General features: G+C 40.5%; 2 protein-coding genes, 1 long non-coding RNA gene and 2 pseudogenes across 8 annotated transcripts in view; 3 read left to right on the top strand and 2 right to left on the bottom strand.

The window, feature by feature from the left end:
• Nucleotides 1-28338: 28338 nt before the first annotated feature.
• ablim2 (actin binding LIM protein family, member 2) lies at nt 28339-409751 on the bottom strand. The gene is made up of 22 exons (XM_069923131.1): nt 409472-409751; nt 293015-293158; nt 278644-278827; nt 248160-248275; nt 226180-226306; nt 222784-222877; nt 210266-210353; nt 179160-179218; nt 177013-177090; nt 170766-170912; nt 168570-168602; nt 149337-149454; nt 123910-124020; nt 117983-118072; nt 110967-111023; nt 104202-104287; nt 91044-91182; nt 90798-90856; nt 87780-87825; nt 87681-87688; nt 86304-86384; nt 28339-35586 (listed from the first exon to the last, which is right to left on the bottom strand). The coding sequence occupies exons 1-22, from the start codon at nt 409482-409484 to the stop codon at nt 35473-35475; spliced, it is 1992 nt and encodes a 663-aa protein (XP_069779232.1). The 5' UTR covers nt 409485-409751; the 3' UTR covers nt 28339-35472.
• Nucleotides 195251-201190, top strand: LOC138759622 (phosphoserine aminotransferase-like; annotated as a pseudogene).
• On the bottom strand, nt 255088-257141 carry LOC138758098 (importin subunit alpha-3 pseudogene; annotated as a pseudogene).
• Nucleotides 312016-390432, top strand: LOC138758099 (uncharacterized). 6 transcript variants are annotated; one of them, XR_011354144.1, is made up of 6 exons: nt 312016-312412; nt 313091-313158; nt 328302-328414; nt 333589-333861; nt 385944-386053; nt 387938-390432. It is a non-coding gene; the product is annotated as an uncharacterized lncRNA (long non-coding RNA). The 6 variants fall into 6 exon arrangements; XR_011354146.1 differs by lacking the exon at nt 328302-328414 and having other exon boundaries at nt 312017-312412; XR_011354143.1 differs by lacking the exon at nt 333589-333861 and having other exon boundaries at nt 312024-312412.
• Nucleotides 409752-450988: 41237 nt separating the features above from the next.
• Nucleotides 450989-466483, top strand: part of ptpn13 (protein tyrosine phosphatase non-receptor type 13) — a 384832-nt gene continuing 369337 nt past the window's right edge. The window contains exon 1 of the mRNA XM_069926529.1: nt 450989-451189. The gene's annotated coding sequence lies outside the window, so the exon portion shown is untranslated. The remainder of the gene's footprint in view (nt 451190-466483) is intronic.

The following is a 466483-nucleotide window of genomic DNA, read 5'->3' on the forward strand; positions in this document are numbered from 1 at the left end:
GTGTCTTGATCCATTTTCTTTACCCTCTCTCCAAGACTTCAAATTGGGGAGATACAACATGGACGCAGGGCCCTGTCCCATTCCATTGCTGACATGTTTATCCATGGTCCCATGAATTGCCAGACTGAGACCACCAGTAAATTGGAGGAGCCACACCTCATAATCCACCTTGGCACCCTCCAACTGGATGGCATTAACTTCAACTTCTCTGGTTTCCATTCAAGCATCCCCCCAGTCATTTTCTTCCCCCATTTCCTTTCTCCCCCCCCCTCTCTTTCCTTTTCCTTCTGTCTCCGTTCACAGAGCCAAAATCAATTCTCACCTTTTCTCTTATCATATCCAATTAATACCTTTTGTCTGTTGATTTAGACTCCTCCCCCATTCTCTGCTCAGTTTTTAATTCAGAAGCCTACTTGCGCTTTGCTTATTCCTTAAAGGGTTCAGGCCTGAAATCTTTACCCACTATGATCACTGTGAGATCTGCTGAGTTCCTCCAGCATTTCTGTGTGTTTTAACTACAATCACAGCAACTGCAAACCTTTGTGTTTCACTTTGGCCCATCGATCCATACCTACCAATTTACATCTCAAATCATTTCATTCACCTCATTTTCCCATGAACTTCTCCCAGATTTTTTTCACTCACCTACACACAAGGAGCAATTTACAGTTAACCTATGAGCCCATGTAATTTTGGAATGTGGGAGGAAGCTGGAACACGGAGGGTGGCAGCAGCTTTTTGTCTGCAATTTATCTGAAGCCTTATCACTGGCAGACAACCTAAAGAACAACACTATCTGTGTGATCACATCTCTTGTCTCTTAACTCTGGGCAGGTTGGTCTGCACATGATTTTGCCAGGAAATCCTGTATTTCCAGATCTACAAAGTTCTCATAAATCAATGCAGACAACCTTTCCCCTTTTCTCCCTTTCCCTATTTTTCCTGAACATTTTATGTAAAAATGTTTGTAACATTCAGAATAAATCTTTTCCCTAATTTGAGCTTGGTCACAGCATCAGATTCTAAATGATCCAAATGGGTGGCATGGTTAGCGCAACGTTATTACAGGGCTAGCGATCTGGGTTTGAATCTGGCGCTGTCTATAAGGAGTTTGTACATTCTCACCGTGCCTGCATGGGTTTCCTCCAGGTGCTCTGGTTTTTTTTTTCCCACCATTCAAATGTGCCTGGGTTATAGGTTAATTGGGTGTAATTGGGTGGCATGGGCTCATGAGCTAGAAGAGCTTGTTACTGTGCTGGATGTCTACACTTTAAATTTAAATTTAATTCCACCTTTAGCACAACAACATTCTTCTGTATTTGTAGATGCCCTGTGAGCCCATCATCCACTGTACTCATTTTTGGATACAATCAGGCTATTTCTTGTTCAGATACTCTACAACTCTCCCAATTCATTTTGCACCTTGTTTCTCCTTGTCAGTGCTCCCTTTCTGTGTCCATATCCAAGCCAAATTAATTTGAATCTTCCCTCACAGCACCAATGAACTGTCTCATTGGACAATGGTTCCACCTCTGTTAAGGTACAGTCTGACCAGCCAATATAGGTTCCACTTCTTCTAGAAATGATCCCAATGTGCCAGTCATTAAAGCCCACTCCACCACACCATCCCTCCAGCCATGCATTCACCTGTGCTATCCCATTTCTATATCCATTGACATAAAGAGTACCTTTGAGATCCTGCATTTTATTCTCTTTCCTAATTCCGCCACACCTCATTCCCTTTGCAACCAATGTGCAACATTACCTTTGGCTGTTCGCCATCCCCTCCAGAAATCTCTTTGGCTGTTCAGTAATAGCCTTAATTAACTCTGGTATCAGGAAGGCTGCAAGAAGATCATCTTGAAATCACTTCTGTAACCTCAAAAACACCCGCTCACTTCCCGAATAAACAAGACTCTTTGACTATTGTGTTCTTCTTTCTCCTCACTCCCTGTGCAGTTTGAGCCCTGTGGCACCTCAGCCTTCATTCTGATTTTGCTCCCCAAGGGAAATCTCTTCTTCAGCACTCACACAGAATGCCCTTATGGGTCTCCCAAGCCATCTGCCTGCTGTGGACATTTCTTCCACTAATGGTTGTTCAGGACAGCGGAAGTACTGTGGAGTTCCCATGTGTACACCATGTGCATTCCATGTGTCTAAGATACCCCTGTCATGACTCTATTTATAATTATTATTAATTATATAATTAAAATATAACATAATATAATAATATAATTATTAACTCTCATCCAACAGAAAAAAATGTTCTTAGTGCAATACAATTGAATGCCTTTTTTGTTTTACTTTTCCTGAAAGATTTTTAAAATCTGCTTTAATTTCTTGGATCTCTTTTCAGACTCTTGCAGTCTCTGTTCCTATGATTCTTCGAGATCTTCAGATTCTGGCTTCTTATGCATCTCTGTTTCTTCTTGCTGGCCACACCTTAAGAAGTATGTTAGCTGACCCCAAGACCTTTCAGGCTGCAGACTCAAACCAGAGGGAGTGCCATTTGGCTTCTTCTCCACCCTAAAGTTTGGTGTTGCCACTTTCAAGGAATTGTGGGCTAGGACCATCAACATTCTTAATGCCCTAGCTAATGCCTTACTGCATATGCCTAACCTTACTTAGCTTCCCAAAGTACATTGCCTCATGTTTGACAGGATTGAATTCCATCAATCAAAATCAGAATCAGAATTCACAGTCATGAAATTCGGAGTTTTGCAGTAGCGTCAGATTATAAACGTTCATTCCATCTTTCTTCCATTGAAATCTACTGCCTTTTTTATACCTTTCATAATCAAAATTCTGCAATGGCATTATCTCGCATTTGTCCATATTTATTCTACATCCTGATATTCTTCCATATTTTTCTAATATTTTGCTATTTTATCAGGGATTCAGCGGAGTCAGATATGTATAATATAATAACATCAGCAGCAAATAAACTAATTGTATGTTCTTCCTATCCAACTTTGAAGCCCTTCATGTCTGGGTCTCTTCTTACAATCTCTGCCAGATGTTCAATAGCTAGAATAAATAATGCTGGAGATAAAGGACACCCCTCTCTACTCAATCTACTCAAGGGAAAAATAGATGACATTTGGTTAGTCGTTATGATTTTAGCTTGTGACTTATGATCGAGTTTTTATCCAATTTATGAATTTTCTGCCTACACCAAATTTTTACAATGTTTCATATAAGAAAGACCATTCTAGTCAGTCAAATGCCTTTTCTGCATCTCAATAAATAGTTATGTTTGGATTCAACCTTGATTTCACCATATGTATTATATTGAATAGTCTACTTAGTCTATTTGAAGAATGACTTCCTTTAACAAATCCCACCTGATCTGGAATTAACAATTTTGGTAAATACTCACCCAGTCTGTTGGCTGGTGCCTTTGCTATCATTTTATGATCTGCATTCAGGAGTGATATTAGTCTGTGTGATGATATTTTTAATGGGTCTCCTCCTTTCTTCAGTAGTACTGTAATCATAGTAGTTGGAAAAGTTTCTGGTCTCCACCGCCTGGTCTAACACATCTATCAAAAGAGGCATCAACAAATCTTTAAATTGTCCCTAGAATTCAGGAGGGAACCCATCCTCCCCTGGAGACTTATTAGCTTGTAAAGTATCCAGAGTTTTCTCTATTTCATCCTTTGTAAAAGATGCATCTAAGTCATCTCTTTCTCTCTCTTCTAGTTTAGGAAGTTCAACATTTCTTAAAAATTCTTCTATCTCATTTTCATCTCCTACTAATTCTGATTTATATAATTTCATATAGTATTGTCTAAATGTATTATTTATTTGTGATTATATGTTATAGTATCAGCTTCTGTTCCTATGGCATTTATCATTCTGGATAACTCTGCTTTAACCTCCCAAATATAACACTTTGTGTGCCCATTCTCCTATTTCAAAATATTTTTGTTTAGTTTTTAATATCATTTTTCCAGTTTTATATGTTTGTAGTGTATCATATTGTAACTTTTTGTTCTCTAATATTCTATATTTTTTATTGGATATCTGATATTCTTTTTCTAGTCTGATATATCCTTCTCTAGACCTAATTCACTTGCATATTCTCTCAAGATTTTTAGTATAACAAGTAATTTGTCCCCTCAAATAAGCTTTAAGTGTATCCCATATTGGAAAACTGTCATCAGTGGAAGGAAGATTGTTTTCACAAAATATTTCAATCTGTCTCTAATAAATTCACAAAAATCTTTCCTCTTTAGTAATGTAGCATTAAGACGCCATCTATACATACATTTGTGCTTTTCCATTATCTTAATAGTTAACATTAACAGTGAGTGATAAGACTCTTGCCAACTGTTTTTACCACTCTACTTTGTAACTGAGCAGATATTAAAAATAGGTCAATCCTTGTATGTGAGTCATGTATCCTCAAGTAGAATGAATAGTCTCTTTCTAAGGGGTTGAGCCGCCTCTATATATCAATTAAATTTCAATCCTTCATAAATGATAATATAATTTTCACAGCTTTCGCCTTTGTTACTGTTCTCGCTGATTTGTCCAATATTGGATCTAAACAAAAATTGAAATCTCCTCCAATTAATATATTTTGCCTTCCCCCGGCAGTTTTAAAAAAGATATTCTTCATAAAGACTTCATTGTCATAGTTTTGGATGTAAATTTCATAATCATCCATGTATCTGCATAATTTTTATAGTGTGCCATTACAAATCTTCCAGCTTGATCCGTTAATGTCTCTTCTATAATTATTGGTATATTTTTATTCATTAAAATCACTACACCTCTTTTGCTTTTGATCTAAATGAATATAATATTACTTGTGTGTTCCAATTTGGTAAGATGTGTTACTTGTAAAAAGACGATATTTGCCTTTAATTTTTTTTAGGTATGCCAAAACCCATTTTCTATTCACTCCACCATTAATTCCATTAACATTAAAGCTAATAAATTTCAATGTTCTAACCATATCCTTCTTTAAAACAATATTTTTAACAATAAAATCTCTTTGACTCTTTAAATACTAAAGCGATCCCTCCCTTAAAGAAAAACACACAATGTCCCATCCCTGACGGTAACAGTAACATGATTCTTGGCCTTCTGAATGCTTCAGCAATTGATTTCCTGCAGGAGACTGATGTATCAAAGTATTGAGATGCCAATCTAACTCTGCAAAATCCTCCAAAATAACTAAGATCAGCGACAGGCCAACATCTACAGCACTGAGGCCCCAATTAGATTCATCTGCTTCAAAAGTCAAGCTACATTGTTCGCACATCCAACAACAGGTATAATATGGGCAAGAATGTTCTCAAAGCTTCTACATAAAAACAGTATAATATCACAAATAATCCCTGGCTCACGATTGCTCCCATCGGACAAGAGATACAGGAGTATCAGAGCCAGCACCACTAGGCTAAGAAACAGCTTCTTCTCACAGGAAGTGAGAATGCTGAACGACCATCTGATACTCTCATATTTAAAAACAATATTTCTTCACCTAATTATACATATGAATACTTGTTCTGTACATGTATGTGTGTTATATCTCATTTTATGTCTGCATGTTTTGCACCTGGGACCGGAGAATGCTGTTTTGTCAGGTTGTAGCTGTGACCTTACTTAACTAAGCAAACAAGGAGAATGTGAGATGGTACAGAAAAGCCATATTCCATTGTCAGGATCACACAAAAGCCTTGCAAGAATGACAGGAGGTCTGTGCCACCTCCCAAATGATTCACATCATCAAGTTCCCATTGCCTCATATGTGTCAAAGTCTATGGTATTTACATTTGTATCATCAGCCGACTGAGAACACAGAGAACAAAGTGCAAGCATCTCATTCTTGTGCTCAAGAGGTTGTCATAGAGGAGGAAGGTTAACTAATGCTCTGGAGGGTAGAACACCTGCCATCCCATTCAGTCTGGCTCTAAACCACCGTTAAGTCTTCATTCATTCATTTATTCATCCATGTAGCTGCGCATATGAGGGAATGCTCACATTATCACAAAATACAGGAGCAGAAGTAGGCCTATTGGCCCATCAAGTCTGTTCTGCCATTCCATCATGAGTTGATCCATCCCCAACTTAGCCCCACTCCCTGGCTTTCTCCCTGTCACCCTTGATTCCAGGATGAATCAAATACCTGTCAATTTCTGCCTTAAGTACACCCAATGACCTCACTTCCACAGCTGCCTGTGGCAACAAGTTCCACAGACTCTCAACCCTCTGACTAAAGAAATTTTTCTGCATCTCTGTTTTAAATTGATACCTTTTTATCATGAAGCTGTGTTCTCTTTTCCTAGACTCCCCTGCCATGGGGAAAAAAAAAACCTTGCTACATCTTCTCTGTCAGGTCTTTCAGCTTTCAAACTGTCTCTATGAGGTCCCCCTTATCCTTCTGAACTCCAACGAGAACAGTCCAAGAGCCGACAAACATTCCTCACGTGCTAAACATTTGGGCTATAACTGTGCTATTAAAGTGGAATAATAATAAAACCAGTGTTGACTTTGTTCCCAAATTTGTGTGTCGCAGTTATTACTGGTCCCATCAACTTTGACAATTCCTGCTCACAAACATCTTACCTGAATTGGGAGAGCTGTCTCAGAATGCCTAGCACCAGCTTGACACAGTTCCAGTTGTAAGCCATGTATCTTGTCAGGCCCTGCCTTTACAATGTCTGGATATATCCTACGGCACTGCTGGAGATGGGAGAGCGCTGTGCAAAAAAAAGTCAACGTCAACTCTAGACCCTATCAGGACAACTGTGCTCCTGTAAAATGTTGTCAAGATGGGAGTGGGTAGTCTTGCCCTCCTCATCTTCCTTAGGGTGCATAGGCACTGCTGCATCTTCCTGACTTATGAGGAGGTGTGGAACGAGAATAGGGCATCCGTTCTCTGCACGCCAAGGAACTTTGTCTACTCTATATCCTGCATGACGGAGCCATTGATGTGAAAGAGAGAATGGTCAACCTTCATCCTCCAGTTTCTCTCAGGTATAAGCAAAAACAACAGGCAGGCTTGTACCTTGATAAAGGGCTCAGGCCTGAAACATCAGTGATATATATTTGCCACCTATGGATACTGAGAGATCAGCTGAGTTCCTACAGCATTTCTGTGTGGTTTTACTCCAATCACAGCATCTGCGGATTTTTGTGTTTCACTCTGATATAAAGGACGGGAATCACTGCTGCGATGAGCTTTGTCCTAGTTTTAAAACCTTGATTTTGCTCAGTTAGTCCTCTGAGGCACCCATTCTCAATTTTTCTTTGGCTATTGCCCCCTTAAGGACTCTTGCTCAAAGCTGATTGGCCCCTTCCCTGTGCAGTGGTCAAGGTGGTTTCTTCCATACTTCTCTCCTCCAGACAACAAAAAATACAGAACAAGTACAGAAAAAACACTAGTATCTGGAATTCAAGCAACCAGCAATAGAAATTGAGGAACATATATATAAAAAAAAATAGATAAAAAATACATACATTTAAAATTGTGAAAGTAAATGTTCTCTGAATTAACACATAAATCTTTTGGTGAAGGTGGGAGTAAATATCTAGCCAGTGGAGTGCCTTGGTCGCACTTTGCACATAGCAGCAGTTTGAATAGAGTTGTATGAAACAGCAATGGTCAAGGTCGATGCCAGAATGTATATTAGAAGGGGGCATTAGCTAGTTAGAGGGGGGAAGGGACTGACCTGTCGACAGGGGGAGGGGGTGGTGATGGTGACAGAATCCGACCTATTGACCAGGGTGGGGGGATACTAGCAGGAGCCTACCTGTCGATGACGAGGGGAGGATGGAGGGTGTTTGTGGGGGCGGGGGGGGAGGGGGGGTGGGCAGATGCAGCGACAGATAAATGTTTTCAAAAGATGTGACTGAAAATAAAGGCAGGTGAAATTTGTTTTTTGTAAGAACAGTGTAATATTTTTGTCTTTTAGACTGTTTATTCTTAATGCAGGTGTATTAGTTAGGCATTGTAAGAGTAAGTCTCAAGCAACCAGAAAAATCACTCTTCCAGCATCTACCAATTCCCATAGGTGCCAGATACCAGGGGTTTTACTGTATTTATGTTACATGAGGTTAAGAGAAAACAAGGCTTTCACTCTGAACATAACAATTGTGGCTTGTGATTCCAGTACTAACAGACAAATAGGAAATCAATCTTATTGAACATGTAGGAAAGAAGAAAACATGAACATGCATAATACAAAAAAAAAGGTTCTTAGAGTGCAATGGTCAGGGAACTTTAAGCATAAAGTCAAGGATATGAGAACTTTAAAACATAATTCTTACAAAATGAATATTTTAGTGAGATCCTCGACCTTCATGTTCCTGTGGAAGTTTTTTGATGGCAGGCTCCATGTTGGATAGTGATAGGCGAAGGTAACCTCTTCTTGTGATAGCAAGTGTGTCAAGGAAATGAATCCCCATTCAAAGAAATATGTTGAGAAAAGGCAATGAAAAATATAGTGGCCTTTTTCATAGTTTTACAAATTGATTTGGCAGATCATTCTTAATCCAAAAATCACTTTTACATTGAATGAACCTAAGGTATGCAATTATATCACTCTGAAGATCATTCAAACTCCCTTGACATTCTGCATTAAATATCATTGGATCTAACATCCAAAACAGGTTATGGAGGTATAACAGTAAAGGATTTAAACATCCTGATAGGTTTTTAGACACTAAGTGCACCCTGTGGATGATGCAGTAAAGATTGAAGGTATAACATTTTTCAAGCTTGTGTTGAACCCTCTGCCTCGTCCAAACATTGAACCAATATTATCTGTTGTACAGACAACCACAGCAAGCTCCATGATGTTTGGGACAAAGACACTTTTTTTTTCCTTTATTGGCCCCTGTGCTCCACATTTTTAAATTTGTAATCAAACAATTCACATGTAATTGAAGTGCACATTCCAGATTTTATACAATATTATTTGTATACATTTTGGTTTGACAGCACTTTTTACACATAGTCCCTTATTTCAGGACACCATAATGTTTAGGACATTCGGCTTCACAGGTGTTTTTGTGAATACTCAGGTATGTTTAATTGCTTCATTGGTGCAGGTATCAGAGAGCCAGGTTTGCTTCTAAGCTTTTGATCATCTTTGGAGTCTGTAATTGCCATTTTCAACATGAGAACCAGAATGGTGCTGTTGAAAGTCAAAGAAGCCATTATAAGGATGAAAATCAAGAATAAAGCAGTAAAAGACATCGCTCAAACCTTAGAATTATCAAAATCAACGGTTTGGAACATCATTAAGAAGAAAGAGCGAACTGGTGAGCTCAGTCATCACAAAATGAATGATATTCCAAGGAAGATCTCCACTGCTGATGACAGGAGAATTCTCTTCATAATGAAGAAGAATCCCCAAATTCCAGATCAGAAACACCCCTCAGGAGGTTGGTGTGGATGATTATTGTCTACAGAAAATTTCATGAACAGAAATACAGAGGCTACACTGCAAGATGGAAACCACTCATTAGCCACAGAAACAGGAAGGGTAGATTACAGTTTGCCAAGAAATATTTAAAAGATCCTGCAGAATTCTGGGAAAAGGCCTTGTGGACAGTCGAGACCAAAATTAACCTGTATCAGAGTGATGGCAAGAGCAAAGTGTGGAGGCCTAAAGGAGCTGCCCAGATGAGCTACCACCTCATCTGTGAAACATGGTGGTGGGGGTATTATGGTCTGGTCATGTATGGCTGCCACAGGTACTGGTGCACTTATCTTCATTGATGATGTAACTACTGATGGCAAAATGTATTCTGAGGCATATAGAAATATCTTAACTGCTCAAGTTTGAGCAAATGCCTCCAAACTCATTGGACGTTGCTTCATCATACAGCAAGACAATGATCCCAAACTTATGCTAAAGCAAGAAAGATGGTTTTCAAAGCTAAAAACTGGAAAACTTTTGAATAGCCAAGTTAGTCACCTGATCTGAATCTAATTAAGCAGGCCTTCCATATGCTGAAAAGAAAACGTAAGGGGACAAGCACCCATCGCAAGAGGAGCTGAAGATGGCTGCAGTAGAGGCCTGGAAGAGCATCACTACAGAGAAGGTTCTCAGCACCTGAATCATTGCATGCAAAGGATGTGCAACAAAGTACGAAACATGACGACTTTAATATACACCCCATTGCAATGCCCCAAACAATAAGGTGCCTTGAAATGGGGGAACTATGTGCTGAAATTTCTACATGGTCATATCGAAATGAATACAAATAACTTTGAATAAAATCTGAAATGTGCACTTTAATCAAATGTGAATTGTTTTATTAGAAATTTGAAACTGTAGAGCACAGGGGAAAATAAAACAGTGTCTTTGTCCCAAACATAATCAGACACTGTATGTTCCTGAATGAATTTGATCTTAGACAATAGACAATAGGTGCTGGAGTAGGCCAATTGGCCCATCGAGCCAGCACCACCATTTATCGGATCATGGCTGATCTTTCTCTTTCAATAACCAATCCCAGCCTTATCCACATAACCCTCAACTCCCCTGCCCACAAGAGCCTTATCCAATTCTCTCTTAAATCTATCCAGTGAATCCGCCCCCACTATCCTCTGAGGCAATGCATTCCACAGACCCACAACTCTCTGGGTAAAAAGAATTCTCCTCATTTCTGTGTTAAATGGCATTCCCTGTATTCTTAAACTATGCCCTCTCGTCCTAGTCTCTCCCCATCATTGGGAACATGTACTCTGATTTCACCCTGTCAAGCACTATGATAATCCTAAATACCTCAATCATGTCTCCCCTCATCCTTCTAAACTCCATTGCATATAATCCAAGTCTTTCTAACCTATCCACGTATGACCATCCTGCCATCCTGGGAACTAACCTTGTAAACCTGTGCTGCACTCCCTCTATAGCAAGTATGTGCTTTCTTAAATATGGGGACCAGAACTGGACACAATACTCCAGGTGAGGTCTCACCAGGGCCCTGTACAACTGCAGGAGAGCTTCTCTACTCCTATACTCCAATCCCCTCTTTATGAAAGCCAACATACTGTTCGCCTTCTTCACTGGTTGCTGAACCTGCATGCTAGTTTTCAATGACTGATGAACAAGTATGCCCAGATCCCTTTGCATTACTCCACTCCCTAGCTTAACACCATTTAAATAATATTCTGCTCTCTTGTTTCTGCCTCCAAAATGGACAACCTTGCATTTACTCACATTAAACTTCATCTGCCACTTCTCCGCGCACTACCCTAACTTGTCCAAGTCCCCTGCGATTTACTGACATCCTCCTCGCACTTCACACTACCACCCAGTTTAGTGTCATCTGTGAATTTACATATGTAGTTATTAAACCCCTCATCCAAATAATTTACCTAAATGATAAACACAGATCTCTGCGGGACCCCACTCGTCACATCCTGGCATCCAAAAAATGACCCGTTTATCTCAACCCTTTGTTTCCTATTTTTCAACCAATTATCTATCCATGACAGCACCGATACCATGCTCCTTGATTTTGCTAACTAGCCTCCTGTGTGGGACCTTATCAAAGGTTTTCTGGAAGTCCAAGTACACCACATCCACTGGCTCTCCTGAGTCCACCCTCCTTGTTACGACCTTGAAAAATTCCAGGAGATGAGTCAAGCAAGATTTTCCTTTAAGGAACCCATGCTGACCAGCACCGATACTATTATTCCTTCCTAAGTGTTCTGCTATTTCTCCTTTAATGATGTTAGAGGCTGGCTGGTCTATAATTTCCCGTATTCTCTCTCTCTCCCTTCTTAAAAAGTGATACTCCATCAGCCACTCTCCAGTCTGCAGGAACTTCCCCTGAACCTAAAGAACTTTGGAAAATGTCAACTAGTGCTTCCACAATTTCCAGAGCAACCTCTCTAAGCACCCTGGGATGCAGCCCATCAGGCCCAGGGGACTGATCAGGCCTCGAGGACTTATCAGGCCTCGGTTCTAACAATTTGCTCACAACCACCTGCTTCTGGATCTGAATATCCATCAGATTCTCTGTTTCCTTCAATAATTTCACCAAGTCCCTAGATAGTGCTTGACCCCTACCCCTATTCTGATCATAACTCCACGTCATTGCACAGTATCAAATCCAGAATCGACTTCCCCCTTGGTGAAAACAGATGCAAAGTATTTGTTAAATTCCTCAGCCATCTCCATGTTCCCATTGATAATTTCACCTTTCTGTTTTTAAGGGCCCAATTTTGGCCCTAACCATTTTCTTCCTTTTAACACAACTGAAGAAGCTTTTGCTATCCCATTTTATATTACTTGCCAATTTATTCTCGTACTTCATTTTCCCCTCCCGAATGACTTTCTTAGTTTCTCTCTGTTGGTTTTTAAAGGCTTCCCAATCCTCTAACCTCCACTCTGCTTTTCCATCTTATACTTATTTCTTTTGGACCTGATACTGCTCTTGATTTCCTTTTGTCAACCACGGCTGCCACTTGCTTTCTTAGAGCTTTTCCTCCTCCTTGGAATGAATCTATTCTAAATCCTGTGAAAAATGTCTAGAAATACCTCCTATTTTTGTCCAGTTGTCCTCCCAGCTAGAATGTCCTTCCATTTTATTTTGGCTAGCTCCTCCCTCATAGCTGTATAATCACCCTTATTCAGCTGTAACACTAATATTTCTGAATTTCTTTTCTTCTCTCTTTCCATTTGCAGAGTAAAAGAAATCATACTATGGTCACTATTACCTAATGGCTCCCCTACCTCAAGGTCCCTTATTAACTCCACGTCATTGCACAGTATCAAATCCAGAATTGACTTCCCCCTGGTAGGTTCCATCACAAGCTGTTCCAAGAATATATCTCGGAGAAATTCTATAAACTCACTCTCTAGTTTTCCTAAACCTACTTGATTCTCCCAGTCCACTTGCAAGTTGAAGTCACCCATAACTACTGTATCACTACCACTCTGACATGCCACTCTTAATTCTTTATTTATACTGATTCCCACATCTGAGGCACTGTTAGGAGATGTGTATATGATCCATTATGGTTCTTTTGCCTTGAATGAGTTAAATTTTCAAGTCAATGATCCTTCATCAGCATTCACATACAGGTAATGATATTTAAACCTCAGAATTTTTTTTCCAAAAGTACCATAGATTCAAATGATGTGGCTTCAACAGGGAACAAACGTCACATCATTCTGGCATGGCATTCCATCTGGATGGAACCTAGAACAGCTGTGTCTTCAGCTCTTAATCTATGGTGTGTGGTCTTCCCATCCTTAAGACTGTTGGGAAGTGAACTGCCTTTGCAAACTGGTGAATATCTTTGATGAAGGTACTCCTGCCAAGCTATGGAGTTCCAGGTTTCAGAGACAGCACTGATGGAGGACTTGCGATATGTTTTCAGGTCAAGGTGGTGTGCATTTTGGAAGGAAACTTGCAGATGGGGTTCCCATGTTGTCCTTGAGATAACCAATTTTCAAAAGCATAATCATCTTCCTTTTGGCAAAGTATAACTTCAACCATGAAAGCCTTATCCTCTAAATGCTCACTAAACACAGTTTCATCGGGGATCCTTGATGCCACAATCAATGTTGCTTTAACCTCACCTCAGCTCTTTGGTGAAGATTTTGTCAGGACTAACGATCATATTCAAGTTTAATGTCATATATACAGAGGTACAGCAAGACAGGTTTGCTTTGCAAGTTAACCCATACACAGTTCACCAAGTAAAACACAGTAAAGAGTGCAGAGTGACAGAAAGAGATCTATTAGTACAGAATAAAGGCAATATATTTTCATGAGTGTTAGGTTCATTCAGACACCTGAAAAGGCAGGGAAAGAAACAGATTTTCAGGAAGCATCAGCTAATGATTGCTATTCTGCCCACTTTTGATTTCTAGCCCATGATAGCATGCATGTCCCACCACTAGCTGGTGTCAATGAGGTTCATCTGGGACTCTAATTTTGGTTCATTGCTGCCTCTTGGCAGTTTTTATTGGCTTGTGGAGATCATACCTGCATTTCTTGTGTGAGGCTGGATTACCTGGCTTGAATGATTCATCCCTGGCCTTCAGTAATGAGTGGACCTCAGAGTTCAGTCATGGTTTCTGGTCATTCTCTTTAGCACGCAGATTTTTATGCATTTGCTGATGAAGACAGTGAGAGCGGTGATGCATTTGTCAAAGTTGTTTGCTGAGTCCTGGAATGTGGACCCATTCACTGCTCCAAAGCACTCAGGTGAGCTCTGGAGCAGAATGATTGGAGTGGAACCCAAACTGAATGAACATGAGAGGGCTGCGGTGAGTCTCCGCAACTTGATAGCGCTGTTGATAACACCTTTCATCAACACTTGACGAATAATGAAGAGTTAGCTGTTTGGGCAGGAATCGGTTGGATTGGATTTGTTCTACTTTCTGTTAACAGGATGCGTCATGTTTTCATGTTGCTGTTCATGCTCATGTTTTTACTCAGCTGGATGTGCAAGAAGTTTCATGCAGAGAGGTTGGCACTAACTCTAACATCGTTGGCAAACAGCCTGTTTTAATACAGCACCTTGAGCTGATTACTTGTCTTCAGCGAGACATATTATTTAGAAGCTGAGTTGTAGCCTTAACTGTAGTCAAGGATGCTAACAGGGGTTAATGTTGTATTTTTCATAGAATAAGACAAATCTAAGGTTTTAATTAAAATTGTAATCAAGATCCAGATGTACTTTACAACGGTTTTGTTCCATGATATCATCATAATTTCTCAAATAGTTTGTTTGTCTCTCTGTACATGCTTGTAGAGATAGATGTTAGAGTCAGATAGTAGTGGAAAGGTCTGCTTGTTCTCCATGATATATCATGTGAAATTAAGTCTAGGAAACAATACTCGATGAGAGGCTCATTTCATTGGTGTAGTCAGCAGGATCACAATTGGAACGGGATCTGAACTAACTAAAAGCCATCTCTCAGATGAAGAGGAGTTTCCAGATGAAGACGGAAACCACGAAGGATACCCAACAACTGTGGCAGGGCCTAAATGACATAAGCAAATCTGGTGCTGTAAGAGATGGTAAAGCTTCATTCCCAGAGGAATTCAATGCCTTCTCTGCCCAATTTGACCACAAGGACAAGGAATAACCACCACTGTAGATCCCCATGTCCCCTGATGATCCTCTCCTCTCTGTATCCCATGATGACCTGTGGGCTGCCTTCAGGTGAGTGAATCCAAGGAAAGCATCTGGTCTGGACAGAGTATCCAGCCAAGAATTAAAATCCTGTTTTCATCAACTTGCCAATCACGGACATCCTCAACATCTCAATTCGACAGGGCAAGGTACCCACTTGTTTCAAACAGGTGTCAATCGTACTGAAACCGAGAGGAGTATAGTAACCTGACTAAATGACTAGTGGCATTAAAAGTGATGAAGTGTTTTGAAAAGCTGGTTCAAGCATATCAGCTCCTGTCTGACCGGCGTCATGAATCTATTCCAATTTGCCTATCGTGGCAATAGGTCTAGGGTGGATCCCATCTTACTGGCTCTGCACAAAACCCTGAAACACCTGGTTGCAGTCAGAATAGGTAGATAAGTTCAAAGAGAATCAATGCTGAACATGTGTTATTAACAAACAGTGGTCTTTATTTATGCATAAGGGTATTCACAAAAACACACACACACACACACACACACACACACACACACACACACACACACACACACACACGAGGGTTAATCTTCCAAAGTATCCATCCACCTACAGGCACGGTACTCCGTGTCCACCCGCAGGCACGGTACACCGTGTAACAAATCAATGAGGGTTTACCCATCCACCCGCGGGCACGGTATACCGCGTAACAAATGAATAAGGGTTCACTGATCCTCCCTCAGGCATGATATACTTTGTAACTGAAAGAGGACATACACATGAACCTGATCTCCAGCATCACCGCTGCTCGGGATCCAGGACGGCCCCATTGCAGTCAGCTCGTGGATTGCAACCTGAAATTCAGCAATGGTCACAACTAATGAATACATACACAGAAATAATACACCAATAACTGCATATCAGGTGCAAATAAACCGCTGCTAAACATTCTCAACTTTGGAATTGTGATTGGGAACACACGGGTTAAACACGCAGTACTCCCAACTCTATCCCTAGCAGTCACAGCACACTAATAAACAGTAAATTAATTACAACTTACAAGCATATCAACTCTCAAGAATCACCAGTATCACCTATGGCTCATGATCCTGGTCAGGCCCATCGCAGTCAGCCCTCCGATGCTGCTTATGACGTGTAGCCTGCAGTTCAGCAATGGTCTCCATGCAGCAGCAAGAAGAGAGACAAAACACTTCACATGCTGCTTTATCAATGCAGTGCTCATCCATGTCACCTGCGAGGACCAATCACTCATCAGCTTCTCCTGTGGGCAAATCTAAACCTTGATTGGCAGGTGAGATCACTTCCGATCTGAGGCTCACTGGAGAGGTTACAAGACCCTCCACAATCCACATTGCACTCCTGGACAGGAAAGATGCATATATAGGATGCCCTTTATTGACTACAGTTTGGCATTTAACACCATTATCCCTTCAAAACTGATCAGCACGCCACTGTGTAATTGGATCCTGGATTTCCTCACCTACAGACCACAATCAGTGAGGATTGGCAAGAACATCTCCTCCATCATCTCCCCCTGTGTTCCAAGCCCCCTGCTCTACTTGCTATGTACATACGACTGTGTGGCTTGGTGCAACAACAACAACACCATCTACAAATTAATTGATGATACCATGGTAATGTGTTTTATAAAAAGAGGTGATAAGTCAGCATAAAGGAGGGAGAATGAAAACTTGGCTGAATGGTGCACCACCACCAACAACCTTGCCCTCAATGCCACCAAAACCAAGGAGCTGATTGTTGACCAGGAAGGGAAAACTAGAAGAATACAATCCAGTGATCATTGGGGGATCAGTGGTGGAGAAAGTGAGCAAATTTAATTTCCTGGGGGCACTATCTCAGAGGATCTTTCCTGGACCCAACACATCAATGGCATTACGAATAAAGCACATCAGCACCTCTACTTCTTCAGGAGTTTGTGGATGCTTGGTATGTCACCAGAAACCCTGATAAATATCTACAGATTGTGGTGGAAACTGTGCTGACTGGCTGCATCACAGTCTGGCATGGGGGCACCAATACCCCTGAGAGGAAACCCCTGTAAAAGGAAGTGGATGCAGCCCAGAACATCACAGACAAAACCCTCCCTACCATCAAAAATATCTACAGGGAACATTGCTGTTGGAGAGCAGCACAAGTTATCAAGGATCCACACCACCCAGCACACGCACTGTTCTTGCTGCTGCTGTCAGGAAAGAGGTGCAGGTGCCACAAGTCTTTCACCACCAGGTTCAGGAATAGCTTCTACCCCTCCACCATCAGACTCTTCAACCACAAACTCAACTCTTACTTGAGCACATTATTGATCTTCTTTTATTTCAGTTGCAGTTTGTTTATATTTCTTTATTTGTTTAAATATACATTGAATACAGGTTTTTTTTGCGCTACCAATAAGTGGTAGTGGTAGTGGGAAGAAATGAGGCTTACAGTTTCTGAAGAGGTGGGATGACAACCTGCGATCGGTCACAAGATGAATGCCGCCCATGGCCATAAAAGGATCAGGCACAAGGGCATTGGGCAGCCATGCCTCATTCCCTGATGCAACCAGTCCCCTTTTCCTTTAGCAATCTCAATCTGATGGCAGAATTAAATTATTCAGCAACAAAAGAACCCCCTAGTTCATATTCAAATTAGGGATTAAAATATCAACTTTCATGGATCTGGGTGTTACTATGTCTTCTGTACCCCCCCTCTAGAGAGCTCATACCTAGTCACATTAATGTTAGTACTATTGGTATTGCTGGTATCCCTATGGTAGTCCCATTATCTGCTCCTGTTTCTATTAATTAAATGGGAACCATGTCTCAGGACTCCTTCGTTATATCCCAAACTGCATCCATCCCCTTGTTCGGTTGGCAGACTTTGTGTAAATTAGGAGCTAGTTTACTGTACAACCCAAGGGATGTTCCTGGAGCTACCCTAGAGTTGTGCACATCAAATTGCAAGTTTAAAACTATTGAAAACCTGGTTTGCACATATGTAATGTTTTGTTGGCAGCTCCCAGTTAACCCCTACCAGTCTGCTATAGATGAACTTTAGCAACTGGTCTCTACCCCACCCTAACTATTCCACTTGACAGGAGTCTGATGAAGTCAGTGTTAAACATTGCACAACATGGAATACCCATTCACCCATTTCAGTTGTATGAGGGAGCAGCGAAGTCCCACGTTAACTGCTCGTAAGTTGTGACAGCTATAAAAATACTTACAGGATGGAGAGACTAGGGATATGTGCCACTGAATGATTATCAGAAAGATCTATACAAACACCCACAGAACGGCCCCATATTATCTCTTCCGATGATCCGGCCACCTTTTATAGCTGTGAATGTAGGACTTATAATTGAATGACTTTGTCACCTATAAAGCGCAGAACTCATTCTGGCTTCTGCCCTTTTTCTTTCCTGTCCTATTGATGGTTTTTTTTGGCACAAAAGGTTGACTGTCCACTACCTACCGTGGATTCTGACTGATTCACTCAGTTCCTCCAGAATTTTGCATGTTGTTCCTATTTTCCAGCAACTGCAGTCTCTCATTTTTGTTTGTTGGGCACAGAATCTCTTCACTTTGATTCCCATCCTGTTTCCAATATTTGGTGCACTCAAAAGTCCTGCGTTACAGTTTTGCTTAGTTAACGCCTCTCTTCAGAGCACGCTACCAGCTCCTCCTTTGGTACCCTTACGAATTCTTCATTAGAGCTTTTGCACAGCGAGTGGCCCATTACAAACATGGATAGCTAAGGGAAGACCCAGACTTTTTTTTATAGTGTGGAGATTAGTCTGATCAGTGTGTAGAAGAACACTTGACCAGGGTCCAATTCAACTTTAACACAACTTCACATATTTGAATTCTGTACTTCTGTATCTCTAAATTAAATGCCCAAGTTTCTGCTCTCCCCCAATGTTCTTAAGTCTCTCCGCATAACTAATTGTTGATGATCTGGAAATGACTTCTTGTATTTCAACCTTTATGTTTTGAATACTGTGCAGATTGCTGGACAGTTTACATTGTTTTTAATACTGTTTTTTTTTGTGGGAGACATTTGTCTTTGCTCGCTTGTGCAAAACACCAGATTATCGACTGTTGGTTGAAATAGACGAAACTAGGTGTGACATTAAATACCAGTAGATTTCCTTGCACACTTCAGTACTTGTGATTAAAGACAAGGGTCCTTCCCCTTTGTTTATAGTGGTTATTTTACTGTCATACTTCAACTCATTTCTGGTTATTTGAATGTAAATTTTTTTTCAAATTTTATTTTATTAACACGTATCAAGATTACACACATATGTCAAAGTTAATCTAGTCAAGAAAAAAACATACATGCTTTTTTCATTTTTCTCCCCCTCCACCCACTCTCTCCCACAGAAAAAAAACCCAAAGGAAAGAAAGAAAACAGAAAGAAGGAAAAGAAAGAGAAAGAAAGAGTAAGAACTAAACTAATTTATAATAATACTGGATATTAATGTAAAATTATATATTATGCTAAACACCACATAACTATAAGAACATAATGTGTATAAAAATTTCAAAAACTTGTACAGGTAATAAATGTGAATTATACCTTCAATATGAAATAACATAAACATATTACAGCATAAGATGAGGCCAGGGTGTGACAGATTACTCCAAAAATTAACTGACAATCCTAATATGGTTAATTATAAAGTAACCACACCAATCTTTTGCATATTTGGGAACCAAATTTTCAAAAAAATCTCCATACTTGTTACTTAAATTATATGTAATTTTTTACCAAAGGTATAAAGCTTTGAATTTCGCTGTGCCAACACTCCAATGCTAGATCTGTTTCCAATTTCCATGAAACTGCAATACATTTTCTAGCAACTACCAATGCAATCTTTAAAAACTCCTTCTGAGACCAATCAAAATTAGTCCCCGGGTAAACCTTTGATATATCTTCTAATAAAAATAATATAGGATTTCGTGGAAGTGGAGTCCCTATTACCTGTTGTAGAAAATCAATCAATTTGTTCCAAAAGGAATTCAATTTAGGACATATCCAAGTGGTATGTAAGGAAGTACCTGTACTTCCTTAAGCTCCTGTTTAACATTTATCCCATAGGTCTAATTTCAGCTTATTAAGCTTTTGAGGTGTAATATACAACTGATGTAAAAAAATATATTGAACCATTCTATATCTAATATTTATTGTATTTTTCATACTATCATGACATATCTGGGCCCAATTTTTATCATTTAATTTGAATGTAAATTTCTTCCTTTAGTTTGTTCTTGACCCAATTTAACTGATTTGGGTTCATCTAGAAACATGCTCTAACTTTTCTGTCTGGATCTTTTTCCAGCACTTATTGCCCCCATACCTAACTCTCCTAATGTCATCCACTGTTCCATAATCAACTGGTTGGGATCCATAGATTGAGTTTACTGATGGATTTGATAATAGGGCAATGTCAGATGCAATCAAATCACATGGGTAGGCAGGGGGAAGCTTTGGTCACAAACCTGCCATCAATAAAATAAAGCCTTTTATTGATGGCAAAACCATGTCCCATATTAAAGCTGACAAGTTCCTTCAATGCTTCAAATTTATTTTGACATTAAAAACATTAAAAACAATTAAGAGTAACTCTTTTAAAATCTAAAATGATTAGAAAAAGATATAAGTAACAGAAAAAGATATAAAATAAGTAACACTTATTTTACAGCAAACATAAATACTTAAGATTGTCAACCTTCCTTCACCCCTCTACAAAATAGTCATTGAGGATTTTCTTTAACCAGGTCTAACCTTTTGCACAATCTATGTGCAGATTCCCCAGCATAAGTTTTAGAGAAATATCAGCAAATTTGTGCTGCCTTTATTGGACTCCATATGGAGAACAAGCAGTGTTTCCTCCTGATTGGCCGGTAGGAATTTGTGAGCAATTTCAGGATTCTGTTTTCAGGTGCACAGGTGGTGATGCCCCAAAATAGTTGGCATTTCCTGTCGAGGGTTCGCGTCAAAAATTAACCACAAAAAGAAGCAATTCAACATTCTCAAGGAGTTAATGGTTTATTAAATAATAAACAAGGCTCTTAATGTTAAGTGTAAAAGGAAACAAAACTACAAAAAAAACTGAAAAACAGTATGGCTGCACAAACATATCTTCATTATAGATGAAGTGATTCAACAATCTTATCAATGTGACGTCAACAGGCTAAAACGTCTCATGGAAACACAGGGTGGGACCATAATTTCTTGAGTAATACTCTTTACTTGGAGTGTTACATCACAAAATCACACTGATTTTGTTTTAGAAAGAACAGAGTTAGCGAACCAAAAACACAATACACAACTGGATTTAAGTAATGAACAGTTAAATAGCATGAAGTTGTTTGGATACATGGTTGAGATTTTATATTTTATTACATCTGAAGCAAGGATTGATAATGTCAACACTATAACACTTATTTTAAGGCAGAGCCTTTCTCTCATAATACATCCTGGTTAGTGCGATAGCTGTTTCTATATCAAGTACATTACAGTGAAATAATCTGGACAGAAATATAATCTATCAGACATTGCTGTTATGAGAAGAACAACAGGGGAACAGATAATGTGTAAACATTAACATTTTACTATTGAGCTTTTATAAGTAGCTGCTCAATTCATGTAGCCTGTCTGGCTGGTCAGAATGACAGCAGAGAACTATTTCATGTCCGCTTTTCCCATTTGATAAATGCCACGACGACTGTGATATGTCTGCATCCCAATTCAAAGTCACAATACATAATAGGATTAGTCAACACACACTGTGATAAATGATTTCAGACAAATCCCCAGATCATTTGCCTATGACAGAATATTGATGACTTCTAAGTCAAAAATAATAGCTAATGATTAAGTGTTACCAGTACAACATCGTGAAATGTTCCTTTTGTCTCAATAGTATTCAATACCTTCAGCACCCATTTTCTACTAGGTGGCTGGCTAGATTTTATACACAAGTAATTTTTGATTCAGAGTCATTGCATTCTTTTATAGGCTAAAGTCTTGCTCTAAGTTCTACATGCATAAATGGTTAAGGCTAACTGAACAGTTCTGCACGGCTTCCACTCCTTCACTGATTTCTTAGAATGTGTCTGAACTTTTTCATGAAATGTCATGGAAAGTAAGATTTGGCATGAAAAGGAATAGAGTATTGCGTTTCCTGTTTGTGATTACATCCAGACATTCAGCATTAAAGTATACAAAATGGCCCAGTGTAGATCACATTGTCCTGCAAAGCTACAGTATTTACCTATAGTGTAATTCAACTTGTATTTTTTCAGTTTATTTTTAAAATTTTCTCCCCATTTTTCACATGCAAGGTACACATTACTTTTAAACTGTATTAAACCAAAACATTTTCTTTTAAGTGAGATTTGCCAGTAATTAAAACAAATGTTAAATGTACTGGTTATTAAATAGGTGGCGCGGTTAGCATGGCGGTTAGCACAATGCTGTTACAGCGCCAGCGGCCTGGGTTCGGCCTGGCAGGAGTTTGTACGTTCTCCTCTGTGCCTGCCTGAGTTTTCTTTGGGGGCTCCGGTTTCCTCCCGCTATTCAAAAAGGTACGGGGAAGTTGCAGACCAATTGGGCTCGTGGGCCGGATACCGTGCTATCGAAATTTAAACATCACAAGTATCTAGGCAAAGTATGAAGTGGTTTATTTTTGATTAAACACCATCGAGGCAAAAATAAAAATTTTTTGGTAAACTGATACAAGTCCATTGCATAAGGAAGCGGAAAAAATTCTTGACAAATCAAAATAACATAAGTCTTGGAAAATTTAATAAATTAAAGTAAATGGGAACGATCTCAACATTAATAAAGTGCATGAAATTAAAAGGTTCTGCAGAATTCAAAGTGGAGACAGTAATTTGCAGTGATATAAATACATTTATTATTTCTACTTTGGTCTGCAAGTTTGGAATAAATAAATTATTGGAAGAATTTTGAATGATGGAGAAATAAAATAAGAATAGCTGCTGTTTGGACAACTTTTAAAATTAACTTGTGTTAAACTTAATTCGAGCCAGGTTCAAAGTTATAAATGCAAGAGTAAATCTGGATGTGGTGCAAGTGTCAGCACAAGTATCAGCCCTAAATCACTAACTCCTCCAACCCTACCCTATTTGACATCTGACTCACCCCATCCCCCACCCGCAAAGGTTACCAGGTAATAGGAAAAGACCAAGACTCGTGCAGTCCTTGGCAGCACATCCTGAGCGAAGAGCAGCTTCAAGCAGAGAAGTGCAGAGTTGTTTTAACTAACGTAGCCCTTCACCATCCCATAACACAACTCCAGTCCTGGCAAAGTATAAGTAGGCATTACCTGTAAAAGGTATCACTAGGATAATAATGAGATGATTCAGCACAACAGAATAATTGATCAGTTACAAGATTATTCAGCTCATGAAGCAATTGTTCACATGGTCACACTCAACAATTCTATGCCCCATAGACATGTAATTTAATTTTAAGTTCATGTCCAACCCCTTCAGAAATTTAGTATAGAATCTATGTCTACTGTAGAAATGAATTCCAGATCAGAGCAATGACTGAGAATAATGCATCCCTATTTCCTCTTGAAATTTTCTTTCAGATGACATCGGAATTCTCAGATCCCTGTTGCATTGACTATTGGCAGCACAGTCGGCACAGCAGTTAGTGCAACGCCAACGATCGGGACCAGGGTTCAAATCCTGCACTGTCTGTAAGGAGTTTGTACATTTTCCCCGTGTCTGTGTGGGTTTTCTCCAGGGGCTCCAGTCTCCTTCCACTGTTCAAAATGTACCGGGGCTGTAGGTTGTAAATTGGATGGCAAGGACTCGTGGGCTGAAATGGCCCATTACCGTGCTGTATGTCTAAATTTTAAAAAATATATATACTAGTATATTGAAAGTATCTCTCCAAAAAAATTACCCAAATCCTTCAGATTTTGCATAGTCTCACATCTTCTTTAGCCTCCTGTAATTTAATTTCCAACTTCTCAAGTCTCTCCACAGAATAATTTTCTCTGTCATCTGAGGTATTGTTCTGGCAAATTTGACACCTTCTCCAAGGCCAGAACATTTCTCCTGAACTGTATTGTGAAAAATTGTACAAAATATTCCAACTGAGACCCCAACAATAATAGAAAAAAAATTACAGTAATTTTTAAATTCTGTTGATCAATCCAAAGCTCCCATAAGCTTTTCAGAAGTTTTATTTTCCAAGTTGACTTGCAGTCTTCAAAGATTTATGTACCTTTTAAACATATATATCATGCTTCAGGCTTCAATTCCAGTTTGTACTTTCATTCCTTAGTGAACTTCACCCATGTAACCCAGGTTGGGCTTTGAAAGCAACTGGAGGTTTAAAGGTTTAACCATGAGTCTCCGACCCTAATTCCTAACCCATCTAGATCCCATTTTGTTATGTTGATGCTTAAAGAGATAGGAGTCTTCAAATCTAAATTTATAACCTTAATAAATTTAGCCTCCCTGCTTTGATCAATCTTGCCATTGAGTAAACTGCAACAATGATCGCTTCCTGTCCAACTTCACTCCATAATCATTATGATTACTAATCCCGTTCAAAATGGAGTAAGTTATTGGTGGAACCTGATTGTGTATCAAAACAATTGTAATTCTCAGTTCTGCCACAAGAATGTAGGGCTGTATTTTTTTCCAAATGCAGACAGACTCTGATAATCCACTATACTCAGCTCACTGATGGTGATTTTTCAAACTACAGGATATTACTTCTACAAAGTCCTAAACACTGCTGCATGTTACACATGATCATACATTTTCTGGCTTAAGGGAAGAGCAGGCCCAGTGAGTTGAAAGGGAATATAGGAACCAGAGTCTGGATAAGTGGAAAGGAAGCACAAGAACCAGATCCTTGGTGTATATACTTGTTTATAAACATACAGGCATGGCAAGCAATTAGGAAAACAAATTATGTTTTGACCTTTATTACAATAAATTAAAAGTAAAAAAATATGCTTACTGGGTTATAGAGATTTGGTGATTGTATCCACTATTGGTGGCAATTATTTTTATCTCCTTAACAGCTTCACCAGCTAGATTAATGGTTACAGGGTGTTGTCTTATGGGAACAGATTGAATAAAATTGGCCTGTCCTTTTTCAAGTTTGGATGAGCAAGTGCTGATCTCATGGATTTTGGGATGTTCAACATTCAGACAAGGTTGATGCTAAGGGGCTGCTTCTTCTAGCTGAAGACTCCGCAACTTGGGAGCATAGTCTCAGGTGAAACAGTTGATCGCTTAGGATATAGCTGAGGAGAACTTTTAAACAAATTGTTGCAAAGCTTTGGATTTTTTTATCTCAAAAAACTGCAGATCCTCAGTTGTTGAGCATGTTCAATTCTGAGCTTGGAATTTTAGATTTTAAGTCAATCAGAGGGAATGGGGATCAGGTGAAGAAAATGGACTAGAGGCATATGATCTTACAAAATGGCAGAACAAACCCAAGGGTCATTTGGCCTATTCCAGCATTATTTTTTATGTTCTGATTGTTCCACACTGGAAAGTCACTTAAAGAATGCCTTGAGTCCTGAACCAAAATTAATATATAGAGATAATTAGGTTTAACATGGGAAAATATTAGAAACAGCTAACTATTATATTTGATATTTGAAACTGGATATCTGCATTTGCACATGCTGAATATCTGATAAAAGTATAATATTCAGATCTGTTGCAGAAATATACTACCAAATATATTGGTGTCCTAGTAATTCAGAAAACATAAAATTTTCATCATGGCAGTTTAAAAATTAAAGCAAAACTATCATGAAACTGTTGGATTGTAAGAGAAATCCAAATTGAATCAAAAATATTCCTCAGAACAAATCTTTTATCCTTAAATTTTTATGTTGACATGTGACTAATGTCTTCAGAAAACAATTGGCTACCAAGTTTCTTCTAGGGACATTAAATAAATTATATGCGTCAAACTACTCAGAAGACCGAACATTATCATTTCACAGCAATAAAAATCGGTCACTGAATGTCATCTTACAAGTAGTGTCCGTTTCCTAGGGGGGGGGGGGGGGGGGATAAAATCTAAAATGTCTAATGATGTTTCCAGGAGTGAAGATGGCACCGCTGCCGCTGGTGCAGACCCGTGGAAAGTGAGGGTGTGGAGATGCAGTGCTCCCACGGGGTCTAGCCACCCAATATACTGCTGTTGGTTTCACATGGGCTTTGAACGGCTCGTTGATAGAGCCGACGGTGATTTTAGTTGAAATCTTGCGACCGTAGGTCTGCACCCAAGATAACAGCGCCTATTAATTGGCAGCAGCCATGAGGGGCTGCAGATTCTGGGGAAGTGGAGGACTGGAGCATGGCATCAGAGGACAGGAAGATCATGCACTGTCTGAGAGGGAGAAGCAGAGTAGATGACCCATGGGGACAGTGACCACAGCGGCGAACCAGTGAGGGGGCTCTGCAGCTGAGGGACCAGCTCATGAGGCAGACTGCTGGTGACTTGAGGAACCTGTGGAAGATATAGGCTGCTGGAGACTGGTGTCAGTAGACTTGCGCCAGGCTGTGGACTGATGGAGATGAGCTTGAACTGGCAGTGGGGGGGGAGGTGGGAGAGTACCAGGTATTGGAACCGGATGCAAGGAGGTGCTGAGGACACTGGAGAGTCTTGGGGGCTGTGGAAGTGCTGGAGGTGAATCTACAGACACTCGGTGACTCAGGGTGGAACTCTCTTTTGCTTCTCTCTCTCTGACTGTAAGAGGTGCTTAGGCAATTCCTGCCAGTGGTGAATCTGTCTGGCTTGCAGCACGCAAAAAGAAACTTTATGTTATATGACACTGTTTTAATTACCATAACAATAAATTGAATCTTGAATGACAAGGATAAAAATTTGATGGAGTGGTTTTCAATGTCATTTACTTGCACCGGAAAAACAGGCAGCCAAACCCTTAACACTGGATTCTCCCCACCTTTTGAAGGATGCCACACGTGAAGTAAACCTGCACCTTCATGCTTTAGGCTGTCTATGCACAAATTAAGTCTGTCAATTTTCAGGTATAAATGTCGTGCTTTTTCCTGCATCTACCAAACTGACAAGTCCAGACACCAACCTATGCTTGTGACCTGGCTGATTTTCAATCAGTTTCTTCCTTTGACTGGCTTTCCCATTGGCTTCAATGCTAATTTTGCACTGGTGGCTCCATAATTACACTGAAAATGTGGCCTGTTTGGACAGTGAAATAAACCATCTCATTTCAATATGTTCTTTGCAAAACTTCAAGTAAACCACTGTGCAATTCTAAAAGAAAAATATTCAGTCACGTCTGGATACCATGGCATAGTTGTTAAATTACTAGAGTACTAATCCAGAAACTTCAATGAAGAATCTAGATTATGAGTTCCAATCTCATCACGATATCTGGTTATATTAATGTAGAATAAATCAGATAATAAAAGCATGACCATGGAAGAACACTCGTCATAAAACATTACTAATTTTTAATGATGTAGGCTATTTAGCCCATCGAGTCTATGTCAGCTCTCTGAACATCCCCATAAGTCACATTGCTTTATTTATATCTCTGAAACACATATTTCCTCACACCCCCATCAACTCCGGCCTAATTCTCCTGTCACCCATCTCCACTCAGGGCAATTTACAAAAGAAAATTAAAATAACTAACATGTTTTGGAATATGGGTGGAAATCAGAGCACCTGGGAAACCCAGAGTTACAGGGGCAATCTACAAACACTGCACAAACTGCGCTGGAAATCAGATTCAAATCTGGGTTGCTTTCAATGTGTGGCAGCTGCACTAGCTACTGGGTCATGGTGCCATTCCTTTGGCTACACTTGTGTCCTTCAGAGAAGGAAAAAAACTGGTTTTGTGCAACTCCAGATCCACCACAGTCGTTTAACTAATCTGTAAAATGGCCAATTAAGTTTGATAAATATTTGTGTTGACAATCTCTCTTGATTAAATATAATTCTATCCTATCCTTTAAACATCTGTTGGTGGAATATCCATACCAAACCTTCACCTAAAATAAAATAAAGGATTTTTGTGGTAAACACATCTAAGGCACTGCCTATAAAGGAGTATTTCTCAGATCTTCACTTCCTAACTTTTATAGATCTGTCTTGACATGCCCTACTCCAACAGTATTAAGTCATTACAACATCTAACAGACAGAATTATTCTGCCGATTGCTCAAGGTCTGTTCATTTAATGTTCATCAAATATAGCCAGGTTCCATTCGACCTCGTTGGCTTTTTTTTTAAAAAAATGAGTAGGACAACCATGTGTTCAATGCTTTCATAAACAAACATATTTCTGACATTCATTCTCAACAAGGGAAACAAGTATGCATCTGATGCAAAGATTCTTAAATACCTAATTAATAAACAGTGTTAAATATTAGATAAGAACAAGGCAGCATGCAAGTGGCTTAAGACATAGCTGTGGATTGCTAGACTGAGTTTTTTTGTCGTACAAGGATACACTGCACAAATGTCATAAACTATACAGGAAAGGAATAGCCACTCAGAATGCTCTGTCACACTTTACATTTTGTGTCTTTTATGAAAATGCATGCAGATTTTTATCAATTTTGTTAAAATTTGCAAATATCGAGTTAATAGTAATTTTACAGCATTTGTTGTTATCTTATAATTAGTATTTGTACAGCTTTTAAAATATTGCTGCATACTGCAGCTCCCATAAAACAGTGTTTAGGATTGCAAAGGTACCTTGCTTTGATAAATCAAATTATATCTAGACCAATGATTGTCATTCAGAAACACTGCCCACAATATGCATGAGGCATTGAAGGAGGCAGTTGTCAATCACCTAAGCACATTTATCCATTCATTAATTTTACAAAGGGCAACTATTGCAAACAAAGTAAGTTTCATAATATTCATTGATCCATAGAATACCGGAAGAAAATCTTTACTGCATATTCATTTCTAGTTTTTAAATCAAACAACTTATAAGCTAAATATAGCAGAAAGAAATGGCTGAAAACCAAAAACACACATTTCACTGCTTCACATCTACTCCAATATATCTCATAGTCTAACATACATCAAGACAAATGCACCTTACATGTAATTCACTAAAAATATACTAGTTATATTAAAATATAAGTTAGCATGTATGATAAATCTTGGATTATTTTGAAGATGTCATTTAATCACTTTTGCAAGTTAGAGAAGAATGCAGAACTTTAATGTACAGATACAAGTAAATTAAACACTCTCAGCTCCATTACTGAAATACCAAACCCAGAAATAAATTAAAATAAAAACCCAACACTGGATAAACTCAGCAGGTCAAACAATGCACTTTATATTAGCAAATATAAAGATACATAATCAACATTTCGGGCTTGAGTCCTTCATCAAGGTATGAGCAAAATGTAGGCAGGCGGGCAGGATTAAAGTCTGCAGACACTGTGATTGAAATATAATATGTATCTTTATCTTGCTCTGTACACTGCTTGACCTGCTGAATTTCTCCAGCATAGTTCTTACTTCAATCACAGTGTCTGCATACTTTCTTGTTTTACTCCCAGAAATAATTCACATTTATGATTGCATGAACATTATAATTAGAACGTCACACACCAATTGCTGTTGAGGTGCAAGTGACTTATTTACATCCTCTGGACCTCCACATGGACAGTGGTGGAACCCTCGTTCATCTGCCCTTTGATGTTAAGCACAAATTCTGTATCAGCTGCCTCTGTAAAAAAACAAGAGGCCAGAGCAACTGATCCCTGCCCTATAGCTGGACTGACAAGTTCTGTATTTCTGCTAAGCTGAAGTACATTGCAATGTTCATGCATTGATTAGAATCATTCAAAAAGGGTAAATTTGGGTTTTTTTTTTCTTCCAATTTAAGTTCTTAAACACTTACATACTCAGTTTTAACTATGTTTCAATGTTTTAAGGTATTATACAATGTATTGCACTTGGTTTAAAAATATTTTTAACACCTCTTCTTCCATCCGGACACCTTCCAACCAGAATTACATTAACATTAACTTTTCCGATTTCCATTAAATCAACCCCCCCCCCCCCCACCCATCATCCCTCTGTCTCCTTTACTAGCTCTGTCTCTCTCCCTTTTCCCTCGGCCTCCTTTCACAGAGCCAAAATCAATTCTCACCTTTCCTCTTATCATATCCAATTCTGGATTCCTCCCCCTCCCATTCTTCCCCCTTTCTCTCTTCTTTAATTAAGATGTCTGTCTGGTTTTTGCTTATACTTTGAAGAAGGGTTCGGACCCGAAACATTGGTAACATACCTTTACCTATAGACGCTGCGAGACCGGCAGTATTTCTGTGTGTTTTTATTTTAAATATTTTTAATTATTTAAGACCATTTAAGCCTTTTGTAAAATATTCCTGATAATCAGGGATATTTTTTTACAAAAGATTATTTAAACTGCAAGTGTCAAGACCACACGTGGAAAGGCAGTAGAGTAGTGACCTCCATCAATACCCACTCTGCAGATAACACCGGTGGTCAAAGTTACAGCAAATAAGAATGGTATCTCTGATCGGAGCATTGTCTGATGTGTACTTTTGAAGATGATCAAATGTAAATGCACTCCTGCCTGACTTGTAACTTTTATGGATTGCGCTTAAATTAATGGAAGATGTTAAAAATTGCTCACATGCATTTGTTATAAAGCACCTCTTCATCATGGTTAAGTAAAAACTTCATCTCGATCTCAGATTTCCCCAACAAAATCTTTCCAGATTACATCAGTAAGAGTTATCTACCATTTGTAGATTTTTATATGAAAGCTGATTCGTATCCACACAAAGAATCTAAAAATGTTGAATATTTGGATAAGTATTGTATATTTCAGCATATAAGTCAAGTGGGATATAAGTTGACCCCCCCCCCTTTCATCTTCATTTTAAGAGTTTTATGGTATATCTGACGTATGTTGACCCCAATTTTTTTGGCTGCCTGAGGAGCCCCATTGAGTGGTGTATAAGTCAACCCACAAAGCTCACGATGCCTGAAATGGGCTGTTGACCAGCAGATATATCGACCACCATAGATCGCATGGATTGATCTGCTGGGCATTGGCTGGAGTTGATTACTATCATGGAGGGACCATTGAGACAACACAGCACGCATCAAAAATATGAAATGAGCTTTAAAGTGAAAGTGATAGAAATGCCCAAGAAAACCAACAACCGCACTGCTGCAAGAAAATTTCATGTGGATGAGAAATCAGTAAGAGATTGGAGGAAGAAGAGACTTTAAGAAACAGACCAAAGAGGCAATGTTCTTTGAGAAAAGGAATCACTCATTGGCCAGAGTTGGAAAATTACGTTGCAGAATGGGTCCATGAACAGAACCAAGATTGCTACATAGTGAACCAAAATAAAATAAGAACATTTGCACTGTAGTGGGCCAAGTCGCACCCAAACCGCAGTGATGATTTTGAGGCTACAGTCGGCTGGTGCAAACATTTCATGAACAGGAAAAATCTGGTATTACATCAAAAAAACAAAAATCGAACAGAAACTACCAAAAGATCTTGATCATAAAGTTGTTACTTTTCACCAGTTTATTATACGGAACCGACAGAAACACCAGTTTGCATTGGCAAATATCGGAAACATGGACGAAACCCTCATGAATTTCGACATGATAGGCAATAGAACCGTGGAATGGTAAGGTGTTACAACTGTGCAGGCTTACCGTGGTGTTATCGTGCATGGTTGACAGGACAAAATTAAGATCCATGGTAATTTTCAAATGCAAAATTAAACAGAAAATGAAATTCCCTGTAGGTATTTTTGTACATTTTCATGAAAAAGTATGGATGGATGAAAATGGTGTAAAACTATGGATAGACAATGTGTGGAACAGGCGGCCAGGTAGTTTACGCAAAGAACTGAGTTTACTGGTCTGGGATATGTTTTGTAGCCACTTAATTGAGAACACTAAAAGTAGATTAGCACAACAGAATACTTAAATGGCAGTTATCCTGGATGGTTTGATGTCTCACTTGCAACCTCTGGATGTCTGCTTGAAGAAGCCATTCAAAGACCATGTCCATGTGCGCAAGAAATGGAATACATGGATGTCGAGTGCAGAAAAGATACTCATGGAACAGAGTTAAAGTTGAGTCTGTGATAAAATCCGTTTAAAAAGTGCGGTATCTTTGTGCAACTGATGGCACGGAAGATGATTTACTGTGGGACACTGATGACGAAGCAGAAACCGCCTCATCAGATACAGGGACCCATTATGATGACTGTTTAAACAGTGAGAGTATGGAGGTGCTTGCTGCCATCTTTACTTCAGACGATGATAACGAGAGTGATTTTGAAGGGTTCTGAATGTGTTGTTTCCAGACAATGTTAGTGATTTTGAAGGGTGCTAATTGTGTTGTTTTCTATAAAAATCTCAAAGAAAATCTGTCACAGTCAGGTTTTTATTTCAGTTTTTCAAGGGTCGACTTATACGCCAGATCAGCACGGTTTGGATTTTGAGCTGAATTTAAGGTCTAAAAAGTATATCCAGTGTAAGTCGACTCCCATATTTTTGAGTTTTTTTGGGTTTCATGACTTAACTGATACACTGAAATATATAGTATATTCTAAAATTATTTTCAAGTAATGTACGCTTATGAGCATACCTTTTTAAAACATGGATTAAGTTCAAACTAAAATTGAAAGTAGATTGTCCAGAACTAATGTGATTAGAGCTGGTGGTAAAATGTTTGCTTTTTGTTTACAATGTTTGTTTCTTGCATCTGCCTTTTCATTTGTTGCAGATGGAAACAACAAACTGCAACTTGAACATTTGTATTACATTAGTTTCTTTTTATATGTCCTGTAAATATAAATATTACAAAGCAGCTATAAAATAGTAATTTTACAACGCTATGTTGCATGCTAAGAGCCTCTTCAAGATATGGACATAATGACAATACACACATGTCCAGGATATGTTGCCAATGGACCACATTCATTATCAATGCAAAATCATATGAATCCCCTGCCTGTCACTGGATCATCATTTTTTTCATCCAAAATAATGGATTTATTACAAATCCAATCTTTTTCCGTATTTATAGATTGTAAAATCTGATATCTAACTGTTCTTAACTTTATACAATAATAGAGGTTATCCTGTTTTCCAAATGAATTAATTATATAGACAGATTTGAAACTTGAGTAATGTTTAGACTAAACTTTATTGCAGTTGGGATAACTTTTTTTGAGCATTCCACAAGAATTATAAAGTTTGGGGTCACTCATTCCCCATCACTGATTTAAAAAAAGCTTAGGTTATATTTTTTGAAAGGGGAATTTTAATTGGTATGTATAGCTATATCCTAGTTCAAGCACACATTGCCAAAAGCAATGATTATGATCTTCCAGATTAGATATGTCATAGTTAGATACAAAATTATACCATTAGTTACAGAAGTTTCTCAATGAACATTAACCCAACATAAAAAGGCAGCTAAATATGGACTGATCCCTACAGTTTCTGGAGACCACTTTCCATTAGCCTGACAATCTGTCCATGTTTTGCAATCAGAGCCCATATCCACTGACAAGTTCCACACAAAATGAAGAAAGCAGATACAGCATTGGCATTTATGCATCGACTATAACAAAGTAAACTATCCAAGATATTTTGCCTAAGAATTACTAAATGAAATTTCAACCATATGACATTTGAACAGGTGACTATAATTAGTGTTCACAGAATTTGCCTGAAATGAGGGAGGATAAGAATTTCATAAGGCAGTGAAGGCAAATCTGCCAACGTAGGATTATGAAGAGTGGGGTGCATAAACTCAGTGTTATTAGTGAGGAAAAGATTATAGAGGTTGGGCTGAGGGGGAACAAAGATTGGAGCAGAGAGTTCTTTCAGCAGGTAGCAGCGCAAAGAATTGAATATGAAGACTGGGATCATTAAGAAAAAAATAGCAGCCATCAAGCTTAGGAAAGTGAATGTTGGGTTTCCTGAATAGGGTGATAGAATAAAGCCATGCGCACAATTATATTTCAAGTTTTCTGAGTACAATAGTTATTATTGGCTACCTCAGAACAAAGCAGATTAATGGTGAGGAGGTGGAGCTGGTATTGGACAGTTAGACAGTTAGACAGCTGCCTCAGCCACAAGTAAAGGAAATCTTTTGATTGGCCTTATCCAATATTATAACTCAGATATTTCAACTGAATAGGCATATGTGCTTCTTGGCTGTCATTTGGGGCCTTTAAAAGCTATGTAGCTGGTGAAAGAGAGATGTTTTTCAACTCATTTGTACCTTGGAGGTGTTTATTTTAATTGGTTGAAATAATTCTGAATATTTTCTTTCTCAATGTTTCACTCAATGCTATGTTATTCAAAGTCAACTTAAAATTAAAGGCAGGATGTCCCATCAATGTGTAAAAATAAATCAAATCAGAATAATATCATTTATCATTGATGTTAATAGCATCTGGGCCAAGATTGCGCTGATTATAGAAGCACCTTCTAATGAATGACTGGCTAACATGTAACTATTACAGATAAAATGTGTCGCTCCATTTCACTGCAGCCAATTGAAACTTCGTGTTTCTGAGTGTTAAAGATATTGCATATTTGCAGAAATGTTAGTGACATACCAATGGACACAATCTAGATAATTGCACATGGTGTTAGATTCTTGAGTATATGCTTGTATATATAAATAAAGTGCAGTATTAGCTTTGCTTTTTCTCCTGCTTCCTATCAAGCACATTTTCCACAGGTATTAGCAATAAGCAGTAATTATACCTATATTAATTTCTTTAATCAATCTCAAGCATCCTCGCTACCAACTAGCCTATTAGCAATAACTTAATATTTTACCAGAATCATTGTTTAGGAACCTGCATCAATTAGTGAGGTGTTAACAAATTATTGCCAGGCAGAAGTTTTTGAAAAATTTCTTTTGGACCAGGATAAAATGCACCTTGTCATTAAATCCTGAGCTTCCCATTTTCTTCCCCCCCTTCCTCAAGTAGTTCTATTACACATTAGTTCAATTAGATGGCAAATTTTTGCAGGTCTTCAGCAAACAATAATCTAAGCTTAGATCTTATAGTACTGAGATTTTCATGCAAGATTAGCAGAACTACAACTTCTACGCCTGCACATATTCTCAGAACTGCTCTCAAAATCCATCTGCAGATGATATGGCACACAGGATGTTCTATTTGTGAGCAGAGGCATTTATTTTTCTTCGTTCGATTGCCCAGGAGGAATTTTCCTGTTAAGATATATATACACACACACACACACACACACAAACATACATACACATTTCTAGTTAAAACAGCCGTGCTTTTTTCTTCATGTCATTTCTCTTCCATAATGCAAGTCGATTAAATTCTTCTATTGTCATTCCAAATACCCGATAGAATTCCTCTGGAGACAAATGTCGCTGGAAAAGAAGAACAAATACTGTATTGTACGAAAAGAACTTAAGCAACACACAATAAAAGCAGAATGCTTTTCAATAAATTTGAATTTTATTCAAAATATTCTGATCATATATTTAAAAACATAACTAACAGCCAGAGGTTCACTGCATATGTTGCAAATTTGAAACAAAAACCGAAGATGCCATTTGTGCATTTTTGTTTCAGATTTTTAATTTTCAATTTAGGCCTACATTTACAGGTTAATGGTGCTGAAGATCTTGTCATCATTATTTGCATATTCAATCTAATGTATATAATGAACAATCAAACTCAAAGGCACTGTAACTTCTCTGACCCTCCCAATACCAGTCAGCAGTCAACAGTTCTGTTCCCCACTTGATTTTTATCCTGCTGCTGCCCTGATGTCACTGTTATGGAGGTGGTGGTCAAGAAATAGTTCTTCATCCCTGAAGTATTAAAGATGAATATACTGTGCAAAGCATGGTCTGTGCTAATGAAAAATATCAATTATTGTCTTGATATGAACTTTGGATGGTTCAGTTAAAACAAGGGTAGGAAGAGGAACATTGTGCTCTTTTTTGCAATATACAAGGTCTTGATGCACAATATGTAAGGTGCAGAAATAGACCACCAAACACACCAGATCAAAGGTGGTTCCATATAGTCTTTCCAAAATCTCATCCTCAAAACCTATCAGATGAAACATTATAAAGCATTGAAGAAAACAATGTGTGCATTTGTCGATGTGTGTTGGAGGCGAGGGTGTAAATACGCCAGAATGTGGCACCATATTCTGGTCCCAATATTCATGCAGAGGTGGGATGGAATTGAGGGAGTCATCAATAACCAAGAAATTTTACAAAGGCAGGAACATGGGAAAGAAGAGTTCCAGTGAAATTAGCAACTAAGACTCAATGAAATTTCCTCTCTACCTTTCCTATCAAGCAGCTGGCTAGAGAGAAGACTGGGCAACAGTTAGATGGAACTACCTGTCCATAAGCAGCAGCAGGAATTGATCCCCAGCAATTGAGAGGATTAGAGGAGTTAATCCAGATATTTTCAGTTCATGACAACCGGGAAAATAAAGGAATCACAAAAGAAAGAATTACTGGGAAAGAGGGTTCACTCAGAAGTGGGATGACTGGGTATAATATCCATGTGTTGGGGAACAATAATTGTTACCTTGAAGCTGTATTCATTTGCGGATTGACTACTGTGTGTACTTTGCACTATAATGCTGTTTATAAAATGCTCCAGATCGAATCGGTGGGAAGAAGCCATAATCAACTAAACCTTATAGTACAAACACAATGCTGGAGAAACTCAGAAAGTCAAATAGCTTTCTTTATATAGCAAAGGTAACCATACATAACCAACAATTGAGTCCTGAGCCCTTCTGACCTGCTGAGTTTCTCCAGCATCACATCATATTCTTCATCTCTCATGCACCACTCTGTCAACTCTGCTGCAATGGACCATATTATTTTTAAATACATTTTATTTTTCATTTGTGTCAAAACATATAACAGTATTTATCCATAACATAAGAATAAAAACTATGACACAAAAATAATGTTTTTATATATTTTCTCCCCCCCCCCACCCACACCCCCAAAAAAGTAGCAAAAAGGAAAAAGAAAAAAAGAAAAGCCTGCCAAATAAACTTATAACTTTTAATGAATTAATTGCAGTTTACATAATAATCTTAAACCATAACTAATTAGGGCGGGTTGGTGGACACTGCAGGTAAAGTCGTAGCAATAAAATCCATGTGGGGTTTCCAAATCTTATCAATTCTTTTCTGGTTGATTTCATAAGTTATGCATTCTCTCTAATGTTATACAATTTAATAATTCTGTTCACCATCTATTCAATCCCACAATATCACCAGATTTCCATGTTACAGCTATAGATTTCTTTGCTATTGCTATTGCTACACTTAAAAAACTTCTTTTGATAAATATTTAATTTCAATTGGGAAATAACTTCCAATAAAAATACTCTGGGATCCTTCAAAATTTGTCCCAATATTTGTATCCTTCCAAAGCTTATCTACCTTTTCACATTGCCAAAATGCATGCAGAAAAGATCTTACTTCTTTATTACTTCTAAAACATTGATCAGAACAATTCGAATGAAGTGCATATAATTTATATGGAGTATAATATAACTGATGTAAAAAATTAAATTGTACCAATTGATATCTAACATTAATTGTATTAGTTACACTTTCATAGCATAATTTTGACTATACTTCTTGAATCTGTACATTTAAATATTTTTCCCATCTGGATTTAGATTTGAATAAATCCTTTTACTGAACAGTCTCTTGTAATTTGATATATATATATATCAAATTATATAAGTAATAAATCTATCAATAAATGTATCCATTATTAGATATTCAAATGGACTTTGTTCTAGTAATTTAAAATTTCTCTCTAATTTTCTTTTATTTAGATATGATTTAAGTTGATAATAAAAATGTAGTGTTATGTGACATATATTTATCTTTCAATTGGTTAAAAGTAAAAAAAAACAGATCCCAAAAAACAACCCTTTAATTTATTATTCCACAATTATACCAAACATCAAAATAATAATTATTAATTGTAAAAGGAATTAAAAGATTTTTAATATCATTTTAGCCAACTGATATTGGCTAATATTAATTCCTCCTTCTACATATTCTCCATTCCATACTTTAAGAATATGCTTCAAAATTGGTGCATCTGATTTTCCTTTTAATGATCCCCCATGCCGTTTATATAAAATATGTTCAGAATTACTTTCTCCTATTTTACTCATTTCAATTTACACCCATGCAATCTTTTCATCGGTCTGATAACAAGAAGACAAAAATCTAAGTTGAGCTGATTTATAATAATTTTTAAACTCAGGCAATTGAAGTCCCCCTTGATCAAATTTCCATGTTAATTTTTCCAATGCCATCCAAGGCATTTATCCCTTCAAATAAATCTTCTTACACTTTTATTTAAATCCTGAAAAAAACATTATTGGTACAAAAATTGGAAAGATTGAAAAAGGTATTGTATTCTAGAAAAGATATTCATCTTCACACAATTAATCTTTCCTATGAAAGAAATTGGCAAATTTTCCATCTTAATAAATCTTCTTTAATTTTCCTCATTAGAGGTATGTAATTTAATTTAAATAAATTATTTAAATTCTTATCAACATTAATTCCTAAATATTGAATTGCACCAATCTGCTATTTAAATTTTGTCCTTTTCTTAACTTGAACATAGTCTGTCTCAATCATTCACATCATTTCACTTTTATCAATATTTACTTTGTAACCTATACTAACCCATACTCCGCCAATCAATCATTTACTTTTTTTAATGAGCTTTCAGGGTTTGTAAGATATATTACATCACCAGAAAAAAACCTAATTTTGTGTTCTTTATCATTTATCTTAAAGCCCACAATTTCATTATCACTTCTAATCACATCTGCTGAAGGTTCTATAGCTAATGCAAATAAAAAAAGGAGATAATGGTCATCCTTGCTTAGATGATCTTTTCAACGAAAAGGACTGATATTTCTCTATTTGTAATCAATTTAGCCTTTGGAGAACTATATAATGCTCTTATCCAATTTAAAAAACTTGTTGAAATTCCAAAAACCTTCAGTACTTTAAATAAATAGTCCTATTCTATTAAATGTCTTTTCTGCATCTAAAGCTAAAGCCACTGATGGTATTTTACTTTTATGAGCCACATCTATTAAACAAATATCTAACATATCTTCTATTTCTAATAAAACCTGTTTGGTCCATATTAATCAATTTAGGCAAACATTTTGCTAATCTATTAGCTATTAGTTTGGACAAAATTTTATAATCAGTAGTGAAATTGGTCCTTGCCTTTTATTGGAATAACTATTATTAACACAGTTTTAAATGACTCAGTTAAGTCCCAAAGATCTTCCATTTGATCTAACACTCCCATAAATATCAGAATTAATAACTCTTTAAATTCTTTATAAAACTCCAAAGAGAAACCATCCTCCCCTGGAGCCTTATTATTTGGTAAAGGCATCAATATATCATATAATTCTGTACTGTAAATTGATTTGCTAATTCTGTCTTCTCTTCTATGTTTAACTATGGTAAAATAATTATGGACAAATATTAATCTATTTTATCCCCATCTTTCAAAGATTCTGATTTGAACAGTTTATAATAAGATTTCATAAACACATCATTAATAACTTGTGCTTTATAAATAAGATGATCCAAATCTTCTTTTACAGCTACTATTGTTCTTGATCAGTCTTCAATTGCCATGCTGAAACTTTATGTGCTCTATCTCTCAATTCATAATATTTTTGTTGGGTTTGTCTTATATTCCTCTCTACTCTATATGTTTGTATTGTATTAAGCTTTAATTTCTTTAAATCAATTTTTCCTTTGTTCATTATTCCCTCGATTTTGCAATTCTTTTTCCGTCTTTATTTTTTTCCTTTTCCAAGGAATTAACTTCAGATGTATATTCTTTTTTAACCTTATCCGTATAACTTATTATTTGTCCTCTTAAATAAGGCTTCAAAGAATCCCAAACTACAAACTTATTAGTTACAGAATGTTCATTCAGGTCCATAGAAAATTTTATCTGTTCCCTTATAAATTCACAAAAACCTTTCCTTTTCAGTAATGCAGCATTAAACCTCCATCTATAACCTATATTTTGCTCCTCCTCCATTAAAATTGACAATATCCTTGCTTGATATTCAATACTATGAACTCTTGTCTGAGAGGCAATTAAAAACATATCTATATGGGAATATGTCTTATGCATATAAGAATAAAATGAATAATCTCTAACATCAGGATGCATCTTCCTCCAACTATCAAGTTTCATTCCATTCATAACATTTTTCACATCCTTTGTCATCTTATTTCCTCCTGATCTATCCAACTTGGAATCAAAGGTAAAATTAAAGATTCTCCCCCCCCCCCCCATGATTATTTTCCCTTTTGCATTAGCTAAATTCATAAAAAAACATCTTGTATAAATTTTCCATCATCTACATCTGGTGCATCATCACATACCTCTGCATTTTATCAGTCATTACATCCAATATTTTGATTGGTGAACTTTTATTTATTAATATCATTACTCCTCTAGCTTTAGAATTAAATGAGGAAGAGAATACCCCTCCTACCCAATCTCTCTTTAGTTTCATATGTTCTATTTCTGTTAAATGAATTTCTTGTATAAAAGCCACATCCACTTTAATTTTTATCATATAATAACCTTTTTCTTTTATCAGATTCTGAATTCCATTAAAATTAATACTAATAAATGACAATTTCCCTGCCATTAGACTTCAAAATTAAAAACTATATCCATCCAGCATTCCCCTCCATCTCCCCATACAACCTAACCCTTTCTATATATCTTACATCTAGACGAAGAACCAAAAAAAGAAAAGATAAGAAAGGAAGAAAAAAAAAAGAAAGATAAAGAAAACCCCCAAGAGGCGTGTTATGTTAAAGCGTCTCTATTACCCTGATCTGTATGGGATGAAAAACTAGTCACATGAGTGCCCATGATAGCGCAGTGGTCAGCATCACATTCCCCACTAATTCACTCAAAACATCATGCCATCCCTTACTATAAGCTTATCAATAGACCTTTTAATCCATTAATTCGAGCTCAAAGTAGGGGGGTCGCATTATACACGAGGTAATTATTTTAACAATCTTTTTCTGCCAGGTTTAACAATAAGTAAGATTATTAGCAGCCACCTACATTTACGACAACGTGACTAGGTTGGGCGGGAGGAGAGAGAGCAGCACAAATTGGGCGGGCAAGGGGGGAGAGAGTTGCCACCGTGACTCAGGCAGACAAGGGGGAGAGACAGCAGCACGACTCAGACATGTGAAGGGGAGAGATGGCAGCACGACTCGGGCAGGTGAGGGGGGAGAGACAGCAGCACGACTCTGGTGGGCGAGGGGAGGGGGCTCGTATTGTACATGGGGGTAAAATTTTGCTCCCTTTTTCCCCTCAAAAATGGGGGAGGCGGTCACATTATACACGAAACGCATTATACATGAATTTTTATAGTAGGTTAAACCTTCCCTTTTAAACTCTCTTGACGATGTATTTTCAGTTACAGCCAAACCTCTCAGTTATATAATGCATTCAAGTATCCACAACCATCTGCAGATCTTTAACAGGTGTTATGAGTCCAGAGGACCCCAAAACCCAGCAGCAATAGATATGCACCACGACAAAGGGTTACTTAAACAAAAGTTGCTTTTAATTATCTTTGAACATGAAAATAGAATCAAACTTTAACTTATCTCTATTGACTCAATTAACCTCCTTCTAATTCTAAGCACACGTGTGTGTAATGTGTGTGAGTTCAGCAAAGTTCTTTGGTTCACAGTCCAATCTCACTGGTTGGAGGCAATTCTTGTACTGTGCTTAGAAGTTAACATTAATAAAGTTCACCAGGCTTTGGTGCTTAACAAGTAAATGGTTACCACTCAGAAGGGTTCTTATTGGTTCTCAGAGAGAGAGAGTTCTTGTTCCAGGACATCCACAATTGATTCCTTTTAAATCAGCCACTTCAGTGTCTTGCTGATTAAACTTGCCCTCTTCAGGGTTCTCCAGATAATAACATCTTTCTTTCAGGTCACCACAGAGTTCCTTTCTGTTTCTCCTATTCCAAGGGAAATACCAGACAGCCAGTCCTCTCCTCTGACCAGGCCAGCTTCTCCCTCTGGATCCAATGTCTGTGATTCTCTCCTCTCTCTCCACTCCCTCCCATTCTGAGAGCAAAGCCTGTCTTTTTCTCCTCTCTGCCCTGCAAAAATCACATGACCTTCCAGACAGTAAATTCTTTTTCCAGAGCTGCTACTGCATGTTGTTATATTTGTTGCCTTGTGCAAACAATCATGATATTATTCCATCTACTGAAATTTTCCAAAACATCTCTTTTTTTGCATTAATTGATTGTGCTTAGCTGCTGCTTCTACTTGTTCTTTCTTCATTTGATCTTTAAGATTTTTAATCTCGAATTCATTCCCTTTAATTTTTCCATCCACTATTTCAAATCTGGTGTCCACCTGTTGCATTAATTTTTCCATCTTAACATCATTCTTCCTTACTTCATCAGTTAACTCTTCCATGGATTGTCGAAAAAAAAAATTACCAGAAGATAAAGAAACTTCTGCACCTTGTCTACTTTTCTCTTGATTGTAGGACGTTCTTGTTCTTTCCTTTGCTTTTCCAGGTCTTCTTCTTGATCACTGGAGCTGTGAGTGTCTGGAATCTTTTTTAAAATTTCCTACGGTTTTTTTTGTGCTTTGCGCATGCACAATTCTCCATGCATGTGCGGAGTCACTTCTTCACCCGATGTCAGCGGCCATTGTCGGGGAAGACCTTGTGCAGCAGTGTACAAGGTCTCTCTGGCTTCTGACCTCTCTCCTTTGGATCCTATCTTACAGACAGCTTCAGGATCCTTTCCTAAGGTAGGCCTCTCTTCCTTTTCTTATTCCTTTCTTGCTTGGTTTCTTGTACAACAGTAAGGCCTTTATCCTTCTTTGGTGGCACTGTTGATGTCCTCTATGTATCTTCAGATAGTTCTTTCTTCTAATTTCTGTAAAGTTTAAAACCTTTTTTGTCACTTTTTCCTCAACATTTTCAAGAAGAGCAGGAATTATCAGTCCAACCCCATGTCATCACGTGGCATGCCCCTGCAATAGACCTTATTAGAGGTTAAGAATGTTCTGAGCACACATTTCAAACTGGGATTAAAGAGATCTGGAGTAGAGATTCTCCACATGCCTGACAGCCCTGTTTAGCTTAAACCATCAGTAGAACAGGCCAGCAGTATTTTTCCTTGCATTAGTGAGCCCAGAAAGATCTGTGCCCAAGATGGCAGAACTCATACTTACCAGCCCAGACTTTGAGGGTTGTGGGGTCTGGGGGCAGCAGAGAACCAGTGCAGACCCTTCTTTCCACAGAGAAACCTGGAAGAAGACTCCAATGGGCAGGTGACCATAGCAGCGGACCAGCACGGAGCTCAGCAGCCAAAAGCCTCACATCAGGATGCGGGATGCTGGAGACTGGTTCATGGGAATCAGGCATCGGGACTGAAATTTGTGACAATGTTAATGGCGAGCAGAGCCCCTAAAGACCCTCAGATGTTGACAGCTTCCTAACCGTTTTCGGAAGCACGGGCTGAGGTGGGTGACTTGGATGCCTAGAGTTCGGGAAAATAGGCTACGGAGGTTAAGGCTACATCAGAAAAGATGGGAAAATTCATGGCCACTCAATGTCTCTGAAAGGACTTTATATTGCTTCTCTTTCCCTTCTTGGTTGGGAAGGTAGATGAATGGTGCCACTTTATGTGCCTTTAAGGGCAAATAAAAATAAACATATTTTGTATTTGTGCACATGACAATATAGAAACCTTGAAACTTAATATTCAGGGAGCACCAATGACCTTACATAAATACATTTATTAAATAAAATGTGTGACAGCCTCAAATGACCTTTCTGAAGCTTAGTTTCAATCAGTGAGAACTCAGCTACAGTGAGAACTCATCCTTCTCCTCAACACCTTGATTTGAAATGTATACATTCTATTCTAAGTACAGTAAACATCCCCCCACAACCCCACCTCCCCGCCCCCTCCCATAACCAGCACTTATGGGGATTTGCAGATACCGGATATATGAATTTAACGGTTGCTTGAGATTGCATGATGCATGGATTGGTGAACTAAGTGCCGGTGGGGGTGGGCGGGGGTTAATTTTAAGATTTTTACCTATTTATTTTCTTCTTCAATTTATTTTGCAAGTTGGTTGAGGCTGCTGGTTCCTTGAATTCCGGATAACAGAGATTTTACTGTCTGCACTCCTGGTGAACAAGATTCCTTGCCAGGACCATAACTTCAGATTATTCCCTATAAACAATCTCTGAATGCCTCTCAACAGAAACATCAGCGGTTCCAGTAACATGGTATCTGATGATCAGCACAGACTGAGAAAAGTACTCTGTGACTCACACTTTGAATTTCTAATCTTTGGGTATCAGAGGAAAAATGTACAGCTGAGCCTTCAGTCTTTCTTCCTGGTACAGTCAGTCCCATAGTCCAAAGTACATAACTGAGCTTCAGAGTTTCTTATTCATCTCTGAGCTGCTACTTTCACCATTAATAGTTACTTGCACCCTGCTCACGTATCATATGCCAGTAGGTTTAGATGCAGGATCATATTCACTTTTGTCTCAATGTAAATTAAAATGATACTGACTGGTCTGGCACTTAAATTTCACATACCACCAATAGTTTGTCTTTCAGAAAACAAGGAGTTGAACTGAAACTAACTAAACAAATTCCACTGGCAATTTTTTTATGGTCACCTTAACAATGTGTCCTGAATATTAACTCAGATCCGAGATGCAAGCAACAATGTTTGTTGCATCACTGAATACTATTAGTTTTTCATTCTACTTTTTTTTCATTTTGCAGGAGTAAGGGCAGGGGTGATGTAAGAGGTAAGTTCTTCACACAGAGAGTGGTGGGTGGATGGTATGAACTTCAGGCAATGGTGGCGAAGGCAGGTACAATAGGATCTTTTAAGAAACTACTAGATAGGTACATTAAACAGAAAAATGGAAGGTTATGCAGTAGGGAAATTTTAGGCAGTGTTATTATGTCAGCACAATACGGTGGGCAGAAGGGCCTGTATTATGTTGTAGATTTCTATGTTAGATAGCGGGTAGATAGGGTGAACAGCCACCACCTTTTTCCCAGGGTGACAATAGCAAATACCAGAGGACATCTATTTAAGATGAATAGAAGAAAGTTTAGGTGAGATGTCAGATGGAAGCTTTTTTTTACTTGCTGGGATGCTGTTGGAGGCTTTTACAATAGGGGCATTGTACCAGACAGACAGGCACATGGATAAAAGTGAAATAGAGAGTTTTGGGTGTGAGGTAGGGAAAAACTACATTGTTGCAGAGCAGGTTGACAGAGATTGATATAACGTCATTGGCTGAAGGGCCTGTACAGTTCTATGTAGTTAATTTTTCTCAAAGGGTAACACAAAAGATAAACCTTGTAGTCAGATGGAAATAAAAACCAGTGAATGGAATGAATTGAAGAGCCTGCTTAAGTGCTTTCAGTGCTGCGTGATTCATTGTGTTGATTAGAGAGTCTCCTTTGGAACAAGTTGGCATAGATTCTTTAATTTCACTGGGGTTTCGTTCTCTGTTGATTGAGAAGCAGGGTAGATAAGATTTTTTTTATATTATTTTGCTTATAAGCTTTTAATTATCTTAGTTATTTTATTTTTATATACATTAAAAAAATAAATGATTTCAGTTTTGTACGTTTTAAATGTCATTTAAATACTATTAGGTTGAACAGCTGTTTTGACAGAAGACAGAACACTACCCTAGCTTTGCTGTCAGTTAAAGCCTTTCAGAGCATTCCTGTGGCAGGGCCTCCATACAACTGGCACCTGAATCCCAATCACCATTGGAGTCAGAGGGTGAAGGGCCAGAGACTTCGACTGTCAATACCCACTCAGTTTAGGAATGTGTGTACTGGCGATTCAGGGAAATGGGCATCATCTTATGTTTGTTTTCTCCTGATTGAAAGTGGTTGGGATTAGTTTACCTGTTGAATGCGCAGTCATTAATGGACCATTTTATTAACTTTTCAACTTAATTGTAATTCAAGTTTAGATGCTTTTTAAAACCAAAGTAATGAAAGGCTTTAAAATAAAATGTTCATAAATTCAATTCCAATGATCCAAATTGCTTCAGCATTACAGCAATTCAAACTATTCCATTGCCTAAATAAACCATTAATCTGAAATATCATATATTTAGATGGTGCAGGCTCCGAATTGCAAATTAGAGACTTGTGACTGAATAAAAATAAAGCTATTAATTAGGAAAAATTAATGTATATTATCAAATATAACAGCATGGGAATTGTTAACATTACACTGATAAATTTAGATTCAATGAAATGCCAAATATCAAAATCACTTACAGTGGCGTCCATAATCTTTTTCCTTTATTTTCTCCTGAGCACCACAGTTTTAAATTTGTAATCAAATAATTCACAGGTAATTAAGAGTGCACATTCTAGATTTTATTCAAGGTTATTTATATACCTTTTGATTTGATCATGTTGATATTACAGCACTTTTTATACATAATCCCCTCATTTCAGGACACCATAATGTTTGGGACTTCAGGCTTCACAGGTGTTTTTGTGATTACTCAGGTACGTTAATTGCTTCATTGGTGCAGGTATAAGAGAGCTAGGCTTGATTCTGAGCTTTGGATCACCTTTGGAGTCTGTAATTGCCATTTTTCAACATGAGGACCAGAGTTTGTACCAATGAAAGTCAAAGAAGCCATTATGAGGGTGAAAAACATGAACAAAACAGTAAGAGAGATTGCTCAAACTTTAGAATTACCAAAATCAGCAGTTTGGAACATCATTAAGAAGAAAGAGCGAACTGGTGAGCTGAGTAATCGTAAAATGAATGATATTCCAAGGAAGATCTCCACTGCTGAGGACAGGAGAATTCTCTTCATAATGAAGAAGAATCCCCAAACGTATGTCCGACAGATCAGAAACACTCTTCAGGAGGAAGGTGTGGATATATCAATAACAACTGTCCGCAGAAGACTTCATGAAAAGAAATACAGAGACTGCAAGATGCAAACCACTAGTTAGCCACAGAAACAGGATGGACAGATTAGAGTTTGCCAAAAGGTATTTAAAAGAGCCTGCAGAATTCTGGAAAAAGATCTCGTGGACAGATGAGACCAAGATTAAATGCCCAAGATCCAAAGCATTCCATCTCTACCATGGTTTGCATCTTGCAGCGTAGCCTCTGTATTTCTGTTCATGAAGTCTTTTGTGGACAGTAGTCACTGACACATCCACACCTGACTCCTGAAGAGTGTTTCTGATCTGTCGGACAGGAATTTGGAGATTCTTCTTCATTATGATGAGAATTCGGTCATCAGCAGTGGAGATCTTCCTTTACCTACCAGTCCCTTTGTGATTACTGAGCTCACCAGTACGCTTTTTCTTCTTAATAATGATGCAAAATGTTGATTTTGGTAATCCTAAAGTTTGGGTGATGTCTCTTGCTGTTTTATTCTTGTTTTCCAGCTCATAATGGCTTATTTGACTTTCACTGACACAACTCTGGTCCTCGTTGATAAATAGAAACTACAGATGAGCTCTGTTATACCTGCACCATTGAAGCATTTAAACATACCTGAGTACTCACAAACACCTGTGAAGCCAAAACATTATTGTTCCCTGAAATGAGGGGACCATGTATAAAAAGTGCTGTAAGTTCTACATGGTCAAACCAAAATGTATACAAATAACCTTGAATACAATCTGGAATGTGCATTTTAATCACATGTGAATTGTTTCATTACAAATTTAAAACTGTGGAGCACAGGGGCAAATAAAAGTCACAAGTATCTTTGTCCCAAACATTATGGAGGGCAATGTGCATCAAACTGCAATTTACTTCCTCTTATCAAGTTCTGCTTGAACAAATTATGGTTAGCCACTGTTGATGAGAGGACCACTAAATTTCCTGAATAATATCATCCATAAATATTACCATTTTAGGATCATTACATAGACCCAAGATTAGTTGGTTAAATTCAAAGCTGACGCAACATCTTCAGCCTTGCCTGACACAGTTGTGTCCTCTTTAATATTGAGTCTATTCCTTTGAGGCTGAGCAGACCAAGCTACAACCTGCTTAAATACAACACAGATTGACTGTGATAATAAAGAAACAGCATGTGTGCCAAGATTACATTTGGTTCATTGTTGATAGCTGCCTATTTATTCAAACTGGCACTTGACAAATGAAAAGGAAAGCTTACAATGGTTTCACAAATTTGAAAATACTAAATCTGAAAATATCAGCACCATCTATTTTCAAATTATTGCAGACATTTTATGATTCATCGTTGGAGTACAGTACTCTAATTTACTCAATAAAATAACTTTGAAATTCAAATTTGCTTGTATTATCAGTCATTGGCAATGAAGATAGTGCTATGAATAACAGACAGCGAAGTCAATGTGATTTGTCAAGTAGCAAGTCAAAATTTTAAGGTAGCAATAGTGGGACAGTTTCCACAATCAAGTTCCCTACCTAACAAAACTAGATATTGCATATTCATTATTGAGTTACCATTTACCATGGTATTAAGAATTTGAAAGAAATGTTTAACATTAAGAACCATTTCATAAAGAGTAACATTTGGGAGGGCAAGAAAGATAGTAATAACCCTCATAATTTCTGTTTCAATGAGTTAAGTTGCAGCAGATGTAAAATTCAACTAAGTTATATACACAAAATATATGGAATCAATTGTTCCTGGATAAAGAAGCATTAAGCTAAATTTTCCACCTGGCTTTGATGTATGCCATTCATTTGCACCAATAAAATGTCTCAGAACTGGTAGAGACTCTTAAACTTCATCATCTTGTTTCAAACATTTTACTTTAAACTGGTTTTGATATCATTAATGGACTCTTCATGCTTGTGCACAACTATATTCACTTAGAAGTCATACAGCAATAATATGATTAATTGTATTCTGATCACAGGCGCAATTAACATATTGAGCCTTTATAATGTCCAGCACACTTTAAAACATTATGAACGTACAGCAGTAGAAAATTCTAAGCCTCAAGACAGTATAATGTACAGTAATTACATAGGACAAGCAAGTAGGTTTCATCATGATGTAGTGCACCATAATATTGTAACTCAGGGACTGCAATCAATAAATCAAAGATGGCAGGAAATGCAGATGTACAGAATATGTTGCATTTATAATTATGGATAAAACATATGGGTGCTTAAATTATACACTTGATACAAAATGATCAGATTGTTTCCTTTGCATTATTTTGATGGGGTAAAGGTGCAGGAAAATAAATGGACAATGTTATGTTAAAGTACAGAATGGGAATTTCAAATCAAATGCTTATACATAATTATTCTAGAGATAATGAACACCATGTGCCAGAAACAAAAATATTGGTACACCTCCATTTTTGTTGTCAGCTTTGTGATATCCAATAGTTTACAAATTCTTCGGGGCAGAGTTGGATGGCTTTAACCACAGATTTAAATCTGTTTTATATTGCTTATTCTGAAACACAGATATCTACCATATTTCATGGCACGTAAGAACCCCTCCGCCATTTCAGTAAGGAATATTGTTATGAACACAAAGGACTCAAAAACTAGCAGCAACAGAAATTCACCAAGACAATGGCTACTTAAACAAAAATAGTTTTATTTTCTTAATACATAGTAATAAGATCAATATTTAACTATTACCATTATCTTAACTTAACCCCCTTCTAATTCTAAGTGCATATGTATGTAATGTTTATGTGTTCAGGAAAGTTTTTTCACTGTCCAATCATTCACTGTTCACTTCTCCAAATTCATTGGTATCAGGCCATCTTCCATACTGTGCACAGAATTAAATATTTATTGTATTCACAAGGCTCTAATGCTTTAACTTAAGTTGTTATCACTTAGAAAGGTCTTTGTTGATTTCAGAGAGATATTTGTCATTCATTGGACACACAATCAACCAGTGATGTGTTTTACTGAAGAAACTTGCCCCCTCTTGGGCTTTTTCAAAAGATAACCTCTTCTTCCAGGTTACCATATGGAGTTCTTTTTCCCCTATTTCAGGAGAAACACAATAACCAGCCACAACCTCTGCATTTTACTACAGAGATTTACAATAGGCTGAACTCAGAACTCAAAACTCATCTTTAAATGGGGTCTTGCAGCAGGTCTGCCAAATTGCAGCTATCACCACAAACTGTTGCAGAATACTTTCCCAAACAATGGACATTTTCTGTCTGTTTGCAAAACTGAGTGGCCCCTCTTTGGACAACAAACTTCAACTGAAATTTAAAACTCTGCGAGTAGTCAAATAGCCAAAAGATTTCTCATTTCTTGAGCCTGGATTCTGTTCAAACTTGCTGGTCCATTAACAACTACTTGTGAAACTCTCACAAGCACTTCCCATTGACTTTGCAAAATCAACTGCAGACACGAAGTCTACCCTTGCATAGCTCTTGCATGGCAAATGAGATGTTTGTGAAATGTGACCTGGTAACTGAACCTCACAATCTTACCCTTTTAACATATATTTTATCATAATTTTATTAACTTATTCTGTAACATTATTAATACATTTTTAGTGTATTTGTGGGTAAGCATTTAATGTTATTGAAGTATGTAGCTACAGTATAACAGAAAAAAAAACTTGGAAAAGATATGCAACTAAGACCACAGGAAAAATCTTTTTTAATAATAATACTGCTGTAATTTACAAGAGAAAACAAAAGCAGCTAAGCTAGAGCAGAAAACATTTTATAAAAACAAACTGCTGCTGTCTATCTGTCCGTGTACAGGTCCCACTTCCCTGTTCCCTCCCATTGGCCCATTGTCGGTTCCCATCTGGTCCCATTGCCCCACTCTCTCCCATTGGCCCATTGTCTTTTCCCACCTGGTCCCACTGCCCCGCTCTCTCCAGTGGAGTGCTTTGGTCATGCTTTGCTTGTAGTAGCTGTTTAAATAAGGTTGTGTGAAACAGCAATGGCATTGCTAGGATGAAGAGCTGGTTGATGCTGCTCACCATTGGGGTGACTCCCTTTAAGTGTCTCCTTATCTCTTCTTAGTAAGAGTCGTTCTGGTCAGATGCTTTATCTGTAAACTTGGTGGGGTTAATCATCTATAATATTATTGTTCGTCATTTGGGTGGCTCCCTGGAGGGGGAGGAACCTGCAGGTGCAGGTTAAATGTTTTCAAAGAATGCAACTGAAATAATGTAAAATGCTTTAAGGTTTATATATTGATGCAAGTGTAAGTTCAGTGAAAGTGCAGTATAGCATTTTTACCTTTTAAACTGATTATTCTTAATTCAGGTGTATTAGATTTCAGATTTATTGTCAGAGTACATATATGACATCACATACAATCCTGAGATTATTTTTCCTGCAGGCGAGGCAAAAAAAACTGTACACAGCATATACTTGTAAATAAATAAAGAACTATAAACAGATAATGAATGTAAAAAAAACTGAATGTGCAATACAACAAGAATCAATAAAGTGCACAAGTAAGAGTCCTTAAATGAGTCTCTGAGTTTGTTGTTGAGGAGTCTGATGGTGGAGGGGTAGAAGCTGTTCCTGAACCTGGTGGTGCGAATCTTGTGGTGCCTACACTTCTTTCCTGATGGCAGCAGCGAGAACAGAGTATGTGGTGGGTGGTGTGGATCGTTGATTGCTGCTACTCTCCTACAGCAGTGTTCCCTGTAGATGTTCTCTATGCTGGGAAGGGTTTTGCATGTGACGTCCTGGGCTGTCCACTACCTTATGGAGGGTGTACCCATACCAGACCATGATGCAGCTGGTCAGCATACTTCCACCACATATCTGAAGAAATGTGCCAGGGTTATTGGGGTCATACAAAACCTCCGCAAACTCCTATGGAAGTAAAGGCACTGACATGCTTTCTTTATGATGCCATTGATGTGTTGGGTCCAGATCCTCTGAGATAGTGACCCCAAATAACTTAAATTTTCTACCCTCTTTATCTTGGATCCCCACCTCCTGATTGTACAATTCCCTGAAATCAATAATTAGCTCATTGGTTTTGGTGACATTGAGGGCAAGTTTATTGTAGGTGCACCATTCAGCCAAGTTTTCAATCCACCTCTTGTATGCTAAGTCATCACCTTTCTTTCTATAACCCACTAATGTGGTATCGTCGGCAAATTTGTAGATAGTGTAATTTCTGTTAGGTATTGTAAGAGTACGTCTCAAGCAACTGGAAAATACACATCCGGCATCTACCAATCCTCATAGGTGCTGGCTTTGAAGGATGTGGACTAAAATGCAAGCAAACAGGACTAGACCAGAATGCCAACTTGGTTAGCATTGAAAAGTTGGGCCAAAGGTCCTTTTCCATGATTTAAAACTTTACACAGAAGGTGGGTTGATACCTGGAACTCATTTGCATAGAAGGTGGTGGATTTAGATACAATTACTATGAGAAAGTAGTGTTTGGGGAGGTGATTAAATAGGTAACACATAGAAAGGATATGATCATAATGCAGGCAAATGCGATGGGCAAAAAAGGCTAGCATAGGCCTGTTTCTGGGCACTATGATGCATGGGTCTTTAGGGACTGGTGTGATGGAGATGGGGAGACGCAGTATATGCATTTCTGCTCCACAGAAGAGGGTACAATACTCCTGTACCTTTCCCAGTTTTCTGGAGAGCAATGTGTTCATAGAGAACAAAGAGGTCATGCACAACATCCCCTTTGCTCTTATGAAGTCATGAAATGCTCCTGGCTAGTATCTCTGCCTCAATGGCAGCACAGACCTGCAGCAATCAATAAAAGCAGCACTTTACTCATGAGTGGTACAATTGTTCAAAGAGGAAATCAAGCTGTCCCCTTGGGACATTTTACTGCTCCCTGAAGTGGCTCAGGTGCCTTCTGTATGGTGGAGACCAGATAGCTAATTGGATCAGGTGGATGCTGCAAAAAAGCAGGAAAAGACATTGCATGATGTCACAAGATCACAAAATAAAGGAACAGAAGTAGGCCATTTGGCCCATCAAGTCTGCTTTGCCACTCCACCCTGAACTAAACTATTCTCACATCTAGTTCCAAGTTCTGGCCTTTTGCCCGCATCCCTTGATACCCTGTCTAATTATACACCTATCAATCTCCTCCTTAAACTCCTCCATGATCGGGCCTCCACAGCTGTATGTGGCAACGAATTCCACAGTGCCCTCTTCTCCTGGATTCACCCACCAAGAGAAACACCTTATACACATCTACTCTGTCCAATCCTTTCAGCATTCAAAATGTTTCCATGAGATCTGTCTCATTCTTTATACTCCAATAAATACAGTCCAAGAGCCACAAAATGTTTCTCATATGTTAGCCTTTACAATCCAGGAATCATCCTGGTAAATCTTCTCTGTACTCTTTCCAACATCATTACATCCTTTCTAAGATAAAGGGCCTAAAGCGGCACATAGTATTCCAAATGAGGTCTCAACAGTGCGCCATAAAGCCTCATCAACACCTCTTTACTCTATTCCTCTTGAAATGAATGCCAACATAACTTTCGCTTTCTTTACTGCCAATCCAATCTGGTGGTTAACCTTTAGTTTATCTTCCATGAGGACCCTTAAGTCCCTTTGCACTTCCAAATTTTGAATTTTCTCACCATCCAATAATAACCTGCCTTTTTATTTCCTCTTCCAAAATGTACAAATGTACATTTCTCAACATTTATTTCATTGGCAATTTCTTTGCCTTCTCTCGAAAGCTGTTTAAGTTTCTCTGCATCTTTCCTACTCCACCACCTATTTCGGTATCATCTGCAAATTTGGCCCCAAAACTATTCAATCCGTAATCTAAAACATCAATAAACATTATAAAAAGAAGTAACACCAACACCGACCCCTGCGAAACATCACTAGTAACCACCAACCAACCAGAAAAGGGTCCCTTTATTCCCACCCTTTGGTTTCTGCCTATCAGCTAATGCTCCAACCAATCTAATATCTTTCCAGTAATTCCATGGCCTCTCATGTAATTAAGAAGCCTCTTATGCGGCACTTTATTGAAGGCCTTTTGAAAATCCAAATGCACAACATCCACAGATTCTCCCTTGTCCATCCTACTAGAGATTACCTCAAAAAATTCCATTAGGTAGGTCAGGCAGGATCTTTTTTTCATGAAACCATGCTGGTTTGGACCTATCATGCCATGCATCTCTAGGTATTTTATAACCTCATCCTTGAGGATTGACTCCAATAACTTTCCAACTGCCAATGTCAGACTAATAGGCCTATAATTTCCTTTTTTCTGCCTCCCTCCTTTCTTAAACAGCGGAACTATATTTGCGACTTTCCAATCCTCTGGAACCTGCCAGAGTCAATTGATTTCTGGTAAGATGTGCACTGCACTGAGGCTGACCCTTAGTACTGTGATAGTAGCAATACTTGCAGTAGAGCTGCACTCCCAATGATCAGGGGTCCGGGGTCGTGTAGAACCCCTGCTTAGTAGAGTCCCACTCACACTGATCAGGGGTCCAGGAGCATGTGTAGAATCCCCTGCTTTTCGTGTGTGTATGTCTGTATCATAGTTTACGTGAATTATTAATTGCGTACCATTTAACATTCTACCCTGTTTGTACCCCACACTCTTCTATAAATTGTGCATATATTAAAAAAAGTTATGTGTGATTGTGTCCAGACTTGTCTGTAAACTCACCGATACTCTTCTCAACACAACACTGCCCAAGATTGAAAGCATACCACCTCATCTGTGAATCATGGTGGTGGGGGTATTATGACCTGGGCATGTATGGCTGCCACAGGTACTGGTGCATTTATCCTCATTAATGATACAACTGCTAATAGGAGCAACAAAATGAATTCTGAGGTGTATAGAAACATCTGCTCAATGTCGAGCAAATGCCTCCAAACTCTTTTGATGGAACTTCATCTGACAGCAAGACAATGATCCCAAACATACAGCAAAAGCAACAAAGGAATTTATCAAAGCTAAAAACTGGAAAATTCTTGAATGGCCAAGCCAGTCATCTGATTTAAATCCAATTGAGCATCCCTCCCATATGCTAAAGAGAAAACTTAAGGGGACATGACCCAAAACAAGCAGGAACTGAAGATGGCTGCAGTAGGGGACTGGCAGAGCATCACCAGAGAAGATACTCAGCACCTGGTGATGTCTATGAATCAGACTTCAAGCAGTCATTGCATGTAAGGCATATGAAACAAAGTACTAAACATGACTAATATACATACTATTGCTATGTCCCAAATATTATGGTGCCCTGAAATGAGGGGAACTACGTATAAAACGTGCTGTAATTCCTACATGGTCAAATAAAAATATATACAGATAACCTTTACCAAATTCTGGAATGTGCACTTTAATCACATGAATTGTTTGATTACAAATTTAAAACTGTGGTGCACAGGGGCAAAAAAAGGAAAGAAAATCTCTTTGTCCCAAACATTCAGGAGTGCACTGTATGTTTGCTTGTTTTCACACCAAGGACCGAAGAATGTCATTTAGTCAAGTTGTACTTATACAATTGAATGATAATAACAAATTTGAACTTGATACCAGTGCAGGGAATTGTGACTGGCTTCTAGAGTGGAGATCACAGTCATGGTCCTATAGAAGCTCAAGAGAGAGTATTGGAGACCTAGCCCTCCTGGGTCCTCTGTTCAGCTTGGAAGACCTGACAATGCATTGCTTTGTGATAAAAGCATCCTAATTGTGATTCTTACCTGAGTCTTCACGTACAGTAGATATGCATGCACTTTCTTCTGGTGAGCCCCTCCACCAGATTCTTTACATCCCAGGCTTGAGTGCAGACCACCAATATTTCCTGTATTTCTGTATGGTGTGCATCCATCTATTCTGAGTAATGTTTATTGTAATATCCATCAGTAGAATCTACTAAAATTCTTACTTGCTGCAGTGAATAAGGTGCATAAGATACACCAACCACAATAGTTACCACAATGTGGCAGGATATGTGAAAAGATAAATATAAAAGGCTAGATTGATAAATATTCATGATTGCAGTTTGTGCAACAAAAAAAAAGTGACGATTCAGAAGTGCAACACAGATCTGATAGCTGTTGGGTAAAAACTGTTCATAAACCTAGAGGTGCTCAACTTCAGGTTTCTGCACCTTCTGCCTAAAGGTAGCAGCGAAAAGAGGTGGTGAGAAGGGTGATGGGGTCCTTTTTGATGTTGGATGCCTTCTTGAGGCAACACCTCACATAGATGTCTTCAGTGGATGGAAGTCTCATGCCTGTGATGATGGACTTTGCTAGGTTTTCCACTTTCAATAGCCTTCCACATTCCTGAGCGCTCATGTTACCAAACAAGGCCATGATGTAACTGGTCAGTGTACATTCCACAGTGCAACTGGTCACAACATGTTGGAAGTGCAGCTATGGGGCATCAGGTGCAATGATAAACTGTGGTCATTTATTAACATTATCATTTTTCCTCCCTTTATACTTCCCTTCTGCTAATACTGATTCATATTGTTCTAGGAAAGGAAAAATGGGGCTGGGGGGGGGGGGGGGGGGAATCTTCCCTATATCCTGAAAGGACAAAACGCAAGATGACTGTACTCACCTTCCCCCCCCAAAAAAAACCTTTGTGTTGACTAAGCAACGGGCATGATCATAACAATGCCTCAATGTCTTGAGAGATTTGGACATATGGCATAAATGCTGGTCATTCAAGCTGTCAATCTAAGCCTACCATCAACCACTTTCTACACTAATCCTACATTACTCCATTCAAAAAAATCTCCCTGCATTTGCATCAACTCTCCCCAGATCCGACCAAACAGCTACACACAACAGACAATTTAAATGCCCATTAACTCCTCAACCTGCACATCTCTGAAATGTGGGAGGATTTCAAATAATTTCTGCTTATTAAGTAGTTAAAACATTCATGGAAGAGGAGAAGGATGCTCTCCTCCAGCCTGCAGATGACACTTCTGGGATATTCCCTCCTTTTCTCCTGCCTGGTTAGCCTCACTCCTATTTTGATCTGAATGATATTAAGTCACCTTTTCACCTTTAGAGGCTTCATCTTTGTGTGGGGATAAATATCATTGGGGGAGTAATATTTTACCTTCATATTGGTGGTGTGTGTGTGGATGGAGAGAGAGAAAAAAAACTGATTTTCGTGGCGTGCAAATCATATTGCTATGCCTCATGAGATGATGGAACTTTTATCAGCATACAGTGAGAGGAGACCATTCAAATCACCTCATGACCAGTTCCTCTTGACTGAACCACAGGACATCATTTTTGCCTTTGTGTAAATCAACAAAGTCTCTTTCTGCCCATGTATAAACTTCGTCAAACACATCTGTTCCTGCTGGGTCTTGGGGGCTGTGCCTTTGCACGCTGTGCCTTTCTCTAATTGTTTCACAGTAACATGTTTGTAGCTATGCAGAGTTGGGTGTGGTCCAGTTGGAAACAACTTGGATTATAATTAACACTTTTCTCTGGGTACACGAGATCATGCCTCATAATAATGTTTAGATTTTTTAAGAGGGCAACTTGATTTACAATATTTTAGCACTCCAAAGTTTGCTGCAATCCAATGTCCAGACGTGTTCATACAGCACTTTAATGAACAATGATGTGAAAAGTGCTTTCAAATGGCAATGCTTTTACATTTTTTTTTGATATATAATATCATTTTGGAGATAAGTCAATAAAAGAACTACAAATAGCACATCTAATTAATTGCTAGGTTGTATAAAGGAAGGGGATATTTCAGCATACAGGAGGGAGATTGAAAACTTGGCTGAATGGTGCACCAACCTCGCACCCAATGTCACCAAAACTAAGGAGCTGATTACTGACTTCAGGAAAGGAAAGCCAGAGGTCTACAATCCAGTGATCATTGGGGGATCAGAGGTGGAGAGAGTTAGCAAATTTAGGTTCTTGGGTGTCACTTTCTCAAAAGATCTTTCCTGGTCCCAACACACCAATAGCATCATGAAGAAAACACGTCAGTACCTCGACTTCCTCAGGAGTTTGCAGAGGTTTTGTATGACACCAGAAACCCTGGCAAATTTCTAGTGTGGTGGAAAGTGTGCTGACCGGCTCCATCATGGTCTGGCATGGGAATACCAATACCCCTGAGTGTAAAGTCCTCTAAAAGGTAGTGGACATAGCCCAGGACATCACAGACAAAATCCTCCCCACTATTAAGTACATCGACAGGGAACGCTGTCGTCAGAAAGCAGCAGCAATCATCAAGGGTCCACACAACCCAGAACACGCTCGGTTCTTGCTGCTGCCATCAGGAAAAAGGTCTAGGTGCCACAAGACTCGCCCCACCAGTTTCAGAGGAGCTGCTACCCCGCTATCATCAGACTCCACAATGACAAACTCAATCAGAGACTCATTTAAGGACACTTACTTGTGCACTTTATTGATTTTCTTTTATTCTCTCTGTATTGCAGTTTGTTTACATTCATTATCTGCTTACAGTTCTTTTATTTGTTTACATGTTTATGCTGTGTAGAGTTTATTTTTTTGTCTTACCAATTAGTGGTAAATTCTGCTGCACCCACAGGAAAAAGGAATCACAGGGTTGTATGTGATGTCATGTATGTACTCTGACAATAAATCTGAAATCTGAAACAGAGGGTATAGGATTGTAGAGATTCATTTTTGACAACTAGCATTATCGACACAGTTAGCGCAACGGTTATCGCAACACTGTTACAGCGCGAGCAACCTGGGTTCGAATTCCGAATTTGCTGATCCAATTTACCATATTATCACCCAGACCGTTGAGATAGATGACAAACAACAATAGATCCAGCACTGATCCTGAGGCACAACACAGACTTCAAATCTGAGAGGCAATCATCTACTACCACTGCCTAGCAGCTCCTGCAAAGCTAACGCTGAATCCAATTTACGACATGATCCTGAATACTGTGACTAAAGTTTTTTAACCACCCTCCCTTGCGATATCATGTCAAAAGACTTTCTAAAGTCCATTCACTCTGAATGTGTTTGGTGGGTATGGGGGTAGTGGGTGAAGTGGAGAGCAAGAGAACCAGGAGAGCCTTATGCCACATGCACAAAGAAATGAAAATGGATAAAATGTCTAGTCTCCAGAACAACAATGAAGAATCGGTGATAAATTTCCAATCCAAGTGATAAACCATTTCACTGAATCCAATTTTTCACTTGCTTTTCAATTGCCTCTCGTTTGGTAACATATTCAGACCCCACAAACGCCCATCCATATACAGCCCTGATAGATAGCTGCACACAAATGTTGGTCAACTAAGGCCAAAATTTCAACTAAGGCCAAAATCTTCACTTATTGTATAAAAATTTTATCTTTGTCTTTCAGGTTTCTGTTGCCCAAAATAAGAGGTTGGCATGACAAATCAACAAAGCCACCTGTGCTGAAGTTTGATCAAACCAATAGAACGCAGTACCCCACAACATAGACCACAATGTTCTACTGACATACATAAACCAACTCCATAGCAATCGAACTCTACCCTTCTTCACAGCTAATAACACTACATTGAGCCATGTTTATCTCAGAGGTTTTGAAATGTCCCAAATGTATCAGCCTCTTCCATCAACTCCGGTAATGCATTCCAGGCACTCACCACTCTTTGTGTAATAAGATCTTTTTCTGATGTCTCCCTAAACTTTCTTGCATTCACCTTGAAAGGATGTGCTCTGGTATTGGCTGTTGCTGCTCTGGGAAAAAGGTGCCAGCTGTCCTCTTATAATTTTATGCACCTCTATTAAGTTGCTTCTCATCCTCCAAAGAGAGACGATGAACAAATTATATGAGCCAGGGACCAGTCCCTTGGACACAACTCCCCATGGGGAAGCTGGTGTATCTGTGGGGAAGTTGTCAGGCATCAGAGGGTGTGGGCTGTGGGTAGTATAATGACGTCTGAGGGATTGGCATGGTGTGGTGACTTCTGAGGGGTGGATTGCCTTGTGACCTTTCCACTTGGAAACTGGCCGGAATGTGGATTGCGGAGGGTTATGTGGTCTCTCCTGCTGGAACCTCATCAGAAAATCACCTCGCCTGCCAGTCAAGGGTCAGATTTGCCCATCTGTGAGGCTAATGTGTGATTGGTCCAGCAGGTGGCAATCAATGTTAGATCTGCCCACGGGTGTGTTTAACCCTTGCATTCCCAATCAGGAGTTGAGAATGGTTAGCAACGATTTATTTGCAATCCATGCGTAGTTATTTGTGCATTATTCCGCATTAGTCTGTGTGAGTATGTGCCTTTTTGTGAATTCCCCTGTGCAAATAAAGACCACTGTTTGTTAATAACACATGTCCAGCCTTGATTATTTTTGAACCTGCTGACCTATTCTTGAACACAACACTATATTCACACTTTAGGACTTAATTCTTTTTCTATTCATGCCATTGGTACCAGTGTATACTGTGACATTTGGATTCTCATTTTCCATCTCAAGAATGCCATAGACTACAGCACAGAAACAGGCCTTTTGGCCCTTCTAGTCTGTGCTGAACTATTATTCTTCCTAGTCCCACTGAGCTGCACCTGGACCATATCCTTCCATACCCCTTCTAGCCTAAATTTGTCTTAAAAATTAAAACTGAGTCTGTGTTTACCTCTCCCTCTACCACTTGGTAAGAAAAATAGCATCCAGGAGTTTCAATCTTGTCCACAGAATCTCCTGTCTATTGCCTCAACTAATGAACACCCCCCTCCCCCCAATAATCACAATCAATCTCCTTCTTTCAAGGTCAGGTGACCCAAGCAGGTGGTGACAAGACTTACAGATAGAGGAAGAGCATGGGGCTCTAGAGAGCCAACTGGAGGTAAGTGCCTTTAAAAAAAGAGTGGCGAAGGACTCAAAACACAGTCATATTGGGACTGTTATGAGGAGTGTGGAACATCAGAGAGCTGGGACTGAATAGAACAGTGATTGGTGGGAGGAGTAATTAAGATAAAGGGTCGTGACAAATAAAAAGATGGGTAGCTCAAGCAGAGTGGCCAGTGTGAGAGCAGCTCAAGGTAGGAGTGGGGCTTGGAGGCCAAGGATGAGCTTGATTCCAATAAGGAATCTTTGAATTTAAATTAGTAAGGGTTAATAGAGACTGCAACAAGGGCAGTTGAAAGTTTGCGTTGCAAGGATGTGGGAACAACACAATTATTCCTGATGACAACATCTCCAAGAAGTGGGGTTGAAGCTGGATGAATTCAAGATCATTTGGGAGGAAGTGATAGAGAAAAGCTTCAGGGAGACAGTCACCCCTCATAGTCAGGAGCTAGATGGCTGTTAGGAGAGGGAAGAGGCAGACAATGCAGAGCATCCCTGTGGCTGTTTCCATCAAGCACGAGTATAAGGTTTTAGATTCTGTTGGGAGAATGATCTACCAGGGACGTCTTGCTGTTCGTGTCTCTGGTGCAGAGGCTGGCCCCTCAGATCAGAAAGGAAGGGGGAGAAGAGGAGAGCTATGGTAATTGGGGACTCATTAGTAGGGAGAGCAGATAGGTGGTTTGGTGAATGAGATCAAAGTTCCCAGATGGTATGTTTCCAGGGTCAGGGATGTCTCTGATTGAGTTCGTAACATCCTGGAGGGGGACCAATGACCTAAATAGGAGAAGGGAGGAGGTCCTGAAGAGGGAATATAGGGAGTTAGATAAGAAGTTAAAAAGCAGGACCCAAAGGGTGGTAATCTCAGAACTATGAGCATTTGGAGAAGTACAGGCTACTCAAGGATAGTCAGCATGGCCTTGCGAAGGGATGATCATACCTCATGAGCCTATTTGAGTTTTTTGAGGAGGTAACAAAATAAATTGATGAGGGTAGGGAGGTAGATGTGATCTACATGCATGTTAGCAAGGAATTTGACAAGATTTCCCCATAAGAGACTCATCCAGAAAGTTGAGTCATGCAATCAGTGGAACCTTGCCTATGTGGATTAAAAAAAATTTGCACTTAAGATAGCAGAGAGTTGTAGTGGAAGTGATTTTAAAGAAAATTAGAGAGAGAGGGGGGAGGAGAGAGAGAAAGAGAGAGGGGGGAGGAGAGAGAGAAAGAGAGAGGGGGGGAGGAGAGAGAAAGAGAGAGGGGAGGAGAGAGAGAGAGGGGGGGAGGAGAGAGAGAGAGGGGGAGGAGAGAGAGAGGGGGGAGGAGAGAGAGAGGGGGGAGGAGAGCGAGAGAGGGGGAGGAGAGAGAGAGGGGGGAGGAGAGAGAGAGAGGGGGGAGGAGAGAGAAGGGGAGGAGAGAGAAGGGGAGGAGAGAAAGGGGGGAGGAGAGAGGGGGGAGGAGAGAGAGAGGTGGGAGGAGAGGGAGAGGGGGAGGAGAGGGAGAGGGGGAGGAGAGAGAGGGGGAGGAGAGAGAGAGGGGGGAGGAGAGAGAGAGGGGGGAGGAGAGAGAGGGGGAGGAGAGGGGGAGGAGAGGGGTGGAGAGGGGGGAAGGGGGGAGGGGAGAGAGGGGGGGAGAGGGGGGAGGGGAGGGGGAGAGGGAGAGGGAGGGGGAGAGGGAGAGGGAGGGGGAGAGAGAGAAAGAAAAAAATGACCTGGATGATGAGGCAGACAGAGAAGAAAAAAATGACCTGGATGATGAGGCAGAAGGATTGGTAATTAAGCTTGTGAATGACACGAAGGTTGAAGCAGTTGTTGATGGAGCTGTATGTTGACTAAGATTACAAGAAACTATGGACAGGATGCAGAGTTGAGCAGAAAAGTGGCAGATGGAGTTCAATCCAGATAAATGTGAGGTGATGCATTCTGGAAGGACAAACTAGAACATTGAGTACATGGTTAATGGTTGGTTACTTGAGAGTGTGGATGAACAGAGGGACCTTGGGATGCATACATCCTTCAAGGTCACTGAACAGGTTGATAAGATGGTTAAGAGGGTCTATGGGATGCTGAGCTTCATTAATAGTGGGGGGGGGGGGGGATTGAGTTCAAGAGTAGAGAGGTTGCAACTCTACAAATCTGTGGCAAGACCACACTTACGGTATTGTGTTCACTTCTGGTCATTTCATTACAAGAAGGATGCGGGAGGTACTGAGAGGGTGCAGAGGAGATTTACCAGGATGTTGCCTGGATTGGAAAACAAGCCTTATGATGCAAGGTTAGTAGAGCTGGGATTTTTCTCTTTGGATAGTAGAAGGATGAGAGGAGACTTAATTATGAAATTACAAGATTATGAAAGGCATAGATAGGGTAGACAGCCAGCACCTGTTTTCCAGGGCAGGATCAGTAAACACCAAAGTGAAGTGAGAGAAGTTCAGGGGAGACATCAGGGGTATTTTTTATATTTAAAAAAAAACAGTTGTGGGTGCCTAGAATGCCTTGCCAGGGATGTTTTTGGAGGCTGAAACAATTAGGAGCATTGAAGAGACTCTTGGACAAGCACATGGATGAAAAAAAATAAGGGTTATGGGGTAGGGTGGATTTCATACGTTTTTAAGAAATGTATGGATCAGCACAACATTGAGGGCTGAAGAGCCCGCTATGTTCTATTCTAAGCAACAGAATGTCATCTCCACCAAAGTGGTGGATGTTACTGAGAGGAAAGGTCATAGAGGTACCCTGCACTGACTGTTTATTTATTTTCCCTCTCTTATTAGTCACCCATCTACCTGAATCCTCAGTGTAATTGCCTCAGTGTAATTGCCTCTCTGCAACTCTCTTTCAATTCCTCAGCCTCCTGGCTAATCTAGAGTTAATCAAGCTGCAGTTCACTTGGCTGATCTGTAAGGAGTTGCAAACAGCTGCAGCTGGGTACACCTTTTGCAGGTGAAGTTGTCAGGATCACTGGAGGTCTCCCACATCATGCAAGTGAAATCCCCAATATAATATTACAGTGGCACAGGCAATAAACTGAGGAATATTAGAGGTATTCAAAGATGGAAATTTAAGATGCACCTAACCGGTTAAATCAGGTTGGTAGAAGCAACCTTGAGGAGGAATTCATTAAATGCATTTGTGATGGATTTCTTGAAGAGCGTGTTTCTGAACCTACAAGGGAACATTATCTTGGACCTGGTCCTAGCAAAGATATAGGTACAATTAGCGATCTTGTTGTTGGGGGATCTTCTTGGAAAGAGTGATCACAGTATCATTGAGTTTCTCATACAAATGGAGGGTACAATAGTTGGTCTAAAACCAGTGTATTATTGCCTAAATGAGAAGAGGAAGGAGTTGGCTAGGGTTGACTGGAAATGCAGACTATGTAGAGGGACGGTTGAGGAACAGAGAAAGATTAAAAGAATTTTCACAGTGCTCAACAAAAGTATATTCCAGTTAAAAGCAAGGTTAGTAAGGGTAGGGGCAGTCAGACTTGGATAACTAAGGAAATAAAGGAAGGCATCAAACTAAAAGTTGGTGCGTACAAAATTATTGTTCAGCGGGAAATGAGAAGACTGAAAACTTTAAAGGGCAACAAAGAACCATGAAGTGAGCAATAAAGAGAAGGAAGGCAGCCTATGAAAAAAGATTAGCACAAAATATAATGGACAGTGAATTTTTTTCTCATTGTTTAAGTGCTTGGGTCATTAGAAAATACGATGGGGAATTGATATTGGGTAAAGTGAAAATGGCTGAGGCTTTGAATGACTATTTTGTTTCAGTCATCACAGTGGGGGACTTGTCTATCATGCCAAAGACGGATGTTATGGGAGGTGAGGTCCTGGATGTAATAGCTATCACTGAAGAGACAGAACTCAGAAAACTTGAGGGGCCTAATGAAAGATAAATCCTAGGTTAGCTGCTTTGGAAGGAAAAATGGAAGATCAGATTATTATTTAAATGTCAAGCGATTGCAGCATGTTGCCATGCAGAAGGACTTGGGAGAGCTTGTGCATCAATCGCAAAAGGTTGGTGTGCAGGCGCAGCAGGCTATCAAGAATTCAATGAATGGATTGAATTTAGGAGCAGGGAGGTTATGCTGCAATTGTATAAGGTACTGGCATGGCTACATCTAGAGTATGTGCTCCGTTCTGGTCCTCTTCCTTGAGGAAGGACATACTGGCTTTAGAGGCAGTGCAGAAGAGGTTCACCAAGTTGATTCCAGAGATGAAGGGGTTAGCCTATGAGGAGAGAATAAGTTGTGGGAATTTGCTGGAATTTAGAAGGATGAGAGGGGATCTGATGGAAATGTATAAAATTATGAAAGGCATAAATAAGATGGAGGTAGGCAAGTTGTTCCCATTGGTGGGTGAGACTGGAACTAGCAGACACAGCCTTAAGATTCGGGTCAGTAGATTTGGAACGGAGATGAGGAGGAACTGTTCTTCCCAGAGATTGGTGAATCTATAGAATTCATTGCACTTTGAAGCAGAAGAGATGATCAAATATACTTAAAGTAAGATTGGATACATTTTTACATAGTTGGGGAATTGAGGGATATGGGAGAATAAGCAAACAGGTAGGTATCATCAGACCAGCCATTATCTCATTGAATGGCGTAGCAGGCTTGATGGGCTATTTCTTGGGTTCTTGTATAGGTTCTTGTATACCACTATCCTGACCGCCATTCCCACTTCTCTCCACTCAGCACTCATCTTGGCATGGCTGCACCCAAAATCCTTGCAACTTCTCAGCTGTGCAGACTTATCCTAAATAGCTGCCGTCACTATCAATGCCTGGGCCTGTCATTCAATCTCTTTACACAAAGCCTCTTGAACCAAAGCTTCATCTCCCCATTCTAGCACTAGGCTCCTCCATCAAACTTCTGTGACTAATTAACCACCGATCTGCTGACTTTCCTCTTTTAAATCCTGCAAGTGAAACTCGTGTAAATAATGAGACTTGTCTTTTCAAAGCTCCTACCATTGCTCCAAAATGAAGATGTGATGTCAGTGGGGAGGGGGGGGGGGGGGGGGAAATAAATTTGTATACTTTATTTAGTTGAAGCGTATTCAGTATTTTTTAAAAAATAGTATGAAGCTAAAGGACTCAAACCAGTTGGTTACTGGGTAGAAAACAGAATGCAACATTTTAAATAAGAGTGTAATGCAAAGTCTAGGTAGACTTCTGTCATTCCTGTAATTCTGTAAATTGTGACTGTTAGAATTTGCTCCCCCACCCCCTTCCCCTTCCATCACTGATGCTCTGTTCCATTGAAAGTCCTGCAAATATTTCAAATTCATATAATTTTCTTTAGAAATTAGGTGTACTGAGAGGAATTAATCAGGAGATGACAGCAGTGGACTCAGTCAAATGGGAATAAACACTCAGAAGTCAGGGGAATCTAAAGGAAAACTGAAACCTCAGTCACTGTAAATCTTGGTGGAACTTGAAGATATTTTGGAAACTATCAATATTGGAAATTATTTGTGGTTTCTAATACCTCTAAAATAGTTTGTAATCAATGTCCTGCTAGTTAACAGTGTTGATCCTTTTAGTTTCCTGTTGCTAAATTATCTATGGAATACTTAGTTAAAACAGGCAGAGCAGAAATGATGGCCCTTTGATTGCCTTGGTCTGCTCCTGTTCTTGCTATTGATTGGCAAATGCGTCACCAGATCCAGCTCCATCAAGTTTGCAGATGACACAACTGTAATCATCCTCATCAGCAAGGATGAGTTGCACTTAGTCAAGTTTATTGTCATCAGATTGCACAAGTATAACCCAACAAAATAGTGTTCTCTGGTCCTTGGTGTAAACCAAGCAGATTCACAACCAAACATAACAGACAAGCAATACATATGCAGGGTAAGTATTTCATCTATACATATATTTTAAAAAATTAATAAATATTGCTGGGTTAGTATGAGAGTCTCAGATAGTTAGTGTGAGCAGTTCCTTTGATCATTCTCACTGCCCATGGAGGAAGCTTTTCCTCAGCCTGGCAGTATTTGCTCTGATACTCTGTACCTCTTTCCCGTCGGGAGCAGCTGAAAGGTGCTCTGTGCGGGGTGGAATGGGTCCTCAATAATTTTAACCATATAACCATTTACGGAGCAGAAACAGGCCATGTCGACCTTTCGAGTCCGCACCGGTTTACTAGAACAACTCCACTAGCTCAACCCATCTGCTTCCCTGCAGTTCTTTGGGAAGGTTGATCGGGGTCCGCATTCTGCCTGGTCTGTTTATGATACTCGCCTCACTTCAACATAGCAAATGCCCTCTGGCCTAGATAACCAGAGAGGTGTGTAAAAATATCGAGAAATTAGAAATGGTCAGTGAGCACCAACTTTGCCACCATTGTCCAGTGTGAAAATTAATAATCATGTGGAACAAATAAATGGGTTTTGAAACTTTCATTCAAAAGTCATCAATGCTGATATTCAACCAATCAGAATGTCACATAATAAAGCTTGCAAACAAAGATGCATCTTCCTATTCTGAGCTGACGTTTAACTGCACACACAGACCTCCTGCACAATGCCTGATTGGAGAAGTGGGGGATAAGAATCAAAACAAAGGAAACACCAATTCATAAAGAACCGTGCAGATGCCATAAACCTGAAATTAAAACAGAAAATGCTGGAAATACCCCGTGAGTCAGGCAGCATTTTGTGGAAAGTTGTGTGCTTTTTTTCAGCCAACAATCCCGGTATATATGGTAGATGGAGGGGTGGGGGGGGAGGGAGAACCCAATAATCTTCTTTGCCACTCTTGTGGTCCTGTGGATTGCCATCCGATCTATTTCTCTGCAGTAACAGTACCACATTTTGATGCATCCAGCCAGGATGGTCTCCAAAGAGTTCCTTTTGAACGTTGACATGATGATGGCTGATAGCCTTGAAATTTCAATCTTCTCAGGAAGTGCAGTCGCTGTTGCGCCTTCCTGACAAGTGAGATGTGTATCCACGATAGGTCACTACTTGATGCTCTCCACTTTCTCTGCTGCAGAGTTGATGCGTAGTAGAGGGTGGTCATTCCTGGTCCTCCTGTAGTCCACGATCATTTCCTTAATCTCCTCCATGTTGAGATGCAGGTTGTTATCTTGAAAACCATGAGATTTTCCACCTTTTCTCTGTAGTGTGACTCATTGTTGTTGCTGATGAAGCCAACTACTGTTGTATCATCTGCAAACTCTGTTGGAGCTGGATCTGGCAATGTAGTTGTCGGTCAGTAGCATTAACAGATATGGCCTGAGCACACAGCCTTGAGGTGCACCAGTGTTGAGTGTGACTGTGCTTGATGTTCTGCTACTGACCTGGAAAATAAACTATCTTTTCGTTAGGAAGTCCAGGATCTAGTTACAGTGTTGATTCCCAGAGAGGACAGCTTCTCTACCAGCCTCTGGGAAATGATCGTATTAATGCCAGGCTGGTCAATGAATGTATCAGGGATATGAGGTACTGTTCTCCAGAAGGTCAGATAGAGTGAAGAGACAAGGCTGGAGCATCATCTGAGGAACAGTTTCTTCTATAGGCAAATTGAAATGGATCCAATATCTCTGGGGGGTGAGCTCTGATGCATTCCATCACCAGATGCTCAAAGCATTTCATAATAGAGGTCAGTGCCACAGGGCAGTAGTTATTGAAGCTTGCTATTTTCATCCTTTTGGGTACCAGGATGATAGTGGCTGTCTTGAACCCTCTAGGATCAATAGAATGCAGCAGTGAGATGTTGAAGATGTACGTGAAAACTTCCATCAATTGGTCTGTGCAATCCTTCAGTACCCGACCAGGTACATTGTCTGGCTCTGCTGCCTTGTGGGGGTTCACCTTGGATAGGGTTTTCCTCACCTCAGCTACGGCTATGCAGAGAGCCTGTTCATCAGGGGGGTGGGGGTCATGGAGTTTTCTTCAGCATCATTTTGTTCTTCTCTTCAAACCGTGCATAGATGTTTAGTATGTCCAGAAGGGAGGTGACATATATAATTTGCAAGGTTCACTTGTAATCTGTTATAGTATTGATCCCTTGCAAAATGTGCCTTGTGTCATCAGTGCTTACCTTCACTTTGCCTTGTTCAGTCCTGGCTGATCTTAGTGCCATCCTATCCCTGTCCTGAAGGCAGCATTATGAGTTCTGAGAAGGACTTGGACTCTTCATCCAACCATGTTTTCTGGCCAACCCTGGTGTGAAGTGTTTGATCACAATGACATCTTCAATGCACTTGGTAATGAAGGCAGTCACTGAGCTCGTGTACTCCTTGATGTTTACATGACCATTGTAGGTGGCTGCCTCCCAGAAACAGCTACAGTATGTGGTCTCAAAGCAGTCTTGCAGTGGTGCTGTGTTTCCACCCCCAAACCATGTTCTGATCTCCCTGCAAACAGACTATAAAGAGGTGGAAAATCTCATGATAGGGTTAAGATTAACAACTTGAGCCTCAATGTGGATAAGATGAAGGAGATGTAGTGGATTTCAGGAAGATCAGGAACAACCACCCACCACTGCACAACAACTCTGAGGCGGAGAGCACCAAGTTTATTGGAGTTTAATTAACTAGTGACCTATTGTGGACACTCAGCACCTCACTTGTCAGGAAGGTGTAACAGCGACTATACTTTCTGAGAAGCCTGATGCGGTAAAAGCTACTGGCCCCTATTATGTCAACTTTCTACAGGAGTTCTACTGAAAGTGTCCTGGCTGGCTGCATCACAGTGTGGTACGATTGCTGCAGAGAAATGTATTGGCGTTCAATCCACAGGATCATAATAGGCAAAAAAGATCACTGGAGTCTCCCTCCTCCCCCTCCCCCACACATTAATGTGATCTACTAGGATCGTTATCTGAAGAGGACATGCAAAATCTTTGAGGACCCCTTCCACCCCGCACCTTTCAGCTGCTCCCATCAGAAAAGAAATACAGGAGATTCAGAGCCAGCACCACCAGACTGAGGAATAGCTTCTTCCCATGGGCAGTGAGAATGCTGAACGACCAAAGGAACTGCTCACACTAACCATTTGAGACTCTCATATTTTAGTAATATTTATTTGAAAATATGAATACTTGTCCTCCATATGTATTGTTTGTTCGTGTGTTTTGCACTGAGGACCGGAGAATGCCGTTTTGTTGCGTTGTACTTATGCAATAAAATGACAATAAACTTCACTTTACATGAGGAACAGATTAGAGAGACTCATAGAAGTGACTCTGATGGAGAGCGAATGTATAGCCCTCTTCCACTGGCACTCTGTCCCAGGAATTGGTCTAGTGGAAAAGGAACACTGTTCAAAATGGTGTCATTTCATGCTGGAGATTAACCACCTCTATCCCATTCATATCCCCAGCGTTTGCTGACGCTGGTGTGCTGATAAAACCAGTGGAAAAGGAACAGCAGAACCTTCCAATTTCCAGTTGAAGGTAGAACACTTTAATCCTCGGATGAGTTGTGTTCAGTGGAAAAGCAATTAGTGTCCCAGTTAAGGGTGGCCCAGTGGAAACAGCACCAAGGCCTTCCTTTCTGGGACAGTGCACAGTCAATTAACTGGAATGCCGGTGGAAAAGGGGCTAAAGTTGACTTGTAATCAGCCACATGAATGGATTCCAGGATACACTTAATATGAACATACAAAGCAACAGTAGAAGTACTTGGCTTAGCCCCTCAAACCTACTCCACTGTTCAGTAAGATCAGGGCTGTTCTCCAAATTCAACTCTGCATTCCTGCACACCTGAGTGTCCTCTCCTCCTTATCAACATTATCTATCTCAACTTTAAAATATTCAGACACTCCATGATAAACCATGAGATAAAGGTAGTAAGTAGAAGGGAACATAGTTGAGAAAATACAAGATTTTTTTATGGTCGAGTAGTAAAACTTAAAATGTAAAATTACACAAAATCCAAATATGGCTTCAGTTTGAATGGAACTAAGGAATGGCAAGATGTCATAAAATATTAGATGCAATTGTTGATAGCCCCAAAACAACACTACAGAAGTGGGTTGGAACATAACTCAGTAAGGTAGGCCAGGATGAACAAGGGTTGAACAGTAATCATCTGGTCTAATCTAATATACAGTATCAGCTATCTTCTGCCCCATCTGTGGAAGAGTCTATGATTCCCACACTATCCTCATTTGCCACCCCAGAACCCATAAAACTAGAATGGAAGTGTGCCATACTCAATTTCAAGGGACTTCCTCAGATGAGACAGCAGCAGCAGATGAATCTGCCAACCAAGGTAGCAGTAGTTATGTGCTGGATGAACTCCTAAAATGTACAAATGATGGTCAATGATAGAAATCTGGCATTCTCTTCCAAACACCAACGGATGTTGGGTCAATTAAGATGTTAAAACTTGGGATCAACGTATTTTTTCAGGTAGTATCAAGGAATATGGAATAAAGGTAGCTAAATGAAGCTCCAAATTGGTCTTGAGAAGGTGTGATGCAATTGAAAGGATGACAGATGTAACGTAATGACTAGCTGCACCCTGCAGATGTGAAGAAGATGCATCACTAAATTTTACATTTACATTTAGAGATTCAGCATGGTAACAGGGTCTTTTGTCCCATAAACCCATACAGCCCAATTACTCCCAAGTGACCTACACTCCTGGTACATTTTTATGAATGGTGGGAGGAAACTGGAGCACCTGGAGGAAACCCATGCAGACATGGGGAGTTCATACAAACTCCTTATAGACAGCGTGGGATTCAAACTCCAATCCTGATCACTGGTGCTGTAAATAACATTGTGCTAATCACTACACTAACCATTGCTCTGCATATCTACACTAGCTTTGCAACTTTATCCCCCAGTTACTTGGTACTAACTCCCATGAAGTAGATAGCTAGGTTCCCTATTTGCTGTATATACAGCTCGGTATAGCAGAATAATAATATTTGTGGCAATTGGCACTATTGATTGGGGATTTAAAAACAGACACTTTCAGTTTTGACTTCTGTCTAAAAACAAATTACTTTATTCAACTACAGGAAGATGACAGCTTTCAGAGCAAGTTTCCATGATGAGCAGAATAAGGTAAAATCAAACTCCATTGTGGAATGAAATGTGTATAATAACTTTCCGTTCAATGATGCCATAACCAACACACCTGAAAACCATAGAAACATAGAAGATAGGAGCAGGAGTAGGTCATTCGACCCTTCGAGCCTGCTCCGCCATTCAACGAGATCATGGCTGATCTTAAAGTTCAGTACCCTGTCCCCACCTTCTCTCCGTAACCTTTAATACCCTTATACTGAAGAAATACATCTAATTCCCTCTTAAATATATTTAATGAACCTGCCTCTACTGCCCTCTGTGGCAATGAATTCCACAGATTCACCTCCCTCTGGGTAAAGAAGTTCCTCCTCATCTCGGTCCTAAATGGTTTGCCTATTATCCTCAAACCATGGCCCTGGGTTCTGGATTTTCCCATCATTGGGAACATCCCATCTGCATCCATTCTGTCTAGTCCTGCCAGAATTTTATAGGTCTCTATGAGATCCCCTCTCAATCTTCTAAACTCCAGGGAGTACAATCCCAATTTGCGCAATCTTTCCTCATAAGTCATTCCTGCCATTCCAGGTATTAGCCTGGTGAATCCCCTCTGCACTCCCTCCATTGCAAGAACATCCTTCCTTAGATAAGGTGACCAAAACTGCACACAATACTCCAGGTGTGGTCTCACCAAGGCCCTGTACAGCTGCAGTAAGGTATCCTTGTTCCTATACTCAAACCCTCTTGATATGAAGGCCAACATACCATTTGCCTTTTTAACTGCCTGCTGTACCTGCATGCTCGCCTTCAGAGACTGGTGTACAAGTACCCCTAGGTCTCTCTGCACTTCCCCATCTCTTAATCTATTGCCATTCAAATAGTAATCTGCCCTCCGGTTTGTATTACCAAAGTGGATAACCTCACATTTATCCACATTGTAGTGCATTTGCCATGTATGTGCCCAGTCCCTCAATTTATCCAAATCACACTGGAGCTTCCTGACCCCCTCTTCCATGCACACAACCCCTCCTAGCTTAGTGTCATCTGCAAATTTGGAGATATTACATCCAATCCCCTCATCCAGATCATTAATGTAAATTGTGAACAGCTGGGGTCCCAGTACAGATCGCTGTGGCACCCCACTGGTCACCGCCTGCCACTCAGAAAACGAGCCATTTATCCCAACTCTCTGTCTTCTACCTGCCAGCCAGTTCTCAATCCACATCAATACTTTGCCCCCAATCCCATGAGCCTTGATTTTGGAAGACAGTCGTTTATGCGGGACCTTATCGAAGGCCTTTTGGAAGTCCAGGTACACCACATCCACTGGCTCTCCCCCATCTATTTTACCTGTCACCATCTCAAAGAATTCCAATAGATTTGTCAAGCACGATTTACCTTTTGTAAATCCATGTTGACTCCGTCCGATCCCTTCTCTGCTAGTCATAGGCTCCGCTATTACATCCTTAATAATGGATTCCATCATTTTGCCCACTACTGATGATAGACTCACCGGCCAATAATTCCCCGCTTTTTCTGTACCCCCTTTTTTAAATAGTGGGGTAACATTAGCTACCCTCCAATCCATGGGTCCTGATCCTGAGTCTGTCGAGTTCTGGAGCAAATGGTTATGAATATAAACCTCTCCTGTAATTCCTAATATTTTGGAACATTTTTTAATAAGCTGATCAAGGGGGGGGCATGGCAAGATGGCGTAGAAGAAAGATGCGTGTTCCACCTTTCCCCAGCTGGATTATTAAATACCCAATTTAAAAAAGTATAAAAGTGGTTAAAAATAATATTTACAGTTTTTTGAATAACAGTGATTCATCATGGCTACTAATGTGAAGATATCTGAAACTCAACTTCAGAAGAAATTACCATATAAAAGTATAGACGATCTGAGGCCTACCTGTACAGCTGAATCCAAGGAGTTATTGTTGGGTGTCTCCAAACCTCAGAGGACTCCTGCCCATTAAAGCTTGACCTTGGCGCCGATCCTGCAGTCGCAAGATGGTGCCGGCACTTTGGTGAGTTCGGTCATAGCCGCCCCGCGTGCACGTGAAGCCGTGCATGTGGGTGGCCCGACCGACAAAGGGGCCCGTGAGCCCACGACATTGCTGGGTGGCCCGGGGGCGCGCCGTGTAGTTTCGGAAGACGCTCCTGCGCATCTGGCAGTTCTACCGGGTATGCGTGGAACATCCCGGGTCCGGGATCTTCTGGAAAAAGTGTGGGCTGTGGAGGAGCCTGAGCGCCGGCGCCCCAATGAAGTCGCATAAATGTGTTGCGAGTACTTGGAAAGACAATACTGAGATTAATATACTTCGTTGGCACAATGAATTGAAAACTTGTTTTGCTATGGAAAAAATTACCTATAATTTACATGATAATTATTCTTTTTTTGTTAGCAAATAGTCTTCGTATTTGGAATATATGCGTTTAGATATACTTTGAATTGTTCTTAACATTTATAATTTTTTTTTGTATATAATTTATATTTTTGGCTCCCCTTAAGGGAGCTGGCTGAAGGGATGGGAGGGCAGGTTTGGGGTTTTTAAAATTTTTTTTAAATTTTATTTTTCTGTCTTTTTTGAGTTTTTTTTGTTTTTCATATGAGTGGTAATACAGATTTTTTCACCAATGTGTATATGTACATATGGTAGTGTAGGATGACTGTGATTGGCTGAGAGTGTAGCCACACCTACTGGCAGGCCTTAAAGGATTGCTCCTAGCCAGACCAGGTCATTCTGGACTGGTCGACCTACTTGTGATACGCTCCAGTCTTTTAGTTGATAAAAGCCTTGGTTTGGATCATCAAGTCTTTGGTTCTTTCCACACACTACAATTTTATTAACTAAAAAATTTTGAAGGGATGGAGCGTATGCTATGGCTGGAACGCCTCGACATCAACCCACTGTCAGCTACAGCCTCGAATGACTTTAAGCACTGGGTGAGATGCTTCGAAACATACTTACAGCTCTCTGATCCTGCCATGATAGAGGACAACCATCGACTACTAATATTGATGACTATGGTGTCCCCGAAAGTCTACCAGAGAGTCCAGGACGCGACCACTTACGCCGCAGCCATGAAGGTGCTGAAAGGGCTCTACGAGCGACCGGTGAACAGGGTCTATGCTTGGTACAAACTTGCTACAAGGAGGCAACAGCCCAGTGAGTCCTGTAGAGCTACAAGGAGGCAACAGTCCAGTGAGTCCTGTAGAGCTTATATTCTAAGGGACTGTGCCTGCACAGACAGAACTGCTGCAGAGACCACAGACGATCTCATTCAGGATGCCTATGTGGCCGGGGTTCAATCAAATGAGGTGAGGCAGTGCTTGCTAGAGCACGGGGGAGAAAACCTAGAGGACATGATCCAGATAGCAGAGATGATGGAGGCTGCAGTCAAAAGCGTGGACATGTTCTCTCAGGGCTGGACCCCACACTCTGATGTGAGTAGGATGCCCTCCCTCTACCCTTCTACTGCCACTATGCTGCCTGATGCAACCCCAAAGTGTTATTTCTGCGGGAGGAACAAGCATAGCAGGTCCGAGTGCCCGGCGAGAAAAGCCAGGTGCCAGAAGTGCTTTAAAAACGGCCACTTTGCTGTAGTCAATCCAAAATGGCCACCATCACAGTGCCTTGTGTGAAGCCCAATCACCACCCTCCCATTCAAACACTTCTTCCTCAGAGCTCTCGTCCAATGAGAGCGAGGACTCCACCGCGTGGCAGCACCTGACATCATAGGGCAGACGCCGAGCGCGGAAGGTATAACCCACCCTCGCTGCAATGACGTTTACCCTACCTCACGAAGCAACATCTGACCAGGCCCCTGCCCCGACCTCAACGCCCGCTGCCGCTGGCCACCAGGATCCCGCTGCCGCCAACCAGGGATCCGCCGCCCAGGGAACCGCCGCTGCTGCCGCCCAGGGTCCCGCCGCCGCCACAGACCAGGGACACGCCACTGCGACTGACGCTGCCAACCCGGTACCCACTGATGCTGCTGACCAGGGACCCGCCACTGCTGACCGCTCCACTGCCAATGGCAAGCAACGACCCCCAACACTTACCGTTGGCTGCAGGCAGCAAAACCAACACCTTGACTCTGTCTTTTCAGGCCCAACTGTTTGCATGACATCATCACACAGGACTGCACTGTCCCCATTACAAGTCTCTGCATCAGTAACCCTCGACCAGGACTGCCCCCAGCCCCTCACAAAAGCAATGGAACTGATTAAAGTGCATGGATACTATACTAATTGCTTATTTGACTCGGGGTCAACTGACAGTTTTATTCGCCCAGACCTGGCCCACCGTTGTGGACTGGCTATTCTCCCCACTGCGCAGAGAATTTCATTGGCGACCAGATCGCACTCGACTGGGGTAAAGGGGTACTGCGTGGCGACCCTGAAAGTCCAGGGCATCACGTTCACAGACTTCAAACTATTAGTCCTTCCCCAACTGAGCATCCCTGCACTGCTGGGACTGGCTTTTCAGTGCCTTTAACCCAAACTCCCCCTATTCCTTCTCCCCCAAGTCATGTGCTTGAACAGAAGGACCAGCACCACCCCACCAGCTCAGGCCAGACTGTCGACAATGCTGTTGGGGAATTGAGTGAAGCAGTGGCCGCACCCTACGGGCTGCTGGCGACACGACTCCGGCGACCCCAATCCCGGCGCCACGGCGGTCACGCTGGATGGTCAGGCCCCCTGACCGGTACAGCCCCTAACCCCCATCCACCCTGGGGTCAGTTCTCAAAGAAGGGGTGAATGCGATAGTACAGATTCTATCACCAATGTGTATATGTAAATATTACAGATGGTAGTGTAGGATGACTGTGATTGGCTGAGAGTGTAGCCACACCTACTGGCAGGTCTTAAACGATTGCTCCTAGCAAAACCAGGTCATTCTGGACTGGTCGACCTACTTGTGATACGCTCCAGTCTTTTAGTTAATAAAAGCCTTGGTTTGGATCAACAAGTCTTTGGTTCTTTCGACGCGCACTACAATATATATTTGTAAAATTAATTTTTGACGATTATTGGACTGTATGTTATGTTTTTTCTATCTTTAAATAAAGCTTGGAAATAAAAGCTGATCAAGATGCCATGAATATTTTGAATTATGAATCGAAAGAAGCTGAGAAGGTAAAATGGTGGATTTGATGTGCATATAAGAAATTTAAAATAACTAGGAATAAAATAATAGGCAAAAGAATTTAACTTTAAAATAGTAAAAGTGAATATTCTCTGAAGTAACACAAACTTCTGCCTTCATACAGAGAGCCTAAAAAGAGAGGTTTTTGATGTCAAGACAGCAAAAAAATGGTCACAGGAGGCTGAAGAATGGTTAAAGGACTTCCTCGAGTCAGTGGATTGGGCGATGTTCAAGGACTCAGCTGAGAAATTGAATGAGTACACTGGGCTATCGCACACTTTATCAAAACAGCTGTGAATGAGTGCATCCCCACCTAATCATTCAGGGTTTTTCCAAACCAAAAGCCCTGGATGAACAATGAAATCTGGAACCTGTTGAGAGCCAGATCACAGGCATTTAAGTCCGGAAATCCAGATAGTACAGCAGGAGCAGGTATGACCTGTGGAAAGCTATCTCTCGGATGAAGTGGAGATTACGGATGAAAATGGAAACAAAAAGGGACACCTGAAAGCTGTGGCAGAGCCTAAATGCTATAACTTGTTACAAAACTGAATCTGGTAAAGTAGCAGACTGCAAAGCTTCTCTCCCAGAGGAACTCAATGCCTTTTATGCCCGATTTGACGACATTGACATTAACAGTGGAAAAAACCACCCCTCCACATCCCCCAATGATCCTATCTTGTCCATATTAGAGGATGACATGCATGCTGCCCAGATGGAGTACCTGGCTGAGTGTTAAAGATCTGTGCTGACCAACTTACCAAGATGTTCATGGATATCTTCCAGATCTCACTCCAGCAGGGAGTGGTACCCACCTGTTTCTAACAGGCATCAAGTAACCTTCCTTAATGACTATCAACCAGTAGCACTTGCATCAACAGTGAAGTATTTTGAAAAGCTGGTGATGAAGCAGATCAGTTCCTGTCTGACCAGTGAGATGGATCCATTCCTGTTCACCTATTGTAGAAACAGATCTATGGCGGTTGCCATCTCACTGGCTCTACACAAAGCTCTGGAACACCCGGACAGAAAAGATGTATACATCAGGATGCTCTTTATTGACTACAGTTTGGCATTTAACACCTCAAAACTGATCAGCAAACTCCAAGACCTGGGAGTGAACACCCCACTGTACAATTGGCTCGTGGATTTCCTCACCTCCAGACCACAATCAATGAAGATTGGTAAAACATCATCTCCACAATCCCCTACTCTACTCACTTTACACCTATGACTGTGTGGCTCGATATGACAATAACGCCACCTAAAGTGGGTTGTATAAAGAAACGGGATAAATCAGCTTGCAGGATGGAGATTGAAAACTTGGCTGAATGGTGCACCACTAACAACTATGTCACCAAAACTAAGGAACAGATTGTTGATTTCAGGAAGGGAAAACCAGAGGTGTACTATCCAATGTTCATTGGGGGAATCAGAAGTGGGGAGGGTGAGCAATTTTAAGTTCCTGGGGGGGACACTATCTTGGAGGATCTTTCCTGGATCCAACACATCAATGGCATTGTGAAGAAAGCAGATCAGCGCCTCTACTTCCCAAGAGTTTGCAGAGGTTTGGAATAACACTAGAAACCCTGGCAAATTTCCTCAGAAGTGTGGTGAAAAGTGGGTTGACTGTCTGCATTATGGTCTAATATGGGAATGTGGTGGTATGAGCAGTGGAAGAAACACAGCCACCACGTTAAGGGTCATTAATGACAGTTTTCATTCAAATTCAGCCCGGCCCTTTAAGCGCAGCATGAGCTCAGTCACCTGGTGCATTGTGACGTCATAATCGCTGCCCAGGGTGGGCGCCGGAAGGGATGCTGGAGTCAGAGAGAAACCTCTGATGTCGCCATTTCCCCATGGCTGCCCCGCCACGTGGCAATACAAGCGGGGCCAGTTCACCACAAGGATGTGCACCGCCACAGGAACTCCAATATCCCTGAGCATAAAGCCTTCCAAAAGGTAGTGGACATAGCCCAGGACATCACAAGCAAGGATGTCTACAGGGAACACTGCCAGCAGAGGGCAGCAGCAATCATCAAAGACCCACATCACCCAGCGCATGTTCTGTTCTTGTACTGCCATCAGGAAAGAGGTCTAGGCGCCACAAGACACCACCAGGTTCAGGAACAGCTGCTACCCTTCCACCATCAGACTCCTCAACAATAAACTCAATCAAACTCATTTAGGACTCTTGTGTACTTTATTGATTTTCTTTTGTTCTCTCTGTATTGCACAATTTGTTTACTTGTTAACACTGGGGATGCCATTTATTTTTTTGTACCACCAATTCATGGTAATTCTGCCGTGCCTGCAGGAAAAAATTCTCAGGGTTGTATGTGATGTCTTGTATGTACTCTGACAATAAATAAAATCTGATCTGAAACCTTTGAAGATGGGAGCAAATATTGAGCCAGTGGAGTGTTTTGCTCATGGTAGCTGTTTGAATAAAGTTGTGAAACAGCAATGGCGGTTGCCAGGATGAAGAACTGGTTGATGCCACTTGCCATTGGGATGACTCCCTCTAAGTGTCTCCTTATCCCTGCTTATTGAGGGTTGCCCTGGTCAGAGGCTTTGGGTGTAAACATGGTGGATGGGGAGGGTAAATTATCCATAATATTGTTCGTCTTTTGAGCGGCTCCGTGGAGGGGGGTGAACCTGCAGATGCAGCGACAGTTAAATGTTTTCAAAGAATGTTACTGAAAATAAAGTGAAATGCTTTAAGGTTTATATATTCATGAAAGTGAAGTTTGTTCAGTGTAGGTACAGTATAGTATTTTTGTATTTTAAACTGATCAGATTTATTGTCGAGAATATATACATGAAGCAACATACAACCCTGAGATTCTTTTTCCTGTGGGGCAGACAGCTTTACCACTTATTTGTAGTGCAAAATAAAACTGTACATAATGTATACATGTAAACAAATGTAAATAGCTGCCTGCTCTGGATCATTTTATTACCAATTGCTGCTGAGATATCAACTGTCTCAACTATGGAACCTAATTCCGTTACAAAACTTTCTCTCATTTTTCTTGGATCGTCACTTCCTATATCTCTAAACAAATTAACTAATAATCTGGTGATTAAACATACTTGAGGATATAGATAGAATTTGGAACACATTTTGGCTTAATGATATTTTCTCTTATCCTATTTATTGTAATTTTGTTTTTAAAACCTTCCATGAATGATGTCACATTTAAAGAATGGTATAGATTAGGCATTAAATGTTTTAAAGATTTATTTGTTGAGAGGAGTCTCATTTCCTTTGAACAACTTTCAGTTAAATATGGTCTACCAAATACTCATTTTTTTGTTATTTGTAGATTAGAGATTTTGTAAGATCTCAATTACATACATTTCCTCACAGGACTGATAAGAATTGATGTAATTTTTAATTTACAACCTTTCTATAATGGTTCCATGTCTAACATTTATGATGTATTGTTGAGAATAAGAGAGGCTCCCTCATATAAAATTTAAAAAGCTTGAGAACAGTACCTACAGCTTTTAATTCCTGAAGAAACTTGAAATGTAATTTTCAAATTGTTTACTATCTCTTCTTTATGTGCCCATTGCTCTCTCCTACAATTTAAAGTAGTCCATGCATGGGGCTCACATGTCCAAAGTTAAACTATCTCATTTTTATGTGGATGTATCTCCTCGTTATGATAAATGCAACAATGGAGATGCTTCATTAATTAATATGTTTTGGACATGCCAGAGTCCTGAGAAATATTGGATTGAAGTAATTCAAACTTTCTCTGTATTTTTTAAAGTTAATTTTAAACTAAATCCATTAACTGCTTTATTTGGTATTGTTGGAGAGAGTGACATAACGTTAACGAATTCTGACCTACATTTATTGGCCTTTATTTCTCTTGTGGCTAGGTGGGTGGTGTTGCTCAGATGTAAGGATGTTACCCTGCCTAATCATGCTCAGTGGATATGTCATGTCATGTTTAGACTTAGAGAAAATTAGATGCTCAATTTCCAATTTGAATTTACATTTTCAAATACTGTGGGATCATTTTGAATTACTTTTATCATATTTTTGTTATGAAAGTAGAAGTGTTGACCAATGAAATAATTTATCATTCTGATAAGAATTCTGTCTTTTATTTTTGGCCAAACATCTTCCTTCTTGGTTGTGGGTTTAGATTTTCCTTTTTTTAAATAATAAAATAATATAATATCAATACAATATAATCTGCTTGACTAAAATGTGGGGTACCTTGGATGAAATGATATCATTTAAGTGTAATTTTTGAATTTTAACATATATCCAAATGTACTCTGAATTTTTGGATGTGAAATTTCAATGTTAATAAAAATATTGAAAAAGAAAGTACAGTATTTTTGTCTTTTAAACTCTTTATAATGATCAGATTTCAGATTAATTGTCAGAGTACATACATGACACAACATACAAACCTGAGATTCTTTTTCCTGTGGACCAGGCAGAATTACCAGTAGTGCAAAAACAAATACCCACAATGTACACATGTAAGCAAATGTAAACAGCTTCCCGCTCTGGATCATTTTATTACCAATTGCCACCAAGACATCCACTATCTCAACTTTACCACTCCCCTTTCTTATTCTAATCTTACCTCCTTTGAATGCTCTCCTCTCCACAACACTCCCAACCTCACCATCAAACCTGCAGACAAGGGTGGGGCTGTTGTGGTCTGGTGCACTGACCTCTTGATGAGGACAGACAACAACTCTCAAACACCTCCTCCTGCTTCCCCCTTCCACAGGACCCAACCACAGCTCATCAAGTCACCATCCCCAACACCACCTCCACACTCATCACCCTCTAGTCTCTTCCCTTCCATGGCCTCCAACATTGTCTTCCATCCCTGCAATGCTCGGTTCTGTCTTATACTTGAGATACATAAACCCAACCATCCGGGTAGACTCACTGTTTCCACCTACTCTTGCGCCACCGAACTAGTTTCATCTTACCGTGACTCCATCTTTTCTCCACGGTCAAATCCCTCCCCACCTATACCTCACATGTCCTCTACCTCTTCAATGACTTCACATTCCTTGAACTGGACCTCCTCATTTTTACTATGGATGTCCAATCCCTTCGTACCTCCATTCCCCCATATAGGAAGTCTCAAAGGATGAGAAACCTGACCAGTCACTTTCTCTGCCTGGCAGAATTTGTCTTCCCTCTAAACAACTTCTCCTTTGACAAATCTCACTTCCTTCAAATCAAAGGAGTAGCCATGGGTACCTGCATGGATCCCATCTATGCCTGCCTGTTGATGGGCTTTGTGGAGCAATCCATGCTACAAACCTACACAGGTAAGGCCCCCAACTCTTCCTCCGCTATATTTATTTATACCTTGATGAAGGGCTCAAGCCTGAAATGTTGGTTATTTACCTTTTAACTTTTGAACATAAGGGACACTCTTTGGCCTGATGAGTTTCCCAGCATTGTGTTTTTACTTCAACCATAGTGACTACAGACTTTTTTCTTTTACTAAATGTAAACAACTGTGCAATACAGAAAGAAAGAAAATCAATAATCTGCACAAGTAAATCCTTAAATGAGCCTCTGATTGAGTTTGTTGCTTAGGAGTCTGATTGGGGTGGGGGGGGGGGGGGAAGAGAGAGGAGAAGTTGATCCTGAACCTAGTGGTGCGAGTCTTGTGGCACCTATACCTCTTTCTTGATGGCAACAGTGAGAAAAGAGTGTGTGCTGCATAGTGTGGATCACTGATGATTGCTGCTGCTCTCCAATGGCAGTGTCCCTGTAGATGTTCTCAATAGTGGGAAGGAGTTTGCCTGTGATGTCCTGGCTGTATCCACTAACTTTTGCAGGGCTTTATTCTCGAAGTATTGGTGTCCCCATAACAGACCATAATGCAGCTGGTTAGCACACTTTCCACCACACATCTGTATAAATTTTCTGATGTCATAACAAACTTCTGAAAACTTCAGAGGAAGTAGAGGCGCTGACGTGTTCACTTCACGACACTATTAATGTGTTGGCTCCAGGAAAGATCCTCTGAGATGGTGACTTCCAAGAACTTTAATTTGCTCACTCTCTCTACCTTTGATTTCCCCCAATGATCACTGGATTGTATAGCTCTGGTTAACAATCAGCTCCTTAGTTTTGGTGATATTGAGTGCAAGGTTATTGTTGTTGCACCATTCAGCCAAGTTTTCAATCTCCCTCCTGTATCATCATCTCTTTTTAAACGACCCACTACTATGGTATTGTTTGCAAATTTGTAGATGTTGTCGTTGTTAAACCACGTATATTTGTTAGGCATTGTAAGAATAAGTTTTAAGCAACCAGAAAATACATTTATTCGGCATCCTCCAATCCCTATAGATGTTGGATACAAAGTATTTTTCTATATATGGTGTTTAGGATCGGTCTAGAATCCTTGCTCTTTGTGATTTTTATAAATGACTTGGATGAGGAAGCAGAGGGGTGGATCAGTAAGATTAAGATTACCTGAAGGAAGGTGGAGTTCTGGAGAGTGCATAAGGTTGTTGAAAGTTACAACATGAAACAGACAGGATGCAGAGTGGATTTGATTTGGAAAAGTGTGAAGTGATACACTAAGGTAGATCGAAGTTGAAAATACAAATAAAATAATAATAAATAGAACTTGAAGGCAAAATCAAGTTCGTTGTCACCTGACTGTACAACTGAACGAAACAGCATTCTCCAGTCCTCAACCAGACATAACTCACATACAGACAAAACATATGCAGGTCAAGTATTTTGCCCATACAAATATTGTTTAATGAATACGAGAGTCTCAGATGGCTTGTGTGAGCAGTTCCTTTGGTTGTTCAGCATTCTCACTGCCCGTGGGAAGAAGCTGCTGATCCGCCAGACTGATACTCCTGTATCTCTTCCCCGATGGGAGCAGCTGAGAGATTCTGTTTGCAGGGTGGAGGGGGTCCTCAATGATTTTACATGCCCTCTCTAGTCAATCACATCAATGTGGGGGAGGGAGATTCCAGTGATCCTCTCTGTCATTCTTGTGGTCCTGTGGTTTGATCTCTAATCCATTTCTCTGCAGCAACTGTACTACACTGTGCTGCAGCCGGCCTGGATGCTCTCAATAGAGCTCCTATAGAAGGGTGACACAATGGTGGCTGTAAGCCTTGCCTACTTCAATATCTCCTGACAGGTGAGGAGATGCTGAGTCTCCATGATAGGTCCTAATTAAGTGAATTCTAAGGAACGTGGTACTCTCCATTCTCTCTACTACAGAATTAGTGGGGTGTGGTAATTCCTGGTCCTCCTGAAGTCCACTATCATTTCCTTCATTTTGTCCACAGTGAGACTCAGGTTGTTACTGTCACATCATTTCATGTTATTTTCCACCTCTTTTCTGCAGTGCGACTCTTTGCTGATGAGGTAACTGCAAACTTGATTACCCTGTTGGGGCTGGATTTGGTGATGCAGACGTGAGTTAGTAGCACGAACAGGAGTGTGCTGAGCACATAACCTTGAAGTACACCAGTGCTCAACATGATGGTGCTCGATATTCTGCTACTGACCTTGACACACTGTGGTCTTTCTGTTGTCGTTTTCTAGGTGTGCTAGGATGGAGTGAAGCAACAAGGCTTATAGCATTGTCTGTGGAACAGTTTCTTCTATAGGCGAACTGAAATGGATCCTGTGACACTCACAGCATTTTATAATGGTGAGGTTAGTGCCACAGGGTGGTAGTCATTGAGCCCTGCTATTGTCACCCTCTTTGGTATCGGGATGGTGGTGTTTGTCTTGAACCCTGCAAGATCGATGGACTGTTGCAGTGAGGTGTTAATAGCAGGATTCTTAGCAATGTGGAGGAAGAGAGCTAAGTGTCCAAATCGATAGATCACTCAAGGTTGCCACACAAGTTGAGCGGGTAGTTAAGAAGGTGGATGGTATGCTGGCCTTAATTTGTTGAGGGATTGCATTCCAAGAGATCGAATGTAATGTTGCAGCTCTATAGAACTCTGGTTATATTTAAGAGTGTTTTGTTCAGTTCTGATCACCTCATTAGGGAAAGGGCCTGAAAGCTTGGGAGAGGGTGAAGGAAAGACATCAGGATATTGTCTGGATTGGAGAACATGACGAGGAAAGGAAATAGCTCAATGTTTGAAAGTATGATAGAAGTTGAAAGCCTTATTTTTTTCATATTTGCTTTGAACTTAGAAGGAGACCTGTTGGCCCTTTGAGTTGGTGGTGGCTTTTATAGCAATGCCATCAATTTCATTCCCCTATTTATTTACCTGTAAACTATTCTCTATCAATGATCAACATCTCCCATTTGATTCTCTTATCAACTACCGACATTAAGGGTAATTTACAATCTTCAAATAAGCATTTGGGAGGAAGCAGGACTATCCAGGGAATATGAAAATTCAATGCATTAAGAGATCAAGATTGAACCCAGATGTGAGGCACCACTTGTGCACATGAAGATGAACTGAGTGATGGAAAATGAGATGAGTCACCTATTTCAACCCAATGAGTTAAATGAGCTCCTTTGTATAATTTTTCCATGATTATATTTTTAATCAGAACTCACCTGCTAATCTACCCCTGTACGAACCATGTTAACTCAGAAGAAATGTTATTCTGCTTCTGCTAATTATTGAGATTATGACAACCACCGATTATCAGAAAGAATGTTAAAAGAATTTAAGCAGTCTCTGGATATCCTACTGTTAAAATATATACTAGCCAGTCTCAAATAGTCACAGAAACTTCAGAGTTCAATTTCCTCAGAAACAAAATTACCCAAAAACAAGCATCTAAAACCAATAACACGAGTAATTATTTTAGCATATGCCAAAGAAAAACACAATACCTGAATTTAATGGAAATGCTGACAGTTGTTTGTAGTTGAAGCATATTCTCTCTTTTACATCTCAACCTTTAACATTTTGCTTATTAAAATGTGCTCAAAGTTGGTATGAAATGAACTTACTTAGTTGACGTAAGTTCTAATTATGCAGGAATGACATAAAAACACCCCTATTCACTGCAAACATTCGTACCTCCAACCTGGTCCTGTCCACGTCCTTTGGTAATTTGACACGAGCTTTCATTGTAACAGCTAACATTTCATAAGGATAAATCTGCAACAGGTAAAAGTAATTTAGCAATGGGATAACCCAATTGCATATTACATTTTTTTTCCAATTCTATTGCCAAGTTTAAAACCTGGAACATTTTAAGACTGTAAAAGAACGCTTTAGTCCACTTGTTGTCCAATCAACTTCATATGCTGCTTTCATTCTTGCCAAAATAAAACACCAGCTCAAAGCTTTGTCTGATTCATCTTTCACTTCCTATTTGTTTTTCTTTCCCATTTCTCCAATGACTTTATAATTTCTCTACTTATTCTGTAATTGGTGCAAAACATTATAAGTATCAATATTGAACAATCTGTCACATGATTATTCAACTCTATATAAATTCCTCATGAATGTTGGTGTGTGTCCATGTATAAGACCTGGCAAAGACTGGAAAGTCTTAGAGAAGGATATGAGGGGAATGCAAGTGGAAGGTGAATTTAATGAGCGTAAGGAAACCATCAGAAAAGAGATTCAGTGGTGGAAGTAGTTAACCTCTCTACTTCAAATCAAATAAGTATTAAATGCTATAGGAATAAGGTAACAGAATAAGTGGTAGTGATACGATGTCAGTGCAACATGGGGGGGAAGGAAATGAAATAAAAACACAATACAGGAGAAACTCAGCAGGTCAAAGTATTCTTTATATAGCAAAGATAAAGATTATCAATATTTCAGGCTTAAGACCTTCATCAAAGTATGAGCAAAAGGTAGGAAGGCGCCTGAATAAAAATGTGTTGCCAAGAAGACGAGCTTGATAAAGATGGAGTCATGAACATGTTTCTTATTTCAATCAAACCCTAGATGGAACTTTTTTAGCAAGGGCTGGGAATTTGGCAAAGTAGTACAATGAGGTACGGCAGCAGGCCAATTATGAGGTTAAAGAGGGTGGAGAATGAACAAAAGGATGGAAATGTGAAAGTTGGACAATAGAGAAATTTTTAAAAAATCATTTTCATGTTTGTTCTATGTAAGGTTTGGTAAGAGATAAATTCATTTAACGTTGTCTCTTCTTTTCAGCAAACTGCTTGTTAAGAATTGCCAGACAGCAGCAAAAAGACAACCACTAATTTTCACTTCAATCTCTTTCATGCCACTGTCAACATAAAGAATTCATTCTGAGGCAACCAATATCCTGGTTCTTTGCATTTATGAAGCCCAGCATTTCTTGATAAATACCTCTGAAATTTAATACACTAAATAATTAAACATGATTGAAGAAAAGGCAAGATCATAACCTGGTCAGATGCATCTGGTGGATGAAAATTGAGGACTTAAGAGGAGAGGTTAACTTCTTACCTTGTATTCTGTAAAAACAAGAATACAATAGAACATATTACTGAAAATAGTTATATTCATTGAACATAAGGTGCTACAGTACTGGAAATGGTTGCTCACCTCTCATTCCCCAGCTGGTATCATGAGTTGATTCAAAGTCTGAAGTCTAAAAGAGACAGTGGAGAAATAAATATAAGCAGATTTTAATAATGTAAACAATTTGATAATTTGATTTTAACAATTATTGTGTGATAAACATTCTTTCTATATCCAAAACTTTTTATCGAAAATTTTACTGAGAATGATTAAAGTTAAGGACATCCAGTGCCTTGCATTGACTTATTTTTTAATCACATTAAGCCTCTGAGGTTAGGTTGAGCAAAACTCACTTTAGTTTGGTTCGGTAATATACAACCTGAAATAATATTCCAATGCCAATTAGTTTTAGAGCTTGATAAATTGTGACATAAATCAGTAATCACCTACGGCGCCTAGAACGCTTCCACCAGCGTTGTCTCCGCTCCATCCTCAAAATTCATTTGAGCGACTTCATCCCTAACATCAAAGTACTCGAGATGGCAGAGGCCAACAACATCGAGTCCACGCTGCTGAAGATCCAGCTGCGCTGGGTGGGTCACATCTCCAGAATGGAGGACCATCGCCTTCCCAAGATCGTGTTATATGGCGAGCTCTCCACTGGCCACCGTGACAGAGGTGCACCAAAGAAGAGGTACAAGGACTGCCTAAAGAAATCTCTTGGTGCCTGCCACATTGACCACCGCCAGTGGGCTGATATCGCCTCAAACCATGCATCTTGGCGCCTCACAGTTCGGCGGGCAGCAACCTCCTTTGAAAAAGACCGCAGAGCCCACCTCACTGACAAAAGACAAAGGAGGAAAAACCCAACACCCAACCCCAACCCACCAATTTTCCCCTGCAACCGCTGCAACCGTGTCTGCCTGTCCCGCATCGGACTTGTCAGCCACAATCGAGCCTGCAGCTGACGTGGACTTTTACCCCCTCCATAAATCTTCGTCCGCAAAGCCAAGCCAAAGAAAGAAGCTGTTGAGAGTTGCTAGCAGTTTCTGTTTCCATTTCAGATTTCCTGCACTGTTGGCCTTTTGTGGTACAGTTACTTGTTTGAATGTATTCTGCAATGTTCCATTATTATATATGTATGTGCTGCCATGACTAACTTTAATAATTGCATGGAGCTATTTTCATAGGCTTTGATTAAGCAGTCAGCTGACAACTCTGCAGCATCTGCTGTGAAACTACTATAATTAATAAGTAGCACGGAGAGGGCATGGCCAACGTTAGTACAGGTGAGCTGGAGATGAACAGTAAGAGTCCGACAACCAGTGCTCATTCCAATCATGATTTATTTAGCTTGTGCACAAGGAGAGTAGCATAGTCTCTGAAAGCAATCTGCTCTAAAGAATTCATGCAGATAGCGCTATACATCCAAGAAGAACTGTATTTGTTAATAGATACCTTTACCTTAGGAAATCACCAATCATGATATTAATTTGCAGATGTTAATAACCAATAATAATTGCAAGATAACTAATCCCCTGCATGCAATCTAATCAAAGTGGCCAATCACACCTTAATTGTAGTAGGTGTTATTGTCCAATAGTAATTGTGTGCTTTTCTTTCCTTTGTTAGTATTCTTATTCCTGTCCTTTGCTTGTAATTGCAAGCTATTACAAAAATTGTTTTTATGTTCTCTTTTGCAAGCAGTTTCCGTTGCTGTGGGAAGTAACTTCAAGGCTGTTTTGCCTCTTGTCATTTTCATAAGCTATAGTCAGCAAGTCTAGGATTTCTGTTTGTACATTTTCTCAGAGTTTCTTCAGGTGCTTTAACCCTTGGTATGCAGCAACTTCCATACTTAACCTCAATGCCCAGTACATGTTCCTGCTATTTTTCATGGGCTTCAGCAGAATTTAGGAGCAATGAATCTTCTTAACTTCTCTTTTCTTATTTTCAAACAATTTTAATCATCTGTTTAATCACAACCTGCATATCTGCATTCCATATCAGCAAACTGCATTTAGCTCTTATTCAAGACTTTTCAATGGTTGATTCACGTATGTCACTATCTTGTTACGAGCCCAAAGGACTCAAATCAGCAGCGACAGAAATTCCCCAAGACAATGGCTACTTAAACAAAATTAGTTTTATTTTCTTAATACAGAATAATAAGATCAATACTTAACTTATTACTATTTACTTAACTTATTACTATTAACTTAACCGAACTTAACCCCCTTCTAATTTTAGGCACACAGGTCTGTAATGTTTATGTGTTCAGGAAAGTTCTTTTTCACTTTTCCAAGTTCACTGGTATCAGGCCATCTTCCATATTGTGTACAGAGTTAAGTATATATTATGTTCACCAGGCTCTGGGGCTTTAACTTAAGTTGTTACCACTCAGAAAGGACTTTGTTGGTTTCAGAGAGATATTTGTTGTTCATTGGACACACAAACTGATCTCCTTCAATCAGCAATTGAAGTGTCTTACTGAAGAAACTTGTCCCCTCTTCCAAAAGATAACCTCTTCTTCCAGGTTACCACAAGTTTTTCTTTTTCCCCTATTTCAGGAGAAACACAATAACCAGCCACAACCTCTGCAATTGACTACAGAGATTTAGAATAGGCTAAACTCAGAACTCAAAACCCATCTTGAAATGGGGTCATGCAGCAGGTCTGCCAACTTGTAGCCTTCACCATGAAATGTTGCAGAATACTCTCCCAAACAATGGATGTTTTTTCTCTGCAAATCCATATGGCCCTTTTTAGAACAACAAACTTCAACCAGAAATTTAAAACTCTGGGACCAATTTAGCAGCAAAAGACTTCCCAGTTTTTGAGCTTGGACACTGTTCAAACATGCTGGTCTATTACTCTCACAAGCCCTTCCCATTGTCTCTGCAAAGCCAACTGCAGACATGAAGTCTATCCTTGCATAGCTTTTGCATGGCAAATGAAATGTTTGTTTGTGAAATGTGACCTTATAACCAAACCTCACAATCTTACCCTTTTAATATATATTTTATTATAATTTTATTAACTTATTCCATAACAATATCATGAACTAAACAGTTGCTGAAATGTTTAAATATTATATTTCTTTACCTTGTGTAATTTATTTTTTCCATATCCAGGAAGGGAAGCTGATTTGGAGTGAGGAATTCCTGTAACAAAGTAATTATGATTTGGTCAACCAATAAGTATCTAATTTCTTTGATTTGTATCTCCAGTGGTTTAACGCTGGCCTCTAATAGACATAGCCTTCCATGTTTTATTATTTAATGGATTAAATAATCTAATTGTCAAACACACAAATAGGAATTAAATTTTCAAAGTGTGGAATGCACTTACTAGTTTGAAAGTGTGACTCGCTGTTCGATCTTTGTAGCATTTCTCTATCAGCAGCTGGACTTCGAGATGATGATTTAGGGTCCAAATCATGAGAGTCAACTGCAGCCTCCACTTTCCCCTTCAATGGGCTTGTCTTCACCTAGGGCAAGCACAAAATGCAAATAAAATGCAGATAGAATACAGACAAAATACAAGGCACAAATTACAATTTCTCTTCCTTTTTTGTGCATATGACGTGAAAATCAGTGGTTATGTTGATAATGAGGAGAATAGTTATAGGCTGCAGAGCAACATTGATCAGCTGATAAGCTAGGCAGATGGAATGTAATAAATGTGAGGTGATGGATTTTGGGAGATCTAATAAGTTAAGAGGAGGAGGGAAGAAGGAAAAGGCCACTACTTGAATACTGTGTGCAATTCTGGTCACCACAGTATACAATGGGCATAATTGCACTGGGGAGGATATAAGGGACACTCATCAGGATGCACGTTGCTCAAAAGTGCTGGAGAAACTCAGCAGGTCACACAGCATCTATTGGAAGTAAAGGGTATTATATTTTATATTTTGACATGAATACATATATGGAAAATTGAAATAAAATATTCCAAAAAAAAAGGAAGAAAAGAGTAACCAACATTTTGGACCTGGGCCCTTCATCAAGATACAAGCAAAAAGTACCTCCTCCCTCATCACTATTCAGGGACACAAACAAGTGAAGCAACACTTCACTTATGAATCAGCAGGGATCATCTCCTGCATCTGGTGCTCTCGTTGTGGTTTCTTCTTCATTGGAGAGACTGGATGCAGACTGGGAAATCATTTTGTTGAGCACTGTGGATCTGCCTAATGCAAGAACAGGGACATCCCAGTGGCCAACCAATTTAATTCCACACACCATTCCCACACTGACATGTTTATCCATGGCCTCATGCACTGCCAATTGGAAAAACAACACCTATTATTCAGTCTAAGCACTATCCAATCAGATGGCATTAACATTGACTTCTCCAGTGTCCATTAAACAACTCTCCCCAGGTGTCGTTCTCTCTTCCCCATTCCCCACAACCTTCGATTCCCTCTCATTTCAGAGCTACCCTTCACCATCAGCTTTTTTTCTCTTCTAACTTCCCATCTATATCCACCTATGATGTATTAGCCTGTGGTCCTCTCCTGCCCCTTCCTCCATCCTCTGCTCGCCTCTCTCCTTCCACTCACATTATTTCATTCGAACGCCTGCTTTTTTTTTGCTGATACCTTAATGAAGGGTTCAGGCCTGAAATTGGGTTACCCTTTACTTCCTATAGATGTGACCTGTTGACTTTCTCCAGCATGTTTGTGAATCACACTACAACCCCAGGATCTGCAGACTTTCCCATTTAGACTCATTAGGATGTTGTTGGAATGGAATGTTTCAATTATGTGGTGAGATTGGATAGGCTGAGGCCATTTTCCATGGAACAGATGAGGCTGAGGAGGCACCTGATGGAGGCATGCAAAATTATGAGGGCCATGGACAAGCAGATAATAAGAAACTTTTCCCTAATCAGAGGTATCCAGGACCAGGCGATGTAAGTTTAAGGTGAGGAGTAATAGAATTATAGGGGATGAAAAATAACTTTTTCCCCCAGAGGATGGCTGCAATTAGGAGAGCACAGCACAAAAAGGTGGTCTCCTTACCACATTTGAGAAGCACTTTAATGAGCCCTTGAATCACCAAGGCACATTTGGGCTTGGGCTCAATGCTGGGAAATGGGAATTAAATCAGATAGGCATGGCAATGGTTAGTGTAGTGGTTCGGGCAATCAGCAATTGGGACCTGGATTCGAATCCTGCGCTATCTGCAAGGAGTTTGTATATTCTGCCTGTGTCTGCATGGGTTTTCCCTGGGAGCTCCAATTTCCTCCCACCATTAGAAATGTACTGGGCGTGTAGGTTAATTTGGTGTTCATTGGGTAGCACGGACTCATTGACCAAAATGGCCTGTTATTGTGCTGTAGGTCTAAATTTAAATTTAGGAACTCGATGGTCAGCATAGACATGGTAGGCTGAAGAGCCTGTTCCTTCTGTGTGATTCTGTGAGTTACAGAGCCACAATAGATTTACTGGACTGGAGAGAGTTCAGGATCTGGATATTGGGAGAAAGGCATTATTTTTGTGTTGTTTTATGACCAGACCCCTGGCTAAGCACATCAACACTGAAACTCTGATTGAAGCTTTGTTAGCTCGAGCCATAATTATTCCAATATGCTCTTGTCAAGCCTCCTTTCACCTATGTTCAACATTCCGCTATCTGCCCACATTCAAAAAGAGACATTCAGGTTCACTGACCTACATTGGTTCCTGGTCAATTGATAATTTAATTTTTTTTAAATTAAATTTAAATGTAGACATACAGCACAGTAACAAGGCCTTTCGGTCCACGACCCTGTGGTGCCCAATTATACTCAATTCACCTACAATCCCCATACGTTTTGAAGGGTGGGAGGAAACTGAAGCCCCTGGGAATAACCCACATAGACAGAGAGAGAACGTAGAAACTCCTTACAGACAGTGCGGGTTTCGAACCCTGGTCACCGTCGCTGGCACTGTAACAGCATTGCACTAACTGATATGCTAACCATGCCACCCATTAATTTTAATATTATCTTCAAATAACCTTGAAGGACTAAGCAGTCCTCATCTCGATAATTTTCTTCAGCCCTTCTCTGACCTACAGCTTAATCTAAGCTGAATTTGGTGGCTGTCCCTTCAGCTGCTTTAACTCAAAAATAAAGAAATCTCTTCCAAAGTTTCTTTGCCTTTGTCTCATAAAAAGTAAGAGGAGGAGGAGGCCATCTGGCCTGTCTAGCTTGTGCTACCATTCAAGTGACGAATCAGGCTGTGGACTCAGCTCCACTTAACTGCCTATTCCTTCTATAACACTTAATTATCCTATTCTTCAAACATTTATGTATGCTTTAAATACAGTCAATGGGGTAGAATCCACTGCTTTCTCAAGATTCACTACTCTTTAGGAAAAACAGTTCCTCCTTATCTATGCCCTAAATCTACTCCCCCAAGTCTTGAGGTGATGTCTCCTAGTTCTAGTCAGACCCACCAGTAGAAACCTTACTTACTCATTTCATAATTTTATGTTTTTATAAGATTTGCCTTCATCCTTCTAAACAATAATATCTCAGGCTACTCAACCTCTCCTCAGAAGAGAACCCCTTCATCTCCCATCAACAATGAGGTGAACCTCCTCTGCACTGCCTCTAAAGCCAGAATATCTTTTCTCAAATCATGAGATTAGAACCATTCACAGTCCTCCACATGTAGTCTGGCAAGTAGCCCTACACAGGCAGCAGCACAAAATATAACAACAGATGGTAAAAGTTTTTAGACTTGTAGAAAGCAGTGCCCTCAATAACATTTGGGCTAAATACACCTTTTTCCTTTATTTGGCCCTGTGTTATCCAGTTTTTTAAATTTGTAATTCAACAATTCACAAGTAATTAGAGTGCACATTCCCGATTTTATTCAAGGTTATTTGTATACATTTTGGTTTGACCATGTACAAATTACAGCACTTTTTGGACATAGTCCCCTCATTTCAGGGCACCACAATGTTTGGCTTCACATTCAGGTATGTTTAATTGCTTCGTTGGTGAAGGTTTAAGAGAGCTTGGTTTGCTTCTAAGCTTTTGATCACCTTTAGAGTCTGTAGTTGCCATTTTTCAATGTGAGAACCAAAGTTGTGCCAATGAAAGTCAAAGAAGCCAATCTGAGGGTGAACAACGATATTAAACTGTAAGAAACATCACCCAAACCTTAGAATTACACAAATCAACTGTTTGGAATATCATTAAGAAGAAAGATTTTTACTGGTGAGAGCTCAGTAATCGCAAAGGGACTGGTAAGCCAAGGAAGACCTCCACTGCTGTTGACAGAAGAATTCTCATCATAATGAAGAAAAATCCCCAAACACATGTCAAACAGATCAGAAACACTCTGCAGGAAGCAGATATGGATGTCTCAATGACTACTCTTCACAGAAGACCATGAACAGAAATACAGAGGCTACACTGCAAAATGGAAACCACTAGTTAGCCACAGAAATAGGATGGCCAGATTACATTTTGCCAAGAAGTATTTAAAAGAGCCCGTAGAATTATGGAAAAAAGTCTTGTGGACAGGTGAGACCAAGATTAACTTGCATCGGAGTGATAGCAAGAGCAAAGTGGAGAGGCATAAAGGAACTGTCCAAGGTCAAAAGCATACCACCTCATCTGTGGAACATGGTGTTTTTGCCTAGACTTGTATGGTAGTACCACAGGGACTGGCACACTTGTCTTCATTGATGTAACTGCTAATGGCAGTAGTAAAATGATTTCTGAGGTGTATAGAAACATTATATCTGCTCATGTTCACGCAAATACCTCCAAACTCATTGGACGCTGCTTCATCACACTGCAAGACAATGATCCCAAACATACTGCTAAAGCAACAAAAGAGTTTTTCAAAGCTAATAACATTAAAATGTTTGAACAGCCAAATTAGTTATCCGATATAAATCCAATTGAGCATGCCTTCATATGCTGAAGAGAAACCTGATGGGTACAACCTGCAAAACAAGCAGGAGCTGAAGACGGCTGAAATAGAGGTCTGGCAGAGCATCACCAGAGAAGATACTCATGAATCACAGACTTTAAGTAGTCGTTGCATGCAAGAGATATGCAACAAAGTACTAAACATAACTACTTTAATATACACGCCATTGCTATATTCCCAATATTGTGGTGCCCTGAAATGCAGAACTATGCATAAAGAGTGTTTTAATTTCTACATGGTCAAACTAAAATGTATACAAATAACCTTGAATAAAATCTGGAATGTGTACTTTAATCTCCTGTGAATTGTTTGATTACAAATTTAAAAGTGTGGAGCACAGGGGCAAATAAATTTTAAAAAATGTCTTTGTCCAAAACATTATGGAGGGCACTGTGGATCCCTTGGAAGATGAGAAGAGGGAATTCATATTAAGGGATGGGGAAATTACTGAGGCCTCAAATCACTTTTATGTGCTGGTCTTCATTGTGGCAGACATATCCAACATGGCAAAGAGCGATGTTAAGAATGTGATGGGAACTGAGGACTTCAATACAATGAATATCACTAAAGTTGAGTTTCTCATGGATACCAGAAATGGTAAAGATTATAGTAGATGTGTTTCTGGTAATTTACCAAAATTTTCTGGGTTCTGGGCAGATCATGGCAGATTGTAAAAACAGCGAAAGTCACACCACTGTTTTAAAAAGTATGAAGGAAAAAGGCAGATAACTATAGGCCAGTTGGCTAAACATTTGTAGTCACGAAAATGTTCGAGGCCCATCATTAACGAAGAAATAGTGTGACATCTGAATAGAAATTGTTCAATTAGGCAGACACAGCAAGAATCCAGGAAGAGTAGATCATGTTTGACAAATTAATGGAGTTCTTTGAGGATATAATGAGTGCAATGGATAGAGGGTAACGGATGGATGTGGTATACTTGGATTTCCAGAAGGTGTTCGATTTAACCATATAAAGAATTCATGGAGTTGGGATAATGTATTAGAATGGATACAGGATTGGTTAACCAATAGAAGCCACAGAGTTGCTATAAATAGGATTTTCTCTGGTTGGCGATCAGTGGTAAGTGGAATCCCAAAGGGGTGGGTGCTGGGCCCGTAACTGTTCATGATGCACATTAATGATTTGGAAGAGTGGACCGAGTGCAGCTTATCTAAATTTGCTGATGACATGTAATTGAGTGGAAAAGTAAATTATGCAGAGAATGCAGAGAGATATAGATAGGTTAAATAAGTGAACATGGGACTTGCAGATGGGCTACATGTCAGTTAGTGCAAGGTCATCCACTATGAAAGAAAAAATGAGTAGATTGCTTTATTATTTAAATGGTGAAAGAATTCCATATGCTGCTGTGAGGAGGATTTGGAAGCGCTTGTGCATGAATCTCAAAAAATTGGTTTGCAGTTCGATAGGACAGGAAAAAGCTACAGAGAGTTGTGAACTTGATCAACACCAATGTCTGCACTCCATTAAGGTCATCTGCAAGAGGTGGTGTCTCAAGAAAATTAGCCTATATCATCAAGGACCTTCATCACCCAGGCCCTGCCCTTTTCTCATTGTTACCTTAGGAAAGAGGTACAGGAGCCTGAAGACGAACACCCAAAAGTACAAAGAAGCTTCTTCCCCTCCACCATCAGATTTCTGAATGAACCATTTTTTCTCTTCTTTTGCACTAATTTATAATTTTTTAAAATAGCATGTTTATGAAAATGAAATTTATAGAATTTTTTGCACCTGCAATGTACATTAATGCTGCTGCAAAGCAATGAATTTTGTGACATGTTCCTGACAATAAATCCTGATTTTTGATTCAAGAAGGCCAACTAAATGTTTGCCTTCATTGCTAGAGAGATTGAATTTCTAGGTCCTGCTGAAACTGTAAAGGGTACTGGTGAGGCTTCACCTGGAGTACTGTGTACAGTTCTGATCTCCTTTCTTTGGAAAAGATGCATTGGCTTTGGAGGCGGTGTGGAGACAGTTCATCAGGTTGATTATGGAGATGAGGGGATTAGCCAATGAGGAGAGATTTAGTCACTTGGTTCTACACTCAGTGGAATTCAGAAGAATGAGAGGGGATTTCACAGAAATATACATTTGTTGTCTCCCAATCTGCCGAGACCTGTCCAGAGAATTTTTGTAAATCACTGCAAAGGGAACTGCTATAACATCTACCATTTTTCAGTACCCTGGGATGCATTCCATTAGGACTAGGGGACATACCCACCTTTTAGTCCATTAGGTTGCCCAGCACTACCTTTTTAGTGATAGCAAATGTAGTGAGGTCCTCATCTCCCATTCTGTCTCTTTGGCACTTTGCCTGTGTCTTTCACTGTGAAGATTGACACAAAATACTTGTTCAGGACCTTGGTATTTCTGCATTACCTATTATTAATTTTGCATTCTCATCTTCTACAAGGCCTATGCTTACTTTTGCCACTCTTTTACTACATTTATAAATATCTTTCCTTGCCATTTTTATATTCTGTTAATTCACTTTCATTATCTATCTTTCCATTCTTTCTTGCTTTGTTTTTTTTTGGTAGCTTTTTAAAGTTTCCTACTACTCTTTTTCCTACTCTCCTGTACAGGAACCACCCATGGTGCCATGAGCTTGGCTATATTGCCTTCCCCAGCAGTAACCAAGGTGATATATCTGTTCTGGTGAGAGGTCTCCAGGGGACTCCTGTACTACCATCCTGCTGGTATTCAGACTCATGGTCAACCATTCTCTATCCTTCCTTACACTCTTGAACTGCAAGGTTGTGAAAGACTAAGTTTAATGAATGTGCTTCACAAAGGGTTAATGAAGTAGCTGGCTGTAAAATGGTGGGAATATAATTGCCTTCTAAACATGACCTTCTCTGTGCTGTAGTGAGATAGTAACTAACTCCACAAGAATGTCAATATACCTTGAGTAAAGGACACCCTGACATTTCCCAGCCATGTGCAGACAGCACAGGGGAACATGTTATTGAAATCACAAAATTGGCAGATGTGTGAAACTTGTAAGCATCTCATGCAAACCCCTGCCTAAAGGTGTATAAAAGTACGATGAAAACTCCTATGCTTTATCACCCCTCACTGCTGCTAATGTTATCAAGGTCAAAGAAACTGTTGTCTGCTTAATTGGTTCTGCTGTTTGTTTTATTACAGCATGGGCTGACTAACATTGGCATAGTTGACAGGATCTCACTGGGACATGTAATTTCAGCATCTTGGACTCCAGAGGAAGGATAAAGAGGCATCTTCAGATCCATTGTATCTGCCTCCCACTCCGGTTTCCGGGAACACTGTGGTCCCTCGTCCGGGGTTGATCTGGTTCCCTGCCGAGATCCAGAAAAGAACCAGGATAGACTAAGCTTACAGGTCAGTGGAATATATAGTATAACATTTAAGGTTACCTGACTGCAGTGGTTATATGGATAAACAGATACTGGATTGCCTGAGATTAAATTTTAATTTGATTGGTTGGCCAGTGAGGCCTGGATAAAGGGTTAATTTGTAAGGCAGGCAGGAAATAAAATATGGGAGAACTAATGGATAAGTCTGATGGGGGTGCCCTGGTACAACAAATGTATCTGAAACATGGGTAAATAATTTCAACAGCTGTTGGCAGCATTAACAAATCAACTGGGTAATGAGGCATAAGTAAATCACAAAAATTCTGGCCAATTGGGGGAACGTCATCCGTATGGGATAATGAAAAAGCAGAGCAACTAATATGGGAGAAAAATGTAGGAAAGAAATGGAGAAAGCGTATACAAGAATGGAAGGAACAGGGACAGAGAGTATGGCAAAAATCTAAAGAAAAAATGCTGGAGGGAAAATGCAAGTTGAAGGGGGATAGTGTTATGTACAAAGGAGGGTGCAACCAAAGACTAGGAAGTCCTGCAGGTTGAGCGTGAGTGGCATGACAATCAGGAGAACAAGCAGAGAGGGGATGAGAGCAGAGCTAGGCGCCAGATGGTAAACAAACAGAAGATGATAAAAGAAGACCCTGGTGAACTCTTATCAGGCATGGTGACCTTGTTTCAGCCATATGTTCCCCAGAACATTGTTTCTTTGCCCCTTGCCTTGCAACCAGTCTCAGCTTTGCTAACAGAATTTAATGTGGAACAAGACTCTAACTCAGAGGTTGTGTTTAGCAGAGGAATTGCAGAAAGAGTAAAAATGAGACAGAGAAGCAAAAAATAAACCCGGGGAATTAGGGAAAAGTTAGTTTCAAATCCTCGAGGACATCAGGTTGGTCAAGACACTGTAATGGATATGTATACCCCATGGAAACCACGAGATATGTTGTTAATAGCCCACCATGCTGTCAACAGAATTAAAAATCCTATGGGCTTTGTTAACTATATCAGATCAACTCAAAATATGTACGAGGATCAACCCCACGATTTATTTTTCTGACAAATAATACACTCAGATGCCTTTTTCTGTGCTTAAGCATTTAAAGTGCAACCGTGTCTTTAGCGCTATGTTCACCATTCCTTCCTTGATAATGTGGATCATAGTTTGTATAAAGTTAAGTAACACAGGTAAAAATACATCAGGTACACAAACTTGTCCAGCAGGGGTGGTCCATAATTGAGTTTCTGGATCTTTGACGCATGCCCCCTGTTTACAGAGCTTAATCAAATTAGCAGGGGTGTCCCCTGAAGTTTTACCATATCCCCCATATCAGGCAAGACTGCTCTATTTACAAGCAGTTTATCACTTTCTCAATAAATGGTGAGGGGACCGTTTATAGCAACTGCTTTTGCATTCTCATTTGCATAAGCATTCCAAAGGGATACAGGGTCCTAGGCCTTAGCATGGGCATTACATTTTTTAATCGTGAGGTGGGTAGGTTGGAAGAGGGAAGTCAGAAGATTAGCAACAAAAGTGGTGTTTCTAATAGGTGTCCCCCAAGGATGTCAAAAACCCCTGATACTGCCATAAGGCTCCAGAATCATGTGCTACACTGAAGGAATAATGAGAGTCAGTATAAATATGAATTGACATTCCAGTTCCATTTATGCAGGGTCTAGAAAGGGAAAACTATTCAGAGTGCTGCGCAGATAATGGATGATGGAAGGTAGCAGCCTCTATTGCCTCATTTGTTCAATGAACAATGGCATAACTTGAACGGCGTTGACCTGTATCATCAACAAAGATTGACCCATCAACAAACCAAGTCATAGCTCCGTTAATGGGACTGTCTTTTAAATCCTGTTGTGGGGTCAAAGAAATGATAATACAGCAAACAATCATGATCTGTTCTTCAAGATCATCTGGAGACAGTGTAAAAAAGGCTGCCGGTTAATAGGAGGGCAGTTGTATAAGGTCAGATATGGGTTCTCTAAGAGAGAGAGAGTTCGTAGCAGCTCAATGTGCTTAAGTCATGCGGCATGTTTGATTGGACATCAGGAGAACTGCCACCGAATGTTGAATATAAACTTGTATTGGCTGATGTAGTGATATTGGCTGCTGCAGAGATGCTTTTGTGTAATGCTGACAATATATGGGTACAAGGCGGCAGACCCTGCATTACTGGGCCTAGCTTGATGGAGAAATAAGCTACCGGCTTGCGAACAGGACAGTGGTATTACGTAAGAACTATAGTAGTGCAACCTTGGGGAATTGTAACATAGAGTTGAAAGAGGCGATCATAGAGAGGTCACCCCAAGGCATGCAATGTCTTCTTAACTTCTTCAAAAGTCTTTAATTGCTGGTATGATAGTTCAGGTTTCTATGATGCATTAACAAAAGCAAGTGGTTACAACTTTTTTCTGCAGATTGCCACATTAGGGACCCACTGCAGAAATTCACCAGTCCAAGGAAGGCACGGATTTGTTTAGGCGACTGAAGAGCACGGAAGTTAACAATAGGGGTCATTCATGCCGTTGTTAATTTTTGCTCTTTTGCCCTAAGAATAATCCATAAAAACTTCATTTCTCTTTGTCCTTTAGTGACTTTCCTTTTCAGAATCACATATCCCCAGCCATGTAAGGCTCTCGTTAAAGTCTGAGTGTCCATAGTATTGGCTTCCAAACTCAGGCTGGCCAATAACTGGTCATCAAAGTACTGAATGACCGTGAATCCCTCTGCATATTCTAAGGATGCAAAGTCTGAGAAAACAGTGTGACCAACTCACTAAATATCCTGCCCATGATTTACTCAACATCTCAGATGTTCCAATGTGAATTTATGCACAGTTCTAGTGCTGTTATACAATCTGTCAGAGTTGCATTATAGGTACACTTCTTGTACCTATAATTATCAGGGACAGTGGCAGGATCCCTAAGTTCACTGCACATGAGAACTGTGACATGGAGTTGAGATCACCTGCCATGTCCAAAAACCTCTTTAACATGCTCCATAAGTCCACCCATTTGACTAAGTTTTGATGAAATGAAAATTGGTCAAATCCAGTTCTTCTGATACTGATATACTTGTTCCTTTGCCCTAGTTTGATGAAGCAATACATTTCATCTATTTTGCCCCAGAAATCAGAAGCATAACACTGGTGCAGTAAAAAAAAACCCAGTTACCAGCAAATAGGTGAAAACAACATTACTCCTTAGAGGATATTCACTTCAGACAGAAGTGAATAGAATTGTTTCATTCCTATCAAAATCATGCATCTTAAAGTTGCAGTCATTACCAATATTCAGATTCAAATTTATTGTCAGAGTACATACACATCACATACAACCCCTGAGATTCCTATTTCCTGCGGGTACAGCAGAATTACCACTAATTGGTAGTCCAAAAAATAAACTGTACAAAATGTAAACAAATAAAATAACTTTAAATAGATAAGAAATGTAAACAAACTGTGTAATACAGAGAAAATGAAAAGAAAATCAATAAACTGCACAAATAAGAGTCCTTAAATGAATCTCTGATTGAGTTTGTTGTTGAGGAGTCTGATGGTGGAGGGGGAGCAGCTGTTCCTGAACCTGGTGGTGTGAGCATTGTGGCACCTATAACTTTCCTGATGGCAGCAGCAAAAACAGGGTATGTCCTGGGTGGCTTGGATGCTGGAGAGGGTTTTGCTTGTGATGTCCTGGGCTGTATCCACTACATTTTGGAGGGCTTTATGCTCAGGGGTATTGGTGCCACCATACCAGACCGTGATACAGCCGGTCAGCTCATTTTCCACTACACCTCTGCAGAAATTTGCCAGGGTTTCTGGTTTTATACCAAACCTCAGCAAACTCCTGAGGAAGTAGAATTGCTGATGTGCTTTCTTTACGATGCCATTAGTGTTAGATCCTCTGAGATATTGACTCCCAAGACCCTAAATTTGCTCACCTTCTCCACCTCTCATTCCCCCAATGATCACTGGATGGTATACCTTGAGCTTTCCTTTCCTGAAGTCAACAATGTCACTTAGTTTTGGTGACATTGAGGGCAAGGTTGTTGCTGGTGTACCATTCACCCAAGTTTTCAACCCCCATCCTGCACACTGACTCATTCCCTACTTTTATACAACCCACTACTGTGGTGTCATCAGCAAATTTGTAGATGGTGTTATTGTCGTACTGAGCTACACAGTCGTAGGTGTAAAGTGAGTAGACTAGAGGTCTAAGAACACAGCCCTGTGGTGCTCCTATACCGATGGAGATTATGGAGGAAACATTCTTGCCCATCTTCACTGATTGTGGTCTGGAGGTGAGGAAATCCATGATCCAATTACACAGTAGGGTGTTAACTCCTAGGTCTTGGAGTTTGCTGATCAGTTGTGAGGCGATGATGTTAAATGCCAAATTGTAGTCAATAAAGAGCATTCTGATATAAGCATATTCACAACATGGCAAAAAATCTGGATTCAGTAACCATCCATAAATGTAGGCTCTGAAATTAGGTCAAGGCTTACTTGCAAATGAATGCTTATGTTATTGGTTGAAATTACTCTCCCTACAATGTTATCTTTTTAAATGCTAATAATGCATTCATTCAAATTATAAAATATTCTTATACAAACATATTAAAATTCTTGCACATACATACCTGTAATGGAAAGAAAGAAATATATAGTGAAGCAATACATTTAAAATATGCATTTCACAACCCCTGGCTATTAAAAATAGTTTTATAATGAGTTATTTTTGAAATACTGGAAATATGACAATTGACGTCCTGCAAATTGTAACGAGAAAATGCCAATTTTATCTCTTTGAGTAATCTTCATAAAGGGCTATGGCGGCTTTTAATATTCACCCAAGAGGGAGAATAGGCCTCGATACCATCATGTCTGAAGAGTAATACCAGTCAAGACCATGGACTGAATTATCTTAATGATCACAACTTCCTGTCTCAAAGTCAACAAATTTGACAGCATCAGGTTTGTAATCATGATTGATAGTACTTAAATCACTCCACAAGCCCAACAAATTCAAATTGGCCTGTGTCAACCAATGGGTTCTCTTCATGAAACACTTATGAAAGAATGTGCAGCTTAGGGTCAAATATGTGCAAATTTATTAAAATACTTCTATAGCTGGTAATACAAAAGGGATGTGGATGCATAATTTTGCAACCTCACTTTCATGCCTTACTTGTTTGCCATCATGATCCCAATAAAATTGTCCTCCTTCTCCATTGCTATCTTCACTCCAAAATCCTCTGCTTTGCCATTCACCTACTAAATACAACAATGATATTGTTATAGCACCAAAAGTTTTATAAGGTTTCAATTCTAATTTCAAAATGATGATATTAATGTACTCCAGGATCCTATTTCAGTAATTGTAGAGAAATGTGGGATCTAGCCTCATTTAGAAATTCTATTGGTAGTTGTTAGAGTTTCTTCTCTCTGTCCCTGTTTTATGACACTGTTTGAAGCAGACAATTATTTTAGAAGGACTGTGACAACTAAAATTACTGTCTCACACCTTGAATTCATCCATGGAAAATGCATGCCACACCAATGATGAATTGAACTAATTATTTTTTTTGCTGCATCTAATGGAAATTCATGTATCAATATAAAATTCTTTCTTGCTTCCATAACTGAGTGGCATAGTTACACTATTTTTCATGGAAGTCAATTCAGTGGTTACTGTATTACCAAAGCCATGATGTGAATTATTGAGTCACTAAAAGAGGTCCTAAAATCTATCTGTAGGATTCTTGTTTAGTATTGTGATGAGTCTGCTTAAGTAGTGACCTAACCTGGACACACGACGTCTTCTCACTTGCCAGGAAGGCACTACAGTGAGTGCACTTCCTGAGAAGACTGAGGTGGGCAAAGATACTAGCCACCATTTTGTCATCTTTCCACAGGAGCTCTATTGAGAGCATCCTGACTACAGTGTGGTATGGTTGCTATAGAGCAATGGATCAGACAATCCACAGGACCATAGGAGTGGCTGAAAGGATGACTGGGGGGTCTCCCTCGTTCCCCCCACCCCACCCCCCTTCGACAAGACTGACCAGTTTCATTGTCTGAAAAGGGCTCACAAAATCATTCACACACTGCTACTTCTGCTGAGAAAGAGATACAGGAGTATCAGAGCCAGAACCATCAGGCTGAGAAACAACTTTGCATAGTCAGTGAGGCTGATGAATGACCTACAAACTTTAAAGTTATTGTTTATCATTGAAATTTCAGCAATTCTTCAAAATTACTTTAGAGGCATACTGCACAGGCCCAATTCATTCATGCTGACCAAGACAGCATTCTGGGCTTGTCCCATTTGCCTGCATTTGGTCCATTTAAACATAAACATAAAACATGACAATTACAGCACGGAAACAGGCCATTAGGCCCTTCTAGTCCGCACCGAACCAAACACCCCTTTCTAATCCCACCTCCCTGCACAATGCCCATAACCCTCCATCTTCTTCTCATCCATATACCTGTCCAACCTTTTCTTAAATAATACAATTGACTCTGCCGCCACTATTTCTCCCGGAAGATCATTCCACACAGCTACCACTCTCTGAGTAAAGAAGTTCCCCCTCATGTTACCTCTAAACCTCTGCCCCTTAATTCTTAACTCATGTCCTCTTGTTTTAAACTTTCCTCCTCTTAACGGAAATAGTCTATCCACATCCATTCTGTCTATCCCTTTCATAATCTTAAATACTTCTATCAAATCCCCTCTCAACCTTCTACGCTCCAAAGAATAAAGACCCAATCTGTCCAATCTCTCCCCATACTCCAGATGCTTAAACCCAAAATCCTTCTCAAGATTCTCTAGTTCATAAATCTATCCAAGCGTCAAAATTGTGTATAGTTGTACAGCCTCCTATGGCAACTTGTTCCAGATTGGAACTCAGCAGTGAAAGAGTTGCTCCTCGGGTTCCTTTTAAATCTCTCCCCTTTCACCTTAATCCTATGTCCCCTAGTTCTAGAATGATCTACTCTGGGAAAAGGACTATGGGCATTCATTTTATCCATGCTCCTCATCATTTTCTAAACAGTCTACTTTGCTCCAAGGAATAAACACCCACACTATCCAAATTCTCCTCTCATTCTGGCAACGTCCTGATTAATCAGCGGCACTCCTTTCGATTTACTGACGTCCTTCCTATAGTTGGGCAACCACAACTATACACAGTTAAATATAAACTTATTTAAGATTTTTTATTTAATTTGACAGAATCAGGATGAGTTAGTGTTAATTAAAAAATACAGATCTTTGACCGATTTCTATCTTATTGCATTGAATATTCAAAACACTGCAGCATTAGATCAGTAAATGTATGACCTTTTACAGAGGAAAGAAATCAATTACCTTTTCTTTTGTGAATATAGTTACATTGTGTCCATCTTAGTTGCATTATGTTGAGCTCTGTTATTTTGGACCTATCACGTATTATAGTTTTTGTTCTTTCAAACTTTGCAGCTCTGTCTGTTTGCATAATGGTCGCTTTTAACATGCTGGTCTCTTTTCTTGTTTATTTTCTCCTTTCCATAGCCATCTGTCCTAAAGCTCAGACAATTGCACAAATAGTCTGCAATCCCACCACTTTACTTCCTATAGATGTAATGTGACCTGCTGAGTTTGTCCAGAACCTTACTGTATTGCATGGCTAATGAGGCTATATTGGCAGAATTAAGTAATTAAAAAGGAGTGATACTTTGAAGGGGTTATATTATTGGCCTCCCAATAATCAGTGGGAATTAGAACAGATATGTAGGCAGATCACTAAAGGATTTAAAAGTAATAGGAATTTAACTTTCCCAATATTAACTTGGACTTCAGAGGAAAAGGAATTTCTGAAGCAGTCTGTTGAGACTCCTACTAGGGATGGGCTCTACCTGATCTTATCTTGGGGAATAAGGAAATGCAAGTTTTTGGTAAGTAAAAGGAGGAATCCTTTGGGAAGAATGATCATAGATCAGAAGGGTTCAAGGTAGTCATGAAAAATTATCAAGTTGATACTCGAGTTAGGGTCCTAAACTGAGCGAAGGTCATTTCAAATGTGTAAGACAGGACTTGGGAGAGGAATTAACAACATTTGATAAATGTGATGTGTTTAAAAGTGAAATGTTAAGTGTTCAGTGTCAGCATGCTCCTGCAAGAGTAAGATGCAAAGTTGGTAAGTTTAGGAACACTGATTAACAAAGAATATTGAAGGATTGATGAGTGAAGTAAGACTAAGGAGAATCTTAAAACATTTAAAAGTCTATTAAAAAGAAGAGGGTAGCTAAAGCAGGAATAGGTCCCCTCAGGAACCAGAGGAATACTCAATGTATGGCTCCAGTATAGATAAATGAGATCCTAAATTAATATTTCTCATTGGTATTCACCAGTGGGATATGTTGCTGTCCTGGAGCACATCTGTGTTAAGAAGAAGCAAGTTCTGGAACTACGAGCCCACATTATGGTAGATAAATCCCCAGGGCCAAACTGGATCTATCCCAGGATGCTAGAAGGAGGAAAGAAATTGCTGTGATTCTTGTGGAGATTTTTGTACCTTCATTGACCAGATGACTGAAGTTGTAGGGATAAGCTAGAAAACCTCAGTTCGGTGATAGGGAAGTTGTTGAAGATTCGACGAGACATGAATTGTGCTCAAATTGGAAAGACAGGAGTTGATTAGAAGGGGCCGGCATAGTTTTTTCAGGGGAAATAATGTTCCACAAATCTGGTGATTATTTTTATGCTGTTGCCAGCAAGGCAGCAGACAGTGACTAAATGAACATTAGGCTTTCAATAAGGCCCTGAATGGTATGGTGGTCTAGAAGGTTAAGAGATCAGAAACATGTGGACAAACTGGATCTAAAACTGATTTGATGATAGAAGGCAGAAGATAGTTAGTGGATGGGTGTTTTGCTGACTGGAATTCTGTAATAAATGGTGCTGGGACTTTTGTTTGTAATATACACAGACATACAGATGATCCAACGATCAGTGGAGTCACATATACTAAAATGTTACAAGATGTAGATCAGCAGCAAAATTGGGCAAAGCTATGGCAGATGGAATTTAAACCTGACAAGTCCATGGTAGTGCAAATTATTTTAGAACATATGAAGTAACTAGCAGGAACTTTCATGGTGTTGATGGACAGAGGGGCCTCATGGTGCAAATCCATTACTTTCTGAAAATCGCGATACAGGTGGATAGGATATTGAAGAAGGTTTGTTTGCCTTCACAGACTGAGGCACTGGGTAGACAAGTTAATTTAATGTTGTGGCTTTACAAATTAGTTAGACTGCATTCAGAGTATTGTGTACAGTTCTGATTGCAACACAAAAGGAAGAATATGGTAGCGATAGAGAAAGTGCAGAAGAAATTCACCAAGATATTGCCTGGAACTGAGGAGTGTAGTGAAAAGGATAGATTGGATTTGCTGGGTTTAATTTTACTGGAACATAGGAGGCTGTGGGGTGACCTTACAGATGTTTAGAAAATTATGGATGGTCAGAATCTTGTTTCCAGAACAGTTTGAGAGGGAAGAAATTTAAAGGGGTATGTTTTTTTTCACACAGAGAGTGGAAAATGTAGATGACACAGTCAGAAATGGTAGTGGAGGCAGATACAATTACAACTTCTGAAAGGCATTTGGGCATCCTTGAATTGGGCAAATGAGATATAGCACAGATAAGCATCACAGTCAAGATATTATTTTAATTTTGAATTTTTTTATTCTAAACATTCCTTAATTATTTGTCACTTTGCTCTCCATAATCTCAGTTAAGAAAAATTGCAAGGAACCAGCTTGTATTTACAAGTGATTTATGGGAGCAGAGTAAAATGTTAATTCTGCTTTTATAGGTATAATTAAAGATGATAAAATTTTGCAATGAACGAAAGGGCTGTAGAAACTCAGCTGGCCACACAGCATCCATAGGAAATAAAGGCAATCAACATTTTGGCTTTTGTTGGGAATGTGAAAAAAAAGATAAACTCCTGAATAAAAAGGTGGGTGAGGGGAGGAGGAAAGGGACGTTGCAGTCTAACAGGTAAGAGGTAATAATAAGTGGATACAGGTAGGAGAGTAAAAGAGAAAGAAGTTGATAAATGATGGGGAACAGTCAGAGGGACAAGAAGGGTAGCTCTCTGATAAAAAGAAGGGGAGAGGCTGGGAGGCTGGAGGAAAGGACACATCTGTAAGGAAAGAGAGATCAGAGCAAAGGCTTAGTAGAAATTGGAGAAGTCAATATTAATACCATCTGGTTGGAGACTGCCAATGGAAAATAAGATGCTCCTCTAATTTGCGGGTGGCCTCAATTTGGCAGTATATGAAGCCATGGACAGGCATATCAGAAAATCAATGGTTGGCCTAGATACTTGCTGTGGCTTGGTTTTCTCCCAAATCTTAAAGATGTGTGGTTTAGGAGTTAATTGGCACTGTAAGTTGCCCCTAGTATGTCAGTGATTTGGGATGGGGGAGGGGAGGGGGTGGGAAATTAATGGGGATGTGGGGACAATAAAATGGGATCAGTGAAAATGGGTGCATGATAGCTGGCATGTATACAAGGACCTGTCATCAAGCTGAATGACAATGGCTAACAACCATTCTGCAAAATCAACCCTGCTGTAGGAATACAAAATAAATCACTAACTTAAAATAAGCTAGATAAAAACCTGCCAGACTATTGTCTAAATCAGAGGAATCTAGGTGTTTATGTGTATGAAACACAAAATTAACGTGTAGATGCCACAAGTCATTAAAACTAACATGGCCTTTATTGCCCAGAGGTTGGTTTGGTTATATTTATACCAGATGTTGGTGAGGCCATAACTGGAAAACAGGGTACAGCTTTGATCCTCTTATTTAAAGAGATATGTTTGCATTGGAAGCAGTTCAGGATAGATTCCCAAGGCTAAGTCCTGGATGACAGGGTTGCCCCATCACAAAGGACTAAAATGTGAGATCTAAATCCTTTGGCGTTCAGAAGAATGAGCAGTGTTATTGAAACACAAAAGGGATATGAGAGGGTAAACATAAAGATATTTCCTCTCGTGAAAGAATCTTGAACAAGGAGATAGAGCTATAAGGGCAGTCATTTAAAACTAAGTTGTATCTAAATTTCTTCTCTTAAAAGTGTGATGACTCTAGAATTCGCAATCCCAGGGAGCAGTGGAGACTAGATCACTGAAGCCACTCAAAGAAGAGGCAGGTACATTTTTGAAAGATTAGGGATTTGAGAACTGGCACAGATGAGGCGATGAGGCCTGAGATAAATCACTCATAATCATATAGGTCCTCCCAGGAGTTGAGGCCTGAGATAAATCACTTGTGGATCATATAGGTCCTCAACTTATGGATATCCCATACATATGCAAAGGGATGGATTTCACACAGAGCTGTAGGTGTCTTCTGCTGGATAGAGATGGGCTGTTTCTCTCCCCACCTTGAACTGCAACATTTGGAGTCTATAGTGGAGCTGGGAATGCTCAGCAGATCACTGCATGGGTCAGTGAGGCCAGCTGGCAGCCATGCTTCTTCTGCCTGCTCGCTGTCTATATTTATTGTTCACACGTGATCAGTTTGGGTAACGAGCAGCTCTCAGAAGTGAAATCCTGTTGTAACCTGGGGACTCCCAGTTTTGAATGACAGGAGAGGCTTGAAGGCCAGGATGGTCAATTTCTGTTCCTATTTTCTTGATTTCTTGTGTCCCTTTTTGATTTCTCAATTTAAAATATAACAAAATTGAAATAAATCAGATGAAGTAGAACAAATTAAGTTGCCTCTTTTTCTTCTTAAAGGAAGTGACCAAAATTAAAAGACACAATTCTTAAGATGAACTGGGATAAACAACCAAAGCTTAGATATTAGTTTTGTTGACCATCCTATAGAATGATAACTTGGCATTAGAATAGCATGCAGAATCATAGTGAAATTAAATAAGCATTCTGTACCATGTTGTCTGTAGACAGGTGGCTTTCTATAAATATTATCTGCTTTTCCATCGGTTTCTGAAAATAAAAATGTGGAAGATAATTTAGTAAGAAGAGTATCCAAGTATTGAAAATAATGTAAAACAATGTTGTTGTCCAGAATCTATTCTTTATGTATCAATAGAAGCATGGTAACGCTTCATTTCACTTATATTTATTATTTGATATGCCAAGAAAATGCCAAATTGCAGATCTTGGCTTGTCAGAGCTTTCCATAAATGTGCAGAATGTTATAACTAACATATCAAAAAACTGCAGAGATTGGACTGTGGTCTTTCACAAACTCATATATTGAACTCAAGGCCTCATCAAGAAGTAATATACTTGGGTATTGCAATTACATTTCTCTTTCATTAAATATACATTGTGAAATTTACATGAACAAGGAATCTTAAAGCCTTTTAAAGTTTTCCTAATCTTCTAGTTTACCAGTGCTCTTGCTGACTTTGTATGCACGAGCTTTTAGTTTGATGCTTTTTTTTATTTTCTTAGTTATCCAAGGCTGGCTGTCCCCACTCTTATTGACCATGCTTTTAACTGGAATATGCTTTTGTTAGGTGCTGTGAAAAATCTCTTTGAAAGTCTTCCACTGTTCCTCAACTGTCCCTCCATATAGTCTGCTTACCCAGTCTACATTGACCAACTCCTCCCTCATCCCCTTGTAATTTTCCGTGTTTAGGCATAATACACTGGTTTTAGACTGAACTATTGAACCCTTTATTTGTATATGGAACTTGAACATACTTTGATCATTCTTTCCAAGAGAATCCCTGACTACAAGATTGCTAATTTTACCTGATTCTTTGCACAGGACCAGATCCAAGATGGCATGTTCCTTTGTAGGTTTAGCAACATGCTGTTCAAGAAAGTTGTCATGGATGCATTCCATGAATTATATCTCAAAGTTGCCCTGACCAACCTAATTCACCCAGTCTATCTGCATGTTAAAGCAATCTTCTCAGTTATATTGAAGACTAGAGAATATATATAAAATTGTAGATACCAAATACTAAACATGACACAAAATCCAACAAATGCCAGTAGACCATGAGAAATGCTCTCAGTAACATTCAGGATTTGAACCAAAGTTGAAAAAGCAGTCCCATACCCTTCAAGCAGCAGTCTTGATTTTTAGTTGACGTCATACTGCCACACTATCTGAGTATTGCTCAGCTCCTAGGTAGGATGTATCAATCAGATGTTAAAGCAATGGTAAACAGATCGGAGGGAAAGGTCCTGAGACTTTATATCTCTGGACCTCATGAAGTCTTGTGGCATCAGTCAAATATAGGAAGACTTCATTCTAATTATCACCTGCTGTGGATTCTGTTACTGAACCAGAATTCCTGCAAGTTGAATACCATTGGGAAGTAGTAGTGGAGCTAGCAAATACAGGGAACTTTGGAAGGGGAATTTCAATGTTCACTAACAGATGACTCATTTGCACCAAGAATGAGTTGGATGACTGAGCCCTGATGACAAGGAAACAGGATTTGAGGGGATGCTGAGGGCAATAAAGGCTCCTGAAAGGTCCTGGACCCTGAGTTGGGGGTTTGGGCTCAGGCTGCCAACGGTTTGAACTGAACTGGAGTCTTATGCAGCTTCAGAGGCTGCGGGATTACTGAAGCTGAACCCACGGACACTTGGTGACTCTGAGGGCACTCTCTTGTTTCTGATTCTCTGACTGTAAGAGGGGCCGGACAATGCTAATGATGAATCTTTGCCTTCCTTATGGCATCCCAAAGGAAATTTCGTGTCATATGGAATTCCTGTTTTATTACATGACAATAAATTGAATCTGATCTGATAATCAACCCGACGTGCCGGGTGGTGATGGAGACTGGTAGAGTAGGGACATTCAAAATACGAACGTGAAGACTGGCCGTGAATATGTTCTTGCAAAAAGCAGAACAAATCCATCTCGTCAAATTTTGGCCATTAGCCTACTCTCAATAGCAAAGTGATAGAAAGTAATGCTGACAAAATTCTAAAATGGATCCTACAGACCATTTCATCCACATTCACACTGGCACCTACCACCGCCATTTCAGTTGTCAGTCCATGGTTCAAACAAGCGTAAATAATGGAGGCATTGGGCAATGTGTGGCATCAAGCATTCAACCTTTGTAAAATTGAAAATGATTGGAATCAAAGTAAAAATATACCAAAAAAAAAAGATCTGGCACCAGATCTAATAGCCAAGAGGGAAAACAAGGACTTGCATGTAGCATTCTTAGATCTAACCAATGCCTTTGGTATAGTCCCTCTTAAGATGCTCTGGACAGGCTTCAACTTCTTCAAGGTTCCAGAGACCATCACACAACTCATTCAAGCATATTTTCAGGATCCCCAGTTCTCCATTATAACACTGCTTGGCAGCACCTGGAAATAGGCATAATGGCAGGTTGCACCATTTCTCCCCTTGCTTTCACCATGGCAATGGAGCTTGTCATCCATGCCTCATGCTGGGTGGTAGGAGGGGAACACCTTAAGAGTAGGGTACATCTACTTCCAATTAGAGTGTGACAGAGTATATAGATATGTTTCTGGGAGATAAATTGGGAAAGGTTTGTTAGAGTAGGTCACATACAAACACTTTAAAACAGATCTTATTTGAAATACTGGAGCTCTGCCCAATGCTAGACATATTGGGGCCTCACACCTTTTGCAAGAGCTTTGAAGAGTGCTCAAGAGACTTCACTAATGGATTGTTGTTTACCAAAGGCAACAGATGAAAGAGAATGCTGGAGCCGCTGCTGTCTGGAAGGAGAGCTTGCTGTTGTAATAGGGTCATGTGGTTTTGTAAGCAGAGAGAGTCAAACAGGCTTTTTCTCTGTGAGAGAGAGAGAGAGAGATCGATCACTGGACAGTGTTACAGCCAGCAGAAGTAGCTGCGACTGGAACAGGACAAGCTCTACTTGGAAGATAGCCTGGTCAAAGCCCTTGTGGTTCATTCAAGAGGAGAGGACTTGCTGTGTAATGTTTCACTTGGAGTAAGAGAAACAAAAAGGAACTCTGTGATGACCTGAAAGAAAGAGGTGATCATCTGGAGAACCCTGAAGGGGCAAGTTTCGTCAGCAAGACACTGAGGTGGTTGGTTAAAAAGGAGCAACAAATCTCTCTCTGAAAACTGACAAGAACTTTCCTGAACGGTGACCATTTACCTTTCAAGCACCAAAGCCTGGTGAACTTTATAAATGTTAAATTCTGTTCACAGTATAAGAATTGCCTGCAACCAGTGAACTTGGAGGAATGAGAAGTGAGATTGGACTGTGAATCAAAAAACTTTTCTAAACTTATACACACAATACATACACATATGCTTAGAATTAGAAGGGGGTTAAGTTAGGTTAATTAAGTTTGATAAAGTTTGATCCTGTTTTCATGTTTAAAGATAATTAAAAGCAACCTTTGTTTAAGTAACCATTTGTGTTGGTGAATATCTATTGCTGCTGGGTTTATGGGTCCTCTGGGCTCGTAACAAGAGCATACATGGACAACATGACCACATTAACAAGAATAAAGGCCTGCACAAAATGCCACCTTGATAAGCTTCAGAGCAACATCAAATGGGCATGAATAGAAATCAAACCAAGCAAATCTCGCAGTATTTCCATTGTCAAGGGCAGGCTTACAAACGAAAGGTTTTGCATTAATGAAGATCTGATATCAACTATCCTGGAAAAACCAATCAAAAGCCTCGTACGTTGGTATAATGCAAAACTAAAGGACACTGAGCAGGTTGAACAATTCAGGAACGACATACTCAGTAGTCTTACGCAAATTAACAACACTGCTCTCCAAGGGAAGCTAAAGCTGTGGTGTCTTCACTTTGGCCTGCTACCACGATTCATGTGGCCATTAATAATATATGAAGCAGCTCTATCAAATGTTGAGAAAATGGAGAGACTACTAAGCTCGCAAATGAGAAAGTGATTTGGACTACCCAAATGTCTCAGTAGAGTGAGGCTTTATGGGGATGGAATCCTGTTGTTGCCATTGTGGAAGAATACAAATTTGCCAAAGTGAGGCTATAGATGATGCTCAGAGAATCATGGGACCTGTGTGTGAGGTGCTGCCTTTTAATAAGCATAAAATGGATGCCAGCTACAGCAGTACAGAATGTAAAATCAGTCCTCTGACACTAGGACATAGAGGGTTATGTACAACAAGGCAGAGGGGGCTTTGGCTTAGAAACAAAGAAACCCACCTGGCAGAAAGCAATTCCACCTGAATGTCAGCAAACTGGTGGTGGAGGAAGAGTGGCAACATTAAGAAGCAGCCAGGTTTGTCAAAACTATACCTCAACCAAAATAAGGGCAATGGATAAGATGGGAGGGCATTGAGAGACTAACCTGGAAGGACCTGTGGAATAAGGAGTCAAATACAACAAGCTTCATCTTCTGAGCCATATATGATGTCATTCCATCTTCCACAAACCTAAATCTATGTTGGGACAGGATTCAGCATGTCCCCTCTGTCCAGTTTCTGTTATCCTCAAGCACATTTTCGTTGGGTGCAATGTCAGTCTAATCCAAGGTCGATATACTTGGCGACACAATCAAGAGCTGAAATGTTTAGCAGCCGAACTCAAAGAAACGAGAAGAACATTGAATGGTCTGCCGCCAAACACCTAGATATTCCTCCCCGGGAAGGAATAAGCCACAGGACCTACTCCCAGACGTAGGCCAACTGAACACGGCCAGAGACTGAAAACTACTTGTAGACCTTGGCCAGCAGCTAATTTTTCCATTGGAAATTGCCAGCTCAAACCTGATGCCAGATCTGGTCCAATGGTCGAGCTCTCGGCAGAGTGCCTTTATCATCCAGCCTTGGGAAGGTGCCGTGGGTGAGATGCAAGAATGGAAGACACTATGCTAAACTAATCACTGCAGAAGTTGAAGAGCAAGGCTGGAAAGTGAGGGTGAACCCAGCTGAAGTCGGTTGTAGAGGATTTGTTGCCAGCTTCATGACCAAGCTTCTAAGGGAAGTAGGAATCACAGGACAAGCCCTCAGAAAGAGCAATTAAATCCCTCTCTGGCTCAGCCAAAATGAACAGTCACTGGCTCTGGCTGAAAAGGGATCCTATCTGGGCTTCTAAATGGCTTCTAAGAGAAACAGATATTGGACACATACCCAGGTCCAATCAGCCTTTAGTGTTTTTAAAAGATCAAAACATCCAATAATGTCAGGGATACAAATGAAGATGTGTCTCACACCAGAAAACATCCCCTAGTGGTCATTGTAATTAAGTAAACCAACTCTGCTACCTCTAGAAGAAAGGATCAATCTAAACAATACTGAAATTTCAGGGATTGTAATATCTAGTCCTACAAATCAACACTGGCTGGAAGATGGTTATGGTTGTTGCATGCCTAACATCTCAGCTCCTGATAACTGCAGCCAAGTTTCTTCATACAAATGTCTATAAAGTTCATACACAAATACTATTTAGCACAATTCAAATTTGTGTAAAATTAATCAGTTTACTTGCATTCAATAATTTATTTACAGGCAGCATTGCAGGACAATCCCATCAGACATACTTCCTCCTTTCCGAGAGCCTGAAACTTAATGTTTCTCACATCCCATCACTAAGGAGTAATGACAGCAGCCAATTAACCTACCTATGCGTCTTTGAGAGTTAGGAGGAAGTCAGTGCACTTGGCATAAACTCTGAGTCATGAAAAAACACGCAAACTTCAAAATTACAGCAACTGACGTCAGGATCAAACCCCAGACCCTAGAATTGTGAGGCAGTGTTTGTCGTAAAAATGGGAAATCTTTAAAGAGGCAAATAAATCTTTTCCATTTTTAACTTAAGGCTTCTTCTTATGATGGCAACAGATCTGATAAGAGTATGCATTTTCTTATTACCTTTTCATAACAAATCATTTTATTTCTAATTTTCCAGTTGATGTTATATCCATGCACAAAACACATACTCTATCTCAGGTTGCATGCATAAACAAGAGATATTTATGTGCATTTTAGACTTTGTATTACGGAAAACCCTGCAGACCGACAGTTTTTCTTATTAATGTATTGCTTCCAATGCCAGCAGCATAATTTTCAGTGTACCTCCTGCCTCATTATTACATATTCAGAGAAACAATGAATAAATGTTGCCAAGGAATAATCTGTACATAATTATAAAGAAATCAGACCATTTATTGAATCAAATGTTCCTTTAGAGGGTTCTTAATAGGTTAGTTTTGCCTATTTGCATGTATTTATTTATATTGAATCATTTTAAAAAGTAGAGTTTGAAGCGATTCGGCATTAATGTTGCAGCAACTGGTTTATCAAGAAATATGCTAGTTTTGGTTGAAAGAACTTCCATTCTGTTTATTCTTTCCTTGAAATGCAACAATTTAGCAATCTACATCTACTGAAGATTGCATTTCATTCATGTAATATTGAGCCGAAAGCAGACAAATCAAATCCAAGAAAGGAAAAAGATACACAAATATTAACCATGAAATAAATATACATTTCCACTTTCAGTTAAGGGTGTATTGTATATTTTAAGTAATATTTTTGTTAAAAAAATATTTAGACAATTAATTATTTCAATGAACATCTTCAAACTGACATTGGAATTTCAGGTTTAGTTTACAACCTGTGGATAGAAAAGAAGGCGCAGAATAACTTATTTTTTTTAAACGAAGTTAACGATGCTTAATGCACTCTTTTTTGCAAATATAATAAACTGAGATTAAAATGTTTTTTTTTAAATGGGTTAATATTTTTATTGGAGGAATTTTATTACAAATTATGCAAAAATATTGCCATCAATAATTTTTATGTTATATTATTTTTTCACATGAATGCTTTCTTCACATCCTCAAAATGAATATAATTAACATAAAAATATCATTTCAATGTCAGTGAATTTGAGAAAGTCTTTTATGAATGCAAAAAATAAAATGGAGCAGAAATATTTGTCAAAAAAGCAAAGCACATGCAGTTCCTACCTGGAACATGGAAATGTCTAGGAGCCTGGACATAAGATTTGCTGTCTAGGTTCATGGATAAGCTGGGAGTGCTCCGACGACTTTCACTGCCTCCAAAGAGAAAAGCAAAGAAGATAGAGAACAGAAAATGGGAAGCAGAGCAATATAGTTATATGGGTAGTCACGAAAGGATATAATGCCATAGTGAGAATCAAGAAACCTGATAAGTGACATTTATTTCTAAAAACAAGACGCAATATCCATATTTCCAGACAGGTGGAAACATAATTCCAAGAATTAATTAGATGCAATTTTTCATTTATTACCAAATAAAATGCTGATTTAAGTTTTATAATTGTTATGGGGAGAAATATCTTTTCTTTTAATTTTTACCTTCACCTTCCCTGAAAAAAAGGAATGGTGCACACTATCAATCTTTTAAAATAGAAGTCAGACTGATCTATGGCATTATATAAAATTATATCATCCAAAGGTATTAATTATTGGTAAAATTGCATTGTGCTTTGTCTTAAGCCTGATTTCATGTTTGAGAAAATTATGGATTTCATTTCTTTACCAATAATTTGAAACTTTATGATGCATTTGTGCATCAATTAAAGCCAAGCAAAATTACTACTGTAGAGTATCATATTTTTAAAAACATATCTTAAGATGTTGAAGCAGGATGTATGTCTTGACTCTCCATAAACCTTTAGCAAATATAACATTGCTAAGTTTTGTAATACTTAAACTGCACAAATATTTATACTTTTTACCATAGACCAAGTAATTATGAGATCTGAGCATTCTAAAGCAATGTTTTGTGGAGACTTAACTCTTCATATGACTTCTGATAGATGTCCTCTACAAGAATGAAAATATTAAGGAATGTACGCTGAGAGCCAAGCACTGGGATTTTGATATACACTTAAAGAAGTCAGATTTCGATATCAATTTTTATTACCAGAATATATCTCACATACCAAACAAAAGAAAAAACAATGGTTAGTTCATGATTTTGCATTAAAATGAAAAAAAATTATTAGATGCTCATGGCATTCCATGAATATGTGTTATCTGTAATTTTTTAACCTTTGTTTCCTCACTTTTGAGTCAGAAAAGAGTGCCCTCAATACAAAGTCCTGGATTAAGTGACTGCATTTACAGTGTAAATATCAGCAATCACTGTTATTATATTATGAAACTTTCAGCAGTTTTTGGCAGCTGCATTTTTTAAACCACGGAAAGTTTGAGTTTGTTATTGATTTGAATTTTTCATTGATTTGGCTGTCCTTTTATAGCCTGATCATGGAGATCATTACAAACATCAGTGAAGATATTATAAATGAGATTAATTTTAAAAAATGTTCTTTTGTTGCATAAGCCATACTAAACCATAATTAACAATTCACAAACTTTCTGGCTGTAAGAATGACAATTTTTTTCCAAGAGAGCTGGAATTTCTTCAGATTAATATATCAAAATGCCACTCACAATAATAAAAATAAAAGGAATGCCAGGTTGATAAATGACTGCTGTAGGATACAAGAGATCATCTTAAATTGTCAATTGTTTGCCATACCACAAACATCACCAGATCTTTGTGGGCAGATTTCCCTGATGTCAGTGATGAGCACGTCTGCTTCCTAACTAACCATTAAGTAAGAAACCAATACCTCCTTTCGAAAATCCTAAAACAGTGGTTATACAAAATATAGTGTTTGCTGAGTGAGATACTTATTGTCCCACAGCATCCATAGAAGGTAAAGATATATTACTGATGTTTCAGGACTGAGCCCTTCTGGACATTGTGAGAACTGTTGAGTTCTTTCAGCATTTCTGTGTTTTTATTACAATCACAGTATCTGTAGACTTTCGTGTTTCATGAGATCCTCATTGAATAAGCTTTGATTAAATGTCCTTCATTGAATTTATGAAACTTTCAGCAAAACTTACAATTTTTAATCAATTTAATCATAAGATCAATAAGAAAACAATGAAGGAAAACACGAAACTCTGCAGATGCCATGACTAATTAAAAACACAGTGCTAGGGAAACTTAGCAGGGCAAACAGTATACTTTATATAGCAAAGGTAAAGATACATAACCAACGTTTCAGGCCTGAGCCCTTCATCATCTTTGAGATGGTGACAGGTAAAATAGATGGGGGAGAGCCAGTGGTGACAGGTAAAATAGATGGGGGAGAGCCAGTGGATGTGGTGTACCTGGACTTCCAAAAGGCCTTCAATAAGATCCCGCATAAATGATTGGCTTCCAAAATCCAAAATCAAGGCTCATGAGATTGGGGGCAAAGTATTGATGTGGATTGAGAACTGGCTGGCAGGTAGAAGACAGAGAGTTGGGATAAATGGCTCGTTTTCTGAGTGGCAGGCGGTGACCAGTGGGGTACCACAGGAATCTGTACTGGGACCCCAGCTGTTCACAATTTACATTAATGATCTGGATGAGGGGATTGGATGTAATATCTCCAAATTTGCAGATGACACTAAGCTAGGAGGGGTTGTGTGCACGGAAGAGGGGGTCAGGAAGCTCCAGTGTGATTTGGATAAATTGGGGGACTGGGCAGGTACATGGCAAATGCACTACAATGTAGATAAATATGAGGTTATCCACTTTGGTAATACAAACCGGAGGGCAGATTACTATTTGAATGGCAATAGATTAAGAGATGGGGAAGTGCAGAGAGACCTAGAGGTACTTGTACATCAGTCTCTGAAGGCGAGCATGCATGTACAGCAGGCGGTTAAAAAGGCAAATGGTATGTTGCCTTTCATATCAAGAGGGTTTGAGTATAGGAACAAGGATACCTTACTGCAGCTGTACAGGGCCTTGGTGAGACCACACCTGGATTATTGTGTGCAGTTTTGGTCACCTTATCTAAGGAAGGATGTTCTTGCAATGGAGGGAGTGCAGAGGCGATTCACCAGGCTGATACTTGGAATGGCAGGAATGACTTATGAGGAAAGATTGCGCAAATTGGGATTGTACTCGCTGGAGTTTAGAAGATTGAGAGGGGATCTCATAGAGACATATAAAATTTTGGCAGGACTGGACAGAATGGATGCAGATGGGATGTTTCCAATGATGGGAAAATCCAGAACCCAGGGGCCATGGTTTGAGGATAATAGGCAAACCATTTAGGACCGAGATGAGGAGGAATTTCTTTACCCAGAGGGTGGTGAATCTGTGGAATTCATTGCCACAGAGGGCAGTAGAGGCAGGTTCATTAAATATATTTAAGAGGGAATTATATGTATTTCTTCAGTATAAGGGTATTAAAGGTTACGGAGAGAAGGCGGGGACGGGATACTGAACTTTAAGATCAGCCATGATCTCGCTGAATGGCGGAGCAAGCTCGAAGGGTCGAATGACCTACTCCTGTTCCTATCTTCTATGTTTCTATGTTAAGGGAAAATGTAGGCATACGCCTGAAAAAAGTGGTGGGTAAGGAGGGGTAGGAGAAGGAGCACAGGGCAATAGGCAAGAGGTGGATGAGGGAGGGAGGGCACGGGTGGGGGGGGGGGAAACGATGATAACTGCATTTGTGTCATTTATTAGATATCTGTTTCAGTAGTACATTCATTTCTGGTCACTGCACATTTTTAAAATCTTGGAGAATGTGCAGCAAAGATATTCCAAAAATGTGACCTGGAGTTAGAAATTTTAGAACAGAGTGGAGAAAAATGGAAAAGTTCCACCACTGGGAGAAAATAAGTTGGATATAAATTTAACGAGGGCTATGAAGAATTATGAGGGATTCTAGTGAACAAACAGATGCTTTCACAACCCAGATAGAAGAAATAGATTTAATAATGGCCATAAAATGAGGAGATTTTTTTTTCTCTTTAGACATCATGTTGCTATGATCATCAAAACATTTCTGAATTCATGGTGGAAGTACAAAATAACTTTTAATAATGCAAATGTATATATAGTATATAGAAATCAAAAGTATACTCCAGAAAAAAATAATGTGAGATCTACTGACAAACTCTTTTAAATGGCCCTCACAAGCATGATGGAGTTCCGCACAATTCTGTAATGCCAAAACATACGAATGGTTTAAAATGTTTCTCCACCACAAAACATCCTATATATTTTTTAACATTTTGTCAAATATCAATATTATTGAAATATTTCTCAATAATCTTTATGGTACATTTGAATTAAATACTTTCCTTATAAGTTTTACATTCAGTGATTTGACATACAATTAAATCCAGCTTCTGAAGCATCCAACTACAAACACCAAATGAACATAAAGCCATCTGACACAACTAAAACAAGACAGATGATGTAGCAATTAAGCTGGCAGGCAGTCCAATTAATCATCTAAGCTTTGGGATGGCAAGGGCAACACTATTAGCACAAAGATAACCAAGATTACCTTGATGTCAGCTATTAATAAATAAGACAAGTTATATTTTCATCAATAGTATTTTGTAAGCAATAAGAACACCTGCATCTTTGCAGTGTTGCTGCATAGTAATGGGTTTGTATTTTAACAAGCAAGATTTCAATCTGCTTTATCTTTATTTGCTAATATGCAAGCATTTGTGTGAATCCAAACATCTGCTTGCATATTATCAAATAAAAGACAACTGAAATACTGTTTATTAAATACAAACTTTTTATTTAGTTCAAGCACTTTAATTAAACTTTTCATTTATTTCAAGCATTTTTCAAATATTCTCATTAAATAGGAAATGTGTATATTGTGCAGTTTTTCTTCCATGTCTTGCATTTACCATTTTTTGTGGAGCTGAACACTCATTGGGCATGTGTTTATATAATTTTTGCAGCCTTCTTTCCTAAATTTACAAAGTGATGCAACATAAGTAACTTCCTGTTGTATGTTCTTATTATAGATTATGTATGCTTTCTCAGTTTTGTACATTGTACGTGCTACTGCAGAATTGTATTAATCTATCCATTAGCACAATTGGATCCAGTTCCCAGAAATACTGTTCTGCTGGTACTAAAGTATCCTAATACCTGAGAAAATTGGCATGTAGGTTTTGATGTCCATGAAATGGCCTGATTACTCACTTGACCTTATATGCAAGAGCAGACCAAAAGGATTCAACAACCTAGGTACAGTATTTCTTTTGGAGTCTACTGCGCTTCTGGAATCGTGGAATCATAGATCAGGATTTGGGACTTTTCAAAAGTTGTAACAAATCCTTGAGTTTTTGTACAATGCTCTCTTCAGTCTTTTTCTTGCTACATCTGTTCTCCTGATAATCATGCAATAGTTTGCAGTGTTCTCTTAATGTCTTCAGTCCTTTACCGCAGTTTCATTTCATTTATAGACCACAGCTGGAATTGATATTACCTGTATTTAAGGAAGTACTTACTGTGCTGCATTGCAGTAAAAAAAAAGCAAATCTTGCTGCATTAACATCTCCGCATCACTATTATAAATACATGCCCAGTATTGTAATAAATATTTGAAGCAACAACTAAAACAAGGAATATCTCCTTTTCTGGAGCTGTCTTAGAAAGAATGAATAAAAGGGTATGTTTTAGTCACTGGAAAAATCAGATGCGCTGCAAAAATGGTGAATTGATTTCTGCATTCCTCAATGCATTTGATGGACCTTGTGTCAAAGAGTGAAGCCTCAAATTGAAATGAACACAGAAAGAATAATATTTTATTATTTTAAAACTATAGCATTGGTTTGGAGAAATGTCTCAAATTTAAGAAGACATCGCTTGATTTTGTGGAAAATTGTCTTACTATGTCCAGATTATAAACAGTAAGAGATCACTACTCAAGTGATACAAAAATCTTCATACCAGATATCTGTGCATTAATTCCTGAGACAATATACTGACATCAAGTTTGTTACACAAACATGCATAGACTATCTCTGTGGATAGGTAAAAGTAGGACATCTTGTGTAATTCAGCACGTGCAACTTACCTTTAAAATAAGGAACATAGTTAGGTGTGAGAGAGGATGGAAGGCTGGAGTGTGTTGACAAGGAGCTGTAACTACCAGTATGTAGGGAATGAATACCAGCAGAGGTGAGCTCTGAGCAGAACAAAAAGGTTGCAAGTGAAAAAGTAAGGATTGTTTAACTTAATTTGCCAATAAAGGTGATAGGTAATGAGATTGGCTCTAATCTCCACACATTACTTACATAATATTCATCACGTTCAGATTTTCCTCTGAATACGGTATTGCCTGGAATATAAATGAACTTATCTGCTTCCTGGCCCCAATCAATAATAATCCCAAGAAAATACGTCAGTATGTCAGACTATGTATTTCTTCTTGCCTTCAGAATCATCCAACAAAATTATCCATAGCACCTCCATTTGATGTTTATACCAGTGATTCTAGTCAACAGTGAGAATTGTCAAGAAATTCTACTACAGGTACTACATTGACCCTTCATATGAAGTTCAGCAACCTTCCACACTACTTTCCACATAATTAAATACTTTGAGATGTAATCACTGGTGTCAAAGAAGTGATAAATCACCATTTTGCCCACACTCTGCACATGGAAAGATTGTTAATTTTTGGTAACTATAGAGGCTGGACGGTACATTGAATGAGTTCCCTGCTCTCTTTGATAAGTGTCAAAGGATCATTAACATCACCTGAACCCACAGAATAAGATTACAGGATCTAGGTTAATGTTTCATTCAAACTATGTATCTTCCATGATGCAAGTTTCAATACATACAAACACCCAGAAATAAGAACACACAAACGATGAGTAAATCGTAATTACTCCCAGAATTCATGTGTCTAGCAGCATTTGTGGAATCTACAGCATAATTAGTGTTGAGGTTAGTGAAACACTGTTACAGCACCAATGATCAGGGTTTGAATCCAGCGCTGTCTGCATGGGCTTCCTCTGGGTGCTCCAGTTTCCTCTTACTGTTCAAAACATACTGAGTTTGTAGGTCAAGTGGACGGCACAGGCTCATGGGCTGAAAGGGCCTATTACCATGCTGTAGGTCTAAATTTAAAAATGTAATTTAAAAGGGATGATATATTTCAGGTAAAGATATTGCATCAGGACAGTCAGCATAGAGGGAAATGGAGAGGAATGATGGGCAGATATAGCCAGGTGGGGGAGAAGGTGGGAGTGTTGAGACAGAGGATGGTCGGTGAAGCTAGAACAAGATAAAGAAGGGTGATGGATAAATGGAAGAGGGATAGGAAAGTTGAAGCAAGGGAGAAGACACCCAGGTAGGATGATGAGCATATGGAATCAGAGTGAGGGGGAGGGTGAATCTAAGGAAACAAGGGAAGTACCTGATGGAAAAGCATGGCCGGGTTAGGGACAGTCAGAATGGAAGGCAAGGCGCATCTTATACATTTGAGTTTTTTGAGGAGGTGATGAGGTAGTTAATGGTGGTAGGACAATGGATGCTGACTACGTAGACCTTAGTAAGGCATTTGACAAGATCTTTCATGGTAGGCTGATCCAGAAGGTAGTGAAGGCAAAAGGCATGCTTGCCTTCACTGGTCAGGAATTGAGTGTAAGAGTAAAGGAGACATAATGCAGCTATATAAAATTTTGGTTGGATGGCACTTATAGAGTATTGTGTACAATTCTGAGCATCATGACGGCAGTTAAGTCGAGATTAGACAGGTTTAAATAGTAAAAATTAAAATAAAGTTGCCAGTGTCTTGTTCTAACTGATCGCTCCCTATAATTCTGTACTCTTGTGCTTTTACTGTTGTCAACTAGTTGGACTGTTAACAAAACATATTTTATCACTGTACCTTAATACATCTGACAAGAAACTTGAACTTGAGGATGTTTTGGGAATGGAAGTGATTAAAATGACATGGAACATGGTTATAGAAAGAGTGCAGGTGCTCTGCAAATTGCATACTCAGTCCACGGTTGGGTTCATAAATGTAGAGGAGGTCAAATAATAAGGCACTAAATGTTGTAGACCAGTTTGGAGGAGGTGTTTGCAAGTCTTTGCCTTACCTGGAAGGGTATTTTAGGCTCCTGTATGGTTGCAAGGAAGGTGTTTAGGGTATTACACCTCCTAAGATTGTTTGGAACTGCAAGAAGATGAGTACGGGTAAATGGGAAGAGATGAATTCACCAAGGAGTCTTGAAAAGAGTTGTCTCTGCAGAAAGCTGAAAGGGGCGTGGGAAAACTGGAAAATGTGGCTTGTGGCTAGATCCCATTGGACCTGACTGAAGTGGTAAGAATGTGGAAGCTATTGGGTGAAAGGCAAGGACCAGAGGTATTCTGAATCAGTATTGTCTGGGGGTGTGAGACCCCCATCAACTATGGGGAAGAGGAGAAGCCACATTTCCTGAATAAGGATGACATTTCCGGTCCAAGAGTGGAAAGGTTCATCTTGAAGACAACCTATCTACCATCTATCTACACTTCCACCTTCCTTCCCATGCCTGGCACCATCGGCCCATTTTTTCTTTTCTCAAGCTTCATCTATCACCTACCAGACTGTTTCAACAGTCCGTCTATGCCTCTTGCCACCCAATAACCTGGCTGAATTGTCCTCCTCCCACTTCATCATCTTCCACATATGCCTTTGTCTCACCCCTATCTCTCTCTGCTATACAGTACCCTCCATAATATTTGGGGCAAAGACAGTTTTTTCCCTTTATTTGCCATTGTGCTCCACAGTTTTATATTTGCAATCAAACAATTCACATGTGATTAAAGTGCACATTCCATAATTTATTCAAGGTTATTTTATACATTTTTGTTTGACCATGTAGAAATTATAGCACTTTTTGTACATAGTCCCCTCATTTCAGGACACCATAATGTTTGGGACATTTGGCTTCATAGGTGTTTTTGTGAGTACTCAAGTATGTTAATTGCTTCATTGGTGCATGTACAAGAGAGCTAGGCTTGATTCTGAGCTTTGGATCACCTTTGGAGTCTGTAATTGCCATTTTCAATATGAGGACCAGAGTTGTGTCAATGAAAGTCAAATAAGTCATTATGAGGCTAAAATCAAGATTAAAACGGTAAGAGATATCGCCCAAACCTTAAGATTACCAAAATTAACAGTTCGGAACATCATTAAGAAGAAAGACTGTACAAATTAGTAGGGAGATAGCAGATATTTATAATAAGTATAGGGTAAAGTGATTGTGGGGGATTTTAATTTTCCGAATATTGATTGGAATATCACCCATTTGTGAAAGGGCTGGATGGGTTGGAGTTTGTAAAATGTGTGCAGGATAGCTTTTTACATCAATATGTGGAGGTACCAACCAGAGAGAGAGCTGTGTTGGATTTACTGTTGGGGAATGAGATGGGTCAGGTGACAGAGGTATGTGTAGGGAGCACTTTGGGTCCAGTGATCATAGTGCCATTAGCTTCAAGGTAATTATGGAAAAGGATAGGTCTGGGCCCAGAGTTGAGGCTTTTGAGTGGGGAAAAGCTAGGTTTGAGGAGATGCAAAAGGATTTACAAGGGGTTAATTGGGACAATTTGTTTTCTGGGAAGGATGTCATAGAGAAATGGAGGGTCTTTTAAAGGAGAGGTTTTAAGAGTTCAAAATCTTTAAATACCTGTTAGGTTGAAAGGTCAGGTCAAAAGTTTGAGAGAGCCATGGTTCTCAAGGGATATTGGAAACTTGGTTCGGAAAAAGAGGGAGTACTACAATAAATATAAGAACAGGGGAAAAAGGAGATGTTTGGGTACTATATTGAATGTAAAAAGAATCTTAAGAAAGAAATTAGAAAAGCTAAAAGAAGGTACGAGGTGGCTATAGCAAGCAGAGTGAAAATAAATCCAAAGGGTTTCTACAAATATGTAAATAGCAAAAGGAAAGTGAGAGATAAAATTGGTCCAATAGAGAATCAGAAAGGACAAATGTGTGTGGAGCCAAAAGAGACGGGGGAGGTCTTGAACAATTTCTTTTCCTCAGTATTCACTGATATTGAACTGTACAGGGTAAAGGAAGCAAAGGGGGTATATATGGAGACTATAGTGATTAAGAAAGAGGTAGTACTGGAGTTTTTGAAACATATAAAGGTTGATAAGTCTCTGGGTCCTGACAGGATTTTCCCCAGGACCTTGAGAGAAGTTAGTGGGGAAATAGCGGAGGGTCTGGCAGTGATTTTTCAAATGTCATTAGAGACGGGTATAGGGCCGGAGGATTGGCGTGTTGCACATGTGGTTCCTTTGTTTAAAAAGGGTTTGACAAGCAAGCCTAGCAATTATCGGCCTGTAAGTTTGACGTCTGTGGTAGGTAAATTGATGGAAAGCATTCTTAGAAATAGTATATATACGCATATGGAGGGACAGGGTGTGATCAGGGATACTCAACATGGATTTGTACGTGGAAGGTCGTGTTTGACCAATCTTGTTGAATTTTTTGAAGAGGTGACTAGGAATGTTGATGAGGGTAGAGCAGTGGATATTGTTGTAGAGCTCGTCGAAAGAACCAAAGACTTGTTGATCCAAACCAAGGCTTTTATTAGCAAAAGACCGGAGCTCTTCACAGGTGGCCGACCAGTCCGGAATGATCCGACCTGGCTAGGGACACAACCCTTTAAGGCCCAAACAATAGGTGTGGCTTAGCTCTCAGCCAATCGCTGTAAGCACAGTCTAGATACAGTAACTATATACACTATGTACATTGGTGATAGATCTGTACTATCACATTCACCCCTTCTTGGAGAATTGACCCTGGGAAAAAAAAAACAAAAACGAGGGAGAGAATGAAAAGGAAGGGGTAGGTCAAGGACTGTAGCGGTCAGGGGGTCTGACCATCCGGCGTGACCGCCGTGGTGCCGGGATTGGGGTCGCTGGAGTGGTGTCGCCAGCGGGCTCATCGGGTGCGACTGCTCCGTCGCTCAATTCCCCAGTCGTTTTGTCGGCAGGGTGGCCCGAGTCATTGGGGTGCTGTTGGTCCTTCTGTTGCGGCACGGGGCCTGGAGCATAAGGAGTTGGGGGGTTTGCTGGGTCTACCGCGTCCTGAGCTAGGTCCCGCACCGAAACAGTGTCCTCCCGCCCGTCTGGGAACTCCACGTATGCGTAATGTGGGTTCGCGTGGAGTAGAGTCACTCGGTCGACCAAGGGGTCGTTCTTTGAGTGCCGGACGTGGCGTCGCAAAAGGACGGGGCCAGGGACGGTGAGCCATGCCGGTACAGTGGTTCCCGATTCGGATTTCCTCGGGAAAAGGAACATCCTTTCGTGGGGGGTGGCATTTGTTGCAGTACATGGGAGGGAGCGGATGGAGTGTAAGGCACTAGTGAGAACCTCCTGCCAGTGAGAGGTGGGGAGACCTTTAGACCGGAGAGCCAGTGTAACCGCTCTCCATATGGTGGCATTCTCCCTCTCGACCTGGCCATTACCGCGTGGGTTATAGCTCGTGGTCCTGCTTGAAGCAATACCACACTCCAGAAGGTACTGTTGCAGCTCTGCACTCATGAATGAGGACCCCCCTATCACTGTGGATGGAATTGGGGTACCCGAAGATGGTGAAAATACTGTGAAGGGCCTGTATCACTGAGGTGGCAGTGGTGTCTGGGCAGGCCACAGCGAATGGGAAGCGGGAGTATTCGTCGATGGCCATAAGGATGTAGGTATTACGGTTGGTCGACGGTAGGGGTCCCTTAAAGTCTACGCTAAGACGCTCGAAGGGGCGGGTGGCTTTGATGACGTGGGAGTTATCCGGACGGAAGAAGTGGGGCTTGCATTCGGCGCACACCGAACAGGCTCGGGTCATGGAGCGGATCTCCTCAACTGTGTAGGGTAAGTTGCGCGCCTTGACAAAGTGAGCAAACCTAGTGACCCCTGGATGACAGAGCGCCTCATGGAGTTTCCGTAGTCTGTCCATCTGTATGCTGGCGCACGTCCCCCTGGAGAGCGCGTCAGGCGGGTCGTTGAGCTTACCAGGCCGGTACAGGATGTCATAGTTAAAGGTGGAGAGTTCGATTCTCCATCTGGCGATTTTGTCGTTTTTTATCTTACCACGCTGGGTGTTGCTGAACATGAAGGAGACCGCGCGTTGATCAGTCAACAGTGTAAAGCGCCTCCCAGCGAGGTAATGTCTCCAACGACGTACCGCTTCAACTATGGCCTGGGCCTCCTTCTCGATCGAGGAGTGTCTACTCTCCGGACCCTGGAGGGTTCTGGAGAAGAAGGCTACAGGCCGACCGGCCTGGTTCAAGGTGGCTGCCAGGGCGAAGTCGGATGCATCGCTCTCGACTTGAAACGGGACAGACTCATCGATCGCGTGCAGCGTCGCAGCAGCGATGTCAGATTTGATTCGATCGAAAGCCGCTGTGGCTTCGGTCGAGAGGGGAAAAGAGGTGGTCTTGATAAGAGGACGTGCCTTGTCGGCGTAGTTTGGAACCCATTGGGCGTAATACGAGAAAAGGCCCAGGCAGCGTTTGAGAGCTATCTGGGTATGTGGGGGGGGTAAGTCCATTAAGGGACGCATGCGGTCAGGATCTGGCATGACTATCCCGTTTTCCACCACACAACCTAGAATAGCGAGTCGTGTGGTCCGGAAAACACACTTGTCCAAATTGTAAGTCAGGTTTAGCTGACGGGCAGTTTGAAGAAATTTGTCTAGGTTGGCGTCATGGTCCTGCATGTCGTGGCCGCAGATGGTGATATTGTCCAGATACGGGAAGGTAGCGGTTAGCCCGTTCTGGTCCACCATCCTGTCCATTTCCCACTGGAAGACCGCGACACCATTTGTGACCCCGAATGGTACCCTGAGAAATTGATATAGCCGCCCATTCGCTTCAAAGGCCGTGAATGGTCGGTCCTCGCAGCGGATCGGGAGCTGGTGGTAGGCCGAACGTAGGTCAATAGTGGAGAAAATGCGGTACTGGGCGATCTGGTTCACCACATCCGTGATGCGTGGCAGGGGGTACGCATCCAGGAGTGTGAAGCGGTTAATGGTCTGGCTATAGTCGACCACCATCCGTAGTTTTTCCCCATTCTTGACAACCACCACCTGGGCTCTCCAGGGGCTTGAACTGGGTTCGATGATGCCCTCATCCAGCAATCTACGCACCTCACTCCTAATGAATTGCCTGTTTTCGTAACTATATTGCCGATTTTTGGTGGCCACAGGCTTCCAGCCAGGGGTGAGGTTTGCGAAGAGTGCTGGCGGGGCAATCCGGAGTGTGGAAAGGCCGCAGGATTGGCCCCGGGGCACGGGGCGGGTTGCTCGGGTGCTTCGGGAGTGGGGCGATGGCAGACCGAGAGGGGGGCGTGGGGTCCCCCAAAGTGTAGGGACACCGTTTGGAACTGACACTGGAAGTCTAATCCCAGCAACACTGGGGCGCACAATTGGGGAAGGACGAATAATTTAAAGTGGGTGACCGTCACGCCCTGTACTTCCAGCGTGGCGATGCAATACCCCTTTATCCCAGTCGAGTGCGACCTCGTCGCTAATGAGATCCTCTGGGTAGTGGGGATAATGTCAAGTCCCCAACGGAGGGTCAGATCTGGCTGGATAAAACTGTCAGTTGACCCAGAGTCAAATAAGCAATTGGTGTAGTGTCCATGCACTTTAATCAGTTCCATTGCTCTGGTGTTTGTAGTTGCTCGCGATCGGCGGTCGGGCCCTGGCGGTCGTCAGCGATGGACGCTAGGGTGAGCACCTGGTTGGCCGCGGGGGTGGCTGCGGCGGCGGTAGCGTCGGCCCCGGGGGTGTCTGTGGCGGCGGCAGCAGCGGCGGTAGCGTCGGCCCCGGGGGTGGCTGTGGCGGCGGCAGCAGCGGCGGCGGCAGCAGCGGCGGTAGCGTCGGCCCCGGGGGTGGCTGTGGCGGCGGCAGCAGCGGCGGTAGTGTCAAGTGTTCCGCACGGGGGCGAGAGGCAGGCCATCACCATGGTTGCGACGGTGGGTTGCCCCTTCCGGGTTCGGCGTCTCCGTGACGTCAGGCGTTGCCGTGCAGGGGAGCCCTCGCTCTCATTGGATGAGAGCTCTGGGGAAGAAGAGTTTGAATGGGATAGTGGCGGTTGAGCTTCACACGAGGCACTGTGTTTGCTGGCGGCCATTTTAGACCTACAGACTGCAGCAAAGTGGCCCTTTTTAAGGCACTTCTGGCACCTGGCTTTTCTTGCTGGGCACTGGGATCTGCTGTGCTTGTCCCTCCCGCAGAAATAACATTTCGGGTTCGCACGGGGCAGGGTAGCAGCAGCCGACAGGCCGTCAGGGGTAGGGTAGAAGGGCACTCTACTCACATCAGAACGAGGGGTCCAGTCCCTAGAGAGCTCGGTGGACTTTAAGGCTGCATCCTCCATTGTGATTGCAATCCGGGCCACGTCCTCTAGTTTTTCTACCCCTTGTTCGAGCAAACGCAGCCTCACTTCGTTCGATCGGAGCCCGGCCACATAGGCATCCCGGACGAGGTCGCTAGTGATCTCGGCAGCAGTTTTGTCCACACAGTTACAGTCCTTGCCCAATGCCTTTAATACTTGTAAATATGCCCTGCTGGACTCACCGGGCTGTTGCTTCCTCGACGCAAGCACGAGCCGGGCATGAACTCTGTTCACCGGTTGATCATACAGTTCCTTCAGTACCTTTATGGCTGCGGTGTAAGTGGTCTCATCCTGGATGTTCTCGTAGACTCTCAAGGACACCATAGACAGCAATGCTGTTAGACGCTGGTTATCCTCCTCTACCTGAATGAATCTCAGGAAGTTTTCAAAGTTCAGCAGCCAGAACTTAAAGGCTTTGAAGGCTGTAGCTGACTGCGGGTCGATATCAAGTTTTTCTGGCCGAGTTAAACGCTCCATCCCTTTCAAAAAAATTATTTTTGCTAATAAAATTGTAGAGCTCGTCGAAAGAACCAAAGACTTGTTGATCCAAACCAAGGCTTTTATTAGCAAAAGACCGGAGCTCTTCACAGGTGGCCGACCAGTCCGGAATGATCCGACCTGGCTAGGGACACAACCCTTTAAGGCCCAAACAATAGGTGTGGCTTAGCTCTCAGCCAATCGCTGTAAGCACAGTCTAGATACAGTAACTATATACACTATGTACATTGGTGATAGATCTGTACTATCACAATTGTCTATATGGACTTCAGTAAGGCCTTCGATAAGGTTCCGCATGAGAGGTTAGTTGGGAAGGCTAAGTCCTTGGGTATTAATTTGGGGATAGTCAAATGGATTCAACAGTGGGTGGAAGGAAGAGTAGTAGTAGATAATTGTTTGTCAGGATGGAGGCTGGTGACAAGTGGTATACCTCAGGGTTCAGTATTGGGACCGTTGCTGCTTGTCACATATATATTAATGATCTGGAGGATGGGGCGGTAAATTGGATTAGTAAATATGCAGATGATACTAAAATAGGGGGAATTGTGGATGATGAAGAGGATTTTCAAAGACCTCGTATACTAAAGGCCTTTAGTATGCTTGCCTATATAAATCAGTGCATAGAATATAGGAGTTGGGAAGTAATGTTGAAACTGTACAAGGCTTTAGTGAGGCCAAATTTAGAGTACTATATGCAGTTCTGGTCACCAATTTATAGGAAGGATATTAACAACTTAGAGAGAGTACCGAGAAGATTTACAAAAATGTTGCCTGGGTTTCAGCATTGGAATACAAGGGGAGATTGAGCAAATTAGGTCTTTATTCCTTGGAACATAGAAGGCTGAGAGGGGATTTGATAGAGGTGTTTAAGATAATGAGAGGGATAGATAGAGTTGATGTGGAAATGCTTTTCCCATTGAGAGTAGGAGAGATGGATACAAGAGGTCATGGGTTGAGAGTTGATGAGTAAAGGTTTAGGAGTAACATGAGGGGGAAGTTCTTTACTCAGAGAGTGATTACTGTGTGGAATGGGCTTCTGGGAAATGTGGTGGAGGCAGGGTCAATTTTGTCATATAAGAAAGAGTTAGTTAAATATATGGATGTGAGGGAGATGGAGGGATATGGGCAGAGTGCTGGTAAGTGGGATTAGAGGAGGGTATTTGGATCAGTGCGTACGGGAAGGGCCAAATTGGCCTGTTTCCATGCTGCAATTGTTATATGGTTATATGGTGGGCTCAGCAATCGCAAAGGGACTGGTAGGCCAAGGAAGACCTCCACTGCTGATGACAGAAGAATTCTCTTCATAATGAAGAAAAATCCACAAATGCCTTTCCGACAGGTCAGAAACACTCTTCAGGAGACAGGTGTGGATGTGTCAATGACTACTGTCCACAAATGACTTCATGAACAGAAATATGGAGGCTACACTGCAAAATGCAAACCACTCGTTAGCCATAGAAATAGGATGGTCAGATTACAGTTTGCCAAGAAGTATTTAAAAGAGCCTGCAGAACTCTGGAAAAAGGCCTTGTGGACAGATGAGACCAATATTAACCTGTATCAGAGTGATGGCAAGAGCAAAGTGTGGAGGTGTAAAGGAACTGCCAAGATCCAAAGCATACCGCCTCTACTATAAAACATGGTGGTGGGAGTGTTACGGCATGGGTATGTTTAGCTGTCATGGGTATTGGTCATTTATCTTCACTGATGATGTAATTGCTCATGGCAGCAGCAAAATGAATTCTGAAGTGTGTAGAAACATCTTATGGGCTCAAGTTTAAGCAAAAAAGCCTCACTGGACGGTGCTTCATCATACAGCAAGACAACAATCCCAAACATACTGCTAAAGCAACAAAGGAATTTTTCAAAGCTATTAACAGAAAAATGTTTGAATGGCCAAGTTAGTCACCTGATGGGGACAAGCCCCTGAAACAAGCAGGAGTTGAAGATGGCTGCAGTAGAGGCCTCGCAGAACATCACCAGAGAAGATGCTCAGCACCTGGTGATGTCTACAAATCACGGATGTCATGAAGTCATTGCATGCAAGGGATCTGCAACCAAGTACTGAACATGACTACTTTTATGTACATAATATTGCTATATTGTGGTGCCCTGAAATAAGAGGACTATGTATAAAAAGTGCTGTAATTTCTACAAGGTCAAACAAAAATATAAACAATTAACCTTAAATAAAATCTGCAACGTGCACTTTAATCACATGGGAATTGTTTGATTACAAATTTAAAACTATGAAGCACAGGGGCAAATAAATTAAAAAAGTGACTTTGTCCCAAACATTATGGAGGGCACTGTATATTTCTCTCTTCCATGTATATTTTCCTAATGAAGGATCTCAACCTGAAGCATTGATTATCCTATTGCCACCACATTGCTGTTTGATCCACTGAGTTTTGCAGCAATTTATATTTGACTAGATTCCAACACCTGCAGTCTCTTGATTCACCATGGAAATTAGGTGCAGGATTAGACCATTAAGTCTCTTAAGCATAGTCCACATTTGATAAAAATGTCACCTCCCCTTGGTAACTGTTATTTGCTGATCAAGTCTATCTGCCTTGAAGTAAATAAATATGTTGTTTTCCACATCATTTGTGGAATAGAGCTCCAAAGATAAACCTCAGAGAAAGAACGATGTCACCTTATGTCTCAAATGATTGATCCATATTTTTAACCCCATAAGCACTATATCTACATTCTTCAATAAGAACAAACACCTTCTCCACATTCATTGTGGATCATTTTTTTGTTTCAATACATTTACCTTCCTTTGAAACTACAGTGGATATAAACCTAGCTGCTCCAGCCTTTCTTCACCACACAACCTTCCCATTCTATATGTTAGTATAGTTAACTTTTAATTTTTGAACTGCTTCATTGAGAAATACAAAATCTGCAGATGCTGGAACCTTGAGCAAACAATGAGCTGCTGGAAGAATGGTCAGTCAATGTTTCAGATCAGGACCTTATATTGAGAAGGATTTGATGTGGGTGAGATCATTGTCCTACCTAAACAGCATCTTGTTCCTCCTCGGCCAGTCCCTTCCAGCTACATCCAGGTCACCACTCATGCTCTTCACCTCTTTGAAAAATTCCAATTCTTCCCCACGGCCTTATCTTCATCATAGATGTGCAATCCCTTTAGCCATCCATTTCCTATCAATAAGGCTTCAAGCCCTTCATTTTTTTCTTGAATGAAGAGCAATGCAGCCCCATTGACTAACACTCTCCTCCACTTGGGGAACTTGTCCTCACACTTAACAACTTCTCCTTTGACTTTTTCCATTTCCTCTGGATTCTGGGTGCACCCATGAATAGATGCCTTTTGTCAAGTATGTGAAACACTCCCTGTTCAATCCTTCTCAGGTACCACTCCCCAACTCTTTCTCCACTACATCGACAACTCCATTGGTGCAGAACTTGATCATTTCATTAACTTCCACCTGGCCCTTAAATTTATCTCAACTGTTTATGATACCACTCTCTCTCCCCTTCTTTGAACTCTTTGTCTCCATCTATAAACCTATATTACAAACCCATTGATTCCCACAGCAGGGGTCTCTTCCCATCCTGACTCTTGAAAGTCAGGATGCCATCTCCTTCTCCCCATTCCTCCTCTTCCACTTCATCTGTTTCCAGAATGAGGCCTTCCATTCTGGATCATATGAAATGTATTATTTCTTTAATAAATGTGGATTACCTCTTACTGTCATTGACAAAGTCCGTACCCATATTTCCTCCATTTCTTGTACTTCATCTCCTCCCAGGCAGCATAAGCACAGAGCCCCTTTGGCCCTTACCCATCCCACCTGCCTCCTTATCTGACATTTCCACCAACATCCTATCCACAACTTCCCATCCCCATCCCTATCCACTTTTCACAGTGAACAGTCTCTCCAAATCATCCTGGTCCCTTCTACAATGACTATGAGTATTCGTAGAAAATTAATTTAATAAGTGGCTCAGCACAGTCAGTCAAAAATAAGTGGGGAACACTTGCTTGCATGTAAAACAATGTGTGATAATTGAGAGTCTTTTAAAAGAGAGTTAGGAAGGCATTAGAGTCAAGATGTTCCAGTAAGGATCAAATGCAAAGGCTCAGCACAGTCAGTCAAAAATAAGTGGGGAACACTTGCTTGCATGTAAAACAATGTGTGATAATTGAGAGTCTTTTAAAAGAGAGTTAGGAAGGCATTAGAGTCAAGATGTTCCAGTAAGGATCAAATGCAAAGGCTCAGCACAGTCAGTCAAAAATAAGTGGGGAACACTTGCTTGCATGTAAAACAATGTGTGATAATTGAGAGTCTTTTAAAAGAGAGTTAGGAAGGCATTAGAGTCAAGATGTTCCAGTAAGGATCAAATGCAAAGGCAGCAAGATTAGAGAACCTAGAAAATCTGTGACTAGTCAAGTTCTGCAGATACTGGTGCTAGCATTCCTGTTGTTTATGATACTATCTTAAAGTTAGAACATATAGAACAGAGAACACTACATCAGAGTGCAGGCCCTTTGGCCCTCAATTTTGTGCCAACCCATATATTCCTTAAAAAAAGTACTAATCCTTCCTACTCCATAAACCTCCACTTTTCCTCCATCCATGCCTGTCTAAGAGTCTCTTAAATGTCCCTAATGTTTCAGCCTCCACCATCATCCCTGGCAAGGCATTCTAGGCATCCACAACTCTCTGCGTAAAAAGACTTCCCTCCCATCACTTTGTACATATGTTCTCTGGTTCCTGCCCTGGGAAACAGGTGCTGGCTGTCCACCCTATCTATGCCTTTCATAATCTTGACTATTAAGTCTCCTCTCATCCTTCTACACTCCAAAGAAAAAAGTCCCAGCTCTGCTAATTTTGCCTCATAAGATTTATTTTCCAATCTAGATAACATCCAAGTAAATCTCCTCCACATCCTCTCCAAACTTCTATATCCTTCCTGTAATGAGGTAACCAGAACTAAACACAGTCTCACAGAGAGTTGTAAAGTTTAAGCATGACCTCTCTATTCTTGTACCTATTCCCCCTATTAATTAAGGCCAGAATCCCATAGGCCCCCTGTGCGGCGACCTTGAAGGATGTATGGATATGGACCCCAAAGTCCCTCTGTTTATCCACACTCTTAAGTAAGTGACCATAAACCCTGTACTCAGCCTTCTGATTTGTCCTTCCAAAATGCATCGCCTCACACTTATCTGGATTGAACTCCATCTACCACTTTTCTGCCCAACTCTGTATCCTGTCTCTATCCTTTTGTAACCTCTGACAACCTTCAGTTCCATCCACAACTCTTCCAACCTTTGTATCATCCACAAATGACTGACCCATCCTTCTGCCTCTTCATCCAGGTCATTTATAAAAATCACAAAGAGCAGGGGTCCCAGAACAGATATTTGCAGCACTCCACTAGTCACTGACCTTCAGGAAGAATACTTTCCTTCCATTACTATTCTCTGCTTTCTACCAGCAAGCCAATTTTTTAAAATCCATGTAGCCAAGATTCTATAGATTCCATGCCTCATTACTTGTTCAGGTCTTTCATGGGGGGCATTGTCAAATCTATGTGGACCATATCTACTGCCTTACCCTCATCAATTTATTTTGTTACCTTCTCAAAAAACTCAATTAAACTCATGAGGCACGACCTTCCCTTCACAAAGCCATGCTGACTATCCTTGAGTAGACTGTACTTCTCTAAATACTCATAGATCCTATCAAAGAACCATAGAAAACTACAGCACAGAAAACAGGCCACTTCTAGTCTGTGCTGAAACATCATTCCTCTAGTCCCAATGACCTGCACCCATTCCATAACTCTCCAGACATCTCTCATCCATGTATATATCCAATTTATTCTTAAAACTCAAGAGTGAGTCTGCATTTACGATCAGATGGTAGCTCATTCCAAACTCCCACCAATCTTTGAGTGAAGAAGTTCCCCCTAAATCTTTCAACATTCACCCTAAAGCCATGTCCTCTTCCAATCTAAGTGAAAAGAGCCTACTAGCATTTACTCTGTCTATTCCCCTCATAAATTTGTAACCTGTTTAATCTTTCCCTGTAACTCAACTCATGAAGACACGGAGACATCCTAGTAAATCTTCCCTGCGCTCTTTCGATCTTACTGACATCCTTTCTGTAGTTTGGCAACCAGAACTGCATACAATACTCTAAATTTGGCCTCACCAATGTCTTACACAACCTCACCATAACATCCCAACTCTTGTATTCAATACTTTGATTTATAAAGGCCAAGATGCCAAAAGCTCGCTTTACAACCCTGTCTACCTGTCACACCACTTTCAGGGAATTGTTTATCTGTATTCCCAGATCCCTTTGTTCCTCCGCACAACTCAGTGCCGTATCATTTACTATGTATGTCCTAACCTAGTTTGTCTGCATTAAATTCCATCTGTCATTTTCTGTCCCACTTTTCCAGTTGGTCCAGATCCCTCTGCAAGCTTTGAAAGCCTTCCTCACTGTCCACAACACCTCCAATCTTAGTGTCAACAGCAAACTTGCTGATCCAATTTCTTTTTCTTTTCTAAATATTTTTATTGAATTTAACATGTAAACTTGCAAACAAAATTTTAAGGAAACCACATAACAAGTCATCTCATATACATACAAGTACAATAAAAAGGATGGAACTACAATAGAGAGTTTCTTAATCCACATGAGAAACAAATTATTGAATTAATCTATGATAACTATTTTGAAACCCACATTTTCCAAATTAATCCAAATAAAAATTGATAAAAGAAAAAAAAAACAAAGAAACAAAAACCCTAAAAACTAAATTAATCTTCCTCCTCCCCCTAGTCAAGGCTACCTTTGTAAAAGAAAAGGGAAATTGTGGCTTGGATGGCAACCTCTAGAATCTCTGGAACATTCAAAATTCTTAATTCTTCCAATCATGATAATATTCTATGAATGGCCCCACATCTTTACAAATTGAAACTTTCTATCTTAAATATTATATCTAATTTTATCCATGCTTTAATAGGACATTACCTCATGCAACCACTGTGTATGGGTAGGTGAAGAGTCTTCATTCCATTTCAATAAAATTGCTCGCCTGGCTATCAGCACAGTAAAGGCTAAAACTTTCTCCAGAGATGCAAACAGAGGTATATCTGGCTTGCATGAAAAACCAAACAAAACAATTAACGGACATGGTTCTATTTTGATCTTAAAAATCATTGATAAAGTTTAGAAAATGTCTGTCCAAAATCTAAATTTTGGCACTCTGAAAATAAATGGACATATGTGTTCTATGTACCAGTACCACCATAAATTGTAATAAAATGAAGAATCTTTAATCAAGCTGTGAGTAGAGTACCAATCTTCATCTGAATAGGTTATGTTCAAATCTCGTTCCTAATCGGTCTTCAACCCAGCCATTGAGGCTGATCTTAAATCCAAGAAATCATTATAAATGTATGATATCAATCCACCGTTAAAAAAAATGTAAGTTAAAAAATGAATCAAGAATATTAATAATTGAGATTCAAGAAAATTCAAAAAGCTTGGACTGAACAAAATATCTAACTTGTAAATATCTAAAAAAATGTCTGTTATAAAGATTAAATTTGGCTGATAATTGTTCAAAAGAGGTTAAGTTATCCCGAATAAAAAGATCCTTATAACATTAGATATCTAATCTATGCCATTCCTTGAAATCTACATCCAGCAGACACAGCTAAAAAAGATAATTATCTATAATGGAACTAGCCAGAGAAAAACTATTAAACCCAAAGAATTTTCTAAATTGAGTCCATACTCTTTAACATATTATGTGTCAATTTAGAAAAGGGAAATGGTAAAAAAAAATCCTAAAACATAGATGTTTCTTTGGAAAACATCAGTTCCATTTCTACCCAATAGGGGTTATTCACTAACTTATCAAAATGTAATAATAAGAATAAATTACGTATGTTAATCACCCAATAATAAAATTTAAAAGCTGATCCAATTTCCCACATTATTATCTAGATCATTGATATAGACAACAAACAACGATGATCCCAGCACCAATCTTTGAAGAAAACCATTAGTCACAAGCCTCTAGTCTGAGAAGCAATCATCCACTATCACTCTCTGTCTTCTCCCATTCAGCCAATTTCATATCAATTTTACAACCTCTCCATGGATACCTAGAGCCTGAATCTTCTGAACTAACCTCCCATGTGGAACCTTGTCAAGGGCCTTGCTAAAGTCCATGTAGACATCATCTACCATCTTTACTTCATCTAGTTTCTTGGTAATGAACTCAAAAAATAGATTCGTTAAATATGACCTACCACACACAAAGCCATGTTGACTATCCTTAATCAGCCTTAGGCTGTCCAAATACCTGTATATCCTATCTCTCAAAACTTCTTCCAATAATTTATACTGACGTCAGGCTTATTGGTCACTAATTACCTGGTTTATTTTTGGAGCCTTTTTTAAACAATGGAACAACATGAGCTACCTCCAATCCTCAGGCACCTCATCCATGGCTTAGTACATTTTAAATATTTCTGCCTGGGCCCCTGCAATTTCTACACTAATCTCCCTCAAGGTCCAAGGGACTATTATGTCAGGCCCGGGGGACTTATCTACCTTTATTCACTGTAAGGAAGCAAGCACCTGCTCCTCTTTAATATCTATATGTTCCATTCCTTCCTCCCTTGTACACCATGCCAGTTTCTTGAGTAAATACTGATGCAACAAAATCTGTTTAAGATCTTCCCCATCTCGTTAGGCTGCACACATAGACGACCACTCTGATCTTCTAGGGGACAAATTTTGTCTCTTACTATCCTTTTACTCTTATCATACTTGTAGAAATCTTTCTGGTTTACCTTCACATTATTTGTCAAAGCAACCTCATGTCTTCTTTTTGCCTTCCTGATTTCCTTCTTAAGTATTTTCTTACATTTTCTATACTCTTCTAGTATATCATTTTCTCCTTGTTGCCTATATCTGCTATACACCTCTCTCATCCTCTTTACCAGATCACCAATATCTCTTAAAAACCAGGGTTCCCTATGCCTGTTAACTTCGCCTTTAATCCTGAGAAGAACATGCAAACTCTGCACTCCTGAAATTTTGCCTTTTGAAGGCCTTCCACTTACTGGACTCATCCTTGCCAGAAAAAAAAAAACATCCCAATCCACTCTTTCTAGATCCTTTCACATTTCCACAAAATTGGCCTTTCTCTAATTTAGAATCTTAACTCAAAGACCATATCTATGCTAATCCATAATTGAAACTAATGACATTTTGGTCACTGGACCCAAAATATTCACCTACACATACTTCTGTCACCTGACCTATCTGGTTCCCTAATAGGAGATCAAGTATTGCATCCTCTATCATTGGTACCTCTATATATTGATTTAGAAAACTTTCCTGAACACATTTGACAAAGTCAAAGCCATCCAACCCTTCTACAGTATGGGAGTCCCAGTCAATGTGTGAAAGTTAAAATCTCCTACTATCACAACTTTGTTTCCTGAAGCTGTCTGATATCTCTCTACAGAATTGCTCCTCCAATTCTCTTGGGCAGTCTATAATATCACCCTATCAGTGAGATCACACCTTTCCCATTCCCACCCATATGGCTTCTATTGACGAGCCCCCTTAGCTGTCCTGTCTAAGCACAGCAGTGATATTTTTCCTGACTAGCAATGCCACTCCTCCCTCTTTCATCCTTCCCCCTTTATCATGTCTGAAACAATGGAACCCCGGAACAGTGAGCTGCCAGTCCTGCCCCACCAGCAACCAAGTCTCACTAATAGCAATAATATCGCAGTCCCACGTGCCAATCCATGCCCTAAGCTCATTTGCCTTTCCGACAATACTACTTGCATTGAAATTAATACATCTGAGAACATTTCTAGAGGCTAGAGACTCAGACTAGAGGCTTGTGACTAATGGTTTTCTTCAAGGATTGGTGCTGGGATCATCATTGTTTGTTGTCTATATCAATGATTTGGATAATAATGTGGGAAATTGGATCAGCTTTTAAATTTCTGTCTATACATGGAGTCCTCGCGTGACCTTTATCCTCCTCCACTTCACTATCTATTCTAACACTCTGGTTCCCATCCTCCCTGACAGTCTAGTTTAAACCCCCGGATCAGCACTAGCCAACCTACCCTTAAGAATCCTCTTCAATAGTTTGCACACCACTGACACAAGACTCACCGGTCTATAATTCCAAAGATTCTCCCTATTACCTTTTTTAAACAAGGGGACTTCATTTCCCATTCTCCAATCCTCCAGCACCTTCCCTGCAGTCAAAGAGGATTCAAAGATCATAGCTACTGCCCCAGTTATCTCTTCCCTTTGGTGTGAATGTAGCAGGAATGATTAATCAATTGGAAGAAGACATTAAAGCTGGGTGATGCTGTGAATAGTGAGGGTGTCTAAGATGACAGGAAGATTTTAAACCAAATGAAAGTTAGGGCAGAGTTTCGCCAGAAGGAATTTAATCCTAACAATTGTCAGGTGTTGCATTTTGGGGAAGTAGTGACAAATAGTGACAAGATTTATCAAATAAATGGTGATGCAGTGGCTAATGTTGAACAGCAAAAGTCTGTAATTCCCTGAAAGTGACAACGTGGGATTGGGAATGCAATGGTCACTATACTTTCTGAAGGATGCGAGGTCTAGAGGAAATTTACCTGAATGGTTCCAGTACAATGGATTTTAGGTATGTTGGGTTGAAGAAGTTTGGGTCATTCACCTTGAAGCAAAGGGGGTTGGATCAAGAATTGATTGAAAGGATTATTACAAATTGGTAAAGTTAATGAAAGAAAACTTGCTCCAAATAGATGATGTCACAAGGATCGGAGCAAACAAAATTTAGGTTTTCGGCAAAAGACTCAGAATGTGACAACTTTTTTTTGTAGTGTTTGGTAATGTTTTGGAATTTGCTGTCTGTGAGGTTGGTATGAGCAATGATTGTTTTAAAAATTGGATAGATACTTGAGACAAATAAGGTTACAAAGGGGAACAAAAGGAGGAACTGTATTGTTCTACTTTGCATGGATTCAATTGGCCAAATTACCTTTATTTGTTCCAATATAACTATGACTTATAAACTACACTCCCAACGTATCAAAATGTGCATATATTGGCCTATACTACAGGCATACAGATATATAATTGTTTCCAAAGAATGTCTGCCTCCAGTGCAGTGAAGGTAATGGCAATACTTTTTCCGTTGAAAACTTGTCTGATATGTTTCCTAATATTGCATGGAACAGGTTTCTCTCAGAGTGAGAGCCTTGGCTAGTTTCATTGAATTCCATGAAGAGACTGTTCTCCCCTGCTCACAACTAAGTTTAGCATTCAAATTAAATTGCCAGGAAAGTTTCTTAATCACTTTAAATAGTGGGAAAATTTTCAAAAAGAATGACCAAAAAGAGACAATTTGTGTTTAAAATGGAAATAAACATTTATACCATTTACATTTGCAAATAAAATATCAAATCCATGCATCAGATTTTCACTGAAACTTCAATTAAATGGAAGCAACAAACAGATGTAAAGATTTCTGTGTGGAAAACCAACAGATACTTACCCCAATCTCATTCTGAAGACTTACTGTTGGTTTCCCCTCAACCAACAATCATAATTATCTCAATCATCCTCATCTGAACACCAATCACAAATCTCCTGATCTCTCTAATGAAAAGAATAATCATACTTTCCTAAGATCCCTCTCAATCAATATCATACGCAATTTCTATTTGCTTCATATCTCTCCTGTCAAACAAGTATGATCCCTCCTCCCCAATCTCCTCACCAAACACTCATTGTGATTTACACATCCAGCACTTGTTCTTATTCTTCCAATCTACATTATCCTCCTTTCAATCAAAATGTCTTTTATCAATCAGTCACTAATGGCAACTTGGCTCCCTGACAACAGCAACATGGTTGGCAAAGCAGTTAGCACAACACTATTACAGCACCAGTGATGGGACCGGGGTTTGAATCCTGAATCCCGCACTGTCTGTAAGGAGTTTGCACATTCTCCCTGTGTTTGCATGGGTTTCTTCTGGGGCTCCAATTTCCTCCAACCATTCAAAATGTACCAGGGAATGTAGATTAATTGGGTATAATTGGGTGGCACAGGCTCATGTGCTGAAATGGCCTGTTACCGTGCTGCATGTCTACATCTAAAAATTTAAATTTAACATACAAATTAGAAGCAGAGGTAGGTCCTCAACCCTTTAATCCAGCTCCTTTGTTCAATAAGATCATTGTTGAATCTTATTGAAAAACTCTGCTCCTGCTTTCACAACTGCAAAAGCCATGAGGGACTTTGAACAGTTGTGTATATATATATATATATATATATATATATCTTGGCTTGGCTTCGCAGACGAAGATTTATTATATATATATATATTTATATGTAGGTAAAATCAAGTAAGCAAGTAAAACAGAAATATAAATAAAAAGTACTCCTAAAATCTCACAGAGATATTTTTAAAACATTAAACAGAACAGAAATAATATATTAACTTTGCTTGCCCAATTTGGTCAGTTTTCAGGTTATAAATTAAGTTTATACAAGAGTGAACTATTATCCATAAAGGGATCTTTTTCAATGTCTCCTAATTTTCCATTCAAAGTAGTGAAAGAACAATTTCAATACCTCAGTATTACAATTACAAAAAGTTTTATAAAAACTTATTGAAAGAAAATTTCTGAGTATTACTTAATCAGATTAAAGTATTATTATTGGGATGGTCACCACTATCTATTACAGGTCTTTTATCCGGACATCTAAAATCCGGAAAGCTCCAAAATTCGGTAACTGGGGAGAGAAACAGCAGCGCGAGTCAGGCGAGTGAGGGACCAGCAGCGCGAGTCGGGGGGGAGCAAGGGAGGGGGGAGAGAGACCGGCAGCATAAGTCGGGGGGGGGGGGGGGGTGGAGACCGGCAGCGTGAGTTGGGCTGGCGAGGGGGGGAGAGACCGGCAGTGTGAGTGGAGGGGGGAGGAGAGATCAGCAGCGCGAGTCGGGCAGTTGAGGGGGAGACTGGCAGCGTGAGTCGTGCAGACGTGGGGGGGGAGAGATGGCAGCGTGACTGGAAGGGGGTGGGGGTGGATTCGGCAGCACAATTTAGGTGGGCTTAAATCTGGCATTCCGAAATCTGGAAAAATCCTAAATTCAGATCACACTGTCCCCCAAGGGTTCCGGATAAAGGATCGTGTACCTGTACAATGATTGGAAGTATCAATTCAATTAAAATTAACATCTTACCTAAATTTCTGTATCTTTTCAAGCCTTACTAATTTTCATTCCCAAATCTTTCTTTAACTCATTAGATTTAGTTATTTCCTCATGTATATGGCAGGGAAAACAACTATGTATAAATAAAGCTCATCTTCAAAAAAATTAAAGGAATGGGGAATACCACTTACAAATTTTCAATTTTATTATTGGGCAATTAATATACATAATTTACTTTTATTATTACAGTTTGATAAATTAGTGAATCACCCTTCTTGGGCAGAAATGGAACTGAATTTTTCTAAAAAAAAAATAATTTATGTTGGCAATTTTAGGTTCCGTTTTACCCTTTTCTAAATTGACCTATAATCAAATAATGAGAACTAGGTTAAGTACATGGGCTCAATTTAGGAAATCTTTTGGTAATAACAGTTTTTCTCTTGCTAGGCCCATTATAGATAACCATCTTTTTCAACCTTCTGTATTAGATGCAGGCTTTAAGGAATGGTACAGATTAGGTATCAAAAGTTTTGCAATATCTTTGCTTCTTTTGAACAATTGTCAGCTCAATTTAATCTTTCTAATCAACATTTCTTTAGATATTTATGGTAGGCATTTTTTCAGTCAAAATTACATGATTTTCCTGGAATTACAAATTCAAATATGTTTGATGCATTATTTTAATTTACAGTTTGTTCACGGTGGATTAATATCATGTATTTACCAAGATTTATTGGATTTAAGATCAGCCTCAATGACTGGGATTAAGAATGTTTGGGACCGTGATCTCAATATAACATTTTCAGATGAAGACTGGTACCCTGCTCTTAGTTTAAGGTGGTACATAGAACACATAAGTCAAAACTTAAATTATCTCATTGTTATGCACATGTTGATCCACGATGTGAGAAGTGCAACATTTTTGAAGCATCATGGATCCATATGTTTTGGGAGTGTCCCAATTTAGGAAGATTTTGGGAAAACAATTTTCAATGATTTTTAAGATCAAAATAGAACCATGCTCTTTAATTGTCTTGTTTGGTTTTTCTTGTGAACCGGATATACAAGTACACAATCCTTTATCCGGACATCTAAAATCCGGAAAGCTCCAAAATCCGGCAAGTGGGGAGAGAGATGGCAGCGCGAGTCGGGCGGGCGAGAGACCGGCAGCATGAGTCGGGAGGGCGAGGGGGGAGACTGGCAGCACAAGTCGAGTGGGCAAGGGGGGAAGACCGGCAGTGCACATCAGGCGGGCAAAAGGGAGAGACTGGCAGCACAAGACTGGCGGGCGAAAGGGGGGAAGACGGCAGCATGGCTGGAAGGGCGTTGGGGTGGATTCGACAGCACAATTCAGGTGGGCTTAAATCTGGCTTTCCGAAATCCAGAAAAATCCAAAATCCGGAACACACTGTCCCTCAGGATTGTGTACCTGTACTTGTGTCTGCATCTCAAGAGAAAGTTGAGAGTTTTTAAGCACATTATAGCCAGATGAGCAATTTTAATGAAATTGAAAGATGAATCTTCACCTACTCATGCACAGTGGTTACATGATGTAATATCATATTTAAGCTTGGAGAAAATTAGATATGACATTATAGGTAGAAAGTTTCAATTTCAAAAAATGTAGGGACCATCCATAGATTATTATTATGATTGGCAGATTTAAGTAATTTGGATGCTAAAGCGATTCTCTGCCTCGATCCATATCTTTACTTTATTAAAGTTCCTTTATAGTATTTCACTTTTTCCTTTTAAATTATTTTTATTGTTTAATAAATTAATCCTACATATAAAGTCTACTAATAGAGAAAAAAAGGCATATATCATATATGTATCACAAATTAACATAAATATAATTCAAATCCATCTATATTTGTTGATTAAAAATTATTTCTTAAAAATAATTCTGGCTAGAAACCAAATGAGCTAAATTATACCAAGCCTTGATCATAACACAGAGTAATATCTGTCTAATATGGTAATATGATCTACGACAACCATAATTAAACCCGTATATATTGGGTTAATCTAAAAAATGGAATAAAAAGGAAAAAAACTAAATCTAATCTACCCCTTCCCTCTAATTAAGGTTACCTTGTAGAAAAAAAAAATAAAGATATGGATCGAGGCAGAGAATCGCTAGAGCATCCAAATTACTTAAATCTGCCAATCACAATAATAATCTATGGATGGGCCCTACATTTTTTGAAATTGAAACTTTCTACCTATAATGTCATATCTAATTTTCTCCAAGCTTACATTACATCATGTAACCACTTTGCTTGATATCCACAGACCGAAAATCTCCATTGAAGTCAATACAGTCTCAGATCCTGGTCCAGGTCAAATCTGGCACAGATTCTGAATGGAATTGCTGGGAATCCTATTTGCATTGTAAGTCCTGGAATAAAGACATAATTTTGCCAGAAATTGCAGAATAGAAATTCTCCCATGAAAACTAATTTGTTGTGATCCTCTTTATCTATAGTTTTGATCCAATTAAATTTACCTGGTTTCCAAATTTAATCTGTCCACTAGACTTAAAAGATGGGAGATATTTTAAATAAACACATTAAAAAGAAAGGTTTATTTTCAATTGAAATATTCAAGAAGTGTACGGTACAGAGACACCAAGCAGCATGAGGAATAATATCTAATTTTCCCAAGTCAATGAATGATCTGAACTGAATATTGAGTTCAAAAAAATTAAAATACTGTAATTCACATTTTATTTTAAATGTCCAGCATACAACTTTTTCATCTACAATTTCAGAATACTATTCTGCCAATTGCACCTTTGACAGTCTTTGCTTCTTGTCCCTTTCCCTCCCCAGCAATTTGTATTGGGAGCATTTGTGTTATTTAATCTCACTTGTCTTCCACCTGTTTTCTTTTCTCCTTCTCTCTGCCTTTCCCTTCATCTTAAAACCTATGTATCTTCCATGTTTTCATCTGTTCACCATAAACTTCATTCTTTCTTCCTTATAAATGAGAACTCATCTACAGTGTAATACCAGCATTTCCTGTTTTTATTCTGGAATTACTACTTAAATTGCTCAAGCTTTGCATCACTTTCAGTTAGTTTAAGGCACACTTTGAATGGCCACTATGTCAGACTTTTAACTAACTGTTATAATAACCCCTTGGCATAGTGCAAGTCTTCAACTGGTTGTGTTCATGGGAAATAATTGCTGTGGTTCTAAAATTATCACCAGGGTGGTGTACTGTGAGATCATCCATTGAATAATTCAAGCAGAATACCTTGAAACATTTTCATTTTAGTATTATGTAATGGGAGATATGATTGTTTGGAAATGGTAATTAATGAACTGATAAGCTAATTATTACCTGGTCTGTGGAAATGTTGTGGTGAACGAGACAAGGTTGGTGTGTAACGTCCATAGCCAAGAGACCCAATGGATCCAGGGCTGGAGGCTCTGCGCTGTCTGGGCTCTTCCTGTTCATCCTAGAAAGCATTTTAAAAATCCATGTGCTCAGGTATCAGTATATTCATCAATTGTTTAGAACAATCAGTCATTTTAACATTTACTGTTTTGCAGGCTTCTTAAATCTGTATATTTAAGTTTCACTGCAATTTCTTTTTTTTTTGAAAACTTTATTTATAATTTTAAAACACATATATATGAAAAAAGACAAAGATAAACAAAATCACCCTCCCTCCCCTCCCACCCCTCACCCACAACAGACCCCTTAAGGGGAGGGAAAAAACATATATCAATTAATTACATACGCTGTGTCAAACTTACAATTTAAAAAATTAAGATATTTCTAAACCCATAAATTTCAAATAGGGTGACCACATCTGAATGAAAAAAGAATAATTGTTATGCAAATTATATGTTATTTTCTCCATATAAATACAGGATCTCAACTCATTATGCCAACGAGTTATATTTAATTCCACATTATCTTTCCATGTAATCACAATACATTTCTGTGCTACCGCTAAGGCTAGACGAACAAACGCCATCTGAAACTTGTCCAACCCCAAACCAGTAACTAAAGATACAGTATAACCCAACAAAAAAATTAATGGATCCAATGATAATTAAATCTTAAATTATTCTTCCAAAAAGATATTAATTTTTTTCCAGAATGGTTGAACATTGTCACAAAAACTACGTGTACAAATATTCCAGTATGAAGTCTACACCTAAAACATAAATCTGAATTACTACAACCATATCTTTTTAACCTCTTGGGAGTCAAGTATAACTGATGTAAAAACTATAGTTAACAAAACTATATCTTACATTCAGTAATTTAGTCACACTATCTTGACACATAATTTCCCATTCATCCTGAGATATATCAAAGATAAATCAAAATCCCATTTAATTCTGGATTTACTTAAATCTGCTTTATTCATTTTATCTTGTAACAAGGCATACATGTCTGAAATAAATCCATTTTTTAACATGTCCAAAATCAAAAGCTCAAACTTAGTTAATTTAGGTAGCATAATTTCTCTTCCAAAATTATCTATCACCAAAGCTCACACCTGATAATATACAAATAAAGAATTAGATGGTATCCCAAATTTCTCCCTCAATCTAGTAAAAGAAAGAAACTGCCAATCTTCAAAACAATCACCCATCACCTTTATACCTTTAGAATTCCAAATCTTTAAAGTTGGATTATTCATCGAAAAAGGAATAACTTTATTTGGATATAATGGAGTTTGGGCCATAATCTTACCCCAAGAACCTATAACACCATTCTTTTTAGTCAAAATCTCTAATAAATGTTTTAAAACCGGCATATTATATCCCTGTAACAAACAACAATTCTGCTTAAATATAAATTGATTAACTTGTAATTCAGAAATACAAGCCAGTTCAACTTTAGCCCAACCAGGAGGTTGAGTGACATCTAACATCCTATTGACAAACCTTAATTGTGCAGCTTCATAATAATTCTGAAAATGAGGCAGTTTAAGTCCACCTAAATCATATTTCCATTTCAATTTCTGCAATGCTACCCTAGTTAATTTACTTTTCCACAAAAACCTTCTCACCGCAGTATTCAATTCCTGAAAAAATGCCTTTGGAAGCGGACATGGAATTGATTGAAAAAGATATTGAATACATGGAAAGACATTCATCTTAATACAATTCGCACGACCTATTAATGTTAAAGGAAGATCTTTCCACTTATTCAAATCCACTATAATTTTTTAAATAACAATACATAATTTAATTTATATATTGATAATTTACGTCAATGGTTACCCCTAAATATTACAGTAATTCCAAAGAAAGACAGAGACTCTTTGAAAGTAGCTTCATATCAAGTAATTTCTTTATTAAATGAAGATTATAAAATAGTAGCTGAAGTATTAGCAAACAGACATGGTAAATATTTATCACAATTGGTACATGTTGACCAAGCAGGTTTTATTAAGAATAGGTATGGTTCAGATAACATTTTTAGATTGATTACTTTGATCAATGCATTGAGTCATCAGCCCAACCAACCAATGATTGTTGCACTTGATGCGGAAAAAGCATTTGACCATGTGGAATGGCATTTTTTATTTAAAGTTTTAGAAAAATTTAAATTTGGACCATTTTTTACTGGTTGGGTTAAGGCATTATATAAAAATCCAGTTGCTAGGGTGGTGATGAATGGTCAAACTTCTTGGTCATTTAAATTATCGAGGTCAGCACGTCAAGTTTGTCCATTGTCACCAGCCTTATTTGTATTGGACATAGACCCATTAGCTCAAGCAATTAGACAAAATGATAATATTAAAGGAATAAAAATTGCAGAAGATGAATATAAGATTAATTTATTTGCAGATGATGTGTTGATATACTTAACACAAACGGAATAATCTGAAACATTTACAAAAGTGTTTGGAGCAATATCTGGGTATAAAGTTAATTGAGATAAAAGTAAAATATTACCAGTTTCAGATGATGACTATTCTGAGTGTAAACAGATTACAAAGTTGCACTGCAGTTTCAAAGAATAAAATTAAGTTTCCCTTTCTGCAGGGTGTAGAGCACGTTGAAAGAATCAAAGGCTTGTTGATCCAAACCAAGGCTTTTATTAACTGGAAGACTGGAGCGTATCACAAGTAGGTCGACCAGTCCAGAATGACCTGGTCTGGCTGGGAGCAACCCTTTAAGACCTGCCAGTAGGCGAGGCTACGCTCTCAGCCAATCACAATCATGCTACACTACAATACAAAGACACATTGGTGATAGAATCTGTATTATCACACAGGGCTCAGAGAAAATTGAACCTCTCAGTTTTATTATTGAATATACTTGGATTGTTCCATGTTTAAGTGTGGATTGATGATCTGATGGTAGATCAGAATTTTGATTCAAGTCCTGATTCCAAGACTTCAGCATATCACTGAAGCTGAAATTCCAGTGAAATACTAAGGCGTATAGATTAGACAGCAAAATGACCAAAAGAGCAACAGAAACACACTTTTATGGTCAGATGCTGATCTTAATTAAGCTGCAGCTTTCCCAGATTAATTTGACATCAGGTTTGTTACACTACACATCTTATTCAAACCAATCTGAATTTAGCAATTCAACAACAGGAATTGTGCAATAAAAAGTTGCTCACAATAGAAGAACATATACAAGGCCAACTTCCAGATTCAAATCTTGTACTTTTTCCTTTTGTGTAACCTTGAGGTATAATTAGTTAATAGCTCACACCAAGACACAAGAGAAACTTGTCCGTGAACTACTCTTTGCAGACGATGCCGCTTTAGTTGCCCATTCAGAGCCAGCTCTTCAGCGCTTGACGTCCTGCTTTGCGGAAACTGCCAAAATGTTTGGCCTGGAAGTCAGCCTGAAGAAAACTGAGGTCCTCCATCAGCCAGCTCCCCACCATGACTACCAGCCCCCCCACATCTCCATCGGGCACACAAAACTCAAAACGGTCAACCAGTTTACCTATCTCGGCTGCACCATTTCATCAGATGCAAGGATCGACAATGAGATAGACAACAGACTCGCCAAGGCAAATAGCGCCTTTGGAAGACTACACAAAAGAGTCTGGAAAAACAACCAACTGAAAAACCTCACAAAGATAAGCGTATACAGAGCCGTTGTCATACCCACACTCCTGTTCGGCTCCGAATCATGGGTCCTCTACCGGCACCACCTACGGCTCCTAGAACGCTTCCACCAGCGTTGTCTCCGCTCCATCCTCAACATCCATTGGAGCGCTTACATCCCTAACGTCGAAGTACTCGAGATGGCAGAGGTCGACAGCATCGAGTCCACGCTGCTGAAGATCCAGCTGCGCTGGATGGGTCACGTCTCCAGAATGGAGGACCATCGCCTTCCCAAGATCGTGTTATATGGCGAGCTCTCCACTGGCCACCGTGACAGAGGTGCACCAAAGAAAAGGTACAAGGATTGCCTAAAGAAATCTCTTGGTGCCTGCCACATTGACCACCGCCAGTGGGCTGATAATGCCTCAAACCGTGCATCTTGGCGCCTCACAGTTTGGCGGGCAGCAACCTCCTTTGAAGAAGACCGCAGAGCCCACCTCACTGACAAAAGGCAAAGGAGGAAAAACCCAACACCCAACCCCAACCAACCAATTTTCCCCTGCAACCGCTGCAATCGTGTCTGCCTGTCCCGCATCGGACTTGTCAGCCACAAACGAGCCTGCAGCTGACGTGGACTTTTTACCCCATCCATAAATCTTCGTCCGCGAAACCAAGCCAAAGAAAGAAAGAAGACATTAGTTAATAATTAGTTAATATCCACGATATCCAGAATTCCAGCAACTGGCCACCCCAAGCAACCAGCAAAAAGAAATTGAGGAAATAAAAAAAAATAAGAATAAAAATTAAATAAAAGTTTAAAATTGTGAAAGTAAATGTTTTGATGAAGACAGGAGCAAACATTCAGCTAGTGGAGAACTCCAGTCATGCCTCGCCTGCAGTAATTTTTTGAATAAAATGCCACTGTCCCGGCAGAAAAGCTGGTCGATGCCGCTCGCCGCTGGGGTGACTCTCCCAAAGTGTCTCCCCATCCCTGCCTGGTAAGAGTCTTTATTAGTATATTTTGAAAAACTTAATTGAGGAGTGCAAATTATGAAAGACCTACTTTGAGAGATCAGAATGGAACTACTTCCCTGAGTATATTTTGATTTTTTTTTTCCCACCCAGAGTGATTGGAATCTGGAACTTGCTATCTGATAGAGAAGTAAAAGTAGAAGCCCTCATCACATTTATAAAAGTATGTAAATGTGGATTTGAAGAACTGTAACCTGCAAGATTACAAACCTACCAATAGAAAATGGGATTAGGCTGGGAAATTTCTACTGTTTGCCACAAATTTGCCTATTTCGGCATTGTAACTCTGCATCCTAAATTCTACTTAATAAAATACAGACCCAAAAAGTTAGAACAGTATTTAATGAAGCCTTAATAAACTTCTGAAAAGTTCATTCTGAGGAACTGAAATTTAATTAAAAGTATACTAACTAGATTCACTGATTGAAGAAATATAGCATGCTTAACACAACAAATGCATGCATGTAAACTATAGGGAATTTAACAGATACCCTTTATATAAAATGTGTATCATTAGTTATGCTTTCAAAATCAAAGAACTAAGGAAAAAATTGTATCTAATTTTGAGAAACTATTCAAGTACAAAATGTTGCGACTGTTTGAGTTACTTTAAAGGGTTAATTATTTAGTGATCATTTCATGAGAATTCTAAATTTGTAGCATATGGTAAGTATTAATGAACACCATAGATATGCTATAAGTTAAACTGTTAACGTTCTATGTTTAATTTAAAAGTTGTTGAAAACTGCTTTACCTTCTCCTTGCACCACAGTAAAATATTGCTGAAAAAATTCATTCTTGTGACTATTGATGAACGAATCCTACTCTGCATTCTTTCACTTTGAAAATCTATCAAATATCACACTTTTAAATTGATCTTTTGCTATTTTAAAAGGATAATTAGAATATAGAGTAAATGGGTCTTTCAGTGGTAATAGTTTGCTCTTATGCAGATTAAGTATATATCCTACGAATTTACTAAAGAATGTAAGAAACAATAATATCTTTGGTATGCATATCTCTGAAATGGACACAAAAAGTAAAAAAAATCATCTGTAAATAGAGAAAACCTATGTTCAATAGGTCCTCTAAACAAGCCTCTAAAATCTTCATTTGGTTGTACAACAACAGCTAGCAGCTCAACCACTAATTCAAAAAGCAGAGGGCTTAGGGGACTGGTTGTAATTTTAAAAACTTTGATTATTGAGAATTAGTATGAATTGATACATATAAAACATATAAAAGTTATATCCATTGTATAAAATCTGGTCCAAAATTAAATTTTACTTAAGTGGCAAATGGATATTCCCATTCTACTCTATCAAATGTTTTTTTCAGCATCTAAGGAAAGAATACATTAATTAGGATGGGTAGAAGGAGAATATATAATATTCATTAATCTATGAATATTATGCTATGAAATATACTTTTAAAGCATTCAAGCTAGTTACAATATTAAATAAAATAAATAGAGAATAGCCTCTTGGAAAGGCAAACAGTTCAATAAATAATTTCTGTCTCAAGATGTTCATTGTTTTACTATGAATCAAAATTATTTATTGGATCATAAATGATAACATTCCTGAAGATAATTCAGGCAGACTAGGTGTTTTATTTCAATGGAAATGAAAGTGGGGTTGTATTCATAATTCTGAATGCATTTCCACTGTTCTATGAGAATCAACCACTAATTTAGGAAATCCAAAATTCTACAAATGACAGACTAAGGATGGCACAGTTAGCACAACACCATTACAGCACCAGCAATCTGGACTGTGGTTCGAATCCCTCACTATCTGTAAGGAATTTGTGTTCTCCCTGTGATTTCCCCATGGATTCCAGTTTCCTCCGATTGTTCAAAAACATACCTGGAGTGTAGGTTAATCTGGGGTAATTTGGCACCACAGGCTTGTGGGCCAAAAGGCCCTGTTACCATACTGTATGTCTAAATTTAAATCAGAGTTATGGAGTCAGAGTTATAAGGCAAAGAAATAACTGGACCAATTAAATGCATGCTATGAAATACTCATTCATATCATTTTATTTTCCTAAATTGCCATTCACTCCCATCAGATTGCCTCACTTATCAGTGTACCAATGGCAACCTAACTATCTATACGTCTTTGGAGAAAATCCACATGGCTGCAGGGAGAAACACACAATATGCTGGAGGAATTTAACAAGTCAAACAGCTTCCACAGAAGACAATAGGTAGTCGAAATTTCGGGCTGAAACTCTTCATTAAAAAAGTAAGAAACTTGCAGATGCCCAAATAAAATGGTGTAGGGGAATGGGAAGGAGCACAGATTAGCAGGTGAGAGGTGAATTAAGGTGGATGAGGTGAAAGAATGGAAAAAAAGTAAGAAGAGAAAGGGGAGCACTAGAGAGCATTTAATAGACTAAGATGTAAGTTACTACGCTCCTGCAAACTGTATTAATAAAGTATAATTTAACGGAACCTACTTGGAATAAAAAGTAAAAATGGAATGCTGAAAAACTCTGCAAAGATGATGTAATTGCTGATGGCCATGGCAAAATGAATTCTAACATGTATTGAGCAAATCAGGGACCCTTCTGTCATTTAAGAGAAGGTTGGATGTGTACATGGAGGTGAGGGGGTTGGAGGGTTATTGGCGGTGAGCGGGAGGTTTGAGCTAGTGCAGTTGTTCTAGTGAACCGGTGCGGACTCGAAAGGCTGACATGGCCTGTTTCCGCTCCATAAATGGTTATATGGTATGGTTATGGCAATCTAGATAGAGTTCTGTGTGCCCGATGGAGATGTGGGGGGGCTGGTGGTCATGGTGGGGAGCTGGCTGATGGAGGACCTCAGTTTTCTTCAGGCTGACTTCCAGGCCAAACATTTTGGCAGTTTCCGCAAAACAGGATCTCATGCGCTGGAGAGCTGGCTCTGAATGGGCAACTAAAGTGGCATCATCTGCAAAGAGTAGTTCACGGACAAGTTGCTCTTGTGTCTTGGTGTGAGCTTGCAGGCGCCTCAGATTGAAGAGGCTGCCATCCGTGCGGTACCGGATGTAAACACCGTCTTCATTGTTGAGGTCTTTCATGGCTTGTTTCAGCATCATGCTGAAGAAGATAGTAAAGAGGGTTGGTGCGAGGATGCAGCCTTGCTTCACGCCGTTGTCAATGGAGAAGGGTTTGGAGAGCTCATTTCTGTATCTGACCTGACCTTGTTGGTTTTCATGCAGTTGGATAACCATGATGAGGAACATGGGGGGGCATCCGAGGTGCTCTAGTATTTGCCAAAGCCCTTTCCTGCTCATGGTGTCAAAGGCTTTGGTGAGGTCAACAAAGGTGATGTAGAATCCTTTGTTTTGTTCTCTGCACTTTTCTTGGAGCTCAAAACGGTCAACCAGTTTACCTACCTCGGCTGCACCATTTCATCCGATGCAAGGATCGACAAAGAGATAGACAACAGTCTCGCCAAGGCAAATAGCGCCTTTGGAAGACTACACAAAAGAGTTTGGAAAAACAACCACCGAAGGAACACACAAAGATCAGCGTGTACAGAGCCGTTGTCATACCCACGCTCCTGTTCGGCTCCGAATCATGGGTCCTCTACCGGCATCACCTATGGCTCCTAGAACACTTCCATCAGTGCTGTCTCCACTCCATCCTCAACATTCATTGGAATGACTTCATCACCAACATCGAAGTACTCGAGCTGGCAGAGTCCGCAAGCATTGAATCCATGCTGCGCTGGGTGGGTCGTGTCTCCAGAATGGAGGACCATTGCCTTCCCAAGATCGTATTATATGGCGAGTTCTCCACTGGCCACCGAGAGAGAGGTGCACCAAAGAAGAGGTAGAAGGACTGCTTAACGTAATCTCTTGGTGCCTGCCACATTGACCACTGCCAGTGGGCTGATCTCGCCTCCAACCATGCATCTTGGAGCCTCACAGTTCGGCGGGCTGCAACCTCCTTTGAAGGAGACCGCAGAGCCCACCTCAGACAAAAGATAAAGGAGGAAAAACCCAACACCCAACCCCAACCAACCAATTTTCCCTTGCAACCACTGCAACCGTGCCTGCCTGTCCCGCATCGAACTTGTCAGTCACCAATGAGCCTGCAGCAGACGTGGACATAGCCCTCCATAAATCTTCGTCCGCGAAGCCAAGCCAAAGAAAAGAAAGAAGAGATAGTGTTCTACCACTTGATTATAGTTGACAAAGCATTGGCGTAACGGGCGTGGATTTTGAAGTGTTGAAATGCCTAATAAGAAGCCAAAAAACTGATGTACTACATAGTCACACCAGACTGAAGCCTCAATCTCACCTGATGTTGTCTCTCTGGGCAGTTCATCACCAAAGCATGAAGAACCAGTAATTGAGAGAGTATGTCAAGATGTTAAAAAACAATCGATTGAAGTGTGAGTTCAATGGGGCGCTATTATTTGTGCATTCTTATTTTTATTTGCAGTTATTAAACATGTCAAGGTTGTTAAGGCATAATTAGAAGATTTATATAGTATGGCAACAGTACTGTTAAATTTGTATTCGGACTTACTGGGCTGAACCACGCAGTCAACTGAAGTGCCTTGCTATGTGCCTATGAATTTAATGTTTGAATTTGAATATTTATTTTCTGTTTTAGCTCATTCTCTGAGTCCTTGCCATTTAGGTGTAAGGATGATGGGACCACATGGATGTAAAGTGCTGTCCCCATGGTTAGTTTTAACATGGAGACATTGTAGTAAGTATGCGGATCTGTCTGTAGTTTTGTTTATGTATATTGGGGGGGGGGGAGTTGGGGGTCAGGACCACCTTTGCATTCATACTCAATTATGACATTATAGCCCACAAAATCTAAATGTAAAACTCAATAAATCTGAGCACTCCCGGTGTGGAGATCCCTGTCAGATTTCTCAGTTGGAATATTTGAGGAATGGGAAGTCTTGTCAAAAGATCAAAAGATCTAAATTGGTTAAAACCTGATTTAGTATTCTTAGAGCAGACTCACCTTCGCATTAAAGACTAAGTCAGGCCTTTCATTTTTATTTCAACGCTAAATCATACGAGGTTGTTACTTTAATAAAAGTATTCAATTTAAACCATTGTTCGTATATGCCGTAGTATATATAGGACAACCCCAGAAATTCCACCTAAAATTTTGGTTTTGAGCGGTACCCTTGGTATAAGATGACCCCACCACACCCCCAAATCTGGCACTTACCACTGACCACTTACCACTGACCACTGTCAGCTCCTGTAACAGGCCGTTTAAAATCTGTACAGAGCCGACAACAGTCGGACTGGGCAGATGGACCCTGCTGAAAAGCATTGAGATTTCACATATAACTAACAGAGCATGCGTTACATTGTGTTGGAGTTGGCAGGAAGATGAAGGAGGTGTTGCGACTTCGTCATCAAGGTAAGAATTTTAGAAAATTTGTATAGGACAACTCAATTTTAAGGATTGTCCCATGCAATGGCATATACAGTAATATGTTAACGGACAGAAATGCTAGATCTATCATAGTGGCAGGTTAGCTTTTGCAGAAATACATGCTACTGGTCAATGTTTCCACATCCAACTTCGATGACGTCTCATTTACTAATCTCGTTCGATACCCACTTGGTAATCATTTTTTGTGGGGAGACTTAAATTATGTTATGGACCCGACTCTAAACTGATTTAATCTCTGCAACACTTCCCAATCAGCCATGGCTAGGTCACTTTCTGATATTGCAGAATGGAGATTTTGCAATCCCTTAACTAAAAAATGTTCATTCTTTTTTCCAAAGTTCATAATTCATACTCTAGGATATATTATTTCTTTTTGGATTGCTCTCTTTGTTTTTTTTTCCAGATTATTCCAGTATTGTTGTCTCTGAACATGAACCATTATTATTAGACCTTCAACTATCCAGTCATTCCATTAACCCACCATGCTGGAGATTCCACTCATCTTCTGGCAGATGAAAAATTTTGTGAACTTATATCAGTCTCTCAGTGAATTTCTATCAAAATGAATCAACCTCCTATTCCTACTTTGGAAGTCACTTAAGTGCTATTCGAAGGGTCAAATAATTTCATATTCATTTTCATTAAATAAGAAACATACTGCCAGGATCTGCTATTAATAAAGTAGATTAACACCATGCAGGTTGTCCATCTGAAGAAGCATATAAATAGTGTCTTGATTTACAAGCATCAACTACACAGGCAGAGCATTTACTAATGCAAATTTGTGGTTCATATTATGGAAAAGGAAAGCCATCTATTGGCCCACCAATTAAAACATCAGAGTGCATCAAAGCTGACACCCCAAATTAGAGACTCCTCTAATTACATAATATTAGATCCCATGGAAATGATGCCTTTAAATCTTTTTGCTCCTCACTCAACAAGTCCTTTTTTTTTAAACTTTATTTAAGATTTTATAACATGAATAACATATAGGATTAGATTTTAAAAAATTAAGAATAAAATAATAAAATTACAATACAGTATCAGTAATCTAAATAAACTATACCCTCCCCAATAAATATTACACATTAATAACCCAACTCAAATTAGTCCAACCCCCCTTTCCCCCAAAATAAAGAGTGAAGAATTAATAAAGTTAATAATATATGTGAGAAAAAAACCCACTTACAAAAAAAAACAAAAACATAACCGATTAAAATACTAACAAAAAGAAAAGTAATTAATACTAAGATATCAGACTTAAAAAACATTTAAATCAAACTTAAATGCATATATTTAACAAACGGAGTTAAGATGAAACATATATTTAACTCAAACGTAATATAAAAAATTAAAGTTAGTAACATTATCTATCAAAAATTCTTAAACAATAATCAATTCTTAAAAAAAATTGTAGCATGAAAAAAAAGATGAAAAAAAAAACTTTCTCTATAGAGATAAACCTTCACCAAATATCAACTAACTTCACATCTATCATCGTATTAGTCACATAAACCACCATCTTAAAACAAAATTCAAACCTCATTAAGCATTGTACAATTCAATTTTAGTACTCTTCCACCATTTTTCCCTTTTACTCTTGAATAGTTATCCAATAAAAGGACCAATACCACATTTAAATATCCCCAATCATTACGTTAAAATTCAGATATCCAAATAATAAAAACACATCTACAACGAAATCTATATCTTCAACAAATGGAGCATAAACCACAAACAAAATTCAAGCCTCATTAAGAATTGTACAATTCAATTTATAACTTTCACCATTATTCCCTTCGTTCTATAACTAAAATAGCAAAATAATATACACCAGAATTACCACTCCTTTCACCTTAAAGTTAAAGAAAAAAAAAAAAAAAAATTATCCATCCCATTCACATTTAAATTTCAGATATTCCTTATCTACTGAATAAACTTTACAAAAAAACCACATCAATTTTTAGTTTTTTAAACAATCAAATACTTTCCTATGCTTTTTTTTATATTTAAACAAAAAAAAACCCCTTCACTCTTTAATCTAATAATACAAAAAAAAGGAAAAAAAACGGGTAGGAGGTGAAAAATACGCCCTCCCGTCTAAACTGCGCAATGCGGTAACTCCCAAAAAAAAAATGGGTGTGAGATAACTCACACGTAGCAGATGACTTTCAGGAAATAGTGCCTATCCAGTTCTCTCCCCCAACTCTCACTTCATCTTAAACTAACATCATCATTACTTAATATCCCTTTTTTAAAAAAAATTACATTAGAAAAAAAAAGGACAACTTCTTTTAATCAGCTCCAACTGCCAAGTCACCATTACAACCATTCCTTCTTGGAGCACGGCTCTTTTCTTCCATCTCTTGTCTCCTTAGAGATCACGGCGGACTATGTCTCTGTTGAAACTGAGTAATTGGCAGCTCTTGAGCAAATGCTATAGCTTCCTTTGGAGAATCAAAGAACTTTGGTTGGTAACCATCTTGAAAAACCTTCAAAACAGCTGGATATCTAAAGGCTGCCTTGTAACCTTTCTTCCACAACAACTCTTTAGCAGGATTGAATTCCCGTCATTGGAACATAACTTCTTGACTCAAATCCGCATAGAAGAAAACTCGATTATTTTGAATCATTAAGGGTGATTTTCTCTTTTGTGCATTTCTAATAGCCACTCGTAAAATTATTTCTCTGTCGTAATAATTCAAGCAACGAACCAAAACAGGTCTTGGACTTTGACCTGAAATAGGTCTTCGGCGCAAGGCTCTGTGAGCATGTTCCAGTATTATACCTTCCGGGAAATGTTCTTGACCCAGCACCTGCGGAATCCATTCCATAAAAAATTTTCTTGGGTCTGGTCCCTCCATACCTTCCGGCAAACCTATAATCTCTATATTGTTCTGTCTGGATTGGTTTTCCAAATAATCAATCTTTTTCACCAAATTTTTATTTTGAGTTTGTAAGTCTTCGACCATTTTGGTCACATCAAAAACTTGATCCCGTATTTCATCTATATCTTCTTCACACGAATTAAATTTATCTCTCACTTCAAGCTTAAAAGCTCCAAACTCAGCCATCTGTTGAGAATGTATTTTCACCAGAGTATTAAACCTAGTACCAAGTACAGTCATAATCTTGGATAATCCCTGCATTGTATAAAATAATTTAGATTCAAGATTCACAAAAATCTTTTCAATTGGAAGAGATTTTGGCTCAACAGATTCCTGCTTCTTCTGCATAACCAAAGGATCTTCTGTTCCTTCCTTCATTCTGGTTGCCTTCCTTGTAGTATGACTGCGTGTGGAAACCCCAGCCACAGCCTCTCCAGCAGTGACTGGAGGACGCTGGCCGGGGTTTTCCCCAGTCCATAATGTATTAAGTTCTCCCAGTACATCAAGTTGTATAGGTTCTTCTATCTCAAGAGGTGCAGTTTGCAGCGCCACCTCTACAGTTGACAAAAGCCTTTGAGTAACTCTTTGTTCTAAAGGCTGTTTGGCGCCCTCTTTAGGAGGCTCTACCGATGTAACATAGAGCTCTACATCCGAACACTGTACCTCTGTCCTGGGATCCATTTCACGCTGAGTCCCGGTGTCTTTCCTGCAGGTAGGCTCCAAAACTTGAACTTTTGGAAAATGTAGTTTTTTGATGATCTGTTGTCGTTTTTTTTGCTCTTTTTCACCAATTGTACCATCATAAGTTAAATTAACAGCACTGAAATTATCTAAACTTTTAAAGAATTTTAACGGGCATTTCTAGACAAAACAATAAGATAGAGTCAGGAGAGGACTGGAAGGCACGTCTGATCCTTACGCCATCTTGCCACGCCCCCTCACTCAACAAATCCAAATATGCTTCGGACACCAAAATGAACCAGTTTCTTAACAATCCAACAATTCCAATCATTGACTCCAATTTAGTTAAGGAAATGGATGCCTCATTAACTCTAGATGAGATTGCATAATGGATTAAAACAATACAGTCTCATAGAGCTCCAGGTTCTGATGGTTTTTCTATGGAGTTTTATCAAAAATATAATGTTAAATTATCTCCATTGTTATTACCTGTATTTAATGAAGCACTGGAGCAAGGAGCTTTATCATCTACTTTAACTCAAACATCAATAATTCTCCTCCTGAAGGAGAAGGATCCCACATCATGTGGCTCCTACAGGCTGTTATCTCTACTCAATGTTGGTGTTAAAGAGTCAGCCAAGGTCATAGCACCTCAACTAGAGAGTGTTACCAAAGATCATTATTGAAGAGCAGAATGGTTTCATAAAACAGCACCATTTGTCCTTTAACATCCCTACACTTTTATCTACTCTAAACATTTGACAATGTCTCTGGAAGTTGTGATTTTGCTAAATGTTTTTTTAAAAAGCCTTTGATAGGGTAGAGTGGAAGTATCTTTTGCTGTATTAAAGAAATTTGGATTTGGTAACAAGCTTTTCTCTTGGATTCGTCTTACACTGCACTTCAAGCATCTGTACACAACAATATTCACTCCAATTACTTTGCCTTTGAATGTGGTACCCAACAAGGTCTATTCACAATTGCAAATTAACCATTTTCAATTATATGACATTCTTCCCCTGCCTTTAAAGGGTTTATCTAAAATGGACTGGAAAAGAGACTTTCATGAAACGCAGATGATTTTCTGCTGTTTGTAATAGATCCACAGAGAAGTGTCTCTTCTATTCTATCCATTTTGGGGGAGTTCGGCTCTCTTTCAGGTTATAAACATCAACGCAACAGCTCTGCAACTTAATTAATCAGATTTGCCCTTTCAGTTTAATCGAACAGGTTTCATGCACCTAGGAGAAAAATCACACAAACATTTTTCAACCTCCTAATAAAAAATTGACTTCTCTTACTGACCTGGTGAAATCAGAGTTTCAGAGATGGAGCAATTGTCTTTTATCGCTAATGGGCAGAATAAACGTAGTTAAAATTAATATACTGCCAAGATTTCTTTACCTGTTTCAAACTATTCCCTTATTTTTTCCAAAATATTTTTCACCTCTCTGGATAAAATAATTTTCTCCTTTATTTGGAATGGGAAATCTCTAAAAGTTGTAAGGAATTATTGTGGAAGACTCGCTCTTCTCAATTTCCAATTTTACTACTGGGCAGCACACATATATAATCTTTGCTAATGGGTTCACTCCCCTGAGCTCTCATGGTATAAACTGGAGGAATTATTTTGCAAATCATCTTCGTTAGCCTCCGTGATATATTTTTCTTTGTCCATAAAACCTTCTAACCACACTAACAATCCAGTGGTGCTTAATATGTTAAATACCAGCCCCCCACATCTCCATCGGGCACACAGAACTCAAAACGGTCAACCAGTTTACCTACCTTGGCTACACCATTTCATTTGATGCAAGGATCGACAAAGAGATAGACAACAGACTCGCCAAGGCAAATAGTGCCTTTGGAAGACTACACAAAAGAGTCTGGAAAAACAACCACCTGAAGAAACACACAAAGATCAGCATGTACAGAGCCGTTGTCATACCCATGCTTCTGTTCGGTTCCGAATCATGGGTCCTCTACCGGCATCACCTACGGCTCCTAGAACGCTTCCATCAGCGCTGTCTCCGCTCCATCCTCAACATTCATTGGAATGACTTCATCACCAACATCGAAGTACTCGAGCTGGCAGAGTCCGCAAGCATCGAATCCATGCTGCTGAAGACTGAACTGCGCTGGGTGGGTCGTGTCTCCAGAATGGAGGACCATTGCCTTCCCAAGATCGTGTTCTATGGTGAGCTCTCCACTGGCCACCGAGACAGAGGTGCACCAAAGAAGAGGTACAAGGACTGCTTAAAGAAATCTCTTGGTGCCTGCCACATTGACCACCGCCAGTGGGCTGATCTCACCTCCAACCGTGCATCTTGGCGCCTCACAGTTCGGCGGGCTGCAACCTCCTTTGAAGAAGACCGCAGAGCCCACCTCACTGACAAAAGACAAAGGAGGAAAAACCCAACACCCAACCCCAACCAACCAATTTTCCTTTGCAACCGCTGTAACCGTTCCTGCCTGTCCCGCATCGGACTTGTCAGTCATCAACGAGCCTGCAGCAGACGTGGACATACCCCTCCATAAATCTTAGTCCGCGAAGCCAAGCCAAAGAAAGATTTGGTAACAGATGAGATGACATTCAAAGTGGGGAGCTGCATTAGGCAGAGTCCCTTAAATAACAATCGCTCATTCTCACCATCAGTTACTGATTTTTTTTTAAAGTTTGGCAAACTAAAGGTTTCAAATATCTTCAAGGCCTTTATGCTGACAGAGTGTTTAGCAGCTTCACTTCTTAGTCACACACAGTCCGCTTATCATCAACACATTTATTTCACTATTTTCAGATTCGACGTTTTATTTCATAGTCTTTCTCAAATTTCCCTCAGCTATGTGCCAAGCAATCCTGGGAAGAAATCAGTTAACCCAGGATGGAGAGAGACAATTTCTCTCTGTCAATCAAAAGACAATCACTTTCCAAAATAAAGTCAGAATGGGAGCAATAACAACTGAGGAGAAATTGTGGGAAGAAGCTATTGATAGAATTCATTCTACCACCTCCTGTGCTCAATTGAAACTTATTTGATTTAAGGTGCTACAAAGGGTTCACTTATCTAAATCCAAACAGACAGCCATTTATCCTGAAATAGAGGACAAATGTAATAGCTCCCCTTGCCAACTAAGTACTAGGGTTCTGGAGTGGAGTCTTTAGCACACTATCCAAAATATTTAAAGTTAATTTGAAACCCTGCCAATTGACTGCTTTATTTGGAATCTCTGACAACTCCTTAAATTCTCTGCAGAAAGAGGTAATAGCGTTTGCATCCTTATTAATCAAATGTCTAATCTTGTTGTACTGGAAGTCTGATAGATGCCCTTCAAATACACAATGGATTAAGGGCATCAGTTTCTTTATTCAACCACTGTATGTATATTTAGCTGTCTGGTCGCACCCTTTAGGCTGACTGTACCTGTGACTCCTCCCACAGAGTCCTGAATAAAGGTGACTTGCTCCAGAGCCCCCTCCCCAGTTCAGGATATTCAACAGCCTCCATCCTATTGCTAATAAAAGCCCATCAGTTTTACATAATTTCTAGTCTTTTCGAGTTGTTGATGGTTCATCAACTGGAGAAAATCAAATTTACATAAAAAGGCTCCACGAATCTTTTTTACATAAATGGAAACCCTTTATGCATTTTTCGCTGTATTATGAGTGCTTACGGAATACATATGTAACTCTGAGATGGTTGCACTCGTACTATCGGTCATTTCCAGAAGCTACTGCCGGCAAAGGTACCAAGGTGGTCAGAATGTGGTGAGGGGGAGGATGTATGTGAACATTTACGTATATGTGTTTTGGTTTCTCTTTAAGAAAAAAGCACAAGAAGTTTCACAATCATCTGACGGCCATGACTTTTGTTGATTCTTTGGCAAAGTCAAGGCCATTTGCAGTACAAATCTTCAAGAATCTACAGCTCTGAGTCAAGAATGGCATTGAACTCAGCATGGACAAAGTGGCAATGAATAGGAACACTTTTAAGTCCTCCATGACCAGCTCTTAATTGAGATGAGTACCCTTCACTCCATTCTCCAGCAAGATATTTGGTCCAGCATTAGTACTATTCGCTGCTGACAAAATAGTCAAAAAGGCCCTATTTTAACCAAAAACAAGACCTCATGAGCAGACAGTCATAAATCTTCTGCAGTAAAGAGGAGTTTGCACCAGGGAATCTCAGAGTTGACATCCTTATGATCATTTTTAAAAAGGGAGAAATCTGTGCTAATCAGAGAGCAAACTCTGTTGTCTGGAACAAAGAAATTTATTGTCAGGCCCCACGTGTAAAAATGCAATAGTGGAAAAATCAAGTGGCATTAATTATCCTCCTTTTCCAAATGCAACTGCAGAATTGTAGTCAACTCAAGTTTATTTTCATCTGATTGCACAAGTACAACCCAACAAAACAGTATTCTCCGGTCCTCGGTGCAAAACACACAGACACACAACCAGTCATAACACACATACAGACAAACAATACATAGGCAGCACAAGTATCCATATTTTCAATTAAATAAATAAATATTACTTCTTATCTATGAGAGTTTCAGTTTGTTAGTGTGACAATTTAAGCTGTTTCTCAGCCTGGTGGTGCAGGCTCTGATACCCCTGTGTGTCTTTCCCATTATAGGATGGGAAGGGTCTTCAATGATTTTGTGGGGTAGGGAGACTCCAGTGATCCTCTCTGCCACTCTTATGGTCCTGTGGATTGACCTCTGATCCATTTCTCGATAGATAATGGTGACTAATAGTCTTGCCTGCTTCAATCTTCTCAGGAATTGCAGCTTCTGTTGAGCCTTCCTGACAGGGAAGGAGATATTGTGTGACCACGATAGGTCACTAGTTAAGTGAACTCCAAGGAACTTGGTGCTCTCCACTCTCTCCACTATAGAGTTATTGATGTGCAATGGAGGGTGGTCGTTCATGATTCTCCTGAAGTCCACGATCTTCTCCTTCGTCTCGTCCACATCGAGATTCAGTTTGTTATTCTCACACCACTTCACGAGATTTTCCACCTCTTCTCTGTAGTGCGACACGTCGTTGTTGGTGATGAGGCCAACGACTGTTGTGTCATCTGCAAACTTGATGGCATTGTTGGAGCTGGATCTGGCGATGCAGTCGTGGGTCAGTACCGTGAACAAGGGTGGGCTGAGCACACAGCCCTAAGGTGCACCAGTGCTCAGTGTGATGATGCTTGATGTTCTAACACTGATCCAGAGAGACTGTGGTCTTTCTGTTAGGAAGTCCAGAATCCAGTTACAGAGAGGGGTGTTGAGTACCAGCGAGGACAATTTCTCCACCAGCCTGTATATGTTTCAACTGGGTCTGAACTAGATATATTATTGAATAAGCCTTTTTTTTTTACAAGACTGAAGCAACAGTTCTGAAATGAGAATGGCAGCAGAGATACTTTAATGACTATCTGAAATGTATATGCTTCATTTCCTCTTGCTGACATCTCTTATATAAACTCCAAAAGAACATAAATGGCAAATTACCTTGGCTTGTGTTGGATAAAGCAGTTGTGGTGGCTAGGAAAAGAAAAAATACACGTGTTTAACTCTTTGAAGTTATTACTGAACATAGAATAAACAGACATATTGTCCGCAGAGGTGCCAAGGCATACAATTGAAATAATTGAGCATTCTGGTCCTTGCCAAATCATCAATGGACTACAGGAATAGGTTGTATAAGTCAAAGAAATGTTCTGCTATGAACATCCCAAATAAAAATAGAATGAAAAGGAATAGTCAAGACAAAGAAAGACAGACCCCAGGCATCAAGTGGAGAATTCAAAATCAGGGATTTTAAAATTTACAGCTGGACTTTGAGGCACCGTCAAGAATAACCAGGATGCCTTCACCTCCATATATCTTTCTGAAGAAACTTTGGGCTTAAATTAGCATTTTATTGAAAGGGATGGGGGAGCAAAGATCTGGAAAGATTGGAATACAGGGATACTGTTCATTTCAATGGAATATCTGCATTTTATTGCTTTATTCTGTTTCCCATCTAGCAGCCAATTTAATTGATATCCTTGGCATACAAGAGCAGAGGGAAGAAAATATTGGGGAGGTTCCCCGCCATGAGGAAAAGGAGAGGACTTTCACTGACAATAAGGAGGAAGGATACACCGTCTGGAATTTAGTTCACTGTGGGAAGGAATGGGCAGCCAGTCAGGCAAAGAATTTGCTTATGCCTGGGAAGAGCAGTTGTGATTTTGTTGGCTTACAAGCCATGCAATAAAAATACTTAGCTGCCTGGTCTGGTGCTCCCATCATTATTTAGTTGCAGTATATTCTGACCCCTGGCAAACCAACTTTGATTCTGTATTGATTACATGTATTTCACCTTCAGTGGTTGGCTGTCACTGTGATCATTGTCCAAAACATCTGCAGATCTTATTTGCATTGTTTTAACATAATTTTAATTTCCTTACGCATATTTTTTTTGCATGAACAGCTTTGAATTAATAAGCATACCAAGAATGGTACATGTAAGAATAGGTCACGTGTCTAAGCTTAACTTTCCATTAATTTTTTAATAATCACCACGGATTATTCCTTATTCAGAATACACAGGCCTTTGACTGCAGCTAAAGAATTTCTCATTTGAATAAAGTCCATTCGGGAAATAGTTGCATGATAGAAAGAAGGTATTCACTGTTCAGCTGATCATATCTCTAAAATATTTACATGCATTTTGAGAGAAGAATGGAAAATGTTGTTTTCATAGGTGCCTATGCCGAGATATGAATTGCCATTATTTTTGGGTCACATTTTGAAAAATGTGCTAAGGCTCAGTACCAATGAAAATCCAAATCACACCACCCTTACTCTAAGCAAGTGTTGTAATCATTTATGCACACAACCCAACTTATGCATTACATTACTGCTTGCTAAGCAAGTAACAACAATCTCACTCATTTGGGTGTATGGAGTAATGGTGCAAGGGTTTCTGATTGGTGGGGGAGTTGAGGGGGTAACTTACTGAGCAAAGAGCAGGGTGATCTGAGTGTGTTTCTGACCTCAGTACATATTTTCAGGACTGTCTTCCCATGCACATTCTGGTTAATCTTTGTTGGATCTCACTGGAACTGCAGTGTGGCAGCCAGCACAAACCAATCCAATATTTATTCAAACATCAAACAGCAACATTTCAATGTATGTTTAGCATAATCTGTACCAGGCAAACCGATGGACCCAAAGAGTAATACTTAAAAAGGCAAATCTTATACTATTAATCTCACATGATTAATGCTTGAATTGAAGAAAGAGATTTGATGGTCTGGACTTTTCCTCTGGACATATCGTGTAAAGAAAATTCAGCTCCCAAATGTGATGTCCACATGCTCAATTAAATATTAGTTCCTATTTGAGTAGAAATCTAACTAAATGCTTTGTGACAGCTCGTTCGCCACAAATAGAATCATCGTTCAGGCCCACAAAATTCCATTGTAAGATTGTGAAGAGGAACTATTCCTTTAAGAAAAGTCATAAATCTTGATCCTTATGCCCATTTATATATTAATACTTTCTGAAAATCTCTTCTGATTCAATCATTTTATTTAGCTTTTTATAAGGTGGTGTTACCAACATAAAAATCACATATCCTAATTGAAGGCTGTCCAGTAGAAAAATCCAGGCCTATTTTTTTTTAATATTGAATTTCTTGAGCTGTCAATTGTTCAGTACCTCCCCCATTCTATGCCTGTCAATAGTAGAGTAATTGATATATGGCGCATAGGAGATCATATCAGGGCGATCAATATTGTAAATGGCCTTAACTTTGGGAAGAGCTGCCAAATCCTTGTAGTCAAGAATCTCATCATCTAGTTTGGCCTAAGAGAGGAAGAACAAAAGAAGGATGCAAGAGACAATGAGCAGGAAGCAAAGAAAACAGAGGAACAAAAGTAACAGTACAACTGTTTCAAATACTTGAGTACTCATGTCCCCTTCAAGAAAATTAGTTCATATTTCAAAATAAACAATTTAAACCATTAACCAAATCATTTAATCATTTCACATACCTTTGCATATACAAATCTTATACCCCAGAACTGTTTGTGCCCTGCAGCTTTATTTTTTTTCCCCAAGAGCAGTGGAAGCTTTGACTTGTAAATGAAGGAATGGATTGAGGGTGGTTTTTATTAATATACTTTCAGATAAATATAGATTGCAATATTATTACTAAACCCTTTTTTTTAAAGGAGAAACACAGGTAGTGTCATCAAAGTGAAAATACAGCAGCATTTTATTTTTGTGCTCCTTTTTAAGGCAATACTGAAACTTTCAGGTTCTAAAATTATGATAGATCTAAAAATGGTGTGGATGCTACAAAGTGATGACATCATGCTGTCAAAAAAAATTAAGACCGTATTTACCGGAATGTAGTTATACTGGAATAGAATTTCTCTAGGGGGCGCCTTGATCCCCATCGAGAATAATGGTTCTTTGTGCCACTTCCAGGAGGGTCACTTAATTATCAGCCTCTGTCCATTACTTAGTTTGGGGAGAATGCAGGAATGTGAATGACTGCTTCATGAATTTATCATAAATTCCTTCACTTTGGTAAGACAATGATTCAATCGTTCAAAAGGATTTCTTAAATAGAATAAAGAAAACCAAACGAAGAAAGATCTATAAAGCTGAACTTTATACCACAGAGTGTACTTTCAACATATATATGTAAAATCAGTTTTCAAAAATTGAATGCTTTTAAGCTCACATTTTAAGCTTAGTTCTCCTGACCACAAACTCTGCACGATGTGAAATTGTTAAAAATCGTTTGGTAAATATTACATTAATGATTCTACTGAAGTTGTAAATATCAGATATAACAATCATTTTAAATTCACCCCAGTTTTCCCTTGTCTCATCAGCTAATAAAGTAAGTCATTCTTATGCCATGTTAAAGGAGTTGTGGTTTCTGTTTACTTGTCTTACCATTACCCATCATTCCTAACACCCACAAACCTCACTATATCTTCTCTGCTTAGAATCCTAAAACATTCCTGCAGCATGAATAAAAGCCCTCATGACTGGAGGGAGAACAAACGCTTTTATTAGCTTATAACTAAGGGTAGGGCTCAACAGTAGTCTTCAGAAGGGTTCTGGGTTTAGGCAGGAAACCAGGGTTATATGTGGGCAGATGGGGGCGAAGCCGGAGGCCAGGCCAACCATCAGCACAACACCCACCCAGTGAATCCCAGTTCACTGCAATTCCTGATTTCATTTCTTTGTCCGTGCGGACTAGAAGGGCCTAATGGCCTGTTTCCGTGCTGTAATTGTTATGTTATGTTATGTTTGAATTTATTTTTCAGGATGTGGGTATCACTAAGAATGCCAGAGTTATTGTCTTTGCCTCATTACCCAGAGAAGTTGGTGAACCAACTTTTTAAACCACTGATAACCTTCTGCTGAGGTACTTTTGGTATTATGGATGAGTGTTCCAGGATAGAGATGCAGTGATAATGAAGGTTTGGCAATGTATTTTCAAATCAAAGCGTGTGACTTGATGGGCAATCTGTAGGCAATCGACTGTGACATTTACTGCCTTTAGCATTCTTGATGGTAGAGGTTGTGGATTTGGGCAGTGCTATCAGAGTACTCAGGTAAGAAAACACTGTGCATTTTATTGATAATACACGCTTCATCTACTGTTTACTGATAGAAGAGAAATTAATGCTTATGGTGGTAGAGGGTTGAGCTTTTGGAGAGGTGGGCACTCATTCAGGCAACAGTTGGGTATTCCATCAACCTCCTACCCCATACATTGGCAAATGGTAGAAAGGCATTGGAGTCCCAGAATACTGAGCCTCTGACCCATGACATTTATGTGGATAAATCAGTTAAGTTTCTGATCAGTGTTAATTTTCAGTGATTGGCAACCATGGCGATAGTACATTCCACTAAATGCCAGGGCTAGGTAGTTACAATTTCTATTGTTGGAGACATTCATTTTCTGTCAGTTTTGTGCTGGAAATGTTACCTTCCACTTCCCAGACCATGCCTCAATGTTCTCGAGTTCTCACAGCATGCAGGCATGCTGCTCTTCGCTAACTTTTTGAACATTGCGCAATCATTACCAAATATTCCACTTCGAGTTCGTTGATGACTCCATTGAAGAAGACTGAAGTGGAGACAGGTACTCTCACACTTAAGAAATATCTAGATGAACACTGAAATTGGTGATCCATGGAAAGCTTATGGCCCACATCTGGGCGAAATGGGATTAAAGTAGATGTGAACTTAAAGACTGACATGCATCTAATGGGTCAAAGAGCCTATTTCTACATTGACTCAATAATTAGGCCTGTGCATAACCTTGAGGAACGCTTCCAATGATGTTCTGCTATAGAATGATCATCTCCAACAACCATAACCATCTAGATCTGTGTAAGGTATGAGTTCTTCAGTCTTTCTACATCTCTACAATTTCACTAAATCCAATGCCAACAAGGACTACTTTCTTCCTCCTTCATTTCTATTCGCTGCTCATAATGCAGCGACTGCTCATAATGCAGTCTAACTGCCTGACACTGCAAAACAGATACAAATTCTAGTCAATGCATTTAGAAGAGCAAATGATAATGCCCTTTTTAGTTGGACCTGATACTCAAGGGAGAATTGCCAACTTTTCTCCCCGCTTCCAAGGTAGAACACCATTATTTATAATAAAAATTGATCTTTACTGGTTGGTAAGAAAGTCATCCTTGTTGATATCCATAAATATAATCAGTTTTGAGCATTACCTTGACTGATTTCAACAGAATGAATTATGGAGGCTAAAGTACAACACAATGAAACTACTCTGGACCATGCTACTGACAGGACTAAATCTGCGCATGTATCTTCTCACTCATTTAATTATTTAGTTTTCAGTGGTTAGAAGGGCATTCTCCCTTGAAACTCACAAAATACTTGAATAGGGTAGAATAGAAAGGCATGTCTGATTATGTCATGTGTAATTAAACTGATAATCTAAATCAAGATAGCCTAATAAGTTCATTCTGGACCACCATGTATTTATTAGTTGTTCTTTGTTCAATAACATCTGGATACAGTCAAGATAATTTTAAGTCTGCTTCTGCAGATCACTTAAATTTATTAGAACAAAATGTCAGCAAATTTTGATTTGAAAATTTAGAAGCCTTGAAATTACAATTTGTGACTTCAGTTAACAAGCTTAACGTCTGTTTTCCATAATGAAAGTGGTGAGTATTAAATTGTATACTTAGCATTACTGCATAATATTTATAAAGAGCAGGGATTAAGCAATTCAAATGTGAAGTATGATAATGCTTTACTCTACACTATTTTCACAATTTCCCTCCTCTACCACCACCAAAATACCACACCAGGCTTCCATTAGATAGATTGCAGAAAATGGCCCACTTACAAATTTCTCCAAAAGCACAGTCAATGCTATTCTTTGGCTATTCTCTTGAGGATAGATTTGAAGGAGGTAGGCATTGAGTTTAAAAAAAAGTAGGGCTACCAGGGTTGTAATCTCATGATTGCAACATGTGCCATGTGCTGGTGAAACAAGAAGTAGGAAAATCATACAGTTGGATATGTGGCTAAAGAGCTGTTGCAGGATGGAGGGTTTCAGATATATGATTCATCAGGTTCTTTTCCATGGCAGATAGGATTGGTACAAGAGGGACAGGTAGTATCTGAAGTGGATGGGAGCAATAAGTTTTGCCAGTGCTACTTGGAAAGTTTAAACTGGAGGGGTGTGGTGGAAGGGTGTGATGGTGGACCTAGAGCAGCAGGGCAACAAGAAGGGGGTGGTACATGTAATGGAAGTAAGTCTGAAAGGGTACAGAGTAAATGAACAGAGCAAAAGTGATGGTTTGGAGTGTGTTTGTTTCAATGTAAGGAGCAATAAAGGTAAGACAGATGAACATAGAGTCTAGATTAGTACATGGATAGATGGTGTGACCATTACAATGCCTTAATGCAAAAACAATACTGTAGTACTGGCAACTCAATGTACCTGGGTTTCAATGTTTTTGAAAGTAAAGCTCCATATTCTAACCCTATGCGGCTGATAAGGTACCCACCTGAATGCACCGAACGCACCTCCGAGGTGCCGAAACCAACCCTCCTCTGGGAGGGATAATCGGTGCATTTTCAGGCTCTTCTGAGGCACCTGAATGTGCAGCTGCTGTATGCGGCTGCCTGGGGGTGGGGTGATGACCATCAGCTGGTGACCCAACTCCTCGTTGCCTGACAGCCCCCCGCCACATGACCTGACAGCCCCCCTACCCGACAGCCCCCCTCCCCAACAGCCCATCCCCGCTACCTGACAGCCCCCCTCCCTGTTACCCAACAGCTCCCCTCCCCACTGCCTGACAGCCCTCTCCCTGCTGCCCGATGTCCCCCTCCTGCTGCTCCTGTCCCCGACGTCCCCCGCCAGCCACCCCTGCCCTGACATACTGCTGACCTCCCCTCCCGAGTAGAACAGGGTCTGTCATGCAGCGGGGAAGGGAGCTATCAGGCAATGGGGCAGCTGTCCGGCAGCGGGTCGGGGGACATCGGGGCAGGGGAGGCCGGCGTGAGACGTCGGGGCACGGGTGGCTGGCGGAGGAACGTCAGGGCAGAGGATGTCGGGGCAGGGGTGGCCGGAGCAGGCTATCACAGCCCGGCTGTCCGCTCCTGCACCGGGGCTGCTCTCTGTGGCTCAAAATGCAGCATAGTAATGGAGATCTTCCCTACCTATAAACCCCCCACGCAGCTGGAACTGTGTGTGAAACACAGAGCGGTTCCACCTGTGTGAGGGATTATAGGTAGGAAAGACGGTCATTACTATGCTGTATATTTATGATGGGTGGCGCTGCGGCATCGGTCACTCTGCCTCCATCAGATCTGGAGGTGCTCCGAGGCGCCCCTAGATATCAATAGGTCCTTTCAGGTGGACCGGGCAACACTGTAACAGCCTTTCAGGGCTGCCATCTGAAAGATGAGTCTTCAGTTTGGGATCTACTCCTGCAGCCGCCCTCAAGGCGATGGATGCACCTGAAAGCAGCTAGAGAGATAGGCAAGGAGAACAAAGGGGCTAGGTGGAGGAAGATGAGTCATACAGGATGGAGTGGGTGATTAGAGTATTTATTTTAATTTGGCATTGTGTTTGGCACTGTAATCAAAGGCAGAAAGGCCTGTTCTTGTGCTGAATTGTCCTGTGTGCAGTAAAATCCCCATTATCTGGAATTCAAGCAACCGGCAAAAAGAGATCTTGGAAAATAAATAGGTAAAAAATATGTAAGTTTAAAATTGGCACCCCAGTGATCAATTGACCAATCTACGCAACATATAATCTCAAGCAACTAGCAAATTCTCTTATCTGGCATATATCAATCCCCATTGGGGATTCTATTGTATTATGTTCCAGGAAGTGTGCTCACAAGAATGGGTACATAACTCAACCAATATTTAAACAATAATTCAAAAAGAGACGAAAAGCAATTTTTATGTGGTTCAACAATCAATTCTGCAATTGCTGGGATAGAGTGCATTGTGCTGGAGAACTCAGCAGGTCACTGAATGGATATTGGAGAAGTTGATGTTAATGCTCTCACTTGAATCTCTCACTTTCCCTCGCCCTCTGTTTTCTTACATCCAGCTCCCCACCCCCTTCCTTCTTGTATCAAAGAGCTACACTCTCCCCCTATCACTTATTAGCATTTTCTCTTCTACCCTTCCATCTGTATGCACCTTTGACTTTTTATCTGTTAGCCTGTGTTCCGGGCCCTGCCATCCTCCTTTTCCTCTATTCACTTGTCTGTAATCCAATAATTTGATTCAAACTCAGATGTCTCTGCTAAACTCTGCATATGGTGTTCTTGTATTTTATCTATGCACTGAACAATATTTATTCAATTTTTCACACCACACATGTTGAGATGTTCTAAATATGGAAAGCACTGAATAAACTTACATATATTATGCGACTAGGGGATCCTGAAGTACTTGAGGCAGGTACAGATGAGATGCTCTCAGAAGATGTACGAGTAACCTAAAGGCCACACAATCAAAATTAGAAAATATGCTCATACCTTGGCATACATGAAGATAGTTTTGCTCCTATCATACTCTTATATCATACTCCTATCAGAACAATGGGAACCATTATGGACCAGTAAGGGACATAATAGCAGCTCCAATGTTTTTTTTTGTTTTGGTTAATGCAGGAAATTTGGCTCAGAGCTTCTAGAGATATTTCATCCTCTCATCAATTGTTAGACCAATGTCCTTCAATACTGCTGTTGGAATATTATGTAGGCAATTGACTCTTGTTCTGGGTGTGCCAATTAACTGAAAATCAGTAGTCAGTCCAAGAACAACAGTATTTTAACATGATGCTTAAAAAAACTCCAAACATCTTTGTACCCAGACCCAAAGTTGTATAATGATTAGCAAACATTTCCAACTCATTGCTCTCAGTATCCCCTTGACTCTGAATTCAAGTCATTCACTATCCTCAACTTCTGATCACCAACTCCCTCATCACATTATACACCTGGTCATGTCTTTTTCTCCCAGCCCCCCTTCATTCACAGTACAGACCATATAAAATATTAGGAATTCATTACACAGTCAATGTACTTAATCAACCATTAGCTGCCCTATGTCTTCTCCCTATCAGAGTGATTTCCCCTACCTTCTCTGATTCCTTGTCTAACTTGCTTCTCACTGTTTCAATTCTGATGAAGGATCCTGGACCTGAAGTGTGAATTGATTTTCTTTCCTAAGATGCTGCCTGACCTGCTGAGCTTTTCCACCATTTTCTGTTTTATTTCTGAGGTCCAATATGTGCAATTTTAATTTTTTTTCTCCATGCTTACCATCCCAAGTTCAATTGTCATGTAATAAAACAGGTGTAATATTACACAGAATTGACTTTAGTCTATAACCATCATCGAAAATTGCCCAGTCAGAGAAAGAGAAGCAAAAGAGAGTCTCCGCAGAGTCACAAAGTCTCCATAGATCTGCTGCCACAAACTTACAGAACATCGGTAACCTGAGCTCCAGATCCAAACCACTGACACAATCAGGAAGCCTTCAGTCCCCTCTCATATTCTGGTTCCAATACCTGGTACCCCTTCAGCTAATCTCAAGCCAGTCTTCAGCAGACCACAGCCTGGTGTGAATCCTTTGACCGGAGTCACCAGCAGCCCACAGCCTGTGTGCTTTCAGCTGCAGAGCTCCTCACTGGTCCGCCACTGTGGTCACCGTCCCATGGAGTTGTCTCCCCTGCTTTTCCTTCCTCCTATTTTTAAAGTGATGGAAATAGTCCTTTCCATATTTCGCAGTCATATTTGATTTTCATAGGCAGAAGGCATCATCACAGTTGAATGTTTTTACTGGAGAAGCAAGTACATGCAGCCAAATACCTTTCCTTCCCACTTACTTGCAGCACATGATATGGCTTTGTAACATTTATTTACATTTGAGAATTCAGGAATTTGCAGAGTTGAACATTTGTCATCCCAGCTTTCAATGCAAAATGGAACTGATTCCACTGCCTATCTTTCACTGCTCCTCTTTCTCCATGAGTTATATTATACATCTTAAGAACCACATCATGAGGCAAGATAACTTTGTATATGGAGAGATTATGACTGATATCTCCCTTCACTTTTCAAGTGATTATTTAAAATCAGAGTTAACTGATTTTGTGAACAAAGGGAATAGTTCATCCTGTTAGATGTTACCTTCACTCAGGGCTTGATAAACTGTGTGGTCTCAGCCAACAAAGGCAAAAGAAGTGTTAAAGTTAAAATTGATTCACACAAGTTCTGGTAGAGGATCAACAAATCAAGTAACCTCAAGGAGTTATTCCCTGCCATCAAATACAAATCACAAACTGGCACAAAAAGGAATGTTTATAACCTAGCCATATAAAATTTAGAAAAATTATAAATCATTTTCCAATATTGTGAACATAAATCAGCAATAAGAATCAGGAATAAGAGGCTGTATGTCATTTAATGATTACGTAAGAGTTTTTCTTTTAAAAAGAGACAATTCGTTTTTAAACTCAATTATTTAATTTCAAATATGACAATATTCTATTCAGTTTACCTTTTGCTTTTCTTCTGTCCTGGCAGCTTGTTTACAGACTGGATGCCATATTAAAGTACCTGCAGCAAGTAAATGCAAAGAAGAAACAAACTAGAAAAAACAATGAAAATGTGCTAATGAATTTAAATAAAATTTCCACATTTTTCTTTTATCCTTTATCCTGATAATATCTTTTGACGCAACAAGATGATAAAAGTAATTTTGAAGAAGAGTGGTGTGATTGGCCTGCTTTCCAAAATATATTTTGTGTATGAAGACCAGTGAATTTTTCAGCAGAAATGTCGCTTGTTTTACCACTGTGTCCAAAAAAAAATACATAAGGTAACAGTCTCTTCAAACCTTGAAGGCAACAGGTTTTCCTCGAACTTTGATTATGTCTCTGGGCATTATGGGGAATGAGTCTTGTTTGGATGATAAACCTAAATATTACCATATTTATAATAACATATTTATATTTTGAATTGCCAGACCAGAGAGCGATTCATAGTAGAAATTCTGGGTGACTCCTTTTAATTGCCAATCTTGTGTAAGTGGGCTATGAAAATCCAATGGCCTGTCACTATAATTCTGTGCCTCATTCCCAGTCTGACCTCTTGATCCTCAGCCATCTGTGCTGTTTCAACAAAACTCACTATAGTGTCAAAGAATAGCATCTCTTCACTGACTTTAACAACTTTGGATAAACCACTTTTTGCATATTTCACCAAGAAACCGCACCAGTCGCAACACCAGGGAACCCTTTGTTCTCATTGCTGCCATCAGGAAAGGCTTGTACCACTAGGTTCAGGAACAGTTGGTACTCCTCCACCATCAGACTCCGAAACAACAGGCTCAATGAGAGATTCATTTAAAGACTTACTTTGCACATTACTTATTGCTGAATATTTATATTTTTATGTTTTATGATACACTCCCCAGGAGCAATTAGGAGGCACACAAACAAATGAGTTAAGTTTAACACAAAATTTATTAGCCAAACTAACAATAATAGAATTAACTCAATAAACTTAACACCTGAACATCAGCCTTAATGACAACTCTATATTAACAATAGACTTATACAGTGTATGTGGGGAAAAAAAAACCTAGACCAGTAGTCCAGGCTGAAATGCCCCAAAAATCACCAAAATTCCCAAAAACAAAAAAAAAACCAACCTTCCCCTCCACCCCCCCCACCCCAGTCATGTCAAATCTGTCAGGGGAACACAAGACTGCCTTGGGGTTCGAATAGGGCTACCACCACCCTTCACTTCCTTTATCCAGGAATTTCCACAATGACCTCCTGGTCACTATATGAGGTTCACGCCTCCAAAGCCTACTTTAGTGTTCACAAGTGCCCTTCTGGCACGCGAATCCTCTTCTTTGGACACCTTGTCTTGAGTGATTTGGTAATCCTCCAGAGCCCTCCTTTGGGTTCACAAGTGCCTGTCTGGCACACAAGTCTTCTTCCAAGTGCCCTTCTGGCACATGAGTCCTCTTCCTTGGAAGAGGACAGGAGAGGCACTGGTCAATCCCACACACTCCACCAACTAACCTCTCTTAAAACTAGTGCACCGGGCTTTTTAAACTGCCCAGTGCTACCTCCAGCTCTCCCCATTGGTGGAGAGAGGTTAACAGCTGCAGGCTTGCTCTCCTGCGAACCCATGGACTTCTAGCGCATGGTTCCGTGCTTTGACAGCTGTCAAAATTTCCTACTGGCAGCTTAGTTCTACTATAGCTCCTAGCAGCTGTCAAATCCCTTGCAGCAAGTTCAGTCCTTTGACAGCTGTCAAATCCCCAGCAGAAAATTCAGTCTGGTCCTCAGTCAAAAAACAAAATATTCAAGGTCCATAACAATTGCACAGTTAATTTACATTTCTTTCTTTGTTTACATTTCTCTCTTTTGTGTATATGGATATACCCAACTTTACGAAACTAGAGCATTCCGATGAAATCTTTCATAAGTCGAAATGGCATAAAGTGAAGACCCATTCACTACAATTGGAGGCTATTTCGTAAAAGCGAAAACCCATTCAAATCCTTTTGTAAAAGTGAATTTTCATAATTTGAGTATTCGTAAAGCGGGGTATACCTGTATATCTTTTTCTTAAGTACTGTTTACGAATGACCTCAATATGACTAGAGATATAGTTACCGATAAGTTGAAATTCTGCCTGGTCCACAGGAAAAAAGAACCTCAGGGTTGTATGTGATGTTGTGTATGTTGTCCTCTGATAATAAATATGAACTTTAAATTTTGAACGTTAAGCTCTATTTATATTTTGTACAGTCACTCTGTATTTCTCTGATTATCTTTTCCCAAAACTTCCCTCCTCCACCCGTTGTCATTTAACCTCCCACCTTCTGATATTTTTATTTGTTCAATCTTCCTTTCTACGCTTACTTACCTCTCTTTCTTCTTTTGCATCTCAAAACTAATTCATCTCTATTTCTAGTTTAATTCAGTATCTCCTCTCCCCAGATGCTGCCTAAACTGCCATCCATGGTATTCTCCGTCAGCATGGGTAGTTTTACCAATAGATTTGTTGAAACAACCTCACAGATCACAATAAAATAACTTATATTAAATAAAAATCCTTGCCCACAGAAGCCTTGGCATCCTAGTTAGAGTAATGCCAAAATACACTGATTTCTGCCCTACCTTTGAGTTTCTGGAAACCTTGGTGTATGAGGGGCTATTAAAGAACAACAGGTTAAGGTAGAGCAGAGATTTGATACATTTGGAACTTCAATTTTCTTGATCTTAAAAATGCAAGAACAGCACTTGGTGGAGTCACACTTTGAAGCAACCACAGTACAAAATCACCAAGTATGGTGAATATGGAAAGGCCCATTGCTAATTAATAACTTGGATGTGGATGTGGGAGGGATTATCTGAAAAATATGAAGGCTGGCATGATTATTGATAGTCTGGAAGGTAGTTCTGGGATGCAAAGATATATGTTGGTGAAGAAGGATGAATCAAATGGAAAATGTCCAGAAAAAAATATGATATGATGCGTTTTGGGAGTTCTGATGGGGCTAGGATATGCACCATAAATGTAGGGTCTTGAGAGTATCAAGGAATGGCAGGGCCTCAGAGAACAAGTCCTTGGATATTTGAAGGTGGAATACTGCTCTTCATTAGTCAGGGCAGCAAATGTAAGAGTAGGGAGATTATGCTCCAATTCTATAAAACCTTGCTCAGACTTCAGCTGGATTACTATGTGCAGCTCTTATCACCATGCTTTGGGAAGGATGAGAAAGTTCTTAGCAGGATGGAGAAGTGATTCACAAAGATGCCGTTTAGAACAGAGCTGTTTAATTGTGAGGAGAGACTGAACAAGCTAGTTCTGTTCTTCCTGAAGCACAGGAAGAGAGAACATAAAATTACAAGGGGTACAGCTAGGGTGGTTTGCAATAAACTTTTCTCCGTATCAGAGGTAGATAAATCTAGAGTACATAGATTTATGGCAAGGGAGAAGGAATTTGGTGGAGATATCCAAAGAACCTTCTTCACCCAGAGAGTGGTAAATACCCAGAATGCACTGCCTGAGGGAGTGCTTGAAGATGGATTAAAAACAGCATTTTAGTTTTAACATGAGCACTTGTAATGTTTAGTCATAGAAACATGGGATCGAGTGCTGGGAGATGAGATCAGTCTTAAAAGAACCATACAGTTTAGCAAAACCAAAGTACTGGTGGAATTTGACCAGTTTCTGAGGGGAAAAGGAATTATTTTCGGTGGAGGACGCAGGGTCTCAAAACACTGAGTTCCTCCATCAGTTTGACTCTTGCTCCTGCTTCCAACATCTGCAGTCTCTTGTGTCTCTTAGCAAATGAAGGATGCCCACTGATTGAGTCAGAAAGTGATACAGCATGGTAATGGACCCCTTGACCCATCAAGTCTGCACTGATTTTCAAACCCCCACTTTGATCAATCCAACAAATACAATTAAAAAAATTCTTCCCATATTCCCTTCCTGATCATCTCAGAGGTTTGAATCTGGAGCTCCAGTTGCCAATGTTATGTCTGGGTGCGGAGGCTGGGAAACGCTGAGGGCGAATCCATGGACGCTCAGTGACCCTGGAGGGACTCTTTTGTGCTTCGCTTTCTCTGACTGCAAGGGCCACCGGAAAATTTCTGCTGATGCTGAACTTTACAGCAGACAAAACTAAATTTTTACACATTTTACACACTAGGATCAATTTACAATAGTCAATTATCCGAGCAAATGACACATTTTTGGGGTGTGGGAGGAAAGGGGAGCACCCAGAGTCTCAGGGAGGAAGTGTAAACTCGACACAGACAACACCCAAGGTTAGGATTGAACCTAAGTTACTAGAGCAATGAGGCAGCATCTCTACCAGCTGTGCCACTGCGCTGCCCAGTTGACTGAACGAGATGAGCCAAATTACCTGCTTTGGTGCTGCATGATGACCCTCTGAATGAGACTGAGTAATGACCAGGGTTTCTGGCTCAGCTTGAGTGGTGGGAATATAGTATTTCTTGCTGGACAGAAGTGTTGCCTGAATATCAGAATAATAAAATATTCTTAAGAGCAGATGCTTTATAACCACGATCGTTTTCCTTCTAATTTAAACAAAAGTTAGTTCCACCAAAATTTAATGGTTTCAATGATACAGGCCCATTCCAGCCATTGAAACTTATGCCACCCAATTAACCTACAAACCCTGTATGTTTTGGAGGGTGGAAGGAAACCAGGGCACCCAGTAATAATCCACACTGGTCACGGGGAGAATGTACAAACTCCTTACAGAGCACGAGATTCAAATCCAGGACACTAGCTCTGCCATGGCACCATGTTAACCATGCTGCCCACTAACTCCGTAATTAACTTTATTGAATCGATTTGTTTCAAGACATAAGAGATGTTGGAATTTGATGTAAGAAAACAAACAAGTGATTTGAGGGCCTGCATTGTTCACCCAAAAAAAATCAACAATTCCTTTCCTGCAGTAAAATAAATTAAAAAAAAAACACAATTCCTTTCCTTCACAGATGCTGCTCGACTCACTTAATTTCTCCGGCATTTTGTGGTTTTTGCTGAAATATATGGTTTGTTTAGGATTATCTGTAGATTACAGATTTCTCTCTCTGACCTCTGGGCCTCTTCCCAGCTTCTTTCCTCCTTTAATTTTCCTTTTACATCTTAATTTTGATAAAAGGTTTTGACTTGAAATGTTGACTGGCCATTTCTACTCATGGATGCTGTCTGGTCTGCTGGGTTCCTCCAGCAATTCTTTGTCTGCTGAAGATTCCAGTATCTGCAGCTTTCCTGTTTCTCCTTCGGGATAAATGGAAAATTGTAAACCCAAAATATTATGTCTTAACTGTTCCCTACCTTTGTTCAGTTTGTTTTTTGACTGTAAAATCATGGTTTTAAAATCAAAATAAATGTTTTACACCAAGATGTGAATCAGTATCTTTCCAAATGTATTTCCTTTTTTGAGGACATTCAAATTTTAAATTTTAAAATTTAATTTAGGCATACAGCACTGGAATGGAACAATTTGCCCCTATGAGTCCGTGGTGCCCTATTTACACCCCATTAACCTTCACCTTGGTACGTTTTTGAAGGGTGAGAGGAAACCGGAGCCCCCAGAGAAAACCCATGCAGACACGGGGAGAGCGTATAAACTTCATACAGATAGCATGGGATTCAAACCCAGGTCTGGTCCCGATTGCTGGCGTGGTAAAGCGTTGTGCTAACTGCTAAGGCAACCGTGTTGCCCTGAGATATGGTTTATCATATGGAGGTACTGTTTATCGGTGAAACAATGAGTTGGAGGACAGTCAACCCAGAAGCAATAATACGGATACAGTTTTTGGCAGCAGCCTGGTTTATCAATCGAGAGTGGGGGATTTATGGTCCACTTTCACTTAAATTTCTTGTGAATTCTGTTTTATTGCAATTCCCATGTCTGTCCTGTATTGTGTAGCTTTAAAATTGCAATATACTTGCAGAGATTAGAACATAAAACACTACAGCACAGAAACAGCCTCTTCCACCCACATATTTGTGTTGACCATGATGCCAATTTAAACTTTTCTTATCTCCATGCACAAGGTCTATAATATTCTTTTCTCTGCCTGTTCATGTACCTGTTGAAATGGCTTAAGTGTGGCTATGGAATGTGCCAAATGGCCTACTCCTGCACCTATTTTTCTATGTTTCTATGACCCATGCAGCAACAATGAACCAACACTGTGCAGGATTTCCCAGTGCAATAAACTGATGGTTTTGTGGAACAGCCAGCAATGTGACCCGAAGTGTAAGGTAAAATGTCAGCAAATTATAGGTCAGACATTCTGACCCACTCATCCAAATGCTGGCTGATCTCATTCAAGAGATCTTTGAACTAGTAGCTATAGAGATGGAAAAAAAAGTACATTAACCTTCAGAGAGCCTGTGTGGGGTAAAATTCTGACCGCTGACCAAAAGCTACCAACTTCCACTGATTACAAGCAGTATTAAGATTACATGCGAATCAGTCAATAAGTCAGCTAACCCTCAGCATGAGCAACAATAAAAACAGCCGTTTCAACAAGCCGGCTGGAGCTCCCAACACGGGTAACCAAAAATAAATAACAAAAGTAATCTATTGGCTGTAAACTATGTGCTTCAATAATGCATCCTATGTTTTCATTAGGTCAGAATTATAATTTAAAGCATGGGTTGTTTGTGGATATCTGAAAATTGTTCACTTTCACTTGAGTTTCTTGTGAATTCCATTCATCTGTCCTTTGCTTTATTGCAATTCTTGTGTGCATCTTATAAAACAACAGCTGAATTCTTCAGAAAAGAATTTTGAAAGTTTGATACACTTGTATCAATTTCAAACGTGCTGATGCTCTAACTATTCTCACAAGGGTGGCATGGTTAGTGTAGGATTTCGCACAACGCTACTACAGTACCAGCAACCCAGCTTCAAATCTGATGCTGTCTGTAAGGAGTTTCTCCCCATGTCTGCATGAGTTTCCTCAGGCTCTCCGGTTTCCTCCCATCTTTCAAATGTACCGAGTTTGTAGGTTAATTTGGGCAGCATGGTTTCATAGCCAGAAGGGTCTGTTACTGTTACTGTGCTGTATGTCTAAAAAAAATTAATTTAAGAAATCTCTGGATGATTATTCTAATCACAAAACACAGGTTAGGGACCTTGTGTTGGAAAATAGGATGGAATAGCTAGATAGTTGCTCAACATGGATGCAGTGCGCCAAAAGACCTGTTTTTGCGATATGCAATGCCCTCCATAATATTTGGGAAAAAGACACTTTTTTTCCTTTATTGACCCCTGTGCTCCAGTTTTAAATTTATAATCAGACAATTCATGGGATTGAAGTGCATGTTCCAAATTTTATTCAAGGTTATTTGTATACATTTGTATACATTTTGGTTTAGCCAGCAAAATGTTTGAGGCATTTGGCTTCACAGGTATTTATGATTGTTCAGGTATGTTTAATTGTTTCATTGATACAGGTATAAGAGAGCTTGGCTTGCTTCTAAACTTTTGATTACCTTTGGAGTCTGCAGTTTCAGTTTTTCAACGAGGACCAGAGATGTGCAATGCAAGTCAAAAAAGCTATTATGAGGCTGAAAAATAAGAATAAAACAGGAAAAGACATCGTCCAAAGGCTCATTGTTTATCACTGTTGGTTTGGCTGCAGGTGTCAGCAGCGTCCCAGGGTCCATAGGCTGCGTGAGTTCTGTTTGTTCTCATGCGCACGCACTATTCACAGGGGGGTGCCACATGCGCAAGGGTTTCAGGCGGTTTGCAGTTAGTTAACCCACATTGAATGTAATGGTGGAATAGACGGTGGGTGGGTGAGGCTCTGATATTTTCTGTTGACTGTTACCAAGGGGATTGAACGTTACTTTTCCGAGTGGATTGAAAGGTATGTTATCAAAGAGATTGGTCATTATTCGTTAGACATTGATCGTTACCGCTACCAAGTTTAAAAACATTATCATGGATGTTATGAGTCCTCTTGTGTTAAATAATAAACCATTTAAAAACTCATCTGGACTTTCTCGTGAATTCCTCGAATGTGTCAAAGCAAAGAGCCCACTTAGCTCCTGAGGGGCTTTTTTATGGATAGCAGTCACTACAGAGTCAACAGAAAATAGATGTTCGATTGAACTGAACATTGCTGGAACATTTGGAGGGGAAAGAATCATATCATCCCTCTTCTGTTTGGCAGTCTTGTTGGAAATGCTGAGGGCAGGTCACTGACTGTAATTCACCTCCATCAGCTTGAGCATCGGTCACAGAGGGGTCCAGGGCTTTGAATCCTAGAGCAGAACATCCTATGAACCTCTGACTGAATCATTTGTTGAAAATCACAGCAATATAATTTACTCTGGTGTGATGGAAACTCGCTCGTTGACAGCAGCGCATCACAGCCAAAGAAGCGGAAGGATTACTTTTCTGGATCCCACCTTTGTATTTATTTAGTTTGGAAGTGCTGCCACATGTCCATTAGGGACTGATGATTTTGTGCTCATGTTGTGTATGCTTGGTGCTCCAGCACGGCGAACAGTTGGATGGAGACGTGTAAAATGGCCACCTGCTGCTAACATCGCCGCTGAGGGGCAATTAAAATCACTGCAGATGACATCAACTGAATTTAAAGTCAGCAACTTGGAAATGGCTGAAGTTGTGACACAAAATGGTGGTGAAGAGGATGAAAATGCAAAGGATATGCAATTCCAACTGGAGAAGAGTCAAGTATCAAGGCAACATTTGACATGCTGGATGAAATACAACCAGGTGACAGTGTGTCAAATGTTGGAAGCAGGAGAAGCAAACAAAGTTCTTCTGGATTAAATTCCAGAGTTTCCAGTAGAGCATCCGTATGTTTAAAGGCACAGATTAAAATGGCTGCTCTTGTGTCACAACAATAATTGCTTAAGGATAAATAAGCCTTAGAAGAACAAGAGGAAGACCATGAGGAGCAGCAAAGGAGGGAGCCAAGGAGGGCAAAAGGAGCAGCTAAGGAGGGAAAAAGAGCAGCTGGAGCTGGATGCAAACATTGCTGCTAATGTGGCCAAGGTGAGGATACTAGGAGCCGCAAAGGGATCTGGTGTTTGAGGTAAAACATATGAAGTGATTGATGGTATGGAGTCATATGTTGAGAAAGGACAACATGATAAGAAAACATTTAAAGCTAAGGCAGATCCTTTTGTGCCACAATTATAAGACATGCATACACATGGACAAATCCTCCCAAAGCGTGGTGTTACCAATCCACAAACACCAATAATAACAAACACAGATAGAGCTGTAGCTCAATTCCAATCTCTCCCCACAGCTCCCTTGGCACTCCAGTCAAGCATCAGAAATTCGGGTGAACATGCACACATGGCATCTCCAGCTACATGACCTGTGACAAACAGTGGCGAACAGAGTAATGTATTCACAGACATAGAAAGGCAAAATTAAATCACTACATTATTGGTCCAGTTGCAGTATCTCTCTTCAAAGCCCAAGAAGGAGATTAAAGTTGTTGATGGTGACCCACTTCAGTACCAAGCGTTCATTAAATCCTTTGAGCACAGTATTGAAAGTAAGAACAAAAACCCCAGAGATTGTCTCTTTTATCTGGAACAGTGTGCAGAGGAACAGCCAAGGGAACTTGTAAGGAGCTGCCTACATATGGCCTCAGAAAGAGGATTCAAGAATGCTAAGTCTTTACTGCAGGAGCATTTTGGCAAAGAGCATAAAATTGCAACAGCTTATATGGTCGTCATTAAAACCAGATGACACAAAAGCTCTACAACCATACACCCTCTTTCTAAGAGGATGTTGTAATGCCATGGAAAGTATCAACTACATGCATGAGCTTGACATGCCTGCTAATATGCTAGTCATCATAAGGAAGTTGCCTTACTGGTTGAAGGATATATGGAGAACTGTGACCTGTAAGTTCCAGGAAAAACACAATCAAAGAGCTACCTTTAAGGATATGGTGGATTTCTTTGAAAGGCAAATGAGGATTGCAACAGAGTCAGTATTTGGAGATATCAAAGACCCTCCAACAGTGAGCAGAGATGTGGGGAGGTCCAAGTCACAGCCTCATCCAAGAAAAATAGGAAGCACCATTGCCACCACTGTGACAGATGCAGATCAGGAAAACAATGGAGGAACTAAGGAAAAGAAGAGTTTGCCTGCTGTGAAGAACTGTTTGTTCAGTAGAGGTGGACATGCTTTGGAGATGCATTCCCAGTTGGAAAAGAGGGTACATAGGGAGAAAATTGGTTTCCTAAAAGAAAATGGTGTATGCTTTGGCCATCTGTGTAAATGACACATCAGCAAAAACTGCAGGAAGCAATTCAGCTGGAATGTCAGTGGTTTAAAGCATCCCAGATGCTGCTTATCCACCAAAGGAAGAAGGAAATTGAAAAAGAGCAAGCAGAAAGAAAGGAAGCTGCTGAAACCAGTGTTGTAGCCATTGTTCTGACAAGTGATCTTATTGGGGCCGGTGAGGATAGGTGCAAACTCTCCATAGTGCCTGTACAAGTCAAAGACAGGAAGCGGATTGCAACAGTGCAAACTTATGCATTTCTTGACCCAGGTAGGATCATTTTGCACAGTGAGGCGAATGAATGAGGTTAATCTTCAGGGAAGAAGGTCAGGGATTCTGTTGAGAACTATGGGTCTAAGAAAGGTCCTTAAAACCAGCATTGTTTCAGGCCTAGAGGTCGCTGGACTGGACAGTAGCTATTTTTGTGATCTTCCAGGCAAATACACGCAGAAGATTATACCTGTGCACAAAGGAAAGATCCCACATCAAAATGCCATTGATGGGTGGTCTCATATGAGGAATGTTCATCGACCTGAAATTAGCTCTGAGATAGAGTTGCTGATTGGCTCAGATCTGGAACCACGAGAAGTAATCGAGAGTGACTGTCAAAACCATGCTTGGTTGGACGATTAATGGACCATTAGGAGGAAAAAAATTATAATGTTCAGGAGCAGTTTAGGACTGACTTTCCTGGGGGCCTCAGTGACGACCAAGAACCTTCAAGAGAGGACAAGCAGTTCTTGGATTTAGTCTCAATATCTGCCAAGCTGGTCGATGGCTAGTATTGCAATGATTTACCTTTAAAGGAAAGTCTGATAAACCATTGTTAGGCTATGATTGGCTGCTGCTGGCTGGACACGCCTCCCAAGACCGATCCTACCCACAGCCCCTTGCATGCTCCCCATTCCACTCTGCCTCAATCAGTCAATGAGGTTGATGGCTGTTCTAGTCTATAGTTAATAAAAGCCTGATAGTTTCACATCTCCAGTCCTTTGTGATTATCGATGGTGCATCAATTTTATTAACTATATTTTTCAAAAAGAAGCATGGAACAGTACCTGAAACCTGAGAAGCTCAACATCAACCCTTGATCACTTTTCACCCTGAACACGTTTGAACTCTGACTACGTTGTTTTGAAGACTTTCTGTCAATGGCTCCGGACATTATTTCCACAGATGCTAACTGACTGAGATTACTCTTCTCGCAAGTCGGGCCCCAAGTATTCTTGATGATCAGTGACACCAAGGTACGTAAGACCCTGGAAAAAAAGGTACTTGACCTACAGAGGGTGGTTGAGCTGACAGAGATACAGGAGGTGGGCCTCCAAAATTCAGATGGTTACTCGGCCACCCCTTGGTTGTGACAGGTGCTGCTATCCTGGATGGGGGACCATCCTGCGCCATGAGCAACTGGTCACCCACACTGTCCCACTCCCCTAGTGACCTGACCTCGGCCACCATTGTGGATGATCTCCCCAATTGCTTCTTCTGTGACAGGGTAAGCACCCAAGGAAATGCTGCCTGCCAAGGATGCGGTATGCGCAAGGTGCGGGATAAAGGGACATTATGCCAAAGTTTCCCCGTCCATACTGGCTGTAAAACCTAGCAGCACCGCATGTGGACAGTCAGCGCCATGGACAGCATGATTGGCACCATCTCCTCTACAAACCAGCGACACCATGTGCAAGTCAGGGGGCCACCATTTTGGACCACGCAACAAATGCCATTTTCCCAGGCATACGACACTACAAGGGAACAGTGAGGGTGGTCATCTTAGGGTTGAGGGCAGCCATTTCAGGATCATGAGCACTCATTGGACTCAGACAGCGAGTCTATACTGGCCTCCATCACCCTGAACCAAGAGGCACCACATGAATTCACCTGGTCCACAATGGATGTCTAGGTAAACATGTGTATTACCGACTGCTTATTCGATAGTGGGAGCACAGAAAATTTTATATCCACCCCGATAATGCTAGGCACCTATCCCTTAAGGTACGGCCCACCAAACACAAGCTATAATTCATGTCCAAATCACATGGCAGCCAACAATGTGTGCTGCGTAGTGACCATGACCGTTGGAGGCATAGTCTACAAACATTTCAGACTACTTGTCATGCCAGAAATCTGTGCCCCCTTGCTACTGGTACTGGACTTCCAGTGCCAACTACAGAAATTGACATTGCAATTCGATGGGGCCCATCCCCCTTTACTGTTTGCAACAAACAATTCATAGACGGCCCTCCACGTGTGATTTGTGGCTTCTCGACCCTCAAGGTCAACCTCCTCCCCACTGTTCATCAATCTCACCCCCAACTGCAAGCCAGTGGCGACCAGGAGTAGACAGTTCTGTGTGGCAGACAAGGTGTTTATTAAGTTGGAGGTTCAGCGCTTATTGGGTGAGGGCATCAAGGGTAGCAATAATCCTTGGAGGGCCCAGACAACTGTGGTCAAGAACGGGGAAAAGAATAGGATGGTCATAGACTACAGCCAGACTATCAACTGCTACACACAGCTTGACGTGTACCCCCTTCCCCGCAAATCCGATATGGTCAACCAGATCGCACAAGATCAGATATTCCACATGATTGACCTGACGTTGGCATATCACCAGCTCCCAATCTGCCCAGAGAACAACCAGTACACTGCATTCGAGGCGGATTGTCACCTCTACCACTTCTTCCAGGTCCCTTTCAGCGTCAAAAAAAGGGTCTCCATTTTCTAGCGTGAGATGGACCGCAAGGTGGAGCACTATAATCTGCAGGCCACCTTCCCATTCATTGATAATGTAATGATCTGTGACCACGACTTGCAAGATCACAATGCAAATCTCTGTAAGTTCCTCTGGGCAGCAAAATGCCTGAACCTTACTTAGAACGAGGACCAATGAATGTTCTGGACAGCACAACTAGCCATCCTCGGCTGCATGGTCGAGAACGGCATCATTGGCCCTGACCCTGACCTTATGCATCTGTTGCTAGAGCTACCTCTCCCATGTACCCTCAAAGCACTGAGAAGATGCCTCGGGTTCATCTCATATTACACTCAATGGGTCCCCATCCATGCAGACAAGATTTGCCCATTGGTAAAAGCCACCATGTTTCCCCTACCGCAGAGGCCTACACTACATTTGACCATATCGAAGACAACATTGCCAAAGCAGCCATGCAAGCCATAGATGAGTCCACACCTTTCCAATTGGAGAGCGGTGCATCTGACTTTGCTCTGGCTACCACACTCAATCAAGTGGCCAGACCCGTTGCCTTGTTCTCACTCATCCTACTCCTCCATTGTGAAGGAGGCCTAGGGCATCATGGAGGCAGCATGCCACTGGAGACACTACCTCGCCAAAAAACAATTCACTCTCCTCACAGATCAGCGAGCGGTCACATTCATGTTTAACAATAAGCAAAGGGGCAAAATCAAGAATGAAAAGATCCTCAGGTGGAGAAATGAACTGTCCACTTACAAATATGACATCCTCTAAAGACCTGGCAAACTTATCGAGCTCCCGGATACTCTATTCCGTGGGATCTGTGTCAGTGTTCAAATGGACAGACTGCAAATTCTCCATAATAACCTTTGTCACCCTGAAGTAACTAGGTTTTTTCATTTTATCAAAGCTCTGAATCTACTATTGTAATTTACCCTCTTGTAAATTTCAGAGAATACAAGCCTAGTCTATCCAAGGAAGTCCGGACAATGACTAAAAACAGCCAGATCTGTGCCAAATGCAAGCCTCAATTCTACCGACCGGACAAGGAGCACCTGATCAAAGCTACTCACCACTTCAAGCGCGTAAACATTGATTTCAAGGGGCCCTCCCCTCCTCCACTGAAATGCTTACTTCCTTACAATCATCGACGAATATTCCCGTTTCCGTTTCACCATCCCATGCCTGGACATCATCACCATGGTCACAGATACCAAGGCCCTCCACAGTATCTTCATGCTCTTTGGGTACCCCGGCTTCATCCACAGCGATGGAGGACCTCATTCATGAGTGATGATCTGCAACAGTACCTGCTGGCCAGGGGCATCGCCATGAACAGGACTAGCAGCTACAACTCTAGAAGAAAATGGGCAAGTGGAAAGGGAGAATGCCACTGTCTGAAAACTATCCTTCTGGCACTGAGATCATGGGGCCTCCCCATCTTCCAATGGCAAGAGGTCCTCCCAGACGCACTCCACTCTGACCAGTCACTTATGTATATCCACCAACACACCTCATGATTGGATGTTTGCTTTCCCAAGGAAGTCTGCATCAGGGATTATGCTGCCCTGCCTGGCTTATCTCCCCAGGTCCGATCCTACTTTGAAAGCACGCCAGGCATCTAAGTCTGACCCACTGGTCAGGATGGTTCACCTCCTCCATGCTTACCCCCGGTATGCCTATGTCGTCTTCCCTGACGGCCAAAAGGACAAGATCTAGCATCATTGGGCACCTCCCCAACCACGACTGACCACCAATGGACACTTCCCTCCATTTCTACCTTAGGGGTCCTTGAGCCTACATTGACCACTCTTCACCCCTGCCCACTGTTGTAGCCAATGTTGCTCCAGCACCACACTCCCTTACTCCCTCACCTGCCCCGCCCCTCGACAAACCGTAACCGGTGATGACAAGCCTTCCTCACAAGCTGCTCAGGACATGTCAGCAGCACCCAATCCATTACCAAGTCATTCACTGTGGCTTAGGAGACACCCTGACAGACTTAATCTGTACATATGTATATTTGTTTAATCTTATTTTTCTCAGCCCGCAGGACTCTTCTTAAAAAGGAGGGATGAATGTGGTAAACCACTGTTAACATAGAAACATAGAAAATAGGTGCAGGAGTAGGCCATTTTGGCCCTACAAGCCTACACCACCATTCAATGGCTGGTCAGTACCCAGTTCCTGCCTTCTCCCCATACCCCTTGATCCCCTTAGCCACAAGGACCAAATCTAACCTACTCTTAACTATTGACAAGGAACCAGCCTCAACTCCTTCCTGTGGCAAAGAATTCCACAGATCCACCACTCTCTGAGAGAAGAAATTTTTCATCTCAATCCTAAAAAAACTTGCCCTTTATCCTTTAACAGTTAAGACAGAATAGACACTGGAAGGTTGTTTCCAATGCTGGTTCTAGTTTTTCCCAGCATTGGAAACAACCTTCCAGTGTCTATTTAGTCTAAACCCTTAAGAATTTTATATGTTTCTGTAAGATTCCCCCTCAATCTTGTAAATTTCAGAGAATACAAGCCTAGTCTATCCAACATTTCTTCAAATGCAAGTCCTTCCATCCCTGCTATCAGTCTAGTGAACCTTCTCTGCATCCCCTCCATGTCCTTCCTCAGATAAGGAGACCAAAACTGCACGCAGTACTCCAGGTGTGGTCTCACCAAGGCCCTGTACAGCTGCAGTAGGATCTCTGTTATGCTACAATTGGCTGCTGCCACTTGGACACGTCTCCCAAGACCATAGGTTCTTGCATGCTCCCCATTCTACTTTTCCTCGATCAGTCAATGAGGTTGATGTCTGTTCCATTTTATAGTTAATAAAAGTGTGTTAATCTATGAGGATAGTTATGGAACTGTTGGTTACCTGTTACTGCATAATAACCATGGTCAAAAATAAGGATACCCAAACCATTCCACTATCTTATGCTCCCACAAGTAAGGAAATCTGTTATTGATAAACGTATTGAGACAGCAGTCGCCCAAATGCAGTCAGTTATTGAGCTTGGTAGAGTGATATGAGACAGAAAGACCCTTCCTGTTATATATGCTTTGAAAGAAGTTATGGTTATGTACCAGGATTCAGAAGCACAGAAAGAGTTGAACGATTACATTAGGCTTGGAATTAGTATTCTGGAAATGAGCCACAGATCAGAAGACTTCATCAAAATTGTCAGCACTGCAGAAAATGACCTGCGAGAACTACTAAAAATTCCTGAAAACTAGAGTGATCTTTCTCCCTGGAGGTCAACTGGATAGTTCAGTGCTGTACCTTATTGGATTAAAAGAAGGGAGGAGTGCAGAATATACGTTAATGGATCCTGAATTGCCAATGCAGCCAAAGAAGCAGAGAAATATGGAAAAGTGAATATTGTGCGTCCCAAGTTTGATGCTAAAAGAACTATTCCTAATCCAAGAAATTGGAATTTGAACCCGAATGCCTCTATGTTTACTATTGTGCCAATGAGACAGTTCCTGATGTGGAATTCCCCTTTATCCTAGACATAAAGGGAACCGTGCTGGTCTGTGACATGTCCTCAAGTTTTATTTCAAAGTTAGTGAATGTAACTTACTTGAGTTTGATTTTTACTGATGCTCAGAAAAATATTGGATGTGCTGGGGTGACTGTGGTAATAATCAGAGAGGATCTTCTGGGATATGCACTGACAGAATGTCCAGTAATTTTTGGCTATAAAGTACAAAGGAGTTGCATTTCTCTGTACAACACTCCAGCTACCTACAATATTTACATTATAGGATTGGTCTTGTAATGGATCAAAAATTCTGGGGGCTGATGAAACAATGGGTAAGAATAGCACTGTGAAATCAAAGCTGATTTATGACGTAATTGATGGATCAAATGGATTCAATGTGTGTCTGGCTCCTCAACCTGCAGAAGCAAGATGAATATTCCAAAATGCATTAGGAATGCATATGGAGACAGTATTCTTGAAACAGTTTCTTGACAAGGCTGCTATGTTATTAAAAATAACATGATATTGTTAAAGGGCCACAGCTCTGTCAGTGGAATTCAAATTTCCTTATAATGCTGTGACAGTGGAAGAAACCCCAAAACTGCTTGACTTTATTTTGTTGTTTTTTTGGAACTTGCCCCTTGGCCACTACACAGACCAGACTTTACTGGTCCAGAGTGTTGGTAAAGATCTCTTTTCAAGGCTATGTGCTGGAAATCTTTGGCCTAAGAAGAATGAAGATCTACATAATATTGGAATTTATTGTATTTGATTGTTATTTATAATTGTATAATTATTATTTGACACACAATAATTAGAGGCTGGTGTAAGAGCCAAAGGCTCATTTTTTACCGTGGTCAGTTTGGCTGCAGCCTTTGGCAGCAACCCGGGGACGGAGGCTGTGTGAGTTCTGTTTGTTCTGGTGTGCATGCGCTGTTGGGTGGGGGGTTGGCACATGCACAGATGTTCGGGCAGTTGGCAGTTAGTTAGCCCGTGTTGACTGTAATGGCGAAATAGACAGTGATGAGTGAGGCTCCGATATTTTCTGTTGACCATTACCGAAGGGATTGAACATTACGCTGCCGAGGCAATCGAACATTACATTACCAAAGAGACTGTTCTTAATACGTTAGACATTGATCGTAATGTTATCAAGTTTAAGAACATTACCACGGCTGTTACAAGTCCTTTTGTGTTAATTAATAAAATGTTATCCACAATGCTGGTCAGATCTATGTGTAGATATTATGACTACCTTAATTAATTCTAGATATAGATTGATTCATTATAATTTTCTGCACTAATTATATCTCACACCTCAAAAGATACATAAAATAAACTAGAATTTTCTGGTATGTGTTTTAGGTGTGATACAGATGTTGGTACCTTTTTACATTCTACCTGCTTATGCACGAAATTAAAGTCCTTTTGGATAGAATTGGGGAAGTGTTGACAAAAATTGTTGGGGTGAACTTTCCTCTAGACCTGCAATTGTCTCTTCTGGGGAATTTGGCAGTTATAAAAGGTAATTTCTCCAGAAGTAAATCTAAATTTATTAAAATTGTTTTGCCAAGAGCCAGGAAATGTACAGCTGTAACATGGAAACCTGATTTCCTACTTCACATTGATTGTTGGAACATGAAGTACAAAGTTGTATTCCCCTTGAGAAGATTATTTATAATCTGAGGAATAGATACAGCATGTTCGTCGAAACTTGGCAACCTCATGGAGATTTATTAAATGCCCAGACTGTATAATTATTTTAATATTTGTCCATTAGTATACTCCTTATTAGAAATTTAATGCTTTTAAAGTGATGTGACTCTGAGATGACAAAGCTTGCTCCTGTTTCTATTTTCTTTCTTTTTATCTCCCCCTATTCCCTGCTGTCTTTCAAATCTGGGGAGGGGGTGCTGGGAGAAGAGGAACTCTTTTTTCAGACCTTATGAATGTTTTTCTAAGATTTTATATTCAATGTATTATTGTTATTATATGAATTGAGTCCTACATTCTGCATATTCTTAGAACTTAAATAAAATATTCAAAAAAATTATTAGTAATAAACTGTTTTAAAACTCATCTGGACTTCATTGTGAATTTCTCAAACGTATCAAAGGAAAGACCCCCACTGAGTGGCATTTGTATGAATAGTAGTTGCTGCACTTAGGATTACCAAATCAACAGTTTGGAACATAGAACCATAGAATGCTACAGCACAGAAAACAGGCCATTTGCCCCTTCTAGTCTGGGCCAACCATTATTCCACTAGTCCCAATGACCTGCTCCCATTCCATAACTTTCCAGATCTCTCCCATCCATGTATTGTGTCTATCAAATTTATTCTTAAAGTTTAAGAATGAGCCCACATCACCACACCAGGTGGCAGCTCATTCCACACTCTCACCACGTTCTGAATGAAGAACCTTCCCCTAATGTTCCCCCAAAACTTTCCCCTTTCAGCTTAAGACTATGACCTCTCATATTTATCTGTGGAAAAAGTCTACTCACATTCACTCTGTTTCTACCTCTCATCATTTTGTAAACCTCTATCAAATCTCCCCTCATTCTTCTTCGCTCCAAGGAATAAAGTCCTAACCTGCTTACTCTTTCCCTGTAACTCAACTCCTGAAGACCCAGCAACATCATAGTATATCTTCTCTTTCAATCTTATTCAAATCTTTCCTGTAGTTAGGTGACCAGAACTGCACACAATATTCCAAATTTGGCCTCACTAATGCCTTAAACAACTTCAGCATAACATTCCAACTCCTGCACTCAATACTTTGATTTTTAAAGGCTAAGATGCCAAAAGCTTTCTTTACAACACTGTCCACCTGCAACACCACCTTCAGAGAACAATGTATCTGTATTCCCAGATCCCTTTGATCCTCCGTATTCCTGAGTGCCCTACCATTTACTCTGTATGTCCTATCTTCATTTGCCCTTCCAAATGGAACATCTCACACTTGTCTGCATTAAACTCCATCTGCCATTTTTTGGCCCATTCTCCTGGTTGGTCTAGATCCTTCTGCAAGCTTTGAAAATCTTCTTTGAAGTTCACAACACCTTTTATCTTTGTGTCATCAGCAAACTTGCTGATCCAATTTACCACATTATCATCCAGATCACTGATATAGACAACAAACAACAATGGTCCCAACACAGATCCCTGATGCACACCACTAGTTGCAGTCCTCCAGTCTGAGAAGCAACCATCCACTACCACTCTCTGTTTTCTCCCGCACAGCCAATTTCAAATCCAGTTTACAACCTCTCCATGGATACCTACCTAGTGTCTTAACCTTCTGAACTAACCTCCCATGTGGGACCTTGTCAAAGACTTTAACCTCCTTGAAAAATGCTAAAAGATTTGTTAAACACGATTTATCACACACAAAGCCATGCTGGATGTCCTAATAGCCCATGGCTGTCCAAATACCTATATATACCCTATCTTTCAGAACTCCGTCCAATAATTCATCTATTATTGATGTCACTTACTGGCCCATAATTACCTGGTTTATTTTTGGAGCCTTTTTTAAACAACAGGACAATATGAGGGCACCTCACCTGTGGCTAAGGACATTTTGAATATATCTGCCAGATCCACTGCAATTTCTACATTAGTATCCCTCAAGGTCAGGGGGAATATCATATCATTAAGAAGAGTGTACTGGTGAGCTGAGTAATCACAAAGGAAATGGTAGGCCAAGGAAAACTTTCTCTGCTGATAACACAGCATATAATGAAGACAAATCCACAAATACCTGTCCAAGAAATATTTAAATCCTGAAGAATTCTGGAAAAAGGTCTTGTGGATAGATGAGACCAAAATTAACCTGGATCAGAGTGGTGACAAGAGCAAAGTGTGAAGGCATAAAGGAACTGCCAAAGATCAAAAGCATATCACTTCATCTGTGAAACATGGGGGTAGGGGAATTATGGCATGGGCATGCATAGCTGCCAAAGGTACTAACACATATCTTTCTCAACAAATTTTCCCTCACCTATATATTTGACTATAATCCTCTGTATTTGTATTTTCCTCATCCAATGCTTGACTTCAGTCAGTTTTAATGCCTTAAAAATAACCATCAGTTCCTCTTTTCTCTTACTCTGCAGCTCTGCAGGTGATGGTTGTGACAAAAATGTATCAACATCCATTGCTGCTGTTTTTCCACACACAAGCTTTAAATTAGCTTGAAAAAACCAATTAACTAATAAATCACAAAACGGACGATTCCCCATAAAATGTTACGAGCCCACAGGACCCATAAACCCAGCAGCAATAGATATTCACCAAGACAAATGGTTACTTAAACAAAAGTTGCTTTTAATTATCTTTAAACATGAAAATAGAATCAAACTTTAACTTATCTCTATTGACTTACTTAACCTAACTTAACCCCCTTCTGATTCTAAGTACACGTGTATGTAATGTGTATGTAAGTTCAGAAAAATTATTTGGTTCATAGTCCAATCTCATTTCTCATTCCTCCAAGTTCACTGGTTGCTGGCAATGCTTATACTGTGCACGGAATTTAACATTTATAAAGTTCACCAGGCTTTGGTGCTTAAAAAGTAAATGGTTACCGCTCAGGAAGGTTCTTGTCGGTTTTCAGAGAGATTTGTTGCACATTTACTTCCATCAGCCACTTCAGTGTCTTGCTGAAGAAACTTGCCCCTTCATGATTCTCCAGATGATAACCTCTTTCTTGCAGGTCATCTCAGGCTTTCAACAAGCTTGCCAGCTTGTCTTGTTCCAGTCCCAGCTCCTGTTACTGCCTGTAACACTGTCCAAGTGATCTGTGTGTGTGTGTGTGTCTCTCTCTCTCTGAGAGGAAGCCTGTTTGACTCTCTCTGCTTGAAAAACCACATGACCCTCTTAGAACAAGTTCTCTTCCAGACAATCTGCGGCCCCAACAAGATCTTTCATCTGTTGCCTTTTGTAAACAACAATCCATTAGTGAAGTCTCTTTAGCACTCTTCAAAGCTTTTGCAAAAGCTGTTGGCCCCAATATGTCTAGCATGGGGCAGAGCTCCAGCATTTCAAATAAGATCTGTTTTAAAGTGTTTGTATGTGACCTACTCTAACAAACCTTTCCCAATTTATCTCCCAAAAACATATCTATATACTCTTTCACAATTGATTATGCAACTGCTGATGACAGTAGCAAAATTAATTCTGAGGTGTATAGAAACAACATATCTGTTCAGGTTTGAGCAAATGCCTCCAAACTCATTGGATAGTACTTCATCCTACAGCAAGTCAGTGATCTTAAACAATATGCCAAAGCAACAAAAGAGCTTTTCAAAGCTAAAAACTGAAAAATTCTTGAATGGCCAAGCCTTTGGGAGAGTGATTTATCTGGCTGAGTATTAAAAATCTGTGCTGAGCAACTTAACATTATTATTCACAGATATCTTCAATATCTCACTCCAGCAAGGTGTGGTGCCCACTGGCTTAAAACAGGTGTCAATCAAACAGGTGCCCAAGAAGAATGCTGTAACCTGCCTTAATGACTACTGACCAGTAGCACTTATATGAACAGTGATTTTGAAATGTTGGTGTTGAAGCATATCAGCTTCTGTCTGAGCAATGACATGGATTTGTTCCAGTTTGCCTATCATAGCAACAAGTCTATAGCGGATGCCATCTCACTGACTCCACACAAATCCCCGGAACAACTAGATAGTAAAGATGTCTTCATTAGGATGCTCTTTATCGACTACAGTTCAGCATTTAACACCATCATCCCCTCAAACCTGATTCAGCAAACTCCAAGACCTTGGACTTAACACCCCATTGAGTAATTGGATCCTGGATTTCCTCACCTGCAAACCACAATCAGTGAAGATTGGCAAGAACATCTCCACAATCTCCATCAGTACTGGAGCACCACAGGGCTATGCTTTTTGTCCCCTGCTCTACTTAGTTTATACCTACGACTGTGTTGCTCGGTATGACAATAATACTATAAATTTCCCGATGATTCCACAGTAGATGATTGTATAAAGAAAGATGATGAATCAGCATTCAGGAGGGAGATTGAAAACTTGGCTGAATGTTGCACCAACAACAACCTTGTATTCAGTGTCACCAAAACAAAGGAGTTGATTGTTGACTTCAGGAAGGGAAAACTAGAGATATACATTAGGGGATCAGAGGTGGAGAGGATGAGAAAATTTAAGTTCTTGGGAGTCACTATCTTGGAGTACCTTTCCTGGACCCAACACACTAATGGCATGATAAAGAACGCACGTCAATACCTCTACTTCGTCAGGAGTTTTCAGCGGTTTGGTATGACACCAGAAACCCTGGAAAATTTCTACAGATGTGTGGTGGAAAGTGGGGTGACCGGCTGCATCACAGTCTGATATGGGGACACCAATACCCCTGAGCGTAAAGCCCTCCAAAAGGTAAAGACGTAGCTCAGGACATCACAGGCAAAACCCTCTCCACTATTGAGAACACCTACAAGGAATGCTTCCATTGGAGAGCAGCAAGAATCATCAATGATCCACACCACCCAGCACCCACTCTATTCTCACTGCTGCCATCAGGAAAGAGGTATAAGTGCATTAAAACTCACACCACCAGGTTCAGGAACAACTGCTACTCCTCCATCATTAGGCTCCCCAACAACAAATTCAATAAGGGACTCATTTAAGGACTCTTACATTGTACTTTATTGTTTTTTTATTCTCTCTGTATTGCATAGTCAGCTTGTTTATATTTGTTAGCTGTTTACAGTTCTTTATTTATTTTCATGTGTACGCTGTGTCATTTTTTTTGCACTCCCAATAAGTGGTAATTCTGCCTCGCCCGCAGAAAAAAATGAATCTCAGGGTTTAGTTTAGTTTATTTATTTAAATAGAACACTTAAAACAACTCACATTGACCAAAGTGCTGTACGGATCAAAAGGACATCACAACTTGGCAACTATTTAAAGTACAGATAAAATGAATACAAGAGGTTAGAACACAAGGTAAGAATCAGGTGCATGAGGAGAACTCAAAATGCTAGTGAATAAAAGTACATCTTCAATCTGGATAGAAGAGAGTTGATGGAAGGGCCCAATTTGATAGAAGGAGGAATATTGTTCCGTAGTTTGGGGGCTGCAATAGCGAAGGTGCGATCTCCTCTGAGTTTATGATTTGAACGCGGAACAGCCAAACGCCCCAAGTTAGCCAACCTGAGGGGTCTTGAAGTGGAATAAGGAGTTAGGATATCCGTGATATAAGAGGGAGCTAGTCCATTAAGGGCTTTATGGACAAACAGGAGAACATTAAAATAAATTCTGAGCCATACTGGAAGCCAATGGAGGGAGGCCAGAATAGGAGTGATATGGTCCCTCTTCTTGGAACCAGTTCCAGACGGGATAATGAAGACTGACTAATTCCAGTATATAGAGAGTTAGAAGAGTCTAAATGGGAGAATATAAGGGTATGGATAACTTTCTCAGATCTTTAAATGAAAGGAATCATTTGATTTTGGCAATAGTGTAAAGCTGGAAAAAGCTAGCTTTTACTACTGTATTAACTTGTTTGTCGAACTTGAAGGTGGAATCAAATATCACACAAGGGATTTGACATGGGTTTAATGAGGATGGATAAGTTACCAAGATTATTGGAGATAATTTTGGTAGAATTAGGGGGACCAAATAGGATAACCTCAAATTTGCCTGCATTTAGCTGTAAGAGGTTTTGAGCCATCCAACACTTTATGTCCTCGAGACAGTTAATGAGACTGGCCATCTTTGATTGGTTGTTAGGTTTCAAGGGGAGATAGAGCTGAGTATCATCGGCATAGCAGTGGAAAGAGATGCTGTGATTTTGAATGATGTGACCAAGGGGAGCAGTATTAAAAAAAAGAGAATGAGCTTAGAATAGACCCTTGCAGGATCCTACAGGAAAGGGTAGCTGAGGAAGATGAAAATTTGTCCATATTAACTGAGAAAGTCCTATCATTAAGATAAAATTTAAACAAGTTCAAGGCCATGCCATTGACACCAAAGCTATACTGGAAACGGTCTATTAAAACAGCATCATCCACAGTATCAAACACTGTGCTAAGGTCCTGGAGAATTAGAATGGCGAAGCCACCTGAGTCAATAGAAAGGAGAAGGTTATTATACACTTTTATTAAGGCTGAATCTGTGTTATGGTGGACCTTATAACCTGACTGAAATCTTTCTGATACGTTGTTTTGATGTCTGTAGGACAACAATTGGCTAAGAACAACTTTTTTCAAGGACCTTTGAAAGGAATGGAAGTTTAGAAACAGATCTGTAATTTTTGGGTGTGGTGAGAATCTAAGTTGGGTTTTTTCAGGAGGGGCTGAACCACAGCACGCTTGAAACAAATTGGAACAGTACCAGTGGCCAGGGAACTGTTAATAATAGAGAGGATGCTAGAACCGACTATGTCAAAAACATCCTTCAGGAGGGGAGTAGGGGTCAATTTATAGGTTTCATGGATGACACAATCTTTCTAAGAGTGGGTAGCGTGATGGGGTGAAAACGGTCCAGATTAGACGAACAGAACTGTGGTATAGTTATGTTATGGGTTTGGGGTGGGGGAATGTTTTTCCTGATGCTCTCAACTTTGTTTATGAAGATTTTTTTAAATTCTTCACATTTGGTCAGAAATGCATCAGAGTTGGCATTGGGTGAAGGACCAATGACTAAGTTGATGGGACTGAAAAAGACCTTGGGATTATGGAAGTTATTGGAAATTAGGTTAGCAAAATATTTTGTTCTTTCGGCTTTTACTGCTTCCTGGAATATGTGCAGGTTGATTTTCAAAATTTCAAGAGAAATTTGTCATTTATCTCACTTCCACTTTTGTTCAGCTATCCTGCACTCCCTCCTCGGGGCTTTGTTAGTATTATTAGGCTAAGGCACTGTCTTAAGCTTAGGGTTTTTCACTTTAAGTAGTGCTACAGCATTCAGGATAGAAGAACAGGTGTTATAAAATAGGGAAGTAAGTTCCTCAGTGTGGAGATAGGGAGGGGACACCTCAATAGTGGAAGTATTTGAAGCCGCTAAAATGGCCTTTGAGAACTTATTAGCAGTCCACAAGTTAATGACGGTTGTATATGATGTCATGTATGTATTCTGATAATAAATCTGAAATCTCATTCACCTGATCTAAATCCAATTGAGCATGCCTTCCATATGCTGAAGAGAAAAAGAAAACTTCACGGGACAAGCCCCTGAAATAGCCCAAAGGTAGCTGCGGTAGATGCCTGGCAGAACATCACCAGAAAAGATATTCAGCACCTGGGGATGTCTATGAATCACGGACTTCAAGCAGTCATTGCATGCAAGGGATATGCTACAAAGTGCTAAACGTGACTACTATAATATATATACTATTGCTATGACCTAAATGAGGGAACTATGCATAAAAAGTGCTGTAATTTCTACATGGTCAAACCAAAATGTATACAAATAACTTTGAATAAAATCTGCAATGTGCACTTTAATCACATGAGAATTGTTTGATTACAAATTTAAAACAGTGCAGCACAGGGAAAAGTGCCTTCGCGGAGTCCATTATCCACTATTTTTGTGCACTATTATTTTTTTTTGGTAATGTTGTAAGATGATTATAATATGAATGGTTGCACTATGTTGAAAATATGATTCACCAGAACTCTCAGAGTCGGTGATAATCCAGGAGAGCAGCCCTACGAGATTTTCCCAGATCAAAAGCACTTTTTAAAACTGAGCTTTTCACTTTTTCAGGATTTGCAGTGAGAAGAGCATAGAAGGAAAAATATATCTTTGTTGCAAACATTATGGTGGGCACTTTATAAGTCTATTTGCAATATTTTTCCATTCTCCAAAAGTGGATCATACCAGTAGAATCTACTAAAAAACATTCCTGAGTTTCAAACATTAATGTTGTTCATTACTTGAACATATGATTTACCATTCCCATTGATTAGGCTTTGTCAGTGGACTCAAAATCACATTGACTCTATTTTTAGTTTAATCAACATAATTGCCCATTGGATGGCTGTTGAGATATGTTCACATTAGCCAGGGTGCATTGTGCCTGCTGTTTTTAATTTTACACTTCAGACAGATCCAAATCTGGGGTGAACACTGAATCTCTCATTAAACAGCACTTCAGACTTTAATGAAGACAATTGCAGTGAATAAGCTCTATCGATTTATTTACAGAAATAAATTCACATGTGGTAGCCAGTAAAACTGACATAATTGATATTCTCAGTTTCCTCTGAAATTAAAGGTTACGGAGAGAAGGCGGGGACGGGGTACTGAACTTTAAGATCAGCCATGATCTCGTTGAATGGCGGAGCAGGCTCGAAGGGTCGAATGACCTACTCCTGCTCCTATCTTCTATGTTTCTAAATGCTAATGCCATGCTAATGAATAATGAAAAATAGTTGGTACTTCCCAACATAGAATCCATCACCACCAAATGCATGGAACCATTTAAATTTAAGCCAAGGTCCTAAGACTAATTGAAATATTAGGCTTCTTTCCAAATTTTTGATGTGAGAAGCAGTCACAGATATATTGTATACAAAGAGAAGCCACAGAAATGGCAGCTCATCAAGGCTGCAATTGATGGTAAACCCTCAATGGGATTACCAGTTTAGAGGTCCTGCTGCCACTGACACACACTGCACATTTTCCAAGTAGAAGTATCAAATGGTGGAACGGCATTGGGAGAGGCAGCTCATATGCCATTCATTCTAGAAAGTCTGATCTCAATGACTACAATGTTGCAATGACACCAGTCTCGAAAGCTAAAAAATGTGCGACACATACTTTTTTAATACAGGGACACAATCCTTTATCCGGACATCTAAAATCCAGAAAGCTCCAAAATCCGGCAAGTGGGGAGAGAGATGGCAGCACGAGTTGGGCAGGCGAAGGGGAGAGACGGCAGAGCAAGTCGGGTGGGTGAGGTGAGGGGAGACAGGCAGTGCAAGTTGGGTGGGCGAGGGGTAGGAGAACGGCAGCGCTAATCGGGTGGGCAAGGGAGGGGGGAGATAGCAGCGTGACTGGAAGGGGGTGGGGTGGATACGGCAGCACAATTCAGGGTGGTCTTAAATCTGGCTTTCCGAATTCTGAAATCAGAACACACTGTCACCCAAGGATTTCCGATAAAGGATGGTGTACTTGTGATATGAAAAGCAGGGGTGCAGTGCTAATATTTTAGGGGCCAGAGCTCACCAAAAACAGCTACAAGGAGGTGCCAGAACCACCCCATAAGGTGCCTGGAGTGGTTGCATGAAGTGTCAGAGCAGCACTGCACTCCTGATGGAAAGGGACAGGTCTGGTTCATGGGTTGAGATTTTAAATTGGAGAATGGCTAATTTTGATGGAATCAGAAAGGATCTAGCAAGTCTGGATTGGGGAAGGTTGTTTTCTGGCAAAGGTGTGCTTGGTAAACGAGAGACCTTAAAAACTGAAATTCTGATGGTACGGAGTTTGTATGTTCCTATCAGAATTAAAGGCAAATTAGACTGAATTGTTTGAAGAGGTGAGTTACATAGTGAAAAAGGGAATGCCAGCAGGTGTCATTCACAATGGACTCCATGAAGGCATTTAATAAATTCTTTCACAAGAGATAGTTAGTTAAATGTGAAGTTTCAAGATCAGAATGCAAATTATTGATCTGATTTAAAAAATTAGTTGAGAGATTTGAGAGCTAATGGGAAGGTGATCCTGTGGCTGGTGATCCTGGTGTTCTCTGAAGATCTGTATTGGGTTCACAACTATTTTTGTGATTAGTAATCATGACACAAGAGATCACAAACAATGTGGATGGAAAGTAAATTGTGAAGTGACAATAGGTAGAAATGTGGCAAATTTATTTCCAAGCAGGCATATATGACATGACAAAGAATGGAACTGAGTAATTTTGAAATAAGCTAAACCAGAGGCAGAGAAAATATTTTTAGTGGTCCATGTATATCAATTAATTAAAAAGTCATGGAAAATTCAGAAAATAATCAATGCTGACCTCCAGAACAAATTATGCAATAATAACTCAAAGATAATGGTTAGATACAGGTCAAGAACTGTGAGCAGTTCAAAACAAGGATTTTATGTTCCTTGCAAGAGCACAGTATAATATCTGGAGTTCAATGTTGAAATTATAAATGGAGATTACACAAATTGGAACTGCATTCCTCAAGACTCATTTGATTAAACAAGACCAAGAGTAACTAGTTGAGTAATAGAGAAAAACTATTTCCCGTGTCTGTGGAGTCTACACCCAGAAAGAATGGTCTAAAAATGAGAGTGGTTAATAAACAAGCAGACAAACGGCACTAGATTTTGAACTCTCTTCCACAAATATTTATCAATGTTAAATGCTATATTTAAGTCTGAGGTCAATAGATTTTTTTATAGTTAATAAACGACATGGGCCAAAGACAAGTAAACAGAATTAGGGTCGAAAAAGTCATGGAATCAGAGGTGGAGAGGGTGAGCAAATTTAAGTTCTTGGGAGTCACTATCTCGGAGGATCTTTCTTGGACCCAACACACTAACATCATCGTGAAGAAAGCATGTCAGCGCCTCTACTTCCTCAGGAGTTTGCGGAGGTTTGGAATGACACCAGAAACCCTGGTAAATTTCTACAGGGGTGTAGCAGAAAGTGTGTTGACTGGCTGTATCACGGTCTTGTATGGGAACACCAATACCCCTGAGCATAAAGCCCTCCAAAAGGTAGTGGACACAGCCCAAGACATCACAGGCAAAACCCTCCCCACTAATGAGTACATCTACAGGGAGCACTGCCGTCGGTGAGCAGCAACAGTCATCAAACACCATCCAGCACACGCTCTGTTCTCACTGCTGCCATGAGGAAAGAGGTGTAGATACCACAAGACATGCATCACCAGGTTCAGGAACAGCTGCACCATCAGACTCCACAATGATAATCTCATTTAGACTCATTTAAGAACTCTTACCTGTGTACTTTATTTTCTTTTTGTTCTCTATGTATTGCAGTTTGTTTACATTAACTGTTTACAGTCTGTTTGTTTACATGTTTATGCTGTGCAGTTTTTTTTTGCACTACCAATTAGTGGTAATTCTGCTGCACCCACAGGAAAAAAGGAATCTCAGGGCTGTATGTGATGTTATGTAAGCTCTTCTGATAATAAATCTAAAATTTGCATCTACAAATGACAGAGCAAATTCAAATTTATAAATTGTCTTCCGTTCCTATCTGACCAGAAGTATAGCACATGCTATTTTTAGACAAGACCAACAAGAGCCATCCTTTCCTCCTGCCCAATGCAAGAGATACTCCTTTTGCATCATGCAATTGAGGTACTTAATGAATGTATTTCAGAACAGCACTTTACCCCAAGGTTACTCAAGAGAAAGCAACTTTAAGCATCAACTAAACAAAATAAAAAATATTTACCATCACCTCCTCAATTACCATGCATTGTCCTAAGATCCAGCACTAAACTTAATCTCCTTTCCCTGTCTCCTTCATCCTGACCCTATCTCCAAAATCCAGTTTTTTAACTTGCAGAATTAATGATGTCAGCATTTTGGCAAGGAGTATGAAGCTCATACTTTCTAGAAACACACAAAAAGGAGGTCACAAACAATAATCAGCATGCAATGGGAAAATATCATTTGAAATGCAATTTTGAAGATCTAGAAATTTAGAGAGCTGAATGTGTATTCAGCAGTAAGAGCTCTCCCAACTCTATACTCCTTCCCAGTGCTTCCTGCAGGCTTGTTTCTGACTACATTTTACTGGTTACTATTTAATTATGTATAAATATGATTCTGAAAACATTTGGCACTTTAAAGTTTCTGAAGTCTACATGTTGTAATTTATCAGCTGTTTAAAGACTGAAACACAGATGTCTGCAGATGCTGTGATTGTAGTAAAAACAAGAATGTTAGAGGAACTCAGCAAGTCTTGCTGCATCCAAAGTTGCTAAATATCCAAGGTCTTTACCTCCTCTGGATGCATATCTTGACGCAGGGCTCAGACCCGAAACGTTATCTATGTATCTTTACCCCTATGAATTCTGCGAGACCTGCTGAGTTCCTCCAGGACTCTTGTATTTTTTACTAGCTGTTTAAAGACTGTTGAGATTTTGCAAAACCACCTCCAAAAAAGCAAACCCCACTCAAAGGACTATTTGAAAACTACTCATGCCCTCTACTTAAATGTCTCTCAATTCCTTGACCCACCTGCACAAGCTACTGTAAAACACTTCAAAATAAAGCATTTTAATTTCTCACAACAGATCAGAATCGTTTTCATTTTTAATACCACTTTTAGCCTTTTCAATTAAATAATCCTTTGTTGAATATTTTCATCTAAACATTTTGATCATAAGTATTGTTGTTTTATTAATGTTTTAGCAATGTGAATTCTGATCATTATTAATATGATTTCATTGAGGTGGATCACATATATCTGCAACAAGTGACCCAGAGCTCTGCATATGCAGTATACCTTTTATAATGAGCAAGATGCAAAACTTAAGGTTGCTTTGAGTAGACCAATTAAAGCATGAACAAAATAAGTAAGATGTACTGAAGATTATCAAGAGCAATTATTCATTAATTTTTATACCTTGCAGATACATTTCTTCCCCTTCGGCAAACATCTCCTCACACCTGACACATCGTGCACAGTCTGGATGATAATGTTTTTCTCCGGCCTAGAAAAAAAAATGTGGTGAAATGATTTATTTCATTAGAATATTGACATTCTTCAGACTAATTCAATTGTCATATATTAATATTCAGAAAATATATTTTCAGCAGGTAATTTTCATCCTAATTTCAGCAATTGTAGCTTCCTTATTAAATGTGGTAACTAATTCAATATATTTCATACTTACTCCCTTATATTCAATCTTCTGAGTTTTTATCTTGTTTGCCCTGAACTTAACAATGCCACCCCTGTCAATCACCACACAAATTCTAGCAGTCTACAGAGAAGTGTCAAGGTGCAAGAATCGAAAGTAGAAGTATCAAGCCTCTTCAAAATGTAAGATAGGGGGTGTGGGAAGATGGCGTAAGGATCAGACGTGCCTTCCAGTCCTCTCCTGACTCTATCTTATTGTTTTGTCTAGAAATGCCCATTAAAATTCTTTAAAAGTTTAGATAACTTCAGTGCTGTTAATTTAACTTCTGATGGTACAATTGATGAAAAAGAGCAAAAAAAAACACGACAACAGATCATCAAAAAACTACATTTTCCAAAAGTTCAAGTTTTGGAGCCTACCTATAGTAAAGGCACCGGGACTCAGCGTGAAATGGATCCCGGGAGAGAGGTACAGTGTTCGGATGCAGAGCTCTATGTTACATCGGTAGAGAGCCCTAAAGAGGGCGCCAAACAGCCTTTAGAACAAAGAGTTACTCAGGTTCGCACATGCGCAGTAGCATCTGACGGCAATGTTATGAATGAACCGCTTGTAGTATCATCAGCTGAAGTATTACCAGCTGAAACACCGGCTGGGGAAAGGCATTTGTCAACTGCAGTGGTGGCGCTGCAAACTGCACCTCTTGAGATAGAAGAACCTATACAACTTGATGTACTGGGAGAACTTAATACATTATGGACTGGGGAAAACCTCGGCCAGCGTCCTCCAGTCATTGCTGGAGAGGCTGTGGCTGGGGTTTCCACACGCAGTCATACTACAAGGAAGGCAACCAGAATGAAGGAAGGAACAGAAGATCCTTTGGTTATGCAGAAGAAGCAGGAATCTGTTGAGCCAAAATCTCTTCCAATTGAAAAGATTCTTGTGAATCTTGAATATAAATTATCTTATACAATGCAGGGATTATCCAAGATTATGACTGAACTTGGTACTAGGTTTAATACTCTGGTGAAAATACATTCTCAACAGATGGCTGAGTTTGGAGCTTTTAAGCTTGAAGTGAGAGATAAATTTAATTCGTGTGAAGAAGATATAGACGAAATACGGGATCAAGTTTTTGATGTGATCAAAATGGTTGAAGACTTACAAACTCAAAATAAAAATTTGGTGAAAAAGATTGATTATTTGGAAAACCAATCCAGACGGAACAATATAAAGATTATAGGTTTGCCGGAAGGTATGGAGGGACCAGACCCAAGAAAATTTTTTATGGAATGGATTCCGCAGGTGCTGGGTCAAGAACATTTCCCGGAAGGTATAATACTGGAACGTGCTCACAGAGCTTTGCGTAGAAGACCTATTTCAGGTCAAAGTCCAAGACCTGTTTTGGTTCGTTGCTTGAATTATTATGACAGAGAAATAATTTTACGAGTGGCTATTAGAAATGCACAACAGAGAAAATCACCCTTGATGATTCAAAATAATCGAGTTTTCTTCTATGCGGATTTGAGTCAAGAGGTTATGTTCCAACGACGGGAATTCAACCCTGCTAAAGAGTTGTTGTGGAAGAAAGGTTATAAGGCAACCTTTAGATATCCAGCTGTTTTGAAGGTTTTTCAAGATGGCTACCAACTAAAGTTCTTTGATTCTCCAAAGGAAGCTATAGCATTTGCTCAAGAGCTGCCAATTACTCAGTTTCAACAGAGACATAGTCCGCCGCGATCTCCAAGGAGACAAGAGATGGAAGAAAAGAGCCGTGCTCCAAGAAGGAATGGTCGTAATGGTGACTCGGCAGTTGGAGCTGATTAAAAGAAGAGTTGTCCTTTTTCTTCTAATGCTTTTTTTTAAAAAAAGGGGATATTAAATAATGATGATGTTAGTTTAAGATGAAGTGAGAGTTGGGGGAGAGAACTGGATAGGCACTATTTTCTGAAAGTCATCTGCTACGTGTGAGTTATCTCACACCCATTTTTTTTGGGGAGTTACCGCATTGCACGGTTTAGACGGGAAGGGGTATTTTTAACCTCCTGCCCGTTTTTTTTCTTTTTTTTTGTATTATTAGATTAAAGAGTGAAGGTTTTTTTTTGTTTAAATAATAATTTTTTTTTAAAAAATTTTCCCTTTTTTTTCTTTCTTTTTTTTGATCGTATTAAGAGAGGGTAAGGGGGTAAGAGTTGGGGTTTTTTTTCTAACTGTTGTAAGACATGTCAAAATTTAAATTTGCTTCTCTTAATATTCAGGGTTTGAATAATCCTATAAAGTGTAAGAAAGTACTTGCTTATTTTAAAAAAATTAAAGTAGATGTGGCCTTTTTACAGGAAACTCATTTGACAGATAAAGAACATTTGAAACTTAAGCGGGACTGGGTTGGACAAGTCTTCTATTCTTCATTTAATTCAAAGGCAAAAAAGGAGTTGCGGTTTTGGTACATAAGAATTTACCGTTTCAATTGCAAGACGAGGAGAAAAATGGAGACTACTCAATTTGAATTGTGTGATCTCTAAAAATGTATAGATTTTAGTAAAACACCTGTTGATACTTTAAAATATCTTCTGAAAATCATTTTACTACTTTGTTTATTTTATTCACTTCCTCCAACCTTTGAAATCTTTCTAGTGATTTGGAGGCCCTGTTATTGTAATAATCGGAAATTCACTGAGTGTTTGCAGTGGCTTCCCCTCTGGTTGCTCATCTTCATTTAATGGTCTCTTAAACAAGGCTGGTGACTGGAGCTAAATGTATGGAAACAGCATTACCTTAATGGAAAGTGCATTCTAAAACGATGTCGCTTACTGGGTATGGTTTATCAGTGCAGAAGATTTATAAATTTAACAGTAAGAAAATGCATAAAAAAAAATAGTTTTTATATTTGCTCATTCACACTGCTTGTGTGTTTCTAAAGAAGGATTGAAAGGCCTCAGCACTTGATCTGCCAATTCAGATAAATAACTAATTTTAAAATAGCCATGAAGTGATCTCCATCACTAAAAAAAAATCTAAGAACAATATTCTGACAGTAAAAACTAATTTTCCACCAGAAATCATTAGCTATAATCTATTAACTGACTTTGAACATATTCTCAAATCTAATGATGAATCTACCATGATGCTTGAACTGAGTTCATAGAAGGGTGGTTCAAATTATTATGATCTCTTGCTATTAATTTAAATCCATAAAGTTTGTTGCTAAGGTCAAGAAAGCTCAGTTAGAAACTCTCCCTAATGTCTATGAACTCTGAAGAATTTGGATCTTGGAACAACTGATTATATCCAGTTAACTGGTTTGTGCAATGATAAAAGAATTAACAGAACATTTCAAAATGATTTACATACTTACTGGATTGCATTCCACTGTTTTTCTTCAGATGCCAACTTTATAAGGAAGAACCAGCTTGCTGCAACATGCTTACAAGTGTTTTAGACTTTCATATCAGTACACTGTAGTGCACAATACATCGTAGACCAGAAGGTGGCATGTCTAACCACCCACACTGCTGCTGGATTCAGCAGAGGTTTCTGATCATACTGAGCTGTATATGGTGTTGCTGTGTTTGGAAGAGTATCAGTGGTGTGCTCACAGAGAGACAAGTCTAGACACACATTACAATCAAAGGTAACTTTATTGAACACACGGGAGACTAATGGGGAAGATGTCAAATGATACTTAATTACTCTACTACTAAATAACTATAGAGACATTCACATCGGACCCAGTTTGGAGTCCGATATCAGTGGCCACTTATCTTCTACACAGCACAAGACAAAATCTATAACAGTGCAAACAGGCACTGGGAACAAGGGACTCTGATACCAGTGAATGCTTACCCTGCCACACGCTCCAGCCTGTGTACATACTTTCACAAACAGGGACTTTCAAACATACTCCCGATTCCCTGTACCAATGGGGGGTGTGGTTCTCTGCAAGCACTGATCTATTACAGTACCACGGCTCAACTCAGTGTACTGTACACTTTACCCACGACTCCTCCAGCAATGTCCACAGTAGCGACCTGGTATAAAGTCCGAGGCTTGGGCCAAAAGGCAGAGAACAAGAAATGTGTAATGCATTGATGTTTTATATTGTTCTGAGCTGAGCATCTAGCCCAGTGGCTTCCAACCTTTTTCTTTCCATTCACATACCACTTTAAGTATTCCCTATGCCATAGGTGCTCCGTGATTAGTAAGGGATTGCTTAAGGTGGTATGTGGGTGGAAAGAAAAAGGTTGAAAACCACTCTTTTAATTGACTCGTTATGTGCTCAGTTTCATAACTCCAAAGGAAATGGGCCAATGACAATTTGTCTTGAGCAAAATATTTCAGTAACAACTGGGTCTGGAGCAGTGATTCTCAACCTTCCCTTCCCACTCTGTTAGGTCTGCTTTGTTCGAGAATGAGTGAGTCAGACACCAGACTGAGTTGAAATCAAGGTTCTTTATTACCGGATTGTAACACTTGCAACTAACAGTGTTAGTTGGAGAAGGCGCATTCTCCCGATATCAGCAAGTGGTGTTTTTTTATACCTCAGGACACGCACTTAGTAAATTATCATACCATTACATTGTCCAATGAATAAGCTGTTGCTACCCTTCTCTGTTAGTCTGCTGCACATCATCTTGTTATTGCCTCACTTATCTTGAGCGTACAAGGTCACACCTGCATCCTGTTACTCCTTAGTACTGGGTGACTCCTTCTCCGGTCCCAACTCATGATGTTTTTACCTTACAACTCACATCCCACCTTAAGCAATCCCTTACTAATCACAGAGCACTGATGGCATAGGGATTGCTTAAGGAGGGATGTGAGTGGAAAGAAAAAGGTTGGGAACCACTGGTCTAGCCAATGATGACACTGAATCACTTCAATAAGCAAACTGTAAGGTGTGCACTAATGGGTGGCCAGAATCTAACCTTGATTGGCAGGTAATGTGACTTCCAAATAAGTTTCACACAGGGAGGCCACATATTCCTCCATAATCCACATATAACTTTCCATCCCTTGGAAGTCACATCACTCACCAATCGCTACAAACACAACGAATAGCTTGTTTCTACACTGTAAAATATAAGCAACATGTTATAACTGTAAAAAGGTGTTTAAAACTATGCAAATCAAGTGGATCGATATATATACAAGTGCCTTCTGTATGGTGGGCAGGGCACATTATCAAACTCAATGAAACCTCACCCACTCTCTCCCCACCATCACCCCACCCCCCCAACCCCGACCACACAGGGCCATGTTCCCGACGGAACATGGTGCTGCGAGAACTGCTCCCCAGTGTGAGAGGGGAGGGAAGAGAGAAAAAATTGTCTGTTCACTGACTCACATGCTTGGTTTCTCCGGCTTAGTTGGCATGTGTGCACCTTTACCATCAATGTCTGCAAGCAGGTAGTGCAAGGTCATCCATAAGGTGCCAAAGCATCCCACGCCTTGGCTTCACATTTGGGCGGTCCCTCGCCACAGAGCCCAGATGTTCATCGCCATGTATCCCATGGTGAGTCAGGAGACAGGTTGGCAGGCGTGCATCCAGGGTGTACCCGTATTCTTGTGGAAGTGCCCCAGTTTTCTGGGCTGTTGTCTGACACCAGGATGCCCTCCCTGGTCATGTTGCCTTTAAACGGGTGCCACATATGCCTTTGTTGGTTCTCTGTAATGATCGCCAGGAGGAATCAGGACTGAAACACCCACCCCATGAGGAATTAGTTTCTATTATTGGGAAGGACACTGTCATTATCACGTAGTTACAATACGTCGAGTACCCCATATCCTGAAAACCAAAAAGATACAAAAACCAATTTTTTTTAAGCGCCGACATGGGGTCACAAGTTGATAAAAATTCACCACCTGACACTCTGTTGGTGCCTGTTTGGTAACAACAGAGCTCTGTCGTTCAAAAAAAATCTTTACTTCTGGCTGGGAAGATGCCAAACAGAGCTCGCATGTTATTTTGCATATGTCATCAGTAGAGGAATGAGGAGGATAAAGCCATCAAGCACTTCCAATGCACAACTCCTGTCCACTGAGCTCTCCCCCACCCACCCTGTGAAAAGACTGTAATCATTCACCTCATCTATGCTTCCATTCTCAACATCGAGCGCAGTGCCGCCGCATCGAAGAAGTCACAAAATAAATGAATTTGTCCTCTAATAAAGTCACAAAGGTCTTTTCTTTTTAATAATATTGAATTCAACCTCCATCTATATTCATTTTCTCTTTATCTTGTATCATAATAGACATTAATAAAGGCAAATGGTCAAATAAAAATCTTGTTTTATACTCAGCACCTAATATCCTGCCTTGTATTTGTGCAGATATTAAAAATAAATCAATTCTAGAATGAATCATATCTATTCGAATAAAAGATATAGTCTCTTTCTCTAGGATGAATTCTCCTCCACTCATCTATTAAATTCAAATCTCTTATCAATGCAGAAGTAGCTTTTGCTGCTTTAATTCTTATTGCTCCTCTTGTAGTTCTATCTAGAATTGGATCTAAACAAAAATTAAAGTCTCCTATCAAAATATTGTCATGGGGATCTGCCAAATTCAAAAAAGTTTCTTGAATAAATCTTTCATCATCTATATTTGGTGCATATAGGTTAAGAAGTGTCCATAATTCCAAAAATATTTGACAATGTACCATCACATATCTTCCAGCATATTTTGAATTTTAATTGGGATATTCTTTTTCACTAAGATTGTAACACCTCTTGCCTTAGAAGTAAAAGAAGAAGCAACTACATGTCCAACCCAATCTCTCTTTAACATGAAATGTTTTTTTTTCCAGTTAAATGAATTTCTTGCAAGAAGGCTAAATCTGCTCCCGTCTTCTTAATATATGTTAATACTCTTTTCCTTTTCATGGGCCCTTTTAACCATTAACATTATAATTTATGAATTTCACTGTATTACTCATCTTATTAGTTTGTTATTTCTTCCACCTCTGCCTGTGAACCTTCCTCCACCCAACTCCAAAGTCTGTATGCTTGGACATACCTCCTCCAGCAATCCAGATAAAAAGGAAAATACAATGAAAGTATACTTATGTCCAAACGTACCTATATATAAACAAAATGAACCCTCCCCAATAGGTGTTGCAGTAATAAAGTCCAACACTACGTCCCTCTATTTTATGGCCACAACTACACACATGGTCAGAACCTCCTACCCTCCCCAACCCCACTGATACATTTACCTTTAGTTCTTTAAATCTTACTTAAAAGTTGAGAAAAGAAAACCCATAGACAAAACAAAGAGAATAAAAAGAAAAGAAAAATAATTAGTATGCAATATCTTGATTTACTCCTCCTTTAAAAAAAACTACCAAAGGAATACAGTCCATCAAAGAAACGAAAACATCAACAAATCTTCTTATTCATCACTCCTTCTGAACTATTGGGAGATTTTGTGCAAAATCTTCAGCTTCCAAAAAGCTCAAAAAGAAATTATTTTCTCCACTAAGTATGAAGATCTTCAGAGTTGCTGGATGGCGAAGTACAAACGGATATCCCTTCTCCCATAAAATCTTCTTAACCGAATTGAATTCTCTTCTTTTTAATAAATCTGCACTTACATTAGATAAAACTTTGGCCCCTTCATGCTCAAGTGGGCCTCCTGTTGATCTTGACTTTTCTGCTACCGAAGATAGAATCTTCTCTTTATCTTGGAACCGAAGAAATATAATTAATACAGATCATGGATTTTGAGTTGGAAGCAATTTTGCTCTAAGAGCTCTATGTGCTCTTTCAATCTCTATAGGATGGTCAAAATGTTCAGAAAACCATTGCAAAAAAAGCCCATTAGGTTTTGTTTTTCTACACCTTCTTTAAGAACCAGTATCTTAATGTTGTTTCTCCTACTGAAATTCTCCAGTATATCCACCTTTTGCTGTAACTTCTTATTCTCCATTGTTCAAAGAGTGGTAATATCTTCTACAGTAGTTACTCTCTTCTACATGTTGCATATCTTCTTGCATTCTTTTCATCTCTAAAAATAGACAAGAACCTTCCTGAGGGTAACCATTTACCTTTCAAGTACCAAAGACTGGTGAACTTCATAAATGTTAAATTCTGTGCACAGTACAAGAATTGCCAGCAAGCAGTGAACTTGGAGGAGTGAGAACTGAGATTGGGCTGTGAATTAAAGAATTTTTTTGAACTTATACACATTACATGTGCACTTAGAATTAGAGGGGGGGGTTAAGTTAATAGTAATAAGTTAAAGTTTGATTTTGTTTTCATGTATATAGATAATTAAAAGTAACTTCTAATTTATAGTTTTTTCTTCAATTTGTAAACAACTTCCAAAACTTTATTTCTCCCTATACATCTGACAGTAATTCAGTATTAGATATGTCTTTGACCTTACTTTTAATTCTGCTTTTTACAATTTTAACTTTTCTTCTTCCTGCTGCTGCTCTCCTTCTTGATTTTCGACCTCTTCACAGCTAGATGCCTGTGATCCTGAGTCTTCTTTCTCCGATGCTGTCGCTGAGGGCTCCCATTGTTTGCGTATGCGTATGTCACTTCCAAGTTCTTTTTGGACGCCACCTTTCCATTGCTACGGGAGAGCAACATCAAAAAAAGGCCCTTCCAAGTGTATCACTCACCCGGGGAGCAGCTCAAGCACTAGCTCTCTGCTTCTCACCAATGGTAGGTCTCAAGTCTCTTCTTGTCTTCTCATCATGTCAGGCTCCAGGTAAGGCTACAACAGCTTTTTTTCTTATTTTGGAGACATGTTTAAAAGTGCTGTCAATGTAGTACATGTATTTCAATAATTTTTAATTGATGAAAACATTGCTTAGCTTAACTTTTTATAAATATTTTATAAATATTTTCCCTGGAGGGTTAGGTTCCACATCCTAACCCTACATCATGTGATGTCCCCCCTTAACGCAGTCATTCTCAACTTTTTTTGAGCTCTGCCCCCTTAGGACTCTGCTCAATGTCTTTGGGCCCCGTTTCCTGTGAAGCAGTCAAGTTCAGTGGTTTTCTCCAACAATATAAAAAATATTTTATGATTTCAGTCCATGGCCCCTCTTAAATGTGCTGTGGCCTCCAGGGGTACCACCCTTTCTACCCATCCCCTACCACTACCACCAGCGAATGGCTGGTCTTAGGGATCATCTTGTTGGTGAAGCTATGCTTGGAATACAGAATTTAATTGTTTACTGCTTTAATTGTAGATATGTAAAATTTTCTATGATCTCCATAAATGTGTTAAATAGAAACATTTACACCATTATGTAAATGGCACTGAAACAGATTCTTTGGCTGATCGAATCCACTCAAATGTCAATTCAACCATTTACATTGTTATGGGCTGTAATGGAAGATTTAAACTGTGTTTTTTTACTTCTGCAGCTACAAGGCTGAGAACCTGTTTGTGTTTTAGAATCAACAGACATAATCTAATTTACACCATGAGGCCCAGGATGCATATTTAATAGACACACCTAAATTCCACCATAGGGGCCCAGGATGCAGTTGAATCAGAATATATTATCTAATTTACACTATGGGGCCCAGGGATGCATATGAATCAGTACACATTATCCAACTTCCACCAAGAGGCCCAGAGATGTAGTTTTCTTTTATTGGTCGCAGACTGTCAGGAGACCTTGAAGATAATTAAATCATTTGTTCAAAGAGATAAGATCTGAAGTAAACAACTTTTGGGTAATATAAGCCATGGTCCCACTGCTGAAGTTTGAGACTCTCCAGAGTTGGCAACATCTCTCAGAAAGAAGAAGAATTTCAAGAGTCCAGCTAACGTCCCGGTCGAGGGAGGTAGAGAAGCTGCTACCGGCGGCCTGACAACCTACTACAAGTGTGCAGTCATCACCTCGCTTTGGCAGTTGGGACCAGTCCAGGCGTAGATAAGTATAATTGGGAAAGGCTTGCATATTGTAGTGTGAATTCAGCTTTAGATTTAGTAATAAAGCCTTGTATAAACTGAATTGCTCTCGGTGTGTGTGTGTCTATTTTCTTTTGGTAGCTCAAACAATGTGACCAATCTAAAATGAACAAAATGAGGTATGTTTACCCAAGACATGGGCCCAGAGGACCCCAAAACCCAGCAGCAATAGGAATTCATCAAGACAAAAGGTTACTTAAACAAAAGTTGCTTTTAATTATCTTTATACATGAAAACAGAATCAATCTTTAACTTATTACTACTAACTTAACCCCCCTCTAATTCTAAGTGCACATGTATGTAATGTGTGTATAAGTTCAGAAAAATTCTTTAATTCACAATCCAATCTCACTTCTAAGTTCACTTGCTGGCAATTCTTATACTGTGCACAGAATTTAACATTTATGAAGTTCACCAGGCTTTGGTACTTGAAAGGTAAATGGTTACCCTCAGGAAGGTTCTTGTCTATTTTTAGACAATTTTTAGAGATTTGTTGCTCGTTGGACACCCACACACAGTTAATTCCTTCCAAACAGCCACATCAGCGTCTTGCCGAAGAAACTTGCCTCATTAGGGTTTTCCAGATGATAACCTCTTTCTTTCAGGTCACCACAGAGTTCCTTTTTGTTTCCCTTATTTCAAGTAAAACATTATGCAGTCATCCATCTCCTCTTGTATGGACCACAAGGGCTTTGACCAGGCTGAACTAAGAACTCACAACCCATTTTCAAAATGGGGTTTTCCACAAGTTTGCCAGCTTGTCCTGTTCCAGTCCCAGCTGCTGCTGCTGAACTGTAGAACGCTGTCTCTCAGAGAAAACCACATGCTCCTCTGAGAACAGCCAACTGCATTCAGAATTCAGACTGCATCACTGGACCCAATCTTCTGATTTCGTTCATCTGCTGCTTTCCAAAACAATAATTCATTACTCCACAGCATGTCCAATTAATACCTACTTGTGAAGTCCTTATAGGCATTCTTCAAAGTTTTTGCAAAGGCACCCGGAGCCTGAACAGTCTGGCTTGAGCAGAGCTCTGACATTTTAATTGAGATTTGTTTTGAAGTGTTTGTATGTGACCTACACTAAAACAACCTGCCACAATTTATCTCCTTTTAAAAAAATCCAACATAATCTGTCACAACACTAATCATACTTCATTTCATTTTTTTCTCTCCAACTTTCTCATCAAATTGCCCAGTTTCTACCAGCCACATTAGGGGCAATTTTTTTTATATCTTAATTTTATCATGCAGCACAGTAGAAAACCCTTCAGGCCCACAAAAGCAATTGCACTTAATTGGATGAATTAGCATACCAACCCTGTGCATATTGGAGGGGCGTAGGAAACTCACACAGATCATGGGGAGAACGTAGAGCTCCTTGCAGACAGCACCGGATTCAAACCCGGATTGCTGGCACTGTAATACCATCGCATTAACCACTACCTTGACCATTGGAGGGTGAGAGGAATGTAGAGGATCTAGAGGAAACCCATGAAGTCACAGGGAGAAAGTGCAAACTCCACAAGGTCAGGACTGAACTGGCTTCTGGCTCAGAGATGTAGCAGCTATACTCTGCACTACTGTGCCACCCACTAAACCAACAAAATAAATTTATTTGGATTAAGCAAAACACAAAACTTATTTAAAAATGTGGGCTCTCATTTGAGATGCTAATCCAAAAAAAGGAAAATAGCATCAAAATTAACCAGTTAGTTTCACGTCAGAGCAGCAATAAAAGGACTACCTTTATGACATTAGAAACAACTACCATCCAGAAATGTTGTGGAGTTGCCAGAAATTAAATTATTGAGCAATCACTGTGGAAGAGAAGTCATAGCAGAAATTAAGAAATGTTTTTTTTAATTTCAATAAATTCTTTCAGTTACAGGAATTTCTTCTAATCTGACCAAGCGATGAATAGATGAGAAAGAGAGACATATTTGTATTTGTTGGTGAGATTTAGACTTAGAATGGATATGACCAAATGATTTAACATTATTAAGGACAATATGCAAGTAAACAGTTTATTTGAAATGATATGGCTGGTTAGTACTCAGGCCATTTCTGTCAACTAAAATATGTTCCTTTTTTTTTACGTTTCCAAGAGGGACATCCTGTATGAAATATAATTGTATTCAACTGCAGTCCCTGAGTGGGATCTACTTCCACAAACATAACCTCAAGTGGAAAAATGAACAATAATCAACAGTTCAACATTTCCCAATTCCATTTTGTATATCCGAAAAATAGTCTAGGCCCATTATTCGGAAGAGAACGAAAGAGCAAAACAGAAAAAGGAGGTAAAATAAAGTGAAAAAATATAAAAACAGACTATATATATTCTTACCTCCAATACTCTGCCAGTAATAAATTTTGTGCAGCGTTCACATTTAATTCCAAACTGAGAATGATAATCAGCCTCACAGTAGGGATTCCCATCTCTGCAAAGGAAGTATTCTGTTATATGTTTCAGCTGTGATTATGAGTTGCATATTTTTTATGCACATGATATGAAAGTAATTCAGACATGTAATTAAATCCAACATCACAAATCTCCTTTGTGATATTTAAATATGCTCAAAAATTTTTGGTGATTCTGGTTGAACATGGTTTTTTTTTAAAAAACTTAAAACTTACAATTGAAGGAGACACTTGATTTTTAAGAGCAACTGATTTATTATCAAAGATAGCTACTCAAAAGCAACAATTCACATTTTTTTTTAAACATGGAAAATTATCATACCACTGCAGAAAATTGTATATTTTGCACAAAATGCACATCTGTGTGACATCAAATCTATTAACTGAGAATTTTAATTTTGCAGATGATATTGAAGACCATCATTTTCATTAAAGTGTATGTTGGAATAAGTTTAACTCTAAAAGATGAGGAAAGCAAATGTTTACTTGTGTACAAGATAAAATGTGCAACAACAATCAGGAAATTAGCAATCATTCCACCAATTGAAATTCCACTATTTCATAGACATTTTTTGTTTATTAAATGAAAATTTTAAAGAACATAAATGGCATAATATTTTTACATAAACTCAGTTATTTAATTTTCAGCAGGTACATCAAAATTCAAAAAAAATTATTGTCCCTTATTTGTTCATCTAATGATTTAAATCAGGTCACTGCCATTATCTACTTCTAGAAATGGATCCACCAGAACATAATCTAGATTAAACAAGTCACTGCCATCTTTAATTTTAGCTAACTTTGTTTTGACATGGTAAATGTTGCAGCTCTAAATTATGCTATTTCTAGATGAAAACTGGAATACAATTTTGGAGTTGAATTTCAGAATGGCTATTTCACTCAATCAACATTACTTTTATGAGACTTCTTTTAAAATCACATTGTCCGTGAGGAAGCTTTGGAAAATCAGGCAGACCTCGGCACTAGCTGCAATAATCTGGTGAATATTTATACACAATTATTATACACCATATACTTGAAAACCAGGCCTGTGGTGGCACTGAACATGCAGCTAGCAATAAAACCCACCTTAATTACTAAACAGGAACGTTTAAAGATTTAAAGAGTAATGCAGTAACGCACAATTTTATTCTGCTACTGTTTTACATTAAAAATTCTCCAACAATCATGATACTTGACATACTGAGGGGAAAAATGTGACAGAATAAATGAATTGTCCTTAGAGAATTATTTTTATGTTATATGAATATAATTGTAAATGATGAAGGTAATTTTCAGTTTCAGCTGTCATAATCAAGTACTGCAGATCAACTAAAAAAATTGTAAGTTGAAGTCAGTTGGTTTTGGGTTAAAGTGAGCTCTTTACTTCTCTTGTGTACCACCCATATCGTGATAAAATTACCCTGAATATGCTTGAAATGTGCCAGTGCAATTTATCATGTACCTGAATGTGATTAAAGTTGTACCATTCATCACTCACACCAGTCACCCATTACACTGATCCTCTTCACTTTATTAATCTATTGTTCATGTCAAATTTACCAGAATATTTGACAATATTCTACTGAGGGGTTTATATTCAAAATATTAACTTTGTCTGACCTGTTACTGGACAGTTCCTGCTTATGCAGGAAGTGTATGGTCATGCAGACTATTTTCAAAATAGGGAGAAAATTGAAAATATCCATATGCAAATGGACCTGGGAATCCTCATGCAGGATAGCCTGAAGGTAAAACTTGGAAGTTGAGACAGTGGTGAAGAAAGCAAATGCAATGCTGGCATTCATTTCAAGAGAAATAGAATATAAGAGAAAGGATGTGATTTTGTGGCTCTATAAGGCACTGGTGAGACCTCACGAAGTATTGTGAACAGTTTTTGGCTCCTCAGCTAAGAAAGTATGTTGTGAAGTTGAAACAATTAAGCAAAACATCCAGGTTTTCCAACTTATTATTGAAAACCATCTTTTACGAAAAAAGTATTCTTTGTGTTTATAAATACAAAAATAACCAGACATCTATGCCTAGCCAGGATTATTTCAAAAGATTTTCTTAAATGTTCATCTATACTGGGATTAATAGCAGGAGTTTCTACTTTTTCATGGTTTCATTGCCTGTATCTTCAAAATAACATATTCTACATCAGTGTCAGAGCAAAATAAGGTATTGTCTGTAGTAGTTCGACTAAATTAAACTCATTCTGTATCCAGAATGGGCTAAGGCCTACAATTCATAATTGCATCATTAATTTTTTTTGTCCTCAGAAATTCTCCTCTTCATCTTTGTATTGTGGAATAACTTGAAGAGCACTGCCAATTTAATTTTGTTGTATTTACTGTTACCCATAATTTCTTCAAGTTTCTTCTTGGGTAAAACGCCAGGATATAAATTACAAGTGCCTCAACATCTCCTTAGGCATCGCATCTACATAAGAGCTTCTAAGGAAAACTTCAATGGGAGATCCATGTGGACTTCCTTTCCATTAAAGTTAAAATTCAGACTTGGTGATTTAAAATTAAAGTGCTTTTGTAATTACTTGGGATATTAGACTTTGGCTGATCCTTTCAACTGCTTGGACTATTTTTCTTTTTGATGAAATCCATTTCCAGTGTACCATGCAAAATATACTCACTGGTTGCATCATGGCCTGGTTTGGTAATTCGAGCAGTCAAGAATGCAGAGGGCTACAGAAAGTTAAGAACATAACCAAGTCTATCCCAGGCCCTGACCTGCCATCCATCTAACATATCTATGTGAGGCAGCCTACGTCATAAAGAAACCCCATCACCTTGGGCACAACTGCTCTTCACTGCTAACTTTGGGAAGAAGGGACAGGACCCTGAAATCTAGCTTGTATAGATTCAAGTGCAGTTTTTTCCCTATGGCTATCAGGGTCTTGAATCTCCCCTTACTACCTCAATCATAAACTATTCCAGCACCATAAAAAAAACCAGTCTGCACCATTGAAATACTGCCTATTTTATCTCTTACACTAACTGTGAATATTTATTTTAGAAAAAATATTATCTACCATTTATATTTATCATTTCTTCCATATTGGGGTAATTAGCATTGTGGGTTTTTTTAAATACAGAAGTAGCTGTTTGACTGCAGCATGTAAAAATTTCAGTGTGTCTGTACATGCACTTATGCCTAAGATAATAAACGTATTATCATTATGAGCAATGAAAGCAAAATTGGGAAGACATAAAATTAGGAGAAAGATCCAACACTACTAGTTTAGGAACTCCAAATCCCATATTTATTCTACAATACCTGTATTGTTCAAACAAACTGAACTTACTTGCAGATGTATTCAGCAGATAGGGCTTTCCCACAGGTATGACACTTAAAGCAGCCCAGATGCCACTGCTTCTCAAGAGCTACCAAAGATTGTTCACTTTTAATTTCCAAACCACAGCCTGCACATTCTGCAAAACAAATCACCAGGCTAAGATGAGATTCAATGTCTAGCTACAGTTTTTTCAGAATCTTTTCACGTAGTTCTGCATATAATCATATTAAAAATATTTCTTACATAAAAATTAAAAACATTTACATAGTAAAACGTTAGGGTGCCAATTTTGTGAAATAACAGTCATATCATGTTCTCTGTAGCTTCCATTAAACTTACTGAAGCATTGTTTATTTTCATAATACTTAAGAAACGAATTTCCATATCAGATCCTTTGATTGCTGTGTTTTTATTGCTCCCCGAGGGTATGTTAAAATTGAGGGATGACATTTTTACATTGCATAAAAAAGAATTTAAAAGGAAATATGCTGAGAAAGCTGAAGAACTTCCTTGGCTGATGAAGCAATTTCAAATATTCCAGAATGGAGGGTAATTTTCCACCTTTACGAGGAAAGTGCAGCCTTTGTTTAATAGCTTTTCAATACTTTTTACCCCCTCCATAAATCTTCGTCCGCGAAGCCAAGCCAAAGAAGACCCAGTACCACATGCAAGTTCAGCTTCATCACTCAACCGAGCTGGTTTGTAAGTCAGCTGACATTCTCACGCATATCTGAGACACTCTCCTATAATCCTTCACAAGGCAATAAACCAATTATTCCATTAAATGTTGACATCAACTTTCAAGGTTTGATTAGATGCCGAATATTCTCAGTCACAGAAGATGCACAAAGTGATTCTGCTTGAAAGGGTGGCCATTCAAAATCAGAAAATAAATAATATTTCTTAGCTTACTGCTTGAAAAAATATCTGATAGATCTCCTGAATCCAATATTTTCTTATGTGACTAAAAGAACCATGAATTCTGCACTGTCTATGGTTCAAGGAGCCAACTATTACAATTTCTTTCACCATTTCCACACATATGTTTATTCTTGACCTCATCATTGCTAGGGTAAGGCCACATGCAAACTTCTTCCTCAAGATCTTATACTCAATGGCATGAATATCGATATTTTCTAACTTTAGGTAACTCCTCCCCCCACCCCCATTTGTATCATTCTAGTAAATTGAATCCTCTCCAATACCAGTTATCTTTTCTCAAATTAGTTTCCCAAAACTGTACACAGTACTCCAAGTGAGGACTCACGAGTGCCTTATAGTCTCAACATTAATCCCTGTTCTTATATGCTATTCCTCTAGAAATGAACGGCAACATTGCATTCACCTTCTTCGTCACCACCTTAACTTGGAGGTTAACCTCCAGGATATCCTGTATTAGAACTCGCAAGTCCCTTTGAACATCCAAATTCTGAATTTTCTCCCCTTCTAAATAATAGTATGCCCGTCTATTTTTTTCTACCAAAGTACATGCTCCAACATTGTATTTCATTAGGTACCTCCTTGCCAACTCTCCTAATCTACTCATGTCTCTACAGTTTTTCCGTATCCTCAGCACCACCCAATGTATTTTAATATTGTAATGGAGTCCAGAGGACCCCAAAAACCAGCAGTAATAGATATGCACTACAACACAGGGTGACTTAAACAAAAGTAGTTTTTAATTATATTTGAACAAGAAAACAGAATTAAACTTTAACTTATTACTTAACCCATCTAACTACTTAATCCCCCTCTAATACTAAGCATAGGTGTGTGTAATGTATATTTAAGATTAGAAAAGTTATTTGGATCACAGTCCAATCTCACTGGTTGCAGGCAGTTCTTGTCCTGTGCACAGAAGTTAGCATTAACAAAGTTCACCAGTCTTTGGTGTTTAACAGGCAAATGGTTACCACTCAGGAGGCTTCTTGCTGGTTTTCAGAGAGAGGTTCCTTTTCCAGGACATCCGCAACTGATTCCTTCTCAATCAGTCTTGCTGACGAAACTTTCCCCCTTCAGGGTTCTCCAGGTGATCCTCTTTCTTTCAGGTCACCTTTCAGACCGCCAGTCTTCTCCTTTGACCAGGCGGCCTTCCAAAGTTTCCCAGCTTGTCCCACTGGAACTGATTTCTGTGACTCCTTCTCTCCATCTGTTTCACACCCTCCCTCTCTGAAAGCAAAACCATTCTGTGCCTTCCTGCAAAAATCACATGCTCTCCTAAGCAAGCTGTATGTTGATACTTTGGAGCTCCTCTGCAAAAAGCACTCTGCAAAAGTCCTGCAAAAATTGTGTGTTTTAAAATGTATATGTGCAAGCTGCTCTAACAATTCCTCCCAAACCACCTCAAAATACTCTGTCACACCTTCCCACTTTAAAGGGGGAAGGTTAAAATTGAGTTAAAATTCAGTTATAACTAAACTGTCTTAAAATCACTAAAGAGATAACAATACACATGTTATATATAGTACAGTAATTCAATTTTGAAAGTATTTTTATAAATGATCAATTTTAACATCTTGACAAACAATCAGCAATAACATTATTTACACCTCTGATATGGTTAATTTGCAGATTATATTCTTGTAATATCAAACTCCAGTTTAACAATCTTCTGTTTTAATTCTTTATTTTATTCAAAAACACCAGAGGATTGTGGTCAGTGAATATAACAATTGGTTCATGAAAGTTACCAAGATATACGTCAAAATTCTGCAGAGCAAATATGAAAGACAACAGTTCTTTTTCAATAGTGGAATAGTTCCTTTGATGAACATTGAATTTTTTTTGAAAAGTAGGTAACTGGATGGTCAATTTCATTGTTTTTGCAATAAACCTGCACCTGCTGCTCCCTCACTGGCATCCACTGCTACAGAAAATGGTCTATCAGAATCAGGAGATTTTAACACAGGGCAATGGCAGAGCAACTCTAAATTTTCTAAAGCTACCTGACAATCTTTAGTCCACAGAAATTTCTCCCCTTTCTTCAAAAGATTGGTTAAAGGAAGAGCAACCTCAGCAAAATTTCTGCAAAATTTCCTGTAATTCCTGCCATTCCTAAAAACCTTCTCACTGCTTTCTTGCCACTGGGAGTAGTAAACTCAGAAATTGCATTCACCTTAGCTTGAATAGGTGCAACTTTGCAATGGTCAACTACATAACCCAAGTATGTTACCATGGCATTTGCAAATTGACTCTTTGCTAAATTAACAGTTAAGTTTCCTTTGGATAATCTTGCAAACAATTTGTCCTTAGATGTTCTTCCCATGTGTCACTTTTTGTGACCAAGTCATCAATATAAGTATCTGTATGTGTTAACTCTTGGATTACAGAATTAATCATCCTCTGAAATGTTGCAGGAGCATTTTTCATGCCAAAAGGTAACACATTATACTTGTATAAACCGGATGGAGTTACAAAAGCAGAAATATTCCTTCCTCTCTAAGTTAAAGGCAAATACTAGTAACCCTTCAACAAGTCCAACTTAGTAAGAAATTTAGCTTTGCCAATTTTATCAATACAGTCATCTATTCTTGGAATAGGATAAGCATCTGTTTTAGTTACTGAATTAACCTTCCTATAATCTGTACGGAACCTAACAGTTCCATCGGTTTTGGTACCAGAATACAAGGATAACTCCACTCTGAGTTCGAAGGTCTAATAATTTCATTCCTCAACATATATTCCACCTCCTGATCCATGATTTTACTCTTCTGAATGTTTATTCTAAATACGTGCTATTTTATGGGATTTGCTTCTCCAACATCTACATCATGGTAATTCACTGATGTCCTTTTTGGAACATCAGGGAACCAATTTGTGTATTTCAAAAGTAATTCTTTCAACTACATCTGCTCTTGTGACTTAAGATGGCCTAACTTTTCTTCCAAATTTTCCAAAATTGTTGAGTTAGACAGGCGCACAGGAACCATGGTTTCTTTAAGGTTACCCTCACAAGATTCTGTTTCCATAATCCACCACTTCCTCCACTCTGTCAACAGCCAACACTTCTGATACAGATCATTCTCCACTACCCTTATCCTCATAATAAGGTTTTAACATATTTATTTGACAAACCTGAGTTTTATTTCTTCTGTCAGGAGTGTTAACAGCATAGTTGAATGTCCAAATATGCTGCATCTCTTCTGTCTATTCTACTTGTGATCACTTCAAAAAATTGCAATTGGTTTATCAGGCAATGACTTTCCTTTATGCTGACCTGGGCCTATTTTATCATGCACCTCTAGGTACTCCATGACCTCATCCTTGAAAATGAACTTCAACAGCTGTCCAACCACTGACATCAGGCAAATACTGGAGTGACATTCATGATCCTCCAATCCACCAGAACTATGCCAGAATCTATTGATTTCTGGAAGATTACCATTGCCTCTACAATTTCTACAACTACCTACTGGCCCTGGAGACTTATCCATTAGATCATTTATCTTCCTAAGTACATTCTCTCTCATGATCTTGACAGCACTCACATCTCTTTCCAAAGACCCTTGAGAGTCTATATGCTATTATTGTCCTCCACAGTGAAGGCTGATCATATTCATTCAGTTCCGCCATCTCCTTATCTCCCATTACAATTTCTCCAGCGTCATTTTCTATTGCTCCTATGTCTACTTTGGTCCGTCTTTTATTCTTTATATATTTTAAAAAGCTTTTAGTATCCTCTTTGATATTACTTGCTAACCTCCCATAATTCAGATTCTCTTTCCTTAGTTGTCTTCTTCAAGTTTTTAAAAGTTTCCAGTCCTTTATCTTCCCACTTACTTTTGCTTCCTCGTTTGCCCTCTCTTTTGCTTTTTACTTTGGATTTAACTTCACTTGTCAGCCACAATCATCTAATTTTTCCATTCATAAATTTATTTCATTTTGGTATGAGCCTGTTCTGCACTTTCCTCATTTCTCGCCGATCCTTTGTTGACCTACTGTTCTCCCCCATTAATGTGGTTTTCCATTCAATTTTGGCCAGTTCCTCTCTCATGCAGCTGTAATTTCCTTTATTCTACTGAAATACCGACACATCAGACTCTAGCTGCTCCTTTTCAAATTTCAAAGTGAACTCAATCATATGGTGATCACTGCCTCTTCAGGGTTCCTTTAAGCCCTCTAACCACCTCTGGTTCATTACACAACACCCAACCCAAAACAGCCGATCCCCTGGTGAGCTCATCAACAAGCTGCTTCAAAAAAGCATTCCACAAACTCTCTCTCCTGGGATCCTGCACTGTCCTGACTTTCCCAATCCACTTTCATATTAAAATCCCCCCATGATTATCATGACATTGTCCTTCTGACTGCTTTTTCTGTTTCCAGTTGTATTTTGTAGTCCAGATCTTGGCTTCTGTATGGGGGTTGGGGGAGGTTCTGTATATAACTCCTTTTACTTTTACCATTCCTTAACCTAACCCATAAAGAATCCACCTCTTCTGATCCTATGTCACTTCTTTACAATGATTTAATATTGTAGGAGACCAATGCCACCCGCCTGCCCTCTCCTTCTGAATCACTGTGTACCTTGAACGTTCAGCTCCAATCGACGTCCATCCTTTATCCACAACTCAGAAATGGCCACAACATCATATTCTCCAACCCTGCACCAATTTCTCAGCCATGCATTTATCTGCTTCATCTCACTATTCTTGCCCCACTACCATGTGGAACAGGCAGTAATCCTGAGAGTCCTGGTTTCAGTTTCACTCCAAATTCTTTCTTCAGGACCTCCTCACTTATCTTACCCCTGTCATGGGTAACAACATGTACCAATACTTCTGGCTATTCGCCCTTTCCCTTCAGAATGTTCTGGACTCGATTGGAGACACCCCATATGTTGGCACCAGAGAGGCAACACACCATCCGGGTGTCATTATCAGGCTCACAGAATTCTGTCTGGTCTCCTCACTACAGAATCTCCTTATTGTGTCATATAGATCAGCAATAAGATTAAAATGGTATCTTAAATTTAATGCAAAATACCATCAAGGAAGAATTTCCTCTTTTTCAAGGTGCCCCAAGATTGCAATTGCTGATGTGATAGATTGGAATCAAATTAATAATAGATAGATCATTGTGACAATCCATATGCTGCTGTGATGTGTACAGAGTCCCTTTGGGGATGATGGGAAATTTACAACAACAGCTGGTGTAAAATAAATGACAAGACTCATTAGGTATGTGAGCATTCCACATTATACACAGAAATCTCAAACCAACTGAGACTGGAAATGATCTTGAAAATTAAGTCAACATTCTCACAGGATTGGTGCAATTTGCATGATGCAGAATTTTTGCTGAATTTACAAATATGTAATATTAAGATTTGATCAAAAATGTTTTTGAGCTTGTATTAGAATTGATAATATATGGCCAAAAGTACTTTGAGATTCTATTTCCTCAATTTTGCTATCACAGTGGATAGTCATACTTTTCAAAGGATGAACGTTGTGATTGAAGAAATCTGGGTAATTGAAAAGGAAATATAATAATCAATGAATGCAAAATAGAAAAAAAATAACAAAAACGATGGACACTTTCATGTCCAACAAATAGTATCAACACAATTTCACCAGTATATTTGATCCTTGACTAATTTTCATCAACTGTTTCTCAATGATTAGATTTGCCACATTCCACATTATTCCCACTGGATACCCCTTCCTGAGCTTCTAATTTCTTGTATATACAAAATTATCCACAATCTTTTCACCTCCTCATTTCTCCAAATTTCATTCTCTCTACGCTTCATCTTGTTGGAGAGGCAGTTTGACTTCAAGTTGACCTTTCACAAGTTACACCCATTCATTCCTTCTGACCTAAAATCTTTAAATCCTTTGCCAACCCAATACATCATCCTGTATCGGTCAGTCATCTAACCCCAGTCTGTTGTGCTATCTTTATTCGAACGTAGATGGTCATGCTTTCAGTGAGGCAAATGGACAATCACCTTGTGGAGAACAGAGAAACGTAAACTGCAGAAACTCAGCAGATCAAACAGTGTACTTTATTTAGCAAAGATAAAGATACATAACTAACATTTCAGGCTTGAGCCCTTCATCAAGGTAAGACTTCAGGCTCAAGCCTGGAAAGTTGGCTAGCTCTCTTTATCTCTGCTACATAAAGTACCCTGTTTGACCTGCTGAGCTTCTCCAGCGTTGTGTCTTTACTTCAACCACAGTGCCTGCAGGCTTAGGTGTTTTACTTACATAAAATGCAGATGCTGGAATCTTGAGTGAACAAAGAGAAGCTGGAGGGACTGAGCAGGTCAGACATCATCCACAGACAGAAATGGTCACTCAACATTTTGGGTTGGGATCCTTTATTGAGACTAAAGTGGGAAGGGGAGATAACAAGCATAAAAAAGGAAGTGAGGGAAAGGGAGAGTCCAAAAGGCAACAGTGTACTGGACAGAAGAAGGTGGGAGAGTTGGAGTGACAGGTAGGACACAAGACTATGGAGTGGTTGGGGTGGGATAGGAAGGGAAAGTTTGATTTGTCACCTTTCTGACAACTTTAACTACAATATGTGGCTACATTGTAATCAAAACTACACATAAAATAGATGTTTATGAAAAGCTGTGAAGCATACTCTGAATTGAAAGACATCCCTTAAAAGCAATATTTTAATTCTCTATGTTGGATAAGCTATACCTAGATGTGAATCAGACTTTCATGTGACCGCTATGCATTTCCTGGCCACTGCCAATGCAATCTTAACGAATATTATGTAATGGGATAATCTCATTTGAGGAATTATGACAGCAATATTCCCCAATAAGAATAATTCTGGGTTGGATTCCTGTAATTTTCTCTAAAAATTTCCCCAGATCTATCCAAAAGGGTCTTACCTTGGAACATGCCCAAGTTGAATGTAGAAAAGTTCCTATCTCCTCATTGCACGGAAAGCATTGATTCAAAATATCTGATTTAAATATATTTAGCTTTCGCAGTGTGAGATATAGCTTGTGCAAAAAGTTGTATTGCACCAATCTATATCTTATATTTACTGTATTTGTTATACAGTCCCGGCATAAATTGTACCAGTTTTGATCACCAATACTTATATTTAAGTCTGATTCCCATCTCTGTCTAGACTTGCGTAGCCCCTGTTTTGTTCCCATTTGTAGTAGTCAATTTCTTTACTTTTCCCTTTCAAATCAGTCTCCACATCATTATACTTTGCTGGGCCCAGTTTATCCCTTTAATATGCTCTTAACTGAAAATAGCAGAATATTGTATTATTAGTAATACAAAACTTGTTTTTTTAATTGTTCAAATGATGTTTCCCCTGCTCATAACAATCTTCAATTAATATGATCCCTTTATGGGGCCAGATATCTGAAATCTTATTATCCATTGTTAAGGGTATAAGTCTATTCTGAATCGGGATGTTTTTGGAGATATTCCCCACTGAGTCCCCAACTGATAACTTATTTTCCTCCAGATAGTAATTAAATGTTTTTAACAAGGGGGTTTCTTTCTCACCAGAAATTAATTTTGAATCTCATTTATACATAAAATCTTCTGTTATATTCTCTCCCACTTTATACAGTTCTATTTTTACCCATAAAGACTTATCTCCCCGCTCAAATAGGGAGGTAAGGAATTTAGTTTGGGAAGTCCAATAATAATTTTGAAAATTTGGGAGCTGTAAAGCTCCCAACTCATATTTCCATGTTAATTTTTCTATGGAGACTCAAGCCATCGTACCCTTCCACAGACATTTTAAGACATGTTTATTTAGTTCCTGGAAAAAAAACTGAGGTACTGATATAGGCAATGTCTAAAAGAGATATTGTACTCTTGGAAATATATTAATTATGGCAGAGCATCTACCTGTTCAAGTCAGCTTCAACCTTTTTAAGCAAGGGGAGATAATTTAATATATAAATTCAATTAATTATTATTTGTTTCAATCCCTAAATATTTTATCCTATTTGGTGGCCATTTAAATTGAGTATTTGTTTGACACTGACTATAGTCCCTACCCGTAAGCAGCATAATTTCACTTTTATCCCATTTTATTTTATTACCAGAGACTTTTCCATATTCTTCCAATTATGAGTACAATTTCTGTAATGAAGTTATTGTAGGTATACAACAACTTCCTTACATCTATAATCTAGGTATAGCCTATTGAAATGCAGAAATGCATAGTTCAGTTTCCCTGGAGAAGATTATCTGTAACCTAAGAAATAAATATGACATGTTCTTGTAAATATAGCAGCCATATCTACAAAATGTAGAAGCAAATATTTAATTGCATCCCATCTCACCTATGAGACCCATGCTAATACCCCCTTAAGATCTAAGTCAATTTTGAAAATGTGGAATTGTGGGGTAGATGTGTGGTGGTACACCACTAGCCTACTGCAGGAGTCATCCTTTGTACCTGCAGAAGAGCATGGGGACAAGACAACACCTGGCTGGATGTCAATCAGCCGACCTGAATGGATCAATCACCCTCCGGGATATAACCCTGAGCCAGCCCTTTGAAGACACCCTCAGAGTTTACAGCAGCTCTCCTCATAGCTGGCTCTGTGGAAGTTTATGTCGAATAAAGCCTGTTGTACAGACTTAATGTTTTGTGTGTTTGCTTCTGTCTGATAGCACACCACAAGATGACGGACTCCCAACAATCCCTTTTTCTTTCTTTTCTATTCTTTTCTTTCTCTTCATCATTTCTTTCTTTGGGGTTTATTTCTTTTCTTACTTTAATCACTTTTCTTTCTTTGATTCTTTTTTTCTTTCTCTTCTTCATTTTTTTATGGGGTTTATTTCTTTTCTTTTTAATTACTTCATGGGTAGATGGGTGGAGGGGGTAGATGGGGATTATAGCCATCATGTATCAAAAATTATTATTTTACACTGTATCAATTTTTTCTGTTCTTGTTGATTCCATGTTTAACATATAAAATTTAAATTAAATATTCAAAAAATATGTTGGATAGAAAATAATTTCTATTCCTGTTTTTTCCCCATCATTAAGGGTCCTGACCCTTAACACCCCTAACACCCCTAACGTCGAGGTACTCGAGATGGCAGAGGTCGACAGCATCGAGTCCACGCTGCTGAAGATCCAGCTGCGCTGGATGGGTCACGTCTCCAGAATGGAGGACCATCGCCTTCCCAAGATCGTATTATATGGCGAGCTCTCCACTGGCCACCGTGACAGAGGTGCACCAAAGAAAAGGTACAAGGACTGCCTAAAGAAATCTCTTGGTGCCTGCCACATTGACCACCGCCAGTGGGCTGATAACGCCTCAAACCGTGCATCTTGGCGCCTCACAGTTTGGCGGGCAGCAGCCTCCTTTGAAGAAGACCGCAGAGCCCACCTCACTGACAAAAGGCAAAGGAGGAAAAACCCAACAACCAACCCCAACCAACCAATTTTCCCTTGCAACCGCTGCAATCGTGTCTGCCTGTCCCGCATCGGACTGGTCAGCCACAAACGAGCCTGCAGCTGACGTGGACTTTTTTACCCCCTCCATAAATCTTCGTCCGCGAAGCCAAGCCAAAGAAAGAAGGGTCCTGACCCAAAATATTGCCTGACGATTTCTGTCTGTAGATACTGTCTGAGCCTCTGAGTTTCTCCAACAGTTGTATGCTTACAACTTGAAAGATTTTGAAATGTAATTTTGCTGGGGGAAGAGAAGAGAAAGATACATCAAAATACTGTGGACAAAAGACCTTGTCCCACAAATTGTCTGTTGAATATCCAGATCAATGACAACATCTTACTACAATGTTCATCTATTTTTGCTGTACTATTTTGTGGTTGACAAGTTACTTCCAGTGGCTATCTCCCTTTGTTTTTGATTAATTGATACCGGTTTTCTACATCAGTACAACAGTGGCCAAGCTAATCTTTAATAACTTATTTTAAAATGTGGAAAAGCATGAACACTCAACATAATTAAAAATATTTAACAAATTAAAATCAGAATAGTGTTGAGTGATTATGTAAGCCAACCTGCTGTTAAAATTAAGACTGTAGATTAACATGTCAAACAGAAAAAAGGAAATATGGGAAATGTCATAGCTGAGATTATAGTTTTACAATATATGTCAGCCTTAATCAGTGAGTTTATGTATCGTCAGAATTATGGTTCAGTGTCTGAAAAAGGCTTTTAATGAAGGAGGATGCACAATCTGGAGTGGGAACCTGTGTCACCAGGAGTTCCAATGATGTGAGATATTGATAGAAGCAGCATCATACGCCTGGCACTGGGTCATTGATTGATTGATTGATTGATTCTCATTCTCTCTCTCTCTCTCTTACTCTCTCTCTCTCTCACTCTCTCTCTCTCTTCTCGTAGAGAGGGTAGACTGACTGGTTATAAAGGCATAGAGTTATGGCATACCTTATCCAACCTGATCTTTTTGTCTAATTAGTCTAATCAATTTGTTTTTAGTACCAGTACAACAGGGAACATTCTGATGACCTATATCCATTATCAGTTCATCCCTCAGCTTTCTTTTCAGAGAAAACAAACCCAGTCTGTCTAACCCTTTTTCATAACTAAAGTCCTCCAATCCAGATAATACCCTGATGAATCTCCTTTGCATTCTTTCCTGCAAGTCACATCCTTCTTATAGTGTGAGCACATAATACTTCAAGTGCAGTTTAGTTGGTTTGTTGCAAAATTGCAACATTAAATCCTAGTGTTATATTTGATAAGGCAACCTATTAATGCAAAAATGACATATGCCTTCCTCACCCTATCTTCTTTTTAGACAACTATTGACTTGAATCTCAATGTCCTTCAATATCTCAACATTTATTGGTTTCCACCATTTACTGCATATGTTCCACCCCTGTTTGTCTTCCTAAATTGCACTGCTATACACTTCTCAAACTTAAATCCCATCTGCCATTGTTCACCCTAATATTCCACCTGATCTATATCCTGCTGTACCCTTCAACAACCTTCCTCGCTACCCAGAACATCACCAACATTCATTCCATTTGCAAACATACTAATCATTCCTCCTCTAATCATATCCAAATTGTTAATATATATTACAAACTACAAGGGTCCCAGCACCAATCCTTGAAGTACACGATTAGTCACAAACTTCCAATCAGAAAAGCACCCTTCCACCACTACTTACTGCTTCCTATCACCAAGGAAATTTTGGATCCAATTGACCTGCTCGCTTTGAATCCCTTAAACCCCTTCAACAGCCTATATTGCAGGCCTTGCCAAATGCTCTACCTTCAATCTTCTTAATTACTACCTCCACAAAAAAACGATCAAATTAATGAAGCAGGAATTCACCCACAACAAATTATGCTGAATCTTCCTGATTAGCTCTACCCTTCCAGCTGTTCATAAATTCGGATTTTCTTCAATAACTCGACAACTCATGAAAGACTCATCAGTTTGTAGCTACTAAGCTTATCCAAAAATCTCTAGGAAGTTTCTCAGATTCAGATTTATTATCAGAGTACATACATAACATCACATGCAACCCTGTGATTGTTTTTCCTGTGACTGAGGCAGAATTATAACTTATTGGCAGTTCAAAAAATAACTACCTAATGATCCCATATTTTGCTTCCCTTAGAAATGTGGGATAGATTGCAACACATCCCTGGGGATTTATTGACCCTTACATGTACCATGACATCTAAGGCATCTGACATTGCACTGAATTGATAAATCCACCTGTCCCCTTTTTAACATTGTTGGAAAATATAGAAACATATTGGTCACAGGCTGTCAGACACGAGACCTAACAAGCATAAGAGTACAAAAAGAGCGTAAAAGAGAAATCAAAACTACAATAATCACAAAAACAAGCAATAAAGCGAGCAACCAACGGAGAATAGTGTGGCCCAACCCCCCAAATGTACCAGCTAACCATGAAAAAGGATTCCAACCAAGGTTCAAACTATCCTCGTGGGTCACAATACCCAGATGCTGGAGCTCACAAACAGAATTCGAAACATGCTGAATGATAACATATTTATATAAGCTGCACTTGAGGTGGGTGACCGAGGACTTCGTTGGTGTAATGCATCGGACCGTGTCTCCCATGGGCAACTCCCTTGGAATGTCCTCATCATTATAAATCCAATTGTTGGCACCAAAGCAGCTGTTAAGCCAGATCACCAGGAGCATAAGACGGAGGACCTGGAACAGAGAAGCCTGACATATGTCACTCACGATGCCGTGAGCGTTCAGTATTTAAACAAACTAAACCATCCTGTCCCTCAATAGCTACCCACCGAGTGTTACCCTGGTCAGGTGTCACTATTTCTCCTTTTACAGGAGGGCCACTACCTGATGGTGCCACCCATACCTTTTGTCCGGCATTCTCTGGCTCGGGAATGGGGGGCAATGACTGTTTTTCCTCTGGAATAGGCTGTAGTTCAGAAGCGTGAAGAAGTCGGTGGAAAGGTGTACCTCCTTTTAAAGGGCAATGATTCAAATTGTCGACTGCCTGCTGCAGCACATGGCATCACCCCTTCAGGGTCCCCAGTGGTGTTAACAAACAAATTTGTTCCTTCAGTAAGCCGTTCATTTGTTCAACTAATCCAGCAGCCTGCGGGTAATAAGGAATGTGGTGAACCCATAAGATACCGTTGTCATTTGCCCAATCACAGATTGCCTTCCCAGAGAAGTGCGAGCCATTATCAGACGGAATCTCCTCTGGAACATCATAACGAGAAATTAAATGGTTTAGTCCTTGGATAGTACTAGCTTGGTCAGCCGTCTTGGTGGGAAAAGCAAAAACCAGGCCAAAAAAGGTGTAAACCATTACTAGGACGTAACGTTTACCCATACATGGGGCCTATGTAATCAACTTGTCAAACCGCAGCTGAGTGAGCACCCCGTCTTATTCGGCCATGCTGACCAGGAGGAAAGGTATGGGACTTCACAAGCTGACATGCTGGGCATGTATGCACAACCATGCGGACATCATCCTGATGGACGGGTAAAGTATGTTTTCGGGCCCACATAGCTGATCCCTTCTCCCCCAAATGGCCACTCTGTTCATGTGCCCATCGAGACAGGGGGACGGTATAGGTGCGGCTGATAGAGGCAAGCTGATCTGCCACTGCATTATGTAGTGCCATGTTAGTCGTCATATTGGTATGGGCATCATACCGTTATCTCACAGTGGTATACCGTTATCTCACAGTGGTGGGAAGCATCCCACAGCAGCTGCCACAACTGTTTTCCCCATACTGGGCGGTCATGTATCAGCCAGTCGTTCTTTTGCCAATCAGGCATCCATACCACAAGTCCATTAGCCACAGCCCAGGAATCAGTAAACAGGCGAAGAGGGTGATCATGGGGGTCTAGTGGTAAAGTGACCACCTTCAACTCAGCAAACTGACTGAAGCCACCATCCCCCTCCTCCGATAAGTGAGGTCCTGACCTGGGATGGTAAGCCACCGCCTTCCACTTCTGCTTTCCTTGCACCTACCAGCTGCTATCATCAGTAAACCAGGTGTCCTCTTGTTCTGCTTCCTGTACCATCTCTTCCGTGGTCCCTTGGATCATCACATCATCAATATAATGGTGAATTGAGAGGGAAGGCAATACTGGCACCACCTCCAAATCACGGGCAATTAGGCTGTGGCAAATAGTGGGAGAGTGTACATAGCCCTGAGGGAGGCAGGTGAAGGTATACTGGCGCCCCTTCCAGGTAAAGGCGAACTGATCCTGTGAGTCTTCAGCTATAAGAATACTGAAGAAGATGTTAGCGCGATCAATGACAGCATACCATGTTCCTGAGTTCCCAGTAGCAATGTTTTCAATAAGGGTAACAATGTCCGGAACTGCCGAAGCAAGTGGTGTGGCATGTTTGTTCAAAAAGCGATAGTCAACTATCATTCTCCAGGAACCATCCGGCTTCTGGACCGGCCAAACAGGGCTATTAAAGGGTGACATTGCGGGCCTCACTACCCCTTCTTGCAAACCATCGGTGATGGCACTAATCTCTTCTTGCCCTGCAGGGAGTTGATATTGTGGAATGCACACTGATTCCATGGGGGGTGGCACCATCAAAGGATCCCACTTAGCCTGACCCACTACTAGTCTTTTTGTAATAGTTCGAATTCCAAATGCAAATCCCCCTTGGCTAGTATTAAGGGCCGTACCGGCCAACATATTAATATCCAGGATACACTCGTCAGTGGCAGCCACCAGGGCATGTAACCATATAGGGGAAGGGCCATCACCCACCGTGGCACAGACTTTTATTTCCTTTGCTAAGGCGACTGCTCCTCCCAACCCCTTTATTTGAAATGTTGGTCCAGTCCAGAGGTCGGGGTTACGCGGAATCACCGAGTGCTCCGCACCGGTATCAACTAAGGCCAAATATTGGCGGTCATTACCCCCACCCCAATGGACTGTTAACGGTATGTAGGGCCATGGGTCCCCGTGTATCCGCCGTATCTCAATGGAGTAGACACGGGAGCCCTGCCCACACCTTCATGCTTTAGTAGGGTTCTGGGGCTTTCAGGACCACATGTTACTATTATCCATAAGAGCCTTGTTAACCATTTGTTGTATCTCATCACAGGTAACTCCTGCTCCAGCAGGAGAAGCCGGCTCCATAGAAGCAGCAGTGGGAGCAGAAGTCACAGCTGGGCCAGGAGGACTCAGCAGCTGGGAATGATGTTCCCCTGCTTTTCTCTTATAAAGGGCAGAAAGGACTGCAGTAGGTTTACCATCAATATCACTTTAAGGTACGCCTAACTTTAACAAAGTTAGAAAAAAGTCCTTTCTTGTTGGTCCTCTATTAGCAGCAGTCCCTCTCTTTTCATCCTGCTCGTCTGATTTAACCTGGGCTGTACATGAGTGGATTTTACCTCCCAACTCCAATTCTCGAAGCCCAGATAAGACCTCAGACACAGGGTGGCCAATTTGCGGACTAGTTACGGACAGAAGCAGTCCCCGTACAGTAGGTTGCCCGGAACAAACCAATCGGGTATGCATTCCGGGTGTGAATATCTCTTCTTCAGGGCTCCCCCCATGTACCCACAGTCTCAAACGGCCTGCATACAAGGCAGAGGCCAGGGCCTGTTGACAAATTATTGCTATACCCTCCTCTGGGGTTCCCCTCTTTCTCTTCTCTTTGGTTTGGCTTCGCGGATGAAGATTTATGGAGGGGTAATGTCCACGTCAGCTGCAGGCTCGTTTGTGGCTGACAAGTCCGATGCGGGACAGGCAGACACGGTTGCAGCGGTTGCAAGGGAAAATTGGTTTGTTGGGGTTGGGTGTTGGGTTTTTCCTCCTTTGCCTTTTGACAGTGAGGTGGGCTCTGAGGTCTTCTTCAAAGGTGGTTGCTGCCCGCCGAACTGTGAGGCGCCAAGATGCACGGTTTGAGGCGATATCAGCCCATTGGCGATGGTCAATGTGGCAGGCACCAAGAGCTTTCTTAAGGCAGTCTTTGTACCTCTTCTTTGGCGCACCTCTGCCTCGGTGGCCAGTGGAGAGCTCGCCATATAACACGATCTTGGGAAGGCGATGGTCCTTCATTCTGGAGACGTGACCTACCCAGCGCAGTTGGATCTTTAGCAGTGTGGATTCGATGCTGTCGGCCTCTGCCATCTCGAGTACTTCGATGTTGGAGATGAAGTCGCTACAATGAATGTTGAGGATGGAGCGGAGACAACGCTGGTGGAAGCGTTCTAGGAGCCGTAGGTGATGCCGGTAGAGGACCCATGATTCGGAGCCGAACAGGAGTGTGGGTATGACAACGGCTCTGTATACACTTATCTTTGTGAGGTTTTTCAGTTGGTTGTTTTTCCAGACTCTTTTGTGTAGTCTTCCAAAGACGCTCTTTGCCTTGGCGAGTCTGTTGTATATCTCATTGTCGATCCTTGCATTCGATGAAATGGTGCAGCCAAGATAGGTAAACTGGTTGACCGTTTTGAGTTTTGTGTGTCCGATGGAGATGTGGGGGGGCTGGTAGTCATGGTGGGGAGCTGGCTGATGGAGGACCTGTTTTCTTCAGGCTGACTTCAGGCCAAACATTTTGGCAGTTTCCACAAAACAGGACGTCAAACGCTGAAGAGCTGGCTCTGAATGGGCAACTAAAGCGGCATCGTCTGCAAAGAGTAGTTCACAGACAAGTTGCTCTTGTGTCTTGGTGTGAGCTTGCAGGCGCCTCAAATTGAAGAGACTGCCATCCGTGCGGTACCGGATGTAAACAGCGTCTTCATTGTTGAGGTCTTTCATGGCTTGTTTCAGCATCATGCTGAAGAAGATTGAAAAGAGGGTTGGTGCGAGAACACAGCCTTGCTTCACACCATTGTTAATGGAGAAGGGTTCAGAGAGCTCATTGCTGTATCTGACCCGACTTTGTTGATTTTCGTGCAGTTGAATAACCATGTTGAGGAACTTTGGGGGGCATCCAAGACACTCTAGTATTTGCCAAAGCCTTTTCCTACTCACGGTGTCGAAGGTTTTGGTGAGGTCAACAAAGGTGATGTAGAGTCCTTTGATTTGTTCTCTGCACTTTTCTTGGAGCTGTCTGAGGGCAAAGACCATGTCAGCAGTTCCTCTGTTTGCGCGAAAGCCTCACTGTGATTCTGGGAGAACATTTTCGGCGAGACTAGGTATTATTCTATTTAGAAGAATCCTAGCGAAGATTTTGCTTGCAATGGAGAGCAGCGTGATTCCCCTGTAGTTTAAGCAGTCTGATTTCTCGCCTTTGTTTTTGTACAGGGTGATGTTGATGGCATCATGAAGGTCCTGAGGCAGCTTTCCTTGGTCCCAGCAGAGCTTGAAAAACTCATGTAGTTTGGCATGCAGAGTTTTGCCGCCAGCCTTCCAGACCTCTGAGGGCTTCCCCAATTATTCTGCAAATGTAAATCCCAATCTACTGGTGATGGGTATACTCGTATCAGGGCATCCCCTAGAGTAGTAAATAAGTAATCCACCTCTCTCCCTCTACCCCGCACTCAGCAGTGACCCAGATATCAGTAGTCAATGTTCCTAATCCCAACAATTCCTCAGGGGTTAAAAATACATTACCCCCTCCTTGTTCCCAGACACGTAGGAGCCAGGCCGCCAGAGTTTCTCCTGCCTTTTGCCTAAATCGATCTCCAATGGCAGCCAGCTCTTTTATGGAGAAGTCAAGTATCATTGATTGCTTCCGACCCCTGTTCCCACTTTGGCCCACAGGGCCCTCCACTCAGTCTAGGGGAGGAGGCCGATACCATCCCATAGAGGGGGTAGGCCATAGACCATAAGCAGGGGTTTGGGTATTTTCCCCTGGGTCCACTTGGGAGACCGGGGTATTTGTCCCTTCAATCTCTACCCTTACATCATCCCCCCTTCCATCTGTTTGGGAAGTCTGCTGCCTTATGGGGCTGGCGTGAACAGCAGGTGGAGAGGGCAGTATGTTAGGCACATGCTGAGGAGTATCTGCATTGTTACCATGGTCATCATTCCAGATATTCCCATCCCATTCATCAATTACCTCAGGATCGTTGCCATTCCTTATCATGGCACAAATACGATGTGGATCGGGTTCTACTCCATGGCTTTCCTTATCTGCACAGAGATGCTGCCGGAGTTTAATATTATGGCAGATCGTTTGGACATGCTTATCTTCCCATTCTTTGGCTCTGTGCTGACTGGTGCAAACAATATCGCTCATCATGGAACAGTGTTGTCGCATGGCTTCTAGCTCCTCCTCTAATTGCTCTCTCTTGTGCTGAGATTCTACATCTCTTTGAACTAATTCTGCTTCACACTGAATGGAGTGGCGTAAGGCTGTGGCCAGCAGCCAAAAACCGTCCATCAGCGTCCCCTTTTTACCAGGAAATTTACTTTCTGGGAGAGTGGCAACCCGCTCTCCCAGAGGTGCACTTGATAAATCTAACTTCTCATCCCAACTAATGGGTGGTCCCAACAAAGACAGGGCATTGGCCAACATGCCAAACCTATCGTCTTTAGAAGTCCATCCCGGAATCAAGAACTGCTCAGGGCTCACCTCTTTCTTTCGGCGAAACATCTTGAGACCAATCCTGCTCGCAGCGCCAATTGTCTTGGGTAAACTTATACCTCTCATTTTGTTTATTTTAGATTGGTCACAGTGTTTGAGCTACCGAAAGAAAATAGACTCGCACACCGAGAACAGTTCAGATTATACAAATGTTTATTACAAATTCAAAAGCTGATTTCAAACTACAATATGCAAGCCCTTCCCAACTATACTTATCAACGCTTGGACTGGTCCCAACTGCCGAAGCGAGGCAACGACTGTACACTTGTAGTAGGTTGTCAGGGCGCCGGTAGCAGCTTCTCCACCTCCCCCGACCGGGACATTGGCTGGACTCTAGAAGTTTTCTTCTTGCTGAGAGATGTTGCCACCTCTCGGAGCGTCTCAAACTTCAGCAGCGGGACCATGACTTATATTACCCAAAAACTGCTTACCCAAGCACCTATTCCCAGCACATCAAGAAAGATAAGCTAGCAAGCTAGGCTTCTATCGTATAACATAATTTTCAGCTTATCACTTCGAATACAATGGTTTATTTTGCATCAAGGCTAGGCCTCTGACAGTCTGACCAAAACAAGCAGGAAGATTAAATGTTCTTGGTACACAGATGTCCTTTTGTCAGATAACTGCATCTCTGGCCCCTCGGTGGAATTTAGCTTATGTCCGCTGATTCTAAAACACAAGCAGGTTCTCAGCCTTGCAGAAGCAAAGGCTGCAAAAGTTAAAAAAAAACACAGTTAGAATCTTCCATTACACCCTTACATGTACCATGACATCTAAGACATCTGACATTGCACTGAATTGATAAATCCACCTGTCCCCTTTTTAACGTTGTTGGAAAATATAGAAACTTGATAAAGATTTACAAGAATGGGTCATGGAATAGAGAGTGTCAGCTAGAAGGTTAAAATGGAGAAATGTTACGGGCCCAGAAGACCCCAAAACCCAGCAGCAAATACAAATTCACCAAGACAAATGGTTACTTAAATACGTTGCTTTTAATTATCTTTAAACATGAAAACAGGATCAAACTTTAACTTATTACTATTAACTTAATCTAACTTAACCCCCTTCTAATTCTAAGTGCACGTGTAGGTAATGTGTATGAAAGTTCAGGAAAAAATTCTTTAATTCACTATCCAATCTCACTTCTCATTCCTCCAAGTTCACTGCTTGCTGGCAATTCTTATACTGTGCACAGAATTTAACATTTATGAAATTCACCAGGCTTTGGTGCTTGAAAGGTAAATGGTTACCGCTCAGGAAGGTTCTTGTCGGTTTTCAGAGAAAGATTTGTTTTTCGCTGGACACCCACAACTGATTCCTTCTGAACAGCCAATTCAGTGTCTTGCCAAAGAAACTTGCCCCATCAGGGTTTTCTAGATGATAACCTCTTTCTTTCAGGTCACGACAGAGTTCCTTTTTGTTTCCCTTATTTCAAGTGAAACATTATACAGCCAGTCCTCTCCTCTTGTATGAACCATAAGGGCTTTGATCAGACTGAAGTATGAACTCACAACCGATCTTCAAAATGGGGCTTTCCAGCTTGTCCTGTTCCAGTCCCAGCTGCTGCTGCTGAACTGTAGAACTTAATTCTCTCGCTCACTCTCTCTCTCTCTCTCTCACAGAGAAAACCACATGTCCCTCTTAGAACAGCAAACTGCTCTCAGACAGACTGTGGCTCTGGACCTAATCTTCCCAGTTCGTTCATCTGTTGCTTTCCAAAACAATAACCCGTTACTCCACAGCATGTCCAAATAACACCTACTTGTGAAGTCCTTATAGGCATTCTTCAAAGTTTTTGAAAAGGCACACAGAGCCTGGACTGTCTGGCTTGAGCAGAGCTCTGGCATTTTAAATGAGATCTGTTTTGAAGTGTTTGTATGTTACCTACATTAAAAATACCTGCCACAATTTATCTCCTTTAAAACATATCTATATACAATATAAAATATAACATAATCTGTCACAGAAGCTAGGACTGTTCTTTGCTTTAAAGATCTGATAAAAGTATAGGAGGGTTTACGAGAGGCTCTTCCTTAATGGTAAAGCAATAGACGATTAGAGGTAAGAAGTAAAACATGAAAGTTTGCAGACACCATGGTTGAAGTAAAAACACAATGCTGGAGAAACACAGCAGATCAAACAGTGTACTTTATATACCAAAGATAAAGATACATAACCAATGTTTCAGGGTTGAGCCTTTCATCAAGGTATGGACAAAATATGGGCAGGTGCCCAAACAAAATGGTAGGTGAAAGGTGCCAAGGAGGCGATTAATGGGAAAAGATGAGAGAGTCATGGAGGGAGCAGTCCCTATGGAAGGCAAAGAGGGGATGAGCAGGGAAGATATGTATAGTTGTTGGATGTGGCATAAATTACGGTGGATAATGTGTTGGATGTGAAAACTGGTTGGGTGACAGGTGAGGACAAAGGGAATCCTGTATTTGTTATGTCTGGGGGCAGAGGGGATCAGAGCAGATGAGTGGGAAATGGAGAAGTTGGTAAGGGCCGAGTTGATGGCAGTAGAAGGGAAGACACTTCAGATGATCTGGACTGGAAGACCTTTATCTCGGGAACAGATACAAAGGTCACAGGTATTAAATAAAAGTGAAGAGAGTTAACAGTGACCTGAGGAAAAACATTTTTACTGCCTGTGCTTGTGACATAAGAGGGTTTCACTGTGGCCTTTAATTAGACATTGGATGAATATATATGACAATAAAATTGCAAGGCTTGGGAGAAGGATCAGGGAATGGGAACAAGTCAGTTGTAATGTAAAAAGTTGGTAATGACGTGCACAACGGAGGAATATGCTCCTTTGGTGTTGTAATAATTCTATGATTCTAAACCAGGATAGAGCACTATTTTAAAAAATATTCTAAAGGAGTATATCCCCAAGGATGGGTCTTTGATGTTTCAAGAGCGTTAATTCATCCTCAAAAAATAAATAAATGATTTGACATAAAAGTGACCTTCAAAAATATTCTATCAACATTTAGACATACTTACTTATTGGAGATTGTGTTGATTCTTGTTTAAGATTGGCGTTCAGAGACTGTGAACACTTTTGGCAAATGCATTCCTTTCCATTAAAAGTCACCCGGTCTCCAGGAGGAAAAGGCTGTCTAAAGAGTTTTAAAAAAAATCAGCTTTACCAAGATAAATTTTGTTTAGTAACTCTGTTTATTAAATGGCTCCATTGGAAAAGTCAATTAAAAATCTCATCCAAGATGATATTTTCCAACCAGGAAAAGATATAAACATTTAGATATCACTTGGTCCTGATGGAACTGAACTCTGAAAATAATCCTCTCATTGTACAATTAGCTCCAACTCCAATTGCCAATTCATTTGTACAGAGGCACCAGAGGTCACCAGATATCAGAGCACCTGCAATGTCACTGTTAATATTTACTTGTCATTTTTTTCTCATATGGGGAACAATATGATTATTCTAGGTCTCAGAATATTCCATTAGCCCTTAAAGATTTATACAAACTTAATTTTATCCCTTTGATTGACTATGTAAAACAAACACTTTCTGGATGGTCTCCATTGGCCATAACTTAAATAAGTCATATAAATGCTATCAAGATTTTTAAAAATTACCCAAATTTTTGTATATATTTCAAGTAGTTTCTGTTTTTAATCCTATATTATTTTTTGAAAAATATTGACTCTAAAATTTCCTCTTATATATGGAATAATAAGAATGCTAGGTTGAGTAAATTTTATTTGCAGAAATTGAGCAGTTAATATTCAATATATTATTTTCTGGGTATATTATTCTGACAAACCTGAATGCCCTCATTGGACAGATTTGGAACTGAAATCTGTACAGAGGTATTCATTTGCTTCCTTATTGGGAGCTGCTCTTCCTTTTACAATTTCCTTAAATTAGCAGACATACCTTTAACCCAATACTTAAACATACATTATGGATTTGGTTTCAATTTTACAAATTTTTTGATTTAAAATTTTTTAGTTATCTCAACTATTTTTTCTTATCGTCTATAATAGACCAAGCCTTTTCTTTTTGGAAAAACAAATGAATTGTCTATTTTTCAGATCTGTTTATAGATGAATATTTAATGTCTTTTGATATAATATCATATCTGATCACCCCTCATTATCTCTGAAACCCCCTCCAGTCCCCGACACCCTTCCCCGTATCTCTAACCCCCACCCCTCCAGTCCCCAACACCCCTCCCCGTCTATGTAACCCCTCCAGTTCCCGACATCCCTCCCTGTTTCTGTAACCCCCTCTGGTCCGATACCCCTTCCTGTCTCTGTAACCCCCTCCGGTCCCCAACGCCTCTCCCTCCGCTCTCGGTGAACGATTACACATTGGAAGGTGAATTTTCAGATATTATATCATATATTATATCAGATATTATATCTGATATTTGATATATGATATATCTTTTGAACAAATATAATATCATAAGTCACATTTTTTTTAGATATTTTCAAATTAGAAGTTTTTTGAAGATATTACCTAACTTTCCTATGTCATATCAACCTGATTTGGTTGAGACTCTTTTTCATTTGAATCCTTTCCATAAGGGTTTAATAGGTAATATTTACAATGATTTAGTAAAATTGCAATCAATCTCTAATAATAAAATTAGAGGAGCTTGGGAATTGGAACTTCAGTCACTTCTCCCAGAGGAACTTTGGGTAAATATTTTTGGAATGATTAATACCTCTTCATTATGTGCACGACTTGCATTGATTCAGTTTAAAGTGGTACATCGGGTTCATATGTTGAAAGATAAATTGGCCTGTATCTTTACTAATGTTAATCCTATGTGTGATAGATGTAAATCACAAGTGGCCACACAAACACATATGTTTTTGTCTTGCTCTGTATTGGAGAAGTATTAAACAGATATTTTCAAGACTTTGTCAATTATACTGGGTATTAGATTACAAACTGCTACTTTTGGAATAATAATTCCAGAGGTAGGTCAAGTTCCCACCTCTGCACGATGGATTGTATAAACTATTTTCATGGGAGTTAATTTGTATTTTGACTTTACCTTTCAGACTGTTCTGGATTTCTGTTGTTTTTTATTGGCAAGGGCCAGATAAATAGTTTGTACTGATCTGTTTTAGTGAACTCTCAGTTTAGGCTGTCCAGCCTTTTTTTTGTTTATTTTGATAGGTTAGATGGAGTTTTAACAATAATTTTTTTGGCTCTTTTTTGAATATTCCAAATTCAGGAAAAAATGACAATATTTTTCAATATGTTATACATATGTTTCTGTTTTTACTATTCAATTCTGTATTCTATTCTCCTTGTGAATTATTTGCTAATAATATGTTTAATAAAAAGATTGAAAAAGAAAGAATATTCCATTAGCCATATTCTTCCACTTATTTCCATGAAACCTACAATCACCAAGTATTTTAAACAGAAACCATTCACAGTGGAATTCTGCATTTAAAATTTTTACAATACAAGAACCATCTTTACATATTCATTGCCATGATTATAGTTAACTACCACATGCTGCACTGCAACAAACTACTCAAATGCTTTTTAAAGAACTCTTTTGGATATATTTGTTTAGTAACTGCAACTTTTAATGTTCAAAATGCAGCTTAAATTTATATTTTTGTTTGCCTGTTAAGGAAACCATAAACCTGGCAAAGAGGCCCATATAATATTCAGTTTCACATTTTCAGCTTTGTTTGACTGCAAATAATTGTGGGCATTCAGGTTACTGACTTTTGACCACAAAACTCTTCCTGGTTTCACTGCAGTTCCTTCTAACCTTTCAAAAGTAAAATGTAAAAACTTTTACTTTTCATGACTGGTCTGAAGAGATATTCCAACATTCAAAAGTTTAGCCTCATATAAAATAGTAAAGTTATCGCACAGAATCTTTGACCTATTGCCATCATAAAGGAGTTATAATAGCATCAAAATCAGGACTGCTGGGCGGGGAAATATCTTCTTCCCTTGGATTTTTTTTATGAAATGTGTAAATTATTCTAAAAATATTTATACATTTTTATTTTATATTGTATTTTTATGTATACATGTGAATATTATGTGCTGTGAGAGAAATATATTTTATATTTTTATGTATGTGTCCCATAGTCTGGAGAAATGCTGTTTTGTCTGGTTGAATATGTCGTCAGATGATAATAAACTCAAACTTGGCCTTTATCTGTCTGAAATTTCCAACTTATGCAAGACCTAGAAATGTATATTTAAACATACTCCATTCAAAAATAGATGTTGCTTGATTTGCAGGATACATGCCCACCTGAAAATTTTATCAGGTGCATGAAGGGCATTAAATCAGTGTACACGTCCCGTTTCCATTGTTGGCCATTTCTTTTATCAAGCGGCAGGTGGTCTGCAGTTCTAAACTCTCACTTCTACTGAATGAGTGAATGTTAGCCATTAGGAAGATTCTGTAAAATATGCATTTGCAGTGTATATACTTACCTAGAATATAAAGGGTTTAAGATACCCAATGTGCACAATGCATAGAATTTACTTAACACTGCAAATGAAAAGCTCACAAGCTTGCATCTGCATTATTAACGTTAGTTCAAAAAGGAAGACCAGCAGTATTTAAACTACCACCTGGAATATTGCTTTATGTGCTGAAAACTTTGGGACAGATAAGGTTATTGTGAACTGATAATTGTGGTTACATTCCTGATGAGGGATCTCAACCTTCAATGCCAACCATTCATTTCCCTCCACAGATTTTACCTGACCCACTGTGTTCCTGCAGAAGTTGGCTTTTTGATTGTTGACGATTGTGCTTCACAGATATGAGATAGTGCAATTGCTGATTATGGTGGCCTCAGTCTACTTGCAGCCACAGAGCATGACTGGTTCCATTGGGCTCAAAGGACAGGAGTTGTGCTTTGGGAGTGCTTGATGCCTTTATCCTCCTCATTCCTATAGTGAGGACAGAGGCAAAACAACACTGGGATTCAGGTGAATCAGTCCAGTTTCTTGGTGGGTTAGCCTTCTGCAGGAAAAGTATGCAATCATTGAGAAATATTTTCCAAACTGCATGTTTTGCCATTTTTATGCATAAAAAAGTTTAAATGAATTAGGTATCACTAATTTCTAAGCTATTGATTTGGTGCAATCATTTTCTTCCTTCTCTGTTCTTCCATTCTTTCCCTTTCCAAATATTCAATGATTATATTTTCTGTCATCAAAAAATGGAGGATTTATTCATTTTAAAAACTCAACATTTAAAGAAAAATTAGAATAAAGAAAAGCATTGTTAAGGTTCCCATGGTCAGATCACTTCAAAGTTAACTGCACATTTCTCATGGGTCAGCATGTGAATGCTTTTGTTTCCAATCTTTTACCCAGCAGCACTGTCTGTGAGTTGGGTCTGTCTTTTAAATTGCATACATCATTAAAAAATTATTTTCAAGCACAGAAAATTCATTTTAAAGACATTCTTTGATAATTTCTGGTGTGTGACTTTGCTGTCATGTTCTAAGTTTAACTCTCATGAACATAACTGAAGTCACAACGCAGGACTAATGAGACATGATGCATTAAAAATACAAGAGGCACAAGTCTTATGCTACTGGTACAGAAGTATATGTCCTACCAAGCCATGACTATACAAGCATTTTACCTGAAATTCCATCCACCCTTCCAGATGAACTCAATGCCTTTGAAATAGCAAACAATCAAGAACCCTCACAAGTTCCCACAGCCCCCGGTGACTTCTGAAGGATCAAACCTTGGAAAGCATCTAGCGCAGACGGTGGACCTGGCCACGTCCATAAAATTTGGTCAAACCAACTAGTTGGAGTTTTGATGGTCATTTTCAACCTTTTGTTTCAGCTGTCAGAAATTCTACCTACTTCAAAAGGGTATCCATCATTCTGCTGCCCAAAAAGAGCAAGGTGATGTGCCCCAATGACTATTGGCTAGTAACACTGATCTCCACTGTGAATGAAGTGCTTTTGAGAAGTTGGTTATGGAGCAAATCAATTCCAATCTTTGGAAAGACCTAAACACATTTCAGCCATTCTCAACCTCTTTTTGGCTTTGGCCCTCTGAGGGCTCTGTTCAAAGTTTATGGGCCCCCTTTCCCATGAAGCAGTTAAGTTTAGTTGGCTTCTTCTGAACTTCTCTCCTACCAACAACACAATAAACATGAAAAAAAATTATGATTTCAGTCAGTGGCTCACCTTAAATGTGCTGTGGCTCCCATTGAGAATGGCTGACCTAGACTCCACATAAATACCTAGTGTTGTTCATTGACTACAACTCAACATTCTACAACATTGTCTCAAGAAGGCATAGAACATCATAAAGGCCCCCCATCACCCTGCTCATAACCTCTTCTCACTGCTACCTTCAGGAAGGTACAGAAGGCTGAAAACCAGTACCTCTAGGTTTAAAAAAAATTATTTCAACAGCTATAAAACTCTTGAATTTCTCCTTGATAAACTGTTCCAACACCACCAACAATAGACTGTTTGCACTATTGCACAAGGATAAAAGTGAATATATTCTACCTTGTGTATTTATTGTCTCTTTCAATCTAATTAAATAAGTTTATTCTTATAAATTTTCTTTACAAGTAGCTGTTTGGCTGCAGCAATTAAGAATTTCAGTGAATATGTACATTGTATAATGTGTATGACAATAAACTCAATATCATTATTATCATCATGACCCTGAAGTAAAGACTAAACCCACCTCTTTCCCCCACCCCGCCCCCATCAGTCCCACCTATTGATCATTAATTTGCTTCTTGGTCTAATGTAACTTATCAACCATTTATATTGAGTGAAAACACAGAAGTACTGGAGGAAATTCAGCAGGTCTTGCAACAATGTTTTGGGCTTGAGCCCGTCAACAGGAAAAAGCAAAAATCAGTCAAGGGCCTGTATAAAATGGCTGGGGGGGGGGGGGGGTTGGGGGGTAGGTGGAGGGAGGAGTGAAGAAAGGGCAGGGGTATGAGCACGTAAACAGGCAAAAAGTTAGAATTGGGTATAGACGGGACGACAGAAAAGGTGAGAATTAATCAGGGCTCTTGTGAATGAGAGCTGGAGGAAAGGAGACAAAGGAAAGAGAGAGAACTAGAGGAAAGGAGACATGGGTGGGGGGGGGGGGGGAAGGTGACCACAGCAGCGAACCAGCAAAGGGCTCAGCGACTGAAGGACGCATATAAGCTGCGGATAACTTGTGGTCAAAAGACCAACACAGGCTGCGGCTGCTGGAGGCCCGCTCATGGGAACGAGATACCAGAACTGGGATTCTAAAGGGTGCTAAGGGCAAGATGAGCTCCTGAAGGGCCTCGGACACTGACGGCTTCCTGATCGTATACGTTTGGATCTGTAGTCAGGCTGTCAATGATACGAACAGGAGTCCAACAGGCTGCAGAGGCCTGTGGGAATGTCTGAGGTGAATCCACACACACTCACTGCCCCTGAAGTCATTCTCTATTGTTTCTCTCTTCTTAGATGTACTGTGCAATGATCGTGGTGGCTCTATTTGCCTTATGCAGATAAAAGTTGAAGTATATCATGTATGTATTTTTTTTATTATTATGTGACAATAAAAGGAACTTTTATTCGGCCTTTCCAGCCCATGGCCAATTAATTTACTCACCCCATACATCTTTGGAACATGGGAGGAAACCAGAGCACCCAGAGGAAACCCACATTGTCAATGGAATAATGTACAAACTCCTTACAGATTAGCTGGTGTGTAATAGCATTTCGCTAATGGCTACGTTAAACTTGTTTTTATGGGATTCTATGCAAGTTGATGTCTGAACTTGCATCAATGATGAGGACTGCTGTCTCCACCAGTAGTTTCAAGGATGAATGATGTGGAAATGGTGGGTATTGAGATAGAACATGCTTCTAAAAAGACCAATAAATGATGAATCAAATGATCCAGCCCAAGAAAGATAAACTTACATCGTTGTTTACTCAGCTTTATTGATTGAGTTTCAGAAGAAAGCTAAGTCTGCGAACATTTATGTTAAACTGTTTGCATTGAGATAACACAAATCAGAAGTTTCTTTTGCTGAGAAGTGAATAGCAATTGTGATTTGAATGGAAGAATTTTGTTCTGTTTAGGATTTTCAGTAAGTCAAACTTAATCTGTAGAACTGCTCTCCAAATAAATGAAGCATTGGATCCAATCAAGATTACTGAACTCTTCAACAGTTCCAGAAAGTATGCAGTTTTATCTCTGAAACTCTTTCTCTGGATCACCTGAAGAACTAAAGCCAAGTTTTGAATCTTCCATTTTTGTTTAGACAAGAAAAGTGTTATCCTCTTCTTCCTCTGTCAACTGATCAAGAATACCATATGCCAGTTTATATATCTCCACATTTTCGTGCAGCTGTAATTGTTCAATTATTTGTAAAGCTCCACATTCTTCAATCTGATTGACTATCAGCTCTGTCTTATCATTTGCTGTGTTTATGATATTACTTAACCCATCCAGTACCACTATGATTGTTTCAGGGTTCATCAGCGTAAGCAGCTTGCAAAATGGAATGACTGCATTTTGTTCAATTAGATAATCAATCTGTTCTTTTCTCCCACTATTAGCTAGATTGGCTATGACCCAGGCAGCTTCTTTCTGAATTGCATAGTCACCATTTTCCATTAGTTTGACAACCAAAGGAATGAGGTTACCATTAATCACTGCCTGTTCCTGCTGCTGGTTCCCAGCAGTGACATTGGAGAGAAACCACATAGCATCTTTAATGAGTTTTGTATTAGAATGAGTTAACATTTCTGGAAAATAGGAAAGAGCTCCACAATTCAAGACTACTTGTGCTTGCTCATCGGTACCTGTAACTATATTTCCTACAGCTCGCAATAATGCAATCTGAATATTAACTTCCTGGTGGCCAAAAAGAGACACCAAATAAGGAACTATTCCTGAATCTATAACCAACTGAATCTGGTCATCTTCAGCATCTGTTATGTAGGACAAAGCCAAGATAGCATCGATTAAAGTATGAACATCGCTGTGTTGAATAAGCACACACAAAGCTGGAAGAATCTCTTGAACAGTTTCCTTTGGTAGAGAAGGATCTTTCTGACGGCAGAGATTCACAATGACCCATGAGATTGTATGAAGGAGGGTAAGGGGAACTGAACAATTGACAAGAGAAAGTAAGGGTTTTAGGACTCCTAAACTAATAACATAATCTCTATATTTGGGCCCATCAGCTATAATATTGCCTAAAGCCAAAAGTGCTTGCTCACATACATCGTAATGTGGACAGCTGAGGAGGTTTAACAAGAGGGGGACAGCATTCGATTTAATAAGTAGTTCTGTGTATTCTGATGAACCATAAGCAATATTTGCCAAAGCCCACACAGCTTCCAACAGCAGTGGATGACTTTGATCCTGTTCCAGGCAATGCATAAGAATCGGAAAAATGCCAGAAGTGATTAAGTCACCTATTGGAGGAGCATGTTCACTGGCAATCAACTCTCTGACAGCTTGTATTCCACTGAGTTGAATTTCCTGGTTGTCACTTGTTGCATTTTTTATTATTTCTTCTATTGATACATTTTGAACTCTGGCATCACCATCTGGATCAGATTCTTCATTGACTAATGTAACATTCCTTCGTTTTAAGTAGTGTTCATCTCTCTTGATTTTTCTTAGTTCAACAGCAATCTCATTTTGCTGTCGTCTCACACTCGCCAGATCCCGCCCTTTTTTTTTGAATATCTTAATTCTTTGATTATCCATCTTGCTGCTCTCTGGGACATCCATTTGTTTTTTGGAAAGAGTATGTGTTAAGAAGGAAAGTTGAAGATTCGATGACTGCAGATCTTTCATCCAGTGTTTCCTTACCTTTTTTTCTCAGGAATAGATCACTCATCATAACTTTTAAATACAGTAGATCTGAATAACAGACTGTCTATTACCATGACGATTGCAAAAACAGTGTTGGTTAATGTAGCAGACTCCCCTTTCTTACTATCCTCAGTCAGAGATAACATGTCATCACACTGGGATTGTGACACATTTAATTTAAACCTCTCAGCCAATCAAATTTCAACATTCAAATGAGGTCTAATAGATGAGTCAGTGCTCCGTCTTTATGACTAAGAGCAAGTTCAACATATCAACATATCCATGTGCAAAATAAAAGTTGCAACCCTATTCCTACTACAAAACCTAATTGACAGTTAAATCAGAATCACGGTCTTTACATTCTACCTGAAATAGGTCGGATAATTGCAAGAAAGGGAAGATTTTGGCAGATGAATTTTGTACTATATTGCTGCCCCAATTTTCTGGCTTTTTGGGTAAGATCCAGTGTCGTTCATCTTCTGTGAGCTCATCAACTGGATCCATGAGAAGCTGTAGCATCAAGAAGTAAAAGAAATGAATAGGAAGTTACCTGGGAGGACTATTCGAGTAGAAGAGATTGTCTAGTGTCAGCTGGCCTGCTAACACAGGTGGATGCATGCTGATTAGGGACCAATCAAACATCTTTTTCACCAGTAAGTCAACCTAAAGCAGTGCCATAAGGATAGCCACAACAACGAACTCCCCGAAGGACAAAGAACTCGGAACACTGTCAGGGTGACAGTGAAAGACACAAACAAAGGGAATCCTTTCTCTCGGGACCTCTTCATCAAAAAGGGGATGATGGATTGCTGCAAATTTGAGGTGAAGGACATCAACTGCCTCTAATATGTTGCAAATAACAGTCACCGATGTGACCTTAAAGGCCTCAGTAGAATGGCAGAGGATGCTCTGTGACTTCCAAGAGAAAGGGAACGTAGCTCCACTCTTGTAATTCAAAGCACAGCCACTTTTCACACTTCCAAGGCAGGTGATAACGGTGCACATTTTTTTCTTTCTAACTATTTTTAATTTTACATAAATAAAGATATATACAGTAAATTTGTAAAATACACAATAAGTATGTCAAATATTAAAAATCAACAGAATTATCTCATTTATAAAGTACTTCTATAAAATAACAAAACATCTTACAATTTTATCCTGAATACATTTTTCCTCCATCTCTTGAGCCCATAACCAAGTCAAAGTTCTATAATTGAAGTATAAGCCTGGAGTAATATAATAAATTGTTGGAAGACAGGTTTTATGATAAAACTAGAATTTCTAAAAGTAGCTCAGGAAAGATCCTTATCGCTTTTGAAACCCTATGTCTAAGTTACTAACTGAATAATGAATCTTTTCTAGATCTAAACAGGACCTAAAATCCCTCAACCACTGAGCAAAGGTGGGTAGGCCAGCATCCTACCATCTTAGTAATATTGCATAGCTGGCCAAAAGAGAAGCAAAAGACAGAATCCGAGATTTAATTGGGGTCAAAGAGGGAAACCAGAGGGTTAGGTTTGAGGTTTAAATTAAGGATTAAGGATAGGGTTTGGAAAACATCCCTCCAGTATTTTACAAGGCTAGAGTATGTCCAAAACATGCGAATAAGGGAGCCCTAATTTTTCTTACATTTATCACAACAAGAATTTACATCTGCATAAATAGGAGGGAGATAATTTAGCTTTGGACAACTTGAAATTGCAACAATGATGGGAGCAAAAGGATGTGGAATTAACTAATTTACAGATTAAATCCCAAACCTCATCCAACAATGAAAGGCTTAAATCCTGTACCCATGCAGATTGAATTTTATCAAGATGGGCAGATCTTAAACCTACCATCTTAACATAAGTAATGGATATGAAACCTTTAAGAGTGGGTTGTAAATTTAAAAAAGCACATCAACAATGTTCGTATCAGGTTAGGTATCTGAGAGTGGAAAAAAAAGTCTGATTTGTAAGTATCTAAAAAAAATGGGTATTAGGTATATTGAAATTTTCAAATGATGCAAAACAATTATCAATGAAAAGATCTTTAAAACATGTAACACCCAGTCTATACCATTCTTGAAACACAGAATTATGCAAGGTTGGAAGAAATGATTGGATAGAATAGGGCTTGAAAGAGAAAAACAAAATTCAAAATGTTTTCTGAACTGGTGTGCTTAACAACTGGATTGTCAATAGATTTATCTCAAGAAAAAGGAAGTGAGGATCCAATAAAAACTGGAATGGAGAGTTTTTTAATTGTACACAAGTCCACTGCTACATACAATGGACAGTCAAGTTGATCATGAAAGTGTATCCAAAACATAAGTCGTCACCTTTATTTATTGTTCATATGCTCGCATGTGAGATAGTATTTCTCCAGAACCACAGAGCATATTTACATAAATATAAGTTAGAATAGAAGTTAAGCACATTAAACTATTAAGACACATCCAGTAAAAGTCCACGGTACACTGTCCACAATATATTCTGGGAATTCAGGAGCCTGACGGTTTGGGGAAAAACTGTTTCCCAATCAGGACATAACTACCCGAGTGCTACGGTATCTCCTACCAGTTGCCAGAAGGAAGAACAGAAGACGGCAGAAGGGGTGTGTGGAGTCCTTCACAACGTTTGTTGCCTTTCGCCTATATCAAGAGTTGTTGATATCATTCATGTTAGGAAGAGAGCCCCCCCCCCCCCCCCCATTGATCTTTTCCGCTGACTTCAGAATCCTCTGCAGGGTCTTGCAGTCTGAGGAAGTAAAACTTCCAAACCAGGCTGTCATACAGTTGCACAGGACAATCTCAATACATCCTCTGTAGACTGTAGCAAGGATGGAGGGTGGACAGGAACTTTCCTCAGCCTTTTCAAGAAGGAGAGACGCTGCTGGGCTTTCATGGCTATGGAGCTGATGTTAAGGAACTTGATACTCTTGACGATCTTAACAGTCGAGCCGTCAATGGTCAGCAGCCCATTGACCCCCACAGGCCCTCCTGAAGTCGACAACCATCTCTTTTGTTTTATTAAAGATCAGATTCAGTTTGTTGGCGCTGCACCAGTCCATTAGCCACTGCACCTGCTCTCTGTATGCTGACTGCTTATTATTACTAATTAGGCTCACCATGGTCATGTCGTCAGCAAACTTGATGATGTGGTTCAAGCTGCATTTTGATGCACAGTCATGGGTCAGCAGAGTGAACGGCAGTGGACTAAGTACACAGTCCTGGGGGGAGGGGGGCCGTGCTCAGTGTGATGGTCTTGAAAGTGCTGTTATGGATCTGGACGGCTTAAGGTCTTTCCAACAGGAAAGTCAAGAATCCAATTGCAGAGGGAGGTGTTTAGACCCAGCAGGCTCAACTTCTTTATCAGGTATTGATTGCAATGAATGCCGGTGGTCGATAAATGGCAGTCGAAGATACAAGTATTTATTTTCCAGGAGGGTGAGGGCTAGATGGAGGGTGGTGGAGATGGTATCATCCATAGAGTAGTTGGACCTGAATGCAAACTGCAAGGGATCCAGTGATGGGGGCAGCAGAAGTTTGAAGTGCCCCATGACAAGCCTCTTGAAGCACTTCATGACGATGGATGGGAGTGGGGTAGTCACTGAGGCAGGACGCAGATGACTTCTTCTGCACGGGGATAATGGGGGCAGTTTTGAAACATGTTGAAGCGCTTGTCAGGGAGATGTTAAAGATGTCAGTGAGAACGTCTGCCAGCTGCACCACACATCCCCTGAGCACTCTCCCAGGAATGTTGTCTGGTTGCGTACATTAGCCGCCCAGTAATAAAATCAGAAATTGGGCAGCACTATATACCTCCATTTCCTTTGGATTTCTAAAGGCGAACTTTATTTAATCGAGGTCGCTTACTCTTCGATATATAAGATGATATAATAGTCTAATGCAGGGGTGTCAAACTCAAATTCACGGAGGGCCAAAATTAAAAACTTGGACTAAGTCGAGGGCCGAACTAAATATTTATTGAAAATTTTCAACAACATCTGCATGTTTTTGCTTCTTTCAACATATGTAATGTTAAACTTTTTCTTATTAAAATAAATGTTTAATAATAGTTTTGGATAAACTCTTTCCAGAAGCATTAACAAATTAGAAATAAAATATTCAATAAATAATATTTCTCTATAGAGGATTTGTCAAATGTTGCTAGTGTGCTGTCGAATAGTAAAATCTGAGGGCTATTGAGAATGTGGGAGAATAACATGATTCCTGAAACAATCAAATGGGTGACTGATTGTGGGCATCAACTCTAGCAGGGTTATTTGCCATGCCATTTTTCCATTGGTACAGATATCCTTTGATTTACACACTTTTCAAGTTTTATGCCTAATGAGCTTGTATCCAGGTGCAGGACCATTTTTAACCAGGAATATATTGATCACTGTGACATGAAACTATTGGAAGATCATTTTATCCTGAGATTAAAGTTCATAATCCTTACTTAGGCCTGTGTGCGGGAGGGCGGGGTTTGCGGGCGATCGGGTTGGACAACGACAGTGCGGGGCCATCGGCTCTCGCTGCAGGGCGGCATCTCGGCGGATCAGTGGCCCCGTCACCGTGAATCACGGGTCGGCCTGCAGCAGGGAGGTGGAGTGGGCAACGGTCCTGGCGAGGTCAGGCCTGAGGCCTCCGGTTCCTGGCGCTGGGAAGCGGCCTTGGCTTCCCCTGACACCGGCCAGGCCCTAAAACCAGAGTCCACGGTGAGACCCTGCAACGTAAACAGAGGAGGTGAGGGCGATTAGCGGGCTGACGCCAATGCATCCTGGGATTTATAGTATTAGCTGTGCATGCGCTATACTGGCACGGCGGCCAGCGGGCCACCTCTAATAATTTTTGAAATGATCTTGCCGGCCAAATATAATTATATCGCGGGCCAAATTTGGCCCGCGGGCCAGAGTTTGACATGTGTGGTCTAATGAGTCGAAGAAAAAGTTTTAGGAATAAAAGTTGGTATAGTCTGAAAAAGATATGAAAATTTAGGCAAAATATTCATTTTGATAAGAGTTAATTCAACCCACCAAAGATGTGGATAAGTGTTATTTCACATGTTTTAACAAGGTAAGGAAATTTTCTTTTTCACGTTTTCTTGTAACCGTAATACCTAAATAAATAAATTGATCTTTCATAACATTAAAAGGAAAGTTAGTATACAATGATGCTATTGTATTCACAGGAAACAGTTCTATTTTATGCAAATTTACCCTGACAACAGACTAAATTGAGTAAATAACAACAACATAGAAGGTAGGGAGGTTTCAGGGTTTGATATGAAAAGCAAAAGATCACCTGCACAACGGGAAATTTTATGTTGCACTCCCTAAAATGTCCTTTCAGCTTCGAAATGTAATTGCTAATGGCTTGATAACCAAAAGTAATGGAATGAAAGGACACCCTAATGCGATCTCTGCTGGATATTAAAAGGTTGTGAATGTGTAAAGTTAGTGAGAATTGAAGTAGTAGGGCACAAGTACAGTAATCTGATCCACGCAATAAAAGTTGGACCAAAATTGATCTATTCTAAATTCTTTGCATCTAAAGAAAGGACACATTCAGGAACCTCACCCGAGGGTGAGTATAAAATGTCAAATGAACGACATTTATTGAAATAAGAGTACCGATTTTTAATGAAGCCGGTTTGATTCTCCAATCTCCGGGCCAAAACTTTAGCCAAAATTTCAACCATCAACATTTTAAAAAGAAACTGGCCTGTAGGAGGAGCACTCTATAGGATCTTGACCTCTCTTTGCCATCAGTGTCATACCAGCTTCACTGAATGATGCTGGAAGCTTACCTTCCTTAAACGAATCAGACAAACACAGAATTAAATAAAGTGAGGGTAAAGAAGAAAATGGTTTTCCAGATTGCAGAGAAGAGATAGCCGCAGTTATCTCTAATTGTGATATAGGTTCTTCTAATCTCATTTTGTTGTCTGGAGAAAGTTTGGGAATATTTAAATGATTTTAAAAATTCTCTACTGAATTATTACCGCTCTAAAATCCAGAACTGCAAAGTGGGGAATAAAAATTCCTGAGTGTGTCATTAATCTTGGAGTGATCTAAAATAACATTACCATCCTCCAGTCTAATTTTTGTAATTTACTGTCTTGTTTCAAATCCTCTCAAATGATTAGCTAACAATTTACCAGATTTATCGCCGGAGATATAAAGCAGACTGAGAGAGAGAGAGAGTGTGTGTGTGTGTGTGTGTGTGTGTGTGTGTGTGTGTGTGTGTGTGTGTGTGTGTGTGTGTGTGTGTGTGTGTGTGTGTGTGTGTGTGTGTGTGTGAGAGACAGAGAGAAGCAGATATCTCTCTGACTGTTTCAGCCAGCAAGAGCAGCTGGAACTGAAACAGGAAAAGCTGGCAAGTAGCTTCAGGGTGGAAGATGGCCTCGTCACAGCCCTTGTGGTTTATGCAAGAGCAGAAAACTCGCTGTCTAATGTTTCACTTGGAATAAGTGAAACGGAAAGGAATTCTGTGGTGACATGAAAGAAAGAGGTTATCATCTGGAGAACCCTGACGGGGCAAGTTTCATCACCAAGACTCTGAGGTGACTGATGGAAGTACATCAGTTGTGGATGTCCTGGAACAACACATCTCTCTCTGAAAACCAACAAGAACCTTCCTGTGCGGACACCATAGCCTGGTGAACTTTAAACATGTTAAATTCAGTGCACAGTATAAGAATTGCCTGCAACCAGTGAACTTGGAAGAATGAGAAGTGAGATTGGACTGTGAACCAAATAAATTTTCTGAACTTACACACACATTACACACATGTGCACTTAGAATTAGAAGGAGGTTAAGTTAGGTTAAGTAAGTAAATAGAGTTAAGTTAAATTGTGATTCTATTTTCATGTTTAAAGAAAATTAAAAGCAACTTTTGTTTAAGTAACCATTTGTCTTGGTGAATATTTATTGCTGCTGGGTTTTGGGGTCCTTTGGCCTTGTAACAGTATGAAGTTCTACTCGCTTTTTATATAGTTCTGAATTTCTAACTTGAGTGTATTGATGATCTATTTCTTTAATTTGATTAAATAATTCCAAACATTCTTTATTAGCCCTTCTTTTCATATTCACGATATAGGAGATAATTTGCCCCCTAAGGTAGCTTTCAAAGCATCCTAGACAATCAGACTGGAGGTTTTTGAAAAAGTATTTGTACTAAAGAAAAAGGTAATCTGCTCCACCATAAATTTCACAAATCATCATCAGACAGTAAAGTCCAATTGAAACGCCAGTGTTTATTATTTTAGGAAGGTCAGGCGGGGGTCATAAATAGTTCAATAGGGGCATGATCAGACATGAGTTTTCCCTTGTAATCACAAGAGTGAGTCAATGGGATTAATGGGATTAATTGATTATCAATAAGAAAATAATCAATCCTTGAAAAAATATGATGAACACATGAAAAGAAAGAATACTCTTTCCTATATGGATAAGGAAAATGCCATAAGTCAGAAATACCATAATCTGATAGGAAGGATTGAATAAATGAGGCAGATTCACTCACTATTGTAGGTTGGGAGAAGATCGATCCAACACAGGATCAAACCAACAATTGAAATCTCCACCAAGCACATTGAGTACGAGTCCAGATCAGTTAAGGAAGAAAACAAATGTTCAAAATCCCCCATATCATCCGCATTAGGGGCATAAACATGAGCAAGAACCACCAATTTATTATACATTTCCCTGAAACAATAATATAATGATATTGCATTGTAATGAACAAAAGGAATATTTTGGTTGATAAGAATTGAGCACCCCCCCCCCCACCAGCTTTTGCCTAAAAAGTGGAGTGAAAATGCTGCCCTCTCCACTGTGCCGTGAGATTCGAACTATAAGAGCCACAATTATGTGTTTCTTGTAAAACAAAATGGTTGTTTGAAGTTATTTAAGATGAGAAATAATTTTCATTCTCTAAACAGGATGGTTCAAACCTTTAACATTCCAACTAACAAAATTTGAAAAGTTATCCATTGTTGATGGTTAGAGAAGTGAGTTGAAAAACTCACGTTAACAAAACTCCAAGTGTTGTCCTTGAAGGAAGAACAGACCATACACCAGATATTAAAATAAAAACACAGAAGGACAAAGCTTATGTTATCTCTTAACACAATAACAACCTTAAAAATCCCACTCCCACCCTCCCCCATCCAAAAACCAGACAGCTGCTGATGAGTCCAGCAGCAAGCTAATCAAATTAAATATTTCTCACCTCCAAAAAAAATCCTTCCTGGCCTAAATAACATCATCTTGGCTCCAATATTGATATTAACACAAAATTCTATACTCCAAAAACAACGTTCAACTTGGAAAGGAATAAAACCATGAAATTTTTAAAAAACTACTTTTTGAATTTTGAAGTAGAAATATAAACTGCTACAAAAAAAGTGTAAACTTTCCCCAATGTTCTTCCCACAAAGACTGAATAAATCCCAGAATTTACAGCAAAAAAAACTCACAGAACAGCAGCCCAAATGTGTATATTACCCCATAAAATGTTACCCAAACAGAGAGGACCAGATGGTCCTCACCACTAAATGGTGTATGACAAAAGCTATACAGCTTCAAAATAATGTCAAGTAACTTCAGTCACCGAGCAGATATTTACGATGGACACAATGTGGAAGGAAGACTGTCTATACATTTCTAGGTCTCAACAACTGAATGCAACCACTTCTTGTGTCTGCTGGAGAGTGTGATATGGAGTCATGCAGGATTCAGCAGGGAGGTCTTAAATCCTTGGTTGTATAATTCCGCCATTACTTCCCTGTACTCAGCTTGCTGATTCATAACTTCAGGAGTATAATGTTCCACCACTCGAATCTGTTGATTACAATTTTCCAGTTTCCCTCTCAGCCAGGCCTCTCGGATCAGAGGGTTCTTTATCTAAAAATGATGGAAACAAATGATGATTGAGTGTGTCTCTGTCCCAGAGCCGGTTTTGACACTAAAGAGCAGTGAAGGATCTCCAGAAGGGATGGGAGCATCTTCTTCCTGAAAAGCTCACGTAACAAATCAGAGAAGAATTTTGTAACTTGCCCTTCTTCGGTAGGTTCTGCTAAGCCAAAGATAAGCAAATTCTATTGTCTGCTCCGGCTCTACTGATCAACAACTTTAGTCATTAACTTTAAGTTACTTTCACATAAGCTAGAGCAGACATCTTCTAATTCAGTAACACATTGGCTTAGATATTCAGAAGCGTGTTCCAGAGATGACAAATGTTGACCATGCTTCTCCACTAAAAACCGGATTTGATCAGTTTTGACTCCCAACAAGCAAAAAGAAGCAAGGAAGTCAGCAGTATGTTGATCCAGTAGGGTAGAAATAGCCTCTATTGTTAGGCTAGCAGTCGCTTATTATTTTTACGGATTTCCCACTTTTTGTAGTCATTTTGAGGCAAACAAGAGAGAAAAAAAAAGAAAGATACAAAATATACAAAACTTTGGTTGAAAAATGGAAAGGTAAAAAGTGGAAAAAGACAGGAGCTCCTAATAGTTGCATCTACACCATATTGTAACTGGCCTGAATTCCAACAGTCCATGTTTTCAACCCACATTTGCCACTAATGATGTATTCACCTTCCTGGGTCATTATATCAAGGAGATAGGGATGTCAAATACACATTTGGAATCTGGACCAGCAAGAGGCAAGAGAAGGTGAAGCTGAGAATGGATAGCAAAGGAGCCATCATCCACCCACCCCCAGTGTTCGACATTGGATTGAACTGGTATTGGTATACGTTGGGCAGCCAGAGTCTGTCAGAACTGCAACAAGCCAAGGCACATGGCTGCATAATGCAGTGCTGTCATCTGCAAGAACTACAAGCAAGAAGGCCACTAAACAAAGATCTGTGCAGAGAGCAAGTTGTGTGAAACAGGCCATCTCTACACAGCCTGCCCAAAATGCAATGCCACCAATGTACAAGCAATAAAAGGGGAAACCTGAACCACAGTAGAGACCCTGGTAAAGACAGCGATGAAAAATAGTGATGTGACCCCACACACTTCCACCTCCAAAGCCCAAAATCCAGCCATGAAGCCAGAGGCCCTTCCCAGAGAGGCAGAGCCAATGGAGGAGAGAGCTGCAGAGGAAAATGGTGTATTGTTAAGAAGCTAAGGAAACCCCCAAAGAACTCCACGAAACAAACTGATGACTGATAGTGCAAACAGTAGTAAGAAAAAGGTCAAGGCCAAATAGAATCCAGCAACCACTTGTCGTCTGAAGATGAAACCAGCACAAGCATCTGACAAAGCCAGAGGAAGCACTACGATGGATGTGAAAGAAAGGAGGACAACGGGTTACAGGAAAATCCAATCAAGGGAAGACCATGAGTCCATATAGGAGCAGAAGTCGGCTTCTACTTCATCATGAACTGATCCATTCTACCACTCAGCCCCACTTCTTTGCCTTTTCCCCATAACCTTGAACACCCTAATCATTCAAATACCCATCAATTACTGCCTTAAAAACACCGCTACAAATCCAAATATTACTGTAACGCACCCAGTGACTGCACATTCCAGCAGACTAGGAACTGCTCAGAGGCCATCAACCCCTGCTCTATGGCAGACCAGGAACTGTGCAGAGACTGTTGAATCAATGTACACATGTAAACAAATAAAGAAATGTTAACAAACTGACTGCGATACAGAAAATAAATATTCTGTAGCGAACGAAGACACAGTAGTCGATGTGAGTCAGTTTAACTGATTTTACTGGAGTTATAAGGACAACCCCCATGATTCTTTGCTACCCCGGGACCATTGTGACATCAGCCTGGAGGGCTGGAAAGACTCCCAGTGTCTCGGGGCTCTTAGCCCTGTGCAAGCCTGCACCTCCATGACCCAGTTCCCTTGTGGATCAGCGCAGCCTGCTACAATTCAGTAATAAATAATATACAAAGTGAGAGTCCTAAAATAAGTCTCTAATTGAGTTTGTTATTTCAGAGTCTAATGGAGGGTTAGCAACTGTTCTTGAACCTGGTGGTGTGAGTCTTGTCGCACCTATACCCCTTTCCCGATGGCAACAGTGAGAACAGAGCTGATTGCTGTACTCACCAACAGCAGCATTCCATGTACATTTTCTTGATGGTGGGGAGAGTTCTTTTTAAACTGGGCGGTGTCCACTACCTTTTGCAAGAAATTCCAGCCGGAGGTACTGGTGCCTCCAACACAGGCCATGATACAGCTGGTCAGCACATTTTCCACTACACATCTGTTGAAGTTTGCCAACATTTTCAATGACATAACTCCTGAGAATATAAAGGTGCTGACATGCTTTCTTCACTGACATTCGTGTGTTGGGTCGAGGAAAGGCTCTCCCAGGAATTTAAATTTTCACACCCTCTGCATCTCTGATTCCCCCAATAATCACTGGATCATACAACTGAGGATTTCCAATCCACCATCGGCTCCTTGTTTTTGGTGACGTTGAGTGTGAGGTTGTTATTAGTACACCATTCAACCAAGTTTTCAATCTCCCTCCCCTATGTTGACTTATCTCCATTTTTTATATAACCCACTACCATGGTATCATTGGCAAATTTGTAGATATTGTTATTGTAATACAGAGCCACACAGACATAGGTGTATAGTGAGTATAGCAGAGTGCTAAGAACGCAGCCTCTGGTTCTCCAGGAACCAATGTAGATTGTGGAGGAATTATTCTTACCAATCCTCACAGATGTGGTGTGGAGGGGAGGAAATCCAGGATCCAATTGCACAGATCTTGGGAGTTTGATGATCAGTTTTGAGGGGATGATGGTGTTAAATGCCGAACTGTAATCGATAAAGAGCATCCTGATATATGCATCTTTGCGGTCCAGGTGTTCAGCGCTTTGTGTAGAGCCAGTGAGATGGCATCTGCTGCAGACCTGTTGTTGTGGTAGGCAAATGGGAATGGCTCATCCCATCTAGAGTCTGCACAGTGGAGCAGGATAAGACGTGTTCATGTTTGTTTTTCCCCAAAAAGTTCACGGGGGGAACTTTGTGATCTGCAGCCTTAAAAATCCTTTTCCACTGGTCTGTGTGATACCAAGGTCACAGAGAGCACGGCCTCCCAGACTTACTTTTTTAAGTATTTTATTTAAATGTCTGTACATGTATTAATATCCAAATACAGAAATAACGATCATATATTTCAAATCAGTTGTACAACAAACCTGGTTACCATAATATCACCACTATTCACACAACTTTGCCTTCTCTATATCATTATTTAGTTATTCTAAGGAGTTAGCAAGGTTTCATGAGATTCAGGGAAAACTTTATAAATTAATACCTACAGAGTATCATATTTACTCCTTAAATTATATGTAATTTTCTCAAGGGATATACAACTATATATTCCGTATGCCATTTTTCCATTCCTAAATGGGAATCTGATTTCCATGTCACTGCTATACATTTTCTTGCAAATGCTAATGCAATTTTCATAAATTCCTTTAGTAAAGATTCAATTTATAATTTTGGTCTTATTGCCAAAATATTACCCAATAAGAAGAGCATTGGGTCTTGTGGAAATTTAACTCTCATAACTTGTTCTAGAAATTTTCCTAATTCTATCCAAAATAATCTCAAATTTGAACATGACCGCATTGAATGCAAAAAGGTACCGATCTCTTGACTAGACCTAAAATATTTATCTGATAAATCTGATTATATATTTAAATTTTGTGGAGTAAAATACAATTGATATAAAAAATTATATTGAACCAATCTATATATAACATTTATTATATTTGTTATGCTATCATAACATAATTCCTGACAATTTTTCTCCACAATTCTTATATTTAAATCCGTTTCCCATCTCTGTCTAGATCTACGAATTCCCTGCTTCAAAGTTCCGTTTTGCAATATTATATACATAACAGATATAAATTTCTTAATAGAGCTATGGCAAATCAAAGTTTCTGTTTCACTTATTTCAGGCAATAACATTGTTGGACCTAATTTATGCTTTTATTTGGTAATAAAATGGTGTATTATTTTGTATCACATATTTATTTTTTAATTGATCAAATGACATTAAATTTCACGCTTCATAATACTCTACTATATTTCTAATCCCTTTAGAAAACCAAATATTTTAAAAGTTGATTATTCATAGTAAATGGTATAAGTCAATTTTGAATCAAAGGCATTTTTATTAACCTAAAATTCCTTATTTCTATTCATTGTTTACTTTATTTCATCTATTAATCAGATGCTTCAAAAGTGGTGTATCCCTGTCTCCAGATACCATTCTAGGTTCCCATTTATATGAAATCTTCTGTTCTATCTGTCCATCTCTATCTTAATCCATGTTGATTTTTCTCCCTCGTCAAAGAAAGAAGCAAGTTTGGAAGTTGCAGACCTCCTAATTTATATTTCCATTCTAATGTTTTCAACAAAACTCTCAACATTTTGCCCTTCCAATGGAATTTTCTTACATATTTATTTAATTTCTGAAAAAATAAATTGCAGAAAAAACTCTTGGAAATAGGTTCATTTTTATACAATTAACTCTTCCCAATAATATTATTTATAATTCCACCCTTTTTTAAAAATCTTCATCAATTTTCTTAAGTAAAGGGTTACAATTCAACTTACCTATATGTTATTTAAATGATTATCTACTCATATCCCTAAATATTTTATTCCATTCAACGGCCATTTAAATTGAGAATCTCTTTTACAAGGAGTATTTATCACCTCCAGTAGGGTGCATAATCTCCCTTTTATCCAGATACCATTCCATATTCTTTTAACCTCAAATATAATTTGTGCAATGAATTTTCAGTTCCATCAAATAAATTATTACATCATCTGCAAACAAATTAATCTTATATTCCTCTCTTCCAACTCTAAAATCTTTAATTTTAAAATCCGACCAAATCAATTCTGCTAACAGTTCTATTGCTAAAATAAATAAAGCTAGAGATAATGGACATCCTTTTCTAATAGATCGAGTTAAATAAAAAAACATGGGCATATGTCCATTTGTTACCACTTTAGCTTTTGGTCCATTATATAAAATTTTAATCCAATTTGCAAATATTGGTCCCAATCCAAATTTATCAAATACTTTAAATTTAAAAAAAAAACATTCTAATCTCTCAAATGCTTTTTCAGCATCTTGGCCCACTGCTACACTTAAATCTCCTCGATTTGTGCCAAAGGTATTATACTTATATAGCCACATTTCTACTGGTTTTCCCTTTTTAACAAAACCAGTCTGGTCCATGTTTATTAATTTCAGAAAATATTGACAACCTATTCACTAATAATTTTGCTACTATTTTATAATCTGCATTTAACCATGAAATACGATGCTGGTTTTAAAGGGTCTCCATTTTTTTGTTATTACTGTTGTTATTGCCATAGTAAAAGATTCTGTTAAGGTATGCGTTTCAGCTGCCTATCCTAACACTTCCTTAAATTGAGGAATTAATAAATTCTTAAACTCTTTATAAAACTCAGGTGGGAATTCACTCATATAACACTCATACACATATGATGCACACACACCTATAATGCACCCGGTGACTTATAACTTAGTAATGAGTTCAATGCTTCCCTTACCTTCACTGCTCTTCTAAATTTAATTTTGTTAAGTTCATTTATGACAAAAAAATTATCTATTTTATTATCATCATTTAAATATTCTGATTGATACAATTTTTTGTAAAATTGTTTAAAATTTTAATTACTTTCTTGAGGTTTATAAGTAATTAAATTAGAATAATTTTTAGTTTCAATAATCATTCTCAATACTTGTTGTTTTTAACTGCCATACAAGAGCCTTATGTGTCCTTTCACCCAATTCAATTAAACTCTGTTTAATTCTCATTATCACTTTTCCTATTCTACATTTTTGTAAAGTATTGTACTGAAGCTTTTTATTAATAAACTGTCTTCATTTATCCTCATTTACTTGTCGCTGTAAGCCCTTTTCTAAAGTCATTATCTCCATCTCTAATTGTTCTACTTCTTTCATATAATCCTTCTTAATTTTAGAAGTATAGCTTATTATTTGACCTCCTAAATATACTTTCATTGTGCTCCATAAAATAAATTTATTAACCAAATTGGAATTAGTCTCAAAAAAGTACCTTATTTGTCTTCTCATTAATTCACAAAAATATTTTCTTTTTAATAGCATAGAATTGAACCTCCACCTATAAACTGATTCTTCTCTATCCAACATTGCTATTGTCAATAACAAAAAAGAATGATCGGATAAAATTCTCGCCTTACACTCTGCTTGTTGAATTCTACCTTAAGTTGCGCAGATATTAAAAAGAAGTTAATCCTCGAGTAAGAATCATGCCTATTTGAATGAAAAGAATAATCTCTCTCTTCGATGAATTCTTCTTCATGCATCTATTATATTAAATTGAAATCATTCATTAACAACAATATAGCTTTAACTGCTTCTGTCCTTGTTATTGATCTTGTAGATCTATTTAAAATGAGGTGTAAACAAAAATTAAAATCTGCCCCTCTTAATATAGTTTCATGTGCATTTGCTAAATTTATAAATGTTTCTCGTATAAATTTTTCATCGTCTACATTTGGTGCATATATATTCATAAGTGTTCAATATTCCGAAAAGATTTGACAATGCACCATAACATCTCTCCCTGCAGGAATCAGTAACTACATTTTGTATTTTAACTGGAAGGTTCTTATTTATTAAAATTGCTGTTACTCTAGCTTTTGTTCCCAGAACTTCCTGTCCTCTATTATGGAGGTCTCAGGCAACAACAAGCTAATGACCCTGAGGGAACTCATTCCTTTGGGTTGAATAAAACCTCCGGAAATGATGGCTTACCAGCTGAATTTTACACATCACTATGGGACTGCATAGGTCTGGACCTGCCAAAAGTGTACAATGCTATGCTCCTGGCAGCCAGTATGTCAGACTTCATGAGGAAGGGCATTATCACCCTCATCTATAAACAGAAGGGGAGAAGGAGGATATCTGGAATTGGAGACCAATATCATCATTGTTAAATGTTAACTACAAGATCTTATCCAAGGCGATTGTCAACTGTATGAAATCTGCGCAGGGAAAGGTGATCCACCCAGACCAAATCTAAGCTGTTCTGGGCTGCAAAATCTTGGACAGCCTCGTGCTACTCAAAGCTACCATCGCCTAGATGCAAAACAGGAGGCTGGACCTGCCTGGCCTGCTTGGACCAGGAGAAGGCTTTTGAATGCACAATGCACACATACTTGTTCCCTTCAAAATGTGCTTTGGGGAGGGAATCCAAAATTGGATTAAACTGCTCGACATGGACATCCATAGTGGAGCTCAAATCAATTGGTGGGAAACATGGGCGACATTGCCATCTTCTATTCAGATACACAACTGGACCGCAGACTCATCAGCATCAGCAACCAGAATGAGTCAGCATCAGGCATCCAAGTAAGCTGGAAAACGAGTGAGGCAATGCTCTTTGGTAACTGATTTGAATAGTCTGCCATTCCCTTCACCGTCAGATTTGATTACCTGAAGGTGTTGGGGATCTGGTCTGGTTCATGTTGGATTCTAAAGTGGAAAGGGATCTAAGGGTCACCATGTAAAAGTCACCAGACAACAGAGGCAAGGGCTTACCCAATGTGGCCTTCATGCTGATGACTACCATCTTGTGTGCCTGCCTCAGGTTGTGGGCGGAACCAAAGTATGAGAGTATTAAGTGCCACAGCGTGTTGCGGCTCTACCTGTTGTGAAGGATGGACCTAGCTCTATTGCTATTCAATGCCCCAGTCAGCTGGATATTGCCATACTATATATACTTCGTGGAAAAGGTTTTCCAAACATTTATGACTGCAAGTCCATTGAACAGTGGTGAGGATAGAACATCCTGCAGACACTGAAGGACAACGTCTCAAGCCCTCTGGGTCATATAATTTCTGTATAATAGAAATATCACTCAGAACACCTTGTGCCCGAGATGACTGTGGTGGAGTGGAGACAGTCGCCCAACTCTCTGCAGACTGTGGATTTGCTAAATTTGTCTGGAGAAGGATGCAAGGATCCTCGTCACTGATCATTCCCAGCAGTATCGTGACAGAGGACTCTCTGCTCCATGGCCTATTGCAGGGAATGCATGCAGGATAGACATCCAGAGTTATGGAAGAACATCAACTCGGTGATTGATGCCCTTTGGTCTGCCCGAAGCCTGTTGGTCTTCCAGCACAACAGGATGTTGTGAGGCGATGCTGCCAAATGGCACATTCCAGGCTGCAGGAGGGATGCGATGAGGTTTGCCACAGCCAATACATGGGTTTTGCGAGGCTGAGAATGGAGGGGAAGGCCTTCAGACAGCGGAGGGGGTAGTAACCATAAGGATCCACAGTGGTGATTAGGGAAAGATTACACGAAGGATGTGAGAAGACTATTTTAATAATTTCTGGTGAATAGGTTTATTTTTAGAAAAATGATTACTATGAATCTTTGGTTCTCTCCCTCACCATATCAAATCCTCATAAAGAAAGCAACAAAACCTGAATTTATGCCTGCTTCCCTTTGCTAGTTTCATGTGGCTAGAATCAGTGGTATGCATGTGAATACAACTCATTCAAGGATGAACAGTGCTCCCAATTGACCTTATAGCCCGAAACTACCCATAATCCTCCCGTTTAGATTGCAGTTTTTGTAATGAGGTTGCTGGCTCTGTTAGATATATAAGTACGTCGTCAGCAATTAAATTATTCTTATGTTCCTCCTGATTGGCCCTAAATCATTTTATGTCTGGATCTTGTCCAATAGATTCTGCTAACAGCTCTATAGCAAGGATAAAGAATGCTGGAGCTATTGGACAACCCTGTCTACTGGATCTGGATAATGGGAATGCTGATAATATTTTCCCATTAGTAATCACTTTGGCTTTAGGCACAAATTATAGAGCTTTAATCCAATAACTCAAATTTTCCAACACCTTAAAAAGAAAATCCCATTCCAGTCTGTCGAAGGCTTTTTCCTTACCAAGGGCCACAGCAACACTCACATCATCTCTTGTTTGTGCCAGATGAATTATACTGAGCAATCTGCCACTTACAGGAGGGAATTATAATCAAATTCAGAGAAATTCACAATTTAGGTGGCTTCTACATGGTATAAAATATTTAGGGATAAAGGTAGATAGTAACTTAACGAACTTGTGTAAGTTAACTATCTTCCCTTGCTTAAGAGAATTGGGAAGACTTTGGTAAATGGTTGACTCTCCCAATAACTCTTATTGTCAAGGTCAATTGTATAAAAATGAATGTGTTGCCAAGAGCCTAATTCCTCTTCCAAACACTACTGATTCCATTACCTCAGAATAGTTTTCAAGATGTAAACAAAAACGTCAGAAAATTCCTCTGGAAGGGTAAGTAACAGAGTCTCTGTTGATAAATTATCATGGGATTATGAGATGGGATCTTTGAAGGTTTGAAGCTCCCAGACTTCAATAAATATTATTGGGCAACCCAAATGAAGTTGGTCACCTGCCTCTTTGACGGAGGAGACCAGCCTTCTTGGGCAAAGATAGAGTTGCCTAAGGATGGAGAGAGGATAGCAGAAGATTTTATATATAAATGGAATTGAAAACTAATTTTCGGTGTAAAAGAAGCCCTCTTATTAAAACATATAATTAATATTTGGAATAAAATAAATTAACAAATCAGTACTAAAGGGGGCCTATTTTAAACAATATGAGGTTTCTTTTAAAGAAAGGCTTTTTAAATCTTGATAGAATTAAAATCCTGCTCAACCCTGAAGCCTTTCTTTGATCTATTTAATTGATTCCTTCTATCCTTGCAAATGACTTCAGGAGGAAGTCAGGGGAAAACGAACCAATCCTCATTGAGGACTCAGTAGTGGTGAGAGTCAAGAACTTCATATTCCTGGGTGTCAATATCTCCGAGGATCTGTCCTGTAGCCTCCACATTGATACCATCACAAAGAAGGCTCACGAGTGGCTATACTTTGTGAAGTGTCTGAAGAGGTTTGGTGTGTCACCAAAGACTCTTGTAAACTTCCATAGATGTACCATAGAGAGCATCCTGCCTGGTTGTATCACTGCCTGGTATGGAGGCGCCAACTCTCAGGATAAGAATAAACTCCAGAGGGTTATTAACTCAGTCTGCAACATCACAGGCACCAGACTTCACTCCATCGAGGACATCTACACAAGGAGGTGTCTTAAAAACCTAGCCTCTATCCTCAAAGACCGCCCACCACACAGGCCATGCCCTCTTAACTTTATCATCAGGGAATGGTACGTAAGTCTAAAGACAAGCACTTAGCGACACAATGGCCGCTTCTTCCCTACTGCCATCAGATCCCTGAAAATCAATGAACACAAGGCACTGTCTTACTTTCTTTGCACTATTATTGTTATTATTATTTTATTTTTTATGGGAATGTTGTAAGGTGGTTATAAGATGCATGTTTGCACTATGATGCAACTGCAAAACACCGAATTTCATGACAATAAATTCTGATTCTGAGAATCACTGCATCTCTTTCCTCCCCATCCTCTCTAAAACTTATTAATATGTTGCAGGAGGATATCATCTATATAATATGTGATTGACACCGCTGGGGGGGAGTTGAATGGGTTATAAATCGCAGGAGATTAGCTGTGACAGATAATGGGACAATGACATGTGTTTTGTCTCCTGTCCTAAGTAAATGCAAATTGCTCTCGTGAGTTGGGATGAAGAATATTACACCCACGCGGTATATGCATGTGTGCACCATACGAGAACATTTTTTACATAGTTTAAGATTTTCTGTGCATTATAGGTGTGTGTGCATCATATGTGTGTGAGTGTTATATGAGTGAAAATACGGTACTCAGGAAACTGGTGCAGAGTCAAGCGAAGTTAGGAAAACAAGCAGTGAAGTCATTTAACCTATACAGATTAAAGAGAAGGAGATGCATGCTGTCTTAAAGCAAATAAGGATGGATAAAAGTGGTAATGGCGGCACTGCCACTGGTGCGGACCCGCAGGGAATGTGGAGCAGAGATTCAGCACTCCTGCGAGGTCCAAGTGCCCAGTCAACTGCTGTCAGCTTTGCACAGGCTTTGAACAGCCAGTTAAAGGAGTCGATTATAGTTTTATTTAAAATCCCACAACTACGGATCTGCACCCAAGATGGCGGTGGCTCTGATCGACAGCAGCCACAAGGATTTGCATACTCCAGGGAAGCGGAGGACTGGAGCAGGTCACCAGAAACCAGGGAGATCATTCCTCATCTGAGAAGGAGAAGCAGAGGATACAACCCATGGAATGGTGTCCGTGGCGGCGTATCAGTGAGGGTGCTCTGCGGCTGAAAGACTAATGCATGCAGCAGGCTGCTGGCGACTTGAGGCGAGAAACCTATGGAGGCTGTGCTGCTGCTGGAGACTGTGATCGGGGGACTCGCGCCAGGCAGCATACGGAGGTTGGCTCGAAACTGACTGAAAAGCATACCAGCTATTGGAACTAGCATGCGAGGGGGTACCGAAGGTTCTGAAGGGTTCCTGACCATATGTCGGAGGTTCAAATCTGGAAATCAGTTTGCCAATGGTTTGAACTAGACTCTGTGTGGCTGTGGAAGCACTGGAGGTGAATCTACGGACACGCAGAGACTCTGGGGAGACCATCTTTTGCTTCTCTTTCTCTGACTCTAAGAGAGGTTTCAGGCACTTTCTACTGATGGCGAATCTGTTTGCCTTACAGCAGGCAAAAGCAATTTCATGTAATATGAAACTTTTATAATAATAACAATAAATTGAATTGTGAATAAATCCCCAAGGCTGACGAGTTATTCCCTTGGACCTTGAGTGAGGCTAATGTAGAAATGGCAGAAATATTTAAAATGTCCTTAGCCACGGGTGTGGTGCCGGAGGATTGGAGGATAGCTCATGTTGCTCCGTTGGGCTTCATAAATGAAAGTATTGAGTGTAAGAGTTGTAATGTTATGGTAAAGTTGTATAAGACATTGGTGAGGCCAAATTTGGAAAACTGTGTGGAATTTTCATCACCTAACTACAGGAAAGATATCAATAAGATTGAAATATTGCAGATAAAAATTTCTATGATGTTGTCTGGACTTTGGTAACTAAGTTACAGGGAAAGATTAAACAGGTTAGGACTTTATTTCCTTGAGCATAGAAGATTAGAAGAGATTTGATAGATGCATTTAAAATTGTGAGGGATATAGACAGAGTAAGTGTAGGTAGGTTTTTCCACTGAGGGTAGGTGAAATACAAATCAGAGGACATGGGTTAAGGGTGAAAGCTGAAAGATTTAGGGGAACTTCTTCAGAGAGTAGTGGGTGTGTAGAATGAGCTTCCTGCTGAAGTGGTGAACATCGGCTCAATTTTAACATTTAAAAATGATTTGGGAAGGTACATGGATGAAAGGGGCATGGAGGGCTATGGACTGGGTGGGACTAGGCAGAAAAATAGTTAAGAAGGCCTATGGGGTAATGGGCTTTATTAATAGAGGAATTGAATCCCTTCCACGGAATCTTTTTGAATTGATGAAGCAGGCTCATTGGCATGAATGCTCTAATTTGTGATTTTCTCTGCTTAGTACTTATTAACTTAACCTTTCACCTTGTGGGACCTATTTATATCATTCTATAAGAGTTAATTTCCTTACCTGCACACAGCACAGACAAAACACTTTGGATGATAAGTTTTTCCCAGAGCTGAAACCACCTCACCCTCTATAAATTCATTACAGCTGAAGCACCGTGTTCCATATAGTCTTTGATAATCAGAAGTGCAGATGCATTCTCCTTGTTTTACAAAAAATCCCCCTGCAGCCAAATCAGATCCACATTCTGAAAAGAAAAAAAAACACAAAATTAACTTAAATCCTAGCTTGATGCTTATATTCATTTACTTTCATTTTACTTTTTACTTTCTACTGACAAAATATCTAACAAAGCAACAAAATCAATGTACAGCAGAAGAGATGGGTGGCATGCAGAACAAAATTTGAAAGAAAATAATTCCTGATGTTCTTGCTCTACCTGTAGTTTAACAATATGTGAGGTGAATGAAAACATGAAAAGTTGTTTAAAGAATGGCTATTATAAATTCAATTTATGGTTTTCAATAAACAATACTACATACCATATAAATGCTCATGGCTGCTTTCAGGGCAGATTTTTTTTTCAAATTTTATTTTATTGGCACATGTAACAAAATTGCATACAAAACCAAAAATTCTAGATGTCAAAGTCAATACATGCTTTTTTTTTAAATCATTTTCTCCCCCCACCCCACACCTGCTCCCTCCCACACAAAAAAAACCCAAAGAAAGCAAAAGGAAAAAGAAGAAAAGAACAAAGAAAGGAAAAAAGAATAGACTAATTTTTAAAACAATACTCTATATCAGGGGTGTCAAACTCAAATTCACCGAGGGCCAAAATTAAAAACTTGGACTAAGTCGAGGGCCGGACTAAATATTTATTGAAAATTTTCAACAACATCTGCATGTTTTCTCTTCTTTCAACATATGTAATGTTAAACTTTAGGATATAACTTTAGGAGGATAATGTTACAGGTCAGGAGTAGGTAGCTCAAGTTCACCCTTTGCTTGACCTGAGAGAAACATATTTGGTCCCTGTGGAGATGTAGTCAGCATTCACAGGCTGTGTCCATTTTGGCCTGCATCAGGACTCAGCATTTCCTGCTCACTCCTCAGGCTCTAGGCCTCTATTCACCCTCGATTCACCATCCCTCTACCTGACCAGTCCTTTACCCAACCTCTACTCACCCCTCACTCCACTCGCTCTGCCTCTACCCACCCCATCCTATACACGCCCCTCTACTGCCTCTCCCCTCAACCTGTTCCTCCCTCTACCCGTCTCTCACCCTCTAATCACCCCTCCCATCACCCCTCCCCTACTCACCCTGCCCCTCCCCTTTTACCTCTTCCCTATCCACCCCTCCTTCTACTCATCCCTCCCTCTAACTGCCCCTCGCACCACCATAACTTCCCCTGCCCATTACTCCTCACCTACACCCTCTGCCCACTCAGGTCCAGCGCGCTGCCGATCAACCTTTGCGGACAGCCACCATCTCTCTCTTCATGTGCAGGGCTGAACCAGCCGTCCCTGGGGTCCGCGCAGGTGCAAGCGCTGAAGGCCGTGGCGACCGGGAGAAGTGCGCTTGCGCTGTGGAAGGGCCGTCCGGTGCCAGTCGCGCGGGGCTCGCGCTGCCCGGGGGCCATGCGCAGCCTGCCATGCCCGTCGCGCCGACAGGAAATCACAGGCACTCGCCCATCCGCTGCACCGCTCGACAGGTGGGAGAAGTGACTGGTTGTGCGGGGAGCCTTCCAACTGGCTTGCAGGCTGATGACATCGACAGACTTCTCGTGTTACAATTTCTCGTGTTACAATGGGGAAGGATGTGCAATGAAGGGGGAGGATGGTGGGGGTGACATTACCAAAAAACAGCATCAGCTCTCGCTGCAGGGCGGGCCACCTCTAATACATTTTTGAAATGATCTTGCGGGCCAAATATAATTATATCGCGGGCCAAATTTGGCCCACGGGCCAGAGTTTGACATGTGTGCTCTATATTACCTTACGGATAAATTATGGCCTAATTATTCTAACACTTACACTGTATATTTTAAATATAAAGTACATAGTGAAATAAAACACTACCGTATAATACATAACATTTGATCAAAATCTAAGTATATATATTAAAAAACACACATACTACATCTAATAACATGATAAAATGTGATACATTAAGATGAGGCCAGGGAGTGACAAAGTTAACACCATATTCTACCAATTGACATAATGTCATTACTTATAAAGTTATAACACCTATTTTTTGCACATATGGAAACCAAATTTCAAAAAATGATCGTATTTGTTCTTTAAATTATATGTAATCTTTTCCAAAGTTGTACAACTTCGCATTTCACTATGCTATCTATTTAATACCAAATCCATATTCAATTTCCATGATTTTATTTTATTTTATTTTATTTTATACAGCTATACATTTCCTGGCAACTGCCAACACGATATTTAAAAATTCTTTATGAAACCAATCCAATTTTAAATCTGAACTAATCCTTGATATATTCCCCAAAAGAAACAAAATGGGGTTTATCAGGAGTTTAACACCTATTACCTGCTAAAAAAAATGTATTAAGTTAGTCCAAAAATAATTCAATTTGGGGCATGTCCATGTAGAATGTAAAAAGGTGCCTGTGTCCTGTTTATATTGAAAACACTTATCCGAAATATCTGACTTCAATCTATTAAGCTTTTGTAGCATAATATATAACTGATGTATGAAATTGTACTGATCCATTCTATATCTAACATTTATTGTATTTTTCATACTATCATAACATATTTGTGTCCAATTTTTATCATTTATATCTATACTCAGGTCCTTTTCCCACCTTTATGAAAATCTTCTTTACTTCCCTCAAAAGTAATAAATGCATAACTGACATGAACGTTTTTGAATTTGGATTTGATATTATTATTTCTATTTCATCATCTTATTACAGTAAATAAGATGTAGTTAATCTTTCTCATAGATAAGCCTTTAAGTGATAATATCCAAATATTATATTATTTTGTATTCCATAGTTAGCTTTCAATTGGTCAAATGTCATTAAATATCTGCCTTGACAAGGCTTTAATAAATTTTATTCCTCTTTTTGACTAGTTAATAAAATTTCTATTATTCAATGTAAATTTGGTATTTTGTCCACATTGGGTAGAGCCATCAAAAGTCAATGGCATAATTTCACTTTCATCCCAATTAATTTTATATCCTGAAACTGCTCCATATTGTTCTAACTGTATATGTAATTTACCTAACAAATTTTCTGGATGTCAAATTGACAATTACATCATCATTAGCCCCTATTTTAATACCCTAACTATCTAAATCCGTTCTAATTAATTCAGCTAATGGTTCAATTACAAATACAAAAGGAGCAGACAATAATGGACAACTGTGTCTTGTTGATTTTGCTAATTTAATATAATGACATAAGGCCATTTGTCACCACTCTTGTTTCTTGGATCAATATATAATGCTGTTATCCAATTTATAAATGTTTGTCCTAAGTCTTAAAAAGAAAGTTCCATTCTACTCTATCAAATGTCTTTTCTGCATCTAAAGCCACTGCTACACTTAAATTTTCTTTCTTTTGGGTTGGCTGAATTAAACTAATCAACCTACTTACATTAACTGCCAATTTTTAAAATAAATCCTGTTTGCTCTTTGTTAATTAGTTTCAGTAAAAAAATTCCAGCCTATTTCCCAATAATGTAGCCACTATCTTATAATCCACATTCAATAACAATATTGGTCTATAAGACAATGCCATTAATGGATCTTTATTTTTGTTGGAATTATCATTATAATTGCTGGCTTAAATGAATCAGGTAAATTTCCAGTTTCTTCCAAGTGTATTAAAACTTTCATAAATACAGGTATCAGCACATCTTTAAATTCTTTATAAAATTCTGATGTAAATCTACCTTCAGCAGGGGATTTATTATTTTGTAAAGAAACTAGAACTCTTGTAACCTCTCCAACTGTAAAAGAGGTTCCTAATATTTTCTGTTCTTCCATTCTTAATTTAGGCAAATTTACTTGAGTTAAAACAGAATTAATTTGTTGAAACTACTTCTAACCCAAATTTACTTTTATATTTCAGACCAATTAGAACAGTTTTTACAAATTGTGCAGTGACCAGGATATTGGTCCCAATAAGTTACAGAAATCGGAATTTCACTTGGTTTTAATGGAAATAAAATAAAACAAGGAAGAAATGAAATAGCTAATGATTACATTTTCTTCAACCATAACATTAAAACAATTTCAAGATTCAATTTAGTGTTGTATTATAAAAACAATGTCACCTTACACAAAATTGGCTTTTGTCTGCTGTAAGGCAGAAAGATTCACTATCGGCAGAAATTGGTTGAAGTGCCTCTTGCAGTCAGAGAAAGTGAAGCAAAAGAGAATCTCCCTGTAAAGTCAAGTGTCTGTGAATTCGCCTCCAGCGCTCCCACAGTCCCTGCAGCCTCACAGAGTCCAGTCCAAACCGTCGGCAAACCGAGCTCCAGATCCAAACCTCCACACAATTAAAAACCCTTCAGCGGTCTTGGCACCCTCTCACATCCTGGTTCAGTTACCTGGTACACCTTCTGCCAGTCCTGAGCCAATCTCCAGCAGTCCACCGCCTGGTATAAGTCTCTTGACCGCATTCTCCAGAGGAGTGAAACACAAAAGTCTGCAGATGCTGTGATTGTAATAAAAACACACCAATATGTTGGAGGAACTCAGCCGGTCTTTCAGCATCCATAGCGGAACACAAAATCTGCAGTCACTGTAATTGTAGGAAAAATACACCAAAATCCTGGAGGAACTCAACCAATCTTTCAGTATCCATAGCATGGAAGTCTGCAGACTTTTCAGTTGTCTCTCTCCCTTTGCCCTGTCTTCTTTCACACAGACATAATCAATTCTCACCTCTTCCCTTATTATATCCAATGAACATCTTCTGTTGGTCTGAATTCCACCCCCAGCCACCTTTGTCCTGTATTCTGAGATTTCCTGCTTCTGGCTCATTCTGCTTATTCCTTGAAAAAGGGCCCAGGCCCGAAATGTCAGCAAATATCTTTAGCCCATTTTCCACTGTCCCAGGAATTGATGGCCAATTTTACCAGTTAAGGGTCCAGTGGAAAATGGAAACAATCAGCACGCTGGCGTCAAATGATGTAAAATCACATCAGGGACTGATGGCCTCAACCCCTTCTCACATCCTCAATGTCAGCTGATGCTAGAGTGCCGATTAAACCAGAGGAAAAAAGGACAAGCTGCATCCCTGAACTATTGTTGAAAGTAGACTCTCCCAACACCGGGGATGACGTGGTCAGTGGGAAAGCAGTTTGTATCCTGGTTAAAAGGGGCCTGGCGAAAACATCAAAAATGGCTTCTTTAACCAGGACACTGCACAGACAATTAACTGGGATGCTAGTGGGAAAAGGTCTTTTGTCTCCTATGGATACTGAAAGAACAGATGAGTTCCTCCAGCATTTCAGAGTGTTTTTAATCGCAATCTCCAGCAGCATTCAGCCTGCATGTGTTCCTCTCCTTGAGTCATCAACAGTGTATTCCTCAGCCATAGAACCTCTCACTGGTTTCGCTGCCGTGGTCACCATCCAGGGCATTGCTACCTCTGCCTCTCCTTCTCAAATGGGGTTGGGGGGAGGGTGGTCTTCCTGTTTTCTGGTGTCCTATGCCAATCCTCTGCTTTCCCGGAGTCTGCAATCTCTTGTGGCTGCTGCTTTCTTGGGTGTAGACTCTACAGTTGCACGATTTTAAATAAAACCACCGTTGGCTCCTTTAACAGGCCATTTAATGTCCATATGGAGCTGAAAGCAGTCAAACTGGGAGGTGGGAGCGCTGTGTCTCCACAGGTCTGTACCAGCAGCAGCACTGCCATTACAGCAGCTCTGGCAGTGCTACCATTTTCTCCAAATTTCCCACGCAAAACAAAGATACAGCAAATATATCACAAATGTTCTATTTTCCAATCAATGAGGGAAAAACACCAAAATCCATGTTGGCATTTGCCACACAGTTAACATCGTTTTTGTAATTTAAATGAATAAAAGAATGTTTTTTTGTTTTCAGTTGTTAATTAAAAATTTAAAAACAGACTAGCTTCACATTTAATTTTCAGTAGGTAGCATTCATTAAGTGTGCATTATTAATGAAATGGTCCATCCTAAATATTTTATATATCTCATGAAAAGAAGCTGATAGTGTCAGTGACTTACCTCCTGCAGCAAAGATCTGAAAAGAGGTCAAAGAAAGATCAGATCTCACAGAAAACAAACAGATAAACCAGGATAAAAAGAAGGCCTTGTCCTGAAAATAGATCAAATTTCGAAGTTCAAATTTATTGTCAGATAACGTACATGACATCACATATAACCCCGAGAATTTTATTCTGCAGCCATGCAGAATTTCTAATGACTGTACTCAATGAAAAGAAAGAACTATAAAAAACTGACTGTGCAAATATAAAAGTATAAATATACAGTTGTGGTAGTGCACATCTTTGTAAGTGAACCAGCTCCGTTTGTACTGCTGCGCTGGCGGGGCAACTGCAGAAAATGGCGCCATCAGGACTTGCTCATTGTCTCGCGGCTTAGGCCACAGCTCGCGCACCGGGCCACGTGATGACATCACTGTTGTGTAGGGCGGAACTCCCGTTGGCCTTAAAGGGGCATGCATGAAATTCAAATAAACAGTTCTATTGGAAACCCCACTGAACTCAGTGGTGTGTTTCTGTGTTGTAACAGCCGCTACATTGGTGACCCCCGCAGAGCCCAGACGTTATCTGGTCTCCCAATATGGATTCATTGGCAATCAGTGCTGTCTTGGTGAAACTCCCCCCCACCCCCCTTTTGGATCCATCGGTCCTGCATGTCGTTCGGACAGGTGGAGGCGCAGTTTCATCTGAGACAGATCACCTCGAACTCCACCAGGTACTACCATCTGGTGAGCGTCCTCGATCCTCCTGAGGAGGGCAAGTATATCGCCCTCAAAACCCTCCTCCTCGGCATCTTCGGTCTCTCCTGGCGGCAGCGCGTGGCCTGGCTGATGCACCTCAATGGCCTGGGGGCAGAGCCCCATCCACCTTAATGGATGAAATGCTCACACTGGTAGAAGGTCATAAACCTTGTCTAATGTTTAAGCAAATCTTTCTCGAACAAGTGCTGGAAGACATCCAGCTCCTACTAGCAGACGAGGACTTTTTGGACCCCAGGAAGGTCACAGCCTGCTCCAACTTGTTGTGGCGAACTAAATGAGAGAATGAGGCTGCCATGAACCAGGTCGCCCGCCCTGGACCAAGCTGACCACAGCCCGCCCCCAGATAGAAGTCAGAGGAGCACCAATCCACCTGGTGCTGCTATCACCAATGCTGGGGAGCCCAAGTCCACAAATGCCGTCAACCCTGCTTGTACCAGGGAAACAACCAGGCCAGCCACTGCTGATGGCTGGCCACAGGAACAGTCTCTTACATGTGGTTGATAAGACCAATGGTTGGCATTTCCTGGTGGACACCGGAGCAGAGTTGAGCGTGCTGCCAAAGACTGCCCTTGAGTCCCACATGAGAGCACGAGGCCCCATCTTGCTTGGCATTCAAACGGCTCCGAAAGAACACCTCCAGGCTTCATCCGCGGAACTTTTCTACAGTGCACTGCTGTCGTTACCAGGGGAATTCTTCGAAACAGGCGCTGAACCCGGAGGTGAAACCCCGACCCTTCTCACTGACCTCCACAAGAAGTTTGCTTTGTTAACAACCCCACCGCCAGCCCACCACAGCAAGCACCCGGTGAATGCCCCCAAAATGCTGGTCTCAGCAGAGATCGTGTTCGTCCGATATGGCCTGCACCCGGTCCCCCTGCAGCATCCATATGAGGGCCCGTACAAGGTTCTCCATTGATCGGGAAAGACTTTCACTCTGGACATTGGGGGCCGAGAGGAACCTTTTTACAGTCGACCAACTAAAGCCGGCACACGTGGACTTAAACCAGCCCATGCAGATGGCCCTACCTAGACGGAGGGGCTGGCCACCCAAGCAGTGGGATGTGTAAGCCAGTTCTGAGGGTGAGGGTGGTTGTGTGGCGGCACACATCTCTGTAAGTGAACCGAACCGCCATACTGGTGGGGCAGCTGCAGAAGATGGCACCGTTAGGGCTTGCTCATCACCTCGTGGCTTAGGCCACAGCTCACACCCGTAATGACGACACCGCTGCGCGGGGCAAAATTCCTGTTGGCCTTAAAGGGGCGCATGCAAAATTCAAATAAAACAGTTTTACTGGAAACCCCACTATTTCTGACACAGTCATAAATAATGAGCAAAGTGTGAGTCCTTCAATGAGTCTATGAATGAATCTGTCGTTCAGAAGTCTGATAATTGAGGGGAAGGCACTATTCCTGAACCTGGAGGTACGAGTCCTGAGTCACCTATACCTCTTTCCTGATGGCATCAGTAGCATGTCCCGGGTGGTGTGAATCCTTAATAATTGCTGCTTCTCTCCAATGGCAATGTTCCATGATTATATTCTTGATGGTGGGGAGAGTTTTGCCTGTAATATACCAGGCTGAGTCCACTAACTTCTGCAGAGTATTCCATTGAGAGGTATTAGCCCCCCCCCCATTCCAGACTGTGATGCAGCCAGTCAGCACACTTTTCACCAAACATCTGCAGAAGTCTGCCAAGGTTTCCAATGACATTACAAACCTCTGCAAACTCCTGAGGAAATAGAGGTGCTGATGTGCTTTCTTCACAATGGCATTAATATGATGGGTCGAGGACGGACCCTCTGAGATAGTGGCACCCAGGAATGTAAAGTGACTGACCATCTCCACCTCTGATCCCCCAATGGATCGTATACCTCTGGTTTTCCTTTCCTAAAGTCTACAATCAGCACTTTGGTTTTGGTATTAGCCCCTTTCACACTGCCAAATAACGTGAGTTGAACTGGGCAATTTAGTGGGTATTTACCAGGTCAACTGGCAGCGTGAACCCTCCCGCAGGCGGGTGAGGGGGATAAAAATAAACCGGGCTCTGATACTTGATAGAGGTTGTATAAGAGCCTGGCCGAGTTGACTCGGCTGCAGTGTGAACGGCCAACCCGCTCAATGGGGTATCATTAGTGACGTTAGTGCCTGCATGTGTGCATCAGTCTGGTAGTTTTAATATCAGTGCAGTTATATTTCACAGGGCAGCCAGTGGAGCTGTCACAGGGCAGCCAGCAGGGCTATCAGCACATGGCCAGTGAAACTGTCACAGGGTGGCCGGCAGGGCTGTCGGCGCATACCTGTGCTTTAAATCATCTCAAGATTACTTATAATACCTAATACAATGTAAATGCTATGTTAATATTTGTTATTCTTTAATGTTTAGGGAATAATGACAAGCTGGTCTCTGGGTTTGTCCTAAGTTTCAACAGTCTTAAGCACACTGCAGTAGATTTTCCCATGGACTTTTATACATTGCGTGCATATGTCTTATTAAATTGTGTGTTCTTCTTTCCACAGTCATTTATACATTGAGCATGTATGTCTTTATATTGTGCGCATTTTATCCCCACGGTCTTTTAGACATTGAGCATGAATGTCTTATTAAATTGTGCGTGTTTTTCCCCCATGGATTTTTAATACATTGTGCATATATGTGCTTTATTCCTGCGATGATTTCACTGCCCTGGAGGTTTGGCCCCCACTTAGACCTACGATATCTACATGAACCAGGAAATTCATGGTCCCGTGTGAATGGCTCACGTGGAACTGCAACACAAGTCATTTAGTCGCCTATTTAGTGGGTTGTCAGTGTGAAAGGGGCTTAAGAGTGAGAGATTGATAACTTGGCTGAATGGTGACAAACAACAATTTCTCTCCTGTATGCTGAGTCATTGCCCACTTTTATAGAGTGCACTATGATATCATCTGAAAAAAATTGTATGTGGTGTTGTAGTACCGAGCAACACAACAAGTAGAGCAGGGAACTAAGTATGCAGCCGTGTGGTGCTCTGGTGCTGATGGAGAATGTGGAGGAGATGTTCTTGCCAATCCACACTGATTGGGGTCTAGAGGTGAGGAAATCCAGGGTCTAATCGTACAATGCAATACTGCAGCCCAGGTCTTGGAGTTTGCTGATTAGTTAGAAAGGGATGATGGTGTTGAATGCCGGTATGTAATAAAAACCATCCTGACTATGCATCTTTGCTATCAAGGTTTAGTGCAGAGTCAGTAAGATGGCATCTGCTGTAGACCTGTTGCTATGGTAGGCAAATTGGAACAGATCCATGCAACCACTCAGACAGGACCTGATATACTTCAACATCAGTCTCTCAAAACACTTCATCACTGTGGATATGGCTGGTCAATAGTCATTTAGGCAGGTTAGCACACTCTTCTTGGGAAATGGTAAAACTAAAGACTGAAACAGGTGGGTACCACAACCTGTTGGAGAGATTGAAGATATCCGTGAATATATTGGCAAGTCGGTCAGCTCAGGTTTTCAATACTTGGCCAGGTACTCTATCTGGACCAGAAGCTTTCCTTGGGTTCACTCTCCCGAAGGCAACCCACATATCATCTTTAGATACTCACAGCAGAGGATAACTCGGAAATGTGGGGATGCGTAATGACTGAAGATTGAACTTTGAACATCAGAATTTTGAACTTTTTCCATACAATTATGCCTTACTTTGATAATATCATCAAGGTATTAAATTTTATTTTTATAATACCATGCTCATCAAAATAAAGTTGCTCACATTTATTTCCTAACATTTCTCATTGAAAGCCTGGTTCCAATTTCTGGATGATATATTCTGCAGCATCAAAACAAAAGTCTGAAGGAAGGGTATCAAATGCAAAACATTCACAAGTCCTTACCCCTATACTCCCATCTCAATATACTGCTCAACCCACTGAGTTGGTCAATGAGAGGTCATCAAGTTTGGAAGGAAAAATAGTATGTTACTCTATTATTTAAAGAGTGAAAAATTGCAGCTTGAAAATTAGGAGTACTTGCACATGAATCGTAAAATGTAACTAATAAGGCAAATGGGATGGTACGAGAGGGATTGAATTTAAAAGTAGTAAGCTTCTGCTTCAACTGCACAAGATATTGGTGTGGACGCACCAAGAGTACAGCGTGCAGTTCTTGTCACCTTACCTGAGAAAGGATATACTGGTCTTGGAGAAGGTGTAGAAGAAGTTTACCCAATTGATTTCGGAAATGAGGTGATTAGCTCATGAGAAAGATATGTTGTTCGCTGGACACCCACAACTGGTTCCTTTTAATCAGTCACTTCAGTGTCTTGCTGAAGAAACTTGCCCTATCAGGGTTTTCCAGATGATAACCTTTCTTTCAGGTCACCACAGATTTCCTTCTTGTTTCTCTTATTTCAAGCGAGTCCTCTCCTCTTGTATGAACCACAAGGACTTTGACCAGGCTGAACTAAGCACTCACAACCCATCTTCCAAAATGGGTTTTTTCCACAAGTTTTCCAGCTTGTCCTGTTCCAGTCCTAGCTGCCACATGACCCTCTTAGAACAGCAAACAGCACTCTCAGACAGCCTGTGGCACCGACCCTACTCCTCCAAGTTCTTTCATCTGTTGATTTTCAAAACAGCAATCCATTAGTGATGTCTCTTGGGCACTCTTCAAAGCTTTTGCAAAGGCTCTTGGAGCCGGCCTATCAAGCTTGAGCAGAGCCCCAGAATTTTAAATAAGATCTGTTTTAAAATGTGTGTATGTGACCTACACTTAAAAACTTGCCCCAATTTATCTCCCAAAAACATATATATAATCTGTCACATCACCCTCATCCTCCTTCCTTCCTCCAGCTGCTACACTCATGTGACTTTTGCAAATGGTTTTTGATGTTTGGTTTTATTGCACAGTTGTAAATAGTTAAATGCAGTTAAATTAAAAGTTTTATTTTCGTTTACATGTCTCCTGTTCACTACTATTCTTTGACAAGTGCACTATATCCATTTATTAAAGTTGTGACTTACTAGCTCATGGATCACCTGTTGACTGTGTGCTTGTGCACTCTGATAAACAACCCAATAAGTGAGATCGTGTTCCACTCAGGCAAGAAGTGTTCCTTGTTGATCTCACATATATTGTGTGGAACACAACAGGCAACAACAACATTTGATATAAAAGTAGTACAAATATCAAGTCGCTTGGCCAGGCACCTGCAACGACCTTTAAGACATCCGAAAGCATTGTTTTACCACCATCCTTGACAAGCTATATGGAAGTTAAAGCTTCACTGCCATGATCAAGTGTGTGGTGGTTAGCGAACTTCTTCATCAACCACTTCCTGAGTGGGTAAGCTGGGTCTCTGATTAGATACACAGGAACTCCACTCCATTAACAGTTTTGGATTTCTGTAGCCAGAGCATTGTAGATGTATTAGTGCCTTATGCAACCTCTGAGAATGACGCATAAATCACTGTACACTGGGGTATATTAACTTAATTCACGTGGGAAGATGTACCCCCATTAATTCTCGGCTTTTCTGTAGATGGGTGAGTTGGCTAAAACACAAGCATCATGGATGCGACCAGGCCAACCCACATATACATCTATGAAGCTGGAACAACAAAAAGCCTGTTTAGATAGACATGTGAAACATATTAATTGATAAAGAGCAATAATTGTAATTCAGGGCATGATCCCTACCAGTAGTTGTGGTCTAAAACAGCCTGAAGAGCAATGGAGTGCCAGTCTTTCCAATTGTAGTAGGCTAGTGGGTCCTCATGGGGGGCTCTGATAGGAATATGTGTGCCATCAATGGTACCAGCACACATTAGATACCTACATTCTTCAAATCCATTCATTATCTCCTAGAGTCGTGCACCACTCAGCAGGCGATCAAAACATTTAAATAGGGCTCTCTTCAATGCTCCAGTAACTTGGTGTACCAACACACACACTGTTGCCACACCGACACCAAAAATACAACTTGTGGATCAATATTCACATGGGGTAGTTTACCATCACAAAGCGACAGTGAGCCCAAGCTGAGGTTCCAGAGACTGTTGCCAGTTTGTGGTCTTGTGCCTCAGGTGTAGCTCAATGAGTTACAATTAAAAAAATCAAAAGTATCCCGAGACATACAGAAATTACCCCTCCACTCACCTTCATCAAAATTGTTTAGGACATTGGACCATATGGTCTCTCTCTCCTCCACATTTTTCTGTCCGACAGCAGCGCAAATTGACTCACAAGAAGGAAATATATCTGTCTATGGCATCTAAAGTCTGTGGGGATTTCTACCTCAAACTGCTCCCTGCTTCTCTTCAAATTCTCCTCCAATGTATTTCTGATCGCACGAGTTCATTGCTTGCACAGATTCTGCGTCCATCTGCGCATCATGAAGTCATGTATGATGCGCAGGAAATTAGCCTGTGCTCAAAGAGCTATACATGTTCATGGTTAGTACCATAAGCACATCAAGATCAACTGCCATTTTGTTTTGTTTTGAAGGATATGTGCGACGCATTATGTTATACATCATAGCAGACATCAATGCAATGGAGTTACACACCCCACCTCTTCCGGCTTGCTGTGTAAAAATCCACAATGACCCAGAAAATTGCAGTATTTGCTTGTTTCAGTGTAAGCGACCAAAGCTGGCATATTGGCAGGCCTTCATTACGGAAATATTGCAGGATTTCTGTATGAAAAATCTTAATTGACTCTCAAGGAACCCTCAGATGTTGGAGTGACTTACCAACCTGCTATCAGAAAATTTGACCTCCCTCCATACTTCAGAATCTAAATAGCCACTCCTGCATCGATGCAGTAAAAGTGAGGGCCTACCTACCTTCTCTGCTTAAAATCAAGATCCATGGAAAAAATACAAAACAAAAAGACAGGAGAAAATAGAGAATAAATGTCCCTGCTCTGCCTCCATCGCCTGTTATGCACTGGGGCCATTGGTTTTCTGAGAGTCTGAGATCTACATTGCTGCCAATTGTAATGCTTGACCTGTAAGTTAGAGGATTTCAGTCCAATCATTGAGTTATGAATAGCAAAGAGGCAACCAAGATGGCAGATGTAAAGATGTCATGTCCTTGCTATTGCACCCTCATGATGAAATCAGAAAGTAGTTAATTCAGGTTATCCATCAACGATATCAGGTAAAATTGGGGTTGAGACTCCAAAGAAATACAGGTACACAATCCTTTATCCAGATGTCCAAAATCTGGAAAGCTCCAAAATCCGATAATATACTTTCTGCAATACATTTAACCTTAAAACTACCCTGGGGGGGGGGGGGGGGGGGGGGGAAATAAGACAGGAAGATACCTTGAATTTCAAACAGAAGAAATATTAAATGTGACAAAACTTACAAAGTAATGTCAGAAGGATTCTTTCTATGTGACAATGCATTGACGGAAAAAAAAGACAAAATTACCTTTGCAGGTGAAACAACTGATGTGAAAGAACTGGTTTTGCACTCGCAGGGCTTCTCCTTTGCAGGGTTTTTCACATTTATGGCAGAGGACCCCAACACCTGATGGTCTTCCCAGGGGGCTGTGCATGGCCATGTGCTGTGACACTGTAGAGAAACAAATCAGCAATAGTTAGGGAGTCACAAGAAACTGCAGATACTAGAATCTGGAGCAAAAGAAAACTAACAGCTGGAGGAACTCAGCAGGTCATGCAGCATTTATGGGAAGAAATAAATGGTTGACTTTATGGGTCAAGTCACTGTATCAAGACACTGTATCACTTCCCTCTCCCTCCCTTCTCCCTCCCTTCAAGTGCCATTCAACTTGCTGAGTATTTCTAGTTGTTTGTGTTCTGCAGCAATAGTTTTTTTCTAAATACCTTCTCATGTGAGAGGCAGAAGTCCCTCAGTCAAAATACTGTACTCCTGAAAAGATTAAATGTAACTTAGTGGCTCAAGGATTATCTGGCTGATAGACAGGGGAACGTTGCAATAATAAAAAGAATTGCTTCTGCTCAGATCATAGATTTATAAACATTTAAGTTAAAAATAAAACAATAAATTGCTTGATGTTAGGTTGCAATGACACTCAGATAAGATGATCACACTTCAATAATATATGGTAAAATTCTCAGGATCCTTATTGACAAGCTGATCTATTATTGTACATTTGTGCACCCTTCTGTCAATTTAAATCCTTTGAACTAAAATGACTTGGAGATATCCCTTCAGGTAGTCAGGACTATTTATCAGAAATTCTAATTCATCATTTGCATGGTTAGTAAAATATTAAATTTACTGACAGCTTTCAATGCACAGAGTTTAAAAAAAACAGGGTTTTAACACAATTCAGACCAAACAAATTGGTTACTACACTAACTGAGGTTTTATTCCATTAAAAAATGTGAGTAAACCTGTTTATTTTTTTATAATAATTTTTTACATGGTCATTTTTGCTGACACCATCTTTGCAATCACAACATACTTTGTTTTTAAGGAGTGTTCAAAATCAGAAACTGCTACTGTGTGATTCAAGCTACTTTCACTCAATTATTAATCAAGCCCTCTAAATTATCCAGCAACAATTAATATCAGCAACTTTACCCCAGGAAAAAATGACAATGCTGTTAGTTCTACCAACATCTCAGTCATCTATCAAAGGTCCTGTAAGTTAATTGTAGCTGACATACCTTTCGGTAACTATGAATGAATCAAAGCTGTGAAGCCTTTTAGCCTGTGGAAGTCTAGCCTACAAGGGGAAATTGTCTTTGGGCTTTCCCATGTAGACTTATTTAAATGTCTTCACAGTTATAGATATATTTTACCTACAAAGCTTTTCATTAGTTCAATAAGTCCAAATCTTTTTCTTGAAACAATTCATTTGATATCAAAAGAATGCAGTAAATGCATCAAGATATCTACAAAAGCCAAATAACATTAAAGAGGACTGAACGTAGCAGTAAGCTTCCCAGGGTGCTTGTTGGCAAGTAACTGGTTTGACTTAGAACCCTAAGGCAAACAAAGGAACTTTTTAATCTGTTTACAACTAAACCCTTTAGACTAAAATAACTTGGGTAGATCCATCAGGCAGAGTGTACAAAAGAGTAGGGAGGAAGGGGGATGGCAAAGGCAGGAGATGATAGGTGGAGAAAGGAGGGGGGACAGCAGCAATGAGAGGGAGGAGGGATGGCTGGGTGGAAGAACTGGAAAGATAGGAATGGGCAGGGGAAAAGGAGAGCAGGTTTAGTGGAAAGCAGTAAAGTCAATAAGCCCTTTCAAACTGCCATGCAAAATGGGGTTAACTGGGAAAATTGCATGGTTAGTGCCCCACTCTCACTGCAGTTAGAAAGGGTCCAACTTGGTCAGCATGGCCCTAATCCAACAAGAGGTAGGCTGTTGGTGTCTCAAGGCGAGGAACCCACGCAGGCTGTGGATTGCTGGAGACAAGCTCAAGATTGGCTGAAGGGGTACTAGGTATCACAACTGGGATGCAAGAGGTGCTGAGGTCTTCTTGATCATGTCAGATGTTTGGATCTGGAGCTCAGGTTGACAAGTCAAGCTTATTGTCATCTGATTGTACAAGTACAACCTGCCAAAACAGCATTCTTCCATCCTTGGTGCAAAACATGCAGACACACAACCAGACATAATACACATACAGAACAAATATTTTATCTTTAAAATAAATAAATAGTTTGTCACAATTGAGAATATTGGATGGTTAGTGTGAGCACTTCCTTTGGTTGTTCAACATTACCCATGGGAAGAAGCTGGTGGAGCTGGCTCTGATACTCCCGTATTTCTTCCCCAATGGGAGCAGCTAAAAGATGATGTGTGCAGGGTAGTAGGGGTGCTCAATGATTTTGTGTGTCCTCTTCAGACAACGACCTTGGTAGATCACGTCGATGGTTGGGGGGGGGGGGGGGGGGAATATAGGGGGTGGGTGGGAAAGAGACTCCAGTGATCCTCTCTGGCACTCTTATGGTCCTGAGGATTGTTCTCCGATCCATTTCTCTGCAGCAGCCATACCACATTGTGATGAAGCCAGTCAGGATTCTCTTCATAGACATTATGTTGACATAATAGTGGCTGGTAGGCTTGCCCACTTCAGTCTTCTCAGGAAATGCAGTCACTGTTGCACCTTCCTGACAAGTGAGGAGATATTGAGTGTCCAGAATAGGTCACTAGTTAAGTGAACTCCAAGGAATTTGGTGTTCTCCACTCCCTCCACTACAGAGTTGCTGATGTTTTGTGGAGGTTGAGACTCAGGCTATTACTCTTGCACCATTTCACAAGATTTTCTACCTCTTCTCTGCAATATGACTTATCAATGTTCCTGATGAGGCAAACTAATTTTGTATCAACTGCAAACTTGATGACACTGTTGGAGCTGGATCTGGTGATGCAGTCATGGGGCAGTAGCATGAACAGGAGTGGGCTTAGCACACAGCCTGTAGGTACGCCAGTGCTCAGCGTGACAGTGCTTGACATTCTACTACCGACCGGGATCTTTTTGTTAGGAAGTTCAGGATCCAATTACAGAGAGGGATGTTGAGTCCCAGCATGGACAGCTTCTCCTCCAGCCTCTGAAAAATGATCATATGAAACACCAAGCTGAAATCAATGAACAGCAGCTTGTCTTTCTCCAGGTGGGCCAGGACAGAGGGAAGCAACAAGGCTAAGGCATCCTCTGTGGAATGGTTTCTTCTACAGAAAAAGTGAAATGGATCCAGTGTCTTTTGATGATCTGTTTTGTTGCATTACATCACCAGACGCTCGAAGCATTTCATACTGATTGAGGTCAGTGCCACTGGGTGGTAGTCACTGATGCCTGTTATTGTTGCCCTCTTGGGTATCGTGACAATGCTGACTGTCTTGAACCCTGCAGGAACGATGGACTACTGCAGTAAGGTATTGAAGATGTCCGAGAAGACCTCCGTCAATTAGTCTGCTCAGTCCTTCAGTACCCAGCCAGGTATGTTGTCTGATCCCGCCGCCTTGTGTGGGTTCATCTTGCTTAGGGTTCTCCTCACCTTGGCTACAGCTATACGGGTGGGGGGGGTGCATGGAGTTTTCTTCGGTGTCAACCTGTGCTTCTCTTAGGAATACTCATATTATTCGAGTAGGCATAAAACATATTCAAGGATTGATATGTTTTTGTTGTCGGCCCATACTCAAGAGAGAGTTAGGAAAACTGAATATAAAGCTAGATTGCTATCTGATCATTCACCCGTTATTAGCAATAGAACTAGAGGACATCCCACCAAGAACATATAGATGGAGGTTAAACTCCATGCTACTTAAAAGACAGGAATTTAGAGAATTTATTGAATGCCAAATTAAAATATATTTTGAAATAAACACAGAATCATTGAAAGACAAATTTATATTATGGGATGTAATGAAAGCCTTCATTAGAGGACAGATAATAAGTTATGTAACTAAGATGAAAAAGGACTATAATTGGGAAATAGAACAGTTGGAAAGGGAGATAGAGAAAACAGAAAAAGAACTAACAACAAGGGACCTTATGACAAAAAGAAGAGAATAGGCGGACAAAAAAATAAAATACGAAACATTACAAACATATAAGGTGGAGAAGAACATAATGAAAATAAAGCAAAAATATTATGAGCTAGGAGAAAAAGCACACAAAATATTAGCCTGGCAACTTAAAACAGAACACTAAAAGAACTGTATTGGCATCAAGGAAAAAGGACAAACAAATTACATATAATCCCATGGAGATTAATGAGAACTTTAATGAATTTTATGAACAATTATACCAAACTGAGAACAAGGGGAAAGAAGACAAAATAGAAGAGTTTTTAGCTAAAATTGAACTGCCAAAATTACAAGAAGAAGAGCAAAACAAACTGATAAAACCATTTGAAATAGAGGAAGTACAGGATTTTTTTTTAAACTGCCGAACAATAAAACGCCTGGAGAGGATGGATTCCCAATAGAATTCTATAAAATATTTAAAGAGTTATTAATTCCTCCTCTCCTGGAAGTATTGAACCAGAGAGAAGAAACACAAAACCTGCCAGATTCATGTAAGACAGCAATAATTACAGTAATACCAAAGACAGGGAAGGATCCACTATCACCAGCATCATATCGACCAATATCTCTACTTAATTCAAATTATAAGATAATAGCAAAATTATTAGCAAACAGATTGGCCGACCGTGTACCAAAAATAGTAAAACAAGATCAAACTGGATTTATTAAGACGAACAGAGGATAATGTCTGTAAATTTATTAATCTAATTCATGCAGTTCAAGGAAGTAAGAAGCCAACAGTGGCTATAGCTTTAGATGCAGAAAAAGCCTTTGACAGGGTAGAATGGAATTATTTATTCAAAGTACGACAGAGGTTCAATCTACCAGAAAAATATATTAATTGGATTAAAGCATTATATAATCGACCATTGGCGAAGGTAACAGTAAATGGATATGTATCGAACCAATTTAAATTAAGTAGGTCAACTAGGCAGGGATGTCCAATATCTCCCTCACTGTTCGCTTTAGAAATAGAACTATTGGCAGAACTGATAAGAACAGAAAATAAAATAAAAGGGATAAAAATAGAGGAGGAGTATAAAATCATTTTATTTGCAGATGACATCATAGTATACTTAACAGAACAAAAAATATCAATAAAAGAACTACATAAGAAATTGAAGGAATATGGAGAAATATCAGGGTACAAGATCAATGCAAATAAAAGTGAAGCGATGCCAATGAGTAATGCAGATTATACAGAATTTAATAAAGAATCACCATTTAAATGGCAAACACAAGCAATCTGATACCTAGGTATTAGATTAGATAATAATTTAAGCCACCTGTCCAAATTAAATTATCAGCCACTAATAAAGAAATTGCAGGAAGACTTAGAACATTGGAAAGAATTACCACTAACATTGATAGGGAGGGTAAATTGCATTAAAATGAATGTCTTCCCAAGGATACAATACTTATTTCAATCATTAACAATTCCCTTAACAGAGAAATTCTTTAATGAACTAAAGAAAATAATAAGGAAATTTTTATGGAAAGGGGGAAAACCGAGGATAGCATTAGGTAAATTAACAGAGAGGTACAACCAAGGTGGTTTGCAGTTACCAAACTTTAAAAATTATTATAGAGCCGCACAATTAAGGTATTTATCAGATTTTTATCAGATAAGGGAAAAACCAGATTGGACTAAGATAAAATAGGGGAGAAGGTACCGGAACATATACTTCATAAGAGGGACGAAAAGCTGATACAATATAAAAGCTCACCAGTATTGCATCAATATATGGAAGAAGATTCACTTGGAAAGGAAAAAAAAAACAAATTACCAAATACCAAAATTATTATTGATGCAAAATCAACTAATCCCTTTTACAATAGATAACCTTTCCTTTAGAGAATGGGAGAGAAAAGGAATTAAAAGAATAGAAAATTGTTTTTTGGGAAAAAATTTATTAACATTTGAACAAATGAAGTACAAATATGGAATAACTCATGGTATAATATTTGCATGCCATCAACTGAAAGCCTACTTAAAGGATAAATTGGGAAACAAAGTGAGATTACCAGAAGGAAGCAGCTTTGAATATGTGATTATAGAAACAATGATAATAAAAATATTTTCTTGTTTATTTTCATTGTGTGATGACATTGTTTAATGGTTTTATTGTATTGTATATGTTGAACGTTTAATGGGTTTGGAGGGGGGGGTGGGAAGGCCGGGGGGGGGGGGGAAAGGGGGAGAAAATGCCACTGTGTATATTTAAGAGGGAAATGTTTGCATGTATTTTGATTGATATGGTTCACAGTGAGGAAAATAAAAAAATAATTTTAAAAGACCTGTACTTTAAAAAACCATGCATAGAACAGCCCATTTGAAAATATGAGTTGTTCATAATCCTGATGTTTGTAACCTGTGGACCAACTAATTTAAATTTAATTTTTAATTCAGAAATACAGGCTCTTGCTACCATGTCCAATTAACCTATTAACCGATACGTCTTTGGAACATGGAAGGAAACCGAAGCATGCGGAGGAGACATGCAGATGCAGATAGAATGCATAAATTCCTTACATAACAGCAGTGGATTCAAACCTGGGTCGCTAGTGCTTCTTCAATACAAGTTATTTTCTTTCAGCACAATTGAAATGAATTTCTATCAGTGTACTTAAAATACAAAATAAAATATTTTTCCTGTCTTTTCATTCAACAAATTATTTTAGAAACACTAATTTAAGTTGACAGTGTGGCGGCTCGCCCATGCAACAGGCGAACCGGCTCACAGAGATGCGGGCAAGTCCATGGCAGATCTGATTGTGAGAGCTCTGGGTGCAGGGCAAGTGGCTGATCTCATAAAGGCACAGGCATCATCAGGTTCCGAGGGATTTAGACGTGAGAGTGTTCTGTTAATGTCAGTTGGTTCAACTTACTTTCTACTTTGTGTGGTTCTTTCACTTGCTACATGCCTAGTACAACTATATTGGTGACCCCGATGACGACCAAAGCACACAGAATGCAGTTTCACTGAAACTGCCGACTTTCTGGACCTCACAGCTGCAGGTCTGGTTTGAACAGGCAAATCGTCTCAGATGCCACAAAGTATTACTAAGTGGTCAGTTCACTTGATCAGGAAACAGCAGGCTGTGTCATCAATTTCTAACACTAGCTATCAGTGGTAGACAAGTATGATACAATCAAGACACTTCTGATCCGTACTTTTTGCCTACCCTGCCATGAACGTGTAGCGCAGTGTAGGATGGCCTATGTGACTGCATGCCAACAGCCTTAATGAATGAGATGCTGGCATTAGCAGACAGCCATAAGCCATGTTTACTGTTCGAACAAGTCTTTTACAAGCAGATGCCTGAAGTTATCCACCTCCTTTTCGCTGACGACTATTTCAGTGACCCACGCAAAGTAGCGGCCCACGCAGATATGGTTTGGCACACCAAGTAGCCTCTATCGACCAAGTTGCTGCACCACGCACATTGCCACCAACTATACTGGTGGCACACGCAGCAGGGAGTAACCCCAATTCGGTCCATTAGTGTTTTTAAACAGCAAAAGTGGGGTCCAGGAGCCCACCCTGTTCTTTTCTGGGAAACGCCAGAACCACCCATCACTAATGGCTGCGGTGGCTCACCATGATAGCCTCCTTTGCTTATGGGATTGACACTCCGGGCAAAAGTTCCTGTAGACACGGGGGCGGAGGTTAGCCTCTTTACCCCCTTCGAGCCACAACACCCATGCCAGGAAATCAGGACCGGTGCTTACCGCTGCTAACAACAGCAGTATTCACATATATGGCATGCAAGCCATCCTACTAGAGTTTGGTTCCAGCCGTTTCACCTGGTCATTTACCCTGGCAGCAGTGTTGCAGCCTTTTATTGGGTGCAGATTTTAACCAGGCACACAGGTTCTTGTGGACCTCAAGGGACAGCACCCTGTGAATGCCCAGACCTTTTTACTCGGCGAAGCCAAGTTATCGGCCCCAATCTGGACTCTGTGGCTTTGTCAGGCAATGAATTTGCCAGAGTACTTGTGGAGTTCCTGACCATTATTATGCCACAGATGCCCTAAGCATAGTGTACAGCACCACATTCCCATTCATGGACCACTGTCACACACCCAGCCATCCAGGCTCCTGCCCAACAAACTCCAATTTGCCAAGGAGAAGTTCAGGAAAATGGAGAAGATGGGGATCGTCCAGCGCTCAGACAGTCCATGGGCCTCTCCCCTAGATATGGTACCCAAGTTGGCTGGAGGATGGAGACCATGCAGCGATTACAGAAGGCTCAATGATGCCACCACAGCCGACTGCTACCCAGTGCCTCACATTCAGGACTTTACAGCCAATTTGCATGGGGCATGCATCTTCTCCAAGATCGACCTAGTCTGTGGGTATCACCAGATTCCCGAACAACCCTGCAATGTCCGTCACCCTGTTAGGCTTATTCAAGTTCCTGCAGATGCTTTTTGGACTCAAGAATGTGGCACAGGCGTTCCAGCTGCTCATGGATTCACTGGGATTTCATCTTCATCTACTTACATGATATCCTGATTGCCAGCCACTCGCACCATGAGCATTTGATGCACCTGCTTCAACTCTGCGCTGCCTGAGTGAATACGGCCTGGCCATCAACCCTGCAAAGTGCCAGTTCAGGCTGTCAGCCATTGATTTCCTTGGGTACTGCATCGACCAGCATGGAGTAGTTCCCTTGCTGGCGAAAGTTGAGGCCATGTGTGTGGGGATATGTAATTACACCACTAGATCACCAGGGTCATCCCGGTGACCTTGTATATAAAGCAGTCCAGAGCTACAGTCTAGTCTTACTCGCACTGCTGGTATGGTTATTGTCAATGTGCCAGTTTGCTAGGCCCAGTACAGTCAAGGGCCTACAGAAGTTTGTGGGCATGAGCAACTTTTACCACTGATTCCTCAAGTCAGCAGTCCAAATCATGCAACCCCTGTTCATCCCAATGTCCGGCAAGGCCATGGAAATCACCTGGGAATTGGAGTCAGCAGTGGCTCTTGAGCAGGCCAAGGACACTCTTGCAAACACCACCCTCCTGGTACATCCGCAGGTGAATGTGCCCACAGCCCTCATGGTTGACGCTTCCAACTCAGCAGTCCGCGGCGTGCTGGAACAACTAATGGAGGGTCAGTGTAAACTACTCGTGTTCTTCAGCCGGCATCTGCAACCCCCGGAGCTGAAATACAGCACCTTCGACAGGGAGCTGCTAGACTTCTACTTCACCATCTAGCACTTTCAGTATTTCTTGGAGGGTTGGGAGTTCATGGTCTTCACGGGCCACAAACCTCTCACCTTCGCATTCGCCAAATGTCGGATCCATGGTCAGGACAGAAGCAACACCACCTGTCAAACATCTCAAAGAATACCACCGCCGTCAAACACATCTCCAAAAAAAAAAACATCATGGCTGACACACTGTCTCGCACTTCTATCCACTCAGTACATTCCCTGTCCCCTGGGTTTGACTATGCAGCACTCACCAAGGCACAGCAGCTGGATGAAGAAATGCCAGCCTACCACACCACAGTCTCGGGCCTGCAACTTGAGGACATCGCCATCAGCCCAAAAGACAGCAAGCTCCTCCATGACGTGTCCACCAACCAACCCTGGCCCATCGTTCCAGCTGCTTGGAGGCATCGTGTTTTCATCGCACTACATGGTTTGACCCACCCGTCCATTCAGGCAACCATCCAACTGGTGGCAGATAGATTTGCTTGGTATGGCCTGCACAAACAGGTCGGGCACTGGGCCAGGACATGCATACATAGCCAGCCCTCCAAAGTCCAAAAACTAATGAAGGCCTCCCTTCAACCCTTCCAGCCAACGCACAGGAGATTTGAGTACGTCAGTGTGGACTTCGTTGGTCCATTGCCTGTCTCCCAGTGTGGGGGGGGGGGAAGGGGAAATATACCTGTTCACCAGGTGGCCAGAAGTCATACTGCTCACTGTCATATCCACGGTGTCCTGCACCAGGGCCCTCACTGCAAGCTGCATTGCACGTTTTGGCCTGCCTGCCAACATCACCTCAGACAGTGGGGGTGGGAGGAGTCGCAGTTCACGTTCAGCCTATGGTTGGCGCTGGCACAGCTACTTGGGACCCAGCTGCACCACACCACGGCCTACCATCTACAGTCTAACAGCCTGGTAGAGCGTTTCCATTGGCACATGAAGTCAGCCCTGATAGCGAGCCTCCAAGGCCCAGATTGGGTGGACGAGTTCCCATGGGTGCTTCCTGGCATCCTCATGGCTCCAAAGAAGACAGCCACACCTTCAACAGAATTGGTATACGGTGTCCCACTGATTATTCCAGGCGAGTTTGTGCCAGCAGCTTGTGGCACAGAGGAGACACCTGTGCAGTACTCACAAGACTCCAAGAAAAGGTAGGAACACTAGCTCCTGTCCTAACCATGTGCCACGGCCTGGCGCCTTCCTTTGTCCCCAAGGACCTCCAGGACTGAGACTACGTCCTCGTCTGCAGGGGCATGCACCGGTCACCACTACAGCGGCTGTATGAAGGGCTGTTCAAGGTAGTGCGTCAAAATGCAACCACGTGCTTCTTCGACAAGAGCGGCCTTGAGGAGTCCTTCACCATTTACCACCTCAAGCTGGCGCACCTGGACTGGAACATCCTGTGACTGTGCCCCCACCACACCGACGAGGTCAGCCACCTAAACGGACTGAAGAAGTGTTGGCTGTGAACTCCACACCTCCTAACGCCGGTTCTGGGGTGGTGGGAGGGGTGTCATGTGGTGGCTTGCCCACACTACAGGTGAGCCAGCTCACGGAGTCGAGGACAAGTCTACGGCAGATCTGACCGTGAGAGCTCCGGGTGTAGGGCAAGCCCACAGCCCAGCGGCTGATATCATAAAGGTCCTGGAAGTCACAAGCATCATCGGGTTCCGATGGATTTAGACACGTGCGAGAGCACTATTAAAGTCAGTTGGTTCAACTCTCTACTCTGTGGTTCTTTCACTCACTGCGTACCTGGTATAACTACAACAGTTCCACAGACTATGCTTTTATAGTTTGTTAATTGATTTGTAGCCATCATGTTGATTAATAGTCAACCTATTTTTAAAATAATTTCAGAAGACTAAATAACATTTTGTTAATATAGATACTTTTTTGCCTGTTTTTGCCTTCTACCACTTTTCTCATGTGGCTGGGAAACTTGGGCACTTTAGTTCATAGCCTTTTCTACAGATGCCATTAACCTCACATGAGAGAAAAACAAGAATTGCTTGCTGGAAGAATGGGGCTAGTCTTAACTGTCATCTCTTTCCAATTTACACCAGAGAAGAAACCTTGCTTTATTCTACAATTTTCTTCCAAACAAAATAGAAACTACTGATCTCATGGAAAACAAGGTCAGGAGAACAGCAACACTGCAGAAGCCCAGGAAAATACTAGAAAGAAGAGTGTCATGATAATGAATATGTATGAGATATACCGGAAGTCACGTGGTATGAGAGAGAGATAAGAACACAAGCAGGAGAACAAAGGAAAACGGAAGAATAAAGACACTAAGAAGTTTACCTGATAAACTTGTGTTTAATGTTTCCTTAACTTCACATTTCGGGCCACAAATGTGACATTGGCGACGAGGATGAAAGAAGCTTGAAGAAAATTAAAGACTAAACAAGATTACAGAGGATTACAGACAACTTCAAGGTGATAAGAATTTTCTCTGTGACTCAGTACTTTTGGGGCTGGAATATTTCCTCTTGGCTGGTGCAGACAGTTACTTTCTAACACATAGTGGAATTGTTCATTTTGACCCGACTGGTGATGCAAGCACTGTAAGTGTGAAGTGGAAGGCATGGCTGGAAGAATTTGAATCCTACGCTGACAGTCATGGCCTATTTCTAGATACCGGTACAGTTGAACAAAAAGCGCAGAGGAGGGCTTTACTTCTTTTCACTGCAGGACCTGCAGTTCGGGAAACATTTAAGACATTTTTGAATACTGGATGAGTACCAGAAAGCAGTAGATGCATTAAATGCACACTATGTAGTGACACCGAATGCTACATTTCAACGCCATTTGTTTCGGAGAACGAGACAAGAAGATGGCCAGACAATTGCTCAGTACGTGACGAGACTACGCCAGCTAGCTGTTGGATGCAATTACATGCCAGCTGATTTGGACAACCAATTACTGGATCAAGTCGTACAGCACTGCAGATCAGATAAACTCAGAAGACGTCTACTTGAAAGAGGGAGTGAGTTGGAACTCACCGATGCTTTAACCATTGCTGCTGCATTAGAGGCTGTTGAAGGGCAATTTCATACCATGACCCTGAAAGACAACTCAAGCCAGCAAATTAAGAGCCTCTCACATCGTCATAATCAGCCAAGATATACGCCGACACAGGACGTGGAGTGTTATCGATGTGGAAACCGAGGTCACTTTGGAAAAGACCCATATTGCCCGGCCAAAGGCAAAGTTTGCAGAAAGTGTGGAGGTAAGGACCACTTTGCAAAGAAGTGCAAAAGCAAGTCCAATGCAGACCAGAAGAGGAAGAGTACAACTTCCAAAGGCAAAGCCTGGGGGAAAGGTAAGTATCCTGGAAAGAAAGATACCATTCGCCAGATAGACGGTGATGATGATGATACCCAGGAGGAACAGAGTTGTTACCAATTTACGTTGAATGAAGTACATCATGAGAAGGTCCCAGTGATCATTGGTGGAGTGACAGTGCAGGTCATTGTAGACTCAGGCAGTGACAGTAATGTGATTGATCGACATTTATGGGAGAAGTTGAAAAGGAAAAAGATCATCTGTACCTCAAAGAAGTGTTCCAAGAAACTGTATCCATACACATCAACCAAGCCATTGCAGACCATTGGATGTTTTACTGCAACTGTTGAAGCTGGAGATAAGTACACCGAAGTCATAGAAGAGAGGGGAGAACCATTGCTGAGTAGAAGCACAGCGCAAGACCTGGCAATACTTCATATTGGAGCTTGTGTCAATTCAATTCAGTCATACGAGGATATGAAGCAAGAATTCCCCGCAGTCTTCCAAGGAGTCGGAAAGCTGAAAGGTCGACAACTGAAGCTAGCGGTAGATGAAACGGTCAAACCTAAGGCACAACCAATGCGCCGAACTCCGTTTGGACTTCGTGGGAAAGTCGAAGCCAAAATTAAAGAATTGATCGAACAAGACATTATTGAACCGGTGGAACATTCGACACAATGGGTCAGCCCAGTAGTGATTGTGCCCAAACCAAAGGGTGACATAAGACTATGTGTTGACATGAGAATGGCCAATGAAGCTATAGTTCGAGAACGACACCCTATACCAACAGTGGAGGAAATACTTCAAGAACTAACTACCAGCAAGGTATTCTCAAAAATTGATCTGAAATGGGGCTATCATCAATTAGAGCTGGATCCAGGTTCCCGAGATGTAACTACATTTGTGACTCACTGTGGATTGTATCGTTACAAGAGACTATCATTTGGAATTAATGCAGCTTCGGAGATCTATCAGTATGAAATCCATCGAGTGATTCAAGGCATTCCTGGAGTTGCCAACATTTCTGACGACATCATAGTCCATGCACCAACGAAGGAAGAGCATGACAAACGGTTGAGGAGTGTACTATCTAGACTACAGGAGGCAGGCCTTACCGTGAATGGAAACAAGTGCCAGTTCGGTGTGTCAGAAATGGACTTCATGGGACACAGACTTGCACAGGAAGGACTAAACCCTGCAGAGGCCAAGGTGAAAGCTATTGCAGAGGCACGTGCACCTCAGAACGCAACAGAGGTGAGGAGTTTCCTGGGATTGGTCAATTTTTGTGCAAAGTTCATTCCTAATCTCGCTACAGTGGCAGAACCACTAAGGAAACTAACCAGGAAAGGAGTACCATTTCATTTTGGATCTGAGCAGAAAGCGTTCACAGCGCTGAAGCAAAGCCTGACAGATGCAAAAACTCTTGGATATTACAATCCGGCGGCATCAACCAAAGTCATAGCGGATGCCAGCCCAGTTGGTTTAGGAGCCGTGTTGGTCCAGATGCATGATGGAGGACCAAGAATCATTGCCTATGCCAGCAGATCGTTATCAGATGTGGAAAGAAGATACTCTCAGACAGAGAAAGAAGCACTCGGACTTGTATGGGCCTGTGAGAGGTTCCATGCATATTTATACAGCATTGAATTTGAACTCATCACAGATCATAAGCCATTAGAGGTGATCTATGCACCTAGATCCAAACCATGTGCCAGAATAGAGAGATGGGTACTCAGACTACAACCCTACAAATATAAAGTAATCCACATTGCAGGGAAAGCAAACATTGCTGATCCGCTGTCCAGATTGGTGAAGGATGGTGGTCCACAATCCAAGTCAGAATTGGGAACAGAAACAGAGAGCTTTGTATGCTTCGTAGCTATTCAGGCGACACCGAAAGCTGTGACTACGAAGGAGGTCGAGAGAGAATCCGAACGTGATCCAGAACTCATGGAAGTAAGAGAATGCATACAGAGTGGACAATGGGACAAGTGTACTCACAAGGCTTACATTCCCATTAGAGACGAACTTTGTTGCATCGGACAGTGTGTATTAAGAGGTTGCAGATTGGTGATACCGCAAAGATTGAGACCGAAGATCGTATCCTTAGCGCATGAAAGACACCTAGGTATTGTTGGTACCAAGCAAAACCTCAGAACCAAGGTATGGTGGCCAAGTTGTGATAAAGAAGCCGAGAAATTTGTTAAAACTTGTCACGGATGTCAAATCACAAGTAGGAGTAATCCGCCAGAACCGATCCGGAGTACGCAATTCCCGACAGGACCATGGATCGACGTAGCTGTTGATTTTCTTGGACCTTTACCGACGGGTGAATCAATTATGGTAGTGATAGATTACTACAGCAGATACTATGAGTACGTGGTGTTGAAGTCCACAACCACTGAAAAAACAATACAAGCGTTAGCAGAGATATTCGCAAGATATGGATTACCTGTTACATTATACTCTGACAATGGTCCACAATTCATTTCAGAGACATTTGTGGAATACATGAGGACCACAGGTATCCACCATCATAAAGTAACTCCGAAATGGCCGCAAGCCAACGGAGAAGTAGAGAGACAAAATCAATCCATTGAAAAACGATTGAGGATTGCACACGCAGAAGGACAAAATTGGCGAGAAGCATTGCTATCTTATGTGGCTCTCTATCGAGCAACGCCTCATGCAACCATTGGAAAAAGTCCTGCAGAAGCATATTTTGGGAGAAAAATCCGCACAAAAATGCCAGAAATAAAGGAAATCTGAGACGACCAGGAGATGAGGGACTACGATGCTGAAAAGAAAGGTGCTGCAAAGCTGTACACAGATTCGAAACGTGGAGCCAAGTACTCAGACATCATGCCAGGAGATAATGTTCTAGTGAGGCATGAAACTGGTGGTAAGCTAGACACACCTTATTACCATCAACCCTATACTGTCGTATCCAGAAGTGGCAGTATGGTGACAGTCAAGTCTCCGACTGGAGTCCTGTATAAGAGAAATGTATCAGGTGTAAAAAGGTACCAGTCCAGAGATACATCGAGCGAAGAAATTGAAAGGCCAATATGAGATGCTGAAACTGAGAGACCTGATGATGTTCCAGAGGCAGTTACCAGCACTCCTGATGAAGTGACTAGAGCGCCAGAAACACCCGAAGCCGTGGCGAGCAGTATTTCCGACGCCGAGAGTGAACAACCGAGAAGCGACGACAATATCGCAGGCAGGCCGAAACGAAACCGGAAAGTGCCCAAACGATACGAAGACTTTGTGCCATAGTTTTAATAAGAACTTTGGGACAGTATTTTAATCTTATATCATAAAGTGCATGTATGAGTGCTGTAGGAAGTAAATTTTATGTAGTTGAGTTATAGTATTACCATTAGTTACGATGTTTGTATGTTTCCGAGGGATATTGATAAGTGAAGGTAAAGTTTATTTCTGATTAAAGGAGGGATGTCATGATAATGAATATGTATGAGATATACCGGAAGTCAAGTGGTATGAGAGAGAGATAAGAACACAAGCAGGAGAACAAAGGAAAACGGGAGAATAAAGACACTAAGAAGTTTACCTGATAAACTTGTGTTTAATGTTTCCTTAACTTCACATTTCAGGCCACAAATGTGACAAAGAGGATGAATGTTCAGCCTATTATTGGAGCAATGACAGTATCCAGTAATTTTTACACTTTCCACAGCTGTGCCAGCAGCTGCTTTAAATGACCACCTCAAATTGGATCTCCAACACAATTTTGAATTGTCCCAGATAATGTACTTCAAATTGCTTCAAAACAAAGTGCTTTCATCAAAATCAGAGACAATCCACAGATAAAATCCTCAGAAAGCTTTTGTTATTGGTCATCGATCTGTAAAAAAAAAGCTTTGATTTTCTCATTCTACTTGCATGGCCTTGACAGTTTCTGCAATTCTCAACTAGTATTTTTTTCTGTGTTTTCCCACTTTTTATAACCCACCAACCAGATAATTTCATGCATAGCTTTTCACTACTCTAAATGTAGCCTTAACTTTTCACAAGTATTTCCTTTATCCTATCTGTCCCTCTCTCATCTGCTTTACAGTTTGTTTTCTCATTGTCCGAGCTCAGATGGTCATTAACCTGAAACATTAATTCTCTTTCTCTTTCCGTATATGCTCCCTCAGCAACTGAGTATTTCCAGCATGTATACTTTGTATCCTGAAAGTTGATTCCAATTTGTTTTTTTTAAGGTGTCAAAGCAACTGTAAGGCAGATGCTGAAAAGATACTGTGGAAAAATCCACATTTCCGGCTCTTACAAAAAAGAGTTCAAGAAATAGATTTTATTTGGTAGAAATGTCATGAATTACGTCACTATTAAAGTTGATCTAAGGGACAAGTACATTAATTAGAGCAGCCAAAATAGAAGTGCTTTCAATGACTTAAATATGAAGCATTTAATCTTTAGTACATAATCCTTCCTTTGGCTTGGCTTCGCGGACGAAGATTTATGGAGGGGTAATGTCCACATCAGCTGCAGACTCGTTTGTAGCTGACAAGTCCGATGCGGGACAGGCAGACACGCAACAATGCTCAAAATCAACATACAGCTCAATTTATTAAATATACCCATTATGTTTTTAAAATAGGATATAAATATTTCAAATATATTTTAATTAGTAATTAGCTAATCACTTTGTAATATCCTCCTCGCAGTAGTGCTGAAGGCAACAATAGCTTAATATATCTTTAATGTTACCATATACTGAAAATGTGATTGTGTAACTGCAATCTACCTGAACTGCAATCTACTTGACCTGTAAAATGTTGCCTCCGATGAGGTGGCAGTCATTAACTTCAAATCAGTACAAGGAAATCTTGTAAAATTATATCATAGAACATGGAATAAATATACTTCACCAAGAGAAAAAGTAAATTCGTTAAAGTGGAAAACTGGAGAACTCGTCTTCAATATCGGGTTTCAACAAGCTGTCAGTTTGCCATGACTGCAGAAACCAGTTCTCTCTCTCTTAAGGCACTTTCAGGTGGCCAATTGCCCCTGCCAAATATTTTGGCAATATGCGGCTGTTGGGAGGCCATGTGAATGTGCAGGAGGCACCTGTGAGGCGAACTTTATAACCCTCCTCCAAGAGGGATAATCGCCGCAGCACAGTGGCCTCCCCAGCCATCTGAATGCAGCTGCCTGCAGGCGGCTGACAGCTCCTCTCCCAGCTGCCCCTTCCCCCGGCGCAGGACATCAGGGCAGGGGCAGCTGGCTGGACTGCAGGGCTAGAGTGGCCCATGGGGGAGAAGGGAGCTGGAGCGGCCGGCGGGGGAGAAGGGGGCTGGGGTGGCAGGTGGGGGAGAAGAGGGCTGGGGTGGCCGGCAGGGGAGAAGGGAGCTGGGGTGGCCACCAGGGGAGAAGGGGGCTGGGGCGGCCGGCGTGGGAGAAGGGGGCTGGGGCAGCCGGCGGGTGAATACGGGGCTGGGGTGGCCAGTGGGTGAGTACGGGGCTGGGACGGCCAGCGGGTGAGTATGGGGCTGGGGCAGCCGGCGGGTGAGTACGGGGCTGGGGCGACATTTTGTGAAGTGTTTGTGTTTATTTGTGACCTACCTACACTAACCCCACAATCTATCTCCTACAAAAACATATCTATACGTAATATAAAATATAATCCATCACACTATTCATTAACTATTCAACACAAAGTATAAACACTGAAATCTTCAATATGCTGTTATTGTGCTCCATTTTAAACACAGTTAAACCATTTAAAGATACGATATTCAATGAAAATACGATACAAGAAAATGTAATGCTATTAAATCAAAATATACAGTAATTATAAAAAGCATTCAACCAGTTTTTTCCAGGCATTGTTGAAATTTATTTCATTTCAGACACTCCCAGTTGTAACTATGCATTTCCAATAAGCAGTCGTCCAATCTCTACAGTACCTGCATGTTGATGACCACTAATTTAAAATGTGGGCTTGCTGCAGCGAACTGAAACTCTGTTACAGGATAAACTCTGTTACAGGATATTCTTCCAGACACTTCAAGAATGAAAATCAGAGATCATATGACTGCAAAACCCCTCAAACAGGGGTTCAGCAATATTATTTTTAGAAATTCATCTCCTAACTTTAAGCATCTTACTAAAGACTGCACTATCAGCTCAAATCAGTTAATGGCAGGCATTTAGTATCACCATAATATAATTTGGGTTCTAGGAGAAGATAATCTCTCTAATTGGCTAGAAGATCATTGCTTTTCTTGGCACCCTGATGTGCTCAATAGTACAGCATGGCGTTGGAATGGGGGCAACAGCAGCAGAAATATAACTCATAATCAAATGAACTTGCTGGAAGGAAATAATAAATGGAAGTTGCAAAATGAGAATGTAATTAACATTTCCAATAACTGGAATTAATTTATTATTTAGCTTCAGGATTGAAGGCTGCCCACTTAGAGGAATTTCTTCAGCCAGAGGGTAGTCAATCTGCAGCATTTGTTACTACAAGCAGTTGTGGAGGACAAGTTGTATTCAAGGGAGAGAGTAGGTGCCCAGTTAGCACCCCACTCACAAGGCAGCTTGAAAGGTTCCAACCCGGTCATCATCGCCCAAAGTCAACTGAGTCCCTGCCCTACTTACCCAGGATGTGTTGACCAGCGACTTGAACAGCAAAATGACCGACTCGGTTACTCCTGTGATGTCAGCGCTGGCATCACAGGGAAACCTCAGCTGAAATGTCTGCGGTGATCAGGGGAGGGGGGAAGAGAGGGGTCGCTGCCAGGGTCTGGGGTGAGAGGCCGCTGCCATGAGGGGGAGAGACTGGGGCCACAAGGGAGGTTGATGTCGCGGGGTGTGGGTGCCATGATCATCGAGATAGGGGTGGGATGTCGTGAGGGAGAGAGGAGAGCTGTCAGCTGCCATGCAGGGGAGGGGGAAGAGAGGAGTCAGCTGCCATGGGGGAGAGAGGATAGGGGTTGGCTGCTGTGGGTGGGGGGGGAGAGGAGAGGGTTGGCTGCTGTGGGTGGGGGGGGAGAGGAGAGAGGTCAGCTACCGTGGGGGCAGAGGGTTCAGCTGCTGCAGGTTGGGGGGAGCATGATTGACGATGAGAGGGAGACTGACAGCTGGTGGGGGGACAGGGGTGACTAGTTTTCATGACGCATCACTTTCCGCGTCATCGTGGGGGCAGGATCCCCCTTAAGTTGCCAGTTGGCGATTTATTAGGGCTATCCCCCCTCAGCTTAAAAGTTGCAGGAGACAGCTTTGCCCCATTAATCACACTTGAGCCCCAGGAGGGCTATAGCTTAAAAGCACCTAGTGATAGGTTCTTGATTAGCCAAGGCATCAAAGGTTATGGGGAGAAGGCCAGACAACGGGGCTGAGTGGGAAAAAGGATCAGCTCATGATTAAACAGTGGGGCCAACTCGATGGGCTGAATGGCTAATTTCTGCTCCTATGTCTTATGAATAGTCAGTTGCAGCTGGCAGTTTAAAAACACCTGATGCCTGTGGAACAAAGATTCATTTCACCCTTACATGGTAAGAATTTATTTTTATATTAGTGGGGAGAAAAGTGTGGAGGGGGAGGTTCACCTGCATGCAGGGAAGATAGGAAAATGGTGGTGACATCTTACTGTTATCTTTCAATGCTATACATGCTGGCTCCAGATCTATTACATTGCAACCAGATGGTGGGAGGATATTGATTTTCTCTTATTTGCCCAAGGTATTTGTTAATAGAGTGATTCACTGGACCCTTTTACACAGTTATTTTATTCTTGGATATTTGCAGCTTTATTACGCAACACCTTCTGTGCAAAAGTCACGGACATGGAATTGGGTGGGGAAGCAGGGGTCATTCCAGTCCTGGTTTTTTTCTGGCAGCAGAGGTAGTAACAGTGCCAGATCGCCATCTGGGTAAAAGGAGCCATCCAGCATTCTGGGACCATGAAGGGAAAGAATGTGTATATGTACCGTATTTTCATTTAAAACCAAGAATACATGCAAGATAACAGGAAAAATCTTTTTAATAATAATATTGCAGTTTCCCTCTCTCCCAGGGAGGCGGGGTGGTGGGACCAGTGCAGGGACCAACAGCAAGCCTCTGTAAGAGTCTCCCAAAAGCCCACCACTAGCCCCCAATGACAGATAGTGGTGATTAGCAAGTGATTACTTAAGATGGTATGAGAGTGGAAAGTAAAAGGTTGAAAACAATTTTTTATCGTACCTAATTGACTCCTTATGTGCACGGTCCCATAGCACCAAAGGAATTGGGCCAATGACAATTTTTTTCAAGTAAAATATTTCAGTAATAATTGGGTCAAGAGCAGTGGTGCTCAACCTTCCCCCCCCCCCCCCCCCCCCACTCACATACCACTTTAAGTAATCCCTTACTAATCACAGAGAACCTATGGCATAGAGATTACTTAAAGTGTTATTTGGGTGGAAAGAAAAAGTTTGAAATCCTATGCAATGGAACAATACTTGCAGTAGATTTTCCCATGCTCTTTTATAAATTGTGCATGTATGTTTCACCAAATTGTGCGCATATTTTCCCATGCCCTTTTATAAATTGTGCGTATTTTATTAAATTGTGCATGTACTTTCCCATGCTTTTTTATACATTGTGAGCATGTTTTATTCCCGCTACATATTCCCACACTCTTCAATTAATTGTTGTATGTTAATAAACCCTTGTGTCCAGACGCTCAAACCTGACATTTTCTCAACACAACAATGACCAGTGCGGGGGCCGGCAGCAGGCCTCTGGAAGAGTTACCCAAAAGCCCACCAGCATTCCCACACTGACCCCACCGCCAATCTTTCTCCTACCACACCCCCCTCCCGGACATCCCTCCACCAGCACCCAACAAAAGATAGCAGTGATGCTTGTGAACCATGAAGCGACGATGATCACTGTCGGTGTTACTTGCCATTATCACCCTAATTTCAACTTCACATAAAAGACCAGTTGAATATTTTTGAGCCTTTTTTTGGGGGGAAAAAGTGGTCGAACATGAAGTGTGTTACGAATCGCGCGTAACGAGCAGCAATAGACAATGAACCAAACAGTGTTTAATTTTAAAACACTAATTTTATTTCTTACTCTTAAACTATAGTCTTAACACTAAATCTCTCTCCAACTGTGCACAGGTGTACTAGTGTATGTGCGTGATAAACCCAAACCATTACCCCACACTGTCCCTGGTCCGCAACGGGGAGGGTAGGTGTTAGGAGCGGGGAGGGTAGGTTTCGGCAGCGGGGACGGTGGCTGTCAGTGGGTCACCAGCTGGCTGTCTACAGCCTTCCCACTGCTAGCAACTTTGCCTTGCTGCTTTCAGGTGCCTAAGGGGAGCGCTCCAAGCCGGAGAATATACCTCTTTGAGGAGGGTTAGGTAAGTGCACCTCAGGGCCGGGTTCTCCACTTTCAGGTGGCCACCTGACAGCCGCATTTGGATATTTTAGGCGGCTTTACATTCGGGTATTCTGGCCACCTGAAAGCAGCTTGTGACAAGCCTTCCCTCAGTTCTTCCAATGTATTGAATTGTCGCTGGCCTGTGACTTGTGCTGTGATGGTGCTGGTCTGAAATGTTAACTGTGACCATTCAGTTCCTCCTGTCTATACTATTCCTTACAGTGATAATCCTATTTTATTAAAGTGGAAGCTCGTAATACACGAAATGCGGTATGTTATACATGACACTAAATGCTGAAGCTGTTGTGTTACACATCCTGCCTCTTTGCTCCCGGAATTTCGGCTTGCTGTTTAATGACATACTGACCCAGCATTAGGCCGGCTTTGTTTGGTTCAGTGTAAATGACCAAAGCCAGCTTAATGACGGGTCCTCTATACAGCAATATTGCGGGATTTCTGTGTAAAACGCAGAACCGTAATCGTAAGTAGCAGAGAACAGATGTAAAGTGAAGAAAGTCACAAGGAGTTTTCAAGGGCATGAATATTCTCAGATAGAGCATTGGATAATTTAACAAAAGTACATGAAGATGATGACCCTGCTTCTGGTGGGGAGGGTATGGGAGGCTAAGCTGAAGGATGGCTGCTGGGTGCAGGTATGAGCAATAAATTGACCAGGGTATTCTGGTATTTTTAAGCTGTAATATCCTATGAATTGTGCATGGAACACCACTGCTGCTTGAAGCACTCACCCATCTTCCTCAATTCTCACCTCACACCAAATGAGGAATACCATAGTCAAGTGTTTGAAAATGTGTATCTTCACTAGCAACAAGCAAGGTCACAGAGGGCTGGAGCAAAAAGTTGAGCCAAGAACTATGACTCCTATGTCTGAAAAGTATTGGTAGAGCTGTTGATAGTGATGGTGTTGACTACGAATATAAGACATATATAAATCACCGGAAAGTTGGAAAGAGCAGTTGCAGGTGGAAATGAATGCAGGCAAGAGTAATGATACATCTGGAGTGGTATAATACTGGCCAGACATACTCAGTAAACCATAATGGTTGTAAAAGTACTGACATACATAATAATTTTAAATTGCAAATTCACTGCTCCCTGAAAATGGCAACATAGATAAGGAGGGTAGTGGAATTAGGCTTTTAACTAGCTTGCTTCCATAGTAAAGGAGTTGGGACATCACATCCAGCTGTACAAGACAATGATTTGGTCACACAAGGAACACTGGTTTGGAAGACTTTAATTATGGGGAGATATTAAATATATTGGGTTTGTTTTCTCTGGAGCAAAGGTTGCTCAGGAGTACATGGATGGAAGATTATCAGAGTTTTAGATATAGAGGATAGCCAAAATCATCTTCCCCAACTGAGGGGAAGATGGTTTTAGCATGTTTAAGGTGAAAGGAAAGCAATGAGATTTGTGAAGATTTTTTTTTCTTTAAATAGAAAGAGTGGTTGATGTTTTGAACTTGCTCTGTGAGGTGGTGGAATCAGATAAAATCACGTTAAAGAGACATTTAGACAGGTTTTTAAATAAGCAACATGTGGTAGGACATGGACCTAATATAGACAAATGAGATTAGTGTGGATGGGCAAAAAAGTCAGGATGGATGTGCTGGGCTGTCCGGTACAACTCAGAGCATTACCATATGGTTTCGTTTTGACCTCACACAAAGAATTCGATTCCAATCAAGGGGTACTGTGGAGGATCCTTCTCAAATTTGTCTGCCTGAAGATGCACATTTCCATTTTAGTTTTGTTACATGATGGAATGCAGGGGATGATCAGAATTAACCTCAAGATAGAGTGGAGTCAAATATGGATGTATCACCCCAACGCTTGCCCTGAATGTTTTTCTGCAAGGCTGCACCTCAATTCCAACAAGCTTCCCACTGGAATGCTGCTAATCTACAAATTCAATGGGAAACCACTCGACCTATGTGGCCTCCACTTCAGAACCAAGGTCACTCTAACCTCAACACTAATGCCATAATAGGAAGTCATCCCTGCTTAATATCCACAAGGATTCTCTACAAATTGCATCACATTGCACCCAAAAATAAAGACCCACAATGGAGAACATGAACCACCTCCTATCAAATACAGACATAGTAACATTATTATCACCTTCAATGGACCAGCATAGACTTTACTTTTCTGAGAGATTTCAAAGCACAGGACCTCAAACACAACACATCCCTAACATCGAAGTACTCGAGATGGCAGAGGCCGACAGCATCGAGTCCACGCTGCTGAAGATCCAGCTGCGCTGTTTGGGTCACGTCTCCAGAATGGAGGACCATCGCCTTCCCAAGATCGTGTTATATGGCGAGCTCTCCACTGGCCACCGTGACAGAGGTGCACCAAAGAAGAGGTACAAGGACTGCCTAAAGAAATCTCTTGGTGCCTGCCATATTGACCACCGCCAGTGGGCTGATATCACCTCAAACCGTGCATCTTGGCACCTCACAGTTCGGCGGGCAGCAACCTCCTTTGAAGAAGACCGTAGAGCCCACCTCACTGACAAAAGACAAAGGAGGAAAAACCCATCACCCAACCCCAACCAACCAATTTTCCCTTGCAACCGTGTCTGCCTGTCCCGCATCGGACTTGTCTGCCACAATCGAGCCTGCAGCTGACGTGGACTTTTACCCCCTCCATAAATCTTCGTCCGCGAAGCCAAGCCAAAGAAAGATAAGACAGCAATGATCTCCACCCTTATAAGATATGGAGTTCCAACAGCAAACTCCTCAAACCACTGAAGTTACAACTGTGCAGTCTCCACAAAATACTTCAAATCCTCTAGCAGGATAAATAACCCTATCCCCACCCCGAGGCCAGCAGCCCCAGCATCAGTCCCTCAATAATCCAGAGCCAATAGGCAGGCACATTGTTTGCATGCCTGTTACTAAACTCCCCCAGCCACAGTTTTCAATTCCACCAGGATAAAATATTTCAACTTGAAAGAGAAAGCAATTCATGGATATTCTTGAAATAGTGTGATTTCCCCAGTGATGCAATGAAATTCAACACTATTCATCTTGCAGCATGGTAACAGTGCTTTTGGATGGCACTGAGAAATTTCCTTCACTTTGTTGACACAAAAGTCTCCTGTAAATGGCATATGAATCACACCTGACCAGAGTTGACATTTCAAGTGAAAGGAGTGAAATAAGAAAGTCTGCAGAGGCTGTGATTGTAGTAAATGCACAAAATTGCCCGTCAAACTCAGCAGGTTCCGCAGCATCCATAAGAGGCAAAGATGTGCAAGTCATGATTCGTGTCTGAGCCAGCTGAGTTTCTCAAGCAATTTTGTGTATTTATTTCAAGTGAAAGACTCTCTTAATCAAAACTGAGAGTGAGATTACTAGTTTTCAGTTGTAGGGGTTGGTGAATAGGACGGAACAAGAGAATATCTGTGTCTGAGGTCAAAACTGCCCTGGAAATTCCAGGTAATTATGAAACAAGGAAGTTGGAGAGCGAAAATATAAGGACTCATTAAGTTTTGTAATGCAGGTCAAAGCTGTTGCTGAACCTAAAAATTGCTTATTTGGTTATCTTCAAGAGTAATATGTGGGATTCTGCTGGGAGACACAATAGCTCTTGTGCCAGGACAGAGGCTATGTAAAGCCCTAATCTTAATTAATTCCTGAGCTCTGGACACTTCGTTTCCCCTCATAAGAGGGATATACTTCCAGATCATTCTTCCTCAAAAAGCTGTGGATATGAGTGAATTATAATTTTTAAATCTTCAATTAATGCTTTTTGTTGGACAAGTCTATCAACAGACAGAACAATGGTGAGTGCATTGAGTTAGGAACAGACATGCAATGATCCAAAATAACATGTTCTGCATGTTGATCGAGCATCAGGAAATTAAAGCTGCTACCTACGTTAAGACTTCATCAGTCTTACTTTGCAAATCTAAAAGAACACTGTTTTCTTCTGTATTTAATAAGGGTGTTGCAAAACAAGAGCAAGAGAATACTAAAGATATTCAGATGGTGGTAATAATGAACAGATGATTAGGGTTGCAGGGCACCTGTTGGTCTGTGTTGGAATAAAGGGCTCAAGCAAAGTACTGGAAGAATCAATCTGAGATTTTTTGACGTGCAGCAAAGCCATTCGTAGCTACTCTTCCTCCTCCTCTTTTTCCCATTCATGTGGTGGCTGGGCTGACCCCAGTCTACAATTAAGTCATAAAATAGTAGCAAAATATCAAATCTGGTAGCAGTCATTCCTGTCTTACAAAGTTCCTTCCAAAAGGTCCTGCCAACAAAAAAAAGCATAGTTTTGACACAGTGATAGTCTGATTAATAACAGCCAGAATGTTGAACCCATCACTCACTATTTATTTTAAAAACATTTTTCTTTCATTGACAACCTTGTAAACTGCCAACAGGGTATGGCAGCCCATTCCAACAGCAAGATTCTACACAATACTTTGCAACTCAAAGGTCATAGATGTTTAAGATCTCAAATCCCTCAGTATTATTCTCACAATCAACATTGCCCACCTAGCTTTGTATTATCAAGAAACATAGATATATCGTGCTTGATACCCACATTCAAATAAATTTAATTTAATTTGGACATACAGCATGATAACAGGCCTTACCGGCCCACGAGGCCATGCTGCCTAAATACTCCGATTAATCTACAGCCCCCACACATTTTTTGAAGGATATAAGGAAACTGGAGCACCCAGAGGAAACCCATGCAAAGATGGGGAGAAAATTCAAACTCCTTACAGCGAGTATCTGATTTGAACCCTGGTTACTGGCACTGTAATAGTGTTGCACTAACCATGCCACCCAAATCATAGATATACATTGGTCCTTGCACCCATTACTGCCCATAGCCTCACAACCTGAAAATGATCTGTACATTCTTACTTCCCACTAGTTAACCAAATCCCCAAATTGTATAGTTTTAAAAAAAATCTTCTTCTACGGAACTTGTTGAAGACTGAAATTCCAAAAGCACCATATTCTGTGGCGCAATCTTACAGGTTAGAAGCTGGTAATTTCTCTGCCGTTTTCTTATTCTTGAGTACTGCCTTGATCTCTTTCTTTCTTCTTTGGTTTGGCTTCGTGGACGAAGATTTATGGAGGGGTAATGTCCACGTCAGCTGCACCAAGATGCACGGTTTGAGGCGATATTAGCTCACTGGTGGTGGTCAATGTGGCAGGCACCAAGAGATTTCTTTAGGCAGTCCTTGTACCTCTTCTTTGGTGCACCTCTGTCTCGGTGGCCAGTAGAGAGCTCGCCATATAACACGATCTTGGGAAGGTGATGGTCCTCCATTCTGGAGACGTGATCTACCCAGCGCAGTTGGATCTTCAGCAGCGTGGATTCGATGCTGTCGGCCTCTGCCATATCGAGTACTTCGATGTTGGAGATGAGGTTGCTCTAATGAATGTTGAGGATGGAGTGAAGACAACGCTGGTGGAAGCGTTCTAGGAGCTGTAGGTGATGCCGGTAGAGGACCCATGATTCGGAGCCGAACAGGAGTGTGGGTATGACAACGGCTCTGTATATGCTAATCTTTGTGAGGTTTTTCAGTTGGTTGTTTTTGCAGACTCTTTTGTGTAGTCTTCCAAAGGTGCCATTTGCCTTGGCGAGTCTGTTGTCTATCTCGTTGCCGATCCTTGCATCCGATGAAATGGTGCAGCCGAGATAGGTAAGCTGGTTGACCGTTTTGAGTTTTATGTGTCCGATGGAGATGTGGGGAGGCTGGTAGTCATGGTGGGGAGCTGGCAGATGGAGGACCTCAGTTTTCTTCAGGCTGACTTCCAGGCAGTTTCCGCAAAAAAGGACGTCAAGCGCTGAAGAGCTGGCTCTGAATGGGCAACTAAAGTGGCATCGTCTGCAAAGAGTAGTTCACAGACAAGTTGCTCTTGTGTCTTGGTGTGAGCTTGCAGGCGCCTCAGATTGAAGAGACTCCCATCCGTGCGGTACAGGATGTAAATAGCGTCTTCATTGTTGAGGTCTTTCATGGCTTGTTTCAGCATCATGCTGAAGAAGATTGAAAAGAGGGTTGGTGCGAGAACGCAGCCTTGCTTCACGCCATTGTTATTGGAGAAGGGTTCAGAGAGCTCATTGCTGTATCTGACCCGACCTTGTTGGTTTTCGTGCAGTTGGATAACCATGTTGAGGAACTTTGGGGGGGCATCCGAGGCACTCTAGTATTTGCCAAAGCCCTTTCCTGCTCACGGTGTCGAAGGCTTTGGTGAGGTCAACAAAGGTGATGTAGAGTCCTTTGTTTTGTTCTCTGCACTTTTCTTGGAGCTGTCTGAGGGCAAAGACCATGTCAGTAGTTCCTCTGTTTGCGCGAAAGCCGCACTGTGATTCTGGGAGAACATTCTCGGCGACACTAGGTATTATTCTATTTAGGAGAATCCTAGCGAAGATTTTGCCTGCAATGGAGAGCAGCGTGATTCCCCTGTAGTTTGAGCAGTCTGATTTCTCGCCTTTGTTTTTGTACAGGGTGATGATGATGGCATCACGAAGGTCCTGAGGCAGTTTTCCTTGGTCCCAGCAAAGCTTGAAAAACGCATGCAGTTTGGCATGCAGAGTTTTGCCGCCAGCTTTCCATACCTCTGAGGGGATTCCATCCATACCTGCTGCTTTGCCACTTTTCAGTTGTTCAATTGCCTTATATGTCTCTTCCTGGGTGAGGACCTCATCCAGCTCTAGCCTTAGGGGCTGTTGAGGGAGCTGGAGCAGGGCGGAATCTTGGACTGAGCGGTTGGCACTGAAAAGAGATTGGAAGTGTTCTGACCATCGATTGAGGATGGAGATCTTGTCACTGAGGAGGACTTTGCCGTCTGAGCTGCGCAGCGGGCTTTGGACTTGGGGTGAGGGGCCGTACACAGCCTTTAGAGCCTCGTAAAAACTCCTGAAGTCGCCAATGTCCGCTCTGAGCTGGGTTCATTTGGCGAGGCTAGTCCACCACTCATTTTGGATCTCCCGGAGTTTGCGCTGAAGATGGCTGCATGCGCAACGGAAGGCTCGTTTCTTCTCTGGCCAGGACGGCTTTGCAAGGTGAGCCTGGTGGGTAGCTCGCTTCTTTGCCAGCAGCTCCTTGATTTCCTGGTAATTTCTCTGCCGTTTTCTTATTCTTGAGTTCTGCCTTGATCTCGAACAACATTTACTATTGTTTTTAGTAAAATCACACTCCTGGAGAAACTCAACAGGTCAAATAGTGTACATTATATGGCAAAGGTAAAAATACATAACCAACCTTTCAGGATTGAGCCCTTCATCAAGCTATGGAAAAAAATGAACCCTTTTTCCATACCTTGATGAAGAGCTCAAACCTGAAATGTCAGAGGTTTTGACCTTTGCCATATAATGTAACTATTTGACCTGTTGAGTTTCTTCAGCAATGTGTTTTTACTTCAACCTCAGTGTCTGCAGATTTCGTGTTTTACTTTTTACTATTTTTTTCTCATTTATATACATCTTGAAGCACTTAGTTTGTTTTTATGCTTCTAGCTATCCTACTTTTGTATTTCTTTTTAATGATTTGATCTCCATGTGGTGAACTTTAAAATTTTCCCAGTCCTGAGATACCTACTTTTTTTGATAATATTTAAAGCCTCTTCCACTGATCGTTAGCTTCTTATGAGAGCTCACAGCTCATAAACTTTCACTGTTGGACTTTTTTTGCCTATAAAATTTCTACATTAAAAAAAAATCTAATACACTTACACCTATAGTTAGGCATTGCTAGATTGATGACACATCTTTAAATGTAGTTTTCCAATTTACCATAGCCAGCTCATGCCTTGTGCATTAACTTTCTTTATTCAGATTAAAAATCTTGCTTTCAAAAGGAACAAAATAACTTTCAATACTTTTGTGAGGTATCATCTGTAATCTCTATCCTCCAAAATCCCTTCAGTTTCTCTTCCAAGATTTTGTTTTAGGTTTTGATTTATCTCCATTCAGATTACATTCAATTGCTCATTCCTCTTCCCAGCTCTCCACAGAGTACATATTATAAATAAGTATGTGATTTCATTCTACAACTTGATTTGCACATTGCCATTCAAAGCAGAAATATTAGGAACATTTAGTTGTCTATCATGTATAAACACAACCTCTCCAGTGATACAAAAAGATTTTAGAGCATTTAACACAAAGAATGTTCATGTTATGCAAATTAGATACTTCCAAGAAGTGTCAATTAAAATCATATGCTGAAGCACATGAATAAATCAGAAAACGAACAACCAAGTGCAACAATCTTGCTGGAGGAACTCAGTGGGTTAAAAAACATCAGTGAGTGAAAAAGAATGGTCAACATTTTGAGCTGGAAGCCATCATCAAGACCAAGAATTCGGAGGGGAGACTGCCAGTACAATATGGACAGGTTGGGAAGGATTGGTAAACCAGAGAGGGGTGAAGAATGATGGATGTGTGCAAATGGTTAACCAGTACCAGGCAAAGGCAGAGAAAAGCAAAAGGAAAAAAAGAGATCATTTATGGAAGATGAGTTATACAGGGTGAATCAAAGTGATAAGTAGGGACAATGGCTACTGGCGCTGAAATCTGACATGAAGAGGACAAGGAAGAACAGATGGGAGCAGATAACCTCAAAGAGAGGAAAGGTGGGGTGGGGGGGGGGGGTGCAATGGGAAACATGGGTAGAAGAGGAAGGGAGTTGAGAATGGATGATGGAAATGAAAAAGGATAATGTGCTGTAAGCAGAGGCTGGTTGGATGAAAGATGAGAACAAGTGGAATCTTATTCTTGTTTTGTCTGGAGGTGGGGGAGGGGTCAAAGGATTTGGTTTTAATATGAAAGTGTGAGATTGCAGTGAACTGGGACTAACTGGTGGTGGGCTACACAGATGGGTGGCTCCGCCCCCATATAAGCCTGGTTTCCCACTTAAACCCAGAATATTTCTGAAGACCCTACCCTCAGTTATAAGCTAATAAAAGCGTATGTTCTCCCTCTAGTCGTGAGAGCTTTTATTCATGCTACAATTTTATTAGCTTATTCCCTAAATGATGGAAGTGCTACTCAAGCCAGGGGTGCTGCTGATAGACCTCTGTCCCTCGACGCAGATGAGGGGTTCACATACTGGCTAGACTGCTTCCAGGCCTACCTGAACATGACCAGAGACATCTTCCGCACCGATGAACTCAGGAGGTCTTCACTCGTTTCCAGCGTAGGAACGAAATGGTATATAAGTCATCACGGGCTACACTACAGATGATGCTGCCATCAGGGCATTGAAGGCTAGGTGCCTGAAGTTCCAAAATGAGGTCCTTGCGAGGCACTGACTTGCTCTATGTCATCAACAGCCAGGAGAGACCATTGATGATGACCTGCTGGATCTGTGGACGCTTGCCAAGAAGTGCAGGTACAAAGCAGCTACGGGCCATGTTCGTGAAGAACAGATCTGAGACACTCTAGTTATGGTGGTCCACTCGTGCTACATGAGGCAGCGATTACTCGAGTCAGGTAAGAAGGACCTGGCTAGCCACGTTGATCTGGCCAAATTGTTGGAACTGGCCAAGCTCGAGACATGACCTCGAAACCAGCAAGCTTGCTCACCCAGGTGATATCTTCCAAGGTCCGGCTGCTCCCACTACCCCAGCCCTAACGGCTGCCGCTTCCCGTACCAGGGAGCGCTCCCGCGCTAGGAGTGTTTTTTCTGCAGCAAGAGCCAGCATTCCTGAACTCGTTGTCCAGCTAAAAACTCAGTGTGTTCCTGCTGTAGCAAGAAAGAACACTGGGCAAGTGTTTGTCGCATGAGGGGAAGCCTGGGGAAGACCACGGCCTGTACCACTCCAGGATCAGATTCCAGCACCAAGCCGTCTGCCCTAAATTCACCAAAACCCACTTTCTGCGCTACATGCCGATGGAGGGTGGCAATGGCAGTGAGAATATGGCGCAGAAAGGCTCAGCGACCATCTTGCCATGACTCAAATTCAAACTCGGCACAATCATCGTCAGAGAAGAAAGGAGGGTAACCATCTTTCAGTGCCACGAGGTTGACACCGTCTTACCCAAGGGCAACTCAGGACGGTGGGGGCCACTCGAGTGAGGAGTATAGAGTCTCCAGGGTCCTAGCTCGATGGTTCTAGATTAGGACAGACCTCATCAGCTTAGCAGCTCCATGGTGAATGTGAAGGTAAACAGACATTCCACTAAATGCCTGATCGACACTGGCTCTACTGAAAGCTTCATAGACTCACAGACTGTGCAACGATATAACCTAAAGATGTATCCTTCCAATTATTGCATATCCCTTGTGTCTCATTCACGCACTACGCATATTTAACAACATTGTAAAGTACATTTGTCGGGGGGTGGGGGGGAGGGAATTTTGTAAGATACGCCTGTATATACTTGATTAATTGTGTGCTCTGGTGTTGTTGGGTCTGGACTTCCTGTGCTACCTTAACCTTGCAGTATTCTGGTCCCGTCCCCCCTGTAACAGTTCAGAACGGAGGGCCCCTAAAATCAGGACCCACATGCAGCCTCTCCACACTGAATATCAACCCCACCCTCCTCTCTTCCCAAATCTGTCCTCAGACTGCAAACCCATTGCCACCAAGAGCAGGAGGTACAGCACAGCAGAAAGAGATTTCATAAATTCTGAGACACAACATCTGCTCAACAAAGGTATCACTGAACCTAGCACCAACCCGTGGAGAGCACAAGTGGTAGTGGTAAAAGGGGAAAACAAGTCCAGGCTAGTAATTGACTATAGCCAAACTACTAACCAGTATACACTCCCTTGATTTTCAGACTTGGTGGACGATATTGTGCAGTAACATGTCTATTCGACCACTGACCTGAAAGCTGCTTATCACCAGCTGCCAATCCATTCCAAGGACCATCCATATATGGCATTTGAGGCTAACGGTCATCTCTATCAATTCCGGTATTACTAACAGAGTTTCTATCTTCCAGAGTCAGGTGGAGAGAATGGTGGATGAGTATGGGTTGAAGGCTATCTTCCCCTACCTCGATAATATAATCATACATGACCAAACCTTGGAAGACCATGACGCTAACCTCCAGAGCTTTTTTCACAGGGCCAAATCCCTGAACCTCACTTATAACTCTGACAAGTGCATGTTCAGGACTAAACGTCTGGCTCTCCTTGGCTACATGGTGGAGAATGGCATCATTGGCCCCGACCCTGATAGGGTCCTGTTAGAGCTCCCCATTTCCAGGAACACGGAGGCTTTGAGGAGATGCCTGGGGTTTTTCTCACATTACGCCGTGGATCCCTCAATACACAGGTAAGGTTCACCCTCTCTTAAAAGCCACTATTTTCCACCTCTCAGCTGAAGTTCAAATGGCTTTTAACTACCTCTGAAATCATATTGTGAAAGCTGCCATGCACGCGGTGGATGAGAATGCATCTTTCCAAGTAGAAAGCGATGCTTCGGACGTAGCCCTGGCTGTTACCCTCAACCAGGTGGGCAGGCCGGTTGCATTTTTTCTCAAACATTGCAAGGCCACGAGTGCTGGAACCCATCTGTGGAAAAGGAAGCTCAAGCCATTGGAGAAGCCGTGAGGCACTGGAGACACTGCCTGGCTAGTAGGGAATTTACGCTCCTCACTGACTGGCGCTCTGTCACATTCATGTTTAATAATGTCAAGAAGGGCAAAATCAAAAATGACAAAATTGCTAGGTGGAGGATCAAGCTCTCCGCCTACAATTATGACATTGCCAAGGGCCCTTAATGACACTCCTGGTGCCTCTGCACACACCAGCCAACTGCGGTGTATGCATAATTAGCTCTGCCATCTAGGGGTCATCCGCATGGCTTATTTTGTCAAGGCGTGCAATCTGCCCTACTCCATGGAAGATGTCAGTGAAATTACCAGGTCTGCGCAGAGTGGAAGCTGCACTTCTACTACCCTGCAAAGGTGCACCTGATCAAGTCATCCAAGCACTTCAAACGGCTCAGTGTCAATTTTAAGGGACCTCTCCCCTCCGCAAACGGGAACACTTCCTTCCTCTCCATCAATGATGAGTACTCCCATTTCCCGTTCACCAATCATGTTCAGACACATCCACTTCCTCAGTCACAAAGGCCCTAGATTCAGTTTTCGCCCTGTTCAGGTATCCCGGCTACATTCATAGCGACCAGGGTTCATCCTTTATGAGTGATGAGCTACATCAGTACCTGCTAGCGAAGGGCATCGCATCCAGCAGGACTACTAGCTGCAACCCCTGTGGGAATGGGCAGGTTGAAAAGGAAAGTGCCATGGTCTGGAAGGCTATTAAACTGACTTCAAGAGACCTTCCAGACTCACGCTGGCAGGAAGTCCTTCCTATGGTGCTCCATTCTATCAGGTCGCTACTACGTACTATGACCAACATTACTCCTCACGAGCTCCTAATTAATTTCGAATGAAGGTCGAAATTGGGAACTACACTCCAAAACCAGTCCTTCTCAGGAAGCATATTAGGAGAGGCAAGACCAACCCCCTGGTGAGACTGCTCCAAGCCAATCCCATGTATGCCTATGTGGAGTACCCGGAAGGCAGGGAGAACACAGTCTCTATTAGGGACCTGGCACCCACCAGAACATAGGATTTGTTGCCTCAAGTGCCCTACGAGCCACGGAGGTAATTCTCGCCAACCCCAGTCAGAGCCTCAGAGAATCTGGTTCAGGAGGAAAGTGCATCCCCCTCCACCGTAGACCCAGCCCGCCGCTTATCCCTCAAAAGGGGTCCAGGAGACCCAAGGAGCCCAAGGCCATCCCCACCCCACCAGTGCTAAGGCGCTCCACCAGTATCTCCAGACCCCCGGTCTTCTTAAATCTGTAAATTTGTAAATAACTATATTTTTTATATTTTTCTGAATCCATGTTCTCTGTCTTCATCATAGACCCTAAACTCTGCAGGAAGGGGTGAATGCAGTGAACTGGGATTCACTGGAGGTGCGTTATGCAGATGGCTGGCTCTGCCCCCATCTGCCCATATGTAACCCTGGTTTCGCGCCTAAACCCAGAACCCTTCTGAAATCTACTGTAAGACTCTACCCTCAATTATAAGCTAATAAAAGCATATGTTCTCCCTCCAGTCGTGAGGGCTTTTATTCACACTACAGAGATGCAAACGAGCAACTGAAATCTGGGAGGTTGCTCCTCAGTGCTCCATTCCAGTTCCACTCCAAATTTTAAGCAGGGCATTTCTTGCTGTTGCCCACCTTCAATCTTGCATGCAGCTATCCCCTTTCGATGACAAGAATCTATTGGTGCTTTCAGGTGGCCAGAATATCCAAATGTAAAGCCGCCTAAAATACCCGAATGCAGCTGTCGGGTGGCCACCTGAAAGTGGAGAACCCAGCCCACAGGAGGACTTACCTAAACGTCTTCAGGTAGGTATATTCTCTGGCTTGGAGCGCTCCCCCTAGGCATGTGAAACCCGCTAACAGCCACCCTCCCCGCTGCCGAAACCTACCCTTCACGCTGCCGACACCTACCCTCCCCGCTGCTGACTGGGGACTGTGTGGGACAGGAGTCACCATGCAGACTGGGGACAGTGTGGGGCAGGAGTCACCATGCGGACAGGGGACAGTGTGGGGCAGGAGTCACCGTGCGGACCGGGGACAGTGTGGGGCAGGAGTCACCGTGCGGACCGGGGACAGTGTGGGGCAGGAGTCACCGTGCAGAGGGGACAATGTGGGACAGAAGTCACCGTGCAGAGGGGACAGTGTGGGACAGGACTCTCCGCTGCCAACACCTACCCTCCCCACTGCCTGACAGTCCCCTGGCATGGGATTACAGGACTGGAGCAACTGGCACAGGACATCAGGCCCCTGACGTCCCGCGCCGGTCGCTCCAGCCCAATAGTCCCATGCCAGGGGGACTGTCAGGCAGCGGGGAAGCGAGCTATCAGGCACCTGGTAGGTGAACTGCCCCTGCCCAGACTCAGGAGTCGGCATTTGCTCTGCGACCCCCCTCCCCGCTTCAGACCTTTCAGGTGGCAAAACACCTCCTTCAGCGCTGCCACCTGAAAGTTCCTTCGCAGACACCCAGAGCCTGCTCCGGAACCACATTCTCCAGGCGATTCCACCTGAAAGCGGCTTAAATTTGGTCTCTGTATCATTTGCATTTTACTCCCTTGATAACATCATCTGCGTCACAACATCATCTGCCACTTGTGCTGGTAACAGAGCCCCATCTTTCACACCTCAGTTTCTCATGCTGAAATAATGAAATTAGTAGCAAAATGTCAGCATTCACTGAATGTAGTTGCCCATAGATTATTATAACTTTTCAGTGCAATGTGACAAATAGAAATTCAAAATTGCAAGAGTCTCGACAGAGATCAAGAAAAACGAACAAGAGATGCCCTTAAGCAGCTTGAATCCAAGGCTAGAAACTGATTAGCAACCATTTTTAGTTTCAACAAAGGTAGAAAGTATTCCCATGTGAGACTGATTTAACATCAAATTGGATCAGGTACTTCTATGCATGATCCATGTCAGTGTATCAATATTTTTTGGTTGTCAGTCACTAATGAATAATATCACTGGTTGCACATAACACATTTCCATGCAAGCTGATTCAAGTTGGAGTTTGAAGCTCTGCTTTATGATTATCATAAAGCAGTTTCAGATCAGCTCCATGAAACTGCCTGCTCCCTGTAACTCTTAATCCCTCACTATGAAAAAAACCTACAGTATTTTTTTTCTTATATACATTTCATGAGGTAGCCTCTACTTCATTGTTCAGAGAATTCCACATATTTATAGCTCTGTCTGAAATAGACTCTCTCAAACCTGGAGGGTATGTCACCTAGTTCTTGTCTCATTTACCTGTGGAAACAACTTCCCTGCTTCTACCTTATCTATTCCATTCATAATTTTGTATTTCTACAAGATCGTCATTCTAAAGTTCAGTAAGCATAGTCTCTCCTCATAAATAACCTTCTAAGCCTACCAAGCCAAGATATTTTTTCCTCAAACAAGGAAACAAGACTTGCATGCAGTATTCCAGGTGTAGCCTCACCAGTACCCTGAACGCCTGTATCAAAACCTCCATTAAAAAGTAGTCTGAGCTATTATTTTTCGAAGTGGAGGACCTCACAGTTACCAATGTTGTACTGACACTGCCAGATGCTCCTCCATTCAGAATCATAATTTAATGTCATGAACAAGCCATGAAATTCATTGATTTGTGGCAGCATCATAGAACAAACATTAATATTATAACCATCTTATAACATTACAAAACTAGAGAGAGAGACAGAGAGAGAGAGTCTTCAAGATTAGAGAAACTTCACCCGAGAGAGAGTCTTCAAGATTAGAGAAACTTCACCCGAGAGAGAGTCTTCAAGATTAGAGAAACTTCACCCGAGAGAGAGTCTTCAAGAATAGTGAAACTTCACCCGAGAGAGAGTCTTCAAGATTAGAGAAACTTCACCCGAGAGAGAGTCTTCAAGATTAGAGAAACTTCGCCCGAGAGAGAGTCTTCAAGATTAGAGAAACTTCGCCCGAGAGAGAGTCTTCAAGATTAGAGAAACTTCGCCCGAGAGAGAGTCTTCAAGATTAGAGAAACTTCGCCCGAGAGTCTTCAAGATTAGAGAAACTTCGCCCGAGAGTGAGTCTTCAAGATTAGAGAAACTTCGTCCGAGAGTCTTCAAGATTAGAGAAACTTCGCCCGAGAGAGAGTCTTCAAGATTAGAGAAACTTCGCCCGAGAGAGTCTTCAAGATTAGAGAAACTTCGCCCGAGAGAGAGTCTTCAAGATTAGAGAAACTTCGCCCGAGAGAGAGTCTTCAAGATTAGAGAAACTTCGCCCGAGAGAGAGTCTTCAAGATTAGAGAAACTTCATCCGAGAGAGAGTCTTCAAGATTAGAGAAACTTCACCCGAGAGAGAGTCTTCAAGATTAGAGAAACTTCACCCGAGAGAGAGTCTTCAAGATTAGAGAAACTTCACCCGAGAGAGAGTCTTCAAGATTAGAGAAATTTCACCCGAGAGAGAGTCTTCAAGATTAGAGAAACTTCACCCGAGAGAGAGTCTTCAAGATTAGAGAAACTTCACCCGAGAGAGAGTCTTCAAGATTAGAGAAATTTCACCCGAGAGAGAGTCTTCAAGATTAGAGAAACTTCACTCGAGAGAGTCTTCAAGATTAGAGAAACTTCGCCCGAGAGAGAGTCTTCAAGATTAGAGAAACTTCGCCCGAGAGAGAGTCTTCAAGATTAGAGAAACTTCACCCGAGAGAGAGTCTTCAAGATTAGAGAAACTTCACCCGAGAGAGAGTCTTCAAGATTAGAGAAACTTCACCCGAGAGAGAGTCTTCAAGATTAGAGAAACTTCGCCCATACATCTGGTAAAATCAGTCTCCAATGCAAACCCACTGATTGACTTCCCTCTCTGATCCATCTGCACCAATTACAAAAAGTTGCAACAACTTCTCTATATTAACTGAAACGTGATACTTTGCTTCAGGAACTCAGATTTCTGCATCAAATTCACTGCAAGGATCTGCAGGCAGGGGAAAATCATCCAAAATTGCATTCAAAGAATGTGAATTATCTTGCCACATTGTTCCATTGCTGTAGATGGAATTCAAACACCAGTTGGAGACTCTGTGGCTACCTTCTGCCTGACTTTTCGTCTAGTCTTCTGTTCTTCATCTGTCTTGCGCTAACCAACACTCTGCAGCCATTTGTTTCACTGGCCAGAACTTGCAAGTCTTGAGTGAAGTTGTTACCCTTATCCCTCCAGCTTCTTCTGCGGCTACCATGTGAAGTGTGTTTTTAAAAAAATTAACACTCTTCCCTGATTGGCTAATGAAGCTGAACAAAATCCTGTCTGGCATCATAAAATTCCTTTTTTATTGCTTAAGTATGTAAAGCAACTTCTGGCTATTTCACACGAGATTTTGGAAAAATGTAATTTGTTGACCAATAAGATTAGTGCAAAATGCAGTATTGCTTCAGCACTCCAATAATGGATGCAATCAAATTTCCAGAAGATAGAGAATTTTTAAAAAAGCCAAATCACACACAAGTGCAAGAATAAATATAGAATGATGAGATAAATTTAAAAATTAGAAAAGAAAAGCAATTAAATTATTATTCCAAAAATGAATTTAATGGACACAGATAAACCAGTTCATCCCTTGTTTGAGTCTCCTTTTGGCTACAGAAAATGAAATGGTATAGTGTTAGCTGCCTTTGTTAAGCTCAAGGCAATGCACATGGTTTCTCATAAAATTCAAATACCAGACGTGGTCCTTATCGAAACAAAAAAAGAGGTCATTCACATTACCCTCCTCATCCACGATTTGACAGGAATTAAGATTTTATCTTGCCACTAAATATTCACATCTATTTGTCCCTTTACTCAGTCCTTTCCCACCTGGAAAACAACATCTCATGTACAAAGCTGCTATTCATTCACTTCAGCTCAGCATTTAATACGATCATATCCCAGAAGCTGTCCTTGCTGGGGCTCACAACCCTCTCTATAATTGGATCCTGGACTTCCTAACGGAAAGAGCCACAGTCTGTCAGGGCTGGCAGCAGAATGTTGAGTATCATCATGTGAGCTCAGCCTGCTCCTGTTCACACTACTGACCTACATCAGCAATGCCAGATCCAGTTCCAACAGAGTCATCAAGTTTGCAGATGACACAATAGTCGTTGGCCTCATCAGCAACAGTGATGAGTCACACCAGAGATGAGGTGGAAAATCTCATAAAATGGTGTGAGAATAACAACCTGAATCTCAACGTGGACAAGACAAAGGAAATTATTGTAGACTTTGAAGGTCCAGGGACGATAACTCTGAAGTGGAGAGAGAAGAAAGGACCAAGTTCCTCAGAGTCCACTTAAGAGACTTATTCTGGATGCAATGCATTTCCTCCCTTGTCAAGAAGATGCAACAACGACTTCACTTACTGAGAAGACAGAAGTGGGCAAAGCTTCTGGCTTCCATCATGTCAACTTTCTACAGGAACTCTATCGAGAGCGGCCCAGTCCCGGCTACATCACAGTGCGATGCAGTTGCTATATAGCATCAGATTGGCGATCATTCCACAGGACCAGAAGAGCAGCAGAGGGGAAATCACTGGGATCTTGGTCTCCCACCCTCTGAACGGGATTCTTGTCCAAAGAGGGCTCACAAAATCCGTGAGGACCACTACCACACCGCACGCAATAATTTATAGGTTACTCCCGTCAGGAAAGAGAAACAAAAGTACCAGAGCTAGGACCATCAGGCTAAGAAATAGCTTCTTCCCACTTGCAGTGAGACGGCTGAATGGCTCATGCAAACCCTCCATAACTCAATTTTTATTTACCAATAGTATTTATTTATTTATGTTAATAATATATCAAGTACTGTGTATCTGTATAGTTTGAATACATGTCTTTTTGCGTGTCCGCAATGTGTTGCACTGAGGACCAGAGAACACTGTTTCATTGGGTTGTACTTGAACAATAGGATGATAAATAAACTCAAACAAGTCCCATCCATTTCTGGTGTGCTTAACAGGTATCATTAGGTATTTGAATGCTGTATTTCTTGAATTCCACTAGTCAGTTAAATGTGCCCATTTTGGAAGACACGATACAAGTGGAGTTGATTCTGCTCTCATCCCTACGTACCTCCCTCCTGCTGGAATCTCAACTGGCATTATGAGAAGCGTCAGAAACAAGCAGCAAAAGGAAGTCTCAGCATCCACAGTAACAGACATAGGGAAGACAAATGCAGAGCAGTGCCAAAGAAATTAATTTAATGCAAGGAGAAGGCAGATTTACATGTCATGATGGTGTTCAAGAAGCAATTTCAGCATAATCTTAAACCATTAGGTATGATTTTCCAATAATATCATTTTTTGAGAAAACTCACTTATTTTACAGTGCCCTCCATAATGTTTGGATCAAAGACACCTTATTCCTTTATTTGCCCTGTGCTCCACAGTTTTAAATTTGTAATCAAACAATTAACATGATTAAAGTGCACATTCCAGATTTTATTCAAGGTTATTTGCATACATTTTGGTTTGGCCATGTGGAAATTATAGCCCCCACATTTCAGGGCACTGTATATTCACCTAAAATAATTACCAACAATAGAAAATTAATGAACTTGTTATTAAAAGTACTTGTATGCAATTTTAACAGATCATTGAGATGTTATGTTTTTATAAAGTAAATCTAAAAAATAATCTGGCCTTGGAGATACAAATATTTGAAAGCAATTAGTGAATAGAAAAAAAAGTCAGAAAGAGATTGACACAGTAGAAAATTCAACAAGAGTTTGAACTTTAACTTAAAGTCAAAGTGTTAAGTAGCAAAGTAAAATAGTGTTGAAATAGATTCCTGGGAAATCTAATACAAAAACAATATTCAGTGCTCAAATGGAGGAGCAGAAAGCCCTGCAAAAGACAGTGGTCACAGATCAGTACATTACAAGCAAAATTCTCCCCACCATCGAGAAAATCTACATGGAAGGCTGCAGTCTGAGATGCCACTAGACTCGCACCACCAGGTTGAGGAACAGCTGGTACCCCTCCACCAGACTCCTAAACAGACTCATACTTTGCATATTATTTATTACTGAATATTTTTTCTGTTTTGCAGTTTGTTTGTTTACATTTCTCCCTTTTGGATATCTATCTTTTTCTTTCGTAGTTACCAAATTAGAAATTACCAAAGTAGAAATTTTGCCTGGCCTGCAGGAAAAAGAATCTCAGGGTTCTTTGCGATGTAATGCATGTACACTGACAATAAATTTGAACTTGAAAGATGAGCAGGGACGTTTTGAAAAATTCTTCTTAAAAGAGTAAAATTACAAAGCCCAAAGAGCTCTTTAGGAACAATCTCTCTGAGTCTATTTACATTAATACCCAGCTGTTTTCTTTACTGAAGCCAATAGTTAAAAGATTTTGCAATTCATCTACTTTAAACAGTAAAGGAGCAGGGACAGTGTTTGTATACTATTTTCCCAGCATGAACAGAGGCCCAGAGATTTTAAAATGTTGTTTGATTGTGTGGAATTAATTATTATAAAATAAGACCCAAGGGCAAATAATAGGGTTTAACAAACTTTAAAATAATTAAAGAGTATTGCATGGCAGGGGTGTGGGCCAGAAGCTTTTGCCTCCTGTAATGTAAGCAAAATTCAGGACACTTGTCATTGGTACCATGTGTGCAGGAAATGTATCCAGCTGTGGCTATTGGCTGAAAGCACAATGGACCGAGAGTGGTGGATGAATGCACTGTTAATTATCCATGATGATGGGATTAAAAATATCATGTATTTACTTGTATTTTTATTGTATGACTTATTTTGATTAATAAATAAAATTTGCAAAATTATCCATGAAGATACGACATTGAGTAATAGCACATTTATGCAGGTGGGTACACTATAGGCAAGATATGCAAGAGCAGAAATGACTGTCAGGCAGAGTACAAGAGGTGGTGCGGGAAACCCCATTGTCATCCCCCTCTCCAACAGAAACATTGCTTTGGATATTGATAGGGGTACAGTTCAACAGAGAAGCAGCAGCATCCAACTCCATGGCACTACATGTGACTCAGGAGGAATGGAAGAGTGGAAAGGCTAAAGCTTAGCGGATTCAATTCTTAAGAGGTCAAACAGGTATTTCTATGTCCACATACAAGAGTCTAGGCATGTCTCAGACTGACTGCACACCATTCTGAAGTGGAGGGTGAACAGAGAATTTTTAATGACGCATAGTGGTACAAACAATATAGGTAGACGAGCAAACCTACAAGCCAAATGTAGGGATTTGGGAATCAAATTAAAAACTAGGACCTCATGGACAGTACTACCTGTGTCATATGCTAGCTCGAACAGAATAAGCAGGATAATTCAAATACATGGCAAGCAGAAATGTGTAAAGGAAAAAAAAAATTCCTGGGTAATTGGAACAAATTCAGGAGGAGGGACTAGCACCTGTACAGGACCAGAGCTGTTATCATCAGGGGAATGTTTGGTACTGCTGTAAGGTGGATTTTAGAGGCAGAGAAAGGTGAAACAAGGATAGAAGTAAAAAGCAGGAAAGGAAAAATGGAATATGGAGGAATCAAAAGAATAGAACAAATAGGGCTAGAGTGTTAAAATAATGCTAAACGATCAAAAAATGTTCAAGAGAACACAAACCTAAAAGCATTCTTTTCCTCTTGCTGTAGAAAAACTTCACAATAAGTGAATGAATTGATCAGACAAATGAATATAAACAGTCATGATAATATTAGGAAAATCTAGGCATGGCTGCCAAATGATAAAAGTTAATTATTAAACAAAGGAGTATCAAAATTTACAAAATATAAAAAACAAAAAGTTGGGATAGATTTTTGTTTTGTTATGTTTCTTTTTTTTTCAAACTTTATTCAAAGATTTTAAAAAACATAACATACAATCAAATAATTAAAAATTGACTTTACAAGATAAATCCCAAACCCACCCTCCCACCCCTTAAGGGGAGCCAAAAAATGTAAATGATATGTATATAATTTTAAAAATTATAAATGTTGAAAACAATTCAAAATATAATCTAAAAGCATATATTTCAAATACGGAGACTATTTGCTAACAAAAAGGGAATAATTATCAGGTAAATTATAAGTAATTTTTTCCATAACAATACAAGCTTTCAATTCATTATGCTAACATAGTATATTAATCTCTGTATTATCTTTCCAAGTACTCACAACACATTTAGAGCTACTGATAACACCAAACGTACAAAAGCAATTAGAATTTTATCCAAACCTTATCCCCTCAACGAAATCAAATTAACCAACAAAAAAATCGTTGGATCTAATGGTAATGTAAGGTTATACAATTTTTCCAAAACTACTTTAATTCCTTGTCAAAATGGTTGAACTTTAACACAAGACCAAACAGCATGTCAAAAAGTTCAAATAAACGAATCACATCTAAAACATAAATCTGAATTACTAAACCCATATTTTTTCAGTTTCTCCAGAGTCAAACATAATTGATGTAAATAATTATAATTAACCATTCCATATCTTACATTTGTCAATTTAATGACATTGTCCTGACACATATCCGCCCAATCGTCTTCAGGAAAAATAAACACTAAATCACTCTCCCACTTAAGTTTAGATTTTTCCTAGTCCGGTTTATCCATATTATCTTGTTACAAATTATACATAACCGAAACATAACCCTTCTTTGGTACAATGGAAATCAAAATCTCAAATCTCAACAAAATGGGTAAATTAATCTCTCTATCATAATTATCCTTTACATACACAAACAAAGAATTTACAAATATATCAAATCTTTCTCTCAATTGATTAAAAGAAATTGTCCCTTTTCAAAACAATCCTGTATTGTCTTTATACCCTTAAAATCCCAACTCTTTAAATAATTATTAAACATTGAAAAAGGAATAAGCTGATTAATGTACAATGGAGTTAAAATTGATCATTTATCTTTTGATCCCAAAACTCTATTTTTTTTTAAATCCAGATCTTTAACAAATGTTTCAATACCGGCATATTATATTCCTGTAGCAAATTCAAATTCCAACGAAATATAAATTCATTTACCTTAACCTCAGAAATACACGCCATTTCCACGTTAGCCCAGCTAGAAAGATAATCTAAATCCATCAACCTGCTAATAAACTTCAACTGGGCCACTTCATAATAATTTTGAAAATGTGGTAACTGAAGTTCACCTTACGCTTATTTACATGTAAGTTTATACAATGCCACTTGAGCTAATTTACCTTTCCATAAAAACTCCCGCACTACCTTATTTAAATCCTAAAAGAAACTTTTTGAAAGTAAACAAGGTATTGACTGAAATAAATATTGAATTCGAGGAAAAATATTCATTTTCATACAATTGACCTTTCCAAAGTTAATGGAAGATCTTTCCACTTAATCAAATCTGCTTTAATCCATTTTAATATAGGCACATAATTCAACTGATATAATGAATGATAATTAACATCTACAAACACACCTAAATATTTAAATTTATTTGTCCACTTTAATTTTGTAATAATTTTAAATTCTGAATAATCTTCTATCCCAACTGGTAAAATTTTGCTTTTCTCCCAAATAACTTTATATCCTGATAATTCTCCAAATTTCGACAAACACTCTTGCAACTGTTTCAATGACCATTCCGGTTGCATCAAATCTATAAATACATCATCTGCAAATAAATTAATCTTATATTCTTCATTCATAGCCTTCATCCCTCTAATTTCATCATTTTGCCTAATAGTCTGAGCTAATGGTTCAATAGCCAATGCAAATAAGGCAGGTGACAATGGGCAGCCCTGTCGAGTTGAACGAGTCAACCTAAATGGTAAAGAAATCTGACCATTTGTCACTACCCTAGCAATCATGTTCGTATATAAAGCTTTAACCCAAACAATAAAAAAAGGGACAAATTTAAACTTTTCTAACACCGTAAATAAAAAATCACACACAACCCTAATCAAAAGCATTTTCTGCATCTAGTGCAACCACCACAGGATGGTTAGGCGGCTTTCAGTATGCATTGATCAAAGTAATTAATCGAAGAATATTATCAGATGCATTTCTATTCTTAATAAAACATGTTTCATCAGTATGTATCAACTTAGGTAAGTACATAGCAAGTCTATTGAATAGTATCTTGGCTATAATTTTATAATCTATATTTAATAAAGAAATAGGTCAATATGAACACTTTTAATGGATCTCAATCTTTTGTTTTTGGAATAACAGTTATTAAAGCACTTGAACAAGATTCCGGCAACTTCTGTTCTTCAGTAACTTGTTTTAACACATCTCCAAATACACTAGATAAATCATCATTTTTAAAAAATTATAAAATTCCACAGGAAATCCATCATCCCCTGGGGACTTTCCATTTGGCATTTTCTGTATAGCTTCCTTAATTTCAAAATCTGTAAATGGATATTCCAATTCCTGGATATCTTTCTCATCTAATACCAGTAACCTCAATTTAGATAAATAAGATTCAATAGAACCATTATCCCGTTTCCCCTCTGAAGTATATAATTTTTGATAAAATGAATAAAACTGGTCATTAATTTCCTGAGGCTTATGGGTAGTTATTGCATTCTTTTTAATGGCATTAATAGTCCTAGATGCCTGTTCAGCTTTCAATTGCCAAGCAAGTACCTTATGAGTTTTCTCCCAACTCATAATAAAGTTGTATAGTTCAATTAATTAAACGCTCAAACTGATAAGTGTGTAAAGTATTATAACGTAATTTCAATTTCGCTAATGCGGCTTTTTTGTCTTCAGTCACATCCTTCTGAAAGTCTTTCTCTAACTCATCAATCTGATTTTCCAACATTAAACTTTCTGCCATGAATTGGTTAACTTTCGTAGAATAACTAATAACCTGTCCCCACAAATAAGCTTTTAACGTGTCCCATACTACAAAATGACTATCCGCAAAATTAATGTTCTCAGTCAAAATTAAAGAGATATGCTCTTTAACAAAAGTAACAAACTCTAATTTTTTAATAACATTGCATTAAACCTCCATCTATACAACGAACGTACCACTTCTGAGCTTTCACAAGAAAAAAATAATGAATGGTCAGATAGAATTCTACTTTTATATTCAGCTTGCAATACTCTACCCTGTAGGTGTGCTGATACCAAAAAAAATCAATCCTAGAAAACAAATCATGTCATGATGAATAAGGATTAACCTTTCTCAAAATAGCTACCAGATTTAAATCTTTCATCAACGCTTTGATCTGTATTGCTGTCTTTGATTTCCTTATACTCTTCAAGTTTCTATCCAATAAAGGTTCCAAAACACAATTAAAATCTCCCCCAACTAAAAAATTTTCATTAGCCTGAGTTAACAATAAAAAAAAGCTTCTGAAATAAACCGCTCATCATCTACATTAGGTGCATAAAGATTAAACAAAGTCCAGGATTCAGCAAAGATTTTATGATTCACCCGTAAAACTCTACCTAAATTTCCCTCTGAAAATTCCAATTCAAATGATAAATTTTTATGAATCAAAATTGCCACCCTTCTTGCCTTAGAATTAAAAGAAGAAAAAAACATATGTCCAACCCAATCTCTTTTCAATTTCAAATATTCCTTTTTGGTCAAATGTGTTTCTTGTAAAAAGGCAATATCACTTTTCATTTTTTTTAAATATAAGCCAATACCCTCTTTCACTTAATTGGATTATTTAATCCCTGAACATTAAAAGTTGCAAAATTCAAAGTAGATATTTTTACTACTTATATTCACACTCTATAAAATAACGCTCCCCTTTATAATTCTTCAAAAACACCAAAAAGAACAAAAAAAGTCCCTCAATAAGCAAAAATTTAAAAAAAATAAATAAATAAAAACCACCCAAAAGATAGTAACACCCTAAAAATCTGGGTGTGGAAAACCCACTAGTGGTAGATGACAGTCAAAGTTTTCAGTGTCATCCACCCGCACCCCCAGCCAGATATATATTCATTATGTAATTAAAAACATTCAAATATAGTAAATATTTTCAACCCAATGATTCCAAGGCCATGATTGTTCCAGATCTTCAATGTCAAGAAGACTTCATGTCAGCTCTTCTTTCTTTCCAAACCCATTCCCATTTCCATTTACCCTCCTCTTAGGAGACAATAGTGAAGACCGCCCATTTCTTCACAATTCTAGCAATGAATTAGCAAAACCCAAGGCTTCGAGATTGTTCTAAAAAAATTGATGCCATAAAAATTAATTCCATAAAAAACCTTCAAAATTGCAGGATAATGAAAAGCAAATTTATAGCCCTTTCGCAATAAGACATCTTTAGCCGAATTAAATTCCCATTGTCTTCTAATAACGTCTTGACTCAAATCAGCATTAAAAAAACTATTGTTTTGAATCATCGATAGGGATTGACTCTGCCGCACCTCCTGTACCGCCATTCGTAAAATCATTTCTCTATCTTGATACTTCAAACAATGAATCAAGACCGCCCTTGGTGTTTGTCCAGGAAGTGTTTTTTTTCCTCAATGCTCTATGGGCCCGATCCAATTCCAAACTTTCAGGAAAAAACTCTTTACCCAATACCTCTGGGATCCAATGTTTAAAAATTTTTATTGGGTCAGAACCTTCAAAGTCCTCTGGAACACCAACTATTTTCACATTTCTCTGGCTTTGATTTTCCAAAGAATCAATCTTCTTCAATAAATCCTTTCTTTGAATCCCCCAATCTACAAAAGAACCTTCCACTTTTTCTTTATTGCGTTCCACTTGATTTTGACATTCAGAAAAAGCTGTTTCAATTTTTTTTAAATTATCTTGTACAATATCAACAAATTTTATACATCTGTTAATATCACCCTGAACGACAGTCATTTATTGTTTCATAGTTGACATTTCTTCACACAAAGTATTCATTTTTATTTCCACATCCATAAATCCTTGGGTTATTTGAGTTGACGTTTATTTTGACATATTATCCATTTGAAAAGTAATCCCTTCCAAAACAGTGAACACTGAGTCCAATCCAGATTCCATAGCCACTTTTTGAGGTCTACCTTCTATAAGTACAGGGTCCTCCTCGTGGGCAAATAGAAAGGTAAATAGTTACCACTCAGGAAGGTTCTTGTCAGTTTTCAGAGAAAGATTTGTTACTCGTTGGACACCCACAACTGATTCCTTCTGATCAGCCACTTCAGTGTCTTGCCAAAGAAACTTGCCCAATCAAGATTTTCCAGATGATAACTCCTTCTTTCAGATCACTATAGAGTTCCTTTTTTCAAGTGAAACATTATGCAGCCTGTCCTCTCCTTTTGTATGAAGGGGTTTGACCAGGCTGAACTCACAACCCATCTTCAAAATGGGGCTTTTCCACAAGCTTTCTAGCTTGTCCTGTTCCAGTCCCAGCTGCTGCTGCTGAACTGTGGAACTCAATTCTCTCTCTCTCTCTCTCTCTGAGAAAACTACATGACCCTCTTAGAACAGCAAACTGCTCTCAGACAGACTGCAGCTCCGGACCTAATCTTCCCAGTTCGTTCATCTGTTGCTTTCCAAAACAATAGTCCATTATTCCACAGCATATCCAATTAACAACTACTTGTGAAGTCCTTATAGGCATTCTTCAAAGTTTTTGCAAAGGCACCCGGAGCCTGGACTGTCTGGCTTGAGCAGAGCTCTGGCATTTTAAATTTTATCTGTTCTGAAGTGTTTGCATGTGACCTACACTTAAAAAAAACCAGCCACAATTTATTTTCTATAAAATTTATCTATATACGATATAAAATATAGCATAATCTGTCACAGTACACGTGTATTCTGCGACATACAACTCCCAATGACATTCATCCTTTAACCATGATTCCACATTGGCCACAACATCAAACCTGATTACATGTAGCTGTACAAGGTAATCCACTTTATTCCTTATGCTGTGTGCATTTAAATACAAAATCTTCAAACCTTTATTTGTTACATTGGATTGCGTCATTGCAACACAATTCCCATGGCCTATCCTTCCACACAAACTGCCCCCCCCCACCTGCTTGTGCACCAACCACCTCTTCCTCTGCTTATTAATTTTGTTCCCAACCCCTGCAAATCTAATTCAAACCTCCTCCCCCAACAGCATTAGCAAACCTCTCTGCCACGATATTAGTTTGTCTTGAGTTCAGATGCAATCCATCCCTCTTGCACAGGTCATCCTTTTCCCAGAAAAGTTTCCAATGATCCAAGAACTTTAAACCTTGCCCCATCACTTGTTCATCTTTGCTATTTTCCTGTCCTGACTTTTCCCAGCTCGTGGCACTGGGAGTAATCCAGAGATTACCATATTGCAGGCCCTGCTCTTCAGCTTCTTTCCTAATTCTTTAAACTTACTTTACAGGTCCTTTATCCCACTCCTGCCTATGTCATTGGGACCAATATGTATCACTACCTCTGGCTGGTCACCCTCCAGATTAAAAATATTCTGCACAGTCGGTGCTCGGCTGTTTTTCTTATGTAATTGTGTATTTACACGAGTTTTGGGGAGAGGGAGGGAGGGAAAAAATACTGGACTCTAAATTAAATTACGTGACAAGAAAATGTTTTGTATTGCATGAGTCTTTGAAAATAAAATATTCATAAAAAGAATATTCTTCACCTGCTCTGAGACATCCTGGACCTGAGCACCCGGGAGCCAACACACCATCCTGGAGTCTCTTTTGCGGTCGCAGAATTTCCTATCTGTTCCCCTGACTATCGAGTCCCCTATGACTTTCATTGTACCTGACTTCACCCTTCCCTTTTATGGCTGAGAGCCAACTACAGTGCTATTACAGTGTTGCCTAGCCCAGATAGGTCATCCCTCTCAGCAGTATCCAAAGGGGTATGGCCACAGGGGTACCCTGCACTGAATCAGAATTGCCATGAACATGTCATAAAATCTGTTGTTTTGTGGCAGTATCACAGTGCCAGCATTTATATTAACCACCTTACAAAATTAAAAATAGTGCAAGAAACAGTCAAAGTAAGGCAGTGTCTGTGATTCATTGTTCATTCAGGGTCTGATGGGGAGGGATTGAATCTATTCTTGTGCTGCTAAGTGCTCATCTTTAGGATCCTGTTCCTTTTTGCCTGACGGCAGTAGAGTGATGAGGCTGTGGCCTGGGTGGTGATGGTCCTTGAGAATAGAGTGCTTTCTTAAGACACCGCCACTTATAGGTGTCCTCAATGGTGTGAAGGCTGGTGTCTGAGATGTCACAGGCCAAGTTAACAGACAGCCGGAGTGTTCTCCTCAGTACACCTGTAGAGCTTTGAGAGTCTTTGATGACATACCGAATCTACTCAAACTCCTCACAAAATATAGACGCCAGTGAGCCTTCTTCCTGGTTGCATCGACGTGGAAGCTCCAGGACAAATCCTCAGAGATGTTGACACCCAGGAATTTTAAGCTCTTACCCCTCTCCACTGCTGAGCCCTCAATGAGGACTGCTTTATGTTCTCCTGACTTCCTCCTTAAGTCCAAAAACATCTCCTTGGTTTAAGGTTGAATGCAAGGTTGTTGGTGTGACACCACACAACTAGTTGATCGATCTCCCTCCTGTATGCTTCGTCATTTCTGTGTCATTCTGCCGAGACCTGTGGTGTCATCGGCAAATTTTCAGATAGCCTGCTTACTTCCCTACTCTCTGCTGACTGTTACCCAGCTATCTTCCTCCTGCCTTCTTGGTGTGATTTTGTCCTTGACACTCCTGCTTATCACCCACTCAGCTACCGGACAGTCTGCATGGAGCTGAAGTTGGATGCAGTTCTTGCAGATGTAGTCAGGAATAGTAGTGGCTTCCCTGACCATCCACATTTAGCAAGAGGAGCTTGTCTCTGCCCTGGTTGCCATTCCCTATATATATAAAATAGAAAAAAAGCTAGAAAAAAACTATCTTTACCTTGCCTCAACTCCTGCACCTTCTCCTCAGACTCTGATAACCAAAGCCTCAAAATCCCACTCCTACATTGATCCTCTCACGCTGGCCACTCCCACAATGGCCTCTCCACTCTGTTCCCGTTTTACTTCTTTGTGCACCTGCTCCTGTGTTAGCTTTCCCGCTCTGCAACTTGATTGGTACGCTGCTAATGGTCCGGGACCGCAAAACACCCCTTCTTTTAAACACTTCTCTCCAAGTACAAAGGTTAATTTTTAAACACAAAACAAAATGAATCAGACAGTTGGGCTCTGTGAAGACACTTGGGAATTCAAATTCAAAACATTTGATTATCCAAGTTGTTTTCTCAGGATTAACTGTTGTTTTTGGACACCAGATATCAGCACAGACATTGGGTTGAATGTAAATAGGAAGAATGGGCTGTATTCATTTGGGCAGATTCCCTTCTTTGCAGTTTGAATTCTATTTAGAAAAGAGATTACATCTCTCATCTGCTTTCAAAACTACAAAAAACAGAATCATAATCTGATTGAGAAAATCCTCTCCATATCTTGGTCTTTGCTATCTCAATTCAGAGAATCCTGCAGCCTGTCATCACATTCTGAAATTTCACCCAGGCTTTGCACAAGATGTGATCATAGTTGACAAGATGTCATTGTCAGCCCAACATTTTCCTGAAATAGAGACTATTCTTGTTCTATAATCTGTGGTGAATTTGAAACCACAGTACAGAAAGCAGAATTGACAAACAGACTCTGAAAACTTCAGAGACAAATCCTCGAGCTAAAAAGACAATGGACAGTTGTATGGTAAGCTTCAGTTGTGGCACAGCAAAGTTCAACACAAGTGCAATTGATAATGAATAAAGAAAACCTTTGGTGCATATTTAAAGTTGCTGTTGTGTCAGTTCAAAGAAGGGGGATTACTTCATTTTATGCACAAGGCCTCTAAAAATATATTCCTGATACTTTTCCAGCACAGCACCACCCACAGGATACACTGCAGCAACTCACCAAGACTCCTTTAATATCTCCCAAACCCATGACCTCTAACAAGCAAAAGAACAAGAGATAGCAAAGCCATAAGAACACTGCCACCTGGGAGTCACTCACCTTCCCTGACTTGGATCTATTTTGCTGTACAGTCCATTGGTCAAAATCCTCCAACTCCCTCATTGAGGGAATTGTGCGTTTACCCACACAGCAAGGAATTTAGTGGTTCAAAAGACAAATCACCACCATCTTCTCAATCAATAAGAGATTAAATGTTGGCTCAGTCAGCAAACTCTCCATCCTTCGAATGTATAATTTTGCTATTCATGTTCTTTTTGCAGTAAATAGGTTAAGTGAATGAACAGGAAGATGTTACATAGTAAAATGTAATACCTGTAGTTTACAGCCATTGCAACTGGAAAATTTGAAAAATCAGAAGATTAACACAAAATGTATGAATGGAAACTTGCACATTAAATCTTGTTAAAAGTGTTTAATTTGTTCTCCCAGATGCACCAAATTATGTGCTATCTATTGTCACATGCAATGCACCTGGCTAGAAATCTACAGTGCAGTGAAGGCCCTTCAGCCCACAATACTGTGTTGACAAACTGTCTAGAATTTCGCTGCTGCATAACCCTCCTTTTTCCTCTGCTCTATGGAACTATCTAATAGTTTCTTGAAAGATCCTATTGTGCTTGATTCAACCACTTTTGCCAGCAGTGCATTCCATTCACCCACCACTCTCTGTTTGAAGAACTTGCCTCTTAAATCACCCCTGTACTTACTCCCAAGCACCTTAAAACAAGCCCCCCTGATGTTACCCATTTCAACCTTGGGGAAAAGCCTGTGGCCATTCACATAATCACCAGTGGGAATTGTCTATAGGCCACCAATAATATTACAGACAACAAACTGCAAAATAATGGAGGCATGCAAGGATGGAACAGCAATTATCAAGGGGAGCTTTAACCTGGAGGTAGATTTGGTGAATTAAGTTGGTCGATACAACCTTGAGGAGAACTTCAAAGAATGCATACATGATTGCTTTCTTGAACAGCATGTTACTAAAACTACAAGCAAACATGCCATCTTGGATCTGATCCTGTGCAATTCGATAGGTAAAATTAGCAATTTTCTAGTTAGGGATCCTCTTGGAAAGAGTGATCACAGTATCACTGAGTTAACCATCAAAATATTTGTTCAGTCTAAAACAAATGTGTTATGCCTATACGAGGGAAACTACAAAGGAATGAGGGAGGAGTTGACAAGGGTGAACTGGGAATGCAGGCTATATGGAGGAACGGTTGAGGAACAGCAGAGGACTTTCAAAAGAGATTTTTCACGGTGCTCAACAAAAGTATATTCCAGTTAAAAGCAAGGACAGTAAGGGTGGAGACAACCAGCCTTGGATAACGAAAAAAATAAAGGAAGGTATCAAACTGAAATTCAAATTGTAAATTAAAATTAAAATTTACATTTTTTATTTAAATTTTTAATTTAGACATATAGGAAGGTAACAGGCTATTTTGGCCCACGAGTCCATGCCGCCAAATTTTCACCCAATTAACCTACAGCCCCAGTATATTTCAAACAGTTGGAGGAACTGGAGCTCCTGGGGAAAACCCAAATAGACACGGGGAGAAAATACAAACTCTTTACAGACAGCACAGGATTCGAACCCTGGTCTCAATAGCAGGCGCTGAAAAGGCGTTGTGCTAACTGCTATGCCAACCATGCCACCCCTTGTGCAAACAAAGCTGCCTAGAGCAGTGGGAAAATAGAAGATTGGGAAAATTTTAAGAAGGAACAAAGAACCAGGAAGTGAGCAATAAAGTGAGGGCAGGTAAGACTATGAGAAAAGATTAGCACAAAATATAAAAATGGACAGCAAAAGTTTTTATAATTATATAAATTGCAAAAGGGTGGAAGATAAGGGGGAACTGATATTAGGTAATGAGGAAATGGCTGAAGCTTTGAATATCTATTTTGTGTCGGTGTTCACAGTGGAGGGTACGTCGAACATACCAAAGATACAGGTTATGGATGTGATGGGAGTGGAGGACCTGGATGAAATAGCTATCAGTAGAGGTTGTACTCAGAAAACTTGAGGGTCTAAAGATAAATAAATCCCCTGATCCTGATGGAATGCATCCCAAGGTACTGAAAGAAATTGCGGGTTATAGTCAAGGCTTTGATGATAATTTACCAAACTTTTCTGGACTTTGGGCAGGTCCTGATGGGCTGGAAGTCAGCAACTGCCACGCCACTATTCAAAAAAGGATGTAAGCAAAAGGCTGGGAACTATAGGTTAGTTTGTTTAACATCTATAATTGGGAAATGCTTGAAGCTATCGTTAAAGAAGAAATAGCAAGGCATCTAGAGCAAAATGGATCCATCAGGCAGACATACCATGGATTCAGCAAAGGCAGGTCCCATTGATAAATTTACTAGAGTTATTTGAGGAAATAACTAGCATAGTAGATAGAGGGAAGCAGGTGGATATTATTCACCTGGCTATCCAGCAGGCATTTTATAAGGTACCACACAAAAAACATACAGAAGAATGCATAGAGTTGGGGGTGATGTATTAGAATGGATAGAGGATTGGTTAATCAATAGAAAGCAGAGAGTTGGGGTACAGTGGTTTTTTCTAGTTTGCAATCACGTGAGCAGGGTGTCACAGGGGCTGGTGCTGGGCCCACAACTATTCACTATAGACATAAACATTCTGGAAGAGGGGACAGAGTGTAATGTATTCAAGTTTGCAGATGACACTAAATTGGGTGGAAAACCCAACTGTGAAGAGATATAGATAGGTTAAGTGAGAGGGCAAAGGTCTGCCAGGTGTTCACAAATGTGAGGTCATTCACTTTGGAAGGAAAAATGGAAGATCAGAATATTATTTAAAATGCAAATGATTGCAGCATGCTACCATGCAAAAGGACTTAAGATGCTTGTACATGAATCGCAAAAGTTTGGTTTGCAGATGTAGCAGGCTATCAAGAAGGCAAATGGAATGCTGGCCTTCATTGCTAGAGGGATGGAATTTAAAAGCAGGGAGATTATGCTGCAATTGTAATCACAAGCCATGCCTTCCAACACTGCCATCATATGATTTTTGTCTCAGCCAACATATTTCTACAAGCTACACATTATATATCAAAGAGCAGAATGTGGCTCGCGATCAGTGGTTTGGCCACTCCTGATCTAAATCATCAACATCAACCCAAACTTTGGGACCATTTCATTGAGCAACTATGCTCCGTCCACAATCGCCATCCTGAGTTCCAGTTTCAACACCATTTTAATTCTCCTTCCCACACTGACCTGTCTATCTGGGACTTTTCCACTGTCAAAGTGAGGCCCTATGTAAATTTGAGGAACACCATCTCATATTCCACCTGAGCTCTCAACACCCAAAAGGTATGAAGGTTAAAATGTCTAATTTCAAGTTATGAATCCCCTTTTTCTAAACCTGTACCCATTCTGATCTTTCCCACCCACCTCCATCCAACTTCTCACCCATTCTCATCCCCCCACAGGATTCTTCTACTCTCACCACCAAATCCTACCTACACCTCACTCTAGTCTCTCTTTATTACCTGTATTCCCACTTTATCAAATTCCAGCACTGAAAGACTTTGTCTTCCAATCATCCACTCCACTCTGAGAGACTCATCTTCTTCTACCTGAACCCCCCCACTTTTTTTCTCTTGCCTCTCCTCCTACTCCCTCTGACTGAGGTGCTTCATCTCCAACTGGTTCACCAATTCCATCCTGTCCATTTCACACGAGTTCCTCTTCCACATTTCTCCAATCCCGAAAAAATATTTTGGTTTGAAATGTCAACCATTCTTTTTCTCCCACTCATGTTGCTCGACCCACTGAGTTCCTGACAGAATGTGTTTAGCTTCAGATTCCAGCATCTGTACTCTACTGTGAGTCTTCATTTTTTAAAAATCTGATACTTTAAAAACTGGGCTTTCATCATTCACTTTAGAATAAACAACTTGTCTCTGAGAATACTAAATTTAAAATATTTCTAAATTTCCAACTGAAATATGATGCTTTTTTGTTGACAATGTCACAAGGTCACAATATCACCATGCTGTATAATTAGGACTCAATTAACTACTTGTCTTATGAGGAAAGGCTGGGGAGGCGAGACTTGTACAACTGAACTTTAGGAAAGATGATTTTACTGAAAACATCCACAATTCTGAAAGGTTGTGACAGTCTGGATGGGGAGAGAATATTGTCTTGAGAGAAAGATTAGTCAATATTTAGTCATCTGTGATCACTCATTTAATACAAAGAGGAAGTGGCTTCTTTTCCTCCTCAAAGGTTGGGTTGCTTTGGTGCAAATTTCCTCAATTAGAAATAGACAAAATGGGTAGAGAAGAATGCAGAGTTGAATTGAAAATTTATTACATTGTTTAATAGAGGCACAGCTTAAGGGTAGATTTGTTGGGGTGGGGGGGGGTGGAGGGCGTTTTGTTTTTTTTTATATATTTTATATATCTATATATATAATAGATATATAAACCATGTTAAAATTAGGATATATTGCATTATTGTTGTAACCACGGTTGTTCTTTTAAATAAAATATTCAAAAAAAATTGCACAGCTTTACCTATTAACATTGGTGTGGATGCAGGATACACAGTGCTCCTCCATTACACTAACAGATTTATACAGTTTTTAAACAACCTGCAGAAAGGGCAAGTGCTTTTATTTTTTTTTAAATTAGCAACCCTAAGATGTCTAAGATGCCCAACTTGACAGCACCCATACTTGACAGACCATAAGGGGTACTGGCTCCAATGGAACAGTAGACCATTGGCCGTCACTATTAGCGTAGCACAACACTATTACACCAGCAACCAGGGTTTGAATCCAAAGCTGTATGTAAGGAGTTTGTATATTCTCCCCGTGACTGCGTGAATTTCCTCTCGGTGCTCCAATTTCCTCCCACCCTTCAAAACATATCCAGGTTGAAGGTCAAATGGGGTGTAAATGGGAAGCACGGGCTCATAGGCTGAAAGGGCCTGTTACCATGCAGTAGGTCAATATTTTGTTAATAAAAGTACATTCTCTGCCCAGCCAATAAGAAGCAGCTTAGGAGAGGACCTGACAGGGATGAAGACCACAGCTGCAGACCAGTGAGAGGCTTGAATGGCTGTGGGCTGCTGTAGATAGGTTCATAATAAGGGATTGGATCTGTGATTTCTGAAAGTGCTAATAAGAAGAGCTCCCGAAAGGCCTTGGGTCAGAGGTTCAGAATTATGAACTTAGGTGCACTGGTGGAACAGACAGAAGGCCATACAAACTGCAGAGGTTACAGGAGCACAGGAGGCAAATCCATGGAAACTTTGCTTCTTTCTTATTGGCAGAGGCACCAGGTTAGTGAGGCTTCTTCATGTGCCTTTACATGAACACATTGTGAATAATGCACATGATAACAAAGGACCAAACCCCTTGTTTTCACAATGATTCTTGATTCTAAACACTCCAGTCAGGAGAAAAACCATTCCTGCATCTACCCTGCCAACCTCTGCAAAAATTTTGCACATTTCATTGAGACTCATTCAACATTTTTTCTTGTATAGACCCAGTCTGCTTTATCTTACCCATTAGGACCAAATTCATCTCAGGAATCAATGTTTAACCTTCATTGCACTCCCTCTGCCAGAAGTACAGGAAGTCCTTGGATTACCCAAGGGTTCCAATCCTGATAACTGTCCATCAGCCAATTTTTTGGTCAATCAGAAAATCCAATTTCTATAGCTACTCAACATTGCATACACTTGATATAATTTGTTCATTTAATCTTAACTAGCATAATTAAATTAATAGGAATACATATTGATGAAGGAACTCAGGACAGAAGACAAACCATCCATTGATATTTACTGTAAGCCACTAACTTCTACAGCTCCCAAGTGTGGTAAATCACTGTTATACTGTGAATGGCTATTGCCAGCTAGACACACCTCCCGAGACTGATCCTACCCATTACGCCTTTCCATGCTCCCCATTCTTCCTGCCATAATCAGTTGATGAGGTTTGTTGCTGCTCCAGTGTATAGTCAATAAAATCCCATCAATTTTGCAACCTCAGTCTTTTGTGGTTATCGATAGTGCATCACCAAGACTACACATCCTCCCACCCTCTCTTTTTTCAGGACACCACCCCTTTCACTCAGTTCCTCCACCTTTGCCACTTGTTTTCATAATCAGGCTTTCTGCTCCAGGACATTGAAAATATTTTCCATTTTCACAAAATGTTGCTCCCAACTGTTCCAAATTCACATATTCATAACCTTGGAAATTATAGGCTGGTAAGCCTGACATCAGTGGTAGGTAAATTATTGGAAGGTGTACTTAGAGATTGGATATATACAATTATTTGGATAGACGGACTGATTAGGGATAGTCAATATGGCTTTGTGCATGATAGGTCATTTTTAACAATTCTTATAGAGTTTTGAGGAGGCTAACAGAAAAGCTGACAAAGGAAAGGCTGTGGATGTTGTCTACATAGACTTCACCAAGGCCTCTGATGAGGTCTCACATGGGAAGTTGGTCAGATGGTTCAGACGCTCAGTATTCATGGTGAAGTAGCGAACTGGATTTGACAATGGCTGGACAAGATAAGCCATAGTAGTGGTGGATGACTGCTTCTCAAACTGGAGGCCTGTGACTAGTGGTGTGCCTCAGAGATCAATGCTACGTCCATTGTTGTTTGTCATCAAATATCAATGATCTTGGTGATAATGTAGTAAATTGGATGAGCAAGTTTGCAGATGACAGTAAGATTGGAGATGTTGTGGATAGCAAAGGTTTGCAGAAGGATCTAGACCAGCTGAAAAAATTGGCTGAAAAATGGCAGATGGAATTTAATGCAGACAAATGTGAGGTGTTACATTTTGGAATAATAAATTAAGCAAGGACATATACGGTAGGGCACTGAGGACTGTGGTAGAACAGAGAGATCTGGGAATGCATATAAATAATTCCCTGAAAGTGGCATCACAGGTGACTAGGGTGGTAAAGAGAGCTTTTGACATTTTGGCCTTGGTAAATCACAGTATTGAAATACAGGAGTTGGGATGTTATGTTAAAGTTGTATAAGTCATTGGTGAGGTCAAATTTGGAGTATTATGTGCAGTTTTGATCATCTAACCTCAGAAAAGATATCAACAAGATAGAAAGATTGCACAAGATTTACTAGGATGTTGCTTGGACTTCAGGAACTAAGTTACAGGGAAAGATTAATAAAGATAGGACTTTATTCCTTGGAATGTAGAAGAATAAGGGGAGATAAGATAGTGGCATTTAAAACTATGAGGGGGAGAGACAGAGTAAATGTTGATGGGCTTTTTTCCACTGAGGGTAAGTGAGATACAAACCAGAGGACATGGGTAATGAAAGGGGAAAGGTTTAGGGGGAACACCTTCACAGAGGGGGTGGGAGTGTGGAATAAGCTTCCCGTTGAAGTGATGAATGCACGCTCAATTTTAACATTTAAGAGGTATTTCGACTGGTACATGGATGGGAGAGGTATGGAGGGCTATGGACTGGGTGCAAGTAATGGGACTAGGCAAAAACAATGGTTCAGCAGAGACTAGAAGGGCTGAAGAGCCCCATTTCTGTTGTCTAATGTTCTATGGTTCTAACTACAATGGTTGATGGTGCTCTCACTTGCATTTCCTTCATCTCCCAGACTTTTACCCACTCTCCCTTCCCTCAGACACAACAAAAACCCACAGTCCACATTACACCCTAGTAGCATTCACATGCAGCACATTATCCTTGGCCATTTACATCACACGCAATGTGATACCACCAACAATCACATCTTACATTCCCCACCCCTTTCTGCTTTCCAAAGGGTCACTGTCTTTGTAACTCTCTGGTTGGCTCATCCCTTCTCTCCCCATCCCCTTGCAGTTTTCCCTGTTCCCAGTGCGGCACTTGTCCTTAGACCTCCTCCTGCCACACCATTCAGGGATGCAAGCTGCCATTGCAAAGCAGCAAAGGATCACATACCACACCTACTTCATTTGGCCTCCTCTACATAAGGTTTCTTCAGGTGCATTCTCCGCTAAGAATGCGCCTGAAGAGGAAGCGGCCCTTTGAATTGTCATTCAGGTGGCAGCATTAAAAGTGCAGCGCTGGCCACCTGAAGGGATAGCTGCACCGGATGTGCATCTGAGCATACTACGGCTCCTGTCCCTTCAGGCTGTCAGATTTGGGATGGCTGGCTGTCAGAGCTGGGACAGCCAATGCGGGATGTCCTCACACTGATCGCTCTGCCCCGGCGGGGGTGTGTGGGGCTGGGGCGGCCGGCGGGGGAGTGCAGGGCTTACGCCCGCACATAAAATCCCACTAAATTTAAAAGGTGAGAGGTTTCAATAAGTCATGATTCTCAGGGACGGCCGGCCCAGCCCCTAACTCCCCTGCCGGCCGCCCCAGCCCCAGCCCTGCAGACCCCGCACTGACAGCCCACGCCGGCTACCCATTCGCTGACGTCCCATGCCGGGGGGAAGGGGCAGCTGGGAGAGGAGCTGTCAGGTGCTCGCCAGCTGACTGTTATCTCAAATGCAGTCACTTTCAAGCGGCTGCATTCAGATGGCTGGGGGTGGGGGGGCACCACTGTGTTGCGCTAATTATCCCTCTCAGAGGAGGGTTACAAACTTCGCCTTGCAGGCGCCTCCTGCGCATTCAAGTGGCCTCCCGACAGTTGCATATTGCCATAATATGCAGCTTTACAATCGAGTATTTTGGCCACCTGAAAGTGCCTTTAGTGAGACCAAGAACAGACAATGCTATTTCTTTGCAGAAACCATAAGACATAGGAGCAGAAATAAGCTATTCAGCCCATCAAGTTTGTCCTATCATTCAACCATGAACTGATCCATTTTCCCATAGTCCCCTCCCAACCTTATATCGCCATGCTAATCTTTCTCAACCTTAAATACACCAATGACTTAGCTTCCACAACCGCCTGTGACAACTAATTTCACAGATTAATCACCCTCTGGCTAAAGAAATTCCCCTGTGGAACACCACTAGCAACTGGCAGCCAATCAGAATATGATCCCTGTATTCTGATTCTGGGATTCCTCCCCATCAGCCAATACTCAACCCATGCTAATATGTTATCTGTAAAACCATGGGCTTCTATCTAGTTAAGTAGCCTCAGGTACAACACTTTGTTAACGGCCTTCTGAAAATTCAAAGACACAACATCCATTGCATTTAAACATGATTGCACAATGCAATACAAACTAGAAATAAATAGAGTGCATTTAAAATGTTTCGTATTGTTAAATATCTACTCCACTATCCCAGAAATTTAGTATGATCCTTTTCAGATATCTGGTGGAGCTCCTTCCTTCCCTCGTCATATCTGCTGCAAAAAAAAAGACTGCCCCATTGTAGTTTAAGAGCCGGTTTATTTTCAACAAGCAACCATACTAAACTATCCTGATCAAAACCAAACTGAGCATCAGCCAATGAGTTGACTCCAGTGATCACAAAAATTAAATAAGAAAAGCAGTTCTCCAAAGAGTGAAGGTAGAAAGCATTAGCGGCCAGCATGCCTCATTAAAATGTTAGCAGATTAATTCACAGGACAGGCATGGTTCTTAGGCTCAATGCTTAGCAGAAAAGGGTAGAGTGAAAAGGTATGGCACTATCAACTGCTATAATAAGGGGTTTTTTTTTAATCTCAACTTGAAATCTATCATTACAGGAGGAAGACCCTGGATTGTAAACATTTGGGAGGCTATTTGCACAATTGGCAAGTAAATATGAAAGACAGGGAAGGTGGTGCCATCGCTGTAGAAATACCATTCAAAAATTGTATCATTAAACATCTGGAGATCAGGAATAAAAAAAGTAGCTTTCTACCAATTAACCTGTAAATTAACGTATTCACCTTTATTCTTCATCTAACTTCATATTAAAAGGAGTTGAACACTTTCTAAAGTTTTCATATAGAAGACTGCACCAAATGTTAGAAATCTAAAATAAAAATAGAAATACTGGTACTAGAAATACTCAAAGTTTGGGATCTTGTGGAGAGAGAATTCATGTTTCAGGCTGATTAACCTTTCCCATCCTGAATGCTCAAGACAGAACAAATTTTAACATGCAGAGAAATGGGACAAGAGGGGAGCCCAAACTCAGCTGGCCCAATCCCTATGAGGAGTTTCCTCTCTTTCAAGGTGATTTATCTCAGTAAGAAGGAGGAACCTCCTCTTTAGAATGACAAGAACTAATTTCTTACAATGCTGGCCTGTCGGATTAGTAGATTAATGGCACTAAAGTTGAAAGAATGGATAGCTTCAAATTCTACGGATAAATATCTCCAATGACCTCACACAATGCACCAGTGCCTATATTTTCTTACAAGGCTAAGTTTGGCATGACCCTGTCCCTCAATAACTTATACAAATACACCACCAAAAACCTACTGCATCACAATATGGTACAGGAGCAGCTCTGCTCAAGATCTGAAGAAACTATTCAAGGTAGCGAATGTAGTTCAGAACATTATGTAAACATCCCTCCCCTCTATGAACTCCATCTACATCTCTCGATGCCTAGGAAAGGCAGCCAACATACTAAAAGGCCAATCACATCCTGGACACTGTATTTTCCCCCCATTCTTTGGGGAGAAGGTTTGAGTGTAAAAGCACTCACCCATCAGTTTAAAGAACATTTCTTCCCTTTAGGCTTCAGGCTCCTGAATAAACCCCATAATAGAGCATTCAAACTACCCTTGCTTGATGCTAATTCATCTTCATTCACATTGCAATCCCATATTTTGCAAACTGTGTCCTACGCAAGGCTGTGTATAATGCAAGAGATAACCTGTTGGTTGTTTTCCAAAGAAACCTTCCTACTGTACTAGTTATTTTGTGACAATTAATAAATTTGAGTGTGACATAGCTGACTGGATAAATGTTAGGATTATTATCTGTTGGTCAGGAAATCCACTGAGGAGATCTGCCTCCCAAAGTGGACAGAATGTAGCAGCTGAACATTCCACATCAGAGTAACACGTAGGGCCTTGCAAATCTGGCGAGGTCATGAAACTTCTTCCCATTTCACTCCATGTTTCTGGGTGCTCAGGTGCTACTCAATGCCAACCATTCTTGTTTAAGATTGACTTGTGGTCTAACTGGATTTATTAAGAAAAGACGAACAGCAGACAATGTCTGTAAACTTATTAGTCTAATCCACGCAGTTCAAAGAAATAAGAAACCAACAGTGGCTATTGCTCTAGACGCAGAAAAAGCCATTGACAGAGTAGAGTGGAACTACTTATTTAAAGTATTACAGAAGTTCAATCTACCAGAAAAATATATAAATTGGATTAAAACATTGTATAATGGACCATTGGTGAAGGTAGCAGTAAATGGATATGTATCGAGTCACTTTAAATTAAGTAGGTCAACTAGACTGGGATGTCCACTATCCCCCTCATTGTTCACCTTAGCAATAGAACCTTTGGCAGAACTGATAATAAAATAAAAGGGATAAAAATAAAGGAGGAGGAGTATAAAATCAGCTTATTTGTAGATGACATCATAGTATACCTAACAGAAACAGAGATATCAGTAAAAGAATTACATAAGAAATTGAAGGAATATGGAGAAATATCGGGGTACAAGATCAACGCAAATAAAAGTGAAATGATGCCGATGAGTAACGCAGACTATACAGAATTTTAAAAAGAATCACCATTTAAATGGCAAGCACAAGCAATCTAGGGATCAGTTTAGATAATAACTTAAGCCACTTGTACAAACTAAATTATCAGCTACTAATAAAGAAATTGCAGGAAGACTTAGAACATTGGAAAGAATTACCACTAAAGTTGATAGGGAGGGTAAACTGCATTAAAATGAATGTCTTCCCAAGGATACAACACTTATTTCAAATGTTACCAATTCCTTTAACAGAAAAATTCTTTAATGAACTAAAGAGAATAATAAGGAAATTCTTGTGGAAAGGGAGGAAACCAAGGGTAGCGTTAGATAAATTAGCAGGGAGATATAATCAAGGTAGTTTGCAGTTACCAAATTTTAGAAATTATTATAGAGCCACACAGTTAAGGTATTTATCAGATTTTTACTAGACAAGGGAAAAACCAGACTGGCCTAAGATAGAATTAGATAAAATACGCAAGAAGGTACCGGAACATATACTTTATAAGTGAGATGAAAAACTGATGCAATATAAAAGCTCACCAGTATTGCATCATTTACTTAATACATGGAAGAAGATCCACTTAGAAAGGAAAAAAAATGAATTATCAAATAGCAAAAGTATTATTGACGCAAAATCCGCTAATCCCTTTTACATATAGACAACCTTTCCTTTAGAGAATGGGAGAGAAAAGGAATCAAAAGAATAGAAAATTGTTTTTTGGGAAATAATTTATTAACATTTGAACAGTTGAAGTACAAATATGGAATAACTCATGGTACAATGTTTGTATATCATCAATTGAAAGCTTATTTAAAGAATAAATTGGGAAATAGCTTGAGATTACCTGAAGGAAGCAGCTTTGAATATGTAATTACAGACACAATGGTAATTAAAAGATTTATAACCAACATGTACATTAAGCTGCAAGATAAGGAAAATGAAATAAACTATAAACCTAAGCAGAAATGGGAAAAGGATCTAAACATAAAGATAAAAAAATGAAACATGGGAAAAGTTATGTTCTGGAACTATGAAGAATACAATAAACACAAGGTTATACATGATACAGTATAATTGGTTACACAGGGTAGATATCACTCCTCAAAAATTTAAAAAAAAGGGGATTCAACATTATCAGATAGATGTTTTCACTGCAAGAAGGAAATGGGAACAACATTACATGCAACTTGGGCATGTGCGAAAGTAAATACGTTTTGGGAAGAACAAAATCAGATACTAAACAAAATTACAAAAAATAACATACCAAAAAAAACAGAGATATTTCTTTTAAGTAACATAAGAAGTAGAGAATTAGGCCTCAAATTGGATAAAGTGCAAAAAAAATTCATTATGATAGCCTTAGTGATAGCCAAAAATGTATAATGTCAACTTGGAAAATGGAAGAGAGCATGAGTATACAGCAATGTTACATGGAAATGAATAAATGTATTCCATTGGAAAAAATAACATATAATTTAAAAAATAAAGTCACAATGTTTGAACAAATTTGGAAACCATACATGGAACATATCAGAGAGTGCTTGTCTAGGACCGCCATCCCCTAAAATGAGAATGAAAATAGTAAGAAGACAAAACGACTAGATATTGTTTTATCATATTGTATATGTTGAATATTTATGGGTTTTGGAGGAGGGTGGGTATAGGGGAGGGAGGGAAAAGGGAAAAAAAAGGGAGAAAAGACCACTATGTAAATTTAATGAGAAACGTTTGTACATATTTTGGTTGATATGGTTCATAGTGTGAAAAAATTTTTAAATTAAAAAAAAAAGATTGACTTGTGGCACATGGTACAAAGAGCTCCATCCTTTCTTAAAATCTATTTGCTTTATGAACCATGTGGTCTGACACTCCTGACGAAGGGCTCAGGTCTGAAATGTCGACTGCCTTTTACTTTCTATGGATGTTGCAAAACCTGCTAAGTTTCTCCAGCACTTTTGTGTACTGCACAAGCATCTGCAGATTTTCTTGTTGGTCTCTCTTCCCTCCATACAGTTTTCTACAAACCACCAGTGGAAGGAAGTTGCATGGGTTGCTCAAAGTTTGAAATCTTGACAAATCACTTGTGCAAAAAAAATCAAATGGATTTTATCATGCCTAATATTTGCAAAAGCATGGATTAGAGGGAAAAAAAATCAGAACTGATTCAAAAGGATTAACAATGATCTTCATTTGTAATCAGCATAAATGTTATGCTCATCTTACTTTCATTCTTCTAAATTAAAGAAAATGGTTTTATTTTGCTTTATTACCATTAGCAATGTTAACAGCACATCAAGTTCAGTGTGGAGTCATTTTAAATATCAGCTGGGGTAAATGAACTAATCAGTTAAATAATTTTAAATGAAAATCAATTTTAAAAAACCCAGCAGCCATAAATCTGTTATAAAAACTGACAATGCTGGAAAGACTAAGCAGGTCAAGCGGTATGAACAGAAAGACTAAGAATTAACATTTCAGGTCTGAATTCCTGCAGTGATGAACTACAACATCTATAGTCCATCATTAGCCAACACAAATGCAATACACAGTGTTGTTTCTGACAAAAAATGTATTTGACTCAAAATATAATCTTTGTTTCTGTCTCCACAGGTTACCTGACCTGCTGGTTCAGTATTTTCTATTATAATTGTACGTTAACTTGTCATTGATCACATGTCCTTACCAAGAAAATAAGTGGATTTTTAAATGATATACAATTTAACTTTAAATGCAATCAAGTGTGGGTTAACGATAACTATAGGCAAGAAGAACACATTACACTGGAAAGAAGTCCAATTATCCTCATCACACTAATCCATATATGGCCGTCTATGATTCTTTGAGTCATGTTACAATCCACTGAGTGCTCGTCATACCTCAATTCTTTAATTACAGGCAGCTATACACTATTTTTGAAAATCACAGGATAAAATAAGAGATGAGCACACTTACCTAAAAATAGAATAACATTGTGTCCCACACAAAACATTTTCCATGAGATAAAACAAACAATTTATTGTGTACACTATGGAGTCTGTCATTTTGTTTCAAGGTCCTCCGTATAGCATAAGATTAGTACATCAAGGTCCACAGAGACACAGTAGCATTCTGGAACTTCTCACTGGAAATTGACCAGCCAGCAACATCCACAAAGAAGTAGGCAACGAATGAGCCAGTGTATCTTGATTTTAGGGGAACAAAGATACCTAAGCAAGTTCCTTATTCTCTCTTGCCCACACAAATCCAAGCTCAAGATCCTTACCCGAACCCTACCTGTACTTACCATCCCACCCCTCCTGAATCTACCAAATGATCTGTACCTGGCACTCTACTCTCAAAATCCAACCCTATCCCTCCTCAGTGGCTCTGACCTCCAGCTAGATTACAATAACAGCATGACAGAATTTTGTAACATCTGTGGACAAGAAGAATGGGGACAGTTGATCAAACTGATCCCAGACACCAGTGGAAGTTCTTTCTACTTTTATTTTTGCACAACCAAAAGGAATCTCAGGGTTGCATGTGATGTCATGTATGGACTCTGACAATAAATCTGAAATCTGAAGTTCCAATCTACAAACTAGCTGGACAAGACATGACCTCAAGTCAACAAAACTAAGGCTAAAATTGGTGTTAATACCCAGCATTTGCTATTGAACATTTTAAACAAGCATCCTCAGGAGTGACTAGACAAAATGGAGCAATGGCTCACTTGGAATTCAAGTTTCCCCTAAAACACATCATCCTTTGAAAAATCGAAAGAAATGGTTTTCCCACTTTGCCTCTGATGGTCAAGACAAGAGAACTTCCTGGAAGACCACAGCAGAACGAAGACCCAATCAGCCAGACAGAAAGCAGTAACTCTGCCCTGCTCATGTAGTCAGTGGCAAACAACAGAGATATAACCATATCTTAGTGGTCACTATCGAAGCAAGTGAGGAGGAGACCCAGCTTACCCCAACCAAGGGAGCAAAGACCACTCCAACCAGCCCCATGTCCCACCATCCTATGCAGGAGACCAACATGATGAGCAGAGAACAGAACCCTTGACTGTGGGAGTGCAGTAAAGACAAATGTGACCAGTCACAAGCATGGCTGATAGTGATTGGACCTCCTTGTACATGAAGACAGTACCATGATCGGTCCACAGACATCAGTATCTTTGGCTGTTTTGAGTCGGCATCAGGCACCAGGATAAACCAGAAGAGCGATGTGATGCTCTTCAGTAATTGGTCCACCACCCCTTCAGTCAGATCTGACTGCTTAAAGGTGCTGGAGATCTGATTTGGAGGAGCCAAACATCAATGCAGCATCAATTGGTGGAGCAGAAATTGGGTCTATGAACACAACACTCCTTCTCAATAACAGCAAAGAATCTGGAAGTTCTACCTGTCCCGGGTATTGAGAAGGATGGATATGGCCCTGTTGTGGCGTAATGCTCCGGTCACCAGGACAGTGCCACATTACCCATCTTTTGTGGAAAGGTTTTTCCAGACAAAAATCTTTGACCACAGGTCCAACAGGCAGTGGTCAGCACAAAACATCTTTCAGACACTAAAGATAAGGACTGGTTCCTTGAGAAGACTGTTTAGGTCATCTGGTGGAATGCCTCATTGCCAGTGTTCACTAACAAGTATCAGGACTTGACCTGGCTGACAATGAGAAGAGTCCTTCCTGTACAACAGATATATCACCCACAATTCATGTTGTGTCTGAGATGATCACAGTGGAGTAGACACAGTCACCCACCTCTTTGCATAAAGTAGATTTGCAAAAACATGAGAAGGATGCAAGGATTCTTCTCACTGTTGATCTCCCTCCAACTGCAGAATGACAGTGGACTCCCCAATTTATGGAGTGGAACAAGGGCTTGGGGCAAAAACATTGGTTGCATATCCTTACCTCCTACAGATGCTGTGAGAGATGCTGAGTTCCTCCAGCAGCTTAGCATTTTTACTTCTGTGATTTATGGGATTTTCCTGGGGACACCTGCAAAGAGAGGCATCTAGAGCTGGTGGAAGATCAACTTGGTGATTGATGAGCTTTGGTCTGCCCAAAACATATTAGTCTTGCAGCACACCAAGACGTCAAATGAAGGAATGCTGACAATTGACACATTTGTTTATACAAAAAAACTGATGTTTGGTGCAGCCAACATGAGATTGTTGTGGGGTAGGATGACATTTTAGAGTTCTTCTGTAACTGGATATGGAGGGTCAGTGACTGCAAAGATAGGGCTAGTGATAATCTTTACCACTAGACAGAGTCAGAGACTAATTGTTGCAGCTAGGAGCAGATTCAAAATGGATGTCTCCGCAAAGGTTGGAGTATTGTAGCTAATAAGGTATAGCTGATATAAAAGAACCCAAGTTTCTTTATTGCAATAAAAGAAACATCACATGGCTGCAGGAGTGAAAGAAACACCAGGAATATGCAGAGTGATAACAGAAGAAAACAGGGAGAGTGTAAAGACTCCTGACACTGTAAATTGGACTGGAAATGTCAACCATGAGTGGAGGTTGTTCAAAAAATGATTTATGCTGTAACTGCAAGTCACTGGATTTGACAGCAAACCTGAGGAACATACGATTGCACTTATTGTGATGGGACCTCAAGCACTAGAGATTTTCAACACATTTGTATTTGCCGAGGCAGTTGACCGGGCATGTTTGACAAGAATATCGATAAGTTTGATGAACACTGTTCACCAAAGAAAAATGAAATGTTCAAGGGGTACATGTTTCGCTCGCGTACGCAGCTACAGGGAGAGAGCTTTGATGAGGTTACGAGCCCAGAGGACCCCAAAACCACCAGCAATAGGTATTCACCAAGACAAATGATTACTTAAACAAAAGTTGTTTTTAATTATCTTTAAACATGAAAATAGAATCAAACTTTAACTTATCACTATTTGACTTATTTAACCTAACTTAAGCCCCTTTTAATTCTAAGTGCATGTGAACGTAATGTGTGTGAAAGTTCAGAAAAGTTCTTTGGTTCACAGTCCAACTGATTTCTTTTTAATCAGCCACTCCTGTGAATTGCTGACAAACTTGCCCCTTCAGGGTTCTCCAGATGATAACCTCCTTCTTTCTGGTCACCAGAGTTCCTTTTTGTTTCTCTGATTCCAAGTGAAACATTAGACAGCCAGTCTTCTACTCTTGCATGAACCACAAGGGCTTTGACCAGGCTGAATTCCAAAATGGGGGTTTCCACAAACGTGCAAGCTTGTCCTGTTTCAATGCCAGCTGCTCTTGCTGGCTGTAACACTGTAGAATCTCTCTCTCTCACACACACACACACACACACACACACACACACACACACACACACACACACACACACACACACACACAGAGAAAACCTGTTTGACTCTTTCTACTTGCAAAACCACATGACTCTCTTAGAATAGCAAGTTCTCCTTCAGATTGTCTGCGGCTCCGACAAGATCTTTCATCTGTTTCCTTTTGTAAACCACAATCCATTAGTGAAGTCTCTTGAGAACACTTCAAATCTCTTGCAAAAGCTGTGGAGCTGATATGTCTAGCTTCAGTATTTCAAATAAGATGTGTTTTAAAGTGTTTGTATGTGACCTACTCTAACAAACCTTTCCCAATTTATCTCCCCAAAACATATCCATATACTCTATATACTCTGTCATAATACTTTTTTAAAAAAAAAAGCATTGCAATTTCATGCAATTTCGGACCGCCACAAGATTCAATAATCCGTGATCAAATTGTGTTTGAGATTATTGATAAGAAAGTGAGAGAGAGATCGCTGTAAGAGACAGAGCTTTCCTTAGCTGGAGCTGTGAAGTAATGCCACACCAATGAAATAGTTCTGCAGCACTTTTTGATAATAGTGCAAAAACCAGCAAAAAGGAAGGCATACTCATAGACACAGTGACTGGATGCACACAAACAAAAAAAATGAGATGTAGGAAACAAAAAGGTGGAGAGACATTCAATTGCAAACAATGTGGAACTCAACATGCACCAAAACAATACCCAACCTATGGAAAAGTTTGTAATAAGTGCAATGAGCAGAATCACTATGCAAAGCAATGTTTTTCCAAAGGGATTCAAAACAGAAGTGTAAGTGTGCAGACTATAGAAGAACATTATCAGATTCCAATCAGTGATAAAATTACAAGTGAGATGGCCAGTGCTAAATTTTTCACTAAATTGGATGCATTCCAGGCTTCTGGCAAATAGCACAAAATACTACATTTTTAATACACAGTTTGGCCAATACTCCTATCTGACAATGCCTTTTGGTATTTCCTCAGTTCCAAGTGTTCCACAGGACAATGGAGCACATCATAGAAGGCATAAATGGGGTACAAGTTTACATGGATGACATGATCCTATGGGGATCTACACAAGAACAACATGAGAGGCTCGTCAAAGTGATACAACACATCAAGAAGTATGGATTAGAGCTAAACAGACCAAAATGCCACTTTGGTGTGAAGGAAATCACCTTTCTGGTAGATAAACTGTCAGAGACAGGTGTGGAGCCAGACAAGAGCAAGATGAAAGCAATTCTAGAGATGCCCAGATCCACTAACAAAAAGTGCTGGGAATGATCAATTTCATTGGCAAATTCATATCAAACCTGTCTTCCAAAACAATGTACCTAAGTATAAGCGTCCAGAAGGATGAAAATATCTACGGACGCTTCAAAAGATAGAATAGTTGCCGTACTACTTCAGGCTGTGGAAGAAGATTGGAGGCCAGTGACATACGCATCAAGGACCGTGACAATATCTGAATGTCAATACACAAAGATCAAGAGTGTCTAGATCTGGTCTATGGATTCAAGAAATTCCAGTGTTATGAGCCCAGAGGACCACAAAACCCAACAGTAATAGATATTCACCAAGACAAATGGTTACTTAAACAAAAGTTGCTTTTAATTATCTTTAAACATCAAAACAGAATCACACTTTAACTTATCACTATTGATTCAATGAACCTAACTTAACCCCCTTCTAATCTAAGCGCACGTGTATGTAATGTGTAAGTTCAGGAAAAATTCTTTGGTTTACAGTCCAATCTTATTTCTCATTCCTCCAAGTTCACTGGTTCCAGGCAATTCTTATACTGTGCATAGAATTTAACATTTATAAAGTTCACCAGGCATTGGTGCTTGAAAGGTTACCACTCAGGAAGGTTCTTGTCAGTTTTTTCAAAGAGAGATTTCTTGTTCCAGGATATCCACAACTGATTTCATTTTTAATCAGCCACTTCGGTGTCTTGCCGAAGAAACTTTCCCCCTCAGAGATCTCCAGATGATAACCTCTTTCTTTCAGGGCACAATTGTTCCTTTTTGTTTCTCTTATTTCAAGTGAAACATTATACAGCCAGTCCTCTCTTCTTGCATGAAACACAAGGGCTTTGACCAGGATGAACTAAGCATTCACAACCCATCTTCAAAATGGGGCTTTCCACAAGCTTGCCAGCTTGTCCTATTCCAGTCCCATTTGCTCTTGCTGGCTGTAACACTGTAGAATTCTCTCTCTCTCTTTCTCACACACACACACACACACACACACACAGAAAACCTGTTTAACTATCTCTGCTTGCAAAACCACATGACCCTCCAAGAACAGCAAGTTCTACTCCAGACAGAATGAAGCTCAGACAAGTTCTTTCATCTGTTGCCTTTTTGTAAACAATAATCCCATTAGTGAAGTTTCTTGGGCACTCTCCAAAGCTTCTGCAAAGACTGTTGGCCCTGACATTTCTAGCATGAGCAGAGCTCCAGTATTTTAAATAAGATCTGTTTTAAAGATTGTATGTGACCTCCACTAAAAATACTTTCCCCAATTTATCTCGCAAAAACATATCTATATTCTGTCACACCAGTTATGTGTATTGTCTACCAACATTCATGGCAGAGACAGACCACAAGCCATTAATACCAATAATCAAGAATAATCTCAGTGAAATTTTGCTGAGAATCCAAAGACTGATGATGAAGCTACAACATTATGACTTTGAATGGGTGTACACACTAGGGAAATTTATTGTGTTAGCTGATGCACTATCCAGGACAATGACACAGAATGAAGCACACAATGAGAGTTCCAGAGACAAATCTGAATCTTCACGTGAACCTGATCACTGAATCTCTTCTCGTATCTGACATGAAATCCAAGCAGATCACAGCTAAAACAGAAAAGGACACAGTTCTACAGAAGGTCATCAAGAATCTTAATGAAGGATGGCCTGGAGGTAATTTGTCAGCCATACTACAACATCAGGGCTGAGCTGACTACTCAGACAGAACAGAATTATCATTCTTCAATTATTGCGACAGGAGATGCTGAAAAGGGTGTGTGAGGAGCACCTTGGAATGGAAAAATGCAAGAGGAGGGCCAGAACTCCTGTTTATATCAAGGGATAAATGCTGACATTTACAGGATGGCTTCAAGCTGTGGGACCTGTTTTTTTTAAACTTTATTTTTAATTTGCACCCATAACAAATCTAATTTGTTTCTCCACAATCATACACAATAATAAACGACGCAAAAAGAACACAATTTTATATTTTCTCCCTGTGGTGATATGTATATATTGCTGTTGCTCTGTACATAAGTGGTTGACACACCCACTGACGACTCGACCCCATCTAAGCCCTCCCCCATGACCTGGCCATAAAGGTTGACCTCCCTGCCCCCTTCAATTCTATCGAGCACATAGAGTTGGGCAAGCCGAAATCTAATGTGTATTGTTCTTTACTCAGTATCAATTTAATACACATTAATTTTCCACATGGGATGGACAAGCTGCAGAGACCCGACTGCCTGGAAATTGATCCACAGATGCCGAGAGCTGCCAAACGGTATGAGCAGTGGATCGCCTGCTTTACAAACTTTCTTGAAGTCGCAGTGGGCCTGTGGATTTGGATGAAAAACTCGAGGTCCTGCAAGCTAGATTTGGCCATCGTGCGTACCTGGCAATCCAGAACTGCACTACCTACCCAGAGGCCATGGCTGAACTCTACAACCTCTACCAACCCTGGGTGAATGAAGTATACTCAAAGTATCAACTGGCCTTGAGGAGACAGAAAATTGGCGAGTCCATGGACAAGTTCCTCTGAGCACTGTACGACCTGGGGAGAGACCGCTGGGGTATTGCTACAGCCGCCATGCCCGTAGCCAGTGTGTGGAGGAGCTGGCCCGAGATGCTTGCGCGGCTGGAGTGAGGTCTGACTACATTCGTCAACGACTGCAGACAAGGTGTCCCTGAAGAGAGCCTTCCAGCTTGTCAAGGCCCTCGATTCAGCCCAACACAAGACCAACTAGAATGCCAGTAAGAACAGGGCCTCCACGTGCAGACCATGGGTGCCAGCATGTTGGGAGCCAGCGTCACAGACTGCCTCCTCAACAGCGAGCCACAGCCCCACTGCTGCCATGATCAGACACCTGAGGTGCCACTACTGAAGCCAGCTGAAGCACCTCAGACGATTCTGTCCGGCTAAGGAGGTGACCTGCTCGTGGTGCGGAAAGAAAGGGCATTACTAGCATGTCTGCAGGTCCTCCAAACCCTCCTGAGCGACATGGGAGTCACCATCTTACCCAGCGTCTCCTCCGCCCTCCTGGACTGCCACCACAAACAACCAAGGCTGTCTACATTAACAATAGACCTTGCCTCAGCTGTAGAGAATTCCAGAACTTTGTTGAAGCGTATGATTTTCGACATGTGACTTCAAGCCCCCTGTATCCACAGTCAAACGGTAAAGCAGAAAAAGGAATTCATATAGTTTGATGGTTGCTGAGGAAAGCACAACGGTGGCTCAGATCCTTATCTAGCCCTATTAAGTTACAGAGCTTCACCAATGGAACATGGAATGTCACCCACTGAGCTCCTGGTATTGACTTTGCATCACACTTCCCCACTCTGCAAGCCCAAATAAGAACAGAGATATCAAATGGAAAGAAAAGTGTCTGCAATGGAGACAAAAAGCAAACTATGACAAGTCAGCAAGAAGCTTAGGGCCACTGGCCCTACGTGACACAGTGAGACTCAGAGATTCCAACACTTGGGACAAAATGTTTACTGTTCTGGAGGAAGTAAATCCAAGATCCTACACTGTCAGAACAGAGGAGGGTCAAATACTGAGGAAGAATCAAAAGAGCCTGCTGAAAATGCAAGAGACACTGCAGAAACAGACAAATGCAGAGGATCCAATCTGCACAGCAACAGAGAAAACACGACCAGTGCTAGACAGTAGTGGATCAGCAAAGACAACACAGGCACCTGTGTTAAGAAGATCCACACAAATTATCAAAGCACTTGACAGATTGGATCTCTAAAATATGAAGAAATGCACACTTAAAATGTTTGTGCTGCTGCTTGCATTTACACTTGTGTTGAAATTTAAATGAATACTGTATTCATGTGTTATGTTGTTAGATTGAACATCTCAAAGAAAGGGGATGTAATGATAGAGTGCTAGTGATAATCCTGACCACTGGAGGGAGTCAGAGATGATTTATTGCAGCTAGGAATAAATTCAATATGGATGTCTCCATGAGGTCAAAAGTACTGTAGCTAATAAGGTATAGTTGCTATAAAAGAACCCAAGTTTCTTTATTACAATAAAAGAAACATCACAGTGACCAAGGAGAAGTCCCTCTGATGTGTCCTTTGTTCATCTCAAAAGTACAAAACACCTGGGTAAAATGTACTTTAAGAGATAGAGTTCAGAAAGAGAATGAGCAACTCATCAAATCCAAAATCTAAACTTTAATTATCTAGCCACACTTCACAAGCAGTGATTAAATTCTTGGCAATCATCTCAGTTTGCATATAGCAATTATTCAATGATGAATTACATTGAGTATAAACTCAATACATCTAACCTTATCTATTTGTGTTAGAATAGAATAGGGACAGGATCTCACATTCCCTCTGCCGAATTTTTAAATTTTAATTTGGTAGAAGCATTTTCAAATACAAGGATTGTCAGTCTACTTGTGAGAATCAATACCAAGAAACCATACAAAATAATCAATAGTTCATTGTTCTTTCACAATAATTGACATCATATATTTTTACTCCCATTCTTTCTTTCTTTGGCTTGGCTTCGCGGACGAAGATTTATGGAGGGGGTAAATGTCCACGTCAGCTGCAGGCTCGTTTGTGGCTGACAAGTCTGATGCGGGACAGGCAGACATGGTTGCAGCGGTTGCAGGGGAAAATTGGTTGGTTGGGGTTGGGTGTTGGGTTTTTCCTCCTTTGCCTTTTGTCAGTGAGGTGGGCTCTGCGGTCTTCTTCAAAGGAGGTTGCTGCCCGCCAAACTGTGAGGCGCCAAGATGCACGGTTTGAGGCGATATCAGCCCACTGGCGGTGGTCAATGTGGCAGGCACCAAGAGATTTCTTTAGGCAGTCCTTGTACCTTTTCTTTGGTGCACCTCTGTCACGGTGGCCAGTGGAGAGCTCGCCATATCCCATTAGTTAGTGCTGAATGCTCAACAGAAAACTTAAAGGTTTTTTTCCCCTCAATTCTGCTGATAGAACTACAAGAAATTGTGTCACTGTCAAGGCAGTCAGTTTTATGCAATGAACATGTCATGAAAAAGATTGTCATTACTTGTAGTTAACAAGTTATTCAAAACTGAATTTAACTAATTTGTGTGTAACCTTAATTCATGTGCAATATTTTGACAAATTGTCAGATTTTTCTTTTGATGCTCCTTTATCATAATTCAGGTTACAAAACCAAGATGCATATAAACAGTTGCCTAATGATTAAATGTATAAATACAATGAGAGCCGAGGTTATGAACGAGATCTGTTCCTGTGTTCTATCTTTAAGTTGAATTTGTAAACGTCAGAACAAGTACATATGATTTTTGTTTAGTGTCAGTCAATCAAATGTTAGTACTGTTATAAAAATTAATGAAACTTCTTAAAACAAGTTAGATAGGAAAAAAATTATGATTAAAATTTAACACTCTCGTTCCATCGATGTCTTGCATACCGTAAGGGATATTCATGAGTAACATTATGCGCATGCGTGAATTGGGGGCACAGTTTGTTCATAAGTGCGAGTTGTCCGCAAATCAGATGTTCATAACTCAGGGCCTCCCTGTACAGTAAAACCTCTGGCATTTGGAATTCAACCAACCAGCAAAAAGGAAAATAAATTTAAAAAAAGAATAAAATAATAGGTAAAAAATATGCATTTAAAATTGTAAAAATAAATTTTATCTGAAATAACAAATATTTGATGAACATGGAAGCAAATATTCAGCCAGCAGAGTGCCTTAGTTGTGCTTTGCTTGTAGCAGCTGTTTGAATAAAGTTGTATGAAACAACAAAGGCTTTACCCAGGATGAGGAGCTGATTGATGGTGCTCACCATTGGGGTGACTCCCATAAAGTATCTCCTTATCCCTGCTTAGTAAGAGTCACTTGGAGGCGGGGTTGTTAATTATCTATAATGTTATTTTTTGTCTTTTGGGCAACTCCATGGAGGGGGAGTGTGGTGGAAGGGAGTTGCAGATGATCAACGGTCACATTTTCAAAAATGAAAATGAAAATAAAGTAAAATGTTTTAAGATTTATATATTTGTGCAAGTGAAGTTTGTTCACTGCAAGTACAGTACAGTATTTTAAACTGTTTATTCTTAATGCAAGTGAATGAATTGGGGTTACCTCAAGCAACCAGAAAAAATATTTTTCCAGCATCTACAATTCCCCATACCTGCCAGATACCAGGAGTTTTACTGTAAATCTTTATTTGCAAGTGACTGAATGAACTGTAGCCGATGCTGTTCAAAATTACCATCAGTTTTCTTGGTTTTTTTTTAAATTTTCTCCCAGGTATGTCCGACAAGTAAAATTATTGATAATTCAAATCCATTATATTAGTATAAAAATTCAGGAAAAACCATGATTAGGGTTTTTTCATTCAAAATACTTCACAAAACACTATCGCAAGTCTAAACTTTCATTTTTATCCTTTATAGGTCTTCAACAATTTTTTGATGTTGAACATTATGACTAAATATATGGTACCATTGTTTCTGAAACACAAAAACATGTTTCAGGGTCTTAAAAAAATAACAAGTTAGACATTCACAAGCATTCTACATTTTTAATAATGCATTCTATAATTTTACTTGACCTATTTGAGATATTCCAGGAAGCGATAAAAGTCAAAATCAATGCAATTATTGTCTATCAATTTCCCCTGGACAGTGATGTAATTTCATTAAAAATGTATGAAATGATTCTTCTCTTTCTCAGCAGTTGGCCTGTGTAAATTTTGAACAGGAAATGACTACTGTTCTAAAGCCCCATAGAGCTCAGGCATTTATTTAGCTGTTTTTTTTACAGAAACTTTAAAACAGTTAGCTAATGCAGTACATCCATTTACTTCATCAAATCCAGGTGGGCATACAATCACTAATTTTTGGCCTCGCACAGGATGCCATATTTTTCCACTTAGTAAATTTTAAAGGTCTTGTGACAAGACTTCTCTCCTAAACTCTGAAACATGTTGTAATCCATCAGAGAAACTAATACAGTAGATTCAGAATTCTGCTGCCATACTTGGCTTATAATGCAGATGACATTGCTGCGTTGCCTGTATTACAAAAATTGGCTCCACTTCTGAGGCATCACATGAACATTGTTCAAAGATTATGTTTGCTAATTCTGGAAACAATTGTGATGGTACTTTCATTTGGCTAACAGATGCACATTTAATAATTTGCAGGATAATTTAAATTCCCTGGCTTAGTTGAATTTTTTTCCCAATGGAAACACTAATAAACACAATTTTCCAAGCTGTATTAAACTTCTTGATTATCAGTTTTAAAAAGCTCATTACTGTTATTTATCACATCTATTCAGTCATTTTTTGACTGCTAATTTCTTTATATCTCTTTCTCTATTTTTGGCATTAGCCTTTAACTATGATGCATTTCCAGAACACTCATGAGCCATATTTAAAACACAAGGGCTCCGAGTGTTGAATAGCCAGTCTCTGAGAACACAGCCAAATCAAATCCAGTCCTTCTCCAGCATCTAGAAATACACACACAAATCAGGATTCATTGGAACATTTACAATTTCCTCACGAACTTTCACAACAGATGTGGCAGTTGGAAGTTGCAATAGGATACAAGAAAAATAGAAGGTTGATATATTGGGAAGGATTAAATTGTTGTGGAGTAGATTTACATAGGTCAGCACAATATCGTGGGCTAAAGGGCCTGTACTCTGCAGTACAGTACTCCTGTACTCTCCATGGTCTTCCTAAATTGTTAAAAGGAGAGATATGGATGACAATCTTACAATCCCAAGTGTTGGATGATTAGAAAATGACTAAATTTTACCATTACATGAGGGAGAGAAAGATGGAATGGGAATTGCAGGCCAGTCATTCAATGTCTAACAATTAAATTGGAAAGTGATAGTTATTGGGGCAGCATGGAAATGTCAAAGGCAACCTGAGGACCTGTCCTGAGTTCAACATGTTGATATAACAGTAACGAAAGTGGAAACTGCTTTCTTGGAAAACTAAGGTTCTGCATGTCTCCCTTGACCTTCAACAACTTAATTACTGGATAATCAAGATTGAAAAGAAGTTACAGAAGGCACTGAATGCAGCTCAGAATGTAACACAAACTTTCTTACCCTCCATGGACTCCATCTTCATCTTCCTCTGCCTAGGAACAGCAAACATATCTAAAGACCCACCACACCCCAGTCACACTCTCTTCTCCCATCAGAGAGAAGGGTCAAGGGAGTGAAAGCAAGCAGCTTCAGGCTTAAAGACAGCTTATTCCCTGCAGCCACCATGGTCCTGAATGAACCTCATAACAGTGCTACCATGGTCGGCATGAACTAATCTTTATTTTCATTGCAATCCTATAATCGATAATTGTCTTCTTTAAACAGATGTATGTATAATTTTTAGAGATGACCTTGCTCACAGAAGAATCAACTGAAGAGCTTGAATTATTTAATTAAAATGAGAGATTTTGGAATTGAAGCAAATTTTGTGTTGAGATACAAAACTGACACTGTAATAAGAACCCAAATATGATGGTGAATAAATGGACACTTTTGCACTGGCATTCCCATTGGTCAGTGCTTATTCTTTTACTTTGTAAATTACTTGGATAGCAGTACTGTACAAAGAGTAATGCTAGAGTTGGCAGATAACACAAAATTGACCCAAGTGATTACAGTGTTGAGGATTGTGACCATCTTCAGGTTGAGTTAGACAGGACACAGCTATGCACAAGAGGTGGTTCAATGTGAAGTGGTACAATTTGAAAAGAAGTAGAAATAGCACCCATAATAACTGATGTTTTGGGTTTGAGCCCTTCATCATGGCTAAATAAATTTGCATGAACCTCATTAATGTGGTCATCCCTTGGTCATTCTTAAGTTCCACCAATATGGCCTCAGTAAACAATAACTCTATTATGTCCTGTCTTAAAACTACTGGAACAGGTCTCCCTGACTAGCTACTTTTCCCTGACTAACAATGCCACCACTCCCTCTTTCATTCCTATATAACAGAACTCAAATGAGCTGCCACTCCTGCCCCACCAGCACCCAAGTCTCACAAATGGCCATAATTCCACAACCTGATCAATGCTTTAAGCTCACCTGCCATTCTTAAAATACTTTTTGCATAGACGCAACTCAGAACATTATTCCCAGCATGCTCAAACTTTCTATTTCTTTACATGTAGGCACAACAATATCTTTGTCCACAACCACTCCACTATCTAAGTGAAAACACAATGCTGTAAAAACTCAGGAGATCAGTGTATTTATATAGCAAAAATAAAGATGCAGAACTTGATGAAGGCCTCAAGCCTGAAATGTTGGTTATTTATCTTTATTCTTGCTATGTAAAGTACACGGTTTGACCTGCAGAGTTTCTCCAGCGTTGTGTTTTTACTTCAGCTACGGTGTCTGCAGACTTTCATGTTTCACTCTATTATCTACTCTGACATTGTGATTTCCACCCTCCTTCAACTCTAGTTCAAACCCCCCACCAGAGCAACATGAACAAACCTTCCTGTGAGGACATTGGCCACCTCCAGTTCAGATGCAAACTGTCCTGCCAGTACAGGTCTACCTTCCCTGGTAAAGAGTCAAAAGATCCAAAAATCGTAAGTCCTCCAAAAATAGTAAACCCTCCATTCAGCAACTTCTTAGCCACATATTATGCTGTATAATCCTCCTCCCTCTGATCTCATTAGCACATGGCAAGGTAGCAGTCTTGAGATAACAACCCTGGAGGTAATTTCCTTCAACTGAATACCAGAACTCACTTTCAGGACCTTGTCAGCTTCTTCCCCACATCACTGTCCCCAACATGGATCATGATGTCTGGCTGCTCAGTTTCCAACTTGAAAATGCTGCAGATCTGATCCAAGATATTCCTGACCCTGGCAGCTGGGAGGCAACATACCATCCAGGAGTTTCAATCTCTTCCATAGAATATCTGTTCCCTTAACCTATTATAACAGCTCACCTCTTCTCCCTACACCCTTTCCCTTTTGAGCCAAAGGGCCTGATTCCATGCCAGAGGACTGACCATTGTGGCTTTTCCCTAGTATGTCATCCTCTCAGTAGTTTCCAAAGCAGTATACAAATCCAAAAATCCAAACTGCTTGGGAATTGGGTTGGTCTGGATTCTCCGATAGTACTTTTAAAATTCAAACATGAGGAGAATAAAGAGATGAACAGGTAAATTTTGATAGTTTATTCATTAGCAAATGCTTCACTTGACAAAAATGTAAATAATTTTTTTTCACAACAAAAAAGTATTTAATGAAGTAAAAATGAAGACTGTAAAAGAAAAATACAGTATACAAATGAAAGCAGAAGTTATTTAATACCCATTATTCATTTTTAGTTTAACAAAACATCTCTGTATAAAATATAAAGTAGAAGAAAAGTAAATAAATATTTACTCATTTCCACAACATCTGCTGCATCTGCTGCACTCCTTGTTGCAACTGTGCATCTATGGCACAGATACATGCACACCCACATACAAAAGCCCAGAAAATTTTAAAAGTTTAAGAGTTTTGGAAAAGCTTGAATTCTCCAGTTGTACGATTTCTGGCATCTAGAATTTGAATTCTACTGAACATGTTATTGAGGGCGATGGCCATGGGGTTACCCTACACTGACTGGCTTTTCCCTTTACCTCTCCTAATGGTCAGCCAGCTATCTGCCTCCTTCATGTAACTGCTGCCCTGTAATTCCTGTCTATCATCTGTCAGTCTCCCAAATGATCTGGAGTTCATCCAGCTCCCTAACGTAATCTGTAAGGAGCTGCATTTGTATATACACTTCTTGCACGTGAAATCATCAGTGCCAACTATTAAACAATACCTCTGTTCAAAACTTTGCCTTTATTTTCTGTGCAGATATCATGAAACTAATTTCACTTTGAAATCGTGAGAAACATTCCCAATAAAAGAACAGAATTATACAAAATTATGCTTCCGAAATGGTTTCCAGTGATAATATTTTGCCTTTTAAAATATTTTTACTGATATTTTACAATAAAAAAAATTGAACAATACAATTATGAAGTGTGCTACATGATCAGGGGAAAAAAATACAATAATGCTCACAAGTACAAGGTCCAAAGCACATTCAAGACACTAAAATGGTACAAAAGAAAAAAATGAATTTCAAAATCCCTTCCCCCAAGGGATTTTAGTGGCATCTAGAATGCTAGATGATCTTTAAGGATGAAGATCAGCATTAAGAAATCCAGATGGCCCAGTTTTAGAGAGGGACAACACAATGCCAAGATTCCAGTTTAACACAATCTTAAGATTATAGTAGCAGTCCAAGAATAACCCCGTATCATTTGAAATTTAGTATTTGATTTATTAACCGCATATCTAATTTTTTCCAAGTTTAAACAAGACATTATATCCCTTATCCATTGTACATGTGTAGATGGAGTATTAATCAAAATTACACTTCTGGCGATGAATGAAATAACATAATAACATAACATAACAATTACAGCACGGAAACAGGCCATTAGGCCCTTCTAGTCCGCACCGAACCAAACACCCCTTTCTAGTCCCACCTCCCTGCACAATGCCCATAACCCTCCATCTTCTTCTCATCCATATACCTGTCCAACCTTTTCTTAAATAATACAATTGACTCCCCCGCCACTATTTCTCCCGGAAGCTCATTCCACACGGCTACCACTCTCTGAGTAAAGAAGTTCCCCCTCATGTTACCTCTAAACCTCTGCCCCTTAATTCTTAACTCATGTCCTCTTGTTTTAATCTTTCCTCCTCTTAACGGAAATAGTCTATCCACATCCACTCTATCCCTTTCATAATCTTAAATACTTCTATCAAATCCCCTCTCAACCTTCTACGCTCCAAAGAATAAAGACCGAATCTGTCCAATCTCTCCCCATACTCCAGATGCTTAAACCCAGGCAACATTCTGGTCAACCTTCTCTGCACTCTCTCCACTCTGTTTATATCCTTCCTATAATTAGGCGACCAGAACTGCACACAGAACTCCAAATTAGGCCGCACCAACGTCTTATACAATCTTAACATCACCTCCCAACTCCTATATTCCATGCAATGATTGATAAAGGCCAGCATACTAAAAGCCTTCTTCACCACCCTATTCACGTGAGTTTCTACCTTCAGGGAACGACGTACCGTTACTCCTAAATCTTTCTGCTCTTCTGTATTCCTCAATGCTCTCCCATTTACCACGTATGTCCTATTCTGATTCTTCTTACCAAAATGAAGCACCTCACACTTATCAGCATTAAATTCCATCTGCCATTTTTCAGCCCACTTTTCTAAGCAGCCCAAATCCCTCTGCAATCCTTGAAAACCTTCTTCATTATCCACTATTCCACCTATCTTAGTATCGGCTGCATATTTACTAATCCAATTTACCACCCCATCATCTAGATCATTAATGTATATAACGAACAACAATGGGCCCAATACAGATCCTTGAGGCACACCACTGGTCACCGGCCTCCAACCTGACAGACAATTATCCACTACCACTCTCTGGCCTCTCCCTTTCAGCCAATGTTCAATCCATTTGACTATCTTAAAATTTATACATAAAGACTGCACCTTCCTAACTAACCTTCCATGTGGTACCTTATCGAAGGCCTTACTGAAGTCCATATAGACAACATCCACTGCGCTACCCTCATCCACATTCCTAGTCACCTCTTCAAAAAATTCAATCAGATTGGTCAAACATGACCTTCCTCCCACAAATCCATGTTGAGTGCTCCTGATCAGCCCCTGTCTATCCAGATGTTTATAAGTATTATCTCTAAGAATTTTCTCCATTAATTTACCTACCACAGACATCAAACTTACAGGCCGATAGTTGCCAGGCTTCCTCCTTGAACCCTTTTTAAATAACGGAACCACATGCGCAATGCGCCAATCCTCCGGCACTATCCCCATATCTAATGACATTTGGAAAATTACCGCCAGAGCCTCTGCTATTTCCTCCTTCACTTCTCTCAATGTCCTGGGGAAGATCCCGTCTGGTCCCGGAGACTTATCCACCTTTATATTCTTCAAAAGCCTTAAAACTACACCTTTTGTAATCTCTATATTCCCCATATTTACCCAATTTGCTTTTTTTATCTCACATCTCCCAATATCCTTCTCCCTAGTGAATACCGAAGAAAAGAAACTGTTCAATATCTCCCCCATTTCTCTAGGCTCCACACACAGTTTTCCGCTCTGATTTTCTAAGGGACCAATTTTGTCTCTAGCTTTCCTCTTACCATTAACATATTTGTAGAACTCTTTTGGATTAGTTTTCATCCTGCTTGCCATAGTTTTCTCGTACCTTCTTTTAGCTTTCCTAATTCCTCTCTTAAGATTCCTCTTACATTCAATGTATCTTTCAAACATCTCCTTAACTCCATGCTTCTTATATCGAACCAAGTTTCCAATATTCCTTGAAAACCACAGCTCTCTCAAACCTTTTGCCCCTCCTTTTAACCTAACAGGAACATAAAGCTTTTGCACTCTCAAAATCTGATCTTTAAAAGACTTCCATCTCTCTACTACATCCTGCCCATAAAACAAATTGTCCCAAAGCACACCCTACAAGTCCTTTCGCATCTCCTCAAATCTAGCTTTTCCCCAATCAAAAACCTCAATCCTTGGCCCTGATTTCTCTCTTTCCATAATGACATTGAAGCTGATGGCATTACGATCACTGGACCCGAAGTTCTCGCCAACACTAACCTCCGTCATTTGACCCATCCCATTTGCCAACAGTAGATCTAACACTGCTCCTTCTCTGGTCGGCACCTCTACATATTGTTGTAAAAAACTATCTTGCACACATTTCACAAACTCTAACCCATCCAGTCCTTTCACAGAATGTGTTTCCCAATCTATATGTGGAAAATTAAAATCTCCCGTAATTACAACCCTGTGCTTATCACAAATATCTACTATCTCCCTACAGATTTGCTCTTCTAGGTCTCGGTCCCCTCCGGGTGGTCTATAATACACCCCTACAAGTGTAACCTCTCCTTTCCTACTCCTCAGTTCCACCCAAATAGCCTCCGTGGATGTGCCCTCTAATCTATCCTTCCTAGGCACCGCTGTAATATTTTCCCTGACAAGCATAAAAAATAATATGCAGCATTGAATTGAAGTTAGTAACACATCATTTCAGAATGTTCCAAAAAAACACAATTAAAGGGCTAGGTTCCAACTTTAAATTGCTGAAAATGTTTGGAAAAACTTCCTTGCAAAATTTTTCTAAGCTAGGGCAGGTCCAAATCATATGAATTCAGGAGGCATCACCTGTTTTGCATCAATCACTTTGTAGATTTATGTCCAAATAAAAATGAGAAAATTTTAGTTTAGTCATATGTGCTCTATGAACTACATTAAATTGCAGCAGACATTGCCGTGAACAAACGGATGTAATGTTAATCAGTTTAAAAATAGAATTCCAAACCTCATTGGACAGTGAAAAGGTTCAAATCCTGCTCCCAGCATTCTTGATTTTAATTAATGGGGTTTGTCAGCCAATTTGTCATAATTGAGAGATATTAAGCCTTTATAGGAGATTGTAGTTCAAAAAAATATATCAAGAATATTCATTTCGGGAGTCCCTGGAAAATCTGAGCTGAACAAAATGTCTGATTTTCATAGAATTTATTATTAATAAATTGTATTTTAATATTCTGAACAGTCTATTTGTTTTTGACAGCAATTTGAGATGATAAAATTGAAAAACCTTTTCTTTTTAGAATATTTACTCAAAGAACAATAGAATTATATCAATATATGAAATTAATAACATTCATTGTACAGAGTACAGATTCTAAGAAGCTTATAATCTATTCTTGGATCATGTCTATGCTTTGAACAGGTTATTAATTTACCATAAAATGCAATAAATATACAGGGCCCTCCATGTTTGGGAGAAAAACATTCTTACCCTTTATTTTCCCTGTGCACCACAGTTTTAAATTTCTAATCAAACAATTTACATGTGAATAAAGTGCACATTCCAGATTTTATTTTCATGTACATTTTGGTTTGACCACATAGAAATTATTCCAATTTTTATACTTAGACCACTCATTTCAGGGCAGCATAAAATTTCAGATTTATTGTCAGAATACATTCATGACATCACATAGAACCCTGAGATTCTTTTTGCTGCTGGTGAAGCAGAATTACCATTTATTGGTAATGCAAATAAAATCTATACACAATGTGTGACAGGCCCAGAGGACCCCAAAACCAAGCAGCAATAGAAATTCACCAAGACAAATGGTTACTTAAACAAAAGTTGCTTTTAATTATCTTTAAACATAAAAACACGATCAAACTTTAACTTATTACTATTGACTTAATCCGCTTCTAATTCTAAGTGCGTGTGTATGTAATGTGTGTGTAAGTTTAGAAAAGTTCTTTAATTCACAGTCCAATCTCACTTCTCACTCCTCCAAGTTCACTGTTGCAGGCAATTCTTATACTGTGCACAGAATTTAACATCTATGAATTTCACCAGGCTTTAGTGCTGTTTTCAGAGAAAGAGAGATTTGTTACTTGTTGAACACAAACTGATTCCTTCTAATCAGCCACTTCAGTGTCTTTCCAAAGAAACTAGCCCCATCAGGGTTTTCCAAATGATCTTTGGCTTGGCTTCGCGGACGAAGATTTTTGGAGGGGTAATGTCCACGTCAGCTGCAGGCTCGTTTGTGGCTGACAAGTCCAATGCGGGACAGGGAGACACGGTTGCAGCGGTTGCAAGGGAAAATTGGTTGGTTGGGGTTGGGTGTTGGGTTTTACCTCCTTTGTCTTTTGTCAGTGAGGTGGGCTCTGCGGTCTTCTTCAAAGGAGGTTGCTGCCCGCCAAACTGTGAGGTGCCAAGATGCATGGTTTGAGGCGATATCAGCCCACTGGCGGTGGTCAATGTGGCAGGCACCAAGAGATTTCTTTAGGCAGTCCTTGTACCTCTTCTTTGGTGCACCTCTGTCTCGGTGGCCAGTGGAGATCTCGCCATATAACACGATCTTGGGAAGGCGATGGTCCTCCTTTCTGGAGACATGACCTACCCAGCGCAGTTGGATCTTCAGCAGCGTGGATTCGATGCTGTCGGCCTCTGCCATCTCGAGTACTTCGATGTTGGAGATGAAGTCGCTCCAATGAATGTTGAGGATGGAGCGGAGACAATGCTGGTGGAAGCGTTCTAGGAGCCGTAGGTGATGCCGGTAGAGGACCCATGATTCGGAGCCAAACAGGAGTGAGAATATGACAACGGCTCTGTATACGCTAATCTTTGTGAGGTTTTTCAGTTGGTTGTTTTTCCAGACTCTTTTGTGTAGTCTTCCAAAGGCGCTATTTGCCTTGGCGAGTCTGTTGTCTATCTTGTTGTCGATCCTTGCATCCGATGAAATGGTGCAGCCGAGATAGGTAAATTGGTTGACAGTTTTGAGTTTTGTGTGCCCGATGGAGATGTGGGGGGGCTGGTAGTCATGGTGGGGAGTTGGCTGATGGAGGACCTCAGTTTTCTTCAGGCTGACTTCCAGGCCAAACATTTTGGCAGTTTCCGCAAAACAGGACGTCAAGCGCTGAAGAGCTGGCTCTGAATGGACAACTAAAGCGGCATCGTCTGCAAAGAGTAGTTCACAGACAAGTTGCTCTTGTGTCTTGGTGTGAGATTCTCCTAAATAGAATAATACCTAGTGTCACCGAAAATGTTCTCCCAGAATCACAGTGCGGCTTTCGCGCAAACAGAGGAACTACTGACATGGTCTTTGCCCTCAGGCAGCTCCAAGAAAAGTGCGGAGAACAAAACAAAGGTCTCTACATCACCTTTGTTGACCTCACCAAAGCCTTCGACACCGTGAGCAGGAAAGGGCTTTGGCAAATACTAGAGCGCCTTGGATGCCCCCCAAAGTTCCTCAACATGGTTATCCAACTGCACGAAAACCAACAAGGTCGGGTCAGATACAGCAATGAGCTCTCTGAACCCTTCTCCATTAACAACCCTCTTTTCAATCTTCTTCAGCATGATGCTGAAACAAGCCATGAAAGACCTCAACAATGAAGGCGCTGTTTACATCCGGTACCGCACGGATGGCAGTCTCTTTCCAGATGATAACCTCTTTCTTTCAGGTCACCACAGAGTTCCTTTTATGTTTCTCTTTCTTAGGTGAAACATTATGCAATTATCCATCTTCTCTTGTATGAACCACAAGGGCTTTGATCAGGCTGAACTAAGAACTCACAACCCATCTTCAAAATGGGGCTTGCCAGCTTGTCCTGTTCCAGTCCCAGCTGCTGCTGCTGAACTGTAGAAATTATCTCTCTCACACACACAGAAAAGCACATGACCCTCCTAGAACAGCAAACTACATTCAGACAGTCTGTAGCACCGGCCCCATTCTTCCAAGTCTGTTCATCTGTTGCTTTCCAAAACAATAATCCATTACTCCACAACATGTTCAATTAACACCCACTTGTGAAGTCCTTCAGCAAAGCAGTTTGCATTGTCCTTACAAAGACACTGGGTGCCTGGACTCTCTGGCTTAAGCAGAGCTCTGGCATTTAAATGAGATCTGTTTTGAAGAGTTTGTATCTGTGTGTGACCTAACTAAAAATGTCACAATTTATCTCCTTTAAACCATATTTATATACAATATAAAATATAACAATCTGTCACAAACATATAATGTAAACCAATAAAGAAATGTAAACAACCTGACTGCTTAGAAAGGGGAAAAAACAAAGAGCAAAAGTAAGAGGCCTTAAATGAGTCCCTGATAGAGTTTACTGTTGAGGAGCCTGAAGGAGAGGTAGTAGCTTTCCTGATGGTAACAGCAAAAACAAAGTGAGTGCTGGGTTGTGTAATTCTTGATTGGAGCTGCTACTCTCCAACAGCAGCGTTCCCTGTAGATATTCTCAATGGTGGGGAGGGTTTTGCATGTGATGTCCTGGACTTGTCCAGTACCGTTTGCAGGGCTTTAAACTCTGGGATATTGGTGTCCCCATACAGACCGTGATACGACCGGCCAGCACACCTTCCACCACATATCTGCAGAAATTTTAATATTTGGGATAGCAATGGCATGCATATTAGTCATGTTTAGTACTTTGTTGCACACCTCCTGCATGAAATTATTTTTTGAAGTCTGTGATTCATAGACCACACTAGGTGCAGTTTTTAGGTTTGAAAAAATCTTTTGTTGCTTTAGCAGTATATTTGGGATAATTGGCCCAAAACTCTTTTGTTGCTTTTGCAGTTGGCCATCAGGATAAATCACTGTCCAATGAGTTTGGAGGCATTTGCTTGAACATGAACAATCAAGACGTTTCTATGCACCTCAGAATTAATTTTGCTTCTGCCATCAGCAGTTACATCAATGAAAATAAGTGCACCAGTACCTATGGCAGCCATACATGCCCAGGCCATAACACCCCCACCAGCATGTTTCACAGATGAGGTGGTATGCATTTGAACATCGGCAGTTCCTTTACACCTCCACACTTTGATCTTGCCATCACTCTAATACAGGTTAATCATCTGTCCAAAAGGCCTTTTTACAGAATTCCTAGCACTTTTAAATAGTTCTTGACAAACTATAATTTGGTCATCCTGTTTCTGTGGCTTACTAGTGGTTTGCATCTTGCAGTGTAGCCTCTGTATTTCTTTTCATGAAGTCTTCTGCAGACAGTGGTCATTCTCACATCCACACCTGCCTTCTGAAGAGTGTTTTTCATCTGTCAGACATAGAAGAATTCTCATCATAATGAAGAAAAATCCCAAATATGTCATCAGCAGTGGAGGTCTTCCTTGGCCTACCAGTTCTGCGGCGATTACTGAGCTCACCAGTACAGTCTTTCTTCCTAATGTTGTTCCAAAAAGTTGATTTTGATAATTCTGTTTGGGCGACGTCTCTTACTGTTTTTTTTCAGTCTCATAATGGCTTCTTTGACTTTCATTGGCACAACTCTGGTTCTCATGTTGAAAAAAGGCAACACAGACTCTAAAGGTGATCAAAAGCTTAGATCATCAAGCTCTCTTATACCTGCACCAATGAAGCAATTAAACATACCTGAGTAATTGCAAACACCTGTGAAGCCAAATGTCCCAAACATTATGGTGCCCTGAAATGGGGGACTATGTACAAAGAGTGCTGTAATTTTGATATGGTCAAACTAAAATGAATACAAATAACCTTGAATAAAATCTGGAATGTGCACTTTAAAAATCAAATGTGAATTGTTTGATTACAAATTTAAAACTTTGGAGCTCAGGGGCAATTAAAGGAGAAAAAATGTGTTTTTGTCCCAAACATTATGGAGAGCACTGTGTTACCAAGCTGTTATCATCTCTGCCTCACTTTGGAGACTTCAGTTTTCAGCAAAATTCTATAAACTTCCTCTATCCAGAACACTGAGAGTTGCTCACTCTATAAGCAGTACATAATACAGAAAAAGTATTGCCCAGATCACAAAGTTTGAAAAACTTCCAATGTCTCAAACGCAAACTCTAAAAATGCAGTGTTATAGAAATACCACACATTTAGTTAATATTATTTCACATCTTAGAGAATTTTACATTTCCAAATGGCTTTTGTGCACTGCTTCTCAAAGGTACATAATTAAAAAATTACTTTTATTCAAAGGATTCATTGCAACCTTATCCGTCTGGCAGCTGGAGAACTCTTTCTTGGAGTCAGATTTTTCAACAATAACTATGATGAGGCAAACAACATGTATCATTCTGTTTGTTACATGATACCTTAGATCAGGGGTGTCAAACTCAAATTCACGGAGGGCCAAAATTAAAAACTTGGACTAAGTCGAGGGCCGAACTAAATATTTATTGAAAATTTTGAACAACATCTGCATGTTTTCTCTTCTTTCAATATATGTAATGTTAAACTTTAGGATATAACTTTAGGAGGATAATGTTACAGGTCAGGAGTAGGTAGCTCAAGTTCACCCTTTGCTTGACCTGAGGGAAACCTATTTGGTCCCTGTGGAGATGTAGTCAGCATTCACAGGCTGTGTCCATTTTGGCCTGCATCAGGACTCAGCATTTCCTGCTCACTCCTCAGGCTCTAGGCCTCTATTCACCCTCGACCCACCATCCCTCTACCTGACCAGTCCTTTACCCAACCTCTACTCACCCCTCACTCCACTCGCTCTGCCTCTACCCACCCCATCCTATACATGCCCCTCTACTGCCTCTCCCCTCAACCTGTTCCTCCCTCTACCCGTCTCTCACCCTCTAATCACCCCTCCCCTACTCGCCCTGCCCCTCCCCTTTTACCTCTTCCCTATCCACCCCTCCTTCTACTCATCCCTCCCTCTAACTGCCCCTCACACCACCATAACTTCCCCTGCCCATTACTCCTCACCTACACCCTCTGCCCACCCCTGCTTACCCACCCACTCAGGCCCAGCGTGCTGCCAATCAGCCTTTGCGGACAGCCACCATCTCTCTCTTCACGTGCAGGGCCGAACCAGCCGTCCCTGGGGTCCGCGCGGGTGCAAGCGCTGAAGGCCGTGGCGACCGGGGGAAGTGCGCTCGCGTTGTGGAAGGGCCGTCCGGTGCCAGTCGCGCGGGGCTCGCGCTGCCCGGGGGCTGTGCGCAGCCTGCCATGCCTGTCGCGCCGACAGGAAATCACAGGCGCTCACCCATCCGCCGCACCGCTCGACAGGTGGGAGAAGTGACTGGTTGTGCGGGGAGCCTTCCAACCGGCTTGCCGGCTGATGACATCGACAGACTTCTCGTGTTACAATTTCTCGTGTTACAATGGGGAAGGATGTGCAATGAAGGGGGAGGATGGTGGGGGTGACATTACCAAAAAACAGCATCGGCTCTCGCTGCAGGGCGGGCCACCTCTAATACATTTTTGAAATGATCTTGCGGGCCAAATATAATTATATCGAGGGCCAAATTTGGCCCGCGGGCCAGAGTTTGACATGTGTGCCTTAGATAATTACGTTATTCATTTTCAATATGGTAAATTGTAAAAAGCAGCAGTGATACATATATACCAAGAACCATGTTAAAATGCAGCTTTTTGATCAAAGAACCATTATTCTTAATCCATTAATTATTTCTATGTATCTACTTTGTTTATGGGAATGTGCTTGCATGTGTTACATAATAAAAAGAATTAAATTTGGTTTGTGTTCAGTTGGATGCCATCTTGATCAGAATAAAGAATGCTTTACTGTTTCTCTCATAAGGTGATTCTTTCAAAAAAGTATAAGACTGAATTGGTGACAAGACAAAAACAAAAAATTCTACACTCCAGACACCAGACTCTACAGGATTTCAAGTAAAGAGGACGCCAGAGGTGAGAATTTTGTGGTGAAAATGACAATTGGGAGCAGATTTACTTTATTACTAATTAATAATTAGTGAAAATGGCAGAAGGATATTTAGGGAAATATAAAGAAAATGAAGACTGGTATGATTATGTAGATAGGTTTGATATGTAATGCATTATAAGTAAGATGACCTGAATCTTCTTTTATAGCTGTAATTGTTCAGTCTTCAATTACCATGCTAAAACTTTATAGGCTCTATCTCCCAGCTCAATATTTTTGTCGGGTTCATCTTGTATCTCTCTCTACTCCATATGTTTGTATTGTATTAAATTTCAATTTTTAAAAAATTCAATATTCTTCATTTCTCATCATTTACTTGATTATGCAATTTTTTTCCAACTTTAACCTTAGCCATATCTTATTTGTCCTCTTAAATAAGCCTTCATAGAATCCCAAACCACAAACTTATTGGTTACAGAATGTTTGTTAATGTCTAAAATAAACACTTTATCACTTTATCCGTTGTCTTATAAATTCACAAAAATCTTGTATTTTTAACAATGCAGTATTAAACCTCCATCTATAACATATTTTGTTCTTCCAATAAAATTGACATAATGATAGGTGAATTATCAGACAATATCCTTGCTTGATATTCAATATTTTGAATTCTAGCTTGTAGTGAGAGGAGATTAAAAACATATCTAAATGTGAGTATGTCTTATGTCTAAAGGAATAAAATGAATAGTTTCTAACATCAGGATACATTCTCCTCCAACTGTGAACAAGTTTCACTTCATAGCCTTTTTTCCATAACCCATCTTTAACCAGATTAAACTCTTTTCTCTTCTTCAACAATTTAAAACTTATGTCTGGATAAAATAAAATATTTTTTCCATTATAAATCAAAGGTGATCGTCTTTCTTTAGTTTGCTTTGCTCCCAACTCCAGTATCTTCTCTCTTACTTCACATCGAAGGAATCTGACAAGTATTGGACGGGACCTTTTGTCAGACTGAGGTTTAGGTCTTAATGCCCTGTGGGTTCGTTCAATCTCCAAATCCCCTGGAAATTCAGCCTGTCCCAAAGATTCCAGTGTCCACCGTTGAAAAATTTTTTCATATCTTGACCTTTATCCTCTTCTTCAAGTCCAACAATCTTAATATTATTCCATCTGCTAAAGTTTTCCAAAACGACCATCTTTTGCATTAACTGATCGTGCTTTGCAGCAGCCTCTGTTTGTTTTTCTTCAATTGGTCTTTGAGATTTTTAATCTCAAATTCATTCCCTTTAATTTTACCATCCACTATTTCATATCTAGTGTCAACTTGTTGCATTAATCGTTCCATCTTGTCACCATTCTTCCTTATCTCATCAGTTAATACTTCCATAGATTGTCGAAGAAAGTCTAAAAATTGCTTCATTTCTCCAGAAGATAAAGAAGCCTCTGTACCTTTATCTGCTTTTTTTCTTGATTGTAGGTCATTCTTGATATTCCCTTTGCTTTTCCAGGTCCTTTTTATTTTGATCATTGGAGCTGTGGGTATCTTGAATCTTTTTTAAAATTTCCTGTTTTTTTTTAAATGTGCTCTGTGCATGCACGACTCCTTGTGCATGCAGAGTTGCTTCTTCAGTCAATGTTGGCTGCCATTGTTGGAGGAGACCTTATGCAGCAGTGTCCATGGTTTCCCCGGCTTCTGGTCACTCTCCTTTGGATGCTACCTTACGAACAACTTCAGGATCCTTTCTCGAGGTAGGCCTCTCTTCTTCATCCTTCTTTGGTGGCATTAATAATGACTTCTGTATGTCTTCAGTTCTTCCTTATAGTTTCTGTAATTTTGGTAGTCTTTTTTAATCAATTTTCAAGGAGAGCAGGGATTATCAGTCTAACCCCACCTCTCTACATTGTAGATACACAAGGACCAACTTTGTTTGCTGCACATCCAACTTGATTGGAAGGCAACTGGAGCACTGAAGAATGTACAAATTGTTGATGATATTTTAAAAATAATCAAAGCTGCCACAGGTGCTTCAGAAATACCAGACAGTGGAAGAACCTAGGAAAAATTGGGGTCCAGGTCAAATTGCAAGTGAAACTGGAAGGAAAACCTAAATTCTTTAAGCCAAAGGTGGTACCTTTTGCTCTCAAAAGGGAATTGAGACTGAACTCAACAGATCAGATGAAGGAATAATCGAGAAACTTCAGCTCCTATTGTACCAGTCACAAAATCAGATGGTGAAATATGAATTTATGGTGATTATAATGTATTAATTAACCAAACCCTGCAAGTCTTCTAAACAGAAAAAAGGAAACTATAAACCTACAAGTCTGATATTAGAGTCAATCCTCAAGGATGAAGTTTTGAAATACCTGGAGATGCAGGACAGGATTGGTCCTAGTCAGTACGGTTTTTTTTTTAAAGGGTAGATCATGCCTGACTAACCTATTAGAGATTTTCAAAGAAATCTCAGGTAGGATAGACATAGGGGAAGCTGTGGATGTTGTATATTTGGATTTTCAAAAGGCTTTCAATAAGGTGCCACATGTTAGGCTGATAAATAAGATGAAGGACCATGGAATTACAGGGATGCTATTAGACTGGATAGAAAATTGGCTGATAGGCAGAAAGCAAAGGGTTGAAGTTAAGGGATCCCATTCAGGTTGGCTCCCTGTAACAAGCGGGGGTCCACAGGGGTTGGTCTTGGGGATGCTGATGGTTAATATTTATATTAACGATTTGGTTTGTGGAATGAATGGTTTTGTGGTCAAATTTGCAGATTACACAAAGATAAGTGGTAGAGCAGGAACTGTTGAAGAAACCGTAAAATTGCAAAGTGATACAGACAGATTGGGAGGCTGAGCAAAAATATGGGAGATGAAGTACAGTGTTTGGTTTTACACTTTGACAGTGGAAATAAACAGGCAGAGAACTATCTGGATGGGGAGAAAATTCAATCCTCGGAGGTGCAGAGTAATCTAAAAGTTAATGCCCAGGTGGGATTGGTAGTGAAGACAGCTAATGCTTTCATTTCAAGAAATATACTATACAAGAGTAGAGAGATGTTAATGAGACTCTATGGGACACTGGTGAGATCCCACCTAGAGCACTGTGTACAGTTTTGGGACCCCTATCTTAGAAAAGATATGATGCTGCTGGAGAGGGTGCAGAGGAGATTAACTAGGATGATTCCTGGAATTCAGGGCCTGGTGTATGGGGAGCATTTGGCAGCTCTTGGGTTGTATTCATTGAAGTATAGGAGAATGAGGGGGGGATCTCATAGATACGGATCAAATATTTAAAGTTTTTGATAGAATGAATACAGATGTTTCCCTTGATGGGTGAATCGAGGACAATGGGTCATACTCTTAAAATTAGAAGTTGTCCAATTAGAACAGAAAAGAGGAAGAACTTCTTTAATCAGAGGGTCGTGGATCATGGAACTCACTACCACACAAAGCAGTGGAGGCCAGATCACTGGGACGATTTAAACAGGAAATGGATAAGTACCTCATTAGTAAGGGTATCAAGGGATATGGGGAAAAGGCTGGAAATTGGAACTAGGTATGAGCATAATTCAGCTTAGGCCTAATTGCTTGCTTCTGCTTCTTTAACTTGTGAACCCTGTCCATCAAATGGAGCTGAGCTGCAATCGTTCTTTGGTTTGGTTAACCACTATTGAAAGCACATCCCTAACACATCAACTCTTTGCAACCCATTCAACTAATTATTGGAAAAAAAGACCAGAAATGGTGTTGGAATGCTAAAACCAACAAAGCTTTTAATTGCTTGAAGGAACCGCTGACCTCAAGGGATAATGTTCTCATTCACTACAACCCACACAAGGAAGTAACCCTGGCTGTGGATGCTTCACCTGTTGGTTTAGGTGCAGTATTATCACGTCACCTAAAAAGAACAATCAGTTGTATACACATCCCACTCTTTAACAGCCTGTGAGCGTAACTATGTGCAACTGGAGAAGGAAGAATTGGCCATAATATTTGGTCTCAAGCATTTTCCTCAAATACCTACAAGATAGGAAGTTCACCTTAGTGATAGACAATAAACGGCTGAGTTTGATCTTAGGTTCCAAGAAAAGAATTCCTGTGTTAGCAGCAGCAAGAATTCAAAGATGAGCAATGGAGCTTGCAGTGTAGGATTACGATCTAATGCATAGTGCTGCAAACAAGAGCTACGTTGACGCATTATCATGTTTACCTCTGCCTGGGACAGAACAGACTGAAGGTAATATCAATTGGACTGTGAAAGCCACAGCTATCATCCAGGAACAGCTGCACCACTTGCCCATTACAGCTTAGGCTATCAGCAAAGAGGTTCGAAAAGAGGCCACACTGTCAAAGATTCTATACCACCTTGAATGGGGGGCCAGAATTGAAAGCTTTTTATACATGGTGAAATAAAATATTGATTGAAGAGGGCTGCCTGTTGTGGGGGGGGGGGGGGAACAAGAAGTATCATTCCCAAGAATTGGTAGGAAGCCTTGCTAATGGAGCTCCATACCATGGAATGGTCCAGATGAAGGCACTGGCGCACATGCATGTCTAGTGGCCATTGATTGATAGATGAACAGATGGTTCAGAGATGCCACGTCTGCCAAGAAATGCAACAGTAAGCACTCCAAGCAGAAGTGAACCCACGGAAATAGCCATCACAACCATGGCACTGAATTCATATTGACCTCACTGGTCCATTTACTAGGAAAAAACTTTCTGATGATTGTTGATGCATTCTCCAAATGGTTTATTGTGTGGCAAATGTGGTCAATGACAACAGAGAAGACAATTGAGAGACTACTATTACAAGTTCCTGCTTTATTTATTGAGTGTCTCTTTGTGGGGGGGGGGGGGGGGGGGTTGTGCAGGTTGCAACCATTCAGAGTTTTCACAATATTTACAGACTGCATGGCACCATTAGGTCCAAACTATAAACAAAGTTGTTATTCTCAACTAAGACGAAGAACAATGGTTGCTTATTCTGGAAAAACAGTTGGTGAGAGAGAGAGTCATATGATTATAAGTCATACCATTTGGACATTTAAAGAAACAGAATTCAGTATTGATCAGCCAGCCATCTGATAAACATAGAGGTGGAATAACTGTGTGGAAATTAAAATTTCTTGATTCTCCTTGTCAAGAGAAAAACAACACTATCTTGGTGAATTTCTATTGCTGCTGGTCTGTGATGTCACACTATCAGGTGTGTTTGCAGGTTATGAATTACCCACAGAACTAGTTTCAGACAATGTACCTCAATTTGTATCAGACACTTTCAAGCAGTTCCTGCAAAACAACAACTTGCGATACATACAGTACTGTTTGGACCCTACCATCTTAGTACTAATGAGAAAGTGGAGTGCTTTGTGCAGACTTTTAAAAGGACGATGAAATCCAAGAAATTAATAAAAACATCATGGACTCATGAACATCACAGAATTTCAGTCATCACACAGACCACCACCACATTCCACAAAATGCACGCCAGTAGAACTAATGTTTGGACGCAACTCGAGGACTTGACTTGCTGCAATGCACCCAAACATCGGACTTCATATTCAGCAGTCAATGTCCTTAAGCAAACCAACAAGATCTCTGGAGATCTGAGAACAAGTATCAGTTTGAGATTACAGGGAGAATGAAGAAACATGGATGAGGTATGCTTCTCAAGAGACTAAGTCCATGTTCATATTCAGCACTTGTGGGTGACAAGATATGGAAACGACACATCAACCAGTTAAGAGCAATCCAGGACCACATGTCCATTCTGATTTTGGACGATCCCCCTGATATTCCACTTTTGGCACAACCTGACTATGCTTCCCCTTGGATCACCCTGGTACTGGTTACTGAGACACCATCATTGGTTGCTGCTTAGGGGCAAGATGCCGGTCAAGCACCTGACACACAGCCAGTAGTGTCCACCAGCGAGGAGATGTTATCTGCACCAGAAAAGTTGTACTTCTGTTTGGTGTCCTTCATCCCTGAGAAGACCCAAGAAAGACGCCCCCCAGTACATTCCAAAGACCATATGCAGTGACTTAAACTTTGTGTGTTTCCAGTTAATGCATTTTCAAGTTAGATTGTGTGATACCTATTATTACAATTATTAGATGAAGTTATGCTTAAGTTCTTTGTAGTGTTTACATGTTAACATAATTAAGTTAAACTTCATGCTGATTTACAAGCACATTTTTTGAGGGGAAGAGTGTTCTGGGAGCACGCATGACCACGCTGCATAATAAAAGGAGTTACATTTGTATTGCATGTTCAGTTTTACGCCATCTTGATCAGAATAAAGAGTTGTTACTGTTCCTCTCGTGTGAGGCAATTTTTTTTAAGAGAAATACACAACATACTCTTGTGAATCATCTTAAAAATATCTTTTTTTTTTTAAAAGTCCATATCTGGCAGCTGCGACTTCAGCTGCCAACCACCCAAGCTTCAAAGTTCCTACACAAAAGCTCACTGGCTCTCCACCTCCCCTTCAATCTTTCAATTATTCCATAAGATCAAACTTTGGCTAAATACTTGATCACTTCCTTCATCTCTCAAAATGACTCAACATCAAGCTTAGTTTAATAATGCTTTGTGTGACAATAATTAACTATATAAAGTGAAGACTTGATGCAGTTTCATAAACAGCAAGAACCACCCCTCAGTCACGATCACCAGAAATTACTAAAAACAATGAAAAGTATTGCAAAGATTTCAGACTTTTTTTTTTAAATACACATATTCAGTTAATGTTGTGCTGTTCAGTACACTGGTTGGAAGTTCAAATTTATTGTCAGAGTACACACATGACATCACACACAACCCAGAGCTTCTTTTTCCTGCAGGCCAGGCAGAATTTCAAATTACCAGTAACTTAAGTATTATTCAAGGAGAAAGAAAAAAAAACGCAAATTGGCTATGCAAATACATAAAAATAAATATCAGATAATAAATAATGAGCAAAGTAAAAGTCCTTAAATGAGTCTCTGAATGGGTCCATTGTTTTTGGAGTCTGATGGTTGGGGGTACCAATTATTCCTGAACTTGAAGGTACACGTCCAGTAAATTAATGGTGTTGTCATATATTAATTATGACTAATTATACTGTTGACCAATAGTGATTGCATATTAGCACTGATCTACCAAATTTTGTCCAACCACAATTTCAAATTAAATCACCCCATTGAGCAATTCAAAGATGCTGTAATGATCATAATCTTGAATTGGTGCTGAACAAAGGAAAAGATTACCATTGGTAACCAAGATGGCAAAGTATTATTTCTTCAAATCATCTCAATTTTAACCCCTAAAGTTTACAGAATTTGTTTTTTTTTAAATGGGAAGCATCGATGGGAAATGGGAAGAACCCGTTTCAAACAGCCAGAAAGTATTTAAAAGTCATTTGGAGTTTGCAGACAGGTGATTGGTGGAAGAGTGAGCAGGTGACATGTTTCAAACAGCCAGTATGTGTTTAAACATCAGTAGGAGCAAGCAGACAGGTGATTGGTGGAGGTGTTAGCAGACGACCGGTTATAAACAGCCAATAAGTGAGGAACTGTGTAGCAGAGTGGTCATTAGAAAGGTCTTTGGACTTGTCTGAGGAAGAGTGATAAGGCTATGGCTCAACATGCTTTGGCGAGAACAGGCAAGAGATGAGAGTTATAGTCAGTGAATGTATTGCTCAACACTTTTTAGTGTTAATAGATGAGGTATTATGACTGTAGGGTTAGTGAACTGTATCAAGTGGGGTCCCTGGGAGACTTTGAGCCCACATCTGAACAGGTGCACCAAGGTGCAGCTCCAAAGAGACTACATTAAGAAACTGGAGTTACAGCTTGATGGCTAACGGCTCATTGGGGAGAGTGAAGAAATGATAGATTGGAGCCACAGGGAATATGTAGAGACATAGGGATCAGATCTTTAGCACTGAGCATGGCTCTGTAGCAGAGAAGGCAAAGAGGCGTGCAATAGTGATTGATTCCATTGTGAGAACAGACAGTAGATTCTGTGAGCCCATAAAGACACCCAGATGGCATGTTGCCACCCTGGTGCCAGGATACTGGATATCTCAAATTGGGAGGAGAGAGGGCCAGGAGTCTTGGTACATATTGGTACCAATCGTTTGGGTCAGAAGGCCCTGAAGAGGGAACACAGGGAGAAAACTGAGAAACAGGATTTTCAGGGTGGTAAACTCATGATTATTGCCTTTTGCACATACTTGTATGGGCAAAAATAGGGAGATCAGGTAGATAAATGTGTGGCTGAGAAACTGGGAGCAGGGCTTCAGATTCTTGGATACTCTTTTGGAGAAGGTACGACCTATTCAAAAAGGATGGGTTACACCTGGACCCAAAGTGGACCAATATCCTGGCAGGAAAGTTTAATATAGTTTTCAGTAGGCCTTAAACTAATTTGGCAGTGTAGTGCACGTCGAAAGAATCAAAGGCTTGATGATCCAAACCAAGGCTTTTATTAACCAAAAAGACTGGAGCATATCACATGTAGGTCGACCAGTCCAGAATGATCTGGGTCTGGCTAGGAGCAACCCTTTAAGACCTGCCAGTCGGTGTGGCTAAGCTCTCAGCCAATCACAGCCATCCTATACTACAATGTACACATATATACATTGGTAATAGAATCTGTACTATTACAGGCTGGGGATGAGAACCAGAGTGCTAGGGCTGAAGGGGGAAACAGCAGTAATGTGAAGATAGTGTGCAGCAAGGATGACAGGTAAGCGAAGAGACAAAATAATAGTGAGAGGGATGACAGAAACACAGTACATTCAAAAACCAGTCTCAAGGCATTAGAAACAAGGTGGATAAACTTGCTGTAGGTACAGATTGGAGGATACGATGATGTGGCCATTACTTAATCATCGCTAAAGGATGGATGCCATTGGGAGCAGAATGTCCAAGGAAACACAGTGCATCGCAAGGATAGGCAGGGAGGTAGAGGGAGCAATGTGGCTCTGCTGGTAAGCAAATAATATGAAATCATTGGAAAGAAGCGATGAAGGATCAGAAGAGGTAGAGTTCAGGAATAGTAAAGGTACAAGAACACTAATGGCAGTGTTATATACAGACTCCCCAAACAGAACCCAGGATATGGATTACAAATACAACTGGAAATAGATGGGGCATGTCAGAAGGACAGTGTTATGATAATTATGGGGGATTTTAACATGAAAGTAGATTGGGAAAGTCAGGTTGTTACTGAAATCAGCAGAAGATGTTTGTGGAATATCCACAGGATGGGTTTTTGGAGCAGCTTGATCCCCACTAGGGGATCGGCTGTTCAGGATTGGGTGCTGTGTAATGAACCAGAGGTGATTAGAAATCTTAGGTAAAGGAACCCCAAGGATGCAATGATCACTATACGACTGAGTTCACTTTGAAATTTGAAAAGGAGCAGCAAGAGTCTGATGTGTTGGTATGTCAGTAGAGAAGAACTGGCCAAAGTCAACTGGAAAAACACACTAATGGGGGAGACAGCAGATCAGCAACGGCTGGAGTTTATGCACATTACGAAGAAAGTTCAGGTTAGTCACGCACCAAAATGAATAATTTGTGAATGGAAAAATGAGACAATTGTGGCTGACGAGGGAAGTAAAAGCAAAAGAGAGCGCAAACATAGAAGCAAAAATAAGTGGGAGGATAAAGGACTGGTAAACTTTTAAAAACTTGAAGACAGTTACGATGGTGATTAGGAAGGAAAAGATGAATTTATGAAGGGAGGTTAGCAAGTAATATCAAAGAGGATACTAACAGCTTGTTTAAATATATAAATAATAGACAGACCAAAGTAGATATAGGAACAATAGAAAATTACACTAGAGAAATTATATTGGGAGACAAGGAGATGGTAGAGGAACTGAATGATGGTAGAGGATCAGCCTTTACTATGGAAGACATCAGTAGCATGGCTATCTCGGAAGATAAGAGAGTGTAGTCAAGATTACGAGAGAGAAGCTAAGTGGTCTCAGGGTAGATATGTCTCCCGAACCAGATGGAATGCACCCTTATGTTCTAAAGGAGGTTGCTGCAGAGATTGTGGAGGCATTGGTAATAATCTTCCAGGAATTAATGGAGTCAGGCATGGTTCCGGTGGACTGGAGAATAGCGAATGTCACTCCACCATTTAAGAAGGAAGCAAGGCAGCAGAAAGCAATCTAAAGACCTATTAGCCTTATGTCAGTGGTTGTGAAGCTGTTGGGAGTTGATTGTCAAGGATGAGATTACGGAGTATCTAGAGGTGCATGAAAACAAAGGCCCAAGTCAGCATGGTTTCCTTAAAGAAATGTTTTGAAGAGATAACAAGTAGGATAGACAGAGGAGATGCAGTGGATGTTGTGTATTTGGACTTTCAAAAGGCCTTCAACAAGGTGCCACACCAACAAGAGCCTATGGAATTACAGGAAGGATACTAGTATGGCTCGAGCAGTGGCTGGTCAGCAAGAAACAGTAGGTATAAAGGGATACTATTCAGGCTGGCTATCGATTACCAGAAATGTTCCACAACGGTTAGTGTTGGGCCACTTCTTCATACATTGTATATAAATCATATGGATTATGGAATAGGTGGCTATCTGTCTAAACTTGCAAATAATACCAAAATAAGTGGTAGAGGAGGTGGTGCTGGGGATACTGAAAGGCTGCAGAGAGGCTTGGCTAGTTTAGAATAGGCAAAGAGGTGGTCAATGAAATGCAATGTTGGAAATACAACTTTGGTAGAAGAAGTAGATGGGCAGAGACTATTATTCAGACTATTATTCAGAGAATTCAAAATTCTGAGGTGCAAAAGGGCTTGGAAGTCCTCGTGTAGGATACCCTAAAAAAGTTTCCCTCCAGGTTGAGTCGGTGGTGAAAGAGGCGAATGCAGTGTTGGCGTACATTTCTAAGAGGATGTATTGTTGAGATTCTGTAAAGCATTGGTGAGACCTCACTTGGAGTACAGTATATATGAGAAAAGACGTGCTGGCATTGGAGACAGTTCAGAGAAGATTTACTAGAATGATACCGGGAAAGAAAAAGTTAACACATGAGGAACAATTGGAGTACAGAAGGAAGAGGGGGACCTCAGGCATTCTGAATGTTGAAAGGCCTGGACAGAGTAGATATGGCAAGGATATTTCTCATGGTAGGGCATTCTAGGATGAGGTCATAATTTCAGGATAAATAGGCGTCAATTTTAAAGAAATGTGGAAAAATTTCTTTAGTCAAGAGGCTCATGGAACCTACAGGCGGCTGTGGAAGCAAGGCTGTGGGTGCAGTTAAGGCATTGATTGACAGATATATGATTCAACAGGGCATCAAGGATACAGGGAGAAAGCTAGGGAGTAGGGCTGAGTGGGTGGATGGGTCACCTCATGATTAAAATGGTGGTGTAAACTTGATGGGCCAATGGGCCTACATCTGCTCCTATATCTTGTGATCTTGTGAATTATCTCCCATTGGCTAAATTTGGAAGATCACTGTCTAAAAGCATACAATGAAAGTAACAATGGGTTTCAACCATATAATCGTGGACTTGCTGTTGGAAAACTGGATGGTCCTGAAGATTTCATACAAAACAATCTAAATTATCAAAGTCAAAATGTGCTTCATGCAACGACTTCCAGAGAGTGTCGACATTAGCCCAATCATTCCCATAAAGTAAAAGGCAACATTATGGGCTAAGAGCAGTTGAGTCAGATGTGGGCAGAAGGCTAGAAGAACCTTGAAGATGGAGGTGACCATGGCTTAAGGCTTTTTTTTAAAAGGAGAATCTGGGAAGTGGTTGGCAAAGTGATCAAGATGTCAGAGGCCAGTGATAATCAAGTCATTATGAGTGGGTAGGGGAAAAGGGTGTGAAGTCAGCCCTGAATACCAAGGTAGACAAAGTGACTATTAATTACATAGAAGTCCCTTCCAGTGCAGAGTTCATAAATTACTGTTGAAAGGGAACATCCACCAGCCATCAACACATATATCTGGACTAACACTCATGAATTGCGCGCTCTCACTCTCTCTATAAAATATATCTATATAAAATAAATAAATAAATTTATATTTTGTACTGCATTCCAATAAACCAGATGCCCTTTCCATTTACATTATGCAATTTATAGAGATGTCTTCAGGTCCCAAAAAGCAATCATTTGCATCTAAAACATTCAAATATTAATGATACAGTTAGTGCTGATGCATTTATTGGGAAAATAGATACATGCATGGCAAGAGTACCAGAAGATTACAAAAATAATCTTAAATGCAGAAGGATTTGGAAAGGCCTATGAACATTGATATCAATCAATTGCATCTTACAGTGAAATGACCTTCTTTGCAATGGGAACATAATTCCATTTAATATAATCTGCACACAAGACTTTCAGATTTTTTCCATTTAGATTTTGGGAAAGCACAAGTTTGTTTTTAAATTCAGTGTAAATAAACAGGTTTAAATTCATGACTATTTAAAACTTGTGAAATTCATAGCATAATTATTAATGCAAAATTAAGGCCTTTGTCTGATCATAAACAATTGGAAAATGTAATCTAAATGAAATGTAATCAATATGAAATCTAAATGGCTAACACCCTTAAACATCACAAAAAACATGATGGTGATTTTAGACTTAATGAGGATTACTCGAGTAAACTCTAACAATATGAACAAAGAACTGCAAGAACAGCCATTATTAGTGAGATTACTAATATTTCAAAGCTGAAAGATGACTCATCACAAATTGCTGGAGACATATTAATTTGAACATTACAATGGACAAACTTTAATTGTACCAATCCATTTCAGCAAGGAGGTAGGAAAATTTTTCATAACTAAGATAATCAAATAGCCAGTTAATTACTGGTTAATCACGACTTTCGATATGATAAGTGGTCAAGGATAAATTATTGCATTCTCTCACTTAGGAAGTGCATTCAGGGATATGTCCGAGGAGATGGTTGGTTTGCATAAACACTTAATAAAAATGCCAAGTAACCTTGCCTAGAAATTCATCTTTGGCTAAATCAACTCAATAGGAGGGGGACACTTCACTATTTCATTTATTTAAAATGTGTGCTTGCATATAGGCTGCCTGAAATGTGATTGGCCTCCGATCCATTTCTCTGCAGTAAACATACCCGCACTAAGATGCAGTCAGCTAAGATGCTCTCAATAAAGCTCCTATAGAAGGTTGACATAATGGTGGCCGACAGCCTTGCCCACTTTAGTCTTCTCAGGAAGTGCAGCCGCTGTTGTGCCTTCCTGACAAGTGAGGAGGTGTTGAGTGTCCACAGTAGGTCACTAATTAAATGAATGCAAAGTAAGTGCTATCTACTTTCTCTACTGCAGAGTTGATGTGAAGAGGAGGATGGTTGTTCCTGGTCTTCCTGAAGTCCATGATCATCTCCTTTGTCTTGTCCACGTTTGAGGCTCAGGTTGTTACTCTTGCACCATTTCATGAGATTTTCCACCACAGATTTTGTCTGTTGTACCACTCATTGGTGATGAGGCCAACTACTGTTGTGTCATCTGCAAATTTGATAACGCTGTGATTCTGTCACAAAACAATGAATTTCATGACTTGTTCACGACAATAAATTTTGATTTTGTTGGAGCTGGATCTAGCGATGCAGCCATGGGCCAGTAGCACGAACAGGAGTGAGATGAGCACACAAACTTCTGGGAACTCTCCTGCCATTAATTAGGATGCAAAGACCTTTGTCAAGGCCTCACCAATCTCTTCACTCTTTTTCACTAACCAATGATCTATCTTATCAGGCCCTGGGGTCTTGTCCACCTTAATGCTCTTCCAAAGGCCTAGATTATCTAGAACCATCTGTAAGGAGTTTGTATATTCTCTCTCTGTGACCTATGTGGGTTTTCTCTGGTTTCCAAAAACATACAAGACTGGTAGATCAATTGGGTGGCACAGATTTCATAGGCCAGAAGGGCCTTCTACCATGCTGTATTGTTTTTAAAAATTTAAATTAAAAACCTCTTTCTTAATCTCAAAATGCTGCAATAACTGAGGATTTTCCACATTATGTTCCCCATCACTATTCATAATCTTCTCTTGGTAAATACTGACACAAAGTACTCATTTCATACCCTGCCAACAACTTCTTCTCAGGATAAATGCTGTCCTTTGCCCTTGAGTGGTCCCATCTACTTCTAGTCATTATCTTGTTTTTTTCACAACAGCAGAAAAAGCTTGGATTTTCATCGATCCTGCTCGCAAAGAGCATTTCATGGTCCCTTTTCACCTTCTTAATGTTCTGCTTGGGCTCTTTCCTGTAATCCTTATAGAACAACCTTTATTTGATAAAACATCCAACAAGTGTGCACCATTTTTGCCAAGTTATTTGTGGCACCATACAGATGAATTGGTTGTGAAACCCAATTTTGGTCTTCACCAGAGGAACCAAGGCTGAATTTTTACCTCAGTGATCTGTAAAATTAGATCTCTGCAACTCAATAATGAAACAGCAGTGTGCATGTTATGTAGATGGCTGTGCAGACTTAAATCCCACTGAAACTTAACTTCAAATATCAATTGAAACTGCAAGCTCATTCCCATTTCTTTTTTTCTTAATAATTTTTTTAAATTTTCACACTGTGAACCATATCAACCAAAATACATACAAATGTTTCTCATTAAATATACACAGTGGTATTTTCTCCTTCCCACACCCCTCCAAAACCAATCAATATTCAACATATACAATAAAACAATTAAACAATCTCTTCACACAATGAAAAATAAACAAGAAAAATGTGTCATCTTTTTCACACTGGATCAAGTCGTTTTGACTTCCCATCATTTTAGGGGGTGGAGGTCCGAGGCAAGCCCTCTCTGTTATGTTCCATGTATGGTTCCCAATTTGTTCAAATAATGTGACTTTATTTTTTAAATTATATGTTATTTTTTCCAATGGAATACATTTATTCATTTCCATGTACCATTGGTGTATTCTCAGGCTCTCTTCCATTTTCCAAGTTGACATCATACATTTTTTTTGCTACAGCTAAGGCTATCATAATAAATCTTTTTTGCGTTTTATCCAATTTGAGGCCTAATTCCTTACTTCTTATATTCTTAATGTACATGTTTGTTATAAATCTTTTAATTATCATTGTGTCTGTAATCACATATTCAAAGCTGCTTCCTTCTGGTAATCTCAATCTGTTTCCTTTAAATAAGCTTTCAGTTGATGATATACAAACATTGTACCATGAGTTATTCCATATTTGTACTTCAACTGTTCAAATGTTAATAAATTATTTCCCAAAAAACAATTTTCTATTCTTTTGATTCCTTTTCTCTCCCATTCTCTAAAGGAAAGGTTATCTATTATAAAAAGGATTAGCGGATTTTGTGTCAATAATAATTTTGCTATTTGATAATTCATTTTTTTTCCTTTCTAAGTGGATCTTCTTCCATGTATTAAGTAAATGATGCAATCCTGGTGAACTTTTATATTGCACCAGCTTTTCATCTCACTTATAAAGTATATATTCTGGTATCTTCTCCCCTATTTTATCTAGTTCTATCTGAGTCCAGTCTGGTTTTTTCCCTTGTCTGGTAAAAATCTGATAAATACCTTAATTGTGCGGCTCTATAATAATTTTTAAAGTTTGGTGACTGCAGACCACCTTGGTTATACCTCTGCTAATTTATCTAACGCTACCCTTAGTTTCCCCCCTTTCCACAAGAATTTCCTTATTATTCTCTTTAGTTCATTGAAGAACTTCTCTGTTAAGGGAATTGGCAACGATTGAAATAAGTATTGTATCCTTGGGAAGACATTCATTTTAATGCAATTTACCCTCCCTATCAATGTTAGCGGTAATTCTTTCCAATGTTCGAAGTCTTCCTGTAATTTCTTTATAAGTAGCTGATAATTTAGTTTGTACAAGTGGCTTAAGTTATTATCTAACCTGATCCCTAGGTATCAGATTGTTTGTGCTTGCCATTTAAATGGTGATTCTTTTTTAAATTCTGTATAGTTTGCATTACTGCATTGGCATCACTTCACTTTTATTTGTGTTGATCTTGTACCCCGATATTTCTCCATATTCCTTCAATTTCTTATGTAATTCTTTTATTGATATTTATGGTTCCGTTAAGCATACTATGATGTCATCTGCAAATAAGCTGATTTTATACTCCTCCTCCTTTATTTTTATCCCTTTTATTTTATTTTCTGTTCATATCAGTTCTGCCAATGGTTCTATTGCTAAGGCAAAAAATGAGGGGGATAATGGATATCCCTGTCTAGTTGACCTACTTAATTTAAATTGGTTCGATACATATCCATTTATTGTTACCTTCGCCAACAGTCCATTATATAATGCTTTAATCCAATTAATATTTTTCTGGTAGATTGAACCTCTGTAATATTTTAAATAAATAGTTCCATTCTACTCTGTCAAAAGCTTTTTCTGCGTCTAAAGCAACAGCCACTGTTGGTTTCTTATTTCCTTGAACTGCATGAATTAGATTAATAAGTTTGCAGACATTATCCACTGTTCATCTTTTCTTAATAAATCCAGTTTGATCTTGTTTTACTATTTTTGGTACACAATCGGCCAATTTGTATGCTAATAATTTTGCTATTATATTATAATCTGAGTTAAATAGAGATATTGGTCTATATGATGCTGGTGTTAATGGATACTTCCCCACCTTTGGTATTACTGTAATTATTGCTGTCTTACTTGAATTTGGCAAGTTTTGTGCTTGTTCTATCTGGTTCATTACTTCCAAGAGAGGAGGAATTAATAACTCTTTAAATGTTTTATAGAATTCTATTGGGAATCCATCCTCTCCTGGCATTTTATTGTTCAGCAGCATTTTTAATATATCCTGTACTTCCTCTATTTCAAATGGTTTTATCAATTTGTTTTGCTCCTCTTCTTGCAATTTCGGCAGTTCAATTTTAATAATAACATAATAATAACAATTACAGCACGGAAACAGGCCATTAGGCCCTTCTAGTCCGCACCGAACCAAACACCCCTTTCTAATCCCACCTCCCTGCACAATGCCCATAACCCTCCATCTTCCTCTCATCCATATACCTGTCCAACCTTTTCTTAAATAATACAATTGACTCCGCCGCCACTATTTCTCCCGGAAGATCATTCCACACAGCTACCACTCTCTGAGTAAAGAAGTTCCCCCTCATGTTACCTCTAAACCTCTGCCCCTTAATTCTTAACTCATGTCCTCTTGTTTTAATCTTTCCTCCTCTTAACGGAAATAGTCTATCCACATCCACTCTGTCTATCCCTTTCATAATCTTAAATACTTCTATCAAATCCCCTCTCAACCTTCTACGCTCCAAAGAATAAAGACCCAATCTGTCCAATCTCTCCCCATACTCCAGATGCTTAAACCCAGGCAACATTCTGGTAAACCTTCTCTGCACTCTCTCCACTCTGTTTATATCCTTCCTATAATTAGGCGACCAGAACTGCACACAGAACTCCAAATTAGGCCGCACCAACGTCTTATACAATCTCAACATCACCTCCCAACTCCTATATTCCATGCAATGATTGATAAAGGCCAGCATACTAAAAGCCTTCTTCACCACCCTATTCACGTGAGTTTCTACCTTCAGGGAACGATGTACCGTCACTCCTAAATCTTTCTGCTCTTCTGTATTCCTCAATGCTCTCCCATTTACCACATATGTCCTATTCTGATTCTTCTTACCAAAATGAAGCACCTCACACTTATCAGCATTAAATTCCATCTGCCATTTTTCAGCCCACTTTTCTAAGCAGCCCAAATCCCTCTGCAATCCTAGAAAACCTTCTTCATTATCCACTATTCCACCTATCTTAGTATCGTCTGCATATTTACTAATCCAATTCACCACCCCATCATCTAGATCATTAATGTATATAACGAACAACAATGGGCCCAATACAGATCCTTGAGGCACACCACTGGTCACCGGCCTCCAACCTGACAGACAATTATCCACTACCACTCTCTGGCCTCTCCCTTTCAGCCAATGTTCAATCCATTTGACTATCTCAAAATTTATACCTAAAGACTGCACCTTCCTAACTAACCTTCCATGTGGTACCTTATCGAAGGCCTTACTGAAGTCCATACAGACAACATCCACTGCGCTACCCTCATCCACATTCCTAGTCACCTCTTCAAAAAATTCAATCAGATTGGTCAAACATGACCTTCCTCCCACAAATCCATGTTGAGTACTCCTGATCAGACCCTGTCTATCCAGATGTTTATAAGTACTATCTCTAAGAATTTTCTCCATTAATTTACCTACCACAGACGTCAAACTTACAGGCCGATAGTTGCCAGGCTTCCTCCTTGAACCCTTTTTAAATAACGGAACCACATGCGCAATGCGCCAATCCTCCGGCACTATCCCCATATCTAATGACATTCGAAAAATTACCGCCAGAGCCTCTGCTATTTCCTCCTTCACTTCTCTCAATGTCCTGGGGAAGATCCCGTCTGGTCCTGGAGACTTATCCACCTTTATATTCTTCAAAAGCCTTAAAACTACACCTTTTGTAATCTCTATATTCCCCATATTTACCCAATTTGCTTTTTTTATCCCACATCTCCCAATATCCTTCTCCTTAGTGAATACCGAAGAAAAGAAACTGTTCAATATCTCCCCCATTTCTCTAGGTTCCACACACAGTTTTCCACTCTGATTTTCTAAGGGACCAATTTTGTCTCTAGCTTTCCTCTTACCATTAACATATTTGTAGAACTCTTTTGGATTTGTTTTCACCCTGCTTGCCATAGTTTTCTCGTACCTTCTTTTAGCTTTCCTAATTCCTCTCTTAAGACCTAAAACCTCTTCTATTTTATCATCTTTCCCCTTGTTCTCAGTTTGGTATAATTGTTCATAAAATTCCTTAAAGTTTTCATTAATCTCTGTTGGGTTATATGTAATTTGTTTGTCCTTTTTCCTTGATGCCAATACAGTTCTTTTAGCTTGTTCTGTTTTAAGTTGCCAGGCTAATATTTTATGTGTTTTTTCTCCCAGTTTGTAATACTTTTGCTTTATTTTCATTATGTTCTTCTCCACCTTCTATGTTTGTAATGTTTTGTATTTTATTTTTTTGTCCACCAATTCTCTCCTTTTCATTATATCATCCCTTTTTACTAGTTCCCTTTCTGTACTTACTATCTCCCTTTCCAACTGCTCTATTTCCTGATTGCAATCCTTTTTCATCTTAGCTACATAACTTATTATCTGCCCTCTAATGAAGGCTTTCATTGCGTCCCATAATATAAATTTGTATTTCACTGATTCCGTGTTTATTTCAAAATATATTTTAATTTGGCATTCAATAAACTCTCTAACTTCCAGCCTTTTAAGTAGCATGGAGTTTAACCTCCATCTATATGATCTTGGTGGGATGTCCTCCAGTTCTATTGCTAATAACATGGGTGAATGATCAGATAGTAATCTAGCTTTATACTCAGTTTTCCTAACTCTCCCTTGAATATGGGCCGACAACAAAAACATACTTGAATAATATGCCTACTCAAATAATATGAGTATTCCTTCTCTCTTGGGTGCTGCCTCATCCATATAGCCATAAGTTTTATTTCCTGCATTAATTTAACCATAAATTTGGCCACTATTCTTCTTGCTAGTCTTTTGTCCAGTTTTATCCAACATTGGATCCAAATTAAGGTTAAAATCCCCTCCCTCCATTTCCTTGTGTATCTACAATCTTCAATCTGACACTTTATCATTACATACCTCCCTTCTGGATCTATTATTTCCTCCTCTATTTTGATTGGTACATTTTTATTAATTAATATAACTATACCTCTAGCTTTTCAATTATATGATGCTGCCGCTACGTGTCCTACCCAGTCTCTCTTTAATTTGTTATGTTCCACTTCAGTTAGATGCGTTTCCTGTACAAATGCAATATCTATTTTTTTCTTTTTTCAGTAAATTTAGCCTCTTCCTTTTAATTTGGTTATGAATTCCATTAATGTTTATAGACATATAGTTCAACGTGGCCATCTCATATCCTGTTTACACCTCATTTCCGCTTCCTCACCACCACCATCCTTTTCCCCATTTTCATCTCTCAGTTTTCCCTTTTTAAACTCAATGTCTGACAACACATTTAAAATATAAAATACTCCAACAACTCCCACATCCAATATTACCTTAACCCCAAATGCGCCCCCCCCCCACCTCTCTGAGCTGGCCCTTATCCTTTGCCGGGCAACCACAACTCCCTTTCCATTTGGATTGCGATCCTGTTCGCAAGTGTCAACTGATTTCGCGGTGACGGTTATTCTCTCCCCCCCCCAACCCCCTCAGAAAACACTTTTTTCTTTTTTACACATATAACAAAGTTCTCCCCTTTTTTCCCCTTACTTCCTTCCTTCCCTTCTCTTTTCCTTCTTTAGTTCTTTACTTATACATTGTTTCTACATCTTTATATATACTTTATCACCATTCTTCATTCTTATTACATCTCTTCTTCTCTCCTTCTGTCCTGCAACCATTCTGCAAATTCTTGTGCTTCCTCCGGATCCGAGAACAGTCTGTTTTGCTCCCCAGAGATAAATATTTTAAGCATAGCTAGATGTCTTAACATGAATTTATAACGTTTTTTTCCAATCGGATCGATTTTGCTGTATTAAACTCCTTCCTCTTCTTTAAGAGTTCAAAACTTATGTCTGGGTAAAAAGATATTTTTTGACCCTTGTATTCCAATGGTTTATTGTCTTCTCTAATTTTATTCCTTGCCCGCTCCAGTATATTTTCTCTTGTCCTATATCTCAGAAATTTTACTAAGATGGATCTTGGTTTCTGATGTATCTGCGGTTTCAGAGCTAGTGTTCAGTGTGCCCTTTCTATTTCCATTTCTTCTTGTATTTCTGTCATTCCCAGGACCTTTGGGATTCATTCTTTTATAAATTCTTTCATATCTGTGCCTTCTTCATCTTCCTTCAGGCCCACTATTTTTATGTTGTTTCATCTACTATAATTTTGGAACATATCAATTTTCTGAGCTAACAACTCTTGTGTCTCTTTAATTTTTTTATCACTTTCTTCCAATTTTCTCTACAGCCGTTTCTCATTCTTCCACACTTTCTACTCTTTTCCCTATTTCTGTCATGACTAGTTCTAATCTTTGCATTTTATCTTCTGTTCTTTTCATTTTTCTTTTAATTGCACTAAATTCTAATGACAACCATTCTTTTAATGCTCTCATTTGTTCTTCAAAAAAGGCTTTATCTGTATTCTGTCCATCTGTTTTAACTTCTATTTCTCTCTGAAGATCTTGGTCTTCTTCCTCTTCTTCTGTGTCTGTACCTGTGTTTGTGTCTTCTTCTCTTCTTTGTATCTGTGTCTCTTCTGATTTTCCTGATGAGTTGCTTGTCTCACTTTGTCAGGCCTCTTCTTGCTGGGCCTCTTGATGTTGGTCCTCTCCTTCTAAGCTGCTCATCGGTCGGGCCTCCTGCTGCTGCTCCTTTTGCCGTTCACCCCGTCAACTTTCTTTCTCACCTGGTACTTCACTCCCTCTCCTGCCGCCTTCCTCATCTTCCAGCTGAGAGCCCTGGTGTTGGGCGTCCCTCAGCTGGTAGCGCTGTGGTTGCCCGCTCCTCGGCTGAGGCCCCCTCCCATCAGTGTTTTCCTTCACCTTTGATTGCGCACTTTTGTTTGGCTCAGAGCGCCATTTTTGCAGTCCACCGGTTGGGGGGGGGGGGTTCACGACTCCGCAGGGCTGACACCAACCTCGGCGATCGGGTGCTCTTCGCCACCACGGTTCCCTGTTCCTTCGTCCGGGTAAGGCCTTCTCCTTTCTTTTCTGGTGTCTTCTTTTTTCCCCCATTGTTTTTCCTTCTTAGGTGCCATCTTCTTTCTCTTCTCTGCATGTTTTATTTCTTCTATTTCATATTTGTTGAACTTTGTATTTTCTTGACTTATTTTCTGGAGAGGACTGGTTTTACCCTACCGGCCACTACTCCATCACGTGACTCCTGCCGCTCATTCCTATTTCTTCAGTCATTGTGCATTCTCAATATCAAGAGTTATGGGTACTTTTAACCACTTCAAATTTTTAAAAAGTCACAGCCTCTTGACGATGTCAGGGGATAAACAACACGTAGATTTCCTCACCTCTTTGAACGCTTATCTTGCTATAGTCAATTTGATTTATACCTAACACTGATTCAAGTCCAGGTAAATTTAAAGTCATTAAATTGAACTTAAGTCCAGGCACTCTGTAAACGGTCAAATATTTTGAGTTCAATGTACTTCTTGCAATACAGTATGGTTTACACTCGTGCAAGTGAAACCCATGCTGGAAGCAGCGGTACACTCAATCCTGTTGATTTTCTAGCCATTTGCATCCCTTCAAGGTTCCTCTTCAAATTGAGGCTTAAAGTTGCAAAGCCACTCACAGCCAACTTGAATAGAAGTGAGATGTTGAAAATGATTTTAATGCCAATGCTCTTGATTGCACAAATGAAAGAAAGAGCTCCGAGTGGAGATTTAAACTGAGACCATGTTCCCAAATCCTCAATCGTCCATGGATTGAGCAAAAGTCGTCCATTTCTCCACTTGACTCAATGAGTTCAACTTTGAAAGTGATCTTCGGTTCTTGACTTAATCACAGGGATGAGGCATTTCGAAAATATTTTTTCAACAACGTGACTGAGGTTGCAATGGATTGCTGTTCCTAAATACTTCCGATTTATTTGAATTAGAACAAAATACACGACTCTATGGAAAATATTACCCGTTGCATTGATCTGCGGCAGACTTGGCATTTGCGAGAATGCAAATAGCCTTGAATGAGAAATGCAAACGATCATCACGCCTGAGCAATTCCTGGTGCCATTTCTGCTCAGGCTGCAGAACCAAGTCGAAATTGCCTCCCCGGTCGCTCAACTTCAACAAGCCTTCGTCCGCCTGCAGTCGCTCAGGATGCGTGAGGCTGAAGAAGTCGATCGAATGCACGAGTCGTGCGAAAAGGAGGGAATGGATTTCACACGCCCGTTGACATGTGCGAGCCGTGGCCAGGTCTAAAAGTAGCCGCTGTGCAGATTGTCCTGCGATGCTCCTCTCTATATTTAGAATGAATCCCACTTCCCCAGTGATCTCGGGTATCAGTGAAGGAATGACAACCATTCCGCTTTGCACGGGGAAGTCAACCCCAGGGTGGGGCTCACCAGGGTCGGCCGTAGGACTGGAGCAGACACCACCCCCCCCCCCCACCCTCTGCTGTCCCATGCATTTCGAGTGCGGTGCAATATCCTTCGACAAACTATTCGCCAAATCTGACGGGTAAAGTTGAAGTATTATTAATACGTCGACGCCGATACACCCTGTTTATATGGGGGGAGGGGGGGGAGAAACGGTGCAGGAAAAGCAGGTCAACTCATGACACCGAGGCGTTTTACTCACCGCTCGTGCTCATCTTGATTCCCAATTTTTAAAAAATTTGCACGCAAATCAACCTGTTGGAACTCAATGCGCAAAAAAAAAAGCTGGCGCCTCTAGCGAAAAACAAGCGGTTTTAACTTCAACCAGCGGGACGGGGGGCACTTTCTTTCACCGCTTCCAGCCGATGTTTTTCGCCCGCGGGTGTTATCAGCCGCGCGGTGATGGCGCAAGCCGTGGTCACTCAACCCTCACGCGGCTCTGGTCCTCGCGCTCTCCTCCCGGCTCTGGCTCCCTGCGCTCCAGCCGCAGCCACCGCCGCAACGCGCGCCCGCGCCCCCGCCCCGCCCCACCGCGCGCGCGCACACACACGTCCTCGCCGCAGCCCTGTGACCGGGCCGCCGCGAGGAGAGAGAGAGAGCCAAGCTCGAGGTCATCAAACTGAGAGGAGCCGTCCGTCTGCGTGGGTCTCATTCGCCTCGCGAGCGCACACTCGTCCTTTCGGGCGGCAGCGCGCAAGGTGCCGGGAACGGGCTGCAGGCGCGGCAATTCCGTGGATGCTGCCCTGATCGGCTGAACCTATCCAGTGCTCGTATTTATTGCTGATTTTCAGTACAGTGGGAGACTTCAATGTCCATCATGAAGGTTCTCTCTAGCACCACTACTGACTGACTACAACATGCATGTATCGATTTATTTTGAGGGCATGTCAGTCAGGGGGTTGCAATGGCCAAAAAGGCCAGCAAATGGGGCGCATTTAAACAGCAGAGGAAACACAATCAATAGCAACATGATAGATTTATCTGGAAGCAGACAGTGGGAGGGGGGGTCATTATCTGCACTGTATCTCCATGCAGCCCAAGGGGGTGGGGGGGTCATTATCTGCACTGTATCTCCATGCAGCCCAAGGGGGTGGGGGGGGTCATTATCTGCACTGTATCTCCATGCAGCCCAAGGGGGTGGGGGGGTCATTATCTGCCCTGTATCTCCATGCAGCCCAAGGGGGTGGGGGGGTCATTATCTGCACTGTATCTCCATGCAGCCCAAGGGGGTGGGGGGGGGGTCATTATCTGCACTGTATCTCCATGCAGCCCAAGGAAGATTGGTGGGAAATTTTCCTGTCTTTTAATTCAAGTGAGAGGTCCAAATTTAAAACTTACAATATCATGAAGTTTCACCAATTAATTTTAAGTCATGGCCTCTGCAACAATTTACATTTGACCAACTTTTGGAAGGGTATATTGAACACCCAGATATGCAACTCCACAAACATTGGTGTTTAAACTAAACTGGACAACATTTTTTCCAAAAGGTTTGCTTCTGAAAAAAAATTGGGGATTATGATTAGGCCTGCTTATAGTGGAGGGGGGGGGAAAAGTGAATGTAAAGGCGGATATTCTCACTCTTTCCATTGTTTCATTTACCTTCATTAAAGCCTCGAGGGTGGAACCAACAATCCAACTCCGATCTGTCGAGAGCAGTGGTTCCCCTTTTTTATGCCCCATACCCCTAAAAAATTTTAATATGTTCTTGCAACCCTTAAAGTAATAATTTATTTAAGAATAAAGGTGTCGGTGACCCAAACAAATTTGTTTAATCAATTTTTAATAATATATAAACAAAAATAAAACATATGGAAAAGAAAAAATATTACAACAAATTAAAAGTTGCATAAACCCTACAAAAAAATTAAATTTTCACCCATGCATGAAATTTCTTTAAAAAATTTAAAGGACTAATGTTCAAATGTTCATCAGCCAATTTAAATTTAATGACTCTTTTGTTCCTGTGAATTACTTAAGAGTTTTTCAAAACGTGGCCCCTTGTTGCTGATAGCAATCCGCAACAAATTGCCAGTGCACCCAAGTGATTTCTAGATTTTTGTCTTGATTGACAAAAGGGCACTAAATCCAGACTCGCATTAGTAGGTCGTCCATTGCCAAACACCAATATTGTTCCAAGTTTTGCTTTCAAACTGCATTTCAAGAACACGATTTGTGCGCAGTTCAATAAGATCTTCCTTTAGCTCTTCAACATCCGACATATTATCCAAATTGAAGGAGTATGGATTTATTTTAAAAAACTGAAATGTTATCTTGCACCCCCTGGAATGCTATCTCACACCCCCAAGGGGTGCAAGCACCCCTGGTTGGGAAACCCTGGACTAGAGAGTGCATTCAGGTCGAGCGAAGTTGCTCTGCCTCCTCCATAAAGGCAATGCCACTGAATGTGGCTGCAAAGGGCCGGGCTGAAGACATCGCCATGATGTTGTCAGCCCATGACCCAGGAGCACGATTTTTAAAATCCTGTATGCGCACTTTGCAGTGAACCCACCACGAGTCCAGATACGTTTGTATCAGCGGGCTAGAATAAAGTGCTCTTACCTGCTCTTCAGTCACTATGTCAGGTATAGGCCACTTTCCCTTCTCGGTGAGTATGTGTAACATTACAGCAACAGGTGGTGCTACTGCAACGTTCGCCCTGCCTCCCTTAGCTCTGGAAGACGGCTCCAACACTGCTCAGTATGAAGGCAACGCTGGATCAGCCTTATAGGCTTTCTCCATAAAAGGTAAATTCACCTTTTTTTTTCATTGAAGCAGCTTTAATACAGTTGCACCATAAAAAGGGCTATAGACAGCTTCAAGCTGAACACAAAGATGATTTCAGGTTTGTCATTATCTTGTACAAAGTTGGAGAAACATCAAATTAAGTTTTATTCAATTTAGCATGTTTAATCGCATAATGATGCTGACTCATTGCATTAGTTCAACTGACCTAAAAATGTTTTGCCACTGATTCTCATTTGTACTCAGCATCTGATGTCTTTCGTGTCAATGTTCAACAATAGTCGGCCAGCAATTATGGATTCCAATTGTACTGATACCGCTTTTCCATGGTCACAATGTCCTGGTGAAATTTTTCGCCACTGACTGCACCAAAATCAGCAGGGAAGAAGTCCAAGTGTGATGCAGAAAATGAATTTTTAATAACGTTTCACTTCATGATTTTGTATGCTTGGAGTAGACTTAAAATATGACAGGAAATCACAAAAATAAGTTATATTTTAAAAAATGGTACATGATAGGAAAATATTATGGTGATTTTTGTGATCAGCAGCCAAAAATCCATAAAATACACACAGAAGTGTTCAGGAAACAAGAGCTTTGTTGTCCAGTGAATTGAGTAGCCTGTGCCCTGCTGCCCTGTATCCACCTGTACATGAGTGTAAGTCAGACATCCATCTTTTTACTAACAAGTAAAGAGTTCTATTTGTTCACAGATGGCTGATGAGGCCCACTGAGCCTGCCAAAGGTAGGATAAAATGTGCAAATGGGATGAGTGGGTTTGGATGTCATGTACTACTAGGGCATTTTCTGTATGGCCTCCCGACACTTCAACATACAGCAGTGTAAGGGCATAGCAGTTTGTTTTAGTGATCCAATTTCAATCCTGATTCTGTTTGGTGGTTGCACATTTTCCCTGTCCTTTTGGAGATTATTTGGAACTTGAAATAGAGTGCCTGTTTTAGGGGTCTTATGTCAGGCATCCAGGTAATGTGACCCAGTCACTGGGCCTCAATCAGCCATTCACTTTTCAACTGCTGTCTACCCATTGCCTCTGGAAACTGTCCACAATACTCACCATTCCTGCTGCTTCTCTGGGGTGACTGAGCCCTAAAATGGGCCATATGATGATCACTTCCACACATGTTCCCTGCTATTTTTTAACCTTAATTCAGACACAGGATTGTGGAGGAGAGAGCCAATGAATGTGAGCCACAGTGAAAGAGTCCATTTGTGAGGGTATGCGAGGACCAAAACTTGGCAACAATGTCTTGAATGAAATATCGAAAGTGCCTCAAAATTGTCAAATCTGAAATTTTTGTAACATTATTATTTAAGTTTAACTTATTCATGTTGATCATTTACAAACAATTTGTTTCCATATACTGTACAGGACAATGTTTGCATCTGAATTAACACTAGCTTCAAATTTATGAATAACTACCTCCAGAGGCCTGATCTGGAACACACGCATTGAGGCAATGGTCAAGAGCATGGGAGCTGCTCTGCTCAAGATGGGGAAAGCTACAGAAGGTTGTGAATGCAGCTCAGAACATAATGAAAACTTCCCTTCCCTCCATGGAATCCATTCACATATACTGCTACCTAGGAAAGGCAGCTAACATGCTGAAGGGCCCATCACACTCCAGAAACACTTTATTTTCCCTCCTCCCATTGGAGAGAAGACTTAAGAGTGGAAAGTAGGGACCTAATGTGGATGCCACCAACATGGATACAGACTTCTGAGGATCTTTGATGTAAAAACTAGCACCAGCCCCAATCTACAGGCAACTGGATTGCACTGGGGACTATTGATGGGATGGCCGGGCAGTGGAACCCTATGGTGATGCACGGAAAGGCCGTGGTCCTGCTCTTCCTGGGTCCTCAACAGTGACAGCACAACTGTTGTTATTGGACCAACAGCAGTGTTACATCTTTAAATCTTAAAACTATCAGTGTCCTTTGACCCTCAGTCAGAGCAGTCAGTAGTGGTGCTAGAGAGAACCTTCGTGATGGACATTGAAGTCTCCCACTCTATATACCACGTAATATTTTTATATATATATACACTTTTTGAACTTATGTAATGTATCTTATGTTATGGTTAAAAATTAATAACCCACTCAGTATATTCTGTGCTTTGCCACTCTCCATAGTGTTCTACAATACACTCTGAACTTCACGCATGTGCAGGCTCTCTCGGTTTAGATAATATTCCACCTTTTGATTCCTCTTATAGAAGTGAAGACCCTGATACTTACCCATATTAAATACCAGTTCCCAAGTTTTCAGCTAATCACTCAGTTTAATTATATTCTGTTGGAAATCACAATGTCGAATCACGTGTTCTTCCACCTATTTTCGTATCATCAAACTTAGAAAGTTCCCTTCCCCAGTCCATTAATATAAACAGTAGAAAATTGAGGCCCAAGAACCATTAGTTAAATCCCTCCAGCTATGAGGTCTTAAGAAGTTATGCACCAGCCTGTTATGTGGCATCTTGCTAAAAGCTTTTTGGAAAGCTAAATACACCACATCTCGAGGTTCCCCTTTATCATCCCTCCCTTTCCTGTCCTCAAAGAATTCGAGTCAACTAGTCAAATATGATTTACATTTCATCCTGGATGATCAGTTATTCCATTTTGATAACATTTTAATTATGTTTGTGGATTTCAATTACCGGTAACTACTTTTTTATTATATAACTTTTCAAAATTATTTACTTTAATTCTAGCAATTTTTAAATGTCTTGAGGTGCCAATGATATTTAATACTGTTAACATCTTTGTATAAGGTAAGGATCTGCCTCCCATCTAAACAGGACATTTGGGAAGCATGTCCTAGAATATATTATGTCAGGATTAGTTGCTACTAAGATCTCACTGTCCAACTTAAGGGAATGGAGATCGGCTTTTGATATCTGTTCCAGGTGACTGTGGGTGTGTGAAGGCTGTGGTTAATGGACTTGGTCCAATGTGCTCTCAACATTATGTATGTTTTTCTGCTTAAAGTTCTCGGCTGCTTCATTGGATGAGGGGTTGTGAGTAGATTAAGGAACTGAACATCATCACTTCTAACCTTACAATATAGGATTGATCAGACATGAAGAAGTAAAAGATGATTGGAATGCAGGAAGTAACCTTGGGAACTGCTTCAGTGATGACAGGACGGCACATTAAGTATAGGAGTTAGCACCACAATATAACAGCGCCAGCAACTCTGTGTAGACTTTATTTGTTCTCCCTATGTCCAGATATTTTTTTTTAATCTGGGTGCTCTGGCTTACTCCTACATTCCAAAGATACATGAATTAGTAGTTAATTGTTTCACGGATGTTTTTGAGTCGGAAGGGCCTGCTACTGAGCTGTGTCTCTAAAAAAAAAATCATCTGGAGAAGATGAATGGACTCCATAAATTGCATCCATTTTCATCTGTATCTCTACAAGTACAGTACTTTAATAAAAGGTGTTGCTATGCAACAAGGAACAAATTCTAAAATACTTTGTTGCATGACCACAGATATTGTACATCCAAGCAATGCCAGTCCTTTTTCATAAGATTTGTTGCTGTGGTTTCTTTTAAGTTGCTTTAGCAAAGATGCATACAGGCTGAAGTGGATCTTAACCATCTGCGAACTTCTCACCATCATTTTGGGCACAACAATGTACAGGCAGCACTACACATATTCATAATGTTGGTAAGCAAAGATGATCACTAGTTTCTGGCAGTTCAGCAACTTGAGTTAAATAAGAGCAAATAAAAACTATTTTTTTTGTTCCACTGCCTTTACTCTTCCACTTCATAACAATTCATGAATATAAGACTGTTGTATGTGGAGGAAACACGGCCTCCCTCCCTGTGTATTGCGGGTGATCACGTATCCTCCCCGTCTGAAACTTATTCAGAAGTCACATCTCCTGTCAATCAAGGTTGGACTCTGGCCCCCTATTAGTGCACACCTTCCTGTTAACTAATTTAAATACCCTCCAGCCCTTCTGTACTTGACCTTGTAATCGATTAATCCTTGCTGGCATCACGCCATTGGCTCCACTGTAAATTACCTAGGCTGGAATCTCCAGCCCTCCAATACTATAAAGGGCGCCATGTGTGCTCGACTCTTTCTTTTTGCCATCTTTGAGGGTCCACCCTGCTTCATTCCAAGCCAAGTACAATGGAATGGCGCTGGATAAATCGTTGGTGAACTGTGGACTGTTAAAGGGTTGGGAGCATTTTAGTTAGTGTCCCTAGTAACATAGAGCCGTGTCTGCACTGAGTCAAGGAACGCATGTGTTTTATTCCCATTTCCATTTTCCACACGTCTTTTGTTAGGGAACTGGAGCTGCAGCTCAATGACCTTGCCCTGGTCAGGGAAAATGATGCAGTTATAGATAAGAGTTACAGACAGATGGTCACATCAGGGTCACGGGAGGAGGATAAGTGCGTCACAGTTAGGAGAGGGAAGGGGAAGAGTAAGGTGTTGGAGAGGACCCATGTGGCTGTAACCCTCAATAATAAGTACTCCTTTTTGAGTACTGTTGGGAGGGACAGCCTAGCTGGGGGAAGCAACAATGCTGTATCTCTGGCTCAGGGTCAGCCCCTGTGCCTCAGAAGAGGAGGGAAAGGAAGAGGAGGGCATTAGAAATAGGGGACTCAATAGTTAGGAAGACAGATAGAGGATTCTGTGGATGCAGTAAGGAGAACCGAATGGTAGTTTGCCTACCTGGTGCAAGGGTCTGGGATGTTGCTGCTCAAGTCCAAGATATCCTAAAGTGGGAGGGAGATGAGCCAGAAGTTGTGGTACATGTAGGTACCAACGACATAGGGAGGAAGAGTGAAGAGGTCCTGAAAAGTGAGTACAGGAAGTTAGGTAGGGAGCTGAAAAGAAGGACCACAAAGGAAGTAATTTTGGGATTACTGCCTCTACCACACGATAGTGGAAGCAGGAATAGAATGAGGTGGAGGTTAAAATGTATAACTGAAGGGGTGGAGCGAGGGGCAGGGATTCAAGTTTCTGGATCACTGGGATCTTTTTGGAGGGAGGTGGGACCTGTACAAAATGGATGGGTTGCACTTGAATCCCAGGATGACAAGGATCCTGGTGGGGCATTCGCTAAGACTACTCAGGAGACTTTAAACCAGAATGGTTGGAGGGAGGGAACCAAATGGAAGAGAACCGCAAGGAGAATGTTAGATTGGAAACAGAGAAAGCTTGTAGACAAAGTTTGGGGGTGGATAGGCAGATGATAGAGAAGGGAGATACTCTGTACAAAGATGGAGGGGAGAGGATAGAAAAAGAACATAATGGAGTTGTTTGTAAAGAGAGGGGCAAATAGAGAGTAAGAAGCAGGAAATCTCTGAAATGCATATATTTTAATGCTAGGAGCATTGTAAGGAAGGTAGATGAGCTGAGGGTGTGGATAGACATGGCAGTATGACATGGTAGCGATTAGTGAAACATCATTGCAGGAGGGATGTGATAAGCAGCTAGATATTCCTGGATTTTGCTGCTTTAAGTGTGATAGAATTGGAGGGGCAAGAGGAGGTGGTGTAGCATTGCTTGTCAGGGAAGATGTTACAGCAGTGCTGAGGCAAGATAGATTAGAGGGGTCATCCAGGGAGGCTGTATGGGTGGAAATATGGAAAGGGGTAGTCACACTTAAAGGGGTGTATTATAGACCACCTAATGGAGAATGAGAACTGAAGGAGAAAATTTGTAGGGAGATAGCAGATATTTGTAATAAGCACAGGGATGTGATAGTGGGAGATTTTAATTTTCCAAATATAGTTTGGGAAACCCATTCTGTGAAAGGGCTGGGTGGGTTGGAGTTTGTAAAATATGTGCAGAATAGTTTTTTAGAGCAATTGGTAGAGGTACCGACTAGAGAAGGGACAGTGTTAGATCTACCTTTGGGGAATGAGATAGGTCAGGTGACGGAGGTATATGTTGGGGAGCACTTTGGGTCCAGTGATCATAGTGCCATGAGCTTCAATGTAATTATGAAAGGGATAGGTCAGAGCCTAGGGTTGAGGTTTTCAAATGGGGAAAAGCTAGATTTGAGGAGATAAGAAAGGATTTACAAGGAATAGATTGGGACAATTTGTTTATGGGCAGGATGTAGTCAAGAAATGGAGGTCTTTTAAAGGTGGGATCTTGAGGGTACAATATCTTTAAGTTCCTGTCAGGATAAAAGGCTGGGTCAAAAGTTTGAGAAAGCCATGGCTTTCAAGGGATATTGGAAACAGTTCTAAAAAAGAGGGAGACCTACAATAAATATAAGAAACAAGGTCTAAAGGAGATGCGTGGAGAATACATTGAATATAAAAAGAATCTTAAGAAAGAAATAGGAAAAGCTAAAAGAAGGTACAAGATGGCTTTAGCAAACAGGGTAAAAATAAATCCAAAAGGTTTCTATAAATATGTTAATAGCAAAAGGAGAGTGAAGGATAAAATTGATTCCTTAGAGAATCAATGCGGACAACTGTGTGTGGAGCCAAATGAGATGGGGGAGATTTTGAACAAATTATTTTCTTCAGTATTCTCTAAGGAGAAGGATATTGAATTGTGGAGGGTAAAGGAAGCAAAGAGGGTAATTATGGAAAATGTAGTGATTAAGAAAGAGAAAATACTGGAGCTTTTGAAACATATAAAGTTTTAAGTTATGTCACTTACATAAGTCTCCAGGTCTCGATGGGATTTTCCCCAGGACCTCGAAAGAAGTTAGTGAGGAAATAGCAGTGGCTCTGACAGTGATTTTTCAAATATCATTAGAGATGAGTATAGCGCTGGAGGATTAGCTTATTGCTAATGTGGTTCTTTTGTTTAAAAAAGGTTCGAGGAGCAAGCCTAGCAATTATAGGCCTGTAAGTTTGACATCTGTGATAGGAAAGTTAATGGAAAACGTTCTTAGAGATAATATATATAAGTATCTGGAGAGAAAGGGTCTGATCAAGAACACTCAACACGGATTTGTGCATGGAAGGTCATGTTTGACTAATCTTGTTGAATTTTTTGAAGAGGTGACTAGGAATGTTGATGAGGGGAAAGTAGTGGATGTTGTCGATATGGACCTTCGATAAGATTGTGTGTGGAAAGTTAGTTAGGATGGTTCAAGTGATAGGTATTAACTTTGAGATAGTCAAATGGATTTAACAGTGGTTGAAAGGGAGATGCCAGAGAGTCATAGTGGATAACTGTTTGTCAGGCTGGAGGCCGGTAACAAGTGGTGTGCCTCAGGGTTCTGTATTGGATCCCTTGCTGTTTGTCACTTACATTAATGATCTGGAAGATGGGGTGGTAAACTGGATTAGTAAATATGCAGATGATACTAAAATAGGTGGAATTGTGGATAATGAAGAAAGTTATCAAAGATTGCAAAAGGATTTGGACTGCTTAGAAGAGTGGGCTGAAAGATGGCAGATGGAGCTTAATCCTGAGAAATGTGAAGCGCTCCATTTTGGAAGGAATAATCAAAACAAGACATACATAGTAAATGGGAGGGCATTGAGGAATGCAGTGGAGCAAAAAAATCTAGGAATAACAGTTCATCGTTCCCTGAAGGTAGAATCTCATGTCGATAGGGTGGCCTTTATAAATCAAAGCATAGAATATAGGAGTTGGGAGGTGTTGTTGAGACCTTCATTGGTGAAGGTAAATTTGGAATACTGAATGCAGTTCTGGACACCGAATTATAGGAAGGATTTCAACAAGGTAGAATCAGTGCGAGCATCCATCTGGCCAGAAGTGACTTCATCAGGCAGAAGTTGGGTAGCGAAAGATGGCGGCGCTTATGGTGAGCATAAGGTGGTAGCATGGTTTGACAGCTGGGCCAGAAATGCCATCAATGCAGGTGGAAGCGACAGGCAGGGTAATGCCATTGCCCGCCACTCACACGCGGAGGGGCCCAGAGGGTTGGGAGGTGCTCCCAGCTGGTCACAGAGGGCCACAGCATTCCCGGTCGGTTTGGAGAGGCACACTCTAGCGAAGTGGCGTTTCTTCCCATGTCGGCAGCAGAGTGAGTTCCTCACAGGGCAGTTCTTAAGGGAGCACCTGTCTGACCCACACCGGCACCCACAGTACTTACATTGGTGGCTGGCATCAGCAGTGGCTATCGTCTCTTCCTTATGGAGCCCTTCAGCGACTGCTGCTCTCATTGGTGATGGCTGGGCTGGTGAGTGGGAGAGGCGAGCATTGAAGGCCTCCACATGGTGAGCTGCAGCTTCTAGGGAGTGGACCACTTCCATGATCTTGATGAATGAGGCATTGTTCTCATCCAACAGTCTTTATCGAGTTGCTCTCGACCTCAGCCCTCACATGCATACATCTCAGACGAGTCACTCAACTTCCCCAGCAGTCACGCCAGCTTCAGTGTTGCAAGGGCATGCTAGCTCTTGCAGAGCCTTCAGGTAAGTGTCAACTGTCTCACCTGGGTGCTGTACTCTGATGCTGAGTAGGTACTGGGCATAGAGTATATTTATTGGGGGCTGGTACATACTGTCCAGGGTGGCCATTGCATGCTCAAAGTCTGTGCAGACTCTGATGGCCTAGAAGTGCGGAGTAGGGGGGGAGCTTGGTGCGTAGGACCATGAGCTTTTTCTGGTTCATATTGATGACCTCTCCTTGAGTATGGATGATCACCTTGATCGCATGCTTCCAGATCTCAAAGTATGTTGGAGCGTCTGGGTGCTGAGGGTCAATGTCCAGCCTCTCAAGGGTGGGGAATCTCTCCATGGTCCTCAAAATTTTAATCTGATTAAATTGTGGTGCACTGTGGTGCAGCAAGCAAACACAAAACTCAAGAAGGCAGTAGACAGGCTTTAATCAACTTAAAGTTGAACACCAGGTCTGTGTAGCTTCTGGTTCCACATGCCCGACTGATTTAGGAAGGGGGCCAGCTCAAGTCTTTATATGGGCCAGTGATTGGCAGCTGGCATGGTGGGGCCAGCTTCTCAGGTTGCCTACCTGCAGGTTCAGTGGTTTCCCCCTTCAGTAGGTTGGTAGGAGAGCGGCTAGAGTAGTAGTTGTATCACCATAATACGTCATTATATCTGCATCATAAATTTAAAGAGATTGTAGGACGAGGAAGAAGTACAAGAAGCTTCTTGGATAGTATCATGTTCAATAATCTTTGCTCTGTTGCTGGCCACAGGCAGCAGCTGAAATAATCACTAGCACATTTTCCTCTGGCTGACAGATGCAAATTGACCTGGGCTTCGCCTTCCCCACCCTCCACCCCCCTTCCCCTTCCCCACACCCCCCCCCCCCCCACCTTTCCACGTTGGTGTCCTGATTAGGTTTTATTTTCTCCTGCAAAAGAGGGAAAGTTGTGTTGCAGTGTGTTGTGATTTGCCAGGATAGGGTGACTGTCAAAATTGGAAAAACTGGTGTGTGCAAGATGTGAGTCATGGTTCAAAATGTACAATGAGCCCTATGTATGCTGGGAATGAGTTGAGATTGATAAAGATTATAGTTAGGTGAGTGATAATGGTTGATTGCATAAAATGGGGATCACCTGTGGAGCTGCTGACAGTAGGTTGGATGACATTTTCACTGAGAAGTGAGATGTTTCTGTGGCATTGCTTCACTTTGAGAGCTTCACCTCTAACAATCAGATGGGTGACCTTCTTCATCTCTCACTTCCCCTTTGGCTTTAGGGTGTTTGTATTCTTTCACACCTTGTCCATTGTTGACCAGAAATGCGGTGGTAATTCAAGATACCAGATCTTTAACTCTCTCAGATGTCACCTCCATCAACCTTCACAAACACAAATAGCTTTCACCAAACATTGAGGCAATTATCTGTAAAATCTTTTTATTTTCAAATATACTTTATTCATAATAAAGAAAGACATTTAATACAGAACATTTAAGTCAATATTTTCAAATCAAGTCATGCTGTTATTATTATTTAATATTAGTACATTATTGTTCAATTCAAACTTAATGTAATTAGTTCATGAGGTTTAAATACAGAATTAAATAAATGTAGGTACAATGGAAAGAGTACCTTAAACACTGCAGGCTTCATTTAAGTCAGCACGTTAATTTCAGCCAATTCTATGCACTCATAATTTACCACGAAACACAAAAGTCTGCGAACGCTGTAATTGTAGTCAAAACACAGAAATGCTGGAGAAACTCAGCCAGTCTTGCAGCGTCCATCGGAGCTACCATGAACCTTCTATGGACCCCACAAGACTGGCTGAGTTCCTCCAGCATTTCTGTGTATTCACTCGTGATTTGCACCCCATGCATATGCTCTAACTCTAAAAACAGTATGGATGGAATATGGTGAATGTTGGGATCATGATAAGGAGGTGAGAGATAGAAGTTATGTATAATCTACACCAGGTAAAACAGATGCATGTTAATTTTACATTATTTCCTTTGCTATTCAATTTCTTTGCTATAGTTTGTTCAATTCTCTGAATGACATTCTGTAACAGTAAATTCAAATTATTATTATTGCTGATCTACACAATTCAATTTCCAGTGGAATTTTAATTTTTCATCACCTGTTTTTATATGTTCAGATATAATTAACAACCAAATTCACTAACAAAATTGTAAAAGCAGAAGATCCTTATCATTACTTGGACATTAAGATAAAGAACAGGACATTTAATAAATGATTTCCAATTAATGATTGTGAGCATGACACGGGATGATCTGAGGTACTGGAGTATGTTGACATTAAGAAAAAGGATATGTTGGGGCTTTTGAAAAGCGTGAAGTTGGATGTTGCAAAGACCAGATGAGACTACAGCGGGAAGCAAAGCGAGGGAGCACATTGCTGAGCCACTGCCGATGATCTTCACATTGTCACAGCAGACAGGAGCAATACCGGAGGATTGGACAGTTGCAGATATTGTTCCCTTGTTCAAGAAAGGGAGCAGAGATAACCCAGGAAATTATAGACCAATGAAATGTACTTCAGAGATGGTGAAAATGTTGGAGAAGATCACAAGTGACAGAATTACAAGCACTTAGAGAGGCATAATCTGGTTAGGGGTGGCCAGCATGGCTTTGTCATGCCTCACTAGCCTGACTGAATTCATTCAGTTTGTAACAAAGAATATTGACAAAGGTAGATCAGTGGATGTAGAGACTCTGCCACTCTTATGGTCCTGTGCAGCAATTGTACTACACTGTAATGCAGCTGACCAGGACACTCAATAGAGCTCCTGTAGAATGTTGACTTGATTGTGGCTGGTAGCATTGTCTGCTTCAGTTTTTTCACTGTGGGCTGAAGGGCCTGTACTGTGCCGTAGATTTATACATTCTCGGATTAATTTGTACATTTCCTACAAATGGCCTATAAAGCAAGTAAGATACTAATACTATGCTGCTGACCATTTCACCCCCAATCACCTTAATTCTTTTCAGGTACATTTCTTCCATAGACCTCCAGTAACTCAATGTTGGATGCCTTGCATTTCATTAATTGCATCTATTTCTGTTGAGCAGAATGCACAAATGATCACAATATTTCCTTTTCTGCACAATTATGGAACAGCTTTGCTCAAACTTGTAATCTAACTTACTTTGTCATAACATTTATTATTGCACAATAACACTCCAACATCTCATAATTGTTATGAGGAAAGACTGACAAGCTCATTCTGAAATCAGGAACTTGGAACTTGGAAGTGAGAAGATATCTCACTCAGGCATTTCAGTTAAATTATTACATTGCTTCAGGTTTTCATCATCACAAATAGCTGGTTCAATTTATATCACATGATACTGCGACACAACTGAGAACATTGGAGACCAAAAGAGCTTTGTGGCCCAATATCATCTCTGAAGCCCTGAAATTTGTGCTCCAGAAATAGCTGCATGTCTCGTCAAGCTGTTGAATCACCAGACATTGAGGGAAGTTTTCAAGGCTGCAAATCTGATTAATGTGACAGGTATTGTTTTTATGACAGGAAATCACAAAAACAGGTTACATCTAAAAATGGTACTGATAGGAACATTTTTGGGTGATTTTTGTGATCAGAAAAATTCATAATGTACCCCCAAAAGGTGTTCAGGAAGCAAAATATTTGTTGTCCAGTAAATTGCACAATATTCAATTCTAATCACAACGCCTCAGCAAATTAAGCAGTTCTTGCCTGCATACAGCAAATTGAGGCCAGTATTCCATAATAGAGGATAAATGGCAAGTACCAATCATGATACATCAGTACCCAGCCATACCCAACAAATGCTTTGGCCCAACAGGTGACTCCCATATTACAGAGAGGCTGTGTTGCATAGTATCGGGATTTCCTATTGAATCCATGTTAGATGTGAATGCAATCCTATGGGATGTTTTTCTTTCACATTAAGTTGTTCTATCGGCCATGAAACCATAAACCAACCGTCATTATTTGGCATAGACATGGATGCACAAGGAACGTGGATTACAAAAGTGTTTAGGAATTTTGGGTAAGAGGACAAGGGATGGAGATTCAAAGATTCAAGTTCATGGGGAAAGGTAGTATTAAAGATTTAGGGTGGTCCTGGGTTATAGGTGACTGTGGAAGTGCAGCAAAGGTCATGGGATTACTTAATGAATTAAAGGTATGCAGTACTCTCTGAATCCAGGTCTTTGAACAAAAGTGGCAAATATATTCCAGCAGATATGATAGCACTGTTTATGAGACTTCTTGATAGACATGCATGAAATGGAGGAATATGTTTTATGTGCAAGCAGCTCAGATTTGGTTTAATTTGGCATCATGTTCGACACAGACATTGTGGGCCAAGGGTTCTATGCTGTACTTTTCGATGTTCCCTCTCTCATCTCCACCAGTTATAAGGGCTGGCATGTTGTTAGCACTTTTTTAAAATATATAGAATATATGAACCTCAAAATCTCTTTGGAATCCATCATTTTAAAATATTTTTCACCATTTACAGTGCTGCTTGGATTTTGGTATAGGCTTTTAAGAAGTGCAGAATTATCACTGATCCATAGTGCATGGTGACCACAGAAGCAGACCAGCGAGGGGCTCATCAACTGAAGGATCCACACAGACTGGGTTGCTGGCGACTTGCCGTCAAAGGACCCACACAGGCTGCGAACCAAACATTGGAGCTAGAATTCGAGAGGGTACTGAGGGCAAGAGGGCTCCCAAAGGGCCTGGGGCATTTGAAGACTTCTTGATCGTAAGGGAGGTTTGGAACTGGAGCACAGTTTGCCAACGGATTGAACAGGAGTCCATGCGTCTATGTCTCTGTTTCCACCCCTCCAAGGAAATATGTATATTTCAATGCAAGGAGTATTAGAAATAAACAAGATGTGTTCAGAGCATGGATCAGTATATTGAACTACAATGTTGTGGCCTTTACAGAGACTTGGCTGGCTGAAGGACAAGAGTGACTAAGGCAGGTACCAGGGTTTAGGTGTTTTAAAAGGAATAGTATGAAAGGTCAGAGATTGGGGGGGAGGGGATTGGTGGTGGAGGAGGGTGGTGAGGGGGGAGTAGTATTACTGATCAGGGATAGTATCAGGGCTGCAGAAAGGGAGGACACTGTCAAGGTAGTATCTTTTTTATTTGACATTCAAAAATGCATCATCTAGCACTTACTGGGATTAAATTCCATTTGCCGTAACTCCACCCTGTTTATCAACCGATCAGTATTACACTGTTATTGAAGATTATCCTTCACACTATCAACAGCACCATCAATTTTCCTGTCATCTGCAGTCTTGCTAATCATATCTTCTACATAAATACCCAAGTCATTAATGCATATGGAAAAATGCAGGGGCCCCAGCATTAATGTGTGAAGAACAAGTGGTAAAAAAATATAGTTATTTACAAGTTTATGCAGTCTGTGGATCTGGAGATCCTGGTGGAACCCCTTAGCACCAGGGGGCCTTGGACTCCATGGGTCTCCTGGTCGCCTTGTGAGGGAGGAGTGGGCAGGGAATCTGGGTCAATGATGGAAGGGGGTGCACTTTCCTCCTGAACCGGACCCCCTGAGGTCCTGACTGGAGATAGCGAGAATGAGCTCTGTGGCTTGCGGAGCACTTGAGGCAACGGACCCTCTGCTCCTGCAGGTGCCAGGTCCCTGATGGAGATTGTGTCCTCCCTGTCATCCAGGTAGGGAATTGGCGTGGAGCAGTTTCACCCTTTCCACCAAGGGGTCAGTCTTGCTTCTCCTCATGTGCTTCTTAAGAAGGATTGGACCAGAAATAGTGAGCCAGACTGGGAGTGTAGTTCTTGATACCGACCTTCTTTCAAAGGTGAATAGAAGTTCATGAGGAGTAGCATTGGTCGCGGTGCATAGTAGCAACCAGATAGAGTGGAGCGCGATGGGGAGGACATTTGACTTCAGTGCTAGTGTGACAGCCTTCCAGACTGTGGCATTCTCCTTTTCAACCTGTCCATTTCCCCAGGGATTGTAGCTGGTAGTCCTGCTGAACACGATGCCACATACCAACAAGTACTGATGCAGCTCATTACTCATTACTATGGATATATCTGGGATACCCGAACAGAGTGAAACTGGAGTCTAGGGCATTCATATCTGATGAGGTGGACATGTTCAGGAATGGAATGGTGAACAGGAAGTGGGAGTACTCGTCAATGATGGAGAGGAAGAAGGTGTTCCCGTTCGTGGAGGGGAGAGGTCCCTTAAAATCAATGCTGAGCCGTTTGAAGGGCCCAGATGACTTGATCAGGTGCACTTTTATGGGGCGATAGAAATGCAGACCTGCCAAGACCTGGTCATTTTTCTGATGTCTTCTACAGAGTAGGGCAGATTGCGCACCTTGACAAAATGAGCCATGCAGGTGGCCCCTGGATGAAAGAGCTCATTATGCATAGCCCGTAGTTGGCCGGTGTGTGGAGGGGCACAGCTTCCCCTGAATAAGGCATCTGGAGGTTCATTAAGAGCTCCCGGTCAATTGGTGATGCCATAATTGTAGATGGAGAGTTCGATCCTCCACCTAGCAATTTTGTAATTTTTGATTTTGCCCCCTTGACATTACTGAACATGAATGCGACTGAGCACTGGTTAGTGAGGAGCATAAATCTTCTACCAGCCAGGTAGTGTCTCCAGTGCCTTATAGCTTCTACAATGAATTGAGCCTCCTTTTCCACCTCAGAGCTCATGGCCTTGTAATGTCCAAGAAAAAAATGCAACTGGCCTGCCCGCCTAATTGAGTGTAGCAGCCAAAGTTATGTAAACTGGTATATGGGTTGTAGGAACCAAGTATCGGACCAGGATTCATGAAGGTGTTGGATAGCAAGAAGGGCTCCTGATGGGCTTTGGAAGCTGAAAACAGAGGTAAAAATCTGGGAGATTGGGTTCTCCAGTGGAACAAGCAATAGCTGTGTGGTGACCACTTCATAATGTGCTTTCCACTTCAGTTTCAGCATGTGGACAATCAATGTCTCTGAAGAGAGTCTCGTTTGCTTTTATTTCTCCTGTTGGGGGACACCTGGCTATGCTGTTAATAGTTCTGACATGAAGAGAGTAGAGAGAACAAAGTTCCTTGGTGTGCATATAAAGGACGACCTACCCTGGACCACGCACCTCTTCATTATTAAGGAGGGCACAGCAGCACCAGCACTTCCTAAGGAGATTGAAGAGGGCAAAGCTATTGGCCCCCATCTTGACAACATTTTACAATTGAGAGTGTCCTGTCTGACTGCATCATTGTGTGGGATGATAGCGCAGAGCATCAGAATCATCAAATTGGAAGAGAAAATTACTGGAGTCTCACTTTCCTATATAACATATAACAATTACAGCACGGAAACAGGCCATTAGGTCCTTCTAGTCCTCTGTTGACAACATTTACTGGAAGTGTGGCATAAACAGGGCCTAAAGAATTAAAGAAGACCCTTTTCATCCAGCACAGTGTCTTTGACTGTCAGGTTGGAGGTACAGGAGCATCAAAAGCAGGACTGCCAGGCTGGGAAATAGCTTCTTCCGGTAGGCTGTGAGATTGATGAACTGAGTAAATAACTTCAAAATATGTAAGTACCTGTATATTTATTTAAAATTATATATTTAATTATATATATATATGTTGGAGCGGCACTGTTAGCTGTTTTGTTGGGTGGTATAAGTATAGTTAGATGATATTAAACTGGAACTGATAAAGTTTTATGAAATTATGAAGTAGTACATGTCAAGAAAATTATCTGGAATTGCTTTTGAAAATGCAATAAAGCTACCATTGTTGGCATAGCGGTTCATGTAATGCTGTTACCATTCCAGTGATCAGGACCGGTGTTCAAATTCCACATTGTCTGTAAGGAGTTGGTACCTTCTCCTTGTGTCTGCATGGGTTTTTCCCGGGGTCTTCGGTCTCCTCCTACCGTTCAAAAATGTACGGGGGGGGGGCGGGGGGGTAGATCAATCGGGTGTAATTTGGGAGCATGGGGTCATGGGCCAAAATGGCCTGTTACCATGCTGTATGTCTAAATTTTTTAAATTAAAATTTTAAAATAATTTAAAAGTTTAAAAATTTTAGTTTACGTGAAACTAGAAGCAATTTCTGATGTGTGGGCTTGTGAAATATGGAAATGACAGTCACCTATACCTTGCTTTTCCCTGCAACAATCCTCATCAATGCAATGAATAATTTGACACAAACTTCCATATTTTAAACACTATTCACTTTATTAAATCAAATGAAACTGTAAAATATTGTAGTGGTTAGCTCAACACTATTACAGGGCCAGCGACCAGGGTTCGAATGTAAGGAGTCTGTGCGTTCTCCTTGTGTCTGCATGGGTTTCCTCCAGATGTTCCTGTTTCCTCCCACCCTTGAAAATGTACAGAAGTTGTAGGTTAATTAGAATATTTGGGCAGCATGTGCTTGTGGGCCAGAAGACCCTGTTTCCATGCTGCATGCCTAAATTTATGAGTTTTTAAATTTTAAATGTTTTAAAAGTGTTTTGAGCAGCATACTGTCATAATGGCTATTAAATAGCCTCAATGCACCAAAAAAAAACTACTTTTATGAGTGAAGTCACAAGTATGCATCAGAATAGGCAAGCCAGATATAAGATGTATCACATTAATGGGATTGGGAGGTATGCAGTTTGGGTTACCTGCCTACAGGAAAGATATCAGTAAGATTGAAAGGGTGCAAAATAATTTGCAAGGATGTTCCCAGGACTTGAACAGCTGAATTATAGGGAAAGGTTGAATAAATTAGGACATTATTCCCTGGAGCATCAGGCAATGAGGGGAGGTTTTGGTAGAGGTATACAAAACTATGAAGGGTATAGATAGGGTTAATGCAAAAAGGTGTTTCCCTCTGGAGTTAAGGATGAAAGGTAAAATATTTAAGGGGAACTTTCAGAGGAATTTCTTCAGAGTGGTGAGAGTGGGAAATAAGCAGTCGATGAAGGTGGTGGGTGGAGGTTCGATTTTGACATTTAAGAGAAGATTGGATAGTTACATGGATAGGAGGGGTATAGAGAGGTAGAATAAATAGTTGGCACAGACTAGATGGGCTGAAGTGTCTGTTTCTGTGGTGCAATGCTCTATGGTTCTATGTTAAAGAAGTGAAAACAAATAGTGTTGGTCATGATGATGAAAACTAAGCTTGAGATTAACATGACATGAAGAATGTGAGAAGATTATTTCACTTTCATGCTTGTCAGGATGATGGCACCAGATAGAAAATCACATTGGAACAGGGACATCTCTGTTCCAGAAACAACTCAATCTGTTTAAATTAATTTTTTATTTAGATAGGCTATTTCATCCCATGAGCCTCTGCCATTCAATTATACCGATTGACCCACAACCCCAGTTCATTTTTGAACGGTGGGAGGAAACCAGAACTCCCAGGGAAAACCAACGCAGACATGAGGAGAATGTACAAACTCCTTATAGACAGTGTGGATTCGAACCCCAGTCCCGATCGCTGGTGCTGTAAAGGTGCTACGCTAACTGCAAGGCCAGCTGTGCCATTTGTGCATATTTTTGAAGTTGAGGGCAAATTCCACCACTTTGGTACATACTACAAAGTCCAGACCACTTGTGGAGAATCCAGAACAAGAGTTATAAGTAAATCCAAAAAGGTATAACTGGGAATTTTCAAAAAAAAATCTCAGTTAGGGATTGGAGTATAATTTATCATAGATATATTTAATAGGAAACTGGACATGTATAGCGGAGGTTATTGAAGTATATGTCAATATGTTTAGATAGAGGGCTAAGACGAGGTTTTTAATACTACACTGTCTATGTGGTCCAAACAACCTGCTTCTACATGCTGTAAAATTTGATGGCCTAGAGCACTTGCAGAGGTTGGTATGACTTCGGAAACCCTGGCAAATTTCTACAGATGTGTGGTGGAAAGTGTGCTGACCAGATGCATCAGAGTCTGGTATGGGGACATTAATACTCCGAAGCGTAAATCCCTGATAAAGGTTGTGGACACAGCCCAAGACATCACAGGCAAAACCCTCCTCACTATTGAGTATATCTACAGAGAAAACTGCCATCTGAGAGCAGGATCAATCATCAAAGATCCATATCACCCAGCACATGCTCTGTTCTTGCTGCTGCCATCAGGAAAGAGGCCTATGAGTCACAAGTCTTACCCCACCCTGTTCAGGAACAGCTGCTACCCCTCCACATTAGACTCCTCAACAACAAACTCAATCAGAGACATTTAAGGATTCTTACTTGTGCACTTTATTGATTTTTTTCCTCTCTGTATTGTACAGTCAGATTGTTTACATTTCTTTATTTGTTTATATGTACACATATCTTCTTGAGTACAGTTTTTTGAACTACCAATAATTTGTAATTCTGCCTGGCCGACAGGAAAAATGAATCTCAGAGTTGTATGTGATATCATGTATGTACTCTGACAATAAATCTTAACATTGAACTTGAAAATGTATGAAGTAGTGTGGGATGCTGAGAATTATTTCAAAATCCTGCTAATAATAAAATAGTTCGCTAGAAGGGACCCAATAATATTGTGCAGCATTAAATAGGCCTTGCACAATTATATGATTTAAGATTGGTTGTTGGAGAGTGGCAAAATCTGAGATCAATGGAGGAAGGGGATGGGATAAGGGTCATTGGAGCTGGAACTTGATGTGGGAGTGGAGGGAGGAGAGGAGTGCAGTGCCAAAGGGAGAGCCACACAATGGGAAATAGACCTAACTGAGGTAGGTTCCCATTCCCAGATCAGCTCCCTTCGGGTTAATGATGAATTAGTTTCCACAGGCGTGAGTCCTGAAACCATGCAACACATGAACTAAAATCACAGATTCTAATTTCAGATGTGTATTGCCATCAATTGGGCATGACCAGACTTCCCCATTTCTTAAGAATTAAGAGAGATCTCAAGTGAAAAACTGCAGTCCTTTGTGGAATTCTTCACTAGTTCCTGATTCTCATCAATAATTGATCAGGTGGATTGAAATGACATTGTAAGAAGCAAGGAAGAAGATTGCAGGGACTCTTGCTGACAGGTGCCACTGGGATTGGTGCTGGATCCTTTCTTCTTCATCATTTATATTTTCCACTCAGCTCTGGATCACCTAGAAAACAGCAGTTCATACAACCAGCTACTTTTTATCAACTACAGCTCAGCCTTCAACACCATTATTCCTTTAGTGCTGGTCAACAAGCTCAAAACCTTGAGCCTCTGGAAATGGATCCTTGACTTCCACATTGGAAGACTACTCAAATTGGAAACGTCTCCTCCTCACTGACAGAGATGCACCTCAAGGATGCATGCTTAACCCACTGCTCTATTCACTCTCCACCCATGACTGTGTGGTTGGGCACAATTCAAATGCTATCTGCAAATTTGCTGATGACACCACGGTTGTCAGGAGAATCACAGACGGCAATGAGGAAGCATAAAGGAGGGAGATAGATCAGTGAGCTCAGTGGTGTGATGCCAACAATCTTACATTCAACTTTAGCAAAACCAATGTGATGATTATGAACTTCAGGAAGAAATCAGGAGAACACAAATCAGTTTAGAGCTCAGCAATGGAGAGGGTCAAGAACTTCATATTCCTAGTTGTCATTGTCTCCGAGAATCTGTCCTGGAGCCTCCATGCTGATGCAATCATGAAAAAAGCTCGCTTGTAGCTATACTTTGTGAGGTGTAGGAGGAGATTCGGTGTGTCACCAAAGACTCTCGAAATCTTCTACAGGTCTACCGTGGGGAGCATTTAGTCCAGTTTCATCACTGTCTGGAATGGGGATGCCTGCAAAATAAATCCAGAGGGTTGTTAACTCGACCTGCACCATTATAAGCACCAGTCTTCACTGCATCGAGGATATCTACAAGAGGGGGTGTCTTACAAAAGCATTCTCTATTCCAGTGGATCCAAACTTTTTCAGGCTGCTGCCCCTTTGACTCCCAGGCCACATCCATAGTGCCCCTTCCCTACCCCCCCACCCCCACCACCAACATACAACAAACACACACCTCTTTCTTGGTATTAGGTCCACTGCAAATTTAAAACAACTAGTGTATGACTGAGTGGCCAGCAGAGGGAGCAGCGTGTGTGTTTCCCTGCCTTGAGTTCTTCACTGCACGTGTGTTTCAACTGATGACTTTGGAGTGAGATGTTTTAATTATATTTATCACTGTCAGTCTCTTCAGGAATTAAGGACTTTGATGTCAACCTCTGCTGCAAGAAAACAACGTTTTGTTTAAGGAAAAAATGTGTAAGGGGATAACACTCCTCAATTTAAAGCTACTCTGTGAACATTGACCGCCTCCTTTTTCCTCACCACCCCCTTGGATCTTTCCACCACCCTGCTAGGTGGGGGGGGGGGGGGGGGGGGTGTGCAGCACTGCCAATTTTGGGATATGCTGCTCCATCCTCACCATCTAGTCCATGGCCTCTTCACTCTGCGACCATAGGGAAAATGGTATAGGAGCCTGAAAACAAGCATTCAGCGGCACAAGGAAAGCTTCTTCCCCTCTGCCATTAGATTCCTAAATAATCAATGAACCATAGACTTTTTCAGAACCATAGACACTACCTCACTTTGTCTTTTTCTTTCTCTTGCACTATTTAATTTATCTTGATATTATAGTGTCTGCTAAATGCAGCATGACTGAAATGAGAGAGCAGGTGAACCAGTAAATGAACTTTATTTTGAATTCCATGAGGAAACCGCCCTCTTCCTCTGAGGGGTGCGTTGGTCTAAGGAAGTGACATCATCGTGTCACAGCATCACTCCCCGTCCAGCGGCCTGCAACACGGAAGCAGCGCCCCGCTGGCTTCTCAGAAGGGAAGGGGGGCCCGCCCCTTCTTATGTTGGAGAACTGGGGCAGCGATTCATCCTGTCTAACTGCGCAGTCGCTTGGCCCATTACAAAATGGAGGTTATATAAATGTTTGCTTTGTGATGCTGCCACGAAACAACAAAATTCACGACATGTTCATGACAGTAAATTCTGATCCTGGTTCCAATTCTGAATGTAGGGAGTTAGGACGAAAGATTAAAAAAACAGGACCTCCAGGTTGGTCATCTCTGGATTGCTGCCTGTGCCACGTGCCAGTGAGGGAAGGTAGAAGAAGTTGTGGCTGATAAACTCGTGGCTAAAGAATTAGTGCAGGGGACAGAGGATCAGATTCATGGATCATTGTGATGTCTTCCGGGGAAGGGATGGGTTGCACCTGAACCAGAGGAGGTCCAATATTCTGACAGGCAGGTTTGCAAGAGTTGTTGGGGAATCAAAATCAGAATTGATTGTCATGAACATGTGTCATGAAATTTGTTGTTTAGTAGCAACATTTTTGTGTATTAAAGCTGCAAATACTGTATGCTTTAAATTACATTTCCAAATATGCTATTAAAAATAAATTATTACAAAAGCAGAGAAAGGGAGGTAGTGTCTGCTTCATTGTCTATTCGGAAATCTGATGGCAGAGGGGAAGAAACTTTCTGTAATGTTGAGTGTTCATCTTCAGGCACCTGTACCTCCTTTTTGATGGTAGCAGTGAAGAGGGCATGGTCTGGTGGTGAGGGTCCTTGATGATACAGGGTGTTTTCTTGAGACATCTCTTGTAGATGTCTTTAATGGAGTGAAGACTCATGCCCATGTTAGCACTGGCTGGGTCCACAACTCTGTAGTCTTCCTGTCCTGTGCACTGGCATCTCCATTACAGTGATGCAACCTGAAGAAATTGGCAAGAGTCTTTTGTGTGCTACGAACTAACCGACCCCCATTAGTCCTAACACAAGAACAGAGCAATGGAAGATTTGCGAGAGAGTGGTAAATTCAAAATAATAGTTTTTATTAAACTATTAATCACAAAACAGTTCTCACTTAACTCTAAATTTACTTAACTCTAAGCTTAAACCCCACTATGTGCAAATGTAATTGTATAAATGTGTGTGTGTATTAAAGTCCAAACTATTTCAGTTTAAACTTGAGTCTAAAAAGTTAAGGCTCAGTATTTTAAAGTCATGTAAACTTGAAGGTCTATTAAATTTTAGTTCAGAAATGATTACGAAACATCGTTCTTTTAAATTGTTGCTTAAAGCAGTAATTAAGTGTTTGTTAACATTGATTTCGTCCTTAGACTGTTCAAACTCACAAATCTTTTTGAGTTATTTTCCCAGGAAAGGATTTCTTGAACTCTCATACTGGTGATCTTCAACTACCTCTTAGCTTCTTAAGAGTTCCAGAGTTTCTTTCCTTCATGAGTCTTCAACTTTTATCTTCAAAAGAGCAGCCAAGAAGGGGTCTCCCTTCCAAAATCCACTTATTTCTATAGTCTCCTTTTGTTCGGAGTCACATACTTTGCACATAATGTGCAAAACCTATTCTGGTTACTGTAATTCAACCCTTTGCTTTATAAAGGTCTAACACCTGTGTGTCCCACAGGGACTCTCCTTCTCCTATTCCAGCTACTGTGATACAGTACAGAGCAGTATCTCCCTCTCTTTCTAGAGATTACTGCTTTACTCCTGTCTTTCCAGGATATCTACCATGATAAGGATAATATAGTACAGACCAGTAGCTCCCTCTTATTCTAGAGATTACTGTTTTACTCCTATGTGTGCCAAAGGGTCTTCTCAACTCCTCCAGTCTTCTTTTTTCCTCGCCTCTCTTCCCATGTGACCTGACATTACACAGCTTCTCCTGTTCCAGCATTTGATTTTGCAAAGTATGGCACCTGTCACTCAAATAGATCTGGGGCTTGCAGCACTGCCAACATAAGGCTGAATGTATCCAATACTGTTCCCTGAAAGTACACATTGTTCTGACATCCACAGTGATCCATTTTAATTCCATTATTGGCTTGTCTGCTATACTCGGCGTTTCCCAACTAACATCTTCAAAGACAAGAGAAAGGCAAATCTCAAACTCCTAACAAAGTCTAGCCGCTGGCGAGCCTTCTTCGTGATTTCATTGACATGAAGGCCCAAAGATGGATCTTCACAGATGTTGACACCCCTGAATTTGAAGTTCTGACCCCCTCGCTGTGGTTGTTGTTGACACCACTCAATTATCTGTTGTATTTCACTTCTGTTCGCTTCCTCGTTGCCGTCTGTGATTCTGCTGACTACCATGGTGTCATTGGCATATTTGTAGATGGCATTTGAATTGTGCCTAGCCTCACAGTCATGGACATAGAGTGAGTAGAGCAGTGGGCTAAGCATGCAGCCTTAAAGTGAACCTGCGTTGATTGTCAGTGACGAGGAGATGTTGTTATCAATCCGCACTGACTATAGTCTTCCGATGAAGAAGTCAAAGCTTTTACCTTTCTTTTCCTTTGAAAGGCTACTTGTAGACATGGACAGTCACTTTTCTTGAACAATTAGACTGGACATAAATTACATGTAGTGAAGGAGAAGAAAGGCTCTCACCAAGATGTCATATGTGCCCAAAGTGTTCCAGGAACAATTTTCAAAGGATTTTTAATATCTTTATGCTGGAAAGTGTGCAGAGAAGATTCATAAGAATGTTACCATGACTGGTTGCATGTGTCATAAGGAGAGGCTGCAGAGGTTGAGACTTTTCCCTCTGAAGCATACAAGGCTGAGCATTGATCTTGAACGCCTATCCAAAACCTCCAGTGGCATCAAAAAGATAAATATCCATCATCTTTTACCCAGTCTTGGAAAGTCGAAAGCTAGAGAGCATAGGTTTAAAGTGAGGTGGAAAAGATTTAAAAGGAGCCTGGAAGGACATATTTTTCACACAAAGGTTTGGAATGTGGAATGAGCTTCCAGAGAAAATGGCAGGGGTGGGTACAGTTGCAACATTTAGAAGACACTTAGGTACATGGAAAGAAAATGTGGGTCTAGCTCAGGTAAACAAGCTGATCTAACCCTGTGGTTGGGCTGAAGATTCTGTTTCCATGCTGTAAAGCTCTAAGAACCTATTATCACCATATAACTAAGCAGCATAGCAAAACACAGGGTGCCCTATTGTGGCACAATAATCCCATCGAACTGGAGTTTGGATGAACTCCTTTTTGATTGGAGTTCACACCAGGGCCATGTTAAACAAAACACAAGATATATCTGCAATACAAAATTCCTTCAGTGAAACTCACCTGGATTCTATAACCATGTAACCATATTACAGCTTACAGCGCAGAAACAGGCCAGTTCAGCCCTTCTAGTCCATGCCGAACACCTTCTCCCACCTAGTGCCATTGACCCGCTCCCGACCCAAAACCCTCCATACCTCTCTTGCCAAATATACTTATCCATCTTTTCCTTAAATATTAAAATCAAACCCACATCTACCACTTTGGCTGGAAGCTCATTCCACATTCCCACTACCCTCTGATTGAAGAAATACCCCTTCATGTTTTCCCTAAACTTTTCCCCCTTCAATCTCATCCATGTCCTCTTGTTTGAATCTCCTCCAGTCTCAATGGAAAAAGCCTGTCCACATTTACTCTATCTGTCCCCCTCATAATTTTAAATTTGTCGATATAATCACCCCACAATCTTCTATGTTCTAGGGAATAAAGTCCCAGCCTGCTCAACATTTCCCTGTAACTCAAACCCTGAAACCCAGGCAACATTCTTGTAAAACTCCTCTGCACTCTCTCTATTCTGTTTATATCCTTCCTCTAATTTGGCAACCAAACCTGCACACAATATTCCAAATTTGGCCTTACCAACGCCTTATACAACTTCTGCACAATTAAATTATTTTTTCATATTTGTCAGTGTTTCCTAATAATGAAGAGGTTAGACAGAAACAAAAGTAATTGGTTTTAATATTTTATATCATCCAATAGCAAAGGCAACATTCTCAAAAGGTTTTTTTTACTCTATAGACTTTTTTTGTCAAACAGGAAACAATTGAAATAATTTTAACTAAACAGTCACAATTCAAACTTCCGACATTTCCTGGCCTAACACTAATTTCATTGGCTAAGACAAAATAACTATGAAATTGTAACAAACAATAATCAGAGATTTGTTATGTTGGCTTATCTAACTCAAGAACTGAACTCTGACATCACCCAGGGGAATAACTGTTGATTTTGTAATATTTGTTGAAGTAAAACTACAGGTAACAGAAAACTGCTGTTAAGGATCCTGTTATCTTAATGGTTCACAAATAATCTAATCAGCAGTACAATGAGGTTTGGGAACTGGACAAGAGCATGAGATTGAGTAACAACCTAAATTATCATCTGAAGTTGCACATTACCCACTGGGGGGGGGTCAAGATTTCACAGACAATATAACTTCTAATTTTATTTTTTTCTCTTAGAATTTCGGGGTTGTATATGATGTTATGATTGCATTCTGACAATAAATGTGAAATCTTAAATCTGATAATTTTACAATATACATGACAGCTGCATTGTCCTGGAACAGTTAAGTCAAAGTAAATCCCTTGGAGCACCAAATTCGATAGACCCTGAAAATATGCACAGGATTCGTAATGTAGGATTAACCTCCATCATTGTTTCCAAAGTAGGCAAAACTTCAACCAAATGCTGTTTGATAATTAACACAATTGAAACCAGAGCTCACTGCACTATTGAGTGACTGCCCAATACTGCAGGGGCACAAATTTGTTATCAATCACACCCCTTGAATCTAGACCTGACTGCTTAAATTTGCCACACATACTATATATTTCCAAAGACAAGTCGACCTTCAGATAAGTTGGGTCCCCATTTTTATGGGTTTATCATATATTGGACATATGTCGACCACCCCCCTCCCCCCCCAATTGTGTTGACTGAGGTGTTAGGCATTGCCAGAAGATGGTTGTTATGGAGCCTCCAGTAAAATGACTAAATTATGGCATCATTGGCCCAAACCCTGAGCGTATGTGCCCCCTCCTAGACTTCCCTATCCTGTGGACCATGAAGACGCTAAGGAGGTGCCTGGGCTTCTCATACTATGCCCAGTGAGTACCTCATAATGCCGTCAAGGTCCATCCCCTCTTAAAATCCACTACTTTCTCACTGTCAACCGAATTCCAGGCGGCTTTTAACTATGTCAGGAGCTACATCCCGAAAGCCACCATGCATGCAGTGAACAAAAATGCTCCATTCCAGATGGAAAGTGATTCCTCCAACGTAGCTCTGACCATGACACTTGACCAGCCAGGCAGGCAGATAGCTTTCTTTTCACACACTCTGCAAGGTCATGAGCTCTGAAACCCACCTGTAGAGAAGGAGGGTCAAGCCATTGTGGAGGCCATCAGGTACTGGAGGCACTACCTGGCTGACAGGAAATTTACACTGCTCACTGATCAGCGATCTGTAGCATTCATATTCAATAATATGAATGGGCAAAATAAAGAATGACAAGATTGTAGGTGGAGGATCGAACTCTCCAGCTATAACTATGAGATAGTGTATAGGCCAGGTGCATTCAATGCCCAGATGCCTTATCCTGAGGACGTTGTGCTGCTGCGCACACCAGCCAGTTGCAGTCACTCCACGTCGAGTTCTGCCACCTAGACATCATCCGCATGGCCCACTTCGTCAAGGCACACAACCTGTCCTTTTCTATCGAGGTTATCAAGGAGATGACCAGGTCATGCTTGGTCTGCACTGAGTGCAAACCACACTTCTACCGCCCCGACAAAGCACACTTGATAAAGGCTTCCCACCCCTTTGAGTGACTCAGCATCTATTTCAAGCAGCCCCTTCCTTTCACCAACAGAAACGTGTACTTTCTTAACGTTATCGATGAGTACTTGCATTTTCCATTCGCAATCCCCTGCCTAGTCACCTCCACTGCCACAGTCATCAGAGCTCTGCACTCCATTTTCACTATCCTAGCTATATTCATAGCGACCGTGGCTCATCGTTTATGAGTGAAGAGCTATACCGATACCTGCTTGCAAGAAGCATTGCCTCAAGCAGGACTACTAGCAACAACCCCCGGGGGAATGAACAAGTTGAAAAGGAAAACGCAAAAACTGTAAAGGCTGTAAAACTGGCCTTCCAGTCTAAAGGTCTAAAGGTCTTCCAGTCTAAATGTCTTCCAGACATGCTGGCAAGAGGTTTTGCACACTGCACTCCATAAGATCGCTTCTCTGCACTGTAACCAATGCGACTCCTCACGAGCTAATTTCTGCATTCTCAAGGAGATCCACATCGGGGATCACTCTTCCAGTATGGCTAACAACACCAGGACTGGTCCTGGTGAAAAAGCAAGTGAGGAGATGCAAAATGGACCCGCTGGTTGAGAAAGTGTACCTACTGCACACAAACCCAATGTATGCTTATGTGGCATCCCTGGATGGCAGGGAGGACATGGCCTTGATCAGAGATCTGGCACCTTCAGGAACTGAGGTCCCAATGTCTACAGTGGGCCTAGAACCTCCAAACACCCCGCACAGGGTTCCGGACGATATGGTTCCAACGGAGCTACCACTAGACCCGGGATCCCAAAGTCCTCCTCCCGAGTCCCACTACCCAAGAATCACAGAATGCACAGGTAGTTCTGGAAGAGCAAAGCCCACCAGTGCTAAGGCGCTCCACCAGAATACTAGGCCCCCTGAAAAACTCAACTTGTAAATAATTGTACAAAATAAATTTTTGAAAGTGGTCTCTGTTTTTGCCCACAGGTTCCTTTCTGAAGGAAGGGGTGAATGTAGTGAACTGGAATTCACTGTCTGAATGCAGAGTAGATGGCCAACCCCTCCTCTTGGCTCCGTCCCCGTCGGCCCCGATATAAACCCTGTTTTCCCACCTTACCCCAGAATGATCTGAAGTCCTCTGTAAATGCTAGTTTTAAGCTGATAAAAGCTTGTTTGTGCTCCTTACAAGTCTCTATCGATCACATAACAGTGTGCTTTCAAACTCATGTATCATGGGAGGGAGGAGAAGGGAGTGTGCCTGAGGTGGGATGGGCCTTTTGATATGTTGTTTTTCCAAAGCAGCAGAAAGCGTCAAAGGAGTCAATGGAAGGGAAGCCACTTTGTGTGATGGGCTGAGCTGCTTTTACAACTCTGCAGTTTCTTGCTGTCTCAGGCAGAAAAGTTCTATTACTGAACTCTGATGTTGCATTGATAAAAATTGGCCAGAGACATTGGGGACCTGATGAATTTATTTTGGCTACTGAGGAAGTAAAAGTATTGTTACATCTTTCGCTATAGTGTCCTCAGGTAATAACCTTTCTCAACCACAGCAGAAGTTGGGATTTCTGACGATTGAAATCCTATTGGCCACTTCTCAGCAAGTGAACCAGTCTGTACCTATGAAAGTCTCCAGACTTTGCAATTGTAGTAAAAACAGAGAAATGCTGGAGGAACTCAGCCAGCCTCACAGGGAGGTAAAGATATATTATTGACGTTTTGGGCTTGAGCCCTTCTTCAAGGTATATGGAGTAAGACTTATACATCATTCAGACTTAGGATGAGAAGTGCAGCAGTTGGTGCAACGATGTTACAGTGCCAGTGACCCGGGTTTGAAACCGGCACTGACTGTAAGGAGTTTGTGTGTTCTCCTCATGACTGTGTGTGTTTCCTCCAGTTTCCTCCCACCCTTCAAAACTGTACATGTTTCATAGGATAATTGGGGTATTTGGTACACAGGTTCCTGGGCCGGAAGAGCCTGTTTCTGTACTGTATAACTAAATTTTTAAAAATTAAATTTGAGTGACCAAAGTGCCATGTAAAGAATGTAACCACACACCCTTGATGCTCACCACCATTAACATTCTGAAAGTGAGTAAAGGGCAGAGGTGGGGGAATTGCCATTGAACAGAAAGTTACCTGGACCAGCCACATAGTCGCCATGGCTGTAAGAGTAGGTCAGAGGCAGATCAGGAGTGTGATGGGATACTCTCTGCTTGGGTGGGTGAGAGAAGCTCCAGCTACACTCAAGAACTTCAGCAACCCCGAGGTCAAAGTATGGGCAGCATAGTGATGCAGCTGGTGCCTTGCTGCACTAGAGTCCTGACCTCAGGTACTACTGATTTGGAGTTTTCACGCTCTCGCAAGGACCATATGGGTTTCCTCCTGTTGTTCTCATTTCCTCCCACATCCCAGAGACATGAAGGTTGGCAAATTGATTGGCCACAGTGAATAATCCTCAGTGGGTAGCTGAGCCAAGAAATCCGGGAGAACTTAAGAACATAAGAAATAGGAGCAGGAGGAGGCCATCGGCCCATCGAGCCTGCTCCGCAATTCAATGTGATCGTGGCTGATCTGATGACAGGCTCATCTCCATCGACCTGCCTGGTATCAACCTGGTGAACCTCCTCTGTACCGCCTCCAAAGCCAGTACATCCTTCCATCAAGTAAGGAGACCAGAACAGCATGCGGTACTCCAGACATGGTCTTACCAGTACCTTGTACAGTTGGCTCCTAAATTCAATCCCTCTGGCACTAAAGGCCAACACTCAATTTTCCTTCTTGATAGTCTGCTGCACCTGAAAACCAACCTTATGTGATTCATGCACAAACACTCCTGAGTCCTTCTACACGGCAGTTTGCTGAAATCATAAGATAACATAACATAACAATTACAGCACGGAAACAGGCCATTAGGCCCTTCTAGTCCGCACCGAACCAAACACCCCTTTCTAGTCCCACCTCCCTGCACAATGCCCATAACCCTCCATCTTCTTCTCATCCATATACCTGTCCAACCTTTTCTTAAATAATACAATTGACTCCGCCGCCACTATTTCTCCCGAAAGCTCATTCCACATGTCTACCACCCTCTGAGTAAAGAAGTTCCCCCTCATGTTACCTCTAAACCTCTGCCCCTTAATTCTTAACTCATGTCCTCTTGTTTTAATCTTTCCTCCTCTTAACGGAAATAGTCTATCCACATCCACTCTGTTTATCCCTTTCATAATCTTAAATACTTCTATCAAATCCCCTCTCAACCTTCTACGCTCCAAAGAATAAAGACCTAATCTGTCCAATCTCTCCCTATACTCTAGATGCTTAAACCCAGGTAACATTCTGGTAAACCTTCTCTGCACTCTCTCCACTCTGTTTATATCTTTCCTACAATCTTCTTCAGCATGATGCTGAACCAAGCCATGAAAGACCCCAACAATGAAGACGCTGTTTACATCCGGTACCGCACGGATGGCAGTCTCTTCAATCTGAGGCGCCTGCAAGCTCACACCAAGACACAAGAGAAACTTGTCCGTGAACTACTCTTTGCAGATGATGCCGCTTTAGTTGCCCATTCAGAGCCAGCTCTTCAGCGCTTGACGTCCTGCTTTGCGGAAACTGCCAAAATGTTTGGCCTGGAAGTCAGCCTGAAGAAAACTGAGGTCCTCCATCAGCCAGCTCCCCACCATGACTACCAGCCCCCCCACATCTCCATCGGGCACACAAAACTCAAAACGGTCAACCAGTTTACCTATCTCGGCTGCACCATTTCATCAGATGCAAGGATCGACAACGAGATAGACAACAGACTCGCCAAGGCAAATAGCGCCTTTGGAAGACTACATAAAAGAGTCTTGAAAAACAACCAACTGAAAAACCTCACAAAGATAAGCGTATACAGAACTGTTATCATACCCACACTCCTGTTCGGCTCCGAATCATGGGTCCTCTACCGGCATCACCTACGGCTCCTAGAACGCTTCCACCAGCGTTGTCTCCGCTCCATCCTCAACATCCATTGGAGCGCTTACACCCCTAACGTCGAAGTACTCGAGATGGCAGAGGTCGACAGCATCGAGTCCACGCTGCTGAAGATCCAGCTGCGCTGGATGGGTCACGTCTCCAGAATGGAGGACCATCGCCTTCCCAAGATCGTGTTATATGGCGAGCTCTCCACTGGCCACCGTGACAGAGGTGCACCAAAGAAAAGGTACAAGGACTGCCTAAAGAAATCTCTTGGTGCCTGCCACATTGACCACCGCCAGTGGGCTGATAACGCCTCAAACCGTGCATCTTGGCGCCTCACAGTTTGGCGGGCAGCAACCTCCTTTGAAGAAGACCGCAGAGCCCACCTCACTGACAAAAGGCAAAGGAGGAAAAACCCAACACCCAACCCCAACCAACCAATTTTCCCTTGCAACCGCTGCAATCGTGTCTGCCTGTCCCGCATCGGACTTGTCAGCCACAAACGAGCCTGCAGCTGACGTGGACTTTTTACCCCCTCCATAAATCTTCGTCCGCGAAGCCAAGCCAAAGAAGAAATTAGGCGACCAGAACTGCACACAGAACTCCAAATTAGGCCGCACCAACGTCTTATACAATCTCAACATCACCTCCCAACTCCTATATTCCATGCAATGATTGATAAAGGCCAGCATACTAAAAGCCTTCTTCACCACCCAATCGCTTGCTATTTAAATAAATCGTAATCTGCTCTTCTGTTTTTCCTTCCAAATTGGATAACCTCACATTTACCAACATTGCACTCCATCTGCCAGACCCTCGCCCACTCACTTAACCTCTCTATGTCTCTCTGCAGACTCTCCGTGTCCTCTGCACAATTTGCTTTTTCACTTAGTCTCATCAGCAAACTTAGATACACTACACTCTGTCCCCTCCTCCAGATCAATAATGTACATTGCGAGCCCAGCAGTGACCCCTGCACACCCTGCTCACCACCGATTCCCAACCAGAAAAACATCCCTGTATCCCAATTCTCTGCTCTCTATTGGTTAACCAATCCTCTATCCTCGCTTATACATCACCCCCAAAAGGAGGTGAAAAGAATGAATGCAGCCTGACAAAAAGGATTAAAGCAGGTTTAGTGCAAATGGGTGGTTGGTGGTCAGTGTGGCCTCAGTGGACCATGTTTCCATGTTGCATCTCCCCATGACTAAATTAGCCCACTTCACTGGAACATCATCAACTTCCCTCTACATTCAATCTCTCCAATACTGTTGCACCATGGCTGCAGTGCGTGACATCCATATAATGTATTGCAACTACTCACCGAGGTTATTCTACAGCAACTCTACAACCAAGAAAGGGGAGGGTAGCAGGCACAGTGCAACACTATGAGTTCCCTTCCAAGTTTTAAATAATTCCAACTTGAAAATATATAATTGGTGCTGCATCTAAATCTTAGAATTATGGCCCCAAGAGAATATGGCACCAGATGTTGGCTTGCTACTACTTTCTCAGGGGCAATTAGCTATGGGCCAGCAATGCTCAGATCCTGAAAATGATTTTAAAAAAAAGAGAATGAAGGAAGTATAGTGAACTTGGAAGTGATTTGTGAACAATCTTGTGGTACTGTTATGTTCGGAACATAATAATCCCTGCTTATCACCTTGATCTTCTGATTAAGAATGTCTGCATAATCACAAACCATCACTAACTAATACGTGCAAAATAAATCTGCTGGAGGAACTCTCACTGGCTCATCAGTCGGAGAAAAAGAATGGTCAATAGTGCAGATGAGAATAGAATTGGAGGGGTTGGACAAGGGCCAGTAATAAGGGGGATCTGTCCTGGAGCCTACATGTTGATGGCTCACCAGCAGCTAGACTTTGAGGTGAATGAGGAGATTCAGTATGTCACCAAAAACTCTGGTAAACTTCTACTGGTGTACCCTGGAGAGCATTCTGTGTGGTGAATGAGGAGATTCAGTATGTCACCAAAAACTCTGGTAAACTTCTACTGGTGTACCCTGGAGAGCATTCTGTGTGGTGAATGAGGAGATTCAGTATGTCACCAAAAACTCTGGTAAACTTCTACTGGTGTACCCTGGAGAGCATTCTGTGTGGTGAATGAGGAGATTCAGTATGTCACCAAAAACTCTGGTAAACTTCTACTGGTGTACCCTGGAGAGCATTCTGTGTGGTTGCCTGGTATAGGTGCATCAACTCTCAGGACAATAATAAAACCCAGCCTGTGACATCACAGGCACCAGACTTCACTCCATCGAGGACATCTACATGAGATGGTGTCTTAAAAAAGCAGCCTCTATCCTCAAAGACCCCCACCACCCAAGTCATGCCCTCTTCACTCTGCTACCATTGGGAAAAAGTACAGGAGCTGAAAGATGAGTACTCAACAGCACAAGAACAGTTTCTTCCCCACTGCCATCAGATTCCTGAATAATCAATGAACCGTAGACACTGCTTCACTGTTCGTGAACTATTATTTTATTCTTTTTATTTATAGTAATGCTGTAAGATGGTTATAATATGAATGTTTGCTCTATGTTGCTGCCACAAAACACTGAATTTCATGATTTGTACATGACAATATATTCAGATTCTGATTCTAATAATAGATGCTGACCCAAGAGGTTTTCTTCCTCTGATAGAATTTCTCAGGAATCTGAGTTCCTCTCTCATTGTTTCCTCTCTGAGGTTTTAATCCTGCATTCCATTTCAGCTCCCCTAATGTTGACCCTGCCAGAGCTGCTACAACATCAGTGCTGCTGCTGGTGCAGACCCGGGGAGAGCGGGGTGGGGGGGGGGGGGGGGGCAGGGACACAGCACACCCACGCAGGGTCCTACTGCCCAATCCTACTGCCAATGGCTCCATGCATGCTTTAAATGGCCTGTTAAAGGAGCTGATGGTAGTGTGTTTTATTTTAAATCCTGCGTCTCTGGGCTTAAGATGGGAGGGCGTGTGTTTGGCAGTGGCCTCGAGGGTTTGCAGACTCTGGGGGAGTAGCGACAGAGACAGGGCACCAGTTACAGGGAGAACACTTCCCCAAATCCCCCTCCCACCGCCCCCCCACCCATTGAGAAGGTGATGCAGAGGGGACAACCCAAAGGAAGGTGACCCACAATGGTGGATTAATGGGCGATTCTGCAGATGAAGAACCCACGCAGGAGGTGAGCTGTTGGTGACTTATGTGCAAGAAACCCACACAGGCTGCAGGCTGCTGGCAACTTGGGGGTGAAAGGGCACACAAAGTCACTGAGCATCTCTCAGCTACTCCCGTTAAGAAAGAGTTAGAGGAATATCACAGTTAGAACCACCAGGTTGAGAAACAGTTTCTTCCCACGGGCATGAAGACTGCTGAGTGACTGCTGAACTGCTCATACAAAACCTCCAAGATGCTACTTTTTATTTAACAATATTTATTTAATATTTGTATATTTATTCTGCATATGTATCGTTTGTCTTTATGTGTGTTACATCTGGATGTGTGTCTGCATGTTTTTGCACCAAAGACCACAGAACGCTGTTTTGTTGGGTTTAATGTGCAATTGGATGGTAATAAACTTGATCTTGAACTTGAAACATGAACTTCTGTTGTCACCTTCTCAACTTATTAGATTCCAGCACCATTTTTCATTTATCATCCCCACTAGCCATCTCCCACCTCACCCTGTATGGCTCATCTTCCTTCTCCTGCCTCTCTCTCTCTCCTCCTTTGGCACCTGCCAATCATCTGCCTCTGCCTCCCCAGCAGTCTGTCATTCTCCCTAGCTCTCCCTGGTCCATCAATCTCCTATGGGCCACTATTCCAACTAGTCCCACAAATATTCCTCATTACACTAGCTATCTCCCTTCTGCATTCTTAGTCTTGATGAAGGGTTCCAAATAGAAACGTTGACCATTCTTTCTCTCCCACTAATGCTGCTCAACCAAGCTTTGGATCATGACCTTCTGCCAGTAAGTGTCTAAGTAAGCATAGCACTGGGAAAAACATCACATACAGCATGATAAACACGTCTGACCAACAAGAGAAATTCACAATGGAAAATTCCTGTCTGTATTTGGAGAGGCAAAATTAAGCCTAAAAAAATAATATGGCCACATTGTACTCCAGTAAATATTGGTTCAGCATACTGTGAATTGACGAATTGTCACTTTTTATAAATCACAATGTACAATTAAAACAACACAAATATATGGAGGCCAACGCATAGATAAGAGCATGTTATTAAGAATTCAATTGAACAAATACAAAGATGTTCACACAAGACTTCCAGAAAACTTCACATCTTCTTACTGACTCCATTAAGGACATCTACAGGCAGCAGTGTCTCAAGAAAGTAGTCTCTAACCTCAAGGACCCTCACCATCCAGGCCATGCCCTCTTCACACTGCTACCATCAGGAAGGAGGTACAGAAGACAAACACCCAGCGGTACAAGGACAGCTTCTTCCCCTCTGCCATCAGTTCTGAACAGACAATAAACCAGATACACTACCTCACTCTTCTTATTTTGCACTAATTTGTTTATTTTTTAAATAGTGTATTTATAGAAATGTAATTTATAGCAATTCTTGCATCTGTAATGCACAATCCTGCTGCTGCAAAACAACAAATTTCATGGCATGTTCAAGACAATAAATTCTGATTTAAAATGTAAAGGCTACCTTAATAGAAATGAAAGTGTACCAGAGGGGAGAATCATGGTTGGAGCCCAGTCAGTGTGCAGACAAGCAGGCACCACACTTCATTCACTGAACAGAGTCTCCAAAAAGAGGCAAAGGGATATCTCTCAAAAATGATGCATGCTACATTTCAACACCTGGATAGAACAATAGAGGAAGGTTTTGTTGCAACTCAGCACCACCTTTGTGATATCCATGGCAATGTACAATCTAGTCAAACTACAGGAACTTTACAGAATGTCTTTGAAAAAAGTTGGGGTAAACTGGTGCATCTATTTATACATTTTACTCCAATTCCACTAGAAACAATCAATTTGTTTTCTCTTAACTCTGTGATGTATCCACTTCAAGATCTCTTAGATCCTCTGAAGGACACGTAGTGGAAGATTCTGTGACCTTCAGAGGACTTCTAAACGTAAAGTCCTGCAAAAGGTAGTGGGCACAGCCTAGGACATCACAGAAAAAACCCTTCCAACTATTGAGAACATCTACAAAATGCTGCAGTCGGAGAGCAGCAAAGATCCACACCACCCAGCACACACTCTGTTCTCGCCTCTATCATCAGGAAAGAAATATCAGTGCCACAAGAGTCGTACCACCAGGAACAGCAGCTACCTGTCCACCATCAGACTTCTCAACAACAAACAGACACTCATTTGCACATGATCTATTTTTGGATATTGATTGAACTTTCATGTTTACAGTTCTCGCTCCAGTTTTTTTTTTGCACTACTGATAAGTGGTAATTCTGTCTGGCCTACAGGAAAAAGAATCTCAGGGTTGTATGTGATGTCATGTTTTTACTCTGACAAAGAATCTGAAGTTTAACTTTTGATTCATTTCTTAATAGCATAATTTTCCGTTGGTAGCACAACAAGGATGTGGTTGCTTTGGAAGGAGTGTAGAAGAGATTCATCATAACTTTTCAAGGGTTAAAGGGATATAGTTACAATGGGTGTTCTAACTGTTGCACAGGAGACAGAGGGATGACCTTACAAAAATTCACAAATCTATGAGAGGCGATGATATCTCAGATCATCTAATCATCAGAATCTTGACCCCAGGGTATGGGAAGTCTAGAACTAGAGGCTACAGATGAGAGGAGAAATTTAAAGGAGATTTGAAGAATATGCACAATACATATCAATATATTTTATGAAATCATGCCAAATGTTGAGTATGCATATTGCAATTCTGAAAGATTTCATTTTATTGTATGGGCATACTTTTTCTTTTCTTTGGCTTGACTTCGCGGGCGAAGATTTATGGAGGGGTATGTCCACGTCTGCTGCAGGCTCGTTGGTGACTGACAAGTCCGATGCGGGACAGGCAGGCACGGTTGCAGCGGTTGCAAGGGAAAATTGGTTGGTTGGGGTTGGGTGTTGGGTTTTTCCTCCTTTGTCTTTTGTCAGTGAGGTGGGCTCTGCGGTCTTCTTCAAAGGAGGTTGCTGCCCGCTGAACTGTGAGGCGCCAAGATGCACGGTTGGAGGCGATATCAGCCCACTGGCGGTGGTCAATGCGGCAGGCACCAAGAGGCATACTTTTCTTTTCTTCTTTGGTTTGGCTTTGCGGACGAAGATTTATGGAGGGGTATGTCCACATCTGCTGCAGGCTCGTTGGTGACTGACAAGTCCGATGCGGGACAGACATACACACCTGTGCTATATAGCAGATATAATGAAATTTAAAATTCCTTTGAGTGATATGTAATGCCTTCAAATATGTTGATTTGCTTGAATTCAGATATTAACCAAAATGAAAATAAAATATTTCATCTATGACTTTTGTACACATTTTGCACACAATCGTATACTTAAAAAAAAATTGCAATAGTTCTGATCTGAAAAGTTAATTCAGCTTTCTTCTCCACAGATATTTTCTGACCAGCCATACGTTTCCAGAATTTCTGCTTTTTGTTTTTCAGTTGCTAAGTGTGTTTGGCAATAATGCAAATAGTCAAATATTATTCCATTACAGTGTCAATTAATGTTAAAACTAATGCATACAGCTCCCCATGATACTGTCAAGTGCATGCTGTGACATGACTCTTCATGGTCTGGGGGCTGTCATGCAGATACTATCACTGGCTGGAAGCACTGCAAAGTTCTGGGAGTATTGTGAGCAGTTTTTGGCTCCTCATTTAAGAAAGGATGTGCTGACATTGGAGAGGGTTCAGAAGAGGTTCATAAGGATGATTCTGGGAATGAAAGGGTCATCATATGGGAATCATTTGACAGCTTTTGGCCTGTATTCATTGGAATTTGGGAGAATGAGGGGAGGTCTTATTGAAAAATTTTGAATGTTGAAAGGACAAGACAGTAGAACTTCAGGATTGAAGGGCATCCACTTAGGGTGCAGACACCAGAGAATTATAAATCTGCAGAATTTGTTGCCACAGAAAGTTGTGGAGGGCAGGTCATTGGGTGCATTTAAGGGAGAGATTCTTGATTAGCCAGGGCATCAAAGGTTATGGGTAGAAGGTCAGGCAGCGCGGCTGAGTGGGAAAATAGATCATCTGATTTCAGAGTACGTACATCACATCACATACAATCCAGAATTTTTTTTCCTGCAGGCGTGGCAGAATTTCTACTTCGTGGTAGTGCAACAAAAACTGAACTCAATGTACACATATCAACAATTGACTGTGCTGAGACTCTGATTGAGTTTGTCGTTGAGGAGTCTGATGGTGGGGGGGGGGGGGGGGGCGGGGGCAGCAGCTGTTCCTGAATCTGCTAGTGTGAATCTTGTGGCACCTAGACCTCTCTCCTGATGGTAGCAGAGAGAACAGTGTGAATCCTTAATGATTGCTGCTACTCTCCAGCAGTGTTCCCTGTGGATTTTCTCAATGGTGGGGAGGGTTTTGCCTGGAACGTCCTGGACTGTGTCCATGATCTTCTGCAGGACTTTATGTTTGGGGTTATTGGTGTCCCCATATCGGACCATTGTGATGCAGGTGGTCAGCACACTTTCAGAAATTTGCCAGGGCTTCAGATGTCATGCAAACTCCTGAGTCAAGTGCCGATGTGCTTTCTTCACTATGCCATTCATTTGTTGGATCCAGGAAAGATTCTCCTCGATGGTGACTCCCAATAACTTCCCTCTCCACCTCATGATTGAACGGCTGGGCAGACTCTCCGGGCTGAATGGCCCTGTTTCAGCTTCTGGTGCTGTGGATAATCTCTCACAGCGTGCAGGAGGTGGGTGCTGGGTGATGCGCACACGTCCGGCGCTGCCCTCCCTCGCTCCGCCCGGCCCAGCCCACTTCAGTCGAGCCCCAAACAATCGGATCCAGGCAACAGGTCGTCGGGGCGCGACAGAGCAAAAATCAGAAAGGAAAGGGACTCTCCGCTGAAGGTGGACGGAGACCATGCTGTGGCGGACGAAGGCTCCTGGCACGGAGCGTGCCCATGTGCAGTGAGGTGTCCGGCGGCGGCGACTCGGAGCACCGCAGTGCCGGCACGGCGACTTGCTGCCCCCGCCGGTAAGTTGCGCGACTTCCAAGTGCAGTCCTTCCTGGCCAACTTGCTCAAACTGATGCCGCGGGGAGGAGGAGAAACCCAATGCAAGGACGAGTGGAGGGAGGCGACAGCCAACACTGCGGGCGAAGTGACTGGGATGAGCAGCAAGTTCAGCCCCCTCGGGGTCCACGCTGAATTGCATTTCTTGTTTTTAAAATACGAAACGGGTGAATGGTTCATTTTCCTTTAAGAATGGGGTGGCCGGAGTTTTGATGAGCCGGGTCCTGTGAGTAATTGAGTTAAGCCCGCCTCGGCTTTTCGCCCACATCGCGAACGGGGGGGGGGGGGGCCGAAACGTGGGTTGTCTCTCCCTTCCTCCCGTGGACGCTACCAGCCCTCCCGCAGTCCGTGGGCTTTGACGTCTAGGAGGGGTGCGGAGCAGTGGCGAAGCTGGATCGGACGCGGGGCCACTGCTCATCCTCTCGCCCGGCGTTTGTGAAGCCAGTTCAATCGGTTTTCCTAGTCACCTGCGGGGTTTTCATGAACCGCATCGCGGGTGGGGGTGGGGAATGACTTTGTCCCCACTCCTTTGTGCTCTCGTCCAGGGATTTGCTGGGGTGGGGTGCAGAAATGAATCTTTACTTAGTTTGTTTTGGGGGGGCGAGTTGTGCATCTAAACAAGCGGATTGGAGTGTGAAGGCAGCCATGCCGTCTGAACGATGACTCCCAGAGCAACAAAACCAGGAGCAGCCCTCATAGAAGGTCTGATGATGAGGACCCTTCACACCAGAGTCCGGCTTCTTGTTTTGTGCATGCCCGGTTTCAAACCAAGTCCTGCAGGGATCCTGAAGAGGGCTCGCTCTTTCCCGCAATACTTCGTCCCACTTTGGGATGAGTGCTCGAGTTTTAGAACTCGTGTGTCGCGAAATTCGTGGTTTGGAGGTGTAAAACTTGCTATAAATTACATTTGGAAAAAAAATGGATTAGTGCGGGGGGAAAAAGGACTGTGGCTCATCGTCCATTCAGTCATCCAAGGGGGTGGGGTGGGGAAGAGCTACTTAGGTGCCGCTGGGTCCCTGGTCTTCAGGCTCTTGTTCCTGGGGGATAGGGCTCCTTGAGGATCTGCCTCATGCAGATCTTGACTGATGCCTGTGATGGCGCTGGCTGAGTCCATAACTCACTGCAGCTTTTCCCTGTCCCGTGCCTTGGCGCCTGCACACCAGACCGAGCAGAACCAGTCCGAATGCTCTGCACGGTGCAGCTGAAGGAATTACAAGAATGTGATAGGAATGGCTTCATCTCCAATGTTAGGCTGCTTCACCTAACATTTTTTAATTGATCGTTTATTTTTCTTACCAGTGGTCCAGAAGACCAAAAATTTATTTTCATGAAACATCACAGCACAGGCCCTTCTAATTTGTGCGAAATTAGTTTTTCTTTGCCTTGTCCCACTGATCTACTAATCCGCACCTCTCCCAACCGTGTACCTGTCCAAATTCTTCTTCAATGTTAAAATTGAGTCCGCATTTATCTCTTCAGCTGGAAGCTCAAAACCTTATAGAAACCGATCTATTTCAGTTTCATTTGGCATTTCTTGACATTCCAGTTTTGTGGGTGCAATATGAAAAAAATTGAATTGCTGAACTAGTATCTAGAAGCCTGGCCGGTTAATAGGGGCTCATGAGTTAGATTCCACTTGGACATTTTAACTTCAAGTAATTAAATCACAGATTTCACCTCTTATTCCTTCTAAGCTTGGCCTCAATATCTGCAAACATTTTTTATAGATGCACAACAGGAAGTATCCTCTAGGTGCGTCACAACCAGCTATGGGAACTGCTCTGTCCAACACCACAGGAAACTGAAGAGTTGTGACAGCAGCTCAGGCCATTCCACAAACATACTTTCCCCTCCACTGACTCCATCTATATTTCCCACTGCTTCAGCCAATATATTAAAGGAGTCTGCAGGGGCGGTGATTGTCTGTTACTGCACAGAAGTGCTGGAGAAACTCGGCAGGATGCACAGGGTTCACAAGAAGCAAAGATGGATAGCCAACATTTCAGGCCTGAGCTATTCATCAAGGCATTAAATCTTAATCAAGGGTTCAGGTGATATTCTGGTTATATTCTCTTCTCCCCACTGCATCAGGTGGAAGATGCATGAATTTGAAAGCATACCACCACATCGAAAGATAGCCTGGTAATGGTGGAAAAGCAATTGTTGAATAGACCTCCCATATAGAAAGGATAATCTCTTGGATCTCACTAACCCCACCTCATGATGGTCCTTGGATTGTTTCTTTCATGGCACTTTTCTCTGCAAAACGAGATTCTGCATTTTTGTTTTATTTTTTTTTCCCCTACCTGGTATTAGACAAAATGGAAGGGTGGATCAGTACGCTTGCAGATGACATGAAGGTTGGAGATGTTGTGAAGAGTGTAGAAAGTCATCTTGGGTTAAAACGGGATATTGATAGGATGCAGCGTTGGGCGGAAATGTGATAAGTGGATAATCTGGAAAAATGTTAAGTAATGCACCTTGGAAGATGGAATTTGAAGGTGGAATATGCGGTTAATGGTAGGATTTTTAGCAATGTGGGTGAGCAGAGGGATCCTGGAGGTCCATAGATCCCTCAAGGTTGCTATGCATGTCGATGTTACAGCTCTATAAACCTCTGTTTAGACTACATTTGTATTCCGTTCGGTCACCTCTTTATAGGAACGATGTGAATGTTTTAGAGAGGGTTTAGACAAGATTTACCAGGAAAGTACCTGGATTGGAGAATGTATCTTATGGTTGACTGAACTATGGCTTTTCTCTTTGGAGCGATGGAGGATAAGAACTGCCTTAATAGAGGTGTAGCAAATTCTGAGAGACAACCAGCACCTTTTTCCCACAGGCAATACTAAAGGACATCCATTTCAGGTGAGTGGAGGAAAAATTCAGGAAGATGTCAGATAGATTTTATTTTACACAGAAAGTACTGGGTACCTGGGATGCATTGACAGAGGTGGTGGTTGAGGCTGGTACAATGGGGACATTTAAAAGAATATGGGCTGAGAGGGAGGGACAGAGGGAAGGGTTAGATTGTTCAGCATCTGCAGACTTACCTGTTTAACTCTAGATTATTGTGGAATAGGTTCATTTAGGTTGGCACAACATCATAGGCTGAAGGGCATGTACTGTTCTATGAACTCAAGTATGTATCTATGAATACACGGCAATGAAAAATTCAGTTTTAGTATTGTTGCAATGCAAAGTGTCATCTGGCTCATTGCACAGCTCCTCTGCAGCTGACTGGCTACACTTCTGCCACCTGTTTTCATCTCTATAACCTTGAATTTTTTTTCCACACTACAAATAATTATCCAATTCCTACAGCATTTGCCATTCCTGTACATTTCTGATTACAACCATTTTTTGCATAAAATTAAGTGTTTCAATTTTACTCCTTTCCCCTTTCTTTTACACCCATGACCTCTGCTCAATCACTTCGCCGCTGAAAGGTACAACCTCCCATGTTCCAGCATTGACCGACCCTTCACAATTTTATTTACTTCTATCAAATATTCCCTTGGCCTTCTCTTATCTAAACAAAACAGCCCCAACCTCTCTCCCTTGTAACTGTAGCTCTTCATCCCAAGAACCATTCTTGTAATCCTTTCTCAAATCTTTTTTTTGGTGCCTTCACATCCAAAGTGAAAGGTGTAATTAAAAAAAAAAAATCTTGCTGATATTTTTCATAACTTTGAAAAACAATTTCCAGGTTGAGCCAGCAAAAATTTGAAGTGCACAGCCTTGATTTAAACCATCACTAGAGAGCAACCATCTTGCATTTGTGGAAGAAGGTGTAGTCAGTTTAAAGTTTGGGGAAAAGACATTTATATTTGATGAGAGTGATTCAGTTTAACATTAAAATATACTAACATTTTAACATTAAAATATATAAAGTAAGCCCCAAGGTGTTCTTTAAGAATAACTGTAAAAATAATGGTGCAAATCCAGCTTAATGATAATTTTGTACTGTAATAGTATTTATTTTTGCCCTTCTAACATTGCTCCTCCAAAGGCCTGGATTAAATCTTGATCCAGATTCATGGCAAGAATAATTCAGTTGTTGGAAGAGCTGTTATTTTCTTTTGTGGAAAGTTAATATCAAATGCATTTATTTAGCATGTCATATATTGCCCAATCACTGAGTCTTGAAGCTGCAGCATCCACGGGCAGAAATAGTCAATGTTTCCGTTTGGAACCCTTAATTTTTAGTCTCACGTATTTAAAAAAGGGGGTAATACTATATATAAAGAGGGAAAGAAGCTGGGAAGGCCCCAAGAGATGACAGGGTATTGACAGAAAGTGGGAGAGGCCATTGTGGGATTGTGGGGGGGGGGGGGGGGGGGGTTGTATTTACCATGCACTTCAACATAAAATGTAATATTGCAGAAGTAAAACCATATCCATGACAATATTAAGTAAAGTCTGTCATTTCCTATTCTGTTTTTGATCTTAATAAACAAATAGTCAAAAAAGTTGGTTTCTCCAGTGTGGTGGGGTCTACGTGAGCACTGAAAGTACTACACCGGACTGATGAAAGCGCATGTTAGTCGCGAGACCCTTTCAAACTGCCGTGTAAAATGGGGTTAACCGGGCAATTTTCACGGTTAGCACCCCAGTAATGTGGCAGTTTGAAAGGGTCCAACCGGTTCAACCCTGTCGGAACCCAACCAGGTTGTTGACCTACCTCCGAGGCAGTCAGGGAACCCAGTTAAACTTACCTAGGTCTCACGTCCATGGCCAATTTTAAAAGGAAAATGGCCAACCTGTTTCTTTCAGTGATGTCAGCGCTTGCGTGTGTGCATCACTGGACAGCCAGATCGTGCGTGATCCATCTTCTGGGGGCAGGAATCCACCTTAAATGTCCGGATTGGCAATTTAATAGGTAGATTCCCATGTGATTTGAAAGGTGCTAACAACGCCTTTGCCCCAGTAATTGCACCCAAGCCCCAGGAGGCCTATCCAGGTGCTGCAGTTTGAAAGGGGCTGTTGCTTCTCTTGGGATCCCAGGAAGATGGGAAGGTAAGAATGGATAAGAGAGCTGTGAAGGGGGAGTGGGCAAGGAGAGCAAAGGACTGGGAAATAGATGAAATTTAGTTTTTCATTCTTTGTTACTATACCCTGTTCTGCTATTTCTTATTCTGCACAAACAAAGCTGGAGAAACTCAGCAAGTCAAACAGTGCACTCTCTGAGGCAAAGATAAAGATATAAATCCAGTGTTTCAGGCTCAAGCATTATGTTGGTTATGTATCTTTGTTGTATAAAGGACACTGTTTGACCCGCTGAGGTTCTCCAGCGTTGTCTTTTTACTTCAACCTCAGTGTCTGCAGACTTTTGTGCTTTACTCATTTCTGAATCTCTTACACCTTAATGCCATTAACAAGTTATTTCCATAACCATATTCTGGAAGATCTCCGTGGAGAAGCAGGATCAGGAGAAGGCAAAGAATAGTCGATGTTTTGAGCCAAGATCCTTTATTGAGATCCTTTAGAACTTTTGGCTCTGAACAATGACCATTCTTTTTCCAACTCTGCTGCCCAACCTGCTGAGCTCCTCCATCAGGTTGTGTTGAGCTTCAGATTTCAGTATCTGCAGTTTCCTGTGGTAACCTCAAGACCCTTCCCTTCTCCATTTTCTCTGCCATTTAAAACCAACTTATTTTCTCTCTCCTATCCATTTCTCTGCAGCAGGTCTTGAAATGATGCCAGAACATAACAACAAGCACTACCAACTTGATAACTCATAAAAGTTATTCCATCACGTTGAACTTCACAGCTCTTCAAGCAATGTCGGGAAAATCACAGAAAAAAATGAACAAAATTACTGCCTGTATGGTCGTTCACTCTGGGCATCTTTTTAGACTGCAAATACCTGAGTGCAACAGTCCCGGTGGTTGGATGTGCTGTAGAGTGGATGAATGTCAATGAATTTTTCCGGTACGTAGGCTTCCTCCAAAAAGTTGCAGGGGTCCTGCAGGATAAATCTCGGTGCAGGAATTGGCACATTCCTTTTTAGACTGCCTGTGTAGTGGCAAAATTCCTTGATTGCAGTCTAAAAGCCATAAGAATCTCACTTATTGCCAAAGTATGTCAACCAATGTAATGCTGAAGTGATCCAAGGATCTGTTTACATGAGGGTGTTTGAACTTCTTAGCTCATGACCTGAGTAAATCATTGTAATTATTTATCCAAGGTTGCATCCAATTGCTTTTGACTCTTTCAACTGGTGCATGCTAGTTTGAAAATAGCGACTCAGATTGTGGTCCCTTGTGAAAAGTTTAATCCAGTTACCTGAAGTACATTTTTGAAGTACAAGTTTCATTTGCCTCATCTACAGAATTTTCCAAGTATATTCTACTTCTCAATGCTTTACCAATTTGTAATGAAGGTGACTTGTGGAAGGAATAGAGCACAACTAATGCACTGCTTCTGAACACATTTTGTGACTCCAAGATTTTAGCAGGGGAGATGGTGAGTGTGGAGTATTTTTTGTTAGGTGACTTGTTATCTGTTCATTTGGAATTACAAGTGTTTCTTAAAGACTGTCAATGGTTTGATATAAAAATATAAAATACGTACAGGTGGAATATATGTGAGGAGTTTGTTGTGTCAGATCAAAAGATGCTGGTTGCTTGCTTTGGAGCTCTGTATTTTAACCTGATGGACTGGATTGCTTGAAAGAAGTTGTATTAAAAGTAGTGTCTGAAGTTGTTGGGAAGGGTGGTGCAGTTGGCGTAGAGTGGCAGGGTTGGTGTAGTGATTAGCGCAACGCCTTTACAGTGCCAGTGATTGGGACCGGGGTTCAAATCTCATGCTGTCTGTAAGGAGTTTGTATGTTCTCCCCATGTCTGCGTGGGTTTTCCCCGGGGATTCTGGTTTCCTCCCACCCTTCAAAAACATACTGGGGGGTGTAGGTTAATTGGGTGTAATTGGACAGCACAGGCTCGTGAGCTGAAATGGCCTGTTATTGTGCTGTATGTCTAAATTAAAAAAATTAAATTAAATTCACGTTTATTTTGTTGATTGTGTCCCATGTGAAACATCTATTGTTTTACTTTCTAATAAGGATATTTAAAATGTGGAAATGCTGTTTCAGTGATCTTTCAGGGCACGTGGAGTCAAGAAAACCTGTATCAAGTTAAAGGCCATGATTAAAGTATGCAAGATTCCAGCTTGGTCAAATTTTTGGTGGTGAAATGTGTCTTGGAGAAAAACATAAAAGTGGTACAATTCTAAATGGGTGGTATCTTTTCATTCTTGACCTACGTTTGTACAGTTTTTAAATAGGACAAGTAATTATAGTTTCCCATGGCTGTACTATAAGGGTTGAAGTGAAGCAGCTGCTTTCTCTCCCAGCCAATTTTCATCACAATCGCCTGGAAAATCTACAACTGGAAAAAAAATATTGGTCTGAGGTTCCTTTCTTACTTAAAATGCAACAAAAAGCAACATTAAATCTTTAAATTTAAAGTTAGACATTTTGCACTGTATGAGACCTTTCAGGCCCGTGCCACCCAAACACCCCAATTAACTGACAAGCTCCGTACGTTTTGAAGGGTGGGAGGAAATGGAGATTGGAGATTCTCCCACGCACACATGGGGAGAACTTCCAGTCTCCTTGCAGACAGCACTGGATTCGAACCCAATTGCTATTAAAGTTGTGGTATCTTCGTGATGGTGTTACTGTTTTGTTTACCAATCAAGTGGAACTTGTAATTTTGTTACATTCAATATTGTTGATTCATTAGATGATTATTGATATCATGAAATTATAACTGAATGAATTCTAAACATTTTTCACATTCCATTCTTAATTTGATCAAAATGGCATTAATATTTCTAGGCCTTTTTACAAATGTTACAAACATTTTTTCAACATTGTATTATATTTTTGGGGGGCTATAAACAAGAAAATGCTTCTCTAGAATACAATCATGTATAAATTTGTAAAGAAAGATTAAGTAATTTTTAAATTTTTTTTGACCATGCTGTGAACTAGATTAATTGTTGAAGTAAAATGCACAAGCTATGGGATGAAGAAGCATGCAGGTTTACCTATCACCTTCAAGATCACAAGACATCCTTAAATACTTTGTAGCCAATGAAATGCTTTTTGAACGCATGATATACTCTGTTTTGATGCGAGAAATGCGAAGTAGTTGGGACACATCAAATCGCTGATTGTGGGAATTTGCTAACAACCGGATAATCTGAAAATAATATAATCTTTAAAGTTTCTTTCCTGTATTCAGTTAATGTGCTTCTGATGTGGCATTACACTGTAACTTTAAGTTTTCATTCTGCAATACATAGCCCTGCTCCTGCTGGGAGCCTGAGATGGACCTTGTGATTTGGTGCACATGCCCAAATTGCCGGCGCTTTCTCTCTCCCCCCTCTTCAATCTCTCTCCCTCCCCAGCAACGGCAATCTGCGCATGTGTTCCAAATAACCTTTTTTTAAAAAAAACGGCATCAGGTCTGACAAAGCACGTTTCCTTGATGTGACTACATGAGGAGCACTGAAATGATGACATTTTGGTGGGGGGGGGGTGGATTGGTGGCAGTGGGAAGCAATCTGTGTGCGCTGATTGAATCAGAAGGAAAAGCAACCACGTTGATACAGGTAGACCTCGACTTACCTTGTATTCAAAACTGATTCTGATCATAACTTTGAAGTATCATAAGTTGGAACATCGTAAGTCAGGGTCTTATCTATTGGATCAAAGGTCAATCTACAGGGCCATAAGAGTGGCAGACAGGATCACTGGGGTTTCCCACCCTTCCCCCCCCCCCCCCCCCCCCCCCCACTGGATGTGATGTATTGGGATCATTATCTAAAGAGAGCTCTTAAAATTATTAGGGACCCCTACCACCCTGCACACAGCATCTTCCAGATACTCCCATCGAAAAAGAGCTGGAGGTGTTGCTGATTTTTAAGAAGGAAGGGAGGGAGAAAACGGGAAGTTATAGACCGGTCAGCCTGACGTCGGTAGTGGGGAAGATATTGGAGTCTATCATAAAAGGAGTAATAGCAGAACACTTAGGCAGAAATAATAGTATAAGGGCTAGTCAGCATGGATTCCTTAAGGGTAAGTCATGCTTGACTAATTAACCTTCTGGAATTTTTCAAGGATGTGACAAAGAGGGTGGACTTGGGAGAGCCTGTGGATGTGGTGTATTTGGACTTCCAGAAGGCCTTTGATAAGGTACTGCACGGGAGACTAATGGGCAAGATCAGGGAGCATGGTATTGGAGGTAAGGTGCTGACATGGATAGGAAATTGGTTAAGAAATAGGAAACAAAGGGTTGGGGTAAGCGGGTCTTTTTCAGGATGGCAGGATGTGACGAGTGGAGTGCCGCAGGGATCGGTATTGGGTCCTCAGTTGTTTGTGATTTATGTGAATGATTTGGATGAGGGGATTATTAATAATTTGAGCAAATTTGCAGATGACATGAAACTGGGTGGCGGTGTGGGGTGTGAGGAGGATGTCAGGAAAATGCAGAGGGACTTGGACAGGTTAGGAGAGTGGGCTGCTGAATGGAAGATGACGTTCAATGTAAGCAAATGTGAGGTTATCCATTTTGGGGGCAATAATAGGAAAGCTGAGTATTATTTAAATGGAGACAAGCTAAGGAGTGGGGAGGAGCAAATGGATCTGGGAGTACTTGTTCACCGGTCACTGAAGACTAGCATGCAGGTTCAGAAAGCTGTGAAGAAGGCTAATAGCATGTTGGCTTTCATAAAGAGGAGATTGGAGTATAGGAACAGAGACGCCCTTCTGCAGTTGTACAGGGCCCTGGTGAGACCCCACCTGGAGTATTGCGTCCAGTTCTGGTCTCCAATTTTGAGGAAGGACATACTAGCTCTTGAGGGTGTGCAGCGCAGATTTACAAGGTTAGTTCCAGGGATGGCGGGGTTGACATATGCTGAAAGGCTAGAAAAACTGGACTTGTATCCGATGGAATTTAGAAGGATGAGGGGGGACATGATTGAGGTATACAAAATTATCAGGGGGATAGACAGGGTGAAGTCGGATTACTTGTTCCCAATGATGGGGGAGACGAGGACTAGAGGGCATAGTTTAAGAATACAGGGGAGGCCCTTTAGGACGGAGATGAGAAAACATTTTTTTACCCAGAGAAGTGTGAATCTGTGGAATGCTCTGCCACAGAGGGTGGTAGAGGCAGATTTGCTGATTATGTTCAAAAGAGAGTTAGATAAGACTCTAGTGGGCAAAGGAGTTAAGGGTTATGGGGATAAGGCTGGAAAGGGGTACTGATGGTAGTGATCAGCCATGATCTGTAAAATGGCGGTGCTGGCTCGACAGGCCGAAGGGCCTACTCCAGCTCCTATTGCTATTGTCTATCACTACCAGGCTGAGGAATAGCTTCTTTCTACAGGCATTGAAATTACTGATGTACTGCTCATACAATCCCTCCAAGAATCTACTATTCTTTAACAAAATGTACAGTAAATCCCCATTATGCAGCACCTACAGGGATCAAAGATGTCGGATATGCAAATTTTCCAATTGTCTGAGGCACACTCTTACAATGCCTAACTAATACACCTACACTAAGAATAAGCAGTTTAAAAGAGAAAAGACAGTACAAAATCTAAATTAATTTGAAAAAAAAATCAGTTTTGTAGTCTTTAATTTTGATAGTTCACATAACTTACAAAATTTAAATTGAAATTTGAACCCCAGTCGCGGGTGCTAACCGTGCTGCTGTGCTAATTAATCCCCACCCCCAAGTTTACAGATAAAGCCTTACTAATATTAATAAAGATATAGACTCTTATTGCGCAGCGATAGGGAGACATTTTGGGAGAGTCAGCCCAGTGGTGCGTGGCATCAGCTGGTTCTTCACCCTGAGTACCGACATTTTATTCAAACTCAACTTTATTGTAACTTTGTGTGAGCAGGGAATGACCGGGGCGGTCCGCTAGCTGAATCTTTGCTCCCAAGTGGTTGTGTATTGCTTCAGAGAACATTTCCTTTTACAATTTTAAACTTTCATTGAAAATTTTTAAAATTTAAATATTTTCACTTTGATCAGCTAATTCCTGTAACTTTACAAAATTTACATTTTAATTCAAAACACTGAACAAACTTAGCCCTTGGCACAATCCAACTCACCCCCATGCCAGTGTCCTGGTCAGGCCTTCAGCGTATCCCGACTTGCCTCCACACTCGTGTCCCTGTCAGGCCCTCGGCGCATCTTCCTCACACTGACGACTTGACTCGCCTCCACACAAGTGACCCGGTCATGCCCTTGGCACACCTTCCCAACGCTGACAATCCAACTCACATCCACACAAGTGGCAGCAACGAAAAGAATATGCACGTATGGAGGGGCATTGCCCATTCAGCGGGGCAAACCTGCGTGTGTCCAGTGAAGTCTCAGTGCTCCCTCTCTGGGTCCATCAGCCCAGTCTTACTTATTTGAAATTTAAATTTTGTTTTTTTTTTCCTCACTTGTTTCAATTTCTGGTTGATCAAATTCAGGATGATGGGTATTTTACTGTATTTATTTATTTTTATATATTGCTGCATATGAATCGTTTGTAAATATGTGTGCTATGTCTACATTTGTGTTTGCATGGTTTTACACAGAGGACCAAAGAACATCGTTTCATCAAGTTGTATTTTACAATTTTACGATAATAATTAACTTGAACTTTCATGAAGGGTCTGATGTAGCACAAATTATTGGGGAAAGACTTAATGACAGTTAAATACTCTGGATTGGAAGAAAGGAAGTCTTTGATATGTACAGTATATATGATGAGCTTGAAACATTCTAAGTGCTGATAAACTGAGGTAGGTTGAAAGTATATTTACTATGAAAGAAATTGGTAATAATTTATATGTATCAAACTCCATAACCAGTCATCTGATGATGCTCTTAATGATCCATTTCTCAGATTTTAACATCGTCAGACTATTAATGTATGTTCCCAGGATGTTGCTAAAGAATTTTGGAAAGGCACCTGTGGTGCCTTATCAAAACTTTGGAAAATCTCCTTGTCCAATATCCTGCGGAATATCTACAAAGGCAGGAAAAAAATCCAGTACTCTTAAAATCTCCTTGTCCAATATCCTGCGGAATATCTACAAAGGCAGGAAAAAAATCCAGTACTCTGTGAATCCAATCTCGGCTTCAACATAAATTAATTCCACAGCCAGTAACTCTACTTTTGATTCCAGAATTGCTTATCAACACTGCAGGTTGCCTTCATGTTCCCATTAAATTAACTCTGTTATTAATTAGATGCTGGAATGTTGAAGAACAATTTCAGTCGGAACTAACTTTTATCAGTACCATAGGTACTCATCATTTACAATTTACATCATGGTTAATCAAGATCACAATATGAAAATTATAACTTTTAGCTTGTTTGAAAAACAACAGTTTGTATATTAATTTGTCTCATGGACTTTATTGATATTTACATACAATACAGAAAAGGAACAGGCCCTTTGGCTTTCAATGTCTGCATCAAACAGGCTGCCCAAATTAAACAAAATTTCTGCTGCCTCCACATAATCCACATCTCTCCCTGCAGATTTATGTAGTGAAACACAAAAGTTTGCAGATGCTGTGACTGTAAAAACACAGAGATGCTGGAGGATCTCAGCCAGTCTTGCAGCGTTCATAGGAGGTAAAATGATATTACTGATTTTTCTGGCCTGAGCCCTTCCTTTCTCCATTTTGTGTGTTTATCTAGAAGCCACTAAAACATGACTATTATATGTTTCAGCCATTACCCTGACAGCCCAATGCAGGCACCTAGTATTTTCTGCCTTAAAAACACAAAAGTGCTGGAGCATCCTGGCAGGTCTCGCAGCGTCCACAAGAGGTAAAGATGCATTACTGATATTTTGGGCCTGAACCTTTCTTAAACCTTTGAGTAAGATGCAGGCAGGCAGGGATGCTGTGACACCTGTTGAGTTCCTCCAGATTTCTGAGTTTTTACCTCAGGCCAGAAATGTCAGTTGTGTATAATGACCGACGATGGACCTTTGAGACCTGCTGAGCTCCTCCAGCATACCTGTGTTTTTAACTAAAGGCTCGAAACATCGGTTGCATTATCTTGACCTCCTATGGACGCTGCGAGACATGCTGAGCTCCAGCATTTCTGTGTTTTAACTACTCTCACAATATTGCAGACTTTTGTGTTTCACTCAAAAACATTGCCTTGCACATCTCCTTAAAAATTCCATCCCTCTACTCTTCAAACACATGTCCTCCAGTGTATGAGAAACAGAGTCTGACTGCCTTTCTATGCCTCTCATAATTGTTAAGGTTCAGTTTAATTATCCAAAAATGTGCCACCATCATGTGACCAGGATGATGCCAGACTGATTAAAAAGCAGCTCTGATTCTAAAGCACCAGTTAGGATGGCTAATATTTTTCAGAGGAAAGCTTCAACCCAGTGCGTGGGCGTCCAAACTTTCTCTACCAAGACTGTCTTTCTCTGCTCTCTGAACTGACACTCAAATTCCCCTCAAAGATGTAGTGACGTTGGAAAGAGTTCAGAGAGGGTTCACAAAGATAATTCTGGCACTGAAAGGGCTATCAGACGAGAAGTGTTTGACGGCTCTTGGCCTGTACTCGTTGGAACTTAGGAGAATATAACAGGACATCTCATTGAAGCATTTTGAATGTTGAAAGTTATGGACTGTTTAAAGTTTATGTGGAATGGTTGTTTCCTATGATGGGAGATCTAGGACAAGAGGGCTCAACTACAGGAATGAAGGGCATCTGCTTGGAACAGAAATGTGTAAGAATTTTTTAGCTAGAGGTTGATCAATCTGCAATTTGTTGTCACAGGTGGATGTGGAGGCCAAGTCATTGGTGTTTTTAAGAGATTGATCAGTTCTTGATTAGCCAAGGCATCATAGGTTATGGGGAGAAGGTCAGGCAGTGGGGCTGAGTAGGGAATATGGATCGCTCACGATTAAATGGTGCAGCAGGCTCGATGGGCTGAATGGAGTCAGAATTTATTGTCTTGAAATTTGGTGTTTTTGCAGCAGTATCATAAAGCAAACATTTATATAATCATTTTACAACAATTATATAAAAAATAAAAATAATAATACACAAAATGTGTCTTTGGTTCATTGATCCATCAGGAATCTGATGGCAGTGGGGAAGAAGCTGTCCTTGTGCCGCTGAGTGCTCGTCTTTAGGCTCCTGTACCTTTCCCCCAATGGTAGCAGAATAAAGAGGGTGTGGCCTGGGTGGTGGGGGTCTTTGAGGATAGAGGCTGCTTTTTGAAGACACCGCCTCACGTCATCAACGGAGTGAGGTCTGGTGCCTGTGATGTCGCAGGCTGAGTTGACAATCCTCTGGAGTTTAGCCTTGTCCTGAGAGTTGGTGTCTCCATACCAGGCAGTGATGCAACCGGCCAGAATGCTCTCCATGGTCCACCTGTAGAAGTTTAGGGGAGTGCTGCTGATGAGCCTTCTTCGTGATTGCATCAACGTGGAGGCCCCAGGAGAGATCCTCAGAGATGTTGACCCTCAGGAATTTGAAGATCTTGACCTTCTCTACCACTAAGCCCTCAATGAGGACTAGGTTGTGTTCCCCTGACTTCCTCCTGAAGTCCACAATCATCTCCTTGGTTTTGCTAACATTAAGTACAAGGTTGTTGTCATTACACCATTCAGTGAGCTGATCTGTCTCCCTCCTGTACACTTCTTCATTGCTGTTTTTGATTCTGCCGACAACTGTGGTGTCGTTGATGAACTTTTAGATGGCATTGGAAATATGCCTGGTGACACAGTCATGGGTGTATAATGAGTAGAGCAGTGGGCTAAGCATGCGTTCTTGGGGTGCACCTGTGTGAATAGCCTATTTCTGCTGCTATGTCTCATGGACGATTACGATTGGGCAGTGAACACCCCCTACCTGGGGTGTGGTCAGTTAAATTTTCTTTTGACTAGTTTTTGCATTCTTGTTCATCAATGGTTAAAAAGGGTTAGTATGCCAATCCAAATTATTTCTGAATTTGTTCATGTGAAACATGGCTTACCTTAACCATATGTAACTTGGTACCAGAGATTTTAGTCCCCGACCTGAAATTTTAAATATTGAAGCTTATGGCAGCATTGCCTTTAGATTTTGCTAAATAATGAAAAGTCAGTAGCTGCTTCCATAGGTAAAAACGTAATGAATGTCTGATGTTTATATCTTTGCATTATTTACTATTATTGACTTTAATACATTATTTCTAATCCCAGAGACTCTGT

The sequence above is a fragment of the Narcine bancroftii genome, chromosome 3 (assembly GCF_036971445.1).
Source record: "Narcine bancroftii isolate sNarBan1 chromosome 3, sNarBan1.hap1, whole genome shotgun sequence".
In the NCBI taxonomy this organism is placed as follows: domain Eukaryota; kingdom Metazoa; phylum Chordata; class Chondrichthyes; order Torpediniformes; family Narcinidae; genus Narcine; species Narcine bancroftii.

Coding starts and splice junctions, on each gene's coding strand:
- ablim2 (XM_069923131.1), bottom strand. Junction 170,913..177,012: donor CCCCTAGTCGCATAATATAT/GTAAGTTTATTC, acceptor TTCCTCTCTTAG/GCCAAACTAGATGATGAGAT. Junction 168,603..170,765: donor ACAGGCATAGAATGGGGGAG/GTACTGAACAAT, acceptor TTCTTTTCCTAG/CCACCACAACTGCTTTATCC.